This window comes from Furipterus horrens, unplaced genomic scaffold, assembly GCF_987537825.1.
Source record: "Furipterus horrens unplaced genomic scaffold, mFurHor1.1.pri manual_scaffold_2, whole genome shotgun sequence".
NCBI classification, from domain to species: Eukaryota; Metazoa; Chordata; class Mammalia; order Chiroptera; family Furipteridae; genus Furipterus; species Furipterus horrens.
In genome coordinates, this window is record NW_028327172.1 from 35,571,246 (window position 1) to 36,130,700 (window position 559,455).

Below are 559,455 nucleotides of genomic sequence, written 5' to 3' on the forward strand. Positions count from 1 at the left end.
AATCCCTTATCTTCTTAGATTCCCTATAGGACTTCATACTCTTTTGAAATTCTCTTCTTTTGGCTTCTGTAACACTACCTACTCCTGGTTCTCTTCCTACCTCTCTAGTTTCTCTGAATCCATCTCTTTCACTGAGTTCTCATTCGTGGCCCATTCCTTAAATGCTCTCACCCAGGGTTCTCTCGTTGGTACACTTGCTTTTTGCTGAGGGTGATCTCATCCATTCCTTTGGTTTTCACCAATCTCACCCATGCTCCTGACTACCAGCTACTATCTGTTTCTGAGCTTGTAGCCTCTATTCTGTATTGTCCTCCTTCCCAGATTACCATGGCCCCCAACTCAATATTTACATAATTGAGCTAATCATCACTTCCTTCAAATTTGCTCCTATGATGTTCTTCCACTCATATGATAGCAAGACTTTTCAACTCACATACAAAAATAAGAAATCTAAGTAGCATTCTAACCAATCAATCTCTGTGTTTAATGTCACTGACAACTTAATGTCTCCAATTCCCTCTACCTCCTTAACTCCCACCCCAACTCCTGTGGTCACTAACTTAGTTCAGATCTCATCATCTCTTCTATTAATTTTGCAAGTTTGCTAACTGGTCTCTCTGCTTCTCATTTTTCTCTTCCTCTATTTATTAAATGAAGGCTTCTATGATCCCATTAGGAAATATTAGATCTTTATTACGTTCATATAGCAATAGACCTTCCTCTGTTGTGGCATTTTTGTTTTTGTTTTAGATTTCTCTTAACTTACGACAGCCAAAGCAGTTACTGTTGCAGTGGATAACCAAACGCGTTCTTAAATTCAGTGTCTCACTTATGCAAACACAAACTTTCCCACCCCTAAGAATCATGTCTTAGGTCAGTGCAAGGAATATGATAATAGCTAGTCTGCTGTATTGTGTGGAGAGCTGGGTGTCACAGCTCAACCCTGCTGAAACATCTAGTTATGCTGGACTGGTAGTCATGGAAACACAGCTGATGATGTGAGCATATGGCCTAGAGCCTCTGTCTCTTACATTGTCAGTGAGGGAGGGGAGTTGGTACTTGACAACAACGTGACAATGTCCTATATTATTTGTCATGCTTGTTGAATGAAGGGAGGAATCGATAGCTGTAGAAAGGACTGAACTGGGGGTGCTGTGTGGAATTAGAACGTAGAGAGCTCAGCTTCCACTGTGAACAGATACTGACTGAGGCCCGATCATCTAAAATGTGTGCAGATGGACCTGAGGAGGGCGGAGGAGTAGTGAGGAGGATGTAGGGAAACAAATATAATGAATACTCACTGTGCACCAGACACTGTGTGACGGACAACAACAATAACTAGCAGTTTTTGAGCACATGATAAGTACAAGTTACTTTATATTATTATTTCATTTAATCCTTATAACAATCACATGAGGAAAATTTTATTATTCTTCCAATTTTTCAGAAAAGGGAACTCTAAATAATTGCCCAAAGTCGTAGCTAGGAAGTGGTAAGCCCAGGCTTGAACCCAGGGTTGTCTATCTCTAAAATATTTGTATAAACCTATTCTATACTATCTCTCTGCGATGACAAGCATGTTGGATATATTCTTTTAAAATAAATTGTATTGGTTTTAGACTTGACACCAAGCTTATAAGATACAGTGCAAGGTGCTTGTATGAAATATCCTCATATAATGACCCGTGAACATGGACAACAGTGTGGAGATGAACTGTGGGAGTGGGGGTTGGGTCGGATGGAGGAGGGCAAAGGGGGAAATTTGGGACAACTGTAATAGAATAAACAAGAATTAAAAAAAAGAAAAGTAAACAATATATACCCCTGTGTTCATTGCAGGATTATTTAAGATAGCCAATATTTGGAAGCAGTCCCAGTGCCTATCGGTACACAAGTGGATAAAAAAGCAGTGGTACATATACACAGTGAAATACTACTTGACTGTGAAAAAAAATGAAATCTTACCTTTTGCAACAGCATGGATGAACCTGAAGAGTATTATGTGAAGTGAAATAAGCCAGTCAGAAAGACAAGTACCATATGATTGCACTTATATGTGGAATCTAATGAACAAAGTAACTAACAAAATAGAAACAGACTCATGGATACAGAGAACAAACTGACAGCTGTCAGATAGGAAGGGAATTGGTGACTAGGTGAAAAAGTTAAAGGGATTAAGCAAGCAAAAAAAAAAAAAAAAAAATAGCCCTGATAGACAGAGACAACTGTATGGTGATTACCAGAGGGAAGGGGGGTTGGAGAGGTGGAAGAGGATAAAGGGGGGAATAAATGGTGATGAAAGGAGACTTCACTTGGGGTGCTGAACACACAATACAACATACAGATGATATATTATATAACTTTATGAACTAATGTCATGCCAATAAATACAATTTAAAAATTTCCTCCTTAGGAAAAAAAAAAGAGATATCGTCATATATGAGGCCTGTCCAGAAGATATCTGGCCACATAATATGAAATATAGAGACATTTATTGAAGAAGATCCAAGCTGCAAGATGTTTCTCCAAAAAACTCTGCATAAGACATAATGCATGAGAGGGTGTGTTGTCATAATAAAGCTGCCAATCACCAGTTGCCTATAGCTGCAAACTTCTGAATCATCCAAATAGTTTCCACAGAAGAATGTTCAAGCTTAAAGCAAAATCTGGTGCAGATTCGCTGCTCTATGTGCTCAGTCATTATGAATGCAATAGCCACACAGTACACATGCTCACTCAGTGACGTCTACCACCCCCACTGACTAGTACAGTGAAGTCATCATTGTTCACACATGCTCATTCTGTCCACTCTCCTTGGCTGCCAGGTTACATTGATGTTGCACAAACCATTCTGTTATATTAACAATGACTGGACTTTTTCCGAATAGACCTTGTATAGCAAACGAGAGTCTTTTGAACTTTAACTTGTATAATAGCATTATTCTCATGATAATTTGGTGAGGTAGCTAAAATTATTTCCATTTTACAAATAAGGAGCCTTATGCTCAGAGAAATGAAGACATTTGCCCAAGGTTATATGGCTGGTGGTAAAGAGGGAACAGAAACCGATCAACAGGTGTCATTCAAAGCCTGTGCTAAGTCTACTGCTTACTCTGCTTTAGGGTCAGGCAAGCTACCTCTCCCTGTCCACTGTGGTTTCCGTTGCCATACTGGGCTGACTCCAAAGCCCTCTCCTCAACTTGACTGGGAGGCTCTCGTAGCCAACCAACTGCTTTCTCAAAGTCACAGGTAAACTTGGTCTGCCCAGACCAAAATAACCAAAATAACCCCCTCCACAACTGCAAAACCCAAAATGGCCAAAGTCAAACTAAATACCTTCTCCTCCAAAAGTTACTCCTCCCATACTCAATCTCAATAAATGACACTATCATTCACCCTATTGCTCATTTCAGTAACACAGAGGTCACCGTGAACATTACCCTCTCCCTTCCCCCTTTCACATCAAATTCTTCATTGAGTCCTGGTGGTTCTGCTCCTACTGGTCTAGTCTTCCCAATACCCTGATCCACACACCATTGCCATCTCTTGTCTCTGTTACTGCAAGAGCCTCCTAACAGGCCTCCATGCCTCTGCTCTTGTGTCCTTCCAATCCAGTCTTCACTACAACAAATTCTTACTATCACACTTTGCTTAAATGATTTCCTGTAACTCTTTGGAGAATGTTCAAAATCTTTAACATGGCTTTTATGTCATGTTATAATCTGTTTTGTGTCCTCATTACATCCTCTACTTTTCATTCACAGTATCTGTCACTTTTATGATTCATCATTGTATTAATTATTTGTATAATTATTGATCTGATGTGTCTCCATGTTAGTGCCCAGTCTCTGCATTCTAGTCTTTACTCTGCCACTCACTCTGGCTTGAGCAAGAAGCAAGATTACTGCTTTTGTGCCAGTGTCTATTGTATATCTTTGTGTGTCTGAGTCCTCCACTGAACTCTGCATTCCTTTGGGAAGAACTTGACTAGAAACCAAGCCTGTCTGACCTCAGAACCTAAATTTCCCAATTCTTGCAGCAGGACAAAAATTAGGAAAATAATTGTGTAGATGAAGAAACTGAAACCCAGAGTAGCAAAGCAATTTCCCCAACATCACACAGACCCAGAGAAGAGCCTTAGGCTTTTAATCAAGGGCTGGGTTGTTCAGCCCACAGCCTCTCAAGCAGCTGCACCTGGCAGAGGCTATGGGTGCTGAAAAGCTGTTTCCCATTTCTACCGTGAGTTTTGGCAGCATGACTACTAGATTTTGTGGGGTCTTTGCACCCCTGTTTCCAATTCAAATCTGTGTTACAGTTTTGCTCCAAATGAATTCTGCAGGTTGTCCTCACTAGTCCAAGGCAGAACTGTTCATGGCTCTGCATAGGCCCTGCATCAGGGGGCTCTGGGTGAAGGAAATACGTCACTGTCTGGCCCCAGGGGACCATCTGAGTTTCAGATTATCACCTTGCAATCCTTGATATAACTTTCCTTGGTACCCACATAGTGCCCTACTACCATATTTAGTACCTTAGGGTATATTGCAAGCAGGCAGCCCTTCAAGTGGACAAATTCTGAACAGGAGCTGTTCAAGGAACCCACATAAACATCTTTCCTTCCTCCACTAGCTCAGCCTCAGTTGGGAGCCCGGGGCTGCCTGCTCTGCAGAGTGCCTGCCTTGACGACACATACTGCTCCATTAGAAGCTGCAGCCTGCCAGTAGTTCTTTCCCTCCTCTGGCCACTTCTCTTTATCCTGTGCAACTTGTCCAAAGCTTATTTACTACCTACTTGTTAAGGTGAGGTCTAGAAGACTCCACCCCCTCACCTATAGTTCCATACCAACCTCCTAAATCACAGCTCTTTCCATCCTGGAGTTCATAATTTAGGGAAAGAGACAGGGAGAAAAATCTCAGGTGGTTCTGAGAGTCACCCAAATTGCATCAATCTACCTCCTGTCAGAATCTGTCATGGGCACATTAATATATTAGTACAAGAGTCTCCTAACAGGCCTTCATGCCTCTGTTCTGCAGCCTTCCAATTCAGTCATCATTGTAGCAAACTTATTATCACTCTTTTGCTTTAATGATTTCCTATGACTCTTCAGAGATTCTCCAAAATCTTTAACAGGGATCATCCAGGATGATGCAGGGAGGGACCCAAGGAGAGGCAGTGGGGAAAGGGGAGCCAGAGGCACTGGACTGAAGGTCAGGAGGTCTCAGCCCCTTTCTTCGTTCCTTCCCTGATGTGTGATCTTGGGCAGGACTTGTCCCATTGTGGGGCCTCACTCTCCTTGAAGGTGACCCTGGAAGTTGGCCCCAGTGATAACTAGGATTTCAGTCAGTGCGGACCTGCCATGAGAGGCTCTGTAAGGGGTGCATTAAACAATGAGAGTGGTTTCCCCGGTGTGATATACAGGTATCGTGCACACAGACACTTTACGTGGCCTTTTAGGTGATCTCAGGTGGTTACAGGGTAAATACTTTCAACTCTAGTGGTTATATATTTTTAAATAAAATACAGTATATTAGGGAAAAAATATATATATTTTTTGTAGGGAGTCATTTTTATTAGATTCTTAGAAAAAGTACTCAATTAACTAAAAGTACATGTGGCCTATAGATACAGGCAGACGCATGAGGTCATTCTATAAATGACCAATACTTGTACTTGGGCAATGTGGATTTAGAACTCATTCTATTTCCCCTGAAGATATTTAATCTGCTTAATTTCCTCTGTACTAATCTTCTTTTCCAATAGTGAGAACAACATACTTCATCATGGCTCCTTTTACATCTTTTCTGTTGTGAAACTCAGAATATTGTATTCATCTTTATATTGGCAGGTATGTATTCTCCTTTCCTTTGGATCTGATTTCTTTCCTACATCTAAATTATCATTTCTCTGTGGAGTCTTCCATTGTGAGCTGCGGGTAGTGGAAAGCGGTGAGGTACCATTAAATACAAATAACACTCAGAATTAGAGAACTAAAAAGCCCACACCCGATGAATAGGGACTGACGTTAGCTTAGTCCTTCAAAACTGATGAAGTGGTTTTGACGTATACTTTCTTATATCATTTTTGTTTTCATTAATGCAAGTCATAGCTATCTACTGGGGTAAATATACTTATCCGCGTGTCACAGATGGGGAAACTGAAGCAGCAAGAGGACCTGTTCATGGTCACATGAGTTGAGCGTCAACTCTAAGTCCTCTGGCTCCTCTTTCTACAATATATTCCTTTTTTGTCACCATAATTTCTTTGTCTTTTTAAAATGAGACCCACAGGCCTCTGGGACAGAAGCGGAGCGGAGAACTGAAGCCGGTGAGGTAGGTCCAGGACACCTGGGCTTGAAGCATGTGACCCCCGCCTGCCCTGATTACCCTGGCGTTTCTCTCCGCCTGCGGGCTGGCTGCGGGCGGCCTGGCCAAAGACCCACGTCATTTACGGCTCCTCTGCAGCCGCATGCGGGCGGGATCCAAGGGCTCAGGCAGCTTTTATCAGGCTCGGTCAGGCCGGCTCGCTTGCAGAACCTCTTCCGCCTAGCTGGCTTGGCTTTTCACGGGCCTAAAGCTTCATACCTCTCTGAGCACAGCCTGTTAGCACCCTTGTCAGCAGGGCCCACGGCACCGGGTTGACAGCTCCCTGCCCCCACTGGCGCCCCAGCTCAGGGTCTTTCCAGAGTCATGCATCCAAGGGAGTCACCCGGCCAGCCTGGGACAGGGTGGGGGCTGTTGCTCCACGACCTAGAGGCTGGCTGCTGGCCCCGTGACAGTCTGGGCTTCTTCAGATCTCCCCACCCCCTGTTTCTGTGTTCTGGTCTCTTTACTGTTATCTCTGAGAGCAAATCTTTGACTCTCTTAGCTCAGGGGCTGTGGGAGATGTTGGGAATTGTGGCAGTCAGCGGGTTTCTCTTAAAAAAAAGTAAGTGGTAAAAAAAGCTTCCCCTTGCTTTCTTAATTGCATAAATGAGATAGATACCCAAGACAGAAACACATGACAAAAGAATAGCATAAAGGAAAGATACAAAAATTTATTCTAGCCATCCCTACTTCCCAAAGACCACCATTGTTAACATGTTAGTGTCTGTCCTTTCCTGTTAGTGTGTGGGGGTGTATGTATGTATTTGGCCTATAACAGCATATATTGTGTTCTCTACCCAAAAAGAGGCACCAAAGTAGTTACTATCTTGTAGGGGTTTGTTTGGTTGGGTTTTATTTTTCTTCTTAGCAGTAAATCATGAATGTTTTCTGTTCCTAATAATATTCTTCTACAATGTGATTTTTTAAAAATGTTTTTTATTTATTGATTGATTTGAGAGAGAGAGAGACAGACAGAAAGAGAGATTTATTGTTTCTATTCATTGGTTCTTATATATACCCTGACCAGAGATCAGACCTGCAGACCTGTAACCTTGTCGTATAGGGATGAGGCTCTAACAAAGTAAGCTACCTGGTAGCATTACAATGTAATTTTTAATGTTTATACAACATCTCATTATGAATATATCATAATTTATTTGACCGATACTCTTGTTTGGCATTTTAGTGATTTGCATTTTTTTCCCTACTATAACAATGCTGTGATGAGCATTCAAGAACTTACATTTTCCTACATTATCTCTAATATAGAATATCTTAAATTCTTGGAAGTATTGTTACAACGTAAAAGAAACCTAGCCCCACAGCCTGTGGTTTGGGGAATGGGGGTAGGCGACAGCTTTCAAGATGCCTTTGAATGTCTATGGTTGGTAGTTAGTGTCTTTGTCAAGCAAATGGTTTTGTTCTTCCAAGGCACCAAGGAAGTGGAAGGGGCTTTGGCCACACAATGGTGAGGAAAAAGCATACAGGCCCAGCGCAAGATTCTGTGAATGGTCAGAACTGGTTACCCTGCCCACTGCATCACAGGCCACAGTCAGGGATTTAAAAATAAGGTGGCAGCCATCTGCAGAGGGAGCACCATGTAGCTTGGAAAGGGTGCAGAGCCATGCATTCTGAAAGAAGGAAAGGGAGTCCATACAGCCTGGGCTAGTAAGAAAGCTGATCTGCTGCTGCTGCTTTAACTGTGCCGACTTCAGTGGACTCTAAAGTTTGGAATTGTCAACTTTTGAAACTTGAGACATACAGAGAGGACTCTCTTGGGACTTATGCCTTTATTGCACTTCACCATGATCCAGTGCAACACGGCACATGTTTTTCTGGACTGTTAGATGGAGGCTGATGACATCACACCCAGGTCCTGAGGAGAGAGCTGACAGATAAGGAATGGGGAACTACTGGGCTTGGTTTTGGCTTCTAGCCTTTTGGGGAGCAAGAGAAGTGCTGGGTCCCGTGGGAGAACAGGGCCCAGTTTGGAATATTGTGAATAAGGACCTGTTTTCCTCAACACTAATTGTTGGGTTTTACACCAAGGCGCCACGTGAAAGAACCCCCTTTCGCTGGGTAACAGTATAGTAATGCAGTCAAACAGTATGCACACATTTAAAGCTTTCCTCCAGCAGTTCTACAGTGGCTTTAAAACATAATTTTATTTAATATAAGAACAACATTAGAGCAATAATAATGAATTCCTGAAAAGATTCATCATCCACAAACTGACTTCCCTGACAAAACAGTTATTTTTATTTGCTTGTGTTCCTGTCCATATGAAAGAGAAATTTTCATGATTGTGTTAGACCTGTGTTAGGCTATTATAATTCCCAGGAATGCATACTCATATAGGCCACAGGGTCTAGCTAAAAGGAAAGAGAAAAGAGTTGCACCAAAACTCAGCAAAAGGGACTGCAGTGCAGCTAGGCCTGTTGAACTGGAGCTGGAAAGTTGCTCTGTATCTAAGGCAGTTTATGAGAACTCAGCAGACTTCTTGATCATCACTCTAATGCTCTGCTATTTACCTAGGTCAGCTACTCTTTGTGGTTTTGCTTCTTTTCAATGTCTACCTCTTTTCTCTCCACTCACCTCGCTGGCTTCCTCAAACTCTACTCTGGACCTTTTCTCAGCCTAATATTTTCTGGTTCCTGAACATACACATGTTCACAGACTCTCATTCCTGTATTTGACCTCATGACCTCATGTAGCTTTTAAGCTTTAGCCCCTGGTGTGATTTGCTTGAGTCTCTTGGTGTTCCCCAATTCTGATTCCAAAGAATGAAAAATCTATATTTGCCCAGTTCACCCTCTTTGAGCAGAGTCTTACAGCAAAGTAGCTCAGAAGATGTTGGCTGCTCTGGATTGGTTACCCACCCCAGAGCCAATCAGCTATGTGGAGAGGAGGGATCATAGAGCTACATGACACAGAACATGGTTGTTTAGGGCTACTCTGCTCAGCAGGTGCTTGGGTAATTCAGTTCCTTAAAAAAGGGATAGTGGGTATTGTAGGTACCTGGGCTTTCATATATAGTGATAATAACATTGATAAAGTTATTCTAGTGTTTGAATTATTATGTCATAGCATATAAAGACTTCATAGTTACCCAGCTTAATATAGGCATAATAGTTCATCCAAGGGCTAGAATGTAATTTATTTAAGCAATTGCCTATGGTTGGACATTTAAATTAATTTATTTGGTTTTTATTTTTTACCAATTTGGAAAATTCTGTAATAAACAATGTATCAATACACACTCTTACTTTTTTTATTTTCCTGTTAGGGGTTTATCAATTAGGAATGTGTTTAGCTGCAATGAACAGAAAGCTTCTCCAAGTGGCCTTTAAAATAAAAGGTTATTTTCCTCACATAACAAGTTGCTCAGAAGTGGATGACCGCTGGCTTTAGTTCCCTTGGCCTTTTCCTTCTGTTCATGTTCTCCACATGGCCGCTGAAGTGCTAGTCATAACGCCAGCTTTCAAGGCAGAAAAGATGAAGAGATAACGCCAGTCAAGTCTGCCTTTTTGTTTTTATCATCCCAGAATCATCCCTAGCAGACTGAACTTAACACCTCTTTGGCTAGAATTGTGTTATGTGATCACCCCTGCCAGTAACGGAGGCTACAAAATCAAATATCCTTCCAACTGCTTTATTTGGAGGCAGCAAAGAAGAAAAGAGTTGGCAATGTGCATTAAACCAGCCTCCCTGGTGCTGTCACAAAGGCTTCTTGGATGCGTTGGCGCTGCAGAAACCTACCTTCAAATAAAATGTTGCGTTGGGAACCTATTTGGAAAAGCTGATGAAAGCAGAGTGCTTTGGTTGAGGTAAGGATAGGAGCTTAGAGCTTTATGCGATCAGCACCCTATCATCCAGTAGAAGATATTTCCTGCTTTCCAGCAGTCCAGTTCCCATGTCATCTTGCAATTAGTCCCCCAAGGCTTCCATTGGGGGGACTTTCCATCTGTGTGCAGACTTGAGAGATAGTTCCTGTCTCCCATTAGGAAGCCAAAAATCCATATTCTTCACCCCCGTCTCCAGCTTCCTTGCGAAACCTGAGACATGTGATTTAGGTTCAGTCAATCAGGCATTCTCTTCTATGTTTTTGAATCATGAGTACGTGACCGTGTGGGGGTGACTGGAGGTCATTTTTCTCTCAGCAACAGTGCCACGTGCACCTGATTGTTCTGGCTCTGTGAACTATGGTGTGGTTCCAGCTGCTTAGCCCTCTGGAATTCTCTTGTTTTCTGCCTGTTTTCAGAGTCGGGTTGTACAGCTATGATCCCCTGAGCCTCTGATGTTTTATTTTCTTCAGTGCACTGACTTTTTGTTTATGATAGGGTTCATTTCTCTTGTGTATAGCCCCAAACCCTGACTAATAGTACTCTCCCTAGCAGTCCCACAGACAACTCTACAGAACTTCTAAGATTGCAAGTAGCATAGTTTAAAATCTGCTGCCTCAGGACAAAACCCTTGGAGTGAAATTAAGGGACAAAGGTACAAATAGTTTAAAGTTTCTTGATAATTATTGCCAAAGAGCATTCCAAAAGTATTGTGTAAATTTACTTAACCACAAGCACTGGGTATTATCATTGTTTTAATTTTTGCTAGATAATGGCAAGGAAATGTTTCCTGTTAGTGTTTTAATTTGCACATACTTGAGAATATTAAACTAAACATTTTTCCTTATGTTGATTTATGGTAATATTTCTATTTATGGAGGATGGCTGATTATTCAAGCTTTAATTTTTTTCCTTATGATATGAACTTCATATAATTTCGATATTCATTCTTTGAATGTTACTGCAAACGTTTTTCTTTATCTTTTTCTTTTCATCCTTTTATACTCTTTTTGTACAAAAGCTTCACATTTTTATGTAGTAAAATCTGTTCTTTTCCTTTGTAATTTCTTCTTTTGCTTAATGCTTTAAAAGTTACGATTCCGCCAAAGATCTGATAGTCAATTCAATTTCCTGCCAGTTTTTCTGTGATTTGGCTTTTATATGTTTAACTCTTTAATCTGTCTGAGAACTGTTTTTGAGTAGTGTATAAATGTATGGATCTAAATGAATACACTGGCTTTTAGACTGACATGCTTTTGTGAATAAGCCAAGCCTCTGGGTTTCTGTTTTCCTTTGTTCTGGGTTCCAGTAATGCAAGGAGTATTGTCAGAGAGCTGGGGCTTGTTATTAGAGAGATGCGAGCAAAATGGTGAAAGAACATGAGATAATTGACAGAGAAACACAGAGAGAGAAAGAATGACTGGAACAGAGACAAAAAAAAAAAAAAAAAAGGTGAAATAGAGACTGAAATAGAAACAAAGAGAGGACTCAAAGATCAAGAAGCCAAGGGAGGGAAACCAAGATCCAGTGGAGGAGGGGGCTTTGGAAGTCTCAGCCCTACAGCCTGCATTGCTGACCACTGAGGCTGTGGGAGTCACTGAGAGGCCAAGGTGATATCACGGGTTGCAATGGAAGATGTCCCTCTGCCATGGTTGCCCCATCCAGCTTTTGCCTATCTCATGGATCTGGGGAGGTCTTGCACTCCATTTAGGGACCCCAATTTTCTGATCATTCTCCAGTTGGCTCCAGGTATGGAGAATCTCAGGGACATAGAGGAAAACCTTATCTCCCTCCTATCTATAGTTTTCTTCTCTCTGGTCTGGCTTCAGATAAGCATTCAAGGAAGGATGAGATCCTAAAGACCAAGCATCCAGAATGGCAACCAGTGGAGGCTGTACAGTGCAAACATTTCAGTCTGGTTCTGAAGCCCCATTATTTTCCTTATCAGAGGGGTTAAGAAACTGTCCATCAATAAGTGGGAGATATGGGATTCAATTCCTGGTTCTGTCCAATTCCAAATCTTATAGTTCTTTCATGAGCATCAAGATATTGGGCTTATTCTATATCTCCCCTAGAAATTGTGCTCCAGAATGCCTTTTATTTCTGCTTCTCCATATGTAATCTTCCCATCACTTCAGCCTACATGGCTGTTTCTCCCCTCTGATTTTCTGTAGAGCAGGATTCATTTAGCACTGAGACCTTACTTATAGTCCTGGCTTCTACTCTTACCTAAATATTGTGGTATTTTTGTCTTGTCTTTTCAACTGAGTTATAACTTGGGACTGCATTTTACCCCTTTGGACTCCCTGCATTATGCCACACTATGCTGCCCAATCACTGGTTCATTCATTCACTCAACAAATATTTCCTGAGAACTTCAGGGTCAAGATGGTGGTGCTGGTAAACACTTCTCATCTCCTTGGATACCACATAAAAATTACAACTAAAACTACAAAACAACCATTTTTCAGAACCTCCAGAAATCAAGCTGAATCAAAGTCCTACAACTATGGAATTAAAGAAGAAACCACATTGGGACTGGTAGGAGGGACAGAGACACAGAGTGGGCCAGTTCCACACACATGTGTGGCAAATAAAAATCAGGAGGGATATCTTGGGAGTGATGGATCCCAAACTATACCAGGCCTCCCAGCTCAGGGTTCCAGTGCTAGGAACATAAGTCCCCATAACTTCGGGCTGTAATAACCAGTGGGAACTGAGGCTGTGGAAGACAGAAATTTCTAGAAGCCCAGGAATTTTCCCATAAAGGGCCCACACACAGACATACTCAGACTCATTTCCGCTCAGCTCCAGCATCAAGGCAGCAGCTTGAAAGGCACCAGAGACCTATGGGAAGGAACTGGATTGTCTGACATCAGAGCAAGAGCTGGGAGGAAGCTTTATCCAGACAGAAGTGCTGGAAGAGGCCATTGTTCCTCCTCTGAGCCCTCCCCAAACAGAGCAGGCAGGCAGGCATCATACCTAAAATTCCATCAACCTGGCTTACACTGTTTGCTGCAGTCCAATGATTCCTTCAGGAATCGCCCATGAATCTTTTGAGCCTACCCAACTTTCGGGTCCACCCAAGCTATTTCCAGTGACTTTTCCATATGAATGGCTTGTCTCATGGTATAGATTTTCCTAAGTTCTCTCAAACAAGCAGCATCTGGCCTCAGTGTGCTCTGTACCTCTTGCTAAGTGGCCCCAGGCTTGGAATTAGCAGCAGTTGGCCTTCGTTCACAGCTTGGTCTCAGCTGGGCAACTCCAAGCCCAGCATAAATATCAGCCTTCTGCAGATTGCTTTGTAGCTTATGCCGTGTGGATGTGGACTGAACAGAGGCAGCAGCTGACATTTTCCTGCACCTCCCAGGAGGCCACAGAGCCTGTGCACCCAATGGACAGCTATAGACCATGTCAGAGCACCACCACCTAGCCACCTCCACAAACAACACACTCAAGGGGCAAACTCAGCGGGCACCAGAACCCTGCTGAAGAAAGTCCTGCTCTGTAGAGTGGACTTGTGCACAGCTGATTCTCTACAGTCATTGGAGGTTTGTGGTCAGTGGTCACAGCCAGTCCTTACAACTGATTAGCCTAGCTAAATTCCTCCCATTGATCTCCCAAAAGCAATCAAGGCATCTTGAGTACCCACTTTGGGTTATAGGGGAGGCTGTGCCACTGGACCCTACAGGGCACCTACTACATTAGGCCAAGACAGGGAGTCATAGAAGCTCTATCTAATACATGGAAACAAAAAAAGGGAGGCTGCCAAAATGAGGAGAAAAAGAAAATGAAAGAACAGAACAGAACTCCAGAAAAAGAGCTAAATAAAATGGAGACAAGCAATCTACTAGATGCAGAATTCAAAACAGTGGTTCTAAGGATGCTCAAGGAACTTAGGGGAAGAATAGATGAACTCAGAGAGAACTTCAACAGAAAAATTTAAAAAAAAAGGACATGGAAACCATAAAAAAAGAATCAATCAGAAATGAAGGAAACACTAACTGATATGAAGAACAATTTATAAGAAATCAACAGTAGAGTGGATAAATCCAAGAATCAAATCAGTAATTTGGAATATAAGGAAGCAAAAAAAATCCCACCCAATCAGAACAGCAAGAAGAAAAAAGAACCCAAAAAACTGAGGCTAGTTTAAGGATCCTCTGGGACAATTGCATGCATAAACATTTGCATCATGGGGGTGCCAGAAGGAGAACAGAGAGAGCAATATATTGGAAACCTTTGTGAAAAAATAATGACAGAAAACTTCCCTAACTTGGTGAAGGAAATAGACATACAACTGCAGAGACTACAGAACAAGATGAACCCAAAGAGGCCCACACCAAGACACATCATGATTAATATGCCAAAGGTTAAAGGCAAAGAGAAAATCTTAAAAGCAGCAAGAGAAGAGCAGTTAGTTACCTACAAGAGAGCTCCCATGAGACTATCAGCTGATATCTCAAAAGAAACTTTGCAGGCTAGAAAGGATTGGCAAGAAATATTCAAAGTGATGAAAAGCAAGGACCTATAACCAAGATTACTCTACCCAGAAAGGTATCACTTAGAATCAAAGGACAGATAAAGAACTTCCAAGACATGAAAAAGTTAAAGGAGTTCACCACCACTACACCAGTATTATATGAAATGTTAAAGGGTCTTCATTAAGATCAGAAATATGAACAATAAAATAGTAATGAATACATATCTATCAATAATTGAATCTTAAAAAACAAAATGAACAAGCAGAACAGAAATAGAATCATAGATATAGAGAACTTTTTAATGGTTGCTAGATGGGGGGGTCAGGAGAATGGGCAAAAAAAGTGAAGGGATTAAGGAGTATAAATTGGTAGTTACAGAATAGTCATGGGGATGTAAAGTACAGTATAAGGAATATGGTAGCCAAAGAACATATATGCATGACCGATGAACATGGACAACCAGTGTGGGGATTGCCTGAATGACTGGAGGGGTCTAGGTAAAAGGAGTAAAAGGGGGGGAAATTGGGACAACTCTAATATCATAAATAATAAAATATAATTTAAATTTAAAAAATGTTTTCTGATAACTTCAGTGTACCAGGCACTGAGTGGGAACTGCAAAGGCAAAACTGTCAAAAAAATATTTTTTCCAAATCAGTTTTAATAGATTCCTGTCCTGTAGCATGCCCCCAGGTGTTGGCATGCTCCAGTCACAGAAAGGTAAGAATCAAGAACTCCATTGCTGGTCCCTGGGCTTTGGCCCTGGCATGAAAATCTGTGCAGAAGGACCAAAGAGGAAACGGCTTTCCCTCCTGCTCACTAGTGTACTTTCAGGCATAGACCTTGACGATTGTGACTCTAAAATGTGATCCCGTTTTTCAAAGCTCTTATCAAGATCTGCATCTTTGATAGGTAGTGTGGAGTGTGAGATGGGAGTAGAGGCAGTAGGTATTAACTCTGGCCTGGCCTACCCCCGGAATGGACTTACACAATTCAAAAACTCTCAGGCAAAGAGATGGAAATTTTTGGGGTACTGGGTCCCTGAGTACATTGCAAGGTCCCTAGGATATAGGCTGGACCCCACCAGCAATGAATCTATTTCCCCAGATTTTGCCACATAGTGTTCTCAAATATTTGATCTTGACAATTGTCTAGGTGAAAAATAGTACTCATAAAACAAAAAATAGTAACTGTATAGTTTTAATTTTTATGTATTATAATTCACATAGACTTTTAGAATAATTTTAAGATCCCATCTATCTAATACTCCTCTAGCTAAAAAGGTCTCTTACATGTTTCAGTAAATCATCATACCCTCATCCCACACTATGAGTATGTGTTACAGTTATTTTCATTTTAAAGCACTAAAGAGAGAAGCAAAGAGGTTTAGCGATCTACCCTAAACCAGTTTGTCAATGGTGGGGATGGGATTTGATATCAGATTTCTTCAAAACCAATGCTTTTTCTATTGTGCCAATATACCCTTTGGAAAATCTTTCATCTTCTAAGTGGGATAAAACAGACCAGCCGCTCAACCTTTCAGTTTCTTGATCTGTAAAAGACAGAGTAGTGAACATCTATTGCTTGTGTTTCCTCAGCATCCATTCTCCATTCTTCTGATTGCATCGATATTACCACCTGGGAATTTGTTAGAATTCTCAACTCTTGGGTTTTACCCCAAATCTACAGAATCAGAAACTCCTGGGTTGGGGCCCAGCAGTCTGTTTTTTAACCAACCCTCTAGGTGATTCTGATTCATGCTGAAGTTTGAGAAACGCTAGCTTAGGGGAAGGAATGTAAGTATCTTGCCAACAAACGCCAGGGGAAACCCTGGTTAAGAACAGAGTCATATAGAACAAACACATGTGAAAGATACAGATTGTGAAAGAGTCCTGAGGATACTGTCTGAATCTAGTTTTTCTTGAAGTTAGACCAACAGTTGTATCATTTAGTTACATGAAGAAATAAATTCTTTTTATTTCAGTTCAAGCTGAGTTTCTGTCACTAGCAACCAAGCAAGTTCTAACTGTCCAGGGGAACATTTATTTCTCCTTTTGTCTCCCAGTGAAGAAATTATTTTTGACCACTGGTTCTCAGAGCGTGGTCCCAGGATAAGCAGCATCAGCATCGCTACAGAATTTAGTAAAAAACACAACTTATCAGACCCTACTCCAGACCTACTGAATCAGGATTCTGGGGGTGGAACACAAAAATCTGTGTTGTAATAAGCCCTCCAGGTGATTCTGATGCCCACTAAAACTTGAAAATCACTAGAGTAAGACTCCTAGCCTCTCTCCCCACCCCTTTTTCATCTCTCTCTAGGAAGAAGGTGTGAGTTATCTAACTAATGAGTGTGGGAGGATGATCTGGGCATGCTCAGTTTAACTCCTCCCTTTTTGGGGGGAGGGAGGCAGGGTGAGCCAGCCTGACCCAAAGGGGCTGTTGTTTGTGTTCCCCTATGTGCTACCAGTTTTGTGGAGACAGTTCCCTGCGGTTCTTCCAGCCCTGCCTGTAGCTCAGTGGTAAGTGTATCCTGGAAACAGCGTAAGCAAGTCCATTGGATCTCGTATTTAAGCCATATACTTTGGTCTAGCTCTCATCAGTAATATAGCTGACATTTTGACCTCCATCTCTTGGTTTTCTTTGTCTGTTTTCTCAATTGTTCAGAACTTGGCTGAGGAAGAGGGTTATTATTGAACCCCCTAATGCCCCAACAATTGACTAATTTGGGGAGAGAGGTAGAAGATTTCTCAGGACCCGTCCCCTTCTAACATTTAGGACACCGTGCCCCACACGTTGTCTCCAGGACTCCCTGTGCCCTGTGAAGAAAACCTCGTTTGTTCTCGGCAGATCACTGGTGTTGTACCTGCGGGAAACACAAGTATTTCATGCCCCCTGGGGCGGAGGAGGGAAGATTACAATCACAAGGCATTTCCTTACAGTTCTCTCCTGAAACAGCGTAGTTCTGTGGGGCAGGAAAAGGGCCTAGAAACCTTCGTGTTCTAAAAGCTTCCTGGGAGCTGTCTGCCGTGCCTTATTATCAGGTGCTACCAGCCGTCTAACCTAAATCCGTATGGCTACATTTGAAGCACCCTTCTGTTTTGGAGGCTTATCATTTGATAGAAAAGAAAAAAAAAGGACTTCCCTCTTCTCTCTTCCACCTTTTTGGTCTTCTCTGTTATTCACAAACCTTTAAACAGCCCTGGATCTGTTTGGAGCTCTGTAAATCAGACTTGAGTGCCATAGGAAGCTCGATTTTAGGGCTCAGTCCCTTGAGAGCAGCAGACATGCCTCCCTTTGGAAAGCTGCTGCAGGAAAGAGACAAAGCAGCTATTATAGCTCAACCTGAGTGACAGAGGACAATGTAAGTACTTTCTAAACATTGACCTCTTTCTCAGTCTTTCTGGCATTGTCAGTTCTCCCAGATTATCACACTACCACTTATTTTTACACAGATCGTGTATGTACAACTGCTTTACATAGTTAGAACATATATGTGTAATTTGGCTTCTTTGTTCATATCATTAAAAATTCCTAAATATAATTTTACATTTTTATGCCTTAAATAAAAATTGGACTTCATTAAAATTAAAATTTGTGTATCAAAAAACAATATCAAGAGAGTGAAGAGCCACAGAATGGGGAAATATATTTGCAAATCACATATTTGATGAGGGCTTAATATCCAGAATACATAAAGAAGTCCTACAGCTCAACAACAAAAGGACAAGCAACCCAACTAAAAAACAGGCAAAAGACTTGACAAGACCATTCGCCAAAGAAGACATATGAATTGCAAATATGTATATGAAAATATGCTCTACATAATTAGTCTTAGGGAAATGCAAATCAAAACTATAATGATATACCATTGCACACCTAGGATGGCTATATATAAAAAATAAAGGGAAATTAGAAGTGCTAATGAAGATGTGGAGAAATTAGAACCTTTATACATTGCTGATGGAAATGTAAAATGGTGTAGCTGCTGTGGAAAACAATTTCGTAGTTCCTAAAAAGTGAAACAGAGTTACCATTTGACCCAGGAATCTTACTCCTAGGCACAGACCCAAAAGATTTGAAAACAGGTACTTGTACACAAATATTCATAGCAGCATTATTCACAATGGCCAAAAGGTGGAGGTATCTCAAATGTTCATCAATAGATGAATGAATAAATAAATCAAACTATATCCTTAACATGGAATACTATTTGCATAAAAAGGAATGAAGCATGAATAGATGCTACAACATGGAGGAACCTTGAAACATTTTACCAAGTGAAATAAACCAGACATCAAAGGACAAATATTATATAATTCCACTGACATGAAATGTCTAGAATAAGAAAATTCATAGAGATAGAAAGTAGATTAGAGATTATCAAGGATTAGAGATGAGAGAGAATGGAGAATTACAAAAAGAACAAAAAAGAAAGATAAAAATATATATACAGAAAAACTGAAAGTAGCAAATAAAACTGAATATCCTGCCAGTCGTTTCAAAAAAATGTATACATAATGGTCAAGTACAAAAGCTCTATAGCTCAGACCTTCTGGATTCAAATATGCACTCTGCCATTTATTAGCTATGGCATCTCTATGCTGCAGCTTTTTGTAAAATACAAATAATAACAGAACCCACTTCAGATGGTTGAATTGTGGATTAAACTGGATAATATGTTTAAAAGTGATCATTATAGTGCCAGGCTCATGGTAAATGCTCAGTAAATGGTAGCTATTACATATTTATTTATATTTAATAACACTGGAATTATGCACACAAACTGTTTTGTATCCCACTTTTCTCATTTTCTGGTATAAGTAAAAATTATTTTTAATGGCCACATAGTATTTCATACCATGGCTGTTGCATCATTTATTTAACCAAGTCCCTGTTTTTGAATATTTAGGTAGTTTTAAATTTTTCATCATATTACAAAATGTTATGGTGGACATTCTTGCTTGATTCTTTTCTGGAAGACATGCCTAAGAAGGGCGGTAGACTTTGGCCGTGCTCTGCCTTCTGGGTTCTTGGGCTTCCAAGGCAGCACACCATCCATGTTGAGGTCCTAGTGGGAGATAGAATCTGAGTTCCAGTCATTCTTCTGCATTCTATCCCTAGGCAATTCCGGGACTGCGCTTTTCTCTCTAGGCCTTTGCTTCCTCCCTTGTAAAATGAGAGCTTTAGTGGGAACGATCTTAGGGAGGCTTTTCTGCTCTGTGGTTCTCAGATAATTCTCTGCTAAGCTGTGGATTTCTCCAGCCCTGTTGTGCTTTCCTCAGGGGTGTGTGTGCACACGCTTGAGTGTGTGTTTCAGTTTCTATTCTTAGCAGCATGATCTTTAAACAAGAAATAGATTTGTATGTCTGTCTCATCTCAGATACATGCAGCTCCTGTTGGGCTGTTTCATTCTCCATCAGCCATTCATTTACATTAGAAACGTGGCCCAGGAGTTGGGGATGGCCTGGGTGGAGCGAGGTGGGCAAAGGGGGAAAAAGTGGGACAACTTTAATAGCATAAATGATAAAATATTTTAAAAAGAAAAAAACAGTGGCCCATTAAGGAAATAAGTGAATGGTACTCTTCCATCAACGATGATAAGGATCAAATAATCTCTGATTTGGTGGGGTGACCCTCTTTTGTCACCAGGCCTGGGCTCTATCTGACTCAGCTGTAGATGAGGTCAGGGGAATCTTGGTTTCAGCACCTCCCTCCCCGCTCCACTCCCAGATCCCTTCTCTGGGATGGGCTAAGGATGGTATTTGGGCAATGGTGATTTTTAGAGATGATGAGTAACCAACATTCCAGAAGAGAAGGTCATTGTTTGTCCTGAAATAAAGAGTGGACACAAATGAGTCTGCTCTCCTCCAAGAGTTCTCAATTATGGAAGTGTCTGAGTTCCTTTGGATTTTTAAATATACAAATTCAGATTCTTTGTCTGCGACCTCAGAGATTCTTATTTATTAATTGTGAGGTGGAGCCCAGGTTTTTTATTTTAAGACACTACAGGGGATTCAGATGTAAATCCTAGGTGGAAAACGTTGGCATATAGTAGAAGGATTTGCAAATTCTTAAAGCTTACAAAGGCCAGGCAGGCAACATCAAACAGATAGGGTGTGATATAAGAGTGCTGTTGACTCTGAGGAACAGGAGCATCCACACCTTTTTTCAGGGGTACCTTGTACTTACCTTTAGCCAGTTGTCCTGTGGTAATGCTGCCCTGGTGTTGCTAGATCTTTCATTTCTTTTTTTTTCCCAGGAAAAGTAAGATTTGTTTGTAAACTATCCTACTTTTGAATATTGGTAACCAATTCAAAAATTTTTTAAAAATTGAATGGTGGGCCAAAACCTATCGTTGGTCAAATGTGGCCCTAAATCTGCCTGTTGAAATCTCTTGACAACTCCTTACCCAGATACTTGCTCAACGTAAGTCAGAATGATGCATTTAATAGCCTTCTTGATTGGCAGCATCTTACTATCTCTGTGCTGTGAAGCTCTGAGGGGTTCTGGACAACACCTGGATTGGAATGAGGAAAAGTGCTCTGAGCAGGAGGGTCGGGAGATCGGTATCTCGCTAACAGCCTGTTATGCAACCTTGGGAAAGAAATTCTTCCCCTATCCACTGCATTTCTTCTGGTAAGGTGAGGGGGTTGATCTCTGTTGTTCGTCAGGATTCTAAGTTATTCTTTTCATGAAGATTTATGCACTGACCCTATTATCCCTCTACTTGAGAGTGAAATTTTTCAGATTAAGATAAAAATTCATCTTTAATTGGCGTGAATGGCAACTAGTTTTTTCTTTCCCATATTCTCCTATGCCTTCAGCAATTTGTTTCTGCAGGGGAGAATCTTTTTATTGTAGGCTTTTGAGCTATTTTCTGAAGGCAATAAAGCATTTTGTAAGAAAATGACTAGGTGGCTTTTTACTTGCTCAACACTTGATTTTGAGGGTTCAATAAAGGAATAGAATTGATATGAAGGACATCTTGAAGTAAAAAGAAATATAAAAAAAATTCTCATCTGAGGACATGCTTATTGACTTTAAAGAGAGGGTAAGGGAGAGAGATAGAGAGGAAGAGAAACACTGATCAGCTGCCTCCCTCATATGCCCTGACTGGGAACCAATCCCGCAGCCTAGGAATATGCCCTGATCAGGAACTGAACCCGTGATCTTTTGGTTTATGGGATCACACTCCAACCAACTGAGCTACACTGGCCAGGGCAAAAGACTTTTTTTTTTCCTTTTAATTTTTAAAAAGATTTATTTATTTATTTTTTAGAGAATGGGAAAGGGAGTGAGAAAGAGAGGGAGGGAAACATTGATAATTCCCTTCCAAACATGCCCCATCCAGGCATGTTACCTGATTGAGAATTGAACTGGCAATCTTTCGGTTTTGAGGACTATGCCCAACCAACTGAGCCACACCAGCCATGGCAAAATACATTTTCTCGATAGGTCATATAAACCCCTGCAATTGAATGTTTTCTCCTCATACCTCTATTGAGATTTAATTAATATACCATAAAATTCACTTTAAATGTGTATAAATCAATGGGTTTTTGTATATTGACAGAGTTGTGCAACTATCACAACTATCTAATTTCAGAACATTTCCATATCTCCAAAAAGAAACCCCATACCCATTATTGGTTACTTAGCATTTCCTTCTTAGACCTGGCAATCACTAATCTGTATTTTCTGTCTCTAAAGATTTTCTTATCCTGGACTGTCAATACAATATTTGGTCATCTGTGACTGGATTTTTCATTAGCATATTTTCAAGGTCCATCCATATTGTAGCATGTATCAGTACTTCATCCCTTTTTATTGCCAAATAATATTCCACTACATGAAAATACCTCATTTTGTTCATACATTCATCAGTTGATAAACAATTGAGTTTTTCCACTGTTTGGTTATTATGAATAATGTTGCTATAAATTTGCATGTACAGTTTTTATATGGACATATGTTTTAATTTATCTTGGGTATATACTTAGGGTTGTATGGTAACTCTGTTTAAATTTTTTTTTAAAAGATTTTATTTATTTATTTTTAGAGAGGGGAAGGGAGGGAGAAAGAGAGGGAGAGAAACATTAATGTGTGGTTACCTCTTGCATGACCTGCAACCCATACATATGCCCTGACTGGGAATCAAACCCGTGACTCTTTGGTTTGCAGGCTGAGCCACACCAGCCAGGGCTGTTTAACTTTTAAGGAAATGCCAGACTGTTTTCCAAACCAAAAACATCATTTACACTCCTATCAGTAGTGCATGAAGATTCCAGTTTTTCCATATTTCTGTCAAAATTTATTATTTGTCTTTTTTTATTATAGTCATCCTAATGAGTGTGAAGTGGTATATCGTAGTTTTGATTCTGCAGTTGCATCTGTTCCTTATTGGCCTGACTTAGGTCACGTGCCCATCCTTTAGTGGAGACTGATAATCTTAAGTGAATCAAGAGTAAACTCCTGGAGCTGGGGGTGGGTGTTAGTCACTCCCAAGCTACAAAGGAGAAATTTGGAGATACTATTTGAAAGCAAGGAGAAATGGTCTCATTGAAGTCAACTGAAGCATGTTTTCTACAGGATGGCTTGCTTGCTTGGTTTCAGTGTTGGAATTGCCCTATATACAAGGATCATAGTGGTGCAGAGTAGGAAGGAAAGAATATCTTGGTCAGGACTCAGGCACAGCAGATCAGCAAATAGGTTATTGAAATAGGTTCTACTGAAAACAGATATCACTCTGAAAATTTTAGTCACTGATACATAGGTGCTTACCAGCTTGTATCAATTACTGTAGAAAATGAGGAGGCTCATTTTCTTTTACTGGTCAAACTATCATCACGCTCAGAAGCCTTTGTCAGATCACAGAATAGTAAGGGATGAGTTACAATTGTTTTAGGACCTATGCCTAATACCACAAGTCTAAATAGCTGTGGCTAGTATAGTTTTGTTCTTCGCTCAGGGAATAACTTTCTTTTGGATATTTTTGAGATTTGGTAACCTTTTCTGACTACCAACAGTTTTTGAAAGGAGACAAAGATTTTGGATTGCACTTTATTTATCTATTTATTATTGTTATTTTTCCTTGACTTTAAAATATATTTTATTGATTATGCTATTACAGTAGTTCCAATATTTCCCTTTTCCCTGCTCCACCCAGTTCCCACATTCCCTCCAGTAATCCTCCTACCCCTTAGTTCATGTCCATGGGTTGTGCATATAAGTTCTTTGGCTTCTCCATTTCCTATGCTAGTCTTGACATCTCCCTTATCTATTTTGTACCTACCAATTATGCATCTTGATCCCTGCACCTTTTCCCTTACTCCCCTTTCCTCCTCCCTGCTGATAACCCTCCAAATGAGCTTCATATCTATGATTCTGTTCCTGTTCTGGCTGTTTGCTTAGTTTGTTTTCTTAGATTCAGTTGTTGATAATTGTGAATTTGTTGCCCTTTTAATGTTCATAATTTTTATCTTCTTCTTTTTCTTAAATAAGTCCCTTTAACATTTCATGTAATAATGGCTTGGTGATGATGAGCTCCTTTAGCTTTACCTTGTGTGGGAAGCACTTTATCTGCTCTTCCAATCTAAATGATACCTTTGCTGGATAGAATAATCTTGGTTGTATGTCCTTGCTTTTCATCACTTTGAATACTTCTTGCTTGTCTGTTCTTGCCTGCAAAGTTTCTTTTGATAAATCAGATGATAGTTTTATGGGAATTCCTTTGTAGGTAACTCTGATTTTCTCTTGATGCTTTTAAGAGTCTCTCTTTACCTTTAACCTTTGGCATTTTAATTATGATGTGTCTTGGTGTGGTCCTCTTTGGGCCTAACTTGTTGTGCACTCTCTGTACTTCCTGGACTTGTGTGTTTAATTCCTTTGCCAAATTAGGGAAGTTTTCTTTCATTATTTTTTCAAATAAGTTTTCAATTTCTTGCTCTTCTTCTTCTTCTGGCACCCCTATGATTTAGATGTTGGTACCTTTAAAATTCTCCCAAAGATTCCTAATTCTCTCCTCATTTTTTTCAATTCTTGTTTCTTCTTTCTGTTCTGGGTGAATGTTTATCTTTTCTTTTTGTTCCAGATCATTGATTTGAATCCCTCTCCTGGTAGTTCCCTGGAGATTTTTATTTATTTTAGTGTAACCTTCATTTCTTCCTTTATGTTGTTGTCATACTCAGTGAGTTCTTTGAGCATCCTGATCACCAGTGTTTTGAACTCTGCATCTGATAGGTTGATTATCTCCATTTTGTTTAGTTCTTTCCTGGGATTTTATTTTGTTCTTTCATTTAGGCCATATTTCTTTGTCTCCTCAATTTGGCAGCCTCCCTGTGTTTGTTTCTGTTTGTTAGGTAGAGCTGCTTTGACACTTGTCTTAGTAGTGTGGCCTGTAAATTGTGTGGGGCGGAGCCTTAGGTAATTGCCAGGGTGGAGCAACCTGCTTCACTGCTTTGTAGCTCTGCATGTGAGGAGGGCTCCAAGAGGGGACAATGCCACTGCCTGGCTTCTGGAGGTTTGCCTGGCACTTGTCCCATTTCCAGTTACATCACCCACTTCCCATATGTGACTGGTGCCCTTCCAGCTGTTGCCCTGGTGCTGAGTCCCAGCGGTTTGTATATGTTCTAAGTCTATGCAGGCCCTTTAAACAGAGTCTCCTGAAAATCCCAGTTTCCTCTGCTGCTCCAACCCCTACTGGTTTTTATAGCCAGAAGTTATGGGGATTCATCTTCCTGGGGCTGGAACCCTAGGCTGTGCCATTTGGCCTGGGGCTGAGATTGCTTATTTCCAATATCCCTCCTTTCCTCTTTCTTCTCTCTCTCCCTTTTCTCCTTCTTTTCAGATTGATAATAATATCTTCACTGAGGCTTTTCTGCCCACTACAGCTGTGTAACAAATATCCTCCAACCTCCTCAAAATAAAAATAAAAATAGGTGCTTAAAACAACCATTTTATACCACACTTAAAAAAGCTAAAGAGATTTGACAACCAATGCAAAGCCTGATTCTAGACTAGATCCTGTACTAGCAGGGAAAAATGCTCTGAAGTGCATTATTGAGTCAGCTGACAAAATTGGAATATAAATGGTAGATTACACAAACATTTTCATATCAGTGTTAAATTTACTAGTTGATAAGCGTACTGTGGTTATGTGAGATAATATCCTCTTCTTAGGGGATACACACTGAAGCACTTGGGGGATAAAGGGCCATAATGTTTGTAACTTACCCTTAAATAGCTAAAAATTCATTTTATAAATTACATATAAATATATATTACATATGAAAGAGAGGGAGAGAAAGAGAAAAATAGGTAAAAAGGGGAGGATAATAAAGGAAGTGGGGTAAAATGCTCACAACAGTTGAATTTGAGTAAAGGTAATGAGTGTTCTTTATAGTATGTATAGAAATTATTCCCAAATAAAAATTCTTAAAAAGTGGAAGAACCAGTTTACTATTTTATTTCGCTCATACTTTTGTGGGTCAGGAATGGCTGGTCTGGGTTGCTTTTGCTTGGAATCTGTCATACAGTTGCAGTCGGTCAAATGCCAGTAGGGGCTGCAGGCATCTGAAGGTCAGCAGACTGGGTGTCCAAGATGTCTCACATGACTGGCAGTTGATGCTTGCCATTAGCTAGGAGCTCAACTGGACTTTTTTTCTGAGGGGAAGAAAGGCAGAAAGAGAGGGAGTGAAACATTGATGTGAGAGAGAAACATTTGTCAGTTGCCTCTCATACCCACCCCGACTGGGGACCAAACCCACAACTGAGGAATGTATCCTAACTGGGAATTGAACTGGTGACCTTTTGATTTGCAGGGTGACAGCCAACCCATTGAGCCACACTGGTCAGGTCAGCTGGACCTTTTACTGGCATGTTTACATGTGACCTCTCTAGCATGGCAGTCTCATGGTAGCTAAACTTCTTACTTTGTTTCTCCTAGAGTGAGAACAGGTGGAAGCTGCATGGCCTCTTCTGACCTAGCCTTGGTAGCATCTCTTCTGCTGAATTCTACTGGTTTCAAGAGAGTCACTAGGTTGTGTCCAAGAACTTGTAGTCATGTTCCAAATCTGCCATAAATGCTTATTACATGCCAGGTGCTATTACATGTTTTCACTCATTTGATTCTTCCTCGAGGTAGATAGTCTTAGTCTCCTTATTTTAGAGAAGAGATGCACAGAGTTTAAGTAAGTTCCCAACATCACATCATTATTGGAAGAGCTAGGATTTGAATGCAGACGGTCTGGCCCCAGAACCCATGGCCTTATCTGCTACTCTATACTGCCTCTACGTAGAACTTTGATTCCTGCTACATTTGGCTAAACTGCCATACGCATAGAGATGATCACTTTTCATTCACAATCAGTGGTATGCAAACTCCCAAAACATTCAAAATCATGTGACACAATTCTTACCTCTCAGCTCTTTTGCATATGTGGTTTCCTTTCCTTTCAATTATTTGTCTGCTTATATTATTTATTATTCTGGTCTTTTAGGGAGCTTTCCATGACTGCCCAACTCTGGGGTGAGTGCTTCTCCCATGGGTGCACATGCTACCAGTGCTTAGTAGTTACTGCCCTTATCATTATGCCTTATACTTTGTCTGTTCTCCTGGCTGTCTCTCCCATCCAACTCTAAGTTCCCTGAGGGCAGGGATATTGTTTTTTTCATGAAAGGATCTCCATCCAGCACAGTACCTGGTATGTAGTGTGCAAATAAATACATACTAATCTCTCATACCCCTTATATACACTCCTTATATACAATTACCATATATTTCTCAAACATAAACACAGCCACTAAGACTCTCCTGGCACATACAAAATCTGTCACATTCCCTCTTGCCCACGCATGCTTCGTTCATCCTCAGTCTCTGTCACATTCCCCACACACTGTCACAAGTTCATCACGCACACAATACTGTGACAAAGCTCTAATCCTCAATCACTGCCACGTAGTTTTCAACACAATCACGGTCACCATCTGTATTCTTAAAACAGGATATTTACTCTCCCACAAATGGAGTTAAGATGACAACAGCTCTATTTTTCACACATGCCTTCACACACACAGTTATAGTCACACTGTCTAATGTCTTCTTCCCACTCCCATTTGACACCCTCTCACACTCTTACATACACACACACGCACACTCACGTGCACACACACAAATGGGGAGTTAGGGGGCACATCCGCGGACGTCTGAGCCCTGGGTCAGCTCGGGAATCTCAGCCCAGCCCACGCGGCCCCGCCCCTCCCCGCCCCCTCATGCATATGCAGCACTTAGCCTAGCAGCCCGGCCCCCAGACGGCCATTTGTAGCGGCGCTGGAGGCTGCCTTCGCCAGGCGCTAAGGAGACGTGTGGAGTAGTGCGCCCCTCGACCGCTGCTGCCCCTGGTCTCTGCGGTCACGCCGCTTCTCCGCGTCTCGGGCGGGACTTGGCCATCCAGGCCCTTGTGCTGCCGCACGCACCAGCCTTCCCGGCAGCTCCGGGCGCCTGAGACCCCCGCCCGGCCGCTCCCCTGCAGCCCGCCTGCCGCACACGAACCCGGAGCCGGGCCTAGAGCGGGCGGCGGCTCGGCGTGGCCGGGCTGGGCTCCGCGGCGTACCCATGGCCGCGGCCGGCTGGCGGGACGGCTCCGGCCAGGAGAAGTACCGGCTCGTGGTAGTCGGCGGGGGCGGCGTGGGCAAGTCGGCGCTCACCATCCAGTTCATCCAGGTGCCTAGAGAGGGCCTGCTGGGGGCGTCGGGGTGGGGGGAGGACGGCGGGCGGGGGCTCGCGCTACCTGTGGCGGGGCAGCCCCCGCGACCCCGCCCCGGAGGTGCTGCGCGGGGCAGATCTGTCCTCCAACCCTACGGCTCCTGTCTGCCTGGCGCCCTGTTCCGCGTCCCGGGAGTCGTGCTTCTAAGGAATGTGGCCGGGAGGGCGGAACTGGGAGGTAGGAAGCGCAGATCCACCTTATCGCTCTGGCCGGGGCCCATGCCCCCTGGAGAGGCAGCGCTGCTGCGCCAGGCTTCCCAGGCTTCCTGCCTGGAGGGCCCGGGCCCAGGCGGGGTGCGTCGGGCATGGGGCAGGAGCCCCCCGCGCTGGGTTTCCAGCTGCCCTGGGCGCCTCCTGGACCGTCGGTGCAATCGCGGTGGTAACTTGGCTGCGGCTCCGCGTGGTCTCCGGGATTCTCCGCGCACGCTGAGCCGGAGCTGCCCGCTTCAAGCAGTGTGGTGTTTCTCTTTGTGTGCGTGCTTTTCTTTTAAGTAATCTCTTAGGTAATATACCCGGGTGGGAGTGTGTGATAATACCCCAGGGAAATGGTGGCTTCTAGGAGGTGAAGAATGTTCTCCGATAGGGGTGAGACCATTTCCTAGGAATTCCTGGTGCCTTCCTCCTCCTAGTCCTGCCAAGGTGAAGTTTGGGATGGGCCGGACTACGAGGTGACCAACCTAGTCGAGCATTCTGTGTCTGTTAAACCACCGTCTCCCCCACCCCCACCCCTCTCTGGTAGCTGGAGGCGGAAAGTCAAGGGTTGTAAAGAAAAGGGAGGTGGAATTCTTTATTCTTGGGATTTGCTCTCGGTAAGAGGTTTGAGTGATCATTTTTGGGATTTTTAAAAAGAGAAATCCAGTTATCTCTGCTTTTATCAACCTAAGAGGTGTGGTGTATGCAGGGGGAGAACGAAGGTACCCCATTATAAAAGGAAACAAAGATATTCTTAGTGTATCATGAGTACAGTTAAGATGCTTTGGTGAAATGTTTATTTCTGGTTTACATTTCATCCATTTGTTATCAGTTGGGATACTTGAATAGCTTATTTCGTTTCACTAAATGTTTATGGTGACATTAAAATACAGAGTACTGAAACGGAAATGTGATCATTACCTTTCACATTGACTAAATGAACAGTAATTGATGTTATGCTATTTCAAGGTATTAAAAAACTGCAGGAAGAGAAGATGTTTGTATAATGAGCCTTTACAGGATGCTCATTAGTGGGTTAAAAAAATTACACGAAGAGGTGAGATTGGTTTAAGTTTAGAAGGCTGAGGAATCAGGGATGCTGTCATGTTGCTATTTCCCTAGGGCTAAAGAGAGACTTTTAAGTTACTGATGGCAAAGCTAAACAATTTATAGCTAACCCTTTCTTTGGGTATTTCAGTTAATGGAGGTGGTGGGGGTGGTTAGCCAGGAGTGAGAGAGTAATCCTGAGTTCCAGAATTAATTGTGCTACCTAAAAGACTTAAACCACAAATATGTCTTTAGTTTTTTGGTTAGAGGAACCATCTATATGTATTTGAATTTGACTGTTAAGTGAATTATTTAATTAAAGAATTGGAACCTTTTGCTGGTTTTCTAATGATTTTCTAGAATTCATTTGTTAAGTGCCTCCTTTATTTTTTTAAAAGGTTTGCACATTTTTATTTCTAAAGATTGTATTTATTTATTTTTAGAGAGCTGGGAAGCAGGGGAGAAGGAGAGGGAGAGAATCATCGATGTGTGAGAAGACACATCAACTGGTTGCCTCTTTCACATCCCCAACCAGAAACCTAGGCATGTACTGTGACCAGGAATCAAACCGGTGATCTTTTGGTTCCCAGTCTGGTGCTGAGCCACACCAGCCAGGGCTAAATAACACCTTTATGAATAGAAATGTACCTAGGTGGTTTAGATGCTATAAAAGAAATAGAGGAGGCACGTATGCATGGGAAAGCCATGTATTTATACATTGAGACGTAGTATGAACCTTGAGTCATACAGGTTTGAGTGCCTGATCTTGCTTTGTTATTTATTCGCTGTGAGAACATTGCCAATATACTTTGCTCCTCAGTTTTCTCTCCAGTAAAATGGGTTTGATCTCACATTCTTTATAATCCTTTAAGTTATGGGAACATTCCTGTAGTATGTACTTGGTTAATGATGGCTATAAAATAAGTTTTTATGTGTACAGTTCTGTAGCACATTTAAATGCTAAGGGAAAGTCAGTTTGGAAAGGGTTGGTAAAAGTACTATGTGGCCCTGGGCAGTGTGGCTCAGGTGGTTGGAGAGTTGTCTGTGAACCTAAAGGTTGAGGGTTCAATCCCAGGTCAGGGCACATAACTAGTTTGTGGGTTTGAACTCCGGTCGGGGTGCCTGCGGGAGGTAACCAATGTTTCTCTCTCTACCCCCCTCTCTCTAAAATCAATGAAAAAATGTCCTCAGGTGAGGATAAAAAAAGAAAGTCTGATATCGGGTTGATGATGAGGAGAGAGGACATGTCTTAAGTGAATATGGGGAGTCATGCTAGCTTTGTGAGAGGAGGCAGTCAGGGAGGTGTGTGGGAAAGGCAGTTGACTTGGGGCCAGTGCAAGGGAGAAACAGAGGCTCTAACTTTGAGGAGACTTTCTGGGGAGTCAGGAGCCAGACCGCCTGGATAGAGTTTTAAGCTCTGCATAGTGGTAGGCAAATTTTACTCAACCTATCTGTACCTCAGTTTTCCCCATCTGTAAACTGGGGAAGTACAAAGTACCACATACCACTGTTGTGTAAATTAAATGAGTTAACATGTCAAGAGCCTAGAACAGTGTCTAGTGCATAGTAAGGCTACAGACATTACTATTATTGTTGTTATATTAATCTTAGATCATGGAGCTAATATGAGTATCTTCTACACTTAATAGAGCTGCTGTTTATTGTCTGACTCCTGGAACATTTTTATTCATTATGCATTCGTTGTCTAGCACTAGTAATTGGAGGGAGACGAAACGGCAGAACGGTAATAACCTTAATAAGCCGAAGTCAGTTCTTTTTGGAGGAGATCAAGATGGCATAATTGGTTTTATTTATTTTTTAAGACTTCAGATTTTAAAAAGTGTTCTATAGTGTTCAGTATATGTTTTTCTATTTTGTAATCTTAAGCAGAAAAAATATTGTAAATTTGGGAGTGAACTTAAAAATAACTTTGCCTTAAGCCTTGACTTTCTTTAATCTTAGCTCTACTTGTTTTCTGTGCTAATGAAGAGCAGCAAAATTAGGAAATTAAGTTAATAATTACTTAATTGAGGTACCTTTTCCTCTTTAAAATGAATATAACATCATAGAATTGATAAAAATGTAAAATATTGTTATTAAGCGTATATGTGTGTACATGACCTTTTTAAAATTTTTTATTTTTTAAATATATTTATTTTATTTTATTTATTTGTTTTTAGAGAGAGGGGAAAGGAGAAAGAGAGGGAGAGAAACATCACTGTGTGCTTGCCTCTTACACACCCCCGCGGGGGACCTGGCAGGCAACCTAGTTATGTGCCCTGACTGGGAATTGAACCAGCGACACTTGGTTCCCAGGCCGATGCTCAATCCACTGAGCCACAGCAGCCAGGGCTGTACATGACATCCTTTATGTTGTTCATAGCTTTTTGAAAGATGTTTTAAGTTCTTCTGGTAAATAGAATACCTAAATGGCGAGTAAGCTCTAGGTAGGAAATTATCCTAACATTGTAGAAAGTGAAGTGGAGAGAACATGTAATATCAGGCTTCTAGGCCTCCCTATGCAGGTGAAATTGGGTAATATTTTAATCTCCCTAATCTCTTCAAGGCTTCAGTTTCTTCATGAAATACTGAGTTTAGTTGAACAAATCTCTGCAGCTTTCAAATTCATGGTTCTTTCTTTCGTAGTTAACTAGCTATATGTCTTTGGTCAAGTTTCTTATGTTCTCCAAGTGTGCTTCCCTATATGAAAAGGGAACAAATAGTGGTACCTTTAGGATTTTTGGGGAAAATAGTATAACACATGCATATCCATTTAACACAGTGCCATCTACAGAGTACGTAAGTAATAATTGTTACCTGGTTTTATTTGCTGTTAATTCTGTATCTTGTTCCTCCAAAAAAAAATTGTAATTTGTCCATTTTTCCTTGACACAGAATCTGGTCTCTTATTTTAAGTATTCAACACCCTCCTCCCCCTTATCACCCCAACCTCATAATCCCCTCCTCACTTTCCTGTGGTATTTAGGTGATCAGTCTTGATCCATTTCCAGTTGGGGAGACTCTTTTTATCAGTTGGGGGTTAATTTGTGGGAATAATGGAGTTATCTTTGGGGTTTTGAGTTAATGATAATCTAGCAGCTCTGAGAACAAACCGAATGTGTCTTACAGAAACAGAGAAATTTCCCAGCATCTGTTATTTGTTTAAGCATCCTGATTTTAATTCAGCAGTTTGTCAGATTTTGAGCAATATAGGGGGTAGCTGATTTCTCACATACTGCATTTTAGTTAGTCTTAAAACCTGATAGTCTGGACCTAATACAGACATTGCTTTTTACGTAGTTTGTCTTTCTTTTTTGAAAAAAAAATAATTTCACATATGGTTTTAGGAACTATTTGAAGGTTTTATTTATTTTTAGAGAGAGGAGAAGGGAGGGAGGAAGAGAGGGAGAGAAACATTGATCAATCTGTTGCCTTTCGAATGTGCCCTGACCGGAGACCAAACCTAGAACCCAGGCATGTACCCTGATCAGGAATCCAACCGGTGACCTTTCGCTTGGTGGGGTGATCGACAACCAACTGAGCCACACCAGTCAGGGCTAGGGTTTGTCTTTTGTTGAAATCATTTTTGTTGCCGTTTCCTGGGGCAGAGACCCTAAAAGAGGTTTTAAGACTTCATGTGTTTGTGTTCGTAGTTGATCCGTATGTGAAGATTTGATTCCTGAATTGCTGTTCTGTTGTTACATCTTGAAGACACATCCTGCCGTAATAAATCACTTAAACTTATTTTTATCTGTGAATTTGAAACTATACTGTAGACTTATTTTTAGTGTGCAGATTACTGGTTTATTTACATTTTCATAGTAATTTACAAGTAAGACATCTCAATGGTGGTACTTACTAGAGATTTCCTCGTTTTGGTAACAGTTGAAATGGTTCTGCTGGCTATTACTAGACACAAATGCTAGGTACTCAAGGAAGAGCACTGTCTTGTAGAGTACAACTGCTTTTGGTAGAGGAAAAACAAAAGGAAATTCTAATGTAGGATTTCTGAAAACTCATTCTTACTTGTTCGTGTGTGTGTGTGTGTGCGCGCGCGCGGGCGCGCGCCACTCGCCTGCATCTGTCTGCCCATCCGCCCTGGGATGGGGAAATTGGGGGAGTGTAGTAAGGACACTTGTGTTGAGTACTTCAAGAACCCTGCTTTTGACAGGCAGACAGCTAACTCCTGGGATGGGATTTTTAATTCATGTGTTCCTAAAGTGTCATGGGTCTTTCCTAAGCTTTGAAATGAAAGTAGTCTGTTTAATTCACCTAGGAAAGTAAATTGGTAGCCTTAAAAGTAGGGGAGGGGAGGGAAAGAGACTTTCTTAAAGCAGAATTGCTTTTTTTTTTTATTTTTTTAATTTTTAGGGTTCCTTTTTCAAATTAAAATTGATGTCTTAAAATTCAAATAGATTTTGTGATGCTACATGAACATTTATGTCCCCCACCCTGCCTTTTTTTTTTTTTTTTGTATGGAAAAATAGAAGTACTTGTAGGATATTAGTTCTACTGTGCCCTCCTTAACTGAAAAGTGATAATGAGTAAAAGACTTTCTCTCCACCTGTAGACAATGAGGAGTTAATAGTCATTGAATCTTCTTGAAAGGCCTTGATCTTGAATAACTTTGTAGAGCCACTGAGTCTGTGTTTGGGATTGAAATTTAGTTTAAAGTAATGTCCTGGGTAGGCCTCTGATTTCTATTTTGCAAAGAAAAATGTCTCCCAGGCTTTTTATGAATAAGATAAAGATTCATATGTTTATTTAACTATTTTCTGTGTGGTTCTGAAAGAAGCAAGGAAATATAAGTTGTCAAATTGTGCTGCTGGAGATATAATTAGACTTAGTTCCTTGTAACCTTGTAAATTATGTGTTATTTTTAGTGTTTTATAAAAGCAATGTGATTGTTTATTGGTTACCTAGCAGTAAATAGCATTGTCTTAGTTTAATTAAAACTTTTATAGTCGCAGAATTTGTTGTTTGTACATATTAGTTTATTATTCCCAACTGACTTACCTTGTCATGTCATATGGTAATGTTTTTTCTCTAGGAGGAGCTTTCTTTACAAGTAGGAAATGTTCATTACTAGAAATATGAATGTAAATGTTAAAATGACACCTAGTGTTGCTTTTAAAAAAAACTTTACCCAGATTTCCCCAATGCCAACATTTTATCATATCAGTTTCATCTCTCCCCTTATATATACACACTGTATATATACACACTACTTTTTTATGAATTTAAGTATAAGTTGAAAACATTGCCCCTTATTTTTAATTAAAAAAACGTATTTTATTTTGGGGATAGAAAAATTATTAAAATTTTTATCCATTTTTCTCTTACTCCCAAATTCCTCTGTCCCATATTTATTCAGTCTCATTAATAGTTCTGGGAATAATGGATAGTGTCCATCACAGTTTCCTTTTATTTTGGCCTGATATTCCTCATGGAAATAAAGGTTTTACTTATTTATTTTTAGAGAGAGAAGGGAGAGAGAAAAAGAGGGAGAAGAAACATCAGTGTGTGTTTGCCTTTAACACACCCCCAGCTGGAGACCTAGCCTGCAACCCTGGCATGTGCCCTGACTGGGAATTGAACCAGTGACACTTTGGTTTGCAGGCCAGTGCTCAATCCACTGAGCCACACTAGCAAGGGCTGCCCCTTATTTTTAAATACCTCCATATAGATTTCCTAAAAATAGGGGCATTTGCTTACATAGTATATAACCAAAATCAGAAATTAGAATTGATATATTACTAATCTAATATGCATAACTTTTTCAGATCTTGTGAAATGTCCCCAAAATGCCCTTAATAGCAGAAGAGCATCTCAGATTGTGTAGCGCATTCTGTTTCCTTGTCTTTATAATTTGACAGGCAGCTAATTACTGAGATGGCATTTTTAATTAATCTGTGTTGCTAAAGCTTTGAAATGAAAGTAGTCTGTTTTAATTCATTTAAGAAAATATATTGATAACTTTAGGAGTGGAGGAGGGTGGGGAAGTCTTTGTGTTTTATGACATTGACATTTTTGAAGAGTGCAAGTTAGTTTATAATTTCCTCAATTTGAGTTTGCTTCTTCATCGTTAGATTCAGGTTATGCATTGGGGGGCGGGGGCGGGAATAACAAATGATGGTTTCTTCTCAGTGCATTATATCAGGATACTTCACATACTTTTTGATTTGGCTACACATGTGCTTACATTTTTACTCAATTCCAAATTTAGGAATTTATCATAAAGATATACTTCCAACAGTATGTAAATACACATGCATGAGGTCACGGCATTGTTTGTGATACAAATAATTATAAGCAACATACAGGATAGGGGATGGGTGGAATAAGATATGATACCTTCACCCAAAGAAACATTATATGCAGCTATAAAAAGAATGGGAAGGGTCACTGTGAACTGGTGTGGAGTACTTTCTGGAATATGTTGTTAGTGAAAAAAAGAAAAGTACGAAAGTATCTATTGTATGTATAATATATTACCTTTTGTGTAAGAAAGAAGGGGAAGTAAGAAAAATACACATATATTTGTTTTTGGGACAAAAACAGCACAGGAAGGAGAAGTCAGAAATTAATGAGATTGGTTATCTGTAAGAGGTGGGTGGGAATGGAGGTGGTGACCCTTCTGAGGATACCTTTCTGACTTTTGGAACCATGTTCATTTTTCATATACTCAGTATATAAACAGTGAATACCAGTGAAATCAAGTGATGAAGTAAAACACCCACCCTAAGGTAGAGTATTCACAGAAACAAGCGAACCAAACCTTTTTTTGAAATGAGTAATATAATCACACTGAAGGGGGGAAGAAGAAAAACTAAGTAACTTTTGAACCTCTGGTATTTGGACTCTGTTCTTAGGATAAGGACCTAAAACAAAACAAAACAAAACAAAAACCCCTCCAAACAAACATTAAAACCTAGTTAATAGTTGTTTTTATTATTTTTTTTTGGAGGGGGGTTGTCACAGAGGCATGGGTTTGCAATTTTGAAACAATTTTCTGTACTAGAATTAAGCAAAAAAGTAAGTGTAATTTGTGGAAAATGGAAGCCACATTTTCTCACTGATGGAGAAGGGAATTATAAATGTGGAAAAGGGGAAGCCTAGAATGAAAAGTGATGTTTTATTTATTAAAAATTGAAAAAAGAAATCATCACCCAAGGATTTTTTATTGATTTGAGAGAGAAAAACATTGATCTGAGAGGGAAACATCGATCTGTTGCCTCCCATAGGGGCCCTGACCTCAGGATCAAACCCGCAACCTAGTTATGTGACCTGATTGGGAATTGAACTCCTGACCTTTTGGTTTACAGGACTACGATCCATCCAACTGAGCCACATTGGCCAGGGCAAACTCTGTGATGTTTGATTTGAATTGAAGATTTTGGCATGAACTCATGGTTTAGAAAGTATATGGACAGATATAGAAATGATATCTGTGGATACACATACACACGGCTGTGTATCTTTGCTCGCTCTGTCTGCTGAGAGGGCCTAGAAATGAGCACTCCATTAGCAGGGAAAACACATAGGGCCAGATCTTGGTTTCTGAGTACCACTCTTTATGAAACAGCCTTGGTGAGATGACTGGCCCCAGGGCTGGAGCAGGGAAAGATAGAAGACCAGCTCTTGTGCCATAAAGTAAAAGAAGTGCTCAGAAAACAAATTGGTGGTGACATGTCAAAGATGGAACAGTCAGTCTGTAAGAACTCCCACTGGTTAACTCTGGGACTGTATATGATCATAGAAATAAACGATGGTAATTGATTATTGCGCATAAAGAATCTGTGACTCCGTAGTGTTAAATAAATGAAGGAGGAAAGGAATTTTTTTAAAGGTAGAATTCTAAGCATAGAGAAAATGGTGGAATTAGAAAATCATTTGGCCACTGTAACAGTTGATTCAAGTATGCATCATGAATGGATATTAAAACTAGTGGCTCAAAGTTTGAGTAGCTGGAGTATCTGCCCATAAGATATTATTAATTATCAAGGAGAAAATAATAAACATATTAGAGAAACCTGGCTGATATCACCTTGAACGAGTAAGCAAGGGTAACATCTCTGGTGCTGCTTTGGGTAATGATAATAATCAGAGTTTGTTTTACTTGGTTATGCTAACAAGATCTGTTATTCATAGTCATTCTAGCTAGGCACTGAATGAAAGTAAGCCTAAAAAAACAAAGTTGAGGCAAAAAGGGAACCAGTTTTCTCTCTGTTTAAGGAGAAATTTTCTGCTTAATTTTGTAGGCAGGTGTCTTTCAAGGGAAAGTTGGTAAATTTAGTTAGACCCATACAGATTGTTAGTCATTGCACTAATCTTGTTTTTCTGCTATGTAGATCCACCCCCCCCACCCCGTGTTCTGTGATGATTTGTTTTTAAAATATTTTATTTATTTATTTTTAGAGAGAGGGGAAGGGAGGGAGAAAGAGAGGGAGAGAAACATGATGTCAGAAACTTATATTGGTTGTGTCTGTCGTACGCACCCTGTAAGCCACCAGCGTAGGGCTCTCTGGTGATTTTGCAAGGTAGAGTCTTGTTTTTTACTACTCAGATTTACCTTAAAATTATTTATATTCTTAAACATTTAATTGTAAAACCAGAATAAGTGTTGTTTCCAGTTATGGAAAACAACAAGTTTAGCAGTTTTGTTTGCTCTGTCCACACACCTTTTTCATAAATTTAGTGTCCTTGTTTAAAGCAACCAAAAGTGTCTGATTGAATCATTTTTGAAAGGTTGTTATTTTTGTTTTTTGTTTTTGCAGTTTATTTTGTTATTTTAATAAAAAATACCAGTGGTATGAATCCCTTTCTCATTAAGGGTTACTGCTCTTGCCATGCCTGTCATTCTAACTGGTTTCAGTGCTTACAAGCAGTCCTCATCAACAGCTGCGTAGTTTTGGAATGAATTGTGATTCAGAGAACATTTTCAGGTACTTTTTACTGAGAAGATATCTAAGATTATAGTTACTTCTGCATGCTAAATAATGATTTGGATGGGTACAAAATTATTGGGTCCCAACATTTTTGTATTAAAACAGTAGAGGTACTGCTTTATTTCTCTTCCATGGCTTTACCTTTATCAGGCTGGTATCAGGTTTCCATACTGCAGCAATAACGGGTTTTCTGCTTGTGTACTTGCAGCCTTTTCGTATCATTGGAAATGGAAACATTAATCAGGAACTATAAGTTTTTCTCTGGGAAACTATGGAACACTCGGGTCAGGGGATGTTTTCTTTTCCATTTTTGTATTCATTTTCTCAATTATCTTGTGAAATACTGTTGGGGACCCCAACCCGCAGAGATCCCTGGTGTCGGGGATGAAATGAAGATTTCCCAGGCAGCTTGCGCTAGGGGAGAGAAGACCAGCAAATGTCTTCCTCCAACGTCTTTTATTGAGTGCAGTAAGCTTAAGGCCATATAGCATGCATGTAAAGCTCATCAATCAATGTTTACAGAAAACAGATATTGTTTAGGGATAACAATTGAAGGAACATTGAGATCTCCCTTGGGTCAGGGTGTGTTGGACACAAAGACTTCAGATGGCCATAAAATAGGGAGGGTAAGTTCATTTTGAGTTAAAGTTAAAACCTCTGCTGCTGGTACGTTAAAGTGGTCAAGCGAGGTAAAAGAACAGGGCAAGCTTCAAAGGACATAAAGCATTTTTTCATGGCCAGATTCCCACTGGGGCCCACTGGCTATAGCATCAAGGCATATATGCACCCAGCTTTCCTGGTTTTCCGGTTAGGTCTTACAGGCTTCATTTCCTTCTCCTGGCCTGAGTGGGGCTTCAAGTCTTGATACTTTCCCAGGGGGACCCCGACAAAATACCTATTATTTGTACATCGATTTTCTGAAATCTTTATACCATATTGTCTTAAGTTAACCAGTGAAAAGGATAAGATAGTATCCATTCTAGGAGAATTGGTCAAATTTGCTTTTTGTATCATTGATTTCTTGTATGGAAAAATACGTTTTTTAAAAATTTATTCTCCCGTATGAAGAGTTGATCTTACTTTTCTTGGTGTTGGACGTTGAAGAACTGGACGTCCTTGAGAATTACTGCAGACTACTGAGATTCCCATTCTTTTTTGATGCCAAAGGGCAAGTTGATACCAGGGAGCTTCAATTTTTGGAGTATCAGTAGCAGGATTTCAACAAATGTGAAATTCTGTTAAATCTGCCAAGACATTTAGCCACATTTTGGGGTTTTGGCTGAGTGGTATAAGTTTGGAGAAATAGAGATGTTATGTTAAAAGCAATAGTTTTCAAGTTTATTAAGCCTTCAAGTCTAAGCTTTTTGCACTGAGGCAAGTGGAAGAGTCTGGGGGGAGCATGTGTGTGTGTGTGTGTGTGTGTGTTGAGCTGTAAAATGCAGATCAAGACAAAGGTTTTTCTTGCTGTAGGTATAGAAATTGGAATGATCTAGAAGCAGAAGGAGTCCTTTCTTCAGAGTGTGTGTGTTTGTGTAATCTGAAGTATGGTTATTTTATATTCCATAGTGTATAAGTCTTTCATGATTTCATATATAAACTTTTGTTGTTGCTTTCTCCTTTAAAAAAAAAATGAGATTTCCATCTATTTCTCACTGTAGTCCTCTATATTATATGCTATAATTTATATTTTAAAAGGTATTTTAAAGGAATTCTAATGAGGATAGATGTTTCCTTATGCTACCATCATCACAAAGTCTAGTATCCTTAATGACTTTTGGAAAGGCATTGTTAAGACTGATTTTGTATTTCCTTTGATAAGAAGTCTCATGCTTTTTATTTTTTATAATTCTAAAATATACTGGAGCCTTGGTTCTTGAACTTAGTTTGTTCTGGGAGGCTGTTTGAGAAGCTATTTGTTTGAAAACCGAATCATTTTTTCCCATTAGAAATACAGTATCAGTTAGAAAAGGGTTGTCAGGTCGACATTCTTTTTTTTTTTTTGTGAATGACTTGGTTGAGAACTGAATTTTTCAGAATGGGAGATGTGTGAGAACTGAGGTTTGACTGTAATTTTAACTTGAGTTTGAATATCCTCTTAATTTTTGAATAATTTAAATTTGGTGAAGCATTGAGTTGCTCCTTTTATTTATTTTTAAAATCTTTATTTATTTCTTTTTAGAGAGAGGGGAAGGGAGAGAGAAAGAGAGAGAAACACAAATGTGTGGTTGCCTCTCACACGCCCCTAACTGGGGACCTGGCCTGCAACCCAGGCATGTGCCCTGACTGGGAATTGAACCAACGACCCTTTGATTTGCAGGCTGAGGCTCAATCCACTGAGCCACACCAGCCAGGGCTGAGTTGAGCCTTTTAAAGATTGCCAGCTTTACTGAGCTGTTGTAAAAAACGTGACCGGTAAATTCTCGATGTTTTGGAACATCAGTAATTTTTAATGTAATGGTCCAACACAACATTGACTTTTAAAAATATTCCAAGAGCATGAGAGAAGAATGAGCATTTATTTGTATCATATAAGGTGCAAAGTTTTATGCACATTATTAAAGTGGAAGTTGTTGATTGTATTATTCAGATCTTCTATATCCTTCCTTTTTTTCTTGCCTATTTAACCTGTGAAACTGAAATACATTTATTAAATCTTTTATGAAGACTTAATTTTTTCTAGCTTTTCTAGTATTACTTTATTTTGTTCTATTTTTGGTATGTAAAATGTTATGATCACATGTTTGTGTTTTTTATAATTCGTATCAGTCTTGTGTTGAGTTTTACCTTCAATTTTATCCTGTGATATTAATGTTGCCATTCCTGATTTTTGTTTGTATGCATTTACTTCATTTGCATTTTGCTTATTTTTTTTTAATGTTCTTTATTGATTATGCTGGTTACATGCTTATTTCTTTTTGATGGGAGAGAGAGAGGGAAGGAGAGAAAGAGAGAGGGAAAGAGGAATATTGATGTGAGAGGAACATTGATTGGTTGTCTCTCCCATGTGCCCTGACTGGGGACCAAACCCCAACCTCCAAACCTGCAGCCTAGACATGTGCCCTGACTGGGACTGAACCTGTGACCTTTTGGTTTACAGGAAGATGCTCCAACCAACTGAGCCACAATGACTAGGGCTGTTTTTTTTTTTTTGGTCATTTTGTGGTAAGCTGTTGTAAATAGTATGTAATATGATCTTTAAAAATCAAACCTGAGAGTCTCTTACTAGGGGAATTCAGCCCATTTACATTTACTATCTATGTTAAATTATGTATTTATAAAATAACTTGATAACTTTGTTTTTGTTTATTTTATATTTTATACCTATTTTAACCTTATTTATGCAGGTTTAATTAAATTTTTATTGCTTTATTTTCCCTTTATTGAGAGTAGTATAAGACATTATTTTAAAAGTAGAGGTTATTTCTGAGAAACTTATTCCTTGTGATTGCCTTATAAAATTGAACACCATAGTTGCCATGTTTTTGTTTTCTAAAAAGATGTCCTGGACCTGGAAAAATTCATGGACTGCTTGTCTGAGAAAAAGCAGCTGAAGTGTAGTGTAAAGTCACTTGCAAGTGAAGTATAAAATCCTTGAAAGTCAAGACATTTAGATGTTGATTAAGCCACTGTGTGACTGACTTTAGAAAGACAACCATTCTATGCGTGGTTCACTTTGGCATTATTATTTTAAATCCTATAAACACTAGAATGTTTACAAGTAAAACAAATATTTTAGTAGAAAATTTTATAGATTTGGAATATTTTGCCTAAATGACTACCCCTGTGTTGTATTATACATTTTATTCCTATTTAGATTTTAAGAATAATAGACCAGGAATACCTTTGTTACATAGCAATAAGCATGAATCAAGTGTTTGTTAATATTTATTCATTGCTAGTGTTAGGTACTGAGCAAGAATTCATAGTAAATAGTTGGAAATAAAAAGAAGTCTCAGGAAAGATAAGTTGTATCTTTTAAGGTTCCATCCATAGTAGCTAGTTACTGAAGAGGACAAATAACTGGATTTTATAGTTTCTCTGTATTAAAAGGTTATGTTTATGTGGCATGTACACATTTGACTCTTGAGTTTATGAAGTTTTAGCAGTTGAGCCATAGCATTCAGTTTTATTCAAAATAATCTTTAGAGAAGATAGTCCCGTTTTAATCTCTCTCTGAAAATTCTGACTCAGGAAATGTAAAACAGCTGGAGAGCAAGGTCTAAAGTTTTATTACTTTTGTTTTATTTCCTAGTGAGTTTTCCCTTAATGTCTTGTTTTTGGTTAAATGATGACATGTGGCTGAGATCAAAACAGACAGCAATTTGTTAGCTGAAAGGAAAAGAATAGTAAGCAAGTAATTGAGTCAAACTGCAAAGGAAGATTTATTATAGATATAACATTATGATTCAGAAATCTTGTGGGAAGGGTGAGTTTTAAATTTTTAATTTGATCCTAAATAAGGTAGGGAAATTCACTTTATGTAGGTATATATGCCTGCATGTGTCAAACTGAGGAAAAAGCGAACTTAAGGTTCAAAGAGGATTTGTGGGTTTTGGAAATTAAAAAAAAAAAAGGAAATAAAATGTAAAACAAATGTGTAGGTCTGCTACTTTAATAACTGCAGACGTTTAAATGGGTGGTTGTAGTAGCTTAATAGGATACTATATGAATTTATTATTTTCAGATATTAGCATAAAATTTCTATGCCAACAACTTGGTTTGAATTAGCTACTTTTAAATTATCAGGTTAGTTAATGTTAAATTTTCTTATAACTGCTTCTGTGTTTTATGATAAAAGTGCTTTTCATTCAGTTGAAAGTTAAGAATGGAGTAGGAATTGGTGAGGTTGCAATTCAATTGGTGAGGTTACTAATTCAAACTTCATCACATGTTTGGTTTCTGGGATTATTTCCTTACTGTTATGAAGTTTGGTTCAATGGTCATAATTTTAGCAGGTGTTAAAATAGTGTGGTAAGCTTTGACTTCTGTTATATACTGTTAGATTGTGATCCTCAGTTTTTAATTTTACATTTAAAGACACAGACTGATGTTTTGTTTTTTCTCCTTCCTCAAATCATTGCAAATTATGTAGTTGGTTAGATCTCTTTGTAGTAGTTCAGGAAGGAGCCATTGACTGAGCTGGTTAATCAAATGAGGTTGTCTGACATGGGTTACTTTAGTTTGTGGTTTTAGATGAACAGTACATAGTACACAGCTGTTGCTCCAACAGCTTTGTTCCAGCTGTCTTACTGGTCTGTCACAAAATACCCCACATTCCTTTTTTTTTTTTTTTTTTAATGGAACCCCTTGTAATATTCTATTAAAGTGGATGCTAGTAATTACTTTAATGACTTTAACTTTTATATTCAGAATGGTGCTAAAAATGGAATATGACTAATAGATTTAAACCTTTATTTATACTTTTTTGCCTTGAGTTAAAGTTACAGTTGTGAAATATTTACACAGAACAAGTTAAGTGGTTAACATTGAAAAAGGCACCAAACTTAATATCCCCAGATAAGTAGTTGGTATCTGGGTAATGAAACTGGCATCTTCTAGTTTCTGATTTTAACCTTGAGTTTGCATTAATTCATTTTTTTTAAGAGAGAGGGGAAGGAAGGGAGAAGGAAGAGTTTGTATTAATTAATTCCAATAGAATTGTAAGGTGCAAAATCATAGTAGTGTGATTATAAAACTTGTGTAAAATTTGTATAGGGTAAATTTTAGTTCATGTGTTTGATAATGTGGTTAGACTTCAGTTGATTTACCTATCCTGTATAGTAACTGAATTATAATTCTAAAGGTTTCAAGTTTTATTTACTTTTTTCACTAAGGAACAGGAAGAGTATTTTGAGTCAATAATGACGAATGTACAAGGGTAGTCTGGAAAAAGTCCAGCCACTATTAACATAACGAGAATGGTTTGCACGATGTATGTAACCTGGCAGCCAAAGAGAGTGGACTGGAATGCGCATGTGTGAACAACGACAACTTCATTGTACTAGTCAGTGGGGGGGTTGTGGACAGACGTCACTGAGTGAACATGTGAGCTGTGTGGCTGTTGCATTCAAAATGAGCAAGCAGAGCACAATATGACTGAGATGAGACTTGAGTCCATATTTTCTGATTACAAAATGCCAGAGAAATATACTACCTTGCCCCTAAAACATTTTTAAACATTTAAAACACTTACTTTAAACATTTACTTATTTATCTCTCTACCTGCCTATATTCCTTAATAATGAAGTCTTTGCTTAAGTGTTTCTTTTTAAAAAATGCTTAGGTTCATGGAACATTTTCCATTTAGTTGAAAAAATTGGGAGAGCTGGGATTAAAGAAGGAGTGAAATTTTGTTGAAAGTATCTTTTTACTTCCTTTTTCCCTCCCTCTGCCTCCCTGTGATCCATTTCTCATTACTCCTACACAAATGCTACTCTGGTGGCTGCTGCTCTTCCCCCACATGAGAACCCCCAAAAACCTGCCCCCTACTATTTGTAATTCCTGCTCTCACACAGTGTGCTGGAGAAACAGTAATCACACTTAGTCACAATCTGTGTGAAATACACATCCATAACTTCTGAAGCTGTGTCATCCATTACGAAATATGTCCTTTATTGGAGTAATTCATCTTTCTAGATGTAAATAAGGCTTTTCATCTCCAACAAGCCTTTCCTGAAGGGTATCCATATTGGACTAGGTGCCCCGCCTATGTGCTTCCATAGTATCCGCGGCATTTTTTTCCATTTGAAATAAGTTGTGGAAGTGATGTTGCTTTGATGTTTAATTCCCAAAGCTCAAAAAAAGAGTCTCCTGTATAACCTTAATACAGTTATCAAAACCAGGAAATTATAGCACTATTATATAACTTAATCCACACTTCAACAATTGTTACAATAATGTCCTTCATAGCAAAATTAAAAAAAAATTTTTTTCTTGGTCCAGGATCCCATACAGAATTGCTGTTGCACTTATTTTTCATGTCTTTTTTTTAGTCTTAAAGCTATTTGTAAAATATGCCACAATTTGGATGATCTGATGTTTTCTTATCATTAGAATCAAATTGTGCAGTTTTGGCAGAAAGAGCACAAAAGAAAAGTCTCCAGTACATCATATTACAGAGGCTCATGTGTATTTTCCCCATTGGTGATCATGTAAAATCAGATACCTTTGTTAACTGCTGGAAAATTAGTAGTTTTCCCTTTGTAATTAATAAATATCTTGTGGGTGGAGATACTAAGGCCAGGTCAATAATAATTATTTTTGAGCCTTTGCGGTTGGATCTCTTTCTCTTTCTTCAACTCCTTTCCATTCTCCCTTCTTTGTTTCCTAGTTTCCTTCTTTCTTGTTACATTTACTGTCCAATTTGCATTTTGTGAAAAGAATGTTTTTGATGCCCTCAAAGAACACTGGCATCATATTGTCTTTACTACATTTTCAGTTACTACAGTTACTACATTTTCTTCATCAGTAAAAGGATCTACGTTTTGTTGGCCTTGGTTTTTCTCTCTCTGTAAAACAAAGGGGATGAAATGGAATTTATCTAAGGTCCTTTCAGATTCTAAAGCCCAGTGGCACAGGAGTTTGAGTTAAAAAAAGATTAGATTGTTAAGGTTTTTGAAAGGCTGTGTTTACACTCATTTTTGTACAATATATAAATGTGTCATTATCTTAACTGCCCTGGCTGGTTTGGCTCAGTGGATTGAGCGTCGGCCTGCGAGCTAAGTGTCGCTGGTTCGATCTTCCAGTCAGGGCACATCAGAGAAGGAAAACTCTGACTCCAAAAAACCTCCGCTGCCTTGCGGCATACCTCTTCAGGGGAAAGGCTAAGGGAGTAAACCCCGACAGAAAATCCGGAGCCGGAGTCCCTAAGGCGGTTTGACGTTGTAGTCAACACCGGCAACTCCTGCGGCGCACCTGAAGCCAAGCTGTATTGACTCCGTCTTTCCCTTGGACCCTTCAGCTGCGAAGAGAGGGGGGGTCTGCTGCATGGGCAACAGCAGACCCTCCATATCACCCTGCCCAGGCTCTGTAGCTTCAGCTTCACTGGAGAGGACACTCCAGCGTCATCGCAAGATGTCGATTCAACACGGGAGGAGACAGATACCGTGTCACTCCCGAGTCGGACTGCACAGCCATTCTCGGCGGTGCAGATAGACTCTTAAGAAGCTACACCATCGTCTCTCGAGACGGACGGCTGCCGACGACGACGACGACGACGACGACATTAAATAAATTCTGTAATTCCTTAGTTTTCTGAATTGTTTAAAAAAAAAAAGAAAAAGGGAAGAAAAAAACCCCCAATTCAGTCCAGTAGTGTTTATTACCTTGAAAAATATGGTTTATATATAATTTCTTCTGGCGGGTTTTGCAGTTTCTAAAGAAGTGAGAATATTGATTGTAGAATTTCAAGCAAATTATTTAGTTGTACAATTTTTTCATTATAAACAGACTGAGTCAAGTGTTATTTCAACATTGCTAATTTTAAGTTCTGTAGTAAAAGCATTAGGTTATTTAACGAATTATAAAAAATTTGGGCACATTTTTTACTTTTAAAGTAATTCTTCCTTAAGAATTTTTTATGACTGGCATTTACTTTTTATGATTTGTGTGTGTCTGATACTTCAGTTTTCAGACAACTTTTGTGTACATGATTTCCTTCTGTACCAGCAATGACCATTTATGGATTGGAAGGTGGTGTGACATTGTCATGGTCATTGCTACTTCCATTCTCTACATGAAGAAATGGAAACTTGAGAAGGTCCTATGGCAAGTAAACAGTAAAACTGGGATTTATGTTCGTTTTCTGACTCTTAAAAAATATACATTTTTTAATTTTAAATTAAAAAAAAAAAGATTTTATTTATTTTTAGTGAGGGGAAAGGAGGGAAAAAGAGGGAGAGAAACATTGATGTGAGAGAGAAACATCTATTGGTTGCCTCTTGCATGCGCCCTACCTGTCTGAACTTGCAACTCAGGCATGTGCCCTCACCTGGGATCAAATCAATGACCTTTTGCATGGCAGGACGATGCCCAACCAGCTGAGCCACACTGGTCAGGTGGTTTCCTGACTCTTAAAATAGAATATCTTCTTACTACAGAATTATGAATGTTAAATTGGAACAAAAATGTCAACACTTACTAGAGGGGAACAGAAAAGAGTGATATATATTCATTTAATGAATGAAATTCTGTTATGTGACTAAAGCACTGAATAGGGGATGGGGAAGAGAAGGAAGAGTAAGTGAGGTTTCATCAGAAACACACTTGATGACATGATATGTTTCTGTGGATATTGTTAATGATGGTGACTGATGAAAAAGTTAGTATGGTACCAGAGATTTGTAATGGCATTCTTTCTAAAATGTAGCTGAAACCCTGACCAGTGTGGCTCAGTTGAGCATTGTCCTGCAAGACAAGGGGTTGTCTAGGAGTTGGTTGCCAGTTGGATTCCCGGTCAGGGCACATGCCTGGGTTGTGGGTTCCGTTCCCAGTCAGTGTACCTGCCAGACGCAACCTAATGATGTTGCTCTCTCACAAGAATGTTTCTCTTGCACTGCTCTCCTCTCTCCGGCTCTCTCTAAAAGTAATTAAATAGTCTTTAGAAAAATTAAAAAATAAAATGTAGCTTAAGAAGACTGATATTCTACAAATAACACTGTTCTATAAATGCCCGAAAATGACAAACACCAAATTTAGGTATTGATTACCTCTTGGGGTGAGGAGGAGAAGGAGAGGGGACTATATTGTTGAGGAAAATATAAGTACCTAGAAGCATATTGTTAATGTTTTATTTCCTAATAAAACATTAGGTATACGTATTCTTCATTTTCTTTCATAATGTTTTCTTTCTTTCTTTTTAAAAAAAGATTTTATTAATTTTAGAGAGAAGGGAAGGGACAGAGAAAGAGAGGGAGAAAAACATCAATGTGTGTGGTTGCCTCTCATATGCCCTGAATCAGGGACCTGGCCTGCAACCCAGGCATGTACCCTGACTGGGAATCGAACCAGTGACCCTTTGGTTCCCAGGTTGGCACTCGGTCTGCTGAGCACACCAGCCAGGGCTATTTTCTAAGATATAGCTAATTAACAGTAATGTACTCGGAATTGACTGGAAACTTTTAGCCTTTCATCTGGTGTTCAAGGTGTGTTGACTTGGTTGACCAGACACAAGAGTGTTCTTTAGGGGTTTTCCCCTGGGGTGGGAAACTATTTTTTTCCTTCTGTCTATTCAAACAACAAATAAAACTTGAGTACAATACTTATTACAGTAAAAAGTTTATATTTGAGTTTGTGAGTAAAACTGTTTTGTATGACTGTGTGTGTATAGGTCTATGCATTGTGATTTGCTTTTAAAATTACCTATACACAATTTCTAAAGCTTTCCTTCAAAGTACAGTTATCTGATTTCATCTTGGTGGTTACAAGAATGGATGATTAATTTTGCCTTAAATTTCCTGTATGAAGAAGTGATACCTTTTAACTTTTCCCAGCACAACATTCTTAATACTGTTTGTAGATATGCAAAATGAATGCTCATGTAATGTGGTTTTAGGTAGGTGTAAGGATTGAAAGAAATTCTAGAATATAATATACTAAACCTGTGCTCTTTTTGGTCATACCATTTACTTATTTATAATATAAATGGGTAACTTTTGGACTGATAACATTTTCATCAAGAGTTGATCTTGTGTGTGGAGGGTGATTAGAATTATTTATTTAAAAATTGTGCTACCCTTTTGGTGGCCTTGTGAATGAAAGAAATTTTATATTCAAGTTTGGGTGGTTATGGGATTAGGAAAAATTTTGTTGGTAGTTGTTCATCTCAGAGCTTTGTCTTTATTTGGGTAATTCTGATTTTTGGAGAGGTAAAATGTGAGAAGGAAAAGGAATTCTGTGTTCTTTAATGTGAAAGTTTGTACAGTTAGATGTTGCTGATTTCCTCAGTAAAGAAATTGAAAACGTGATTTAAGGGCATATTTAGATATATAGATCATAATGTGTGCTTAAGAGGAATTGAGTGGGGTCAGCTGGAGTGGGTAAGAGGTAGCAGGTTGGGGAAGGTGGAATAAATGCTTTTTTTTTTTAAATGGCCTTGTTTTAGATCTTATAATGCAATTGACAACAAACTTTGCTTTCTATAACAGCATTTTAAGATAACAAGAATTATAGGTGAGCATTGTATCAGGAATTAGCAGAGCCATGGAGATTTTTATATAATCTCCAGACCATCCATTTAGTAATAATATATACACGCAAACACAATATTATTATTTCCTTAGTTGAGAAAGCTTTCTGTGTATTTTAAGTAGGCCTAGTTAGTTTAAAATTTATTTTTTGTAAGGAGATGAAAAACTTCTGAGGTGTTCCAGAGGCCTACTGTGTTACCTATGATGTTGATAGTGAAACAGCGCTAGTTACCGGCAAAGTTGGATCTTAGTTCTTGAGTTTGGCAAAGAAAGAATTCAGAGACAGGAACTCAAATTATCAAAGAAAGTTTATTTAGAAAGTTCCAGAAGTAGTAAAAGTGAGCCCTAGAAGAAATGGGCCAAGGAAACAAGTTTCAGAGGCAAGAGAAGGGCCCTTGGAGCCAAGATTTGAGCGGTCATGCTCTGGGGAGAGAGGGAGAGCCACTCGATCTAGTTACTGATTGTAGAGGTTTGCATATCTTGGGGGGATTACCTATGAATTAACTTGTGGTACAAATTAAGGGGGCCCTTGATGTTTTTGGATGGATTCTGAATGTCATCTAAGGACTGGACTCCTGTGGTATTGATTACAGTGTTTTGCTTCTGGCATGGTTTAATTTTATAGGTATTCTTTCTCTGGTGTCTTCTCAAAGGCAGAGCCATTCTGCCAATTCCCAGTGGCAAGTGGTAACTACGGTCCATTAAAATGTTTCCTATAAAGGAGAATTTGGAAAATTTTCTACATGCAGGGGTTTTTAACCTTTTTGTACATAGGACTCATTTGGCAACTTGGTGAAGACTAGGGACTCCTCAGAATACTGTTTTTTAAATGTGTAAAATAAAATACATAGGATTATAAAGATGATCAATTACATTTAAATACAGTTATCAAAATATTAAAAACAAAAGTCTTTCTGTTTAACTTGTGTTGAGTGGAAATCCTATTCTTGAACGATCTGCAACCACTGTTATGAAAAGTATCTGTGATTTCTGTTGGTCACAGTCACAGATCCTGCTATAGTGGTTTATGGGAGAAAATGCTAAATTTCAGTTAAAGGTTAATGAGAAAATATTTTTTCCCATCCACATTGACATTTTAATCCCAAGAACTGTTTTTTTTTTAATCCAATGGTAAGAAAAATTATGGATTTGGAGCCAGATGATTATGGGATTAGTCTCATATTCACTGCTTACTATTATCTACATACTTTTGCAGCTCTGAGCTTTGATTTCCTCACTGATATGGTTAGAGTACTTGTGGAATTTTCGCATATTATATCTAGAACACCTACAAAAAGCTAGAAGCCCACAAGGACCAGGTTGAGTGAAGTATGAAAACCTTACCTCCCTCTACATCCATATACCCTCCCCTGTTTATAATATAATTATTCTAAGTGTTTCCTCTACAGACATATAGAACCACATCAGACATTATTATGAGTTTTGCTTCAACTGTTAAGCATCCTTTAGACAACTGAAGAGAAGGAAAGCCTTCATATTTATCCATATTTTTGCTGTTCTTCCTTCCTGAGGTTCCTTCTTTTATTAGTTCCTTTCTGTTTAGAGAACTTATTTAGCCATTCTTTTAGAGTAAATCCACTGTTAACAAATTTTCTTATATTTGCTTTATCTTCATTCTTGAAGGCTATTTTTTGGAGGGTGTGGCATAGGATTCTGGGTTGATAATTCTTTTTGATCAGCACCTGAAAAATTGTGCCACTTCTGGTCTTCATGGCCTCTGATGAGAAATCTGCTGTTCTTCTAATTGTTTTTCCCCATAGTGAGGTGTTTTTCTCTGTCTTCAAAAATTTTTTCTTTCTCTTTAATTTTTAGAAGTTTGATTATGATGTGTCTTGGTGTGGATTTCTTTGGGTTTTTTCCTTGTTAGTTTTGCTCAGCTTCTTGAATGTGTAGTTTTCTGTCTTGCCAAACCTGGGAAATTTTCAGCTATTATTTCTTCAAGTACCCTTTCAGCCCCCCTCTCTTTGTCCTCTCCTCTTGTGCTATGATAATGTGAATGTTAGATCTTTGTTAGAGTCCCACAGGGCCTTGAGGCTCTGTTCTTTTTTTTTTTTTTAAAGTTTTTCTCTCTGTTTAGCAGATTGGGTAGTTTTTGTTCTTTATTCCAGTCCGTTGATTTATTTCTTCTTCCCTTGCATCCTGCTGTTGAGACCATCCTTTGAGCTTGTTATTTTGGCTATTGTATTTTTCAGTTTCAATTTCCCACTTGGTTCTTTATAATATAAGCATACTTGTTTGCTGAGACTTTAGTTTTTGTTTCTTTTTCTATTTATTTCAAGTGTGCTTGGGATTATGGAAACACTTTTATAAGGTTGCTCTGATGACTTCGTCAGATGATTCTGACACCTCTGCCATCCCTATGTTGGCGTCCGTCCATTTTTCTTTTTTTATTCATTCAGTTTGAGATATTCCTGATTCTTGGATTTTCTGTGGAAAGCTGCACATTTTCATATTTTATTTTGAGGCTCTGGATCTTACTCAAAGCACCTGTTTCAGCTGACTCTTTGGTACTGCTCTGGCAAGATAAGGGTGGTGGAGGTGCTGCCTCATTATTGCCGGGGTAGGTAGTGGTCCAGATTCCCCACTCAGCCTCCATTGAAATCTAGGTGGGAGGACATTCTTATTACTGTTGGGTGGGCATGGAAGTCCAGGCTTCCCACGTGATCTCCATTGATCCTATTCGGGGAGTGAGATTCATTACTGGCTGTGGGGATAAAAGTCCTGGCTCCCTACTTGGACTTCTCTGACCATATCCCAGTGGGATTCTGGGGTACCTCTTTATAGCCTTGAGCGGGGAATTCTAGGCTCTCTGGCCCTTTGCTGGTGGAGGTATGGATGGGGCTATAGTTTTTTCCTGGGGTGTGTAATGAGTACAGTGGTTATTGTCTTGAGTTTCCCATCTTTCTGGGCTGCCCTTTTCCTGGTCTTTTGGCTAGAGAGAGCACGTTTTGGCTAGAAGAGTTCTTTTTGTTTATGCTTGTTCGTTTTTCCAGGTCACAGGCATTTTCAGCCCAATTCTGGGGTTTTTAAGGTAAAAAGAAAACACAGGGAACTCACCATGGTGTTGTTCCTTGGGTTCCAAAGCATTAGCCTGTCTTCATTCTCTCCAACACTCAATCTTCTTGTGTTGGTTTTATATACAGTTGACCCTTGAACAACACAGAAGGTGAGGCACCAACTCCTGTGCAGTCGAAATTCTGCTTTTAACTTGTGATTCTCCCAAAAGTTAACTACTAATAGCCTACTGTTGACTGGAAGCCTCACGATAACATAAACAGTCAATTAACACATAATTTTGTATGTTTATTACATACTGTATTCTTACAATAAAATAAGCTTGAGAAAAAATTAGCTATCATAAGGAAAAGAAAATACATTTACAGTACTGTATGTATTTTTGGGGGAAAAAAAAGTCTGTATAAGTGAACCCATGCAGTTTAAACCCATGCTGTTCAAAGGTTAACTGTATAATGAATATCAAGGAATTTTTGACTTAGCAGGAGGAATGGGGACAGTATGCCCACCCCATCATTCCAGAAGGAAAAGTCCTTTTAAGGTTTTTTTTTTGGTTATATTAAGTAATATTGTAGTTAATATTTTTCTCCAAAGTCTTTTTGGTTCAAAAATGAATGATTATTTTTATACCTCTTGATTCAACTCTTTATGTCATTAAACTTAATTTTATGAGATTAGTTCTGTACCTATTGAGTTTGAGATGCTTCAGGGGCAGCTATGTGCAGGCATGTATTATCCCTATTTGTAACTAGAAGAGTAGAGTAGGGAAGAGATCTGGGTAGAGAGATAGACTTGGGGATCTAAAGTAATAGATGGTTCTTGCAGACAGCTTGTATAGGTGAGGCTTACCCAAGTTTCTTGTTTATATGCTGAGGATGATGAACTAGCAAAGCAGGAAAGATATGAGAGAAGGGATCTTTGAGAAGGTGGGAGGGAGACCAAATCTAGAGCACAACTGAGATTAAAAGCTGAGTAGGAATAATACTTTTTCCCCTCTCTAAGAAGGGTGGAAAGGATATTTATGCGCATATGATTATGAATGCAGGAGGCTTTTTAGAGACAAAGGAGAACTTGATGGGAGCCTCAGCTAGAAACAGGCAAAATAATCTAGATGTGAACTTTAAAAAGTTTTACCCCATAGTAATTTCATAGGTTACATTACAGGTGTATCAGAATTGCATATATTTTTAAAAAATTTGCTGATTAACACAAGCAATTCTTATACCTTAAAAGAAAAATGGTAACAGGGTGAGCAGACAATTAAAAAACAAAACACGATAAATATTTAAAATTTTTACCCTTCACTGAGGAGCAAAAAAGAAAGAAGCAAAATAAAAGAAGAAGCCATTTAAAAATGATCAATTAACAAAAATCAATAAAAAGTTACCTACTGTAGGTAAAGGTATGAGGCTATGGGTACTGTCACACTGCTATTTTTCAAGGAATTTTTCCTGATAAACTAATGTACTATATGTGCAAAGATTTACATACAAAATTTTGTAGCAGTGTTACTTATAATACAATTTTGGAAATAGCCTGTATGGTCAATAATAAAAAATAAATAATAGTCCCATTTCATTAAAATTAATCTTAAGAGACTACTTGGCAAGGAGGAAATGCTCATTAAGTGTGGGGGTGTGGTGTGGTGAGGAAAGCAGATTATAAAACAATATACAATACAATACAGATTTACTTACATATGCATGGGGGAAATGGACTTATTAAGTGAAGAGTAAACATCACGGGATGATTTTAATTATTTTTTTTCTTTTCTGTGTCTGGATTTTCATCACTAAACATTTAATATATTCTAAAATGAATTTTAGCATGTCAGTGCTGCTGAGAGCATTCTAACGAAATACAGCTGGTACAGCTTTCTACAGTATAGTTTTGTATTTATCAATAGCGTAACTTTATCCTTTGACTTGATAAGTGTACCTCCAGGGATTTTACTAAGGAAATGAGTAAGAACCATAAAGCTCTTTACATGAAGATATTTATCATGACATGATTTATAATAGTGACATGCTATAATTGTCCTAAAGAGGCCAGTGGTTAAAATATAGGTCAGTGCTCTGGTGGATTTAATGCAGATCAATGGAGCCTATAAATATGATTTTGGAAATATATATAATGGCACAGGTAGTTGCTTATTATAATTTACGTGAAGAAAGACTATAAAATAGTATATTAAATCTTGTCCTGATTTTCATTCTTAATATAATAGAAAAAACAATGAAGAAAGAGACCCAAATATTGACTTATTTTCCTTATATTTTTATAAATTTTCTGTAATAAGCATTGTTTCATCATTAGAAAAAAGTTGAAAATAAATTGGCTAGTTAATATAAAATGATACATGAAGTTGTTTGGTTTGCAGGGAAGTTTGAGTTCTTATTTTTACTATTGCAATTTTTCTTGTGTAATTTGTGTCTTTGTCCATTTTCCTATTAGCCTCTTATTTTTAAAAAAGCCTTGATATGTCTTATATTTACTTTGATTTCTCTATTTTGTGGTAAAACAGATTATAGACTACAAATGAAGATTTCTTCCATCACTTAAAGCTAAGAAAAAGATAATTTTTCTGATATGTTCTTTTATTTTCTATGATCAGATTTTTTACAGTTATATTTTGTTTTATAAGGAATCTATTTCTTTATTGTGTGTGTTATTTTTAAAATTGGTTGAAATACTGAGTGAAGTTTGTGAAAATTCATTACAATACAAAATGTTTACCTTATGCAAAGACGTAAGCAATACAACGATGTAAAATAATAAGTATTGCAAAAGCTTCTTGCTCTGCCCCTCCATTTTATTCTTGTTTAGGTTCCCATTCTCTAGTAGTAACCATGTACAGTAACATGCATCCATTTTCAGTGTCTCGTTAGATGAGTTTAGACAAATATATATGTGAAAACTGTGACCATTGCCAAAAGCAAGAACATTTCCATCACCCGAAGAAGGTTCCTTGTGCCCTTGCCTATTCAGAAACCTCCAGAGGTAACCACTGTATTGATTTTGATCACCATAGTTTAGTTTTTCCTGTTTCAGACTTTGTATCTTGGAATTACACAGTATATACTCTTGTCTGGCATATTGTTCTTGGTTGTAATTCATCCATGACATTGTTTATTTTGATAATTTGTTCCTTTTTATTGCTTAGTAGCGTTCCATAGAATAGGTATACCAAATTTATTTGTCTTTGCACTTGTTGATGGAGTATTTGGGTTGATTTAGAGTTTAGGAATTTCTGTATAAATACAGCTACTGTGAACATTCCTGTACAAGTTACTATGTAGATTTATATTTCTTTACCTGTTGTATTAAAACCAAGACGTGGGTTATTAGGTTATATGGTAAGTGTATGTTTAACTTTAAAAAGAGTTTGGCTGTTTCTTGTGAAATCATTGTATGTTTTTATATTCACACCCAAAGATGTATGGGAATTCCAGTTACTGTGGGTTCTTGACAACACTTAGTATTCTAGCCAGTCTAATGGGTATATAATGGCTGGTATATCATTGTGGTTTCAGTTTGTTTTTCTCAGACTGATGATGTTGAACATCCTTCTGTGTGTAGATTGGGCATTTGTATACCTTTGCTAGTATCTGTTCAAATCTTCTGTCTGTTTTAGAAATTAGGGTGCTTGTGTTACTAAACTGTAAGGGTTTTTACATTTGGAACACAAGTCCTCTGTCACCTCTGTGCATTGTTAATATTTTCCCTTTGTCTTTTTGTTTGTTTCTTATTTATTTGTTTATATTGAGGTATAATTGACATAAAACATTATATTAGTTTCAGGTGTACAAAATAACGATTTGATATTTGTATATATTGCAAAATGATCACAGTTCAGTTAACATCCATCACCATACATGTTTCTTCCCTTTTAATATTTACATCCTATTTATATAGTTGTATTGCTTTGCTAGAACTTTTGACTTTTAAAATAACAAAGGAGTTAAATCAAATTGAACACAGTAGATGTTTTGCCACTGTTTTTATTTTCAATTATCTGTAAAATGTGTCAAATTTTTTTGCATGAGTAGGTAAAATAAGTATCCTATAGTATTTTATTGAATGCTAGTATTAGCAATGTAATTTTATCAGATGCTATTAACATCTATAGAAATGGCTTTTATTTGTTTTATTAAACTGTTATTGTGGTATTCCTTAATGTTGAATTGTTCTTACACACCTAGGACATGCATCAATTCATTTATTTAACACACTAAGTAATTTTATATACTGTCATTTTACCTGAAATGTTGCTTTTTTATTTCATTAAGTTATATAGCGTGGGTGTTGTGTTGGTTGTTTCCATTTTCTGTGCATGTAAAACCTGTGATCAAGACTATTTTTCTTGTATGGTGAATTAGATAGTATGTTCATCTTTATATTCTGGAAGAATTTAAAATTTTGTGTTCTTTAAAAATCAGAATTTACCACTCTTGTCATTAATTCCAGATATGAATATGGTAGTTTTTAGACAACTTTGTCCATTTTATCTTATGTTGGTTTAGTTTTCTAGTTCTTGGGATTTCAGCTTTGTGTATAATTATGTGTTTTCTTCTTTCACAATTTTGGTGTAAAAATGTTACCTTAATTAAACTTCTCAACTTTCATTATATAACTGTGTATAAGAGTATCTTTTTCCTTCCCTTCCCCTCTCTCTGAAATAAATATACAATTATATATATAAAATGCAGGGGCTGGAGAGCCTCCACTCATTTTTGTGAAAAGCTTGTGATCCTTTGTGCATTGTACCAATATCAGTTTCCTGAATTTGATATTGTGCAATCGATATGTAAGATATTACCATTGGGGGAAACTGGGAGAAAGTGCATAGGTCTCCATGTACTATTTTTGTGACTTCTAGTGAGTCTGTAATTAGTTCAAAAAAAAAAAAAAGAAAAAGAGTATCTTATTTTTGTTACAGACTCTTTCCTTTGAATCAATAAATATCATCTGAACATTTTTTTAAGTGTTACTACATGTTAGCAACATATTTTTTCAAGGAATCTGAGTTGACCAAGGCATCCCTACCCAGTGACTGTTACTCACTGAGATTTTCTAGAATGGGTCCCCCCACTTGCTCCTGGCCCAGGTACCAGCTCTTAAATTGTGAGTGCTACCTATTATTATGTTCTGTTTTCCTTTGGGTTTAATAGTTTTCTAAAATCTTATAATTTATTGCTTTGTTTTTCTCTTTTTTTTGAGAATCTTCAAAATGATTTCACCTGTGAATAATGCATTGACTACTGCATTTAGTAATTTTGATATTTGTTAAATTCCTGTTTTAATTTTCTAAATTAAACCTGTTTTTTTCCCCTTATTTGAATGGTTTAGTATATGTGTGAAATTTACCTCTTTGTTGATTTCTGCCTTTTATTTATTTATTTATTTGGCATTGTGGCTAGGGATCTGGACTTTTTAGACGTTAGGGAAGATATATTTGGTATCTTCAGTGCAAGGGACATATCCAAATGTTAAAAGGTTTAGAGTTTATGTAGTATTGCGGACTATCTTTGAGAAATAGAATACAGAATTATGTACACAGATGAATATTTGTTTAGAATGAGAAAATAATACATTTGTGTAAATGAAGGGCCTCAAAGCCCAATCTTCATTTTGTGGTGAATCTGCCTCTACTTTGAACTGTAGAATTTGGTTTGTGTACATTGAATCTTCATTTTATTTATGGCCTTTGTATCCTATATTTCTGACTACAAGATATAGATAATGTTTTGTGTTGATGTACACTTTTTGTTGCCTAAATAATGGCATTTTAAATTATCACTATAGCTCTTGCCAGATATATTTTACCGTGCTTGATAATGATGTTTTTATACTTGCTTTCCTTTGTTGACAAAATTTGATGCATTTTTTTGTTTACTCTTATATTTGTTACCTTTGTGTTTTTTAGGTATCCTATTGCTGTATTTTATTTAAAAATAAATCTTGTTGAGCCTCTTTTCTAGTGAAGCCACTAAACTTTTATCATAATCATTTTGTTATTTTTGTATTTTTCCCTCCATACTTCTCTGTGTTTGACCTGTGTTTTAGTTTCCTTATTTTACAGTGACTTTTAAGGAGCAACATTTGTTTTCATTACCTGCAGTATGTGGGAGGGAGAGTTTAATAAAGTTTTCATATATGAAAATTTTTCTCTGATGAGTTGTGGTGGTGGATAAGAAGTATATTTAAATGTATGAACATTGGTTGGAAGAGATTAAAATTATTTTCTGCACGTTTTCTTTTTCTCTAAAGTGTTTATAAATTCATTAGGGAGGGGATTTTTGTTTGGGTTATGTTGTATGAATTTGTATTATCACACTTCTAGTAGCAATTTTACTGACAACTTGACTTTTGAGCGAAATCAAGTGAGAATTAATAAGGTAACCAGTTATTCTCCTGGAGTAAAATTTTAATTCTCACATATTTCGCGGGTCTTTGAGATTTTGTGTGTGTGTGTGTGTGTGTGTGTGTGTGTGTGTGTACACTCAAGCAATTCAACCTTAGTATGCTTAGTTGATTAGTGCAAGTTAAAAGGCAGTTTTGCTAGTACAGATAAGCATGCTTCTGAAGCTAACATAACACTGTCTTTTTTACTTGTAGTAATGATAAATAGTATTTGTTCTTTAAACACTTAGGAAGGTCATGGCAGTGATTTTCAACCAGTGTGCCTCAGATCTTTAAAACTTGCAATATCTGTCTATTTATTCAGGGGCACCGATCTCTTTTCCCTTGGATGGTCAAAAAAGAAAGAAAAGTGAAGGAAAATGACAACAGCCAACACAATAGCTGTGTGAATGTCCTGTCTTGAACCATAAATACATGGATCGTATAATAGAGTTGCATCCTTATTGGTCACGTCACATAATAAGGATGCATCTGATTGGTTAATTACATATAAATAGCGTCACCTGATTTTTTAAAAAAGTCACTTTGGGCCCTGGCTGCGTGTGGCTCAGTTGGTTGGAGATCATTCTGTAACCAAAAGGTTGTAGGTTCTATTCCCAGTCAGGGCACATACCTAGGTTGTGGGTTGATCCCCCGTTTGAGTGTAGGCACTTGCGACCCTGGGTCTGGAAACCAACCCCCAGCCTGGGTGGGTACGCGAGGCAACCAGTCTATCTCTCTCACTCTCCCTTCCTTTCTCTCTGAAAGGCAATGAAAAAGAAATGTCCTCTGGTGCAGATTTAAAAAAAATCACTTTGTAGCAAAAAGAATAGGTAATTACTATTATTTATTTTGTAAACCAATCAAAGTTACACCTATTTGTTTTTTTGTCAGTTGGGCAAAACACTCTTTGACATGCCTCAGAATTTTAGTAATTCGCTTATGTGTACCATGAGATGAAAAAGGTTGAAAATCTCTGGGCCATGGAACCTCTTTCCCTCTCAAGGACTCCCTCATGTAGTAGATAGAATGAGATTTTTTTCCCCCTTCACCCTAAAGAGGACAACTTCCTTTATTTTGCATTTTTGGGTGGTGGTTATAGCACTCGTTTTGAGGTTTGACCACCCTCTGTTCAGCTATTTTTATTTTTAGATGTCACTTTGAGTATACTCAGTGGTATTTTAACTATAATATCTTCTGTAATGAAATTTGTGCAAAAAAAAGTTAGCATAAAAAAGTTTGTGCATGCATATTATATACCTTAAAACACTGCTGTTGTTTTGACTTAATTTGGCTTAATTGATTTATGCTGTTTCTGTTTTCATCCTGAGTTGTTTTTTTAACAAGTGAATGCCTAGTTTCCACTGCTGAACTGAACAGCAAAATTTTACCCTTAATGGATTTGCAGTGTTTGTTTTTCTCTAACATGTAAATTATTGAAGATGTGGCATGAATTTCAACTACTTGGCTGCTTGAAGTGTTCCCACCTTCCCACCTCTAACCACCCCAGTAGAGGACATTTTGCTGTTACTGAAAATTGTCCTAAATTGAATTGGATTCCTGATACTGCCATGTGTGTTAGAATAAAGGTATAGGAAAACTTTAACCCCTTATAATAATAATAATAATTTTTTACCATTGTTTAGCTTTCAGAGCTCTTATTAAACAAATTGCAAAACGAGTGAAACTTGATAATTTTATGTTGCATATTTAAAAGCTTTTCCGAAATTTTATTAGCATTGGAAAGCATATGTTCCCCGAAATAGTTTTATTATCACAACGATTTTTGTGGTTGAGTTTAATATAATATGGGCTGTAACTTTATTCAAAAGAATACTTAAGCATCATGTAAAATACTTAACAATTCCAAACTTCCTGGCACAGTCAACATACAGAGTGCTAAAAATTATACAGTAGCAGCAGCATTTTAGAAGCTGTATCACATTCTAGTGACTTGTAGTTTTAAGCTGTCACTATTTCTGGTTGTTTGAAAAATACAGCATTTGGTAAATGCCTTGAGATTTTCATATTTGTATATATTCTGTTGAAGCCTTCTCTACTGTTTTTGAATTCATACCATGGGATAATGAGGTCATTTTTAGTGCTATTCAAGGAAGGAAAATAAATTCTCTTGAGGAAATTCTACTATGTCAGTGTTTTGTTTAATGCTTTTCTATAATATTCCCAGACAGAAAGTCTTAATTTTGAGGGAGGAGATGAGAGAAGCCTAGTGAGGTTTTAAACTCCATTTTCCCTAAAAATGGGATCAATTGCTGCTCCTTCCCCAACTCCCACTCCATTCTGAAACTGGACAGTAGTATTTTATGCAAAAATTATCATTTCACTAACAGATGATACAGTGGGAGATGAGACCCCTTTGTACAAACAGCACAGGAAACCTAAAAATACTACCACAGTTCACATATAAGAAATAAATAGAAAAGCTCACTACATATATTCAAGTTCTTAACTGAGCCAGCTCTAAAACTTAATCTACAAACTTAATGACATTCTAAAATAGAACTAAAAGGATTAAAAAATCCTATCAGAAGTTACCCTGATGAGGTAGTAAGTCTTAGTGTAAGCTCATTTTGTAGACAATAAAATGAAGCTCAGAGGAATCAAATAACCTCTCTAAGGTTGCAAAGCAAGGAAGTGGTTGAAGCAAAGCTTCACAACAAAGAGAGTGCGAGAGCTTCAGATGTAATAATAGCAATAGTATTTAGTAAGTACTTAATGTTATTAAGCATTACTGTTCCATGAAAGTACTACATATTTTCTCAATTAGAATAGCATCTAAATATTTAGAAAATCAAAATTTGTGAGACTTTTCTAGGAGAGTTTAGAGATAATGCATGTTGTATTTAAAGATTTATATAGGTCCTTTATGATTCCTTCCTCCCAATTTCACATTTTCCCACATGCATAAGCAGTTGTTCCAGAATCATTTATTAATTAGTCTATCCTTCCCATTTGAGCTCTGCTATTCTGCTTCTTTATAATCACGTCTTATATATAGATTTTTTTTAAGCCTTATATTCTGTTCTATTACTCCTTTTGCCTATTTCTCTGTCAGTTCCACGTTATTAATTTCATAGATGTTTAGGATAAGCTTAATTGATGCATTCACTGAACAAAACTGTTATTAAATAACTGCTACTACCATGTGCAGGAACTGTATTGGTGCTAGAAAAATAGCACTGAACAAAATAAAAAATTCTCATGGAACTTACTCTTTTAAGGATTTTCTTTGGTGTATTTATCTTGCTTGTATATTTTAGAATTAGCTTGTCAAGTTGAATGAAAAACCCAATAGTTTTTAAATTTATCAGATGAGGGAAAATGACATTTTGATAGTTTTATTCATGAACATTGAATGTTTTTTTATTCATACACACACCCCCTTTAGCCTTTGTTTAATGTTTTATAGTTTCTTTCCATAAAGGTCTGTAGTATATTTTATTAGATTTACTCCTAGTTACCATATATTTGCCTGTTGCTTGTTGTATATGGTATCTGTTTGACTTAATGTTTCTAATGGCTTGCATACAGATACTTTTTTGAAGGGGTGTAGGGGTTATATAAATTTTTGTATCCAGACATCTTGCAGAATTCTATTCTGAGTAATTATTCTGTATATTCAGTCGGGTTTTCTGTGTAGAGAACCATATAATCACATAATTTGTTTCAGTTCTTACACAATTTTGTTTTCTTATTTCGTTGGTTAGGACCTCCATTATAATGTTGACCGAACATAGTAATAGAGGCTTTTCTTTCTTGCTCTTGATTTTAAAAGTTTCACTGTTAAAAAATGTATTTGCTATAGATTTTTGGTTCTCTTTTGGTCCTATTTGCTATATTAATTTTTAATGCAAATGTAACATTCTCTCATGCTTTTCCCATATCTTGTGATCATATTATTTTTACTTTAAAATCTGTTAATACGGTGAATTATGCTGTAATTTTTCAGAAAGGTTTATGTATTCTTATATTCCTGAATTCCTGGAATACACTGGTCATAATATATACTCTTATTTATGTACTGTTGGATTTTGTTTGCTAATATTTATTTGAGTTTTTTATTTACTTTTTGAATCTGTGTTACTGGCTTATAATTTTTATTTTTCATAATGTCCTTGTCTGGTTTTGGTATCTAGGTTATACTGGTTCTGAGTTGGGGAATATTTCTTCCTTTTCTGTTCTTTGCAAGAGTTTGTATAGTACCGGAACTACCTGCCCCCGAAAGTGCAGTAGAACTTGTTTTTACAACTCTGGATCTGGTTTTTTATGTAAGCGTGGCAAGATTCTTTTGTTTCTTAATTTTTCCTCCTTTATTGGTCCTAGGACTATTCAGGCTTTCTAATTATTCTATCTCCAAATAAGGGTCAGCTGAAATGACTAGGGAGCACTTATTGATAAGAAAAACACAGGGAAGGCGGGAGTTCAGGAATGAGTCAGAATTTCAATTAGAGACTGAACTTTGGGCCAGCAGCAAGCGAGGGGTGGGGGGTGGAAAGGGAGCTAAATCCGAGCCTTTTCCTCACAAGTAGGATCCTTCCAACCAGGCTGAAGTGGTCACAAGTGCGCTAATGCAGTCTTAGCAGGGAGAGAGCCCCCTGCTCACCCTGTTCCCACTCGCTCCCGAATGACCAAACAAATGTGCACTAACAGAGAACAGGACAGGGCAGAAATAGCAAACAGCAGTCTTAGGCTCCACCCCGACCCTGTGCAGGTCTTCAGATATTTTGACATGTTTTGTCATTTTAAATATTAAATATAAATAATGAGGGTTTTCGGTGCTGTCCTTGTAGAATTCCCTGCCCCATCCTACCACATGAAGGGAAATTTATTGAGAAAACCTAAAATTTGCTGCCAAGAATCAGGCTAGTAGAAAGAGAAATGGCATGGACATTCCGAAAGGTATTTTTTGTTTTGTTTTTTGTTTTTAATATGCTTTATTGATTATGCTGTTACAGTTGTCCCAATTTCTTTTCCCTTTGTTCTCCGCCACCCAGTGACTCCCTCCTTCCAATTGTCATCCCCCGCTTAGTCCATGCCCATTGATTGTGCATATAGTTCTTCTCAATGTCTTCCTGTCTACTCCACTCCCTTCTACTGTGCTTCTTAATTCCTGTACCATCTCCCTCCCTTTCCCAGCTTCTTCCTCCCTGCTGACCTCCCCCCATAATGTTCCCCATACCTATAATTCTTTTCCCACTTTCGTTGCCTACTTAGTTTGCCTTTGTTTCAGTTCCCTAGCTTCTCTTGTTGGTTGTTGTGATACAGTTTTCATTTTAATGCTCATGGTTTTGATCCTCTTTTTTTCTAAACAAGTCCCTTTAACATTTCATGTAACAGTGATTTGGATCTGATGAACTCCTTCAGTTTTACTTTGTCCTGGAAGCACTTTCTCTGCCCTTCTATTCTGAATGACAGTTTAGCTGGATAAAGTAATTGTGGTAGGTTTTTGCTTTTCATTACTTTGAATTTCAATTTCTTGCCAGTCCCTTCTTGCCTGCAGAGATTCTTTTGAGAAATTAGGTGATAGTCTTATTGGGACCCCTTTATATGTAATTCTCTTCTTCTCTCTTGCTGCTTTTAAGATTCTCTCCTTATCCTTAATTTTTGACATTTTGATTATAATGTGTCTTGGTGTGGTTCTTCTTGGGTCGTTTTTCTGGAACTCTCTGTGCTTGCTGGACCTGTATGTCTGTTTCCTTCTGCTTCATTATTTTTTCACATAAGTTTTCAATTTCTAGTTCTTCTTCACCTTCTGGCAACCCTATGATTCAGATGTTGGCCTGCTTATAGCTGTTTCAGAGGTTTCTGAGTGTCTCCTCATTGTCCTCACTTTTCGTTTCCTTTTTCTGCACTGGTTGATCGTTTGTTCCTTCCTTAGGTTCCGATTTGTTGATTTGATCCCTGGTTTTCTTTCCCTCACCACTAGTTTCGTATGTCTTTTTGTTCATTTCAGCTGGACTAGCCTGCATTCCTTCCCTGGCTTGTTTAAGATCTGCTGTTAGGTCTGTAAGCATTCTTATAACCAAAGCTCTGAACTGTGCCTCAGAAAGATTTTCTATCTGCTGATTTGTTAGATCAGATATTTGCTGTCTGGTCAGCTGTGCCACTGGGATCTCTATCATGATCTGTGCCATACTGACAGTTTTGTATTTACCTTTGCTTTCTGGGCAGGACTGTCAAACCTCCTATGCTATAGGGGGTGGAGTCCCGTACACGTCACAACTGGGTGACCCTTCTCACCATGCTGTGGCATTTTCTGTGCGGGTGGGGGTCCAAGATGGATTCCTGCCTTTAACTCTCCACTGAGAGACAGTAAGCCTCCTCCTCCATCCCCACCCCCTCTGGACCTCACAGTCCAAGGCAATGGGGGTCTGCCTTCCCAGGAGTTGGAATTGCAAGCTGACGGGTCTGGTCTGCAGCCAGGGGTGCTCCCCAGGCACTTCTCGCCTCCCCTTAAATATGGGTGTTTGTGCTTAATGCCGTTGCCGCAGGTGCTACTGCCAGCACAGCTTGACCTCTCCACCCCGGCTTTGTCCCTCCTACTCATCCGGATGAACACCACTTCTTTATCACTTCCTACGTTGTACTTCCATTTATTTTCTGGAACTTCTGGTTATTTCTGATTTTGCGGTAGTTGTGTTCCTTCTTAGTTGTGGAGGGGGAGACAGAGCGTGTCAGTTTAGGTCTCTGTCTTGGCCAGAAGTCTCCCCCAAAGGTTTTAAAGTATTGAGGTGCATTTATTCATTTACAGTCAGTTTTATCTTTTATCATTGCATTGCTTAGGTTACTGCTAAGATTAACTCACATTTTCACAGGTTTTCCCATTTTTTGCATCATACTTCCTTTCACGACTGGCTGTCAGGGTCTTGAAAAATGAATTTTGAAATACATTTAAATTATTCGGTATTTTTATTTTTGCCAATCTATGGTATTTATATAAACTGGCAGTATTTTAAGTGCCTTTCAGGAAAGTTCCTTCCCTGTCTCAGCTAATGTTTTTGTACAACTTTCTGAAAGCAGCAAAAAATTGATTAAGGGAAATCACTGGGCCAGCCTGAAGTTTAACTTTGAAGGCTCGGTATTCATGAGTCGCTATAGGAAAAACTTTCAACTTCTTTTATTTCATTTATAGGTTGAAATTAGCTAAATGAGCAAGTAAGTAAATGCGAATTACTTAAAGAAGTCTATTTAACATTGTTGATTTGATTCATTTCCAGTGTTAGTGTCAATTGACCTTTACTTTTGGTAGAGAGCAGTGTGACTAGACAAGCATACAGTCACTCTAGGTGTATTGCTGGTTAAGAAAACCGCTTTAGAATAATGTTAGGACGTGGGAAAAAAGGTCTTGCTGTCTTGTGGTTTTCAGGGTACCAGAGTTTGGTTCCTGGTGTGTTTCACTCAGTTGCTTTCTGTTCAGTGAATAGGATCACACCATGCATCACAACTTTGCAGACTCACTACAAAGGAAATAGCAAGAGGTAAAACGACCTCAAATAAAATGTGACTTTTGTGGGTGGGCAGTGTTACAACTAAATAAACACATTGAATTGTGCAGGAAGTCCTTTATTTATCTCATTTTTATATTCTTCTTACACTGTGGCTTTTTTTTTTTTTGGTATGACTCCTTATCCTTTAAACATGTTTACAATGATAAAATTCATTGTAAATATGTTATATAATTACAATTGGTTGTAGTGTTTTTATAACCTTATTTTGTTATCATTTCTCTGGTAACCTTTGTTTTTCCTCTTTGGGCTGACATTTTACTTAATGTGAGTACCTTAATAAGAAATCTATGGGTTGCCCTGGCTAGTGTGGCTCAATTAGTTGGAGCATTGTCCTGTGAACCAAAAGGTCGTGAATTCGATTCTTGGTCAGGGCATATACCTAGGTTGAGGGTTCAGTCTCTGGTCAGGGCACATACAAAAGGCAACTGGTCAATGTTTCTCTCACGTTGATGTTTCTCTCCCTCTCTCTTTCTCCCCACCTTCCCCTCTAAAATCAATAAGCATGTTCTTGGGCGAGGATTAAAAAAAAAAGATGTGTGGGTTGAATGGCACTAACCCCTTTTTATCTTATGTTGAATCCTTTTTCATCTATTTTTGCTAGTTTATCACACAAATTTTTATTGTTTTATACTCAGAAAAATAAAACTGACATTTGTATCTCTCTACCATAAGTCTTTTGGGTAGAATTTCAGCCTTTTATCAGTTGAGTATTGGGTATGAGATATTATGATAATGCTTAAAAAAATTCTTCATTATGTATGGTAATCTTATAGTTACTCTGTGCTCTTAGAAGGCAGAGGGAGCCTGGATAGTTTATGTCTATATTCATTGTAATGCAGATCATGTTCACATGGCTAGGAAAACTCCTGCTTGCCATCTTGCTATCAGTGTCAGGATTGACTGAGGTGTGTGGGGAGAAGGATTTCAGGTCTGGACATTTTACTCCATAAATAAGGAGAAAATAGAAGCAATTCATTTATTCTGTTTTCTGAAGGTATCTCGCAGTGTAATGATGTAGTAGGCTGGCATACAGAATCGAGCCAGACTGCTTGGAATCAATCTCCACTTCACCACTGACTGCTGTGTGGCATTGGGCAAGTCACTTAACCCGCAATGTCTGTTTCCTCAGATGTAAGATGGAGACAATAACAAGAGTTTTCTACCTACTACTTCATGGACTAATTGAGAAGTTTACAGTGAGTTAATGTATATAAAGCACTTAGTGCCTGGCACATAGTAAAACTCTATAGAGATATTGTTGCCAAGTCAATACATGTGACCCAAGGTGGGCGAATACACGTTTCCTTGAGGAGTTGTGAAAGAGTCGATAAAATGTGTGTTTGGGTTATCTGTACTGTACACTCCGTCTTCCTCAGGAAACATTTCTTCTGTCTTAGCTGCTCCATGGTCCAGCTGTGCTGTCTGCTGGAGTGACCACAGCAGGGAAGCTTGTCCTGGGAGACGAGCTGACTGGGTGCAAGAGTTCTGCTATAAAAGAAGGGTTTTGCTTCCTTTACTGATCAGATGCCACCTCATCCTTGGGTACTATAGTGTTAAAAGAAGTCAGTGTCTAGGTTCATCTGTTATTCCATTGTATAAAGGTACATCTTTTTTATCCACTCATTTACTGATGGGCATTTCGGCAGTTTCCAGATTTAGGCTATTGTAATAATGCTGAACGTAGAGGTGCATGTGTTCTTTCTGATTGGTGTTTTGGGATCTTAGGATATATTCTCTTAAGGGGGATTGCTGGGTCATACAGCAGTTCCATCTTTAGTTTTTTGAGGAAACTCCATACTGTTTTCCACAGTGGCTGCACCAGTCTGCATTCCCACCAACAGTGCATAAGGGTTCCCTTTCCTCCACATCCTTGCCAGCACTTGTTTGTTGATTTATTGATAGTAGCCATTCTGGCAGGTGTGAAGTGATACAATACCTCAATATAGTTTTGATTTGCGTCTTTCTTATGATTAGTGACGTTGAGCATTTTTTCATTTCCATTAGCCATTTATTTATATGTCCTGTTTGGGGAAGTGTCTATTCAGGACCGCATGGATGGACCTAGAGATTATTATGCTAAATGAAATAAGCCAGTTAGAGAAAGACAAATATTATATGATCTCACTCATATGTAGAACTAATGATAAAAATAAACTGACAAAGAACAAAGTAAAACCAGCGGCATGGATACATGGAGCAGACTGACAAATTTCAGAGTGGAGGGACTGCAACAGATTAGCCAAAGGGCACATATGCATGTATGCATAGCTCATGGACACAGACAACAGTGTGGTGAAGAAGGCTGAGGGCAGAGTGGAAGGGGGCAAAGTGGGGGAAAAGGAGGGTCATTTGTAATAGTGTTAACAATTAAAAAAAAAGTAAATATCCAAATAGGATTTATTGGGGTAGGGATTCATTCATTCAACAAATTGTGCTCTAAGGCTGATGTGCGTGGCCTTAAGGAGTTTGCAAAGACAAGGTTTTCCTGTCTAAAAGTAGAGCTTTAGTACTAACCGAAGGAAAAACATGAAAATGATTGTTTTGTTCTTCCTGCTATTTAAAAAAGACGTGCTTCTCCCTTAGAAATGTAGTTTATTTTATGATTGTCCCCTTTGTACACTTAAAAGCTTTGCTGTGACTTACTTTGTAGAGGAAGAACTAGAGAAAAACTGCTAAGTTCTGTCGTCTTCTGAGTTTCTTGTTGATAAAAAGGCTACATTTCTTAGAATTAAAGAAATAAACTGTGTGTTTTGTTTCCTAAAGGAGTTAGTGAAATGTCAATATGAACTTATGTTGGCTTAAAATTTTTTATTAATAAAGGTATTCCTGTCTGCCCTGCATTTTGTAAATAAATCTGTTCTGTCAAGATGTATAAATTGTGAATTCTATTTTCCTATTGACTTAAAGGATTAAGAACCTGTGGAATTGCTCAAACCTCCCTCCCTGGCTTAAACGCCTATAGAGAGAGCAATGTCAAACGGTCGGACCTTTACATTTGTGCTCCAGTAGTCCCGCATGCTAAACCTACTCTAGCACTTACCACTTGGAAACTAGTATCTTATCCATTCTAAGACAACTCGAAAATGTTTATTTTAATGTCTTTGTAATTAGGATGTGTCTTCCAATTGATGGCATCCTAGAGTCAATAAAAGATGGTATTCCTTTTCTTCTCTGGCCTCCTACTTGACAGTGAGTCCATGGGGGCAAGAAGTAATACTCATTTATTGTAATCTCCAGGGTCTGATTTGCATTTAAAGCTCTGCTTTTGCTGAATTACAGTGTAACAATTTTTAGGATCAACTCAGTTTTTTAATTAATTAATTAATTAATTAATTATTTTTAAGTATATTTTATTGATTATGTTGTTATAGTAGTCCCAATTTTTTCCCCCCTTTGCTCCCTTCTGCCCAGTATCCCCGTTCCCTCCAGCAATCCCACCCTACTTAGTTCATGTCCATGGGTCATGCATGTAAGTTATTTTGCTTCACCCTTTTCCTATATTATTCTTAACATCCCCCTGTCTATTTTGTACCAACCGATTATGCTGCTTAATCCCTGCACCATATCCCCATTTCTCCCCCTCCCCACTCCCAGCTGACAACCCTTTAAATGATCCTCATACCTGTGATTCTATTCCTATTCTGGTTTGCTTAGTTGGATTTCATTTTTATTTTTTAGATTCAGTTGTTGATTGTTGTGAGTTTGTTGTCATTTTAATGTTCATAATTTTGACCTTTTTCTTAAGTAAGTCTCTGACATTTCATATAATAATAGCTTGGTGATGATGAGCTCCTTTAGCTTTACCTTGTCTGGGAAGCACTTCATCTGTCCTTCCATTCTAAATGATAGCTTTGCTGGATAGAATAATCTTGGTTATAAGTCCTTGCTTTTCATCACCTTGAATACTTCTTGCCAGTTTCTTCTTGCCTGCAAAGTTTCTTTTGAGAAATCAGCTGAGAGTCTTATAGGCACCCATTTGTAGGTAACTCTGCTTTTCTCTTGCTGCTTTTAAGATTCTCTCTTTATCTTGAACCTTAAGCTTTTTAATGAGGATGTATCTTGGTGTGGTCCTTTTTGAGTCTAGCTTGTTTGGGACTCTCTGTGCTTCCTGGACTTGTATGTCTATTTCCTTCGCCAAATTTGGGGAGTTTTCCTTCATTACTTTTTCACATAAGCTTTCAATTTCTTGTTCTTCCTCTTCTTCTGGCATCCCTATGGTTAGGATATTGGCACATTTAAAGTTGTCCCAGAGGTTCCCCAGCCTCTCCTCACTTTTTTCAATTCTTGTTTCCTCATTCTGTACTGGTTGATTGTTGTTTTCTTCCTTATGTTCCAAATCATTGATATGAACCCCAGTTTCCTTCCCTTCACCATTAGTTTTGTGTGGGTTTTCCTTTGTTTCATTTAGCATAACCTTCACTTCTTCCCTTATGCGTTTGCCATACTTAAGCATATCTGTCAAGCCTATGAACATCTTTATCACCAGTGTTTTGAATTCTACATCTGTTAGGTTGTCTGTCTCCTTGTTTGTTAGGTTGGCTGTCTCCTCATCACTTAGTTCTCCCACTGGAACCTTGATCCATTCCCCCTTTTGGGCCATACTTCTCTGTCTCCATGTCTTGACAGGCTACTGTTACGTTGTAAGGGGCGGAGTCTTAGGTATTTGTCAGTACAGGGGAACCCGTTGTGGTGCTGTATGTGGGGGAGGGGTCTGAGAAGGAACAATGCCATTTGCTCAGCACGTCCCTTTTCTAGGCACTTTTCCCACTTCTGTATGGGACTGGCACCTCTCTAGCTATTGGCCTGGCCACCATTCCCAGAATGGGTGGGTCTGCGGACATTCTAGGACTGAGGGGGCCCTTTAAACAAGCAGACTCTGCTGAGAGACCAGCAGTTTCTTCCTCTGCCCCAACCCCCACTGGTCTGCACAGTCAGAAGCAATGAGGCTTTATTTTCTCCATCACTGGGACCATGAGCTGTGTGGTCTGATCTGCTGCTGGGAGTGCTCCCCGTGTGTTCCTCCTGACTTTTTAAAAACGTGTGACTGTGCTTTCTGCCAGCCTGCCACCGCTGCTGCTGCTGCTGCTGCTGCCACCACACCGTGTCCTCTCATCTCTGCCCTGGCTCCACCCCTCCTACTTGTCTGGATGAGTATTTCTTCTTTATTTCTTTGTTGTACTTCCATGCGGCTTGATTTTCTGGAACTTCTGGTTGTCTCTAGTTTTGAAGTAGTTGTATTTCTTCTTAGTTGTGGAGGGAGACCCAGTGTGTCTGTCTAGGCCTCCATCTTGGCTGGAAGTCCCAGGATCATGTCAGTTCTTGATGAGAATTTCATCAAGACACTTTTACAGAGTGAGGCCTAGAAAAGGAAGGCCTGGTAAATGCTGATAGGTAGTTAAACGCTACTTCTGTTTCCCCCTTCTTTGTACCCCTTCTCTTTCTCTTTTGGTTGATTCTGCTTCCCTCACTGACAAAGCATTACATATACTTTACCTGAATTTGTTGCTTTTAGCAGATGCCAGTAAAGTGAAAGAGTAAGAATGCTATATGTTCATTTATGATATGCTATTATGTTTTGAGCATCCTTTGGATATTGCACTGTGCTGTAGTCACTTTCATTATGTAAATGAGGACATGGGGTCTAAGTGTGTTCAGGGACATAATGTTTGTCTGTGGTGATCTAAGAAAGGCCAGACTTCCTGCTCAAGACCTCTGCTTTATAAGCATCCTCTTCTGAATTACTACTTTTTATTATTTTATTACTTTAAATTATCAGTTTTATTTATAAATAATGCTGTGATGATGAGACTTGGGGTTTTCACAGCCTATTACAATAGGTCAGATGTTTGCATGAATATGTGGAATATATCTAGTCTCCCTTTATTTTGCCTTAAGTACCTTGATTATCTTTCCTGTAAAATCTAGATGTAATCCTAGTGCTAGAAGAAACTGCTGAGTGGATCTAGTTATTTTTCTTAAGTGCTTATAGGTATGTGGTTAGAAAAGTCTTATCTCGGACCTTAATTAGGATTTTTCTGGAAATTACTGCCATATACACTTTATTTTGTGAGTTTTAGATATATAGGAAAATTGAGACGGTAAAGCAGTTTCTGTATACCCAGTACCCCTTATTATTAACATCTGACATCGTATGGTACATTTGCTGTAATTAACCAATATTGATGCATTATTACTTACGAAAGTCCATACTTATTTAGATTTGCATAGTTTTTACCTAACATCCTTTTTCTTTTCTGCTATCTTATCACAATAGCACATTACGTTTAGCTGTCATGTCTCCTTAGGCGCTCCTTGGCTGACTTTCCTTGTTTTTTGTGACCCTGACTGTTTTGAGTAGTATTTGTCAGGTATTTTGAATAATGCTCCACTGTTGGAATTTGTTTTCTCAGGACTGCACTGGGATTATGGGTTTTAGGAGGAGGACCACAGAGGTCAAGTGCCATTTTCATCACATCACATCAAGGGTACATAACTGTCAACATGATTTATGACTGTCCATGTTGACCATGATCATCTGAGTTGAGGTAGTGTTTGGTTTCTCCACTGTAAAGTTACTACTCTCCTTTCCCCCTCCTTACCATATGGTCTTCTTTGGAAGGAAGTTATAATGTGCAGTAGGGATGCTGTATAATTTTGAATAAACATACTTAAATGGCAGAACAGTTTAAATATTTACCTGCAGTTTGTGAAATACTTGTTTTTAACAAAACATCACTATTTAATATGTTAAGAAGTGTGCCTACATTTAGAGACCTGGTTTGGCAAAATTTTCAAGTTTTTAAAATCTATTGCATGGCAGTTGTTAGAAGTTCCTCTTTACCTAATTGTTTTATCTATTTGATACTTATTTTTGAGAAAATGAAAGGGAAATATAGGAGATCATTAGTCAAAAACACTTGAATATGATTTGTTAATATTTTGATCTTCATCTGTTGCTTTTCTGCACTAAAAATGTTTCTAAAATTGAGGTCTTAGTTGATATGTAAATTATGATTAGAGACCAGAACAGTTCAGGACCCAAAATGACCAAGGGAAAGCACCTAGTCGGAAACCCCCATGACAATGAACCTCTCCTTGTAGTTCCCATTTGTGTGTTTCAATTATAAGGCATATGTTAAAATTAGATCAGAATTTCCAGTGTAGACTCTCAATTTCATAGGTGTGTAACTGTCGTACAAACTTGATTGTAAACAAAGGCCTTTAATGATGGGCCTTGTCTGAGCAATTGAAGAAGCGGTTATTCAGCTTGAAGGGTAGAAAACAGCTGCCTAATTTTACATTTAAGTTCAATGTGAAGACAGGCTTCGATTCCAAAGGTGAGCTTGAAAATTTTTTTCTCATGATTTTTATTTTCTACAATGAGAATGTATATTTTATAGTAAGAAAAAAAGCTAAAAAATAAAATTAAGTTGTTAAAGTCTTGAGACTTATTATATTTTAAAGCCAATAATTATTTTTGACTGCTTTTCTGAAACTACTAGAACCTTAGAACCAAGTTAAATCCATGTACCCTATTTTACTTTTTGTGTTTTCTTGACTAACTGAATCTCTAGTTCAGAGAATGAAAACTCACTTCATATGTCTGTGACTATATCTTTGCAATAAGTTGTAGTGCTGGTATTGTAAAGACAGTTTAATATTTGAGTTTCAATAGCTTATGAGCGGGAAAAAATTTTGTTATCCGCTCCTTTTGGGCTCATAAACCACAGAAAATAATTAGGAAGAAGGGGGCATTCAAATGTTATAGGTGAGTGTGTTTATTTCCTAGGTCTGCTGTAATAAATTATGATCAACTTCATAGCTTTAAACAACAGCAACTTTTTATCCCATAGTACTGGAGGCCAGAACCCTTAAATCAAGTAATTGACAAGGTTGGTTTTCTCTTGAGGCTCTGGAGAATCCGCTCCCTGACTCTCATCTTCTGGTGACTGTTGGCGGCCTGTGGTGTTCCTTGGCTTATGGATGCATCACTCCAATCTCTGCTTCTGCCTTCATATAGCCTCCCTCCCCCGACGCCCCCAGTCTTCTCTGTCTGTGTCTCAAATCTCCCACTCTTTTATAATAATACAGTCCAGGATTTAAAGTCCAGGATGATCTCATCTGGAGATCCGTAACTTAATTGCATTTGCAAGGACCCTATTTTTAAATAAGGTCACATTCATAGGAATTAGGAGTTAGACATAACCTTTTGGGTGCCACAGTTCAACCCACTAAAGTGAGTAAACAGCTTCCTGAATTTGCTAATAAGCACTGTAACTCTACCTTTACTAAATGAAATAATAGTTATAGATTGACTTATATGCACATAAATGTGATTCAGAATTTAGTTGCATATTTACTTTCTCTTCATGTGGTTTGCAATTGATGTGGCATTCTTTCACTGAAATTAGGCTGTACATATATAGACAAACTATAATTTGTGACTTTAAATGGTGTGAGCAAAGTCTTAAATTCTGTGAACATGTGCCATTTAGTTCTTGACTTTTTAAACCTACATACCTGGGTATTTTTGTAAGGTGAATGTTTATATGGTTTCTTTTGATATGAATGTTTTTCTTTACTTGAAAGACTTTAAATTTATCCAGTAATCTAGTCTGATTTTCATTTATATGCCACAAGGAGGGGGATTTTATAGAAACTACTGAGAATTGCTGGATAGATAAATGAGGCTGAATAATTAGAAGTAAGAAGATTGGTCGGTTCATGGTGTGAATGGACAGGGACACTTTCTGAGAAGTGCTGGCCTAGCCTCCTGGCATGTCGTTGGGAGAGAAGTTCTGGTCAGAGCAATCTCTTGTTTTCTCCCATTTTGAGATGAAGGTCAGGAAGAATTTAGTTCTTACTTAGTTGCTAGGTTAAAACAACAGCTCAATAAGGTTTTTTAAAAATTTATTTTAAACTTAGTTGTGCTGTAGACCTATAGCTATAATATTTAACAATGTAATTTTCTCATTCTCTTATTCACATTAGTCTTTTTTTTTTCTAGCACTTACTTCAAACATCATCTTTACTCTGCTTGTGTATGTATTGATTCTTCTGCTGAAATATAAGATCCAGAAGTGCTAGAACCATGTCAGTTTTATTCTCATTCAGGACTGTATTCCAGCTTGTAAATAATAATCACCTAAGAAATATTGTTGAATCAATGAACTTAATACAGGGTGGGACAAAAGCATGTTTACAGTTGTGAGTAAGCAAAACACAGTTTATTATGATTTATTATGTATTGTATTATGATTTATTAATTATTGTGTTGTTTTCCATCTAAACCTACTTTTGCCCCACCCTGTATACATGGATACTCTTGAAATCTATTCTTAGAGACTTATCTCATTCCTTTAATGGTTGTTTACTATTCTATAATGGATATTCCATATCCTTTAATCATTATTTGTTATGCATATTTAGGTTATTACTAGTTTTTCACAATAACGAACAAAGCTGCCTGAACAGCTTGTGTGTATGCGTATTTGTATATGTAGCTTTGGTAGTTTAAACAGAGTGTTAACTTCCTTCATTTATAGTTACTTTCCTGTAAAACAATTAAGCATGCTTAAAAATGTATTACTGTAAGTATAATTGACCTACATTTTCTTAAGTAGAGTTTAAAATATTTTGTTTCTTTTCCTTCTTGATTGAATGGAAATTGCTTGCTACAACATCTTAAAGGGGATCATAAGCAATGGTGAGCAATTGCTTATACTCTTTGATTGCCTTTGTGGGATGATCTTAGCTAATCCCTGTGAAAGAAAGTATCAGAACCCTCTGTCCATTGCATGGTAAGCCTGGGAAAGGAAAGCAACAGCCAATGTGGAAGATGAGAGCATCAGACTCTACTGGTTTTTATTTCATTCAGAATAAAATCCAAAGTCCTTCCTGTGGCCTGCAAGGCTCTGTCTACCTCCCTGATAACGTTCTGAACTTACTTAGCATCTCCTTACTACTGTTGGTTCTGTTGTGGCTGTACTGACCCCCTTGCTGTTCCCCAGATGTGTTACCCGTACTCTCACTTCAAAATAGGCACCTTGGGACCTCACACAGTTCTCCATATCACCATCAGCTGCCCCATCGTATTTCCCTGAATCTCAACGATGGTCTGAAATCTCTTCTTTTTCAAAGATGATTTTAGTTTTGGGAAAAGCCAGAAGTCGCAGTGTGCCAAATTGGGCTGTTTGGGGGGGGGGGGGGTTTGAGTCACCTGTGTGACTTGATATTTCTCCAAAAAACTCTGCATGAGACATGATGCATGAGAGGGCATGTTGTCATGATGAAGCTTCCAATCACCAGTTGTCCGTAGCAGCAGCCTTCTGCATCACCCAAATAATTTCCGCGGAGGAATGTTCAAGCTTAATGCAAAATTTGATGCAGATTTGTTGCTCTACTTGCTCAGTCACTTTGAATGTGACGTCCACACAATACACATGCTCACTCAGTGGCATCTACCGCCCCCACTGACTAGTATAGTGAAGTCATCCTTGTTTATGCATGCACATTCCAGTCCACTCTCCTTGGCTGCCAGGTTATATTGATGTCATGCAAGCTGTTCTCATTATGAGGCAGACCTCATACTATGTTTATTTGTTGATGGTCAGTCTTCCAAAAAACTGCAAGCCTGGTGAGAGCTGGGATTCCTTCCTTAGCTCCCAACACAATGCAGGTGTTCAATTAGCATTTGTAGTTTAAGGGGTTTAGTAAATGAATCTAAGGAAGAAGATTCATATAGAAGTTTTCAGAGTCTAATCAAATGTGGGCTACTTCCTTTACTTCTAGTTTTGCTTCTGCAGACCATTCTCTGCTCTAGAAGATATGAGAAATGAAAATGGGGTTTAGGATATTCGTAGGCAACAGTGGATAGAGGGGAAAGGAAATGAAAAAGGAAGTAACCAGGCTCTGGGGAGCAAAAGTTAACAGCTAGAAGTGAGTTGATCAGCTACCTGCTGATGGGGCAGCCTTTCATTTCTAAGTTTGGAAAGGAAGAGAACCAGTTTTTGAATGCCCACTTTGAGCTAAATAGTGTTAGTGGGTATCTTGTAACATTACTTAGTCTTTAAAATAGTCCTTTCAAATAAGACTCATAATCACCATCTTATAGGTTAGGAAATTGAACTTTTAAGAGGTTAAATATTATTCCTAAGATCACATAGCAATGAAATGGGATATCCAGGTCTGCCTGACTCCAAAATCCCTGCTCTTTCTCACACTTCATAATACCTCAAGGGGGATTCTATGTGTATTAATTTACATTTTACATGATGGTATAAAAATTTCAGAAAAATTTTATGTATCTTATGTGCTCCTGTGACAAACTCATGAATGTAGCTAGAACCTCAACTTTACAGGTAATACAAGTTATTGTCAGTGATGTGATCTGTTGGAAATCGTACAGCTAGGAAGTAGCAGAAGCTTAGGGCTTTAAGCAACCCTTCCTGTCTTAAAATCTGGTATTCTTTCTATTCCACCACAGACTTAAATTCTTGAGAGCACCTACACATTATGTTTGACACACTGTAGGAACTAAATATGTCATAAAATTAGAGAGCTGGAGTCTTTTAAGAGATCATAAAGAGTATCAACTGATGGTCATTGGTGCTAATTCAAATGCCAACAAGAATCCTCAATTTAGGGTGCAGTGAAGAAGGAAAACTATTTAGTGCAAACAGTTTGACAGTAATATAGCATAGCTATGGAAATAGTACTCGGCACTGTGAGACATCTTCAGTGTTTCAGCTCCAGCCTGGCAATGGCAGTATTTAGTCTTCCCACAGAGCTCTTCTAGATCTAGAGGGGAGCCTGGTTTATATAGACAGAAGACAGAAGTCCCCACCCTTGGTTCTTGATTGGTCAGAATAGAGCTGCTCTGATTGGTCAGAGCTGCACAGCTCCAGTTGGATGGGAAAAGCCTTAGCCCTATTGGTTGTAGTAGAACTCCAGGAATCTTTTAAAAGGACTTGCTTAGAAGGCAGGAACAGTGCTGGCAGGCAGTCTAGCGGTGCAGAGGCAGGCAGTTTTGTGCATAAGCTTCTCTCTGAAGTTCAGTTTGCATGAGAGGTCCCTGCGCAGCAGTGGCTGCTAGGCTCTGTGCTTTTTTTCTTTTTTTTAATGATTTGAACCCAGGTAGCCATCAGGAGCCCTTCTTAGTCCTCAGGTGTCCTATTTTTCCTTTCAGGGTTCAGTAGAGCAAATTCCTCATGTGTAGCTAAAAGCCAGCATTGAGTCACCCAGGAACACTTGTCTAGTTGTTGTAGAGCTGGGACTAGAACCTAGGTTTCCTCATGCTCCTGTGCTCTGCTTTTATTATTTAAGAGTTTACATTTAATCCGTGTAAGTCTTTCTCCTTGGTTCCCTCTTTCATTCACATGTTTCAACTTTCAGAACCTACAAAAATATTTTCTTCAACTCCTGTCTCCTAGCAACCCAGTTCTTTTCACAGGTAATCGAGGTTAATCAGTTTCTTGTATATCTTTGCAGAAATACTTTATGCACATAAAGCAAATCGTAAACTGTGTGTGTTTATTTAACAGTGTATCTTGCAGATCACTCTGTATTAGTACAGAAAGTCATTAAAAAAAATTGCTTCATTCATATTGAATGCATGTTTCTTAATTTAACCACTCATTTATAGTTGTTTCCAGTCTTTTAAATTAAAAACAATTCAATAATAAATGACCTTGCATACGATATTTCTTATAGGCACAGACGTATTGGTAGGATAAATTTCTAGAAATAAATTGTTAGGTCAAAGAGAATGTTTTTGTACATTTTTTTTCTCTCATTTTGCTGTACATAGACTTCTATTTTTAATCTAGAAATGGAGTGTTTTCACTTTGAAACTGCTTTTGTCTTTCCTATTTGACAGCAGTTTATAATTAAAAAAGAAACATGATTTATGAATAATAGGATTTCTTTTTTAAACTAGTGTGTGCTGTGTGCTTTTATATTAATATTGCAGGTTAAAGGAAGTGTAATGGGAGCAGCATTCCTTTGGAATTAGATCTGATTTTGGATCCCAGTTCCACCAAGCTAGTGATTTTGTGACCTTTGGTAGGTTACAAATGCTGAGCTTTAATAATCTCATCCGTAAAATGGGAATAGTAATGCCAGCCTTACAGTGTGTGTTGTCTAGAACTACTGTATGTCATTGATTCTAAGATACATTTCCCCCCCTACATTTTAGGGTCTCTGGCATTGAAATGCTTCATAATTAAAGACAAGCCCTAGTTTTGGCATTTTTTTCTTTCTTTCTTGGTACATTAAATAATGATGGCCTTACAATTGATGGCATCTCAAGTGTGATGAAGAAAGGTGATTCCACATACAGGCACAAATGAGCTGTACTGGGCATGGAATGCAGTTTGGTGAGGAAAGTTCAGGGTTGGGTTGGGGGGTGGATGGATCCTAGAGGAGTGGGTATAGCATTTGAGTTTTGTTCTAGGCCAGCAGTCAGCACAGCAGATCCACCACATAGTGGGAGGATAGGACAACTAACTGCTTGGTGGAGCATAGGGACAGATGACCCACAAATTTGAGTATCTGGAAGTTAGAGTTATGGCTAATTCTTTGTGGGTAACAGGAGTTTGGCCCAGGGTTGAGATTTAGGAACCGTGTACTGATTTTTGGCAGGAAGACTTTAAAATAATGAGTATGGAGATGATATTTGCCAGTCATATACCTGGTAAGAGATTTGTATGCAGGATATATAAGGAACTCTTACACTCAACAATAAAAATTATGACCCAATTTAAAAGTTGGCAAAGATTTGAACAGACATTTCTCCAAAGAATAATGACCAATAAGCACATGCAAAGATGATCAACACTCCATTAGGGAAATGCCAATCAAAACTGCAAGGAGATACTACTTTACACACACTAGGATGGCTAGAATCAAAAAGACAAGTGTTCAGTAACAAGTGTTGGTGAGATATTGAGAAATCCCAACCCTCAAACACTGCTAATCGGGATGTAAAATGGCACAGCCACTTTGGAAAACCATGGTAGTTGCTCAAAAAGTTAAACATAGGCATGTGGTGCAGCAATTTCACTACTTAGGTATGTACCCAAGAAAAATGAAAACATGTTTACATAAAGGGTTGTACATGAATCTCCATGGCAGCATTGTTCATAGCAGCCAAAGTGTGAAAGCAACCCAGATGTCCATCACCGAGTGAATGGATAAATACAGGATGGTATATCCATACAAAGGAATGAGAAATAAAGTATTGATACATGCTACAACATGGATGAACGTACAGATAAGAAAAATGAGGCCCTGGTTCTAGGAATGACCTGTGTTATTTAGTAGATTATCAGCATTAAAAAAAGGTTCAGAATGGAAGAAGCCAAACTAAGAGCTGGAATACCAAATACCTATTGATTGGGAAAATCTTTGAGAAAAGGGAGGAGAAATGGTGATAGTGGGGTTTGGGAATAAAACAAAACAGTTACCAGCATTGCCAAGGACAGACAAATAAAAAAGCTAACAGTGCTGAGAATCTGAAGGTTGATCTTGTAATGGTTGAAATTGCTTCCTATCTAAAGTAGATATTGACCCTGAGGTTTGAGCATGCAGAGAGGACCTAGGGGACCCCAGTGTGGGGAGGATCCTGATACGGAGAGGAAGGATACACAGACAGGGCCTGGGTTAAGCCTGGATGTTGCATGCCCCTACAGGTCAGGGACTGCCTTGTTCATCTAAAGCAGCTGTTCTCAACCTGTGGGTCGCGACCCCTTTGGGGGTCGAACGACCCTTTCACAGGGGTCGCCTAAGACCATCGGAAAACACATATATAATTACATATTGTTTTGTGATTAATCACTATGCTTTAATTATGTTCAATTTGTAACAATGAAAATACATCCTGCATATCAGATATTTACATTACGCTTCATAACAGTAGCAAAATTACAGTTATGAAGTAGCAACAAAAATAATTTTATGGTTGGGGTTCACCACAACGTAAGGAACTGTATTAAAGGGTTGTGGCATTAGGAAGGCTGAGAACCACTAATCTAAAGGATCCACAAAGGCCAGCATTATATTATTTAGGCATTTGTGGTCACATGAGGTGGAGGTAAGGAAGGCTAACTTAACTAAGGTAATAGCTATTGGGATGGAAAGTTTGGGGTGGGTATGGAAATTCCCTAGAAGTGCAAGGCTCAGTCAAAGCAAGAGCTGAAAGACACAATAAAGACTTGTGTCTCAGTGTGAAAGAAGGAATGTCATGGGATTTATTCAAATTTCCCATGAGGATGGTGTGAGATATTTATTTAATATCTACATGTCATATACAGGCTCTCTCTGTTTATCTGTTACTCTGTGCCATTCATTCATCATTGTGCTTTGAAAAAACTGTTAATTCTTATCTTTAATATTTTATATAAGCTTTATGTGTTACATGTTGTAGTAAGACTAATAATTGGAAATTGAGAGCAAACAAGTAACTATTAAGGTCAAGCAAAAGAAATAAGCTTTTCATGTTACATGATTGAGGCCATTGGCTTATTGTTGCTTAATGCTTGCTAAATACACCCGCTGTAAAGGATAAATGTGTACTTATTGTAGGCAGGCCTTCAGTCAAGCTTTTCTTACCTACAAACAGTTCATTATAAGAACTGGCTGTAGCCCTACAGGTTCCCTTTCCTCATGTGGTCAGCGTTCAGAATCACTCTGCTGGTATTATGAACTAAAAAATTTTGTGCGATCTTGTCCAGCCAGTTGAGGTTAGTTTTACAAGATGTACTGTTGTTTTAGAGGAATGGGAAAGAAGAAAAGAGGAAAACTTTTCTTTCCTTTTAAAGCCTGTGGGTTTGGAAGGATAAGAGCTTTGAAGAATAAGCTAAGGCTCCTTTTGGGCAGCTGACATGAAATGGTGGTTGACCCCTCTGAATAATTCTCCCTTCACAGCCTGAAGCTTTTCCCTTCTCACCTGTGCTGAAAACGTTACATTTTGGTTTAGATGTTGCTTTTTAAGAAGAGCAAGTGTCCCTTGAAGGGCAGGATGAGCTTTCTGACACTGTAAAGTGCTCTAATTCGGACTGATAATTTTTCACCTGTGCCTCTGGGTGAGATTAGTTTTCTTGAGGGAACTGTTAGTTTTAATTTGAAAGTGGAAGGAACAGTAGAACGAGAGATAAGTGATTTTTTACCTAGAATGTTTCCAGAATGAGGCTGAAGTTTGGATAAGAGTGTAGTAGTGGGGGATTGGGGCAGGAGGAAGAGGCTGGGATGTACAAGGGGTGCCCCCAAAATAATCGTTTCTTCCTTATAAGTGTAGCTTAGGGCTGGCTCTGTATGTACTCTGGGAAAGGAATTGAAATCCTTTCCCCATGTCTTCTTAGGGCCAACTGACTCTGTTTCAGATGTTAGAACTTGGTTAATACTGGCCAAGACCATATTTCAATGGTAGTTTTTGTAGTCTGGCCTGTGGACCTAAACACAGCTTTTTCTCTGGGGAAAGAAGTACCAAATAACTGACTTAGAAACAAACTTTTGTAATAGAACCAGTTTGTAAGTTGACTTTGTACTGTACCTTTGCTTGTTGCATTCCAGGCCCATTGATTTGCAACCAGATAACTTTCTACATGAGGTGTGCATATTGCTGAGATTGCACAGAAGTCACATGGAGGCCTAAGTTTTGTTAAAAAGAAGCTGAAAGGATTACTGGGTTTAGTGCAGATTTTATTATTCTGCATTCAAGTTCTAGAGGGTAAATTATGGAGATCTCTGTAATTATACATGTTAGATAAAATGAAATACTAATTTCAGTCAGGAAAAAACAAGTACTCGAGTGAAGGAATATCAAACATATTGGAAACATTTGACATAAAAATAAGAGGTTGTTGCAGGGAACAAAGGTTCTCTGTGACGTGACAGCTGCTGTTAAAAAGTGACACCAGGAAGAGTCGGGCTCTGGCTCACAGCTGCCTGAAGTTGCTCCACTCTTCTCTTGTGTTACCAGAGGAATTTGTACTGCTCTTGTTTTAGCAAGTAGCGCTACTGATAGCTAACCAGGTCCTTACTGTGCTCTGGGAAGTTAATTCCCAACTCTCCATTGCGATCTTTATAATAATAGGTTTTCCAACAGCCAGTGTTTTGAGGTTCTAACTATGTACAGAGTACATTGCTTAACTTCCTTGCAAGGAAGTTCTAAAAACCATGAAAGAGACTTTGGATACATCAGATCTATTTGGATGTATAGAACTGGATTTTAACTGGAACTTGAACCTTTTTTAGTTTCTCTTGAAGCCCCAAAGGCTGAGAATAAAGTAATAGTTGCCAAGTCACCCTCATATTCCAAGGACATGAATAGAATGTAGCTTTAGTTTATTTGCACATTTAGGCCATACCCTACCTCCAGGAAATGAAAGTGTGGAGAGTTAAGGCTTCTGAGACAAAGATTTTTGGGGGAGAGCTGTTAGTATGTAGAGTGTTCTTTGTCCTTTCCCACCTTTGCACACAGCAGAGAGGAGATGATGCTTTTCTTATATCCCCTTCATTGAAGCCAGATGGTGGGGAAAGTGCTAACAAAATTATTTTGAGAACTTGACATGTATCTCTTTTGATTGGGGAGCATAAGGATTCATATGTAAATCTGTGAATCGATAGCAGAACAGAGAAAACAAGAGGGCTGTGTACAGGGTGGGGCAAAAGTAGGTTTATAGTTTTCTGTATGGAAAATAATACAATAATTGATAAATAATAATATAAAAATAAACTGTTTCATGTACTCACAACTGTAAGCTTACTTTTGCCCCACCCTGTGATTAGGGATCTGAACTTCAAAAGACAGTAATGTTTCCCAGAGCTTCTGGATGAAACCAGCTTAAAGCCTTCTAAAAATGGATAACGTTACCCTGGCTGATATGGCTCAGTTTGTTGGAACATCATCCCATACACCAAAAGGTTGCGGGTTCGATTTCCAGTCAGGGCACATACATCAGTTGTGGGTTTGAGCCCCAGTTGGGGCGAGTATGGGAGGCAGCCAGTCAATGTTTTTCTCTCACATGGATGTTTCTCTCTCTCTTTCTCTCTCTCTCAAATCAATAAACAATTTTAAAAAGGCAGGCGGTGGGGTGACACTGTGCATGGTCACCTAGAAGATAATGTAGACTAGGAGGAGGTGCCATTGAAACCCCAAGGACTGGGAGTTAGAGGTGTAAACGGCCAGGTCTCATCTGAGTCTTGGGAGGGCACACGGAGGGCCCCACTTAGGGACCCTTCCAGGAAACCCCCGAGACCCGTGTGAGAAAGCACGGGCACCAGGTTCCATTGCTGCAGCCTTTACAGCCCCTCTCACCTCTCCCACTCCTGCAGCTCCAGCCCTGAAGGGGACAGAGACAGACAACCTTGTAAAAATTAATTGGGAAAATATATGTATCACACAGTAAAACTTAATGTTATAAACTGCTTGCTGCATGCTAAATGCTAAATAAAGGATGACTGCTGTTATTGAGGTTGAGGGTACTACGTTTTTTTTTTTTTTTAATGGAATCAGTAGAAGCAGGAATGAAGGATGAGTATGAGTGTCATTTTAAGTGTAGAAAGGCAGAATAAATAAAGCAGAAGAAGCCTGGAAACTTAGATTTTAGTGCTGGATCTGCCAGTGATTTGGTGTTTAGGTACTAGGCAAGTCACTGGACCGCTGACAAAATCTGTGTCCCCCCGTGGAGTTTTTAGTCGGGTAGGGGACAGGATGGACAGTAAAAGTAAAATATAAAATATAAAGAAAACTGGAAATTTTCTGACCAAGAAAAAAAGTTATGCTTCTAGGTGAGTTGTTGGTCTTAAGTAGAGTGAGGTAAAGCTCAGAGTTTAAAAGCCTCCCTTCTTCCCTTGATTTGACCCTTTCTGTAGTACTTATGTGCTCCCTCCAGATTAAAAAAAATTTTTTTTTCCCCACAAAAATTGACAAATACATGCAAAAGTAGGGAGAATAGTATAATATACACGTTATCCAGATTCAGTAGGTATCAGGGTTTTTCTGTATGGTTCTATCTATTTCCTTATGCTGCGCTCTCCTCTCCCCCTCCCCTTTCTGCACCCCATATTTTCAGAGGACTTCCAAGACTCCTGAGAATGCTGCTGTGCTCAGAAGTGCTCTGCCGTTTGTTCACAGTGCCTCAGTGGCCCCGTAGATCTAGCCTCCTCTCTGTTTTACATTCCGGGGTAGTGGACCAGTGTGCTGGCTCTACTGTGTTTCCCAGAATGTCTCACTTCCCGTCGGGGTGCACAGACCAGGCACCGCTCTGTGGCAGTGCCTGGGAACTACACTTTCACCAGCAGCTTGGCAGCAGGAGAAAGCGGGTTGTCGCTCTTGCCCACTGAATGCAGAAGTTGCATCACCTCATTCTCATTCTTTCCCTTCCCCCTTCTTTTCTTCCCTACGGTTTGAATGGGAAGATAGTGAGTTGGGCAAACAGAGCTCCCGTTGTGCAATCTAGTGGCATGTAATCTGGAATAATATTCCTGTTATCCCAGCATAACACTCTTGCATTATTAAGGGCTTCTGACAGCCTTACCCAGATCAGATTTTGTCAGGGGAAGTAAATAGATCTCCCTGCCTGAATGGGATAGCTTCCCTCATACTAAACTTTTCTCCACAATTCCTAACAACCTTAAAGAGACTTAGGTCCATTTGCCCATCTTAGTACCTGGAAAGGCATCCTGCCCTTTGAAAGGAGGCATTCCCTTTCTTTCTGGCGAGGGTCCTTTTCCCTGCATCCCTTCTTGTGATTCCAGGAAAGCACATCACAATTCCCCCTTCCCTTCTGCCTCTTCCCTGCTTCAATGTGTTATTCTCAGCTCTTCAGTCCATTCTCCTTCCCTGCCTTTGGCTAAACCTTTACTGTCTTCCACAGTGCAGAACCCTACTTGTATTTTTTTTCTTGCTTTCTGCTACAGAATATCCTTTCTGCACTGTGGTTGGTAACATTTTTCAACTGCAGGATAGACACTTTTTTTTTTTTCATGGCAAATTGTTGGGACTCTTATGTTTACAGGTGAAAGTACACAGTTCCTGTGCATTACTGCAGTAGTAGCCCTTTAACTTCATGGCCTTTTGAATAAGCATGGTATTAGCATTTCATGCTGTTTCTGTTCTTTGTCCAATACATTTAACACTCCACATTCTCCTTGTCTCCAAACACAGCACAATTACTGGATGTTATATAAAAAGCAGTGGGCTCTGTGAAAGTAGGCACTTTGTCCCTGTGATGCTGCGTAAGTAATTGTCAAGCAAATGAATGAACCAAGAGAGCAAGAGCAATTGGCTAATGGGTTTCAAGTAGTGAAAAATAAGTCTTTGGTGAATGGTACCGATCAAACATGAAGGCTTTGCTTACTGTGTAAACAAAGTATTGAATCCTATAAGCAACAAAGGAACCATTTAACCCCACCATTAATTTATGTAATTTAAAGAGGTATAATTTGTATCATGCAAAAAAAGTATGCAGCAGGGTGAATTTTTACATATGTATGTATCTTTGCAATCACAGCTCAGATCCAGAAAGTATTTCCAGAATGCCCGATGGAGGGTGGGGGGCTTGATCCTGATTTGCAGCATTTTGGATACCAAGTCCCATGGTTGGTCTGTGTTATAACTAGGGTTGGAATTATAGCTGTTCCTGGGATTAGCAAACACTAGTTCATACCATGTAACCATGTGATAAAAGTAATACAATGATTATTAGGGTTAACGCTTATGAATTATTGCCATGTCTTGGCCCTTTATATACATTACTTCATTTTATCTGTTCCATCAGGTTTTGTTACTGCCCTATTTTACAGATGCTAAAGGTTAGAAAGGCAAAGTCATTTGCCTCAGGTTCCACAGCTTGCAAGTAGAGTTAGAATTCATCACCAGAACCTGATTTCTCTAACATTTTTTATCCTCTCCTGAGGACATTTTTTTTTTTTTTTCATTGCTTTTAGAGAGAGAGGAAGGGAGAGAGTGAAAGGAGGTAGAGAGGGAGAAAGGGAGAGAGTGAGACAGAGACAGACATCATTGTGAGTGAGAAACATCGATTTGTTGTCATCTCATACACACCCCAAACAGGGATCAGACCCTCAGCCTGGGTATGTGCCTTGATTGCGAGTTGAACCCACGACCTTTTGGTCCATGGGATGATGCTCCAACCAACTGAGTCACACCAGCCAGGGTGAGGTGGATTTCTTGTTGGTGGTCAAATGTCTGGTACCCAAGTGTAAGCAACAACACTGTTTCGTCTCTGTGGTGGGAGGTAGTGGTTATATTTGTTACCTACACATGATGAGTGCTCTTTTTAGGCATATTCTGACCTATGCCTTATTAGAATTATGAGAGGGAAAGGTAAGTCTTTGATTTTCTGACAGTCAGGCCCAGAGTGATGTTTCTGAACTCAAGGGGTTCTCCACTTGGGGTGTTCAGTTCAAGAATGAGATGTAGTTGTTTGTCATAAGGTAGTTTTATTGACTTGCAGTAAAGGAAACAGGATTTATATCTGAAGCTCTGTCTTGCCCTGTCCTATCTAACAATGTTCCTTAGGATAGATCTATGAGGGAGGAAGATGCTTTCAATAGGATGACTTTTTAAACTCTACATGTGAGGGGGGACCCCCCCAAAACCTGGAATTTATAAAAAGTTGTGTAATTATTCTTACATGTTTAAACTTAAGTGACCTTCAAAGTACTCTCCATTTGATGCAATAAACCTATTGAGACTTTTTCCACTGCTCAGAACAGTTTTTGAACTTGTGGATTTTGATGCCTTTTAGTGTTTCTGCTGTTTTTTGTTTCACTTCTTCCACATCAGCAAAATGTTTCCGTTTGAGGACCTTTTTTCATCTGGGGAAACAAAAAACGTTGGTTGGGGTGAGATTGGGTGAATAGGAAGGGTGGTGCTGGAATCATGCTCTTTTTTTTTTTGGTTAAAAACTGCTGAACACTCAGGACAGTGTGGGCAGGTGTGCTCATTAATCATTCATCATGAAATGGGCAAGTGTTGAGTTGTCAAAAAAATTCACAGAAGCCGAATGCAGCCTCTCACAACAACACCAGCTGGTACACTGATACAGATGGGTTCCTAGAACTCACCTAACGGGGGAAGCTTATACTATAAGGGGCCTGCCCACCAGAAGATAATTCTGTTTTTTTGGGGCTTGCCCCCTTTTATAGTAAGAAGATGATGGGATCTATAGACAAATTATGAAAACAGGACACAATGAAGATGAAATGTGGACCTAAATATCCAGAAACTCCCAACAATTAATTTTTCTTAAAAATTAACATAAGTGTAATAAATGCTTGCTGGTGTTAGCAAAGTGGCAACATTCTTACAACATTAAAATTGTGTTCAAGAACTAAGACACTCAAAGAAAACATGAAATTTCCACAGCTATTACATTTATTTTAATGGCCCTCAAGGTTGCTTAAACCATCAGTCTTCTAGAAGTGTTCATGTTTTAATTTGGTCTCACAATGCAAAAAGAAACAGTCACATTAAAAGAATTCTAGGTATTACACATGACCTGGACACTTGAAAAATATATTTACTATTTGTCCATTATGTTTCAGGCAAAGTGGGAGGGGCAGTGGGGCACATTTTACCCATTTATGCATAACCCGGGGCTGCTCAATGGAATTCAGCTTTTATGAGATGAAAGCGCTGTGAGAGGGATCAGGTTGCTGTGGAGAAACATGTTTCAGGAAACTAATCTTAAGAAAGAGATAAGCGGTGTGCTTTATCCAACTTGCTTGGTGAAAGATTGCAGTTTTAAGTTGTTTAGAGCAGTCGGTACAAAGAAGATTGTTGCCAGTTGTGTTTACTTTTTGAAGAGGTGTGGGTACCAAGAACTGAGTTTGTTTTGGTACCTGTTTCTTTTTAAATGGGGAACGGGATGGTGATAGAAGTGACTTTCTACTCAAAGCTGCTCCTGTTGTTAAGTGTTTCTTTTCCAGACTTTGTTTAATAAGTCTTCTATTTAAGTGAAACCATCAAAAGGGAAATAGGATTATGGAAATTGAATTCTGTGATTAAAGTTAATCCTAAAAGATAAATGTGGAACGTGTCCTTCGAAAATAAAATAAATATGTAAAATCATAGCAGCAAGCAGATCAGTCTTCTCTCCCTACCCACCCCTCCACCCTTCCCAAACCAGAAGTTTCTTCAACTGTCTTGTGCAGAGTGCCTGTTTCTGAGTAGCTTTTTGGAGTTTGCATATGTCACTATGCCCAGGGCTGTCACTTAAGAAGGTCATGTCCCTGGAGCCAAACAGGTCATCTTCCAGGAACCCTTGCCTGAAGGATGGCTGAAACCTGTGGTGCTTTCCTCCAAGGCATTCCGTCAGATTTTGTAACGAGCCAACGGGAAAACAGGCTTTGAGGAGGTTAGTCAAGAGGGAGAGTGAAGGAGATACTCGGGACAAAGAGCAGGATGATGTCTGTGAACTTGTTGGTCAGTGCCCTTCTGTACGAATTGGGAACTAAATTCTCTCTCAGACTCTTCTTGTTGCTGTTGTTTCCTTTTTGAAACATTTAAAAAAATTATGAAGTAAAATACACAGACATTTAAGTGGTTAAGTAAGATTCTTCCCTTTTGACTCTGTTTACCTGAACAACCCTTTCTGCTTTTGATGATTTGAGAGGATAACAGTAGGGAGGCTTTGCTAACAGAGGAGGGAAATCGAGGTTAATATAAAAATAGCAACAACAACACCAAAAATGTCAATGAAAGAATAAGTGTGAGATCCCTGTAAATGAAAGAAGTCATGTTTCTTATAATGTACCAGGCAGGTGAAAGGACTAAAACAGGGTGTGAGAAAGGAAGATGGGACAGGCAGACGGGACATGGAATCTTCCGGGCCTTTCTTTGTTGTCTCTATTTGTTGTTAGTACTGATGCTTACTGTCGGTTTGCGGATAGACCTGAATTATAATTTACTGTGTTTTTCTAGTTTTTCTTGAGATCTAGATTCTTAGAGGGGTGTGTGTGTGTTTACATATACCTATGTTAATTATGAAAAACATTGCGGATCTTCTACAGTTCTCTTGCACTTTTTGGATAAGAAAATTCAGAGATACTTACAGTAATTTATTTTCTCCAGTTGGAAACTGCTCTGAATGAACTTCATTTAATGGGGGAATTGAAATAGTAAAGATAAACCTTAGCACACAATGAAAATATTTTGATTAATTCTGGATATGTGGTATTCGGTAAAGTTACATTGGTACTTGTATAGACAGACATAAATTTTAAAATAAGGTAATTTTTCTTGCAGTCCTATTTTGTAACGGATTATGATCCAACCATCGAGGATTCCTACACAAAGCAGTGTGTGATAGATGACAGAGCAGCCCGGCTAGATAGTAAGTACTCTCTCTTCATTTGGTAGTTCACATACCATATTTTTAAAAACTAAGCTTTGATGTTTTTCTAGGTTAAATATAATTGAAGATGATCTTGCATATAAGCCCATCTCTTTCATTAGTTTTGATTGATGAATCTGCATATCAGGGAATTTAAATATTCCCCAGTAAATGTACTATAAAACTACCAGGATTCACCTTGTTTTGGTGAAACTAGTCATGAAACAGTGTAACTTGAAGTTATATTTTTGGGGGCATTTGGAAAAAATAGGTGAGGTTTCAGTTTTTCTTACAAGAATATTTAACTTCCATAGCTGAAAGTCTTTTCATTGATAGCAAAAAAAGACCATTTGGAGAGCATGGAGTCTAAACCACCCGCAACATGGTTAGGTGGGAGAAAGACAGTATGCCTCTGGAGTTTTGCAAGCGGTTTTACTACAGTATGTGTGGGGGGTGGGGAGGAGAAAGGTGCAAACCCTTCTGAAAAGGATTTACATTATTTATAGACGAAGGGGCTGGTTCTGGGGTAAGTCCAGAGTCCAAGGAAGAAGTGTCAGCTTCTGTAGATGAGCGGTGAACAGCAGGTTCGAAAGTTCATGTGTAAATAAGAAGCGGAGGCTCCTGGGGTTCTGTAGTGCCCCGCTATTCTCTCTCTGGTATAATTGCGGAAATAGCCACCTAGAAATTAATCCTAAATTCCAGCAGATACGGAGGAATGTAAGCAGTCTTGTCAGTCCTGGTCTGCAGCTACTAACAGACGAACTGTTCTGTCTCACTCTCTGGCCGCTGTAATTTTAAGTTAGAACATCTAAGGACTTATTTTCTTGTCACTACCTTTTGGTGAAGCTTAAAATGGGTGAAGTGCATAAAGAAGAGCTTCAATATTTGTTAACTTGCTTAGAATTTATAGCACAGAGGCTTTAGCAAATAGTATTTTTCACTTAGCAAACATTTCACCTCTTCACAAAAGAAAGCCCTGTTCTTTTAACTTAATTCACAGAGATGAAGAAATACATTAGCACCTGCACTTTAAGTATGGTATTTGGAGGGTAGAACACAGTTTCTTTTTGAGTTTATAGGTATCTTTTTCAGTTCTTTACATGGAGGAGATAAACATTGAAATGATCTCCAGAGGTTCTCTCACTCCATCTGCCTAGGTGTATTTGATATTTTTAACCTTGTAATTGGTATGCAAATATATTCTACAAAATCAACCTGTACTGATGAAGATAATTCTGAAATGACTGTCACTAGAATATATTTGTCTTTAGTGTTGAGAATAAAGTACTAACAGGATCACCCTAAATGTGACGTGCTCTAAAGGACCCACATTAATCAGCCTGCCTTTGCTGAGGACGCCATTTGTATAATGAAAACAGGAACACAGTTACATTTGTTGTTTTTTCTTTAGTTCTAGATACGGCAGGACAAGAAGAGTTTGGAGCTATGAGAGAACAGTATATGAGGACTGGCGAGGGTTTCCTGTTGGTCTTTTCTGTCACAGATAGAGGCAGGTTTGTACCAATATTAAAATGTAGATTGCTTTTCTGTCTAGACCACTGTTGCATTGATTTTGGATTTTCTTGTTTTTATAAAGAAAGGAAAAGGAAATAGGGGGCACGGGACATGCTGCTTCTTGGCCAAATTGACTAATTTGTTTTTATGTTTCTAGTTTTGAAGAAATCTATAAGTTTCAAAGACAGATTCTCAGAGTAAAGGATCGTGATGAGTTTCCAATGATTTTAATTGGTAACAAAGCAGATCTGGATCATCAAAGACAGGTGAGAAGGAATTTCGCATTTGGGAAACCAGCTGTTTATATGTAAGTGAATAGATGTATTTAATGAGACAATCGAAAGTGCTATGGTAAAAAAAATGTGCTGAGTTTGACACACTTAGCACAGTTTTTACAGAAGTCACAATAGGTGATTTTGGGAAATTAAATATTCACATTTTTTCCATGGAAGTTCAGTGGACTCTCTAAGTCTGCAAATATTTGTACCAGCTCAGTTCACATGTAATAATTTCTTGGGTAACATCCCAAACTCTAGTTAGATAGTCTTTAAAGTTACCCCTAAAGGCCTAATTTACTCAGTATTAATGCTAAATTATCTTCATTTAGAGAATGGATGTGATTTAAATTACAGTATTAGATTTCTTTTTTTTTTTTTCCCTAAGTCCCATTAATGACTGAATTTTCTGTTAATTTTTCACACTGGCTAGATCTAACACCAGTAAGAAAAGAATATTTTTAGTATTTAGTATCAGGCTGGTTTATACTCACTTGTTTCTTTACCCTTCTATTTCACATTTAATTAAATAAATTTATTTTTGGTATATATTGTTTACTCATCTCTTTGTAGGTGAGAAACAAAGTCAGATGTAAATTAATGTAGGCTCTACATTAATTGGGAGTTTCTTTTTGTGTCTTTATTTCTTTTAGGTCTTTATTATCCTCTACCCGACATCTGGAATAGACTTGTTTAAATTGTTTCCTAATTTTGCTAGTATTTAAGTTCTCTTTTGTTTTTGTATAACCTCATGTTAACAGATTCTTAAGATTTTATTTAAAATGCCCAAACATCAGGAAAAGTTGTTTGATAAACAGCACTGAGGACAGCCTTCCTTTTGTAATTATTTAAAACATAACCTTTGATTTGTGTCCTCTCTTTGTAAAATTTTTGTTGAAGGTATACCAAATTTAAATCATGAACTTAAGAGAAAATTGTTGTTCTAATGCTAAGGTTTAGAAATGTTTACTGATGACACGTGAGGTAAGAATAAATTTTACTGCTAAGTATCTTTCAAATCTGAATTATTATAAAGTTAAGGTAAAAAATTTGATATTCATTTCAAACCAGTATAAACTATTTGAAAATAATTTAGAATATGGCATTGCTCACATCTTAAACCTAGTTTTTGTTAATTTATTTTTTATTTCTTTGTGCCATTTTCTTCAGAGTTTCTAAACCTAATTACGGTTATTGAGTGTTGCCCAGCAGAACCAGCCTACTGCTCTGCACAGTCTTTTCGACTTCTAGAAAGACCTTTATATGTCGTTGGGTCTGGGAAATAATGGCAGAGTAGGTCTGCAGTGAGCAAGAGATTGTCTTCCTTGTCTCTCTGTAATGTCTTTCTGCCCTGATATTAGAAGTAGGTTTTCCACAGAACTTTTCCTGTTGGTACCTCCAGAGAAGGAATAGGCCTGGGGTGAGGTGAAGGTCTCTAGGATAGGCGGTGACAGATTAGTGAAAGCAGGGGAGCATCTGCTGCGGGAACTGAACAGGCCCTGCCATGGTTAGCTGGGGCAAGGGGTCTGTATGAGTTATTTTTAAGCCATCTATATATTGAAGATTGCCAGTAGTAGCTGGTGTGTGGTTTCCATCTGTCTGCAGATATTCAACACACTGTGTGGTACTTTGGCCTTTTTTAACCATAGGGTTACAAAATTTTTCATCTTGGCTTTTTTCTTTTTATAAAAGTAAAACAAGGTGGTGAGAAACAATATAGGGAATGGTAAATTTCATATTGCCATCACCTTAAAGGTATGCAGTTAGCTTGGAGTAGTTTTTTTCTCTATTTCTCTGCTTTAAACCGTATACCTTAAGTTATGTATATACTGAAAGCTCAGATGTGTATATTCAAGGGAGAAAAGCAAGTAGCTGAAACCTGACTGCTTAACTCCCTGTTCATTCCTCTAGATTCTATTCTCTGAAGGTTAGGTGCAAAGAAAAATGTTATTTCTTCAAAGGCTTCGTCTTCTCTTTTCTAGGTTCCTTCACACCTGCACTCAGGCGTGTCAGCTGTCTCGCTTTAAAGCCGTGGCCACTGCCTTTAGTGCTGACTGGAAATCTTGCATTTCCCCAGTCCATTTGTTTCCCCTTGCTGGGACCATTATGACATACTTTCTCATTTTTAAACTTAACAACAATTTATTCCCATCCTTTTCTCTCCGTTTGTGATGAGTGATACTTTTCTATGTCACTGAAAAATTTCTGCATGTTCCCACCTCCGCACGAACTAACTTCAGTGCACATGCACCCCGTCAGTTCTTCCTTCCCCCGCTTACATGGAGAAACTCTTCCCCTCTGTGTGACCAGCCCCTCCTCACCAGCTCATGGGCGTCTCGCCAGCAACTGTTCCGTCCCAGTCGGTCCATTTCTCTCCTACGTGATCATTCCCATCAGCATACGCCATGCTGTAATGGCTCTCATCTTTAAAACAAAAAGGAATTTTAGCAAAAACTTGTTCTTAATTTCAGACTCCTCTCTTGCGTACTTTTTGGCTGCTCCTCCTCAGTAGCAAAACTCCTTGAAAGAATTATCTACACTTGTTCTCTCTACTTTCTTTCCTGCTGTTCTTGCTTGCTCTGACTTCAGGCATGCAGTGCCCCAGTCAAGGTCACCACTTGCGTAGATGTGGTGACATTTGACACAGCTGCTCACATTCTCCTTTTTGAAACACTGTTTACTCAGCTCTGGAACACCATTCCCTCCCCTTCTTCCTCTTCCACAGTGGCCTTTCTTGGCTCCTCATCTTATCTTTCTGTGGTGCCTTAGGGCCCAGGGATGTACAAAGATAAACGTGCCTTACCTCCCAGCCTCCAGGGCCATACTCAGTACATTTGAAGTTGAGCTGTTATACTAAAGATTTTTACCATTTTAGAGTCCCTTCAGAAGTAAAGGTGGTGTTCTGTAATGTCTTGACACCCCTAATTACGCTACCATCTGAGCCTGGACAGGCCACAGGGACCCCATAAAAACTTCTTCCCCTGGTTTAGAAATGCTTACATTTTGGTCATTTCTAGGATCTTAGTCAGAAACTGGTCAGGCTTGTTCATAGTTGTTGATCTAGCTTCATTCTTTTCTACCTTTGTCTTAGATATGATCCTTTGGACTTGTAGCTTCTGGCCTATTTTCTCTTTCATAGCAAATGCCAATTTCTGTAGACTTGCTTCTTCCATCCCACCCATCCATCTAGTTTATTGAACACTTTTTCCAGACACTGATGACAGGGCAGTAGAAAAAAACAGTCACTGAAGTTTACATTAAGTATAAAGGGATTCGTAGAATTTGAGTGGTTGTTTAGCATTACCACATACCTGGCCTCTTAGAGATGCATTGATCATTTCGTTGATCCTGTCAAAGGTGTAGGGAGAAAACATAGGTAGATGATTTGCTCCCCCATGCTAAAATGAGAAAGCAGGTAAATATGACAGCACACTGATGCCGAAACTTAAATACAGCAGCGTGTGGTCTTGGACTGTAGATCTTATGATATCTCTTTTGTCAGGTTCCTTCTCCTTCACGCATCCCTGTCTAGAAATCACTGGTTTTACCCGCCTCCTGCTTTTTCCTCCCTGGCTTTCCTTAGCTTACCCCTTTCCTTTTGCCTTTGTTTGGTGGTTAATTGCTAGTGGCTGTCATCAATTAAAGGAAGGAACCCATTACACTTATAATAATAGATAGCTAAGTGTACTAGCCTCCAGTCGTCCTCCTTTCTGTCAGTACCTGGACTTTAGTGCTACCCTGCAGCCTCCCAGCAAAAAAAAATAAAATAAAATAAAATAAATCACCCTCAGACAGTAGAGTAAGGGTCTTCTTACCTGTTTGTGCCTTGTCGCTACTTAAAAGGTTTGTAAACCATTGACTTAAAGTAAATGCATTGAGGGCTTCTCAGTTTCCACCTGTTCGTTTTGTTCATGTTTATTCTGAGCATGTAGAACAAAGATATGCACTCCATAAATATTTGCCGAATGAATGAATCAGGGCATCAACGAATCAAGATGTGGCGTTACTGTGATGACTCTTTCTACATAATAGTGTGAGAAACGCTCACAATAAAAACTGGGACACAGGACTTGAGCAGTAAAACGAGGCCTTTATTCACGAGTCTGCAGAGCCGGGCGCACCCTCACAGCCAGGAGAATGTGCGCGCCAAATAGACAAAGGAACCTGGTTTTATAGTCTTAGCTTCCCCACCCTAAAATTGCCATTCTAAGGTGAGAGCGATTAGCTTCCCCGCCCTAACGCAACTAGTTTCCCCTCCCCTCTCCTTCTTCCCCGTTTCTCCATGACCGGATACTCAGGAGGTACAATCTAACGCGTTCATCTAAATACCCCTATTGTGATTTGTGAATATGCTAATACTGTCCACTCCCTTCCCAGAGATCCTTTAATTACATTTGCCCTTAAGACCCTTTAATTACATTTGCCCTTTGTTACCAATGACTTTGCTACTGGTTTGGGAGTCACTATGACCTTGTTTCTAACAATTTCCCCCTGTCTCTTTTGGAAAATTGACTACTCAAACCATTCTATTTATTCCTCCAAATTTAAGGAGGATTTCTTGACTTTCTTCCTCATGGTTAGGATTCCCTTTGGTCTCTCGGAGGAGGAGATTATGAAAAGTTGCTGCATCTGTTTAGTTAGTGCAGTCTCAATTAGTCTTTGAACTAAACCTCTGATGCATGGAATACAGCAGCCTAAAGCTGTGAGGACACCTGTTACCACTATGAGGGATACCAGAGCTGATGAGATTATTCCTTTCCAGTTGCCAAACCAGTTTTCTAACCATCCTGTTATGGGATTGTCAATACCCGAGTTTTCCGCCAGCTCATTTGCTAAGGTAGTTAGTCCCTGCAGAGCCTTAGTGATAGATCCATCAGGGGCAGTATTATTAGGGATAAAGGTGCAACACTGCCCCCTGAGCATTACACATACACCTCCCTTTTCTGCCAACATCATATCCAGTGCCATCCTGTTTTCCCAAGCCACTCGACTGGTGGCATCTAATTGTTGAGCGATTCCTTCTATGGTATTCCTACTATAATTGATAAACCTCTGCTGGTTATAATAAATATAGTTTATCCAATCAACATTTTTATTAACGGTTGACCACCAGAAAAGCACTGACTCAAACCCTGCTGCTATCTGGTTTCTAGCTTTAAACTCATTTGGAACTCCTCTGGGGACCCCAATTGCGTCAATATAGATATGAGGATCAAAGGATCCACCAGGCACCACTGACCTCTTTTCCCTAACAGGGGCAGTCTAGTCTGGACCAGTTTTGGAAATGCTAGGGTAAATGGGATAGCCAATTGAACCAGGGCACAGGTTCCACTCCACCTGTCAGGTATGATTTTCCAGAGACTCCTTTGCCCACAATACCACCAGACATCTGCTCTGGGGACTTGGAGGGGAATATAGTCGCCGGCCCCACTGTGAAGGTGGCTCGCATTTCTGGTATGAGTGCATGTTCGGAGTTCTTCTGCAGGGGTACCTGAATTCGCTTCCCACCTAGAGAGGCAAGAAGAGTAATTCATGGGCCCCACTGAGTATGAAGGGAGGGATTGAGTCCCATTACTCCTTATAGAGGGAAGAGGAGAGACAAGCTTCTGCAAGTCCCATTTCCCCATGCATTCTCATCCTGGTAGAGAGCGAGCATACAGGCGATTCCCGAGGGGTCAGAGTCCCCAGCCTAGTGGAAATGGTACAACCTGTGCCTGGGGTCTCCCTGTGGTACAAGCATAACAGTTGCTTTTATTCAGGGAATTAACAGCAAATTTGACCCATTCTACCCAAGCATTTGCGTCTCCGTACCCAGTCTCTATCTCTAAGGTTTGTCTGAGATCTAATACCTTAAAAACTTTTACCTTGGCTGGATTATTCTGGAGTCTTTTCTGAGGTGTAGCTGAGAGAAGTTAGATTTTCTAGGGAAGGAGTAGTTGTCACTAAGTGAAGACCTAGCCACCCTACTGGATTTATGTCAGATACATTAGCTTTTAGGCCATAAACTGGCAGCCACATGGGGTTCCTGACTTAAGGTCTGTGGCTGGTTCAGTGTCAGAAGAAGAGGGTTGCACTGGAGAGGCTGGCAGTTTGGGGAAGGAGCTCCTTGGTGAAAGTTATTTTAAGCAAAAGAGAGACCAGTTTAAAGTGAAGCCCACTGACCAACCCATACTTCGCCAACCCAACCACTTAGTTCAGCCAAACTGTTGAGTCTCAGGGGGCGGCAGTGCAGATGGGCTTCTTAAGTGAGGCTTCTATGTACAGACAATCACTCAGGTAATGAGATTATAGGCTTATATCCTATGAAAACAGAAAGAACACACACATGTTAATTCACACAACACAATTCACAAACCAATTTCTAAATTTGCAAGACTGTCTTATTGGGAAGACATCCAGTTGCAAGGCATTTGACATTCTTCTTGCCTGTAAATTAAGCATTATTGATAATGTCACAGACCTGGTTTAACTTTTGAATGAAAACAAACTTTTAATTAAAATAAACTTTATAGACACAGCTGCACTAGTTTATAGTTTACCACTGATCATTGTGATTTTCCTCAAATCACGATTTTTCTTCTTAAGATTACCCTCCTTGTTATTAAAGGGACTGCATTAAGTCCAATGTTAATTTAGCCTATTCATTTGCATAAATACAACAAGAGCAGCGATTGATATTATAAATTTTTTAAGTCTGCTTTGCTGGAACTCACACAAAGACTCTTCAGGTTGACCTTCAGTCTGCCCCCTGGGCAAGAAGCTGAGCCACACACCTGCCATCTGGCCTTGCCTGTAAAACCCATGCTTTCCCAAATCCTTTGGGTTTTCCATTGTGCCTTAAGTTTCTTCCTAGCCATTTATTAGGGAAGCAATCTTCGTTTTTTCCCTAGAAAGATTGCCATGGACCGCACAACCAGCCAAGGTGCCAGGCCTTTCCCTCATGGGCTTTCATTAGCCTAAGCATGCCTCCTTCAGGCATGACATTCCAGTCAAAGCCTCGGCTGACATAACCACCATTAGCAACTGTCTTTTTAGTTTTATGCAAAGAAACCTAATGTAATTACTTACTTCTTTAAATTGCCAAGTTCTGGAGGGATCAGGTAGGGAGAAAAATATACAGTGTGAAGGAAAATTCTTGTCCTTCTAATATTCCCTAAAATTGCATTTCCATGCCTTATACTTTCTTTTGTTCACTTTCCTACATGTGAAGTTTTTTAAATTTTCTCTGGGAAACCTCAATTTTCCTTTCAGATTATATGGCCAGTACCAATACAGAGAATTCCAGACCCTTCCTAGGCCTCAGAGAATTCTAGGTTTCCAACAGCTAAATGCCAAACCAATACAGGGAATTCCAAATGACCTTTCATAGGTCCCCAATGGCTTAATGCCAATACAGAGGTACAGTAACCATACAATTAGACCACAAGTAGTTGAGGTTTCCCTTTTCCCAGGTTTAAAAACTTTCACAACCTTTCTATACATTTTTATGACTTTCCACAGACTTTCTGCAACATTCACAAACTTTCCATATATTTACCCATTCAGATTTAACCATAAGCCATTTCCAATTCTTTTCCACACTGTAAAGGACTCTACCCAAACTCAGTATTTAGCAGCTAAAATTTCCCTAGATTTGTAGATATTCTGCAGTTTTCTGAAGCTTAGACCTTGCAAACACCTGTCATGCAGCAATGACTTGAATGTTTAGACATATACCATTTTGCAAACAAAGCACATCACCTTAAGAGCATATCTAACCCACCATTTTGCCCACTTCAAAGATGGCTGCAGCATTACATGCAGCATCTTTGAAGACAGTGGCACCCATAAGTACCACCCACAAGATGGTGGCAAACCCACGTGACTTATCCACCATGGTGGAGCATTCACGTGGCTTACCCTAAATGGCAGTATACCTATGAGGCTCAGTGTCCAAATCACAACCTTCATGCGGGCTCTGGAGGGAGAGACCCATTTCTCCTCCTGCAGAGGTGGAGTCATTGGCTTTGCAGTCACTTCAGAGGCCATAACCAAAAGGCGTGCTGAGAGGGAAGTCCCTTGAATCTGCAGACGGGTGGGCACTGCAGAAGCCACGCTCACCTGCAGAGGGGGCTGCGCCCCAGGAGCCTCCGATGCTGCCGCGGGAACCGCCCCTACCTGTGGAAGGGGTGGTGCCATGGGAGGCGCCTTTACCTGGGCGCAGTTTGGCGCCAAAACAGTTCCTTTGTCTCCCGGATTTAGAGAGTTAAAGAGGGCTACTTCCTCATTCTCCTCCTCTCTTCTAACATACACTTTCTGAGCTTCCCTGAAGAGTTTTTCAGTTGCTTTAATTGGCCTATTCACTTACTTTTTGCAATTTCTTACAAATATTTGGCCAGTTTCTGTTACAATGGTGACTTTTAAGAGTCCCTGTCCCACAGCATTCTCTGGATTTAGACCAGAATACTTCATTTTGTCCCTGAGCTTCTGCAGGGATCTGATGGAGCTGTATTTCGAATGCCTTGGAGACATTCTGTGCATGGGGAACGGACTCCTTGATTTCCCTGATGACGAAGCTCCTAAGGTCTTTCATTTGAGCCCTAGCCTCCGGCCTGTTATCCCAATCAGGGTCTATACTGGGAAACTTCTGTTAGGCCGGGACAGTTTCCTGACCGGGGGGATGTTCCCTTTCCCATATCCTCATAGCAGCCCGTCTGATCACTCCCTTCTCTTCCCCACTGAAGATGTCTAGTATAGACATTAATTCTGTCCACATGTATATGCTGGGTCCGGGGAACTGGTCTAGTTGTTCCACCAGTCCAAGGGGGTCCTTTACCAAGCGCTTCATATTGCGTTTGAAGTTTCTAACTTCAGTGCTTGTTGAAGGAGCATTTGACATATCTAATATGTCCTGGACCCCTGGAGACTTCCCTAAAGGGAAACCGGCTGCTCTGAGGGAATGGGGAAGTTCTTTAGGTCTTGCTTACATTGTTTCAATTCCTTTCTTAATTTAGATAAGTTGCCATCAGCGCCTTAGGTGTCATGGGGGCGGATACTGGTGGGGTATCTGCTAGGTGTTCCTGGCCTCTTCCGTCTGTACTGTCCGTCCACGGTGCCTCTGCCCAGTTGGCCGCCGGCTGGCCAGGGCTATAAGGCAGTGGGAGACAGGACAGAGGGTCCCAGGCCTTCTCTTTTTCTTTTTTACAGGGAAGAGACCTGCGGATCTGCTGGTAGGTGGTGATCAGCAGAGAGCATATTCCCTCTCTTCCTTAAAGGCTGATGCCTGGCCCTGGCTGTTGTGGCCCAGTGGACCAAGCACCAGCCTGCGAACCAAGCGTCGCCGGTTCAACTCCCAGTCAGGGCACACGACCAGGCCACACGCCAGGTCCCCAACTGGGGGCACGAGCGAGAGGCAACCACACAGCGATGCCCCTCTCTTCTTTCTCCAAAAACAAATAAACAAACAAACAATCCAAAAAAGCTGAACACACATATAAGACCAGGGCTTTACAAACCCAACATTCATCAGACCCAAATCGGGGCTAGGAGACAGATTTCCCCTAACTGGGTTCCTTTGGCCAAAGGAAACAACAATAATTTACCATTGTCTGTTCTTCCTTACTTTTGGTCCCCACCCCTAGGCCTAAAATTTCCATTTCCCATCCTCAGCTGATTCCCGTGGCTGAATCCGGCTGTGTTCTCAACCTAACGGACCCAGCAGAGGGGCACTCCACACTCGCTTACTTGCACACAGACCGAGATGCTTCGTTCATCTCCGGCCGCTTCCCTCACAGGACAATGGACCCAGCGGAGGTGCACTCCGGCCGTTCCCTCACGGGAGAACGGACCCAGCGGAGGTGCACTCCGGCCATTTCCTCACAGGACAACGGACCCAGCGGAGGAGCACTCCGGCCGTTCCCTCACAGGAGAACGGACCCAGCGGAGGTGCACTCCGGCCGTTTCCTTCACGGGACAACGGACCCAGCGGAGGTGCATTCCGGCCGTTCCCTAACGGGAGAACGGACCCAGTGGAAGAGCACTCCGGCCGTTTCCCTCACGGGAGGACGGACCCAGCGGAGATGCACTCCGGCCGTTTCCCTCATGGGACAACGGACCCAGCGGAGGTGCACTCCGGCCGTCTCCCTCACGGGACAGCGGACCCAGCGGAGAGGCACTCCACACTCGTACCAGCCACACGCACAACTCATACCAGCCACACGCACAACTCGTATCAGCCACACGCACAATCAGCTTCCCGAGGATGCCCAACCACCAAGGCAGTACTTAAGTCCAATTTTCCTACCTTGGCCCGTGCACGAGGTTGCCTGGTTGCCGCGGTGTTTGCTTTTGTTTCCCCCTGCGTCGATCCACTGCTGTCCCAACAAGAAGTCTCGGTGTTACAGAACCCCTGGGCTGCTCCAGTTGAAAACAAACCCACGGGCTCTTTAGTTAGGGGCCCGATTGCCCGCCGCCAAAATTATAACTCTCAATACCAGAGTTTGGTGAAAAGAAAAAGAATTCTTTATTTAACAGTTATATAGATTTAGTTATTTGCGGATTTCTGTTGTTAAGTCTTATGCTCTTTAAAATACCCACAAACACATATCCTTGCCTCCCCCCCTTCCAAACCAGGCTAGTTTTAGGGAAGTCAGAGAAACTGTTTCCCTACTTTCCAAACACAGTTCAGCTTTACCAGCAGCTGCCAATCATTCAATCCTGATTGGGGAGGTCCTTTCTGTGCTGTGGTGCCCTCCAGCTCTCAATGCAGGACCGCCTGGATTCTCAGCCTCCTTGCAAACTGCCTTCTTCCTGCAAACCGCGCAGATCTCCTCTCCTCCTCAAAACCGCATGGCGAGAGCCTCTTAAAGCAGCCCGGAGACCCCTTCTCCAAGCCACATGGAGAAGGCCCCTTCACCAAGCCACGTGGAGGGAGCACACGGGAGAGCGAGAGAGCGAGAGCCCGAGAGCGCGAGCGCGAGTGAGAGCCCGAGTCAGAGCGCCAGAGTGAGAGCCAGAGTGCCAGTGAGAGCCAGAGCCCGAACGAGAGCTTGAGAGAGTCCCAGAGTGAGAGCACAAGCGAGAGTCAGAGCGCCAGAGCCAGAGCCAGAGTGCCAGAGAGAATCTGAGAGAGTCTGAGCTAAAATGTCTGCAGCTGCTTATATATCCCTGACTGCGTCATCTGACGCAGTGGGCGTTGCAAACAGTTCTGACCGTTCACAGACCCTTACGTAGGCTCTGTGTGCTTTCCATACTGTCCCCTGGTTCAAGACTCCTCCCATCTGCCTCAGGCTTTGGATGCATTAAATCCATTTGCATAAGAAAGACAGTAGCCACCAGCCTCAGGCATGTGGAAGCATTTGAAAAGCTGCTTACTTCTCCCCATCCCCCAGCAGCAAACTCTGGGGATTTTTGGACTCCCCTGTTTCTGTAACATCGGGTCGTTTCCGGACACTGAGGCGGGTGGGCCCTGGGTCAAGCGGGCCACCCAAAAGCGGGTAGGACGCGTCTCCCCACCTTGGCTCAGAGCCCTTCCCGCACACAGGCGGAGGATCCCGGACGAGCCCCCAAATTGTGAGAAACGCTCACAATAAAAACTGGGACACAGGACTTGAGCAGTAAAACGAGGCCTTTATTCACGAGTCTGCAGAGCCGGGCGCACCCTCACAGCCAGGAGAATGTGCGCGCCAAATAGACAAAGGAACCTGGTTTTATAGTCTTAGCTTCCCCACCCTAAAATTGCCATTCTAAGGTGAGAGCGATTAGCTTCCCCGCCCTAACGCAACTAGTTTCCCCTCCCCTCTCCTTCTTCCCCGTTTCTCCATGACCGGATACTCAGGAGGTACAATCTAACGCGTTCATCTAAATACCCCTATTGTGATTTGTGAATATGCTAATACTGTCCACTCCCTTCCCAGAGATCCTTTAATTACATTTGCCCTTAAGACCCTTTAATTACATTTGCCCTTTGTTACCAATGACTTTGCTACTGGTTTGGGAGTCACTATGACCTTGTTTCTAACAATAGGTCTTTTTGAAAAACAAGTTTTGCTTCTCTAAACTTAGGTTATTCATTAACTGGACACATCCCTGAGTAAGTATTACAAATAGTGTTGTTTGTTTTAATAAAATTGCTCTCACCTTTCCTATTTTGCTCTTCTCTATTTGGAAATATATAGTACTAGGTAAGTTCATAGCATTGTGGATTTCTGCTAATACTAATTTGTGCCTTTGAATTGAGTCTCACTGGAGGTTCCTAGTAGATCAGTGAGTTTGTTTATCAGATTCACCTCGGTTGTTAGAGGCAAAACATTTCTAGATATGGCTCAGACCTACCAAATCAGAATATCCACAGGATAAGGCTGCGTAGTTGGCATCTCTTAAAAATTCTCTGAGTTGGGGGATCTCTAGGAGATCATTGTTTGCGAGCTTTCAATCTTCTGTGGATCTCTGACTTCACAGTGCTGTGGCTTTGCTTTGTTCCATGTGGGGGTTATTTTTTTTTTGTTCATTTTTGTTTGCTTCAGTGGTAGCAATGCTATTTGTATTTCTTAGTTAAAATAAGGCTGCACCAGTGAGCTCGGCAGCACTTTTATATGTGGTTAGAGAGTTCTTGACCAGAAATGTGGTTGTATGAACTTAGCTGACCTTGATTCCTGGAAGACAATGGTGTGAGACCATGCTTTAAAAATAAATAAATGAAGCACATAAAAATCTTAGCTGTGGGATTGTTTTATCATCTAGACCATTAATTTTATTTTCCTTACTGTGTATAAAAATAGTCATTTGCTGTTTCCCTCTGACTGAATTACATTATGCAGGAGGGATAGGGCAAGCCACCTTCTGAAGAGTAATTGAGCAGAAAGGCAAATAGGAAACTTCTTAAGGACATATATTTTCCTCCCCTAGTCAAATTTATATTAATAAAGCAAGTTGTTGAGATTGACTTGTCTCAAATATTTATTTCTGTTTTTCTTCCTATATCATCTTTTATTTTGCTTCAAGGTGTATGATTGATGATATTCATTAACAAATGTTTATTTAGTTAACTACTTTGCACTCTTCTAGGCCCTAGATTTACCAAGACAAATATGCCTTATTTCCTAGCTATAAGGGACCCAATGGCAGGAGAACGAGAAACAAAACCAGAGTGTAGTGTAGCATAGTGTGTGTTCCGACTTCTGTCGCTGGCATGCTGTGCTACAACAACATTAACACTAAGGAGAAATCTCTGATTGCTTGAGTCTTGAAGTAGTAGTCAGAAACAAATTAAGAGTGTAGAGTTGGGAGGTCTCTCCCAGGAAGAAGGCACAGAATTTGTGACAGCCTGGGCATATTTTTATAGGAAGGAAGTTACCATGTCAATTTTTAGAAAAATAGGAATTGTTTTTTCTAAATTCTTGGTTTTGAAAAACTTTCTTTTCTTACTTGTCTTCCTTACTTATTGTTAATTGGTTGCTTGTTTGGTTGATTTATAATTCAAAACCATAGGTCTTATGGGTAAATATGCTGTTTTGAAGAGAGGAAGAGTAAATTTAAAATTACATAAACTTGAAACCTGCCTGCCACCCTATTGGAACACAACAGGGTGTAAAGTGTTATGAAATGTTACACTTGTTAGATGTATATGCATTATTGTAATACCCTAGTGACGTTTCACTGAGGTTGCTGGATTTTGGGAATGGAATATTAAGTTGGGAAAACAAACTACCTGAAAAGATTAGAGAAAACAGTACCTTGAGCTAAAATAAGGTCAGAAATAATTCATAGTCTGGTCAACGAGAGTGGAAAACCTCATAATTCTTCGAGTATTGAGTGGTGTACTCAGAGGGTTTTGTTTGCTTCAGTAGTGGGGCAAAATTAGCCCCAGACTAAATGCTGTTTTGATACTGTGTAACCAAAAATATCAAACTCTCCAAATAACCGAATAAAAAAAACAGGTCAAAGTATTTGTAGGAATACAGACTATCCAAAACCCATAGGTAAAAATCCAGTACCCAAGCAAGCATTCACTCAAAAATTACCAGGTGTGTAAAGAAGCAGGAAAATATGACTCATAACAAGAAAAAAACAATGGCTAGGAACAGACCCAGAAGCAACACAGAAAATAGACTTAGTGAACACAGATATTAAGACGGTTGTAGCTTATTTCATATATCCAGGAAGCTAGAGAAAAGACTTGAGTATGTTAAGTAGAGATATGGAAGATGTAAAAAGATCAAAATAGAATTTTCAGAAATTAAATCTACAATGTCCGAGATTAATAGCAGAAGTAAAGGATGGAAGATTTCTAAGTTTGGTGAAAACCATAAATGTGTACATTTAAGAAGCTCAACAAACCCTGAGCACAAGAAGTCTGAAGAAAATGACAAGGCATATTACAGTGAAATGTTTACAGCCAGTAACAATGAGAGAATCTGGAAAATGACCAGAGGGGCAACGATAGAGATGCCCACAAGTTGTCATTGTTTCCCAAGGAAACAGTGCAGGCCAGGCCACTACTGAAAGAAAAAACTTGTCCCTTGGAACTCAGTGGCCACTGTACACGTACTTCAAAAATGAAGGTGAAATAAAGACTTTCCCCAGATATACAAAGGGTGAAAGAATTCATTACCGATAGGCCTGTATTACAAGAAATATAAAAAAAAGAAAAATTATACCAAATGGAGATCTGGATCTGTACAAATAAATGAAGAGCACAAGAATGGTAATTATGTGGGCAAATGTAAATTACGTTTATTGTTATTTAAATGTCTTTAAAACATAACTAGGTGTTTAAAGCAAAATAATAGCAGTGTATTGTGAGGTAAAGTTAATAAAGATAAAAAGGCGAGAGGGAAAACATACTCTCGTAATAAGGTTCTTAAACTACATGAAGTGGGATATCATTTGAATTAGACTATGATGAGGGGAAAATGTATATTATAAACTCTAAAGCAATCATTAAAATAACATAAAATATATACATTTCATTAGTCAACAAAGGAGATAAAATGAAATAATTAAAAAAAACAAACAACAACTACAGTTAACCCAAAAGAAGGCAGGAAAAGGACAAGTAGGACGAAGAACAAATAGGATGGACAGAAAACAAATTTCAAGGTGACTCAACTATATCAGCAATCCCATTAAATGTAAATAATGTGAACACCTTGGTTAAAAGGCCGATATTGAAACATAAACAAATTGGATAAAAAATTAGGAACCTACCTGAAATCTACTTTAAATGTAAAGACACAAATAGGTTAAAAGGATGGGCCAAATGTACCGTGCTAACACTAATGTAAAAAAGTTGAAGCAGCTATATAAACATACCAGACAAAATAGATTTCATAGCAAAGAATATTACCAGGAATAAGGAGGGTTATTTCATAATGATAAAAAGATGACTCCATGAAGAGAATGTAACAGTCCTGAATATTCATGTACCTAATAGTAGCTTTAAAATTCTTGAAGCAAAATTAAAAGAACTACAAAGAGATATGGACATACTCATACTAATAGTCAGACATTTCAGCACCCCTCTCTCAATAATTGAGCAAGTAGAAAGAAATCAGTAGTGATGCATGTAGATGGCTTGAATAGCACTGTTGAACAACTTATCCTAATTGACATTTAGTGAGTACTTCACCCAACAACAGCAGAATATACATTCTTTTGAAATGACAATGGGTGATGAAACAAGTCTTAATAAATTTAAAGGGATTCTAATGAGACAACATATGTTTTATGACCACAGTGGAATTAAATTGGATATCAAACAGATATTTAGGAAATCTTCAAATGTGGGGAAACTGCATGCTTAAATCCTTGGTACAAATAAAAATCAAAGAGGAAATTAAAAAGTATTATAAACTGAATGACAATTAAAACAATATATCTAGATTTGTGGAATGCTACTAAAAAGTATATAAAGAAATTCATTAGACTAAATGCTTTTATTAGGAAAGAAAGGTCTCAATGTAGTGAGTTTAGCTTCTACTTAGAATCTAAAAGAAAAAGAGCATATTAAAACCATACTACTCAGGAGATGGGAAATAATAAATCTAAGAGAGGAAAACAAGAAATAAAAAATAGAAAACCATAGGAAAAAAAAAAATTCCAAACTGGTTTTCAGAAGGTCAAAGTGATCAATCTGGCTAGAATGGTAAAAAAGAGAAGACACAAAATACCAACATCAGTAGTGGGAAGAGACCATTGCTTCAGATCTTACAGATATATAGATATTTAAAAGATAATGAAGAAATATAAATACTATAAACAGCTTTATACTGGTAAACTCAGCAAGTTAGATGAAATAGACATATTCCTTGAAAGACACAAACTACCAAAGCTGACTCAAGGAAAAATAGATACCATTGAATTGTACTCCATCTATAAAGTAAATTTGATTTGTTTTAAGAACCTTCCCTCAAACAAAACCACAAGCCTAGATGGATTCATCAGTGAGTTATATCAAACCAATCTTGCTGAAACTGTTCCAGAAAACTGAAGAGAGAATTCTTTCCTACTCATTATACAAAATAACACTACTTTGATACCAAAACCTGATAAAGATGTAAGAAAAGAAAACTACAGTTCAGTATCTCACATGATCATAGATGGAAAAATATTTAATAAATTTTTAATAAATAAAACTCAGCAATATAAGACAGGACAGTGCATTATCCCTCAAGTGGGGTTTATTTCAGGAATGCAGTGTTGGTTTAACACATGGAAGTGAATCAATGTATTAATTCACCATATTAACAGACTAAAAAGGAAAAAAAATTGTATCATCTCAATAGATGAAGAAAAAAAAAATTGACAAAAATTCAACATCCATTCCTGATTAAAAACTTGTAAAAATAGAATAGTGGGGAACTTTAATAGCCTAATAACAAAGGGCATATAATGTCAATTAGAATAAGGTGTTCGATAATGTTGTTCAGGCCATCTATACCAGTACTGATTTTCTTTCTACTTGCTCGGTCAGTTATTGAGAGGAGGGTGCTGAAATTTCTGACTATAATAAGTATGAAAGTCCATTTCTCTTTGTAGTTCTTTCCATTTTTGCCTCAAGAATTTTGAAACTGTTATTAGGTACATAAAACCCTTCAACAAACAGCAGACTTAATGGTGAAAGACTAAATGCTTTGTCCATAAGATCAGAAACAAGTCAAAAGTACCCCTCACACCACTGATGTCATTGTGCTGGTGCTTCTGGGCGGGGAGTAAGGCCAGAAAAGAGAGAAAAGGCCTCAGAAAGGAAGCAATAAAACTGTCTTTATTAGCAAATGACATGACTGTTTATGTAGAAAAGCCTATGGCATTTACAAAAGTACACTTAGATAAATGAATTTAGCCTATTGCCAGGGTGTAACACAAATATACAAAAGTTATGATCGTGTTTTTGTAGAGAAAAATGTACATCATTGAAAAACCAGACGGATGTGGTTCTGTATGGGTGATAGGCTCCTAAACTTTCTATTTTTCCCTCCCAGATCTATTTTCAAACTTTTCTGCGGTGTTTACTTTTGTGGTAATGACAGCAGTAAAAGTCATTATTTCAGAAACATAACTTTTCAGCCCCTTTATATAATGTAAATGTAATACAGTTTAATAATTTTAGGCAAATATCACTATTCTGACCTTTTATATTTAAAATATATGAGACATTTACTTAGATTTAGTTCATGTTCTTTTATTCCGGCCTACCATTTTCTGTGTTATCAGCTATGGCCCCCTTGTAATCCTACTCATTGTTCATTTTTCCCACACATTTGTCAAGCCTCTCCTTTGTACCAGGGACCGGGAAAATCAGAGTTGGAAAAGGCCCCTCTTGGGGCATGTCCTCCTCTCCATTTTCACCTCTTGTCAGTTTCTTCCTTGGCTTGCTGTGTTCCAGCCATTCTAGGCCTCTCTCAGTTACGGGGACCAGGAAAGCGCAGGCCCAGCCGTGGCCGGTACTCATTCGTGCTATTTCCTTTGTCAGGGATACTTCCTCCCCCCGCCTCCACCTAGCTCCGTATTCTTTATTTAGTTCTTATCTTAAATATCACTTCTTAGGGAAGCCTTCCCCGACCTGCCCCACAGGGTTATAGACTGTCGCAACGCCTTGTACTTTAACCTCCCAGAACTTACCGCTGTTGTGTGCAGTACTTCTTGAGTAATCACCAGACTGAAATCTCGTTCTTGTCGCCAGTAGGTTCTTCTGTGAGTTGTTCTGCAGAGCTGAGCTTCAGTATGTGCTGAGCTATGAAGTCTCTTGGTTCATCTGTGACAAACCAGTTTGGCCTCTGGGTGGATCAACAGTACAATCTGTGGCCAGGAGTTAGATGGCACAGTTCGAATTTGTTAACACAACTCTTGGAATTTCAGGTAACACAAGAAGAAGGACAGCAGTTAGCACGACAGCTGAAGGTGACTTACATGGAGGCATCAGCAAAAATTAGGATGAATGTCGATCAGGCTTTCCATGAACTTGTCCGGGTTATAAGGTAGGCAAAACAAACTCTAGAAATTTATCGAATTTGACACCAATGCTTTTTAAAATCCATAAACCGAAAAAAAAAAAAAAGCAACTATTTAATGTTTTCAATAAGAAAGAAAATTTTATGTAGGCGTGATTCTGTTCTGTTCTAGGGGTTAATGCTCATGGTGTGTTAAATTTTAATTGAGTACATATTATATTCTAGGTACTTCCTCCATATAAAACCTAATTATATTGAGGTAGACAGTACACATAGTGATTTTGGAAAGAATCTATACAGCTTCCAGAGGTGTAGTGGTATGAGGACAGCAGCTAGCAATTTGCGTGGTAGTTTCTGCCAGAAACTGGGCTAAATGCTTTGCATTTAATCCTCACCACAACCCAATAAGCTAAATACTGTCATTTATCCCCACTTTCAGATGAAGAAACAGGTACAGAGATGTTAAAGAACATGTTCAAAACTTAGACATATTGAATGGCTGACCTGGGACTTGAATCTGTGTCTCTTAATTCTAGAGCCTGTGCGCTTAGCTTTGCTTCTCACCCAGCTCCTCCCAGCAAAGAGTAAGCTGAGTAAATAGTAGAGATTCAGCATCCCCACAGGCCATGAAGTATACTATTCAGCCCACAAAGAGTCTTTCTCTTAGCAGGCCTAGAAGGCCCCTGTGGTTCAGAAAATGTTAATGGGTTCTAGAAAGCTTGAGGTGATGGGTGAGGTCGCTGGAGTTGCTGAACACGCTTGCATGTGAGGAAGATTGAGTTGCTTTCATTTGGGCAGGGTTTGGTCTGATTATTTTGAATCTATTTCTGGCCCCTGCTTCACCCTCTGCTCTCTAGAGCTACTGGTTTCTCTGCTAGTTAGTTCGACAGGTATGTGGAATGGGCTCATGTTAACTGTAAGCTGAATCGACATGTGAACTATGAGCTTCTTGTAACTTTTAGCCCCTTGCTAGAGCATTTTCTTTATGGGGGGAGGGTAAAATGATATTTTGGGCTTTTTTTAGTACTAGTTAAAAATCTGAGGTCTTATTTTTGATGAGTACAGATTCTGAATTTCATGAGATTACAGAGTTCTGCAGTAGGATGGTGGTGATAGTTGTATAATGTTATGAATATATTTAAAATGCCACTGAACTGTACACTTAAAAACAGTTAAGATGGTAAATTTTATGAATTAGTCACTGCCAATTTGAAATACTTTGTTTTTGGCTTTGATCCTCAGAATCTTTATATCCATCAGTCAGTCAGTAGTGAGGAGGGGTAAAGGGTGCTTTTAATGCCAGGTACCATTAGGCATTTAAACAGATCAGGATCTTCTTTAATCCTCATAGCAACTGTAAAAGGTGGTTTTTTGTTATTCATGTCTAAACATTAGGGTTCAGAGAGGTCAGCTAACTTGTCTAATACTAATTTATAGCTAATAAATGGTAGAATATGGGTAGGAACTGTGATACTTCATAAGGGTAATTTTATATTGTAATCTAGTTAAGGATATTTGTTCTTCAGTATATCTTAGAGCAGGAATTTTCTGCTGGTGTGCTACAAGGATTTTAAAACAGGCAGTACCTGACTATTTAGTCAGGGGGACTGACCTTTTTTCCCTTAGATTGTCAAATTGAAAAATGACAACAGCCAACACAACAATCGTCGTCCAGCGTGAATGAATCAAAATTATACCTATTTTTTTGTCATATTGGCAACACTTTTTGGTGTGCTGCAGAATGTCAGTAATTAGTTTATGTGTCATGAGATGAAAAGGTTGAAAATCACTGCCTTAGACTCATGGAATTTTAGATTATGGGAGGAACTCAGAGGTACTGAGTTCAGCATCTCATCTGATTTAAGACTCATCGTTAATGAAACTTGGACAGCCTGCTTATGCTGGTGTTGAAGCATTTGTGGGAGCCCCTCTGCCCCCAGATTTGCTTTGATTCCCTAGCTGAAATTTAACATTGAAAAGCATATGCACATATACTACGCTTATCCAAAAACAACCTGCACTTGTACTAATATATTACCAAGAAGGCAACTCTATGTGGATGTTTCTGTCTTACAGGAAATTTCAGGAGCAGGAATGTCCTCCTTCACCGGAACCAGCGAGGAAAGAAAAAGACAAGAAAGGCTGCCATTGTGTCATTTTCTAAGAATCCCTTGAGTTTTAGCTACCAACTGCCAGGAAGATCCCTCATCTTCTTTCCTTATGGTTCACATCACGTTGGTACCTTTCTAGCCTTAGACAAATGATCACTGTGGTAGCCTTAGACCAAGAAACTGGCTAATCCTTTCCGTGAAGCTAATCCTGGGGTCATTTCAAGACAGTTAAAGGAAACACTAAGGCTGCTTCAAAGATTATCTGATTATTTTAAAATATATATCTGTACACACAGACACATTCTTTTTTAAGGGAATACATTTTAATAAGGATGAATCAGATTTGGAACGTAAGCTGTTTGCCAAGCTGAAGTCATAAGTTTGAAATAACTTTTAAGTTCTGGAATCATATTGCCTACTGTTACTCTAGATAGAAACATACAGAGTTTTTCTTTTTTTTTTTAATGTGAATTTTTGCCTCTAAAACTTGTGATGTCACCTTCAGTTACCTTAAATACACTGAACTGACTCCTCAAAAGTGAGACATCTCAGACCTTTACAGCCTTTGTTTTCCAGTGGCCAAAATACCAAAATGCCTATGTATTTATAAATTAAAAACTACTTTAAAAGCCTTTATAATTACTCCTGCTCTTAAAGATGGTAGTATTCTATGTGGCCAAATATGTGGATTCATTCTGGACTTAGGCATTTCAGTGTTCTTGGTTTTCTAATTTAAGTCTTTTCACACAACCTTCTTGAGAGTAAAAATAAAGAATTTATGTCTGTCTTCCTTTGTAAGTATTTCTGGATAAGGGATTCATAAGAACTAAATCTTTTTGTTTGTAATATAAAATATGGAATTGATCTTTCCAGAGTCAGAGACAATTAATGTTTTTGCTATATACTTTTATACATTATTTTCTTATTAAACTAGTTAACAAGTATTTTTATATGTTTGTAAGCAACTATGCTTTCACAGCATACCTTGTGTATATGTAAAGATAAGTATTTAATTCACTTTTAACTGACAAAGAAGAAACGTGAAAACTACAGAAACTGTGGTAGTACTTTACTTGCTCTTCTGGTCCGGGTTGTGCCCACCTCCGGCCAGTCACGTAGCTATTCAAGAAACCTTCCCAACAGAGTCCAACAGGACGAGGATCTGAAATCACTTTTCAACATCCCTACCAGATATTGACCGTTATATCAAGTAGTACGTGTAGAACTTTAAACTGACAATTAGTATAACTGTGGATGGCTTCTGATTTTGTTTTTAATTCTGTGGATTGTGTTTAAACAATTCAAAAGTATGTTCCCGATTTTGAGATAATAAGTGGTATTGCACAGTTGTCACTTTATTGAACGTGTGCAACAGTCCCATGAGGTCTATAAAGCATACCCTGTATAGCTTCAGGTGCTAGAATTAAAATTGATGTGTTATCACACAATGCTGCCTGATGACTTGTTATTTTGGTGGTTTCTTGAAGGAATGACTGTTGAAGGAAACTTACTTCAGTAGATCTAGGCCTTGTCCCAACAATGCCTTTAGGGTTTGAATCTAAAAGGCAGTATCGGTCATTTAGTAGCTGAACTTGAAGTGGAATGGCTTGTTTCTAGTGATTTCTTGAATATTTCCTTAAGCCAGTGTTTTGTTAAACTTTTTCTATGAAGTGCTCCTGATGAGAACCCCAACTGCAGAGGAGAGAGGAACTCATTTGAGGATGAAGCCTTATACAGCTAAAGCAAAACACACAAATTTATTTGGATGTTAATTAAAATTGTGGCCCAGTGAGATGCCACATTTTTCCTGTGGCTTTTGACACTGTTAGTATCTCATATTGTTCGTGCTTTCAGCTGGGAAACTTTTGTTTATCATGGGTAACTTAAGATAGCAAGAGACTGTCTACATGATATCCAGATTTAATGGGCAGCCTTTCATTTTATTCTGAATAGATGATTTGTAGCAAAGCAGCCTGAAAGTTAAATTTTGTTATCTTACTTTGCTATTTTTTCCCTTTGTGCTTCATTTTGGGATAAATTTTATTGCTATATCTTGAAGTTCCCTAACCTTTACTTCTGCAACTGTTTAATCTGCCAGTAATCTCATCCAATGAGTTTTTCATTTCATACGTTTTTTTTTCTTCTCTAGAAGTTCTGTTTGATTTTTTTTTATGGATTCTATATCTCTCCTCATTATGTTCATATATTTCTCTTATCCAGCCTCTCTCAATTGAGTTCCCAGAGAATTGAGTCTAATACTTTTATCTGTTGCGTGCAGTAACTTAACTTCTCTTCTGTGCACCTAGAATGGTACTAGCTATGTACCGTCCTTGGGAGATTTGAAAACAGTCTCTCTAAATAACTTTCTATAGGGCTTAATTTTCTCACTGCTTTGAGTATTTAAACATAGTTAAAAATAGCTGTTGTTATGTTCTTTTTTGTTGATCCCATCATCTGTAATTTTTGGATCTGTTCTATGGACTAATTCTTCTTTAGTTATGGGTCACATTTTCTTTCATTTTTGCATGTCTACTAAGTTTTGATTGGATGCAGGGCATCGTGTGTTTTATGTTGGGTGCCTAGATTTTGTTGTATTAATCTAAAGATTCCTGGGGTTTGTTCTGGTGGTTAGTTAATCTACTTGCAGTTCAGTTTGATCCTTTAAAAGCTTGCTTTTAAGCTTTATGCAGTATCAAGTAGTTTTTTCCTAGGATAGTTTAGCTCCACTGATAGGTGTGGCCCATTTGGGGTGTCTACCAAATGCCTTGAGTAATCAATGAGGACTTTCCAATTTAGCTAGTGGGAACTGAAGCAATTCTCAGCCCCATGGGAGCTCTGGGGACCATTCTGTTCACAGCTCCTGGGTCATTTCTTGCTCAGCTAACTGGAGTTTCACTCTGTTACATGCATATCTTAATATTCAATAAAGACTCATGACCCCATGCGTATTTTAGGAGGTCTTTTTTCTGTGTAGTTCTCTCCTTTCTAGAACTTTGTCCTGCAACTTTCCCCTTCCTCAAACTCCCTGATGTCCACTGTCTGTCTTTTAAGCTCAGGGACACATTTTTGCCCCGCTTAGAATCCCTCATCCCCTCTGCAGTCTGAAGTGTGCCTCTAGGCAGAAAGCTGGGGCATTTTAAGGCTTACCAGATTTGTTTCTCTTCCATCAGGGCTTGTAGTCCTATGCTGCTTGGTGTATGTCTGAAAACAGTTGTTTCACAGATTTACTCCAGTTTTCTGATTGCCTAAGGTAGGAGGGGAAATCTGGTTCTTACTCTCAGTGGTGGAAAGCTGAAGCCTCTCCTATTTGATTTCCATCATACAGTCAGAGGTGCCTTGTAGCCTTCTTAATCTAAACTTGAAATCTTTTCTCTCTAGCTGGGAGGCTGGCAGACTTTTTGTAAAGGGCTAGATAGTAAATATCATCTGGGCATCATGGGCCGAATAGTCTCTCTACTGTTGTGGCACTGATGCAGCCGTCAACAATGTATTACTGAATGAATGAATGTGGCTGTGTTCCAATAAAACTTTATTTGTGGACACTGAAATTTGTAATTCAGTCATTTCCATGTGTCATGAAATATTAATCTTTTGAATTTTTAAAAATTCATTTAAGATTATAAAAACCATTCTGTACAAAAACAGATGGCAGACTGGATTTGATCTGTGGGCCATGGTTTGCCAATCTTGCTGTTTAGCACTTTTAGCATTTGAGGTTACATTTCTAACTTTAGAGTCTCTTATGTTTCTGTTGCTGTGTGTATTTGGAAATTCTTTCAAACAGGATTTCCTGAATTGACAGTCATGAATTTCTGTCTTAGGAGTTTTCTCCCTATATTGTTTGTTTAAGGATTCATAATATTTTAGAGTTGGACATTATGTTTTATTGGCGTATGTCTTACATTGATGATTCTTTAAATTTGAGGCTTTTGAGTTTTATAATATAAATTGGTTCCTTTATCATTGGACTTTTAAAATTTGACATCACGGGTTGTATATACTTAAGGTCTGTCCAGTAACTTTTCATCACCACTTACTCTTAATTTATTTCTTTTTCCATCCCAATACACAATGATCCTATAGAATAGGAGGTGATGATAAAGTAGTCACTTTCGCTATCACTTGACCACTTAGGAATATTTAACCAGTGACAGCTTATAAAACTTCAAAGTACTTTTTAGAAAAAAGATATTTTAATTTCTTTATACAAGACTTTACTAGGAGTTCTGGGGAAATGGATACATTGGAGCTTTTTCTTTCTACAGATTATTCAGTATCTAGTGGAGGAAGATGAAGAGTGGCAGAAACAAATGCGGGGCTGTAGAGTTAAGGCTGAGTATTGAGAAGCATGCAAAAAGTCGTCAGGTTCAGCAGAAGCGATGTGTTCCTCTCGGGAAGTCTGAGGAAGCTTCTTAATTTAGAAGTGGTGTTTTAGTGGGGGCTTCGTGGATTGGTTGGGTTTGAGGAGGGGAAGAGAGGACGCGGAAAGGCTGGGGAAAAGCCTGGGCAAAGGCACCGAGTTGACAGAAGGCAAGGAGTATTCTGGGATTGTAACCTTAATCTGAAAGGGTTTTAAGTATAAATGGGAAAAAAATTAATGGTAAAGTAGACTCAGCTTGGGTCGTGGAAGGCTGTAAATAGATTGTTCCTTCTGTCTATAATGGAAAACTGCCAAGGGTTCTGAACAAGGGGTGCCTAGATCTAATCTAGTGGGGGTATGAACAGCAGGGAATGGACTTACAGAAGGGTAATCAGGTAAGAGGTTATTGGAATCATGGAATCTGTCCTCTGGCCATTTCTTCTGCCACTTTTGTTTAAGCCCCTTGTCTCACACCCAGGGCACTACAGTGACCTCTGAAGTGGTCTGTGTCCATTTTGGCCCCACAAAACTGTTATTTCAGTGTGACCAAAGGGATATTTTTTAGACTATAAATTAAATGTTACACTGCTGCTTAAAATCTGTTTTCATCTCAACGCACTTGGGCTAATATCTAAATTTCTTACCATAGTGTACAAGGACCTGTCATATTCCTGCTTCTTATATTCAAGTTGATATTAGTTTGGTACATTCTAGAACACACTGTATTTTCCAAATCAGTTCCTTCACTCAGCTATTCCAATTAGCTGTTTTATCCTTTTGCTCTTGGCTTAGATGCCACTTCCTCAGAGAGGCCTCTTGATTACTTTCTGTAGTATCACACTGCCCTGGATTTACTTAATGACACTTACCATCTGTGATAATTTGTGTGTCATGCCTGACCTGCCACCTGAGTATCATAAGCTCTGTGAGGACAGAACCGCATCTGCTATGTCTACTGCTACATGAATGATTCCTGGCATGTGCAGAAAAACCATCTGATGAGTAAATAAGGAGTTCAGGCAGCCCTCTAGTGACTGAAATAAGTGGTGATTGTGCCAGCTACATCCGGGGCGCTTGGGAATGGGGTGTGGAACTCAGAAGGGGCTAGGATTAAGGTGCAGATTTGGAATTTATCTATTTTGAGCTGATTATTTAAGAGGTGGGAGTAGATTGAAGTAGAGAGAGTGTGTTTGAGGGAAGGTCCAAGGATAGAAACTTTGGGAAAATGAACATTGGCGCAGAAGGTTAAGGGGCTGCAAAAAGCCAAGAGAAGCAGCCAGAACCTGGAGAAATAACCAGGACACTACGTCAAGGACGTCGAGGCAGTGGTGAAAAGCTGTGCAAGGACCAGGGAGTGTGAGGCAGCAGTGATCATTCAGAGGCTGCTGAGACTTGGAGACGTTTGTGTCCGTCATCTGGTTGTGGGAACCAGATTGTAGTAGGTTGGGGTGTGATTAGAGAGCAATGAAGCCAGTGTGAGCTACTCTTATGAGAAATTCTGTGGGAAAATCAGAGGGCAGTGGGGCAGTTGTCTTTCTCAATGGGGTAAGATGTTAGGGGAGTAAGAAAAAAAGCCAGTGCAGAGTACTTAAGTGTAGATATGTAGGCACACAAGCCTGGAGGTAGATATATACTATGTGTAGACACTTGATGCTCTTAGAGCTTCGAAAGCCTGGGGGGTGCAAGCTTGCGTCCTTTCCTGGCTGGCGAGTGAGAATGGCATCGTGCAGCGCTCCCCTCGCTGTCTGCGGTGAAAAGCCAGTTTCCTCTTCACTCCTGTAGACTGATACTTCTGCTAAATATAGTACAAAATGAATTACTAGAAAATAATCATACTCTTCGATGTTGTGCGGTGTCAAATTGTTATAAAACTGTCTAAGCACTTGCTTTCAGTTTCTGCATCTCCTTGTAGGATGGTAATGAACGTGGATGTTCTCAGGCTGCAGGTCCCATTTGAGGAACAATAATGCAGTCGGTGAGGGGGCGGGAGATAACAGGTGTTTTTCACAAGTGGCCCCCTGACTTTCCAGATAGGCTGCTAAATTCCAGGTTAAGATCATGCAGTAGGCGTTGCATGCCAATACTAGAAAAAAATAGAAACTCTACTTTTATACACTGCTAACTATTGTCAAGGAGTCAGTGGTCTTGAATATGATGTTTGCCCTTTTCCCTTCTAATACTTATTTGAAATAAAGGAAAACTCTTCAAACATATAATTGCTTACAATATGAGCACTATTACCAATCAGTTCTAAAGCCAGGAAGTAGTTAAGAACATAATCTGAGTTTTAGGAAGAATTTACAGCAATATGAGAAAATGTTAATGAATACTAGTTTACATTATGACATGAATTTTAAGTGGGAAGTCTGAGATTGCATTTTCCTCTGATGATACCTGGGTAAAAGTATTGTATGTGTATTTTATTTATCAGGACATTTTCAGTTATAAGTGATAGGCATGCAACTCAAGCCGGCTTCAAGAGGAAGTGGGCATTTACTGGTTTATAAAGAAGTGAGGGACTGGTGGGGTAAAACTGGCTTTCAGTGACTCCTGTGTCAGGATAACATCAGGATGTGCTCTCAAGATGAGAATTGGCTAAATTGTGGAGGTGGGATAGAGGTACCTGTGAGTGTAAGAAAGCTTGTGTGAAAGCCTGAGGGCTGAGCAGGTAGCTCAGTTGGTCTGAGCATCATCCCAGTACCCCACGGTTGCAGGTTCGATCCCTGGTCAGGGCATATGCAAGAATCAGTCACTGAATGCATAAATAAGTGGAACAAAGAAGTTGATGTTTCTCTTTCTCTAATACAAAAACCGAAACAAAAAACCTGAGGCCAGAAGAGGTAAAATAACTGGTCCCTGCCCTCACAGCTTTTCAGGGGCCCAACAGTTTGAGCTCAGGTTCTCCTTGCTTAACTGTTACACCACTCCAGCCTCTCTGCCCTGCAGAGTATGTTACAACCTTCTGAACTGACAGGGTGTTAAAGCAGGGATGTCATTATTTATATTTGACATTCTAGTACAGATCTTTTGCACCTAGATTTTATACTCATTAGCATTCAGGTTTGTTAGAGCATCTCATTCATTTTCAAAAGAAACTTATTTTCATTCATTCTCAACTCTGGGCAATATGAAGAACAAAATGAATCATTCTCATTAAAATTTAGTGGTACCAAATAACTAAATAGTAGAATGTCTGTGTCTTCCTTGATTCTGTGTTGTAATTAGGGATTAAACATTTATGTTAAGTCTTATTTGGATAATAGTATCCATTCTTTTAAGATATAAGTATTTAACTCTGGGAAAAAAGGGACTGATCGTACAGTCCTGGTACAATTTAATACTGAGCCCCTTTAAACTTGCCTGAAAAATGTGGGCTATGTGTTAGGTCACAGGAGTAATTTGACATGGAGAATTTTTGTGTGTTGACATTTTAGCCACAGACTTGACCTGGACTAAGCTTCATGTGAGAAGGTGTAATGTACCCTTACTTTTTGGAAGAAATATGCAGACTTTGAGTATGCCTAGAGCATGTTTCATACACAAAGTTCAAATTAAAAACAGCACAAAATCTAATTTTTTTCAATTTTGGGCCCGAAGAAGCCCAGGCTTTATTCTCATTTGCTACAACAGTTTTCCTTCAAATAATGCATTGGCAAGGTGACAGGTGAGCAACCCAGTGTCTGGCTAGGGACTGTATCTCTGAACTTACTGTAATCTTAAAATGTGGATGTCACGTGGATTACAGCTGGTTTGGAAGTGATAAAAATATGTATACAACAATTATAACTGCTCTTTACGTGGTAATTTTTACTGAGTGTCTTATGGTCTGTTTACTATCCCAAGTGCAAGTCCAAACAAATTTCATTTTTGTAGTAAAAAGTCTTTATTTCTAAAATGATTGGTTAGCCAGAAAAACTATAAATCACCTAACACAAGACTTTGGTAAAAAAGAGATTTGACGTTTCTTATAAAGTTCCCCTCGTAAGCAAAAGAAAGAACACTTATGTAACGAGTAAGATGTTCACCATTTTCAGCCGTTAACCAGCTACCTGGTTTTAACTCTCCAAAATTAGGATTAAAAAATGCACCCATTAAGGACCAAATAAAAACATGAGACTCTACGATGGCTTGTCCTTAGAGTTACTTAGGAATCACCATCTTAAGGAACTTGGATTTTCATGGGTTGTGATAGTAAGTATGCTTCTTGATAGCTAAGAATAATGTTGCTAAAGTGGGCAGATGGTGTATCAACCGTTTTTTTTTTTGTTTTTTTTTTTGTCCAAGTAGAAAATTAAGCCTCATTTCTTTATGTTATGTTCTTTTGTGGGAGGAGAAAGCAGTTCATTTAAGGGCTATAACAATAATGTTGGAAACAAAGCTCCAGAAACTCAGAGACAGTGTTAACAATGGCCCCTCCAGAACGAAGGAGCAAAAACCGTATCTTTAGCTGAATGTGATTGAAGTGGATAGCAATTGTAAACAGACCCAACCTTCTGAACACTTAATTAGTGTAAAAACACAAAAAGCAGACCCAAATGAGGTTTTTATTGAACAGTCTCTCGGGTTAAAATAATACAGATTCAGGGCTATAGCGTATGTATATATATTGTGTTTGGAAACATCCTGATGTGTTTAATGCAAATTCTTAAAGTAGTGTATTCAAAGCATCATATGCATCTCATCCATGATACACATTTGCATTAAGCATAATGAGAAAGACCAACATAAATGAAACAAATTTTAACAAGAAATGAACGAGTAAAAATTGATGGACTCAACTCAGTAAAATGTCCTTTTACAGTAATCCTTGGTGGTCAGTCTCCCTGCATTTGGTGTGCTTGTGAGTGCTGGGGAGGGGACAGGGAACCTGGCCTTCCTCATGGACGTGGTGAGGACCAGAGCCCTCGGGTGGAGAGCTGACCTAGGTTTGACTTCACACCAGATTTGCTTGTCCAGCTTGATTCTGTCAAACTCTTTTTCTCTCTAGATTTCTTCTAAAGGGCTTTGCAACACTTTTCTACAGAAGAAAGCAAAGCTCTTTCTACATATAAAATTGTATGACTAAAAAAAAAAAACAAAAAACCCTTTATAGAGATAGTACTTTTGTTAAAGGGATGTCTTGGTGGGCTGTGGGGAGACTTAGCAAAATGTTCGCATAAGTAAAAAAAAAAGTTAGAACTGGTTTGAAAACTTAAAAGTCTAGATATGTGTTGGAAGATTTTAAAAACTCAGGTTTGGGACTGCTAGCGAGACCACTTTTGCTGCCTTGGCCTTGGTTCTCGTAAAGATGTAGTATTGGAAACTATTAGGCTGGCTTCCTAGGAATATTGTGGCAAAAAGCAAAATAAAATAAAACCCTCAAAACAAAGGAAAGATTCTGGACTTAGTCACCCTTTGCATCTGGTGTAAGAACTGGCAGCCTTAACGTTCAAATAAAGCAGCCATCGTTTCCTTTGGGATATCAGGAGCCAGTATTAGGAGGTGAGAGAAATAAATGTATTCAGACTTCCTCAGCAAAAGAAGAAAGCCACGCAACGTCAGTGCTCCTCTTCACGTCTGTCAGCTCTGTTTTCCCCAAGAACTATTGATGACCAAGGAGACTCAACGAGGGGCCTAAAGCTCCACTAAGTGAAAAAAGATGAGAAAATAAGTTTCCTGCGAGGGAGAGCTGGCCAAAGATGAGAATGAGGGAATCTGCTCTCTCAGGGGGCACGTTTCCTGCTGTGCCCTGGAACCCAGGCATAGAGTCTCTTCCAGACAGTTGCCTCTTCATGGAGGCCAGGGTCTCTGTCCTGCACCCAGGTGGATGCTCCAGAGGGACACGTTTCTGTTCGGTACAGGTGGCTGACACTACCCACGTCTGTGCTTGAGCAGGGCTGGCTAAAGATGAGGGAGCCCTACTCAGCCTGTGCCTACCAAGAAATACACAGAAAGAATGTCCCTGGCATCCACAAGACTACTGGGCAAGTGACACTGCAGAAATGAAAACTAGGGTACACAATTTATGTTGCCTTAAGCAAACAAGCAAACAAACGATCCAGCCGCTGGTGACTGGAATCTGGACTGCAGCCCTGGGACACCTGGGACCCTTGCTAACAAGGGTGAACGTTGCAGGCTCTGATCTCCTTCTTGTCTTTGCAGCTGGTAAACTGGGAGCTTTTGAATCTCTTCTTTACAGTCATGTAGCGTTCCTGAATCCCGCCTCCGCACAGTTTGGTGCATTCTGACCAGGCTGTCCACGGGCGCATCCTACAGCCTGAAAGTGTGAGAAGGTTAGGCCAGCAGAAATTGGGAACAGAACACGGGTGCTGAACTCACTCAAGTACTTAACGACTATCAAAATCTATTTGGGCTTCTCCACTGCTCTTGTGTGTAATGAGTTGTTGAATTAAATAATGCGTAGAGTCCTTATTAGGGACTGTTAGTTCATAGGCAATAGACTGCAAATACTTGGAGCTCCTCCTGCCAAGGGGCAGTCTATTTCTCTACGTCTTGAATCTGGGCTTGATTATATGACTTGCTCTGGCCAATGGGACATGAGCAAACATGGCTTGCAAAAGCCACTGGGGAAAGCCCGACTAGACTGTTGGAAAGATCACATGGAGGAGAGGGCCCAGCCACCCTAGCCGAGGCCCCAGAAATGCAGGTGAGACCAGAGTAGACTTTCCAGCCCCAGTTGAGCCAGCTACTGACAGTTACCACATGAATGAGTCTAAGCTGGGCCACAGAAGACACATCCAATTGAACCAGCCCAAGTCAACTGAACCACAGAATCATGTTAATAAATGACTTTTAAATGGCTACTATTTTGGGGTGGCTTGTTAGTGCAGCAACCACTCAAGTTGTAAATAACCACTTCTTTCTCTTAATGCTTTACTCCCCAATTACTTAACCACCCAAATACTAAGTAAACTCAAATCTAATTTATTTTTTCTACATAAATGTGACCTTCCCAAAGAAAACTACCCTGACCCCCAGATATTAGGTTAGAGCTTTAAAAAAGGTTCCTTGGCACTCTATATATGCCTTCTTTGTAGAACCAGTTTATGATCCTTCAATACTATGCTAAGTTTCATGGAGAAGACCATGGTATAGTAATTGCCTGGAATACGGTTGGGCTTAACTGAATGTTGACTGGCCGATTGACTACTATGTACAACAGACAACATTTTGATATGTGAACAACTTCCTAGCAGAAAGATCATGAACTGTCAACATCTCATCTGTGAATTTCTTGTTGCCCTAGATGGAATGCCTTAAGGAGGAGAGAAGAAAAAGGGGTCATTTGAGCTGTGTTTTTAAAAACAAACAACATACCCTTAACCTTCACATTTACGCGGGCACCTTCCTCACCCACTCTAGGGAATCTAAAGACTATAGTCACTTGCCTGTACCCGAGATTGAACCATGGATCTTCCCAACTTGTTTTATGGGTTTGCCGGTGATTTGGCAGTCTTGGGTTGGACCAGCTTATTCAGCAGTGAAGCTGCAGATGGGGCATTTAAATCCTGAAACTCCATCAAGTTATGCTGGAGGAGAGGGGCATGTGATCACTTTCCTGGACTACAAACTAAATTTAATAACTTGCCTGTGTGCCTCTGTTTTGCCACCTCCAAACCACTCAACATGTTTGTGAAAGTTGCTCTCTTGCTTAAAACCTTCACCTACAGAACCAAGTCTCAAATTCTCAGCATGCCATTAGACTTTTTCTAGTCCGGTTCATCCTGGCTGGTTTCCTGCCTAGTGCTTGTACTCTGCTCCATCTGCACCCATTTTTTTGCTTGAACATGCCATGCACGCCCTTTGGTGTGTCTGCGCCTTTGCAATTACTCTTCCTGCTTCTTGGGACGCCCTTCTCTAACTGGCAAACTCCTACCAGTTCTTCAAGATCCACTCTAATTCCCTGCTTTGATGTTTCCCTGAACACCAGCCTCACACTTGGGAGCAGTACCTGGGAAATGCTCCCCATCGGACTCTTCCCTCAGATGCTCACTCCTTCGACTCTCTCGGGCTTCTCTCCAGCGCAGCTTCTGGATGGATGGATTTCGGCATTTCCGGATGCGGCACTTTTTTCGCTGCACAGTCTCTGGGCACGGGGCACCTCCAAACTGAGGCTCCATTTGGATCATCCGGGTTCGAATCACATGGCCTTTCCCGCATGACTTGTTACATTCTGACCATTGGGACCACTCGGTGAGCTCACAATCAATGGCTGGCAAGACACAGATGGGCATGAGTGTATCTCATGTCTGAAATGAGATATGGTCACTTATGCTTTCCTTTGAACATCTCAACACAAGCCTGTGAGAAATGCATAGCAGGCACTGTTAATCTCATTTCACAGAAGACGTCAAGGCTCCAAAGAGGCAGACTGACTTCATCCAGCCCACATGGTTGGTAGTCAGTAGTGGCAGAATTGGTGCCTAGGTTATAACCCACATTCTGTGGCCTCTCTGTGGCTCAAGAAGGCTTTGAGGGGACTTTGCAGATGTGTTTAGAGCCTCTTGCCTAGCTTTGTGAGCTTCTGGACTAGATCTGAATCTGGGCAAGCAGCCTGAGTAATAAGGGAGAGGAAGCCTGAAAGACTGCTGGTGCATTTCAGAGGAAGCCAAAAAACAGATCATAGCTGAGTGTCTGATGTTCTGTCACCTAAAAGAGAAGCTGTCTTAGACTAGCCAGAAAAACAGGCTCTCGCCCCGTGGAGTTTAGCCCCCATGTAATACATACAGCTGATCACAGAGATTTGGGAGGAGATACGGTTGAGCAGTGGCTTTTGAGAGCTTGGCTTGTTTTCCTGCTGGCTGGTCTTATCACGGCTGCAAGGGTACAAGAGTCACTGATGCAATGTCCACCCTCTGGTCACGGATAAATAAAATGGTCAGAGGAAGGAGGAATAAAATGAAAAGGCTTGGAACATCCATTGGTCAGACAGCCCCTAACTGGGGGTGGAGAGGGGTGTAGGGGATGGAAAGAACTAAGGTTTACTGAGCCTTGTGCTAAGTGTTTTTCATCTAAATCTCTCATTTAGACTCCACAGCAGCTTGGAGTTTGTGTGCTCTGTAGATGGTAGTGGGATCCTCCTTGCTAATGAAGAGATTGAGAGTTTAAATAACTTTGCTAACACAGAGGTCCACATCCATGCTCTTTCTCCTTCCCCAGCAAATGGGGGGATTTTATGACCTAGCAGTGTGATCCCGCACAGGGCTGGTGGTGAGTAGAGGACAGAGTGGTGGGCTTGTGAGAGCTCCAGGACTTACGGCATTCAGGCAGCATGCACTTTTCCACCTGCTCCAGCTCTTCATTACAGTCCCCGAGCTCGGCCAGAGACTTGAGCATCCGTTGGCGGGTCCGCATGCCCTTCCCACAGGTCACGCTGCAGTCGCTCCACTCGGACCACGGGGACAGCAAGCATGGGATGGTGTCTAGGATGAGAGTCAGGTTTGCCACTGAGATTAGGCCCCCAGCTTTGCTTTGTTTGATCTCTGTGCCCTACACCCCCTTCCCCCTACTCTGACCCCTGGTGTGAAGTGAAATTGATCGAAGTGTTCAGATAAATGAACCCCATGGGGCAAGAAATGGCTCACCAGACTACTGCTCTTCTTGTCACACTTCTGCAACTCCCCCAGCCCTGCTGGAGGCTGACATGACTCCGATGACACTGAATACATGAGTAATAGTAATACACAAGTCTCCACCTGAAACACCACTGAGGGTCTGAGCAGGGTCTTATTGGAGACAGAAACATCCCACACATGCCAGGAACCATACAGTAAAAGACTGGCACTTTTGGAAACCGGTCACAGTGTGCATGTGTACATATGTGTACTGATGTGTGGGCCTATGCGCATCTGCACATAGAGTAGGAGTTGGAGTGCTTTATGGGGCCAGGCAAATCCAAGGTAAAAGTGGGGTGGCCTAAGATGACCTGGGGAATGTACATCCCACCTAAATGTATTATTACCCTCACAGAGAGACTGGGGTTCTATAGTCACGGCTGCAGGTGAATTCTATCCAATTTGCTGTCCCAACATTGCTCAGAATGTCCCTCAAAGGAGGCCACTCTCTGGGCCTGGTTGATGTCTACACAATTATGACTCTCATGTTGATCCTAGCAGTGCCCGGCAAGGACCGTGGGCCACATTTCCCCCTGCACCTGCCCAACTTCCGACCTTGGTGGAGGTGGTAATAGAGGGTGCTGTGCTCCTCCATACTGCCCGTGTCCCTTCCCCACCTCCCACACCTACTCACGGCACTCAGGCATCATGCACTTCTCTGCCTGGGACGTCTCGGCCTTGCACATGGAGCCGTCCGCTGGGCTCATCTTGACCATACGGTGCCGCTTCTTCATGCCCATCCCGCAGGTGGCGCTGCATTCGTCCCACTCGCCCCACTCGGTCATCAGGCAGCTGCTGGAAGCTGAGGAGTCCCGGGGCCTTGGAGTCGCGTCCGCTGCCTCCGGAGACAGGCGTCCGCCCCTTCCCGCCCTCCTGGCGCCCCCACTCACAGCACTCCTCGTTGACTGTGCACTTCTCTGTCTCTTCAGTGGGCAGCGTGCACACGGAGCCGTCCTCCGGGAACTGCTTCACGTACCTCTCCCGGGACCTCATGCCCATACCACAGGAGATGCTGCACGGCGACCAGGTGATCCACTCGGACATAGTGCAGGTGGAACCATCTGCAACAGACAGAGTGGACTCTGCAGCCCCAGCGCCGTGCGCCAGGGGGCGCGCCACACATGGCCCGCAGGACCCAACTCCTTAAGGGCAGGAATCAAAAAGGAACCAGCTGGCTTTCAAGGGGAGTTGGGTAGTTGGGGATCTAAGGGAACAGAAAACGAACACATTTTTTTAAAACAGAAATTTCTCTAAGAGGAAGTGAAATGCCTTTTTCTAGGCACATGGGACAGTAAGTAAGGATTACTCCTTATCCCACGACAATGTATATGAAAGACACTTGGATGGATAGAAGGATGTTTTATATATAATACACGTGTGATAAGATATAAATTTAATCTACATGTAATTTAAGATAAGTCATAGTCCACTTGTATGGCCTAGGATGTATTATACATTTAAAACCATTAAATAAAATTTAAACTTCACTTCCTCAGTCACTAACCACATTTTAAGTGCTTACTAGGTAGGCCGGCCTAATGGTTACCATATTGGACAGTGCAGATATTGAACATTTCCATTGTGAGAGAAAGTTCCAATGGACAGCACTGGAAAGCAATTAATATATATAATGTTCTGAGATGCTGTGTAAGCTCTTTTGCTCAGAGGAACCTGGGACTTTGGTTGTTGTCTAAAGCTGCCAGTTCCCAGTCTAGAAAAATAGATGAGAGAATTCTGTTTTTATGGGTGAGAGTGTGACTGGCCTTGGGACACAGGGACCTAAGGGCTGATTTGTACTCAAAGAGCAGATTACACTAAGTGGCCACAGGCATCTCAATGCCTCAGTTGAGGTTGGTGACAAAGAAGAGAAGGCCCCAGCTGCAATGGGGAGCAAATGGGGGGGTGGCAAGTGAGGGAGAGAATGTCCGTGTGTGTCAGGAGAGGGCGACATAGAGGAAGAATGAGGAAGGCAATGGAGCCAAACTTCTGTGTTGATATCTTGGATGACATATGGCTTTGCTCCCATGAGTGGGTATAAGCAAAGGCCATGATCATGTAGGAGACACTCAGGATGTTGATGAAAAAGATGGTTGAACCTCTCAGCATGGCTTGGTGGTCCTGTTTCCAGGGGGGTGGTAGTGTGCTGCTCCTGTTGGAAACACAGCCAGGTGTGTGTGCATGAGCTTGCTTTTAGTTCTTAAAAAAGAAGAGGAAAATGAAGTAATTCATCTGCCATTTATGTATTTATTCATTTCAGTAAAAACACTGAATGCTTAGTGGTATGCTCTGAGGTTAAAAAGATGTGTACGATATGGATCTTGTTTTACTCCCAAGAGACAGAGAGATAGAAAGAGAGACTGACAATAATTCCAGGTATTGAAAATATGACAACAGAGGTGAGCCAAGGGCATAGAAGACAGAAAAAGTCACTCCTTCTGGGAGTTCTGGGGAAGATTTCACACAAGAGGGCACAGCTGAGTGAACTTTGCTGGGTAATGGATATTTGCATTTAAGGTAAAGGGGACAGATTATACAAACACTCCTTTATAGAGTGTGTATGTGTGTGGTATTGGGAGATGAAGCTAGAACAAAATGACTAAAGTTGGAGTGTGAGGCATGCCTGCACATGTCCACAGGCTGTCACACATATGTGTGGTCCATACACATTGTTATTTAACCTTTGGGCAGTGTAGGTATACAATGCTGGTGGTGCAACGAGAAATCATAGCTGAAACCCACATGTTAAAGCCAGAGACAAAGCTAACTCACACGTACAACCAAATAATATAATTATGTTCCAGTGTCATATGGTTGGAGATACAGGGCTTGATAAACCCCAATTCAGGCTTGTCAAGACATTATCTCGAACAGGAAGAATATTCTCACCATCAACCTGAGGGTCTTCTGAGAGGCTCCATTCTTGAAGTATCCCGCAAACAAATATGCTCAGGTACCTTTACTAACAATGTGTGTTTCAGTATTGCAGTAGAACGTGAGTAGCATCGCAGAGTGCCCAGGTTCACCAGGCCCCACCTAGGTTTTCTGCAGAACTATTTTTGCCAGTAAATTAAGTGGAGGAGTTTGCACATGGGCAATAAGGAGCCACAGATTTTTCAGTGAGGGAGTGACATGATCAGATCTTTGTTTGCAAAGGATCCGTCTACTGGTGCCCTGGAAGTGGAGAGATGACAAGGCCTGGGATAAAGGGCTGGCTCAGATAATGAGAAAAAAATTTTAAGATGTGGTTACCACAATAATGGACACTCGTGCTGTCATATAATTACTTCTGAATGTCCAAAGGGGTCTTTGCTTCTTTCCTATTCTAAATGCTCCCCAAATAACCAACTGCAGAATGGAAACTGATATGGATGCAAGAGAACTTTATTGGACTTTGAGTGGGGTAGCTTCTGGGGAATATATACCCCAGGTACAAAAAAACAGGTATATTTGCAGAAATAAAAGATTCTATCCTAAAATTCAGCTCTGGATGGTGTGGCTAAGAGGATTGTGTGCTGGCCTGTTAACCCAAAGGTCACTGGTTTGATTCCCAGCCAGGGCACATGCCTGGGTCACGGGGCAGGTCCCTGTTTGGGGGTGCGTGAGAGGCAACCACACAGTAATGTTTCTCTCCCTCTCTTTCTCCCTTCTCTTCTCTCTAAAAATAAATTAAAATCTTAAAAAAATAAAATAAAATTCATCTGAAATCTCAAGGGCCCCCGAATAACCAAACCAATCTTAAAAAAGAACAAAGTTGGAAGACTCGCACTTTCTTATTTCGAAGCTTACTACAAAACTATAGTAATCAAAACAGTGTGGTACTGGTTAATAGACCAATGGAATAGACTAGAGAGCTTAGAAATAAACCCTTGCCTATGTAGTCAGATGATTTTTACAAGGGTGCCAGCAACATCAATAGAGAAAGGGCAGTCTTTTCAATACACAGTGCTGAGAAATTTGCATGGCCATATACAAAAGAATTAAGTTGAGTACTTACCTATACCGATACAAAAATTAACTAAAAATGGATCAAAGACCTATACATAAGAGCTAAAATCATAAAGCTCTTAGAAGAAAACATAGGGCAAAAACTTCATGACATTGAATTTGGCTATGACCACAAAGGCCCAGGCAATCACAGAAAAAGTAGACAGATCTGACTTCATGAGAAGTAAACTTTTGTGCATCAAAGGACAACGTCAACAGTAAAAAGGCAATTTATGGAATGAGGAAAAAATATTTGCAAATCATATATCAGATAAGAGATTTATATCTAGAATACAGAGAGAACTCTTAGAAGTCAACAACAAAAGACTAAACAACCTGATTCAAAGTGGGCAAAGGACTTAAATATACATTTCTCCAAATAAGATATATAAATGGCTATTATCACATGAGAAAATGCTGAACATCACTAGTCATTAAAAAATGCTACCCAAACCACAATGAGTTACCACCTCATACCCATTAGGGTGACTACTATCAACTAAAAACAGAAAATACTAGTGGTGAGGATGTGGAGAAATTGAAACCCTGTGCGCTGTGGGTGGTACAGCCTCGTAGAAAACAGTATGCACTTCCTCAGAAAAATTAAAATTAGAATTATCATATGACCCAGCAATTCCACTTCTGGATCTATACCCAAATGTATTGAAATCAGTCTCAAAGATATCTGTACACCAATATTCATAGTATCATTATTCTTAGTAGTTAAAATGTGGAAGGAACCTGTGTCTATTGACAGATGAATGAATAAACAAAGGGTAATATATACATGTAATGGGATATCATTCAGCCTTCAAAAGGAGGTAAATTCTGACATATGCTACAACACGGATGAACCTTGAATGTATTAGGCTAAGTGAAATAAGCTAGGCACAAAAAGACAAACACTGTATGATTACACTTATAGGAGGTCCCTAAAGTAGTCAAATTTATAGACAGAAAGTAGGATGGAGATTGCTAGGGGCTGAGGGAAGGGGGAATGGGAGTCATTAATTAATGGGTACCGAGTTTCAGTTTTGCAAGATTAACAATAAAAGAGTTATGGAGATGGGCAATAGTGATGGTTGCACAGCCATTGAATGTACTTAATACCACTGAACTGTACACTTAAAAATGGTTAAGATGGTAAATTTGATGTTATACACCACAATAAAACACTGGGGGAAAAAAGCAGGCACAGCCCTGAGTGTCATGGCTCAGTTGGCTGAGCTTCATTTCGCAAAGCCAAAGGTCGCCAGTTCGATTCCTGGTCAGAGCACATGCCTAGGTTGCAGGTTCGGTCTTCTGTCAGGTGCATACAATCGGATGTTTCTCTTTCACATCAATGTCTCTCTCCCTTTCTTTCTCTTTCCCCTCCCCTTGCCGCTCTCTAAAAATAAATAAATAAAATCTTACAACAAAAAAGCAGGCACAGCCCAGTATGTTTGAGAGCTGTCATTACCACGTGGGAGCCACCTGATCTGGTACGAGGACTGTTCCTCTGGAGGGGTAAAGACTTCCACTGCAGGCCTCAAGCAGACAGCTCCCAGCCCCAGGGAAGGGAGAGGACCTCCAACATTGCCAGGCCTGTCACAGCCTGTCTGTAGGAATGGCCTATGTCAGGGTTCACTCCCTCTGAAGTGTCTTATCACGGGCACAGTTAGCAATGAATCACTGTGGACGTGCAACCAGGAGAGGTTTAAGACCACCTCCCAGGAAGAACCAGAGAGAGAATGGCCAGCAGTGGGGTAGGCTTCCTTCAACTACCTTAGCTTGAAAGTGTTTTGCTTCCTGCCACAGACTCCCCTCCCCGCCTCCCCCCCAGTTTATACATCCCCTCCCAGCTCCGCACCGCACCTCTGAGATAGTTAAGGTCATGGAGCATGGAGCATATATAGATCTGTCCAGACAGAGAGGGAGTGGTACCCTGGGAAGTAGGCAGCTGACCTTTGCACAGCAATCAGTGCGGTGCCTCTGGAAGCCTGAGCCATCATGACTTAGGTGGTGCAAGCTCAGAGTTCAAGCCTGACCTTTGAGCAGCTGCAGAGGGATAGAGACAGTCTGAGAATTCCTGCAATCAGCCCCGGGTCCCATCTCAGGCTGAGGCAGGACGTCAAGAGGTCCTTCAGTGACACAGAATCAGGACAGTGGATCTAGATTCAATCTTGTCCAACCTGTTCATTGGCTTTTTTTTTAAAAGATTTTTAAAAATTTTATTTTTAAAGAGAGGGCAAGGAAGGCAGAAAGAAAGGGAGAGAAACATCAATGTGATTCGTTGCCCCTCATACGAGCCCTAACTGGGGACCAAACCCACAAGCCAGGCATGCACCCTGACAGGGAACTGAACTGGTGACATTTTGCTTTGCGGAACAATGCCCAACCAACTGAACTACACTGGTCAGGGCTCATCTGCTTCTAAAAAGCGGCTGGAGTTAAGGCCCAGAAGCAGGCTACTTGTTATTTGTAAACTGACATACGTTTGCTAGCTCTTCAGTAACCCGTGCATGTTTTCTTCCATGGCTGCGGAAGGAGGCAGGTGGCCAATTAGTCTCAAAAATTCTCTTGATGTCATACGACATGTTCTGTATTCAGAGTCCTGGAGACACTGGAGATGAAGGACTGCCCTTGGTGGACCCCACTGACAACTACCATCAGGGTCCAGGTGCCCCACTAGGGACTCAGCCTGACCAGGTATGAGGGTCAGCATCACCAGGTAGATGTGTCCCCCCCTCACTTTGCCCCCCCCCCCCCCCCCGAGCTTCTGCCTGCCACTTGCTGGCCTGGGTGGCCTCCTCACCTTCATCGCTGCAGCCCGGGCCCATGCAGGGCTGGAAGTCCTGGGTGTCGGGGCAGGGGACACTGAGGTCCAGCTGAGCCTTCAGCATGCGCTGCCGCATCCTCTTGCCTTTGTCACAGGTGGAGGAGCTGCAGGCGGACCACGGGGACCAGTTGGAGTAGATGCAGGTTTCAGGGGTGTCATCTGGGAAGAGTATGTGACAGGTTTTCCCTGGGAGCCTATGTCCACGGACACTGACCCACTCCCCAGACAAGCTCATTTGGGGACAAGAAAATCCCTGTTGCCTGACCACCTTCTGTGAGCCTGGTACTCATGGGATGGAAGCAAGCAGTCACTTCTCTCTAAAAATTACATTTTAGCTTCCGCCAATAAATATCTAAATAATCTAATGCTAAGGAAAGATTCTCTTCCTAACCCTACCCCTCAACACATGAACACCTTTTCCTTTTCAGCCCCTCACCGTGGCAGACATGGTTTCCACACAAGTGTGGGAACATCAGAGACAATTTGGGGGAGCACAGACATTTTTGGATTGCTGCTTTATCTTCCCAGGGATCAGGATACATACACAGGTGTCATGATAAGAATAAGAGCAGCCAATGTGAGCACTTACTATGTGCCAAGATCATTCGAAGAACTATACATGCTTTATCCTATTTGAGACTTACAACAACTCTCAAGGAGGCAGGCTTTGTTACTATCCTCATTTTACAGGTGAGGATCCCGTGATGGCAAGGTGAGCTCCTCACCCCAGGCCACAGAATGAAAGCCCAGGTTGCGTGGCTCCAGAGCCTACGAGAAAACTTACACTAAAGCCATGGCTCTGCCACGCCCTCCTGACCGTACTGTCTGGGCCTCACTCACCCACGTCCGCCTCACAGGCCAGCAGGAGAATCAAAGCAGAGAGGGGTCTGAGTATGGTGAAGCCTATGCAAACGCCATTTACATGTCATTTTCAAGGCCTGTTGCTGTTGAGTGTGTATTCACACCAGTGTCTTAACTTTACTAATTCTCTGATACTTTGTGCCTAGTCTTGGCCTTGCTTTGGATTATGTATCTCAAGCAGAAATCCTCAAAAATGGGATTACCAAATCAAATGATATATCTGTGGCTTTTAAAATAGCAAATTGCTTTCCCAACAGATGGTGCCAATTTATGTTGCCACAGGCAACAAAGGGAAACAATGTACCTTCATCTTTCTCTTCTGGAGCCAGGTCTGCTACAATGTCATCCACGTTGTCAGGTACAATATTGCATTGTTCCCCCTGCAAAAGGAATTTTACTCCACCAGCTCACATTAAAGAATGGAATGTGTGGAGGGAAAATGAGGAGGATGTGAAATCTAATGCCCACCCTGTATACAAAGCGGAGTTCTGGGACAACATTTACAATCTGACTGAAAAAGAAATGGCAATAAAGCCCCTTCCAAACCTGACCTGTGGCAGACATTCGTAATGGACTGTGGAACTCATGAAACTATTTGCCTGGATCAAATCATTCAGTTGAGCATCAAACCCTATTAACAGGTTCATTTTGCTCATTTATATCATATGAATAAGTTGTATACTAGAAACCTTGGGAGGCCCAGGAATTCTACATCTCAGAATATGCCAGGGACCCCATGATTCGAGAGCAGAAAGGGGTCCAGTCTCCTCTTACTCCTGGTGGGAAAGGTCTATGCCAGGACGAGCTCTAACCCAGTACCTTACGGGCAATTCTCTCGATGACAACTCTGGCTACTTGAGTGATGGACCCGCCTTCTGGATCGTAAAAAGGACTCTGAGGATGGTCCAGACTGGTCAGGGGCCGGATTTTCTCCTGGGGGATTGTGGGCTTGTTGGAAGACTGCAGTGGGAGGTAAAAACAGACACAGAGAGTGGGAAATAGAATTGGTTAAAAACCACAAAAGCAGTTTGATTGTAGTATGATCAGAACAAAAACCTCGATAGGAATTGAATACGTATAACTACTATTTATATTACGGAATTCTATTTGTGCCATGTGTTGTGCATGGAAATCTGTAGATCTATACTTTCAGATTCTCCACCTACGCAGTAAGTTTATGCCCAGGCAAAGAAGCCACGTTTCAGAGAGGTCACCCCAGCTAGGAGCCAGGTGGGCCTGAATCCAGAGCTCTTCCTACCAGACCAGACATTGGCGAACTTCTGTCTGCACAGGGTCAGGTGGTAAATATTTTAGGCTTTGTGGGCCAAACGGTGTCTGTTGCGAGGACTCAACTCAGCTGTTACAGTGAGAAAGCAGCGCCAGACAACACGTCATCGAGTATGTGAGTCTGGGTACAAAAGTTTTATTTACAAATTAGGTGGTAGGCCAGATTTGTCCCACAGACCATAGTGACCGTCGTCTGTTCTAGGTTGTTCTACCACTGGTTTTCTAATGCCTCTAGATTTAGATGTTGGTGGGGTATTGACCATAATTGAGAACTACTGGCATTCAGGAGAGATTCCAAACTCCTCAGCCCAGCTATCCAGGAACCTTTGGAATGTGGCCCAGCCCCCCTTCTCCCTCTGCCCCTCCCCCTTTCCTCCATGCATTTGTCTTTTGCCTGTGGTTCCTTTGCAGACCCATGAACTGCTCACTAGCAGCTCCCATCTCCCACCCTCCTGGCCACCTGTGCTCCACTGTGTGATGAGGAGTGCTTGCTCGCCTCTCCTACGGCACTGTGAGCTCATCTAACACACAGCCTGGGCCACATTCGCCTCTGTGTCTGGGACCCCCAGGACAGGGCTGGCCAAGGTTTGTCACTCACCACTGCAGGGACACACCTACCTCATAGGTCACCCCGCTGTCAGTGCCGGCGTCCCAAGGAATCAGGTCTTGCACCACCTTCTGTACCCAGCCACATTCCTTGGTGCACAGGTCCTCCGCAGACAGGCCCACGTTCCAGTCGGGGCTTGGGCCCATCATGGTCAGGAAGGACATTAAGTGGCGTGTCCTGTCCACGGAAAATTCAGCCGAGGGTGCTGCTCTCCTGGAAACCAAACACAGAGATCATTACATTAGGGACCTCAGGGTGCCCACTCGGAGGGACATCTGGCCAGATCATGGGTGAAGGATGAAAGGCACAGAAGGAAGGTGGGTTCTTTCTTGGCTTCCCGTGGCCTGTGGCCATGAGTGGTTTACATCCTTCTCTCCCCTGAGTTTGTCCACTGGCCACACATAGAGAGAACCATATGCTACCGTTCTATCCACTTGTAACGTGTACACAGCCCTTACTGTTGTTTTGTATTTTCCTATTTATTTGTTTAGCTGTTTATTGACTGTCACCTGTCACAAGAGAAGAAGCTCTGAAAAAGCAGGCTTTTGTCTGCCTTAGTGTGGCTTTATTTCCAGTTCCTATAACGGTGCCTGGCACAGAGTAGATGCTCCGTAAATGTTTCTGAATGAATGAATGAATGAATGAATACTTTGTTCTATATGTGAGCCTGGCTGTGTTGGATGTGAGATGAACTTGACAAGTAAAAACTGGCTAACAATGCCCCAAAGCCCTTACACGTTCTCATCGAACCCTCAGAACAGGGTAACTGACGCTGATTTACGGATGTGGAAACTAAGGCTCAGAAGGGTGATGTAACTTGTCCAAAGTCACAAAGGGAAGTAAGTGGTAGAATGGAGACTACAACCCAAAAGTCCATATTCGTTCAAGGTCAGTATTCTTTTCATCATCAATTTCTAAATCCCCCACCCTGCCCCTCGATCACTGTACTGAGATCCACGTTGTGCCCTCAGAGGGTGTGTCTTCCCCACCTGCTGCCTCTGTAACAGGCTGCTTCATAGCAAGGCCCTGCCCTGGCACCCGGCTCACAGCCACTGCCTCCAGTCAGCGAGCGGGTCCCGGCTACAGAGGGACCTTTGACTGACAACCCCTGAGCTATAAGAGGTCATTCTTCAACCTGCTTCCTCATGTCGCTAAGAAGAGGTCTTAGGAGTGGCCAGGGCTGCCTGAGATCAACGGTGGCCCACTGAGGGGCTTGGGTGGAGGCTTAGCATCAGTCAGCACTCTCTTGGTAGCAGGCCTGTTATTTTATTTCCCTTTCCCTGTGGGGTTAGAATTATTATATAGTTTTGTAGAGAAGAAAGGAAAATGTATAGAGGTTCCCAAACTTAGAGGTAACTGGGGCCAAGGTTTGAAGGCAGAGCTGCCTGACTCTACATCCCCAGGCTGCTCATCGTGGGGAATCTTTGGCTGGGGACCAACTCGTCTGTTCATTCCAGCTGGCAGCTAGTCCATCTCAGCTGTTGAGGAGTCCCTGTGTCCCTCTGCTGGGATCAGCTGTGTCTGGCTGCCTTCACCTGTCCCCAGAAAACATTGACTCTAGACCTGGTGGAACTGGCTCGCTCTGGCTCTGGAGGCCAGATGGGACCAAACAATGAGCACAGAGAGGGAAGCCTGTAAGTCCTTGGAGAAATTACCAAACCTTTCTGTGCCTCAGTGTCCAAATCTGTAAAATGGGGATCCTCATATGGGATATTATGAGTGTTCAGGGAGACAATGTGCACACAGTACTTAGTCCATGCCTGACACCTGAGCTTTTATCACCATGCCCGTTATCCTTTCCTCATGAGTGCATTTTCCGGCACGAGGTTAGTGGTGTTAGCAGCTTCTTTAAAACACTTGGTTTCTAGAATACTTGCAGTCTGCTGTGCTGTGGCATTGCTCACCTAGGGACTAGGTGACAGTCCGGGGCCTGTCTTCCATTAAGTGCCAGGCAGAACACTGGCATCTGGGTAGGGCTGCTTTACACCCTGCCCTCCTTGGCTCCTGGCCCCTGAAAGTCCAGCAGTGCCTTAGAGTGGGCTTCCTCTTCCATTGCCATTGAGACCAGCCTTCCCACCTATTACCTTCCAATCTCCTCGGGCATGTGGCTTTGGGTCAGGTTAGTGGTTCATATCCTGTACCCACTACCAAGACTATTCACCATGACAACCCAAGGGGAAGAAAACAGCTCTACTGAGGAATCCAGAGCTGGAGAAACCAAACCAACCTCCGTACAACACCCCCTGGATTCACTGCTCAGCTGATGGATGTAAACATCTGAGAACATTGTGTTTTATAAGGACTTATGCAAATCATTCTCTGCAAGTGCATTTTGGCCAAATCTGTAATCAGAGGGAGGTATCCTACAGTCCTTGGTACATATTTCAAGAGGTAGAAAACTTGTTGGGATCAATCCCTGCACAAAATGCTACAATTGCTTAGGACCCCTGGTGGACCTTCCCAGACACGTTGAATCCAGTCTTTCCATGGGGTGTCTTGTTTAATTTCCACCTTCCCTGCTGGGTTCCTATAGAGCAGGGACCATTTGTGTCTTGTTCACAGCTATATCCCAGTGTCTGGCGTAGAACTTGGCGTGCAGTGGATTCTCGTCAAATATTTGTTGAAATAAATGAATTAATCTAAGAAACAAATATGGAGCTGTTGTACTTCCTTTGACCTTCAAATTTAATTTAAAATCACCTCAAGGTAGTTATTACTTCTATAATAAAAATGCTATTTAAAATAATGAAATGGTTAAGACTATATATGACTTTTCTTTAGGAAGTGTTAAATGTGATTGGAGTTCTTTAATTTGCGCAGACCATAATAGAAACTCTCATTCATGCTTTCTTATATGCCACATTTCTCCATATATGGTATTCTGTTAATTTGGTTTTATTTTTCTATGTGGGAGTTAAATTTTAATCAGTTTTCTGGCAAAGACAGTTGATCTGGCCATACCATATAACTGAATATATTATAAAGCATAATAATTAAAATGATGTAATATTCAGGATAAGAAATAAGTATAAATTAGTGGCACAGACTAGAGATCCCACCAGCTTTAGAGAAAGATTTACTCAATTTAGGAGGGAAGAAAAGATTGTGCAGTAAGTGGGGTTGGGCTAACTTAATTGCAATAAAAAATCCCCCAAAACAACAAACACGAGATTCACATCTAATATCATACACACACACACACACACACACAAATCCAGTGTTAAATAGAAAACAACCAGATAATTGAAAAAGTTAAGTTTTTCGATCTGTTAGAGAAATGCTAATTTTCTCAACTTTTCAACAATAAAAACAATCACAAGGTAGCTAATTGAATTAGAGATTAACTAAAAACATCTGTATAATGAAAACAGCTGTATTGAATTAGAAAGAAAAAAATAACATGTTGGCAAAAGGTCTTCTAATGTGACTGACAAGTGTTAATATCTATTGCATGTACAGTTAATCCAAATCTGTAAGAAAAATATCACAATCTCAATAGATTAACATTTCTAAACAAAAACTCCAAAAACACAGCAAAATAAAAGAGGCAATAAAGAATTTTTATGATCCTTTTAGAGGCTTATTACCCCTTCTAAATTACAGACCCACACCAGTGAGACTCAAGTCACTGGTGACTCAGACCACTCATTTGCTGAGTTCCGTCCCTCATCGTGTGTTTCAAATAATCCCCAATAGTTTTTGATGTTGCAGAAATTCAATAAGACCACTAGAGGGCGATAGAACCATGCACTAGGCATGGGCAGAGGAAGGTTTGAGTGAGGTTTCCTGACTTAGAAAGCTATAACCTGGAGGCATCTAGAGCTCTGGGTCCAACTGGCTGATTAGATCAAGTAGTCCAGTCTTCCTTTACAATCTAGAGAACATCAGTGGACCTGGGCAAGTGCTGCTGGAGGCAGGGAGGGCCCTGTGCCTTCAGCCCTGATTTGAGAGAAAGGTGCCATGGCTTGGGTGATTATGGGGCACAGACCCTCCGGAGGTGGGGTTTCTGGGGAGGGTTTCCATGTGTCCAGTTCACCGGCCCCTCATTTGTCTTGAAAACTCATACCGTTGTCTAATCAAATGTTAATTAAACAGAGTGGTTGGGAATAATTAAGGAGACTACAGTCCTTTACAGGACTCATTATAAGAAAGGGGATATAAATTCTTTAAAAAAACACACTCTATTATTTTATGTTTTTAAAGAACTAAAAATTGTTTTTAAAAGTTCCAGTAATTCCTAGCATCCAGACTAAACCAGAGGAACTAGGTGGTGGAAATTCTGAATTGATTTGCAGGAAACCTGGGCATTTTTTGCTCAGGCGCCAAAGGAACTAGTGACGGATGTAGGTTTTGTTGAGAATTTGTCTTTCCTGTCTCTACCTGTGCTCTGGGCTGTTGGAGGCACAGCTTGATTTATTGAGCTAAACAAGTCAGCAGCTAATTTGTTCATTCAAGGCTGTCCTTTGAGAAGTGGTCTAGTGGATAAAAATGAAGATCATTGGAAAACAAGTCAGTTTCCACGGGCAGGACCTCGCAAAGTAGGTCACCCTGGCTTTCCACTGGCCCGAGAGAGGCTGGAATCCCATTAACCTCAATCGAGCAGGCTCAGTGATCAGGGGCAGGGCTGTGTCTGCAAAACAAAACTTGGCTGCTTGGAGGCTTCCTAATTTGAATTCCTAATGAGATTTGGAAGGGGAAAGGGGAAAACAGGGTATGGGAATACCAAAAGAAAATAACATTCCCTTAATAAGCTGGTAGCACTGTGTGGAGTGGGTTTAGGTGTGTGGGAGGTCTGAGTGTTTGCCATCAATTAATTTTGTTCCACTGGGGTCTTAGGATGTCTAAGGGATGAGTGAAGGGGGGGAAGATATCCCTCAATATCTTATTTTCAGTTTTTCAGAAAGCCAATCCCATCTTAAAAACCAAGAAAAAAAGTTCATTGATTCTTTCATCCTCTTGGAGCTACTGCTCAGTCTCTTCTTTCACAGCAAACTTCACAGAAGAGTTGTCTGGACTCACTGACTCCATAACCTAATTTTCTGTTCACATTTCACCCTGCTCCAGGCTGTTTACCTCTCCCTGCATCACTCAGAAGAAAGGAGTGTCAATAAGGTCACTGATGGGTCTTCATGCTGGTAAATCCAGTGGGTATTTTGCAGCTCTAATTGTATTTGATTTCTCAGCTGCACCGGACACAGACTGACCACTGTCTCCTTGAATGAATTCTTTACTGGCTTTTCTGATAGCAAGCTTCCTTCCCAATTTTCTTGCTGTTCCTTTTCTGTTTCCTTTGCAGGCAAGTCCTCCTCAGTATTAAATGCTGGTGCCCTTCTGGATTCAGTCTGAAGCCCTTGACTTATTCTCAAGCTCTCTCTCATCCATAACCTTGTCCTTATCTCCATTCCTTGTTGACTCTTAGTGCAGAATTCTCCCCCATGAGCTTCAGAGCTTTTAGGTAACTGTTTACATCACACCTTCAACTGGAGATCTTGAAGGCAATTCCAATGTATCCCATCAAAGAAATGAACCCATGATCTTTCCCATTGAACTTCACCTGATCTTCCATATCTTCTGAGAGGACCCACTGATTCGTTAATTATGCACCTTGACCTCTCTGCCTTTCTCCTCCTCCTTATCCAACGCACCCCCACAGGCTGTCAGTTTTTACTCCTCTGTACCTCTCAGGTCCCTGCACCTCTCCATCTCCACTACCCCCTTCCTAGCCAAAGTCACTATTAATTCCCCCTGGACCTCTGCCATCATCTCCTCACTGGTCTCGCCGCATCTACTCTTATCCTTCTCAAATTGGAGCCAGGGTGTTGCTGTTGTTTTCATCTAACTCTGATCATGTTGTCATCCTGCTTAAAACCCTTCAATGATTTCCCATTACTCTTAATGTAAAAATCAAAATCCCGAATGTCGCGTGGGTTGGCCCCACACCAGGCTCAGCTCTGACTTCTGGATGCAGTTATACCATAACCTGTTAGTACTTTATGCTCTGCGCCCTCTCAGGACTGTGGCACTTAATGGTCTCTCTAGACTTTCTAGAATGTTCTCCCCTTGCTTTGCTTCTTTACCTAGTTAACACCTATTGATTCTTTAACTTTTAGCTCAATTCCCATTTCCTCAAGGAAGATTTCTCTGACTCCCAGGCTGGGTTGGGGTCCCAACCACACACTCCCATGGCGGCTTATGTCTTTATTGCATAGACACATCACATTTGTCTTCATTTGGTTCCTGTCTCTCCCCCATTAAACTGCAAGCTCCATGAGATCCACTCTGCTCACCACCGTGTTCCCAGGGGCCTTTCCCAGCACTTTCCTGGGGAGACCCCCCCGACACATGTTTGTGGAGGAAATGAAATGTTTCGGTCATACCTGATAGAACCCAGGGTAAGTGAAAGTTAAGAATCTGTTTTTGCAACAAGTGCTGGTGAGGATGTGGAGAAACGGGAACCCCACTGCACTGCTGGTGGGAATGCAGACTGGTGCAGCCACTATGGAAAACAGTATGGAATTACCTCAAAAAACTAAAAATGAAACTGCCTTTTGAACTAGCGATTCCACTGCTAGGATTATACCCGGAAAATCCTAAAGCCCTAATTCAAAAGAATTTATGCACCCCTATGTTCATAGCAGCACTGTTTACAATAGCCAAGTGCTGGAAACAGCCTAAGTGCCCACCTGTAGATGAGTGGGTCAAAAGATTGTAGTACATTTACACAATGGAATACTATGCAGCAGAGAGAAAGAAGGAACTCCTGCCATTTGTGACAACATGGATGGAACTAGAGAGAATTATGCTTAGTGAAATAAGCCAGGCAAAGAAAGAAAAATACCATATGATATCACCTAATACAGGAAACTAAAGAACAACATAAACAAACTAAATAGGACAAGGAGCAGAATAGCAGTCAATAGGGGGGAGGGGGAGGGAAAGAAGGGGGATAAGTAAGGGAAAAGTTTAGTCAAGGAATGTGTATAAATGACTCATGGACATGGACAACGGGGAGGGATATGATTACGGGAGAAGGGATGGGCTGGGTAGGGGAAAGCAATGGGGGAAAAATGGGACAACTGTAATTGAAAAACAACAACAAAAAAAATCTGTTTTTGTTTGTTTGTTTGTTTTCCCTGTGGAAGCCAGATTATTTGATGTGGTCACACTGCTAATTTCATGCTGAGCAGAAGTCCGACTGGCAGCTATGTGTTTTGATTGATTAAAAAGTGGATAATGAATGGTTACTTAATTGGAAGGACCGTGTTGTAGTGAGGAGCGAGCATAAGCACTGAAGTCAGCTGGGTGCTGTTTGAATTCTAGTCACTGCCCCAATAGAGCTGGGTGCTGAGGCTGCACCTGTCAGGCAACCTCTGAGCCTCGGTCCCATCATCTCCAACGTGAGGATTATAGTCCCTGTGGCATGTGTCGTGGGGTTAGTGTGAGCATTAAGTGGGATAAGGAACATAAGTGCCTAGTAGGGTATCTGACAACTAGTAGGTGCTCCAGGTAAAAGGATTTCTCTCTGCTTTCTTCCTTTCCTCCTTCCCTTCCTCCCTCCCTCCTTCCTGAAGCACCTTGCTTTATAGTTTACATCTTTCTAAACCCAGACTCCTTAAGGGAAAATGGTATAGGTTTCCTTGGTGGTGTAGAAACTGACACCCACAAACTCTGTGGCCCAGATGTCTCCCACCCCCACCTGGTCTGGAGCCCCTGCCTGTTTAGGGAACCGAAAGGGAGGAACTCTTCACATACAGGTTCTGGAAACCTGGGAGCTGGGAGAAGCTGGGGAAAGAGCCTGAGCAAACAGCAGTAGGCTATTAGTATTAAGCTTTTGGGGAGTCAAAAGTTATACATGGATTTTTAGCAAGGGGTTGGCACCCCAAGTACCTGTGCTATTTAAGGGCTCACTTACTCTGTTCTCAGCTTCCTGAGAGGAGATCCAGAGCAGGGCTCAGAGATCGCAGCAAGCTAGAAAAAGCCTCCGTACCGCCAGCCGGGCTGCCCTTGGTCAGCTGTCCCCATCCTCTCCTGCTCTTTTTGGGCCCCCACTCAGGGCCTCAGTCCCAGCACACCTGGGCCACTCCAGGGCAGGAGCATCCTTCCAGACTCAGCCCCATAGTGCCTCCTGCACAAGACGTCCTGACATTGTCCCACCCCTAGGCTGGGTTGTGCTCCTTCCCTGGCCTCCCACATCCACTCATATCCTCATCATAACACTTCTCCTTCTGGAGCAAACAGGGCTACCACGGTGACATTATAGTGTATATATTTGATATATGTGGTGCCACTTGGACTTGCGCAGAGCAGACCTGGAGTGGTAGAAGTCTGTCTGTTGCCTGTCCCCTTGTTGGCTGGGCATTCCAAAGGGTGGGGACTGGGTATAGAACTGGCACAGAGTAGGGGATGAGCCATTAATTTTCTGAATGGTTAAACAGGTATTCACAGGGACCTGGCAACAGCTTCCCTGCCACCAGCGGGTCGTGTGCGAGTGCTTCTCCCTCGGCTCCTCCTGCCCCATCCTGTGGAGTCCTTTTCGTACTTCCCTTCCTGCCATTTTGAGTTTGCCTTCTCTCCCACTGAGGAGGATCTCATACATTCCCCACGTGGTTGCCACCTTCATCAATGCTATCGTTAGTGGGTGCAGATGGCTCCACAGAGGGGCTGGCCAGGCCATTCTTCATAAGCCATTTTTTGGGTGGTTGACTGTGATCTTTGCTCCAGGCTTTGCATCCATAAAGGAGAAATAAAATCAAGGTTTGCTCAAGGAACCGCATGGGATTGAGGGTGGCCACAGTGAGGCAGGTGCAGAGCAGGGAGCGGCACGACGTGAGCCTGAGAAATAGGAGGACGTGAGCCTGAGAAGTAGGAGGCAGGGGCTGAAGCATGTTATCCTCACTGTGCACTCACTGTGCCCTCACAGGGGAACTGAGGAGCGCAGACGGGATCCTGGAGATGAAGGGAGGTCACGGAGGGATTCTAGGGCAGGGAATCAGATTCAGATTCTTAGAAGATCACTCTGATAATGGATGAAGGGTCAGATGGGGGAGACCCTAGGAGAGGGAAGAACTGAAGTCATCTAGGTGAGAAAAGATGATGGCTTGAACTAATGACAGGAGAATGGCCAGGTGAGGAGTAATTTGTGAGATACTAAGAAGGCAGAACCAACAGGACTTAGTGATGGGTTCCATTTTGGATATGATGAGTTCAAGGTCCATGTGGGCCAGCCACAGAGGTGCCCAAGAAATTGATGGCTGGATTTATCTATCACCTACCTACATATCTACCTGGGGAAGTGGTCGTTTTGGGAGCCATCAGCATACCCCTATTTACCAAAATGTATGGTAGGATGAAATCTCCAAGAGATAGAGGAGACAGAAAAGACAGAGACTGAGAATGGAACCTGAGGGAAACCTGGCTTTCCATGAGGCACATTTGCTTAGAGTGAGTGCACCTGTGTGCCTGGAGAGCAAATGTATTTCAGCTTGTTGTAGCCGAGAGCATGAGTGAATACACACTGGTTAATCCTTGTTCTGATTTGGATTCTCTGCAGAGTTAGAGCCATCGGGGTAAAGACATCAAGATTGCATTGCTGAGAAGATAGGGGCACCTGTGATACTCCCCACGTGGGCAGTGCACCTGACCTGTTTGTCCATCTAAGGTATTGCTGACTTTAGTGAGCTAACTGGCATGCAGTAGCCATAACGTGAGTGGCTCCAAGTTCAAGGCTAGGACAGGGTCAGGGAAGAGCCAGGGTCTGTTTGTTACTTACACGTTGAGAGGCTGCCAGGCTGGCCATTGAGCTTTGGCTTTGATTACGGTGAGGACCTCATCGCTCTGTAAAAAAGGACCACAGATATTTAGTGAGGAGACCTGGGCTCAGGGGAACAAGAGGGTTTTAACATGGTCACACTGTTTACCCCCACTCACTTACCTGCTCTTGAGGCTTTAACTGCTCAGGTGTGGGAGCCATCTGGCCCCAGGGTTGGGAAGCCCTGGAGCCTCGGCAATCCCAGGAGGTGGGGCCCAGTGTGCCTCGTGCATGCTGGATTCCAGTGAGTCCCCTGAGCCCCACCTTTGATTTCAGCTCAGCCCATCCTTTCCTCACTGGAGCCAGGCTCTGACCTGGACTCTGCCTTGGATGGCCATGCTTCCGTATGTGTCTAACCTGGAGGGAAGATTGTGTGCTCTGGGTCCAGACCCTGCCTGGGGCCTGCTCTAGGCCACACTGCAGCAGGAGCCAACAATTGGCCCCAATGATTGTCACTCCTAAGGCCTCTTCTGCTGTTGAGACTCACGGACCAGATCAGACTCCTTCAGACGAGAAGGCCAGGACAAAGCTGGGGGCCCACACCCCATGCCACTCATGTCATTATGCTCTGTTTTGCTTTGCACAGTGTGTAGACCACCCTGATGGTGTGGGGATCTAAAATAATTTTTTGAGGAAGAAGCCGACAGTTAACTATTTGAGGGAAAGCATTAAGCTATCATTATGGGGGAAAAATCAGAACTTTACTGCTCTTGCTCAATATGAAGTTTGTTCGGGTTCTTATTTTCCATTGCACACTGGAGTGAGGGGGTATCCTACTCTGTCTCACCTTCTGCTGGCCTGGGCTCTACAGTGCTCAGACATCACTGTCCATTATGCACAGAAAAGCCCAGAGTGTCTCCAGCTGGGGAAGGAAGAGCTCTGCTGCTGACTAAACAGGTCCCTGAGTTCCAGGAGGCCAGAGACGTGCTTGGATGGCTCACAGCCCTGCCCCAGTTCTTAGAGCTGTGTGCCTGGCTGTGGGTGCCTAGAACATAGTATTTGGAATGAATTGGTGGATTTCTCCTTAGTTGGGTACCTTGTCTGGAAAATCCCACAGCCCCGAGGAAACTGAAAGGAAGGAGGTTAGAAGTGTCTCCAGGATCAGGCCCAAACATTATGAAAGACCTGCCGGTTTGGAGCACCTCACTGGTGGGAGGCAGGCCTTTGAGAGGAAGGTGATCAGCTGGATCCAGCTTGGCCTGGGTGTTACAGACGGTCCTGGTGGGGTGAAGGGCAGAAGTGCAGCCCACAGGGACAAGCGCCAGAATTCCCCCCTCTCCCCACTGGAAACTTGCAGCTTCTTTCTGAGCTCAGGCTTCCCTCTCTTAAAAATTAAAAAAAAAATTATTATTTTTTTGTTTGAGAAGGGGAGAGAGGAAGCGGGGGAGAGATTTGTTTTTCTATCCACGCATGTATTCATTGGTTGATTCCGTCATGTGCCCTGACTGGGGGTTGAACCCACAACCCTGTTGCATCGGAACAATGATCTAACCAACTGAATCACCTGGCCAGGGCTCAGGCTTCCCTCTTTTAATCAAAGGAAAGAATCTCTGGATGCATAAGCATCTCACATTCACGTATCTTCAGGGAGAGCATTTCTAAGTCCTAACTGAGAGGTTTACACTTCTCATGAGAGACATTTTTGTTTGCTGAGAGTGTCTCCCTGATTCATTCCTAATAAATACCTGGCGAATAACTGAAAGAAGCTGTTTATTATGGAGTCACATGTGAAACCTGACCTATTTCCCAAAAGCCAGCGCTGGGTCTCCCATGGCCAGGGTTGCCTATAGTCATCTCATACATTCCATGTGCCATGATGAACCCTTCATCTGACCCCAGAACCTGCTCCTTCTCCCATGGCCCCAGGTAGGTAAAGGCACATCCACCTGCTGCCTGAACTAGATGCCAGATGTCACCAGCTTTCCTCCATCTCCCACCCCTTCACAGCTATCAGGCCCCGACACCCACTGTGTTCACAGCCTTAACCCCTCTTGAATCATCCCATAGTCTCCTCACGGTCTCTTAGTCTTCTGCACCCTCTTGCTTCAACCTCCCCGACCCTCCACGTTGTTGCAAATCTGACTTATCCATTCCTTGCCTAAACGCTTCAGCAGCTCCCCACAGCTTCCATGACCATTTAAAAATTCCTAGTAGACTTTTTTTGATTCTTAATTCCAGGATAATCCATGTTTATGGTAGACAAATTTAGCATCACAGAAGCACACAGTGTAAATGTTGAGCACTTCACACTTCAGCACGCACCCTGCCTTCTGCCTCCATCTCCAAAATGTCGCCGTTTGGTGTGTATCGTTCCAGGCCTTGGACTCTGCGTATGCAACTCTGTGTGCGCGCCTATGTTAGACACAGCTCCTCACACTGTGTATCTTATTCTGCATCCTGATTTTTACATTTTTTCTTATTATTACATTATGGGAAACTTTCCATGCCCATAGGTCCAGCATCATAGCTCTCTTTTTGTTGATTTTTAAAGTACCCAAGGTCTGAAAGTTGTGGTAAGCCTGGTCAAGACTAACGAAAAAGAAATCCAAGAAATGAGATCCTGCCTGATGATGATCATTCTGCCCTAGAAGACGTGCTGTACTGAAAGGAAAAAAAATCAACATGGGTGGAGCTATGGAGGCCACTGTGTTAGCAGGCCCTACAGATTCACCTTGCACTGCCATTAAATCTTGTTTTTTTTTTTAAAAAAATAATTTATTTGTTTATTTATTTTTAGAGAGAGGAGAAAGAGAGGAAGGGAAACATCACTATGTGGTTGCCTCTCATTTGCGCCCCCAACTGGGGACCCGATGTGCAACCTAGTCATGTGCCCTGACTGGGAATTGAACCAGCGACACTTGGCTCGCAGGCCAACGCTCAATCCACCAAGCCACAGCAGCTGGGTGAATCTTGGTTTCTGAGTCCCAACTAACAACATATTGATTTTGTTTTTGCAGAATAACTCAATAAAAATGTTTGGACCCTTCATTAATGTTTATTTATGGTGATGAAATTCTGTCTGTAGCTTTCAGAGCTACAGAGGCTCCCAGGATGGTGGGTCCACACGTGTGGGCATTAGAACAGCTTGCTGCTATAATTTGTTTCATCTAGTGGTTCCACACCATCTGCAGGATCAACTGCTTATTGCTCCTCGTTCCTGATCATTCATGTTATCCAATGAAATGAGAAAGCGGGAGCCTTCTGCAAAGTTTATTTTTAAAGCTGGATATTTTTGTTACCGCATCAAACTTTTCTGGTAGAACCTGAGTCCTAGAGGATTGGAGACTGTCTGGATTGTTCATGGCCATATCCAAATGCTATGGATGGACAATCAGTAAATTTCTGAAAAAATGAAGCCATATCATTCTTTTTGATATATGAGTATGTGTAGGATTCCATAGTATGGATGTTCTCTAATTTTTTTTAACCAGTGTTATCGGTGGATATTTAATTGTTGTCATAAATGATGCTATGATGAGCATGTGTGTATATACTGCTTTGTTTATAAACCCAAGGGTTCTGGTGTCATAGGTTCCCAGGAATGATTAAAAGATATAGCAGATTTAAATTTTCAGCAGGGCCTGCCAAGTGTTCCTTCAAATGTCTGCACCAATTTATACTCCAGCAAGAATGTATATGTGCCTGCCCATGTCTTTACAACTTTGGCCACACTGGGTACTATCATTCTCTTTAGTGTTTACTGATCCGGCAGGCAGGAATGTAGTTTGGTTGAGAGTCCAAGCTCCGGAGTCATACCTGAGTTTAAGTCCTGGTTTCACCATTTACTAGTTCTACATCCTTTGGCAAGTGTCTTGGCTTCTCTTAGCTTTCTCATGTGTGAAATGGGGTTAAAAAGTATCTACTGCATTGAATTGTTAAGGGGAGTAAATGATATAAATCATGTAATGTGCTGATACACTGCTTATATCAGCATAAATATTAGCCACTATAGCCCTGACCAGGTGGCTTGGTTGGTTGGAGCATTGTCCCATAAACCAAAAGGTTGCTGGTTTGATTCCCAGTCAGGGCACATACCTAGGTTGTGGGTTTGATTCCTGGTTGGGGTGCATACAGGAGGCAACAAATTGGTGTTTCTCTCTCACATCAATGTTTCTCTCCCTCTCCCTCTCTCTAAAAAACAAAATGAAACAAACAAACAAACAAAAACCCTCAGGCAAGGATTTAAAAGAATATATATTAGCTACTATTCTTATTCTTACTTTCTTATTCTTACTATTCTTATTACTTACATTCAGGCCAAGCTGACATTAGAGTCAATTTGCACTGCTTGGGTACAGAAAGTGGAGCACACAGTTGCATCTACGAACTAACAAAGCCTCAGGAGAACCGAGAAACCCAGGGAGCAAGTGATGGGAGGTTTACGGAACTTGGTAAACCCTGGATGGGGCCACTGGAACATGAGGCATTTTACATTTTGAAGAATGGCGGCCTTCCATTCAGACTTAATGAAAAGCCATTTTAATAAGTCTCTGAGGCACAGAAAGGATCTTTCAACAATCCTTAGAGCCCTTATACATCTCCCATAGGACCCTTTTCAAACAAAGCATTTCAGAACATTCATAGTTCGTGCCTCATTTGGGTGACATTAGCAATTTCCAGAGATATGCCAATTAAAATTAAAAAGCGCCAAAGAAACTACAGGTCACTCGTGTCCATCTTCACGGAGATGAGTTTTTTCATTTTGCTTTTGATAAACATACTGAGAAGATGTGACAGCTCTACTCAGACTTCATAGTTACATGTATTAAGTGGGAATCACACAGCCCCAAACTGGTCATGGGCTGAGATCAGACCCAGAGGAATGAGAGTTTGTGTGGAGTGATAACAGGCTGGGACTGGTTGGAGGCAGAAATTCCACCGATACCAGGAGATGCCGAGTCTGAGCAGAGTGGAAACCAAGAATGTGAGTCTGGGGGGTGGGGCGGGTAAGAACAGGGCCTCGTGTTTGAACCAATTTACCCTTCAATGATGCTCCCTTGCCCTCCGGAGCCACACCCAATGTGAGAGAGCTCTGGGCATTTCAGCCAGGCCTGGAGCAGAAGGCCCAAGTCTGTCTCCTCCTCCCTGCCTTACTCCTCACCTCCTCCTCTGTTCCTGCATTTTCCTGAATCTTGACCTTTTGCCTTCATCTTCTAGTCCTGAACCACACGTGCTGCTCATCCTAAGGCCCCTTTGCTCAGGGAGGCAGTGAGGCTAAGCACCGCCACCGTAGCATGTCCTGCCCCAGACAGCCCACCCAACCTGCCTCCTCACCCCAGGAAGAGAAATTGATGTAATCCATAATTAGACGGGGAAAGGAACTGCAACAGAGAGAAATGACAATAACAACAGTGATCTATTGGTTTTAATGTGTTAGGCAGCTTGCTAATTATTATACCTTCATCTAGTATCTTATTTAACCTTTACAACACATTTCATGGTAGGCATATACTTTTTAATTTTCAGAAACACATTTATTTGGCCAAATTAGTGACACAGTTAGTCAATAGCAGAGCGAGAGTTTAAACCTCAGTCTGACTCTGGAGACCATGCTCTTTTCCCTGTGAACCCAGGCAGAGGGGAGGGTAAACTGTGGTGCAGGGGTCCAGGCACTCATGAAAGGTCAGGCCCCAGCCCTGGACCATGTCTCTGCCACCCTTGAGGGCACGTTTGAGCCTACTCTGAGAGCCAAATATTGCAGCCACACTTGGAGGATTCTCAGTGTTCACAATATCCTTAACGTTAATGCTGTCCTGGTTTTGAAGAAGACAGGAGAGCACAAGGGTCCTTGAGTTGGGGAAAAATTGTCAGTTACTAAAGAGGAGGAAACCTAATGACACTAAATGCACACGCAGTGATAACAACACATGCACATGCAGCAATATCCACACATGTACACACAATGATACCCACACATACGCAGCAACACCCACACATGTACACACAATGATACCCACACATACACATGCAGCAATACCCACACATGCACATGCAGTGATACCCACGCATTCACATGCAGTGATACCCACGCATGCACACGCAGTGGCACCCACACATGTACTTGCAGTGATACCCACGCATGTACATGCAGTGATACCCATGCACACACACGAGGTGATACTCATCATGTACACACAGTGATATCCATGCATGCACATGCAGTGATACCCACACTTGCACATGCAGTGATACCCACACATGAACATGCAGTGATACCCAGGCACGCACACGAGGTGATACCCATGCATGCACACAGCTCTGCCCCATTGTGCATCGTTGTGCACTCATCAGCTTATTTCTTATCAAAGCCTTTGGGAAATGCTATGATGTCATTTTGCAGGTGACAGAGAAGTCAATGACTTGTTGGAGACCACCAGGGACCTGATTCCAATACAGATGTGTCTAACTTCAAAACCCATGCTCTTCTCGCCTTCCCTGGTGTTCTTCCTTTTCATCTCCCTCTCCTTCCTCCCCCACTTTGCTTGTTCTTGAGCAAGAGCACGGCTGCTCCTGGCTGACAGTTTTCTCTGAGGAGCCCTTGCTTTGAGGCTCAGGGTCACAGGTTTCCTCTGGGGGGGCAGCGCCCATCATTCTGCGATATGATCCTAATGAGCAGTGTTAGGCCCCACGCTTTGCTTCTGTCCTTTCCCAGAATCCCCACTTAGCACCCCTAAAATGTATCATTCTGATGGCTTCCACTTCCAAAGGGAAGTGAAAAGTCATTCCTCAGCGGGTGTCCTGGGGATGAGCAGCATGAAATGAGCCATTTTATGAGGTGATAATGGAGCTATAAGCATCTGTAAAATCAATTGTGCCCAGTGGTCCCTCCCACCATTTCAACAGGCTGTGGGTTTATGGGGTCATAAATCAAGATAGAGACCTCATAGTTCTTGGTGCTTTACAGTTTGCCCATGGTCTCATGGGGTCTCCACTGTCACCCTCTGAGGTAAGCAGGCAAGTGGTCCCATTTCTCAGATGAAGTAACTGAGACTCACCTCTCTCCCCTGAAGCTGCTCTGGTCAAGGTCACCAATGAGATCTCCACTGCCAAAGGTCAATGCCCAGCTCTCAGCTTCTGTGACCCTTCAGCAGCACTTGACACAGCCAGCCGGTCACTCTCTCTGCCTGGCTCTGGCACTTGCTGCCTCTGTGTTCACCTCATTGGCCATCCCTTCGCAGTCTCCTTTGCTGCCCCTTCTTCACCTTTTCCAAACATTGAAGTGCCCTGGGTTCAAACCTTTGGTCCTCTTCTCTGTTCTACCCACACTTCCTTGGAGACTTCATCTTGTCCCATGTACACTGGCGCCCACTAAAGTCAGTCTCCTGCCTCAGCCTTGCCTCTGAACTCCAGACTTGTGCATCAGTGGTCACACGTTTTCATGTGATGTCTGATTGGCATCTCAAACTCAACGTGTCTGAAATCAAACTCCTGATCTTCCCTCCCCAAACCTGGCCTCCCTCCTTCCCCTCCACGAAATGGCAACACCATTCTTCTCATCCTTGACACTTCTTTCTCTCGTAATCTACATCTGATCCACCAGCACATGCCGTTCAACTCCGCTTTCAAAATGTATTTATGAGCCAGCTCCTTTTTGTCACCTGCCTGTCCCCATATGGTCCAAGCCACCCTCATCACTCACCTGGATTATTGCATTTGCTACCCAGCTGATCTCTGACTCCATCCTCACCTTTCTGCAGGCTCCACAGTAGCCATTTCCTCTGGTCAAAATCTTCCAATGGCTTCACATCTCACAGCACGTGGGGACCTTGCCGTGGCCCTTCACGATCTTCCCTGTCCCCCTGTCACCTCACTAACCTTCTCTTATGACTCTTCCCTTTGCTCTCTTGCTTTCAGCCATGCTGGTCGTGTCACTTTTCCTTCAACGTGCCAGCACACTAAGCACTTGCTGTGCCCTGTGCCAGGAATGTGTCCCCAGATGTCAGAACACCCATTCCTTTGCCTCCTCCAGGGTTTGCTAGATGTCCCCTTCTCAGTGAAGCCTTTGCTGACCATGCTATTCAAAATAGCACTTCCCTGTCCTTCCCTCCACCCAGCACAGCCCCATCACTTCACATGCTGCTCTTTTCTTCTATAACATCTGTCACTGTCCTGTATACTGTGCATTTTGCTTATTTACTTTTTGTCATCTATCTCCCCTGCTGAACAAAGGCTCCATGAAGACAGGGGTCTGTCTTGTTCACCACAGTACTATCAGCATTGAGAACTGCGTTTGGAACATGCTCAGTCAATGTGTGTTGAATGAATGAGAGGCTGCGGTGAGGAAGGGGCCGGTGTTCTCTGAGCCCCAATCCAACCAGCATCCATAGGCCTAGCGTGGAGCCGGAGCTGTGTGAAGTGACAGGAGGAGGCCGGGGTGTTGAGCTGGCAGACACTGGAAGAGCAGGAGGAGAGCGCCAGCCAGAAAACTCTGCTGGGACTGTCTGGGAGTAGAGGAGGGGAAAGGGACAGGACCCAGGGGTCACTTTAGGAACCATGGTCAGCACTCACAAGTTCTGAGTCTGCCTCCGGAAACCTGGGTCTGCGGTTGGGAAGTGCACCCCACAGGCTTTGTCCCCTGGGAAGCAGCTGCCATCGCAAGCTGCTGTCTGATCAGCTATTTCAAAGCCAGAGAAGGTATCTGAAGCCCACTCACGAGTCCACAAGAAGATAATGTGGTTGCACAGAAGCATTTCACATTCAATTTCTTTCTACTTCTTTTCAATCACAGCCTGTAATTCTGATGGGAAAATTGCATAATGCTTGTAGATAACAATTTTCCCATGAGACAGTATTATGAAAGCGTCTTGGCATTTCTGAAGCGGGAGAGAAGGGGCTCAATCCAAGCCGCCTGGGCCTGCCCCGCTGCCCTCCACCCACATCTGCCTGTCTCCCGCAGGTGGAGCGCTCTGAGGACAGGCATCACTCTGTGACCGGAGGGGGAGGGCCATCCTCCCTGTGATCAGCCTCAGGCATTGATTTAGCTCATCCTATGGTGACCAAACTGCCAATCCTGGGTTTAACCTCATTTGCTGGATTTTTAACGTGTCCTTCATGTTTACAAAAGCCTACCTCTCCACTAAAAGTTTAAGCAGGGAGCTGAACAGGTCATTGGGGCATGTCAGTCTCTCCCATCCAGCCAGCCCCTGACCTGATCTTCTCAGGACCTTCTCTGCACTCCCCCTGACCCCCTGCCCCCCCATCTGCAGCAATTAGAAAAACATTAGTGGCAGGGCCAGAGCAGAGAAGTAAGAATGGGGCCAGGCCAGGCAAGATTCTGACATCACACAGGAGAGCATGCCAAGCAGGGGCTGTCTGCTTTCAAACAGGCCGGAGCTGCCAAGAAGCCCAGCTGGAGCCTGCAGAGAGAGGATGAGCCAGACCACGTCTGGCTGAAGGGGCCTATAAGGCAACTGCAAGGGCAGCACCCCAACCCTGCTCATTTCCAGTGGTCTTAAAGACACAGCATTTGACAACCCTCAGTCCCTCTCCCTGTCTCCCCCTCCCCACCTTCCTCTGAGGACAGATCCCTCCCAGCCTGGAAGCCAGTGTTAGAGCAGGGGCTGGACTATGTCCTCCGTGTCCCCAGCACCGACCTGGCTTAGGGGAGGTATGCAGGGAATGGTTAAGGGATGAATAATGGATTAGTTAATTAAACAATCAATTAATGACAAGGCAGAGGAAGCCTCTGGCCTTGGCTGCCCTCCCAGGGGGTCTCAGGGGCACGCTTGTGAGCACTGTGGGGCTGGGATGCTGCCGAAAGGGTGGTGGGCAGCAGTGGGATGGCCTGAGTCACGTGTTGAGAGGATTCTGCTGACTGCTGTGGGAGAGCAAGTGTCCTGGGGCCGGGGGATGCAGGGAGGCCAGTCAGGCAAGACTGGACCAGGAGAGAGCAATAAAGAGGGTGAGATGATGTCAGATTCATGACATTATTTTAAAGGGAGAAGCAACAAGATCTGCTGGCAATTAGATGTGGGGTGTCAAACAAGTGGGGTCCAGGATGGCTCCAAGGGGAGGTATCGTGAAGGAAGTTGGAGCTATGAGGCTGGTGTTCAAGAGCGAAGTCAGGCTGAGACATAAATTTGAAAGTCAGCATGTACATGGCAGTTAAAGCCATAGGACATAGTGCCTGGGGAGTGAGTGGAGACAGAGAAGATGAGGAAGGGCAACGAGTCTAGGAAGGAACATCTGGAGAGGCAGGAGGACTCTCAGACCAGCCTACAGGGCCTCTTCAGAGTCCTTGAGCTGGTCCCACTGTCCCCTGTTGTCCTCACTGCCCTCTGCAATCCTTGCTGTCCTCCTACTGCCCCCACTGTCCCCTGCTATCTCCACAGTCCACCCTACTCACTGCTGCTTCCACTGCCCCACTGGCCACTAGCTCTTTTTGAGGAGGTTGCTATGTGGGGAGTTGAGAAAACTGGCAGTAGCAGGAAGGACCTGTGACTATTTTTTAGAAAATGAGCACCATTGGGGTAAGTTTTTACGTGGAAGGGTAAAATCCAATAAAGAGAAACTGCTATTGCAGGAGAGAGGGTGCACTTGCAAGAATGGGGTCCTTGAAAAGATGAGAAGAGGTGAGATCCAGACCCGAGATGGAGGGTGGCCTTCCAGCCAGTGCAAAACGCCAGAGAGGAAGGCAGAGGATGGTAGTTACATGTGCCTGTGGTTACTGGCACTGCTGGGGGCTGACAGCAAGGAGCCGTTCATCCAACAAACATTGAATGAGCACCTACTCTGTGCCTGGCTCCGCTCTGAGTGCTGGAGGCAGAGCCCTAAACAAAAGGGACAGGCTACCAGTCCCTGCCCTCAGGCAGCTTTTCTTCCAAATGAATAGTTACAATGTGTCAGACTTCACTCCCTGTAGAAAATAATGCAGGGGAGGGCAGGAGGGAGGCCAGAACTGGAGAGGAAGGAGTGTTGCAATTATAAATAGGGCCTTTGATACAGGCTTCACTTGATAAGGGACTTAGTACTGTAAGATTGAGGTGCTGATGCATATGAAAAGGGCCAGGAAAGAACTCTATCAAAATACACCTTACATACTAAAATAAGGTATTTAAACTAAAAAAAATAAATAAATAAAAAAAATTACAGAGCCATATTATAGGAAGTTACAGAGAGAGAAGCCACAACACTCACAATCCTACCATCCTTACCCAACAGCTATCATCAATTTGTGTATTCATTTGTATAGATGTATGTCTTTGTCATATAGTTGAGATCGTAATTATAAACACACACACACACACGCACACACACATTCTTTATTCCTACCATTTTCTTGCACAATGCTAGCTAGATTATTGTACAAATAGATTATATAAACTGCTCCATATCTTGCTTTATCACTTAATATATCTTAGATATAATTTAATTTATGATATACTTCCTTTAATGATTAACCCAAAGATGACATAACAATGGAAAAAAAGATACAAAAGCATATATGTGCTCTTTTTAAAACATTGCTGTATGGTCTTTGGGTTCATCATTAATAGAGCTACACAGGTTTCTCCCGCCATCTGGAAGCGGAGCTTTCCTGTAAAAACCTTTCATAAGGCGAGATGGCGTAAAGCGAAGAAGCAATTGCCTTAGGACACATCTTGCTAACGGATGCGCAGAATACATTCAGAAAGAGCACAGATGCTCCCAGACACAGTTCAAAGCTCTGGCAGCTTGATGCCGAGATATTGAGTGTAGTTCCCAGAAAAGGTGCTAGGTGGCGCCAGTCTCACTTCTCGGAGCCGGCGCTGCCTCCACAGGGTCCTCTGCAAAACCAAGGCTGACCCTTATTTTCGCTTTTCTTCGTAAACGTGAAAATCTTTTTTGGATTTCTTTCGGTTAGTGAACACAGGTACTAATGTGGGTCTTTTGTAAGAGTTAAGTGGTGTATGTAACTCGAACTTTCGAAAAGCGGGGAATACCTGCATCACTCGTGCGATTATCTCTAAAATAAATGAAACAATAAAGCAAGGTACAGTTTGTATACTAATCTATGTGTATAATAACCTGGTTACCGTGGTGCAAAGAAATGGTAGGGACAAAATGTGTGAGCGCGCGCTTGTGTGGGCCTGTACTTCTATCTGCATAAAGTATCTCTGCGGTACCGTAGGGGGGGGGGGACTGGGTAACCAGGGAGCAAAGAAAACAAGACTTTTCACTGTATAACTTTAAATATCTTTTAAATTTGGAACCATGTGAATATATTGCGATTAATGAAAAGTGGAAGAAAAGGCCACTTCAAGTCTGTTTTCCGTGATTTTCTCACCTGGACAGTGATGGAGGCTTCCAAGGGGGGCCTGTGTGTATGTGCGCGCAGAGATGAGGGAAATGTTTAGACCTGATGGGCTCAGAGCCAGGGCAGGGGGTGGGGAGAAGGAGCAAAAGAATTATAACAAGGGCAGAGGTCATAAGACATCTGATGGCTTCTTCACTTGACTATTTTAAAGCCTGTTAAGCTTTATTTCCTTTAAAATAAAAGCAGTTTCAAAAGCAAATGAGAATTCATTTGTACACTAAGATCTCCCTCGCCTCTCTTTCCCCATAAGAAGCTTTCAGCCCAGGTGTCCGCCTGTTTTGCTGAGTCCTTAAATATAATAACATTTCACTTCATCATCTCCCTTCATCCACTGATTTCTAGAGAAAGCTTTCAAATTATTAAGTAATGAAGCTCTAAATGACCTGGATGTGGGAGAAATAAGCATGCCTTAAGGTGCTCAGCACGTTAGCTTCAAATAAGGTTCCAGAAATGCTGCTTTCTTAAATGGTGCTATTTAAATGCAAAGGAACAACTTGATAAGCTGTAAAAGCTTAACCCTTCTCATTCCTGAGACCCTGTCTACTCCTAGAGATTGCATAGAGGTAATAGGAGAAATTGTGTATTGCTGACACTAAAGGGACATCCCTACCTGGAATTTAAGATCACACACACACACGCTGGCCTCTAGTAGGCTCCTCATGGTAACAGAAGTTTCTCTAACCCTGAAAGCCTCCTACTAGTTATTATTGTGGCACTGTGGAACAGGAGTTAAAGAGCAGTGTGGTGGAGTAAGGCGGACTGAAGTTCAAATCTTGGCTCAGTCACTTATGTGCTGTGTAAATTTGGGGAAGACACTCATCCTCTCTGAAAGGATGCCTCATGTGTAAAACACATGCTCATTGAGCTCCTTTTCTGAGGGGTCATAGACTGTGCTGGGCATGGGGCACAGGGCAGCGGACAAGGTGACAGTCCCTGCTTTTGTGGGGTGTGTCCTTTAGTGGGTTAATAATAACATGTGAAGATTGAATAAGTCAAGGGCCAGCTGAATGGTAATGAAAAGGGTAACTATGATCCCTTAGATGTGTTTGCATCCCTCCACCCTCCCTTCTCTCATCACGATCTCCCACTCCTGCCCACCTACCTTCCAGCCTAAATCTCCTACATTACCTGTCATGTCCAAGTTGGCTCAAGGCTGGGAGTCCTTTTGTCTGAAATGCCCTTATGCCTTTCCTCTTAAGCAACCCTTCGTCTGAAAAGCTGGCATCTTCTTTTTTTGAATAGAAATTTATATACAGTTGTCCACGGTTATCCTCTGGGGATACGTTCTAAGACTCCCAGTGGATGACCGATCGAAAGCACAGATACTGTCGAACCCTACATACAATGTTTTTTCCTATGTATACTTATGATAAAATTTAGTTTATAAATTAGGCACAGTGAAAGATCAACCAATATCTAACAAGATAGAGCAATTATAACAATATACGGTAATAAAAATTATGTGCCTATGGTCTCTCTCATATTTCATTGTACCGTACTCAACTTTCCACTTAAAGGAAGCACTTTACAGCTTCTCTGTGTCATATCAGAATTGCTAGCATCACTCCTCTTGCAGTTTGGGGCCATTATTAAGTAAAATAAGGGTTTTCTGAATATAATACTGTGACAGTAGATCTGATAACCAAATGGCTACTAAGTGACTAGCTGGTAGGGAACATATACAGTGGGTACGCTGGGCAGTGGGATGTTTCATATCCCAGACAGGATGGAGAGGGATGGCATGAGACTTCATCGTGTTACTCAGATTGGCATGCAATATTAAACTGATGAATTATTTATTTCTGGAATTTTCTATGTAATATTTCAGGACCGTGGTTGAGCATGGGTACCTGAAACTGCAGAAAGTGAAGAAACCAAGGATAAGGGGGAGGGGTTACTGTATTTAAGGGGTACAGCATGATTTTTTGATATACATAAACATATACATAGTAAAACGATTACTACAGTAACCTCTGCCCAACAGCTTCCCGTTTTCCCCATCTCCCTGCATCTAGTAATCCCTTCTTGATGGCCACATACTCTCAAACCATCCTTTCTCATGACCTTAGTCATGTTGCATTATCATTTGCCTGATTATCTGTTCACTTCATGTTTCTTTCCTACCAAAAGGTGCCTAGCAAAGCACCTGTTCCATAGTTTTGGTGCTTTATCAAGTATATTGAATGGATGTTCAATAAATGGAAGTTTCTATTCCCAAATGTTACTTAGGAGAAGACCTGGAAATTATTATTACTGCCACCCAAAGAAGCATTTGTAAAACTTTGTGGTTTTCATGCCACAAAAATATCACAGGATTGTATAGTAATTCACAGCAGCGCTAACTAGATGGGTCCTAATGTTCTTCTTTCTCAGAGTAAGGTCTGATGAACCCTAGGAGTCTGTGAAGTCATTGTTAGTGTCTCTCAGTTCTCTGTGGGAATTTAAACATTTTATATTTTTATGATAATTAAAAAAATCAATTAAAGTATATTATGAATTATCTCCAAGTCATATACTCAGGCACCACCAGGCAATTTCAGTGACCAGGACACATTTGTGTTTCCATCCCATTTCTGCTCTGCACAGCTTTATTGTGGGGCCAGTGTGGTGGACCCTGCGATTCTGCACAGATTGCTCTCCATCTTCTAAGAAGGAGTCTAAAAGACAGCCCTTAGCTGTCAGTTCTTTTGGGGTATTGCATTGACTGGATGAAACTGCCTCCTTCCAAGGGCACAAAGGTCAGGCCCCTCACCCCCAAGTCAGAGCAACTCTGAAGAGCCACCCCTGCCCAGTGGATTGGCCCCTTGCTGGGGCCTTCAGCCCAGCTCAACTTCTCCCTCTGCCTGTTTCTCCTCCAGCTCCCCCCCCCCCCTTTCATAGGTGTGGATCCCAGGAGCATTCCCTGATAACTTCCTGCACACTAGTCTTGGCTCAATCTGCTTCCCAGAGAACCCAGCTGCTGCAGTTAGTGGAAAAAAAAGAGGCAGAGTTAACAAATCAGTGACATTCTTACCAAGGAAAGCCCGAATGATATGTGTGATGTTGGTGGCTGTCAGAGTAGTGGAAGAGGTGACTTGGACCCAGGGACCCTGGTATACAGGTATGCCAAACACCAAAAGACCTCGGTCCGGACAGTCAGCATCGCGTGTAGATTGTGAGCATTCATTTAATTTCAGCAACACAGTGTCAGCCGCCACATTAAAACAATACTACTAATTAGCATTTAAAAGGTTTTTAGTTTTGTTTGTGTTATTATTATTGCTATTTTGCTTTTATAGCCATATGAGAGCTATAAGAATAAGGAGTTAATATCTCATTATCTTTGGACATATTTAAATAATAATATAGTAAAAATATTTAAAACTCAACCTGAAGGGGTTTGTGAGCTTATACCTGACCATTAAAAGAAGTCCGTATGTTACTCAGGTTTGGGAATTATCCAATTGTAACTGCATGGTACATATTAAGAGCTTGGGTTTTGGAGGTTCTGTGGCTTAATTGTGTAACCTTGGATGTGTTACTTAACTCTGAACCTTGATTTTTCCTATCAGTAAAATGGGGGTAATGATATCTACCTTACAGTCTTGTTGCAAGATTTAAATAGAGAGTAGGCTGGAGGAGTTGAGCCAAAAGGAAAAAGAACTCATGGCCATGGACAACATTGTGATGATTGCGGGGGGAGGGCTGTGTGTGGATGTGGAAGAGGGTGTAAGGGGGATAAATGGTAATGGAAAAAAATACAATAAGGAAAGAAAAAAAAATAAATGAGCTATGAGTGAATGAATGTAGAATGCTTGCATAGTTCCCAACACACAGTAGGTGATCAGTAAAGGCAGCAGGCAGGAGAGACCTAGCAGTAGAAAATGCACCTTTCTGTAAGCTCCTTCCCAACCTGGAAAAACTCCTCTGTTTGCCTCCATCCCTGAAGACAGCAGAAGGATTGGGTTTTAGGTAAGTTACTTCCAACAAGAGTTAAGAGTTAAATTTGCTTAAAAGCTAGCAAGCAAGCACACCCTAAAGCCCCAAGGCCCTCAAAAGTGAAAGGTTAAAAATAGAAAACTAAGAAGAGCTATGGCCTAAATTTAAATTTAAATTCAGAGCATTTTACATTTAAGGACCACTCAATACGTGAAATAAATATTCCCATGGCAGGTTGAATAATGGCTCCCAAAGATATCCATGTTCTAATTCCTGGAACCTGTGGATGTGACCTTGTGTGTCACAAAGGACTTTGCAGATGTGATTAAGCTAAGGATCTTGAGAGAGGGAGATTACCCTGGATTATCTGGGTGGGTCCTAAATACAAGTGTCCTTACTGTAGGGAAAGCAATTGAAGATGGTGGCGGAGATTGGAGTGATGTGGGCACAAGCCAAGGAATGCTGCCAGCCACATTCTGAAAGAGGCAAAAAGCATCCTGGAGCTCCCTGAAGAAATCAGCCCAGACAACACCTTGATTTTAGCCCTGTAAAACTCATTTGGACCTCTGACCTCCAGAACTGTAGGAAAATTAATTTGTGTTTCTTAAGCCACTAAATTTGTGGTAATTTGTTATAACAGTAGTAGGAACTTAAACAGTTCCTGTGATCCGTATTTGCCCTTTCAATTAGTGAAATTAATGAGAAGAGTAAAATAACGAAGGCCAGTTGCAAGAAGGAAGAATGAAAGGGTATTACTTGTTAGCGTCTGGAGAGCTGACCTGAATCCTGGTCTCTCCACTTTCTAGATGTGTGACCTCAAGCCTGTTAGTCAGCTTTTCTGAGCATCTCTTTCTGCCTGTTTAAAATGGGACTAAAGATAACTCATGGGGTTGTGGTGAGGATTAAATGTTGAACACTTTATTAACCATAAAACTATGTGAACTATTCTCATTATTATTATTATTGTTTTAAAAAAATTAAAAATTTTAATCAAGATTCCAACTCTTAAGAAGATGGCCTAATAAAGCATAAAATGTATATCTAAGGAGATTTCATGAATGGTGGATTTGGGTATGCTGACTCAATATTTTGGGGCATGTTGCTGAAAAATCTCAGTTCTTAGATGTCTATCTAGCTCCCATTGAACTTCACTAAACTGACCCCAAGACCCACCTTCAGTTCCTTCCATTTACAACCCAGGCTGCATGTGGAAATGTTGTTGTCACTGGGCTTCTCTCTAATGAGATACTTTATTTTCCTGAAGAAGACAATATCAGCAATCCAATCATCTCTAACTACTGGGCAATTTTCCTGCATGTGATTCCTGAAGTATAAATTGTGGAAATAATCTATGCCTGAAGCTATAACAATAAAGACAGCTATGACTTTTCAAAAGTAAAACTGTTCACATGTCCCCAGTCTATCTTCATTGGCATAGCACCATATCCCAAAACAAAAGGGAGAAAATAAATAGCTTAGAAGTTTGAAGCTGGAGCCTATCAACATTTTTTCCTTTTTATAATTCAATTGAACATTTCTTTACACAGGTCCTAAGGAAAGAATTGCAGTTTTGATCGAAAATATGTGTAAGTTTTTTTTCCCATTTTTAAATCATTTTTGTTTTTCAATTCAGTTGACATACATTATTATATTAGTTTCAGGTGTACACCCTAGTGATTAGACATTACACAACTTATTAAGTGATCATCCTAATAAATCTCGTATCCATCTGACACCATACATCGTCGGCAGCCGTCCGTCTCGAGAGACGATGGTGTAGCTTCTTAAGAGTCTATCTGCACCGCCGAGAATGGTTGTGCAGTCCGACTCGGGAGTGACACGGTATCTGTCTCCTCCCGTGTTGAATCGACATCTTGCGATGACGCTGGAGTGTCCTTTCCAGTGAAGCTGAAGCTACAGAGCCTGGGCAGGGTGATATGGAGGGTCTGCTGTTGCCCATGCAGCAGACCCCCCCTCTCTTCGCAGCTGAAGGATCCAAGGGAAAGACGGAGTCAATACAGCTTGGTTTCCGGTGCGCCGCAGGAGTTGCCGGTGTTGATTACAACGTCAAACCGCCTTAGGGACTCCGGCTCCGGATTTTCTGTCGGGGTTTACTCCCTTAGCCTTTCCCCTGAAGAGGTATGCCACAAGGCAGCGGAGGTTTTTTGGAGTCAGAGTTTTCCTTCTCTGATGTGCCCTGACTGGAAGATCGAACCAGCGACACTTAGCTCGCAGGCCGACGCTCAATCCACTGAGCAAACCAGCCAGGGTATTGACACCATACATAGTTATTAGAATATTAGTGACTATATTCCCTATGCTGTACCTTACATCCCCATGACTATTCTGTAACAACCAATTTGTACTTCCCATTCCCTTCACCTTTTTCAACCATCCACCCAACCTCCTTCCCACAGGGCAGCCATCGAAATGATCTCTGCATCTATGAGTCTGTTTCTGTTCTGCTTATTTATTTTAATTTTTTTTAGATTCAATTGTTGATAGATATGTATTTATTGCCATTTTATTGTTTATATTTTTTATTTCTTCTTCTCCTTTTTCTTCAAGAAGACTCTTTAACATTTCATATAATATTAGCTTTTTTTTTGTCTGGGAAGTTCTTTTTCTATCCTTTCACTATAAAATGATAGCTTTGCTGGGTGGAGTAACTGTGGTGGTGGGTCCTTTTTTTTCATTACTTTGAATATTTCTTGCCACTCCCTTCTGGCCTGTGAAGTTTCTGTTGAGAAATCAGTTGACAGTCTTATGGGAGCTCCCTTGTAGGTAACTAACTGCTTTTCTCTTCTTGCTTTCAAGATTCTCTCTTTGCCTTTAACCTTTTCCATTTTAATTATGATATTTGGCATGGGCCTCTTTGTATTCATCTTGTTGGGACTCTCTGTGCTTCCTGAACTTGTATATCTGTTTCCTTCACCAAGTTAGGGAAGTTTTCCATTATTATTTTTTAAGATAGGTTTTCAATTTCTTGTCTTCTTCTCCTTCTGGTACCCCTATGATGCAAATGTTGGTATGCTTGAAGTTGTCTCAGAGGTTTCTTACACTATCCTCATTTTTTTTTTTTCTTTTTGCTGTTCCAATTGGGTGCTTTTTGCTTCCTTATATTCCAAATCACTGATTTGATTCCTAGCCTCATCTACTCTACTCTTTATTCCCTGTAAATTATTCTTTATTGCTTAGTGTATCCTTCATTTCTAAGTGGCCCTTTTTTATGCTTTTGAGGTTCTCACTAAGTTCATAAAGCATCCTTATAACTAGTGTTTTAAACTCTGCATCTAGTAGATTACTTGTCTCTATTTTGTTTAGTTCTCTTTCTGGAGTTTTGTTTTGTTCCTTCATTTAGGACAGATTTCATTGTCTCCTCATTTTGGTAGCCTCCATGTATTTGTTTATACATTGTAGGTAGAGCTGCTATGTTTCCCAGGCTTAGTAGAGTGGCTTAATGTAAGGTTCTGTAGGGTCCAGTGGCACAGTCTCCCTAATGACTCAAGGTGGGCACTCAAGGTGCTCCCTGCCATGTGGGCTGTGTACATCCTGCTCTTGTGGTTGAGCCTTGATTGCTGCTGACATGTAATAGAAGGGATTTACCTCTAGGCAGATCAGCTGTATGTACTGGCTATGTCCACTGACCTCTGACCACTGTGGAGGATCAGCTGTGCAGGGGCCCACCCTACTGAGCAGGACTTAATTCAGTGGGGTTCCAGTGACCACTGAGTCTGTTCCTTAAGTGCGTTGCTTCTAGAAGTCATTTGGTGGTGATGCTTCAACATGTTCTGAAGCTGTCTACTGGGTGCACTAGCTTTGGAGCTTCCTGGGAGGTACAGGCCAAGGTCAGTTGCCACCTGCGTGCTGCCTGGGGCCACCTGACATGAACTACAAAGTGATCTGCAAATGGCTGTTACCTGTACTGAGTGAGGAGGTGCCCAGGCCAGGCCAAGCTGTGAACTAAGGTCAGCTGCCATTAATGCCATGCCTAGAGCCACTTAGTGAGAGGTATAGGGCATGCTGAGGCCATATATTGCTTGTTTGAGAGATTTTAGGATAGTCTGAAGCATGAGCCAGGACAAACCATTTGTACAGAAAAGTCACTGAAAATAGCTTGGGTGAGCCCAAAAGTTAGGTGGGACAGAGCCTCAGGGGATCACCAGAGTGGTGAAAACAGTGATAGCCAAGTTGATGGAATCTCAGATATGGTACCTGCCTACTGTGTGTGTGTGTGTGTGTGTGTGTGAGGGGTTCAGAAAAGAAACAATGGCCTCTGCCAGCATTCTTTCTGGGAGAAAGCTACTCCCTAGATTTTGTCTTGATGTCAGACAATTCAGTTCCTCTCCATATGTCTTTGGTGTCTTTCAAGCTGCTGCCCCAGTGCCAGTGCTCAGAGAGCATGAGCCTGAGTAAGTCCATATATGGGCCCTTTAAGAAAAACTTCCTGGGACTCCAAAAGCCCTGTTTCCATCAGTCTCAGCCTCATTGGTTTTACAGCCAGAGATTATGGGGACTTCTTTTCCTGGCTCTGAAACCTTGGGCTGGAGGGGCCTGGTGTGGGGCTAGGACCCCTCACTTCTCAGGGGGAAACTCAGCAGCCAAGATCCGCACCCCCCTCCCCCAATTTTTATTCCACATCTCTGTCCCTCCTACCAGTGTCATTGTGGCTTCTTCTTTAATTCCCTAGTTGTAGGACTTCCATTCAGCCAGATTTTAGGCAGTTCTGAATGATGGTTGTTCTCTAGTTTAGTTGTAATATTTTTAGTTTTGATTTTTTAAAAATCATTTTTACAATGGAAAAATATGTTCACTGTAGAACATTTAGAAAATAGAGATAGGACAAAAAGAATAATATAAAAACAACCTGTACACTACCCACAGATAACCACTGTAACTTTTTGCATTTTTAAACTGTAAAACAGTGTGCCTGAGTGTGACATTTATGGAGTCACCAATGCAACTTAATTCCAATGACAATAGGAACCTGGAATCCCTAGTCCTCACTGTAGCTGGGCCCTGGTGCAAGTGCATAGACCTGGCCTAGGAAAAGTCACGCCCCGAAGTTGGAGAAATCATAGGAACGACTTCCGGCTTCTGTCTTCTATCAGCGGCACTCTGGAGAGGCTGCCCCCAACCTGCCTTTATATTCGTGCGAGAGACCTCCTAACTCAGTTCCTGCCCCAAGTTTTACTCTCCCACTATTTCCTCCAAATCTTCACAGGAATCTTTTTACAGCATACATTTGACCAGGTCACACCATTTCTTGAAATTCTTCCTTTGGCTTTAGGGATAAAGTCCACATTTGTTAGCATGGAACACAAAGGTTTTACCCTTTGACCACCCACCCAACCTCCAGCCTCCTATCTGTCTCGGCTTACACGTACTCTTTATCTAGGCACCAGCATCCTTCACTTCCTCTTCATCACCAAACCAGCTATGAAGTACTGGGTGTTGTCTATGTGGTAGGTATCTATAGTCTTATAAGGGGGAATTTGTGGGTGAGGAAACTGAGGCCCAGAGAAACCAAACAATTCATTTCCCTCATGCAGCTAACAAGCAGAGGAGCCTGAATCTGAGCCCAGGGTCCTATGATGTTGAAGCACAGTCATTAGGGTGCTTCCTACTGAACTGCTTGCAGTTTTTTTTTGAGCCAGATATGCTTTCTTTATGCTTCTGTACCTTTACATAAACGATCTCCCTGAGGTGCCTTTTAACCCTTTCTCACCTAGATAATGCCTCCTGGTCCTTCAGAATGCAGCTCAAGCATTCAGTTTAGTGTAGTGTCCCTCCCCTGTGCTTCCAAGGTGCCCTATGTTGACCCAAGTCACGACCAGCAGTTACCCTCTTACATATCAAATATCCCTTCCCTCCCCTTCCCCACTGTGAGCACCTCAAGGTGGGCAACTATGTCATATTCATTTCTAGTCCCTCCTCCCCACTGTCTAGCACAGGATTTGGCACAAGGGAGATAATAAATGTTTGTTTAATAAATGAATGAATGAGCAGCACTTCCTAGAGCCTCCAAATAAGCTTCAACCAATCAAAATTTGATTTGCTTATAATGTTCCTGCCAGAAGTGGCTCAGAGAAACAGGAGCATGAAACTCAGGAAGAATTCTTTTCCACCAGATCTCTTGCCAGGCTGGAGCCAGATGAAAGAGTCCATCATTTGCAAGTAACTGCTGATCCTCAGTGCTGCAGGAGGGAGCTGGACTCCCTGATCTTTTTTTCCAATCTTTAACTCTTGTTATTGGCTAATTTGTGATCCAGATAAGGCCAAGTGGCAGTGAAGGGTAACGAAATATGCCACCTTGAAATAAGCAAGTGAGGACTGTGAATGGCCAGAAGGCTGGGAGGTGGCAGAGACCAGGACAGAGGCTAGTTTGTCTGGGTGTGGAGTCTCCAAGGAGTATCTTTCTTTCATAAAATGAAGTGTGAGGAGGTGATGGAAATCAAATGGAGCCTCATCCCTTCTCTTGCCTTGAGTTACATCAAATCTGAGGGAACAAATGACTTTCACTTGAGAGACTGGGGAGCATACAGGCTGGATTTTTGAAAAGAAGGAGGAGACAAAGCTGTGTGATGGGGTTAGGGATGTAGAGAAGCTTTGGAGGAGACATGAGGACCATCCAGACATTTCCCACTGCCCCCAAATGTTAATGAGTTCATCTAGAGTGGGGATGTAGATTCTCACAGTGTGATTGTCCCGCTCCGTTTATTGTGCATTATTCATCACACTGTACTGTAATTTAAAAAATGTATCTATGCCTAAATCCACATTCTAGATGTCGTGGAAAGAACCTAGGCCTTAAAATAAGATAAACTAAGTCTGAATTCTCTCTCTCTCTCTCTCTTTTTTTTTTTATCAGCTAAGAGGTCATAGGCAAGTCATTTCACCTGTCTGAACTTCAGTTTCTTCATGTACAAACTGGATACAGTAACTCTACCTACTATATGGGTTGCAGTGAAGAATAAAGCAGATATTTTTGGAAGCTCCCACTATATTGTCTGAGATATGGTGGATTCTCAGTAAGCCTTGCCCTTCCCTCCTTGACTAAATTATCTGTTTCTCCGTGGTCTGACATCATCTATGGTTTCATGAAGGTATGTAAAATATGTTGGCTGAATGGATGAATGGGTTGGTTGAAGGAATGAATGAGTAAGTGGATAAATGAATTAATGAATTAAAGCTAATTTTAGAAAGATAGATTGTTGAGGAAACCTAAGGCAATCTGTTGTGACTGACATCACTTCCTTTGCAATTCTTTTAAGCATTTAGCCTAGGCCAGGTCCTCTGTCCTATTTCAAGGTCAAGGCCATTCTTCTGTCCTGACCTTGGCATAATGAACCATGCAAAGCTTGCAGCTCTTTTTCTGTTTTAATTCTACCATCCATTTAATGGGACATATTTCCTCTGGAAACAAGGGGGTAAAACCACCAACATAATGGGTAATAACATTAACTACTGGCATTATCCAGATATTATTCAATTAAGATAATAACTCCTAATGCAGGATGAATTGCTTTTATCTTAAGAATCCAATTCAGCCATCAGCTCACCATCATATTCAAATGACAGAAATTACCTTTAAGTCATAGATCTATAATGTGATGCTGGAATGGATTTCTAATTACATTTTATGATGATGTATTATAGATGTTTTTAAGGTTAGAGTATAAGTTTGTATGTTTTCACTTTCTATCACCAGGTAATTTGAAATCCCTTTCAAATATATAATGAACAAAAATTAGAAAATTTTGGAATAAAATCACTTCATAGGAGTGCTCAAAACAACCTAACAATTCTGCTTAGTAAAAAAAAGAGAGAGAGAGAGAGAGAGAGAGAGAGAGAGAGAGACTGAGATTGTCATTTAACTTTAACACTGACCCTCTGAAGACAGAGATAGGGAAGATAAATCACCATCCCAGTTGAATTCAAGAGCTTTGTCATCTAGGATGTTGGCTGGACCAGTATATTCCTCTCCTTTTCTGACTCAAGACCTTGATTTTGGTGGTGGGTGCAGGGGGTCAACTTGAGGAAGTGAGACATGCTCAACAGTGAGAAATAGGAAAGTCAAATGGATTTTATATAAACTCCTGAGTGCTGTGCAGCACAACTAACATGAGTAGGAAAGTCTTTTTGAGAAGCCATAATCTGAACCAAACATTGCCTGGGAAGCTCAGAATTGAAGTACAAGGGTATAGCTGAATGGTTTTTTAAAATATATTTTATGCTATTACCATTGTCCCAATTTTTCCCTCTTTGCCTCCCTCCACCTGGTACCCCCTTCCCTCCAGCAATCCCCACTTTAGTTCATGTCCATGGATCATGCATATAAGTTCTTTGGCTTCTCCATTTCCTATACTATTCCTGACATCCCCTGTCTATTTTGTTTCTACCAATTATGCATCTTAATTCCTGCATCTTTACCCCCATTCTCCCCCTTCTCCCTGCCAGCTGATAACCCTCTAACTGATCTCCATATCTATGATTCTGTTCCTGTTCTGCTTCTTTGCTTGGTTTATTGTTTTTAGATCCAGTTATTGATAGTTGTGAATTTGTTGCCATTTTAATGTTCATAGTTTGGATCTTCTTCTTTCTCTTAAATAAGTCCCTTTAACATTTCATGTAATAATGGCTTGGTGACAATGAACTTCTTTAGTTTTACCTTGTCTGGGAAGCACTTTTTCTGCCCTTCCATTCTAAATGATAGCTTTGCTGGATAGAGTAATCTAGGTTTTAAGTCCTTGCTTTTCATCACTTTGAATACTTCTTCCCAGTCCCTTTATGCCTGCAAAGTTTCTTTTGAGAAATTAGCTGACAGTCTTATGGGAACTTCTTTGTAGGTAACTCTCTGCTATTCTCTTGCTGCTTTTAAGACTCTCTCTTTATCTTTAACCTTTGGCATTTCAATTATGATGCATCTTGGTGTGGTCCTCTTTGGGTCCAACTTGTGCTTCCTGGACTTGTATTCTTATTTCCTTTGCCAAATTAGGGAAATTTTCTTTCATTATTTTTTTAAATAAGTTTTCAATTTCTTGCTTTTTCTCTTCTTCTGGCATCCCTATGATTCAGATGTTGGTATGTTTGGAGATGTCCCAGTCTTTATGCTATCCTTATTTAAAAAAATATTATTTAATCTTCTTGCTTTTCTGGCTGGCTGTTTATTTATTCCTTATGTTCCAATCCAAGCATCCTTCCCTCTACTGATGATTCCTTTTAGATTTTTCTTTATCTCACTTACTGTAACTTTCATTTCTTCCTTTATGCTGTTGTCATACTCAATGAGTTCTTTGAGCATCCTGATCACCAGTGTTTTGAACTCTGCATCTGATAAATTGGTTATCTTCATTTTGTTTAGTTCTTTTCCTGGGATTTTGTTCTGTTCTCTCATTTGGGCCATATTTCTTTGTCTCCTCAGTGTGGCAGCCTCCCTGTGTTTGTGTCTGTGCATTAGGTAGAGCTGCTTTGATTCCCTGTCTTAGTAGCATGGCCTATTGTAGAAAAGGCACCGTTAAGTTGTGTGGGGTGGAGCCTTAGGTACTTGCCAGAATGGAGCAACCCACTTCACTGCTTTGTGGCTCTGTATTGGGGATGGGAGGTTTGGAGAGGGGACAATACTGCTGCCTGGCTTCTGGAGGTTTTCCTGGCACATGCCCTGTTTCTAGTCACTTCCCATATGCAACTGGCACACTTTCTGCTCTTGCTCTGGTGCTGAATCCCAGAGTAGGTGGGTCTGCATAGGTTCTAAGTCTGTATGGGCCCTTTAAGCCCAGTCTCCTGAAAATTGGGCAGTTTCTTCTGCTGCCCCAAACTTCACTGGTGTTTACAGCCAGAAGTTATGTGGATTTATCTTCCTGGTACTGGAACCCTGGGCTGTGTGGTCTGGCCTAGGGCTGGGATCACTCACTACCAAGGTATCTTCCCCAATTTTTATACACCATATGTGAATGTGGGATAGTCTTTTCTGCCACTCTCTCTGTGTCTCTGCACCATACTGCCTCTCCATGCCTCTCTACCCATCTCCATGATTCTCCTCCTCCTGCCCCTCCTACCCGTCTGGATGAATGTGGCTTCTTTAAATCCGTAGTTGTAGGAATTCCACACAGCTTGATTTTCTGATGGTTCTGGGTGTTATTTGTTTTAAGATCTAGTTGTAATTCTTTGGTTAGGCAAGGAGGTGAAACCTGTGTACCTATGGCTCCATCTTGACCGGAGTCCTGAATGGTTTCAATGGACACATTCATGGAGCTATCTCAGTCAAATGAATTTACTTTGATTATGGGAATAAACATGCTTTGTAGATCAAAATGTCATGTCTGCTGGCTGTGGTATCCTCTTTCTTAGACTGCACAGAAAACCTTCTTCACTAACTCCTCTCTTTGACCACCCTCTTTCTAGAGGCCAAGCAGACCACTCCATTCTATCTGCTTCTTCTTCCTTCATCTAGGCTACAATTCAATACAAATAGGTGGCAGTTCTATAATAAATTTTTGACTGTAGAGTATATACCAAATTTGGATGACTGGAATTTGGCCATTACCCACTTATAACCAGATTTCAGGGTCACTTCCATGCATGGTTTAACACAGACCATTTGCACTGTTTCTTCCTCCTTTGACTCTTCGAGGGTGCCTGCTCTCCTCACTTGGGGGCCTGTCACCATAGCCCAGTATTGACTACATTTGCATTTAGAGAGAGGCTAAAACTAGAATAGATTTTCCCTCACAGTCTGAATTTAATCGTCAAAGTTTTCTAGTGAAGGATGATTCCCCTGCTGCTTTTTCAATAAAGTTGAATGTGACCGCTGTAGGTAGAAACATTGCAATGAGAAAGACATAGGAAAGTTCCATAAATTAATGTGTGGAAGAATAAATCTATATTTATTCTGGTTCTCTTATGTGAGCTAGATGAATGGCTTCCAGCATAGGTGGCAGTGCAGAGGGTGGGAGGGTGGGGAGGGATAGGCTGGGGAACAGGATGGCTTTCTGCACCCATTCAGCATGAGAAGACCCGACAGGCAGAAACAATTCAGGAAAAGCCCAAAGTAGGGCCAAATTCTCCCTCAGCTAAGCTGTGCTCAGCTCCCACCTATCCCCCTGGGTACTTTGTTCATTATCCATGGCCCAGAGCAAAATTCAGTTTTCCACTGTTCAGAATTCATGAGACAGAAAAGTTATTCTATCCAAATTGTCAACAGACAAAGCTTATTTCAACCTCGCCTGTAACTGGGAAAACAATTTATGACAGAGAAAAAAAATGGATATTTTCAGTTTGCTTTTCTAGGCTGTTCCTAACGTGGTTCCAATCTGCCCTGAGACTGTCACACAGCTTTCCTTGTGGCACTGAACCCAGCTGATGGATGGAGGAGGCATGACTCAGGTGACATTTCACAGGTCCCTGGGCAATCCTGTTGCTTACTTGTCACCAGGGCCAGAGATATATTGGCTGTGAGGGCATGCCTTCCACCTGAATGTTACTGGAACAAATGCCCCTCTGATTTGGGGTTGACACTTCATTCATTCACCACCCATTTATTAGGTGTCTACTATGTGTACCAGGCGCTGGGAACACAGAGATGATTAAGACATAGTTCCTGCCCTCAAGGAGCTCATATTTTATCAGGGGAGTGGGTGGAACACATCATGACAAAGTTGGGGAGATAGTGTCCCCAGGTGCTGAGGCTGCCCTGAGGTGGAGCTATTCATGCTTTCTGGAGTGGCTCAGTTCTCAGCAGGTGTTTCACAGTGTTCGACATAGACAGAGTGCAGACCCTATGCCGGAGGAGAAGAGGTCCTGGGAGGGAGGAAGAGGTAAAATACATGGTTTTCCTAAGTCTCCTACCTTTCATCTCCTTGTAAGGAGTGGTTCTGGGGAACAACAAATATCATAGGTGTGACTAAGTCAGTAAGACTCTGGGGCTATCATCCAAGAAAATAGAAGAGGGCGTGTCTACATTCTTTTTATTTTTTTTCTCCATCACAAATTATTAGCTGTAGTGTAATGTGGATGTGAAGCTCATATTTTCCATTTCTTAAACACCTAGGCTGATGGTTTGCAAATTTTAGTGTGTATAAGAATCATAAGGAAGGCTTACTAAAAGATTGCTGGGCCCCTGCCCCCAGAGTTTCTGACTTAGTGAGTCTGAGTTGGGGCCCGAGGAGAATTTTTTTATTTTTGACAAGTTCTCAGAGGACAACCACTGACCTAGACAGTATCTGTCACCTAGTAAGGGGCCAATAAATGATAGTTATTAATAGTATTAGGCACTATGCTTTGTGTTTTACATAAACTAACTGAACCTTCACCATAGCATGATATTGCAGGAATTATCATTATGATCCTTATTTTATACATGAAAAAGTGGAGACTCAATGATCTCACTGTTTCCCCAGGGTCACAGAACTAATAAGTAGCAGAAGTAGGATATTGAAACCTAAGTCCTTTAAGTAGAAAATTCATGTTTTTTCTGTCACCCTTTTCTGCCTATTCAGTAAAAGTGTTTTTTTCTTTTCTCTTCTTTTTTAAAATATAGACGCTAAGGAGATTTAATGATAAGTAAATGGAGTCTAGAGTCATAATACCCTTATTCCATTTCAAATATGTCTGCAAATATATTAAAATTATCTCTCAAGAGCCAGTGGAAAGACCATTTACTTCTCAAAAATAGTTGTGAAAATATATAAGAGCAAGAGCTGGCTGTGCCCTGAGCCTAAGGAGACTCCTAAGCCAATAGCCATCAATCCCCCTGCCCCCTGTTTTTCATAATTAATGAAATACATGTTGTTAAGCAGAAGAATAGTCAGAACCCCAATATATAAAGCAGAGAGGAATAGAACTGCTTCTATATTTATGAAACAGATGTTGGTGTTAGCTAAAATGACTGAACTGACCCTGACCGGTGTGGCTCAGGTGGTTGGGTGTGGTCCCACAAAGCGAGAGGTCACCAGTTCGATTCCTGATCAGGGCACATGCCTGGGTGGGTTCAGTTCCTAGTTGGGGGTGTGCAAGAGAAAACTGATTGATGTTTCTCTCTCACACCAATGTTTCTCTCCTTATCTTCCTCCCTCCCTTCCCCTGTTTCTAAAAATAAAAAAATAAAATCTTAAAAAAAATGAAATAAAATGACTGGACTGTTAGCACTTTTGGGCAGAAACTGAGACCTCTCCCCATGGGAGTATCAACTCTCCCCATGGGAGCATCAGCTCTGATACCAGCAAGAGAACCTGATCTGCCTTGGAGTCAGTTGCAAAAGTGGATCAATGAGTTTCTCAGAGTCAGGAAAAAGGCAGAAGAAATCCCAACAAACACTCATGACACATGCCACCTTCTCCCAGGCAGGGCTTCATCAACACCCTAGTGAGGTAGGTTTGCTTGGTTAGATCCAGCTAATGCTGTTGTTAGGCCTTCATCACACAAATGGTATTTAACACAAATTAGATCTACATTATATTTACAGGTGATAAACCATTTGCTGAACTATTTAACTTACTTTTTATCAACTAATGCTTAGGTGGTCTTTGTGAAGGTCAGAATAAGATACCACATCAAATACTTCTAAGGAGAAGGACCCCACCAAGTGAACCCAACTTCTAATTATCATTACTACTTAATGGAAGATTCAAGAAAGCAACCACTCCTATCAGGGTGTTATTTGCACATTATTTGCTTTGGTTTGGGTGAGTAGACCAGTACTTACAGGTGTGTTCAGAATGTCCTACGATTCACTATCCAGCCCTGGGTGTGAAGACTATCTGCATTTAAGGGGTTGATTCATAAACTACCGCCAGATATCAATTCATTATTTAGAGTTGAAGCTCATCCACCACCACCTATTTCTTTTTGGGCTGTCAAGAGAGACCAAGAAGTAATTATCTCCCCGTATCCATTCTCCCCATCTTCCAGTTGGTAATAACTTGCAGTCAGGTGTAGCCGTGTGATCAATATCTAGCCAATGTGATGCAAACAGAAAGGATGTACATAACTTTTTGGTCACCTTGTACAAGGAAGCTATTTGCCCTCTATATCCATTTCCTTCTTCCCACTGTTTGGGAAGGAGAAGCAACCAGAGCACCTGTCTTGAATACAGATATGGAAGCCATTTGCAGAGTCTGGCAGAAACAGACCACCAGCCTTATGATGCTCACCTTTGCAGTTCTTTGTGTGAGAGAAATAAACTTCTGACTGACTTAAATCACCAATTTTTTGGTTTCTTTATTGCATCAGCTTAGTTTATAAGTTATTCATATATCAAAGATGACCATAAATCCTGACACTCCTCCCATTAAGAGACGGGAGTCTATGTCTCTTCCCCTTGAATGTGACTTCTTTGTGACTGCTTTGGCCAATTTCTGGGCCTAGGTCTTAAGAAACTGTCAGTGTATACTTTCTGTCTTTAGGAATACTTTCTTTGGGAACCCTGAGCTGTCATGTAAGAAGTCTGACTGTCCTGAGACCACTATCCTGAAGAGGCTATGTGTGGACACTCCACTTGACAGTCCCAGCCTTCCAGATACCATCCAGGGTTCCTGATATACAAGTGATGCCATTTCAGACCCATTAGGCCATCCCATTTGTCAGCTGAATACCATGTGTAATCTGATCAATAGTACTCTGAGCAGAAGAAATCACCCAGGTTGTCACATGGGGAGGCAAAGTATGGAGCTGCTGTACTAATCTTGTGGCCATAAACCGAGCCATTGATGACATGTTAAAAATAGCAGAGTGGAAAGATGGAAGTGTCTAGTCCCTGATGACATCAATGAGCCACTGTCCTAACCTTGGAACCAGCCATCTCCCAACTTCTCATTTAGTGAGATAGAAAAGTCCATATTGTTTAAGCCATTCTTGATTAAGTTTTCTGTTACTTGTGGCTGACTGCATTCTAACAAACATTTCCTGCCTATATACTGTCTCTCAAGAGGAGTTTGTTACAGGGGCCAGAGGATTAGGTTGGGCTTGAAATCAGATTCTGGCTTCTTTAATAAGTTTACCATTTGGGAATGGCTGATTTGACCCAAGGTAGCCCTCTGAGGTTCTCCTGGAACTTGATGCATAACCTCCAGTTATTCCAGCCGGGTGGTGGACAACACAGGTAGAATTCCATTGCACATCCTCTCATCTGCCTTCTCTTCACCTCCCTTCACCTTACCTAGGGCCAGGGGCTGGAGGAGAACCTGGGTTACCTCCATGACTACTGGATGAATAATAAAGGTAATTTTTTCAACAACTCCCTCAATACAAGGTATATCTGGCTGGGGATGAGGGCTCTATGAGCAGAGGACAGGATCTGAGAGTTTTTCTCCCAAAACAATGTGGAGGAAAGGGCTTAAACTCAAGGAAGGGAGCAGAACCAAAAAACCATGCAGAAAAGACTGGATCTAAGAAGCCAAACTTTGAAGGTCACCAAATTGAGGAGGGCCAGAGGCCATCTGGGAATGAGTTTTGGAGCTGGACAAATGTAGTGAGGGATAGGAAAGCAAATGCATGTGATTTGGGAACACCTTTGTGTGCTTGTGTGCCCCACGGGGCTGGTGGACTGGCCCAAAATAGCTGCTCATGCTTGTTGGCATCTGGGGCATAGTGCATGGATGCTTTGGCTGACTCACCTAAAAGAATCTGAGGGAACACATGCTCAGGAAATCTTTTTTATGTTCCAAGATGCAAGCTAAATGCAAGTTGCTCATAAAGTCCTTGCTCATCCATCCAATTGATCTGTAGATAAATCAATTGACCCGTAGACCCAATCGGTCTGCAGGTTGTGGCTTATGACCTAATTATAGCATTTATTTCAATTTCTGATATTTTATAGCCAGCAATTGTTTAGCCATTTTCCAAACTGGATTAAAGGACTTTTGAGGGTAGGGACTATTTCTTAACTCTTCCCTTATAGCATATACCACAGAGCTTTGTAGATAGAAGGAGCTCAATAAAGATTTTTTGATTAATTACTATTGCCAATCTTTTGGATTACTTTCCTGTTGACATTTAGAAACAAATGTTTTTAATAGTGCTTTTTTTTCTAAATGACAGAATAAACACAGAAATCCATCATCAAGTAGGCAAAATACATCTTACACAGAAGAGTTTAACATATTTAAGAGAAAAGGGGGAATAGGGAAACAAGAGAAAGATTTGGAGGCTGAAAATTTCTCTGTTTTAGACCAGCTCCAGGCAAATGAATACCCTCTGAAAACTTCATCAGCTTTTTCTATACCAAGTGCTTTCTAACCGTTACTCTACAGTGTCTCTCCTATTTGAATATAGAGTTTCATTTATTAAGGAAACATAATTGGGCTCCATTTCAAAAGAATGAACAAAGCCCATTTTGTTGTCGGGTTCAAAAGTTGGATTTAGTCTTGGTCATGCTGTTTGTCAGCATCTGTTTCCAGGCCCTGAAGGGTTAGATACTGGAAAAGGACAATCAGGGGTAGTTGGTCAATTTCCCACTCCCTGGAGCCCTTTCAAGGGCCTCTCCCAAGGCCTGGTGCTTGTGTTCTCTGACTATGAACCTGAAGCCTACACTTCCACATCTCACTCAGCAAAAACAGTCTAGCTGGCCCCCTGTCAACTGGGTCATTTCTCACAGCATAAGTCCATCTTCGGATAGTCTGCCCACAACCCCAGCTCACACTTGATTACCAGAGCTGCTGTTCTTTCTTCAAAAACTTTGAATGGCTCCTCATTCTTATATGTTCCTTCTGAAACTACTAAAAATTATGAAAAATAGAGAACCCACACAAATAACAATTAAGAACAAAAGAGGAAGGAGACAAACATCATTAAAAAAAGAGACCATTGTAATATCTTCTATTTATTGTGGCTAGGCACTGTGCTAAGAACTTCACATATATTTTCTGTAATCCTCACAGTAACCCTGGGACTTAAGTAACATGACCTTTATTTACAGGGAAAGTAGTGTCTGGAGTCAAGTTACTTGACCGAAATCACACAGATAATTAATGGTGGAATCTGGATGAGAATTCAGGTCTGGTTCCGTAAATGAAATATAAAAAGGGAACCAGCTACTTATAGAGGAAAACTGTACCTAATTACATGCTCCTGGACTAACAGCCTCAATGAATAAATGATATTTTGTAATAAAAATATAAAATACTCCAAATGAAACAATGAAACCCTGTTAAACTAGAAAAAGAGAAAGAAATTAAAAAAATTTTCAGAATACTCAAAAAAGCAAGGCTCACACAATTAATTCCTTCCAACTCCCAAGGAACAGCTAATTTCCAGGCTATGCAAACTATATCAAAACACAGACAAGGTTGAACTTAATCTAATTTATTCTATATGACAAATTTGAACTTAATGAAAGTTACTCCAGGAACGCAGAAAAAAATCGATAAAAGAAAATTTATGAATATTAGATGATGTGATCCATTTCAACATATATCAAAAGAGGAACTGATAAAAATTTATTTTATTTTGAGCATGATAACTACTACCTTAACTTGATAAATATATCTATTTTAAACATGAGCCAGTAATAGAATAATACTAAAAGCTCTTTTTTCAAAAATAGGCCCCAAACAAGAATGTCACTACCATTATAACTTAATATTGCTTTAGGCAAATGCAAAGATATAAAGAACAGTAACTGCTGGAAAAGAGATAAAAATATTTACAAAGACTTTACACTTGGACTTAAGTCAACAAGTTTAGAAAGAAGGAAGAATTGGTATTCAAGTTCAAAAATTTGTAGCATTTCTATATATAATATATTACTATGTACTATATATATCATATTACTATACACAAGCAGTAAAGAGCTAGAACTCATATATATATACAACAATATAAAACTATAAGATGCATGCAATGACTTGAGAAGTTAAGTATAAAGATAATTTTAAATAAAACTCTTTTTTTCTTAGAATTTGACAACATGATTCTAACATTTATTATGCAAACAAACTATTAAGAGCATAAAACGATAGTATGAAAAGACATCTGGTTAGATAAGACTAGAAATGTAAATTGTATACATATTACAAAGCAGGAGTAATTAAAATGGCATACTACTGGTGCAAACCAGACAGTAGAGGAGAATTAGAAGCAGTGAAACAAACTAAAATGATGAAGTATGATAAAAAATGGGCAAAGAAGTTATTAAATAAACAATCATATCAATTTAAATATCATTTATATCTCAAATGGATTAAACAGTTAAATATATATATTTTTAAATTCATAGAACAACCAAAAAAATAGAAAACCAAAATTGCATCAGATCTTGGGACCTGTAAACAATAAACTTGAGAACTTTTAAAGAGTTGAAGTGATAGAAGAAGTAATAACAGAAGAGATAAAAAGATTCAACTGGAAGAGGTGGGTTGGGTGGGGGGGAGCAATGGGGGAAAAATGGGACAACAGTAATTGAAATACCAAAAAATAAAAGGAAAAAAAAAAGATTCAACTGGATAATATGATATATTTTAAAAAGATTTTATTTATTTAATTTTAGGGAGGAGGTTAAGGAGGGAGAAAGAGAGGGAGAGAAACATTGATGTGTGAGAGAATCACCAATCAGTTGCCTCTTGGACATGCCCTGACAGGGAAGGAATCTGCAACCCAGGCATGTGTCCTGACCAGAAACTGAACCAGCGACCCTTCGCTTTGTAGTATGATGATGTTGGGAAAATTGGACAGATATGCACACAAGAAAATGAAACTATACCACTTTCTTATATCATACACAAGAATAAACGCAAAACGGATTAAAGATTTAAATGTTAGACTCAAACCATAAAAATCCTAGATGAAAACAGGCAGTAAAATCTTGGACATTTCCCAAGCAATATTTTTTCTGTTATATCTCCATGGGCAAGGGAAACAAAAGAAAAAATAGACAAATGGGACTATATCAAACTAAAAAGGTTTTGCACAGCAAAGGAAACCATCAACAAAATAAAGAGAGAACCCTCTGAAGAACATATTCACCAAAATTCCATCTGATAAGGAATTAATATCCAAAATTTATTAAGAACTTATAAAACTCAACATCAAAAACAAACAAACAAATAATCCAATTAAAAAAATGGGCAAAGGGCTCTAGCTGGTAGCTCAGTTGGTTATAGTGTTGTCCTGACATGCCAAGGTTGTGGGTTTGATTTCTGGTTAGAGCACATACAAGAATCAACCAGTGAATGCATAAATAAGTGAAACAACAAAATGATGTTTCCAATTAACAAGTGAGCAAAGGGCAAAAAACCTGAATAGACACTTCTCCAAAGAGGGTACACAGTATGGCAAATAAACATGTGAAAAGATGCTCAATGTCACTATATATCAGAGAAATGCAAATTAAAACCACAGTGAGATTTCACCTCACACCTGTAAGAATGGCTGTCATCAATAAATCAACAAACAGCAAGTGTTGACAAGGATGTGCACTGTTTGTGGGAATGCAGATTGGTGCAGTCACTGTGGAAAGCAGTATGGAGTTCCCTCAAAAAATTAAAAATGGAACTGCCTTATGACCCAGTGGTTCTACTTCTGGGACTATATCCAAAGAAACCCAGAACACTAATTTGAAAGAATATAAGCACTCCTATGTTCATTGCAGCATTATTTACAATAGCCAAGTGACCTGGAGAGTAAAAAGTTGTTTTAATGGTAATGGAAGACCTAATAAATTAGAGCCAACCAACTTAAAAATTCGTCATTTAAAACGTAACCATAAAGGGTGTGTCTCACGTAATGGAAAAATGTTTATGATGCAGTGTTAAGTGAAGAAAGAAAACATAAAATGGTATGTGCAACGTGACTACGACTGTGTGCTCTGGACCTGGACAGCAGTTCATAAAAATGAAAACAGCTGTTAGAGAGTTGGGTTTGGAGTGAGTTTTGAGTTGTAAACTCATATGCTATCAGGGATCAGGCAGGTGAGGATGGCTAGAAAAAAAAAATGGTGAGGCCTGTGGTGAACTGGAGAGTCAGGCTGAGCCAAAGTCATTCCAGTAAAAACATTAAAACACAAACACTTAAACACTTAGATTTTGTGGAACCTTCTTTGATTAGAACAAAGGTGTGAGGCCAGAGTCACATCCCTCGAGTCAGATCTCCATGGAGACCTTCCTCTCAGGGGTGACCATGGAACACCTGAAACCCCATGGAGGAGTTTGAAAGCCATGGGCAGCAAGGGGCAGGATTTTAAGAGGAGAAGTGATTCAATCACATTAGCAGGGCCAAACTATGCCAATTTAAGGGACTCCTATTGTCCATGGTTTGCAGTGTGTGACCTCTGTACAATATGTCTTCTAATGGTTTTTTTTTTTTTTTTAATATTGTTGTAATAATTAGTTTTACAAAAATGAAATTCAGGTCCAAACAGAACTTGTTAAAAGAATTTATGCTCTTTGTGAACACAGAGCTGCTTGAGTTGATTATGAGACTGTGGCTCTGTATCTTTGATTTCCTTCTGAATCAAACTGGTTGGGAAAATGCCAACTTACTATCTGGTGGTGAATTAAACAGCTATGCATTCATCCATCAAATATTTATGGAGTGCCCATCTCAAGCCCAGGCCCTGGAGGAAGATGGAGGAGGGAAGAAATAAGACACAGACTATCTTCTATGAGTGTTCAGATTGGCCCAAGATTCAGATACATATGACAATTCCATGTACATCAACACATGTTACAAATGCTATCGGAGTATGGCTAATTGCTGTGGATGCAGGAAGGGTAGCACTCAAAAGGCAAAATTTGAACCATCTCAAAAAAGAATACAGAACTACCTGGTAGGGAAGAAGGGAGAATATGCAGGCAGAGGCAACAGAAAGACGACTTGCCACGTAAGAGGAGCTAAAGTCTTTGGGCAGGACTGGATTATACGGGTGTGCGGGGGGGCTGTCTGAGAGGCAGATAGGATAAAGAACAGGCAGGACTTGTCTGGAGTTTATCCTTTAGGCATGTCATTTCAAACTTTGTTTCTAAGTCACAAAACTCTTTGTTGATGATCCTACTTGGCAACCCAACTTGCAGAACAAGATGAAAGAAGAACATCTCTGAATCGGAGCAGGGAGCTTGGGGCTGAGAGCCACTTCTCTCCCTGTCAGACTCCACAGAACATGTGTTTTGTTATTCGTTGTTATTATGTACTTTATTCAAAGCAAACTATGATAATACAAAGAGAAAATGGAGGTGGCAGCTTCCTAGAATCTTTGTGGGTTACAGATGCAAACTGGCTGGAGACCATGCCTTGGATACACACACTTCAATAAAGGAGAGACATGTCAGATGCATAAATACAGAGAACGTAAGACACAAGACATTTCGCAGCTTTTTGGTTTGGGTTCTTATTTTAAACTTGTGTATGTTACAATTTTACATTTTAAATTAAATACTCCACGTATTTTGTGAGACCTCAAGAAATTCTACATTTAAAGCACCCCTAATGTCTTGGTTTTCCATTTCCCCTTCTTCCTGCTCATATAACATAAAGAGCAGTATATTAATCTGATTTTTAAAGAATCTTTTTGTATGTTGTATGTTATGGGTTTGTTTGCTTTTTCACTGAAATGTTTCATGCTGCAGACCAAAGTCTGCTTATTTCAGGATGAAACCATTGTATTCTTAGCCCTTGTCCCAAAATATGTGGAGCAGTAATTTAAAATGTAAACTTGTACCACCCCTCCCCCAACAATTGAAAACTACAGTTGTGCACAATAGAAGCCACACCAGGATTTTCAACAGGGAATGACTCAATCAGATTTATAGAAGTCACACCATGTGAAATTTGAAAGATTGCTTTTATACTGAAGATAGGCTCCTGGCAGTAATAGCAAAACACCCTGGATTTTTGATTTCATTTTCTTTGTACCTGAGCTGCTAAGCATTATGGATTTTGGACTTCCCTACTCCCACTGCTGGAGTGATTGTTTCAATTTTTGAAAAGTGGAGAGAAAAAGTCTTTTACATTAATGTCTCCTTTGATACCAGGGAACTAACACTAACGTGTTGATGCACAGTGTTCACTCAATACTTTCTTTTAACTCAGTGTATAAAACTGACCAGGCTGAGGTCATGTATCCTGTGCGTATCTATTCATAGACTCCAGCCAACAAGGGACCTGAATGTCATCTTCTTCCTCAGTCCTCTCTAAGGTGTGAATCTCTTCCTCCAGCCAGTGGGTGCTACTCAAAGTACCTGGGTGTGTGGCCCTGGCCAAGTGGCTCAGTTTGTTGGAGCATTGTCCCATACACCAAAAGGTTGCAGGTTTGACTCTTGGTCATGGCACATACCTAGGTAGCGGGTTTGATCTCTGCTAGGGCTATATGGAGACAACCAATCAATATTTCTCTCACAACAATGTTTCTCTCTCTCTCTCACTCTTTCTCTCTCTCTCTCTCTCTCTCTCTCTCTCTCTCTCTCTCTCTCTCTCTCTCTCTCTCTCTCTCTCTCTCTCCCCCCCTGACCTTCCTCTCTAAAATCAATAAACATGTCCTCGGGTGAGAATTAGAAAAATGTACCTGGCAATGTGTCAGCCAGGAGCAAGTGGACACTTAGGAGTTTACAAATTTGTTTTCTCTAAGAGCTCAAATTCTCCATCTGCCACCTCCATTCTGGGTGACTCTGTGTGATTGGGCATCTGGTAGAGTGCTTGTTGGAACAGACGTCTTGATGTATGAATATCATCTCTTAAGGACATTTATATGGCACATTTCTCTTTCAGAGGATAAAGTATGAAGCTGTATTTCAATAAAGCAGGTGCTGCTTCCTCTTGCCAAATCCTGTCTTGGATATTTAAAGCAGCCCACCTAACAATGAGACCCAGTAAGTGGCAGCAGCAATGTCTGCATGTGGGACTGATAGAGCCAAAGCAAATATCTTGTTGGAGAGGTGATTAGGTGATATTAAATGTCAAGATCTCAATGAATTACTCTCAGAGGTTTCATAAAAGAGAAACATGATCTTGTTTCTATTGCTGCTGCGTCAAACCAAAACATTTTTTGTCTGCTCCTTTGCCGAGAAGTGTAACTATTGGCTTTTGAGTTTGCAATACATTCTAAGGATGAATTAGAGGCGAGACCAACCTCTTAAATCAGGAGTTCTTGGGCCCTGGCAGAATGGACGAGATTTTTCTGGACCTCGAGGGCGGCCTTGAGTTTGTTTCTTGTCGTTCCGCATTTATCTTTCTGGCACGGTGAAGGGTAGATCGGGGTTGATTAGAGACAGGCACTATTAGCACAGACACCACAGAGATTAACAGCACCAGAGCTTCCAGAGGAATCTGTAAAGAGCAGTGCCAACACCTCTGCTTGACTCTGCCTGCCCGGTGTAATCAGTGATATACAGGAGCCCACAGTGAGATGGCCTTAAAACTTGGATTAAAGAGAAGATTACCCTCTGAGAGTTGAATGAGTCAAATAATGGATAGTATTAGCCTCCTGCAGAAATCGTGGTAAAAGATGGGATGTGTCTCTAAGTGTTGAGCAGGGAGAACAGGATCAGGCATAATTGAATGAAAGAAATTGAAGGCTAGTCAGTGAATTTGGCTCAAAGGAAGCATAGGTTAGCCGAGGAAGTCGGGAAAACAGAATCTGGGAGAGAGACTTTGACCAAGTGTGACCCAATCTGGACAAGCAAGCCCAAGATCTTGGAGGCTTGAGAATCCCCACCATTGGAGGGTGTTGTCCCCCTGCCCACCTTCCTTCCTATGTGCATTCAACACACATTCATTGAGCATTACTCTGGGCCATACACTGTCCTAGGCATGGTGGGGGTTGCAGTGAATAAGACAGAAAGGTCCTTATGTTCACGGAAGCTTCATGATATAAAAAATAAAAGTGTAAGATCACTACAGAAAGCAATAAGCACTATGAAGAAAATATTAGAGGATGACTGGGGGAAGGGAAAGACAGTCTTTCTGCAGAAAGGAAGTGAGACAAATAGCTTTCCAAATCTCACCCTGGTCTGGATGACAGCCTTTGGGAGTTCTTCCTTCCCTTGGCTGGGATCCATGCTGATCACAGAGGCTGCTGAGCAGGTCTCCAGATCATGAGTAAAGGATACTCTGGAGAGCAGATGAAAGTGTTCTCTTTGCTCACTAGCCAGAGGCTTCCCTCTCTGTAAATGGATAGTCAGTCCTGGTGTAGGCATGAGGTTTTGCTCAGGTTGGGTAGCCTGACTTGGGCTGCCTAACATAGAGCAGGCATTCAGTAGATATCACTTATGATTATTCTTGTTGAGGTTGTGAGATCCCTCCAGCACATGGATGAATGTCTCCTCAGTGATTGACAGTTGTAAAGGGATGATGTCTTGGACTCGTGCTCGGTTCTTGCAGTGTTCAATTAGAACACTCAATTTAGGACATTAACCCATATTATAATCTAATCGTGCTAGAAAAATCATATTAAGGGGAAATTCATTTCATTTAAACTAGATATCTTTTCAAACAAGTCAATGCAATGAAGAGTTCATCAATTTTTTAGGTGAAGGAAAAATCTTGTAGTTTAATTATAAGAAAATGAGCTAAACATATTAGAAAAAGATGGTTTCTCCATCATCTCATTACCTCTCTAAGTTCTCAGTGAATTTTTTGTTTCTCCTTTATTAGAATCCACTACTTAATAGTCACCTGTTAATGGAGCCATGACTTAAAATTGGATATGTTAATTTTGTCCTTATAATAATAAGGATAATAATCACTTATTGGCACATGTGTACTTACTCAATTGTATATATTTTCCCATTTAAATTTCAAATGAATGTTATGGAGTTGGTAGTTTTATTACCCCCATTTTATGGATAAGGAAATTGAGGCTCAGAGATAGGAGGTAACTTGCCAAAGCCACACAGATGTAAGTCTCCAAGAGGGATTCAAACACAGGTCTGTTTCACTTCGAGCCTAACCTCTCAGCTGTCATCCTGTAGACTCTACAGCGTAGAGGATCCTCTTGGAATCTGCAAGAATGGCAGGGTTCTAGGAATCCTTTGTGTAACTTTAGAGCAATCACCAAAAGTGAGACTACAGAAATTAGCCAAAAGATCTTTTACATAAAGACTTAAAATGTCTAAAGTTAATTATTTTTTTTTATTATTATTTTTATTATTTTTTTTTTAAATTTTATTTTTTGGTTTTTCAATTACAGTTGTCCCATTTTTCCCCCATTGCTCCCCCCTCCCAGCCCATTCCTTCTCCCACAATCATATCCCTCCCCGTTGTCCATGTCCATGAGTCATTCATATACGTTCCTTGACTAGACCCTTCCCTTACTTATCCCCCTTCTCTCCCTCCCCCCTCCCCCCTACTGACTACTATTCTAGTCTTTGCCTATTTAGTTCGTTTGTTTGTATTGCTCTTTGGATGTTAAAAATGTTTTCTTTTCTATTACTTTGATAGAAAGAAAATAATCATAGCTCCAACTTTCCACCTTTTTTTCTTCTTCCCTTCCTTCCACAAATATAAAATATTAGGAAATAGCAAGGATGCAAAGCACTATGCAAGGCATTGAAGTCTTAAAAATTAATAATTCAAAGACCCTGGTCTCAAGGAACCTATACTCTAGTGTACAAGACAAGCCATAAACTTGAATGCTCTCTTAATTAGAGATATGTGTGGAGCCATACATGAGCTTAGGGGAGGAAAATATAATTAAGCAATTAGGAGTGTGGATGGAACATGGAAGGCTTCCCCAACTAGGGAAAAAGCAAAGGAGAAAAAAAAATAGATTCAAGAAATAGTTTATGGTTTAAAGCTATTGTCCCTTGGTGCTCAGCACTGTTCCTTTATTTCTGGATGCCCTCCCCACAACCCCCCCCTCCTGCCCCATGCCCACCACTGGATTGCTTCTTAAGTTTTAAGTAGACTACTGGTCAAGATGGAGGCATAGGTAACATGGCTCACCTCCTAACACAACCACATCAAAATTACAACTACATTATAGAGCAACCATCACCCAGAACCTGCAGAAATCAAGTTGAATGGAAGTCTGACAACTACAAAATTAAAAAAACCACATTCATGCAGACTAGTAGGAGGGGCAGAGATGAAGAATGGGCTGGTCCCACATACATATGTGGTGGATAAAAAGTCATGAAGGATATCTCAGGAGTGAGGAGTCCCACCCCTACACCAGGCCTCCTCTCACCCCCCATCCTATGTACCAGTGCCAGGAAGATAAGTCCCCATAACTTCTGGTGCAAAAACCAGCAGGGACTGAGTAGGTGGAAGAAACTTCTGGAGTCTCAAGTACTTCCTCTTAAAGAACTCACATGGGAAGTTACTCAGATTTACCTCATCTGAGCTCCAGCACTGGGGTAGTGGCTTGAAAGGCACCAGTGGCATACAGGGAGGAACTGAGGTCGCATCAAGGTGAGAGGTGGGAAATAACCTTCCCTCAGACAGAAAGGTGAGCAGAGTCATAGAGCTGGCAGGCAGGTGCCATATCTGAGACTCCATCAACATGGCTAACATTATTTGCCCTGCCCTGGAGATCCCAAGGCTCCATCCCACCCAACTTATAGATGTTAACAGTAACTTTTCTATATGAATGGCTGGTATTGGCTCAATCTTCACAATTTCCTAAATCCTTTCAAACAAGCAACATCTGGCATTAGTGAGCCCACAGCCCCTGTACCTCTTGCTACGTGGCCTCAGGCATGGCACTAGCCAGCCTAGATTCACAGCTTGGCTTCACCTGATAATCTCCAAGCCCAGTACAAGGAGCAGCCATCTCAGGTTGCTCTATAGCTCAGGCAGGGTGGCCCCACACAAAATGCAGGTGGGAGCTGACCTTGGCCTGCACCACCTGGGAAACACCAGGGTCTGTGCACCCAGTAGACAGCTACAGACCACATCGGAGCATGACCACCCTGCCCCTGCACAGCTGATCCTCCACGGAGGGTGGAACTTCGTAGTCAGTGGTCATAGCCAATCCTTGCAGCTGACTGGCTTGGGTAAATCCCTCCCATTGATGCCAACAGCAACCAAGGCTAAACTACAAGAAGAGGTTTGTACTCAGCCCACTCAAAGGCTACACCTCGAGCACCCAGCTTGGGTGATAGGGGAGGCTGTGCCACTGTACCCTGCAGGGCCCCTACTATATTAGGCCAAGACAGGCAGTCATAGCAGCTCTACCTAATATATAGAAACAAACACAGGGAGGCTGCCAAAATGAGGAGACAAAGAAACATGGCCCAAATGAAAGAACAGATCAAAACTTTGGAAAAAGAACTAAACAAAATGGAGATAAACAATCTATCAAATGCAGAGTTCAAAACACTATTTATAAGGATGCTCAAGGAACTTAGTGAGTACCTCAACAGCATAAAAAAGATCTAGCCAGAAATGAAGGATATACTAATTGAAATAAAGAACAATTTACAGGGAAACAATAGTAGAGTAAATAAAGCTGAGGATAAAAATCAATGATTTGGAACATAAGGAAGCAAAAAAAAGAAAAACAACAAAAACAAAAACCCATCCAATCAGAACACCAAGAAGAAAAAAGAATCCAAAGAACAAGGATAGTGTAAGAAGCCTCTGGGACAACTTCAAGAGGTCTAACATTCACATCAGAAGGAGAAGAGAAAAAGTAAGAAATTGGAAATCTGTTTGAAAAAAATAGTGAAAGAAAACTTCCCTAATTTCGTGAAGGAAATAGACATGCTAGTCCAGGAAGCACAGAGAATCCCAAACAAGATGGATGCAAAGAGGCCCACTCCAAAACTCATCATAGTTAAAATACCAAAGTTAAAAATAAAAAGAGAATCTTAAAAGCAGCAAGAGAGCCCTGGCTACTGTTGCTCAGTGAATTGAGTGTCGGCCTGCGAGCCAAGTGTCGCTGGTTTGATTCCCAGTCAGGGCATATGACTGGGTTGAACGTTAGGTCCCCAGTTGGGGGTGCGAGTGAGAGGCAACCACACAGTGATGCTTCTCTCCCTCTCTTTCTCCTTTCCCCTTTCTCTAAAAATAAACAAACAAACAAATAAATTATTTTTTTTTTAAAAAAAGCAGCAAGAGAAAAGCAATTAGTTGCCTACAGGTGAGTTCCCATAAGACTGTCAACTGATTTCTCAAAAGAAACTTTGCAGGCTAGAAGGAATTGGCAAGAAATATTCAAAGTCATGAAAAGCAGGGACCTACAGCCAAGACTGTTCTACCCAGCAAAGATATCATTTGGAATCCAGGGGCAGATAAAGAGCTTCCCAGGCAAGAAAAAAACCAACAACAATTAAAGGAGTTCATCGCCACCAAACCACTATTATATGAAATGTTAAAGGGACTTACTTAAGAAAATAAAAAACAATGAAAAATAAAATGGCAATAAATACATAACTGTCAACAATTGAATCTAAAAACAGACTAAGCAAACAAGAACAGAAGCAGAATCAGAGAGGTTTTTGATGGTTGCCAGATGGGAGGGGCTATGGGGGAATGGGTGAAGAGGTGAGGGGACTAAGAAGCACAAATAGGTAGTCACAGAATAGCCACGGGGATGTAAAGTACAGTATAGGAAATGGAGTAGCCAAAGAACTTATACATATGGCCCATGGACATGAAAAATGGTGGAGGTATTGACTGAGGGAGTGGGGGATCCTGGGTGGAGAGGGGCAAAGGGGGAAAAATCAGGACAACTGTAAAAACATAATCAATAAAATATAATAAAAAAATTCGAAGTAAATTTGTACCAAAAGGACTCTCTACTTTTCACCCCAAAGTAGATTGTGCTGTGAGATTTTATTCTAGAAAAGTTATTGCTGATATCAGTGAGATAGTTGATTAAATATGAAGGCAGAAACAAAGTTCACGGAAGTCCTGAGACCAATTTAGCTAGAATCCTGGTTGCTTCTTGGAAATCTCTTTATTGTCTTGCTTGAGTCAGTCTTAAATATACAAAAAACAAAACAAAAAAACAGAAGCATGTTTTTTGCTCTAAGTAACAGCTTTCAAAAGAAGTAAGAATATTTATATCATAGCAAACAAATTACTAAATAAATAATTTCATTCCAAAATAGCTGTTGTATAGACAAAGTTAGATAAAGTAGTTGTACTGTTGAAATATTTTTAGGTAAGGACTTGAGACCATGCCATCGGTCCAAGGACTCCCACACCCATGCTGAGATGCTGAACCACGGCCCACAGGCCTGACAGTGAGGCTGTGTAATGGGGCCGCAGCAGAAACACCAGCTCAGAAGACATTGTCTTTATACACAGCAGTGTGTATGGGGACCCAATCAAAGGAGACTGAAATTTAAATCCAGCCAACATTTATGGAGCACCTGTTATGCCAGGTTCTGGTCTATTTACTTTTATACATATCACCTATTAAAATTCCATAACAACAAACAAATCTTTCAACATGTATTAAGCTTATAAAGGCTTGGTATCAAAACAGGATGGAGTAAATACCCCAGGTGAGCACGCACTTTCCATTCCAGCTAGAGAATTGAGTGTTGTCATTGGGGAAAGAGGTTTGTAAGTCCTGCTGCCTGCATTTGCATCACCCTACCTTTGACCTGGTTAAGCGGGTTTTTAACTTGAGTGTGCATAAGAACTCAAGGTCATACCCATAAAAACCCCATGATTTGAAACTAACAAGCAACTTCAGGGACTTGAAGGACAATGATGACAATTTGTAATTTTCACACTGTGGAACAATTTTAAAGCCCAGCTCCACCCAAGATGGGATGCTCCTGCCATTTTTCTAGTTATCTGCATGTTGGCAGTGGGTGCTAATGCAACAATTGCTTGAATTCTATTTTTAAGAAGAATTAAAAGTCTAGGAGACTTATAATGCTAAACTGCTGGTAACAATGGACATTTAAATGCCAAAACAACATAAAATGCCACTAGAATGAGCAGAGAAATGATCATGGCCAGAGGGCAAGGAAGGTATACCTTCAGAGCCCTCCAAGGTCCAATACTTAATTTATATTCATAATTTTGTATTCTTTTTTCTTAAAACTAAATAAACTTTAAGCCTCATGGATTCTGGATTTGCCCCTGCATGTAGCAGTCACTACTACTGAGCCCTAAATTTAGTCCTGTGTTTCCTGGCACTGAGGGAAAAAATGGCACCCGTGAGTCCTTCCTCACTATGTGCAGCAAAAAGTCAGGAGGAAAACAGAGTGTCCAAGATACCAAACTGCAACTGTCAACCTAATTTATAGAGCTTGAGCTGACAGCTGCAGAAAATGAAGCATCAATGTTAGAAAATAGTCCTATATCACTGCCTTATTTGTTAATATTTAATTTACTTACAGTTCACCAGGAATTCCGTAAACAGACATTTATCAAGTTCCTACTTTGTAACCAGCCCCTGAGCTAGAGTCTTAGGGAAACATGAAAAGATGAAGATCAGACCCCTTTTTTATTTTTTATTCCTAAGTTCTGAGAAGAGGCAGATCAGTGTGTACTGAAAACTGGGAAACACCTAAACAGAGGAAACCCCAAACTGATGCAGGGATCAATTACAGACCTGCTCTACTCTAAAATGGAGACAGAGGACCAACCACTGTTTGGAAATCAAGAAACAGGGATGTTTGGCCTCCTTTCCTTTCTTTCTTTTTTCTTTCCACAGATGTTTACTAAACACTTTTTCTTATTTTAAACAGCAGCTTTATTGAGACATACTTCATGCACTATACAACTTATCTATTTAAAGCATGCAATTCAGCGGTTTTCAGTGTAGTCACAGTGTTGTGCAACTATTACCACATCATTTTAGGATATTTTCATTGCACCCTCACCCAAAACCCCACACCCATTAGCAGTCGCTCTCCCTAGACAACCAATCATCTACCTTGCTCCTATAGATCTGTCTGTGCTGGACATTTCTGAGGACTTGTTATATATCACATCTAAGGCCAGGAACAGGGGCTAGATACACCCGTTTCTCCTCTGACTCCACCATCTCTGCTGTTGGCTTGGAGGACCCATCCCTTCACTCCCCCAAGGCTTCAGGTTTTTCTCTCCTAAAAATGAAAGGGATGGATTTTAGGTTCTATCCTACTTTAAAAACTCTACTTTAAAATTAAGCATGGAGGAAATATGACCTTCAAATGCTCATGTTAGGAGAAGGGATTGCACAGCCTACCTAGGGACGCATTGATAAGATGCACTAAGAATACCAAAAATGTATGCATCCTTAGACCCGGCAATCCCACTCTTGGGATTATCCTTAGGCCTTCATCGGAATGGTTGCAAAGACATATGGGAAAGGATGATCATGACTGTGGTGACAGTACTATTGAAAACTAAAATGTCTCTGATTAGAGAGGGTGTGACCTCTACATTCCACACAGGAAGCCCCAGTTAAGAACCCTTGTTCCAGATGACATTCTAACATTATCCACACTCACGCAGGCCTTTCTGCAGCCTCTGCATGCTGTTGACTTTGACTGATTTCCTAGCCACTAAAACCTGCGAGTTATATTTATGCGCAATACAGTTCTCTGATCTTGTTAACTGTGCTGTTGTTCTGGGGCCTCAGTGTGGGGCCTGACCTTTACCCTCCCCTATAAAGCATTATGATCAGAGGACCTGATTTGACCTGCACTATAAAGAAGTCCATGATATCACAGGGTTTCTGATTGTGGGATTTTGCTCTATTATCTTTAGTGATTCCAGCTTTTGTCCTTTGACTCCAGGCTTTTACCAGTCATTTTTGTCTTCACCATTAATATCTCACGCTCTTTCAACTCATAAATAACTTTCATCTTGTTAAGCTTGAAAGTCTGACACTTTTATTACATGGTATTTTCAGACTTATTTGTGATCAAATAGAAATGACTTCATTAAGGGCTCTGCAAAATCAATTGATCAGAGACAGCCGTTTTTTGAACTTTGGCATCTAACAGAAGTGTAATTTAGAACTTGAAAATAACTTTTTATATTTTCATAATTTTAAGAGGGCAGGGTAGTCACTTTTGAAAAAAGGCATTACTTCTAGCTACTTAGTAGTGACATGTGGAGAGGCAGCTAAATCAAATGATAATATGTACAGCAAGCACCATTAATTTCCACCCCACTTATTCACTACTGAAGACATTTCAATATCGCAGCGACCTCAGCTGACAAGGATCATCATGTAAACATTTCACGGAGGCTGTCCCCTCGCTTGTTTTCAAAGATTCAACCATGCTACCCTGTACTTGTCATTTATTAGAGGTAGAATAAGTATTTAGGTATACCTTTAAATTTAGGATTTCCTTCTAAAATAATAAATATGTTAGTAAAAGAAGACAATAAAATATTTCTAAATCTGGAATTATTATTCAAGCCAGCATTTACCTTAAATAATTTTTAGAAGAATGCCTTTCCTTTCAGTTTAATAACAACTAATTTATTCTGTAGCTAATTTAATTACTTTGTAATTAGCTTACCAGAGCAGGGAAGAAGACAAATGTCTTCACGATTGGTGCTTTGCAATGAACTAGATGAGTGAATAAACACACACATTTATTGTGTCTGCCAAGGCAGACCCTATTTCTACGGAGTAGGTCTGGATTCTCCTCAGTCCTCTCTTACGGCTTTCTAGCGTTTTTACTTGAGGTTTTGCTGTGGGTATTTCACTGTTACACTCCACACCTAAGCTTGAAGCTGATCCAATGGCTGACATTTGCCATTCCAGTTAGAATCACTAATGAAGTTTAATCTGCATTTATTGCTTAAGAAGCTGAAGTATACTTAGGACTGTCATTACTCAATTACATGCTCAGGGGTGTATATGCTTCACTAGAGTTTTGCCAGATGCCCTGGAGATTAAATCTCAGTTACCAATGGGACAGTTTAATAGGCATATTCTGCCTCACCAGTGGGAGTGGGTGGGAAGACAAAACTTGGGGATGTGAAGTTCATCCTTAACCACAAGGGCTGGAACTGCTGACCTGTGCTGGGCTCTGGAAGAAGGGCCTCTAGGGGTAATGACTAGTGCAGACTCATTTTCTATAAGCAGTCTCCATGGGCCAAGGAAGTTTATAACGAAAGAGGTTCCTTGGGCAAGCTGTGCAACAACTCAGCTTCAATAGGGCCACAACGTGGTCCATGTCTAAACTGCTGCCTTTTAGAAGCACGGATAAGAGTCTTACAACCACCAAAGAGCTACATTGGTGAGAAGGAAACCCTGAAAGCCACTAATGGCTGTTGCTGTCAAAAGACTTGGTGGCAATCCTCTGCAAGGGTCCTCTGATGGGCCAGGCTTCACAGTCTGGGTCACCCTGCTGTGGGTCTCCCTGGGTAGCAGAGAGGTGCATATAGACCGATGGTATATTTTAGTATCTCCTCACCAGGAAGACAGAATAACAATTTTCCATCAAGACATGGATGTGGTTGGAAATTCAGGTGGGGCTTAAGTTCAAGAAATAATTATAACTCAGCTTGTAGATTGCCACTTGAAGTCATTGCCTGAAAAGCAATGATGAGATTCTATTTACCTCCTTCCATACAGACACTGACCAGTCTTCTGCTCCCTACTACTTACCCTTTTTAGGATATGAGGAAACACATGACTTATTCATATGAAAAAAATCTCTACTCTGAGTAGGGGTCTTAGCTGATCAGATCCCCTAGCCAGCATTCCCTTGGGGCTTCTAGACAATACCTGTGCTTTGGGGACAGTGTACCAGCTCCGTTTGTCTGACGAAGGCCAGCTGGGGGAAGGCAGAACTGTAGCCGGCTTAACAATCAAAAAGACCCTCCTCCCCAAGCATCCCATAGAGCAACTTTTGAAGGCAAGACACATTGAATGCAAATTCACTTAAAGTAAACTTTAAGGTCACTTAAAGTAAAATGAATTACCACTCCCTTTATGTTTTGGGACAAGCAAGGCTTACTATCCTCAAAAACCCTCAAGCAGAATGATAAATATGTATGTATGTATGTGTGCATGCAAGCAAGCATGTATGTATTTTTACTACAGTGCTTCCTGGGCCTTCCACATGTTCACAAGCCAACATGGATGAAGTTTAGTGTGTGATGTCTTTAAGATTAGGGTGATGTGGCAATTGGGATGAGGTTAGGGGCTAGGCCTTTGAAGGTTTTGTCTTTGCAGAACTATCTCCTTGGCCTTCCTGCCAATCCTGCTGGTTGGTTCCAGTGTTGGAATCTCAGGTTCACCCTGCTCTTACTTTGCTCTTGACCTCACCTGTTGCTGACACCTCTTTTCCTCTATGCTTGTGGCATTGGCACCACTGAAATACTTCTCCAGAGTCTGACCTCAACTGTGTCCAGTTTTTGGCTTTACTACTTTTTGGAGCTAACACTCCAGAGAGTTACGCTGGTGGGGTGCACAGGTTTTGATGTTGTCATTTACCTATCTTCTGTAAAGTAGTTACATGGGTTCTGCTCCAGTTCCTTCAAACACACACAGAGAGTTGGCAGGACACACCAATTTGGATGCCCTCACTCTACTTTGAGCATGCCTCTAAACTCATTCCTCTGAGATATCTCCACGCATTAGTATCTCTGTTTTGATTCTTTACCTCAACTATAAATTTTTGTTTTGTTTCAAAGCTTGGAATATTGGCTTTGATCCTGATATTGGGTCACCCGGGCACAGCTTCCAGTTCTACCTGTTCTCCAAATATGGCATTCTCCGATGAGAGACACCTCACTGCAAAGCCCTGTCTTTGCCCTTGGGACACATGAACTGGCTGAATCTGAGTTTTGCCTGACTTTGGTCAGATGTGTGTGAGTGTGTGTGTGTGTGTGTGTGTGTGTGTGTGTGTGTGTGTGTGTTTGTGAATTGGAGGCAGGGGTGCAGTGCAGGAGGACATCTGGACAACAGTCTTACAAAAGGCCTCCATCGTCACCCTTTCTGCTCAGGTCTACTCTGTGCCCCCATAAGAGGCTGGTCCAGTGTAAGGCACAGGAACAGAACAGCCTTAGGGATCCTTTCTTTTCTGCTTCTTTTCCTATATTTAGGGGCAGAAAAACACACTTTTGTGCACTTTGAAGTCCTCAAAATGTTGCAACTGACATATTTATGGACCATCTATTATGTGTAAGGAAGGCAGTGGGACATAATAGTGAATAAAAGAGACCCTGCCCTAGCTGGGACCCAGGTAAAAGAAGGTTTCATTTTCAGTAAATTCTACCCTCTAAAATGTTTGACTTCCTAATGACACTGTCTTTTACCCACAATTCACTACCAACATTTTCAACACATGTTCTTTAATTCTGTTGTCTTAATCCAGAACTGAACACCTGGTTGAGTGGCTTAAGTCGAATGACTATCTGAGGCTAATGTTATTCTGCTTCAGTACGCCTCGTAATTTCTTCAATTTCCTCAAATACATGATGAGCTTATAAGGCCTATGCTTCTTATTACTTTTGTTCTTTTGGTTTATCACTCTTTTTATTAAGCCAATAAGGGCAAAATAAAATAAAATCCTCAAGTAGTTACACAAACACTGCTGTACAGACTGCAGCTGGCTGGCATTTGGTGTTCACAAGGCAGTTGAGAGAGGTCAGTATTTTTTAAAGGTTTTATTTATTTATTTTTGGAGAGAGAGGAAGGGAGGGAGAAAGAGAGCGAGAAAAACATTGATGCGAGAGAGAAACATCAGCTGCCTCTCATTATGCACCCCAACTGGGGACTGAACCTCTAACCTGGGCATGTGCCCTGACCAGGAATAGAACCGGTGACTTTTTGCTTTGCAAGAAGACCCCCAGCCAACTGAGCCACACCTGTCAGGGCAATAAGTAGTTCTTTAGTGTCACTGAAGAACATGAGGAAATAAGTTTCTTTTTAAAGATTTTTTAAAAATTTTATTTATTTTTAGAGAGAGAAAAAGGAGGGAGAAGGAGAGAGAGAGAAACATCAATATGTAAGAGAAACATTGACTAGCTGCCTCTTGCACACCCCCACCTGGGGACCTGGCCCACAAACCAGGTATGTGCCCTGACAAGGAATCAAACCAGTGACCTTTCAGTTCATAGGATGATGCTAAATCCATTGAACCACGCCAGCAAGCATGAGAGGTCAGTTTTTAATGTATGAAAGAGGAGGTTATTCAGAAGTTGAATATAAAAAAATACAGGACTGCTTGTATCTTGAATGCCTCTTCTCTATTATGGCTTTTGTAATTGGCATAATTTTGGCAAAAAGTAGATTTCCAGCTGTTTCAAGTCACAGATGTATTCTTTTCTCGGTTGTTCTAAAAATATGTACATGCTGTTTTCTTAAGTTTTAAATCAGAATTCTCTTGATAGATTTTTGCTTTGATTTGGAATCTTTTGGCTCAGGACTGTTTGTGAGAACGAACTGGATGTTAACTTACCCTGGAAGAAAATTTCTGGAGCCAGAAATCACACAGCCCTTGCTGTTTTCCTCCCATTCCTTTATTATTTCACAATGTGTGCCCAGTCCTGCAAGTTCATGGAGAACAAGATGTGCTCTACTGTTTTAAGTGTGTGGGGAGGGAAGAAAGAAATGATTTGATATTAAATTAAAGGAGCTCTATATTAGGGGAGGTGGGAGTGGAAAGGTCTGTGGGAGAACCAGAAAGCTCAGGCACAAGGTTATAAATTAAAGTGGAAATTTAAACTGTCAGTGCACTGTTTATAACCTTAATCTATGCACTCTTCCCAGGCAGGGACTGGTCCTTATTCATGTAAGTCCTTTTGCTTCAGGGGCCCGTTGGTGCAGGAGTTGGGTTCTCAACCCAAGGCTACTGTGGGCCAACGATGCAGATGGGGGATGAACAAAATCATCTGTCGAAGAAAGCTAAGACTCAGAAGCATGTAGGAGGACAGATCTGTGAGAAGTGGCCTGGAATAGTGGAACAAACGAAAGCTATTGAAGCCAGTGGACCTGCATTCAAATCCCAGCTTTGCCACTTAGACAAGTAAGTTGCTTATCTGCCCTGAGTCTCAGGTGCTTCTCACCTGTGAAATGGAGGTGATATTAGCACCTGCTTCATACCAGGGTTATAGAATTTAACACAACAATGCATGTCAAGTGCCCAGTGAAGCTGGCTGTCTAGCCAGCATTCATACATCAGAGTTAACAGTGACAACAGTAATAAAGCACATGAAGGTGTGATTTAAAAATACACGCTAATGGCCAATAATCATACAAAAGCATGAGCTATACAACCTTTTGACAAGTCATGGGAATATGAATTAAAACACTAATACCTTTGTCTACAAGAACAGTGAAAAAGAGGGGACTCTCCAGTGTTGATGAGAGGTAGGAAAACGGGCACTGTCACATAAGCTGGTTACAGTGTGAATGGGTGGATGGTACTTGGAAAGCAATTTGGTAATATCTATTTTCGTTGAAAAAGACACATACTCTCTGAGTCACTAATACCACCTATGGGCATCTATTATAAATAAATAATAACACAAATTTGTAAGCATATGTAAGTATATATATTCACAGGATGTTCACTACACAATTGTTCGTAATAGTAATAGCACAAAAATGAAAAACTACCTAAATGTCCATCAAGAGGGCAATGTTTAAATAAATTATGGACATTTCATATAATGAAATACTAATTAACCATTAAAAATAATTAGGTAAAATCCATCTTGTATTAAGTAAAATAATCAAGTTGTGGGGACTACTAAGTAGAGCACCATTCTATTTCTCCAAGTAATGTCTGGGTAAACAGATACATAGATTGATGGCTTCATTTGTATAACTTTAAGAAGAAGTTGGGCGGGACACATACCACCTCTGAGGTTTAGAAGGTGGAATGGGAAAGGAGAGACATTCATTTTTCTTTTCTTTATATACGAAGTGGTGGGAGTGTAAGTACTTTTTTTCCTTTTTTTTTAGCATTATCTAAATAATAGCTAAGAGAAAAGGAAGGAAGGAAGGAAGGAAGGGAGGAAGGAAGAAAGGAAAGAAGGAAAGGCCAGAATGAACAAACATGAGCTGTCCTCATATCTCCAGTGCTCAGTACAGGACTTCTGGCATGCAGTAGGGCTGAGTGAATATTGAGTTGAAATATTGATTATTGTTCAGCCAGCAAACATCATTAATAATGATTATTACCCTATAAGCTTTTTAGAAATGCCCATAACTTATGCAGCAATTGCGGGAGGCCTGCACTGAGGCTCCTGGGAGTGAGGGAAGGACAGGGCTCTGTACAGTTTGTTCTGTGCCCTGCTGAGGAGGTTCACAGGGGGTCTCACGACATGGTGAGCCCAGGCCACTCAGAGTCCAGATGTTCGAGTTTTCCGGAGAAGCCCAGTTGTGAAATTGTCCTTAAAGTTGAAAGCACTGAAGCCAAATACTATCCAGTATCTGCCAAAGCCACAAACTTGCAAAATGCACATAATTATACAAACTTAAGAGGAAGCAAATGCTCTTCCTCTTAGGTGTTATCAAAAGAAGTTCCAGCTTACAAGATAAAGGCAGGCCAAGTGATTTTACTGGATTTTTTTTTTTTTTTTAACCAGCTAAATGTCTGTGTTTTTAAGTTCATGGATGCAAGCTTTGAAATGATAGGGTTTAATAAAATTTCGGTCTTCTCTTGAAGTATTTTGCAAAGCATCCATGGCTCCAAGACTCAGAGTCTAAGTGTAAATGTGCTTCTAAGTAACATTTGACACCCAAGTCCATCTTTTCTCCATTTTACATTTAGTAATTGGATGAACAAATTTTGGACACTTGAGAAAATGCTTTCTCTTGCTTGGAAGAACATAACAAATGGTGTTGAAAATAATGGAAAATAAGTTGGAAGTGGGAAGACAGCAGGGATGTGAGGAGGGGGCAAGGCGAGGAAGATGCATTGGCAAAGCAGCCTTGGAAACATAAAGAGAGCTCGCTGTCTTGGAGAGAACCTCTGTGTCTGTGGGGGGTGGGGTGGGGTGGGGAGGGGGAGGGGTGTGGGGAGGGGGAAGAGCTGAGGTTTGCCTCAGAGGGGTGAGCAGTGGGCTCTGGCAGGAAAGCCCCATGGACTATACCCAGATGGCAGACAATGGGAGAAAAGGGGATCAAATTGCTGTTCTGTGGGCCATACAGGGAACCCCTGGGGAGGACGGGGGTTAGTTAATGAATTGAAGAAAATAATATATTTGATCCTCGACTGACTACCCATTTTAAGACTTTCTTCTGAACTGTTTCTAATACTGACTTAGAGCATTTTTAGAGCATCAGCAGACTGCATAAGACCTCCTCAATCATCTGCTCCTGGATGTTCAGTTTGCTTCTAATTTTTCACTCTTAGCCATCTGTGCGGTGAACCTATTTGTGCATTATGCTCTTCCTGTATCAAGGACAATTTCCTAAGAATAGATTCTGAGAAGTGGAACAACTGGGTCAAAGGATATGAAATGAACGGTTTTATGTGTCTTAATACACAATGGAAAGCATTTGGAAAGCCAAATTGCTTTCCAAAGGGTTGGTTGAACCCAATCACTTTTATTTCAAACAGGATTTTATGGGTGATTATGCAGGGTTTTTAATGAGATGTTTGGCTAAGAAATGATAGTACAAAATCTGACATTTATTTTGTGTTAATCTTAGCCTTTCCATTCACTGTCTTATTTCATCCTCATAACAACCCTGTGAGACAGACATTATTATCATCCCCATCTGACAGATTAAATACTCTCCCAAGGTCACGTGGTTATTTGAGTGGCCAAGACACTACTTGAACCATGCCTATCTGACTTCTGGGTACGACTCCCCCCACCAGGTCATGTTGCCTCCAGCATTTTCAAGAACACAATCCAAGGAACAATGATATACCTGTGACGCATCTGAACCCCAAGGAGCTATGAAGCTGTAAGTTAATTATTTACAGATAACATGGCACTATTTGTGAAGAAGTTTATTTAAGAAGAAATACACATATATTCTATTTCACAGTGAAATGAGTTGATTCTTTATCATATTCTGTCTATTTCCATATCCACAACCTTAATTCAAGTCCTATAATCTTGGCTTGAACCACAAAACAGGCTGCAAATTGTTGACTTTTCCTGCAACCTCTCCACAGTACAGGGTGGAACAGGCAGAACAGTGCTGAACTGTGTCCCCTGGTTCATCTTATGAAAACATGGGTTTTGACCATATTATTCCTCATGATTATAATCCTCATGAAATTTTCATTGGCTCTTGTTTCAAAAAGGATAAAATATAAATGTGGGTGTTGAAAGTCTTCTAGAACTTTAAACAATTGCCCCACCAATAATTCCTATCTGTATCATGTCCTTGGTACCCAGGGGTTTGCAGTATGATGGCAGCATGAGACAGGTTTCCAAGGGTTTACTGGAGCAAGCCATCTTATCCAAGATTGGATTTAAACAATTGAGAGACTGAACTGTCCGCCTAGTGGTGGGGAATCATTCTATGGGGTCAGACAGCTTGGGGTTCAAATCCTGACTCTACTGTTTGTAGGTGATGTGATGTTGGACCTTAACATCTCAAGCATCAATATCCTCATCAGCAAAATGGGGATAAAAGCAGTACCATCTCACAGGGTTATTTTGAGAATTAAAGGAGATAGGATATTTAAAGCATTTAGCACACAAAAGGCCAGGTAAGTGTTTGCTTCAATTCTATAGGTTTGAACTGGAATTGAGTAGTAAACTTCTGAGGTCAAACATTGGAATCAAGTTCTCAGGGCCTGAGCAAGGGTGTAAATGGAAATGTAGGCAAGTTAGGAATCTGGTTGAGCTAGGATGACAAAGGATGGGCAGGGATCAAGGAAGACGGCGTTAGGCAAAAGACATGGCCAGGCTGGGAGCTTATTTTTCATTTGGTAAGCGCATATGGCACAGGTGTGTTTAAGTTGTTGAAAGGTAGAGAATCAGAGCAAACATCATTAACAATTTCACACCACATCCATGCTCCACTCTGCACACTGTCCTCTGACTCTCCCTTTCCCTTGGACACCCCGTTGCCTATCTGGCCACCCATCTCTATATAACCTTCCTTGCAATGGCTTTCCTCACCAACCAAAATTCCCATTGGTTCTGCAAGACCCAGAACAAATTTCTATTATTCTATATAACCTCTCTGGAGCCTCATTCTCTCCCTCCCCCACCAGCTACAGTGAGCCCCCCTTGTTCATATTCTTCTGGCAATTATTCTTTTCACAATTCACTTGGTAATTAATCACACACTGTCTTGTGATGCATTTATTGTTGTTGGCTTAAACAGATAAAAATATCTTCTATGCCTGTTTAACTTGTCACATGTATCTGGCTTGTCTTTCTGAAGAGGAGTCCAAAGGGCAAGCCAGGAATCATTAATAGGGAACAGCTCCTTTCTAAAAGAAATAATAACAACCAGGCTTATGTGCTTTTCAAGCTCATTTTGCATGTCTTATTTCATTTGTTCCTCATACAACCCAGGGAGGTGCATATTATTATTAGGATTTACTCCTTAGCTTAATAACCTTAGTAAATGCAAAATCTGGCATGGAAAGGCCCCCTAGTCATTTCAGATCAGTTGGACTGAGATAAAAAATAAGAACTCTTTGTAACATCAACATCAGCTCTGATATATAGACATGGCCAGTTTGATCAGAAAGTGTGTTGATCAGCCTTGATCAAGAAGTAGTTCAGGAGAAATCACAGAACCACCACAAAGACAGAAGTGGATCAGGAAGGTAGAGGACAGATCTACTCAGGAGACCCAGGCCAAGGGCTTGCCCAATGTTGTGTTTTGGAGGAATCGATATTTAATCCAACTTTACTCTGTAGTGATGTCTGTATGCTATTTCTGGTGGCTGTGTGTATATTTTAATCTCTTTGGCAAACTGTATATAATTCATTTTGCCATGTAGGTTCAGGTCTCACTGACAGTCTTGCTGATGTTACTCTCTCTGTTGTGAGGAATCACGCCAGGTGTTGATAAGGAGCGTCAAACCCCTCACTGATTGGTCAGCATCCTGATGTCTGTGAAGGGCAGGCTGGAAAACACATCTCCTTACAGATGAATCTGTACTGAGCATTGCTTCTGTTTATAGGGCTCACCACTGAAACACACGTAGACTCCAACAGACATTGTTCTAGGAAGGCAGTTCCTACCAGCCCGGCTGCCATGACACCATCTCCAGGGAGAATACCACTCAAGGAAGAATAAATAGAATTCACAAAAACCAAAGCTCTAAGTGCTATGAAGAGCTAAATTAAAAGTAGTGGATTGCTAGATTCAAACCCAGAGCTGAATTCAGAACCCAGCCTGTGGTATGTTCCCATCATTTCTTTTCAGGAACATAGTTACAAGAGTCCAAAGATGAGTTATGAGATCAGCCAAGCCTGGCTGAGACAGGCTCTGCAGGAGAAATGGGGGGAGGCACAGGATTTGAACAACTATAGGGCTCAGAGTAAAGGGAAGGAAAACAGTTCATACAGATCTTCATGGTAAAGGATGGGGTATATTCCATGGGCAAAATTGTAGAGCAAGGACCAATGACTAGTATTTAAGAGAATATGATTGGCCCTGCTGGTGATAGACCCTGTGATGAGGAGAATGTGTGATACTGTATTTGTTTGACTGGAATAACTCACCAAAAGCCAATGTGCTTTGCATTGGCATTACTCTGCTGTCTAAGCAGAAATGCAATTACAAGAGAGGTTTGTGTGATTCTTCAAGGGTGACCTTCCTCACATATGAGAGCTAGGTGTGAATTGGGATGGAGCAGAGTGGGCTGATGCAGGGTTTGGGCTCTCTCTGGTGTCATGTTGACTTGAGCATCAGGAGCTCTTGCCTTCCATGGACTCTGAGTGCTGGGGGATGACTGTCCTCTCAAAGCTGAGGTGATGAGATTGCAGCTACGTGAAGCATTGACCAGAGCTTACAGGGTCCCCAGAAAATGGTAGACTGACAGTCTATTGTGTTCTTGTCTTGCCTGAATGGCTGTCAGGAACTCCTGGGTGGAGAATGGTCTTGGGGTAAGAGAAGTGCCAGCAGCCCAGGGCTGGGTGTGTAATGTTGAGAGAATCACAGTGGTTATGGGAAAAGCCAGGGAGCACAAAGGGATGGGTCAGTGCAGCTGTGGTTTGTGCCATGACAGCCTTAACACACTTGTACTTTCAAGGTGATGTTCACTTTCTCTACCTGGCTGGTGACATCTCTCATCTTTTCCAAGACAGGAAGAAATATTCTTTCAGCCTAGCTCTCAACCCCCTCAACCATTTGATGCTTCAAAGGTAACAGTAATTAATGATGATTGTAAGAGTTATGAGTCATTAATCCATCAATTAATAAATTAATCTCTTTCCTCATTCCACAAAGAATCTGAGGTAGGAGTTATTAGTACCATTTATCATGGTAACTGAGAGAAAGTGATGATGGCATTGTAAGAAGCCTGGACAAACGGTAATTGCAATCATGATTGTAATAGCTGTAAGTTAGTAGATCGATGTCAAGTACAATGACTACTTTGAGAAAGAATTTATGTTAATAGATCAATGAGGAAAGAGCCATGAAAGAGCCAATCTATACATAAGCAGGGATGGCATAGGTGGAGGTTTTCCAGGGACTAAGGCTGGTTGAGATGATTGTGAAATGAAATTATTATTTTGCTGAGTGTTTCAGATCTGGGCAATGTGCTGTTTGCTCTACATAACACCATCTCATCAAATCCACAGATCAACCTGCACACTCCACCTATTTACAGATGGGGAAACCGAAGCACCTTAAGAGTGGCAAATCTATCCAATCACCTTTGGAACCATGAATAACTCCTCCTCATGCTGTTGTCTTCTCTTTCCGTTGGTCTAATTTACTGAGGTCCCAAGTACGTGGTTTAACTGGTGCTCTTTCCGACTTCCTACTTGTAGCATCGAATATGTGGTTTCGGCTCCACAGAAAGAAGGCAGGTTCCACCCAATACCTTATGGGTAAAACTGAGGGATATACCTGTCATATTTGTATAATACTTCATCTTCTGTAAGGACCATTTATTTACATTTATTGCTGCATTTGATCCACACAATGAACTGTGAGAGGGGTGAGTATTATTATCATCTGTTTTTTTTTTTTAGGGACTCGAGTGTTTATTGTCCCCGCCCATCCTCCTCCCCTCTCCCTTTTGTCAGTCGGGCCTCGCCATTCACAGCGCGCTTTACGCTCGCTGGAGGGCGCCGCTGCCACTCCAACGCCTCATCCCTGTTTTATAGATCATAAATGAACACTTATTAGGCACTTACCATCTCCCAAGTTCTGGATAAGATGCTTACTGTGTGAAGAGCCCTGTGAGCTGTGGCTTATTATCTCCACTTACAGATGGAGAAACTTTGGCTCAGAGAGGATAAGCAAAGCCCCAAAGTCACACAGTTGGTAAGTTGTGGAGTTGGTATGTAAACTGTCAGCCTCTCTTCTTCAGAACTTAAGAGATAGCGAGTACCTAATAAATGTTCATTCCTTTCCCCTGCCTTTTTTTTCAACTCTAATGTTAGAGGGCTGATCCAGAACAAATACTAGCCATGATACTAAGAATAATAGAGAAAACTTACTGGTTCTAATTAGGTCTTAAAAATAGCTTAACAATGGTTCATATTAACCAGATGTTGTGTCTGCTAGCAGTACTGTACTTAATGGTTCAAGTGAGATTTTGTGCAGTAAAGGGCCCCTACCTCTAATTGCTTGGAAAGTTGTGTTCCACCAACATTACTAAGCAGAAGAGGGAGAAAATAGCTCTTCTTTGGCTTTTTCTGCAAGGAACACTGAAACGATCTAATTAGCATGCCTGGTGTCTCTGAAATTGAATTCAACCTAAAAGTGTGCTATTAAAGGCTCCCACGTTAGACAGGAAAGTAATTTGAAATGACTTAGCTATCTGCACAAACACCTTAATGTTACTCTAATGGGCTCAGAAAAAGGATGACATCAAATACAGTTAAAAGGAATTTAAGTTTAATTGCTGCCTAATAAAATTATTAGTACATTTTCCTAACCATAAAGCCATTTCACAGTCATGGATAAGATTTTACAATTTGAGAAATGATCAAGCAGAACTTGCTGCCACAGGTCCTTGTTTATTTTGTTATATTCTTTCCTTGCAGAAACATTCACTTGGATGCCAACTAATCGCAGGTCTCTCCACATCTGGACTCATTTAGGGGCTTGGTCCTTACCAACAGGAGCCAAAAGATACAAAGTTGGCTGCTTACTTGGTATGTCCAATGACACCTTCGTGATGGAGACTGAAGTCCCTTCCACTTTTCAGGAAGCAGTATCCCTTCTAGGAGCGCTGGAGTACGCTGACCTGATAAGGTCACTGCTAGTCCATAGGATGCATTTGGGAAAACTAGAAAAAGAAACTAGGAAAACTATGGATAATCAAATTAGAAAAAGGCATCCCTTTAGGGACACCCAGCTTGACAAGCAGAAAAGAAACTGGCTTTCAGCTGATGCTTTTGTGCAGTGCACAAGCTGCACAATTGCATGTGTAGTTGAGAGAGATGAGGAGCCTGTTACTGAAGATACTCAAGCAGAGGTAGGGTGGTTACCTGCTAGGACTGTGATGGAGTGGTTTCTAGCACTGGATGAAAACTTGGACTAAGTGACGGGTGTTTGGAGATTTTAACTAATGGCTGACAGACAAAAGTGTTGGTCTTGTGTAAAGATGAAGAGGCCAGGATTAGAATTTAGCCTTTGATTCTGAAACTCTTGCCCATTGAGTCTTGGTGGACTGTCTTCTACAGCTCCTTGTGGGAAGATTTTGGCTTGACAGTGAGTAAGCTTCCATCATGAGTGCCTATTCAACTGCAATTTGAAACGATTAGTGATCTTGGAAGGTGAATGAATAACTGTCAGAAACAATCCTCTGTGGAAATAAAGAGTCTAAGGGACAGATACCAACAGGTATATAAGAGAGTTTAAGGCTGTTAGAGATTCCTCTACATTTGGAAGACTTAGGAGCAGAAGTATGAAAGTTAAAGCAGAGCACAGGTGTTTCTAAACCTTTCCAGAGACTCACAGCAAATTACAAGTCACCATTTTTTAGCTTTCATGGCTGGCACATGGATAGAATCACTGCATTTCCTGGACACCCCTTGACTGTTCTATTTTTTTTCCTATTCAACAGACTATTGTCCTACTATTCAAAAGTAAGTTAAAAACTGCATACATCTAAATCCAATTTCATTGAAAACAATCTTTATGAGAGTTATCATTATAAATAAATCTACAAATGAGGGGAAAAAAAATCCTTTGCCAGACCTCAAGTGTCATTTCAGCAAATATAATGAGAGTCAAGAGCAGGGAAGAGAGGTAACATGTAGTGAATATGCCCTGTGCCAGGTAGGGTTTGTTATTCTTCTCATTGCAGAAATTAGAAAACAGAGGTCATGCAGCAGGTTTTGATTCCACGTCCATGAGACCTCAAGGCCCTTGGACCTTTTGCAGTCCGCATTTACTCCAAGAACAGTCACTCGTGTTCCAATCTGCTCTCATTTTCTTCATGCTGCCAAACACCTTGAGGTCTTATTCCTTGCTAGGCTCTCTACTCAACTTGCCATTAAACTTTTACAGGGGAGATAGTTATCGCTCACTGGCTGGACAGGTGGTTGGAGGAAATGGATGGAACTGGCCTGCTGCTCAACTTCCTGCCATGAGGCAGTGGAATCTGCATTGTCAGAAAGGCCTCCCAGCTGTTTAACGCTGAGTTCCCAAAAGACTAAACCACTACAGAAGTGGAAATGACACATATTTCATCTCTTTGTAGTGGGAAATCCATCTGGTGTAGCTTTCTTCCCTATGTGCTAGTGGCCTTTATACTCAATTGTGTAGGGAGTCTAGTTGAAAATTTTCTCAGATATGAAATCTGCCTTTGGAAAGAAACCTTTTTCTTCTGGAGTTTGTATCTACAGGAGAGGTCATGACTCCAGTGATTTCCAGCTGTGAGCTACCTGGGAGACAGCATGAGGCCGTGTTTAGTCTGACATCTGGTACCTTGTCCAGGGCATATGGCTAGTGGGGAGGACAAACTGAAGGGAAGTTTATTTCACCATGAGAGCTCATTGTCTGGCTCATAACTAAAGAAATATTTATTTATTTATTTATTTATTCATTGATTCAAAATATTAACTGAACCCTGCTGCATGTCAGGTGCTGGAGGAGACAATCAAGAAATCAAAGAAAATCAAGACTTGTCCTTTGCCTTTGAAGAGTTCACACAGTCACAGGGGTGGGGAGGCCAGTGTGTACATCTCATTTGTTCATTCAACAGCGAGCACTTACAGTGTATCAGCGCCTGGAGTTACAAAGAGAAGACGGGGTTCCCATCCTCAGGACCTCTCAGTCTATTAGGGCACACAGACTACAAATGTCAGATTGAAGCCAAACCAGGGTGCTGTGGGAACGCAGAGCAGGAGCCTATGTATGAAGCAGGTGCAATGGGGGTGATGAGTTAGGATCTGAAGGAGACACCAGATGAAATGAGTAGGGACACGGACATTGCAGGTAGAAAGGACTGCTGGGGTAAGGAGAGAAAGGGGGCTGGGAAAGGGCACGAAACATCTGTGGAAGAAGCTATAGGAGCCCAGTGTTGCTGAAGCAAAGGGTGTGTGTGTTTGCATATGGAGTAGGAAAGGTGTGGTGAAGATAAAGGTAGAGGGGGAGGCAGGGTTGGATTCTGCTGAAAATATAAATATATCTTGGAATCTTTGTGGAATCACTGAGAGATTTTAAGCAGGGTAAGCAGGGTAAGCAACTCATCCTGGTTTGCCCAGGACAGTCCTGATTTTAAAACTCCAAGTCCCAAGTCTGGGGAACCCCTTCAGTCCTGGGTAAACTGGGATGGTTGATTACCTTGCAGAGGATGGACAGGAAAGGTCACTGTGGAAGCCTCAGGGTGATGCAATGGAGTGGGTAGGATGGGAGGCAGGCAAATCTGTAAGGAGATTATTGCATTGATTCAGGTGAGGGATGACATAAAAAACAATGTATTAATCAAGGCACTTAGCAGTGAGGACCAAGAGGAGTGGCTATATCTAAAACAGGAAGTAGAGACAATTAAACTTGATCATGTTTTTTACTAGGGTAGGGGGAGGAGAAAAGAATAAAGAATAATCTGAATCCTTGTTTTCTGACTTGTTAATTAGCATCATAAATAAGACTAAAAAAAGTGCTACTGTTGGAAGTGCTAAAAAGAAAGTAAATTATACCTATGATGCTCCTTCTATATAAGCAAACATCATCCTGAGTGCTTTATATAAAGTATCTCATTTAATGTGCATAACAACTATGGCCTAGGAGAATGTTAATTCTCCTCCAGTGTACAGGTGAGGACAGCCAAAGTAACTTACCCAAGGTCGACACAGTACTGGCATTCCCAGTCAGATATGTCTCACCCAAGGTCTTTTGCTCTTTCAATGTCAACCCCTTACACTACCCCTACTGCAGAGCAGAGCAGGGCAGAGGCAGCAGCAATTGAGCTGGGCTTTGCTGAAAGATGCTGTTTATCCATATGGAAAAGGAGGGGGAACAGAATGGCATGTGCCAGCATCCAAGGGCACAAATGAGTAAGAAGTGTTCTGGAAACCCCCAAGAATGTCTCTGTCTCTGTCTCTGTGGGACAATAAATAAATATATCTGCATATCAGAGTTAATTACTCTGGACCTTTTTATGCAGAACATCTGCAATGATGGCGAGATGCTGTCTCCTATCTTGAACTGCTCAATGCATTTTAATTGCCCAAGTAAAATAAACAAAAATAAGCTGAATAGTGTTTTCTTCATGGGTTCTAATCTTCTTGCAAATCCCAATGGCTTGCCAGTATTTCCCAATATGGAGCTGAGTTGTGGTGCAACAAATAGGGAAAAGGAGATCTGTCCAAGTAGAGACCACCACACTCTGGATTTTATTTTCCTTTCAGGAAGACTTTTGTTTCAGGACAATAAACGGGGGTCAGAGTATTGCATTCTTATAGATGTAATTAAAATGAAAGTGGCTCCCCTCCTCCTCAGTGACTGAAGTCACTTAAATTAATCATCATTGGGCCAGTCAAGCAGGCTACAAGGGTCTCTATATGAAATGTATTTCAAGGTGTCTGCTGCAGCAGCTACAATTCAAATCTATTATGTGGTGGGGCAACAGGAACCAGACACTGGCCACACTGGCAGAGGTGCTGGATAAAAGAGGGATGTGTAACTAACAGACAGCCTGAAACAGGGCTGGGGGCATCAAGTGGACTGACACTTCAGTGCTTTTTAATTGGAACCATATACCAAGTCCAGCTTTGATTTATTTAGACATTTATTGTATTTATTACTGATGGTATAGTCTTGGAAATACCTACTCACATTTCCTTGAAGGGTATGTAACCATTCAATTCAATTAATAATAATTAATAATAATAACAAAGCAGGCTGATTTCATTTCTCTTCCCACCAGTGGGGTGGAGGTAGGGATTGGTTGTAAGATGAGACCAAGTTTGTGTAGGATTCTGAGTTCTTTCTGAGTTCTAAACCCATATTTAATTGAAGAATTATGCGTAGCATGTAACCTATTAGAATAAATGACTCTTCCTCAGTCAATTTAGACCAAAGTATGTGTGTTTTAAGGCAGTATAGTAAAGAAAAAGAAAGCCAGAGAATCCTTGGTGTAAATATACTTCACCTGACAATGACCTTGAAAAGGAACAAGAAACAAGTCTTTTTTTTTAAAAAAAGATTTTATTTATTTGTTTTTAGAGAGAGGGGAAAGGAGAAAGGGAGGGAAAGAAACATCAATGTGTGGTTGCCTCTCATGCACTCTCAACTGGGGACCTGGCGTGCAATCCAGGCATGTGCCCTGACTGGGAATCGAACCAGTGACACTTGGTTTGCAGACCAATGCTCAATCCATTGAGCCACAGCAGTCAGGGTTTAAGAAACAAGTCTTTCAGTCTATGAAATACTTTTGAAATTTTTTACCAGTTAAGAATAGGTTTAACTTCATATAACTTAGGAACTTAGGATGCTGGAACCCTGCACTTAGCCAGGTTTGGGAGGTCAGGGAGAATTTGGGGGACTACAGAGAGAAAAGACATCAACTCCTAAAGAAAAGAAAAGTGGGCTGAGTCTATAGATGCTGACCAGAGCCAAAAAAGGAAAATGCAATGTGGGGAGTTAACCCCAGACTGGAAGCAGTAAGGACTCACCACCAACTTCCAAGTTCCATGACAAGGAATGCAGTTAAGTGTGTTGGTAAAAATGTGAATTCTGGATTTTGGTGACCTTGGCTTGAATTCTGCAAGTCTTTGGGCAAATCATTTCACTCCTGTGAGTCTCGATTTCAAGTATAAAACAAAGGTAAGAATAGTACTACTTAATAGAGCTCTAAAGATTCAATGAGATGATTCATGTAAAGTGTTTAGCAGAGTCTGGCACTTAGTAACACACTAAAAGTTCACTGTTATTATTAGTAAACTTAGGCAATAAGGGAAGGAGCTGTTTTTGATCATTCTGAAATCATGCCAGTGGATGAATATGAAGGATAAGAGGAATGGTGGCAAGGAAGGTGATTTCAAATAGACAACATTCAACTTCAAAGTGAGAAAAATGTACTGTGCTCATTAGTACTACTGTAGAAGCTTTCTTGGCTGTCTGCCACTTAACCTCCCTGGAGGACTAACCAATGCCTGTCATCCCTCTCTAGTAAATGCTGCCAGAGCCCACCCCATGCTGAATGCTCCATTGTGGGCCGTTCTTCACTATAGCAGCACATTAATGGTCTTATAGTACAGTTGTAATTTTATTAAGAGTTAGTTGTATATGTTCCCAATTTCCTTCTGTTAGCTATTCTTATACTGTGTTTACATAATTTAATTTTTTAAAATTAATGAGCAATGAGTGAGAAAAAGAAGGTGGCTGCTTTAAAAAGACTCAATAAAGATAAGTTGCTAAACATATTGTAAATAGGTGAGAACAGATAACTGTCAAGATTGGACAAAGTTATAAAAAAGTTAATGTTTCTACACTCAGACTCCTTTGCTACTATCTTTAAGTACTAGATCCACTTTCAAGAAACCTAAACTGGAAATCAGGGATGATGAGTCTTTGGAGTGTTTTATATTTGACATATTCATGTATTACTTTTCATAAGTCCCTGCTTTAGCACATTCCACTTTAGATTACAGTGCTCACTACTGCTCCCAGTTGAGTTGAATTGGAGCTCATTTACCACATTAGACATTTCTGTCTGCATTGGTTCATGCTCAATATATAACCAATATAGTTCATTTTATATATTCACAAATTCTTTATTATTTTAATTCCTTTTCAAAGGCATCAAGAAATTTCTTAATAATTTCTGATTCACAACTAATACCTCAAACACTAAAAAAGTGGTGCAGTTTAACAATATCTTAGAATCAGAGTCCTACTAGTTGACCACTGTTAATTATTTATTTTTAACTAATTAATTTTAATAATTTTAAAACTCCAGAGAGGTTTAAAAAATTTGAAAGGTTTGAATGTTTGAAAAAACCAAAACCCAATTTTATTAGCACTTCTCATAACCTACTTAGCAAATCTGTCACTTACAAGCACTGGTATCAATAAGTCAGACAGCCAAGTTCCAAGACAGGTTGAGTTCAGACTCAGGGGCAGGTGGTCCCTCTGCAGTGGGGTTATGTGAGTGAGAAGCTAGATACAGAAAAAGAATGCTTTGATTAGCAGGAGAGAGACTTCAATGCAGAGGTAAGCCTGCCAATGAAAGTACCAAATGATAAGCCCCTTCCCCTTCACAGAGTTTTGCCAAGGCACACTCACATTGAAGAACGTCACACCTGGTGCAGTTATGTATTTTCCAATATAAATTAGAAATGGAAACAAACAGCAAATATAAGGACAACGTACTTAATGGGGCAGCTTTGAACAATTGCAGTTAGAAAGACAGAGTTCTTCACATGATTAGTACTGATACCAGTAAATGGGATTGGATTTAAGACAAAAGATAAGAATGATGTCAGAGACACAGTTGAATGTTGGAGAGACAAAACCCAAATATTTAAAGAAGAGATTCTAGTTTCACCCCCCAAAATGATAAACTAGCTGTATCAGACCAACAACCTACCAAGAACAACTAAAAAAAGATAGATAAAAGAAAACAAAACAACTTGGTTCAAAGCATTGGGGAGCTCTCAATGCAGCCAGGGCTGTAAGGCGAAGATTCTGGAGAGAAGGGAAATGTATAGACGTGAGTCTGATATTCTGAGTTGCTTTCCCACTCTAGGCATTGGCTTTTCTGTTAGCCATAGAAGGCTAGAAGCTGAGCATAGCTTTTGGTGGTTTCATAGGCCTGGGGAGAAAAAAATGACTGGAGCCAAGATCCTGAAAAGAAAGGAAGGACAAGAAGCAAGTCCAACACTTGGCATTGCTTTTCCTTCTGAGGTAGTTGCTGATTTTTAAGAGTTACAGGATAGAGAGTTCACAAACCTGAGTAGAAATGAGTGACTAAGAGTCCAAACAGAGCTTTCAGCAGCCTCATAGTTTGAGAAGGTTAAAATCAGAAGGCAGAAACCATAAGGAGGAAAGGCCCTGGTAAGCTCCCCAGCCTTCCAGTTAGAACCCTGGAATAACTACACCTTTGGAATAAGGGTGAACCATAAATCAAACAGCTCCCACAAAGAATGACATTCAGCTTCAAAATAGCCCAACCCAAGATTTAATTAAAGTGATCTTCCTTACTCTAACTGTCCACTAGAAGTAGATGTTCTGTGAATGAAGATAATGTCAGCCAGAGCCTTCATAATTTTTCATATGTAATGTCTGGCATTCAATAAAAAAATTATGAGACATACCAGGAAACTGGATCAAGGAAAAAAGATACTAGAAGCAAACTTACAGATGGTCCAGGTATTATAGTTATCAAACCTGGATTTAAACAAAACTGATTAATATGTTCAAGGAAATATAATCAAAATGGAGAATTTTAGCAACAAACCAGAATTTGTAGAAAAGAACCAAATGGAAATTCTAGAACTAATAAATATGAGAACTGGAATTAAGAACTAACAGGTTTAAACCCCAGCAGAAGACAGAATTAGGGAATATCCAGACTAAAGTACGGAGGGAAAAATGACAGAGAATATAGAAAAAAGAAGCATAAGAAACAGGAGAAATGATAGCAGAATTTAACATATGTGCAAATGGAGTCATAGAAGAGGAGAGAAAATTGACGCAGAACTAATCTTTGAAGAAATAGTGGCCAGAATTTTCCAAAATGACAAAAGGTATTAAGCCATGAGTTCAAGAAGTGCTACAATCCCCTCCAAAGAATAAAAAAAAGACAAAAAAACCAACCACATCTAAGCATGTAGTAAAACAGCTGAAAACCAAAGATGAAGCAGCTCTAGAAAAAGACATGCTATCTTCAAAAGAGCAGCAGTGTGACTGGCATGTGACACTATGGAAGTGATGAAAGCCAGAGGCAGAGTAATGATGATGTGTTTCAAATACTGAGAGAAAATCACTGCCAGTTTATTTTTTTAAGTCCTTCAGAACTGAAGGCAAAATAAAGACAGTTTTCAGAAAAAGACTGAGAATTTTGGCCTGCAAATTTTCACCAGGAGCAGTGCTAAAGGAGTCCTTCAGGTAGAAGGAAATGACCCCTGAAGGGAAGTGGAAGTGCAGAAAGAAAGGAAGAGCAACAGAAAGGGTAAGTATATGGATAATGGTAAAGGAATATTGACTGTACAAAACAATACTAATAATGCCTTGTAGGCTAATATTTGTAAAAGTTAATTATTTGGCAACAATAATACTTAAGGTGTCAGTGGGGTGAGGAAAATTAAAGTGTTCTAAGATCCCTGCACTGTCCTGGATGTAGTAAAAGTCTCTTAGATGTTAATTTATCAGACTTCAGTAAGTTAGGATGCATGTTGTAAAAGAATGTATGTAGTAGAAGAATGTAAAACTAATAAGCTCATGGAGGTTGAAGTAACTAAATAAAGCCCTAACCCAGGCCACATACCTCCCCTGCAACAAACACTGCTGTTGTCTTAGGCCTTAATTTGGAGGGCTTTGGAGTTAACCTCTGACCCACTTCTTTGTGGTAGGCTTGGATATTACATGTACTTGATATATATATATATTTGCTCAAATTTGGGGATCACTTATCTTAATGTAGGGGTGAGTTTTAAATGACCATCAAATCCATTTCAGAAAGAAAAACCTTTGGATATTGGTATAGAGAAAAACCTAATTTTGAAAGACCCAACCATGTTTGCAGTCATGATCCCAGATCATCAGCTAGATGAGCACACCTTCCGTATTTGCATTGATTCTTGAATACATTCTACAGGGAGTTCATTAAATTTTAAAGAATAAATTAATTTTGCTTTAGATAACACATACATATCTGCCAGTGCTTATTGGTTAAATGCATGCATCTATAAATCTTATGACATACTTATTACTGACAAGCAAATAGTCTACCCTTATTCCCCATATCTTTCTAAAATAATCTGAATAAGAATCTGATGTGTTTCTATTCGTTTAAAGGCTATTTCAAAAGAGGTTCCAGTTCCCCCAATACTGCCCTAGAGAGCTGATCTCAGGAACAGTAGCTACCAATGAACAGGCTGCTCATAACGTAGATGGATCAATGCCCTTTGGAATAATATTGGCTTGCCAGTTAATAGACTTTTGATTTTCTTTACCCATTGATTAATGAAGCAGTTGTTTTGCCTTTCAATGAGAAGATAAATTAAGAAGTACTATAACTGGAGCCCACTGGGAAATAGATTGTAGTTTGGAGAACCAGTGGTAGGTATGGACACAGAGGTGGAATGGCTGACTATGCAAAGACAGTCCTGTCACCAAACTGAGGGCTAATGTGTTCAACTGAATTCAACAGACACCTATCAATGTATGATAAGTCATGTGCAAAGCCCCACTGGGGAATGGAGGGATAGATCCAAGGCACAGCCCAACTCAGACTGACTCTTCCAGAAGCAGATGTGGACATCCATAATACAGGACAGAAAATGAGCCAAACTGGGATACAAGATACTCTGGAAAAGCCAAGAAGACAGAGACAACATGCATTTGGAAGGACCAGGAAGGGCATCATGACAAGGTGGGATATGGGAGGCTGGGTGGAATTCTGATAGATACAGATGGGCAAGAAAAGCTCTTCTAGGGATGAAGAGGCAACACAAGGAGAAGTAAAGGGCCAGCTAAAAGGAAGAACTCAAGTTCCAGTGCTACTGAAATTATTAGCTGTGTGACCGTGGGCTGGTTACCTAAGTTGTCTGGACTTTGGTTTTCTCATCGAGTAAATGAAATCAGTAATAACCACCTTTACCAAATTGTTGATAAGATTCATTGAAATCTGTAAGTCTGTAAGGAATCTATCATAGTGCCTGGTACAGGGCAGACAATAGTGGAAGCTATGAAAATGATAGCAAGACTTGGAAAAAATCATTTGCCTTTCTTTTCCCTTCCTTTCCTGAAGCAAAGGCAGGGTACTGCTTTTCTGGGTTTTCTGGCTTTATGAACTCTGAGTACTTGAGCTCTTTCAAGGTAAGGTTTGTGTCTTATGCACCTTCCTATGTCTCCTGGCTTATCTCAGGCCATGGCCCATAATAGGTGCACAGCAAGTGTTCATGGGAAAAATGAGTGAATGAGTATGTCCCACCCTACTCCATCTCCTAGTGCTTTCCCACCCTTAGTTTCGTGAAGGTATTTCTCACATCCATGCCGCCTGGCATGCCCTTCCCTTTTGTCTACCTACAAACTCTCTTCATCCTTTAAAATTCAGCTCATGATTTTGTGGGCTTCTTCATTCAAGACAGAATTAGACAGAACTGATTCTTTCTCCTTAGTACTCCCATAAACCTTATACAAAACTCTACCATGACACACAGCTCATCGGCTTGAAATTGCTTCTCCATCTCCTTTAGTCCTCAAAGCCAGGCCTTATAAGCTTTATGGCTACATGGTGTCAACGGGACAAGTTATAACGTGGGGGCAGAACTTGAGAAGGCAGCAGAATCTCTCTCCATGAAGCAGGGCTCCTGTTTCCTCTGTTTATATATTTCTATCCTAAAGAAAAACTGCTATGTTTACACAATTACAGAGCAATTGGAAGTGTGACTTATGGCTTTATAATTTCTGTAGCTAATTTTATATACTCTGAAGTTTCAAAGACAATTTAATTTCTTTTCTTCTCTGAGACAAGAACTTTAAGTTGTTGCATGGGAGTAAAGAGTGCATTATGACCCAGGGGGATGACATCATGTGTCTCCCATACTGGATCTCATTCAATACATGTCAATCATTATCTGCTGACTGAACAAGTGCTCTGGTCTCTGGGTACTTCCCTGCTCATAAATTCTCAGGGGCTGCCCCACTCTTACTGGGGGGATGGTTCTTGGCTCCATGGAGGGTGTCTTCTATGGGCGGGAAGAACTTGTTTGCCTGGGGAATGCCATTTTTACCGTTGGGAGAATTCCAGGATGAGATAGATAAAGAACTGCATGGATAGAAGGGACATTCCACAGATGCTCTGACAAGAGGTGGGAAATTAACAACTCATTCTCAAAACTGATCTGAAGCCCAGATGTAGTAGTGGTGAGGGATACAGCTTTTGGGCCAGCTACCCAATTCAGCCAAAGGGCATGTACTGGCTGTAATCCTAACATGCTCAGTTTGGGAGCCCATCTTCACATAAGGAAGGTGACAACAAAAAGTGCTATCCTGGTCCTCATGGTCCAGAAAGAACAAGATGAGAAAGGAGCTAATATTTTTTGAGCATCAAAATATTGAGTTTATTATAATGCTCATGAAACCTCAATGTCCTGAGGCAGGAGAAAGTTCTGTCTGTGTTCGTAGTCAGCCCTGTATTTGACTTTCTTAGTCCAAGTTGCATTGTGTTATAATCACCTATTTCTATGTCAATTTTCCCCAAGAGATCAAGAGCCCCTTAGGGACAAGTGATTTCCCAAATACGGTATTTGACACATGAATGAATGAATGAATGAATGAATGTCTATACTAGGTACGTACACTTATTTTACCACTAGATGGCAAATATTCATCAGAAGGTCCAACTCTAAACTGTCTCAGAAACAGTCTGGTGAAAACTACATAAGTTTTTCAGTAAACTGGATGAGTCTATATAGGGAGCAATTTTTCAGGGCTGCCTATCCCTTTTCTCTATTAGCAGAGAGAAAAGCAAGTACCAGAATAGATGTGAGGGATCCAGGCTGCAGATCTCTGCTGCCATTAGCATTTGGGCAAGTCATATAAATTTTCTGAGCCTCAGTTTTCTCATCTAAAACAAAAACAAACACAAACAAACAAAATACAGTGGATTGTGGTAACCTCAGATAAACATTCATTAATATCTATGGTATCCCAGACCCTGATGCAGGTACTGGAGGTAAAGACATGACCAAGAAATACTCCTTGCCTCCAAAACAATGTTTCCCAACTCTGTAGTGAAAAACTAGTTCATTGTTGTCATTTAAAAAAATATCTAATCTGTTGCAGACTGTATTTTGGTAAAATATAATTAAAATGTAATAGTAAAAAAAGCAAAAGCAAAAGCAGACAAAACTCAGGTTCTGATATTTTTATCATTAGATTCATGGACATTGCCATAAATTGCCATTTCTGAGTGCTTATTCTTAATTAACTTTGGGGCTTAGTGCATTGTGCACCGGTTGCAGATGGCCCGTGGACAGGCACCACCCACAGGCCGCACTTTGGGCAATGCTAACTTAGGAGCTCACTCTCAGAAGAGCAGCTCACACCAGAATCCCATGAATGTTGGACAATCCACAGACAAGGTTCTGTCTTCTGCTGGGTAGTAAACACTTAAAGCATGTCGAAATACTGTTTGGTAGTTTCAAAGGTGAAGAGGGAGTGGCTGTGATCACTGCTGGAGCTTTTCTGGAGAAAGTTCTGGCCAGTCCTTTCTGATCCTTAAAGACATCAGGCCGTCCTTAGGCCCAGTGGCAGCCAACATACCAGCAGGGCCTTTGGGCACCTCCCAGACCTTCCCATGCTGTCTGGGCTTCTTGGGTCTTCCTGTTTGTGGCGTAACCCAGGTACCAAATTATCTTTGCTTTCCTCCTTGGCCATAATTCATACTCTTCTCTGAGTAAATTCTTTGGGCCACATAGGTTATAAATCTCTGACTCTGAGTAGCCTAATCCCTGAGACCAGGTCCTAATTGGGGTTTGGGGGAGCATACTGGCACCACATTGGCCTGACTCCATGAGCAGAGTCTAGACAAGCTCTTTGGTTACCAGAATGACAATAACCCACCAAGAACACAAAATGTGTCTCTTCATGTGGTATCTTTCAAAGATTCCCAAGCTTGGGTGTTTGGTTTATTTATATTCATTTCAACATAGGAATAATCAGTTTTCAAATAGATACTGCAAAAACATGGAACCATAGGACTTCCAGTCAAGATGGAGGCATAGCTAGACACACTTTGCCTCCTCGAGCAACCACAGGGAGAATTACAACTATATCTCAAAACAAATAGCAACCAGAACCATAGGGAATTGAGCTGTATGGAAGTCCAACAACCAAGGATTTAAAGAAGACACATTCACCCAGACAGGTAGGAGGGGCAGTGTCATGGAGATGGGTGCAAGGATGTGGAGACATGGTGTGGTGTGGAAAGGCAGCGGTGCTGGCAGAACAGGCAGTCCCACATTCATGTGTGGTGGATAAAAATCAGGAGGGATACCCTGGGGGTGAGTGATCCCAGTCCCAAGCCAGACCACACAGCCCAGGGTTCCAGCACTAGGAAGGTAAAGGACTATAGTTTCTGGCTGTAAATACCAGTGGGAGTTGGGGTGGTGGAACAAACTGCTAGATTTTCTGGAGGGTCTGTTTAAAGGGCCCCCAGGGATATAGAACAATCACAAGACCATTCACTCTGGGATTCACCATCAGGGCAACAGATGGAAGGGTACCAGTTGTATACAAGAAGTGGGTGAAATGACTAGAAATGAGAAGAGTGCGGGGCAAACCTTTAGAAGCCAGGCAGAGGTATTGTCCCTTCTCTGAGTCCTCCCCCCACACAGAGTCACAAAGTGATGAAGTAGGTTGCCCTGCCCTGGTGATTACCTAAGGCTCTGCCCCACACAATTTACAGGTGCCTTTTCTAAGACAGAGAGTCAAAGAAGCTCTACCTAATACACAGAAACGAACACAGGGAGGCTGCCACATTGAGGAGACCAAGAAATATGGCCCAAATGAAAGAACAGAACAGAACTCCAGAAAAGAACAGAATGAAATGGAGGTAACTAACCTATAAAATGCAGAGTTCAAAAAACTGGTGATCAGGATGCTCAGAGAACTCATTGAGTACAGCAACAACATAAAGGAATAAATGAAGTTTACACTAAGAAAAATAAAGAAAAATCTACAGGGCATCAACAGAGGAGAGGATGAAGATGAGAATCAAATCAATGATTTGGAACACAAAAAAGGAAAAAACATTCTATCGGAACAAGAGGAGGAAAAAAGAATTTAAAAAAATGGGGATAGTATAAGGGTCCTTTGGGACATCTCCAAATGTACCAACATCCAAATCATAGGGATGCCAGGAGAAGAAGAGAAAGAGCAAGAAATTGAAAATGTATTTGAAAAAAACAATGAAAGAAAACTTCCCTAATTTGATGAAAGAAATATACATACAAGCCCAGGAAGCACAGAGAGTCCCAAACAAGCTAGACCCAAAGAAGAACACACCAAGACACATCATAATTAAAATGCCAAAGGTGAAAGATAAAGAGAGAATCTTAAAAGCAGCAAGAGAAAAGCAGAGAGTTACCTACAAAGGAATCCCTGTAAGACTCTCAGTGATTTCTCAAAAGAAACTTTGCAGGTAAAAAGGGACTGGTAAGAAGTATTCAAAGTGATAAAAAGCACGGACCTACAACCCAGATTACTCTATCCAGCAAAGCTATCCTTTAGAATGGAAAGGCAGATAAAGACCTTTCCTGACAAGGTAAAGCTAAAGGAGTTCATTGTCACCGAGTCATTATTACATGGAATGTTAAAGGGACTTATTTAAGAGAAAGAAGATAAAAACTATGTACATTAAAATGGCAAGAAATTCACAACTATCAACAACTGAATCTAAAAAAAAAAACAAACTAAGCAAACAACCAGAACAGGAACAGAATCATAGGTATAGAGATCATTTTGAGGGTTATCATCAGGGAGAGGGAAGGGGGAGAATGGGGGAAAAAATACAGGGATTAAGAAGCATAATTGGTAGGTATAAAATAGACGGGGTATATCAAGAATAGTATAGAAAATATAGAAGCCACAGAACCTATATGCAAGACCCATGGACATGAACTAAGGGTCGGGGATTGCTGGAGGGAAAAGGGGTACCTGGTGGAGGGGGGATGAAGGGGAAAAAGTTGGGACAACCATAATAGCATAATCAATACATTTAAGAAATGAAACAACATTCAAAAGGCATCGAAGGCAGTACAATAAAAGGTTCACCTTCTATTCCTATTTCACAATCTGTCCCCACTTCAGAGAAAACCACCATTCATATTCTTATAAATCCTTCAAGAGAAGACAAATAAATAAATAAATCCTTCAAGAGATGTACGCATACATCTTCAAAGACATAACACAAACGGAACACTCTATAAATACTCTGCCACACTTTCTGTTTTAATTACCATATTTTTTGCACTATAAGACTCACCTGACCATAAGACGCACCTAGGTTTAGAGGAAGAAAACATGAAAAGAAGAACGGAACTAAATGGTGTACTAAAATATTTAATAAAATATAACAGAATAATATTTCAACCAGGTAAAGTGAACAGCAGTCAACAGCGGTATTACGAACCATCATCACTGTCATTAACAAATAAGGAAAGATTTTAAGGTTCAAGTACTCTTCTAGTTTTCTGGGAACCCCAAGAACTCATCATCGCTAGTGTCAGAATTTATGGGGGCCTTTAATAACAGGCATTGAGGGAGTTAAGAGGTATCACTGGTTGTAACAGTCACTGAGAGTATCACTATCCCAGTTACAGGTTCTGGCGGACTGCCTCCAGTGCCTGTTATGGCTAGTGATACCCCTTAATCCCCTCAGTGCCTGTGTTACTCCTAGAATAGTGATCCCACCATAACTCCCTTCATATACTACAAACTTCAGCATTTATGGCTGCTCACCCAGTTACTGCTGGCGTCCTCACACAGAAATCTGGTGTGCACTGGAAACAGTATGGAGGTAGACGAGACAGCTGTAGCATCTAATGGAGCCAGTAGCCAGCTGAGAACATGTTACTTCAGTTCCACCCATCTGCTTCTTGTGATTCGCAGAGCTTAAGACACAGTGATTGGTGATTGAAGGCGGTTCTACTGACACAGACCCCACCCAGTGACAAAGACAATCGGCAATTGGCACTGTGCCTCATACTCTTTATTAGCCTCAGCTGATTCGACAAATCAGGGGTTGTAGCTGGAAGTGTCAGGCAGCTCTCTGCATTCTCCTAGGTCTCAGGTGAGGGGCAGAGGCAGATGGCAACTGATCAGATGCCCCGAGATTAAGCAGTAAAGTGGGACATTTAAGCATCCCCACGGGTTTTGTGTGAGCCCACTGCTTTCTCTTCTAACAGCTGTCGCCACCGTTGACAGGTCAGGTAATACACATCATGGTCTGTGATGCAATATTTGCTCCATAAGATGTACAGACACTTCCCCCCACTTTTGGGGGAAAAAAAGTATGTCTTATGGAGCGAAAAATATGGTAAGTGATTCCTCCTATCAATGGATATTTAAGTTTTACCACGCTTTCTATTACAAACAATGTTCAATAAACAGCATGTGCTTAGGCGTATCATATCTGCACATATAAATTCCTGGATAGGAACTACTGAGTCAGAGAAATGTGCCCTCCACAAAGTTGTACCAATCTGCACTGCCACAACTGGCACATTAAAGTGTCTGTTTTTCTGTATCTCTGTCAATGTAGCTCTGTAAATTAATTTGCATTTTTGTAATTGTAAGTACAGTTGAGCATCTTAAAAAATATCTGAAAGTCATCTAATTTCCTTTTTTGAGAATGTCCATGTATTTTAATCATCCTTTCTATTGGTTTATTGGTCTTTCAAAATTGTCCCATAAGAAATCTTTATATACTAAAGAAATTAGTCCTTTGGTTATTGTATGAACTACAGATATTTTCTCCCACTTTGTCCTTCATCTTCTTTAAAGAATCTTTTTCACAGTTAAATAATGTTTTTAGTTTACTCTATCAGTATTTTATGACCTCTGGGTTTTGTAACATGCTTAGAAGGGACTTTGCTCTAGATTAGAAAAATGATTCTCTCATGTTTTCATTATTTGAAAATATTTAAATCTTTTATATATTTGGAGCTTATTTTGGTTTAAGATTGAGGTATGGAACAAAGTGTTTTTCCCACAGTTTCCAGTTGTGTCATTGTTATTTATTAAATAATCTATCTTTCCCCAACTGACTGAAATTATATTTTTTTCATATATTTAATTTAAAATGAATTTGAGTCTATTTCTGGAATTTCTAGTATTACTCTGTCTATTCATGCTATAGTTTCACACAGTTTTATTTAATGTAGTTTGATAATGTAGTTTTAATATCCGGTTTAGCTAGTCTTCTCTCCCCTCCTCCCCCCAAATTATTATTCTTATTAAGTCATTTTCTGACTATTCTTGACTATTTAGTTCTTCCATAGAATTAGTCTGTATGATTTAAAAAAATATTTGATATTTTTGGGGGCAGCACATTAAATTTACAGATTAAGTTTGGAGTACTGGTCTTTTTGTGCTATTCAGTTCCTTATCAAAATTTTGTTTATTTAAATAACATTCCTGTACATGTACAAATAGTACAAAAGGGCATATGGTGAAATATGAACACGTCTTTCATTTCTAACCTCTTGTCTCCCAGTTTTCTCTAGAGAGAACGAGTTTCTAGTGTGTGATGATAGAAATATTCTATGCATATAAAATTCTATATGCGCATATAACTATTTTACTCTGACCCACCCCCTTTATTTTTTCTCAGACAGCAGAAAGCTAGAGACACTGTTCTGCTTTTCCTGCCTAATAGCACTCACTGTGGGGCTTTCTGTATCAGTACATACAGATCTGCTTTATTCCTTTTAATCATTCCATGGCAGCCAGTCCCCTGTTGATAAAAACTTCTTCTTTCTATCATTTATTTTTATAAACAATGTTGTAATAAATATCCTTCCTCATATACCTTTGCATGAGAATATTTTCAAAAGACAAATTCCTAAATAGAGAATTACTATGTTGTGATGTAAATAAAATATACAAATAGTAATGTAAATATATTCAATGCTACTTAAATGTACACTTTAAAATTAAGATAAAAATTGTTATGTGTTTTGCCACAATAAAAATATGTACAGTTTTGATAGATAATGCCAAACTGCCCTCTAAATCTTAAGGCAATTTATTAATTATTTCTCATTTACATTTGCTATTGGTTTGCAATATTTTGACTCATTTGCTATAAGAATACATTTTTTTGTGACTTAAATAATCTGTAAATTTTGAATGAAATTGTCCCATATTTCTCTCATAGAGGCTCTCTGAAAAATTTCCAGGATTTGGTAATGCTTAGTGTAAAAACAGGGGGTGTTAGAAATTGCTGTTAAGAGTTAAAGTCTGTCTCCTTCCACCCAAGGCAGCCTGCACCGGTTTTATTAAAGGACAGGCATCACTGAGTCACTTTGGCTGCTTGTCCTACTGTGATTTTGATTAGTTTGAAGACTCAACTGAAAGCAAACAAGAGATTCATGTGACTCAAATCACACCTTTCAAATGATGTTCTAATTTCTCTATCAAGTGTCTGTGACTGAGAATCGTTAACTCCTTTCCTACATCACTTTATTGTAATCAAACACGAGTGCCCACTTCCATGCAGTCCATGGAGTTCAACCTTGAATGAGGTGGGGAGGGACAAAGGACGTATGGGTAATGACGTTAACGTAAAACAGATAAAACTGGGCACTCCCAGGGGCCTGGGAAAGTCCTGTAGGTCTTTACTGAGTGTTTCTCGAGGGCAAGTTACATCACACACTGTTCTGCCCACTGTACTGCTAAAAATTCTCTTTTTTTCTTCAAATTTTTATTAAATGTATTGAGGTGACATTGGTTCATAGGGTCATATAGGTTTTGAGTGTACATTACTATGATAACGCCCTGGCTGGTTTAGCTCAGTGGATTGAGCGTCGGCCTGTGAGCTAAGTGTCGCTGGTTCGATCTTCCAGTCAGGGTACATCAGAGAAGGAAAACTCTGATTCCAAAAAACCTCCGCTGCCTTGCGGCATACCTCTTCAGGGGAAAGGCTAAGGGAGTAAACCCCGACAGAAAATCCGGAGCCGGAGTCCCTAAGGCGGTTTGACGTTGTAGTCAACACCGGCAACTCCTGCGGCGCACCTGAACCCAAGCTGTATCGACTCCATCTTTCCCTTGGACCCTTCAGCTGCGAAGAGAGGGGGGGGTCTGCTGCATGGGCAACAGCAGACCCTCCATATCACCCTGCCCAGGCTCTGTAGCTTCAGCGTCATCACAAGATGTCGATTCAACACGGGAGGAGACAGATACCATGTCACTCCCGAGTCGGACTGCACAGCCATTCTCGGCGGTGCAGATAGACTCTTAAGAAGCTACACCATCGTCTCTCGAGACGGACGGCTGCCGCCGCCGCCGACTATGATAAATGATCTGTATATTACACTGTGTGCCCATCACCCAAAGTCAAACCATCTTCTGTCACCGTGTATTAGACCCTTTCTGCCCCCCACCCCTCTCTCCCCTGGCAATCACCACACTGCTGTCTGTGCCCATGAGTTTCAGTTTTATGTCTCACATTATGAGTGAAATCATATGGTTCTTAGCTTTTTCTGACTGACATTTTGCTTAGCATGATATTCTCAAGGTCCATTCTGATGGTTCTTCTTTTAGAAATCAAACTTACTAAATCCTTCTTTGGGCCTCTTCTCTCCATGATTTCCACTCCACATGGCAGCTGCTCAGATATGTCTCTTCTCACTCCTTACAATTCTAATACTGTCTCAGCTTTCTGGCCTTACTGCTTCCCTCACTTCTTTTGGTCTTCATTCTGAAGCAGATTTTATGTAGCACAGTTTACCTCTTCTTTAAGTTGCATTCCCACCCACTGAAACAAAGGCATTATAAATACTTTGAATTTTACTTTTTCTCTACATAAAAAGAGAAATAATGAGTTCATACTTTAAGCCAAGCACTGTGTGTGTATTATTTCATAATAAACATATGCTGCTCATATTCTCATTATCACCATTTGCAAGTGAAGAATCTAGGGCTCAGGTGACCTTCTCAAGGTCAAAGACGTAGGAAACCACATTAAGCTTACCTACTTGTCCTGTACTAATTTCATGATTCTTAAGGAATAAGGCAGCAGGTGACAAAGGCTAATAAGTGGTTTTGACAGTGCTCTCAGCCCTCATACCCTTTCTCTGATCTCTGTCTTTCCAAATTTTTATGCTTAGGTCTAGTGATGTCCTGTGGTCCCACCTTATTTGCTGAACCAGTCTCTAGAGCCAGTATTTCTCACCTAATTGACTTAGATCTGCATTTCGGGGTGCTGTTCTCATTTGTGCTGAATCTCTGTTCTGTTTAGTGCTCCTCCCTCCTTGAAGCTTGACATCCTGCCCTGAATTCTGGTCCTTTGGCTGGGGTTCCATGACTTGGTCTAATTCTTGCCAATCCACTCCTGCTCTGAAATGTCAGTCAACTTACCTCAATTTTCTTTTTTAGTATCAACTCTCCTACCCACAACTCCTGTATGGAATAATTGGCCAGGTGCTTCTTACATGGGAGTAGCCACTGGCTGGACTAGGGGTAGCTACCTAATGCAGGGGGGACCAATGCACAGATTGTCCAGTGATCAATCTGTCTTTCCAGTATTTCAACTAAGAGTCATCCAAACTGCTTAGTTTGCTATGGGAAGCCAAGAAAGAAAGTTGTATAGTCACTCTTTGGGGCCATGTGCAACATAAATAAGCAGAGACAGCAGGTCTCTCGAGAAAGGATAGGGAAAGAGACTCACAGAGAAGAGCCTAGGAAAAAACATGTGGCTCTGGGGATGTTGGAGGAGGGGTAGGGAGGGAAGAGTGACAATTTGTGATGCCTTCTAGTTATAGCTGTCTTGAGGCTTTTTTGCACTCAATATTAGCTTGTGTTCTCCTGAGTTCTACTTTCTCCCTATAATAGTTTCCTTTGTCTTTGAGTTAGTTTCACTGGATTGCTGTTACTTGCAGAGACTTCACAGGACCACTTCTTTCCTTAGGTTGGGAGGCTTGTCTACATTTCTACCCTCTGGCTGATATCCCAGGGCCTATGGGAACATCTGTTCTTGGCCATCTTTAGGCCTTCATCTGGAGGTGGCACTGAACTAGCTCCTGTGGGCATCCAGACAAGGTTGTTTGTTCCAAGGAATGGGAAGAGTGGGAGCACAGGAATAGAGTTAGAATGGGCATGGAGTTTTGTTGTGGCTCCTTTTTTTATTTGAGGTTATGGTTATTGTCCTCAAATGGTTTAAGGTCAGCTTTGGGACACAGGGTTAGGGTGTATGGGGGATGACCTTGTTGGGCAGGGGAAGAAGGGCAGGCAGAGGCAGAGCCTGGGGGATGGCAAAGAAATTGTGTCCTCAACCTATGGGCATCCCACCTCAGGCTGAGGAGTCATGTGAGGAACTTGAATCTTTAGAAACATTAACTTTTCTAGGTTCTGCAGGGGCTCTTTAGTATTAGGACAAACCCCTTATGTCACTGATGAGGAAATGGAAAACCAAGAATGAAAACATGGTAGTTATCGGTAACATCTAGTGGGCACTTTCTATGGAGTGGGCTCTGCTGCAAGCACTTTATACATATCAGCTCACTCGGTCCTCACAGTAACTATGAAGTTGTCATTATTACCATCCTCATCTCATAGGAGAGGAAAATGAGACACGGAAGGGTTAAGTAACTTGCCCAGTCACACAATTATGGAGCCTAGGAAATTTTGATTCAGACCCAATGCCTTTAGCTATTAGACAGTACTACTTCTCACAAGCACTGAAAATCACTGGAGCTTTATTTTTATAGTGTGTGTGTGTGTGTGTACTTTCTCAACCAGTTGGGACAGCTTGCCATAATCCATGGAAAGCATCAGAAATAGGCAGTGGTTTTCATTAGAGGAAAGTGATCAAATTTTAGGAGATCAATCAAGAAAAATAGAAGTTTAGTAGACATATATCATCTCTAAAGATTTAAAGAAGATGAGAAAAAAAATCTCAAACCTTTTCTGCCAGTTCCCAGGACCTTATAAACTGCTTCAATTTAAAAGAAAAAGAACACCTGCTTATTTATTGATTCATGTGCCATAGGTGGTACGATCATCCTACTGGCTGGCTTAAGTGATCTGCCAAAGCAAGGCCTCCTGAAGATGAAACAATCGATGATTATTTTAGGGCCTACCATTATCTGACCTCTCACCAGCAGGGAAGCCTTGAGTCCAGAGAAATCTAAAAGCTGGAGTTCTTTTCTCTAGTGCATTTTTTCATGAGTGAGTGGCCATTCACAGCTCATGGTTTTATGCAAGAGACATCTGTGGCTTGCTTGTCAATTAACCAATTCAGATATTTGTGGAGTGCCTACTATGTAGGAAACACTGTATTAGGTGCTGGAGATATTGAGTGGACATCTGGAAATACAAAAGACTGAGCTGATGCAGAAGGTTCTCCTCTTGCTACAAACATAGAAATTCTAGACAAAATATAACATGACAAACTTTTAATGATACTTGAGTTTAGAAAATTCCTAGATGCCCAAAATGGGAAGAAAAAGCTTAACCAGACCAATGAGCAGGACCCAGTACATGGTGACCGGTCTGGGCCCCAGAGGCTAGAGGTGGAGGTTTTTAAGTCATGTGGGCAGAGAGGGGGAGGTCTTGAGCTGGTGGGAGGTGAGATGACAGAAGACAGCACTGCATCAAGCTGGACACTTGAGGGCTGCCCTGTTTATGAACAGGGCATGAGAAAACTCTCCATCCATCACCTGAAAGGTGGCAAGGAAGTGTGACCTCCGTCCAGGCCTTTGAGTAAAATTCACCTTCAAGAAATGGAAGCTCTGGCCCATGGATGAATGCAGTCCATATCAGGCAGTGGGGAATTCCAAACTGATAAATGACATAAAAACTCAGGTGGACAAAATGAAGATACAATGTTACCCCAAGGAGACACCACAACTTGAGCACAGACTCTTTCTGGGCGGGGTGGGGGTGGGGTGGAGAAAAACGCCGTTAGAAATAAGCAAACAGTCTAAAACCAATGAGAAAACTAGTGATGGGGAGAGAGATAGCAAGTTCAATTCAAAGGAACATTAGTCCTTAAGACCCTGAGATGATAGATTAATCTGAAGGGGCAATTAAACATGTTTAAAATTGAAGAAGTAAAAGTAACTATCATGAAACAGTAGAGTGACTATGAACAGAGGCAGTGAGGAAGGCTGACAAGGGCATGCCTGCCTTCGAGGGACACCTAGCCTGTTTGGGAGAGGGAGGGGAACAGTAGTGAAGCCCAGGGTAATTCAGAAAATGGCACTTTCAAGAACTGTCACAGTCTAATGCCTGCATTTCCCTAGCTGATGCAGACATGCCTGCGAAGAAACTAATTTCCAAATAGTCACCTAAGTAACTACCTGCTTCTCCACCTGATCTGTGAATACCTGCAGCGTAGAGATAAAGTGGTCCTACATTCAACTCTCTGGTCTCATGTGCCTCACTGCCCCTCCCTCTCTCCTCTTGCCACACCAGTCTTCTCTTAGTTCTGTAAGGACAATAAACTCATTTCTACTTCAGGGTCTTTGCACATGCTGTTGCCACCATCTAGAATAATTTTTTCCTTATGCTTTTCTTTAGAGTCTCAGCTTAATGGTGACTCCGCAGGAAAATCTCTCCTGACCACCTTATCTAAAAAGATCCCTCTCTACCACTGTTCTCTATGTTACCCCCTGTTTCTTTTCACTTATAGTTTATAATTATTTGATTTTTTTCTTTCTCTCGCCTGTTAGGATGTAGACTTCATGAAGGCAGGAAATGAACTGACCGCATCATCTCTAATGACTGGCAGTTAGTAGGTGTTCAATATATTTATTGAATAAATAGATTAGTACAACTAATTGGGGGTGTAGTGTGACCTGATTCATGTCCATAGAGTGGCCCTGGGCCAGTGTGAATGATAAGAAGAGAACTGGAGGCAGGGGGATCAGAGGGCTAGTGCAACAATTTAGGCAAGAGATGAGGATGGCTGGGACTGGGCAGTGCTGATGAGGGAGTTCCTTGGGTGACTTTAAGAGAGAAAGCAGAAGTTACGGTGGGGGTAGAATTGAAAACGATGCCTAGGTTTCTAGTAAGAATAATATGGTGAATGGGGCACCATCTTTGGGCCAGAAGAGAGCAGAAAACCGGACACCTAGTACACATGCCATAAATGTGTACTTGATGAAGTAGAAATGATCTTAGTGCAACATTTTTATAACAATAAATATATAACAGCTCACTTTCTGTTCCCAGGTGTACCTACAAATGTGATCTACCATTGCCTACTGCCTCTGCATGCCTTGCGTTACACCTTTGTGACCTGCCAGGCTAACCCACGGTCCCCACCAGAGCACATTTGCCTCTGTCTCTCTGCTAAGAAGTGTGCACTGTGCCCTTTCCCCACTCTCTCCAGTCACCAGTGTCATTACTGGCAATAATACTGCTGTAATTTTTCATTAATTTTCTTGGTGTTTTGTAATTATATTAACATTGAAATTTATACTCAATGATATTATTACAATTTTCTATCACTAATTGGATTATTAGTTTGTTTATCTGTTAGAAAACCGTCAGCATAAGATTTACCTCCAACAATATCTACTGTGATTTTTAATGCCCTTGAAACTTGCAGTGAGTGATAAGTCTACAATAAGAAAATGCTGGTAAGCATATTAATGTCTTTCTTGGGAATAGAGGGCTTTTTATTTTCATCCTGGTTGGACTCAGATTCTTTGTTAAGAGTGATTGGTAGGATATAAAGTATTAAAGGCTGAGAACACTGTGTTAGTTTGTAGATGTGTTCAAACAAGTTCCCATTTATTCAGAGGACACTTTTATATTCTAGGAGGATTCACATTCCTGTTCCTTTTTATGTTTTCTTACCTGACTTACATAAAAATATAATAAATTCAATGTTATAACCATGAATTGTTTGGAAGTGAAGGGGCTCTGAAATCACTTTACCCAACTGACTTCCCAAGGAGCTGGAGAGTTCGATGTGTTGTTAGTGGAGCTCTGGAAACGGGGCTTATTTCAGAGGCTGGTGAGAGGAGTTTCTCTGTTGGGCAGTTGTGTGGGGCAGGGAAGGTGGATGGGCAGGGCCAGCTTCGTGGGTGTGAGACTGCAGACTCTCAGGGCTCCATGCTGTGAAATTCACAGCATCACCATCTTGAAATTCTTAACAAGTTTTGAACAAGGCAACTGACATTTACACAAGACCTTGGAAATTTTATACCTTGTACTGTGTACAGGTTAGGAGCCACACAGACTTGGGTATTCCCTAGCAGTTTCTTTATCTGTAAAACTGATAATATATTGTCTTCTCAAACTAGATGTGAGAGCTAAAAGTACATGTCCAGTACCCAGTGGGCCTGAAAAGGTGGTGACAGATCCTGAGATATGCTCAGTGGGATTTTTAACTACATGTACAGTATCCATAATTAACTTATTACTATAATCTAATGTTAGGAACACTGGCCACCCCGGACATGCAGACATTGCCTGTGTGGTACAGAAGCTAATCCCAAGTGTGCTGGTAATGAACACACCAAGCAAAGAATGTTTTCCTGAGGGGAACTTCCACAGGCTGAGGGTGCCATCCGTCAGTTATCAACATTTTACTGCTATGACACATGACAGAGAAGGTTCACCAGCACAACAGGTCTCAGTTTCTCACAGTTCATACATGTTTCCTGCTTTTCCAGAAGCCTCTCAAGATAGCCAATAAGTGAGACTGGAATGATCATGAAGATGCCCTTGCCCTTGACCTAAATTATTTGCAAACTTTAGTATTTCAATCATTATTTATAACAAAGGGTTTTTACCACCACACAACAGAACTTGACAAGAAAGCCTATCACAATTTCGTGCTTGAGAACTAGAAATAAGGACCCCCAGGATCCCGAACAAGGGGATTCCCTTCCACCCCCCATGACAAGTCGAAGAGACCAGGGCCAATATGGAGCCCCCCATGACTTTGCAGGTATACGTGGCTGTGCTGTAGTCTGAATGAGTGATGCCAGTTCTGAGGCATAACAGCCAGAATCAGAGAAACACTAAGTAGTTGGTCACATAGCCTTGTGATGAACAACATGCAATCTGAAAACATCTGGTTAAACATTTTTTTCTTCCAAGAATGGAGAAAAGACTTTAAATAAAATTAATAAGAAACATAAGCTAATTCCTGGGCATTTTTGGACTTTGGCACAAAAGAATTCCTCAGGGGATTATCATAGGAGGCAGGGTGACCTTTGTTGCATTCAATTTAGGGCTTGTGGGGGGCTGGGAGGCCACGTGTTTGACTTCAAGGGGAAGCACCCCAGTCAGCTATGCTCACCCTCCTGTGCTGCTCAGGACTCTGGGCGCATGTACATCATGCGTCATGGGCTCAGTGTCTCAGGAGACATGGGGCAGCCTCACAGTGGCCTGTGTTGTGAAATGACCACATTCCAAGCACAGTCCGCTCTTTATTTTTTCTTAGGTGCCTGTGGGCAGTGAGACGTGGCTGCCCGTTGAGCTCTCTCTGGCTCAAAGGGTTCTTGTGGGTACTGATGACCAAAGCTGGACTATCTCCTCTCCATGTGGCGGCCTGTGAATGGCCAGAGAAACATCGCAGCTCTTCTTCCAAGACCCCTCATCAGAAGGACAGGGTATTTCTCCTTTGTCTCTCAGTGGTATGAGTGGGTACCTAGATAATGGTACAGCTCCTGGGCCCACATAACATGGCACATGTTACCTAAAAGATGCTTCAGTCTCTAATGATTATGACTGGCTAATTTATCAAATACCTCAAGACATAGTTACAAGAGCATGTGCTGATATAAAATGTTTATTTTTGGAAATAGCAATTTTGGCTTAGACAACTTGGATGCCACTCCCTGACCCTCTCAAAGATCATAGTAAGCAAACCACAATCTACCACATTGATTCTCAGAAAACTAGAGACGTGGAGTCCCAACAATGTGGCCACAGCAGCTGCTTCTAGTACATACTGAAGAAAACACAAATGCAATCAAGGAATGACAACAAGACGGACATTGGTGCCTCTGTCCTCAACCTAATCTAAACCTTCCAGACTCAGCAAATAGATTTTGCTTCCTATGGTACCAATTTTCCAGCATATTGTACTATAAATTTCAAGCTCCTGGGAAAGAAATCTAAAGAATGCTTTGATTGCATTTCTGGTTTGGGATTGTTCTGTGATTGTTTTCCTTACCTGTTGTCGAATTTCTTCCTCCATTTTTACTGGTGAGCCCAATTCTGCAACCTGTTTGACGCCTTCACTTGCATATCCTCCATACTCCCACAGCACGTAATTCTTGGAGTGGGATCCACCAATGATTGCAGACCAGTGATTGGCTCGACCTAGGAAAGTCAATGAGGATGCAGGTGTCAGTATGGCTGTGGCTAAAGCTCAAATCCCTTAAACAATGGGCAGAAGGTGTAATTGGACAATGATTCAACCAGATCTGGCTATGCACCTGCTCAGTGTTAGGCCCTGTGCTATTCAGTGATGAACAAGACAGCCTTTATAAACAAGTAAGTCTTAGGAGTATGCAAACAGGGCAACAGTAAAGCCCCGAACAAGTCACAGAGGTGGCCCAGAATGATGACCTCCTCTTGGGAGGGTTTTCAGAGAAGGGGACAGCTGAGAGGATTTTAAAGACTGTTCAGTATTGTAAGACAGAATAGAGAGAACAAGCTATTTCTGGCAGATGAAGAAACATTAAATAACATTGTGTGTTTGGGGAACCACAAGTAATTTCATATTGCTGTGTCACAGACTGTCAAGGGAAGAGATAGGAAATGATGTTAGGGAGGTAGGTAAAAGCCTGCTCATGGATGGCCTTGTTCGAAATACTTCAGGAGTTTGGATGTCATTTGAAAGAGTCTGAAACCACTGAAGGGTTCTGAGTAAGGGAATGACATGATCGTGTTTGAATTTCAGATAAATCATCCAGGCAGCAGTGTAAAGAATGCATTAGAGGGAGCAAAATTGGAGCACAGAGCTGGAGAAGTCAGCAAGGAGCAAAAGGTCAAGGGATTGAGTGTGAAATAGGGCTAGCAATTCTGGGAAATGAGCATTGTTTTCTATAGCAGGCTTTTATGTACCTTCCAGGATTGGGGGAATGGTGGGGCGGAGTGGGGGTAGAGCAGGCAGGCTAGCCATGTTAAAGGATGGGAAGGCATCTGGGATATGAGAAAGTGATCAGTCCACTGTGATTTGGTGAGGATCATGCAGGATGATGACTGTCATGGGATACAGGTAGGAATTTATGGTTGACACAAGAGGAGAACAGAATAAGGTCTAAGTGAGACCAAGATAGATCTTAACCTGAAGATTTTTTTAAGTCCTAGGAAGAGGAAGGAGAGGAACAGAGTCAACACCAGTGTGACACTGAGTTTGTTTTGCAGGTGATGAATATAAACACACATATATTTCTTACTTACTAAGTTACATACAATTCATCGTGAGGTTGGCTTAGTTCTCCACCAGTCTTTGGTTGGGTTTATAATGTCATAACTTAAAGAACATTTTCGGGTATAACAAAGAGGAAAACTTGAACTGGGCAGACTCAACTGACATTTACAGTTCATCACCCTGTGGCCCAGAGTGGGCAGAACTCTGCACTCCATCCCACCACTTAAGAAAATGATTTTCCTGGCCGCTGTGTCTCAGTGGATTGAGCGTCGGTCTGTGAGCCAAGTGTTGCTGGTTCGATTCCCAGTCAGGGCACATGGCTAGGTTGCACATCAGGTCCCCGGTTAGGGGCGCGAGTGAGAGGCAACCACACAGTGATGTTTCTCTCCCTCTCTTTCTCCTTTTCCTTTTCTCTAAACAAGAAAATAAAACAAACAAATAAATAAAATTATTAAAAAAAAAAAAGAAACTGATTTTCAACAGGGGCTGATTCTGTTTATATTTGTCACCTGCTACCCCATGGTCCCTGCTCACAGGGGCACATTAAGAGCATGAGCAGCAAGCCAGCCTCCTGGCCTGCGGAGGGCAGCCCTTACCCACCCTAGGCAGATGATATCACCACGTGGGTCTGCCCAACTGCTTGTTCATTATTTCCCACACATCAGGGAAATGCAAACTTGTGTTTATCTGTCATGTCCCTAGAGAAGACAGATGGAGATGCTGCCAGCCATTTCTCTAACTCACTTCCTACCTGTCATCTCAGCCAAGAGCACTGCTGTGTAAGCAAGAGCTAGGAACTCGCGCTGCCCTTCGGTTCATGATGTGAAATCAGGGAGACCAGTTTCAGCATCTCTTGGTGCCCCTGCTCTGTTCCACCAAAATGCCCCCTTGTTGCAGACCCATCCTACCTGCAATTTTGTATCTTAGTGGCTTAGCACATGCTGTTCCTTCTGTGCTTCCTTACTCTTGGCCTGGCCCACCCTACATGGACTTAAGGCTTTGTCTTCAGTCTCCCCGCAGCACAGATCGCTTTTATCATTTCTGTTACATGTCTGTTCTCCCACTAGACTGTAAGCTCCCTAAGGGAGCCTGTCCGCAGCACCGTATCCCCGGTACATAGCACCGTGACTGGTGCATTGAGAATGCTTAGTGCGTTTCCTAAAGCATTTCATCTAAACAATCCATTGGGACAGCGGCAGTATATGTGCTCAGAGCATTTGGGAGCAGGCTTGTGCAGATTGGATTCGATGTGATTAAATTCAAGTCTCAGTTCAGCAGAGTTCCTGACACCTACTGGGCTAACACAGTCAGCTATCTCGCATGCTGTTAAGAAACAAACACCGATTGACAACAAAAAAGAAAGGCATTGGCCTTAGAGCCAGCAGAGAGTGATTCAAATCCTGCCATTGCCTCTTCCTAGCTGTGTAAACTTGGTTAAATTCCAATTACTTTATCTCCCTGAGTCTCAGCTTCCTTCTTTGTAACTCAAAGATGATAATGCTTACCTTATCAGCCTATTATAAGAATTAAATTAAATTTTTGAAAAAATGAGATAATATATGTGCAATCACTACTGGCAACACAATAGACACTCAATAATCATACTTTACTCCTTCCCTAGTTGTTAGGGAGACTATAAAAATGAGTAAAATGTGAAACCTGCCTTTAATTCAGTATAGGAGATAAGAAATAGACAATGGGGAACAGGATAACAGAATAAGAACAAGCACAATCATAGGGGATTAGGAGATGGGCCCAGATGGGTCTTTCTGGTTTATTCATTCAACTTCCATTAAGTACGTGCCAAGTGCAGTGTCTGGCCCTGGACACCGGCAGGAATTAGATATGGTGCTTGCTCTGGAGGGGTTCACAGTCTAGGGGGTGGGGAAGCAGATGGATAAGCAGATTACTTACAATTAAGCATGGTCAGGGTTATTACAGAAACAAGAACACAGAGCACAGGGGATGGAGCGGCTAACTCCAAATACCCCGAACATCCAAGCATTCAGTCTAAAGGCGCATATGCAGAGAAGCAAGTGCCTCAAGAGTGGAATGCCTCTGTGGTTTCTTATCCTTGAATAAATATCTTTGTACCAGTTCAATCTTCTAGTCAGTACAGTTGTAAGTTTTCAACAATGGCCTTGCAACATACCACATCATCTCACATTTCAACACATTAAATAGCATGTACCGCATAACAGATATCTTCAGGGCTCTAGGCTGGTGTGGGGACCAAACCGCACCCTTCCTGGTGGGACAGGACAGGCACCCATGGAAAAACAATTTGCAACATTAGAAAGGGCAATGATTTCAGGTGAGGAGCAGTCATTCAGGTGCAGAATGATACAGGGGAGAAAAGCATGATGACCAAGAGCCAGAAGATCTGGGTTCTAGGCCTCCATTTGTGACCATGAAATAGTCATTCAATCACTCAGAGCCTCAGCTTACCTTTTATTTAAAATTTATTTTTCAACCACAGTTTACATTCAGTACCATTCCACACCAATTTCAGATATATAATAGCAAAGTGGCCAAAAAACGATACCCTCTACAGTGTGGTCCCCTGCTGCTCCAAGCACCCACCTGGCCCATACCTAGGTAGCCTGACATTATTGGCTATATACTTCATCCTGCAATCCACATCTCTGTGGCTATTCTGCAACCACCAACTTGTACTGGAAAAATAGAGAATAATTACTGGGCTTAACTATCTCTCAGAGTTGTGCAAAGTAATTGGACAGGTTTTGGAAAAAACTATAAAAACTTTACAGAACTGTACAAAACAGAGGTCTCTGAATGATTATAGACAGAAATCACTCTGGGAATCCACAAAAGGAATCTGGAAGAAGGTGGGGTAGCTAGGAAAATTGAGCAGTAGGAAATTTAATCTATTAAAAAATAGATAAGAGGATTAAACACTTATTTGGTGGTAGGTGTAATGCTTTCCTAGGTGTAAACCTCGCTACAACCTCATTCTCATCTTCTGGATGAGGACACTGAGACCCAGAGATATTAAGGAACCTCAGAGCTAGTGATGGGCAGAGCTTGGGTTCAAACCCAGGTCCGTCTCATCCCAGAAGACACACTTTTCCCTACATCCTACTGAGAGGTCAGGAACCAGAGAAGATCATTTGGTGAGTGGAGAGTTAGAAGGCAAATAAATAAGATAAAAAAGAAAGTCAGAGCCAGGTTGTGGAGGGTGCTGAGTGTCTGTTGTGGTAAATGGCATTGGCAAAGGGGAAAACATTTTGGGAGTTTTCTTCTGAGAAGAATGACAAGACAATAGCTACACACTGAGCTGATCCTATGTGCCAGGTGCTGTGCCAAGGACTTGACCAACATTATTGCATTAAACACTAAAAAACAACAACAACAACAACAAAAATTTTGATACAGATGCTATCATAACTTATTTTTCAAATGAGGAAACCTAGACTCAGAGACGCTGAGTTAATCCACGATCACAGAAGCAGGTGAGTAAAGACACTGGCATTGAGTTGGGTCTGTCTGGTGCCAGAGCCCACTCTCCACCACCTGCACCACATCTCTGCCAGGACACACTGTTGAGGGCCCAAGGGGGAGGGGACCAAATACAAAACCATCAACATTTCTGCATGAGTTGTGTAACGGCTGACTTAGAACAATGGGTCAGACGTATGAGCCAATAGAGGGAAGATGGGACAGTCTTTGGGGGGCAGTTTGGTGAAATAGTTAAAAGTCTGATTTTGGGATCAGACTAAGATGTATTCTAGTCTCAGTTCTCAGACTTTCTAGACTGAGTAAGTCAATTAATTACTTTCAACCTCAGTTTCTTCTTCTGTAAAGTAGAAATGTTGCCATGACCACCCTCCTGGTGCTGTTCCGAGGCTGATGTAATGACTAGTGGCTGGCACATAAAACAGGCTTGATGCTAATAAATGTTAGCCATAAAATTAAATTGGAACAAGGCAAGGCAACCCCAGACAAGTTTCTGGATGGCATGGGAACCCAGAGGAATCTGATTGGGTGATTGGGTGGCTGTTTGAATTAGAGCTGGTATATGGAGATGAAATGTCAGATGCAAGAACCTGATGAAAAAATGCTAAAGAGTTGTCTAAATGTGACTCAGTAATCTGGGCCCTGCAGAATGAAGTGGTTAAATAGAATCCAGTAAACTGAGACACAGGGTTTAGACCTGGGTTCCACGATCCTCCAGGAAATAAGGGAGGGGAGAGAGAGAGAGAGAAGCCCCAGGTGTTAGAAGGCCTGGGGATAGGGATCCAGCTAAATGTGTGTGGCCTTCTTAAAGGAATAGTCAGGGAGGCTACTGCTGTGGATTTTGGTGAAACACTAGGGGCAGGGGCAGAGGTACCCAAACTATTGCCAGTCCCTTCTGCTCTCAGGTATGGTCACAGTTATTTGCTTTAGCATGCCTCTCTCTGGTTCTGGCAGTGTTCAATTGGCCTACACATATCTGGGTCCAGACATTTACCTCCAGTAGCTTGGATGGGGCATAGATGGGACAGAGGCAGGTGGGAACCTGGGAAGAAGAAATGATTAGACATGTGAGTTTGAGGTACTGAGAGCCAACCAGGCGCATTGTCTAAAAAGCCACTCCAGGGACATATATTCCTAGTCTATGTGTAGTAACCTTATTTATGACACTTTTTCTGTTGTCATTGCTGTTGTTAAATTACCAGTGTTCACAATGATGCCTAAAAGAACATAACTGATAAAAGAAGAACCATGCCTGGCGTTTGGTCTGGTTTGGGAGGAGGCATGCTGCATAGTAGATGGGTTATCTGAGGTGTTCTTTGTATGGCAGGTGTTCAGTGGCAGCCCAGATTTCCTGCTTTGACAGTGGCCGTATTCCCCTGCCAGTCCCAGTCCTGAAGAAAGCCACCCATTCATTTCCTTGACATCCATTTATAGCACTTCCCTGGAGAATATTCCACAACATGGTAACTGGTTTGCTACAGCCTTCTCTTATCCAACCACAGCCTCAGCAAATCTGTTTTTTGGGGGTGGGGGGAGGGCTGGACTTTGCTATAGGCAACACCAGAACTCCTCTAATCTCTAAGTGCTGTCCTCCTCCCTCCCTCTAATCTCTTATGAGATGACCTTGTTACTTAACTCTTTTGAAGACCAAGGTCACCTCCTGCCTCCAAACTCATCCATGCACCACGCGGCCAGTGACCAACAGAAAAATGCTGTGGATCTACCAGTTCTATTCATAAAAGTCATCTTGGAGCTCACTTCCCTCTTGCCTTTGTTATTCTCATCCTAGGCTCAGTTCCAGAATCTGCATGGTTTTTGACACTTTGGATTTGGCTACAGGATTTGGCTCCTCTGGGTCTGCCCCTGGGTGTTCCCCAGGACACAGATTGTACTTGCTGTGTGGCTCTTCCTGCTCTTGGCTGCTTCAGAAACTCACTCTAACCTAGCCATTCTCGTTTTCAAGATCTCATCCCTGTATGGTCTCCTGAAAAAAGCCCAGTGTAGGGAAATATGTCAATTAGGCGAGAAATTCCTCAACTTTCTATCACTCCACTACCATTTTTTCCTTCCTTAAGGTCTCAAGAGAAGTCTCACTTTTCCATTCCAGGACAAACCCTGGCACTTACCCAATTGGTTATATTCTTTTGTATTTCCTCTGAGGCCTCCAATAATAATATTCTATTCTATTAATTAGTTCATTGAATGAACATTTACTAGGCATATACTGTGTGATAACACAGAGGTCAACAAGGCACAGCTCACTGCCTGTTCTTGTTCCAGTGAAGTTTTTTATTTTACATATTATTTATTACTGTTTATGGCTGCTTTCATGCTGCAATGGCAGAGTTGAGTAGCTACAACAGAGAGATTCTCTGGCTGCAAACCCTAAAATATTTACTATCTGGTCCTCTATAGAAAAAGTTTACTAGAACCTGTGCTACTCCAGGGAGACTGAGAAGAATCAGAGTTAGTCCCTGTCCTTGAGATGTTCGGTCTGGCGGTTGGGGTGGAGGGCATGAATAACAGGTCATAATAGGCTATTAAAAAAGACTGTGTAATGCAGCTTTGATAAAGGCACAGAGAGTGATATAAGAGCATGAATAAGGGGACACTTAACCCTGACTGAACCAGAAAAGCCTCCCTGGAGGTAATGGTAGTTGAGCTACCTTCTGAAAGATAAGTAGCAGTTAGCGAGGCAATTAGGGGATAAGAAGAAGGGTATCTTTGCAGAATGACCAGTAAGTGCTAACGCAGAGCATAACAAAAAGCAGAGGTACATGGAAAACAACAAGTAGGTCAAGTAGTGTGCTGAGATATAAATGTCTTAACAGTAAGTTTTTATTTTATCTTGAAGGCAGTGTAAAGCAGAGAAGAGAGTAAGTTAGTCCTGTCTACAGATGACTCCCAAATCTATAGGTGCTCATACAACTTCTGCTTCTCACTCTCCTGTAGTAAATGGCGCTGGACTACCCTCTGCACGTAATTATAAAAGTGGACAAAATATATGAAACACTGGTTTTCAGATGTTAGAAACCAGACAGCAAAGGACTATGATCCCTGAAAGAGGGAAACATGGGGTGAGCCTTAGATTTGTCCTGAACATGTTTTGGTTTGTGGTGTGAGAAGGTGTAGCCCAGCAGAAGGAGGCAATCTGAGTGTGCTGAGGAGGGACAGGTAGAAACTTGAGGCTGCTGAGGTAGATAGGATTTACTGGTAAGAATGCCAGAGAGGAGGGAGCTGCGCAGAGAAGGAAGTTCATAAATATGCACAGGCGTCCCCTTAAGTCTTTGACCAAACACTAAGTTACACATGTGCAGGGTGAGAAGCCACAAGGCCTGGGAGAGAACAGCTACTGGGGAGCTAAGAGATTCTGAAATTCACACGATGATAGAGATGTAGAACTTCTAACCATCCATATTAAAGAGATCTTGCTGAACCTTGGGCATTGACTCAAATCCCTAGAAAAGGCACAATGTAGTAAAACTACTTTATCCCTAGGGTAATGGGACTCTAGATTTACCCTCACAAAGTCTAGAAAATAAGCCTTGCAAGCGAATCAACCATCTGCCAGGTCAAAAACCAAAAAAAATCCAGTTACTTAACAAGGTAGCATCTCCAAGCTCCCTCATACAATTAAAACTTGCTAATGTGGATAAGCACAAAAATATTGTCTATGGCCATAAAAAGTCAATAAAGAGAGTTTCTGGGGTAACAGAAACTTTGGAATTAGCACACCAGGACTTTAAAATACCTATTATCAATGCGTTCAAGGATTTTTAAAAAATGAACTTAATGAGTGAACAGACGGGGACTCTCAGCTGAAAAACAGAAATTATTTTTAAAAACCCAATTGAAATTCTAGAACTGACAAATATAATATCTATATTAGGACATAGCAAAGGAAAAGATCGGTAAACTGAAATATAGGGTGACAGAAACAATTCAAAATGAAACAGAGAGAAAAAAGAAAATATTAATTGGAGTTTCAGTGGTCTTTAGAACAACAATAAGTAGTTTAACATAGGGGTAATTGAAGTTCCGGAAGGAGAGGATAGCGAAACTGAATTAAAAAACTATTTAAAGAAATAATGCCTGAAATTTCCCCAAATTTGATGAAAAATATCAATCTACATATCCAAAAAGCTCAATAAACTCTAAACGGGATTTAAAAAATTACACCTAGTCCTGGCCAGGTGGCTCAGTTGGTTGGAGCATTGTTCCATGCACCAAAAGTTCGCAACTTCAATTCCCGGTCAGGGCACATACTTAGGTTGTGGTTTCGATCCCTGGTCAGGGTATGTACAGGAGGCAACTGACCAATGTTTCTCTCTCTCTCTCTCTCTCTCTCTCTCTCTCTCTCTGCCTCTCTCTAAAATCAGTAAAAGATATATCCTTGGGCGAAGATTAAGAAAATATATATATACCTAGACACATTGTAACCAATTAATAACCAGAGATAAAGAGAAAATCTTAAAACTAGTCAGAGGCAACAAAAGACAGATTACAATCAGGAAAACAAAGGTAAAAATGACTGCTGGCTTCAGAAACAAGACAAACCAGGAGACAATGAAATGACACCTCTAGAGTTCTAAGATAAATAAAACACTGTTACCCTCAAGTTCTCTATCTTGCAAAAATACCTTTCAGAAATGAGGGTGAAATAAAACACTTTTTTTGATAAATGAACGCTGAGTGAATTTATTTCAAGTTCCTCAGGCTGAAGGGATGTGAAAACAGATGGGACCTCGGATCTACATGAAAGAATGAAGAATACTAGAGATGGTAAATACATGGGTGAAGTCCACCATTAATCTCTTTTTCAATGAAGAGCTTTTCCCTTGAAGTGAAGAGGTTCAAGTTTTCTCATTCTGAGTGAAAAAATATCTTCTATCAGTGCTCTCTTCTCAGAAAGCCTACCTTTTCTCTTTCCTACACCTCCAGGCTTTTCAGGAAAGCTAAGCTCACTTTTTTTCACTTCCTCTCCTTGATTCTTTCTTCAAATCCATGCCATCTGATCCTGATCTGTGGAGCTGGCAGCTCTATTCATAAAAGTCATCTTGGATCTCACTTATTTATTCCTGAACTCATTTATACTACCAAGTTTTTGAAATTTTGATTTTTCTCCACTTTATTCCTGTAGTTGGACAAATGCTGGGGCAACCAAAGGAAAATTACTGTGTGCTTTATTTCCACTTTAAAATAAAAGTGTATTTTAAACTCAATAAAATTCATCCCTTTTAATGTCCAGTGTAGTGAGTTTTGACAAATGCATGCAGTCATGTAACCACTATCACAATCAAGATATAGAATAGTTCTGTTACCTAAAATATTGCCCTGTGCCCCTTCGGAGTCACCCTCATTCTCCTACCCCAAGCCCTTGGCGACCTCTGACCTGTTTATTGTCCCCATAGTTTTGCATTTTCTGGAATATAGTATAAATGGACTCACACAGGGTGTAGCCTTTTGAATCTGGCTTCTTTAACTTAACACAATACATTTGAGATTCACCCATGCTCTTTTATGTATCAGTTTATCCTTTTTTCAAATGTCTTGAAAGAGGAAAAAGGAGACCTCCTGAGTTAAGGCCATCACCATGTTCCTGTTTCTACCATTTACTAGCTGTGTGACCTTGAACAAGCCATGTAGGTTTTCTTATCTGTGAAAAGAAAACAAAAATAGTACCTACCTTCTAGGGTCATTATGGATATTACAGAAAGAAATCCAAAAGAAAACAGAACAGTTTCTGTTATATAATAAGTATTTAATAAACGTTACTTTTAATATTCATATTCCATTTATCCAAGGAAGGCAAGGATTGGGAGCAAACTAGAGCATGCACAGGACCTGTCCACTAGGGTAAGGTGGAATCTTGGAGGACAGCTGGATTTTCCAAGTGGTGTGGTCAGCTTATTTGTAGTTCAGGTGGCAGTCAGCTCTGGGTGTGTGTGTGGTGGGGGTGGGTAGTAGAAGCCCATCAGGTAGATGGAGCAAGGGATGAGAGAATGGCAGCAGGATAAGTCATGTGTACAGATGGAAGCAGTCAGTAGGGCACCTGTCACAAGCTTGCTGTTAGCGTTCAGACTCTACCTTTTGGAGTCAGGGTGAGAGACTGAAAAGAGGCGGAAAGGGAAGCAGTGGCCAAACCAACCTCTCTGTCTGGGACTTGGAGCACACGGCAGAGATATCTCGAGCCTGGAGATACTTTAGGAGCCCAGAGATGAACCCTAAAGGACCCAGGGCCTGGGTCAGGGCTGAAGGGTCTTTAATAACAGTCTGTCTCACATAGGAATTGCCCTAGAAACTGGGAAATGATAATAATTAATCACAGCTAGTGGGATTCTAATATGTGTGTTTTTTTTATATTGTTATTTATTTAATTCTCAAAATAAGGCCACTTAGCAAATTAGAAAATTAAAGCACAGAGTTTAAATGACTTGCCCAGTTACCCAGCTGGTAAGTGGCAGAGCCAGGAATCAAACCCGGGCGGGCTCATTTGTGAGAAGCTCTTTCTAAATGAATTTTCCTGTGGAAATGGAGGTGTTCTATATTCCACTGTCCAATATGGGAGCCACTTGCTTTATGTGGCTCTTGAGTACTTGAAGTGACTGGGGAACTTAACTTTAAATTTTATTTAATTTTAATCAACTTCAATTTAAATGGCCATACGTGTCTAGTGGCTACCATACTGGACGGCATAACTCTGGCATCTGGGATAGTTCTGAGTACTGCTCAGTGTAAAGACCAATTGTGCAGGTTACCCCTCCTGTGAAGTGGAGATTGGAGAAGACGGACCCTACTGGGAACTGGGGTGTCTCCCAGTGATGAATCACATGTGGCAGGTAGACAGCATGTAGGAAGAGCCTACACTTGAACTAAGATGTGGCCCGCGGCAACTGCATTTGGTGTTTTGTATCACACACCCTCCATCAACCTCTCACTTCAGCCACAACAATGCCAGGCAGGTGTGAGCACACTTTCCTGCTGTCAGTCAGTGTCCACTTCAAGTGTACTATGCTTCATTTATTGCCTCATGACCTTCTCTGAAGCTTGGAAGCCCAGTTGGCCTACAAGCAAGTGCCCAGGAGTACAGGGAAGTTAGTACTCCTAGAAACAATCTGCAGCCTACAGAGGGGTGGGTGCTGGTGGACAAGTCTGAAAGGCAGATACTTCTCGAAGGTATTCTGTATGCTTTCCAGAAGTGCACTGATGCCAATGCACTCTTAGGTTGATTCCTCCTCCTCCCCTTCTACTCTCCCCCAATTCCTTTCCTTCTGATTCCTGGATTATCTTCTACATAAAGTGCACCAAATTCCTTGCCTCAGACTCTGCTTTTGGGGAAATTGAAACAGGCTCATTCAAGTAACATCCTGTGTTTGGGCCCAGGGACCCATAAAATAACAGTCTGGAGATTAGATGAGCGGCAGCTGGGTCTGCTCCTCCTGTTTCTGTAAGCAGAGTAGTCTTACAGAATACATATGACCTTTTAGCACCCCTTTACCCAAAGCTATGGATGTTGTCGTCATTTTCATTGTCATCATCATTGTTGCCATTGTTATCATTATCATCACAACCACTACAATTTATTGAACACATTCCCTGCATCATGCACTTCACAGGGATTAGCTAGCATCCTTCCATTCTGACAATGGTTATTCTAGGTAGTCAGTTACCATCCCATGTTATGGATGAGGAAACTGAGCTGCTAGTAAGTAGCAGGGTTGAGATTATAATCAGATCTGCCAAGGCCATGCCCTTTCTACTCCGCTGGGGATCCAGAGCTTGAACTAAGTCCAGGTAGTTAGAAGATCATTCTGATATCACCCATGGCTGTCACCAGAATCAGCTCTTGGGGGTGGGTATACCAGAGGAATAAACAGTAGCATGCCTATCTAGAGCCCTGACAACATTGCAGATATTGGCTCTTGACATCAAATTTTAGCCTTCTTCAAACTTCACCTTTCCAACCCAATTTCTTCTGAACTTCTGACTGTGATTTGTTGTCATCACTAAAGCCTAGTCAACCAAGTGATTCTCATTTTAGAGGCAAAGAACATAATCTCAGGGCAGCTCCAGACTCCCATGTCTATTGCTATTGTGGAGGCTGGGTAAAAGTTTACTATGCACTGACAAATAACACTGTGGTTATATTTCTAGAAAGAGGAACTTTATTTAAGTGTCCTTCCAAGCTGACTTTTCCACATAAACATTGTTAAATATGGGAGAGAGGCTATACTCTTGGACACCTTCCAAATGTTTAATACATCATTAATATCTGAGTTTGAAACCCCAGGGAGGAAACTGTAGCACTATGGATGATAAATTTTAGTAATGTTTATCTAATTTTAAATATCTAGGAGCTTGTATTTAAAAACTTAGCAGGAGCAGTAAATAACTTTGCTTTGTTTTTTCAGAGTATAACAAAAAATAAAATAAAATAAAATAAATAAAAAAGAAAAAGAAAAAAGAACTTCTCCCATCCCCATTAGTTCATTTTTTCAGGTTTTAATCTTAACTGTCAGCTATATCCTGTAAATATCCAAAATAGTCTTCTGTATTTAAAAACGTTTTTAGGCAGCAGAGAGAAGAGGTAGTGAGAAATAGGAATTACTGAATGCATATTTGTTTCAGGTGCTTCACATGCATCCCCTAATTTACTTTCAATCCAATTTCATTGATGAGGAAACAGAGGCTGGAAGAAAATCTGTAACTTGCCAATGAGCACATTGTCCATGAATGGTTGAACCAGGATTTGGATCATGATTACTTTGTCTTGGGAAAACTTTTTGTTCTGCCAGTGAGAGAGAAGCTAGAGGCTCTGGGGAAAGTTTGTTAAGCTAATAATAGATGTCAAGTCTATTGAACCAAGTCTATATAGAGGATGAAAAAGGAGTCAGGCTGAGGTAAAAAAAATTCCACCTCAAAACTGAAGGTAAAAGTGAAGATAGGAGCCCAGTTTCTTTCATAACCATAGATGCAGAAACCTCAATCAAAATATTGGCAAACCTTATATCCAGTTATTTAGAAAAAGTATACCATATCACAACCATGTAGCATTTATTCCAGAAATATAAGGGTGGTGTTACATTCAATCAGTGTAGTCCATTCCATTAACAGAAAAAATTATATGAATATCTTCACACATACAGAAGAAGCATTTGATTATATTCAATATCCATTCATGACTTAAAAACATCTCACCAAGCCCTGGCTGGTGTGGCTCAGTGGATTGAGTGTTGGCCTACAAACCAAAAGGTTGCTGGTTCGATTCCCAGTCAGGGCACATGCCTGGGTTGCAGGCCAGGTCCCCAGTCGGGGCGTGCAGGAGGCAACGGATCTATGTATTTCTTGCACATTGATGTTTCTCTCCTTCTTTCTCCTTCCCTTACCCTCTGGCTAAAAATAAATAAACAAGATCTTTAAAAAAAAAAGTCTAAACAAACTCAGAATAGAAGGGGATTTTCTTTACCTGATAAAAATTCTACAAAAATGTTATAGCAAGATCATGCTTAATAATAAAATATTAAACATTTTCCCACAATTACTGCTATAATAAAATGCTTTCCCCACAAGCCTGGGAACAAGGCAAGAACGTCCACTATCATCATTTCTATTCAACATTGTCCTGCAGGTTCTAGCCAGCGCAACAAGGCAAGAAAGAGAAATAGAAAGCATAAGGATTGGAAAGGAATTGCTGGTGAGATATAATTGTGTCTGTGAGAAATTCCAAAATAATCTATATATAAAAAAATAGAATTAATAAGTGCATTTAAAAGCAAGGTCTCTGGATACTAAGTGAATATACAAGAATTAACTTAATTTCTATATACCAGTAACAAAAATATCAAATTAATATGTAAAAAAGCTATTATTTGCAATAGCATAAAATACATATTTTAAATAATAAATTTTGTGAAAAATGAACAAGACTTCATAAAAAGCTATAAAAGATGACTAAGTGAACTTAGAGTAAATCTAAATAAATGGGACAATATAATATATTTGTTGATTAAAAATATCAATGATGTAAGGTTATGAAATCTCCCCTAATTTTTCCATAAATTCAACAAAAATCCAGTAAAATACTAGCAAGTTTTTAAAAAAAGAAAAACTGAAATCATAATTCTAAAATGTATGCAGAAATGCAAAGAACCAAGAACAGCCAAAATAATCTTGAAGAAGAACAGAGTTGGAGAACTAACATTACCAGATATGAAGAATAGACAAATAAACCAATGAAACGGAAAGACAGAATATGGAGTCCAGAAATAGACCTATAGATACACAGTCACTTGATCTATGACAAAGGTGATGCTAAGGTAGAAAAGAAAGGATGGGCATTCCAATCAATAAGTGTGGGAGGAAAAAGAGAATCCTGAACCCTACCTCAAACCATACAAAAATACAATTACGGATCAACTCAAAACCTAGATATGAAAAATAAAGACAATAAAGCTTAGAAGAGAATATAGAGCAAAGTCTTCATGAGTTGGAGGTAGGCAAAAAAATTTTAAATGAGATACAAAAAGTGCTAACCATAAGAAAAAGATCATATGGGTTACATTAAAATTAAAACCTTTTGTTTATCAAAGATTAGGAGTAAGCCACAGAATGGGAGAAGATATTTTAAATATATATACTTGACAAAGGACTCATATCTATAGTGTAATATATATAAAGAACCCTATATATCAGTAAGAAAAAGAAAAACAACTCAAGAGAGAAAATGTTTAAAAAACCTGAACAGTCACTTCAGATTATTCAAATGACCAATGTCAATATAGTAGTCAAAATCAAAGAAATTCAAAATAAAATCACAGTATGATATCACTACATATACAGCAGGTAGCTAAAAAAAAAGACCACAGTATCAAGTGCTGGCAAGGATGTAGAGCCACCAGATCTCTCTTGTGCAAAATTACCTAACAGCATCTAAAAGCTAGGTCACATATATTATGACCCAGCAATTCCATTTCTAGTATATAACCAACAGAAACACATACATATATTTACCAGAAGATGTGCACATGAATGCTTGTTATATAGCAATATTCATGATAGCACCAAACTGGAAACTATGCAGATGTTCATCAATAATAGGGCGGATAAATGAAATATGGTATATTCACATAGTGGAGTATTATACAGCTATAAAAAGGACAAACCAAAATTATATGCAACCATGTGGATAAATCTGACAAACTATGAAGTTGAGAAAATGAGCCAGACACTAAAGAGTACATGCTATAAAATTCCATCTATAAAAGGTTGAAAAACAAGCAAAATTACTCAATGGTAGAGGTCAAGGTTGTGAGTGGTTGCCCTTTGCAAAACTGGAAGGAAACAAAAGGAGGCTTCTGGAGTAATTTTGTAATTTTCTGATTTTTGTGCTGGTAACTTGAATGTGTTCAAATGAATGGCAAACTGTGAGCTGTACACTTACAATTTACCTACTGTTTGTATGTGTGTTATGCTTTAATAAAAAGTTCACTTCAAGAAAAAAGACAACGTGAAGGTGAAAGCAGCCTTACCTCTCTTTCCTTGTGTCTCCAGTCTCACTCTAGACTACCCAAGGCTTGAGCTGCATTGCATGGAAATCAAAAGTTTAATTTTCATGTAATGGGGATGTGACAGGGAAATGACATAGATGAACCGTGAGCTTGTCAGAGATAGAGGTAGGAGGTCAAAGGTTACTTTAGCACATTCTAAAGATCAGAGGTCAGGTACTCTGGGCCAGGAGCTCAGCCTGCATGGAGCCATTTAGCTGGGAATTACAAAGCTGGTGTCTTTATTCTGGGATTTGACCTCTCAGGAAGGCAGTTTATCTTAATTCGTTTAACTTAATGCAACTCACTGGTCACGTGTTATACTCTAAGTCCTACAGAAGGTCCTGAGACAAAACAGGCAAGGGCTCCTCAGCATATGAGGGGGATCAAACACACCAATGGGCAGTTACAATGCAGCATGGAAATTGTCATGATAGGATAACCACAAGGCTTGAGCAGAAAAGAGAAGGGCTTCTAATCTAGATTGCAGAATTGGAAAAGGCTTTCTGGGGCAGTGGGGTTTATGCAAAGAATGACAGGGTGGCCAGCAATTGGCCAGGGGAAGGGGGTGTGGCTGGAAAGAATGTTGCAAGCACAAGAAAGGACAGGTGCAAAGATCCGGAGAACAATGAGCGGGGTGCTGTCAGGGAACCTAAGATGGCAATGGAGCCAAGAGTCGTCGGCAGCCGTCCGTCTCGAGAGACGATGGTGTAGCTTCTTAAGTGTCTATCTGCACCGCCGAGAATGGCTGTGCAGTCCGACTCGGGAGTGACACGGCATCTGTCTCCTCCCGTGTTGAATTGACATCTTGCGATGACGCTGGAGTGTCCTCTCCAGTGGAGCTGAAGCTACAGAGCCTGGGCAGGGTGATATGGAGGGTCTGCTGTTGCCCATGCAGCAGACCCCCCCTCTCTTCGCAGCTGAAGGGTCCAAGGGAAAGACGGAGTCGATACAGCTTGGCTTCAGGTGCGCCGCAGGAGTTGCCGGTGTTGACTACAACGTCAAACCGCCTTAGGGACTCCGGCTCCGGATTTTCTGTCGGGGTTTACTCCCTTAGCCTTTCCCCAGAAGAGGTATGCCGCAAGGCAGCGGAGGTTTTTTGGAGTCAGAGTTTTCCTTCTCTGATGTACCCTGACTGGAAGATCGAACCAGCGACACTTAGCTCGCAGGCCGACGCTCAATCCACTGAGCTAAACCAGCCAGGGCCAAGAGTACAAGCTGATTATAGTGGTACAAGAGATTATAGTGGTACTGGTCAGGTCCTAGTGAATTTAGCCCAGTTGAAGAATTTGTATTTTAACCCAGGGAGAAGTAATGAAATCCTGAATTTACCCTTCTGGGGTCTGTGACCTTGATTAAGTTCCTTCTGCTTTGGTAGTATCAGAACTTTATTAGTTTTGCCTTGAGTACTCATTTACTTTGACTTTCCTGCCAATAGTTTTAAAAATATATGAGGAGGTGACACGTTTTCTAAAGGCCTGCACATAATAAGTACATGCAGGAAACCGGGTGATTGACGGGTGCCCAAAACTTTATAGCAAAGGAGGACGGCATCTCCGTTGTATTACTTAGGAGCACAGAAGTTGGCCCGGACTCACGCCCACCGCCATATGCTGGTGGCTGAGAACACTGCAAAGGCAGCAGTCAGGATGGAAAATCCCCGTTCCTGAAACCTGCAGCCCGAGGTGGCAGCTGGTGGCCTATTATTCCCCCGAGCTCTGGTGAAATGGAAGAGTTGTGTTTGTGCAATTCTAGACAGGAGAAGTCTGTTTTCTCTGGATGAAGAATTTATGATTAGAGGGATATTTCCTTTTTAAAAAACTTTTTTTTCAAAAAAGTTATTTTTTATTGTATTTTTTCCATTACCATTTATCCCTGTTATAACCACTTTGTTGAGCATGATCCCTCTACCTCCTTACCTCCTCCCCCCATATCTGTGCACCTGATTAAAATTATCACAGTCAGTGGGGGGCAGCAGGAATTCCTTCGATGAGGTCTGGCTTCCTAGTTCTTTCTTGGAGGGAAATAAGTGGTTGAATAATTTACTCATCGGATGAACAAATTTCAAGGCTTCTTTCAGAATCAAGACCAGACCAGACTTAAAGACAGGACAGAGAAGCTAGTAGTGGAGGTGAGTGGGCAGGCCAAGGACCTCCCAGTATTAGGAAATGAATACCAGGGACACTCCACATCAGGCAGGTCTGACAGCTCCAAGAGGCAGAACTCCAGGGCTTGGAAGGATTGGTAGGAGCCAGGGAGGGACCTCACCACCTTGGAGGGACAAACATGAGGCTCCTCCATGGTCTCACTAGCATTTCTGCGCATCTGGTACTGAGCTAGAAGGTGACATCAAGGGCAAGGTCAGCTGAAGAGTAGGCAGTCCTGAGATGCCTATGAAATTGAGAAGCACCTGAAGATTGAGAACTAATTATGAGAACTTGGGTCGAAGGCAAGAACTGGTTCACAAAAAATGAGGTATAATAATAGCTAACGATTCTATATCAGGCACTCTTCTAAGCGCTCTTTAATACCTTAATTTATTTCAGTCTCACAATAGTCCTGTGAAGTCAGTATTGTTATTTATTACTCCCACTTCATAGATGAGAAGCTGAAACACAGAGAAGTTAAGTGACTTGCCTCTCATCTCAAAGGCACTAGGTGGTAGAGGCAGGATTCAGTCTGGCTCCAGTGTCCACACACTTAACCAGTAGATATGACGGCCTTGTTAGGATTGGGACAATGATGGATTACTAAGCACTTGCAAAATTCTTCCAAATGAAAAAAATTGCTGGTTCCAAAACCTGGGGGCTGGATTGAATCTGAGGCAGGGGTTCAAGGTCCTCAGCTGGTTCACTTTTCAGGAGCATGTTTGCCTGTAAGTGCTATTTGCTGTGAGTTATTCTCCAAGCATATCTCTAGTAGCTGTGATTAGCACATCTAAGCCACCTCAGCCTGCCAACTCTGCTTTTTCCTCTGTTCTGCAAGTTTTGGCCCATCAGCCACCAGGATGGGGAGCTGATGTTTTGCTTTGGCTGATAGAAATATCTGAGTGACAGCCTCTCGGTGCCTCTGGCACGGAAGTAGTGTGAGCCATTTTCCAAGTGTTGTGTGTACAGGACCCAAACTGACATGACAATTCTATTAACTTGTTTCCATGCTTTTTGACGGAAAATCCATGCCACTTTGTCAACAAAAATAAGAATTTCAAAACAGAGTTAGAACATTGCTCTAATCAGTATAGCCTAAATAAGTGCTAATGAAGAATAAGATCCATAAAGTTGGGTTGAAGAGGCATTTTCCTGTTTTATTTCCAAAGTGAAACCCAAGAATCCTTGCAAATTGGCAGGAATGCAGTGGCTGGCACAAAACATGCAGAAATTCTAGTCATGACCATGAATAGTCAGCCTTATTTGGCATAAACAGTTCTTCAGGGTATATTTTCAATTCATTGTTTGGAAAGCTTAAGCACATACATGCTGTTAGCTTCAGCAGAATTCTGTGTGTACAATTCTGAGTAACCTTATTAGGATTTCCAGAATGTGCATATTCTCCCTTCCTGTGAGGACACAGGGAATAGAGGGTAAGGAAAAGGGTCATAACGAAGTTTGTCGCATATTATTACTCAAATACATAGTACCTTGAAGATGCTAATTACCAGTATAATTGCATGGCCAAGGCTGAAGATAATATGAAATATTTTTCCAGATCTTGTAGATTAAAGGAAGCAGAATGTATTTAAGGTAGATTTTAGAGATGGTTTAGATTCTACTCTGTGTGACATTTTCTTGGTATCATTACAGAGGATGGAGTGGGCCCAGGAGCCCAGTTTATTCATCCATCCGATGCTCATAAGTGTCTGCTCTGTTTTTGCACAGGCTGTGAGATAGTGATACAGCCATGAAGAAGACGTGGCCTCTGCCCTCAGGGAACTAGTAGTCTAGTGCAGGGAACAGAATGATAAAGCATTTGTGCCAATCAAGATTTGTGCCACACTGAAGGAGTGGACGAAATGCTGATAAAGCCCAGAGGAAGAGATAAATCTTTCCTCTGTTTTTGAGCTGGAAGACATGACCATCCTTCCTGCCCATGGGGAAAAGAAAATTGTGTCTCCTTTTAGATTCTCAGAAGATGTCAGTTTCTACCTTTCTCAGCCCCTTCCAGGTTTCTTGAGTGTCTACCATATGCCATTATTTTGCTGCACACTCTTGTAGTATGGTGAACAATGGTTAGCGTGACAGTTTCTGGAAGTTATCCTTTAGGGGAGACAGTTAATTTGGGGAGGAGGAGGGTGGTTTAAACAAAGAAATCTATTTTCTTTCAGTTCTGGGACCAGAAGTCTGAGATCAAGGTGTGCGCAGGGCTGAGCTCCCTCTGAATTCTCCAGAGCGGGGCCTATTCCAGGCTTCTCTCCTGGCCCTGGTGGCCTCAAGTGCCTCTTGGCTTGTTGACATCTTCCTCCTTGGTGTCCCTCTGTTTTAATCTCCTCTTCTCATAAGGATGCCAGTCATATGGATAAGGATTTTAACTAGATCATCAGCAAAGACCCTATTTCCAAGTAAGATCACACTCGCAGGTCCTGAGGGTTAGAACTGCAACATCTTTTGGGGACTCAGTTCAGCCCCTAACAGTGGGTTTGGTTTATGTGCTGGATAGACCCATTATCTTCATTCTCTTTTGACCCATAATTCAGCCATGTTTTGGCTCTGCGTTCTTTGTCCAGTGGTCACGCTGAGCTTGTATCTGCTTTATGGTGCAGCAAGGAGTTTGGGCTCACCTGCACCCCCTGCCCACACCCGCCCTGGCCACCCCGTACCCCTGGGTAGCTCAGTGCCCTACCTCTGCTGCCCCTCCCATTTGTCCCAAGTGGTGGATGCAGGACAGCTTCCCTGGTCTTCCAGGGCTGGGCTGCCTTTGGAACACATCTGCCAATCCACTTTCCACCACTAGGCAACCCCCATCCCCCAAACAGTGACATCCTGGAGGGGAGAAAGGAGGTGACTGTGCAGTGGGCGCCCTGCTGTGGGCCCTGCTCTCTGCCTCCTTTTGCTGCAAAGAGAAGGAGAGGCTGACAGCCTGAGGAGGGCCTGTCCTGGGCTGGGAAATTACACAAATAATTACAGAGTAGCTTCATTTCACATGGATGTGAATCATAGGGCATAGCAATATAAAAAGAGATTAATAAAGACATATAAAAAGAGATAATAAAATATTAAAGCTCCTCTATGCACAAACTGTAAAACAATGCAAGTTACCCTTGCCCCAAATTAAAAAGGATTGTCAAGAATCGTAATTTCAAAGCCGGAGTGAATTTTAAGCTGTTATTGGCTCAGAGAGGTACCACTTCATAGCTGGTTTGAAAAAAAGCAGTCTTAATCCTCTTCAGGATTAATCTTGAATTCTCTAAGCTTTAAATTATATAGCTATCTTGAGGAACATAACCGAAGGGAAACCTGTGGCAGTCACAGTGAAGAATAAAAGGTTTAGAAAGGGGACACGAGGTTATAAAGGGGCTTTGAGAACTGGAGTCGGCCCAGCGTGGGGTGTCAGGGAAGACCTCCTTGAAGAAGTGATGGTTTCATCTGCCTTAGGAAGGCTGAGCCAGGCCTGGCTTGGCGAAGAGCAAAAGGGGTTGCACACAGGACTCTGGGTAATGCTTTAGGTCCGTTTCACTTTCTCATCCTAACTTTGTGTCTTCTCTAGTTGGTTGTGGCTCAGGCACTAGTGTGCCTTGAGGCAAATCCCACCTAAGAATTGCTTTTATGTGTGTTTGAGTGGGAGGGGAACAGTGGGGAAGAGAGGAGGGAAGTCAAGTAAAAGTGATCCTGGCCAACAGAAATCACAGAACACATAAATCCCTAACTCTGTTTACTTGTCTTAGCTTATTTACAAAAATACAAGTCAGTAAATACTAACTTGTAATTAAAATTAGCTGACTAGTTCCATGTGTTTGGCTGGCTGATTGTGAAACATATGTTGTATTTGTTATTAAATTCCTTTCGGGGGGGGGGTTGGCGAGTCACAAGCACAAGCTCTATTTCCTCATTGCTGGTTAGCCTGTCTGCAGTATGTGATTTTTAGTCAAGTTTATTTTAATTTTAAATTGGGGCCATTTCAGTTTCAGTGGTATTTGTAGAGTTAAGGATGATAAAATACACCTGGAACTCAGGCTCTTTCCACTTGGGATATGGAGGAAATTCAGGAACCAGATCAAAACATCAGCAAATTCTCACTGGATGATAGAGGCCAATCAGATGAGAGAATTTGTTGAGGATATCATCATGAGATCAGAGCTAAATCCTTATTTAAAGATGGAGCATTTGGGTGGATCTACTGATAAGGCTAGAAATAAGTGCATTACAGTCAGTGATAACACAGCACTTTCTGTGCATCTGGCATTGAGTTCAAAAAACCATTTGTGCATTATTTCATTTTAAAGTAACAATGACTAACACCGTGAGTTCTCACTATATGCCAAGCCTGTTTTAAGGACTCTAAGAATATTAACTCATCTAACCCTGCCACAACCCAATAATGTAGCTTTTGTTTTCTTGTGAAAAATCAGAGCTCAGAGAGGTCAGCTGGTGTTATTTTCTGAGGTCCTACAGGTTAGTCCATGGCGGAGCTTAGCTTTGAACCCAGGCCAATTTCCAAAGAGCTGTAGGAGGTAGATGCTTTGATTATCCCTGCTTTACAAATGCGCAATTGTCCTGAAGCCCTATAATAAGTCTCAGATACAAGATTCCAAGTTGGATCTGACTTCCAGGTCCTTGATGCTTCTGACTGTATACAGTACATGGTGCCTTTCAGAGGAGTGCTGACCACCGGCCACTCTTTCTTGGGGCAGGAGAAACTTGGATTACAGTTTCTCTCACTTCACAAATGCTCTTTCAGCTCCCACATTGTCCTGATATTTGATGTTCAGAGTCATTACTCCAGCAAGAACCTGCTCTCTCCCACTTTCCTGCTTTAGTTGGTCTTTCTGGCTTTAAGCCTCCTCACTAAAAGCTCTCTTTCTTCCTTTTTTTCTGATGAGTTTGCCTTCAGAATACAGATCAAAGTTTAAGAGGGAAGCAGAATTAGCCCAGGAGCTGGGTAGCCACTGAGGTCTGCAGGCAAGAAATGTTCACCTAAACATGTAGTCAATGGACCAAAGATGGAACCAGAAAGTTGAAAAGCAAAGCCAAAAGAATCCATGTATGTTGCAGTAGGGACAGCTGGACAGATGTACAGCTCTCTTCAAAGGTTGCTTAGGGACCCAACCTGAAAAGACTGTGCCCTGAATCTCAATGTGGGTGGGCAGATAAAGGAACATTATTCCTCTTCTTCCTCTTGGTTTTCCCAGAGTGCGCCCAACAAAGCAAATGCAATTTGCATTCAATGACTGAAAGCCACTCACATCTGTAAACACTAACTGTCCCAGCCAGAAAAACCCTACAGAAAGCCTCTTAGCTCATTTTGAGAAGCCAGATGTGAAGAGAAAGCCTTCTGCTTTCCACTTGAGCTGCAAGACCCTGTGAAGCTCCATGTGTGGGGGGAAAGGGCCCATTTTCCTTTGAAATTGAACTAAGCTTATTACGTAGAGAGAGTTTAATTAAACTCTTGCTGGCAGTTGTGGAAAAGTTTAGATTCTGCCCAAGCCTTTCTTCAGGGGGTCCCTGCAGGTAGAGCACACTGTCCCTTCCAAGGGAAGGTCATCAGGATCACATGAATATGCACAGACTCTGAAAGATTCCAAGATATTCTGGAGCATTTGATGTGTAACTTTCAATTTAATCAATCAACTTAGTGGTAGAGTAAAGGGATTACAACGAACCTACTCCTTAATCACAGGCCATGAGCTTTACTGCAGGGTCCCCTGAACTAATCCTTCTTACTCAATACAAGGCAGGGCTGCCTGTGCTGTGATTTTCTATACCCTTTGTCTTTTTCTATGTTTGTTCTTTCACTGTGACTTTCACCGAGGCTAGGGCAAAGTGGAGAATATTTCTTTGTACTCATGCTACTCTTCCAGCCCAGAACAGTAGAGTTCTTGCAAGCTGGGAGAAATGTTTGCTAGGACTGTAGTGCCTGGCACAGACCTTTGCAGAAACTCTACTTGTTATTATAAATAGTTGGCCCCTCTTGGCATAAACAATTCTTGAGGGTATGTTTTTCAACTCATTGTTTGGAAAACTTAAGTACATAAATGCCATTAGCTTTAGTAGAGTTTTGTGTGCAAATTTGTTGGGTGACCATACATAATGCTGTTGTTTAATGGACTTTGTATATTCCCTCTCCTATGATTTCATAAAGCTTTTTGGAGTTTCGAATATTTTCATGAAAAGGGAAAATTAAGTCTTTATTATTAAAGCATGCATTTCTTGGAATCACAACATAAGAAATGCCAAACAGGTTTGATGGAAACATTAAAGGAAAAATGCATGGGTTGGTCTCACACTTAAATGTTAATCACATCCATTTTGCCAAGAAAACTGGTAGCGTTAGAACGTACATAATAACTGATCCATAACATGCCAATGACTCCAATTTTTTTTCCTTCTCAAATCAGTTCAAAACAAGTGATTATTTAGTTACATGGATGAGATGCAGAAACCATGTCCTATTTAAACTGCCAACCAACAAGAGTCAATGGGCCTGGGTACTGCGACTCAGTGGATTTAGCGTCGGCCTGTGAACCAAGTGTCGCTGGTTCGATTCCCAGTCAGGGCACATGACTAGGTTGCACATCAGGTCCCCAGTTTGGGGGCATGAGTGAGAGGCAACCACATAGTGATGTTTCTCTCCCTCGCTTTCTCCTTTCCCTTATCTCTAAAAATAAAATAAACAAACAAACAGATAAATAAATTATTTTTAAAAAAGTCAATGGCAAGTTATTGATAAATTAATTTATGTCTATCAGGGATAATGGAACTTCACCATGATAGGTACAAGGAAAGTATTACTTTATATAATGCTGAATGGTCAATCTATTTATTTATTTAAGAAAAGATATATTCAAGAAATATAGTTTGTGGACTTCCAAGAGAAAGAAAGACAGAGTGAGAGGTGGTGAACCTTCCAATTTCAAGTCTCATTTAAATGCCAATAAATATAGTCTGAAGCAAAGGTTTCAGGAGTAGCAGTCAAAATCATCACAAGAAACTCCAGGAAAAATGAATGTGGACCAAAAAAGGGATTATATGGAAAGTAATCTCACCGGGTAATCTGATCATAAATTCCTAAGTGGGTGGGTCATGGTGGGTAGTCACCCCCCAGGCATGTAACTTCGTTAGTAAGAGGTTTATCTTTAAGAAAATCCTGCCCATTGTTTCAGTGCATCTAGATTAACACACTTTGAAATAAACTGTAGCCGCCCTCAAGAAAGCACATAATCTTAATTGTCCTGTGATCCAGTACTTGCCTTGCTTCCTCCCACCTCGTGTAATCTTCCTTACTTTTCCTCCTTAATCCCAAATGCATAAAAGAAGCCGCAGAACTGTTAGTCTATGGGAGCATTTGAGATTTTACTTTCTAGCCTATGTTATCAGTTTGACTCAAATAAACTTATAAAGATTCTCTACAGGTTTGGATGTTTCTTAGGTCCACATGAGTAAAAGAGGTCAGATAACCTGCCGAAGGTCACACAGCTAGCAAGAGATAGGACCCAGGTCTGATGGAAATCCCATTGGTTTTCCTTATAAGTCTAACATATTAACTAACATTTCCAGACAGGCTGAGACAAGGATGATCATAAGACTGTACATGATTAGGTGCCAAAACATAATACCAGTTAGGAGTTCAAAAAATAAATAAGCATGTTAGCTGGAGTAGTCAGAAATGTTTTATGGAAAATAAAATTTAAAAATTAAAACATTATAAAGTAAAGAAAAAGCAGGTGCAATATTGGATGTGATTGAATTTAAGGTAAATGTTATTAAAGGGAACTAATTGTGTTAATTATGTAATGATAAAAGTCAGAGTTAATGAGAGCATAATGTTATTATATATATAGGGCTCAAAGAAGTTAGTGATAAATAGAAATCAATCACTGTTAAAAATCAATGAGAAATAATAAGTACATAATTTTAGATCAAGGCATTAATAGCCCATCACAGAAAAACCAATGAGAAAATGGTAAAGGAATAGAGAGACTGAAAACATGATTAAACTTACTGTATGTAATATAGCAGTAAGAATGGATATTGCCAAGAATTAAATGGATTGCATAGAAACAGCAAAAAACCCTGAAAATTTATTGTTGGTACCTGAAGAGATGGTGAATTAGCATATCCTCCTTACTCTAAATTTACCCACAGAAACCTTCAGAAACAGAGGGAATCACAGACCCATGAAGCTAACAGACATTGAAGGGAGATCAAAGGCTCTCCTGCCCTGGCTGGGATGGTTCAGTTGGTTGGAGTGTTGTCCCTTGCACCAAAAGGTTGTGGGTTCAATTCTCAGTCAGGGCACATTTCTAGGCTGCAGGTTTGATCCCTGGCCAGGGCATGTAAGGGAGGCAACCGATCCATGTTTGCGTTTCACATCAATGTTTCTCTCTCTCTCCCTTCCTCTCCCTCTAAAATCAATAAACGTTTCCTTGGGTGAGGATTTTTAAAAATTAAGAAAAAAAAAAGGCTGTTTGACTGGAGGGTCAGGATGGGATGTAAGGCGCCTGACCCTGGAATAATAGAGTGGATGGAGGGGGACTGATGAGTCCTCCTCTTTCCTCTGACCCAGTGGTGGGAGGATGGGTTTGGGAGGACTATTCCTCATCCCTGAGATCGCCAAGGGAGAGACATTGCCTGTCCTGCAACCCAGATGTCTGCAGCAGCAGGCCAGCCCTATTCCTGTCTCTATGCAGAGTAATCTGAGGGCAGCAAAAAGCTCTCCTCAAGGGAAGAGGAGAAGAACAGGGTCCAGGCACCTTTGGGTGTATCCTTCTCAGTCCCACCCCTCTCCTAACTCACAGGGCTGGGAAATAGAACCTAAAGAGATCACCTTTTTGTATTTCTGTTTTGTTCTAAGAGTGTTGAGATGAATCCCTGACTGGAGAAGATACCCAGTAGAATGGGAGCAAATAGGGGAGTTGATAGAATGATGTGTGCTTGGCTTCTCTCCCTCGGCCTCCTTCCCTTCCTGTCTCTTACATACATTAGCAGAAATACCACTTAGGCCTTGGTTCTTTCCCATCATGCACTGAAGGCCTAAAGTTATGTCACCAGAGAAACACAAGACTGCCTGCCATGATAACTAGATACCAAGGGGTAAAACCAATAAAGTGGAAAGCAAGCCAAACATGAAGTACCTTTTTTTTTCAACAGATGGATCGAAGATTTAGTGTGAGCAAATATATATCCTTGAAGACATAGGAAGAAAGTTAGTAATACAAAGGAAGAAGAGGGAGTAAAGAAGAAGAACCAAATGTAAATTGAGTGTTAACAAATATTTGTGATGGCTGTGGGTTTTCTGCCAAAGATGCATAACCTGAACCTACTCAAGAGGGAACATCAGATCATTCCAAATTGAGAGACAGACTACAAAATAACTGCCTGGTGCTCTTCAAAATGTCACTCTCATGAAAGTCAAGAAAGATAAAGGAACCACTCCAGATTAAAGGAGGCTAAAGAGACATGTCAAGAAATGCAGCATGATTCTAGATTGGATCTTGGGCTAAAATTTTTATTTTTAACTTGCTACAGAGCTGTGCTGTGTACTATAGTGGCCACGTGCTTTGTGCGGCTACTGAGTAAATGAAATGTGGCTAGCCTGAATTGAGATGTGCTTTAATTGTTAAATCTACCCCGGGTATTAGCATAAATAAACAATGTAAAATATCTCAGTAATAAATTGTCATATTAATTACATGTGGAAATGATATCATTTTGGATATACTAGCTTACATGAAATAAATTATTAAAATTAGTTTCACTTCTTTTTTTAAAAAGTTCTCACCTGAGGATATAGTTATTGATTTTAGAGAGAGAGGAAGGGGGTTAGAGAGTGAGAGAGAGAGAGAGAAACATTGATGTGAGAGAGAAACATCGATGTGAGAGAGAAACATTGGTCACCTCCTTGTACATGCCCCGATTGGGTATCAAACCTGTGACCCTTTGGTGCATGGGGCAATGCTCCAACAAACTAAGCCACCCCGCCAGGGCTTACTTGCTTTTTTTCCCTTTTTTTAAAATGTGGCTACTAGAATATTTAAAATTATATACAAGATCTGTCCAGAAGGTATCCAGTCATGTAATATGAAAAATAGAGACATTTATTGAAGGAGATACAAGATACGAGAAACAATGATGCCTCAGTTCCCTTCAAAGTAGGCACCGTGGGACCTCACACAGATCTCTCAATCACTACCAACTGCCCTGCTGTATTTTCCTGAATCTCATCGATGATCTGAAATCTCTTCCCTTCCAAAGGGGATTTTAGTATTGGGAAAGGCCAGGAGTCACAGGGTGCCAAATCTGAGCTCTAAGGGGGCTGAGTCCCCTTGGTGATTTGATGTTTTGCCAAAAAAAGTCTGCATGAGATGATACATGATGCATAAACGGGTGTGATGCGTGAGTGGGCACATTGTCGTGATGAAGCTGCCAGTCACCAGTTGCCCATAGCCGTGGCCTTCTGAATCATCCAAATAGTTTCTGCAAAGAATGTTCAAGCTTAACACAAAATTGGATGCAGATTTGCTGCTCTGCTCACTCATTTTGAGTGCGATGGCCACAGAGTACACATGCTCACTCAACGGCATCTACCACCCTTACTGACTAGTACAGTGAAGTCATCATTGTTAATGCATACGCATTCTAGTCCACTCTCCTTGGCTGCCAGGTTATATTGATGTCACGTAAACTGTTCTTGTTATATTAACAATGCCTGGACTTTTTCTGGACAGACCTCGTATGTGGCTCATATTTATGTGTTGAATTATACCAATAGCATATAGTATTGCTATGGAGAACATTGGAGGTACAATATATGTCATTTGAACAAAGTATGTAGATTAGATAATAGTATTTTATCAGTGTTGATAATGTGCACTGTGATTTGTAAGAGAATGTCCTTGTTCTTAGAAAATACATGACTGAAGTATTTAAGGGTAAAAGAGCAAGCATGATGTCTGCTACTTGTTCTCTGAAGTTTAGAGAAAAATTAGCATTGACTAAAGAAGAGAAAAAGAAAATATCCATAATAATCCAGAAATAAAATTCTAGAAAATAATCAATATTAATTATGTATGTGAGTAGAGTGATGGTAGAGACCAAGGAATCCGAGAGCGTGCTAACATTCTTGTTTTGTTCAGTGAAGACATAAATCTTAAAATGTCTATGAAATCAATAGAGAGAAATAAACATAAGCATGTGTCTTAAAGGCAACTCCCCCCAAAAAACATTTTAAGAAAGTAAAGAAGAAAGAGAAAATAAAACACAAACTTTTTTAAAGAAATAAAGACCACCACCAACAAAAAATAAAGGCAACTACCCTAAGAACAACAGCAGCAACAAAAATGAATCAAGTAACTTTTAAACCAGTAGAAAAAAACTTAATTTAGGCAATGGAAAGAGAAGAAATTGTGATAAAAAACTTATAATAAGAAAATATAAAAAAATATGGCAGAAAAAATTGTAATAAGACAGTAATCACAAAACATGTGGGGTAAATGAGAGGAAACAAAAAACAAATAAAGCCATAAGGGCCTTCCATGGACCAATGATGCTCATGTATCATGAAATAAATAACATATTCCTCAGCACCTGAAGTGGAATAAGAAAAAAAGGCTTTCTAAATTAAACATAAATGAGGTTATTAAAAAAACTGTTAAAACAAAAAATCAGAAGTTAAACACTACTCTCTTACCAAAACAAAATAAAGACACAAAATTAACAACAAAAATATAAACCCAAATCCTTGACTACTTAAAAATTTAAAAATACTCTGCTAGTTAACAAGTGTGTCAAGAAGATAAAGTACAAAAGCACTATGTTAAAAAAACATGAAAATGAGAACTACATATTAAAATCTCTAGGAGGGGCTCAGAGCTCTACTAAAGAAGAAAATTCACAGGCTTAAAGTTCATTATTAATATTTTAAAAAACCAAAAATGAAAAAATCAGCATATTAAGTAAGCAATATTAACTAAACAATATAAAAATTTAGCAAAGGAACAAAAGGGCAATCCGAAAGAAATGAGAGAATAGTTTATGCAACACTAGATATATGTAAAGTGCAAAAGAGATGACAATAGCATTATTTACTAAGCTAACAAAACTTATAAAGTCAATACAGGTAGATTTAGTCAGGAAATAAAGGAGAATTACCCTTTTGTACTCTGTAGTGATTTGCTATGGACTATGAAAATTTGAATTAAGTAGATAATTTTTTAAGGAAAGGAATAAATTTCTAAAACTAACACAAGAAAGAGCCTGAGTAACTGATGAAGAAATTGAAAGAGAACTTGGAGTCGAGGATAGAGAAAAAATTCTCAGTGTTTGTGGTTAACTCTTTTAAAGTATCAATGACTAATAGAGATGAGTAGTTAGCAATTAACCCATTTCCTCCTGAAAGTTAATATGATCTTGACACTAAAGTCAAATGAACAGCAGATTTAAAAATCAGAAAGTATAGACTTATTTCACTCTTGCATGTAGTTGTGAATGATTTAAAGACAATACTGATTGATTATTATTTTAAAGGCAAGTCATGGCCAAAGGACTCTAAGGTCAAATGAACCTGAATTCAAAGCCTAACTACCCACACTGACTCTATGAATTGCATCTAATTGCTAACTTTCCTAGGGTTCAGTTTCTTCTTCTGTAGATATGAAACACAATGCTCATCCTATGGGGCTAAGGCAAATGTTATTGAGAAAATATGTGGGAAAATTAATATAATGCTTTGCAAACAGTATATAATAGCAGCAGAAGAAGAATTATGCATGTGCACTAAAGGGAAAAATACACCATCATCAAGTTAGGTTCATCACGGAATGGAAGAATAAACAGTCTAGCAAACTGAAAACTGTTAATTATAATATTCTAAAAAAAGAGATTAAATCATAACTATTATATATTCATATCCATAGGTACTAAAATAGCACTTGAAAAATCCAATAACTATTTAAAAATTAAAAGTAGACATTTATATAAATATATACTTAAAGCCAAAAATCAACATTGTACTTGAGACATTATAGGCCTTTTAAATGCATATAGGAGCCAAACAGAGCTACCTATTTTTACCATTATTATTTTATTGTAGTGGTGGTTCTTGTTAGTGAACAACGAGACCATAAAAATCATAGGATAGTAATCAGAAAAAAAAAAAAGACAAAAAACATGTTGCAGGCAAATTATGAGTGATTACTTATGTAATCCAAGGAATTGTGACTAAAACTATTAGCAATAAAAGCATATAGATGCAATAAAAGTGACCAAGAGATCAATAGCTTTCTAGTATACCAAGTATAACCTGGCAGAAAACATGACGAAAACTGGAAATCACATTCAAAATAATAAGAAAAATAAAAATAATCCTAGGAATTTATGAAGGCTATGTAAGAAAGAAATGTGAAAGCTTTCACAGGGGAAAGGAAATCATTTAGGAAAAATTAAAATTTGCTCTTCTGAGTGTTTACAGAAATCATGTGTATGTTTACACCAGGAAACATGAGTTGTGCAAATGTACTCCTCATTATTAAAGGGTGTTTTCTGGGCTGAAATGGCAGAAATCACCTAGCACGCAAGCACTGACATGTCTACTTGTAACATTGCAGCTTTGAATATGCTTTGGGTGAAATGAGAGCCTAGTGATGGTAAAGGGAGAAGGGAGTTAGAAGCCTTAGAAATGGGAATTGAATCGGCATCTGAGTTTACCCACAAATACAGAAAGGCAGTTCCATTTGGATGTCTGCAGGTCCTAGGAGCAATGGGAAGGAAGCGACATTTGAGAGGTGGGGGATTCTAAGTCAAAGGTGGTCGTGGTGTAGTGGGAATATAGGCAAAATCCTATAGTGGTAACTGATTTTATTGTATTGTTAATTTAGTTTTTTTTTTTTTTTTAAATGAAGGCAATACATGTACAGAGTCTAAGAATCAATTTCTGAAAATGTGGCCATAGCAGTCAGAATCCTGCAGAAAACTGATGGCGTGATCAATGAGGCAAGAGAGAGTTTGATGAAGGAACAATTTATGAGGGCTCAGCAGGGTTAAATGGAAGCAGGAAGGCAGGGCCCTGGGAGTGAAAAACTTCCAGTGAAAAAGTGGTCAAGAAAGAAATGTTCTCTGTTTCTGTCTGAACTCTGGGCGGAACAAAAATGGTCTCCCTTGAGGATTTATAACCGTGGATTTGGAGTTTGACATTGGCGCTATTGTTTTGTAGTTTTGTGTTGCTTGAAAGAGGTCTGATGCCACCTGGTTCCTGATCCTTTGTTTGTTACCTGTTTTTCTGGATGCTTTTTGGGTTGTCCCTATATTCATTCTAAAATTTCAAGGTAATATGCCCTTTTTGTTCATTGTGCTAATCACTTGGCCTTCTTTCAGTTCCTGCAGCTAGTCCCATGTTTGTACAATGAATTGGTTTGGTTCTTACACACTGTATTCTCTGCAGGTTTTAGGATCCACCTTTCCATGCTCTACTTATACACTTGTGTCTTGTCTCTTTGTTTTTCATCTCCCCAGATTTTGGTGATATCTCTTGTTCGGTGTAGCCTTCTTTCCCTTTGTCTTTGGGGTTTCGTCGTCGTTGGCAGCCGTCCGTCTCGAGAGACGATGGTGTAGCTTCTTAAGAGTCTATCTGCACCGCCGAGAATGGCTGTGCAGTCCGACTTGGGAGTGACACGGTATCTGTCTCCTCCCGTGTTGAATCGACATCTTGCGATGACGCTGGAGTGTCCTCTCCAGTGAAGCTGAAGCTACAGAGCCTGGGCAGGGTGATATGGAGGGTCTGCTGTTGCCCATGCAGGTCTTTGGGGTTTATATCTTTTTATTCATCTAGTGTTATCTTTATGAGCATTGAGGAAAGATCAGATATTTATGTGTGTTCAACCTGCCATGTTTAAGTGGAAGATCAGGTTACTGACTTTCCTCCTCTACTCCATAAGTAGTGAGTTGTTGCCATAAGCCTCCCCAGAAAAGTGGAGGGGAGGAGAAAGAGGGGGAAGAAGCTATTTAATTCTTTCTCTTTTGCTCTTTCTATCACTGAACTGGTACATCATGACAGGTGCTTGCTACCAAATTCTATTTCCTGGTGACATGCTCTGTTTGTGATTCAGTCTGGTGGTGGCACAACTGGGAAGCTCTGATGGACACAATTACTCAACTTGGAAAAGAATTTCCCAGTGATTACAGAAAGGAGTGGGATTATTGTTTGTTGAATGTTTAATTTTGTTTCTGAGGTCAGATAAGGAGAAGAGTCCTATGGTCCATATGTAGCTCATCACTGTCCTAGGCAACCCACTGTCCTAAGGAAATTCACAAAGAGTCTTATTCATGAATGGGGAGAAACTGAACAAGCTAAATATTATAAAGCTAATAATTCTTCCCAGTAATTTGGGGATTTAGTGTGCAATCCCACTTAAAATTCTGACAGGATCTTCATGGAACTCGATAAAATGATTTCACAATCATTTATAAAAATCGACAGACAATAATATTGAGAAATATTTTAAGAAGGAAGAGTACCTTCATTTCTGAGCCAGAAACCTGGCTTATAAGCTTTGATGCTTCTCCCTCTCACTCTTCCACATCCAATCCATGGTAGAATATACCTCTAAAAGATCTCAAGTCCATCCCTTGTCTCCATCACCACATCACTTGCCTTAGTCCTAGCTACCACCATCAATGCGACATCGTCCTAACCCATCTTCCCATGTACCACCAGCTCCAGCCAATGTGCTCTCCACTCAGCAGACACGTAAGGTCCCATTTCTCTCCTGCCCTCACCCCTTCGTGGCTTTTCATTGCTCACCTCCCTCTACTTTCTCCCTTGCTCATTTGGTAACTGCTATTCATTCATTCATTTATTCATTCATTCATTCAACACTACTTATTGAGAGGCTTTCAATGTGCCAGAAAATAAGTTAGGCCCTAGGGAAATAATGAGCAAAGTCAGACTTGATTCCTGCCAACACCCTAGTGCGTTTAATGGCAAAGGATGAAACTGAAAAAAAGGAATCAAGTGTGTTAGTGATTGATCCAATCCCAATTTAAAATAATAAGACTCACTTTTTATTACCATTACTTGGCAAAACCCAAACAAACAAGGTTAAATTGAACACTGAGGAGGCTGGGAGAAACAGATATATTTATTCATTCTTGGTAACATGGTTAATTGATAGAAATGTTTTGTAGAGAATGTGGCAAAAAAATCTCAAGAGCCGGAAAAATCCATATCCTTTGATCCAGTAGTCTTGGGAAATCATTTCAAAGCAATAATTCAAAGGAAGTAGAAAGGGCGGAGGAAGACTTTACGTACAAAATTTTGGTATTGCAGTGCTTTTTATGTTGACAAAAGGCCTGACATCACCTAAATGTTCAATAAAAGAACAGTTAGGTAAGCAGTAAAGAGCAGGCTGATGTAATAAATTGTGACCATGGAAACAAAACCCAATGCAAACAAATACGACAGAGTGTGTTCAAATGTGATACAGAAATTCTATATACAGATGAATATATAAAGAAATGAAAGTAGTTGCCAAGTGTCAGAATGCTGATCTTTCATGTGATTGGACTTAAGAATTAATAATTTTTAAAATTAAATAACCCAATTAAAAACATGGCTGAATTTTATTGTAAAATTAACTTTGATTCTGTAGCCATCCCCTCTCAGTAGCCATGTTTATATTTGAGTCAAAGTGTTCTCAAATGCAAAAAACAATTGGCTCCTGGAAAAAACGTTTTTTTGTCAATGTGTTTGTTGAATGGTGTTAAACCTATATGAAAAATGAAGGGCATTATGCATTTTACATCATCAAGGGAGATTCCAGGGTCTCTCCGGGGTGGAAGCATTTGTTAAAAACCCAGGAGCTGTGTTCAGAACAAAAGAGTAAAGAGACTCAGCATGTGTTAGGCATCTCCCAGTCCCCTGGCAAAGACGGGGTGTGCGCCAACCCCCAGGACATCCCTATGTAGTCACCGTGTTCCTGTGAAGACCGTGTGTTCCTGGACTCCTGCTGAGCACTACAGACTCAGAATGCTGAGGATGGACCCTGTGGGGGTTAGGGGGGAAGGGCTTGTACCTCTAATTCCCCAGGGTTCTGGAACTCTGTTTAGGCTCAGAGAACCTAGACCTTCTCTTTCTCCCTTCTAAGTTAGGATTTCTGCAGAGTAGTTCTTTGTACAGTGGGGCAAAGCTGTCCAGAATTTGGTATCTGTTGAATTCATAATGGTACAGCAGGGCCTTATTAAAGGGTGCTTAGCCATGACCGGGTAGTTCAGTCAGTTGGAGCATCATTTCGATACACGAAGGTTGCAGGTTCAATCTCCAATCAGGGCACATACAAGAAGCAACCAATGAATGCATAAATAAGTGGAACAACAAAACAGTGTTTTTCTCTCTCTCTTCCTCTCTCTCTAAAATCAATAAATTAAAAAAAAAATTAAAGATGCTTTGTATTTAAGACATTTAATTTTACTACAGAGGAGAGAAGACTGCCTCATGACAGCCCCAGAGAAAGACAAAAATGAATCAGATCTGAGCTTTGATTTTGGTTCTGACATTCTCTGGCTATGAGATCTTAGCCCTTAACTACTTTGTGCTTCAGGTTTTTTCCACTTAGAAAATTTGGAGGTGAAGCTTGCATGATCCAGCCTTAAAATGGATTTCTAAAAAATTACTCAATTGGGAGTGTTTTGAAAGGATTTCACTATTTCCAGATGGTCAGCAGGGATTCATGGCATTACAATAGAGAGGGAATGTCAGGAGTCTGTTATGCCATCTTCCTTAGCTTACCACACCTAGCCCCTCAAAGAGGAAGGAGTATGTTGGATGCAGAGAGTGCTCTGTTCTCCAAGAGCGGGAACTCCAAAATCAGCATTTGGAATAAACCATTTTGTATTATGGTTGAGAAGAGCCATGGGCAGATGCGGCTCATCCTAAGAGATGGCCGAAAGCATAAGACTGGGTGCTGCCCAATTCTCCATGTAGAGTCCAATGTGAATTCTCACGGTATCCAAAAGAGAACAGAAGGACTGACACCCTATGTTGCTATCTTATTGCAGAGGTTCTCAAACTGTGGCTTACTTTGAGAGAGTATTACAGAGACCCTGTCGGGACCCTGGGGCCTTTTTAGGGGGACTGTGAGGTGAAAACTATTCTCATCATAATACAAGACATTATTTGCCTTTTGCAATGTGTTCACTTAACACTGATGGTGTGAAAACAAGGTGAGTATAACTACTGGAACTTAGCGCAGATGAAGGCAGTGGCCTTAAGTATATCAGTAGTCAATGTATTCTTTACTGCCAGGAACTTGCAGTAAACAACCAAAAGAGTCAGTTTCACTTAAGAATGTCATTGATAAAACCATAAAAATGATTAATTTTATTAAATCTCTGTACCTTTGAGTACACATCTTTTTATTATCGTCGGCAGCCGTCCGTCTCGAGAGACGATGGTGTAGCTTCTTAAGAGTCTATCTGCACCACCGAGAATGGCTGTGCAGTCCGACTCGGGAGTGACATGGTATCTGTCTCCTCCCGTGTTGAATCGACATCTTGTGATGACGCTGAAGCTACAGAGCCTGGGCAGGGTAATATGGAGGGTCTGCTGTTGCCCATGCAGCAGACCCCCCCTCTCTTCGCAGCTGAAGGGTCCAAGGGAAAGACGGAGTCGATACAGCTTGGGTTCAGGTGCGCCGCAGGAGTTGCCGGTGTTGACTACAACGTCAAACCGCCTTAGGGACTCCGGCTCCGGATTTTCTGTCGGGGTTTACTCCCTTAGCCTTTCCCCTGAAGAGGTATGCCGCAAGGCAGCGGAGGTTTTTTGGAGTCAGAGTTTTCCTTCTCTGATGTACCCTGACTGGAAGATCGAACCAGCGACACTTAGCTCGCAGGCCGACGCTCAATCCACTGAGCTAAACCAGCCAGGGCAGATCTTTTTATTATACTGTGTCACTAATTGGGAAGTATGTATAAAGCAATCTACTGAAGTACCATGATTACCTTGAATAAAAAAGCACTTGTGCGATTTTTTAAGGTGCAAGCTGGACTGACAAACTGTGGTTACTCAGTCTCGAGAATCTGGCAGACATTTTCTCAAAAATGAAGTGAGCCGGTCACCTCAAGGAACACAACTGACAGCATTAGCTGCCAATGATAAAATTCAAGCTTTCCAGCAAAACTTAGCATTTTAGAAAACCTGTATCTGTCACTATGAATCCTATAGCTTTCCAATACTTAATCCCTTTCCTAATGGGCCTGGAAATGATACTCATGAATGTGATTTTTGATATTACAGAATGTGCTATCTCAAGATTTGGATCATCTGCATAACTTAGTAAACCAATATTTTCCAAATGACCAATAAATAATATTACAAAATCATTCATTTGTAAAAGATCCAGTCACAATGCCAAGGAAAGCAATGCATTTTAATGTAACAGAATACAAGTTCATTAACATGGTTTAATATTCTGTGTTGTAATTATCCTTTAAGAAAGTAGAGTAGTCCCCCCTTGTCTGAGCTTTCGCTTTCCATGGTTTCAGTGTCCTGAGGTCAATCACGATATGAAAATATTAAATGAAAAATTCCAGAAAAAAACAATTCTTGAATTTTAGAACTGCACACCATCCTGAGCAGTGTGATGACATTCCCCACTGGCTTGCCCTGGAAGTGAATCATCCCTTTGTCCAGTGTTTTCACGTGTATACATCACCTGCCTGTCAGTCACTTAGTAGCTGTCTCAGTCATCAGGTGGACTGACGCAGTAGCACAGTGCTTGTGTTCAGGTAACTATTATTTGACTGAATAATGGCCTCAAAGCACAAGAGTAGTGATGCTGGTGATTTGGATATACCAAACAGAAGATGTAAAGTGCTTCCTTTAAGAGAAAAGGTGAAAGTTTTCAACTTAATAAGGAAAATAAAACACAATTAGGTTGCTAAGATCTACTCTAAGAATGACTCTTCTGTCAATGAAATCGTGAAGAAGAAAAAAGAAATTCATGCTCGTTTTGCTGTCCCACTTTAAACTACAAAGCTATGTCCACAGTGTGCGATTAATGCTTAGTTAAGCTGGAAAAGGCATTAAACTTTAGCATAGGTATGTATGGAGAGGAAAAAACCTAAGTGTATATGGATGGGTTTAGTACTCCCTGCAGTTTCAGGCATCCACGGGGGATCTTAGAATGGATTCCCAGCACATAAGGGAGGACTACTGTACCGTTTGTAGAGATTTGGTATCAAGAAGATTATCTGAAAAAGTTATTAAAATATGCTTCCCTTTTCCAATTACTTACCTGTGTGAGATAGAATTTTCTTCATATATACTTTAACCAAAATTTTTTAAAAAGTCATGACAGGTTGAATGCAGAGGCATATATGAGAATCCACGTGTCTTCTATTAAGCCAGATATTAAAGAGATTTGAAAAAATGTAAAACAATGATGCTCTTTTCACTAAAATTCCTTTGTGTTTGACAACACAGTTATTTTCATAAGACATGTTTACATTAATGAGTTTATTATTGCTAATTTGTTGCATGTTGCTTTTTAAAATTAAGTAATATTTTTAGATTTCTGTTTTAATTTTTGATATGGTGAATACTGAGAGATACAACCCACATAAACAAAAGTATGCCAGAGTTCTTAGTAATTTTTAAGTGTGTAAAAGGGGTCTTGCAATTAAAAAGCTTGAGAACCGCTGCTCCAAGATCCTTGCAGAGAAAGTAGTGTTTTGGTTGAGTAATTAATAAGGGGAGGCCGACTCCACACTTACTAGTTTGCATTGTTGTCGGGAGGCATCAAGGCTTAATTGGGCTTAATGGCAAGCTTTGGTTATCAAGACAAAATCATCCCTGGAGAAGCAAAAGGAAAGTCATCTATGATCTAAGATTGGAGAACATCACATTTTTAAAGTACTGATTAACCTTCTCTGTGCCCTTCCAACTCTCTCCAGTCCTCTGAGTGTACAAATCCACCCCTTTCCCTCCAAGGAGGGTCTGGCCCCCAGTCCCTGTTCAGTATTGGCCATGGTGACCAGATGTACACTAGAAATCTGTCTCCCAGGTCATAGCTAATGCCACTTTGAGTTCTACGATCAGGAAACAGTACTTGGGAAGGCACCAGGCACTTTCAGGCACTGAAAATAAAAAATGAATATGTCATCTCTTTTGTCCTGAGGACTTTCTTTCTTTGATGGAGAAGAAGGACTCTTGAAGAAATAATCACAGTATGATGTGATAAATGTTCTTCTGTACATAGTGACCAAATTTTTCCAACCAAAAATTAAGACACACTCTGACAGCTGACAATGGAACCACCCTGAGGGATTTGAAACACATGTCTGCTATATTTATTAAGAAACTCCCAACAAATCCACAGAAATTCTGTACAGATTTGTCCTTGATTTGTCCCAAAGACCCAGAAATAATGGTCTGTATCTTTTTAAATTTATTTTTTAATTCTGGCAAATAATAGTGTCAGAACAGAAAAGAGCAAGAAGCTCATTAGGATTACAAAAGATGAGTAATAGACCCCTAACATTTTATTTCCTCTGGGTTGTTGGATGGGAGGCACTGAAGGGAATTTTTTCCTTCATACTTGTTCCAAGCGGTTTCCAACCCCAGGCAAAGAGCCCAAGTTTGTTCACACAGGTCTCCTACACCAGCTGAAGCAGATCAAGCTGAATCCCAGAGTCAGAAGAATGAACCAGTAAGGGGCTTCTAAGATCCCAGGCCTTAATTACATGTGGGTAAAATGAAACAATAGGGCTCTTGATCTGCCAAGAAATGTTGGAGTGCCCTCTGGGTGGGCTGTTTGGGGACCACAGAAGTTCTGGTCTGAGCTGGGTATTCTTAAGTCCCAACCATGTATCCTTTGCTCCCCTTTCCTTTGGGGCTGACTCAAATCCCTCTTTTAAATCTCTTTCTCCCAGTCCCACTGTTCTTTCCCAGCTGTGGCAACTCCAAAGTGAAATGAACAAGAATAAAACAATGAACAGAAAAAGCGTGCTCAATGCCACACACGGACATCCTGCCACCCACAGATAGAGAGAATGGGCGACACTGAGTCTTAAAGCAGTCCAAATGAAAGGCAGTGCAAGGGGGCTGAACACCCCTTTTGGAATCTTGGATCCACTACTTCCATTTGACTGTGGGCAAATCATGACATTGTTCTGATCTTTTTTTTTTTTTTTTAGAATTAGAAGATATAACATATAAATACATACAAATGGCACACAGTAAGTCCACTATTCATCATCATAATTTTCACATCCTTTTGTGTGATCATTTGATTAGTGTCTGTCTCCCCACTAATCTCTGAGTTTTATGTGAACACAAACTGTGCCCTTTTTTGTTCTTTATATCTCTAGAATTTTGCACAGTGCCTGGCACATGCTAGGCATTTGTTGCGACAATTGTATGATAAAAGTGAGTTGGCAGAGTTCCAATTAAGGATCTACTCCAAAATAGCAATTTTGGGGTCTTCTGACAGCTCTCATGGATTGGCATTGGCTATCTGGAGCGTGGTGTCATGAAGGATTCTAAAGGGACATCTGGAGTCAGTAAGGAAAGGGTGTGCTGGTAGACTACCAATGCCTGTTGTGGTTAAGGACGTGGAATAGTTGTTGACCTTGGTCTATGGCATCAAGAACAGGTCCCTTTTGCCAGCTATTTCTAGCACAAAGATGTCTATTGTATAATTTGTGGATAGAGCCATTTGAGGAGGACTGAGGTTACCACATGTCTGACCTGAAGATAAGCAGCACAACCTCGGGAATATTTTTTTAAATCACAAATAAGAAAACACTTAGAACAATGCTACATAAAGAAGCTAGAAGCATTCCACTATCTTGATGAATTCACTTGAGGGGAATGTGCATTTCATGAATCATTTGGCAAGAGTAAGCAGACCTAACATAATTTAGCTAGTATCTCCCACAACTAGACAGACAGAACTTTGTAATAAATACACTTTCCCAACCATAAAGTAGCTACTCTACTCACGAGGATAATCCTTTGGGTGTGTCTTCTCAGACCAATTCCCATAAAATGTGAGTCTGTACTTGGCAGTTCCACAGGCACAGCAGTCTAGGATTGGTTTGTCAGTCACCCCATCAAATGTGGAATCTGAAACAGGAAGGAAGGGCACCAAATTAGGAAGCAAATGTGGGTCTTGAGCTCATCCTTAATGCTTGGGAAAAAAATACGAGGTACAGTTTTCATTGATTGATAACACACAGAGCCAGGTCAGCACTCGAGCTATAAAGGATTTGTATACCTCTAAGTATGGTAATAATATCCTGCGCGCGCGCACACACACACACACAATTAGAACTTTTTCTTTAATTAAGTGAGGAGACCTGTGGGTCCAATAAGGCGGAATATTTGGGATGGAGTTTATCTTGAGAAATCAGAAATAAAATTGACTCAGTTATTCATTCTGGGCCCCAGTTTCTTTCCCTACCCCTCCTACAACACAATTTTCCCACCAATTAAAAAAAAAATCCTCACCCAAGGGTATGTTCTATTGATTTTAGAGAGACAAGTTGGGATGGGGGGAGACATTGATGTGAGAGAGAAACATTAATTAGTTGCCTCCTGCAAGCACCCCTACTGAAGATTGAACTTGCAACCCAGGTATGTGTCCTGACTAGGGATTGAACCTGTAACCTTTCAGGGTATGGGACAATGCTCCAACCAATTGAATCACAGAGCCGGGGCTTTCCGCCAGATTTTAAGAGGAATATGCATGCATGCTTGCATCCCCTGGGGCCAAGTTGCCAGGACCAGAAGGAGCTGCTTTGAAGGAGAGCAGTGAGAACAGAAAGACAGAGACAGAGAGATAAAGGACTGCTGAAAATTATTTTTTTTAAAGATATGTATATGTAGTCACATTACTTCTTATCAAGCTTTCAGAAATTTTAATGGGATGGGTAGAGGTTTGAAACTATGTTCCTAAATTCAGATTTACTTCTGAGCACAGTGGTAGCCAGGAAAAGCTTAAGATCCCCTCTCTGTCCCCATTTTTAGCTGTGAATAGCTGATAAGTGGGGAAAGAGAGATTACATGAATAAATTCAGAATTTCTGATTGTCAAGCCCACGTCCCTAACTGTGCATTGTTGCTTGTAGTCTGCTTCCTGCAAGATGAAAACAATGACTAGAGCTGCAAATGCTTCAATTGCTTCATCTTCTGTTCCTCTAGCTGTATTAACATAAATGTTCTTTTTTTTTCAAGTTGGACATTTATTCTTAAATATTATATAGAGAACAGTAACAAAGATTACAAAAATCTTTTGAGTGTAAGGAAGAGCATTTTACAAGTGTTCCATATGGAATTTACTGGGTTCATTTGCTTTGAATATGCAAAATCAGTAACAGGGAGAAGAAGTGCATTCTGGGTTATAGCATGGAGAAAAAAGGATGGGTTATTATAATAATAACTACACTGTATAGAGTCCTTGTATGTGATGATTCTTTTCCATATATTGCTAGGTTTGTCCTAGCAATTTTAGGAGGTAAGTACTTTAGTTAACCTCATTTTACAGATCAGAAAACTGAGGCAGATTAGGTAACCAGCCCAAGGTTACAGGGTTAGTGAGTGGTGCAGGCAGAACTGGAGCTCAAGTCTTTTTGAGTCTGGAGCCCACGCTCTTTTTTTTTTTTAAGTATATTTTATTGATTATGCTATTACAGTTGTCCCAATTTTTCCCTCTTTGCCTCCCACAGCTTGGTTCTGCCCTTTCCTCCAGCTTTTCTGGGTAGAGTAATCTAGGTTGTAGGTCCTTGCTTTTCATCACTTTGACTACTTCTTGCCAGTCCCTTCTTGCCTGCAAAGTTTCTTTTGAGAAATCAGCTGATAGTCTTATGGGAATTCCTTTGTAGGTAACTCTGCTTTTCTCTCGCTGCTTTTAAGATTCTCTCTTTATCTTTCACCTTTGGCATTTTAATTATGATGTGTCTTGGTGTGATCCTCTTTGGGTCTAACTTGTTTGGGATTTTCTATGCTTTCTGGACTTCTATGTTACTTCCTTTGCCAAATTAGAGAAGTTTTCTTTCATTATTTTTTCAAATAAGTTTACAATTTCTTGCTTTTCCTCTTCTCCTTCTGGCAACCCTATGATTTGGATGTTGGTACTTTTAGAGATGTCCCAGAGTCTTCTTATACTATCCTTGTTTTTTTGAATTCTTGTTCCTTCTTTCTGTTCTGGTTGAATGTTTATTTCTTCCTTATATTCCAAATTGTTGATTTGATTCTTGGCTTCCTTCCCTTTGCTGTTAGTGCCCTGTGAATTTTTCTTTATTTTGTTTAGTGTAACCTTCATGTCTTCCTTTAATTTGTTGCCATACTCAGTGAGTTCTCTGAGCATCCTGATCACCAGTGTTTTGAACTCTTCATCTGATAGGTTGGCTATCTTCGTTTCATTTAGTTCTTTTTCTGGGTTTTGTTCTGTTCTTTCATTTGGGACATATTTCTTTGTCTCCTAAGTTTGGCAGCCTCCCTGTGTTTGTTTCTGTGTATGAGGTAGAGCTGCTTTGACACCCTGTCTTAATGCATCTGTTAAGTTGTATGGGGCAGAGCCTTAGGTACTTGCCAGGGCAGGGCAACCTGCTTCATGGCTTTGTGGCTCTGTGTGGGGGGAGGGTTTGGAGAGGGGACAATACCACTGCCTGGCATTTGGAGGTTTGTCTGGCACTCTCCCAGTTTTCAGTCACTTCACCCACTTCCCATATGTAACTGGAACCCTTCTAGCTGTTGCTCTGGTAGTAAATCCCATAGTGGGTGAGTTTGCATATGTTCTAAGTCTGTGTGGGCCCTTTAAATGAACTCTCCTGAGAAACTGGCAGTTTCTTCCACCACCCCAACCCCCACTGGTTTTTACAACCAGAAGTTATGAGGGTTTATCTTCCCAGTGCTGGAACCCTGGGCTGTGTGATCCAACCTGGGGTTGGGATCGCTTGCTCCCGAGGTGTCCCTCCCAATTTTTATCCACCACAAATGAATGTGAGACCACCTGTTCTGCTGCCGCCTCTTCACACCACACTGCTCTCCTTGCCTCTCCTCCCTGACTCTGAGTCTCTGCCCCTTCTACCCACCTAGATGAATGTGGCTACTTTAAGTCGTTGGTTGCTGGACTTCCATATAGTTTTATTTTCTGGAAGTTCTGGGTGTTATTTGTTTTGAGGTTAGTTGTAATTCTTCTTGTGGTTGTGTGAGAATGCCAAGTGCATCTACGTTACCTCCGTCTTGACCAGAAGTCCCGCTGTTACATTCGGGGCCCATGCTCTCAGTCTCTGCATTATACCTATCTAGGAAAGACCTTTTGCTGGATAGGTCTGCAGAAATGCCAATGAGTGAAATTTTTTGTATGTTTCTCTTTTTGCTTTTTCAAATAAAGAATGATCCATTTAGAAAATTATCTCCCTGCACAGCTCCAGGATTTCTAACCAGCCCTAAAGAAGAGGTATGAAACCACCCAAAATAGAAATCATTGTGTGGCTCCTCTTTGTACACTAGGAAGAGGCCAGAGCATTGTCTGTGCTTAGGAACAGGCCCCCCACTGCCTTATGCACAAGAAACCTATATCTGATTCCTTGTGAGCCACTTTTATAGTTAAGAGACAAGCCCTGTTGAATATATTTGAGGAAAGGTAGGGTAAATCAATAACTCCTGAAGATTTTTTGTTTTCCACATTTCCATTATGATCAACTATGTTGTGAACAAGCTAAATCAGTTTTGAAAAAGGGATTCAGAGCTCAGAGATACATACTGGGGTTTTGATTGTTAACTACCAGGCAGCATCAATGAGGCAGCTGTAATCTCCAAGGAACCAAACTAAGGCAAATGGGTGCATTTACATTATCAAAAGGGCTCTCAGGTAGAGGTAGTAAACTTAAGCTATATCCAGGACTTCAAAGGAATATACTTATAATAAATCCCTCGGACTGCCAACAGAAAATAAGCTTCCACTTACAAAAAAATAAATGTTTAAGTTTGAAATTAGAGGCTGACATGCTGTTTCCTAGTGAGGAAAAGCCTATTGAAAGTGAACCAGGTCTTCAAAGTTCAGTGATACCAAGTGATCACTTTCCCCCTTTCCCTAATCACAGCAGGGCCTGCCAACTACAGGCAATCTCAGACGGTGCAGCATCTCTTCAGATGCCCTCTCCCCAATTTCTACTCCCAATCCATCAGCTTCCTTTCCAGCTCTCATCCTCATGCTTCATTCTTTTCACCTTTTCTCATTATCCCTTCTCTCCCACACCCTCCTCTCTTCTCTGCTTTCCCTTCACCTTTCCCCCTCCTTGTCTCTTACCCTTAACTGTTTGTGACATGGTTTTAAAGTGAGTGTATGGATGTGTATGTTTATTATAGGTCATCTTTCTGAATATTTTATGTTTCTCATTTAACTGTAAGTAGCCTAATGTTTTATGTTTCTTTCTATTTTTTTTTTGAAGTAACGACCGTCATTGCTTTTTATCTGCGTAGTTCTTAATTTTTCCCTATGTATTAAAAGCTTCAACTGGGGAAAAAAATAGATACTCATTTCTCTCTCCTCTTCTTTGATAGATTTGATTGGACTCACCATGGAAGCAAAGAACGTAAAGACCTTAATGAAAGAGCTAGAGATAATTAAGTAGTCATACACATTTAAGAAAAATCTCTTTGCTCTATGCTCATAAATTAAAGACTTTCTTAACATGATCTGCTTGCTAATTGATGAATTTCCTCATGGGTCTGCTGCATCTGGGGCTCATCTACAGCTGTATCTAATGATCCTATAGTCCAGGTCCTGCTGGGCTTTTTTTCCTCCAGAACCTTGCCATTAGAAAGTGGTGTTTTTATGCAGGTGTGTGCTTAGTCATTTTGATAGGATCTCTGCTTTGGAAGTGATAACCAATAGAGTTTGCAATGCCATTTTATTGACACTGTATCTGCAGAATTTTAGCATATTTATCACTTAGACAAGGATCGAGGCTTTGGAAAGTGCACGTAGTTAAGGACAGCTATCAGTACATGGGAGTGTCAGCAAAGTGTCTCCTAAGAAGCCTCAAATCTGGGAAATGATGCTGTTTTCTGATAGCCAGGCTAACAAAATCATAACCCAGTAGGCGTAAACCAAGAAGTGGCCTGTAAACGTGTGATCCAGAAAACTCACAACTCTAACCCACGGGCCCTCAATGCCATCTCAGAGTCAGGGCAGGAATGGAATTGCCCTTTAAAAACCAAAAGCCTCAACAGTTGAGATGTTCTCTGTTTGGAGGAAAGCTAGGTGAACTGGTGGACAATGAAATACAGGAAAGCAAAGCCCTAAGAGCCATGTGTGGAGATGCCTGCCTAGAAGCTGACCAGGGTCCTGACCAACAGGTTCCAGCTCTCTGACCCCTATGGCAGGTATGGCCCTAATGTAGGGTATCTGACCTCTTCCCTTTTGCTCTTTCTCTGCTCACCATGCAACCCCCCCCCCCCACCCATATAGGACCTAATTTCTGTTCTGGTTCACCTATAGGGAAACCTATGCTTTGATCTACAAAAGGAATGGCAACAGTACATGCTACTGACTTGGAAGGTAGTCCCTTTGATAGAAAGGAAGTGGTTAAGGCATTGGCTCTTAGATTCAAGCCCTGCCATCTACCACTAGTATGATGCTGAGCAAGCCATTTAAACTTTTCGAGCCTTGGGCCATCTATAAAATAGACGATGTAATTAATCGTTTTTACCACATAGGGTTGTGCAGATTACATGATTAAGGATGTGGAGTGCTTAGAGTAGTGCCTGATACGTACGTAGCAAGCACTCAAAAAATATTACCTCTTATAATTTTCCCAGAAGACCTTTGTCAACCTTTTTCTTAGTAGTGTATGATTTACTAGAATTGGAAAGGATTAGTTCTTCTCAAAATGCTAATTACTTTAAATGCAAATAAAATCCTACAAAAATGAATAGAGATAAAATAAAGATGTATAATTATAGAACATTTTCTGTTTTTATTTAGTTCTTTAATGACTTCTAAACACATTCAGATGTTTAAGGTCTTAATTTTTTTTTACAGTAGATAAAAAAACAAGCTTTCAGATACAGAGAACAATAACTAAGACTTATATACAGCATTTACTACATGCCAAGAAAGTGTGGTACTATTTTACATATATTAAGTCAGATGGCTGGGAAGGGCAAAGGCAGGCTTTACACCCAGCTTAGATCTGAATCCAGGCCTCTGCTCTGACCTCCCCAGTGCACTTGGTCTGCAAGGGCTTTGTTAGAATGCCTTCAACCCATGGAGAGGGTGATGATGAACTTGCGAATCTAAGGACCGGATCCTTGAATGTGCTGAAATCCCAAGGTCAGTGCCCTCTTGGCAACCCCATCTCCCTGGAGAAGATTCCTCCATATTGTCTGGGTGCCACATAAGTTTCTTTTGGTGGTTATTCTAGAAAACCATTACTAACTTCTTAAAGGTACACATTTATGCATTCCTTAATTAAGTCCTGTGAATTATTCCACGGAACCTCTTCAGAATAATCACTGTTTCACAAAAATAAAAAGACGACACCAATATAAGGCACATTATCTCCTACCCAGGGAATCAAGCTGGGTAATTAGAGCTTAAGGCGGATCCAATTATCCACAGCATACAGCCAAATTAAAAATTGGAGCTATGTGAGAAAGCAGGGACGGAGGAACTCAGAAAGCGCAATCATCTTTATTCCCGAGGCCAGATGTTTGCACTGAATGAGCTGCCTTCCACTTATTTGGCCCTCTCCCACCTGCATGTTCTTACCTTGTTCACAAAGTTTCTTGGTTAGAGAGCCCTCATCCTGAAAATAAATGATGCGTTTCTGTACGATGCTGGCCCTGTGGGGAAAGAAGACACAAATGCAGTGATAAGGAAGGCAGATTTGGGGGATGTCAGTTTCTTGCCTGGCCACCCATGGTTGTGTGGCTTTGGGCGAGTCACGTCAACTCTCTGTGCCTCAGTTTTTCATTGGAAGAGAGACATTAATAATAATACCTACCTCATGGGATTGCTATGAGAACTAAATAAGAAAATATGTGAAGAGCTGAGCAATAACCTAGAAACCACTCAATAAATAATAATTGTGTTGGTGGTGATGGTGCTAATATTAAGGTAAGAAAGTGAACTAATAGCATTTTCAATAACTTTTCTCAATGGTTCATTTTACTCTAGTTTCATATAAACTATTGAGGCCATTTGTAGATTAACCAAATTCAAATCAGAGAAGCATGTCAAATCCTCTCCCTGAAAGGGAAAAAAAGGAATTTAAAAATATATTTTGATTTGTTCTGAAAATGTCATTCTATGTCTTTCCTGAAAGTCTAGACAAAACTGTCTCCTGTACGCCGAACAAAGACAACTTCAGCTGTTATATCTCTCTCTTAAACATGTCAAACACAGGTTCTTAGAATCTGAAAAGACTATTTTGAGGTTGAAAAATGACTTACTTCTAGCCAGCACATATTTTCTCATTAATTAGGATCACACAGACATTCTACTCCTCCTTTAACCCACCCTGCTACTTATTTTTAGCTGGCTGTGCAGAAGTTGAATCCCAAAACCCAGTGTTCCAGTAATTTAAAAGTCTACTACACTTAACGTTGAGATGGTGCCAATGAAGCTCCAGCCGTTTCTGTTGATTTTCTTCAGCAACGGTACTCAATCAAAAGGTAATTTTTACTTTGATTTACCCTATTAAATAGATAAAGGGAGCCCTTGACTCCATCCCAGCTGACTACACTGAACAAGTGAGTGATAGAGTCACACAATTTGCCCTGTGTCACACGATCTCACATGCAGGAATGGGGCCAAGTGTGCACACATTTGCCGAGTCCAGAGACAGTTTTCTCAATGGTCTGGGTCTAGGCCAAGATGACTTTCCAAAGAAATGTCTACTCTGCACCCTGTCTTGCACAAAAGGATAAAATTCAGACCAGTCTACACATGTCTTTTATAGCTTTTCCCCACCCAAGGGAGAAGACATGTTGAAATAAATGAATGAAATATGCTTCCTGGCAACACAAAGCCACTCTGATCATTTATGATGAACATTCTGTTGACCATAAAGCAGAAAGTTTCCTTAGGCCAAGAGAATACTCTTGAGAACACTTACTCTCACCCCAAAGCCAGATAACAAAGCCTTTTATTAGTCAGATGATCCCATAGTGCTTTTCAGAGTGTTTCCCACCGAGAAGGGCCTCAGGGACCCCTGTGGAAGGCAAGGAAAAGGCCTAGTGGGAAGCATTCCAGGCCCTGCATTCTTGCTTCATCCAAAGGCTCTATCCTCATTTCAGCCAAAGCAGCCTCCTCCATCTGCCTTCTTGTTGTATTTAGTGGTGCATTTTCAACAAATAGCTGTTGGAGGTCTACTTAGTGGCCAGACCCTGGCCAGGGACACTGTCATGAACAAGATAGGTGGGGCCACTTTCCATTCTCAAAGTTTACAGTATAGTGGAAGAGGAAGCATCAAACAACTAAATCCTCACCTACTCAGTTAACACAATTATGTGTACGTGCTGAATGGAGAAGCCCGCAGGGTGTGAGAGAGTATAACCCAGGGGGTCCTGACCAAGCTGGGAAAGGTTTCCCACAGAAAAGATGGCTAAGCATAGATTTGAAAGAGAAGCAGCTAACTAGGCAAGTGGGAGGGAGAAGCAAGGGAGAGGGCCTTTTTTTGTAAAGGGTCAGGGCTCATTGGAGAACCTACAAATGGTAAGCCAGGGAGGTGGTGTGAGATAGCTGGAAAGTAGGCAGAACCACATCACCCAGAGCCTGCAAGGCGATGATGGCCTTGTGCTCCAAGCTTGATGAGATATAGCTTTGAAGAGTGTGCCCTGAGGCGTGAGATGATCAGATTTGCTCTTCTGAAAAACTACTTGGGCCATAGAGTAAAAACGGGTTGGTGTGGGGTTGCAGGATACAGAGGTCTCACGCCAATCAACTTTTGTCGCAACAAAATTGTCTTGCCAAAATAGTCTGAAAACCCCTGATGTACAGAATGAAGTACAAACTTACTATGGTTTCATTTATTGCCGTTTGGTGCCCTGCTCCCTGGATTGCAGACTTTGAGAAGATTATGCCCCTTGCCTGAACTCCTCTTCCTTGTCTGCGCTGTTTCCTCTCCCACAAGCTCCCAAACCCTAGCTTTGCTAGCATCTATAACAAGTATTTTGAGTTTTGAATTTTCTCCCTCTTGCTGCAAATATGAGAACAATGGCAAAGCCAATGATTTAAAACTATGATCATACTTTGGAAAATTGAATCATCTCTACATTTTCCAAAATTATAACTGTAAAAATTTGGGAGGCCAGAGATGGAAAACATGTATTTCCTATGAGATGTTGCAGTTTCCCTCATCCCTTCTTTTCTAAAGTCTAAGGCGGCTCACTTTCTCGTTCTGATAATAGTTGTAATTTCTGAGCCCTTACACTGTGCCTGCTAGTCCCTGTGCTATGGAGGCCCTTTATGCACATTATCTCATATAGCGTATGCATTACATATGTTACAGGTGCTCAAATTCCTCATCCAAGACCCTTGGGCTAGATGTGTTTTTGAATTAATTTTTCAGATACCATTAACATCCCACAAATTAAACACATCGATATTCTGCAGCAAAATGTGAGAATATTTATACTAAGAGGGTAAATAAAACTATGAATAGCCTCATGTCACTTCAGATCAAGCTTGGCAAACTTATAAAAATGTTATTGTTTTCAGAGGGATTAAGATGAGGGCTTATCTTCCAGACGAGCATGACTGAGATGCAGGAAGTTTCAAGTAACATGCCTAAGGTTTTGAAGTTCCTTTGTCTAGCTCCAAAATCTATGGTTTGTCTTATGTTCAGAGTGGTGGTAAGGATTAAAGATTAAATATAAAAAATACAATTGCCCTGTGAGGTAAGCATTATTATGGAGTATAACCCCAGTGAATTTTCCTTGGATCTATTTTTCTGGATCATCTCATGGGACACACTGTGGGGAACGGAGATTTGGGTGGGTCTGCCTGGAGCCTGGGCCATGATCACCAGGAAAAGCCTGAGCAGATACCTCCATGTGCTTGGTCAGCCCTCTGTGCCATGCCCTTTGGATTTCAAACTCTGTGCAGATCAAATGTGGGATACAAGGCTTTTTCCGATCTGGCCTCACCCCTAACCAATCCTTCTTGAGCACTCTATCCAAGCCATGTCTTATATCTGTGCTCATGGTCTAATACCTCTGGGCCTCTGCCCATGGGACTTCTGTCCTTCCTCATGACTCCTCAACACCACACACACACGCACACACACCCCAACATCACACACACACACACACACACACACACACACACACACATGCACACATGCGTACTCCAGTTGCCTAACCCATACTGAACTAAGACGGTATTTCCTTCAGGCGATTCCTTGACCAGGTGCTCTTCCTATGGAACCACAGCCACCGCCTCTAGGGTTTCTCCTACCACTGATTAACCTATATTGTAATTGCCTATTTACTTTTCTATCTTCTGTGCTAGATTAATAGATTTTTGAGAGCAGGAACTGTATCTTATTTATTTCTATAGACATTACTAATGTCACTGTTGTACTGGGAGAAGAAACAGGGTTTGGGGAAAAGGAGAGAATTTGAAATTGTTCTGTCTATAGGATACGAAGGTGGTCTGTCTAGTGGGCAGTTTGACATAGGGAACGACAACTCAGGAGAGATGTGAGGGGTGGGGAGTGTGGAAATGGAGGTCACTGAGGCAGAAATAAAAGTTGAAGCTTTCAGAGTGGTTGAGGTCATGCGGGGAAAGTGCACAGAGGAAGAAGTCAAGCTAAGCCCAGAACTCTGAAGAAGACCCACGTTTACCTGTCAATACGCCGGCAGAGACCAAGACTTTGATACGCTTGGTTGCAGAAGATGTTTCTTTTTACTCCTCATTTGGTCAACTCCGGAGAGATTTTTATATTCTGAGAAAATGCATTTCACTTTAAGTCTGTTTGCATCAAAGTATAAAACTCAGCTGAGATTTATAAATCATATTATCGTTCAGGAGAATAATAGCTTTACAAGATGAGAAAGCTGTTAGTAAGAATTCCCTTAGCATTTCAAAATGACAAATTTCTTCCATTCTGTGTTGCAATTTGGCAGTCCTGTTGCAGAGCATTTATATCCTGATCTACTGAATGCTCTCTTATCATGAGAGAGTGTGTTGAGGAAATCTAAATTAAATTTCTCAGTGTGTTAGCTTCTTAAACTTTGGAATATTAAGATTCTAAAGTACTTAATCATTTCAAAAGTTTTCTTTTAAACCTAAAGTGGAATGTTTCCAGAAATGCCATCCTGAATCTCTTGGACACTTGGCCCTTTTCTTTCTGAAGGGTTTATTTATCAGCTATTCTTTTCCCTTGGGGAGTTTGCCTGTTGGAGTGACGTTAGAGTTTGCTGGGGTGTGGGTTTGCTGTCTAGTGCTGAAAGGGCCTGGGATCCCTGTTGTCTCTGAAAATGGACAGGGAGACCTCAGAAACTAAAGGACGTGGCTGTGAAATGACTTAAAAACGCACTTGAATCTTCAATGGTTGGGTCACTGCTGTGTACAGATAATTAATGCAAGGTCCTTACTATGTGCACGTCGCAAAAAGGAAATGTTCTGTACATGATAGCCATTATTGCTGCTCTTAGGTTACCAGCCCTTAACAAAATACCCGGCACATAAGTGTACTTAATAAGTAGTAGCTATTGTTATGCTCAATGCCAGGTCTATCTCCTTCCCTATGGAGAGAGGAATGAGGGTGCTACTGTGACCACCTGCTTTAGGCGGAGATAATGAGTGGCCAAAATGAAGTGTGAGTTTGTGGGCTCCTGACTATTTTTGCCAATCTTCTTCCCAATTCCAGTAAAATCCCTATTACTGAACATTACAAAATTTGTCTATGATCTCAGGGATGTTTCCCATAGAAGTGATCCAATTTATAATCAGTATCATCTTCCTTCTACCATGAAAGAACAACTCTGTGGGAAGCCCCAGGAATAAAATGTTAAAGTCACAGCAATTGTAATATCATCAGGAACTGAGGCTATCTGCCTTATTTCATTTAATAAGGACCCCAACTGTTACCCTAACCATGGCCTCATGTTCATTAACATATGTATAGAGGCTGGGTGCATTCCATGATCCAGACCCTTATCAATCTTTTATATGGCTTTAGGGGGATCTCAGGACATGGATCTGTGTCCAGGAGTTAACAGACATCCTGGTAGCCCATGATAATGTGCCCATGGGAGGAAAAAAGTGAAAGCTTACCTACAGGGCTCTGCCTACAACAGACACATGAGAACGCCATGTGTGCTCAATAGTGGGGTCACAATCCTTACTTGAGGTCACAAAACTATTGATTCAAAGATTAGTAGAGTCATCTATTACTACTGCAAAGAAGCAATTCTAGTAGCTGCCATAGATTATTCCTCTTAATTATCACTCATTTATAAACCCCGGTTCTAATTTTAACAAAAATGAGAGGAAAATTAGTTTTAGCACACAGTTTATTTCTTCTTAGAATAACCCTGAGGACCACAAGTCTATTGTGGTCCTGTTTTCTCTTGTTATTGTCCAATTTCAGACCTCATCTTTATCATATCTTGTCAATACTGTTACTCTAGCATTTAAAATTTTACTGCCTCCCTTGCAAAATCCAATAAAATGTTAACAACGAGGAATTGATTTTCATATCACGAGAGAGACATAAAAACAGAATAAAACTGGATTATGTTTTAAAAGAATGAATTTAGATGTGAGAAGCGTTAAAACCAGGAAGACATTCATTTACTCATGTTTCAGTCTCACAGCTGAGTGAGGCATTGGGAGCACACCGATGAATAAGACAGCGTGTGTGTGACAGCAAGTAGTTGACAGTCTGATGAAAAAGAGAGATGTGTGATCTGATGAATCAAAATACTGCATAACGAGTACGAGAGTCTACCCAAGACCCATGTCTTCCATCTGCCATGCCTGCCGAACCCTCTTCTCAGGGGGTAGTACAAGGTAAGCCAATCACGATGTCCCGTTATCAGTTTCCCAGCTTTCTTTGCAGCTGGGGAATGGGGGCGTAGATGACCCACATGTGGCCTCAGTAACACAAGGGTAGGTTTGGAGGATAAAGGGGAGGCCTTCTGAGGAAGTTTTGCTTTCCACATAAGAGAAATTAGTGAGTCACCCTGGCCTGTCCTTCTTTTTCTGGCTTTGATTACAAACATAACGTGTGAAGTGAGGCAGCCTTTTTGTGACCATGAGGAAAAGGGGCCAAGAAAAATCACAGAGGCCCTGGCCCTGACATCTGTTAGGTACTGAAACAATACCAGCAGTCACCTACCATTGGCTTTCTTGTTATATGAGAAGAATAAACCTCTATGCATCAGGCCAAAAGATTGCAGTGGGGAGCCGCTATAGGACTTAGGTGGGAGTGGGGGCGGGATCGTTTGGTCAGAGGAGTCTTGGAGCAGGACATTATGAATGAGGCCTTAAAAAGGGGCTTGGCTTGATGGTTGGGAGGGCATGCTGCCATTTGCTGAGACTTTTCAACAACTGCAGAAGACAGGCACCTGTCTTCTTGTTTACAGTGACTAGGAAGAGAGCAGGCCTGGCTGCAAGTACACGCCAGTGTGAGGAGAGACTTGGCTGTAAGGGGAATGGGGGTATGTGGGATTTTGACAGGAAAACACAGATGAGGGAAATAATTTTCTCTGAAGGAGGCGATCACATGCCTGTGTGCTGTGGCTGAGGAAACAGTGGAAACCCTTAGGGGTACCTGCTAGATCACTGGCTGGAAATTTGTCATCTGTTGGAAAAATAATATTAAATAAACTCACATGGACAAAATAAATAGACTGCGGGATGCAGTCCCAGTTGTGGAAGCTCTGGCAGGTAGGCAATTCTGGGTAGTGAACAGGACCACTTCTCATTTCCTATAATTGTTTTAAACCACTCAATTTTTTCCCCCAGCTTCTTTTGACCCTTACTGGGTACTTCTCTCTGGCTTCAATTATCCATGGCATTTCCTAACTTCACAAAGAGAGATGAGCCTGGAAGGAAAGCAATACCTCACAATGCATCTTGAGGCCAGGATAGCTTTTTCTCTTAGGAATCAAAACCATGATGTTTTAAATTCCTGAAGAGTTACTTTAAAAAAAAATCAACCTTAGCACATTATTCAGCATTTCGCAACAGATTGATTGTACCTGGAGCATGACTAATCCAAGAATAGTTGACGGTTAGTTTCTTTCTGTAATGTTGTTGAACCCATGATTGTTCTGTATAACGTCTCACACAGTTAAGCTGCTGGGCAGCCCCTGCCTGCTTTCTCCTCCAACTTCTCCACGTCTATAAACCCTCAGCAGATTGGGAGCTTCTTGAGCTCCAGGACTGTCTTATTCCTCTTTGGCACCTGGAACCTAGCAGAAGATCTGGCTAAAGCTTATTGAACCCAGGGTTCATAATCTGGGGTCTGACGATGAGTTTCAGGATGATGGAATTTTGTGTGATGTGCACACATGCATATTCCTGGGTAAGAGTTCACAGCTCTCTTCTGCTTCTCAAAGCGGTTCCCGACCTTGAAAAGCTTTAGAACCACTGTTCGGTCTGAAATGCATGCTAGGAGAGATATGAAATGGTATGACTGTCATTCCATTTAATAAAAATCTTCAACTAAGATATAGGTTTTTCTTTTCTAAAGATGAAGGTTAAATTTTTATCCCAAGCACCTAAGACTTCAACTGATTTCTCTCCAGACTGTGCTCTGTTCGGAAATAGAACCTGTCTCAGCTGGAAAACAAGAAATAGAAAGCGGGGCATTGCTCCTGGGTTTCTCAGCGTTCCTTGCTGAGTCCTTGCTGCTCTGTGCAGGGCGTGGGTGTACTCTCACGATCATCGCAAGCTCCTTCCCGGCTGGTTTACACAAGTCATCGTTCTCTGCAGTTCTCCCCACTCCTCCGTGACCTCAGCCACCTCCCCTTCCTGTGGGTTCTCTTAAGCCAGGGCTGGCTACATTGCCCTCCCAGGAGTAAGGAAACAATCCAGGTGACAGAGCAATGTCCTTAAGCACAGGCCACCTGCCATTCTTCCAATTCCTCAGAGAGCTTCCCTGTCACCCGGCGTTTCTGCTGTGGAAATAGGAGTTTCTTGTACAGTAGCAGACCTGTGTGTTGGGAAATGCTCCCTCCTCCAAGCTGGGTTAGGGACTGAGGGGAGGGTGGTTATGGTTCGTAGCTAGGGATTCACATTGCTGAATGAATTTCAGAGGATTCTTGAACCCCTGAAAAAACCATACGCAAAATGGTAAGCATGTGCATTGCTTTGGGGAGAGATTCTACAAGAACCAGTGCTCGAAACTAGGAGTCATGATTTTTATACCTGTTCATATCCACCTGAGTCCTATCCACCCCACCCTGAAAAAGAACCTGCACAGAAAAATTAAGGTAACCTCCTAATGAATCTCCTCTCCTTGCAAACCCATCCAATTTACCTGCACTCTGCCACACACTGATTAATTGTCACTGCCAGCACATTAGCACTTCTTTTCATAGACCATTAGGCAGCAATGGCACCATAGTCCTAACTACTATACCGTCACCCACTTCTGCCCTGTCCCAGCCCACCTCAGCACAGGGTCTTCCCTGTAGTAGGTCCTCTCCAAAGGTTCCTCTCTCACTTACTGATTGCAGTCCAAACCCTTGGCTAAATGACCACAATCCTAAATGCCCAGATACATACCACCTTTCAGGTCTGACACCCCACTGGCACCACCTGACTTCCCAAATACCGGAACTCAGTCCTGCCTTTTCACTATGTGTAGAACATGGATCACATGACCCCTCCTTGCTTCTGCCCACGCTGTTCACTAAACCAGGAATGCACTTCCACCTCTTGTGTGCCTAACCAGGCCCTGCTGATCTGTTACCCCTCACCATCGCCTCAGAGTCTCGTTGGGTTTCTAGAACACTGCTAGCCATTACTTTCCATTTGACATTTGGGCATTGGCTACCCTTGATGTTTCCTTGAACTTTAATATCGTGTATTACCATTTAATGTGTGTTTACACTGTGTACTTCTTACTGAATTCTGAGCTCTTTCAGGGAAGGGGCCTCATCTGTACCTCTGGGGCCTCTCTAGCTCAGCACAGTGCCTTTCATGTAGGAGGCACTGAAGATGTGTTGATCTGATATATTCTTGTACACTGATTCTGCTCATCATTCAACTCTTTCATAGTCAACACATAGTGTTAAGTGTCTACCATATGTCTGTGATCTGGCAGGAAGCATAAGCTTCTCAGTGTTAGCAGTGGCATTCGGAGTGCTGGGGAGCAGAAGCAGTGGCTGGTGTGAGTCACGCGACATTCCCCACTGCATAAAGGCCACTTAAGTCTGCTTTGCTTTGTTCAAGCTAGGCTGTTTGACTGATGGCAACCATTATTCTCAGAATGAACCATTCGGGTTGAATTCAGAATCTCTTCACAATCTTGGGAATCAGCAGGATGTTGCTGTGTCTGCTAGGAAGAGGGTAAGCCAAGGATGGAAATTTCTTTATGGAAAAGAGACTGGTTGATTTCACAATGTATTCCACTTTGTTTATCTCTTGAGTTGACCCTTAAAAAAAAAAAAGATACCCACAGGCCTTACATTTTTTACTCATTCAAGATTTGTCCCACATTTCTTCTTTTCAACATCTGCACCCCTCTGGTAGCATCTGACCTCATTCTAATGTCACATAAGCTTATCAGAGGTGAGCCATGATCACATCTGACCACCAAAGAGTTCTGGAACAACAACATGAGTCGCATGTAAGCCACAAAATTTGAGTATGTTCTGCTCTGTTTTCTAGTCTTTCTCATAGAAAACACTTCAAGAGAGAAGAAAAAGAAAAGGAAAGAAAGGAAGAAAGGGAGAAAGGGAGGGAGAGAAGGAGGCAGGGAGGAAAAGAAAGAAAGAAGGTCAAGAGGTCTAATTTTCTGAATAAAATACGTGGAAAATAAATTAATGGAACCTTGTTATGATACAGAGTAGAATACAAGTGACTCATTCTTTTTTTAAAATATGGTAAATTACAAAATTTCACTACTGCTTGAGATTGGGGACTTGGGAATGAATCTAGAGCCTCTTATCCATATTAAACAAGGTACTGCAAATCTTTCTTTTCAAGTAGGCAAGGAATAAATTAAAACCTAACAGATCAATAAAGATTTCTATCCTAAAGGTGACAGTGTCACCCCATTTACATGTCACATATCTCTGCGAGATGAAGTTGAACTTCAGTGCACGTGTTCCTAAGGAAATGTCACAGTCGGGCTAGAAGTAGAAATGGAGATGAAAGAGAGGGAAGGGGGAGGCTTCCACTACCTCATCTCCATACGGGAACAGGAGTAAAGCCACATGGGAACCAGCTCCAGAGGGCAGCACAACAGATGTCCTCAAAGCTGGACCCTCACAGTGTGGCGGACCTAAAGATTGAACACTGTCAGTGTCTATTGCCCTGGTCACAGACACTGCTTCGTTCTGTGTTTGCAGTGATCGAGTTTGTGCCATCACATCGGGGTGTGCGTTTCCCTAGGTTTTGGACGGCTCTATGTCAATGGTATTTGATACCAAGTAAGATACATTTCAAGAAAGTAAACTGGCAGAATCCTTGTCCTAGCAGGATATTTGGTAATGACCTCTGTTTATGACACTTTGTACTGTATTTAACCCCTCTTTGTCCAAATGCTTAGTGTTTCTTTGGGTAGACATAGCTGGTCTTGGAAATCTATAATCCAGCCTCCTGCCAACTTGGAGTCTTCTCTGTTCAAGCTGCCCTAGAGATGTCCAGGAGCCCCTCATGGCCAGGGGTCTAATGTCACTGACTGGCCTAGTTTGTGTTGCTGTTATACTACATTGCTGGTAGAAAAGGCTAATAAATGCTAGCCTTCTGTATGTCTGGTACATTCCTTAGGAAAACCAAACCAGTTCCTTCATCTATAAATTGTTATGATTTGTGCAATGTATTTTGGTGAAACCCACTAGTTACAACTGATTGGACTGGGAATCAAAACATGAGGCAAAGGCAATCATAGATGGGTTGGATATGAGACATGCTGGCTACTTCTGGATTCCTCTCCTGAACTCTCTTCCCAGTAGGGTTCTGCATATCATACAGTGCAGACTGGCTTCTTGAATTCTGTTTTTTGGGGCAAAAATGTCAGACAAATTAAGAAAAGATGGGTCAATTACACATGCCAAGGTCTAGAGCAATGGGCAATTGTCCGAAGTACTTTTCTGCTCCTCTCTGGAGCCTGCAGCATAATCCCATTGTGACCCAGTATGACCGTGGCTAACGTAATGATGTTACTTGCCATACTATCTTAGATATCCCATGTATTTGTGTGATAAACTTCTGGCACTGGAAATCAGCGGTGCGTGAGAAATACCACATATAGCTCTCGCCCGGCAGCTCATTGGATAGAGTGTCGTCTCAATGCGCCAAATGGAACAACAAATTCTCTAAAATCAATAAATAAAATACTTAAAAAAAAAGAAAGGAAGAAAGAAACACCACGTGTAAGTCTGCAGTTCGCAACATTTCCGTTTGGATCTTACTGGGTTCTTTTGGTTGTTGTCAGGGCTCATCAACATTGAAATGAAGTTGTTTTGATTTGCTACCTCTCTCTATTCTCAGGCAACTGTTATTAGGAAAATCACATTAATTAGCAACAGCTGAGGGGAGGACCAGCTAATTCAGAGCTGCAGCTGCAAGCCTCCTTGCAATCTGACTGTTGCCTAAATTTTAACAATTAACAGACTAAATAGTCTCTGAGTGTATTTAATCATGTTAATTTTGTTTTCCTCTATTTCTATTACTGTTTAGGACTGGTAATTAATCTACATTAAAAACTCTGATACATTAGTATACCTTAAAGCACAACCGGAGCATTCCCAGTCCTCTGTGATTTGTTGGAAGTGATATATTGTTTAGCTTAATGCTCATTTTTTAACTTTATGCAGAAAAATAAAAAAATAATTAAAACTTATCCAACAGATTGGCTTATTAACCAAAATATCTGATTAAACTGAAAGTCTTATTTTAGAGCCTGTTGGGTAACAAAATTAAATGACTGGATAGACAAAAGGAAGGAAGGAAAGAAGAATAAATGGATAGAATGATAGTTACATGGAATAAAGGATACATACATATACATATTTAAATAAGGACTGATACTTAAACCTTTTAAATTCTAATCCCAACTACTTCATTACTTTTGTTTATAATCACCATGAAACCAGCATGGTAAAGATGGTATAATAGTCAGGCAGATCTTGACCTAGGCCTTCAGTGTGTAGTAGATGAATTGCATTCCACAGCCTCAGTTTTCTGCCCTACAACTTGAGATTAATACCAACTTTTTGGGATCCTTGTGAGCATTAATGAACTAAGCTGGTCTGTAAAGATCCTAGCACAAAGTAGGCACCTGAAAAAATGTTATCTTCCTTTCTTCCTTCTACTTTAAACCTCACGTTGCTATTTCATGTCTCGTGTATTTATGCGTTTCCTACCCAGCTAGGGAGTTAATTAAACTCTTACGAAGCAGGAACTCCTTGCTCATCTCTGCATCTACCCACAGTGCACTGCACAGCAGGTGGAGCCCACTGGGTGTTTGTACCAATTCACTAGTGTTAGCCCACGTGCCTTACTTTATCACCAGCTAGTACAACAATAATAATTAACATTATTGAGTGCTTACTATATTCCAGGCACTCTGTACTGAGCGTTTTACATACCTCAGGGGTTCTCAGCCCTGGCTGCTTATTAGAATTATTTGGGGGAGCTTTTAAAAAGCACTGACACCCTGATTCCATCCCAGACCAAGGAGATCAGAATTTCCAGAGATGGGGCCAGACACTGGTAATTTTTAAAAGCTGGTCAGGTGATTCTAATGTGCAGCCAAGAGCCACTGAGTTAGATTATTTTGTTTAATTCTCCCACCTGTGAGATAGTTACTATTATTATCTCCTTTTACAGATGAATAAAGCTGAGGCACAGAGGGACCAAGTATCTTGCCCAGGTTTATATAACTCTTAAGAGGTAGAGCCAGGTTTAGGTAATGAGTTTGATGCCACAACCCATCACTTTCTCCACTGCTCTCCTGACTCCCAGGTGATGAGGAAATCCCAAGCTAAAAACTGGGCAAAAATAGAATATCTAGGAGCCCCCAGTGTTACCCAGTGACTTTGATCATCATAAAAAAAAAATTAAAAAAAGTGCCAAAGTACAGAAAATTCTTTTTGTTTTAAAAGTGGAGACCAGGTTTCTATCTTGACTTTTATATGCATGGTCTATGTGATCCAGTTCAAGTCACATTGTTTCTCTGAGCCTCAATTTCACCCAATGACGTCCACTTGGAGGAGAATTGGGAAGGGTCTCTGTAAACCCTAAATTAGCTAAAAATGTCAAGGTACACTTCTCAAATCTTAGCACCTCATCCCCATTTTATAGGGGAAAAATTAAGGCTCAGAATAGGTAGAGCCAGGACTCCTATCGTGACCTGTCTGACACCAAAGCTTGTCTGCAAGGAGCAAACTCTGGAACGGCAATGTTTGCAAGCAGTCAAGAACAATCCTGAAAAGTGTGATTAGCCATAGAATCTGTAGTGAAGGCCAGGTAAGTGTGAGAAGGGAGGCTTTTCCTGTTATGGAGGAATAAGGGAATGACTGGGCTTTCTGTGAAGAGCTGTTTTAGAGATGGTCCTGCTGCTGGAGGGAACTTGCTCTTCTTCCCTCCCACAGTCCCCACTCCACCCCCAGCTGGTAACTGTCGCTTCCTGGCTTTGTTCCAGGGGCTACAGTGAAAATGAAAATACAGCCTTATTCCAAAGACAGCTTGGCGTTTCAGGTTCTCGGATGAATATTCATGTGCTAGTTCCTCAAGCTTGTTCTCTCATCTTTTCCCCCATAACTAGGACAAACCTGGCATACAATAGGTGCTCACGAAATGTTTGTCAAATAAACAATAGAGTCCTGTCGAGGAGTGGGGTGTGGAGGGAGGTGAAACATGTATTGATGTTCCTTCCCACTGAGGCCAAGTGCCTCACATACAAATGGGACTGATACCTTTGCCTTATTCACAGTGTCCATCCTAAACCGCTCATCTTAACCCAGCTTTGTGCCCCATGTCTTCCCTCGTGATGGTCTCCCCACCACTGAGGATGCTTTGGACCTGATTCTTAGACTTTCTTCTTTAACCTGACCCTCTGTTGCCCTCGTCCACTGAGCTGCTCTGGGTCTGCAGCCACCCGGGGTACAACCAGCCCAGGCTGCAAGCTCCCCTGGCCCCATGGCAGGGCTCCCGCGACTGCTGACGGTGCAGGCCTGAGAAGTGGGGTGAGAGGGGAGGCGACCTGAGTGGGTAAGAGGCACCAACAGAGGCTGTTCACAAGCATCTCCCCCACTCACCCCTCTCGTTAGAGAACTATTGAGGGCCCATGAAAGGTAGTCCTCGCAAGAATTCAGCCTCATTAAAGATCTGCACTGTGGCCAATCAACAACTTGGGCTCTGGAGTTAGTCTGTCTGGGGTTTAAATCCCAGCTCTACTACTTACGATGTTACATTGGTTGTGCCTCAGTTTCCCTTCTGTAAAATGGGATAGTATCCTCATTATAGGGCTGTTGGCTGATTATTTTAGCTATTATTTTACTGTTATTAAAAAGAAAAAAACAGAGGAATACTCAGCTGAATGCTCACAGAAGAAATGTTTTGGCAAAGGAAAGGCTAAAGAATAGAAGGGAAAAAAAAGTCACATTTATTGAGTGTCACCTCTGCCCCAACCACACTCCTTCTTGCTCCACCATCAGAATCCACATGCAGGCCCTCAAACATTCCTTGCTCTCTCTGGGCTAGGGACTCTCACACACACTGCCTCTTCTGCTTTCTCTCCCCAGCTGCCTGCTGTCTGCTAACGTCTGTGTGCTCCGTGGCCCTTCTGTATCAGCCTGGTATGGAACTGCGGTGCTGGGTGAGGGAATCAAAGGACAAATGAACTCAGCCCAGCCTCTCCGGCCTGCTGAGTCCTTGCCTGTCTCCTCCATTGAACCCAATGTCTTCTCTCCCACATCAAAGCCCAAGCTGCTGAGAGGAAGAAGCCAGGAAGAAACGGAAACAAGAAAGGAGAGACAAAGATGCAAATGCAGGTCTTCTCTTTTCCCTTCCACCCTGTGTCTTTGAGCTGAGTCTTTTAAATTTGGAAACATTTCCACCTTAAAGAAAACTTAGAAGACAGTACAAAGAATTTTCCCCCCTGAAGCATTTGGGAGCAAGTGGTTGACACATATGATCGCCTTGAGTACTTTATTGTACATTTACCACAAACAAGGGCATTATCCTATAGAACCATGATACAACTGTCAGATTTAGGAAATCAACATTAACACATCTAATTCACAAACCCTATTGATCCTTTATAGCTAAAAGGTCTAGTTTAGAATCACAGTGTTGCACTAGATTTTATGTTTCTTTAGTCTCCTTTAATCTAAAATAGCTCCTCAGTCTTCCCTTGACTTTTATGACTTTGACACTTTTGGAGATTACATGTCAGAAACTCTGTAAAATATTTGAGCTTGTCTGATGTTTCTTCAGGATTAGATTTAAGTTCTGTGTCTTTAGTAGGAATATCATAGAAGTGATGCTGTGTTTTCTCATTGCATCCCATCAGGTGGCACAGGATATAAATTTAGATTTGTCCCATTCCTGGGGTCTGCCAGACTTCTCCATTTTAAAGCTCCTGTTTTTCTCTTTATAGTTTATAAGTATTTTGAGTGCAGGTATTTTGAGATTAAACATTTTGTTCTTTATCAAACTTTCCTGCATTCATTCTCTCATGTCTTTAATTGGCATAAGTATTTATTTATATCAGATATCCTCATTTTATTTAATGGGTCAGAATCTGTTACTCTTACAACTCTGTGGGAATTTAGAGCCCATGTATATTTGTGCTGGGTCTTCCTCTTGTCTTGATGTTATATTTAAATTTTTATTTTACCTGGTTTTGATTTTTTAAATTTAACATGACTATTTTGTTTTATATTTTTCTTATGCTAATTGGCCATGAGCAAGCAAGCAAAAGTTGACTGAGTGAGACTGCAATTTAATAGTTTCTGAAGTTCAAAAAATTAACTTTAAAATTATACAGTTTTTGTCCTAAGTACCAGTAACTGGAATTCACACCTGGGGGTGAATCATGTCTTTTGTCTTAGGAAGCATCTATACAATGATCTTCATTTTATTGCAAATGTAAAGCAGTCACAACAACAACAAATCAGTAATAATAAGCAGCCTTGTATAGAGCTTATTCTGCACCAGACACTTTGTAAACACATTGCACGCATATATTAACTCCCCTCATCCTCACAGCAACCTCACAGTGAGGCCCACACTATCATTATCCTCATCTTCCGGGGTAGCATCTGAGTGGCTGGGAGTTTGAAATGACTTGCCTAGTGTCACCAGCAGGTGGTGGAGCCAGAAGTCAATCACAGGCCACCTGATCCTTTGTAACTATAATGCTAAAAACTAATCTAGAGGGGAGCTGGGTCTGAAATTTGGGGCAACTGGGACTTGTATAGGGGCATTCTTTTCGGGGGACATAAATCAGCTCCTGAAGTTAGGCTGGAAGCCTAATACCCACCAAGTGGGAGAGGAGGGAACTCCCAAGGATGAGCTTAGGTTTCTGGGCCCCAAGAGGGGCCATACCTATAAGCCAGTTACATCGGTTCTCCATGTTAGAATTCCCACCTGGCACTCCCCAAGCTTTCAACATCTTATTAACCCTCATTGCTTGATCCTAGCTGTGATGTGAGATATTAAAGGACGGGTTCTGAGCATGGGGCAGAGGTAGGAGAGCTGCTGCTAGAGGAACAGGCACATAGTCTAGACCCAGGCAGATGGCCGAGGTGGAAAGCAACAGCCAGGAGTTTTTGATACATGCAATAATTCCCTAAAGATTCCCCAAAATTCTTGAGTGGTCAACCTGGCAGAAGCCTGGTCTTTCTGTCATTAAGGAAGAATTAGTTCTGGGTTAATAATCTGAAAATAATACTTCCCATGTAAAGAGATTGAGGGGCACTGTTTGAGGACTCAGACTTGGCCCTCAGAGTGCACATCCTTCCTTCTGTTTAGAGCCCTGTTATTTCTAGCACTAGCTGGATCGGGCTGTGGGTTGTTCCTCTATTAAACCATGACTTAAGACTGGAATCCAAGATATCTGCCCAGTTTTTCCTTGGTGTAGATTTTCCTTCAGCATAGCACATGTCATAGTTGCTGACTGAGGGAGAAGGCGAGGTGAGTCTTTCATCTCAATGTACAAAGAAACAAGTACGAAGATATACAATAAGTGTGTTACAGCATCTAGTGTTCCCACTACAGAGTCATTGTCAAAGAGGTACTGAGGGCCACAAACACATGGTAGATCGTAAAAAATAAAAGCCAAGGGAAACCACTGAAATACAAACACAAAAAGGCAAGGGTAGAGAAATCAGATCCGGGAAGTGGATTTACCTAGCAACACAGCTGGTGTGAAGGAAGATCCCCTCCAAGCAACGTGGACTGGAACAGCAGGGCCTGTTCAAGTACATTCTGACTCATCAGATTTCTACGTGGAGCTACAGATGTGCTTAATTTTATACATTGAGACCGATTTGCACACTATGAGCATGCACAAACCCAGCTGACTAAGCCACATAAGCATGGTTGATACGTAAAAGAGAGTGGGAGGCCCTGGCTGCCATTCCCAGAGCTCTGTTTGCTCTCACTGGTTTCCTGATTCCACAGCCACGAGACAAGACTTAGCTCTTCAACTTTTATCTGGGGCTGGGACCCAGTCACCCATCATTGACCACTCCCTGATTTTTCCTGTACTCTGGTCAGCTGAGACTGTTGTTCAGAGTCTGGGTGTGATTATCACAAAACAGCCTCTGACTCTAGGGAAAAAAAAAAAGTTTGGATCAAGTAAGGAGATGATAGCTAACTAGTCCTGCACCCAAAACGGCAATTAGAGCAATTCTGATGTCATCGTTAATCATGCCGATTTATGTTTTGAAAGGAAACCAAATGATGAATATAATGATTATTTCTGTTTCTGCTTCCCCTTTTCTCCTCAAAAATTGGCAATAACACTAAAGTCAAATTAAACATCTGTTTGAAAAATAAGCTAGAGTGTTGATGACAGCTGCCCTGAACTTACAAATACTCCACAGCTGTCAAATTCTAAATTAACAATGATTTTCATTTATGAATAGAATAGAACTAAGATATAGAGAAGCTTTTTCTCCTGGTTTCTCAGCATTCAGGGGCTATTATATGTGAAATCTTAGGGAAATGCCCAAGGAAAAATGTAGCTGAAATCAACCTGTAATAATTAATCATGGAAAGCATGGGGGACATTTTTCTCATGCAATCTCATTTATTCATTGGCTTTAGGTTGGGTATTCTCTGCAGAAAGCAGGCTTGAAGGGAGGCAAATAATTCAGAGATAATTCTTTGATTACCGGTTGAAACTGAATGGCAATGGAGCCGTGAGCACCTGTGTAGGAACACCTTCTTCTACAGCACTGAGCACCCTCGGCTCATCTTCCCAGCATCGTTTGCATTTTTGCCTGGCTTTGGCCCCTGCTTCTTCTAGGTGAAGTAACACATGCTGAGGTATATGACTTTGTGACACTGTGGCCACATACCTGGTGTAAAAATCTAATCAAGCCATTTTGGTGCCTGGATAGAATATGCTAACATGTTTCACACTTACTTTATGACCCTGAAAGACAAAGTAGGTGTGCAACCATTTCTTTGTCCTTTTCTACCCTTGTCCCAGAGTCATCACTGTCCTTCCTGGGGATGGAGGAAGGCTCAGGAGTGGAGCAACATGTCTGTGGTATGATATGTTCTCTGATTAAAAAAATACATGGACTGGAAGGTTAATGTAGATAATGACACCACCTGGTACTTTTCCACTGTTGCCCAAATGTTTCCATTTTTATCCTTTGACAATTTCATGTCAGAAATGTCCACAGGGATAAATAAATTGTGGTATATACATGTAGTGGAGTATTATTCAGATCTATAAAGAAATGAGGTACCATACAGGCGACAACATGGCTGAACCTCAAAAAAATTACCTAAATGAAAGAAGCTGGATGCAAAAGATCACATACTGTGTGAAGTTTTACGTCGAGGCGATGGAAATGTTTTGGAACTAGATAGAGGCGGTGGTTGCACAACACTGTGAATGTACTAAATGCCCCTGGATTGATGACTTTAAATGGTTAATTATGTGTCATGTGAATTTAATGTCAATTTTTAAAAAATGTCTGCAGAATCTAAACATTTTGTTTGGATCCCACTGTGTCTGGGGCAGGGAATATATTGGCAACTCCTGCTCCATCAGCAGGAGAGGACCAAGACTGGCTTTGGTGCTAGGGCCCTGGGCCCCGACACACAGTGGGGTGGGTTATATACTCACGCATGCCCGCCAAGTTGTAATTAGCCCCTGGCCCCTTCCAATGTTGGCACCATCCACAGAGCAGGGCTTCAGTGTTCCTACTTGGGCTTCTGTTTACAGCTGTTTACTGCTGTGCCTCTGCAGCCCATACTTCCTGTTGAATTCTGGACAGCTTCCTCCCCTGGGGGCTGGATCCTGCACCTGAGGCTCCTGCTGCTAAGTGAAACCCTGCTGCCACTGGACAGCTTCCCTGAAACCGTGCCACAACCAGCCTTTCAGGAACCGCTGGCATCTGGATTCCACCTGTTGGATGGTAGGTCTTAGGGCATTGAAGTCTTTCTGAATCAAGCACATGTTGCCCGTTTAGCCATGGCCTCAGTCTTTCCAAATGCTCTCCCAAGAGCCAGCCACTTCGGCTGGCTGGGTTTTTTTCACTCCCTTTTCTGCAGACTCCTTGCTTCCTCCCCTGGTTAGCATTGCTGAGGTTCCAGACGACCTCAAGGGAAAGCAACCCTGACTGACAACAAAGGAGTCTGTGGTTCTTCTCATTACCTAATGCCAGGAAACTTGTGGGGTAAGCTGCACCCCGGCCACATCAGATCTCCTAAGCCTGCTAGCTTGCTCTAAATCACACACAGTCATCTCATGTGGGTTGTCTGTTATTTCCTTCTAAGATAAAAAGAGTTGGTGAGGTCTATGAAGCTACCAAGTACTGAGTGCTAGCTAATTCCTCAGTACTCATCTTCTCTTCCCACTAATAAGCCTTTCTCTTGCCAGACCTGTGGGTTTGTTTTCCATTTTCTAAATGATAAATGATATTTAGTTTCCTCACTCAGGGAACAAGATCTCTCCCCACAGGCAGTCTTCTACCCCTTGGTTTATAGGAAGGGCTATGCCCTCACGGGCCAACTGAGGCAGAAGGTGAGGGTGAGGGGGATGGTCAAGCTTAGTCAGTATAGTTTAGTGGTGACTAGTTAACAGCAAGGGGTTTTAAGTCAAGCAGAAGTGGGTTTAAGACTCAGCTCTACCACGTAACTGCTTTATTACCCTGAACCTCAGTGTTATCATCAACAAAATGGGAATAATGTAGAGAAGACCTATCCACTTTTATGAGGACTGAGATAAGGCATGCAATGCAGAGTGCTTGGCAGTAAATGTTATTCATACTCATCGATGCACTGGGCACCTCCACAGGCCTCTTCACATCCCGTCATCCGCCTCTGACCCCAGCCACTGTTGTGCTGTGACCAGCTCTGCTCCACTGTAATTGGATGATGCACACCTTGCCTGCATGGTGCACCCCTTGCTTTCTGTACCAGAGCTTCTTTGATACTGTAGTATGTGTTCAGAGCCTGATGAGTGCTCACAGATGTGCACCCCAGAAGCTCACGGGAGGTAATGCTTGTGCCCTGCCCCTTTCGATAATGGAAGATGGAAGCCAATGGATAATGTCTTCCTCCCGCATTTCTGGAAACACTATTCTGAGACACACATCATAAGCTTTCTCAAATAGTCCCAGCAGGATCAAGCACCACTTGCCTACGGTGACAGCCAATAGTGACAAAATCATATTTGCCACCCTGCCCCTCAACACAAAGGCCCTTATCCCCCAACTCCTGCTCTCTGGGATCACTTCCCAAACAAGCTACCTGAATACAAACCTTTGTCTCAGCTGGGCTTTTGGAAGAACCTGGGCCAGAAATCAGCAGTTACTGAGTTCCTAGCACTGGGGGGATGCATAAGAGCGGGGGTCAGTATGCTTTTTCTATAGAGCCAGAGAAGAAATATTTTATGCTTTGTAGGCCATAAGGTCTCTGTTGCAACTTCTTGATTGTGATGTTTCAGCGTGAAAGGAGTCCTAAACAATACATACATAAATGGATACGGCTCTGTTCCAACAAAACTTTATTTACAAAAACAATTGGTGAGCTGGATTTAGCCTATTGGTTGTGGTTTGCAATCCCCTGCATTAGTGCCACAAAGAGGAATAAAATTGATCCCTTCCTCCATGAAGCTTATAGTCTCATGAATTGCCTGGAAATGAGACTCTAATGTGGCTGGAATAAGTCATAACGACCTTGGACACCATGCTAAGGAATTTTGACGTTTTCTTTGGCGATGAGAAACATTAAATCAATTCTCGTATCTTGTAGTGACTGCATCTGGGAATAGGTTATTACGCTGGCAAGAAGTGAATTGCTTCATTTTAACATTTATGGAAAACTCAGTCCTGCCCAAGGGTTGCCTCCTCTGCACCCCTCCAGTGCTCTGAGTGATATCTATCCCCCCATCCCCACCCTATTGTATCAATGGAGCAAAGGTCCCTAATCTGATATCCTTGAGGCCAGATGTTTCAGAATTCAGAATATTTTTGGGTTTCAGAAAGATAATAATTTGAAAATTCTACATATTTTGTAATATCTCCATTAGGGCCGGAGGCAGCATCAAATATATTAATATTTACACTGAAAGACTATAAATGATTTCAAGTCAGTTCAGGGCATGTTTGGGCCCTAAATGAGTTAAAGAAAGTATTTTGGATTTTAAGCTTTTGGATTTCAGAACTGCAGACTCTGGACTTGATTTATTTTGTTGTATTTCACCCCTAGACTGTGATGTCCTCAAAGACAGCACCTGGGTACCTGCACACAGTAGGCACACAATGAATGTTTCCAAGAGAGTGAGCAGACAAGAATGGCTGGAGAACAGTGTTCCAGGAGGGATTCAGTGGAAAAGAGGCTGATCAGGGACTCTGGTAAAGGACATGGGGAGACTCAAATGCTCTGATTGGTATTCTGGTCTTAATCTTGAAGCTGATGGAAGCCCTCATTTAAGTTGTTAGGTAAGTGGAATAACTCAACAGCATAGGAGAGCAGCAAGTCTTATACCAGCGTGAGCAAGGTGCTAGGGTAGGGTCTGAGGATGTTCCTGCCATAGTGAGGCAAGAGGTGTCTGTGAATAAGGCAGTGAATGCTAAGCAGGTGATAGAAGAGACCGATCTGGCAGCTAATGATTTGGGGGCGAGGGAGTAGTCGGAGTTGAACCTGACCCAGTGGCACCAGTCGAAGACAGCAGAGTACAGTATTATGATCACAGACTCCAGAGCCCAGATGTTTCTGTTTAAATCCCAGCTCTGTCACTTACCCTGGGACCTGGGGCAAACCACCTAACCACTCTGCCTTAGCTTCCCCTTAAGTATTGACTTCCTAGAGTTGCTTTGAAAATTAAATAAGTATTTTTAATGCACCTAGAACAGGGCTTGGCTCTTGGCTATTACTACTACCTGAAGCTGACCATTGTTTCATAAGGTTGAATTCCCCAAATGATTTGCCAAGTGAATGATCTCCTAAGAGCAGGATGATGTCTCAGACACTCCTGGGAAGTGACAAATGAGTATCAGAAATCTAGTAATAAGAGTATGTAATAAAGACAATAAATGTAGGAAAGAATGGATTACTTCAGGGGGCAGGACTTCCATCTGGTGGGGGTCTTATAAATATCTATGCTATTCATGACAGCTTTTCTTTCAATCAGTTGTGACTTTGCTATAGTGGTTTTCAGTGTTCTTGTGGCATTGTAGCATGCCAAGGAAACTTTAAGTGCTGGGTCATTCATTTGGAGGGAGAAGGCTATAAGAAAGGATGCCTGGAAAGCTTGTAATTTAGAAATGTTCAAGTCTTTGCATCCAAATGGAAATGGTGTCAAGTTTGAGCCAAAAGGAAAGTTGTAATTGCTATGTGCTTCCCTTACCAGGCCTCCTGGGCAAAGGAACACAACTAACTGGCTTCAGAGCTGTCATCTACAGACATTTAGCAGACTCTGCAGCTTATTCTACCAGGCTGTCATCTCCCAGAAACATCACCCAAACGCTGCAACAACAAATACTCCTTTTTGCAAATGAGGACTGCAGCAAAGTTGGCATCTCCCCTTTCATCTGTCCTGAGCTTTGCTGCCAAATTTCAGTGTCCTTACTAACTTTTTAATGAAACTTCCTCCCAGCATGTCAGTTCACTGTTTAATAACCACTAATGGCTCCCTGGGTCCTCTTGAATCAACTTCAATCTCTTCATCTTGACATTGGAGGGCCTCCCTGGGTGAGCAATGGATTTTGGCCCCCAAAGACCTTTTAATCTCACTAAGCCTGTATTTTTGTGTCTTCCAAGGCTGCCATATTTATTCTCACCTCTAAGCTCTCACTTTAGTTTTCCCTCTGTCCACCTGCTTCACCTGGACAAACCTCTACTCTTCTCTCCATTTATCCAAACCCTACTTCAGCTTTTAAGATATAAACTAATCTTTCCAAGAATCTCTGGTGCTCCCATTATTCCATTCCTCACTTGTCTCCTTTCTGACTAACCATGATTAATTTGTCCCCTGTTCATGTCTGTGTTGGGTTTGCTAACTTTTGCATACATATTTTTATTTATCACAATAGACTGAAAGTGTCTTGAAAGTCAGGATCAGTGTTGGTGTACTCTGGGCACATGGTAGGTGCACATGGAATACTGGTTGGTTTCCCAACCATCTTCCACATGAAATAAGACGGGAACTTCCTCAGCTGGATAAAAGGTCTTTCTCAACTTGATTGCAGACATCAATTTGAAATCTGTACTTCATGTTATATTTAAAAGTGAAATATAATGGTATTTCTATTACAATCAGATAATAAGCATGACTACCACTTTTTAGTATTCTTCTAAAGGTGGCAAATAAGCAACTAATTCATGAAAAAGAAGTAAAAGGTATACGTATTCATTATATCTCCAAAGAATGAAAGAACAACTCATTAGAACTATCAAGAGAGTTCGGCAATGTCCAGGCTCAAATTAAAGGTACATACATGAATCAACAGGTTTCCTAAACACAAGAAATCAATGATTAGAAAGTATAATAGGAAAAAAGAGCCCATTCAAAATAGCAATAAAACTGTAAAATACCTATGGGAGAAAAAAACCTCATAAAAATGTGTGATTTATATGAAGAAAAATTACATTACTTTGCTGAAGGACATAAAACACCAAATAAATAGGGAATATTCCATGTTTCTGACTTGGAAAACATATTATAGGGATGCTGACTCTTCTCATATTAAACTACTAATTCAATGCAATACCATTCAAAATCCCAGTGTAAGTTTTTATTGGACACAACAAACTTGTTCTATGATTTGTCTGGAATTATGAATCTGCTTGAATGGCCATGAACATTTTGAACCATAAGATTAATAGTGATGACTTTCTATCAAAACATAAAATAAAATTGTACGACTAAATCGTGTGAGTCTCATTCAGGAATGAAAAGATCAACAGAACAGAACAGATTTGTATCAAAATTTTATATCAGATAACGTAGCATGTCAAGCAATCAGGGAAAGGACAAACTAGTCAATAAATGGATGTGAGACACCTAACTAGTCACGTTGGAAAAAAGAGGTAGATTTTGATTTCCCATCTGTGCTGATGTCTTTGGCTTGCTTCTTCAGATACCTTCACCATCCTTTGACACCCTAGTCTTTTCCTGAGAGGGGAATCTATATGAACTATATTAATATCACTGGGCTTCATCATCCTGGAAGTTGGGGCCAAGCCAAAGGGGAGAAGTGGCAGGAAATCAGAGGAAAGGAGGAGGGTAGGAGTCTCTATACCCCAGGGTAGTAGTTTCCCTTAACCAAAAATCTCAGCTCCTGAGCTGTGATGGTCTTCTCTGCTCTGTCCTCTCTTTTCCCACCTCTTGCTCTTCAGTTCTGGGCAGTGAAAGCTCCTCTCACTGTTGTTGTGATCATGCCATTGTAAGTAGACCCTTTGTTAAACTGACCCTTTGGTACCCTCATTTTGAGCTTGCCCTCTATTTTCTATTGAGACTTATTTGAAGCATATCATTCACAAAATTAAAAGCTAAATTTATTTTTAAACTTATAAAAATATTAAAACTATGGGACTATATTTATAATCTTGGACATAGGAAGATTCTCTTTAAAGTAGATATAAATAAAACTTCATAAAGGAAAGTATGAATACATGTGCTTGAAATCAATCATAATTTTAATTTTCTGATTAGATACCTATAGGCAAAGTTAAGAGAAAGGTAAAAAGAAACACTTAAAATGTATAACAAAGTATTATTTTCTGAAATATATAAATATCAATTTTAAATGCTATATATAAATTTTTTTGCATATAAAATATTTTTATATAATTTCATATTTAAGTATTTTAAAATCAATTTAGAAAAGCTACATCATTTGGAAAACGGACAAGAATATGAACAGGCCCTTCACAGAAGAGGAAACAAATTGAATATATATGAAAAGATTCTTAATAATACTAGTAATCAGGAAAATGCAAATTGATACAGTTTTTAACTATCAGATGGGCAGAACTGTGGTTGATAATACCGAGTTCTTGGATGAGTAAGGAAATAAGCTTTCTTGTTCATATTCAGGGAAAATGTTTAAGGTGGCAAACTTTTTGGAGGAAAATCTGGCAATGTCTACTAAAATTATAAATGTGTGTCCCTTACGATTCCATTTCTTGGCATCTACCGGAGATAAAAACTTGCATATTTGCTCAAAGAGGCATGTACAAGGGATATTCATCATAATATTATTTGTAACAGTAAAAAACTGAAAACAATATAAATGTCCTCCATCAACTATGGAATAATGAACACATTCCCTTATAGATTGTATGCAACAGTTTTAAAAAGAGGTTAATCTGTATATCCTGACCTGGAAATCCCTCAAACACATTTTATTTAGTGAAAACCCATTCAAGTTCAGTACATCACAAAGACCACGATACCATTTGTGTACATTTAAATTCCCACAAGAATGAAACTATGTTCTTTTATGTTTACTTAAATGCATATAAACATACAGACAAATCTAAAGAATAAACACCAAGTTGATATCTTTGCTACCATTGGGTAGGAAACTCTGAGATTTATTGGGGGCAATGTCAGAGTTTTTTTTTTTCACTTTTTCTGTATTTTGTATTTCACTATTTTCTATATTGTTTGAAATTTTACAATGTTAATGTATTTCCATCTTACCTATAAAATTATTATTTCTTGAGTGAATAGTCGAAGCTTGTGTTTAATTCCTTCAAAAGGAACAAAAGAAAGGAAAACTATGGGGTTTTAGAGTTACATGGATGTGTGACTTCAAGAAACTTGTCTAATTCTCTGGGGCTTGACTCTTCCTCTGTAAAATGGGGTAGTTGTTGTAAAGACTAATTTAGATAAACCCTGTGAGAGGTGTAGCTGAGTTCCTGGTACATAGAAAGTATTGGTTGACCTTTTCTCTGTCCTCCATTTGGCCCATGAGAACCTCAGTTGCCTTTATACCCTGGATGCCTGTGCAGATAGAAGCTCAGTTACATTTGCTGAAAGAATAAGTGAATGCACAAGCCGCATTGGTTAACTGTTAATAAATAAACATATGCTCACATGTGTTCATGTTAATGTGTAAATAAGAGATGCCATTCTGGCTTCTGCCAGGGAGATCAAATGCTTCTAGTTTGTGAGAACAAGAAATCAAAGAAAATCAGAGAACTAGGCCAGAGAGTTAGACGTTTTTGAAGTGGAAGACTCATCACATAGGTCTGGTGTTTTCCCACTTTCTTCTTTAGACCCCCAGGTTCTGCGGAGTGACGGGGCCACCATGGGTATGAGAAAGCTAATCGAGATGCCATGTTCAGGCCGAGAGATTGGATGCACAATCGAACAATGGCCAGGCCATATATGACAATAGACATCTGACCTCAACCTTTGCAGCAACTGGCCTGGGAAGCCAAACCACAACCTCTGAAGCTATCAGCCCCAAACATTTAGGACTTGGTCAATGACAGCCAACTTCTCTAATTTTTGCTCACACTGCCTCCTTTATTTTTAACTCAGGACCAACCAAAGAAAGCCAAACACACTCTCCAAGGCAGTTGCATAAATAAGGTGCTTCACTTCTACTTGGCCACCTTCCAGTTTCCCCACACCAACAAGCTTCAATCAGAATGTACCTGCAATCTTCCCTTTTCTCCTTTATAAAGGTTTCCCACCCCTCTGCTGGCCTTTGAGTCTCTGCCAGGTGCTAGTGATGGCAGATGACTCCCTTGATATATAGCAAGCATGAATAAATAGTCCCTGTTTGTTCTAATGCTTCAGCGTTTTTGTCTTCTCCCACATTTCAACTAGGTCCAAGATGCATGTTATATATTGGGTTTATATACAAAATTTCATCTAAAAAGTTCTACTGCTAATTTTTTAAAACAAATCTCCAATGTAAATTACTGCCAAGAGCTAAAGTTCTCAAGTAATCTGATCTAAAAAAGAAACAAATGATGCCTAGACAGATAGCAGCAAAAGACAGGGCTGAATCTGGTCAGGGAACAGGTTTCCAGAGATTTCTGTGAGCTTTATTCCATAAGTCAGGCACAGCTGAGTCCAGAAATTCCAGGTAAAATGCTTCCTTATCAGCCTCTCCCTCAGGGCTGGGCTGGAAACTGTTGAAATGTCCACCTGCCAGAGGTGCAGACAAGTGAACCAAATATGTGAATAAGGCCTTGGGTGATTTAAAGAAGAAGAAGGTGGTTGAGAAGCTCCCAGCTCCTACCTCCATGGGAAAATGACTTCTTGAATATTGGGATTGCAGCTCAGCTCACCTACTCATGACTCTTTGCCTGTCTGAAATCCTAAAATTCTCACCATCACTCTATATAGTCTGTAATCTATTTAAAATTTATTCCTATATTACCCAAACTTTTGAATGTCAATAGATATCTCAGTAGAAAAAAAACTTTGTAGTCAAAGAAGTTTGGGAAATGCTGGGTGAAACCAAGTTAAACATTTCATATTAGTAGGACTTTGTAAAACCGTTAATATGCTAACATACGTTGTGAATCTGCAAGAAGAGGATACAGTATATGGCATTTTCCAAACTTGTTTAACCACAGAGTTGATTTCCTGCCCACCCATTTACATCTAACTCCCTGAACATAATTCTATGGCTTACAATTTTGGAGACACAGTTTTGAGATAATGCTACCTTTCAGAGGAAAGCTATTAGCTGGTTAACACCTCTTATCTTCTACTGGAATTCACCAAAAGCAAAATCAGGAGGCCCCCTAGGAAGTGGCACAAGAGGTCAATTTTGATGGGAGAAGGTAAACGACAGGATCATAAAGCAGAGCAGGAGGCAAAAGGAGGTTACAGCTGGGTCTCAGGTCACCCTGGCACAGATTAAGGATACTAGGTATCGAATTACAGATGGAGAAAGTCAAAGATTATCCTCGCCTGGTTCATAGTTTTTCTTAACTAGCTGTAGGATCATTATCTCTAGGAAGATAGAGAGTGTCCAGGAGAATCACTGTATTAGATGAAAGTCGAGATTCAGGCAAATGATTCTTTTGTAGCACTTTACCAATAATGGCCTACAGTCCCATTTTTGAGTTGAGATAACTGAGGGCAGAGAAATTATGCAACTTGCCTGATGCCCAGCAAAGCCACTTTTCTTTCTGCAACGACAGAGAGAAAGTCTTTGATGGACCGCAGGGAAGGGGAGTGAAGTGTTAAAAGAATTCCATGTTCACTTACTTTAGAATGACACAGCCCGTTCCTGCTGGGGGCGCTATCCAGAACACCTGGATGCGTGTCCTCCTCCGTGGGGTGCTTTCCGTGACAGCGACAGGGCAGTTACTCATAAACTGTGTTTCTTCTTCATCTATGATCTACGGAAAACCAGTGAAACATAAACACATTAAATGTGCTTCGCTTTGGGAAGGCTCTTAAGTTTCCTAGTTGACACTTCCTTAATTTTATTTTTAAACCTGTCATTTTGTGTTAGCAGTTCTACCTCCCCAGACACCAGAATAGTGCCTGGGAGAGAGTCCCAGTCAACGCTTGTTGAATTAACATGACGGCCAGGGTTTGGCATAAATTCAGCACTGTGAGGAACAGACCACTAGGTGATGATCTTGCTCATTTCACTAGGATAAGATGTGTCCCACTTCAGGGGAGGAAGAGGAGAAAGGGGAACAGAAAACCCAAAGCAAACACTCTCTATATAGCTAGACCTTTAATTCAGCTACAATTTTGCAACTTGAAATTAAAATGTTAGAAGAAAACACCTATTTGGAGGAGTATCTCAGAGTGCGTAAAGTTCCCCAGTTTTGTAGCACAGTTTACTTGTGCAATCTCTACTTTCTTAATTTGTGCATTCTGTTAGTGTTCTCCCAAGTTAACCATCAAGGTTTCCTATGACACGCATTAAAAGCTGGTAACCATTCCCATTCCCCAAGGCTGCTTTCAGCATTTCTGCTGCTTGCTTCCGGGTCTGCTGCCAGTACTTGTCTATCCATCTATTAGAACCATAGACTATGGGTCTTTGGGGGAATCCTCTAAATCCAATTGGTCTTAAGTGCCAACTCCAGTTGATTGGGAGTAGCTATGTCATGAGTACTATTAATAACATTAATGGATAATATTTACTGAGTGTTTAATATATGCCAAGCACCAAACAAAGTGCTTATCTGAATTACTCACTTAATCTTCAAATATACCCTGAGATCATTATACCCTTATTGTATGTATTTTATTTTTTAAAACTTCTTATTTTTTAGCACAGCAGGTATAAAAAATTAAGTCACTCAAACTCGTTAGTTCATCATATATTTTCACCACTGGATAAAGCAAAGGCAATTGTTTATTACATTTTGTTTATCTCTGTATTCTTTATCCTATTCCCATTACCCTCTTCTATTGAACACTTACTCCTAAATATTTGGTATATGTTCTTCTGAGTGTGTGTGTGTATGTGTGTGTCTATTACTTCCTTGAAGTTATATAGAATTATTTTGTATTTCAATGTTTCTTTCACCTAACCTTATGCTTTTAGGATCTGTCTGTGTTACTATGTGTGAATGTAATTCATTGATTCTATTGCCGAGTATGCATTGCATGAATAGGTCACATGCTATCTATCAACTCTCCCAGTGAGGAGCATTTAGCTGACTTCCAGCTCTTTGCCTCCAGAAACATTGCTGCAATGAAGATTCTCATGCAGCTCTTCTTGTGAACACACATGAGAGTTTCTCAGCAATATAAACCATGTAGTGGGATTACTGGGTTGTTAAGTTGTTGGTATAATCATATTAATTTTACTAATTACTGTCAGATTGTTCTGCAGAATGGCTATGCCTACTTTTTTTATATTAGCTTTGCATGAGTATTCTCATTTTCCCACATCCTCACTAGTACTGTGATTGTTGGACTTTCTAATAGTTTCCAATTTGATACACGTAAATTAGTATCTTGTTTTAATACTAGCAAATTTGAGCATCTTCTCACACATTTATCAGGTTTGTCGTTCTGTGAACTGCCAACTTAGAAACTTTGTCAGTGGATTTTCCTGCCTTTTTCTTGCTGATTTATAGGACTTTCTAGATATGAATGCTTCATCATTTAAAAAATCTTTCTGTTCCTTGGAGGTTCATCTTATCTTTAGAATTCTTTATTTAATAGAACTCAATTAATTTTTATGTAGCCAAATTCATCAATTTTTCTCCTATGGTTTGCACTTTTTGGTTTTGTCTAAAAACTGAGACCACCAAGGTGTTCTCCAATATTTTTTCCATTAGATTTATAATGTTACGTTTCACATTTAAGTCTTCAGTCCTTTTGAAATTTATTTTTTGATGTGATGGAGAAGAGATCCAACTCCATTTTCTCCATACAGTGAGCTACTTTAAAAAAATTGATAAACTTTTTTAGAGAACAGTTTTAAGTTTACAGGAAATTTGAGAAGAAATTACACGGAGTTCCCACATACTTCCTGCCCCCATACATGTACAACTTACTACATATTCAACAGCTAGCACCAGAAACCTCTATTGACATGTCATTGCCACTCAAAGCCCACAGTTTATTTTAGGCTTCACTCTTGGCATTGTACATTTTAATGGTTTTGCCAAATGTATAATGGCATGTATCTATCATATTGTACTGAATACCACTGCCTTGAAAATCCTCTGTGCTCTGCCTATTCCCCTAACCCACCAAACTTGGCAACCATTAATCTTTTCACAATATCACTTATTAAATGTTCCAGGAGACATTTATGAACAAAGACAGTTTTATTTCTTTCTTCCCAACCCATATACCTTTTATTTACCTTTGTCTTATTGAATTAGCTAGGACTTCCAGTATGTTGTTGATCTTAATAGGAAAGCTTCAAGTTTCTTACCAGTAAGTATGAAATTAGCTGTAGGTTATTTTTGTTGTAAATGTTCTTTATCAAGTTGAGGACATTCCTTTCTATTCCTGAGAGTTTTTAACATGAATGTATATTGGATTTTGTCAAATGCTCTTTCTGCATCTATTGATATGACCATGTAATTTTCTGTGATAGATTACATTTGTTGATTTTTAAATGTTGAAACAGCTTTGCATTCTGGGATAAATCCCACTTGGCGTACAATTCTTCTTATATATTGTTGGATTCAATTAGCTAATATTTTCTTGAGAATATTTTTGCATCTATGTTCTGAGAGAATGGGTCTCTAGTTTTCTTGCAATGTCTTTGTTTGGTTTTAGTATTAGGGTAATGCAGGCTTCAAAAAATGAGCTAGGAAGTAGAGGATTGGTATAATTTCTTCCTTAAATGTTTGATGTAATTCATTAGTAAACTCTGGTGCTTTCCATTTTGTAAGGTTATTAATAATTGATTAAATTTCTTTATTAAATATAGTCTTATTCAAATTGTTTATTTCCTCTTGTGTGAGTTTTGGCAAATTGTGTCTTTCAAGGAATTGAATAATTTTATCTAGGTTATGAAATATGTGGGCATAGAATTGTTCATAATACTCCTTTATTATTTTTTTAATGTCCATGGATTTTGGAGTGATGTCTCTTCTTTCACTTCTGATATTAGTAGTATGTGTCTTCTCTCACTTTCTCTTAGTTATTCTTACTAGAGACTTATGGGTTTTACTTATCTTTTTAAAGAGCCAGCTTTTGGTTTTGTTGATTTTCTCCCATTGATATGTTGTTGCTATCTTATTTTCAGTTCCATTGAGTTCTGCTCTAATTTTTATTATTTCTTTTCATTTGCTTACTTTGAATGTAATTTCATTTTCTTTCTCTAGTTTCCTAAAGTGGAAGGAAGCTTAGATGATTAATTTTAGGTCTGTCTTCTATTCTGATATGTACATTCAATGCTATAAATTTTCCTCTCAAAATTGTTTTTGCTACATCCCACAAATTTTGATAAGCTGTATTTTCATTTTCATTTAGTTCAATATATTTTAAAATTTAGCTTGAAGTTTCTTCATTGACATGTGTTACAGAAGTATATTGCTTAATCTTCAAATACATATTTGAAGATTTTCCAGCTATCTTTCTGTTATTGATTTCTAGTTTAATTTCATAGTGATCTGAGAGCAGTTATTGAATGCTTTCTATTCTTTTAAACTTAAGATTTGTTTTATGAAACAGAACATCATCTATGTTGGTGGATATTCTATGTGAACTTAAGAAGAATGTGTAATCTACTGCTGTTGGATGGAGTATTCTATAGATGTCAATTATATCCAGATGATTGATGATGCTGTTGAGTTCAAGTATGTCCTTACTGATATTCTGCCAGCTGGATCTGTCCATTTCTAATAGGAGGTGTTGAAGTCTGCAACTATAAAAGTGGATTCATCTATTTGTCATTGTATTTATATTAATTTTCACCTCTCGTATTTTGACACCCTGTTGTTTGGCACATACACATTAAGTATTGTTGTCTTCTTCAAGTATTAAGCCCTTTATCATTATGTAATGCTCCTCTTTATCCCTGCTAAATTTCCTTGCTCTAAAGTCTGCTCTGTCTGAAATTAATATAGCTATTCCTATTTTCTTTTGATTAGTGTTAGCATTGTATATTTTTCTCTATCATTCTACTTTTAATCTATATGTGTCTTTATATGTAGAGTGAGTTTCTTGTAAACAACATGTAATCGAGTCTTGTTTTTTATTCACTCTGAAAATCTGACTTTTATTTGGTGTATTGGGACCATTGACATTTAAGGTGATTACAGATTATAGTTGGAATAATATTTGTCATATTTATTACTATTCTCTGTTAGTTGCCCTTGTTCTTTGTTCCAATATTTGTCTTTCACACATTTTCTGCCTTCTGAGGTTTAAAAAATATATATATTTTATTGATTATGCTATTATAGTTGTTCCAATTTTCCCCCTTTCCCCCCTCTGCCTGGTACTCCCATTTCCTGCAGCAATCCCCTCCTTAGTTCATGTCCATGGGTCATGCATATATGTTCTTTGGCTACTCCATTTCCTATATTGCTCTTAACACCCCCTCTGTCTATTTTGTACCTTCCAATTTGTGCTTCTTAATCCCTGCACTTTTCCCTCATTTCCCCCTTCCCCCTCACAACTGATAACCCTCCAAATGATTTATGATTCTGTTCCTGTTCTGCTTATTTGCCTAGTTTGTTATTTGGATTCAATTATTGATAGTTGTGAACTTATTGCCTTTTTAATGTTCATAGCTTTGATCTTCTTTTTCTTATATAAGTCCCTTTAGCACTTCATATAACAATGGCTTGGTGAAGACGAACTCCTTTAGTTTTACCTTGTCTGGGAAGCACTTTATCTGCCCTCCCGTTCTAAATGATAGCTTTGCAGGATAAAGAAATCTAAGTTTCGGGTCCTTGCTTTTCATCACTTTGAATACTTCCTGCCAGTCCCTTTATGCCTGCAAAGTTTCTTTTGAGAAGTCAGCTGACAATCTAATGGGAACTCCTTTGTAGGTAATTGTCTGCTTTTCTCTTGCTGCTTTTAAGATTCTCTCTTTATCTTTAACTTTTTGTATTTTAATTATGATGTGTCTTGGTGTGGTCCACTTTGGGTCCATCTTGTTTGGGACTCTCTGTGGTTCCTGGACTTGTATGTCTATCTCCTTCACCAAATTAGGGGAAGCTTTCTTTCATTATTTTTTCAAATAAGTTTTCAATTTCTTGCTCCTCCTCTTCTCCTTATGGCACTCCTATGATTCGTATGTTGGTATGTTTAAAGATATTCCAGAGGTTCCTAAGCCTATCCTTGATTTTTTAAAAAAATTCTTATTTTTTTCTGCTGTTCTGATTGAACAGTTTTTCCTTTCTTGTGTTCCATATCATTGATTTGATTCTCAGCCTCATCTTCTCCACTCATTGTTAGTGGTGGGTTTTTCTTTATTTCACTTAATTCAACTTTCATTTCTGCCTGGGTCTTTTTAATGGCATTTAAGCACCCAATGAGTTCCTGGAGCATCCTGATAACCAGTGTTTTGAACTATGCTTCTGATAGGTTACTTATCTCCATTTCATTTAGCTCTTTTTTCTGGAGTTTTGTTCTGTTCTTTCATTTGGGCCATATTTCTTTGTCTCCTCATTTTGGAAGCCTCCCTGTGTTTGTTTCTGTGCATTAGGTGGAACTACTTTGGCTCCCCATCTTAGCAGAGACTTAGGTGATCACCAGGGTGGGGCAACCTGAGTTACTGCTCTGTTGGTGTGTGAGAGAGGGCTTGCCGAGGGGACAATGCTGCTGCCTGGCCTCTGGAGTTTTGCCCAGAAGGAAGCTCTCTCCCAACTTGTACTTCATTTTCTCCCCATGTATCACTGGTGCCCTTCCAGCTGTTTCCCTGGTGCTCGATTTTGGAGGGAATGGGTCTGACTAAGTCCTAAGTCCATTGAGGGCCCTTTAAGGAATGCAGTTTCTTCTGCTGTTCCAACCCTCATTGGTTTTTACAGCCAGATTTATTGGGACTTATCTTCCTGGCACTGGGATGCTGGGCTGGGTGGTCTGGATTGAGGCTGGGATCCCTTGCCCAAGGTATTCCTCATGTTTTTTATTAACCACACATGGATGTGGGACTGCCCATTCCCATCTCCTCACCTCTCGGCACCACTCCACGCCTCCACCCCCCTACCCATCTGGGTGAATGTGGCCTCTTTAAATGCTTGGTTGTCGGGTTTCCATATAGCACGATTTTCTCTCAATTCTGGGTGATATCTATTTTGTAGTGTAGCTGTATATTTTGCTATAGTTTTGCATGGAGACAAGGTGTGTTTACCTATGCCAATATCTTGACTGGAAGTTTTCCTTCTGTGGTTTTAACTGAGCATTTCATATGATTCTATTTCTTTCCTTTCTTAGCATATTAATCATACCTTTTCTTTTGCTTTTTTAGTGGTTGTCCTAGAATTTGCCTTTCAATGTACATTTGATGGAGGACTCAAATGTTGGGAAATTTTAGTTTCAGGTAACAGCTAATAAGCTTAGTAATCAATGTATGTAAAAAGCTGTTGTTTTGGAAACTGGGGGGTATGACCCACCTTGACTCCAGGAAACGAGAAGCAATTTCACCTTTGTGCCTCAGGAGGGCTGCAAGCAATTAAGATGGTATCTGAGCCATTGTACTTCAGTGTGAAAAGACCACCGCCCAGGACACAAAGGCCAATGCCCAGGACACAAGGACCACTACCCAGGACACAGATGAAAGAACGTTGCAGCTTTTATCCAATTAACTTTTTCCCTGAATTCCAAACCCTTTACCTACACTTTTCTTCTCCTTATAAAAAGGGTCCATTTATAATGGAATTGAAGATGGTCTATTAGGGTACAAACCTGCTGTCTTCTCAGATCGCTGACCATCTGAATAAAGCACCCATTAAAATTCAATCCCTGTCTTTGCTTGTAGGGTCTGGTAGACGTCAGGCAGCAGGATCACCAACTTTTTCAATGTCACATTTACAACTAACCAAAGCCTACTTTCTTTTTTTTTTTTCTTTTAAAATTTTTGTTCTTCTACAGTTGTCCCAATTTTTCCTCTGTTGCTCTCCCTTGCCCCACCCCCCAGCCCACTTTGTTGCCCATGTCCATGGGTCATTTATAGATGTTCCTTAACTAGACCCTTCCCCTTTTCTCCCCCTTTCTTCCTCTCCCCCTTCCCTCTTGTCACTGTCGGTCTGTTCCTTGTTCCCATGATTCTGGTTCTATTTTGCTCATGACACTTTATTGCTTCACAGATAGTGCAAATACTTTATAATATGAAAATACTCTTAATTCTTCCAGCCCATCCATTGTATCATCATTTATTTCATTTACACATGAGCATACATGTGTATATTTATAGCTATAAGTATACAAAACTGAATATATTGTTATTTTGAACAAACCGTTATCTGTTCAATCAATTAAAAATAAGAAAAAATAAAAAATTTTATTTTACCTTCACTTATTCCTTCTTTGATGCTCTTCCTTTCTTTGTGAAGATCTGAGTTTCTGACCTATATTATTTTCTTTCTAACTAAAGAACTTTTAAACATTTCTTGCAAGGCAGGTCCACTGGCAACAAATTCCCTCAATTCTTCTTTGTTTGGATAAGTCTTTATTTCTCCTTCACTTTGAATGATAATTATTCAAGGTACAGAATTCTAAATTGGTGGTTCTGTTTTCTCAGTACTATAAATTGTTCACTCAACTCTTTTTTGTTTGAATTACTTCTGAATAAAGTTGGATATAATTCTTATCTTTGTTCCTCTAAGATAAGGTGTTTTTTCCCTCTGGCTTCTTTCAGGGTTTTTCTTATCTCTGATTTTCTATAGTTTAAAAATGACATGCCTAGATGTAGTGTTTTTGACACTTTCCTTTCTTGGTGTTCTCTGAGCTTCCTGGATCCACGGTTTGGTGTCTGATATTAAGTTGAGAAAATTGTCATTATTTCAAATATTTCTTCTGTTCTATTCTCTTTTTCTTTCTTGTTACTCACATTATGTGTATGTTATGCCTTTTGTAGCTGTCCCACAGTCCTTAGATATCCTGCTCTAGTTTTCTTTTTTTTTTTTCAGTCTTTGTTCTCTTTGCTTTACAGTCTTAGAGGTTTCTGTAGATATATCCTCAAGCTCAGAGATTCCTCAGCTGTGTCCAGTCTACTCATAAGCCCATCAAAGGCATTCTTCATTTCTGTTACATGGTTTTTTATCTGTAGCATTTCTTTCTTTTTTTTTTTCCCTTAGGATTTTCATCCCTCTGCTTACATCACCCATCTGTTCTTGCAATGATGTCTGCTTTATCCACTAGAGCCCTTAGCATATTAATCACAGCTGTTTTAAATTCCTGGTCTGATAACTCCAACATCCCTGCCATGTCTGGCACTGATGCTTTCTCTGTCTCTTCTAATTGTGTTTTTTGCCTTGTAGCAGGCCTTTCAATTTTTTGTTGAAATGTGGACTTGATGTACTGGGTAAAAGCAACTGAGGTAAACAGGCATTTAGTAATGTGGTGCTAAGGTGTACGTGTGGGGGGCGGGGACCCTTCTATTGTCCTGCTGTTAGGTCTTTGTCTCTTGGTGACTTGTGCTCCTGGACTGCGAACTTCACGTGGGCTCCTTAGTTTTTCCCCCTCCTCAGATTAGACAGGAGGAGGCTGGAGCTGTGTGCCCCACTCCTTCCCATACGTTAGGCCCTGGTAAAACAGTTTGTCCTGAGGGCAGGCCTTGTTAAGAACAGAACGCTCTGGCATATTTTAAAATGGTTGATTTTCTCCTCCCCCTGCCAGAAGTATATACAAGGGAATTTTTCTCCGATAGTCACTCTGAGGATGGAACTGGTAAAGCTCACCAAAGTTTTGTTCCCCTCCCCAGTTCACCAGATGGGTGCCCCTGCAGTTTTTAGCTCTCCAATTGTCAACACAGAGTCTTTAGCGATCTTATCAGCTACAGTTTAGGTTTTCCCACCCTGGCATGTGGTGGTTGCTGTTCTGGTAAGCTGTGATTCTCTGTTTCCTCCTGTCTGTCTCTCTGATTTTGAGGGCTGTGGTTTGCCCTTTGATGGATAGGAGAAGAGTTGTTGATTTTTTTCCCCCCAATCTGTTTGGCTTTATGCTTGTTGTTAGGGCGGAGGCGCAATTTCCAAACTCCTTACATGCGAGATGGGACACCAGAAGTCCATACTGTGAGGCACTTTTAATACTATTTAATCCGTCTTTCCCTTGCTTTTTTGTGCTGCTCGCTGTCTCATATATGGAGTGATGATATGATTTACTGTCCAACAAGGATGGAAAAGGCTGTTATTAATAACTGTTCTGGGACAACAGGCGAAACTGAGACTTTCCCAGGCAAATGAGACATACGTTCAACATAACGACAGACCAGGTTCCTAAAAACTCATGTTGTTTCTGGCAGTTAATATCTGGAAGGGCAAGTCCCTCTTCCTTGCTCTCCTTTATCAGTCATGTTATCTCTTTGTGGATCTTTATTTTTCATCTATGGTATAAATACTGTAAAAGCTCCCTTAGCTCCCTTACCTCTCTGTCATTTTATCTTCCTGATGTGACAAAATCCCAAACCTAGATGAACTTCTCACACCTGTACAGCACACTTGTATTGCTGGACAAACCCTGTGATAAGGCTGATTGTTGATATTAATAGACTCCTAGCTTCAAGTGTGCCCTGTGATAGTGCTGTATGCATCTGGCTAACTGTTACTTTCCCACTCATGACAATGATGATTTCAAATCTTCCCAAATCTCCCCAACCCTCTTATTGTATTACTTTGCCTCTTACTTTACAGAAAAAAAAACAAAAACAAAAACAAAAACAGAGGTTATCAGATGCAGAGTCCCTCATTTTCCTATCTGCAGCCACCCTGACCTCCTTCATTCCTGTTATAACAGAGGAACCTTACTTTTCTTACATCTCTGCTTTGGTCCCATCCCTTCTTCCTGACTAACCATTTCCCCTTTTCTCTCCTCCAGATTCAACTTCTGCCCCATCTGAATCATTCCCATTAGCCTTTTAAGTACATTTGAATCTCTCCATTAAAAAATTAAAAGATACAGTTAACCCTCACCCCCTCTGGTTATGGTGGTAGCTCTGTTCTCTCCATCACAATGAAATTATTTGAAGGAGTTGGTTATACTTACTGTCTTCACTTCACCTCCCTCTCATTGTCAACCCAGTCCCAGGTGTTTGGAGACACATTGCACTACCAGAAACGCTCTAGCTCAGGCAGTCGTTGGCTTCTGCAATGCTTAACCCAATAGATACTATGTAATCCTTATTGAAAGGCTCTCCTCCCTTGGTTTCTGTACCACAGCTCCTAGCTGCCCTCCTCTCCCACTTCAACTTTCCTGTCCACTGTTTCCAGACTTTCTTTGGTTGCTCAATCTATTCTAGTGACTTAAAAAAAAAAATTCTCACCCGAGGACCTGCTTACTGATTTTAGAGAGAGAGGAAGTGGGGCAGGGGAGAGAAACTTGATGTGATAGAGAAACATTGATCAATTAGTTGCCCAATTGCCTTCCGCATGCACTCCAGCAGGGATTGAACCTACAATCTTCTTTTCTTGCGTGGAAAGGATGCTCCAACCAACTGAGCACCTGGCCAGGGCTCTACTGGCTTTTAAATTTGAAATTTCTCAAGTCTCAGTCCTAAGTCCTCTCTTGCTCTGACTTTATTATCTCTCCGTAGGTGACCTCATTCAGCTCATGCTTTAATTACTACCTCTGTGTAGATAATTCACAAATTTATATTATACTTCCAGTCTTGACAGCTTCTCTGAGCTCCAGGCATGTAGCACCAACCTTCTATATTCTACTTGCATTTCCTCATGGATCAAAAACACCTCAAACCCACCTTGTCAACAGCTTAACTATCCTCCCTCTAACCTGGTCCTATTCCAATTGTACAAATCAGAAATGTTGGATGTCATCCTTGGCTCATCCCTCTCTCCCACATTTTGTAGCCAAATGCTATCCATTCTACTTTCCAAATAGCTCTTGAATTCCTACTACCATCCCTACTGTTACCCTAGACTAAGCTACATCATCTTTAATCTAAAACCATATGAAATTACCCTAACTAGTCTTTGTATATCCTCTCTTGCCTTTCCTCAGTTTGTTCTCTATACTGCAAACTGGAGCAATCTTTTAAAAGCACAAATGTAATGATAATACCTCCATTTTTAGAACAATTCCACAGCTTTGTACTGTTTCCAGAATCAAGGCTGAATCCTTGCCAGAGCTGAGTCCCGGCCTTCCCACCTCTTAGTCTCATTGTGCCACTGCCCTCGTTTTCTGCACTTGGCTATGCTGGTCTTGTTTTCTTCTACTAAAGCTCAGTCAATTCCTATTCCCCTCTTTGCTCCCTTCCTTCCCCTCCCACCTTTCCTTCTTCCCTTCCTTCACTGCTTTCCTCCATGTAGCTCACTTTTCACTGAAAAGCCTTCCCTGTCTTCTTTCCCTGTGGCAATTCCCCTTCCTTATATGTCCTCATAGACCCATTGCTCTCCTGTCAGACTTTTTAAAATCCCTCTTAATTTTATATGCATTTGTTTGATTCCTTGATTGATACCTACTTCTCTAATAATCTATAAGCTACACGAGGACAGCACTGTCTCTTGGTGTTTTCCCCCATTGTTTCTTCAGCACTCAGCACAGTGCCTGGTACATATGTGTGCCCTGAAGAAGTAGGTGTGCTTGCTTCCTCACTTTGGTTGTGAGATTCCTGGCTCGTTCTTGACTGCACTATCTGCCCCTGCTCCCTTAATTAGACAACTTCCTGGACTTCCTTCTGACTTTGGACTTTGTTTTCCTAGATGGTTGTTAATAACTTTGATAATAATAATAGCTAGTATTTTTGAGCAGTTATCTATTGGTCAAGTACTTTACGTATATGATTTCCACTCCCCTCAAACATTATTAAGCCTATTCTTAAAGAAACGACCGTGATGCAGACGGGTTAGATAACCTGCCGAAGCCCCACAGTGGCAGAGCCACGAGTTAACCTCAGTCATAGGTGACTCTAATGCCTGTGTTCATTTCCTTGTACCACAGTCCCTCCTAAAAGTGTCATCCCCCTTATGTTAGGTAAGAAGTTTCCATCTAGCCAGGTTCAGTCCCATAGAGCCACGTACACTGGACCCACCAGTCCCCAACAACTAAACACCCCACGTCCAAGAGACACACACACATATTTGGTAAATTAAATAGTACTTTTGCTTCATATTTTTGTGAAGAGTATCTAGATTTCCTTCTGCAGCTTTGTTGGAGTGAGGGCAGGTTTCCAAACAATGTGATTTTCCTGGACTTAAACAGCTGGCCTCCAGCGAGGACTCTCTTCACAGATGTCAGAGAGAACTTTCACAGGTACTTTGATCCTAAATCTTTAAAATCCTTGGGAGGGTTATGGGTAACTACACTGGGAAAACTAAAGGTTACTAATATTTAATTAACACTTATTATGTGCCAGGTACTTAACATGAACACATCATTGAATTCTTCAAAGGAATAATTATTACCATTTTACAGGTAAGAAAATGAAGCTCAAAGTCATCTGGTCTGGATTCTGACCCAGGGCTGTCGGAAGCCAAAGCCTGTGCTCTTTCTAGTTGCCTCTGGCAAAGATCCCAGTGGGCGAGACCCTTGGCCCAGAAGTGAAACCAAGAAGAATGTTTTCTAAACCATAAAAGCCTCCTCAGGTAAATACAGTTGTTTATCCACAACCTCAGATGCCAGATGGTAATTAAGTATTGAACAGAAGGGGTTGTTTCCTCTGATTTAGGGAATGCTTCCAAAGTGGTTTGCTTTTCAGAAAATACCAGCTTCTTTCCACAACCTTTGGTCCTATCAGAACCTGTTCTGTGCCTTTCCCCAAGCTCCAAACATCTCCACATTTGTCAGAGTCGAAAGTAGACTCATCATGTTAGCCACCAACTAACTGAAGTTCCCTTCAAAAACTTTCACCAATCATTTCAATCTGTGGTTTCTTTTTTGAGTGCCTGAGGCCAAAAAACTAAAACATATTACAGTAGGGGGTTTGTGTCTAGTAGTAGTATTATGGGTGATTGTTATGTTCTCTCTACACTTATTTTATTTTCTGAATGTTCTGCAATAATAATGTAGTACTTTAAATAAAAAAAGTTTCTTTCTTTTTAAAGAACCTCATTACAACAGTCCATGGGTAACATTTCCATTTTAAAAATATAGGCTAAAATAAACTTTCTCAAGTTAAATTTAAGTTTAAAGTCAGTTGGGAGAGATTTGCTGGTCAAGCAGGCTGCTTGACTCCCTGCAAGAGAGATCATTTAAGGACCTGTAACTGTAACTGGTCCCCATCCAGCCAGGTAAGCCAGGGAAGACCCAGGTTTAGATAGATGGACAAGGCTTGATTTCCAGAATTCCTGGCAACCTATAGTTAAGGCAACTGGTTGGGCATCTGGTCACAAACAAGCCTTTTCAAGTATTGGGAACTTTCTAAGCTACCTCAGAAGCATGACTATAAAGGCTTCCAAAACTTTTCATTGGTCACAATCTTTGTCCTGCATCACACACCAAACCTATTATGAAAGCTGCATCATGACCTACCTTGACCCTGGTGTGCTATTCTCCCTTCATCCTAGCTATGGCCTCACTTTCTTTAGATTTGAATACACAATACTTCTTTCCTAAATCTAATCTTGGCTCCCCTCCTCAACTCTGATCCTGATTTTCTCTCCTGATAAACTGTCTCACCCATTCTGGTCCCACAGACTTAAGCCTCAGGAGATGAACCTAAACAGCATTCCCAGACGAAGCTGCAAGTGTCCTAAAAAGTGAGTGGATGGTTAGAGTCAGACATGTAGGAGAATACCAGCCACCAATCCATGTAGGTGGCCTCTTGGACATTTTCTCAGTACACAGAACCCCAGACATAGAGATCAGAACTAGTGATCGGGGTCAGGGCTCCAGTTCCCACATGAAAATTGAGGATCAGTCATATAATTGTAACAGGAAGTTGAAATGGCATCCACAACAGGAAACTGGTCCCATGAGCATGGGTTTGCAGCAGAGTTGGCAGGAGAGGGTAGGTGTGGAAACTTGGGTCTTGAGATAAGAAGGGACTTCTACTGAGGGGATGTGCAAAGTGAGGAAGAGAGCAACTCGGGAGCTCAGGGGTCAGTGCAGGGCACCATGACCGAGGATACCTAGGAGGGAGACCAAAGTTTTGCCATGCTAATGTGTGCTATTTGCGACACTGATTTTAAGATGGTTATTTATTAGTTTTTTAAAATCCTCAACTGAAGACATTTTTTCATTGTTTTTCAGAGAGAGAAGAAGGGAGAGATGGAAACATTGATGTGAGAAACATTGATTGGTTGCTTTCCAAACACACCCTGAATGGGGATTGATCCTGCTACTGAGGCATGTGCCCTGACTGGGAATCAAACCTGCAATCTTTCAGTTGCAGGATGAAGCTCCAACCAACTGAGCCTCACTTGCCAGGGCTAAGGGGAGTATTTTTAAGAAACAAAAGTTTCAGGAAAAACCTTTGATGTTACCCCTAACTGCTTAAAAGGAATTTAGATAGAGGACCTGTTCCAAGAAAGGAGAGATCACCAGAGATAACTATAGTTTAATATAAACTAGTGTGCGAATGACAGATAGGAGCCTAGCAAGATTCATTTGTCCAAAGTCCTCTCTGTGTCCCATTGTTAAAGATGGCCCAGCAAACATTTATTTACCAAACATTTGCTCTTCCATCTCCATGTGGATTGCCTTCCTGCCCTTTGAAACCCCGAACCACAACTGCACCCCCTCACCAACACACACACACACACACACCTTTCTCCTTAACTCCAGATAGTATATAAACCTCCACTGCCCAATGCCTCCTTGGGTCCTGTATTCTTATGGCACCTCTGAATGTACATTCATAATGAACTTGGAACATTTTCTCCTGTTCATCTGTCTTAATGTTAATTTGATGATTAGCCCAGTCCGAAGAACTTAGAAAGGTGGAAAGAAAATTATTTTTCATGTCCCCACACTTATCAGAAACAGTGATGTGATAACCCTCAAGTTGGGACAGCGGCTGCTGAAGTCCTTATTGGTCTGGGTAGTGGGTGGGCTGAGTCTGAAGGAGAGGTCATCAGTGTCACGATTCGGATTGTTAAGTAGGAGAGTGTAGGGGACTTATAGGAACTGGGGTGGAGAATGGGGGAAGATATGTTCTATGGCATCATCTCACATATGTTTCTTCTCTAGAGGTTTATGAATAGTAATAGAATAGAAAGTGCATGAATGTTTGAGTCAGGTAGGTTTGAGTTAAACCTTGGCTCTGTCATTTTCTGAGTTTGTTTTCCCATCTGCAAAATAAAGATAATAGTACCCACCTTGCTCAATCAACAAAAGAAATACATGAGATTGTATTTACAAAGCATCAGTATCCATGATGGGTCCTCAGTATATTGTAGTTAGAGGAAAGTGGTTCCCCAACACCTTAGTCTAATTGTGTTAACACAGAGAACTACACTCTAAAGAGAAAAAGCAGGAATACTTTTTTCATTGGAGGAAAATCAGAAAACAGAAAAGCAAAAATTATAAAACAAACATTACTCATAACTCTACTACCCTCAAGATAGTTATTAATATTCTGATGTATATATCTTTTCAGATTATACATATACATGCACATATATGCAATTCTAAAATATAAGATTATACTATATTGTCTTGGAACCTGCTTCTCACTCAACAATACATCATGAACATCTTTCTTTTCTACTCAATATATATCTCAATAAAATTTTCTATTGGCTCCATAATAGCCACAGTATGAATTATCCACATTTTATCTAACAAACCTCAGTGTGTTGAACATCTTGTTGATTATAATTTGGGGCTATTAAGATCACCCCTCGTGGCTAAATTTCACATCTTTCATTTTTATGGAAGTAAAATTAATGCAGATTATTATTGCTGGATCTGTCCAGGAAAGGTTTTTGAACCACTTCAGTAATATCTGAGAGAGATGCCAAAGAAAATAATCTCAGCCATCAAACCATCTCTTTCTGGTTTCCTATGTGTATTTTCTCAGTCTGAAAAATCTTGGAAAAAAAGACAGATGGTTTTGTCTTTTATGAAAGAACTTTCAATACAGATTTTTAAAAATTAAATAAAGATTTTTTTCTTTATTGCACTAAAGAGTGAGTTCATTATAGAAAACTTTACAAAGACAGAAGTAAAGGGGGAAAAATCCTCCACTGTTTCAATAATTTTGGTTTGTGTGTTTCCTTCTAGACCTTTCCCTAATTATACTTTGAAATTTGTAAACAGTTGTGTCCACATTGTGTGTATCAGGTTATGCCTGGTGTCTGTGCTAGGAGCCTTTGCATTTTCCCAGGTTTTTTGAAATGTATCAGAAATATCATTTGAATGTCTGGGTTGGCTGCATTATCCAGTGTAGCTTTTGACAGCAGTCCTTCTTCTAGGCTGTAAAGATTTAGCCCAAAGGTTGTCTTCTTTCCCAGAAAGTCCTACAAAGACTCTCATCTCCCAACTCATATCCCCTCACTGAAGGTGCTTACCAGCACCCCTTTCTGCTCTAGCATCTCTTCCAACAGATTTTTATTTTCACTGTATTCATCTTTGTTACCCGTTCTGCTTTATATCCTCTTTCTCAGGAGTGTGCCCTCCATCTCCCTGAGGAGCTCCTGAGAACTTTTAGAGGTGGCCCCTCTGACACCTGGCCCTGGGCACATGGCCTCCAATCCAGGTCGAGTCCCAAGAGCTAATGGATTGTGTTCTCCCTTCAAAGCAGGTTAATTCTCCAAGTTAAATGGTTTGTTTCCCATACTGAGAGCAAACACAGCAGGCCAGGCTTGGAAACAGAGCTGGACAAGAACACATGGGCACTCTGAGGAGGCTAATAATGCATCTCCTTTCAAAATGATATTCTCTAAATAGATGTCTAGCATCCATTGGGAGGAAAGGCTGAGTGCTCTGAGTGAGAAGGAGGCAGGGAAGACTGCTGGCTCAGCACTCACTTGCTCTTTACTGCCCTGAGCAGTTCAGTTCCAGCCATGAACTTGCACAGGTAACCTAGCAACTCCTGGGCCTGGAAGGCAGGCTAGACACCATCTCTTGTCACTTAACTGCTTCCAGAGGTTTTTCGCCCCACCAAGAGGTGATAGTGAACATCTTGGGAGAGCCAACAGTCTATTTACTAGTGGTGTGACTGGCAAATTCCTTAACCTTTCTGGAAGGAGTCTTCTTATCTTTAAAATAGGGCTACCTCAATAGGCTGGAAAGTTTAAATGAGTTAATATATGGGAAGCAGTTAGAAAAGTTCCTGGCACAAAACTATCACTGTGTATATTATAATCACTGTATATTACTTGTAATAATAAATATTATCATCATTCTCATGTCATGCTTACTTCCAGTGATTTGGTAAAGATGATTTTCCCCAAATCATTACATTTTCATCAGTGTTTTAGTACTCTTTATAAACAGGTGTCCTGGCATAGCCCAGCTGCCTGGCACCTAAATCCAGCTTGGCTTGGGAGCCTCAAACACAATGGACAGGCTCCAGTGGAACGTGTGTGTGTGTGTGTGTGTGTGTGTGTGCGCACGGGTCATTACCTGATTGCTCTATCCCTTGGTTAAAAAGAAAGCATTGCCCTGGCTGGGTGGCTCAGATTGGTTGGAGTGTCGTCCCATACAACAAAAGATTGATGCTTTGATCCCCAGTTAGGGTTCTTATGGGAGGTGACGGATTAATGTTTTTCTCTCACATTCATGTTCTTCTCTCTCTCTCTCTCCTTCTTCTTCTCTCTCTAAAGTAAATAACTATATCCCTGGGTGAGGATTAAAATGAGAAAGAGAGAGAGAATAAAAGAGACGGGGGTGGGGGTGGGAGAGACAGAGTGTGTCTCATTTTCCATGTGATGATTGAGGGATCCTAAAAGGTAGAGGTGGACTTCAGGGGAACTGGTCATTTTTCAGGGTAGGTAATTCTCAGTAAGAAACGAGTTATCATCTTTAAAAGAATCAGGAAGAGAAGGAAGAATTCTCCTTCAAACCAGGTGAAATACGCCTCCTGGGATCCTGAGAGCCAGCATGGGTACTGACGAGAGTTGGATGTACGGGCTTTGGGGCCGAGCAGGCCTGAGTCCGATTTCTGCCTTAGTCACTGAATGAGCTTGAATGAAGTATAACCTCTCTGTGCCTCAGTGTCCCTATCTGTGAATTGGCTGGGTCATGCTGATGAAAGATGCTCTGTGTACAGTGCCTAGCAGGGTGGTTGGAATAGTTGGGTGGCCCATAAGTGTGACTTCCTTTGAGTTGTTAAAGTGACAAGCAGAAAATGTACCCTGACAGCACCTTCAGTGCCCAGAACCTAGAAGGTGACATGCATGTGTAAAGAACTGGGAATTCTAGGAGATCCCAGAATGCAGTCACAACAATAATATCTAGCATTATGGAGTCTACTGTGTTCTGGCTAACACTTCATATCCATTATTGCACATAACGATTTTAATAATCCTGTGAAGCAGGAATTATCCCCATTTTACAGAGTTAGAAACTGGGACTAGGAAGTGGGGAGCCTGGGCTTATGTCCCCCATAACTCCAAAGCTTGTCATCACTGGACCTAACTCATTGTCACCTTATCTTCCTCTTGGGGAGATGACGTCAGTTTTGACTCAGTGCTAGAATATCATTCTGATAAACAGGTTTAAACAAATAAAACCATATAATTGGCAAGTGCTATACTAGGTAGTCTAATGCCGAGGAACTAAATCAGCCTTTTAAATTTTATATTGCAATACAGTCAAAGTGTTTAATAATTATTGCCAGAGAATGGTATGATGCAGTACTAAAAATGAGTAATTGAAAAGCCCATCAAGGTAGATGAGGCATCTTCTCACTGAATTGCTCTTGACTACTTTACATAATTATTTCATTCAGATTTATGATCAGCACAGCAAAATGCATGTCTCTCTATCCTGCTCTGCCTGAAGTCGTTCAGGAAGCCTTTTTACATTGTGCTGACACCTTCTGGGATGGACAGATGAATGTCACTTGTATAGTAATGGGGCTTTCCGTTTGACTTCATTTAGCAAAGGATAAAATTAGGAGCGAAAACTCAGTTTGCTGAGAACCCTTCATGTCCCAGTCACTGTGCTAGGGTTTATATACATTAACTATGTTAGCACATTTAAAGTCCCTACCAGTCCTGAGGGATGACTATGCTTTCCATGCCACTGAAGAAACTGAGGCTCAAAGAAATGGTGTCACTTAATCAGACTCACCAGGCTCATAGTGAACTCATACCAGGCAGTCTGGTTCCCAACCAGTGGCCTTTCCACGATGTCACCAGCCTCTGGAAAGAGAAGGCTTCGATTTTTGGAAAGAGGATTGTAGTAAGGTCAGATGCAGAAGAAAACTGAGCTCAGCCAGATTTTATTTGCAGCCCTGGCTCCTCAAACATCTGAGTGGATCCTCCAGCCTCACCCCCCCCCCCCATTCCTTCATTCTTACAATGTCAGCACCTCCAGGAGGAGAGGGAACCAGACCCATCTCTGTAAGAGACACAGTTTCCCATGGATTCAGCCTCCCCACCCTGCTCAGATCATCTGAGGCTGTGAGCTTTATCAAAGGCACAAGCGTATCAGCTTGCCTCTCCTGTGAGCCCTCCAAGTGGGAGTTCTTGGCAAATTCAGTTCACTGGCCAGTGTGGACAGATGGCTGCCTGGATGAAACAACCACCTTTGTTTTTGGTCGTCCCCATATGTCAAAGTGGCCCCAAATGAGGAAAAGTGGGAGGGAGGAGGGAAAAATGGGGCTATCTTATAGGCCAGAAAAAATATATATAATCCTTTTTTACACTGCATTTAGAAGATTATACATAGAAGAAGTGGGCTCTCCAGCTCTCCCTCACCCTGGCATAGGACAATGATATTTCCAGCAGAAGATGGGTTTTTCTCCTCAACGTCCCAGTCTCCTTCTTACCCTGACGCTTGGGTATACTCTGCTTAAGTCAGCACAGGGTCAAAAGTAGGCTCCCCTCTCCCCCACCCCTTGCCTTGAGAATGAGGTAAGGTTCTGCTGAGGGTTATTTCAGAAGAGGTTTAAACACGTTCTTCACTGTCTTCACTCTCCAGGCTATAGAAGTGTGTCAAATTTCCCTCCCGTTTCAGCATGAAAGCAGCAGACACTGTGCATGGACTTATATTATCTAACCGAATATGGTACATGCTTGTGAACTTCTCCACACCCAAGGGAGAAGCCAAATTTTAACCTAACTATATTTTAAGACTAAAGTCTCTCCTAACGAAGTGGATTTATGGTAACTCTCAGTGGCTATTTGTGAAACACATCCAATGTGGTTGGTCACCAGCCGGGGTTACTGAGTGCAAAACAAATTAAATATCTGAGAAGATTGCATTTTGTCTTTGTGTGCCTGAAGGTGGAGGGTTTGGGGTGGGGGGGATACACTCATCAAATAACGCAGGGAAGGGTGTGGGCCTTCCCCTCTGCTGTAGGGGACCTGTGAGCTGCCTGCTGCCGGGAGGGAGCCGAGAGCCTGGCTCGTGCCTGGCTGAGGAGCAGGAGACATGAGCGGTTCACCAGCTGATGGATGACAGAAGAATCTCTTCCTGATAATTACTAGAAGCTGGAGAATCAGTTGTTGTCCTGTCAACACAGTGTATTGCAGGAGAAAGGTCATTAATGGAAAGGGAGTGGGGCCTGGAAGAACAAAGGGAGAGAGAGAGAGAGAGAGAGAGAGAGACAGACAGACAGACAGACAGACAAAGGAACCCTGACTGAGTGCTCATCACAGGCCCTGGCTGGTGGTAAGGGCGTCTACTGGCTACTCATCAATTCTCTGAGGTCCTCCCACCTTCCCAGACACTGTTCCCTCTTCTTGTTGCTAGACTTGCTTCCATGAGTGGCCTTGCTTCCTCTGGGAACCCTTCCCAAACCCAGGGCCTGAGCCATATGTGCTGTTCTCTGCACCCACCCTGTCACCTCCCTCATCAGCCTGTGTCTGTCTGTGTCCTTTATTCTCACCTCCCCAGGGCTTCTTCACCACCCCATCCGCCAACCTGAATATTAGAACCACCTGGGAACTTTGTGAAAATAGTGATGCCTGGGCCGCACCCCGGACCGGTTGAATCGGAAGTTCTGGGAGTGGGGCCAGGGTAGTAATGAATTTTTAAAAGACCCTCGGGGATTTAGATGGACGTTTAGGATGACATCATCTTGAATCATATCTGAAAGCAGGGCCTTATCAGCACCTAGCACTGTGCCTGGCACATTAGATACACTTAATTAATTTTTGCAGAATCAATCAATAAATTAATTACTACTACTACCCTTTCAGAGAACAGGAAACTGATTCATGGAGGCAAAATAGCTCGCCTATGGTGGCAAAGCTGCCATAAGCCCCATGGGACAGAGACCTTGTCTATATTATTGTGCTCTGAGTTTCTAGTGCCTAGAGTTGGGTCTTAGAACAGGACTCAGGACATGTTTATTGAATAAAGTCTGCACCTTGTCCTTACTTTGAAAGTCAGTTTCTTCCCACTCTATCTTGCTACCAGCTCTGCCTCTGCCATTATCTCTGTGGCTGTGCACAAGTCACTGCTCTCTGGATCTGAGTTTCCTAAAATGAGGATATCAGATGAAATGGCCTCTAGAAGATTCCTTGCAGTTCTAATTGCAGCAGACTGCCCTGTCATCCCTATATTGTCACTTTAAGGATGCACATCCAGCTATTATGCCAGCACCTCCTGCACACAGCAACATCCTCAGATTTGTTAGGTCCCTGAATTGCACCGTCCAGCCTTTTCCCCGTGCGTCTTTCCCCTTTTTCCTTGCTTCCTGTCTCTTCCCTTTCTCCCTCCTTTGGCAAGTATTCCTAGTCGCCAGGCTGTGGACACAAGAGCTGGTCTTCATCTCCTGGTCAGCCCTTGCTCCAAAGAGTAAATCCATACCTGAGAAAATGTGGTTATTAATTTCTCACCCCTCTAAATCAAGTTCCAGAGAATACCATCACTTTGTTGATGGAGGAAGAACACTTGTGTTTGTTAACTGCCTACTACACACTGGGCACTTCTTTCTGTTATCTTATTTAAGCCTCACCCCGACTGCCTGTCCGTTGTGCCTCTATAGTATTTCTCTCCAGTGCCCTAGAGCACCCGAACTCCATAAACCACCGCAGCAACATCCTGACTTCCCTGTCTGTTTCCACACTGAACTCCTGCCATCCAATCTTCCTGCAACACTCAGAGCGCACATTTAAAATAATACATCAAGTCATGCCACTTCCTGTTTAAAGACTTCCAATGCCTTTCCATAGTATAATACTTAAAATCTAAACTTTATACAGTAGTGCCCTCTTATGCGTGGTTTCTCTTTCTGTAGTTTTAGTTACTTGTAGTCAACCACAGTTCTGAAAATATTAAGTGGAAAATTCCAGAAATAAGCAATTCATAAGTTTTAAATTGCCCGCTGTTCTAAGTAGCATGATGAAGTCTTCTGCCATCCCAATCCATCCCACCCGGTTTGTGAATCATCCCTTTGTCCAGCATATCAACAGAGTATATGCTACCCACCCACTAGTCAGTAGCCATCTCAGTTATCAGATCAATTGTCATGGTATTGGTGTTGTGTGCAAGTAACCCTTATTCTACTTAATAATGTCCTCAAAGCCATTCACATAACTTTTGTTATGGAATAGTTACAACTGTTCTATTTTGTTATTAGTTACTGTTAATCTCTTACTGTGCCTAGTTTATAAATTAAACTTTATAATAGGGATGTATGTCTAGGAAAAAAAACAGTATATATAGGAATCTGGTATTATCCTTGGTTTTGGGCATCCACCGGGGGTCTTGGAATAGATCCCTATAGCTAAGTTCCCCACCTGATCTGGTCCCTGACAACTTCTTGGACAGCATCTCTTGCCTCTCTTAGTCTTGTCCATCACTCTCCAGTCTCTTAAACATGCTCCACTCCAGAGCCTTTGATGGTTGCTTTTGGTTGTCGCCATCCTACATGATCCCACCCATAGATCTTAAAGAGTTAAGAAGGAAAAGAGTAGGGAACAAATTTAGATATGTGTGAGACTTCATGGTAACTGGTTTTCAGGTGAACCAATATGAATTTGCTTTTAGCTTTGTTCCTCAGCTTTGCTTTCTCAGTGTGCTGCTACAGGAAAGGTAGACGAGGCCGCTCAAGACAATCTATGCATAAAGTCAAAAGTGTATGCAGACTGTGGTAAGGAACCAATACAATGCCTCCTCTTAACCTATTGAAAGATTGCAGTAATTCATGACTTGATTTTTTTTAGATGGTCAGGGAACAGAAGGTCAGCTTTGGGAGAAGGAAGCAAGAATTTATTGAACTATATGCCAGGACTTTTAAACATGATTTTATTGAATCAGCAGAGCAACTTGCTGAAATAGATATTATGATCCTGTGTTGTAGAGGAGGAAACTGAAATTTAGTAGAGTTAAGATATTTCCTGAGGGACACACAGCTTTCCTAATGGACAGAGCCAATATTCTACCCAGCTGTCTCCTCTGCTACACCATCTTCCATCACTAAGTATATCCTTCCTTCCCAATAAAAGCAGCCTCAGAGTAAACAATAATATATGAGTAATCAATGATTAAGATGTAAAACTGAGAAAGGGCTGCTTTCCAAGAGCACAGTCAAAGCCTGCATTTACCTGTGCTAATTGTAATATTGTAACAACAAGCTGTTCTTAAATATTCATTAAATTGGATCCTCTAAGGGTGTGTAACTGAGAGCTCAGTTGGCCAGTATTCTGAATTCCCTAAATGTACTTGAAAATAACCAAATGTCTTCTCTCCCAAAGCATTCTATAGTTTAGATTGGTAACCAATTCAAAATGACTCTCTGTTCAATTAGTGCTTCTTTTTTTTTTTTTTCTTTATTCTTTTATTCATCTGAACCATAAGATCAAACAACAGTGTCACAGGCTGAGTGCCCTGTTGGGTCTTCTTTCTGGTTGTGCATTGCCAAGAGACCAACCCTGCTTTAACAATAGGAATAACAATGTTTTCACAAAAGACTTATGGCTTCTGGTCAAGATGGCAGTGAGGTAAATGCAGTACTTGCATCCTCTCAAATTTAAATTACATCAGAATTACAACTAAACTACAGAACCACCATCATTCAAAACCACCTGAAATCTAGTTGAATGGAAGCCCTACAACTAAGGATATAAAGAAGAAATTACATCAAGATTGGTAGAATGGGAGGAGACATGGAACCTCCTGGTCCCACACCTATGTGTGGTGAATAAAAATTGGGGGTTCTGGGAAGAGAAATCCCCATAATTTCGGGCTGTCAAAACAGTGGGTGTTGTGGCTGAGATGAAGGGCTTCTGGGGTCTCAGACAGTTCCTCTTAAAGGGCTTATGCATGGACTTACTTGAACTCATTTCCTCAGGGTTCCAGCACTGTGGCAGCAGCTTGAAAGGGAACAGGAACAGATAGAGAAAGAAGTGAATTGTCCAGCATCAGAACAAGAGCTTGAAGGGCAGCTTTCTCCCAGACAAAAGTGCTGGCAGAAGCCATAGTTCCTTTTCTGAGCCCTTCCCATACAGAGAGAGCAGAAAGGTACCATATCTGAGTCTCCATCCACCTGGGTATCACTGTTCCCCTGCCCTGGTGATTCCCTGAGGGCCTGTCCCACCAACTTGAGGGCCCCCCCAAGCTGTTTCCAGTGGCTATTCCATACAATGTCTTGTCGTAGCTCACGTTTCAGATTTTCCTAAGATATCTCAAACAAGTAGCATCTGACCTTAGTGTGTCCCTTACTTCTAAGTGGCCCCAGGTCTGGCACTAGCAACAGCTTGGCCTCACCTGGACACCTTTAAGCCCAGCACAAGTAGCAGCCACCTACAGATCACACTGAAGCTCATGCTGGGTGGCCCCAGGCAGAACACAGTGACAGCTGACCTTGGCATGCACCCCCTGGGAGGCCCCAGAGCTGGTACAACCAGTAGACAGCTCCTTATCACGTCTAAGCACAACCCAACCACCTCCACAAAGCAACACACTCAAGAGGTGAACTCAGCAGTCACCAGAGCCCTGCTGAAGTAAGTCTGCTCTGTGGGGTGGGCCCCTGCACAGCTGATCCTTCATGCTGGTTGATTATCACAGCCAGTCCTTATAACTGATTGGCCTGAAGGTAAATCCCTTCCACCGACTTGCAACAGCAGTTAAGGCTCAACTACAGTAGCAGAGTATACACAGCTCACATGGTAGGTGTACCTGGAGTGCCCAGCTCAGGTGAACGGGGAGGCTGTGCCACTGGACCCTACAGGACACCTACCATATTAAGCCACTCTGCCAACCCTGGGAGATATAGCAGCTCTACCTAATAAATACAAACAAACACAGGAAGGCAGCCAAATGAGGAGACAAAGAAATATGTCCCAAATTAAAGAACAGAACAAACTTCTAGAAAAAGAGCTAAACAAAATGGAGACAAGCAATCTATTAGATGCAGAGTTCAAAATACTAGCTATAAGAATGCTCAATGAACTTAAGGGAAGAGTAGATGAATTTAGAGAGAACTTCAAGAGCATGAAAAAGAGATAAGAACCATAAAAAGGAACCAGTCAGAAATGAAGGACACAATACTGAAATGAAGAATAATTTACAGGGAATCAACAGTAGAGTAGAAGAAGCCAAGAATCAGATAAGCAATTTGGAATATAAGAAAACAAAAAACACCCAATCGGGACAGCAAAAATAAAAAAGAATCCAAAAAACTGAGCATAGTTCAAGGAGCCTCTGGCTGTCAGAGTCCAGAACTTTAGCTCTTAGCCACCGTGCCAAGTATTCCATTGCCAAGATGTACCCTCATTTGTTTTTAATAAATCCTGCATGATAGGCATTTAGATCAATTATCCCTCTTTATTTATTTATTTATTTTTGCTATCATAAACAAGGCTGCAGTCAACACCTATGTACCTACTATGTCAGCACACATTTGTCTAATTCTTCCTATTGGATTAATTCCTAGAAGTGAAATCTCAGAGTTAAGTGGTATGAGCATTTTAAATTTCGATACACATTACCAAACCGATAGAAATGTTGAATTAAGTTACATTCCCACCAACTGCATGTGGGAGAGATGCCATTCTCTTCTGAACCCTTGGCACTGCTGAATCTGCTCCAGCAATGGCCACTGTGGCCCCCTCACTTCCAAATCTGACAGGTCTTTACAGCCTCATCTTGCTCAAAGCTCCACCACATGAACTGCTATAGACCTGCCCTCCTGGAAAGTTTTCCTGGGCTTTTCTTGGCTCTCCCCTCTGGCTATCCTCTCCTATTTCTTTGGCATTTGAAATCTCTTCACCACCCTCTTCCCTATATAAATGCCATGCATCCATGGAATCCTGGGTTCTCCCCTTTTCATCTTGCTTAAATGCCTGCATTCCTTAGTGTGGTAGACTTTCTTAATTGCAGACCATCAGCCATTCCCTCCTACTTTCTTGTTAAAAGGTCCCCAATTTTGTTCAAGGCTTAAAGTGTCCAGTCCCAAAGGATGAATCATATGAATCATGAATGATCTAAGCCAATCGTGGCTGTCCTGTTCCCCTTCCATGAGCTACAGGTGTGATCTGGTTGTGGCCAGTGAGACACAAGGGGAACTCTGCCCTGGAGCTTCTGGGATTTTCTTGCACAAGAGAAGAATAGAGATCTGTGAGAGGAGCACCCCCCTCTCCCAAGCCTCATTCTCTCTTATTTGGAATGCTGCTGGGGAGGATAAGATGCTTTGAGTGAGAAAAACTATTTTATGGGCCAGGAGAAGGCCAAGTGCATCACAGTGCCACCTGTCCAGGTGAACTGCTAAAAGAATGCTGAAATCACTCATCTCCAAACTTCTTGTTAAATAATGAAATACTCTCTAAGAAGAGCCTCAGATGGGTTTTCTGTTCCTTATAGCCAAATATTTCCTAACAAATAGATACATAGTGGTCAGCTTAGCCTACTACTCTACCTTGATGGTACCAATCCAATTGTCTCTTGAGCCTCAGAATTATTTATAATGATAATAATATTGTTAATAACAATAAATATTTATTAAGTGAAACTGAAGCTTCAGTCTGGCCACAGTTATGGCCAGACTGAACCGGTGAGCGTGGAACAATTCCAGCCTCACTGAGAAAACCAGACTGCGCATCTACCAAGCCTGCGTACTCAGCACTCTCCTCCATGGCAGCGAGACGTGGACCACCTACGCAAGGCACGAAAGGAAACTCAACAGCTTCCACATGAGGTGCCTGCGATGCGTCCTGCATGTCGCCTGGCAGGATAAGGTCCCCAACACCGAGGTGCTGAAGCGAGCCAATATGAGCAGTTTGCATGCAGTTCTTAGCGAGAGACGCCTCAGGTGGCTCGGCCATGTCAAAAGAATGGATGCAGGCCGTATCCCCAAAGACCTCCTCTACGGCGAGCTAGCAGAAGGCAAGAGGATGACAGGGCGCCCAAAACTGCGGTTCAAAGACATCTGCAAAAAGGACATGACACAATGCTCCATCAATCTCAACACATGGGAAGTTCAAGCAGACGACCGCCTAGCCTGGAGGCTCGCGGTCAGGCAAGGTACGTCACGCGCAGAGGCTGCGCGCAACGAGGAGGCGGTCCAGAAAAGATCGAGGCGGAAGCAGCGTCAACAGCAGCAACAACAGCCATCTGCCTTCACCTGTACCAAGTGCGGCAGGGATTGTCACTCCCGAGTCGGACTGCACAGCCATTCTCGGCGGTGCAGATAGACTCTCAGGAAGCTACGCCATCGTCTCTCGAGACGGACGGCTGCCGACGACGACGACGACGACGATTTATTAAGTACTTGTTATGAGCTAAAAACTGTTCTAAATTTTATATATATATAATTTAAACATCGCTACAATTCTATAAGATTAATGCTAAAGAGCTATTAGTATCCCCATTTTATTAATAAGGAAACTGAGGCACAGAGGAATTAAGTAACTTGCTTAAGGTCATGAATCTAAGTGGCCAAGCTAGGTTTCATGGTTCCTGTGATCAAAACGATGCCATACTGCCTCTCAGCTCCCTGGATAACTAAAGAGACCTTGAATTTAACATGTCCCAAATGGGGCCCATCCTCTTTCTCTCTAATAAATGGGCTCCTCCTTCAGACTCTCTTGATCATGGCTCCTTGGACCTTCACTTCTCTCTGCTCCCCCACAACCAATCAGCTACCACCTGCTGGCAATTCTACCTTCTGAACATATTCCGAACTATTACGCTGTCCTTGCTTCCAGTGAATGCCTAAGGAATGCTGGCTGCTATGACCAGGTTCTTCCTGACTGAGCTGCTCCTGCTGTCTGGCCTTTCACCATCTGAAACCTTCCAGCCCACTGGACTCGCCTGACCTACTGCAAGCAGAGTTTTGGTGAAGGTCTTCTAAAAGAAAGAAGAGTTTGTTACCCCCAAATTGGGATATTGATTTTAAGATGGTTATTTCTAAGAAACAAAAGACTCAGGAAAACCTTTGACCTTCCCCCTAACTGCCTGGCCTTCCAGAGGACCTGTTCCAGGAAGGGAGAGGTCATCACAGATTACTATAGTTTAATATAAACTTGTGTGTGATAGACAGGGCTCATTTGTCCAAAGTTCTCCCTTTGTCCCATTGTTAAAGATGGCCCAGCAAACATTTATTTACCAAACATTTGCTTTTCTATCTCTGTAGATTGTCCTCCTGCCCTTTGAAGTTCCAAACTGCAGCCTCCCACCCCACCCCCCTTTCTCGTTAGCTCCAGATGGGCAGGTAACCTCCACTGCCCAATGTCACCTTTGCTCTCATATTCTCATGGCACCTCTGAACGTACACCTGTAATAAATTTTGAAGATTTTCTCCTGTCTTATGTTAATTTGATTATTAGGCTAGCCAGAAGGACTTAGAAAATTATTTTTTACTCGCCCACACTTCCATTTAAGTGTCTAATTTTGTAAATATGTGGAAAGGCAGCTTGGCCCCGTGAGATATGCTTGGCCCTGCCACTGTTTAGCTTGGGACCAGTTACTCAACCTCTGATTCTTTATCTGTAAGATCTGGATAAGAACCAAATTCTGTCTCCATCACCCGGCTATCATAGAGCTCAAAGGAGAGTGATTATAAACACTAGTTACAGCCTGCTAATTTCTCTAGAAATATAAGATGTATACAGTATTGGAAAAGGACCAGTCTGTATTCAACCCAGGGTGATAAAAAAAGAGAGGCTTTATTTACAGATGAGTAACCAAAACTAATGCAAATTAAGCAAAAATTAAGTTCCCTCAATTAATGCTTAGTCTAGAAACAATAATATTAAAAAAACACATTGACACTGATTTTTTAAATCAATTTATTTCATTATGTGGCTCTCCCTATTCACTAAAGTGTGAGATTATCTTGTTAAGTTTTACTATTTTTATTTGTGACCTCATTGGTTTTCAACTCAATGAAAATATTTTAAAGAAATAATATTATTTCAGGGCCTTGGATCCAATTATACTTGGCCATTTGTTCAGTCTCAACTTTAAAAATGGTTTGTAATATTTTCATTAACAACAAATAACTTCTGGAGAATAAAATTAAATCTCTCATCTGAGCATAGGGAAATGCAATACGTGTGAGAAGGGCCACTGCCAGTGAAAATGGGCCTGACACCAGCACCGAAACCTACAAGTTTCCCTCAACACCAGCAATCCATGGGCCCCTGGGAAAGGGGTCTAAAGCTTGCTTTGCAAGGTTACAATGCCATGTGTCCATTCTGGAAGCAAAAGTCTGCTGATCTGCTTGCTGTCAGTTGATACAATGCACATAGGTCTTACTGGCTAAATGCTGTGCTTAGTACTTAGTGAGTGATCAAAAAGTGTTGCCTGAATTGAAATGAAAAAAAAAAAGGCACATTACCTTGTGGAGATTAGAGCAATTGTATCAATCAACCCAGGCTTCCTTTCTTTCCCAATTTAAGTCACTACTAAAATGATCATTTAAAAATTCTATTTAAAAAGGATTAATTTTAGATTAAACCAGATATGAGCTATCTTAAATTCTTTTTAAACAAGATTGGGTATATATTTCTCTTTTAATGTGAATATAAAAATATAATAGAAAAATAATCCCACTACTCTGAGGACTTACTTTAAAGCACCCATTAGCAATAAGTGAAGAGTATGTTCATTTGACTACTAATCAAATTTAGAGAAAGCATAACCAATGCCATAATTACATGGGCCCTTTTCCAAATGAATGAATGACTGAATTGACTGTTATTTTTATCTAAGTGTCTACCTTGATGCATATACTTTTGCCTTCATGCTGAACACTGCACAACAGACAGGAACAGTACTGTCTGAAGCTGCTATTAAATAAAGCCCACGACCTTCTTTTCTTACCCCTCCCCTTCAAGGAAATTTAACAAAAATCAATTCCAAGATTTTTTGACCTCAGGGTCTAACTCATCAACTGCTCAGCCCTCTGACACTTTGGAGATCCCTCCTGGAGTCCTGGCAGTGTGGACACTTCCCCAGTCTGCTATGAACAATTCACTTAAGGCAAGTAAAGTCAATGGTGACCCAGAGTTTGCATATTTCCTGAGAGGTGTCTCTAAGACCCTGTATCCCTGGTTCACTGCACTTGCTCCACTCCTAGCAAGAGCTGTTGCTAACCAGCCACCATGGATACACAGTGAGATACTTCCGATATTCTTTTGTTCTTTGGCAGTAGAAACACAAAGGCTTTATTATTGAGCTTAAATTTATCCATTGTTGTAAGTGTCCATCAAGCAAGTCTATGAAACAATTCACAAATTATAAAAAGTGTTAAGCATATTCATACCCCTTAATATACTAATTCCATTTCTGGGAAACCATTTTAATAAATTAATCTAAAACTTTAGAAAAATATAAAAGCTTTTCTGGTCAAAGATTCTTTTTTCTAGTATTTATAATAGTGAAAAATAGGAATTAATCTTCGAGCTACACCTCAATAGGGAAAGGTTAAGTGGACTATTTCTTTTTCTTATTAAAAATGAGCCCTGGCTGGTGTGGCTCAGTGGACTGAGCACTGGCCTATGAACCAAAAGGTCACAGGTTCGATTCCCTGTCAGGGTATATGCCTGGGTTGTGGGCCAGGCCCCCAGGTGAGGGCATGCAGTCGGCAACTGACTGATGTTTCTTTCACACATTGATGTTTCTCTCCTTCTCTTTCTCCCTCCCTCCCCCTCTTTCTGAAAATAAACAAATAAAATATTTAAATATATATTTTTTAAAAAGTAAAAATGATGTTTACCTAGAATTCTGCCTCTTTAAAAAATTTACTCTATTATACAAGTGAGTCTATGTGCATGCACACACATACATACATGTAAATACGCATTTTGATTTGTAATAGAAAAAAAGGTAAAAAAACAATGTACAGATATGGCTATTAACAGTAACATTCATAAAATAAAAATTTTTAAATTTCAAATATTTACATATCTTTGTTTTACAACAGACATGTGTTATTTTTATAATTAAATTAATACTTTAAAAAGCTATTTAAAAAGACCAAAGTCACAAACCTATGTGAGTCGAGGCAAGCCTCTAACCTGGTCCCTAGGAAATGTTCCCTGTGTTTGTGTCCTTCAGTTTACAATTAAAGACATGGCAGGTGTTCCTCTTTTAATCCCAAAGACATGGCATGAAGTTGCAAATATCGGGTGTTGGGAATTCCTGCCATCTCTCATGCACACCATCGACCCAGCTCATCCTTCATCTTCACTGTGACAGGACTCAGCATCTGACCCCTCTCCTCCCAAACTCCAAATAATCTCCAACAATTGACTAGAGCTGACATGCAAGACAAAACCTGCCGTAGTTTCTTGAATATGAGATGCTACTGAGGGCTAAAGGCATCGATGATACAGTAACAGTTTATCTGGGGCGAAGGAATCCCACATTTCACGTGCATATCTGTTGTAGGGTGCATTCTGACTTCTGACTCCAAGGTTTAAAATGGGCATTTTAGAATCTGTGGGATGCTGCTGTTGCCCTCCTCGGTCTGTGGCAGCCTGTCCTTTCTTTTCCTACTCATGGCATTCTGTGCTCGCTGACCTGTCACTTACTATTAAGAAGACATGACATGGACATAAGTCACTGGGCTGGGGCCACTCAATCCACTTGGCATGGGCCTTTCGGGACTGCCTGGATCTGTCTTCCCAGCCTGCAACTTATCCTGAAGGAGAAGCAGGAACCTGGGTTCAGGATGGAGCAAACTGATTTATTAACATGTGTGAAATTTCATTTGGATGATGAGGTTGCTATTAGAGACAGACACACAGGGAAAAGATGTAAGAAATAGCAGACTTCAGTCATCAGGGACCCTTTTGTGCAGGGCAAGCCTCACCTCTCCAATAAGGCAGGATACAGAAATAGGCATATTTAACATTTAATAACTAAGGAAAGGGACATCAAATATAGCCATCCTTTTGTTCAATAAACATGTTAATTAACAATCAAGAACTAAAATTGGTGCTGGGCCCTGGGGATTCCAAGATGATTCAAACAGGCTTTGTCCTGAAGGGGCTTGCAGTCTGGAAGACTGAGGCAAACAGGTGGCAAGAAAAGGGAAGTTCACCTGAACCAAGGACAGTGGAAGCCTCAGGGGGCATGGCCAGGATGGGGAACAGGAGAGGCTTCACAGAGGAAGCAAGCTGAGTCTCAAAGAGGAGTGAGCGTTTGCCAGGCCAACCACTGAATGCGTTCTTTGTATCTACTTAGAAGACTGCAGCATGTGGGGGTGCACTTAAGGAAAAGCCCCTTTCCCTTGCACACAGGATAAATGAGGCCTGGGAGTCTCCACAGTGAGAACATGCTTGGCACCATTAAGTTGTTCTATGAGGGAGCAGGTGTTAGTCTGGTTCCCAGGTGTATCTCAGTAGGGTCAGGAGCTGACCCATATATGGGATCTCCGGACACACCGCTGTGGCATGGTGTCAATCCCCCATTTGGGTGCTGTGGCACTGGGTGACATGCCAGGGAGGGTGTTGGGATTGAAGGTGCCAGTCAGCAGGCTGGATCTTCTTGGGCTACAATCACTGTTGGCATGAGGAGGATTTGCAGCAATGTGTTATCAGGCACAGGAGTTGGGAGCACTGAATATTGAGCATCTGGAAGGCTGTCCAGCAACTCTTGAGCCTAATTCAATAAATCAGAGAATTTGACTCAAGGTCAAATCTGGCTCAAGGCAAGGAAGGGAAGAAGCATTGACAAACTCCTACCTGTGGCCTATTAGGTCCCCATGACCTGACCCTCAACCATCTGAGTCAGTTGGAGGTACCTCGCCACCCTACGTTCACCCACTGTACACTGGCCAGACTGCTGAGCACTTTCCAGGCATTACACACCTCATACTCTCAGTAGAGTCAAATACTTTTTCTTTGGGGCTTCTTGAGCGGAATTCAAACCCATGCAAAGGAGCCCAGAGGATTGGTATCTGCCCTGGGGCTGCACAAGCTCCTTGCATTCTGTGCAAAACATTTTGGCCCTGGTCTATCCTAATCACCCACACAATTAGGAGAATGTAATTCATTCTTAAGGGCTCCCCATTAAAGAAAGAGAATGGTTTGTTACAAGAAACATCAGGATTTCTTAAAGCTAAGATCCTATTATAATGCCATTTATCAGGAATGTTCTATTCCCGTGGCTGGAGGCCAGTTGCAGCTACAGTAGACTGAAATTCTGAAAAATGAGAGAAACATATGCTCAAGCCCAGACAGGTGGGCTAGAGCAGCGGAGGCAGTGACAGTGTGGCTTCGCGGAAAGAGCACAAGCACCGCACAAGAATACAACTTAATACCGCACACCTGACTTACCTGCCTCAGTGAGTTTGCATACCTGTGAACAGATGCACAGTCATCTACTGAGAAACAGGTTCATATTGAGACTAGCGTGATCATGTTCCCCCCCCACACACACACTTTGCTCATGTAGGTTACTTGCTTCATCTATGTAAATAGAAGCTTTTTTTCCCCCCAGTAAATCTAAGCCTTCCCTCTTCTCCCCCAGTTCCTCCTTCCTCTACACCTGGTCTCAACTTCTGCTCACATCCCCCTCAAACTCTTCCCTCCCCTCTGTTTCTACACTCATCTCTATCCACATCCATCTTTCACATATGAGCTCCTTTTAAAATGAGCTCCCAGTTTGCTCTTAACTCACTCCCCTCTCGTCTCCAGCTGCTAATCCTCTTGTATCTCCAATCTTTCTTGTCTACCATGGTTTCACCAACTTTCTAAGTCTAAATAACCAGCCTGTCTTGAGCTCCTAATCTAAATTTCCAGCTCTCTCCTCTTCCTGTCTCTGATCTGAGCCCCAGTGTTATTCTATTATCTATTCATTTATTCCTACAACTGAGCATTTCTGTCAGCCAATATGCTAAGCACTAGAAATATAATGGTCCACATTCCCATCTGCTGGGAAAAATGGGCATTATCAGACAGTCATCAAATAAGAACACAATTATAATAGGGGCATTTTCTACAAAGGAAATCTATGTGTGCAATGAAAGCATATAAGAGCAAATAAGGGTTCTAAGGAAAGCTTTTGCAAGGCAGCAACTTGCAACATAGGATGCTAAAATCCAAAGATTAGGTCAGGATTAGGTAGGAAAGATGAGTTGAGTGTTCCAAATAATGAAAACACACTGATTTACAAAGGCCCTGGGGCAGTAGGGAACTTGCAGTAGTCACAGAAGACCAGTGTGTATAGAACCCAGGGAGTAAGGGGGAGATGCTATGAGATAAGTGGGGGCCAGATCTTTAAGCCGGTAAGGGATTTTGTCTTCTTCCTGAAATTAGTAATAAATTGATTATATTCAACAACCATTTAATAAGCACCAAACACTTATCTAGATGCTAGGGACATGGGGAATTCAGCAGAGAATGAAACAAAGTCCTGATTCCATGGAGTTGACATACTGACCATACAGGGCACAAAAGGTGCTCAGCAAAAGTGGGTGCACTGTGATGGTCCAGGGGTACATGACAAGAGACTGGACTAAGACCAGGTTGAGATGGAAAGAAGCTGGTGAACTAGAAAGATCCTTAGAAGATACAATCAACAGGACTTAGTGACGGATTGGTCAGGGGATGGAGTTTCTGTTTATTGTGGGATTTTGTTGTTGTTGTTGTTTTAAGAGAAATTCATGAAGGAAGAGTTATACACCTTGAACTGAAGGGAAGGATCTAATTGAAAGGAAAAGTCTGGCTCTATGAAAAGGAGAAGGGGTTAGTGGCCATTTAAAGTTCCTGAGAAGGTTGTGTCCAGAGCCTAAGTAGAGGATGTCACCTTAGGAGGAAGGATTATTCATATTCCATTATTTTAGTAGGAGGGGTGGTAGAAGTTTATTGACTTGATACCAACACATTTAGTAGTTCAGGAATTCCTCCCCCCCTTTTTTTTTTCTTATAGAGAAAGAGACAAGATCATTTGATGAGAGAGATGTGGAAAAAGATAAAGAAAAGTAAGAAATTACAGAAAATCAGCAATAGGGAAGGGGGAAAGAGAACCTTCTAGAATAATTTAGTCAGATTGACGGGCAAGGTGAGGGCTCTCCAAAGTTAATGTTCCTAAATAGATATGTGTGTGAGGCAGAAAATGTTCCCCCCAAATATATTCACTTTCTAATCCCTAGAACTTGTGAATATAACCTTATATAGTAAAGTATGATTAATTTAAGGATCTTGAGAAGAGGCATTTATCCTGGATTATCTGTGGTGCAGGGAGGAGGGGTGCTAAATGCAATCACATATATCCTTAAAAGAGAGATGCAGAGGAAGTTTTGAGAGACAGAGACAGAGGAGAAGTTATGTGAAGACAGAGAGACTGGAGCAATGTGACTACAAGCCCAAGACATCTGGCAGCCAACAGAAACCAGAAGAGGCAAGGAACAGATTTCCCCTTAGCATCCCTTGGAGGGAGTGTGGTCCTGTTGACACCTTGATTTTGGCCAAGTGAAACTGACTTTAGACTTCTGGACTCCAGAACTATAAGAGAATACATTTCTGTTGTATTAAGCCACCAAGTTTGTGGTCATTTGTTATAGCAGCCGGAGAGAACTAAGACAATGTCTATATACCAATCTGCACTGCAGCACAATTTTCTCCAAGTTCAGGGTTCAGGTACAAGCACAAAGTGGTTATATTGACATTAACATGAAAACATTAAATGGGTATTTGGGCAAAGTCCTATACTACAATCCAGAATGATAGCTGTACAAGTACAGGCTGCTTTGGAGAGAGGCCCAGAGGTGTGTGTGAGCATGTGTCCCCTCATACGGGTACATGTGAAGAAGCCCTGGATGTTGGCTGACTTTGGGAGGTCAAGGGGCTGAGTGTGGGGGCCAGAATCCTTGTCATTTTATTGTCAAAAAGAACAACCAGTTTTAGGCTGAGTTTAAAAAGACAGCAACTTATTAAATGCCTACCATGTACCAAGCACTGTGATAGTGCTGACCAAAGTGACGTCCATATTCTTATGCAGTTGACATTGCAATGAGGGCAAATGGCTGATAGACCAGTAAGCATATGCCAGGTCAGGTGATGATAAGTCAGATGAAGAAAACAAAAGCAAGATAAATGGGATTAAGAGTGATGGGGGTATTGTTTTCTAAAATATGGTCAGAAATGGGTTATTTTATAAAAAATGATGCTTGAGCAGCAACTTGAAAGAAATGAGGGAGTGAGACTTATGGGTACTTGGGGGAAAGCATCTGGGTAAAGGAAAGAGGAAATACAAAGTCCCTGAAGCATGAATCAGTGACTCAACTGAGGCTAGAGGCTCATTCAATCTGCAGATGACATAAAGCTCTGAGGACAATGATTAACTATGTTGGATAAAAGATGTCAAATCTCGAAGAAGCATGAAATGCTGGTGAGATGGACTATGTTGAATAATCAATTTAGCAGGGCAAAAATCTAAGGTCTTGAGCTTTATTACCAGAAGGTAATTGCACAAGAATGGAATTTGCAAGCTATGGTTTAGTAACCACATAGTAGATAGATGGGAATTCCTTCCAACCAACACTCTGGCCTCCCCCAAAGCAAAGGACTATGGGACATCAGGTATCAGGCGGGGGTCAACTGAAGTGAGAGTTTTGTGTCCAGGGGAGAAACCAAGACAAAGCATCTTGTCAAAGGCTATACATTCCCTCTAAAGGTAAGCTCTGAGTCAGGCTCCTACTCAAACTCCTACTGGGTCAGGTGCAATGGAAAGTGATATAATAATATATATCAAGAGCCTAAATACTATTTGATCCAGAAATTTGAGACTCTATCCCATGAAAATGTTCTAAAATGTAGAAACACAATGTCCATAAGGGAAGGGATTTTTGTTTGTCATAGTTATATTCTCACAGCCTAGAACATGTCTTGCACATAGTAGGCTTAATAAACATTTGTTTAATCAATAAATAAATGGATAAGTTCTTTTTATAAAAATGTACATTGCTAAATTATTTAGAATATTTAAAAATTTACCCAAATATCCTACAATAGGCTTCTGTTTAAGTAAACTCTGATCCACTCACTCTTTGGATTTAACTATCTTAAAAAGCAAACATGATGGCTTAAGTAAAACCAGAATTGAGATTCATCCCACAAAATAGTTAGATATGGACTGGAGACTCATTGTTTTCATTTTAAAGATGAAGGATTGCAAGGCCACACAGTGACTTCTTGGCATTTTTAAGCTACTTAATATGTATGTGATAAAAGTGCTTTGGGGCAGTGAAAGTTATATATTGTCTGCTAAACAATTCAATAATATATTTGAAAGTAACTTCCAGACCTTTAGAAAAATAGATGTGGAAACAATGCTAGTTCCCATGCATGAGGTGAACTAATGCCAGTGAACAAGTGGGTAGGGCCAGAAATTCCAGCAGCAGTCATCCATCAATTCAGAAAATATTTATCAACTGGCCAGTGTGCCAAGCCTTGGTGGGACTGTGGGAATACAGAAATGTCTGAGGCCCAGATTTCTGCCTCTTTGCAGAACCTTGCACAACAATAGGGATTTAACACCTCAGGGTCACGCAGTAAGTGAAGAACTAGGATAAAGGGATGTGTCTAGTGTTTGAGAGCTCAGAGATGGGGCAAGGGGTTCAGATTCTAAATCAAATGAGTTAAGACATGAGTCTCTTCAGAAGCATGGAGGAGATGGCATGTGAAGAGCTGAGACCTGGAAAATGAATGATTTGGGAGATGACAAATCTGGTGTGATCCCAGGAGTGACCCAGAATGGATTTCAGGAGACCAAATAGTTGATGTCTGTCTGTGTCTCCCACACACCTGCTCCTGCAGCTCCAAAAGATGCTCAGTAAGATGCTCAGTAAGGATAATGGCACTGACCTTGGGTGTTTTATGCCTTGATTACTGCCATTGACTGGTTCTGTGTCCTTTGTCACATCTTTAATTCTCTCTGTGTTACCTGGCCTATAAGATGGGGAAATAATAGTGCCTACCCCAAGGGATGGGTCTGAAAAATGACAGGAAATTGATTGATTGGTTTGGCAAATATTTACTGATCATGTGTTGTGTGTCAGGCACTGCACCCAGCACTAGGTGTGTTGTCGTGAAAGAAACAGTCTCTGTCCTTCTGGAACTTACAACTGAGAGAAAGAGAACTAAAATAAATGAAGAATATTGGACTGGTTAGTGCCTGGAGGTGACTCTTGTGGTTTCCTGCACCTGCTCATTCCCAGGTGTGAGACTTCTGTCAAGATATAGTTTGAACACCTTTTTCAGTGAAACCGCTATGTGGGAATAGGTCACAAAGGCAGCAAGTGAGCCCAGCCAAACAGCTAGGACCCACATTAAATGGCTTTGTTTTTATTTACTGGGTATCATTTGCCCAGCAGCAATGAAATTTTTTATTTTACTTTATAGCCCTCCCAGTCATATTACAGTGAAGAGAGAAGCCTGTCTTTCCCTTCACGTGGGAGAGCTCTACAGGCAGCTGGTCAGTTATACCCAAGCTGAGATGTCTGCCCATGTCCACAGAAAGAGACAGTTTGTGAGTCAGAGGACACAACGATGTGGGGAGGGTATCCTAGGCTGCTGGCTCAGGAGGAAGAGGCTCTGATTGACAGTCCATCATGTCCAGGCACTCTGCTGAGCATTTTACATAAACTATCTCATCTGATACGCAAAATGAAGCAACTTCCTCACCTAGCTGCATAGGCAGGATTCGAGCCCAGTTCTGCTGTTTCCAAAATCTACATTCTTTCCACACACCCTTTTATGAATGGAAAAGATAGCTAGAATTGGAAGAATAATAAGATACATGGTTCTTTCTGAGGAGGTCGTCGTCGTCGGCAGCCGTCCGTCTCGAGAGACGATGGTGTAGCTTCTTCAGAGTCTATCTGCACCGCCAAGAATGGCTGTGCAGTCCGACTCGGGAGTGACATGGTATCTGTCTCCTCCCGTGTTGAATCGACATCTTGCGATGACGCTGAAGCTACAGAGCCTGGGCAGGGTAATATGGAGGGTCTGCTGTTGCCCATGCAGCAGACCCCCCCTCTCTTCGCAGCTGAAGGGTCCAAGGGAAAGACGGAGTCGATACAGCTTGGGTTCAGGTGCACCGCAGGAGTTGCCGGTGTTGACTACAACGTCAAACCGCCTTAGGGACTCCGGCTCCGGATTTTCTGTCGGGGTTTACTCCCTTAGCCTTTCCCCTGAAGAGGTATGCCGCAAGGCAGCGGAGGTTTTTTGGAGTCAGAGTTTTCCTTCTCTGATGTACCCTGACTGGAAGATCGAACCAGCGACACTTAGCTCGCAGGCCGACGCTCAATCCACTGAGCTAAACCAGCCAGGGCAATTCTGAGGAGGAAGATCAGCCTTAAAATAGGGATGTTTTCTACTTTCACAATAACCTGTGTGCCCACTGCTGACACTGTCAAATCCAAACGGCCACCTCTAGAAACAGGGGAGCATATACATACAGGGATGGGCAAAAGTATGTTCACAGTTGCATTGTGACACTCTTTTGAGTTAATATGACTATTGTAATGATTATAATCTTTATGTCTTTTTCCATACAAACAACTATAAACCTGCTTTTGCCCATCCCTGTATACATGTGTGTGCACGCACAGGGAAAGGGGGGGGGAAAGAGAGACTGACCGACTTTAGTTTAACCCCATAATTTAATTATTGAAATTAATAATAAGAAAATATATGAGGGGGGACCCAAAAGAACTGGAATTATCTTCTGGAGGGTAGGCCCCTTGTAGTACAGGCTTCCCCACTAGGTGTTTTAGGAACCCTTCTGTATCAGTGTACCAGCTGGCGTTGTTGTGAGAGGCTGAGTTCAGCTTCAGTGAATTTTTTTGAAGACTCTTTCAGCGCATTTGCCCATTTCATGATGGATTGTTTATGAGCACACATACCCATACCACACTGAGTGTTCAGCAGTTTTGACCAAAAACAGCATGATTCCATGTCCCACCCTCCTTATTTACCTGATCACACCCTGATTGACTTTTTGTGTCCCCAGATGAAAAAAGTCCTCAAAGGGAAATGTTTCACAGATGTGGAAGAGGTGAAACAAAAAATAGCAGAAGCACCAAAAGGCCTCAAAATCGACTAGTTCAAATTTTTTTTGAACGGCAGAAAAACCATCTTGATAGGTGTATTGCATCAAATGGAGAGTACTTTGAAGGTGACTGAAGTTTAAACATGTAACAATTTTTTATAAATAAATTCTTATTTTTGGGGGGTCCTTTCTCGTACATGCTGACAAAGGTTATGAGCTAACGTATTCATTGCAGTGTTTTTAGAAATAAGAATAAAGAGAAAAAGAGAAAAGGAAAACTGGAACCCTATCTTGCCCAACATAGAGAAATGTCTGAAAAAATTATAATTCAATAATATAGTGGAGTGTTATAAGGCCATTAAAATTCATGCTGTGAAATAATATTTAATTGCATTGAAATATGCTAATAAGATAATGTTCACAAAAAATAAAACAGGATATAAGATCCTATATATAGTATGGTTACAAAATTTTGTTGAGAAATTATATATATATATATGAATATATATTTAAAATCTGGAAGAAAATGTACCCAATTGTTAATAGTGATTATCTCTAGGTTAAAAGATGATTAATTTTTATTTCTTTTTTAACATTCTCTATCTTTTTCTGTATTTTTCAATATAAAACAAGTGTGTGCTCTGCTGAGGAATGATGCTCAAGCCTTTATAAGGAGTCTCATTCCCAGACTCAGAGCTTGTCTTCTTGGAAGGAAACTGTTTTTCATCTTTCCTGCTAGCAAACACTGGAGACCAGGGCTGTGGAAGCCAGAGGACCCAATGTCCCCCCTAGGCACTCACATGGCATGCTGCTTTTCATTCTTCTTACAAGTTTTAGATAGCAATTTAAAAAAGAAAATTAAGTGTTGAACAAGAAAGAGGTATTGACATTGCTTTTTAAATATATTCTTTTGATGGTTCTTTTAGGATCGCAACTCCACAGAGGCATGTTACACTGAGTGAGTTTCTGAAGGGCAGGGGCAGTCATGGTCTGTCATTCATCCTGTTTCATTTATTCACTCATTCATTTAAGGAAATTTTTACTGGGCCCTGGATGGGTTATCTTCCCTTGTCAATGAAGATACAGAGAAACACTGAAGTAGGGCACATTTTAAAATAGAGGTATGATGAAAGAGTGGAGCGGCCTTCACACACACCCTTCATCTTCATCTCTGGTCCACTTGCAAACTTCAATCACCCAAAGAGACAACATGAAAGTTATCTCAGTAAGTGTCCTTTGTATTCCCCCAAATCAGCACTCACTCCTCACTTCCTACAAATGTTCTCATGTGCACATGTGCAACAATTATAGCACCAGCATGCTGCAATATAGTTCTTTGTATACAGGTCTCTTTACTCTATGTCACATGTAAGAAGTGATAAAATTTCCTTAAAAAGATGAGACCACCCCAATATCTAAGGAAATAAATACCTAGGCTCCCTTATAAAGTATTCCCTCACTTATCGTGGGTATTATGTTCTAGACCCCCCTGCGATAGGTGAAAATCCGCGAAGTAGGAACCTTACATTTATTTTAGTATTTATATATATTTTAAGGCTTTATAAACTATTCCCACACACTTATAAACCATTCCCAGTCCAATACTAACCTTTCCCACTCCCTTATTAACCTTTTCCACACTTTTATAAACACAACTTATGTTCTTAAACATATTCTACACTCTTAAACCTACCTAACTTTAACAACATATGTATACAGTACCACAAAATCCCACGATGTAGCGAAAAACCTGCGATAAATAATTAAATATTATATTTTAAAAAATCCTGCAATACAGTGAGGCCGCGATAAGTGAACCGTGATATAGAGAGGGACCACTGTAATTTATTTGTAATCCACCAGTATATGTAGCATACCAGGGTTGGGAAGTTCTAATACCTGGGACCATGCCTAATTATTCATATCCATATGTTTAGAGCCTAGTACATTGCCTTTCACACAGCTGGTAACTAGTGCTTTCATTAATTCATTTCAGCAAATATTTATTGAGTGTTCACCATGTGCTTCGTATAGTGTTAAGTTGTGAGAAATACACTAGTTAACAAAATAGATTTGGTTTTGCCCTACCGTTTGGTGGGGCCAAGCAATATTACACAAATAAACCTATAGACAAATACACAATTGTAAGTTGCAATATTCACTCTGAAGGAAAAGTACAGAGTTCTATGAATGCTGTGAAAATATACAAATGAACAAATGAATGAATAAAAGAAAACACCGTATATTTTAGACAGTGGTATTTGTTCACTAAAAAGGTGTACTTTATAGGGAAAAAAAGAGAATGTTATGGGCTCTCTCAGGATGGATTAAGAATCTTATAATCTGACTGCTGTGTTAATGCTCCTATGATGTATCCTAAGACCTTAACAGTTTTTGTGTTCCTATGTCATGGATGACACATTCTGAACTTACTTACAGGCAACTAAAAATTCTGGGGCATTTTTGTTGTTGTTTGTTTAATGTGCTGCCACAAATCCATGTCCACAAATCCATGTCTCTCTTCTTGTACTCTTTATCACCTCCCAAAGAGGCCATCCTGATCACCCTATTTAAAGTTTGGATCTAGGTAGGTGACTGTCTTGTTTTCTCCATTAGCTTCTTGCTGGATTTGGTCCATCAAGTTGACCTGCCCAAATCCTGTGATGCCCAGTCCTGATATGGAAATACATGTCCCTCTTCACATCGGTGTATGTGGCCACCATAAAGGGAGGTCCATGTTCCAGTTGTTAAAAAGAGTGTTGAGTAAAATATTTTTTGGATGGGGGTGTATGTGAAAATCACCTTTGCAGTACACATAAACAACATAAAAATGTTCATATCCTTTGCATTTTTCAATATACTTCTGGGCATCTATTCCAGCAAATACTGACTAAGAAAAAAACTTTTATGCAAGAAACTGCTTTTATTATACTTCATTATTTATAACATTGAAAGGCAAATGAAAAAAATCCTAATATCTGATAAGGTGCATGATTAAGTATAGGTGACTGTAACAAAAAAAGTTTTCTTATAAACTAAGAATTTTTAAGAACAGGCTTGCAAGAGCATTTTGTTTTTTGAAAAATGTGTCAAAAACTTTTACCTTCTCACATGGTTCAGAACACATTAAATGCTGATAAGTATTTATTGTTAATGAAGAGGTAATAAAAATAGTTTAGAAACAGGTGATTAAGAATATGAAATACATAATTAGCTATTTTAAAAAATATTTGTTTGTATGGTATTAATAAGGGATCTCTTCCAGCAAACAGCCCTTTATGATGAGTCTTTCTTCCTTTGATTAGCAGACTGTTACCTAAACTAGTTGATGCTACAGGCTTTCAACTAAAATTAAATAAAGCAATAGTATTATAAATTAGCAGCTTAAAGTTCTGTCCATAGTGTCTACTGTGTAAAAGGTACAGTCTGAGGTGCTTGGAATACAGCAGCAAACAGGAAAGATAAAAGTCCATGCTTCATGGAGCTTATAATTTAGTGGAAGAGGGCAAATAATACTCAAGTCAACAAGTAGAATAGATAGCGTGTCAGATGACCTAAAAGGCAATGGAAAAAAATTAAGAGGGGAAGGAGGATAGGGAGTCTAGCTCAGGGATGGAAGCGGGGAGGGATGAATTTTCAAATTGGGTCATCAGGATGGTCTCCCTGGAAAAGGGCCTTCAGAGCAGAGATCTGAAGGGGGCAGGAGAGTGAGTCAGGCTATTGGCTGGGCCACCAGCATTCCAGGCAGCTATTCATCTTTAGCAATAGAATTTTAAAGGACGGGTGGGTTACTTTGTACAGGCATCCCGGCCCTGCATTCCTTGTCACTTTCAATTAACCATGAGTATACCCAATCAGCTCATCAAAGAGAGATTCCTGTGTCTCTCCCATCTGGCAGCCAGAGACAGATCCCCTAGTCAGTGCCAACGCTGCCACGCTGAGCCCTCCCCTGGAAGTAGAGAAGGCAGCCTTACCTCTTCTTTTGGGCTCTCTGCCGGAGTGGTGAGAGTTGTAACCCTTAATTCCCTGTACCAAGTAGCCCCAGTCCCTCCCTACCAAGTCTAAAGGGGCATTCAAGTTCTCTTTCATTGTCTCTGTACCTGGTAAGTCTAGATTCTCCATGTGAGGGATCACTCATTTAGAAGCAAAGTCACCCACCATTAAGAGTCACTTTCAGAACTAGGACTGTAAACTTGAACCAGATTTAAAGAGTATTAGAATTTTGTTGTTGATGTTAAGTCCTCAAAGATGTCAGATTTAGAGTGAGGGTGTTAACAAAGAAGTATATCTAAATATGTGTTAATTGCTATGTATATATTTTTAAAATTACAATGGCATTTGTCATTTCTGATCATCTACTCATGTCCCAACTGATGACTTGCTGACTGTTGACCACACCTGTTGGCACTGAGAAGGTCCAGTGACAAGGTCCAGTGACAAGGAGGACACTGTATGCCCCATGAGGGCAAGACTATGTCTGTTTTTCTCACCCTCATATCCCCAGTGCCAACCTCAGTGCTTGGCACATAGGAGACGATCAATGCTGGAGGATAAATGAGTGACTCCAAAGGTGATTGCTTTGGTACAGAGAGCGAAGACTTTTAAGCTGGAGTGGGAGGGGGCAAGCATACAAACCACCAGGTCTGAAGCAGGCGAGGTAAGACAGAGACATGAGCTATGATGTCTTACCCTCTAACGTCTGAGATGATGGGAACCCAAGTGGAGTGTTCAAGGTACAAGGTACAAGGTAGGATGGGTGGGGAGAAGTGAAATGAGAGAAAAATCATTTGGCACAGTGTTTGCTCCCTTCTCCTCCCATAGATGTTGGATTACTTTGGTCGATTTACTTAACTTCTTAGAGACTCAGTTTCATCACCTGGAAATGGGGAAAACAATACTGGCCTCACAAGATTGCTACAAGAATCAAGTAGAAAAATGTACATAAAGCCCTTGGCATAGGAATTTCTACCATAAAAAAGTCATAGTACACCCTCATTTTCTTACTTAACATATGCACATTGAGAGGCAGTGTACACCAAGGTTGGAAGTAGGGACCTGGACTGCCTAGGTTTGAATCCCAGCTTTATTCCTTAGAGCTGAGTGGTTTTAGGGAAGTTTCTTAATTCCTCTGTGCCACAGCTTCCTCATTTGTGAAAAGTAGGACAGTAATGCTTAAATCAGTTACTCAATGTAAACCACTTAGAACCATGTCTGGCATGCAGCATTAGTATTGTATGTTAGCATTTTTCATACTGGTTTCCCACTTTGAAACTTCTAGGGCTGGTGGAAGCAATGAAAGGATAGACAGGAGCAGACAGGTACGCTGACGTGATGGTGGAGAAGTTCATGTTGGATGGGGATCTATGTCTCCTTTCAATGCTGCCTCTCAAACTCTAGCATTGGTTTCACCTTGAGGGAGCTTGTTAAAACACAGGTTGTGGGTGCCCTACCCTCAGAGCTTCTGGTTCAGTAGGTCTGGGTGGAGCCTGAGATTTTGTATTCCTAACAAGTTCTCAGATGATGCTGACGTTGGTGGTTCAGAGACCACACTCTGAGAACCACTGACATGAAATAAGAAAGGATAACAGGAGCTCCAGGAGAAGGAAAAAAGAGGTATGTATAAAAAAGATAGAAGTTCTAAAACAATTCTAAATAGGACTGAATTATGGACACTGGTAGAAAGAGTGATTTGGCCATTTATTCAACCAACAAACATTTACTCACTGCCCACTGTGAGCAGGGCCCTGTAGTCACCAATCAGTTTTAAGGACCAAGATTTAACTGAGCAGACACAGCAGTGAGTTGGAGAGGACTACCAGCAAATACAATTAAACCAGAACACCATTAAAGAAAGAGAAGCCATGTCCCCACAGGCCTAACTCTACATCATATCCTCATCTGGGCTAACTCAGGCATCACTTTTTAAAATTGTGGTAGAATATACATACCACAAAATTTACCATTTAAACTATTTTTAAGTGTACAGTTTGGTGGCATTAAGTACATTCATATTGTTGTGCAACTAAAACCACCATCCAGAACTTTATCTTCTCAAACTGAAACTCCATACCTATTCATCAATAATTCCCTATTTCCCCTGATCCTGCATACCCTGGCAACCACAATTCTATTCTCTGCCTATGAATTTGATTCTTCTAGGTACCTTATATAAGTGAATCATAATATTTTCCTTTTGTGACTGATTTCTTTCACTTATCATAATGTCTTCAAGGTTCATCCATGTTATAGCATGTGTCAGAACGTCCTTCCTTTTTAGGAACGAATAGTATTCTACTGTATGAATATACCGCATTTTACTTACACATTCATCCAACCATGGACTATTTTGGCTATTGTGTTTGGGATAAAGAAGCAAGCCAAGCCCTGGCTGCTGTGGCTCAGTGGATTAAGCGTCGGCCTGAGAGCCAAGTGTCGCTGGTTCGATTCGCAGTCAGGGCACATGACTAGGTTGCACGTCAGGTCCCCAGTTGGGGGCACGAGTGAGAGGCAACCACACACAGTGATGTTTCTCTCCCTCTCTTTCTCCTTTCCCCTCTCTCTAAAAATAAATAAATAAACAAAACAAATAAATAAATAAATTATTTTTTAAAAAAAGAAGCAAGCCAGTGACTCTCAAACCAGTAGGAGATAATTAACAGATGAATCATGGAAAAGGGGCAAGGAAATGACATTCCGCAACTCCTCACATATATCTCTGGGATCAAAAGGAGGAAGATTGTTGTCACCAAACACCGAGAAATGGGAATATGTAGCTAGATAACTTTGCAAATAAGTTGGAGATAGACCTATAACTAGATTACCCTTACTTAACCTGGATTAACCAGTAATGGAGAATTGGGGGAGAAGGAAAGGGGAGGGGGAGCTAATCGCATTACTGTAAAACCAGTTTTCTTTGTCTACTTTGTACACATTCTCCTGGCTGGTGGTGAACCTGACTCTGCAGACTCATGAATAAATGGCTCACTTTGCTGCTCAAGTCCTGTGTCCCAGTTTTTATTGTGAGCATTTCTTACAATTGTGAATAATGCTGCAATGAATGTGGGTGTACAAACACCTTTTCAAGTCCCTGCTTCTAACTCTTTTGGGTATATACCACAAAGCATCATTTTAAAGCAAATAAATTTTGTTGGGGTGAAGATTAAGATCACACTCCCCCATCCCACCCCCAACCTTTTCTTTTCTTAGAACTTTACCCCTTCTGACACTCAGGTACCCAGATCTCTCAGCTGCCCGAATCTGATAAATCATCCACACCTCCAGATAAATTAGCACAACAAGTACAGGGGGTGTATTTTAATGCTTTTTGGGCTAAATCCATGCATGAATCTTCCTTTCCCTATAATGAAAAGCTTACAAAGGCACTGTCCAAACACACCTGTGCCTGGAGCTTATTCAGTTCTCTAAGGAAATGAGTTAGTTTCTGGAATCAGTCACGTGATAGAGGAAGCTGGCCTTACTGTTTACTAACCATTTAGGCAAATGATTCAATCTCTCTAGTTTCAATTTCCTGTTCAATAAAATAGAAATAAAAGTTCCTATCTACTTCATTGTTTTGAGGATTCAACTAAGATAAGGCAAGCTAATTAAATGAAGATAAACCAAGATAGGGGAAAACACTAAACCTAGGGCTTGGCTTACAGTAAGTACCAAAAAATAAAAAACAAAAACAAAAAATACCTGACTGTCATTAGTATTACTATGGGGTAACTCCTTCAGATACATGCCAGGAAAGTTCCTGCCACTTAGGTCCACAGAAGGACATTACAATGAGCATAAAATTAGCAGACCTGCTAGGCCAAAGCCCAGAATCCTAAAAAACGAACATTTTTTAAAATCACGGGATTCAACCTGGCCACAAAGGATTAGAAAATGTCTTTGGCTGGGCAAGATATTGTGGAGCAGGGTCCTCTGTGAAGCCCACAAATTGTATCAGGCTCCCCAGTGGTCAGCCATGGGTATAAGTCATCTTCCTCTGAGTTTTTCTTTTTCTTCTGAGTTTGCAAATGCCAGATAGAAATGGATTCCAGAACAATGGAAATTTGAGATGAGTAATGGTTACAGCAAATTTGGCCAGGCTCCCTCCTAGGATCACTCCAGTCCTTCTGGGACATGTTCTGACAACTTGCTGGCCTCTTTTTAAAACCTCTGAAAGGGGATGATGTTCCCGCCACTTCCCTTGGAAGAATATTCGATGGTGGAATATGACTCACTGTCAGGGCCCTTGCCTTTGAGTTTCCCTTTCTTCTCCTGACCCATTTTTGTCATGCTGTGCTCTTTTGTACAAAGTCAGAGGAAGCCTCTCCCTGGAGGAGACTGCTCTGTGAGGACTGACATTTAAAGACCATTACCACCTCTTAAACTCGGTCCTGTTCATTTAGCCAAGCAAAGCATATTTAATTCTTTTAATCTTCCCCCATAAATCAATCCCTTCATTCCCTTAATAGTCCTTCTCTTGTGCTTTGAACTCCCTCTAGTCTGGCCATCCGAAGCTCCTGCTCATTTTATACTTGAGAATTGTGAGTCAATCACGAAATGGCTGTACAGGAAAAACAGCCTCACCTGGGTTCCTAGCACTCTCTCACCGTGCTGGACTGTGCTGCCCAAAGGCACTGTGAGCCCAGAGAAAGGCCCTGCCTGGTGGCCAACCTGTTAAGGTACATTTGAAGCATTTGCTGCCTTCTCCATTATGGGTCTTTCATGTAGACATGGCCCACCTGGTCAATGGTCAAGGGAACTGCACAAGAGCCCACCTCAGACACCTGTACCTCTCATTTTACTCAGGCTTCTCAGTTTGTCCATCTTTCACTTGGCTTCTACCTACCTGAGCAATAAGGGCCACTGGATAAGCCCAGAAAGGATCTTACCTGAAAGGTCCCAGCATGGTCTTCTTCCTTATCACCCTCTCTATTCTCTTTGAGGGCAATTAATGTGAATCCTCTGAAGTAGGAGGGAGGAGCAGCTGAAAGTGTCACTGTGGAGAGAGAAGACAGCAGATTATAAGCACGGGAATCAACTGCTTTCTATTTGCCAAGTGGATAGATGTAAATTCTCCATCAGCATCCCAGACCTGTGGGTTCGAGGGGCAGCAGGCAGTGGAAAAGGCCCGTCCAGTTAAGTGGTGAACTCTCATCTCACTCTCTCTGGCCAGTTCTCTCTTACATTTCAGAACCTGCTAAATACCTGAACTGCTGTCTCACTTGGGAATTCTTGAACTAATGAAGGCTGTGGTGAGTTCTTTCCCATCAACCACAACTTGATAAAGATAGTCCCTGGTGAGTAACTCTAATCTTGACATTTATCTAATGATACACTTCCATTAGATCTGCCCAAGGGAAATCTAGCAAAACATATTTCCTTTCTCTTGTGGGCACTCAGCTGGACCACACTGCCGACCTCCCGTGCAGTTAGGTGGAAATGGGCAGACACGATGCAGGTCACCTGCAACCTGGCCCATAAACTTTCCACACGATCCTCCACTCTTCTCTCCCTCCTCTGCCTGCCAAATGCAGGGTATCCAGCAGAGGACTCTGCTGTCCCAGGAGAAGGAGCCACAAGATGGAAGGAACCTGGGCTTCTGAGTAACCACAAAGAATCACAGAGACAACCCTATTGTACTTTGAAAACTGGAAATAAACTTATATTGTGGGGTTTGTTATAGCAACTGAGGTTGCAAATTTACATTATGCTCTTTCTTACATTTACCCAGAGAACTATGTTTTCAATGAAATTTAGTTCAAATGCCTTCTCGGCAACGATGATCACTCGTCCCTGTGTATCCCCAATCTCCTGAGGTGAAAATCTTTTATTGTAAATTTGTACTGAACTGTAATTCTCTTTTTACCTGTCTTTTCCACTGGACTGTCAGTTAATGCTGAAGAGGGACTGGGTTTTAATTATCTTTGTATCCCCAGCACTTAGCACAGAGCCTGGCATCTAATAGACTCTCCATTCAAGTTCCTTGAAGTTGATATACATTGAGGTTTAAATTACTTTACTGCATGATCAAAGTGCTAAAATTCTGGTCCTTACACAGAATTATAGGCTACTAGAACCTCAAGCTATCCCAGGTATCCTCCATTCCAGCCTTCCAATTCCACAGATAGGAATCAAAGGTACAAAAAGTCAACAGACACCATCAAGGTAGTAAGACTACCCAGAGGCAGACTTAGGGCCAGACCCTCTCCCAAGTTTAATACTCCACCCATGGTTGTACATACTGAGTATATTTGTCACAGTATGGGTATCCGACAAGTGTTGATTATATTTAAAATTTTTTGAAATAGTGTGATTCCATAGTGTAGCAGTTGGCATGTCTGCATTACACACAGATGGTCCTGGGTTTGTGCCCCACTGGAGCCACAGTGTGATAATGTTTATAAGGGACTTTTGGGCAAGATGGCAGCATAGGTAAATGTGGTACTTGAATCCTCCCACAACCACATCAAAATTACAACTAAACTATAGAACATCCATTATTCTGAACCACCTGAAATCTAGCTGAATGGAAGTCTTACAACTAGGGATTTAAAGAAAAAGCCACCTGGAGACTGGTAGGAGAGGCAGAGGGATATCTCAGCTGTGGAGGTCCCCCCTGAGGATGAGGGGTCCCAGCCCCACATCAGGCCCCCCAGCCTTGGGTTCCAGTGCTAGGAAGAGAAGTCCCCATAACTTCTGGCCATAAAACCCAGTGGGGATTGAGGCTGAGGGAGACAGAGGGCTTCTGGAGTCCGAGGCAGTTCTGCTTAAAGGGCTCATGCAGAAACTTACTCAGACTCACTCCCTCTGAGCTCCAGTGCTGGGTCAGCAGCTTGAAAAACCAGAGACATATGAGTAGGAACTGAATTGTCCAGCATCAGAGAGAGAGCTGAGGGGCATCTTTCTGCCAGACAAAAGTGCTGGCAGAAGCCATTGTTCCTTTTCTGAGACCCACCACCTTCACACAGAGCTGGCAGGTGGGCCCCATATCTGTCTCTATCAACCAGGCTAACACTGTTTGCCCAGTCCTGATGATCCCCTGAGACCCCACCCCACCCAACTTGTGGGCCCACCCAAGCTGTTTCCAGTGGCTTATTGCTACAAATGGCCTGTCTTGGCTCATGCTTCAGACATTTCTATGTCTTTCAAACAAGCAGCATCTGGCCTCAGCTTGCCCTGTACCTCTTGCTAAGTGGCCCCATGCTCAGCACTAGCAGCAGCCAGATTTCACTTGCAGCTTGGCCTCACCTGGGCACCTCCAAGCCCAGCACAAGTAGCAGACATCTGCAGATCGCTTTGTAGCTCATGCTGGGTGGCCCTGGGCAGAACACAGGTTAAATTTTCACCTTTTGTGTGATGTGTTCTCTGATTTCCCCATGAAGACCTGGGTGCTCTTTTTGTCTTGGATCCTGTTAAGATTAAAATCAAATACCTATACAATGGGCATAACAACAACACTTACCTCATAGTATCAGGGTGATGCATAAATGAATTAATATATGTAAAGTCCTTAAAATCATCTTGGCAAATAACAGGCACTTAATAAATATTAGCTCTTAATATTATTAATGATGAGATTATTATATTACTTATATTTTGGGTATAAGTGTTTGTTTACCCATTTGCAAAAACTACTTCTGAGCTCAGCATAGTGATTAGCAGAGAGTTGATGTGCAATTAAGTTTACTTCATGGATTGGTAGACTCAGTATTATGAAGATGTCAGATCTTCTCAAATTGATGTACAGATTTAGTGCAATCTAAATTAAAATCCTAGGATGTTTTTATGATATCGATAAGCCAATTCTAAAAGTTATATGAAAATGCAAAGGGCTAAGAATATCTAAGGTGATCCAGAAAGAAGGACAAAGTTGGAGGGCTTATACTATCAGATATCAAGATGTATACATCTGTAGAGATTAAGTCAGGGTACTAAAGCAAGGAAAAAAGAACAGGCCAGTTGAACAGTGTGGGGTCCAGGAAAGGTTTCACAAAGATATGGAAACTTGATTTATGATAAGGATGTACTTCAGAGCAGTGGAAGAAAGACAGTATTTTCAATAAATGGTGCTAGGACAACTGGATAACCATATAGAAAAAGGTGAATCTTGGCCTTTGTGTCATATCATACACAAAATCAATTTCACATAGATTGTAGAAATAAATGTGAAAAGTAAAACAATAAAGTTTGTAGAAGATAGCATAGGATAAAATGTGAATGACCTAAAAAATTTTAAAACTGGACATAAAAAAGAATGGATAATAAAGGAGAAGATATATAAAGGAGATAACATCAAAATTTTGCTTATCAAATGATACTATCAGAAAAAAGTAAGTCACCATGTGGAAGAAGATATTTTCAATCCATATAACCAACAATTGACTTTTATCTAAAATATATCAAGAACTCTTTCAGATCAATTTAAAAAAAGATGAACAACCTAATAGAGAAAAACAGGCAAAACACATGAGCTACTACTTCACAAAAGAAGGTATCCAAAGCCAATAAATAAATAAAAAGGCACTCAACCTCATTAGTCCACAGAGAAATAAAGATTAAATTCACAATAAAATACTACTGCACGACCACTAGATTGACTAAATTTAAAAGGCTCAACAATTTCAAATGTTGTTAACTGGAATTCTCACACAGTGCTGATAAACTGACAATGAGCAATTTTCACTGGAAAACTCTTTAGCAGTATTTACTGAAGCTAAACATATATATACCCTATGACCCAGCATTGTTACTCCTAAATCAACAGAAATGCATACATAGGTAGGAACCACACCACATGTATAAAAATGTTCATAGTAATGTTATATGTAACAGCACTCATTGGAAACACTCAAATGCCCACCAGCAGTAGAATAGACATATATACTGTGACATATTCACAGAACTTAAATGCTTTATAATAATGAAACTGAACAGATTGCTGCTTCATACGACATGGCTAAGTCTCACAAACATAATCTTGAGTGAAAGAAGATAGACACAAAAGAATATAAAAGCTATGGTTACATTTATATATGTTTATATAGAGATCAAAAACAGGCAAAGGAACCTATGATGCTAGAGGTCTGGACAGTGGTTATATATGTGGGAAGGGAGAGTGAGTACTGATTTGAAGGGGGCACAGGGATGCTTCTGGAGTGCTAGTCATGTTTTATTGTTGTTGCTGTTTATGAGAGTGGGGAAAAAAGGGAGAAAGAGAGGGAGAGAAACATCAATGTCTTGACTGCCATCTGTTCATGGTTCATGCCCTGACCAGAGATTGAACCTGCATCCCAGGCATGTGCCCTGACCGGGAATCAAACCTGCAAACTTTCGCTTTGTGCGATGACACCCAACTGAGTCACACTGGTCAGGGTTCATGTTCTATTTCTTGATCTGGATGCCAACTGTGTGAGTGTATTTATTCAACATGCTATAATTCACCAAGCTGCATAATTAGTGAACATTTCTGTATATAAGTTACATTTTGATTAAATGTTTTTGAATGATAAATGTTTATCTTTTTGTACATCTGTGTAGTAGTGCCCTTAAAGGACACTCAGCTTCCCAGAATGCTGCATTCCTGTAGGTTCTAGAAAACTATGGTTTGATTCTACCTTATTAAATACAACCCACAAGGTGGAGACTCTGGATGCTGAACTCAGTGTGGTGTTTCAGTCTTTAATTATCACCGGTGATGATGGTATCACACAGAATAATTTGAAGGAAGAGAGGAGACCCTCTCTTTCCCAAGGACCCCATTATATGACTCTCTCCTGAAAGAAACAAATATGCAAGCATGTTCTAAGTCCCAGTAATGACTAAAGATGACTGCTTGGCAATAAATAATGGAATTTCCTCTCTAATGACTTCTTCCAAGTGCCTCCCAAGAGAGGCCATTAAAAGACCTAAGAAATTCAAGAAAAATGCTTATGAAGGATTTTTAAAAAAAGAAAGAAAGGAAGGAAGAAAGCTCTATTTGGAGCCATCCTTTGAGTACATATAGGAACCTGGTTAAAGCAAAGATTTTGGATTAGAATCTTAGAGCTAATATTTATTATGTGAAACCTGGCAAGTTCCTTAACCTCCCTACTTCTTCATTTTTAAAAAGAAATTAATGATATTGCATTTCTCATAAGAATGTGGTAAGGATTAAATAAGCATTTATCATAGTTCCTGGCACATATAAAGGATTCAAGAATTGTAAAGGATGATGGTGGTGGTGATGGTGATTTTGGGGATGATGAAGAGGATCATGAAAAATGATGACTATGATGATGAAGATCATGATGCCCAATAGGCAGATCAACTGACAATGAGTTTCAAAGAGCTAGTTCCCAGGGAAAATGACTGAATCTCCAAAGAAACACTCTAATGGTGCTAATGAAGGACCACTAAGAAGACTGCAGTGGAGATAATTGTTTTGGGGGATGACTTTTGCAGGGCCAGGTTATGGCAGGATTTGAGGAAGTCCTTATACTGAATCGAGTCTTCTTGTAGTTCATCAAACCCAGGACAGAGTGCTATGTGAGGTCCTTAGCCCCTCCACATCTACACAATATACCTGGTCAATATACCCTTTCCTTTTCTTGAATACCTCTTACCCAATTTTAATAAAATAGTTATTTGTGAATTATTAAATGCCAGTCCCCCTTAGTAACTTGCAAACTCCATGAGAGCTGAGACCAAGTCTCTCTTGAACTGAACTATATCTTTAGCTTTTAGCATACATCTTAACACAAAGAAAATCCTCAATAAATACTTGTTGAATGAATGACCGAAAAGGAGTTCTTTAGTGCATAGTTTGCTATTCCTGCTCTGGTTTCTCCTCTAAAATTCTCATGGGTTTTATGGGTTATCAGTATACTGTCTCAGCCTCCTTTATTCTTTTGTTTACCGAGCACTTCCCATACCATCTGAGTGTTATGCCCCTGGAGACACAGAGAGAAAAGGCATGGCCTTTGTCCTCTAGAGACACAGTCTAACAGATGGGAGGAAAAGACACATTAGCAGATATTTTTTATAACATGTGATGGGTATTATGAAGATAGGAACAAAAATGGTTTGGGATTCCAGAGGAGGGAACATGTGAGTCCACTGGGGGATTTAGAGGAGGTTTTGAGGAAGAGGCGGCACTTGAATAGCAAGGTAAATGTCCTCCCAGTGGACAAGATGAGCAACAGCATCCCAGGTAGAGAGAAAGGTACGGTAGGCCAGTCTAGGCCTTGGAAACCAAAACTAGTTCTGTTTTTCATAAGAGACAAGTTGGGATGGAGGCTGTGATAAGAGGCTAGGTGAGGAAGGAACACAGAAGGTAAAGAATTAAAGGCTTCAGAGCTTTGCTAAGAACTGTGGATACTACTCTGGAGGCAATGAGGAAGCAATGATGAATTTGAGTTAGGGAATGTCATATTCAGATTTATGTTTTAGGAATATCAGGCTGAAAGTTACAGGAGTATTGGATTACAGCCCTACCCTAAAAAGCAGCTCAGTGGCAAGGGCCTTTCTTGCCCTGTTTATATGAGGACTGACAATTCACATTAGAACCTAACCTCTAATCTCCAACCAAGGTTGAGTTCTCCCCACTTTTGGGTACATTTGCCATGCAAAAACTTCAGTTCCATCTAATTCTCAAGTAGCTTTCTGGGTCCTTCAAATGTTTGTATGTCAACCATCCAACATAAACTCTGATGGACTGTTATCCAGTCCATTGGCTATGCCCATTGCCTTTATTGGATCTTGTCCAGTGCCATCACCTGCCCCAGGCTGCCTCTGGGTTTTAGACCCCCAACCCCAATCCCAACGAGGAGGTCCTGAACCAGATCCCAACTCCGTCACATAGCCTGCTCCTGCCAGCCACCTGCTATATTCCAACACATCAACTACAAGGAACTCAGCTTCTGCCTTAACATGTAACATGACATTATATAGACAGCTGGAGCATTACATAAGCCACTGTGGTCTACTCCCTACTCTGCATAACTTCCAGAGCTCTGGGGAGCTGCAACTGACACGCTTCACTTAGAAAGTAGCACAATAACTCATCCCACTCCACCAGATGAGGCAGAAAAAGATGCTGGTGATGGGTTGGCAGATGGAAAGCAGAGCTAAAAGTCCAAGGGTGAGCAAATGTATATAGTGGGGTTGAATTATGCTGTTTTTCTGAATGATCTTCATCCAGTGAATGCTCCTAGAATTCCCAGGCAGACATGAAACATATCCTATTCCAAATTAAAGATCAGGCATACTTAACATTGGAAGGACTGTCTTTCTACAATGGATGTAGCTAACAGACCTGCATTCAAATTCTCCTGTTTACTATGTGTAACTTTAGGCAAGTTGCATAACCTCTCATTGTCTCAGTTTTCAATCACCTATAAAATGGCCATAGTAGTACTTGCATCATGTTGTCATTATGACAGTTAATGAATTAATATTTTAATAGTAAGTATATGTTTGCTGAATTAATAAAGTGTATTATTAATTAATTAAATATATTAAAAATAAGTCAGGATGCTTGCATTCTTGCCATCCATTCCTCTTTCTATCCACATATTGTTCATCTGGCTCCAAGCTATCCCATGTTGAGGTAGCACATGGAAGAAAAAATGAACTTATATTGAGCTGTTGTAATGCATTTCATATTCATTATCTACTTTAATCCTTATGACAAATATATGAGATGACAGTGATGATCCCTATTTTATACAGGAGACTGACTTATGTTTTAAAACATTTTATTAATTTAGCAAAGATTTATCAATACTTGTAGCTGAAAATATGGATGAAGGCAGGAGGTTCTAAAGGACATATGCTGTCTAGTACTTCACTGCTTCCCCTGCTGTGACCATGTGATCTTCAGGGATGTCATGACAGTCCCTCTCTCCTCCTTGACATATAAAGTCACAAAAATGAGTGACCCAGAACCATCCTATCTCTATACCCCATTCTCCTGGGTGTGTGACCCAAGCTGGACCAATCAAAATCCTTCCCTGGGATTCTTTTCAGTTTGGAGTTAAAGGGAAAGGAATTTTTTTTTTTTTTTTTTTTTTTACAAAGTTAACTGAAAAGCTTTTTAGTTAAGGTCATTGGCAGCTATCTTTCCTGTCATTTGAAGAAAGTCCATCTATAATAAGTAAAGTGAGAGTAACATACAGAAATCCAGACAGAGATAAAGGATGAAAGGACCAAGACAGAGTAGATAGAAAGGAAAAGTAGAGGGGGAAGAGGAGAGGGGAGGGGGGAGAGGAAAAGAGATGGAGAGAGAGGGAGACAGAATGAGAGAGACAGAGAGAGAGAGAGACAGAGAGAGAGAGAGACAGAGAGAGACAGAGAGAGAGACAGAGAGAGAGAAAGAGAGAGAGAGAGAGAGAGAGAGAGAGCATTTGAGTCCCTAGATCCATGTACACATGAAGCGAAATCCACCCCTAGACTTCCTAAATATGGGACTCAAATTCTCTTTTTTTGCTCTAGTTTGGCTTTATCTCTTTCACTTGCAGTGGAGTTGTGACTAATTTTGAAGTAAAGAAAGAAAATAATTCTGCCTAGACTATAAGATTTATTAGTAGGCTAAAGAAATAGTTTTCATGACTAAGCTGAAGTAGCTGACCAGGAGGGTGGCACTTGGTATTTAAACATCATTGAGATAACAGCAGATCAGCTGACTTCAAAACTACTAAATAGAGGTCACCTTTAGGGAAAGACTCTAACATATGTCAGAGAGCTCCTGTCCACATTCTTATCAACTTCTTTGATAACAACTTCATTAAAATTGTGGATAATCCAACATTAGATAATGTAGATTAGTCACTCAGTGACAGAATCCAGATTCATGGATGGTGGATATCTATAGGGGTGGACCCAGACATACTGGAATAAATATAATGGGGAGCTATGTCAAGTGTTATGTGTGAGGAGGGCAGCAGGCCTCCCACCAAATCATAGGAATTTTGGCTGGCTACAAGCTTGGTGTGATCCCAGAGTCGTCGTCGGCAGCCGTCCGTCTCGAGAGACGATGGTGTAGCTTCTCAAGAGTCCATCTGCACCGCCGAGAATGGTTGTGCAGTCCGACTCGGGAGTGACATGGTATCTGTCTCCTCCCGTGTTGAATCGACATCTTGTGATGACGCTGAAGCTACAGAGCCTGGGCAGGGTAATATGGAGGGTCTGCTGTTGCCCATGCAGCAGATCCCCCCTCTCTTCGCAGCTGAAGGGTCCAAGGGAAAGACGAAGTCGATACAGCTTGGCTTCAGGTGCGCCGCAGGAGTTGCCGGTGTTGACTACAACGTCAAACCGCCTTAGGGACTCCGGCTCCGGATTTTCTGTCGGGGTTTACTCCCTTAGCCTTTCCCCTGAAGAGGTATGCCGCAAGGCAGCGGAGGTTTTTTGGAGTCAGAGTTTTCCTTCTCTGATGTACCCTGACTGGAAGATCGAACCAGCGACACTTGGCTCGCAGGCCGACGCTCAATCCACTGAGCTAAACCAGCCAGGGCAGATCAACTGCCAAAATGGCAAACACAAGACCTGGCAAGCTGAATACAAACACAGTATCCAGGACAAGCGAGATAATAATTCGGCCTTGTTCCATCCTAATCAGAGCACATCTGGAGTACAAAGTGCAAGGAAACAAGAAACAGCATCCTATAAAGAACGGTTAAAGAAATTGGACAATTGGACATTTGAGTCAGAAGGCGTAGTAACTATTTCTCCACCAACACCTCAAGGGCTGGCATGTGGCCAAGGGGAAACCTTATATGCTTCACTCCTGAGGATAGAACCTGAACAATGAGTGAAAATTACATGGGAGGCAGATGCTGGCAGCAAAGAAGTACAACTAAGGCAGCCCTAGCTCAGACTCTACCAGTCTGAACGGTCACCTAAAGGAAGTTCAGACTCTTCTCTTCTCATCCCTCCACCACCAAGGCAAGGGATGCTGCTATTGTGCTGGCTCTGAGGACATTCCACTGGCCTCTGTACTGTGTCCACAGCAACAAGATAGGGCAGTGAGATGACCAGGTGCTAAAGTACATGGGGCATGGGAGTCTGGAGGTGGGGGCTGGGAGAGGTGGTGATGGGAAAGCATGCTCATAGAAAAGTGACCACCTTTGGTCACCTTCTCTGTGTGTCTCAACATCTCATTTCAAAAGAAAAAATATAAAGTATATAGAATCCTGGAATTCAGCCCTTTGTTGGGGTGGGGCCAGTAGAGCTATGTACTTTTTCAGGAACTTCCAAGTGATTCTGATGCATAGCTAGGTTTGGGAACAGCACGAAAGATCCCACAAAGTGCCAATTTCAGGGAAATTCACTTTATTAACTGGTTTCTAGGTTTGATGCATCAACAGTCCCCTCTGCCCCATTCTCCATTTAATCAGAGTCATTGTCTGAAGCTGGCAGTCCTTTTCCTTTGCTCTTTTGCCTTCTGGCCTCTGCTCTTCACCTCTGAACCATCAATGATCCAGCTTTCATCAATGACAATAAGAAAGACACAGTCCTTGATCTCATGAAGCTTGTACTCTAGCTTGAGGAGGCAGATGATAAGATCATTTCAGAGAATAGTTAAGGGCTATCAAGAAAGTAAAATCAGGCAAAATAATGGGAAACATAAATTGGTGGTCAGAGGAGCCTCTTTAAAAAGATAACCTCAGAGCTGAAACTTAAAAGACAAGGAGTGAGCCATACAAAGAGCAACCTAGACATGGATAAGAGCATATACAAAGGCCCTGGGGTGGGAATAAGCCTGGTATATTTAGAAAATTCAAAGAGCAGTATTGCTGTTTTGAGGAGAAGGAGAAGTAAAGGGAAGAGGAGAAAATAAAGAAGAAGGAACAGGAGGAGAAAAGGAAGAAAGAGGGAAAAGATCAGAAGAGCTTCCTTTGGCACCTAAAGTCAACATTTAGTTTTTATGGCCTGCTTCTGGAGTCTGCCCACCTTCCCACACTCCTATCCTCCCCACCACCACCACCACCACACACACACAGTGGTTTTACCTTGGAACCCTTCCCTACCCTGCCCTTCTTTAGTACAGTCTATGATACATACTTGTGAATATCTGAACCACAACTGCAAATTGGATTTAAATTATTTCCCTTGGCTCTCCAGTGCCTCAGCAAATCAGCAGATGTGAGTATAAGTAGGCTCCTGTTTAAGTTTTCCTGAACTTTTCAAAGAACTTACGATTATTCTGTGAAAGTTAGAAGCTTTGTCTATGCAGAGCTTGCAAAGAACTTCTGGTGGTGTCACTTAGCCTCAACTCCAGCCCAGCCAAAATACCCGGTACAATTTTTATACTAGCAAGATCTGCTCAGCCTCATAGAATGCCTTATGTGACAGTGGGTTCCCTGATATATGTATGTTCAGGTACAAGTACACACTGTTAGGGAAAAAAGAGAGGAAATAAAAGCTCAGATAATTTGGGTCACTTACTACTTCATTATGTGCTTGAATGAGCATGAGTTCCCTTACTCCATCATATAGTTTTTCAGATTTGTCATGTCAGTGTTTAAGAACAAGCGAACCAATTATTTTATTTGGTACTCAACTTAGGAAACACAATCTCTTCCAGTGCTGAGGGGAAAACCAGAAGTGCTGGACTTACTGAGAAATGTCAGTTTGTTTCTATTCCCTTCTAATGAAACTATCTGGAGGGGTATGTAAGTAGGGCTAGATTGAATCTAGTATCCATGTTATATTTAATGTACAATTTCAAAGGATTTTTAAGGAATAAAATTTTGACTTATGTGATTTTGGTTTTCCATATTGTCTTTTGAATATAGCCCTCAAGTAAGATGAGACTCAACTGTACTCAAATTATTTCTTTTGTCTTCATTCTGAATGTATATCCAGTGTTTTCCTTTTTCCTTTCTTTTAATTTAGTTTCTTTTCCCTTCTTCTTTTTCTCTCTCTCTCTGTATCTCTCTTGTCCCCCCACCCCAAACACATGTGCATTTACTTGCTTTATCCAGTTGTATTTTCACCCCTTTCTTTCCCTACAGCTTCCTCCGTTATTGAAAGAGAAGGTGAGACAGAACAGTCAACTCTGACATATTGACCTCTTTCTGTCTTCTCAGTATGAAACCTATCAACTCCCCCACTTTCACACACACACACACACACACACAGAGTCCTTCCCCTACTGATTCAGCCAGCAGTTATATCAACTTCACATGCTGTTGAGAAGACCCATCTAGATGACTTGTCACTGCAAGAACATCAAATATGGTGTTTTCACATGGCTGTGCATTAAAACATGTGACAGAGACATTTAATTGACCCCCCCAATTCCATTTTCGTCTTTGTCCTTTTGAAAAAATAAATTCTTCCTCTAAGTTTTAGCTGAGAATGTGACTGTCCAGCTAAAAGCTAGATTTCTCAGGCTCCCTTGCAGCTAGAGGTAGCCACATCACTAAATTTTTATCAATGAAATGTGCTTGAAAGTGTTGGGTGCAATTTCTGGGTCACATCATGAAAAGAAAGCTGCTTGTCCTCTACTTCCTTTCCAACCTGCAGGTTGAATGGAACTCAGAAGTGGTGGTAAACAAGCTGGCTTGTAACTATGCTGATAAGAACACCCTAAAACAGTGCTGTCTAACAGAAATAAGCCCAAGTCAGTTGAAATTAATTTTCTTTGTTAACAGGAATCCAGCTAGAGAAAAAATGTAAAATAAAATTAATTTTAACAACATATTTTATTTAACCTAATATATATATATATATAATTATCACTTCAACATATAATCAATATAAAATTATTAATGAGAAGTTTAATCTTTCTTCACACTAATTATTCAACAAGTGTGCATTTTACACTTACAGCATATCTAAATTTGGATTAGCCATGTTTCAGGTACTGTGACTTGTGGCTACCTATTGGACAGAAGAGTGCTAGACAATGGTGAAGAAAGAACAACATAAATATGTAAGAATTACTCAAGCTTTAAATCTTGAAAAATTACAATTTGATATGCTTTCTTTTTTGGTATGTTTTGATATTTTGCACTTCATGAAACTGAAAGCAATAAACAGTCTCCACAACCATTAAACATTTCAATACATGGTCTGTCCAGAAAGTATCCAGCCACATGCTATGAAAAAGACATTTATTGAAAAAGATACAAGATACAAAAAACATTATGCATATGACAATAACACCTCAGTCTCCTTCAAAGTAGGCACCTTGGGACCTTACACAGTTTTCCCAATCACCATCAGCTGCCTGTCTTTTTTTCCTGAATCTCATTGATGGTCTGAAATCTCTTCTTTTTCAGAAGTGATTTTAGTTTTGGGGAAAGCCAGAAGTCACAGGGCACCAAATCTGGCCTGTACCGGGGTTGAGTCACCCAGTGATTTGATATTTAGCCAAAAAACTGCAGAAGATGTAATGCACGAGCGGTCTCTTTGTCATGATGAAGCTGCCAATCACTCGTTGCCCATAGCTGTGGCCTTCTGAATAGATTCCATGGAAGAATGTTCAAACTTAATACAAAAATTGATGCAGATTCCTTGCTCTTATCGCTCAGTCGTTTTGAATGCGATGATGACACAATATACCTGTTCACTCAATGGCATCTACCACCCCTACTACTAGTACAGTGAAGTCTTCATTGTTCACGCATGCAGGTTCCAGTCCACTCTCCTCGGCAGCCAGGTTACATTGACATTGTGCGAACTATTCTCTTTATATTAATAATGGTTGGACTTTTTCCAGACAGACCTCACATAATGCATCTTTTAATTTTTATTATCAATTTGAACTAAATATTTATTAAAGGGGGCAAAGATTTTAAAATAAATTTAAATAATAAAAAAGAGGAAAATGAAAATAATTTGAAAAGATATCTGGATATCCATGTTTATTGTAGCATTATTTACCACTGTCAAGCTGTGGAAACGACCTACATGTTCATTGATGGATAATGGATAAAGAAGATGTGGTACATATGTACAATAGAATATTACTCAGCCATAAAAAAGAATGGAATCTTGCCATTTATGACAACATGACTGGACATTGAGGGCATTATGCTAAGTAAAATAAGTCAGACAGAGAAAGACAAATATTGTATAATCTCACATATGTGGACTCTTCAAACAACAATAACAAAATCAAGATACAAAGAACAGATTATAGATGCTAGAGGAGGGTGGAGGGTGGCGTTGATGAAATGGGCAAAGGTACAAACTTATAAAATAAATAAATCCTGAGGATGTAATGTACAGCATGGTGACTATAGTTAATTATACTGTATTATATATTTGAAAGTTGCTAAGAGATTAAATCTTAAAAGTTCTCATCAAGAGAAAAAGATTGTAACTATGTATGGTGACTTACTGTGGTGATCATTTTACAGTGTATACAAATATAAAATCTTATGTTGTATAACAAAATGTTATATGTCAGTTATACCTCAAAAATTATTTTTAAAGAAGAAGGTAATTGTTCAAGATAAGAAGAGAGGTGGGAGGAGTGACTTACAATTAATTGCAATATCATCAGCAATACCTAAAATAAAAATAATAGATAAGAGTTTATTTAAAAGACCCCATCCAGCTTAAATTTTTCAGATTACACCTACATACTTTTAAAACATGATTTTACAGTCATGATCATATAACATCTGCGTGTTTAAAAATAAAATGATAGTCAAATTAGTTTTTTTCCTATCCAATTTGTTTCTGTTTCCCCACAAACAAAAGGAATTCACTAAAGACTGACAAGTTCTTCATGTTTCTAAATTAATCCTCTGGTTTATGGGAAAATGCAATACTGCAGTCTATTAAAAGAAAGAAAAAAGCAAATGTAAATAAGGACTTATCACTTCATCCTTTGTGTCCCAAGATATGTCAATTATTATCTTGATTTGTTGCTGCTGTTTTCCTTCAATGAAGACACCATCCAGAAAGCTAAGGGTAGCTGAGTAAATTTATTCTATTCCCAATTCATTTTATTGAGTCTCTATGGAAGACTGGTTAAGAACACAGATTTAGGAGTAAGACATCCCTGAGTTTTTATCTTGACTCCACTGATTATTAGCTGTTCAACTTTGGCAAGTTACTAAACCCTCTAAGACTTAGTGTTCTCATCTTGAAAATAAGAATAATAAACCACCTCAAAGTACCATGAAGAATAAGATGTGAGATGAGTAGGAAGCACTTAACACAATGTCTCATCCAGTGCTTGCTGCCAAGTATTTTTCTATTTCTAAAATAATCATCTCATAACATATATTTATTTTAGCACCTACTGTGTGACAATTTCTTTTGACATGGATTATTTCTAATTCTCACACCAATGCTGGGGTGGGGGTAGGGGAAAGCACTCTCATTTTACAGTTGGAGAAACTGTGGGTCAAAGAGGTGAAGTGGCCTATTTGAGGTTGCAAAGTAATCATGTGACTGAGCAGGAGTTGAAACAGAGTCAGCCAATATCAGAGCCCACGCTTTTTCTACCAGGCTGAGGTGGGATACTCTGGGACACCCACTCCTCTGGCAGTGTGTGCCCCCAGAGTGGGACAAAGAAAGAGAAGGCAGAGAGGCTTTGAAGGTCTCCAAACCTTCCAGTTTAGAATAAACCCCCCAATTATGCTTGAAGTTGGAGAAGCTTTTCAAATCTCATCTGGACATTCTTTTCCCATCAAGTTCCTTGAAATTTTCCTTTAAAGAGCATCTAGGAAAAGCCACTCTCATTAGCCAGGGTCTGGCTTTATTTTCCTAATAAACAGACCTTTAGTCAGACAAAAGAGCCTCTTTTATTTTCAATCAATTCTTGAACATTTCAGCTGATTTTCTTCTGTTTGGCTTGAAATTGTGATCTGGGAATGGCTGGTCCTGCAAATTGTTCTCCCATAAGGAATGCCCCTTGAGGATCCTCAACTTGTTATTTTTAATCACTGTAATCTCCTTTTCAAAGGAGGCCATGGTCAGAAACAGAGCAGGCCTTTCAGAGCTCTCTAAAGCACAATTATTGCAGAGGGACAAGGATAGGGGGAGGAAGGAGGGAGAATAGAGAGAAGTGGTGGGAGAGAGAAGGAAGTCAATATAGTACTAACAACTTGGAAACGGCTGAATAATAATCTCAATTGGATCCTGGCTGTGTGTGTGTGTGTGTGTGTGTGTGTGTGCATGTATATATATATAATTTTATTCTAGTTCAGTATGCCTAAAGGATATACTGGGGTGGGGAGTATGGAGAGCAGAAGCTATTTGAAGATGAACTGGAATACTAGGGACAAAGATTTGAGGTAGGAAAACAAGCCAAGGATTGATTCCAAGGATTGTAAGGGGCTCTAATTCAGGAAAGAGTAAAAAAAAAAAAAAAAGGCAAATAGAACACCAGAGGAATGTTAATTTCCACAGCCCTAAGTCAATACTCCAAGCAGAATACTTTTCATACAAGTATTCTAAGAAAGTATAAGCCAACAGAAAAATGTCAAACTAGGTCAGCACCCCCTCTTCCTAACTTTGAGTGGCAGAATCAGGTTTGCTAACCACAGAAGGCCTCAGTATGGGTCTTGCAAGATCGTTCTTTCAACATCTCTTAGCCACCAGAAAGGAGAAAGACTGATTGCCCACCTAGTAGTTTGAGTGGGGGCTTCACAGTCCAAAAGGCTAACATTTTAGGTTGGAATTACTGTAGGGTGAAGGTCTAGCGCTCCCCTAGCTCCAGTTCCCACTTCCAGGCCACCACACCTGGGCAGCCATGGAACCACTCTGTCACAGGAATACCTGATGGACCTCCCTCCCAGTGCTGGGGCCACCGCTGCTGCCAGTGCCCTGCCATGCTGGAGGATTCAAGCGAGCCAGTGAGAGCCCGCAGGGGAAGAGATGCAAGGTAGGACCCTTGGCTGGGGCCCCGTACTGATCTACACTACCTAAAAAATTCTCCTGGGTTTAAATTAGGAACAGTCTTAGGCAAGCCTCCTACCATGGAGAAATCAATCATTCATTTACGCAGTTAATTCTTGAGGACCTGAAAACCACCATTCACTGGTCGATTGAACAAGTGGAGTACCGAGAAAGTCTTTTAAATACACACACACTTCAAAAACAAAACAAATCTGATCATGTACATCCCTCTATTATTAAACTAATAAAGGCTGCATATCTGACTCAAATTAACATGTATTAAAGACCTTGGACATTTACTCTACTTTGTAAACTCACACTCCTGACAACCACACAGAGGTCGGATAAACAGCTAGTATTTTCACACTGGAAAATGGACTCAGAGAAATTAAGGATTTGCACATGGTCATACAGCTACGAAACGCAAGTCCATCTAACTCCAGAGCCACATCTTTCCCTGCCCTGTGGAGCTGGGGCGGTTTCCCAAGAGAACACAGATCTTCCGTTTTGGGGAGAGCTAAAGAGGCCAATGCGGTTATGCCCACTTTCCTCCGGTCTGCCGAAAGCAGAGGCTGTTTCCAGAGGTTGTGGCCACCCGTTGTTGGTTCGGCTCCTTCAGTCCCTCGCAAACCTCGCCAGCTCCCTCCCGCGCTGGGTCGCTTGTTCTCCGCCCAAAGTCTTCCTTCTGTCGGCGAAGTCCCTGACGATCCCGCGGACTCGCGCGCCCAAGCGCTGAGCGCCTCCCCGTGCCCAGGGCACCTTGCAAGCTGGCTCTTAGTAGCCCCAGGTGGAGAAAGTCGGGGACACGAACCAGGGAAACTGGAGAAGCGTTCTGAGAATGGTGACCCGTGGGTTCTGGTCGCCTGTGTTCCCCGGTGCCCGCTGACACCGCCCCAAACTTTCTCCACTGTTGCTCCCACTGCTTCCTCCCGTGATGCCCTAGGAACCGAAGGCGAGGGTGGAGGGGTGGCGGCTGGGAACCCATTTACCCCACCAGATGCCCCAACATTCCACTTTTCCCTGCTTGGTACTGGAGTTGACTCTGAAGGAGCTGGCGGGAGTGACGGGATATGCACCCTGTCATTCCCTGCCTGCGGGGCCCCAGAGGAAGCCAGGCAGGCTTCCTTCCTTGCCTCAGGTCCTATCTCCCAATTGGAGAAGGCAGCTGCTGCATGGGGTAAAAAAAGATGTCTGGGATGATGGCCGAGCTGAGGAGGAAGGAGGTGGGCCGTGGGGATGGAGTCAGGGGTCGTCAGGTCCGTGCCCATCGCGCTGCCGGTCCTGCCGGGAAGGCGCTCACCTGCTTGGACATCCCCTCCCAGCGCTCCCTAAAACCCGCTGGCAGCTGAGGAGCTTACGCGCCACGTCGCTGGGGCACGGAGCCTTGGGGCTTCTGGAGCCAAGGTCCCCTGGCCTCCAAGGAGCAGGCCTCAGGAATTCAGGCTTCCCTTTCCGTCTCGGGTTCCCCTCTCCTCTCTGAAACTACCCAGAGATCTTTGAAGGCCAATTCCAGTTCCCCTGGGAGCCTGTCCTAAAACCCCCAGGGTCTTCTCCTTCTCCCTTGCCTGGAACCAGAAGAATATGACTGGGAGTTCTTTCCAGAGACCCTTCTGAAAAGCTTCAGGCTCTTCCCTCCCTTCTCCCTATGCTCGTGCCTAGTTACAGGGAAGCTTAAAGTCCCTTTTCCTGAAGGGATCTGTCGGGGAAGCTGGAATGACCGTCCCGCCAGGGGTCAGCCAGAGAGAAGCTGATATCTTCTCCTTCAGGAATGGGAGCGGGGAAAGCCGGAGTTCACCACGTTGCCTGGGACCCAACTGGGAGAAGCCAGGGTCCCCTCCCCTCCGGAGACGGATCTGGAGAGAAGCGGGTCTCCCCTGTTCTCTGGGATCCGGCCGGTTCCCTCCCAGGAAGGCCAGTCGCCTTGCTATAGCACATGCCCCGGAACCACGAGTGGGAGATGGGGGCTGCTAGCCTGTCTGCTGGCCCCGCGACGGCCCGGAACTGACTTGGGAACTGGCTCGCAGCTAGAAGGACTGAGGGCAGCAAGGGTAGAAGGGCCCTTGCCCAGCTGCACCGGCACTGTGCGCCCTCCTCCGGCACCCCACGGTCAGCACCCTCCGGGGGGCCGGGTCCCGAGACCCCAATGCCACCCGGGCCACTTACCGCGGTAGCTGGTTCCCGGCTTGTAGAAGTCGGGGTCGCCCTCCACTCGGAGGCTGAACTCGGTGTAGCCCTCGCGCCGCGTGCCTTGAGCCCGCAGGATGCGGCTACAGTAGCCCTCCGACTTCGGCACTTTGTCCAGGGTCTCGTCGGAGAAGGCCAGCGCCGCGGCCAGGGGCAGCGCCAGGGCCAGCAGCACTGGACTCCTGCTCAGCCTCAGGGTCGCTGGGGACAGCCTCATCCTCGCGGGCCCCCAACTTTGTGCAGCTGCCTCCAGCCCTCAGCACGCGACTCCTGCCCGAAGGGGTCCTCGCGGAAGCGAGACCTGGTGGAGCCCAGGCGGGAAGCAGCGGGAGCTCGGAACCGAGAGACCGTGCCTGCCTCGGCGTGGCGGCTGCGCTGCGCTGCGCTGAGCAGAGCTGAGCGAGCAGAGCAGTGCGAGGAAGGGAGGGCGGTGGCGAAGGAGGAGGGAGGGCTGATTTTGCCCAGATCCCCGAGCGTGCAGCGCTGTTTTGTTTCTGAGCTGCCGATTAGCGGCACAGCCGTGTTTATTTTGCGATGCTGATTCCCAGGGTCTGGCGAGAAAATCATAGGATACAAGGACACTGTGGCTTCTGTCCCACCACCAAGGAGGCTGCTGCCCCAAACCCCGCTATACTCTGGACTGTGTGGAGGAGGGTACTGGGAAGAGGGAAAGGCAGAACTAAGTTTTTGCACACCTACTCTGTGCCTAGCTATATGCTGGGAGGTTTACTTATGGTATCTGCACACCTTCACCCTCACTGCACACAATGAACATGACATTACTTTCACTCATGGTACAGTTGAGTAAACTGAGGCCTTAGCCAAACAGTTAAAGCAGGGTCAGATACCATGAGTATCTGACTGTTGTTCTTCCCATGGCAGCTGTTGCAACAAATCGGACTGCAGGATGAGAAATGGACAGAATAACTCATCCATAGGGCTCAGTAGGCACAGTGCCTATGACTTGTCATACTTTTGGAGATTCCTGAAGTATTTTCCTTAGAATCAGAGGAAAGAAAATTAGGTCCGATAAAATGTTTCACTATATAATATCAATATACTTGTATTTTTACCCATACAGTCATAAAATATGTTTACTGTTTTATGAAGAAAGGAGTTCCCAAAGACAGAAGGGCCTAATGTCCACAAAAGTCCTCATATAGCCTTGGAAAGGAGTTTCGAAAGGTTCAGAGAAAAGCCTGAGTTTTCTTGGCTTAGATTTTAGTTCAGGTTCTCAGGCCCCAGTGAGAGATGTTTGGAGAGGAGCTGAGCCTGAGGCATCACTGGGCAGAGCCTCAGGCATCAACCTCAAAGCCCCACAGGAGAAAGCCCAGGTACAGAAATTGCTCCCAATGTTTCCCTGGGGACAGACCTGAATCAAACCTTAATCCTGCCACTCACCTCACCCACTGTGAGGCGTGGAAGAGTTCTTTCACCTCACCAAGCTGCAGTTTCATGCTCTGGAGAAGGTGGTGTGTGCCTGTGGGCCAACACACTCCTCCTCTAGGAAGTGCTAGAACCAAATGAAATGATCCATATAAAACATTTAGGCAGGTCTCCAGTGTCCCCCACCCCTCCATCCCTTTAATGACCCTGAGTACCACAGCAGTGCAGACCAAGCCTACCTTGGAGAAGCCTTAGGCCTCTGCCTCCCCTCATTGAGCACATGCCTCCCAAGGTGCTCTCAGAAGATTTGATTACCCAGCTCCCCCTTCCCCTGAGCAGTCAACACACCTCAAGGGCCTGCATTTAAAAAGCAATCTCCTTTGCTTTCCAGGTCAGGTTTTCTCTTTGACATCACTAACAAAACAGCCTGGAAGAGCCATCTGCATTGCAGGTCTCCATTCTTCTTCACCAGTCCACTAATCCCTCAGTTCTTGTGCTCTGACTCCCGCTGCCACTATTAACTGGACATCTTTCCGCAGAGGTCATCCTAGAGTAGCCACTTGCTGAAGCCAATTACTGTATGCTCTTTTCTCAGCCCTGACCCTTCTTGACCCTCAATAGCACCTGATCCAGCTGGACAGCCTTCCTTTATAAAAGTGACACTCAGGTTCACATCTGTGTCCTGAGTGAATTGTCTGCAGCATCGCTGTACTGGATCAGAGTTCATACTAGATTCCATGGTACACAATCCCAGTCATCCAGCAAGCTTGCACTGAGTATAAATTTGGGGCCAAGTCTGGGCTGAGCAGCAGGCATCACAGAAAACAAAAATTCATTTATTTATTCATTCATGTTGAAGGCCCTCCATGTGCTCAGCTCTGACTTACAGTCCTGTGGGAAGGGCAAATATTAAATACAGTTACAGGAATCTTTTCAAATTATAATTGTGATATACACTACAAACTAAGTGGTTCATTAGAGTATACCCAATTTTTATCTTAGAGGACAGGAAACTGCAGAGATGCATAAAATGTGGCTCCTGTTTCACAAAGCTCAAAGCTTCTTGTACGTCCAGTAGCCCAAATGTGTGCTCTTGAATGTCTTTTTATCTAAATCAACACATTCAAATCTGACATGGAGGTGGGTGGCATGGAGCAGGCTGGGATGTAATAGTTAATTTTTTATGGAACACGGACAGAAACACCATGTGAGGGAGCAGGTCCATTTCCCCTCCCCCTTGCTATTTTCTAGACTAGGAACCTATAAAATTCCCTGTCGAGGTGCCATGGCTAACAAGGGGAAAAGAACCAGCATTCAAATCGGGCATCACCAATAACAAAATAAGGTTCTTCCCATTATACGTAGCGACCCCATGATTGGCGCAATGACAGCAGGCTCTAAGTAGCCCATCACCCTTCAACCCCACAACCCAGGCTAGATTTCCCGTACCCAGCTCTGTCATCACATCAGACCCCTGTGCTCTTTCCACACATCTAACGAAGCCATCACCAAGTCATTAGTTTCACCTTCCAACTACCTCTTGAATCCCCTCCTCTCTGTCTCCTCTACCACCACCCAGTCTGAGCTGTCCTCATCTCTCAGCCTCCTGGTTGGACTGCTGGCTTCTACTCTTGCTCCCCTCCAATCTGTCTTTTGCATTGAAGTCTAAATGATCCTTTTTAACATGCAGGCTTGAATAGCAATCCCAAGGTTACAATCCTTTTTCAGTGGCTTTTCTGGGTGCTCAGAACAAAGACAGATCTTTACCGTGGCCTCCAAGGCCCTGCTTGATGGCCTCTCAGGCCATGTACCCTTTCTTTCATGGATTCCAGCCACCATGGCTGTGGTTCTCTCTGAATGGAATCCAACACTTCAGTCTCTCCCACCACCATCCTCTCCCAGCCAACTCCTATGCAGCCTTTAGATCTCAATGCAAAACTGCTTCCTCAGAGAAGTCCTCCCTGATTTCCTAGAACAGATCTTGCCTCTTTATATGCACTCCTGGAACCTGATAGCTTCTCTCTTAATGTTCTCAAGATTTATAATTATTTATTCATTTACATGTTTGATAGTTACATTTTGTATTTGTCTGGTATCTGTCCCCATCACTAGATTCTAAGCTCTGTAAGGGCAGGATGGTCTCTGGAGCTCACCACTGTATTCTCCGTGCACATCATAGTGCCTGGCTCCACAAATATTTGTTCTATGATAAAAAGTCTTTAACAGTCTCCCAGGGCTTTGTTACTCAACCCAATATCTTCAAGTGACCCCAAACCCTCTACAGTCTGATCATAGATCCCAGACTGAGCTCACGGTGCCACCCAGCTGGGTTCCATTTTTCCCTACTTTCAGACTTGACTTTGCACATTTGCTTATAGCTTTCCCATCACCTAGGGTGCCCTTCCTTCTCCTGCCTGGTTAAATTCTCTTCTCCATGGAATGAGATCCCTCATTCTCTCCTCTGGGCTTTAGTAGAATCTCTGAGGAGAACGTTTCTTATTTTGACTATTGTGTTCTGATGGATTGTCATGAATTATTGTGTCTTATTGTGTTTGAGTCTATCTCCTAGCAATGAATCCAGTTTATTTTCTGTTTAATTTCCTGTTTAGATGTTTTGTTCTGTCGTAAAATACACTGGACTTCAAGAAATCTCTTTCCAGTTTTCTAGCCCAAGGCAGAGCTAGTGTTAGTTGCTAGGATGTTGCTAGGGAAAGTCATTTAGCCAGGGCAAATAATTAACTTTATCAGTGTGTATGGGAAAATCACAGAAGAGAAGAGCTGGGGGCTTCACTTCTCCAAGAAAGAAGTCCTTTTGATTGGAAAAAGTTAAGATCAGCCTCCCCCTTGTACCTTCTCTTTAACAAAGAAGGAAAGAAGAAGGAGTTTCTCGATTAGTGTCTTTATGGGTATGGTCATTGAAACACAAGCATCAGGTGTTTGCCCCAAATGCAGATTCCAAATTCCATCCCAGACCTATGGAATTTGTACTTTGAACAAATTCAAACTGAAGTTTTGAAAATCATGATCCCAAAGTTTGTAACTCAGACTTGGGGTGCAGCCATCGCTCTAACTTCTGCTGCTCCGATGGGCTCAGCTCGCTCCACACTTGCTGCCTCCCACACAGACACATTCTCAGCTTTGGAAATCATGATTCCCAACAGCCCTCTCTCCTTCTCCCATCAGGTCTCCCATTTCCTCACCCCCTTGCCTCTACTCCTCTGTGCTGCTGAGACCTACAACTGCTTACTCGCTTCTGATTTTCCCACCTTTCTTGTTGTCAGTTCCTTCCCCACCCTGTCTGGACACCGTGCTTAACCATTTTAACCGCATCCTCACCAACACTCTTCATGAAGTCACCGCTTTAATTTCTCTAACTGACCCCATCCCTAGACCAACTAAGCAGAACAATGGGACTATTGCAGACTTCTGAGTTCTGCTGCACAAAACCTGGCAACCCCACCAAGAGCTTTGCTATAAACCCATGAATTCTATTCTTAACCGTAGCTCTTAAATGTATTTCTAATCAATTTCCTTTCCCATTCTTCAGAGTATCTTCTCTCTTGCTTCTAGTCCTCATCATTTTTTTTTCAAGCTTGCTATACCACTTATTTCACCCTCAAATAAAGGACATTAGACACGAACTTTCTCAAATCTCTGTCTCCTCTGTCCTCCTACCAAACTCTGGCAAAACCCGAGTTCATTTCTTGCCTCAAAGGAGGAAGAGTTTTGATTCTTCAATTCTTCCTCGTCCCCTCCCGCCTTCTGCTAAACACTGAGCAGGCTGTGATCCCCTCTCCCTCTTATGTTTGTTTGTCTTCTCTCCTGTCCGTGTCCTTAGCCTGCAGACACTGGTAAGTCTCCCCCATCCTTGGAGGGTAGCAAGAGTGGGTGGAGGCGGGAGTGGGGAGGTGAGGTAGCACTAGGCACGACACTGGACTTTTCACCAATTTTCTCTCCCTCTCCAGCTGTTCTCTTAACCATGTTACAGAGTCAAAGTTGCTGAAAGAGGTACCCTCCTTTGTAACCTCTGCTCCCTCCACTTTCATGCAGTGCAGTTTGGCATTAGCTCGTATCTCTTTATTGAAACTGTTCCAACAGAGGTCACCTAAGACCTCCTAATTGCCATAGTTATGGTCTGAATTAAAATAGGCAAAAGCTCTTAGTAAGGCCCTGTCATTACACGGCCAGCAGAATGGAAGCTCGCCACTGGAAGAAATTAAATGGAAATGCACAGCGGGAGGACTCCTAAGGTGTAGACCTGGTCCCAACCTGGGGACCTCTCAGTCTCCCCGCTTTGGGTTTATGGATAAGGGAGAACACTGTGTCTGAATGCAAAACAGCATGTCAGGTGCAGCTGTGGGTAGCTCCCAAGAGTAAGCCCCTGAAAGTCCAGCCATGTACAGGACCTAGTGCCAGCCCACATTCCCCCTGCGGTTTTCTCGCTGTTAATCTAGCAACCCCCAACCATCTTTTGAAGTTCTGGAACTTCCTGGCTTGGGCCTCTTGACCATGGCACACTACTGCCATCTGGTGACAGCAAACTGAACATGCGGCAATATTAAGTAAGAAATTCTGAAGGCACTCCCAAGATCATCTCCTTGAGCCAATTTTAGACTGGATTGTTTGCTCTGTGAGTGCAGAGTCACTGAGTTTTCCACTGTGTTTAGAATGTTATGTCTGCATGAATTAGCTACTTGATGAATTTTTGTGAAATTTAAGCCTTTCATTCAACAAATATTTATTGATTAACTAGGAGGAGGGTGATACAAAAGGAAGACATAATTCTTACCTCCAAGAAGCTGCAGAGACAGATAAAACAGAAATTTGTAAAATGAAGAGTCATATCTACTAACTATCAATGAGAGAAGAGAGAAAGGAGAGACTCATTCTGTCTGAAGTGAGGGCCCAGGGAAAGGTAACATTTGAAAAGGCACTGAACACCTTCTTGTAAGATAGGTAACAACCTGCTAATTAGAAAAGGGCACAGGTATTCTGGGAAGAGGAAGCAGATAGTACAAAGACAGAGAGGTGTGAAAAGGCAGGATGTGTCCTTGGGGTGATGGAATGACCTTTGCAGTGGCACTGTATGAAGATGGATTGTCAGGGGAGTCTGGGGCAGGGACGTAGGCTGAAAACCTTTCCCAACAGTCTGGAGGAGGGCTGTGGGCTAAGGCTAGAGAGGAAGGGATGGCATCGAGGGTTGCTTAGGAAGTGGGGTGAAGAGGATGCTGTGCATGGTGATGTGTAGGAGGAGAGAAAGGAGCCAGGGATGGCTCTGAGGGTTCTCTTGGGGGCCGTGGGGCAGGGAGTGTCAGTGGTTATGTAATTACCTGAGATAATGAATTTAAGAAGAGCAGCTATGAGGCATGTGGGAATGGGGGTAGTGGGTAGGGCGAGATTACATACATTCTATTGTGGGTGCATCCCATTTAAGGGGAAGGTATGGTGGACTGTGTCAAAGACAATAGCTCTCCAGCTCAGAACACAGGTGGGTGCTGGGGACAGGCACCTGGAAGCTGGTAACACACGGGGCCCCAGCACCACCGTTTAAGGCACTCTCAAAGTCCTATGTTGCTTCCTCTCAGTTTGGTGATAAATGTACTCTTGCTAGCAGGTTAATAGAAAGAATTAATCTCTGTGTTCCTTACCTAGCTCACCAGGTGACATGTGATTGTTTACAGTGGTATCCTAAGGTAGGCCAGAGAGGTAGGGCGCAGGTACCGGTGGTCTTGGGCCACTTTCAGGGTTTGTTGGCTGACAGCGGCTCTGCTCATATGTACGACTAGAACTGGAGGAGAAAATGGACCCACAGCCTTTCAGCCTGATGGCAATTGGAAGAGACAGAAAGGAAGGACAGAGACCCAGAAACTGAAGATAAGGGAAGAAGACAGAAATGGCTTAAAAGAGTAACAAAGAAAGGACAGAGGAAAAGATGCTCCCTTCCTCCTACTACCATGATTAAGTGTCCATGTGCTGAAAATAAAAAAGGTCTCCTTTGCCTTCCAATTATCTGTGGCTCCAGTTTTGCACCTCTCCCAATCTGAAAAAATATAATTGCTCAAGTGTCAGGTTTACGGATTGGATTGTGGCTTTAAATAAGCTGCATCCAACTGTTACTTCAAATACACAGCCCAAAGAGCCAGGACCTTTTTTAAAAAGTCCCCAGAACATAATCAGGCCTAGATTCATTTTTCTCAGAAAATTGCAACCAAGTGTGTTGGTCTGGGCATTAAGAGAAAGCAAGAATAAAACACATTTTATTTATTCATTAGATAGCAGTCACATTGACAGTGCTGAGCTCTTTACTGAGCTGCTGAGGACAGAAGGGCATGCCTCCTGTCTACAAAGGGCTTGCAATAATTAAGGCAGCCAGTTATCATGCCTACTATCAGCCAGGCAGTGGTGGTTTAAATGCTTCATATTTATAAACTCATCTAATCCTCATTTTGCAAATGAGTGAACTGAGGCATGGAGAAGTTAAGTGACTTGGTTGCCCAGAGTCACAACTTTTTTGAGAACCCACACAGATCTACAAGAGACATTTCAGCGTCAATGCGGAACCGAGACAAATGGCCTCAGTGTTCCTTGAAGAGTTCCCAAAGGGAGGAGTACTGCAGGCTGGAGGGGCCCAACCTTCTCAGGGAAGCAGCAGGACTTGATGGAAGGGTAGAATTTGGAGGAAAGGCCTCTCGAGTGGCACAGACTGGGAGCATGAAACAGTGGCGGAGTAGTGATTGGGCCACCGGGCCTGGAACAGGGAAGCACAGGGGGCGCTGCTGTGACAGAAGCCAAATTGTGATGAGATTGTGTGGTCTTGGAGTTTCTTCTGAGAAGTTTAAAATGTGAAACGAGCTGTTAGTTCTCGGCCCAGTGCCTCTTAATGGAGAGTACCAGAGCCAGTATTCTGAGTGCGTGCCCTCATCAGGCTCCATTAACTCCCTAAACTTAACATTTCACTTCTGTCTCTGTTCAGTCGTTCTCCTTAACCAGTCGTGGCATCTCAGATGCTGACCTTTTAGAGAGATTCTTATGCTGATCGTCAGTTCCCTTCCTTATCCTTGAAGATACAGCTCAAATGGCACCTCCAGGAAGCCTTCACTAATGCCCCAGGCAGGGTGGTCACTCTTGTGTGCATCAGGCTCCTTATGCATAAGCCTGAAGCCCTTATCATAAGACCCCAGGGTCTTTAAAAGGCAGAACTGTTTACTTTGTATCCCTAGTAATTTGCCCAGTGCCTGGCACATGATAGAGGCTAGTGTCTGCCGAATGAATGAATGAGGCATGAATGAGTGACCACTACTATATTGAAAGGAATCTAAAGGATTATCTGGTCCAAACATTTATTTCTTTTTTGAACTCTCTCTATAGAACCAAAGCAGCTCCTTAGCCCTTAGTTGCTATTCCACTAGCCTATTTATTTATTGCCTTCATGACACTCATCACAACCTATAATTATCTGATGTGCTGGTTCACTCTCTTAGGCCAGTAAACTCCATGAGAGCGGGTGCCCCATCTGTCTTGCTCATGGTTGCATCTACAGCTCCTCACACAGTGCATGGCTAGTAGTAAATGCTCTGCAGATATTTGTTGAGTAAAAGAATGAATATCACATCTCCAGTTAACTGTTCATATTCTTTTTGGATCCTTCAAGTGAAGGGAAACTCATTCTTGTTCTTTTAGATGACTAATTATTAGGATTATTTTTTCTCTTGAAATAAAAACTACTTTCTTAAGATCCCTACAGAACAAGCCTAATTCTCTTACTAAGAAGCAGACTCTAGTAGCTTTTAAATGTTTACAAATTCTTTGAGACTCCTCTTCTCAAGAGGTAGCGCTTACTACCCCTCCGCTTGAGGGTGAGCTGGACTCAGTGGTGAGCTTCTAATACTAGAATAATATAGAAGTTACGGGGTGTGGCTTTGGAGATGAAGTCATGGAAGGCACTGTGATTCCTTCCTCTCTTAGGTAGTTCGCTCTGGAGGATGTTAGCTGCCATGTCCTGAGGACATTCACGCAACCCTATTGCGAGACCACGTAAAAGCACAGCAGCCCTGCCAACGTTCTGCCTGAAACCTCATGAGAGACCCCAAAAAAGAGCCACCCAGATAAGCCACTTCTGAATTTCCAACCTACAGAAACCATATAGAATCAATGATGTTTTAAGCCAGCAAGTTTTGGTTTTGATCTATTACACAGCAACAGATAACTGATGCATAGCTCTTTAAGTATTTGCTGAGAATTACCATGTTGCCCTATTTTCTTCTCTTTTCCAGCTTAGACATGGTTTCTGAATCCCTCATCCTCCTTCTCTCTCTCCCAATGGCATTTTGCAACTCATCATCAACCCTGAAAAAGGCTGGCACGCAGAACTGAAAACAGAATTTAAGGTATGATTATATTATCCCCAAAGAGAGAGGCCCCCATCCTAACATGGCCACATTATGCTGTCAATTGACATTGACTTTGTTCCTCCTTTTATTATGAACATTTTCAAATACACAGAAAGTTGAAAAAATTTTACAGTTAACACCTGAGTATCCACTACCTAGATTCCACAATGAACATTTTACTAGATTTGCTTTATCGCAAATCGATCTACTACTCCATCATTCCATTAGTCCTTCTTTTTTGTTTAATGCATCTCAAAGTAAGTTGGAGTCATTCCCCTTGACCTTTCCACCAAAATCACTGAGTCCTTTCCTTAGTTGCTCCCTCCCCCAACCTATTTTTTTCCACATTCTATGCTTGGCTCTGAAATATAGGACTTGTTTACATTTATTAGAATAGAAAATCAGAATGGCATGAGTGGGAGGAGGGTGGGGAGGGTAGAAAAGGTTTTAAAGCTGAGACCTGGGTAGGCAACTAGTTTTTTCACTTCCAGCTATATTAGGCAAGTGACTCAACCTCATGGAGTCTTGGCTTTTTTATCTGTGAAATGAGGATGATAAGAAGAGCTACAATGCAGGGCTATTTAGAGGATAAGAGATTATACATGCAAAACATTTAGCATACTATCTGGCATGTAGTAGATGCTCAATAAATGATAGTTAATCTTATTTGTTCCACCTTTCCAGCCCATCTAGATAATTTTGGTTTCTGAATCTGTTATTCCAAATTTACATCATCTTCAAGCCTATAAATTCTGCCAAATCCTCATCCCAGAAGCTGAAGTGAAGCTTGAATGGAATAAGGACTGAATCTCCTGTCAGTTATAAATATTGTTATTGTTCACAAGTCTGACATTAATTAAAATAATACAAGTCAATACTAATAGCTTTGCTTATAGAGCTGACATTGACTATTCATCAACAGTCTTTTGAGTCTTTTAACCAGTGATAAATCTACCTTACTCTGCTGTCATATTTTCCACATTTCTCCATCTTGTCTATAAGGACATTATAAGTGGCTTTAAATGCCTTACTGATGATAAATGCATTTACTGCATCTCCCATATTTTCTTTTTCTGACAGCCTAGTAACATTTTCATTAAAGAAAAGTAGGCTAATCTGATTGACAGTTTCTTTGCAAACTCATGGAAAGTCCTAGTGATCAACACTTTAAAAAAATGCTTAAAACCTGTTTCTTGGAAAATTTGTTGTTAGAGAAACTGCTAGGTATGTCACTAGCACCATTCTTTCCTTCCTTACTAATAAACTCCAGCTAACAAACTGTATTCCCCACTTGTTTCAGGTACTAGTGGACCATCTGACATATTCTGACAAATGAGATATATGAAGAAGTCACTGGGTAGAGCTTTGGGAAAAGCTCCTTAAAAGAAGGTAGGGAGGAATGGACAGAATCAACTTACTGTTATCCTGCCCCTTCTTTCTGCCTGGCACACAGAAATTTATGCTGGCAATGGAGGAGCCATCTTGGCACCATAAGGTGACAATGAGGGAAAGGGCAAGAAAAACTCATAGAACTGAGTCCTGATATCCTTGAGCAGCTAACCAATGCCTGCCTTAGGACTACTCACATAATAAGAAAAATAAGTCTCCAAACTGGTGAAGCTACTCCTTGATGTTCCAATTACTAACAGACAAATATGACCCTGAAGTGATACATCTGTCCTGGAATTCTGACCAGGATCGATACCACTGCTCTGTAGTTTGAAGACTTCATCTTCTTCTGTAATATAGAATCAAGATGCTATTTGACTATTTTCTGATTTCCAATATCACTGAGTTCCCTACAACTTCACTGTCTACATGCCAGTGAGCTTGTTGGCTACTTATCTTCATGCCCAGGTAGGTAATTCCTTTAGTTTGAGAAACTTGGCATTACTTGGAGCGGGTTGGTTTTCCAATAACTTTTAGTGGGCTTCAGGTCTCTCTTGCCAATATAGATTTTCATCCTCACCAGTCCAATGAACATTCAAATTAACAAGGATGGAAGCTGAGTAGGGAAACAGCTCTGTTTTTTCTCTGTCATCTACTATCCTCACAGTCCTTCCTTAAAGCCACAAACACTGGGTCTTGCACTTATCCTTCCAAACAGGAAAAAAAAAAAAGAGTCTGTTTTATTGATCTTGACATTTGTTACATGTCTCTGCTCAGTTTGGTCTCCAACTTTCCTTACACAATTTGCAATATATGCTTGCAGACTGAATAAATGTATCTAAGATATGAACAGACTAATGAATTCAATCAACCATAGAAATACAACAGGGAATGCTCAGTCATTCAGAGGGCAGGTATGGCTTAGTGTTTTGTTTCTGCTACATGTAACGTAGGCTGTGGCATTTCTTGATGATATTTGTGTGACGACATTCGTTATTCAAAACCGCCAGGGAACATTAGCAGAACATACTTGGGAAACAAAAGAAGTAGGGGCCTGCTTCTCCAAAGAGCACATACAGAAGATCAACAGACAAATGAAAATGCTTAATGTCACTAATCATCAGAGAATTGCAAATTAAAGCCACAATGAGATACCACCTCACACTTGCCAGAACGGCCATCATCAATAAATCAACAAACAACAAATGCTGGCGAGGATGTGGAGAAAAGGGAACCCTTCTGCACTGTTGGTGGGAATGTAGACTGGTGCAGCCACTGTGGAAAACAGTATGGATGTTCCTCAAAAAATTAAAAATGGAACTGCCTTATGACCTAGTGATTCCACTTCTGGGTCTACATCTAAAGAGACCCAAAACACTAATTCGAAAGGATATATTCACCCATATGATCATCGTAGCATTATTTACAATGGTGAAGATATGGAAGCAACCTAAGTGTCCATCAACAGGTGAGTGGATGAAAAAATAGTGATACATATATACAATGAAATATTACCTAGTGGCCATAAAGAAATGAAATCTTGCTATTTGCGACAGCATGGATGGACCTAGAGGGTATTATGTTTAGTGAAATAAGTCAGTCAGAGAAAGACAAATATCATATGACCTTGCTTATACTATGTAGAAGTTGAAAAACAAAATAAACTAACAAAATTAAAACAGACTCATAGATACTGAGAACAGACTGATGGTTGCCACAGGGGAAGGGGATTTGGGGAATGGGTGAAAAGGTAAAGGAATTAAGAAATACTAATTAGTAGTTACAAAATAGCTCTGGGATGTAAAATACAACATGAAGAATATAGTCAATAATATTGTAATAACTATGTACGGTGCCAGGTGGGTGCTTGAGTTATAAGGAGGATCACTTAATAAATTATATAATTATCTAACCACTATGTTGTATACTTGAAACTAATATAAAATAATGTTGAATGCCAACTGTAATTGAAAAATAAAATTTTTCTGAAACGGAAGTGCCTGGAATTGTTATTTTTTGGACCAGCCATCTTTCTGCCAGCTAAGCCCAAGTTTCTTCTCTGTTTTTCTAGGAGCAGAAAATGAGCCCATCAAACACAATCAGAAATAAACTAAATGATCTATTTTAAAGGTTCTGATAATCTATAACTTCAGAAAGTACTTGTATTAGGCAGGGCTCTTTTTGTTATGTGAACCAGAGCCAGAATCAGCAAACATTCAGGTAAATATTTTAGGATTTATGGGTCATATGGTCTTTGTAGCAACTATACACCTCTGCCATTGTTGCATGAAAGCAGCCATAGACAATACAGAAGCATGTGAGCGTGGCTGTGTTCCAGTAAAATCTTACTGATGGATGCTAAAATTTTTTTTGAAGATCATTAAAGTGAACCTACTTTAATTTTATTTTTTACTTTAGAGAGAGGGGAAGTGGGGGAGAAGGAGAGGGAGAAAAACATCAATGTGAGAGAGAAACATTGATTGGCTGCCTTCTGTATGCACCCTAACTGGGGACCGAAACTGCAACCCAGGCATGTGCCCTGACTGGGAATCAAACTAATGACCTTTTGGTTTGCAGGATGCCCAACCAGCTGAGCCGCATCAGCTGGGATGAAATTTTAATTTTATCTAATTTTTATGGTTCATGAAATGTTATTCTTTTTTGTTTTTTTTTTTTTCAACTATTTAGAGATGCGAAACCATTCTTAGATTCTGAGGTTGAGTTAGACCCATAAGTCATAGTTTGCTAATCCTTGAAACAAAGATGTCCTTAGGGCTGGTGTAAGGAAAGGGTTTCATTCTGTAAAGCTATAGCAAGAACTTGTGGAAACTGGACAAGGAAAACAGAAATCTGTTATTAGGACCTCTTCTATACCACATGCGGTCTCCCTCATGATTTCTCTTTATCGTTAAGTACTTCAACTCCTTCTCTAGGTCCAGTCAGTGACCCCTCTGCACTCAGAGCCTCCACAGATAAGTCAATAGATAAGTGCAATGAAACTGGTATGCACAAAGTGTCAGCAGCAACAACAGGAAGTCTGCAACTCAAGAGTAAGGGCCAAGTTGGGGAAGGTAGTTGGTGGTCAGAGGTGTGGAGAAAGTGTAGAAGGTTTGGAATGGTATGTAGAGACTGGGATAGAAATCAGACAGAAGAAAGAACAAATCTCCTAGATATCAGTTAAGGCCCAATTGATGCGGAGAGCTTTTTAGCATTTGGTAGTTGCATTGTTTAGTTGCTTTTGACAACAAGTAACAGAAAATCTTCTCAAAGTGGTTTAAGCACTAAGTTTACTGAAATGCAAGTATCATAATTACAGGAAATATGGCTATTTTGCTCCCAATCTGGCCCCAGTTTCTAGGACAGTAGCTGGTGCATAGTAAGCATCCAGTAACTAATGTTTGAATGTATAAATGAATGATCTCTCACAGCAGAAAGTGAGCTCCAGGCTTGGCTAACCCAGGGGCACAATGACAACATCAAAGGTTGAGGTTCAGTCTATCTTTTGATGAATTGACTTTGTCTTCAGGCTAGTTTTCCATGGTTGCAAGACAGTGCTTACAATTCTGGTCATTATAATCAGATCCTAAAATGTCCAATGGAAGGAAAGGGATCTGTCTACTCCTGGAGTCTCTTCTTAAGAGTGAGGAAACCTTTTACAGAAGCCTCAGCAAGCTTTTCCTCAGCTCTATTGGCCAGAAATGCATCACACGCCAACATCTAAATTAATCACCAGCAGGGTTGTAATAGGGTCACTATGATTTGCTTAGATTGATGGTTCTCCATAGGGCGTGATTTTTGTACCCTCCCACCAGGGGATATTGGCAATGTCTAGAGATACATTTGATTGTCATGACTGAAAAGGGCATCTAGTAGGTAGAGGCCAGGGATGCTGCTAAACTGTCCTACAATAAATAGGACAGCTCCTACCACAGGAAAGAAGTATCTGATTCAGAACATCAGTAGCTCTGAGGTTGAGAAACCCTGGCTTGGACAAATTAGAATCTTTCCTTGGAGCTGGGGCAGGGGATACTTTCCTTGAAGCCCATGGCCAGGGAGGAGCATGAGTATCTGTATGCAGTCAGTCAGGAGTCTATAAAGCAGAAGGAAATAAAAAGGAGTGGGGGAGGTGGGGGGGAGAAAGGATGCTGGGTAGGCAATCAACTGATCCACCCTAGAGGGGTTGATCAGATTTTCCAATTTAGCAAAGGAGCCTTAGGAAAGATGTTTTGTTTTGTTTTTTAATTCTCACCTGAGGACATTATTTTTCATTGCTTTTTAGAGAGAGAGAGAGAGGAAGGGAGAAAGAAAGAGAAAGATAGGAACATTGATTGGTTGCCTCTCCTAGGTGCCCGATGAGGGGTGGAGAAGGGGGAAATGAACCTACAACTTAGGTATGAGCCCTGACCAAGGATCGCTTCAAAATCTTTTCGTGTATGGGATGATGCTCCAACCAACTGAGCCACACTGGCCAGGATTTCTTTTTTAAAAATGAAGAACGAAGAGGTTTTGCCTCTGTTAGCAAAATAAAGAGCTCCTGCCTTTTTGGACAAAATAAAAATGATAACTTATTGTCCATTCAGCCCTCCAATAAATACACACGTGGAAAGATTAAGAATTGGTGCTCACCGAACACCTACTATGAGGGCCAGTGCCAGGAGCACCTAAGATGTGCAGAAACCATGCCAGAAACTTATATACAGGGTGGGCAAAAGTAGGTTTACAGTTGTTGGTATGGAAAAGCAAATAAGAATAAACTCTGTTTTGCCTACTCACAAGTGTAAACCTACTTTTTCTCACCCCTGTATAGAATTGCATTTCAACCTTACAACTACACAGCAAGGTATGTGATATTATCTGTGTTTTACGGAGGCGGGAGCACAGGCCCATGGCTATCCTCTGTGAGTCAGAGAGCTAGAATTCTCCATCAAATCTGCACATGCAATCATTTCTCTGAGTTTAGGATAGGGCAGAAGATCCAGCATTTCTGGGGGAAGCATAGCGACAGAGGTTGCCATGTGCTGTCTCATGGTCTCCGATGCCTTAAATGCTGCAGCATCTTCTAAGGGCAAAAGGCTGGGTCAGAACTGCTCCGGAGAAAGGACTTCTTAACAGAGATCTACCTTTTGTGTGGCTTAAAGACCCAAGAGAATGTTCCCAACTAAAACTTGGTGAATTAAATAATTTCTTTAAAGTCTTTTTCTTCCCTTCCTTGTTTACACGTACTCAGCTTTTATATCTCTCTGCTTTCTCAATATGATGGGATAAAAAATTAGGAGTGACAGAAAATAGAGCCAAAAATTTTCTGAAGTATTCCTTCAAGACAATATGGGATGATTAGAGAATGTTCACCTATTTGCTGTTGAAAACCTTTCCTGAGAAGCTCCTTTTTACTGCCTGGAATTAGAATTCAGCCTGGGTCTCCTGGCATGCATGCTGGGGAGAGAAGGGGCCAGTCTCAGCTGTCCAAACAGAGGGGAATTGAATGCTTTTGTCTCATATGGGACCACTGAGCTCCATGGTGATTTTCAGCTCTCACTCAGGGGTGTTACAAAGGCTTGCTCCCCTCCCTCTCTCTTCCCTCCAACTCTCCTGTTTGTTTTGGGAGAAGAAGGGGACTTGTGGTAGGTAGGCTGCAGGTTTGGGACTGGATATGAAAGAGAACAGGAAGGGAAAGGGGCCTTAACTATTGAACATGCTGTGTTCCACCCTCAAAGTAAGTGCTACTGTGGAGTATCAGAGTTCGGGCACATTATTAAAACGCAAGTTGGACTCAGTGAAAAATCTAGGAGCTTTAACACAATCTTTTGGCCTGAGTTACCGCTAATAAATCTCACTTTACAGGGTCACTGTGGGAAATCAAATGAAGTATAAGTTTCTGGTTCAAAATGCACAGTTATGACAGGTCATTGGCTAATTCATGTGTGCTGAGCTCTCCTGCCGGGGAGCTCAATTTCCCAGATCTCAGAGATATTTTCCCTGTGTGCCCCTCGTGTTGGTGATTTTTTGCTGTGTAACAAACCACTGCATAATATGGCAGTCTACGACAACAACCACTTTAACTACTCATGATTCCATGGGAAAGAAAATTGGTAAAGATGACTTGTGCAGCTAAAGTCATCTGGCAGCAACATTCTGTGACTGAATGGTCCGAAATGGATTCACTCACATGGTGCTGGCTGTTGGCTGGGCGACGCACATATCTCCAGAAGGCTAGCCCGGGCTTCTTCACTTGGTTCCAAAAGCAGCAAGAGAGAGGACAAGTGCCAATGTGCAAGCTCATGCCTCAGCTGGTCTCATGTTTGTTAACACCCCTTGGTGTAAGCAAGTCATGCAGCGGCAATGGAGAGGGTGTAAAAGAAGGGGAGGTGTCAGAGGAGCACAATTTTCTGGGACCCTTCCTATAACGCAGTAATGAGCTACCAGTTCCCTTCCTCCTGCACACCTATCTTTCACTTCTTGCTGGGTCTCCCAGAAGGAGGCTAGCTGTTCAATGGATATAAACCTCAGTGACAAAACTCAGTTTGGCTGAACTCAGCGCAATTTTTTTTGAAAACCCTCCACCCCTTCTTGTTGAATGGTAGAAATTCAAATTTAAATTTTAGTTGCCTCCCTTTCCCTGCTTCCTGAAAGTTCCATCAAGATTCTGGGGTTGGGGAAGCATTATCTTCTCTGGATTTTCTATCCATGAGAGTATTTGTGGAATGTGCTGGCTCTTCTATGGAGGGTCCATGCAGTCCCCTTGGGGTCTGACCACCTCTCAGCTACATTTTTTGTCCCTCTGTAGTGCACTCAATTATTCTACTGCTGTAAGTCTCCACTGGGCTGAAGGAATCTCTGTGGGGCTGTTAAGATTCTCTCCATTCCCAATGAAGCCATTTCATTTCTGAGGTCTTGCTGCTTTTTGGGTTCCACACAGGAAACAATACAAGGATCTTCATCTCTCAATTTTCCCCAACATTTCTCAAGTATCTGCCCTGCCCCAAGCTTGCCTGATTGAAGGATAAACAAGCTCCTTCTTCTGAGATCCACAATGTTGATGAATTTATTCTTTATCTTCTGGCTCCCTTTCCCCCACCCCAGAGACTCTCTCTAGTCAGAGGTGAGGGTAGCCTGGCTTTTACTTATCTGGTTGTCTCCTAGACCAAGAGCAGAAAACTTCTGTTTTCTCCCCTTCTGGGGTTCATTCCATCCCTGAGACAAGGAATCAGAAAGGTTTAGTTTGAGCAGGAGAAGGTCCACTCTTAGAAATGGAGGGAAGGGAAATGTTTATATTTCAGATTAATATCTCAGTACATTTTCTTTCTGTTTCCAATCAAAAGGTCCAGCAACAAGCCTGCACTTTTTCTACCCAGCAGTGTTCTTTAAAATGCCAGTAGGATTCCTGGCCAGTGTGGCTCAATTGGTTGGAGCGTCCTCCCATGTTCAAAGGGTAGGGGGTTTGATTCCCAGTCAGGGCGCATACATAGGCTGTATGTCTGATCTCCGGTCCAGGCACAAGAAAGGAAAGGGGACTTAAACAGATCGATAAGCCCTGGTCTGGGCGTGAATGAGAAGCAAGCAATCGATGTTGCTCTTTCACATCAATGTTTCTCTCTCTCACTTTCTCTCTCTCTCTAAAAGCAAAGGGGGAAAAAAAAACATCCTTGAGAGAAGATAAAACATAAATAGATAAAATGCCAGTAGAAGGATCTCTTCATTTAGTAAGGACCCAGTCTCTCTTGTAAAGGTTTTTACTTAATTGAGGCAGACCCATCCAGAATAATGTCCCTTATGAATAACTCAAAATCAACTCATTTGGGACCTTAATTTCATCTGCAAAATCCCTTTAGCTTTGCCATGTAACTTACTAGTGTGAAATCCACCCTATTCACAAGCCCCAACCACATTCTGGGGGAGGAAATTATACAGGACCAGCAAATCAGGGGATTGAAATCTTGGGGACCATCTTAAGAATTCTGCCTACCACACACTCATACATGCTTGCTCTAGGCCAGGCACTATGCTCAGCACTGTTATAAATCCTACATTGTTATGAAGATGAACAACTAAATTATATCACTTATCTGAGGTCATCGTTACTAATGGCCATCGGCCTCCTGATTTAATCACTATGGTGTTCTGACTTACACTCAGGTATAAGAATGGTTTTTTAGCCATAAGAGGGGCTTTGTTAAACCAGGAGGATCCTAGAACAGATCCATAAGCCCTTGTTTGAATATGAAAGCCATGCACAGGTTGGGTTAAGGGCTCTGGCCAATGATTGAAGAATAGGCAAAGGAAACATTATTGAACACATATGTACAAGACATTAGACTACATTCTTTTATAGGATTCAACTTTTATATTTACGGTTGCCCTGCAAGTAGACACTGGTGTCTCTATTTTGAAGAATAAAGAAACTGAGGCTCAGAATGCTTGTGTAATTTTTCTGAAGCCACAGAGCCAGCATGTGACTGAGCTGGATCTTGATCAGAGCAAACATCTTTGCAACATCCTGCAACTACTGCCAGTGGACAGTAGTGTTTTTCATGACGCACAGAATCTATCTGTGAGTTAGGCAAACCTTCACTTCTTGGAGCTTCTCTCTTTTCTGGCCTGGGGATGTAAATAAATTGGTGTTCTGAGACTCAATTTTCAACATAGTGGCGGTAGGAGGTGGAGGGTGTTGTACCCCACAGCAACAAACACCTTGCTGGTGTAAAATAATTCAACTCAATTTGGACACTGTCTACCTGGAGGTAGTATCAGATTCTACAGGTCAAGGGCTCAGTCCTACCAGACTGGCCCCTTGCCCCCTGCAGATGCGTGTTGCAAGTCCAGGTTGTTACCTGTGCTTCTAACCACTGGCTATAAATCAGAGGTTTCCTCAACCCCCTCCTTGGGTTTGATTAATTTGCTAGAACAGCTCACAGAACTCAGAGAAACATTTTACTTACTAGATTACCAGTTTATTAGAAAAGGAGGTAACTTGAAGAGCCAGATGGAAGAGATGGAAGAGCAATGTGTGGGAAAGGGTGTGGAGCTTCCGTGTTCTCCAGGGGCCCCCTTCCCAGCACCTCCAAGTGTTCACCAACCCAGAAGCTCTCTGAACTCAGTCCTTCTGAGTTTTTCATGAAGGCTTTATTACATAAGCACGATTGATTAAATTATTGACCATCGGCGATTGAACTCAATCTTCAGCACCCCTCCCCTTCCTGGAGGTAGGAGTGGAAGTTCAAAGCCTCTAATCACACGGGGTTGATCCCACCGGCAACCAGCCCTTACCCTCAGATGCTTTCCACAGTCTCTCCCTTAATGCTAACAATACACCTTAGCTCTCCTAATACTTAGGAAATTCCAAAAGTGTGGGGGAGCTATGAGCCAGGACATGGGGACAAAGATCCAAATGTATGTATGTAAAAACGTATTTTGGTCATCTCAGTGGCCAATTATATATTTCTTATAAATATTGCAGGGTGAAATGCAAGGAGGGGCAGAAACTTTGAGATACGTTGACCTGTGGGACTCCCTGCCAGGTAAGTGCTTAGCCTCCCCTTGGGACACTGAAGCAGCCCAGCGGCTCCCACGTGAGTTGTGCTCCTAGCTGGGGGAAAGAATTAGCCCACGGCGCTTGCCTCATCTCTGGGAACATCAGCAGCCACACCCTGGATGGATCTCACTACAAATCCATCCTCCACTCAGAGCCACCCTGTCCCTCTTTGTTTAAGAGGCACTAATAGCATTTCCCTTCCGCACATCTTTCTTTTCGAAGACGTCCTGACAGCTTTACTACTGTGGCTGCTTTATGGGGCAGTGGAAGAGCGAGGGCAGGAGACAATCAATAGCAGGCAATGGAGGGTGCAGAAGAATACTCCGTGCTGTGCTTCCTGACCGCCTTCACACCCCCGCCCCCACACCAGCCAGAGCTAACAGTCCTCAGATTTAAACGTGCGCTGCCCAAGACCTGGAGGGCACCAGGAGTGGAGCTGACCAGAGTCAGGGAGGCTACCCGGAAAGATCATGACCACAGATTCATTGCTCGGGACCCCCAGCTGCCGGAAGGGGATGGGATCCTGGCTGGGGTGATGAGAGTCTTTGGAATTAAATGGTTGGCAGAGTGCTGGCGCAGGATGTTAAGGAGAAACCAGTGTCCTGGAGGCAGGAGCGTTGGGGATAGGCAGGGGAATGAAGAGATATGAACTGTCGATGTAATAAACGTGCAAACCTGTAAGAATTTTCATGAGTTTATTTGAGCCAAACTGACAACAATTGCCAGGAAGCAAAATTTCAACAGATTGAGAAAATGCTCTGGTGAATGGCAGTTTTACACCTTATTTTATATGTTAAAATAAAAGGAAGAGGCATAAGGAAGGTTACATAAAATTCATTGGTGGTAGATCAGGGAGGCAGGAGAAAGCAAAGCAGAGAAATCTCTGAGACTGGATAAAGTAAATGAAGAGACAAATACTTCCTTTACATTGGTGAGTATAGGGTAGTTAACAATTAACGTTTACAGCACATAGAGATAGTGTGGGGGGACAGGATAACAAAGAGGGGTTCTGTGGTCTTATGCTCTGATGGGGATTGTGCCCTGAGGGGCCTGGGAAAGAGGGGTTACTCTGACATTTCCTACGTACATTATCAATGATGCAAAAAGACAACACACAGACTCAGTTAAGGTAAAGATTGACCCTTTTCAAAGAAGGTACCAGCCTAGGACATGGCTACCTGCTATGACTTGCTTTTAGTTAGGAATTTTTATGTTCAGACCATCCTATGTGGGTACTTTCAGTCTTTGAGTTTGTGAGGCCTCCACGAAGGCCTCCCCTGAGCTTGTCAGTTTCAGTATGTGGCCCCTTTTTTGTCCACAGAATCATTATGACAAAGTCAAGATGTTCAACTGCAGAGAGGTAGGAGGCCTGTTAATAAGGTAGTGAGTGGCAACCACTTTGCAATATATAAGTATGTCAAATCAACACACTGACACCTTAAACATACACAATGTTATGTCAATTATACCTCAGTAAAGCTGACAATTAGAATCTTAAAAAATTATAGCTCAATTTAAAAAAAATGAGAAGCTGGAGTTTCCTTATGTTGTTTGCCACATCAGGAAGGGCCTACGTTTCACCTAAGTAGCATCCTGGTAGACAAATGAGCCCATGGTTCCTCTGAGCCCCAGACACAGTGTCCTGTGGGCTGGGGTAATGCGTACAGCCTGAAGCAGAGCTGGCCTCTGCCAGCTAGCCCTAGGGGAGTCATGTGAACCGACAGCTGGTTCAGGGAAGAATAAATAGCAACACGCAACCCCTTCTTAAGTGGAATTCCCATGAGAAGAAACTAATTTCCATCGTGGCATTATGATAAATTCCCAAGCCGCTCTATACATCGCTGTGTGTTAAATGAGTAAATGACTGTTAATAGAATTGCCCCTGTGGCTGTTACTACATAGAGCAAATTCCAGTCAAAAAGGATGGTGCCAGCTGACATTGTCAATGGAAATGGGACCTGCTTCCCTGGGGACTTGGATTTTCTCATTTAAAAAATTTTGCCTCACTTAATGCCATTTTCATTTGCATTTGCATTTCTTTGATTACTAGTGAGATTAAATGCTATTTTCCCAAATTTGTGTTCCCTTTGGGTGACTATAACTTGATTATGAAAATGGGGAATAAGTGACCTTGAGACACCAATGAGAAGAAAGGAGAAAAAAAAGGGTGAGGAAGAGGGAAAAAATGAGAGAATAAGATGAAAAAACTCCTCCACTAACTTTGAGTAGTACAAAATGCACAGCATCTGAAGTCAAGCCCCACCACCTCACCCCCCTCTCTCCAGTTTAAAGCATAAATCTACCACTTAGTAGGCATATAATCCTGGGCAGTCGCTTAATGTCATCTGTAAAATGGAGACATCAATAGTTTCTGATTCATAGGATTCGTCGGCAGCCGTCCGTCTCGAGAGACGATGGTGTAGCTTCTTAAGAGTCTATCTGCACCGCCGAGAATGGCTGTGCAGTCCGACTCGGGAGTGACACGGTATCTGTCTCCTCCCATGTTGAATCGACATCTTGCGATGACGCTGGAGTGTCCTCTCCAGTGAAGCTGAAGCTACAGAGCCTGGGCAGGGTGATATGGAGGGTCTGCTGTTGCCCATGCAGCAGACCCCCCCTCTCTTCGCAGCTGAAGGGTCCAAGGGAAAGACGGAGTCAATACAGCTTGGCTTCAGGTGCGCCGCAGGAGTTGCCGGTGTTGACTATAACGTCAAACCGCCTTAGGGACCCCGGCTCCGGATTTTCTGTCGGGGTTTACTCCCTTAGCCTTTCCCCTGAAGAGGTATGCCGCAAGGCAGCGGAGGTTTTTTGGAGTCAGAGTTTTCCTTCTCTGGATTCATAGGATTATTATACAGATTAAGTGAGCTAGTGTATAAAAAGCACCTAGTTTAGTGCCTGACATACAAATACTATGATAATAAAGATTATTAATAATAATTGCTATAAATATAATAATAATTATAAATGTATGTATTATTATATACAATAATATATTTATAATTGCTCTTGTTATAATTATTATTACCGAAGCACTAACCCAGGCAGTTGCCATATGTACCAATTATATATATTTAGAATAATGAAGCAGCAGGATAATGAGTAGAATGTCTAAAACTGGTCATGCCTGGAGATGAGTCCTAGAGCTGCTATATGCTAACTGCATTATTTAAACATTCAGAGATTCCATTTGTTCATTTATTAAATTTTCAAGATAAAAACAACTGGCTAGCAAAATGTATGTAATAATTAAATAGCATAGACCAAAGCTCTTAGCACAGTGCCTGGCAAATAGGAGCTGAAATAGTAGGAGCTGTAATAGCAACTAATATTCAGTGAGTGTTACTGTGCTAGGCCATGTGCTAAACACTTTGAGTACATCTCATTTCAATCAGTATAAAATTTTGGAAAGTAGGTGTTACACCCATTTTATAGATGAGGCAACTGAAGCTTAGATAGGACTCCATGACTTATGCTATGTTATATGCCTTATAAAGGGCAATTAGAATTTGAACCCACAACTTCTCAACAGTTGGCACATACTAACTTTCAGTAAACCTTTTTATCTGCCCTTTTAAAAATCACTGTAAATCTTTATTCCATTTTTATTTTTCCCACTTGTCACAGAGAATGACTGTTGGCTATATCTGTCTGTGTTCCCCTTTAGACTGAATCCTGGAGCTCATTCTTGTCTCTGTTCCCATCATACTCTCTCATACTCCCTAGCATGCCACCCACACAGCCTACCCTCAAGCCATGGTGCCTTGCTGAATGTACATGCATGCCTTTCCCAGCCCACTGCCCCATCTCTGTACCAGTCCTCCTCTGCACAGCTAGGCCTCAGGCTCCCCTCCAGCATGTCTGCTCCCATCTTGTACCCACAACCAATCCCATCTGCAGTAGCACTTAGTCTGGTTGTAGCCCCAAGTTCTGGGTCTCAGCATCAACCTCCCATGGCTGCTCCATGGACTCTGAGGCACCCCCTGGGCTCTGCTAATAGTGTCTGCCTCCATCCCTGTCTTCTACTCATCTCTCTGGTGCTCTCTCCGCACCCCCAGACTGCTTCCAGGATAGAAGGGAAGAGATGGTTTTAATGCTATGATAAATTACTTTGACCCTTCTGGCCCTTGACATGCCCATCCTGTGCCTGCAGCCAGAGCTGCAACTCTAACCCCAAGGATACACCAGTTGAGATGACTTATCCATGACTTGTATCTCAATCCCCATGAAGTGAACACCCTGCAAGTCCTGCAGAGGAATCCTGATGCAGAAGTGGGAAGCCAGCTAGGAAGGATGCATGCATTTTGACTCTAATCCTATTGATGGATATTTTGTATTTAAGATTTGATGGTTACATAGTCTTTATACTTAAAATGGAATTCATCTCAGCAGCACTTATTGGGTACCAGCTTTGTGCCCAGCCTGTGCAGGATTCTGGGATGATAATGATTAAAAAGACTCAGTCCTTGTTCTTAGGAAGCTCATCCATTTGGTCCATATCCAGGTTGGTTCAAGTTCACTCTGGCGCTAATCTTCCTCTTATACTTAATTATATTTTACATATAAGTTTTTATTTTTAATAATCAACTTGAGAGCTGTACCATCTGTGTGGATTACCTTTCACAGCACTAAGCTCAGTGCCATGGGCCTGAAGGCAATTAACATAAGCTCCTTGGTGATATTGAACTTCTTGGAAGCTTCAGGCATCTTTTTTTTTCAGTCATTCTAGTTAGTGTCCTAATGTGATAATAGGGAGATTGATTTTTATGTAAGTCTTAGTCACCCATCAGATGTTTAACATGAATTTCAATTCTAGCTCCACCAACCATATGACCTTGGACAGTTTGCTTAACCTTCCTGAACCTCAGTTTCCTCATCTGTTAAAATAGAAATAATAAAACCCACCACACAGGTTTGATGTGATAATTAAATTAAATAGAATTCCAGACTAAAGGTTATATACACCCTTAACATTCTATTCAGTTTTTTTTTTGCAGCCTGTACCATTGCCCAGATTCTGTGCTACATCACTTTGGGAATACTAAGAGAATAACACATGGTACCTGTTATCCTGCAAATCAACAAACTGGTGGGTAGAGACAGATGTGAGCAAGTAGTTATGATACATACAGATCTTTAAGAGAAGTTCTTTAGGGACAGTACGGAGAGAGGGAATAAATATGTATTAAGTATTAACTATGAGGAACTCACAGCAGAGTCACTATGGTGTGTATTTGAATATGTGTATCCATAAACTCATACTCATTTTGGACTTTGCCTTCTCCATGGTTGGGTCCCCTGGATGTCTGACTTTTCTGTAACAAGTAGCAAGAAGCTAATCTTGATTCTTCTTCACTCGGGAGCAACCTCATCTCCAAGAGCAGCCAGGAATGCTGATGACCACTCAAGACATTCTCAAACCATCAGTCAAATCTCGGCCGGATAAATATGCAAAGAAGTGCTCCCTGTTGACCGTTCCCCTGAATGCTTTCCCAGCTCTGCCGTCTCCCGCTGCCCAGTAACCCGTTGCTGTGGGAGACAAGTGTACTTAGTGTGACAAGTCACATTGAACCCTCAGCCTCCCCAATCCCATGTCAAGCTGACCCAAAGGCAACAGCAACTCCCCCAAGTTATTGAGGACAGAAAACATCTATGTTTAACTGTCTCACTCATTTCTATGAGATTGTCCCTTGCATAACCATTTTGCCTTTTCCCCTCCCTGCCAGAGCCTGCAGAGGAGCAGATCTTGCCTGGCTGACACCTCTGTGGATGCCTGGGTTGAACCCTTTGCTGCTTCCCCCATCTCCTGGGTGTCTGCTTCCAAACCCCCTCAAAACAACGCTGGACCAGTCCCTTTCGTGATGAGACATGAGACACTTAGAGAATACAGATCGAGTTCCTGCATTAGGCTCCCCAGCAGTGCTGGAGATGGAGAGGAGATAAACAGAAATCACCTGTTAAGATGTCAGTTGTTAATATCAACAAATAGAATTCAGGTAAAAGGAGAAACAAGGCTTAGCTTCTCTGCAGTTTAGCCTGACTCTTTCCCTTTCCAGCAGAGCTAAATCGCACTTGACAGCCTTTACATATCACATGTCCTTGTAATGTTTTGCTTGTAGAGTTTACAGTGGATAATAACAATAGCTAATATTTACTGAGCACTAACTACATGTCAAGCACCTGATATATGTTTGCTTCATTTAATGCTTGCAACAACTCTATGATATAGGTCCCTGGATTTAACCCCTCTTTACAGATTAGACATTGGAGTCATGGAAAATGTGGTTCATGTAGAGTATGGGAGGCAGCAGTCAAACCCAGGACGTCTAACTTCAAATGACACACTCTTAACTCTTGTGCTATGCTGTTGCTAGAGAAGCAGCCTGGGAGAGTGGTAAAGTGATAATGATCCCTCCCCCCACCGCCCAAAATAAAGGACAACTGTTATAGAACAACAATTAAAAGAAAAAAAAGATCGCCCAACTTTGCCACTTACCAGCTGCAAGACTTTGGGCAGGTAATGAAAGTTCTCTACAAAATGAGGACAATAATAGCACCTATCTCATAGGGTGATAGTAGTAGACAAGGATTTAGCCTACACAAGACATTTAGTATCATCATTGGCACAGGATAAGGATGCAAAACATGTTAGTTATTTTTATAAAGAGTAAGTCCCTCTACATTAGGGGCCTTGTCTTAGTTCTCTTTGAATTTTTATCCCCAGTACATAGCACAGTGCAAAGTGCATAATGAAACTGATTCAACATTACTGGAATAAATTAGGAGATTAAATATTCTAGAAGACAGTTATAATTAAGCCTTATTTTTATAAGTGCTTTATTATTTACTAAATGCTGTCATTTAGCTTAATTTGGTATAAGGTATTTAAGTTAAAACATCAAGAAAATTTGACCCAGCAATTCAACTCCTAATTATGTGGCCAAGAGAAATGAAAACACACAAAAACTGGTACATGATCATTCATAGCAGCATTATTCATAATAGCCAAACAGTGGAAACAATCCAACTGTCCACCAATGAAAAGATGAATAAACAAATATGGTATGTCCATACAATAGAATATCATTCAGCGATAAAAAGGAATGAAGTACTGATACATGATACAACATGGATGAACCCCGAAAACATTATGCTAAGTGAAAGAAGCCAGTCACAAAAATCCACATATTGTATGACTTAATTTATATGAAATGGGTAGACTAGGCAAATCTGTAGAGACTGAAAGTATATTCATCATTACCTAGGCTAGGAGGATGAGGGTGTTGGAGTGGTGCTGATAACAACAGGGTACAGGATTTCTTTGGGGAATAATAAAAATGTTGTAAAATTGATTATGGTGATGGCTGCATAACTCTAAATGTAAAAATTATTAGTAATTGGGTGAATTGTATAGTATGTGAATTCTATCTCAATAAACAAAGCTGTTACCAAAAAAACCCATAAAGTCAATAAAATAATAACTCTCCAAATCAGAAGCTCAACACCAGTAGGTTTGGTGATTTAACCACATTTTCCTTCCTGCCTACCTCCCTGATTCAGGCAGCCTCAGCCACCTGCTCCACACACATCCTTACCATGGCTGACCTGGGGGATGGATAGCCCAAGTGCCTGTCTTTGTTCGAGGTGAAATGGGAAAAAATGAATTAATGATTACTCTTGTATTCTAACCAGGATCACCCTCAAGTATTTCTATGTAAGTTTGCCTCCTGCCTAGATCTGTGGATGAGATGAAAGGCTGGTGGGCTAGTCAATCCAGTGCAGAAATGTGAGGTGGAAAAAAGAAAACTTGCAGCAATAGTCTAATCTTTCTCCAAACTAGATGCAAGTTCCAAAGCTAGGAAAGTCTAAATATCAAGTCTATTAATCATTTGCAAGTCACTTCCCTCCTCATGGTCTTGTCTGAGAAACAAAAGCCTGATGTTCTCGCAGACTCACTGCATCCTTTGTTTTAATGATGTTTTTCAAAACTTAAGCAAATTGCTGATAGAAAGAAGTCAGATTCTAATTAAGCTTCCCAGTTTGAAAAGTTGTAGAAGATTGCCAAAAGGATTCCAAAACCGATAGGTATTTAAAAGTGAAAACAGAGGAGCAATGATGCTTGAAATTCATGAGAGTAGCTACGAAGGTATGTAATTACAAGTGAAACTGAAATATGATTTTACCACTTGGAAATCTTCATTCCTCTACTTTTCATCAACGATGCTGTATATAGACATACTCATGAGGAAAATTCCTTAGGCAGAAGGCAGAAAAGAAAAACTATACTTTCCCTGTTCCTGATAGCTGTTAGTACTGTTAATTCACACTCAAATACATATTTATTTATGTCGTGATAGTGACGAGATGTACAGATGAGATGCTGGTTTCACTAAATGATGAGCGCTGACCTTCCTTGACTGCCCTCAGACGTCTTCTGTTTTCGTTTTTCTTCTCACATTTTATTTCATTTAATTCCTGCAACTACCCCATGAGGTGAGTACTATTTATTATTATTATTATTATTCAGTTTTGCAGATGAAGAAAGTAAGATGCAGAGAGGTCAAGTACCTTGCCCAGGGTCACAAACCTAGTGTAAATGTTAAGCTGAGATTTAAACCCTGTCGGATTCCATGTTGTTAATCATTATCATATTCTGCTTCCCTAGTAAATTGACAGTTAATTTTACTCTTGATGCTTCCACTTTCAAGAGCTGAACATGTTAGAATGTTGGAGAGAAATATTATTATATACAATATTTTCTTTATCTAATGCATAGTATTTTCTTTACTTACTCAAGGTGATGTTCTTAGCCAGCCATATGGTGATATGCCTCAGGGACTTTGCATATGCTACTCCTTGGCCTGGCATGCCCTGCTCTCCCCCTCCTCCACGTTACCTAGCTAACACCTCCTCAATCTTCAGGTATCAACTTAAAATATCATTTTCCAGACAAGCTTTACTTGACCTCCCCTTAATTCACTCTGCTATTATATATCCTTTTATCCTCCTAGATTTTTCCTCTGTAGCACTCTCCACGATGGTAATCAAATATGTGATTTGTTATTAAATGTCTGTCTCCTCTACTAGAGTACAAGTTCCAAGAGGGCAGAGCAGGGGCCTACGGTGCTCACTACTGTTTCTCCTGTGCCTGGCAGAGAATCTGCTGTGCTTCACATTTGAATAACAAAGGAATACCCTGTGCTGCTTACATTCAAGTAATGTCATAGACAAGCACAGACCTACGAGGAGAAGAGGGATTTAGTAGGAGAAGGAACTCGTCAGAAAAGGGCTTATCAAGGCCATACTAGTTGAGCTGGCCCTTGGAGTATGAGCCAACATTTCAGACTGAGAAAAGTCAAAAGCAAAACAGAGCCAGGCCAGCACAGCCCATGGAGTATTATACTTGTTTAGAAAATAAAGTAAGAAAAGAGTAAAACAACAAATGTTGTTCTTCTTTCATTTGAAAACATTTCAGTATACACTGTTTTTTCTTTGGGAGTGGGGTGATTAAAGACAAATGGAATAGCTTAACTTGAAGGCAGCTGTCTTCATATATTGAGGAAAATGATAAAAGCCAAGATACAAAATATAACTTGTGCCTTTGACCCATCTACCATCCCTCCCTGAGAAGGAAAGGAAAAGAGCCATAAATTTCTGAGACTAGATGGGTACGATATCTCCTCTGTTTCTCTGCCTTACCTGAGTTTCCTATTCCCAGAGAGGAGAACGAGGTTGCAGAATTTCTCAGCCAAGTCATGAAGGGTCTCTTAAAAACCAGTCAGTCACTTTTTCAGTTCAAAATCAATAAAAGAAACCACACAAAGATCAATAAATTTGACTCCATAAAAAATAACAACTACTCAATGTCAAAAACCCACACAACCTAAATAAAAGCCAAACAATACACTGAGAAAAATATTCACCATTACTGTGATGGCAAAATCCAGTGCAGTTCAACACACATCAACTGAACATTCCCATGTAACTAAACTGTGAGGTACGAGCACTCCAGAGCTCTGCTGAGAAGGCAGGACGCATAAGCTGACTGTACCAATGTAAGCATGAGCAGCTCTGAGAAAAGCGGAAGGGTGGGCATCTAATGCAACCTGAGGTCCAGAGGGGCCTCGGACTAATAACAGTTGAGGAGAACTTAACTGAGACAACAAGAGGGAGAGAAGGAGGATGTGCAAAACATGGGACAAATGAATGAAGACATGGGGATGTGAATCATCTTGGTATGGTTGTGTATATTGGGGTTGGTTACAGAGTCTTCAGGGTTCTGGAATAAAGCGCAATGTTGAAAGTGATGGAATCGAGGCTGGACAGATAAACCAGGATTACTTTATAAAAGCTTTTACTTTATCCTGTAGCTGACAGGGAGCCACTGAAGCATGTAACAAGGCCTGAATAGGGTGATTTTACAAGGCAAGGAACTAGTGAGGACTGAGTATTGTTTTTGGCACAATAGCTTTAGACTGGTGAGTGCAATGAGGTTAGGATTTTCAAGTAAGTTATAATAAACATGCTCTTAGTTTTGATAATTTAACTGTTTAGCTGATTCTCACCCTTGCCTTGCAGGAGTTATTTCCCGAAAGAAGCAACTAAGTTATGTTTGCTTGATCTCAGTATTGATTATTGTAGACACAGGAATGTGTGCCTGGTCCTGGCATTGTTTCATGCCGGGGCAAGAAATGATGTTAGTTTCAGTACAGAAACCATTGCTTCAGCACCCTGCTCTCAACCCACCCTGCCTGCTGTCTTTATGATGTTTCTGGATGAATAAATCAGATTTTATTTAAAAAATGCATTTTGGAAATGTCCCAGGAACTACCTCATTGGGTGGAATAAATGGGTTCTAGAGATAGATCAACAGCTACGGATAGAGGGTAAAGCTCTCCACCTTGTAGGGAACGGGTACAGTTTTACAGGTAGGGAGTTGCATAAAAAGAGGGGTCATCTGGGTGGTCAGAGAGGAGTGCTGACCTCAAGATAAAAGGAGTAACCTGGTACCTCTGGGAAGGGATAACAATCTGAGTCACTTTGGGCACACGATTAAACATTTCCTTCTCCTTTACTGAGGTAATTTTTGTCCATCCCAGTGTGGAGCTCTGAAAGTGAGGTGCTGGAAATGAGAGGTTTGAGTAGAAAGGGGGAACACAGTCTTTGCAATGTGATCCATCCACTGAGGCCAGGGTGGGGTAGTGGCATCGCAAGAGAGGAAGGAAAGGACCTGAAGCAGCAACAGATGGGAGAGGCAGGAGAGGGGCAGCTGGTCCAAAGAGCTGCTACATGGAGGCCAAGAACAAATGCCCTCCTTTCCTCAGTTATGTTAGAGGAGGGCTGCCCTGGAAAAAGGTGAGCTGACCTTTGGGTTGTCTTTGTATCACTGGGAAAAATGGACACTTGAAAACCAAAAAGAGACCTTAAAAAAAAGAGTTATTCTGATTCTCTATATATTTTATGCAGGGAGACAGAAAAAAAACTAGATTAAAATGAGCAAGAATAGCCTACAAGATCCTTAATTGATAAGGGAAGAGGAAGTCGTTTAATTGGTGGCCATCTTGAATAATATGCACTGGAAATTGTATAATTGAAAGTAGCACACAGAGTAAGAAAAATAACCAAGGAACTAAGAAAATAGTCAAGAAAAGTTCCATAAATTAAATGATAGTTGGAAAGGATAAAGTCATGTTAATACTCATTACCATATTTTAATTTCATAGTAATTAAAATTATAATGTAGCCTATATTACCACTTAATTGATCTGCCAACATCAAGTATTTGCAAGTTCCTTCTTGTTCTCCGAAGTCATAAACTATTCTTCACTGTATAATTTCGGAGGTAATTTTAAACCATAAATATTTCACTTTATTAAAATTCTCAGGAAATTAGAGCCTCAATAGCTACTTATTTATATCTGCTTTGGCAAGCAGCCAGAAAATTCATTTTCTTATATTTTGAATTCTACAAAATTAAAGTGCTAAAGGGCATTCTCTGTTAATCTTCCCACTTCCCTTTATGACAGCTTTTCAGTTTAATCACAATGTTCACATATCTGAGGGCAACTAGCCAAGGTATGTCCCTTAAAAATTGGGTACTTATCCTTGACAGAAAGCCTCCCCTTGTTGAGGATGAACACCCATCCCCCTGCCAATCTTGTACCTTTATGTGACCTGGCCAGGCTGCGCAGGACAGAGTTGTCCCTTGTTGATGCCAATTTCCAGAGACCTCGCAATACTCAGGGACTTCACCCTGTTCAGGCACCCCTACCTCATCTGCACCCCTTGGATGAGATGATGTCCTTGTGCTGACCCTTTGTTACAGTCTGTCCTGACCCCTCAGAATGCAGTCACCTCTAGCCTGATTTAGCTCATCCCTTCTCGGTGCATCTGTGCCAGGCCACCCTGGTTCTGATGGAGTAAATAGGACACATATGTCATTGTGAAGCCCCATGAGTCTCTGTAGATAAAAATAAATTTGGAAAATTGCAAAACCTCCCAGAGACAGTACCTTTCTAATGATTCCTGCCTTCTTTGACACCCCATTGCACTGATAAATGCTCATTCAAATTGACCACCTGGCATAGCTCACTGTCAAAATCAAAAAGGACATATTTTCAAGTTAAGTGGTATATTTTGTGTTGTGGAATCCTGATTTGTATGTGTGTGTGTGAGTGTGTGTGCACGCACGCACTCATGCAGACTTATGACAATTACAAACAGATGTACTATCTAAATCTTAAAATTTATTGGTGGCTCCTACTCTACATTTATGTTCTCCAGTGCCATTGTTCTTAGGACTTATAAAATTAGTTATTACCATTAGTTCTCATAGTCAGCAAAATGGTTAGACTAAGGCTGGCCAAATACTATAAGCCAACTAGAAATGGACACGTGCTCAGTAGAGACCTTTGACATGAACTTCCTGGGGGGTTAAGAAAAAAAAAAAAGGAGGCAACAGAAACAGCTTCTTTTACAGCATTATTATAAGCTATGAGCAAACAAATCCACTTTCAATACTGAATCTCAGTAGGGATTTGATCTCTCTCCTTAACATTTTTTAAAACCTAGCTCTGATGGGATTTACAACCAAGTACACATAAAACTCATACACGAGAATACCATCCATGGTTGCAGAGCAGAGTCATCAACTGATTGTAAGAAACAGAAATTCATTGAAAATGACATAAATTCAAAAGGAGAGCTTATTAGAAGCAGACAGGGGATAGCTCTCAGATCCCAAGGCAGAAAGTGTAGCCTGAGGGCCAATCTGAATAAAAGTCAGGACCCAAGTTTAAGGGCAGCACAGTCAATCTCTCAACTCTTCCCCTGTGTACTTCAGCTTTAGTGGGCCCAAGAGCAGAGCCAGAGCTCCTGCTCCAGCTGACTGCCAAATTCTAGCAGCTCAGACAGACTAACTCAGTCTCTAGGAGTCTCTTAGTTTAAATTTGAGCCAGTAAGTAAAGGAGAATTGAAGCAGTCACTGAACAGCCAGTAGACTAGAGGTTAAGTGTTTCAGAATTTTGGATGGGACAACTTAAGTAGAATGGCATCTCAGCAACATTGATTAGTGCCTCTGTAACATGCAAGATCTCTGCTCAACAGGAGCCAGGTGGCATCCCACTTTTGGTACTTACTTAATGGGGAAAGGGTACTAGGGGCTGTATGAAGAGGTTCAGCTATGGCATGCGAGAGTGTGTGTTGGACCTGGGATTAGAAAACCTGAAGACTGTAGGAAGTAATTTTAGCTTTGGGATGAAGGTACATTGCGAAGTACAAGGATCCATGTGAGACTCAAAAAATGGCAAGTGACCAGGTTAAGGTCATGACAGGAGGACAGACATTGGGGGATGAATAAGGAATCACTTAATGTTTTAACTGTATCATCATTTCAGCAAGAGACACACATCCTCTCATTTAATCCTTACAACAAAACTCCCATGCAGCTCAAGGTGGCACAGTGTGATGATTACACACCCGACCTCTGGAGTGGGAATACCTAGGTTCAAATTCTAGCCCTGCCACTGGAGCCTTGGACTAGTTATTTTTCTTGTAATGCCTGAATTCCTCATCTACAAAATCCCAGTAAAGGATTATCTCCAGCTCAACTACCCACTGTGGGGTTAAACAAGATTGGGAATAGAAGGAAGAGGAGGTGAAAGAAAGGGAACCAACTTTTGCTGAGTAATCTGTCAGAAACCGAAGTTTATATACATCAGTGTCTCTACCTCCATCCCCAACCCCAACATTGGTAATTCCAATTATCTCCATTGTTTACTCTGTAGCTCATGTGAATATTCTAATAGCATAGATCTGATCATGTCTCTGCGTTGGTGGGTTTTATGGATCCTCATCATCTACAAGATCAAATCCTCACATTTTGGTCAGGTACATATGGTCCTTCCCAGCAGCCCCAGCCTGCATTTCTAACCTCCACCCTGTATCTCTTCCAGCCATCACAAAGTGTTTTTCTCAATGACATTGCTCTCATACCTCTATTTGTATGTTTTTGCACATACAGTTCTCATTGCCTTAATTGTCTCCTGTCTCTCTTTGTCTTTCTCTCTGTCTTTTGGCAAAAGCTCACCAGTTATGCAAAATCTATGTCAAAAACCATGAATTCTTTGGGCTGTTAATTGCTCCCTCCTAAAACATCAAGTACAGCTCTATTATAGCACATATAATACTATTACAATGCATTATATTCATCTTTTAACCTGGCTATCTCTTACCAGTGTACAGTAATCTAGAGGGCAGACCTGAGTTTTCTTTATTCCTGTATCTTCAGGGTCTAGCACAGTTCCTGGTCTAGGGTAGGCTTCTAATAAACACTTGTTGACTATGATCATGGGAGCTTTCACACTTATAGCTGGTCCTAACTGGCATTTTGCAAAAATTTTATTCCATCCCCCCTCTAGTAGAATCTTGTTCATGTTTAGACACAGAAAAACAACAACAACAACAACAACAAAATAACATGGAATATTGTTGCTGTGGAAACAAACTTGGAAAATGACATTCTTTTCTCCCTTATATAAATGTAGGGGTGATATCTCATGGCTAAGCTGAATATGAATATTTTCACAATGACTTGGAAAGTGTCAAGCTTGTTCCTGAAGGCACTCTGTGGCAGCCAGCCATGCAGATCATGGAAGGCACGCCATGTGCCATTCTAGCATATAATCTTCCTCTCTTTGATGTGCAGTCACTGGGTTAAATATTATATTCAGTATATCCTACAATAAAATTATTGTATTTCAGTGAATTTCTGTTTAGGGATTTAAAATGTTTTTAAATCACACTGTATAACAATTTTTCAAAAGGAAAAAAATACCCATTATTTTAAAATGTTCCTTTCAAAAGCCTCTATTCTTTTATGTATTTGAGATCAGCCCACATGGAAAGATTCTCTTAAGACTCTATAGAAATATTTTCCCTTTCTTCTTATGAACTCCTACAATAAAATGGTACTAAAAAGTAATAACAGAATAGTTTGTATTTGATGATATTTCTTGTAGAATTATTGTCTGACCACCTTTTCTCCTGACCAATTACTTTACTGGGAGAAACATGTGGAAATTTTATTACTTTTTTCACCCTAATAAACCAAAAGACTGTTTTTTGTGTATTAAAACCTCCACATTTTGACTGATCTCTGAGGTTCTATAGCTTGACTTCTACCACGTTCATAACTTTTCTGGTTCTCAGTCTAAACTGCAGTGACAGTCCAAATATCCTTGCCTCAAAAATTGTTAAAATCGGGGACTTTCTTATTTTAATCTGTGTAGAGATTGCATAATTCTGGCATTAAGGAAAGGCATCGTGACAGGACTCAAACTTACTCCACGTGCCTTCAAGCAGCGGGTGTTCCTTGTGTGATAAATCTATAACTCCATGTCAGTGGTCTTGACAAAGGGTCCCAAATGCTACACAAATGATGCTCCCAAGGCTGGGAGCTGGAAAATGCCAATGCCTGTTTAATCCATTGACTCTGGAGAAAACAGAAACGCTAATACAGCTCAGGAGTTGTTAAAATAATCAATTAGGTATTGCAAGTGAATCATGCAAGGCTCCTTAAGGTTCTGGGCTCTTAACTTTGTATGTTCTACACTAGCCCTGCATGACACCATCCATTTTCTGGGGGGTGTATTCCAAATATGTGCAGTTCAGATTTTGCCTTTAAATTTCAGATCCACACACTCAACTGCTTATCTGGATTTTTTTTTTGGAGCAGCCACCTGGAACACATACATTTGACCTTTGAAAAACACGGTTTGAACTGAGGAAGTCCACTTATACCAGAATTTTAAAATAAATACAGGCAGCCCTTCCTATCATGGGTGCCCATCTGCGGAGTCAACAGATCAGGATGGAAGACAGTATTTTTGCCTTCCCAACAGCAGTTTCCCAACCACTGATGGCCAAGCACAGATTCTCAACCAAAGATTGAAAATACTGTTTTTCATATATGGTTGGCTGAATCTGCGGATGTGAAGAAACAACTATAGTTAAGTTTTGGGGAAGTTAAATGTTATAGACACAAATTTTTGACTGCTGGGGGTGGGGGTCAGTGCTTCTAATCCCTATGTTGTTTAAGGGTCAACTGTGTGGATGAAAAAGGGGTTCTATGGAAAGTAATCTCACAGGGTGATCTGATCATATGGACTGGGCAGGTCATGGTGGGTAGTCACACCTCAGGCATATAACTTTTTAGTAAGAGGTTTATCTTTGTCTTAAGCAAGCCCTGTTCATTACTTCTGTGCATTTAGGTTAATGTCTCTTTAAAATAGCTCTTTTCAAACCCCTCCTTCTAAAAGGTAATGACCCTCAGGAGAGCTCAAAAACTCATTAACTGTCCCGTTATCCAATCTCTCCCTTGCTTTCTCCCACCTTTGTGTGATCTTTATGTCCTCTCCTTAATTTCAAATGCATAGAATAAGCTGCAAAACTATTATTGTCCAGAGCATTTGAGATCTTACTCCTTAGCATATGACGGGAGATGCCCCCCAAAACAGGAATTATCTTCTGGAGGGTGGGCCCCTTGTAGTACAGGCTTTCCCCACTAGGTGAGTGTTCTAGAAACTCATCTGTATCAGTGTGCCAGCTGGCGTTACTGTGAGAGGCTGCATTCGGCTTCAGTGAATTTTTTTGGAGACGCTTTCAATGTGTTTGTCTGTTTCATGATGAGGGATTTACAAGTGCACCTGACCACACCTCGCTGAGTATTCAGCAAATTTTGACCCAAAACAGCATGACCCCTGTCTCCCACCCTCCTTATTCAGTGATCTCCCCCCAAATGACTTTTTGTTTGTTTCCCTGGATGAAAAAGGCCTCAAAGGAAATGTTTTGCCAATGTGGAAGAGGTTAAACAAACAAACAAGCGACAGAAGCACTAAAAGGCATCAAAATCAATGAGTTCAAAAATGTTTTAAGCAAAAAAAAAAGTTTTAAGCAGTGAAAAAAAGTCTCGATAGGTGTATTGCATCAAATGAAGAGTACTTTGAAAGTGACTGAGGTTTAAACATATAAGAGTAAATACACAATTTTTCATAAGTAAGTTCCATTTTGGGGGAGACCTCCCCTTGTATGTTATCAGTTTGGCTCAAATAAATTCTTTAAAAAAGTTCTTTTAGGACACTTTTTATGTTGACAACTCTATGCAAAACGAAACTCACCTTCAGCTTTTCCAAATCGGCTTCTCTTCCTGACTCTCCATATTGGTAAGTGGCACTGCCATGCACTCCAAAGTCCAGGCCCCAAACCTGGGCCTCCTCAATTCCCTTCCTACTCTTGTCCACCAGTCCTTCCTAATCAACCACCAAACCCTGCTGATTCTACAGCCAAACCTGACTGGACCCCACTCACTTTCCTCCGTCTTTTGCCATTGCCTGGTTAAGGCCATGGATCTCACTTGGACTCCTGCAGCAGATTCTGGGTGGGCCTCCCACCTTCAGTCTCACCCTCAATTCAGTCTTCACTGCAGCCAGAATCCTGCCTCTAAAGTGTATGCCATCTCTCCTTTAAACTCTTCCCTGGACATCCCATTCTTCTCTGAATAAAGTCTAAGCTCCTTATGATCCTTTCCATCCTGTCTCTGTTTACTTCTCCAGTCTCTTCTTTTTCTATTTCCCCCTCATATCCCACACTCCAGCTATATTTAGCATATTTTAGTTCCTCAAACACATAGTTTCTCTTGCCCTCGAGTCTTTGCACTTGCTCAGACTTTGTTGGCAGGGTCAGCACTGGAGGCTATTGAAATACAAATAAAAAAATCCTAGAATTTCTCCTCTGACTTTCTTTTTGATAATGAAACATTTTCATTCACCTCTCCCTTGAACTCCGGAACCTTATAGCCAGCTGTCCTCCAGTTCATCCTTCATTTGGTTGTTAAAAAGACATTTTAAAATTAACCATGTCTCAAACCGAGCTCCTTTGTCAATTTATCCCACAGTTCTTAACTTGTATCACCACTCCCACACTAGATATTTTACTTATTTTGTTATTATCTGTCTCACCCACTGGAAGTGAAGCTCCAACAGATGGAGTAACTTTTTCTTTTTCACTCAATGATGAATTTTCAAAACATAGTATTGTTCTTGACTGTTATGAACTGAATGTTAGTGTCCATCTGCCAGTGTTAAAACCCAACGTCCACAATGTGATGTTACTAGGAGGTGAGGACTTTGAGATATAATTAAGATTAAATGAGGTCCTAAGGGTGAAGTTCCCATGAATGGAATCAGTGCCCCTGCAGGAGTCTCAAAAGAGCTTTCTTCTTCTGCTCTGTTCTCTGCTATGTGAGCATACAAAGATTTGGTTCTGGCACCAGGGTGCCAGACTTCTAGCCTCCAGACTGTGAGAAGTAAATTTCCTTTGTTTATAAACCACCAAGTTATAGCAGTGTCTTGTTATAGCAGCCAGAACAGACTAATACATTGACATATAATGGACATTCAATAAATGTTTGTTGAATGAATATATGACTCTATAGCAACAGAATGAAGGTAGACTGAAACTTACCCAGAATTCCCCAGATCTGGACAGCCATGGTACAGTAGAAAGAGCATAGATTTTTGTCAGGCAGATCTGTCTAGTTGTGTGACCTAGGGTAACTCATTTAATCTCTTCAAGACACTCTTCTCATTTGGTACAATAAAGATGAGAGAGCTTATAAGGTTGCTGTAGGCTACTTGATATAATTGGCTTTAATCACACCATGGCTGTTCCTCAATAAATATTATTCTTTTCCTAACTCCTGGTTTGACAAAGACTACTGGAAGCCCTAAAAACTTGGCAAGGTTAGCAAGCCTGATCCAAAGCAGACCTCAGATGAAGCAACCCAGGAATTAACCAAACTGTGTTCTATGAAGAACTCATTTTATTAAAAGCACTATAGCTCTTACTAAGAAGAACAGGGTTTAGTGTGAGGGTCAAATGAAAAACATATTTTTTTAAATAATTGTTCAAGGAATGGTCTCCTTGAAGGGAATTGGGGACTTCAACTCCTCTTGCCCCCTATTTCTCCACACTCACTGGGAAGTGTTTATTTGAGACACTGTTTATTGAACTTGGAGTTCTGCAGGTTGCCCTCTTGCAGAATGCTTAATAGCTGTGCATTTATTTATAAAGTTCTTTTGCTGCAATGTGGCCAACAGTCTGTCAAGGGGTTAGAGTAGGAAGAGAGTCGACACTGAAGAACTGGGAAAGGTTTAAAGTTTCTGGAAAAATGAATGAAACTGCCCAGTGCTTATGATTGTCAGGACAAAATAAAATACAGTCCTGTTCTGCTGTGAACTTGCTAAGATGCATTTGAGGGATGATGTTTGCAGACACACTGCAAGGGCACTGATGTTTGTTGACATTGCAGTGACTCACAGGAACTGAGCATATTTAACATAGAAGGAACTGACACATTGCATGAGAATCACAGGCTAACACAGCTAAATGAAACCTTAGGAAACCTTTGTTTTGAAGGCCAGGAAAATGAAGCACAGAGATGAAGTGACTGAAAAAGGGTAATACTGATGATAAGGAGCAGAAACAGCACTGAAATTCTGGCCTTGGGAGTTTCAGGACACAGCCCTTTCTACCTCAGTGTGCTTTGAGTAAGGAAAGAGAGGTCTAAAGAGGTGAAGTGATGTTCGTTAAAAATTTTAATGAAATTTTTAAGGTTTTCTGCACAGTAAAACTAAAATGACATAAACAGGTCAGCCTTTAACAAATGACGGAATGTATAAGAAAGTACATTGTAAATTATAAAGTATAGCCTAACTATTAGGTGAATTGCTAATTAAATTTGTGAGGTTAATAAATGAAATGGTCTGACCAGATGGATATAATCATATAGTATTATTACCTGTCACATTTTAATGGTGACCAAGCACATCAAAGTGATTTCACCTGCTTTGTCAGCTGTTCCATTGACTGTTACTGACTCCAGAATAGGTAACACATTGATTACAGATTTGTACAAGAAAAATAAGAAGAAAAATTAATTTGTACATGATATTTTTTATTATAACTTTTTTCAGAGGAATGCATAAGTATATTATTGTAAAACTCTGGGAAAATACAGCAAAATATAAATGAAACAATGAAAATTACCTGCAAATCTACTCCTGGAAACAAATACTATTAAGAAAACAGCAATTAATTACCCACAGGGGAGTTCCCATAAGACTGTCAGTTGATTTCTCAAAAGAAACTTTACAGGCTAAAAGGGATTGACAAGAAATATTCAAAATCATGAAAAACAGCCAAGATTTCTCTACCCAGAGAAGATATCATTTAAAACCAAAGGGGAGTTAAAGTGCTTCCCAGACAAGAAAAAATTAAAGGAGTTCATCATCACCAAACCATTATTACATAAAATGTTAAAGGGACTTATTTAAGAAAAAGAAAATCAAAACTATGAACAGTAAAATGGCAATAAATACATATCTATCAACATTTGAATCTAAAAAACAAACTGAGCAAACAAAAACAGAGACAGAATCATGGATATGAAGAGGGTTTTGATGATTGCCAGATGGGAGGGAGGTGTGGGGGAATGGGTGAAGAGGTGAGGGGATTAAGAAGCACAAATAGGTAGATACAGAATAACCATGGGGATATAAAGTACAGTATAGGGAATGGAGTGGCCAAAGAACTTATATGTATGACCCATGGACATGAACAATGGTGTGGGGATTGCTTGAAGGAGTGGGGGTGCTGGGTGGAGAGGGGCAAAGGGGAAAAATTGGTACAACTATAATAGCATAATCAATAAAATATAATTAAAAAAATAAAGGCTATGGAGCTAGGGGGATGATTAAAGTGTTCTAAAATTGATTGTAGTAATAGTTGCATAACTGAATATACTAAAAATCATTGAATTATATACTGTGAGTGAGTTGTATGATATGTGAATTATATCTCATAAAACTGTGAAAAATAAAAATTTTTTAAATGTTGGTGTAGTTTTTCTAAAAGACTATAATATCTGGTAAGCACATACTATATATGCAGTTTAAAATTTATATCTTCAGGGTCAAGATGGAGGTGTAACTAAACATGGCTTGCCTCCTTGCACAACCACAGCAAAAATTACAACTAAACTACAAAACAACTAATACTCAGAATGGTCAGAAAATTGAACTGTATGGAAGTCCAACAACCAAGAATTAAAGAAGCCACATTCATCCAGATGGGTAGGCAGGGTGGAGATGCAGAGATGTGTGGAGACAAGGAGATGCAGAACAAGCATCCCCACACCTACATGTGGTGAATAAAAATCAGAAGCGATACCTTGAGAGCGAGGGAGACCATCCTCACACCAGACCACCCAGCCCAGAGTTTCAGTGCCTGGAAGGTAAGTCCCCATAACTCTGCCTGTAAAAACCAGTGGGGGTTGGGGCAGTAGAAGAAACTGCAAGATACTCAGGTATATCCTCTTAAAGGGCCCACAACAGACTTAGGTTTTATGTAGACTCGTTCCCTCTGGGCTCTAGCCGCTGGAAAAGCACCAATGGCATACAGGGAGAAGCTGAAGTGTCTGGCATCAGGGCACATGCCAGGCAACAACTTCTTTCTGAACAAAACTCCAGAGGCTAGGTAGCACCATTGTCCCCTCTCTGAGCCTTCCTCCACACAGAGCCACAAAGCAGTGACACCATATTGAGAGACATCATCAACCTGGTTCACAAGGGTTGCCCCACTCTGGAGATTATGTAAGGTTCTACCCCATCCAACTTACCTGTGCACTTTTCTACAATAGGCCATGCTACTAAGACAGGGAGTCAAAGCAGCTCTACCTAATGCATAGAAACAAACACAGGGAGGTTGCCAAATGAGGAGATGAAGAAATAAGGCCCAAATAAAAGAACAGAACAAAACCCCAGAGAAAGACCTAAACAAAATGGAGATAAGTGATCTATCAGATGCAGAGTTCAAAGCACTGATTATTAGGGTGCTCAAGAAATTCATTGGGTACTTCAACAGCATAAAAAGACCCAGGCAGAAATGAAGGTTACACTAAGTGAAACAAAGAAAAATTTACAGAGAACCAATAGTGAAGACGAGAATCAAATCAACAATGTGGAACATAAGGAAGCAAAAAGCAGCCAATCAGAACAACAAGAAGAATAAAGAATAAAAAAAATGAGGATAGTGTAAGTAGCCTATGGGACAACTTCAATGGGTCCAGCATTCACATCATAGAGATGGCAGAAGAAGAGAAAGAGTGAGAAATTGGAAATGTATTTGGGCGAAGGAAATAGGCATATAAGTCTAGGAAGTACAGAGGTCTCAAACAATATGGACACAAAGAGGAACACACCAAGACACATCATAATTAAAATGCCAAAGGCTAAAGATAAAGAGAGAATCTTAAAACTAGCAAGAGAAAGGCAAAGAGTTACCTACAAAGGTGTTCCCTTAAGACTGTCAGCTGATTTCTCAAAAGAAACTTTGCAGGCAAAAGGCATGGGCAAGAAGTATTCAAAGGGATGAAAAGCAAGGACCTGCAACCTAGATTCCTCTATCCAGCAAAGCTGTCACTTAGAATTGAAGGGCAGATAAATTGCTTCCCAGACAAAATAAAGCTAAAGGAATTCATCATCACCAAGCCATTATTATATAAAATGTTAAAGGGACTTATTTAAGAAAAAGAAGATAAGAACTATGAACATTAAAATGGAAATACATTTACAACTATCAACAACTGAATCTAAAAAACAAACTAAGCAAACAAGTAGAACAAGAACAGAATCATAGATATGGAAATAATTTGGAGGGTTATCAACTGGGAGGGGGAAGGGAGAGAATGAGAGAAAAGGTACAGGTATTAAGAAGCATAATTGGTAGGTGTCGAATAGACAGGAGGATGTTAAGAACAGTATAGAAAATGGAGAAGCCAAAGAACTTATATACATGATCCATGGATATGAACTAAGTGGGGCAGATTGCTGGAGAGAATGGGGAGTACTGGGTGGATGGGGACTAAGGAGGAAAAATTGGGATAACTGTAATAGTATAATCAATAAAATATATTAAAAATTTCATACCTTCAAACAACATTATTTAGTGATATTTTTCCATATAGTACTCTTTGAGAATGGTATAGAATTCTTTAAGAATAATATAATAGATTATAGATTATTTTTTCATATAGAACTATTATAATTTATCAACCCATATATTGTTGGACTTTTATCTTTACTAAATTATAAGCATTATAAATACTTCTAAAATAAAAATAATAACTCTTTGGCTACATTTTTATCCTTCCTAGAATAGATTCCTAGAAGGGAAATTATCAGATCACAGACTATTGCAATTTTTAGTGTTCCTCATAAGGGTCACTGAATTGCCTTTCAGAGAATGTGACCTAGCACTTTGTGTGAATATATGTCTCACTACATCCTTGCCAGTGTTATCATATAAAATAGTTGACAATAGGTGAAAGTTTGATGAGAAACAGGATATTTACATGGTCTCAAAATAAATTCCCACAAGGTGCTTAATAACTGCAAAGAGAAAAATAATAACTTCATAGAAGAGAAAGTGAAGACACCACGTTAACAGAGATCGAAGTTAGAATCATTAATAGTGGGACAAATTGACATCATGTTCCTCATAATAGGATACATCAAGGATACAATATCACCTCTGAGATATTCCTACCAAAAACGTATAACTTGAATCTAATCATGGGGAAACATCAGACAAACCCAAATTGAGAGAGTCAACAAATGAATGATTTGTATTCTTCAAAAATGTCAATGTCATGGGGCTTTTAATATTCCCTGGTTTCCGTTGTGGTTGGCCTCCACTCACCATTATACCATTATACTATTATCTGTGTGGCATTGGTGGCTTAAAGGAAAGCTACTGGATTTTGTACATTTTTCTTGTATGCCACCATTTTACTTATTATGAATTAATACTGAGCTTTCAGTTGATTCTCTTGAAATTTTTTGAAGATATATAATTATATCGTCTGCACTTAACAGTGATTTTGACTCTTCCTTTTCAATAATTTTACCTTTTATTTCTGCCTGATGTCTTACTGCATCAGATAGAATTTCCAGAAGAGTACTACATAATAATGTAGACATCTAACATCTCTGCCTCTTCCTAATTAAATGGGGATATTTCTGATATTTCAACATTAAGGATGATATAGGCTGTCAATATAAGACATTATATGTTACAGGGTGTATCTTCCTATTCCTATATTTCTATAAAAATTACTTTTTAATCAGACAAAAATGTTGAATTTTATCTGAATATCTTTTTGTCTCATATTGAGATTATCATATAATTTTTCTTATTGAGATTGTTGAACTGATGTCATTGCATTAATAGACTTTTCTAACATGAAACTATCCTTGCTTCCCTGGAGTAAACCTGATTCAGCTGTGGTAGATAATCCTCTTAATACTTCGTTTTGCTCTTATTATTGTATACAGTGTCCTTTTGCAACCCTGTGATGTATGTGTATTGCATCAACTTAGTTTAGCTGGAACTGTGTCCAGAATTCCCTTCCCCGCACAGTTTTGGGTTATCCAGGTCATAGGAGACAATTGTGTGAGACTGGGAAGGCAGAGGTGAAGCAGAAGCCACGCTCTTGTTGCACCCACAGGTTGGTACAGGGCACAAGGAGTTGATGTTGTCACTGCTCTGCTGCCTTGCCTGGTTGAGGTGTGACAGCAGCTGGGCCAACACCTTCACCTTCACTGACTCCTGGGCTTGATACATTTCAGCTCCATGAGAAGAGTACCAATTTCTCCTGCAGATCCTGCCCCATCATCAAAATTGGAGACTTTGAGAAGAAGAGGCCCATGTAGGTTCCAATCTGTCTTTGGAAACTAGTTCTTGCTGCTCCCCCTTATATCTCTTTCCTCACTGCCTGCTTTGCTGACTTCAGCCTCCAGCCCCAGATGTAGAAGCAAGAGCTATATAGAAACTTTATGCAGCTGCCACAATTGCATAAGGTCCAATCCATATGAGATATTCCTTGTTATATATCTCCCGGTGGTTCTCCTTCTCTAACCAACTCCTGATAAAACACTGTTCATCAGTGAGATTGGTCTAACTGTGTTCCGATTATTCTTTGTTGACTCCTCTGACCTGCTCAGTTTGGCTGTGTGCCCCAGGTCTAATCTTTACAGACAGGCTCTCTTGCCCTCTGGCTTTTGCTGGGTTTGGTCAGTCTATGCACTGGTTGAAGGTTGAGGGTGGAAGGAGAGAGGATTTTCTCCCCCCCACCTGGGCCCAGTGGTTCTGGCAAAGGCCAGAAACTCCTCCTCTGTAATTCAAATGTCCACCATCTTTAGGGACATTATTTTCTCCCAGTATTAGCTCTCAGTTGCAGTATAATAAGTTACCCCTCAAATTAACAACATTATAGGTATTATCTCACACAGTTTCTGAGAGTCGGACATCCAGGAGTGGCTTAGCTGGTGGCTCTGGCTCAGGGTCTTTCCTGAGGTTGCAGTTAAGGTGTCAGTTGGGGCTGTGGTCACGGGGAGGCTTGCCTGGGGCTGGAAGATCTGATTCCAAGCTCTCACTCGCTTGTGGCAGAAGGCTTCAGGTTCTTACATCGTGGGCCTCTCCAAGATGTTTCTTGAGTGTCCTACAAAATGGCAGCTGGCTTCTCCCAAAACAGAAAACAAGGAAGACATCACATTCCTCCTTTTAGCCTCAGGATCACACACCATCACTTCTGCCACATTCTGTCCATTAGAAGGGAGTCGCTAAGTCCAGCCCTCACTCAAGAGTAGGAGAATTAAGCTCCACCTCTTCAAGGGCAGAGTAGCAAAAATTTAAGAACATATTTTAAAACTTCTACACTCCTTTTGCTCCTTTCAGGACTGGAATGGTAATGGCTTCCCATTGATGCTGGTCTTGAATATCTCAATATACATGAATATCTCATACCCTCACCCACATCTCTATACATAATCCCTTCATTACATTCTCTGTAGTTAAACCCACTTGAATGTAATTCTGCTTCAAGGATTTTAATACAATATATTTTGGGGGAATATAGCATAAGATTTGTCATTATATAGCATAAGATTTTCATGGGGTATATTAATGTATTTACTTATATATAATTATTATATATGTATATACAACACAAATATTAAATATAAGAATATAATTTATATGTTATACATAATCATTTATATATGTTATAGGGAGACAGAGACAGCGAATATGGGCTTTTTGTTCTTTTCTAAACAAAATATTCAAAAATAAATAAATAAATAAATATGCCAGAGCGGCTGCTGATATTTAGTGCCATTTGTCTCTCACCACCCCTTCTGTGCTGTCTCTACATTGCAGGGGCTGGAAATCTAAGAACTATATTTCCCCAAATTCTTTGCAAGCAAGTTTACAGTCCATTAAGAGAGTCACTCAAGGTGAGTTTAAAAGGCACAAGGGAAACATAGCTATTATTCCTCTTCCTGTAGTACAGTAGCCTCAAGACCTTCTTTCCCAAAGACACCCACCTTGATCCATTGGCAGTGGTTGGTTGCTTTCAGTTGCAGATTGGGAAGAGCAGTAACTTCCTGATTTCCTGAGAACTAGCAGGAAGCTGAGCACCGTCAGCCCTCTTCTCTGACCTCTGCTTCTCTGCCTCTTCCCATGGTGTGTGTGTGTGTGTGTGTTTCTGTTTGTTTTTCCCAATGTTTTTTTAAGCATAAGGTTCCCAGTCCTACATCATGTTCTACCTGAAATACCCAGAGTACTTTAAATTTCTGACCAACTCTTGACTAATACCATAATTAGAAGAAAATAAAAAGCCTAATACAATGATTATTTGAATTTTTTCAATAGCAAAAGATCTATTTTGAGACCACCAATTTTATTAATATAACATTCTCTAAAATTTTTAAAATTCTCTCTGTATTTATGATATATATATATATCTTAATTTTATTTATTTGCTTTTTCACTCTTTTTAAAAATTAGTTTTGCCAGGAGTTTCGTTTTTATTTTTAGGATTAGTTCTTTGATTTGTATACCATGTAAGTCAGAAGCTACATGCATCAGAAAATGAAACTGACACTGGCTTCAACAAATAGACATTGGTTTTTCTAACATAGCACAGTTACTCAACAGTGCCATCAGATTCAGTCATTCTGTTTCTCAACTTCACTATCCCGAGCCCATTGGCTCCCCTCCTCATGTTTGTGGCTTTCTGGTCACAAGATGGTTATTATGATGTCAGACATCAGAGATACATTCAAGGCAGAAAATGTGGCCAGAGAAGGGGGAGAAGAAAAGCACTGAGTCAGCTCTGTACCCTCTTATACCATTAAAGCAAGAGTGGTCCAAGGAATGCCCCTTAGTCATCTTCTATGGATATCTCAGTGATAAGATTTATTTCACATGGGCACTTCTAATTTCAAAGGGTCCTGGGAAGTTAATTATTTCACTTTCCACCATCCACAGAAGCAGATAAGAGAAAATGAAGTTAGTCTTGGAAATATTAAGAAAATCATCCTACAGTCTTCACTATATCTATCAGTTCCACGGTGTTTGTTTCTGCCTCTTTTTTGTTTATATTGCTGTTCATCTTCTAAGTTATTGAGTCAAATAAGGAAGTTTATTTTATTTTGTTGTTAAATAACGAGATCACTTTATGCTATAAATTTGCCTTTGGATAGATTTACAACATTCTGTGAATTTTGATGCACTGTAATTTTCTAAATAATCTATACTTACAGCATTGATTTCCTCTCTTAATGACAGTTTTTTATGAGGGTGTTTTTCATCTCCATGAGGTTGAGGGCTTTATTTTTTTTTAAAAAGCCCTTTTTCTTAATTTCTAGATTTACTGCATTTTAAGCAGAGAATGTAGTCATCACATTCTCTACTTTCTGAGATTTATTGAAGCTTTCTTTGTGGCCTAGTATAAGATCTGTTTTGTAAATGTTTCTCAAACCCTTTAATAAAACGTATATTTTATTTATAATATTATTTATTATAATATGTATGTATTGTTCAAATTCTCCATAACCCTGGTTTTGTGGGGTTGGGATGAGTTTCAATCCTAATTTTTTTGCAGAAATAATGGTACAAGTATTAGTTTCTTCTTACATTTGTAATCATTTTTTTATCTGGTCTGATGCTTTGTAATTTAGCACTTAGATTTTAGGACAATACACTTTGTTATTGCTGGACATTGTAGAGTTATGGCTGCCTGGATTTCTGACAAGAAGATCTTATATTTCTGAACTGGGCACACAATGATAGAGGGACTAGATAAAGTGTGTGCATTTTAAACTCGGCTTTGTTACTAACTAGCTTTGCAGCATTGAAAAAGATTCTTAGCCTCTCTGTGCCTCGATTTCCTCACCTGTAAAATGGGAGAAATAATAGTTCCTACTTCGTAGAGTGGTTGGGAAGGTGAAATGATTTATTTCATGCAAAATGCCTTATACATAGTCAGTATTCAGCAAAGGTTGTTAAAGTAATCAAAGAAGAAGGCCGTTAGACTGAGGACCCTAATGCCTTAGTAGCCAAGGTAAGAAAACTAAAACTTAAGCCAGAGTCAATTCCTATAAACGCCTTAAGGGTAAGTACAACCAGTCACATACAACTGAGTCTTTCCCAAATAATGCAACTGCTTAAGCTCTAGTCAATCAAATGATTTCCTTGTTTGGCGTCTGCATCTTCTCCATAAAACCCTTGCCACTAGCTTCTGTCAGTTAATCACTCCTAACAGCTTCTGGTTTGGCACTGCCCAATTCCAGCCAAGTTTTGCTTAAATAAAGTCTTACATGTTTAATATGCTTCAGTTTATCTTTTAACAGTGTTAACTACTTTTATAAATATTATTATCTTCAGTCCAGCAGACTTACTCTGTTTCTAATGTCAGAGCAAGGGTGGGAAAGAATCTGCATTCTCAGGCCAATTCTATTGGCATTAAAGTTGGTGTTAATTAGTCCCAGATTCTAGCAGTCATAGTCTGCAGTTTTTTTAAATGTAGTTTTGACATCTTCTCTGTCTTCATAGATTTTTATTGGAAGGTTGGAAGAGGTTATGTCAAGGGTTACTAGCCAACCACCTTTGAAACCAGAACACTTGTATCTAATTTTTAAAATAACCTGCTTCAATGTGATTCAAGTTAGGTGAAGATTGAGGCTATAATTCAATTGCCATAAAGAAATAACCATTAATGCACTTTTTAGTTATGGCTGGGTACTTTTTTTTAATGGCCTCAAAAGACTGGTGAAATATTTCAGAGAATCTTTTTGTTCTTATCAAGAGTTCATTTGAGAACGTGGGCTCCTTTTTTTCACACATCATGAATTTCAGCACTATCCTTCTGAATCATATCTGATCTGCTCTGTAAAATCAATCACAGAATTGTCCCTAAAATAGCCTCCCTGCTCCAATGAGAGCTCCTTTTTAAAAACAATAGTCTGACAGGCATCATGCCTCTAAACTGGATATAGACTGCAAAGCAGCCCTCATCCATTAACCCAACTGACCTTTGAATTACCCTGACCAGAGAAGAATAGGTCATAAATGGAAGAAGACTCTAATCCTGGCTGGGGTTTGGTGATTCTGTCAGCCCAGGAGTGAAGACAGCAATCATGCATGATATGGGAATTGTTCTCACATAAAAGTCAGCTTCCTATAATGGAAAGAGTACTTGAGTGGGAGTCAGAAGACAGGAGTGTAGTCCTGATTTCAAAATGTATAGATTATGTCATGTAACTGTCCAGACTCTCAGTTCTCTTCTTTATAAAAATGAGAATAATACCCCAGGAAGCTCATGGTTAGTGCAGGAGAGACAGTAAGGCAAAGTGCTAGAGTGAGTGAATTTTGGAGATTTGAGATTTGAATGTCAACTCCACCTACTTATTAACTGTGTAAGTTGGAGCAAATTATTTGTGTTCTTGGTACCTCAGTTTTCTCCTGTAAAATGGGAGATGATAATAGTACCTATGTCATAGGGTGCTTTGAGGAATAAATAAAATAATATATATCAAGCTCTTAGCCTGATTGCTAAGCACCCAATAAAATGTCTGTACCTCAGTAGGGCCGATTCTCTTTAAACAGCCTTAGTATTATAGTTTGCCCCATCCTTCTGATAGCCTCCATTCTCCCCATTAAGATCCAGCTCCAAAAGATTAACAAGTAATGTTGATATTAATGAAGGTTTCATGGATCTTCAGAGGAAGGGGTAAAATAATAATAACAACTAACTTTTGATTCTGAATATATTTTAGACACGGTGAAGAATACTTCCTATGGATGATCGTATTTAATTCCATACAATACAACAACACTATACCAACTTTCTCTGGGTATTTTATTTTTTTCTGTAGACCCTCTTCCCTTTAGAGAAAGAACTACTTTCGGGGGAGTCTCTTTCTTCTGTCATCTTTTTGTCAAGGCCCCCCAAATTCCCTAGAAATCCAGTTTTCCCATCAAGTCACACATCCCTTTAGTAAAACCCAGGAGAGACAACCAGACTGACTGTTATTCTTCTTTAATTTACACTTCCCAGGAACATCAGTTTCATCCCACCATGCACACTTGTAGGGGTCTAGGAGCAGTGCTCCTTGTCACCCCATGTGGTCAGAAAGAACGTCTAGATGTCAGTCTTGCTCCCCATTTTATCTCCTGTACTTGATGTAGTGCCAGGCACATGGCAGGTCATTTGTAAATATTTATGGAATGAACAAATGATTAAACTAACATAACAGAGCTCAGAAGGAACTACTGTTTAACAAAGCAGTGGCAATGTGCTGTGGGGTATTGACAAAAGGGAAATTTTCGTGGAGAAGATAGGATTTGCTCTTGGAAGCTGAGTAGGATTTTAATAGGTAGAGACTAGAAACAAAACCATTTCACATAAGAGCATATGGTTTGTTTGGTGTAGAGAAGTCATTTAAACCATCAGCATCATAGAGGTTCAGCGCCTGACCCCCAGAGGTGGTGGCTGAACCTTCAGGGAGGCCAGAGAGGGCATAGTCAGAAATGGGGCTGGGAAGCTTGTGGAAGCCAGCTTAAAGGAAGAGAACTAAACATCTTGTTCAGGAGTTTGATTTTATTTGTAGGTAGCAGGGGAAATCTACCACTGAGAGTTTCTGAGGCTTGCTCAGATGTGTCCTTTAAAAAGATGTCCCTGATGAGGGTGGATTAGGCAGGGTAGGCAGAGACTGGAGACAAGGACAGCAGGCAGGAGACAAGGATGGCAGAACACACAGGCGAACATCCCCCTTCCATAAGTCTTTGAGGCCACCTTCTCAAGGAAATGTTGCCACAAGTGGCACTTCTGCTCCCAATGAACCTGGGAATATTTGTCATATGAAATAGGGTTGTATCTCCCCTGCTCTGGTAACTACTTCTTATACAGGTCATAGAGAGGATGTTAATAAACATAGAAAACATATCATAGGTGTTAAATCTTCTAATCAAGGCTTACAAGTCTCTTCTAATTAAGGTGGGTAGGGTGAGTATATTCATAAATCCAAAGTCCGAGAAAAGAAAAGGGAGGAGAAAAGTACTTTTCAGATCCTGGGAGCCTCTCCATTGCTCTCTGCAGAGTTGTCATTTTCCTACCAGGGGCTCATATTATTAATTCTTCAACATTCTCTAATACATTCCTAGGACATGCAGAATTCCAAACAATAAAGCATCTCTGTTATTTTCTGTTGCCAACCTCTCTTGAAGCACCTGGCCCTCATCCTCTATCTGCTCATTGCTGCCATCTTGTTTCCTCCACAATTATTTTTTATTTACCATTGCTCTACACAAATTTAAATCTCTGGTTAATTCTAGTATCATGTCATTACCATGCAATTTCCCCCAACTCCCACTGCAATTTTAAAAATTATTTTATGCCCATTCGAATGTATGTGACTAAAGCATCAGGACTGGAGGATAGGAGGGGGTTGACATTAAGACACAAAATAGCAATAGTGCCTATAGCAATTTGAGACTGCTTGGTTATGGAGATAACAGATCAGGAAACAGTCAAAAATAACTTATATTCCTTAGCTTGAGTCTTGCAAGGATGGTGATATTATTGGTTAGAAATTGTACAGATATACCTTGTTATGGTGTGCTTTGCTTTATTGTGCTTTGCAGATACTGCATTTTTATCAACATCAAAACAAGACCCTCAACAGCAAAAAGATAACTTGCTGAAGACTCAGATGATGCTTAGCAATTTTAGCAATAAAGTATTTTTAACTAAGGTATGCACATTTATTTTTTTAGACATAGTGCTATTTTATTCCACACTTATAAGACTAGAGCATATTGTAAACATAAGTTCTATATGCATTGAGAAACCAAAAAATTTGCATGATTCACTTTATTGAAATATTTGCTTTATTGCGGTGACCTAGAACTAAATCCACAGTATCTTCAAAGTATCCCTGTACTGTGGTTTGAGGTGCTATTATTTAGTATTTGGCCAGAAAACCAGGGTCTGTCATAATCCTTTCCCAAACGATAGCCACCCACTGTGAAGTTACCAAGAGCAAAGACACATACATGCATGTGCACATGCACACAAGGCAAATACTGTGAAAGAATAGGCTGAAGCAGATAAAGAAGTTGTCCAATTTTGCTGCTCCTTCTTTGCTCAAAGCCCAAACTCAAATTTCAGTTCTTGCCACATTGATCATATGGATGGAAGAAGCCAAAAAGAGACAGAATACAAGACAGCTGGTCCTGATTTAGACAGATGTTCAGACCTACCTAATTAGAGAAGACCCTGGGTCAGCAAATTACTCTTGCCATATGGAGGGAGAAAAACAATAGAGAAAGTCCAACCAATATAGTGAGTTAAAATAAAGGCTGGCAAACTACAGCACATGGGCCAAATATGGCTCATTGCTTATTTTCATATGACCCACAAGTTAAGAATAATTTTTACATTTTAAATAATTGGGAGAAATTAAAAGTTATATTTCATGAGAAGTGAAAATTATATACAATTTGAATTTCAAAGTTCATACTTAAAATTTTATTGGAACACAGCTGGGTCCATCATTTACCTATTGTTCATGCCTGCTTTTAGTTTTAACAGAGAAGGTATAGCCTACAAAACATAAAATAGTTTCTATCCCGCCCTTTACTGAAAATATTTGCCAGTTCCTGCTCTCAAGCATAACAATATCACCTGAGTAAACAGGAAGTAAGTAGGGCCTGATTATATATTTTAAATATGACCCACTCATACCAGTTTTTTCTTTCTGAAAGAGGCAAGGATGAGCTTGGAAAGAGGAGTGAGGCTACTGTGTATTGTGATAGGGACTCAGGAGGAGCAGCAGGTTTTGAGGAGATGGCACATTTCATTTGAGGTGCTTGGGGGACATCCAAGAGGTGACTAGACTTCTCAGCATGAGTCTCAGGAAACAAGAGTTGGAGACATGGATTCTGAGACATGTCTGCTGAGGAAATGGTGAAGCCATGGCCAGCTTTCCCAGGGAGAATAGATGGATGAGAGGAGAGCTGGCCAGATAAAAATATTTATTTATTTGCTAAATATGGCAACTCAGTTGGGGACAGAACTTTGGAATTTGAAGTTGAAATAGAAAAGGAAGAGCCAACAAAAGTTGCAGAAAAAGGAAAGTCAGAGGAGTAAGAAAAGAATCCTAAAAGAAGGTGCCTTGGGGAGGGCAGTTTGATTGGAATGGTGGGAGCAGGAGACAGTAGATTAAAAAGGGAAAGAAATGATGAGTATAAGTTTGCCTTCCAGAAATATACTTGTGCTGCAAAGGACCATAGGGTGACAAGTTGGAGGAAATACTGGGTTATGGCTGAATTTGGGGTAATAGAGGCCACATGAGCCTGTCTTTCAGTGAAGGTGGAGAAGACAGTGGAAAGGGGTTGAAGATGTGATGAAATAATATTTTTGCAGTTGTTACGTTAGGCTGGGTTACAACTCACACAAGTATGTTCTCTCTGCATCATGACCCCTACCATGCCCACTACCAGAGAGGACAACAGTAGTTATATTGCCCTGGCCAGGTAGCTCAGTTGATTGGAACATCATTCCATGCACCAAAAGGATGCAGGTTCAATTCCCTGTCAGGGCGCATTCCTATGTTGTGGGTTTGGTCCCTGGTCAGGGTGCGTGTGGTAGGCAATCGATCAATGTTTCTCACATCGATGTCTCTCTCTCTCAAATCAATGAACATTATTATCAGGTGAGGATTAAAAATAATAAAAATAAAATAAAGCTCTGAAGCTGAACTGTCTTAGAAACTGCATCTCATCAGAGTTTATAATGTCCTGTGAAATGATTTTGTTAATGTTTTTTAATTCCTCACAATTAAAACTAACAGGCTCATTGTTCATATGTCACTCTATTAGTCTCCTTAGACAATCCTTGGTAGAAATTTTATCCAGGTGGATAAAAATAATAATAATGATAATAGTAAGAAGAAGAAGATGAAGAAGAAGGAGGAGGAGGAGGAGGGGAAGAAGGAGAAGAAGGCTGATATAAGCAAACGTAATAGCACTTAGTGGCCACACTTGTCTAAATTGTGGGAGGTATGGACTAACTCATGTGTGAAAATAGCTTACTGGTATCCTCTTGGTGATAATAATAATAGTAGTAGACGCCAACATGAGTTGAATTTTTTTTAAGTATGTTTTATTGATTATGTTGTTACAATAGTTCCAATTTTTTTTCCCTTTGCTGCCCTCAGCCCAGTACCCCCCTTCCCTCCAGCAATCCCACCCTCCTTAGTTCATGTCCATGGGTCGTGCATATAAGTTCTTTGGCTTCACTCTTTCCTATATTATCCTTAACTTCCCCCTGTCTATTTTGTACCAACTGATTATGCTTCTTAGTCCCTGCACCATATTCCCATCTCTCTCCCTTCCCCCTCCTAGCTGATAACCCTCCAAATGATCCCCATACCTATGATTCTGTTCCTATTCTGGTTTCCTTAGTTGGATTTTGTTCTTATTTTTTAGATTCAGTTGTTGATAGTTGTGATAATTTTTTGTCATTTTAGTATTCATAGTTTTGATCTTCTTTTTCTTAAGTAAGTCCCTTTGACATTTCATATAATAATGGCTTGGTGATGATGAACTCTTTTAGCTTTACCTTGTCTGGGAAACACTTCATCTGCCCTTCCATTCTAAATGATAGCTTTGCTGGATAGAGTAATCTTGGTTGTAGGTCCTTGCTTTTCATCACCTTGAATACTTCTTGCCAGTCCCTTCTTACCTGCACAGTTTCTTTTGAGAAATCAGCTGATAGTCTTATAGGCAACCCTTTGTAGGCCTATAAGCTTCCCTCTTGCTGCTTTTAGGATTCTCTCTTTATCTTTCACCTTTGGCATTTTATTTATTTATTTATTTATTTTCACCTTTGGCATTTTAATCATGATGTGTCTTGGTGTGGTCCCCTCTGGGTCCAGCTCGCCCAGGACTTTCCGTGCTTCCTGGACTTGTATGTCTATTTCCTTCGCAGAATTTGGGAAGTTTTCCTCCATTATTTTTTCACATAAGTCTTCAATTTCTTTCTCTTCCTCTTCTCCTTCTGACATGCTTATGATTTGGATGTTGGCACCTTTAAAGTTGTCCCAGAGGTTCCCAAGCCTCTCCTCATTTTTTTCAATTCTTGTTTCCTCATTCTGCACTGGTTGACGTTTTTTCCTTCCTTATGTTCCAAATCATTGATTTGAACTCCAGTTTCCTTCCCTTCACCATTGGTTTTGTGTGGATTTTCCTTTGTTTCATTTAGCATAGCCTTCACTTCTTGCCTTATGCGTTTGCCATACTCAAGCATATCTGCCAAGCCTGTGAGCATCTTTATCACCAGTGTTTTGAACTCTACATCTGTTAGGCTGGCTATCTCCTCATCTGTAAGGTTGGCTATCTCCTCATCACTTAGTTCTCCCACTGGAACCATGATCCATTTCCTCTTTTGGGCCATACTTCTCTGTCTCCTCATCGTGACAGGCTCCTGTGTTTGTTTGCCTCTGTTTCTTAGGTAGAGCTGTCGTACCTGTTACATTGTAAGGAGAGGAGCCTTAGGTATTCGTCAGTATAGGGTGACCTGTTTCACCACGTTGTGGTGCTGTATGTGGGGGAGGGGTCTGAGAGGGAACAATGCCACTTTCCCAGCACTCGTCTTTTTTTCCAGGCACTTCTCTCACCTCTTATGGGACTGGCACCCCTCTAGCTGTTGCCCTGGCCATTATTCCCAGAGTGGGTGGGTCTGTGGATGTTCTAGGACTGTGGGCGCCCTTTAAACAAGTGCACTCTGCTGAGAGACTGGCAGTTTCTGCCTCAGCCCCAACCCCCACTGGTTTGCACAGTCAGAAGCAATGAGGCTTGATTTTTCCTGGGGCTGGTACCATGAGCTGCGCAGCCTGGTGAGGAGCTGGGGACGCTCCCCAGGTGTCCCTCCTGACTTTTTAAGATGTGTAACTCTGCCTTCTACCAGCCTGCCACTGCCGCCACTGCTGCCACCACCACACCACGTCCTCTCTGCCCTGGCTCCGCCCCTTCTACCTGTCTGGATGAGTATTTCTTCTTTATATCTTTGTTTGTTGGACTTCCATGCAGCTGGATTTTCTGGAACTTCTGGTTGTTTCTAGTTTTGAGGTAGTTGTACTATTCCTTCTTAGTTGTGGAGGGCGTGCCTGTCTGGCTGGAAGTGAGTTGAATTCTTATGTCAAGCACTATGCAAAACATTGTATTTGCATAATTATAGGATAGATGATGAAGCAAAAGTGCTATGGAGATAGGAGGGAATTAAAAACATGGGGAAAGAAAACCAGGTGAAGAGGATGCATTCTAAACAAGAGTAGGGACACCTGTTCCTGTGTGACAAGAGGGTAAGAAGAAGGGATGAGCAGACACACCATGGTGTCAGTGGAGAGGAGAGGCTCAGAGAGTGTCAAGCTTAGTTGCTTCATTTCTCAGGGAATAAGAAGGTTTCCCACTGACTGTGTGTGAAAGAGGATTAGATTTAAAAAATGGTCATCAGCACAGGTACTCCCATTATGTAAAACTCTAGAACACTAATAAAGTCTAAGGCGGAAGTACTAAATATAGCCAATATGTTTTGCTCCTGTTGACTTTAGTCATGAATGATTATATAGACTGAAGGAAGGAATCTCTGGTTTTCAGTAACATATTACAAGGCCAGGCTACCACTTCTCCTGCACTCAAAGTTAGCACCCAGCTTCTCACTGCTGCATTGTCTCCTCTCCATGGACAATGTCCACATCCTTAGTCATTTCTGGCCTTTTATTTGGCCTCGTATCCCTTTGATCCATTCCAACCTCCTGAAAGTTGGGGCCTTAAGGTGGGACCTACTAAGCCTTGGAGTGGAAAAACATGAGAAGGTGACCACAGACCCAGGTGGATAAAAATAATAACAATAATAATAAAAAATGAATAAGAAGGAGGAGGAGGAAGAGAATATAAGCAAACTTCATAGCATTTAGTGGCTCTGATCTCTGTCATGAACATCATGAAATCAGTTAGTTTGAGACATGAGTATCAAGTGGCAAAATAGCCCAGGGAGAAGCAGGCCCAGCCTTTCCTTAGGAACAAACTGATGCCACTGAAACCCATCTTTACATCATGCTGTTTTTGTAGGGAATCATGCCAGTGAGAGAAAACGTGATGAATAACTGTTTGTTTACAAAGGAGACATATTTCATGCACTGGCTACATAATGAGGTCAGGAACACAGCGAGCTGTCACCATGTTTTCTATATCATTTAACCTCCTGGCAGGGTTCTACATGGGAAAAATAAAATCTTATGATAGATAACATAATATTCTTGGCCTTGCTCAGAAGCCATATTTTGGAAGCAAGGTTTGTAAGTATCTTAATATCATTTGTTAAACAGTACCTATCAGTCTTGTCTTGTTTCTGTGCCACCCTTAGGCTTTGCCCTACTCTAGTCCCAGCACAGACAGGTTGTCAATAACCAACCTTAGCTCTCTGCTGGATGGGTCTCAAAGGAGGTAGGTAGTAGGGCTGTAACTGCTGACTGCTTGTGCTGATCCCCATGCTGTTTTCACTGCAGATCACATCCAGGATCTAGAATCAATCCCCTCAATGTTCAGAAATATTGAAAAACCTGAGCCCATTATATACAACAAAGGCACATAAATAATGAATTTAAAGTTTGGGCCAGAAAATGTAGGAGCTACCATAATGTTAATAGTTAACATTTATTGAGTGCTTACTACGTGCCTGCTGCTGATCTAAATGCTTTACATGGATTACTCAATGGGCCCTTACAGATGCTTATGAGGTAGATATTATCAGGATTTATTTTGTAGATGAGGAAGTTACAGAAATTGCCCCAAAATCATTCAGCCAATAGGTGGTTGAGCCAACATTCAAACTCAGGGAGTGTGAGTCCAGGATATAAGTGCTTTACCAGGAGGCAAGTTCCTCCTTGTAGTGGAAGCTGTGGTATGCTGCTGCCCAGAATCTGCACATGCAGGGCTGAAACACTCATTTCCCCAGCTGAGGGGCACATAACCGAAGTTATACCACCCATCCAATGGCCAGTCAATGTAGGAGTGTAAGGGAGTATAAAGGCCTGGCCCCTTGCCTCAATTCAAGACAACTTTAAAGGGTCATCCAAGCTACAGAGCTCTCCAAGAATTGGCTGAGACCTTTTGTTGTGATTATATTGCAGTTCACTTTCTAGATCTGCCCAGTCCTGCTTCTTTCCCTCCCCAACGGGTCTCACTACCGAGAGTATGCCCCAATACATTTCCTGCACCGATCTTCACCTCAGAGAACTTGGTCTACAACAGTCTCTTAGACATGATTCAGTGGAAAAATTAAGACACAGATGTAGAAGCCGCAGGACTGCTACAGGATTATTAAAGGGGAACTGCCAACTTGCCTCTGAGCTTTCAACAGCCAAAGAGAAGATGGACACATGATGGAAATAGGACCAAGGACCCAGCGACAGTCTTATGTGCACACATGTGGTACCTGGGCAATGCAGAGGAAGTGGGAAGACAAGGAGGCTGATTACCTGCTTTCTAGATGGACCAGGGAGGCCATCACCTTCAGATTTCTTGCACTTGTAGAGATTGCCCAGACAAGAGACATATGTGGCTACATTCAAGAAGGGCAGCCTGAGGTTCTAATATCTGATGGGGAGGTGGGGGAGTTTACCACCTATTAAAAAAAATGCAGATCCTTGGGTGAAGAGAAGTTCAGGTTAGAGGAAACTCCAGGGAGTCTGAGAGAGAAGCCCAGGGAAGAAAGATTCAGCTCGAGAACCTACCAAACTAAGAGAACATGGTGTCAGACTCCTCACATTACCACACATGTTGCAAGTAAGGCCTTTTCTACCCCCACCAACTCCACCTGCCCACCCCCCTGGGGGAACTGGATGGCAGGGGGTTGCTGAGGGAGAGAAATGGGGATACTAGCCACAGCACTGCTCTATTTCTCATTGCTGTCTCCCACCCTAAAGTCAGCCCAAGCTAAATCAAGTTTAAACTTTGGGACTGAACATTCTAAATACTAAATTAGACTGCGTTTGCAATTTAAAGTGACCTGGGAATATCTTCTGCCTGAGAGTGAGCAGCATAATTGCAAGCTTGCTAGCGGTTTCATCCAGGGCAGGGGGAGATTTTTACCTACTGAATAACTTGCAAAAGGGTTTTGGGAGACAAAAATAACATTGTATTTTGATTATACCATGTATGGTGCTTGTTCAACATCCAGTTACATTTGTATATGTGACCTCACCTGAGCTGGCTTTACACACCTGCTTATGGAGGTACATTTGCATAATTGCTAGGAAACTAGGAAAGTGTGGGAGGCCAAGTGAGCAAAACTGGGAAATAGTGTCCCTGAGGAGATGGGTAAGAAAGGACAGGAATCCAGTTTCTTTGCAGGGAAGGGGTTCCGAGATTGAGGGATGGCACTGCTTTCTCCCCGCTCTTGCAGTGAGAGCCGGCCTGGGTCACGGAAGCATCTGAAGACAGCAAGGGCTAGCTCATGTCAGCCAGGTCCCGCATAGAGAGCTTGGGGTGCACTTACTTTTGGTAGGGGACAGGAGGAAAGGCATGGTGGTAGCTGGGATACCACACCCCCTCCCATGTGCTCGCTCTTTTGCTCTCTCTCTCTCTCTTTGGCTCAAGAGCCACATAACCCATAGCCCTTCTGCCTCTTTTATCATTTCTCTACCTTGCTTCCTACAATAAATGGCTTGCAGAAGAATTGAAAGGTACAAGTTAAGTGTGTGTGTGTGTGTGTGTGTGTGTGTGTGTGTGTGTGTGATATGCTGTTCCCATGCTGTTCCCTTTGCCTGAAACACCTGCTGTACCAGTCAGGGTCCCAACAGGAAACAGATGGTCCACTCACAATAGTAGTGTTCAAGGAGAATCGATTAGCAGAGGGCCTTTACACAAGTGTGGGTATGGGGGAAGCACACGGACTGATTGTGCTGTAGCCTGAGGCATCCCACCCCCAGGCCCAGTGGGACAAGGGACGAGGGAGGGGTGACTGCTGGAAGGAAGGCTCATTTCACACATTTGTGGGCCAGGACAGAGGAAAAATTGGAGACCTCCCAAGCCACTCATCTAAATGCTTGTAAGTTGTAACTCAAACAAGCAAACTGCTACATGAAATATATTTTATCTGCTGATCTTGGCAAATATACCTTTATAACAGCCCAGGAGACTAAGTTTGCGTATAGAAGTTTCAGACTGCTCAGAGTTCTGTGCAGAAACAGGGCTGAAGAGAAACGCCTGGGCCTGAGCGCCTGGCTCACAGCCCATCTCTTCTCTTCCCACCTCTACCTTTGCTTGCAGTTGCAAGGGACCTCACTCATACAGGTGGACACCCCAGCACTCATGCCCATGCTATGCCCAGGACCCACCACACATACACCACTAACCTCTGGCCAACTCTCAGGCCTAGGGATAAAAACACAGGCACACAAAATGGAGCAGCAGGTACAGGCATTTGGGGCAGGGCCTCTTACACCATGAGCAGTGATGTTGCTGGAGGAGGACCAGAGTCCTAAAACATGGGGTGCATGGCAACGGCCCTCTCTCATGGGTCAAAGGGCAGCACTGCAGGAGAGAGGGTGCAGGAAGAGCAACCTGATGTTAAAGGACCCAGCTAACCACAGGCAACTCCACAGGAAGACAGGGGACACATACCTTGACCTCACAGTCCTCCCTCCCTTTGATTCCTATGCAGCTAGGTTTCCCCAACAGAAAGGTGGAGTGGTTAGGGGAGCTGGTGATATACTACCCGGTGGTCAGCCTCCAGGGGCAGGGGGCCTGGAAGATGTCCAGCTCTCTGTCCTCCCCATTTTCTCTAATTAACTTTCATTCAAGCTTTCAATACCACCTCAAGTGTGACTCTTTCAAGAAAACCCTACCCAGTCTCAGGAACTAGAACAGGTATTCACTAGGCAACCCATCCTCGCCTTCAGAGCGTTCTTGAAATTTCTAACTGTGATCTGTGTGCTTATTTTATTAATAACAGTATCCCCACCAGATCACAAGCTCCATGAGGACAGGGACTGAGTTTGTTTGGGTCACTGTGCTATGTACTTCCTGCCTTGCTGTTCTGTTTGAGGTCCTCCCCACTTTGCTGGGATCAGGGAGCTAAAGTCAAGGGAACATAGACAGCATACACATGACAGTAAGTACACATACACACACAGGACTTGGAAATAAGTGAGTCTTAGGAAATTAAAATAAAGACCCACTATAGTTGATCATATTCATCAGCTTAAAGAGCCAAAATGATTCCCAGACTTGAACAAGAATCTGAAAAACATATGGTCACATCGAAAGAATGTGTGTGTGAGCCAAAGGACTGGTCAGCTGTGGAAGCCCAGAGAAAAGACGTAATGTTCAAATAGTGCCCAGAAGAGAAAGTGCCCATCCAGCCTGGGGAAGTGCCCAAATACCAGAGCAGGCCTGTCGTTACAAAGGAAATCAGTTTTTCATGGGCCAATGATATTAAATTTTTGAGTCCCCTAACTCCCTTGTTCTGCTTTAATAGTCCCCAAGCTCCCATCTCATAATTTGGCTCTGTAGAGCTGGCTGGTCAAGTTCACACAATGACAGATTTGCCTGTCAGGTGTATTGCCCATTACAAATGAATGAGAGAGTGTTCTGATTTTATTCCCACCTATTAGAGGTTTTGTTAGCCTGGCTGGGTATGCCTCCATGTGGTCTTCCAGGAGGCCGATGAGCGAGTGTAGGTTCCTAAGCCTGCAAGGTTGAGGGTCCAAGCCTAGACTGCAGTGATCTCACAGGGTAATAATACCCAACAGAGAACACCTCCCCCAAACCAAGCCCAGCCATGAAAGTTTCTTCTTTTGTGAAACTGAAATCACCGCATTCTCAAAAGGTCTCACGTTTATCGAGGGAGAGAGGGAGGCATACTGAGTTGTGTACAAAAAGAAATGGCTTTGACTTTTTCATTTTTTCCTTTGACTTCTCTAAACCTAAATTGTCTTTTCAGCTAGAATACACGGTAGCAGAGAAATTCATCATGACTGGATTCTGATCACATGTCACAGGGGCAGAGGTGATGGGGCCCCAAGGAGGCAGCACAGGCTGAGAGAGTGCTTGGAACAGAGCAGGGGAACCAAGAGGGTCTTTACCCTTAAGGCAGTACAGTGCGTGTGGAGAATAAAGTTATTATAATAGAAGTTCTAGGGTCCTAGTGTGCACAATCTAAGGGGCAAGGAGAGAACTCAGAAGGAACTGAAAAATTAAAAACCAGAGGAGTTGGAAATGAGACAGGGTGAGGCTTAAGGAGTAAGTTCTGAGCAGTTCAAGGGGATAACTCAGTGTTACGGTCTACCACTGCAATTCCATTTTTATTTTAAAAAATGTAAAGGATAAATGTAATGTGATATCCTGGATAGGATCCTGAAATAGTAAAAGAACATCAGTGAAAAGACTGGTGAATTGTTTTTTTAGTTTATTATCATGTACAAGTGCTTATTTTTTAGTTTTGACAAATTTTATGGAAGATGTAAACATTTAGGGGGTATGGTGTAAAGGGTACACAGGAGGAACTACATGCTTGCAACTTTTCTATAAATCTAAAATTATTCAAAAAAAAAGTTCATTTAAGAAATGCAAAGGTCTATTTGTTGTTAAGCCCAGAAAAGTTTTCTTCAATGTGTCTTTGATTATTATTTCCATTCTAATTGTCTTTTAATTAAAAATAATCTATAGTTGTTCTATTGGATCTCTTTTCCCTACTTTTCATGGCTATCATATTATCTCTTATTGTTTTCATCTCTTTGTTTCATTTTCTCCCCATTCTGGAAGACTTTCTGCAATTCATTCTCCACAGCACTAATCTGATTTTCAGCAATACTGCTTCTGCTTGTAAGTCCTTGAGTGTAAATATTAATTCTGCTACTGCATTTTTAGTTTCTTTGTACTTTATTGTTATCTCAGTCATTTTTGTTTACCTCTGCTCCAGCTGTATTTTAATCACAGACTACCTTCAACTGTCACTTTATACTGTTGTTTCACAGAAGCCATGGCTAATTATATTTTAGTGTGACTTTGTAAGACATAAGTGAGTACTGTCTCTAATTACCCTTCAAGACGGGTCCTTTGATTTCTGAACTTATGGGGCACATGAAAATACACTCATAGCATGAACAAATATAGAACTCATCATGTCTCCAGAGCTATCTGTGATATTTGCTTGTGGAGATTGCATTTACTGCGAGTTTGGAATTCCTGATCAAAATCCCTGAAAACTTGTATCTTCTAATTAATGTGTAAATCACAAAGAAAGGACCCACTCTGCCTAGCTACGGGATGACACTATGATGTTGTAACAAGGCCCATTGGCGATGAGACCTTATTATTTGAAGGTACTTTCTAGGAAATGAGAGTGTGATTGTACATCACCAGGAATAGAATCAGGAAAAAAATATTTGCTATGTTCATGATGCCGTTATTAAAAAATGATATTTCTGTGACTCTGTGTCTAATAGAGGGGGTATTGTTTAGCATTTGAGATATTATTCCATTGGAAACTACATGGACAAAGCTTAGCTTTGTGAGAAAAAACAGGATTCTCATCTGAGGAGTGAGTTTCTTTTGTTTGTGTATCGACCACCATAGGTCTGCTCATCAGCTTGGTGAGAGCAAGGCCATCCGTTACACCACAGACTAGACTGAAGGGAGTAGGGGAGAGGAAGCAGGTCATTTTCTCTGAAGCTTCAAGAATGCCTAGAAGACAATTTTGGGTATGTTGGGGATGGCCTGGCACAGGCAAAGGAGGGAAGACATACAGAACATGTAACACAAAATGACCCTTTGGAGTCAGAAACCAGTTTGGATAGAATAAAAGAAACATAACATATCATTTTCATACTTTATGCTACTTGTACTTTCTCTCACTGGCTGGTTTGGCTCAGTGGATTGAGCGTCGGCCTGCGAGCTAAGTGTCGCTGGTTCAATCTTCCAGTCAGGGCACATCAGAGAAGGAAAACTCTGACTCCAAAAAACCTCCGCTGCCTTGCGGCATACCTCTTCAGGGGAAAGGCTAAGGGAGTAAACCCCGACAGAAAATCCGGAGCCGGAGTCCCTAAGGCGGTTTGACGTTGTAGTCAACACCGGCAACTCCTGCGGTGCACCTGAAACCAAGCTGTATTGACTCCGTCTTTCCCTTGGACCCTTCAGCTGCGAAGAGAGGGGGGGTCTGCTGCATGGGCAACAGCAGACCCTCCATATCACCCTGCCCAGGCTCTGTAGCTTCAGCTCCACTGGAGAGGACACTCCAGCGTCATCGCAAGATGTCGATTCAACACGGGAGGAGACAGATACCGTGTCACTCCCGAGTCGGACTGCACAACCATTCTCGGCGGTGCAGATAGACTCTTAAGAAGCTACACCATCGTCTCTCGAGACGGACGGCTGCCGACTTTCTCTCATTTTCCCCTTGTTGTTCTAAAATTTCTTTGGGAAGTCAGACTGTCTTAAAAGGTATTTCCATTTCTGCAAAGCCAGTTTTCAAAGACAGTGAGTGACATTCCCAGGAGATGAGATAGTGGGAGCACCTTTAAAGAAAACCATATTTAGGAGTGATGAGAGGGATGCTCACTCACTAGAGACCGTTGCTGCCCTACCCTAGGAGGAGCTGTGCTTTGACAAGAGGCCACTCCTGAGGTGACTGTCATGTAGACTTGTCATTCCCTGCCGTATTTTACACTTGCGCTTACCTGCTGTTTCTGCCCTTTCCAGAACATCAGAGGAACCCACATGCCTCCAGAAAGTGGTCCTTTTGCTTCCTTACCCAGCCACCATGGAAATCACTGACTCATGAACCTTTAACTATCCTTTGCTGGATAAAAGATTTGCTTAATTAAGAAAAGAGTTCAATAAGTTCTAGAACCTGCTTTTCATTTTAAAAGCACTTCACCTATCATATACATTCTGTTTTAGAAAGGTTGAATCTTCATCTTGTATTTTGTGTAAATGGATTGATGAGGTGCTACACCCTCAGAATAAAGAGTTCAGCCATAGGCTGGGAAATTTTCTTCACCCAGTTAAAATTTCTAGGCTTTGATATTTTTCTCCAACACAGCTGAATTTCTACAATTTGGGTTTAGGATTTGGTGCCTAGCCCATCCTCTCCGTAAAATTCCAGGAGAAATTGGTGGTATTTACAGAGCACTTGCTATTTGCCAGACATTATTTTAAGTGCTTCACGTGCAACAGTGACCAAGTGGGGGGGGGGGCAGGCATTAAAATGAAGAAAAAGCAAGAGATAAACTTTGGAGTTCAACAAACCTTGTTCAAATCCCCACTATGCTACTTACACTATATGTAATTTGGGTCAAGTTTCTTAACCATTTTATGTGTTAGTTTCTTTCTCTGTAAAAAGGAGTGGATAGTAATACCTGCTTTCCAGGATTTTTCATGAAGATTAAGAGAAATAATGTATGGAAAGACGGCATGGTATGTAACCAGGGTCCTTCCCCTTTACTCCTTCTGATGGAAGCATAAGCATAGCAGAATGTGTACAGTTTGACCTACAACACTATGAAATGCAGTGTTTAGTTTTCTACCTTTCAATAAATGATCTCATTAATTTTCTGGCAAAAAGGGAAGAGAAGGGCGGGCAGCTTGCCAGGGCTAATGGAGTTGCATCGTAGGACTCTGTGGCTTGTTGTTGATGAATGAAACTATTACCCATCATTACTCTTCAGGGCAGCACGATCCAAATGAAGTGCAATGATGAGAGTCCAACACCCAAGGGTGTGGGGATATGTTATTCTAAAGCAGTGGTCCTCAAGCCAGACTGTGTATTTGAAACCCCTGGGGAGCTTTGAAATGAACAGATGCCCGGGCTACACCTCTAGACCTTCTGACTGAGCTGACTTGGCGTGAGGCCTGGGCGTCAGTATTTTTGATAGTGGTGCTGGCAATCAGACACGGGCCCTCTAAAGTGAGAGGTCTTGTTCTGTAAACATTGCCTCCAGATGTGGATGTCTGCTGCTGTAGGAGCAGCCTTTCTGTTCTTTTGTTGCTGCTGCTGCCGTTAACTATATCACATTGTGTCTCCATCCTACCTGCCTTCTCATGGCCAGAGTTGGGTCACATCCACCACCAAACTTCCTCTGGACCTCCCTCCCAGTGTCTGGGATCAGTTGCTCCCTGGCTAGTCCAAAGCCCCACCTCATGGGCATTTTCCAAGGTGATTAGCTACTGAGATATTTCCCTCTTCAGAGAAAAATCCCACCCCCCCACCAGATTGTGGTCTGCTCTTATGGTCTTCACAAGATATTCACAGGAGAGTCCCATGTAATGGATTCTTCAACGTGACATTCAATCTCTCCCGGGATCACCTTGAGCCCACACTCTGAAATGAGAAGCACATGCAGTTGGCTCTGATTGTCTTGACCAGTCTCTTAAGGACCCACAGACTCCAGGTCCTGTTCACTGAGGAGCTGGTAATGAGGGTGTCCAGTGTGGCTAAGGAAATAATTCTGGTCTGACTGGGTCTTCCTCTGTGGGCTCCATGCTCTTGTGCTATATTCATTTGCCAAGCTGGGGTGTTTTAGACTTCCCTTTAAATCTGAAGCTTTTTATGCTTGAAACAAAGTCTTTAGTATTGATTTTTACAGAAGGCTTGTCTTTTCCTTAGGGCATTGCCTTTTTATCATTTCATGCATCATGCAATCTATTTCAAAAATGATTTGCAAATGTTTTTACTGTGACATAAGTTCTATAAAATATTCAAGCAAGACAAAAGTGAATACAGTACTTTCTCTTGCCCTCACCTCACAAATGCCATTCCCTGGTATTAACTAACTCTGATTTGGTGTGTGGGCACACCTCAGAGGTATCGCAGATTTGGTTCCAGACCACAGCAATAACATGAGTATCACAAGTGAGTCATAATTATTTTGCTGGTGGAGAGTCTTGCCTTTAATTTGTAAAGAATGAAGTATCTGTGCAGCACAGTTAAGGGAAACACAATAAAATGAGAGGTATACCTGTATATTCTTACAGACCTTTTCCTAGGTGCTATATTTTAATACTCATAATTAAAGAGTACACCCACTTTATTGCATAAATAGTCCATGATAATTTTCCAGTCTCCTTTAGCATTGTTTTAAAGAGTTGCATAATATTCTGATAAGTGGAAGCACCATGATTAGTCATTTCCCAAGTGTCAGTGAATTGGTCATTTCTAATTTTTCATAATTATAAGTAGTTGTGATGAACACCTTCATGCATTTTTTTATTGAAGATAACTTATTTTTGTTCAATTCCCATAAATGAAATTAATTAATAAAAGAGTATAAAAAAAGTAAAGAATCACTTTATAATTTAATGATAGGTAAATAAGACATATAGCCAAGCAATGCATTTGGTTACATAAATGATAGTTTATCTGTATAATTGAATGCCAGGAAGTCATTAAAATTAATGTTGCAGAAGAACATTTAATATCATGGAAAGATTTACACTACGTATTAAGTCATTTATAAGACAAGCTACAAAACTTTCTATGTAATTTGTATAAGAACATTATTATAATCAAAATATATCTTAATAGAATTTATATGAGAATACCAAGGCCTAGGAATAGCCGAGACAATCTTGAAGAAGAACAGCATTGGAAGGCTCACTCTACAAAAAAAATCAAGATGGTAAAGCTACCATAATTAAGACAGTATAATATTAATGCAAGAATTTAAAAAAAAAAAAAAAAGGAACAGAATGTAGGAGTCAGCTTTGTTTTGTTTTTTTCTGAAAAGAGCCAGACAGTAAGAACTGTTTAGGCTTCGCATGATCTGTCACAATGTCAACCCTGCTGTTGTAGCGTAAATGCAACCAAGACCATACACAGACTAATCGGCACGGTTGTGCTACAATACAAATTCATTCACAGAAAGGGTCAGCTGGTCTTAGTTTATTACCTATCTCTGGGACAGAGAATTCAGAAACATCCATGTGTGTGTGCGCCAGTGTGCGTGTGGCTTGTAATAAAGGTGGTACTGAAACAAAATAGGAAAAGATGTTTTTTAAAATAAGTGGTACAGATTCAATTAGCTCCCATATTGACTCCCACCTCACATCATTCACAAAAACAAATTGTATTTCAATTATAGACATAAATGTGAAAAATAAAATGACAAAGCTTCTAGAAAATAAGATAGGGGAATATATTCATAACCTTATGGTAGAGACAGATTTCTTAGATAAGACAGAAAAGCATTAACCATAGAGGAAAAGACTAGTACAAGAGACTGTGTTTAAATTATAAACTTTTTCTTCATCAAAAGGTATTTGAAAGGTACAGTCTGAGAGAAGATATTTGCAACACATACAAGTGAAAGGGTACTTATATCTGTAAAACATTTAAAATAACTACAAATCAATATTTTTAAAAAGAGAAAAATCCAGTAATAAAATAGACAAGAGACTCAGACACTGAACAAAAAGAGAACATCTAAATAGTCAATAGATATCTGAAAAGATGTTAAACTTCATCAGTTTTCAGGGAAGTGCAAATTTAAAACATAATGATATAATTTTAGAATATCAAGAGTGAGTGAGGATGTGGAGCAGCCGCTGATACTCTCAAACACTGCCAGGTGTAACTGGTACAGTTTCTTTTGGAAGATCTAATAAAGCTGAGTGATGATAACAACTCCCTATGATCGAGAAAGTCCACTCCTAAGTTTATACCCAAGAGAAATATATATGCCTGCATACCAAAAGACATGTACAAGAATGTTCAGAGCTACATTATTCATAATAGCATCAAATTAGAAACAACTGAAATGTCTCTAAATAGTAGAATGAATAAACAGTAGTATATTCATATATGCAAACTATGCAGCAGTACTACTCCAATGAATGAATTCTCCTTCATACAATAGGGATGAATCCCACATTCATAATTTGTATGAAAAAAGCCAGATACTAAAGACTGGCAAAAAGAGGCAAAAACAACTCATGGTGCTAGAAGTGGGGATATTGAGAGAGTAGTTAGTAACTGGGGATAAGCATGAGATGACATTTAGGTTCCTTGTAATGTTCTATTTATTGCTCTAGGGGGCAGTTACATAGGTTATTCACTTTGTGATAAGTCACTAACATTTACATTTATGACAGATATGCTTTTCTGTATGCACACTGTATTTTAATTGTTCTAAAAGTCTATAAAACACATCTGAATAGGGACAGCATGAAGGCCATTGATACTGTCTAAAGTTGATAAATCAAGAGATAAAGGTAAAAGTCTATTTTTGTCTTGAGTAGCGCTGTCCAATAAAAGATTCTGTGATGGTGGAAATTTTTTACATTTGCTTTGTCCAATATGGTAGCATCTAGCCACATATGGCTATTGAGCATTTGAATGTAGCTGGTGAGACTGAGAAACTGAATTTTTATTCTTACTGAGTTTTAATTAATTTTAATTTAAAGAGCCCCATGTGACTAGTGGCCAGCAAGTTGGATAGCACAGATATGAGCTCTGGAGGCAACCACCATGGGAAGCAGAGTCCGCTAAACTATGTTCTCTCGGGGAAGTGGGACAGTGTGAAGAGGTTGAGATGGAGCCAAGTTGCTTTTTATCGTAAACTTTTCTGTACCAATTGATGTGTAACTTTCTGTGTATAGTACTTAGATAGAAATTAAAATTTAATTTTAAGGAAAAAAGAAAGCTTGAAGCAGATGCTTAACATAGGTTTATCTTGAGTGGTGGAATTGATGGTGATTTTTCTTTTCTAAACTTTTAAAAGAATTATCCATTTTTAAAAAATGTTTACATAAGCCTATGTGAAAAAAGAACAAATTAATAAATCAAAAGCTAAAACTAGATACTGATGACAAATCAGAAAATTCTCTAGGGGCCTATCTGTGCTTGTACTATTAAGGCAATAATGTGTGTAATGAGAATTTATGGCAGGTCATATTTTTCTCTTCAACATTTAATATCTAAATGTGCTGGCAAAGCATAGATTTCACATAAAGCATGCCAGATTTCTGCTGCCCTCTACTTCCTCGCAAGTTACACAGGTGGCTGGATTTGGGCTGAGTCAACAATGTGGAACTTGGTGTGGCCCACCTTCAGGACACTTTGAGCAGGTATCTTTGGGGAGGTGGCTTTCCTTTCCTGCTGTGCAGTCCTATAGCTCAGCATCAAGGTCTTCCAAGGGCTACATTTTAAAAAGTTTATGGTGAAGTTTATTATGGGTCCCTAATTGTATGTCTTACTACCTACTGGACCGTCCCCATTCAGGTGTTCTATAGGCCCCTCAAACTCAGCATGCCCAAACCAGCACATCTGTCTTCCCTCCTAAAGTTAGACCTCTCATAGAGGCACAATCTCATTGTATTTCTGATGCGCATCCACCCAAGTAGCCAATCTAGAAACCTAGAAGCCTACTTTCACCTTATACCATCCCACCTTCCTGTCTAGGACCCCCGTGTCCCAGGCTCTCCAAACTGCACTCTGTTCTCTGCTCATTCCTGCTTTGTGCACCTTTGCATTTGCCCGTGATGTTCCTTGGCTGGACTGTCTTTTTTCTCTTTTGTTCTTCCTGGTGAATACTAAGCTGTCCTACAAGATCCATATCAAATATCATCGCCTCTCAAAACCTTCTTATAGTAGACACGTCAATCACAGTGCTGAAGGTCCACAATCCTAAGTGAAACTGCTCAACCTTCTGCACCTGCTCAAAGGACAGTTGTGTGACCTGTCTTCTGGTCACACTATTGAATCCTGGGTGGGTACGTGATATGAGGATGAGCACTGGCCAAGGGCAACTCATTCATAAACTTGCTCATAATCTGTGGCAAATTTTAAATTGAGAGATAGGTAAATTTTGTGGCATGTCAATTCGTCGGCAGCCGTCCGTCTCGAGAGACGATGGTGTAGCTTCTTAAGAGTCTATCTGCACCGCCGAGAATGGCTGTGCAGTCCGACTCGGGAGTGACACGGTATCTGTCTCCTCCCGTGTTGAATCGACATCTTGCGATGACGCTGGAGTGTCAGTGAAGCTGAAGCTACAGAGCCTGGGCAGGGTGATATGGAGGGTCTGCTGTTGCCCATGCAGCAGACCTCCCCTCTCTTCGCAGCTGAAGGATCCAAGGGAAAGACGGAGTCAATACAGCTTGGCTTCAGGTGCGCCGCAGGAGTTGCTGGTGTTGACTACAACGTCAAACCGCCTTAGGGACTCCGGCTCCGGATTTTCTGTCGGGGTTTACTCCCTTAGCCTTTCCCCTGAAGAGGTATGCCGCAAGGCAGCGGAGATTTTTTGGAGTCAGAGTTTTCCTTCTCTGATGAATTGAGGCATGTCAATTATACCTCAATAAAACTATTATTTAAAATTAAACTGGGAATTTTGAAATACTAATGGGGCATCTACTGGTGAAAATTGAAGCTAAAAGCCTCAAAGTGGTTTGGGGCCTGAGAAATCATGCTGACCTTCCACAGGTCAAAGTTCTGATGGGGCAGAATCTGAGACTGTGCAGAAGAAGACAGCTGGTAGTGAAAAGAGAATGAATCAGACTAGGAGACAAGGGGAGACGCCAAGACAGAGACCACACGACTCAGGGAGAGACGGAGAGAGGAGCATAGAGGCTCCTCAATTCCCAATAGTTTTCCAATCATAAATCTCAGTTCATGGGTTTTCCTTATAGTAACCCCTGCTTATTGTATAATGAACTCATTTGACTTGAAACTGAAAAAAGATGGTAATAACAACTTCCCTTATTACCCAAAGCAGAATTCACCTCTCTCTCCTATGTGTTTTCACAGCTTATAGATGTTGCAATTTGTGTAGTAGTATGTGTTTACATAAAATGTGTTTTCACTGGAAAGAGCATAGCTCCAGAGTCAGATATGGGTTTTAGCTTTGACTTAAGAACTCTAAAACCTTAGGCAAATGATTTCTCTTTGGGCCTTAATTCTCTCACTTGTAAAATGGACATTACCCTGAGTGTGAAGATTTACCAAAACAACATATGAAACATCAGTGACTGGGCCCAGATCCTAACAGGGGCTCCATAAATGTCAACCTGATTCCTTTCCACTCCCTCCTTCACTGGCCTGTGAATTGGTGACAGAAATGGTGTCTTGTTCTCTCGGGATGCCATCTTGGCATCCAGCACTTTGCCTAGCACATAGAAAGTATACACTGAATAGTTCTTAATTTAATTTAATAACTGAATTCATAGAATCATGTGTTCCATCTTATTGGATTGTCAGATTCAGCGAATAAAAATACAGGATGTCTAGTTATGTTTGAATGTCAACAAATAGTGGTCAGTTTTTACAGTAAGTATGTTTACTGCATAGTTAACATGAAAATTATTTGTTGCTTATCTGAAATTCAAACTTAACTAAACTTCCTGTATTTTCTCTGGCAATGCTACATCCTGACCATTACCTTCTAATTTATTGACATATTCTGTTTACAGGCATCGGCTATTTGTTTTCCCAAAACCCACCTTTTTTTCAGAAAGAAGAACTAGGGGAGTGCCTTTTCTGTGTGATTCCCATTAATGAATCCTAAGGAAAGCCAATGTTTATCTGAGAAATTACAGTGTGTGGGACCTGGAGAGTCCCAATTTACCCTACTGTCCTGGTGCAATTATATAATACATAATAATTCTTCCTTCCCCTCTCAGAAATGACCTGGTTTGGATGATAAGTGATATGGCCTTCTGTGTGCCAGGTGTGGTACCTGGACATCAGTCCATGTTGTCTGAAACCAGAAAGCGGATGCCTCTGTCTCATAAGGCATTGACTGCACCAAGGCCTCTCCCAGCCACTCTTCCCCACCATTTTACCCATAAAGAAACTGAGGCTCAGTGAGCTGACACACCTTGCTTGCAGTGATTATCCCTGTCCAGTTTTCCAGTGCCACCACCCCTGTGTTACAGGCCTGCCACCCACCCTCCCTTTAATTCCTGTTTGCCTTTCTTTTCCCTCACTTTCTCCTTGCCTGCCATTGTCTCTGCATTTCTAGTCTACAGTGAGTCTCTCATTTTCTCTCATTCTGGCTCCCCTGACATTAACCCTGTGCTTTTGTCTTCATTTTTTTCTGAAGTCCAACCGTTCCACATCTGTATCAGCCCCACCAACACCACCATCACTGTGCTCCTCTCTTAAACATCCTCATTGCTGAGCCAGGACCTGCCATTTATTGGGTGTTCACTATACGGAGATCCAAGACAAACACTTCATGTGCACCATCTCCTTTAATCGCCATACGAACCTGCTCCCCACCACCCAGGGTCAGGTTCAGACCCAAACCTGAGCTCTTACCTTCAATGGGCAGCATGATCCCACATTTCTAATGAATCAAGTGCCCCTGGTGCTGTACTGCTGTTTTGCGCCAATATGAATTCTGTGAGGGTGACTTGGTGAATGTACTTGGAAGGGGCGAAAGTTGCAGGATAGAGGGATCAGAATGAATGACAATAATAATTGTCCACCCTCTGTTGGGCCAGCAGTTCTCAATGGTGACCTCACTTCCTTCTCTCAGCCACCCTATGAGATAAGCAGTGTCTGGAAGCCCCTTTTAGGAATGAGAAGACAAAGGCTTAGAGTTGGGACCAGCCCAGGTCTTTTGCCACTAAAGCCTAATGCGCTGCACGTGACTCTCCAAGTTACATTGTTCTTGGAGCACGCTTCCTGGGCAAGGAGGCAAGATCACTGCCAGGTGAAAATGAAAAGGAGCCTGATAAGGACACTTAAAAGTTCCTTCAAGGCACCTCTAAGCCTAGAAAGGCATCTGGAAAGGGTACATATGTAGACCTGTGCTTACATTTACCAGGAGGATTGTTCCCCAACCTAAGACCACCTCAGATTGTCCACTTGGTCACTTGTTTCTTTTTTCCAGCTTTGTAAGTATTCAGAACAGGTGGACCTAAATAAGGACAAATGCCATTTAATTTGAACCCCAGCTCCTGCCTCACAGACCAATGCTTCAGTCAGTCCGTGAGGAAAAGCAATTATCACACTCCAGCTAGCACAGGCACTGGCCTATGAAGCAGCATCAATGACATAATAGTTTATTGGCAAAGAGATGGGAGGTTTGAAAAAAATCAATTTTGTTAAAAATAAACAAACTATAATTCTACCTTCCTGACGAGAGAACATTTCCAAGGCAAATGAATAATGGCATGGCATTTTGGTTTCATCTTTACAACACATTACCTAATACCGGATGTCCTGGCATGGCATTCAAGGCCCCCCGCGATCTGCCCCCGACAATCTTCCCTCCCGCACTACCTGCCCCTTCCCTGCGTGAGCCTTGGCTCCAGCAGTGACGAGCCACTTCCTGTGGCACACTTTTGCAATCATTCCTCAAGACTTGGTGCAGCCACTACCATACCCAAGAGCTCTTCCAGACACTTCTGCCTCAGTGCCCTCATGGAACCGGGTACATCATTCCATCGATACATACGTGAACTGCATTAATCAAATGGTTTTGTGTCTCTGTACTCTCTTAGTCTGTTCAGGTTGCTATAACAAAAATACCATAGACGGGGTGGCTTATAATAACATTTAGTTCTCACATTCCTGGACGCTGGGAAGTCTGAGATCATGTACCAGCAGATTGGATGTCTGGTGAGGGCCCACTTCCTTCTAGACAGCTATCTTTTTGTTACAACTGAACAAGACAGAAGGACCAAGAGAGCTTTCTTGGGTCTCTTTTATACGGGCCCTAATTCCACTCATGATGGCTCTCCCCTCAAGACCCAATCCCCTCCCAAAAGTCCCACCTCCTAATACTATTAGGGTGGGCATCAGGTTTTCAACAGATGAATTTTGAAGGGGCACACACATTCAGGGTATAGCGTATACTAATATTTACGGATCCTGGCAATGTGCCAGGATATATCTAAAAGTATTTGCATGTATCATAATAGGCCTTAAAATAGTTTCATGAAGTAGACATCATCTTTATATTCCCATTTTACAAATAAGGAAATCAAGGCATAAAGAAGAAAGGCAAGCTTTTCAAGGTTAACAGCTTGTAAGTAAGTGGTGGAGCCAAGACTTACACCCAGGCAATCTGAGTCTACACATCCAATACTGTCCTTTATTTTTCTGTCTCTCTTACAAAACAATGGAACTCAGGGCCTCGGTCATAGAAAGTGCTTAATAAATACAAACTGAATGTGTAACATCTGCTTTTCTAACAGGCCACCACCATCCCAAGCCCTCCGACTGGAGCCTGGAGGCGGAAAAGAGAGGCAGCCTGCTTCCTGGCTGTGTTCCGGGGACCCCGCCTGGACACACGGGCAGTTCCTGGTTTGGCAGATGCCCCCGATCTTTAAAAGAACGTCTGCTTCCCCTGAAAGAGGTAAATTGGTTCAGGGAATGGCAGGTTACTCCTCTCTCTCTGAGGGAAGAAACTATTCCTTTAGCCCAGAATGACTTAGTTGAAAAAAACTGATTTCACGCTTTGCTGAGTGTGATTGTCCTTGAACACCGAGCGCATTATCTGCCCGCCCTGAGTGCGAGCTGCAGTGACTGCAGCTCCGGGGCTCAGCAGGGCCGTCTGTGGGGGAGATCTTAGATTCTGAGCAGCCGCTGGTCTCCCAGGAGCTTGGGAAGAGCAAAGCCATCAGGTAATCAGCTTTTCTGGCGATAACACTACTTTCTTGTCCTTTAGTCGCCCCTCTCAGCCCCTCCTCCCTGCAACACACCATTTTTCCCTGCCCCCCCCCCCCCCCACACACACACACAGACCTGCATTTCTAGCAGTTTACCTGAAGGCCTCTCACCCTTGGTTGCTCCATCGGCTCCTCAACCTTCACATGCCTCACAGGGAATTTTCCTCCCCAAATCTGCTTTATTTTGTTCCCATTAATGTCCCCTTCAGCAAGCCAGCCCCTAAGCCAAGCAGCCCCTAGATTCTGCCTTTGTGTTATGAGTTTCCAGGTCCTCCCTGTGTCCCCTCTGATGCTGACATCCTAATATGAGACAGTGGGTGCAGGTCCCCTGCCCCCCGCCCTACTGCATAGGATCACATAGGACTCCTCACTGAACAAATGGCCTCCCTGCCTGGAACCTTCCAGAAAACTGTCATGGATCCCTTCCAGAGAACAAGTGTGTGACACAAGGCCACACTGGACTGTGGTGCCGGCCTGGGCTGTGACCTGTGTGGTCAAGGGCAGTGAGGCAAGGAAATGAAACCAGATCTAGGCAGCCTCTTGGTCAAGCCAGGGGTTAAGTGGAATAGAGAAATCCAACTAAGGTAAGGAGAAGGAAGCTGGGAAGCAGACAGAGCAAGAAAAACAAGAGTCCATCACCCCTACGGTGGGGGGTGGGGAGGGAAGTTACTCTGACAAAGGAGGAAGGTCTTTCTAGTGAAAGTGGCATGCTAAAGGGAAAACTCATTTCAGTGCTTCTTGGGGTACCTTTGGATAGAGTTTGTGAAAAGATGGCCAAGTTCAGCAGAGCCCCTTAATGACTTTGGGGAATGCCAAGGGGGTCCAAGGTTTGTGGGTTGAGGGTGGTTAGCTGCAGTGCTCTGAAAATGAAATTAATAGGAATTTGATGGCTCCCGTAGGGAGCTGGTGGGGGTGGGGGGCGGGGAGAAAATTTTCAAGGCTGAGCACAGAGAAGATGACAGCAGGCCTAATGAGAAAGGGGCCAGCAAGAGATTTTTCAACACAGGAAACCTGTTAGTTAGTTAAACACCAACTAGGAAGACATGACTGTAGGCTGTGATCTCTCATGTGATGTGTCCAAATCTACCTGTTATCCTCAAGTCTCCAGGAAAGTCTACTCTATAAGAGGCTGATACAGGGATATGATCAGATCACTAGAGAGAAGTAGGGAGTGGTGGTAGGATGGGATTGGGTGAGAAACTGAATGCCTCTAGAGTGCATGGAATCATGGGTGAGAAGATTTGAAGTAAAAGAAGCACTCTCGGGCTCTTGGAGGTGTGCTGGCTCTCTGGCTCCCGGGCTTTCTTTCTCAAAGATGCCTGGATGATCATACTGCAGCTGCCTGCATTTCCCAGCAGACTGTATTTTAGATGGGAAGAAACCCCAAGCACAGCCTAGGATTGGGCTAGCCTACCAGAGGGTGGCAGGGTTATTCTTTGGGTGTTCTAGAGGGGATGACCTCTGAGGCAGAAACCTGCCATTCTTCCAAAATTGTGTAGCTTTTATACCTTATGTTGTTTTAGCCTGTAAACTAACCCTATAGAAATAAGGTAATTAAAACCGACAGGGGGAAATGATAGGAGAACTCAGGTGTTAAAGAGCTTAGCCTTAATTGACAGGCTTAAGTGACTAGTGCATGTGGAAAGCTGTCATTCCAAAATTGTGAAGCTTTTGAATAAAGACTCCTTTCCTTTATCACCAAACCTTTGCCTCTGGAATTTTGCCTAGAGGGTGGTGGCAGGCAACAGGCCCCCAATTGCTGTTCAGTAACAAGACCTCATGTTAAAAGTGACCTAGGGAGAGATGAAGAAAATTGGAGTGATGCATGAAATGGAGCAAGGAAGTGTCAGAGGAAGTAAGTTACAGAGTGGGGACCAAGGAACCAGGACAGGTAAGAGAATAGAGGGGTGCTGTGCTTCCCCATATATGAGATGCAATTGGAGTCCATTAAAGGATGGAAATGGCCTAGCAGACTGCAGGACGGGAGTCAGCCCAGTGGCTAACATCTGCATCAGGTTACTGGCCGGGACAGGAAGGTCTGAAGCAGAGAGTACTAGAAGGAAGTTAGGCCTGGAGGAGATTTTTCAAAATTAGGCATCAGTGGCTACAGGAGGGCATGGGGCAGTAGCTGTTACTGACATTGGCTTGAACAAGCCTTGGGAAAAATAGAGAAGAGAGGAGGTTCCCAGAGACCCAGCCAGAGAAAGCAGCCAACACTGCAAGGCTATAGATGGATAGGAGACAAGTGAAGGAAGACAGCTCTGTGTCTGGGTTAAGAAAGTGGGACACAAAGTATTTAGCTGGGATGAATGTGCCAGAGGTGCCAAAGGAGGGCGGGGCGGAGAAAGACATGCTGGACATGCGTACCAGCTTCTGCATCTGTTTTGGGGGCTGAACCAGCTTGCATTTCACTTTGCTCCAATCCAGCTGATGGAAAAAAAACCCAATGAACTCTACTTGATTGTTCTATATCGCTGGAACCCCCAGATTCTGGCAAAGTTCAGTTCCTCGCAGAACTGGTACTAGTGGAAGCCCAGGTAACAATGCACCTCACTCCCTGCCCTCAGTTAGGAGTTGAGATCTTCAAATTCTACTTCCAAACAGCACATTTTCTCCTTTTCCTTTAATGCTTCTTTCTTTGCTTATTCCTCACAGGCCTGTTGTCACAAAGCCTGATCTGCTATCATTTCATCAGGTTTGTCCTCAGACTTCCCTTCAGGGGTTGGGCACATGCCAGCAGATGCTCTATCAGTGCTTATTAAGCAAATGGTTTCCCATCAAGAGCCAACCTTTGGACTCACCCCCCACACTACTCACTTGCGTGCACACACTCACTCTTTGATTCCTATGGTCATTCTTTTTCTTTATTAAAGCATGTCCCCTCCAGTTTCACACTCATTTAAGTGTACAAGTAAAATTTTGCCAACGTGGGAGAACTGTGGGGTCTTTCAATGTGTTGTGGAAACCTCACAAGTGCTATTAGCTTACTCTATATCTTTGCATGGACTGAGGGACCAGAAAGCCATGCACCTCAGTGGATGACATAGCTGTCTTTTAAGTCATAAGCTGTTCCTTCTGAGAGATGCTTAGAAGCATTCCTCCCTTTTGCCTTCTCTTCTCCATCATCTTCCTCTCTTCCTACCCTGCTTCCACTCCCCCATCAATTCACCATTTATTTGTATTTGCTACAATGTCAGGCACTGTAGTAGGCTCTGTAAATAACTTATCTTGATTAATCTTCACCATCGCCATCTGAGATGGGTGAAGTATTTTCTTTTTATATAAGTTAAGAGACTTGTTCAAGGCCCCAGGGATAAAAAGCAGCAGTTGTCTTTGTTTCCAAAGTCCCTAATCTTTCTACTCTCCTGGGCTACCTCTCACTTGGCCAAGTTCATTTGGCCAGTTGTCTGTCTTTATTCCCTTTAGTGTTTCCATAAAGCCCTGCTTGCTGGCTGTCTCTGTTGGTCCTATTCCTTAATTCAGAATCTGTTAGGTCAAGTTGCTTTCATATTCCTGATGTTGCTGTGGACAACCTTGATCACTTTCTACAAGAAGACATAGTATGGTCCTTAAAAATTTATTACTTAGATTTAAAATAATTTAAATGTATCATGCTGCTTAACAAATTTCACTTTGATTCTATAGCTGCCTCTACTGTTGCACTGTTTGCTAGGAGAACAGGGGCCAAGTCCAGCTCATCTGTGTAACCTTCAGGAGGCTTTATCCAGAGGCTATGGCACTAGGGATATTTCGCTCATGTTTCTGAGTAAAGGGTAACAGCAGAGTATAGAGTATGAGCTCCATAGTCTAATTTAGTCCCAAGTCTGATTCTACTCCATCATATCCAGCTCTATGACCTTGAGTAAGAAGCTCAACTTTCTGAACCTTAGCATTCAAAATGGGGAGGATAATAGTACCCACTCAATATTACATGAGAAATGCACATAAAGGGATTAGCATATTGCCATAACAGAGGAAGTACTAAGTAGATGTTAGCCATTATTATTATTATTGGTGATGAGTGATTGTATCTTTTCTATCCCTGACCCTTTAGGACCATCCAACATAGCTACCCAACCTCCCAGGCCTATTTGTGGCAATTCTTCTGTTTATTTGTTTTTTAGAGAGAGGGGAAGGGAGGGAGAAAGAGAAGGAGAGAAACATCAATGTGAGAGCAAAACATCAATTGGTTGCCTCTCACATGCCCCCAACTGGAGGCCTGGCCCGCGACTCAGGCATGTGCCCTAAGTGGGAATCAAACTGGTGACCCTTTGGTTCTCAGTCTGGTGCTCAGTCCACTGAGCCACACCAAGCAGGGCTCCTGGCAGTTCTTCTGGACCTTTCTGTTACCACCCTGCTTTCGCTCTCACCCCATTCCCCAGCTGTAATCTCTGGTCTCTGCATCCAGCCTTCTGATTCCAATCTTGCCTTACCCTTGGAACATGAATTATGCATTTGGTTTCCCATGTTTGACTTGTGGATGCTCCCTCTTGGGCTTGGATGGCTCCTTATTTCTTCCCAGGACTTGGGCTCTGATCCTGCCCTAGCTCCAACCAAAGGCCACCCAATCTGCCTTAACTCTTCCCATTTCCTATTCACACTCATCCTACCGAAAAAGAGAAAGAGGAAAGAATAAGGGCAGGTGGGAGGAAAGCAAGGAAGAATAAACAGCTTCAGTGAGGCTCTCCTGACTCTACTCTGGACTCTTTCACTAATACCTGAACTGGTATTGCTACTTTTAACCTTATTTCTGTCCAATTCACCATCCATGTGGTCACTGGAATAACAGCAACAACTACTACTAGCATGCATTAATCATGTATTACATATGTGACAGGTACAATTCAAAGTGCTTCACGAATATTAATTCATTTATCCCTCACTACCTCATATATAAAGTAAATGATAACAGTAACTTCATTTTCAAGATCAGGAAGCTCACATGCACTTGCTCACTTCCTTGAGCACCTTATCCGGTTGCACAGCTATTAAAGTAGCAGAGCTGAGATTCCCATCAGAATAGTCACTCAGGATTAATCTGGTTGCTGTCTGTGCTTTAGACTATAAGCACACCCTTCAAGAGAGGTATAGGTAGCTTTTGAATCAAATCTCTTCAGGTCTGGCTGCTACTTGGGACTGGACTTGGGCGAGGATCAATATTTGTGCAAAGATTTTTTCCCTACTCCCCTGCACAACTTTCCCCTTAAAGGGCAGCCAAATTTTGAGAACCCCTTTGGACTGGAGACAAAGTCAAAATACCCTGCTGTCTTCCCCCTCCTGATATACACACACAACAGTGGGTTCCCACAGGGCAGAGACCGTCATCCCTCTTCCTACCTCCCTGACACTCCTACCCAGCACAGTGCCCAACCCAGCACTTGCTTTGAACACATTTGTACTCACCTCTCCAGATTGTACTGAGCATTTCATGAACATTCCTTGTTAGGTGTTAGGTGTTTTTCCAATAAAATTCATCATTATTGTTATTGTTATTGCTAAAGAATTCTCATGTCATTGGTAAAGGTAAGGAGGGAGGAGAGCTGTCTACATCTTCTATCTTTCTAGATAGAAGCACAGCCATGTAGAGTTTTTCTTGAAGGGGCCGAGTTGTGGCTTGAAAACATCTTTATTGTCTAAATTCTGCTTTTCTTGCCCAGACTGTATGGAGAAAGAGTAGCCTGGAGGTCCCACCATTGCCCTCCCCCACCTATTTGTGGCAGAGTCATCTGGAGCCTACCACCCTCTGGAGTAGGTACTCAGTCCTTGAATTTGTTCGATAAATAAACCCGGGAGACTGAGTAGCCAGTATGGGTGTTTGTATAGAGCATTTGAGGAAACATTCCCAGCACAGAGGACACAGCTGGGGAGACTGTCAGAACAATCCAAGCCTCTGGAAAAAGGCAAGGTTTAGTCCTGCAAACATGGCTCCGGCCTGGGCTCGACCTCTGGATGCCACGTGTCACCTTCTGTGGGAAAATCAATAGTCCCTTGTCTGGAATGTGCACCCCTTCTCTTGTGGGACATGGGAAACAGCCAGCAATTGTGTGGAAGGAAAAGCCTGTCTGTGAGCTGTCCATGGAGCATGCGGACAAGGCCTGCCTCCCACCAGCAGGTCAATGCTGCTATTGTCTCCCTTCCCCGGGAGGTGATTGTCACTCAGCCTCCCAAGATTCACACTCTAGGTTTCCGGATGAGCAAGGGCTGCTGTCCACACAGCTTTTGAAAGGGGGAGGCCAAAGAGACACTTCACTTTGGTTGGTGGAAGCTTGGTGCTGCATGGCTTGTATGAAGACTGTGGACGCGGACAGAGCCCAGCTCAGGGTGGTGAAATGCCCCCCTGTTAGATCTTGGCTGCTGAGACCTGTTGCCCAGAGCCCTAGGGGTTGCAGAGAAAAGGCAGTCTCAATGTGGGAGTGAGGGAGCTGGCCGGGGTGGTAGTGAGTTTGCTAAGCAGACACTAAGTCAGGGCCACAGCTTTCTTATCCATAAACTATACTCCTAAACCTCTGGGATTAGAAGAGGAGGCAAACAACTTTAATCATCAGAACTAAATTTAATTAACTGATAATGACTTCTAGGAACCACAATATCTATCGCAAAGCACTCTGACGCCAGGTTCCAGCTCAGTGGGAACAAGTAGCACAACTGATTATGCCCAGTTGTGAAGAGTCAGGACTGTCAGATGTGTGCCCCCCTCTGCCTTCTAACGGCCATCAGACTTACTCCTTTCACAGACGCTTCCCAGGGCTTGCTACAGTCCCCCTTCATCCACCTCTATCCACCTCTATCTCCTTCATCCACCAGTGAAAATGTACATGGTGACTCAAGCCAGAAACCTAGATCTTGTCACAAGTCATTCCATTTCCTTTTCTTCCAGCTATGGGTAATCTACAAACCTTTCCAGTTCTACTTTCTCAAGATCTTTTTAATCCATCCTCCCCTCTTCCCCATTCACATAGCCTTTGTCTCAGCTCATCTCTCACCTTGATGAGCTCACCCTTCCAACAGGTGTATCTGACTTTGACCTCTTCCCATCTAGTTCAGCACCTGCCCATCATACCCATCACAAGAGTGATCCTAGGAAAATTTTTTTTAATTTATTCATTTGAGAGAGACAGAGACAGAAAGTGAAAAACACTGTTTTGCTGTTCTGCTGATTTATGTATTCTTTGGTTGATTGTTATGTGTGTTCTGACTGGGGATTGAACCTACAACTGTGGTATATCGGGACAATGATCTAACCAATGGAGATACTTGGCCAGGGCCACTAGGAAAGTTTATGTCAAGAGTTAGAGGCTATAAGACTTCAACATGGAGAGGAGGAACTCTTCAAAAGGTGAAAGACTCATTTGAGATGGCTCCAGGCAAGTCATAACTTCTTGGGTTCCCAGTGGCTAACATTCAGCGTGGTTCTCTTTCCCTTGCTCCTTGCACTGGCTGCGCTCTCTCTCTCTCTCTCTCTCTCTCTCTCTCTCTCTCTCTCTCTCTCTCTCTCTCTCTCTCTCTCTCTTTCTATCTCATTTCTGTCTCCATTTGCCTTGTTAACTGATTTCCTAAACGCCTTCCAAAGCATCCTTACTTGAGTATATGCAATAACCAATTCAAAAATATTTATTCTTCAAGCTTTGAAGTCTAAAAAAGCTAATAATTCTCTTGTTCTCCCAATAGCCTCATTATCTGTTCTGCTCATTTTACTCCTGCCTCCAGAGGAATCAGGCGCCCAGAGGAAAGCTTGAGGCAAATTATGGGTTACTGCTGCCCAATGAATGGAAAGCAAGACATGGTAACTCCTGGGGCTCAGGGAATTCTTTTCTTGGAGAGCCAGCCCTCGGCAGAGGGTCTGCCCTGGCTGGCAGAGAGCAGTTGTAAGTTGTTTCAACCAGCTACAAGGGGATGATTTATTCCCTGGAGCAGTTGAACGGGCTTTATAGGCATGTAAGAGAAACACAGCATTTTGTAATCAACCCAGCAGACGGTGGCAGGAAAGTTCAGTGACTCAGACATTAAGCTGTCAGAGTATGGCTGGACAGGTCAAATGAAGATGACCCTTGCATAGAGCCAGGCTCCCAGATTCTGGGGAAGACTTGAGCCACCTACTGGTGAAGGATAAGTAAAACAGTTTCCAGAAAGCCTTGTGGGGAGAGAGCCAAGGAGCCAGTAAGCCTCTTTTAATTACAAAATCCAAGGTGTTGATTTTTATTTAAATTGACAAATACGAAACACTGTGCCCATGTATTGCACATGACAGGAAAGGTAAGAATTATTTTCAGGGTTTCCGATGGACTTATCTGCTTTTACAGCACCCCAAAGCAGCGGGAGAGAGAGAGAGACAGAAAATATAGACAACAGGAGATACATAGGAAAGGTGATATGCCCAGGAGTGTGTTGAGACCAGAAGCATTGAGATCCATTACAAGGCAATCATCAGTGCTTTTTGTTGGTAAAAGTTGAATAGATTTTTAAGACAATTAAAGATTAACCTGTAAACTGCAGAAATACTTTCCCCGTTTAAAAAGAAAGAAAGAAAGAAAATTCTTTCTTCAGGGAAGCCTTCCTTTTCCCCAGAGACTAGATTAGATCACCTTATTATGCAAACCCCTCACCTCCCGTACTTTCCCTTTTAAGCACTTCTTGTAATTTTTAACCACACATCTGTATGTTTCCCCGCGTATTTAATATCTGTTCTCCCACTAGACTGTAAATTCTGGGAGTGCAGAAACAGGCTGTCTTTTCTTTCCTGTTCTATCCCTTAGCACTTGCCTGGGACATATTCTAATTGAAAGGGACTGATGAGAATGATGGACTGTAAGAGACAGGGAGGAAGATGAGGACATGAGGGAGTGATAAAGAGTAAAAAATGGTGGCAAGTATAAATGGAAGGTTCAAATGAGGATAAAGAATTATTCCAATGTGGGTTCTAAAAGGTTGGCAGGAGGTTATAAGAGGCAAAGAATTGAGACTTTAAGAGGAGGTGTAGGTGTTGGTGATGACAAGACCTGGACATAGGCATTGGTAGCTGGAGTGGGATGGGGAAATTCATCATGAGAGGTGAGGAGTGGAACAAACGTCTGAGGCCAGTAATTGGCTGCATCTTCTCCACAGATGTTGGCATTAACAAACTGATTGCTAATGTCAGGAGTTACAGTATGAAGAGCTGAAGACTTCGGTGAATGATGGGGAGACAGGGAAATCAGTGGCTGACAACGACCAGGTGGCATAGTCTGATGGCATATGTTTTCTCCATCCATTTTTAAACAAACATTTACAAAGTGTATACTATATATGAAGCCAAATTCATGCTATGAGTGATACAAAGAAGAGTAAAATATTGTCCCTCTTTTAAGGAATTTATAATTTACTGCCTATAAATGTGAGTAACATTGAAAGACATTTATTGATTCAAGTGTTATGGATGATCTTAGTCTCTGCCAAGCATAATGGTAGGCCTTTAAGGATAGACTCATAGATCTTGCCTTCAGGGTGTTTTTCATAATAGGAGGAGAGACAAACAACATAGAAAATTATAACTCAACTGAACAAATGCTTATATTGAAGTTTACATATGTTGTCAAAGGGGCACAAGGAAGTTTCCTAATATAAACTTAGAAAAGAATCACTGAAGGTTTCCTGGAAGAGAATATGCCTGATTTCAATTTTTTTTAAAAAAATAAGAGACCTACAAAAAGCTCTGAGTGATAGGAGCCCAAGGGGAGGTGTGTGTGTTGCGGGGGGGGGGGGGGACGGGGGGGTAGATGAAGCTGGAAAGGTAAGTAGTACTAAATCATAAAAAATTTTATGACAGGCTAGGGACTTTAAACTTCATCCTGAAGAATACTGGGAAACCATGAAGTAGAATAATGGCATGAGTCTGGATTATTAGTAGCAAATGACGAAAATAAACAAAAAACTCAAATGAGCTTATGCAAAAATATGAATTTACCAGTAACATTACTAAAAAGTGTGAGGGTTAAAGGTGGCTTCAATCAAATCTTGATATAGGGCTTAAACCATCAGGATGGTTCTTTTTCATCTTTTGGTTCTGCTCTCTTAAACTGTTTTTTTTTTTTTTCATTCTCCCATTTCTTTGAGGTGATGGTTCTGGGTCTATGTCTACCCAGAGTTAAAGCCAGTAGAAAGACAGCTTTTCTTCCTAGTACTTCTTTCTGATTAGACTAGTTTGGTCACATGTCCTCTCTGAACCAGTCACTGTGGCAGGGGTGGTGTGTTGATTGGCTAGGCTGCTTTCACACTCTACCCCATTCAAACTCCCTAGAGGCAAATGAGAAGGTGGTTCCTCCGCAAAAGGATACTATCAGCCGAATAAAGGTGAACGGATATTGAGCAGGTAAGAACAACAAGTATGTGCTCCAGTTTTAATAAAGATCACTTTTGATAACCATATAGAAAATGGATTTGACAGGGAAGCCAAGAAGCAAGGATATTTGCTAGTCACTTAGTATTAGATAAGAGGTGATGAAAGCCTGAACAAAAGCAATGGAATATGAGAAACTTTTAGGTAAAAGCAACAGAAAATGAAGGGTGGCTGGGAGTTGGGGAAATAAGGAGTCCAGGTGACTTCCAGGTTTCTATCTTAGACAATAGAGTGATTCAACAGAGAGAGAAACTATTGGAAGAGAAGTGGTTTGGGTAGCGGTTGAGATGAATAAGTGTAACATTAATAAATTTATTGTAGCTTTGACATATTAAGTTTGAGGCACCCATGGCATATTCAAGTGGAGGTTTCCAGGACAGAGTTAGATTTAAGAGTCTGGAATTCAAGAAAGAAATCTGAACTGGAAACATGGATTTGAGAGTCTTCAGGTTATAAAGATTGAATCTATGGGGGAGGGGGAAATGAGATAACCCAAGAACAGTATGTAAAGTAAGGAGGCAAAGGAGTCTAACAAAGAGTCCCAAGAACCCCAAAACTTAAGGGGCAGACAGAGGAAAAGGAACCAACAAAAACGACTTTGAAGAGACTACCAGAAAGCTATGTTGTAACCCAGAATAGAGCATTCTCAAGCAGTGCAAGCAAGCAGCTGTGTGGAGAACAGAGAATGCCCACCTTCCACCTCGTGCCCTTAGGAGAACACACTGGAAATGCTCAGGAGAAATGCAGCTCAGTAGCACCTACCTCAAGGATGGTCTTGTCTTTCAGTTAAGACAAGAAGGTGAAGGGGATAAATATGAAGATATCGAGAAGAGGGGTTTATTTACTTTGGAGTGGGAGTTCTTAGAGACAAAATAGAACCATTTTGAGGGAAAGGAGTGGGGTATAGGGAGATAAAGCCCCAGAAGAAAAATGGTGACTGGAGGGGCTTGAACTTGGAGGCTCACCCAAGATTGATAGGGATGTGGGTGTGGTGGAGATAAGTGATCTCGAGGTTCTAAATAAAAAGCTGCCTAAAGTTGTTCCAGTGCTGGTATAGGGTGGTGATATATAAATCAGATAATATCACTCCCCTGATGGGACTCTTTGAGGATTCCCCATTGTTCCTGGAATAAATTGCAGTTCCTTACCCTAGCTTTCAAGACCGCACCTGACCTGGCCCCTGACTGCCTCTCTAGTTTCATACCCAGGCACTCCTCCTGTGTTCCCCATACAAGCACATAAACATTCTTTCTGTATCTGGGAAATCCAAAGCTTGCTCTCATCTTAGGGCTTTTGCACCTGGTGTTTCTTTGGCTGGCTCCTTCAGTTTACTTGGATTTCAGTTCAAGCAGTACCTCCTCAGAGACACCTTTCTTCTCCTACCCCCAGGAGCCACGTTCTTTCTCTTTACCTGCTCTATTTCCTTCAGAGCATTTATTGCCCTCTGAAATGCTTTCATTTATTTATTTTCTATTCTTTTCCACCAGAGTGTAAGGTCCAAGAGGTCATAGACCTTTTCTGTCTTTGGTCACCCATTATCTCCAAGCATCAGGAACAGAATCTGGCACAAAGTAGGTGCTCCATGAATATTTACAGACCTCCTCTGTAGGCTCTGGATACAGCTGTGGCCAGATTCCTTTGAGTTTTTAGGAATAGACAGGCTGACATATTTTGAAGGGAGAAGTCATTCAGAGATGGCCCTCAAACAAGGTATTTTTCTGTGATGTAAATTGTTTTACATATCATATAACATCTCCAAAACACCAAAGTTGACTGATGAAAGAAAGTATATTGAAAGATAAATTTCCAAACAAAAACTCTATTTAAAGAAAATATGGCAAACAATGGTTAACCTACAAATAGATTTCTGAAATAAACTATTGCACAGAACAAAAACCACCTACTTTTACCTAAAATACTTCTGGAGTTTTAATTTTAAATGGAAATTTTACAGTGCCACCTCAGATACTAACAAGGCTTAATGAGATGATGAACTTGGCAGAGACTGTCAAAGTCCATATCCTGACTATATTTTTGTTATAAAACAGTATTGCCTAAAATAGAACTTCATAGAGGGGAACAGTTGTGTGAGATCTGAGTAAGTCTTCCCAGAAAGTTGAGACCTTGAGAAAGGCTAGAGCCATAGGGTTGTGTTTTGTCAAAATAAATCTGCTCAGAATAATTCTGTCAGAATAAATCTGTAGGTGTTAAAACTAATTTAAACAAGCTTCTTTACTTCAGGACTTGTTTGCATTTAGAGATGTTCCTAAACTTTGAGGTGACACATCATATTGATTTAATTGGCCTCAACACTTACCAAGAAACAGCCACTAACATAGCTCACAGTATCGATGGTAGTTGTAAAATTATTTGATGATAAATTTGGTTTTGACATGTTGGAGCATCAGGACTGAGTGATGGGTTGTGAAAGTGTTAAAAGATGGGTCGATATATGTAGAAGAGGGAGGGTGAACAGCAAAGACATAGCTTTGATGATCTACTACCCTGAAGGGCACAGGCTGCAATGCTGGAGGTGGAAGTGTAGAAAGTGTTGGGATTTTAAGCAGATTTCATGCTAGCTAAGCCAACCAACCTCTACTCCCTTAAACTCATTTGGCTAGAAGCCATTTCTGACACAGCATTTCCTTATCTAAGGTCTGGAGTCATTTTTTGCATTCTATTTTGGTTTGAAGCTTATTACTACTTCTCTTTTGATTAGTATAAATTTAGGTAGAAAAAAATCCTTTCTCTTTCCTTTCAAGTAATTCTAAAACAAAGATGTTCAGAGAGGCAGGGTTAAGCACCAACTTGGCGCTACAAAATTATGTTACACATATACATATATCATATTTATGTTACACACACACACAGTTGTTTTGTTACACTGACAGATGCACTAAAATTGTTTTGAATGGCCCATAGTTCTTCTGGAGTTGAGTGGGGTAGTGATGGGCTGGAAGTATAGCAAGTAACAAACCATAGCAGCTTGAAAGAATGTGTGGCTTGACTAGGCAGCCAATCGCTCACATGACCTGGATTTTTCTGTGTCTGGGAAGAAAGACCAGTCCTGTTGCTGGTACTTTCTGACAAGTGCTGTTTGAAGTGTCTATAAAACCATGGGCACTGATGTCATCAAATGCTGATCTCATGGCTCCCAATAAACCATGGGGAAAAAAATAAGACAATTACACAATACAATAGAGAATATAAGTACCATGAGAGAGGATCAAAGTATATGTGGTTATAAAAAAAAAGAAATAATAAATTATTGGGCAAAGGGTACAATCAGGAAAGACTTCAAGGGCTCTAAAGGATGGAATATTCACCCCTGAAGTCAAAGAGAAATATAGAAAGAGGCATTGGGTCAGAAGGTTCCTGTATCAGGACACAAGGTGGTGTGAACTGATCAAGGCAGATTAGGATAAATGGGGCAGTAGAGTATAGAATGGTTCTTAGTGGTGTGGTTCTAATCTGGAGAGTTCCAAGGACCCATTCTACATTTGATTGCAGAGAAAAATAACCACAGCTGAGACTTACTCTTTGACCTCTTGGACTTCGGAATCAGCCAAATTATGTTTGAACTCTTGCTGTCTATGTGACTTCAAACAAATTATATAACTTCTTGACCTTTCATTTCTTCAACTATAGAGAGAGTATAATAGTACCCTTCAGGGCCATTTTAAAAAATAGGTGAAGCTGGTGGTTAAAAGGTGTCAGCCCAATGCCTGGTGCACAGTAAGTGCATAATAGTTGCTTTTTACTCTAGAAAGGAGGGCACAGTAAAGGGGCTTATAGAAATCAGATGCCAAGATCCTGCTTTGTTTTGAATAAAGAACAGTGTATATTTGAGCATCGTTAGTGGTATCCCATATAGACACCAGAAAAGGGTTTTTCAGTTCCTGCTCGGCCATGAGGGTGTTTATTTGAGCTATGTATCTTGGATACAGGAAAGATCTTTTTGGTGAACCTAGTTTAAGTCTCTCTACCAGTTTAATTTCTAGTAATTTTGTGGCAGTGGTGGGGAGACTACAGTAGCCATGTAGCAAATGCATACAAGGGTTTTTATATGACTCAAAACTATATTTCCAATATTAAAGGTACTAAAGAGGTCAAAGAAGTGAAAAGCATGATTTGTGAAAAGTCAATATATCATGTGATGGTAAGCATAGCTGCTATTGGCCAAAAATAATTCAGAAAAACTTTTCAATTCAATGTTCTAAAAAATCTTAGACTTGAGACTTGATTGTATTACTAAAAAAAGAAAGCACTGTATAATTATACAAATATGAGTAAAAATTTAAAATTTGTAGTGTTCACAGAAAATTAAAAATATAGTGTTTGTTTTCCCTGAGTTGTTTGTAAATTAATGGCATTTTATAATTGAAGGTGTCTTAGGATCTTGGAAATCTGATATTTGGGGGGTGGGGGGGTCCAGATCCCTTTTCTTTGTCATCCCTGCCTCTGTCATGTTCACTGACCCCCATACTGATCTATACCTGTTTATATGACACAAGTCACATCCTGTATCAGACTCAATGTCTTCTTTCTCTCTTTCTCTCTCTCTCTCTCTTCCATTGCTCAAAGTTTAGTCTTCAAAGAATAAAGTTGCCACTGACTACCATTGATTTCTAGTTTTTGAGGTATCCCTTGGCTATTTTAGCCATCTGTGTATACTATGTGACTAGCTTATATAAAAGCATCTACCATAAAATATTTTTCCTTCCCATAGTACTATCACTGTTGGCTTTAGCATTGATTGAACTGAGGAGGAAAAATAATTTCTGTGTTAATTATAACTAGGGTGAGTTTCTTGCCATTGCTTACAAGCCCTTTTCCATTTATATTCACTCTCTATGTCCTCCGTTCAAATATCTCTCAGTAGGATATGGGCTTAAAAAATTCTTTATATTTACCCCACAAAGGAACAAAAGTATGATTCTCTCAGAAGTTTCTGTATATATGATGAATTTCCTGTTTTAATCAGAAAAAAAATAGTCTGTTTTTAAGGCTTATACATTCATCTATGGCCACGTGATTTTCTTTACATTTGCAATGTAACTGTTTTGATTTGGTATATATTATATATATAGAAACATACATTATATGTGAATCTGTAGCTACCTGAATAATGAACTGAACGCATTTTTTAAAAAGAACTACATCTTATTCATTCTGTATCTTCAGCACCTAGTAGAATGTCTATATAATGAGACACTCAGTAAATATTTGCTCATTATAGCTGAAAAAAATTTATTTCCAGTTCTGTATTTAAGGTTTTTTTTGTTTGTTTGTTTGTTTGTTTTTGTTAAAAGTCTATACTCAGCATAAGTCTGAGTTTGTACAGGTGGGCTTTTAGAAGATGCCAATTTAGGAACTCAAGTTATTCTCGGGGAGTACTGTTCTCATACTGGTTCAAGTCACATTTAGAACATTTAAAATACCTCTTGCAAGCATGCTTCACTCTCCGGCAGGAGTCAAGGGGATAATCAGCCCCTTTGGACAGGGAGTTGGAGATATTGGAATGTCAGAGGGTTCCTCCTACTTCCAGAGGCATCCTAATTCAACACAGTTAAATTTTTCATTCCTGCTGTGTAGGAAAAACAACCCAGGAAACTATAGGAAGGCAAACTCATACATTCCAGTGTATAGGTCTAAGTACACCTGTCGAATAGTTAAACCAATTTCAGAGAAAAGAAAGACCTTCAGGGCTTTGATGCAGTGAAGTTAGAATGCCTGATAATTGCAGCAAAAAGAAAAGGTGCTTGGAGTATGAGGAGTTTTTTTTTAACTGACACAAGCAGTAACCCATAGAGATAGTGCTTTGTTCACATCAGCTGTTTCCTTGTTTCTATAAAATAAATCAAAATATGAGATAAAGTACATGTCTTGCAGTTTCAGTCCAAGAACCTATTACAAACCAGGAGTCAGAGGTCTAAATTGCAGGAAAAGTTTTCAAGGCAGAAGATAAGGAGGAAGAACAAAGAACAGCCTATTAAATATTTAATTAGCAAACTAACTATAACATCATGGAAAGCATCAAAATATCGATGGACATATATCCACAGGGACATAAGCCAATGTCACATAAGTAACTTAATTTAAATACCCCACAAAATTAAGTTCATTGCATCATTCTGTTGACTTACTCCTACCCACTCCCTACTCCTACCCTCTGGATGCCCATGAGGTCTCTTTCTTCTGGTAAACTGCACATCTTTGAAGCCCTAGCACAAGTGGTCCCTCCTCTGTTTTTGGTAGCATAGATCTGTAATAACACTTATCATGTGCTTCATGGTTATGAATGAATGTGTCTACAACACCTCTTAGATTAGAAGCTCAGCGAGGCTAGTCACTGTTTCTCTTTTGTCCCTGCATCTCAGAACTCAGTCTGAGGATTGGTACAGCTTAGATGTTCAATAAATATTTGCTGACTTGGACTGAATTCTGGGAAAGACAAAGAAGAAAGGAAATACAGAAGGGAAGAAGCTCCTCAAAATCTTGTCTCTAGAGCTACACGACAGTAAGAAGAAATATGAATTCATACTTTCTTTCAGTATTTATTGAATACTTTTTATGTGGAAAAAACTTTGTTCCAGCAATAAGTTGGTGAACAAAATGGAAATCTTCACCTTAGAGGACCTTACATTCTAGCTGCATAAGAAAAACAATAAACAATAAGTAGATTGCATAGTATTTTGAAGGTGATAAGTGATTTGGGAAAAGAAAATAGGGTGCCAACGAGTTCCTTTGTCCCTCAGAAGCAGAGGTGGGGCTGGTGGTGTAGAGACCCCATGGCAGTGCAGAAGGGTTATGTGGAAAGACTTGGTGTAGCCGTGTTCTGTCTGCGCCTCATAAAGTTGGCCTTTTCCCCTCCAACCTCACTGCTTCCTATCTAGGTCCATCTGTGTTGCCTTCAGCTTTGGGCCTGCTTCTCTCATTTTTTTATTTAAGTTTTGCCTAGACATTTAAATTTTGTACAAGCCATAGTTTGTGTCATGTGACAAAACCCACCTATATTTTGTTGACTTGCCCATTGTTTTAAAACTGGGATGTTTCAAATAAAAAGATTTCATGCTTTTCGTTAAAAATGGGAAGATTTTGTAATACTGGGCCTGCATTCTTTCATCACTACAACCCACTTGATCTGAGGAGAGTCAGCATCCTTCAGCCAGAGGCACTTGGCTTTCAGTTTGACACAGTCCCCACTGCTCCCTATTGTTACACCCTGCCCTCTGCCCTTATTTCAATTGTAGCTGGACTTTTATAGGCATTGAACTGTATAACCTTGCTCTATGACTTACCAATGCCCCCACCCCTCTTCTGAGAGCTCCCTGACTTCCTTTCTCTCCTTCGATAGTTTATTTCTGCCATTGGCCCTGGAATGCCTTAACCTGCCTGCCTCAACTTGAGCCAGCTCCTGGCTTCCAGCCATTCTCAGCTTTGCCCTCCAACTCATTTTTACTGGCTCAGTCCTGTTGAGACTCTCTGTGTACAAGTATAGTCATGTGCCACTTAATGACAGGGATACATTCTATGAAGTGCGTCATTGAAAATTTTCTCATTGTCCAAATATTATAGACTTACGCAAACCTAGATGGTATAGACTACCACATATCTAAGCTATATAGCATAGCCTATTGATCCTAGGCTACAAATCTGTACAGCAAGTTACTATACAAAACCACACAAGATTAAATCAAATACAAGAGAAAATGATGTAATCAAAAAAACATGGTGAGTATGAGATATATGAGGCATACTGTTGATAGCAAACCTCTTTATAAGTAGAAAGAGTACACACTAAAATAATAATAAACTTCCAGTCAAGATGAAGGCCTCTTTCTGCAAGCACAGAAAGAATTACAACTAGATCTCAAAACAAATAACACCCAGAACTATCAGAAAATTGAGCTGTCTGGCTATCTGATAACCAAGGATTTATAGAAGCCACATTAATCCAGATGGGTAGGATGGGTAGAGTTGTGGAGACAGACAGAGAGGTGTGGAGATGCAGTGTGGCACAGAGAAGTGGTGACAGCATTGGAATGGAAGGTCCCACATTCATGTATGATGGATAGAAATTGGTAGGGGTACCCTGGGAGTGAGCAACCTCAGCCCTGGGTTCCAATACCAAGAAGATGAATACCCGTAACTTCTAGCTATAAAAACCAATGTGGATTGGGGCAGTAGGAGAAACTGCCAGATTTTCAGGAGACTCACTTTAAAGGGCCTGCATGGACTTAGAATGTACATAAACCCACCCACTCTGGGATTCAGCAGCAGGCAAAAGCTGGAAGAGTGCCAGTCACATATGGGAAGTAGATAAAATGATTAGAAATGGGGTGAATGCTGGGCAACTCTCCAGAAGCCAGGCAATGGCAATGTCTCCTCTCCAAGCCCTTCCCACCACAGAGCCACAAAATGGTGAAGCAGGATGACCCACCCTGGCAATCACCTAAGGCTCTGCCCTACACAATTTACAGGTGCTTTTTCTACAGTAGGCCATGCTATTAAGACAGGCAGCTCTACCTAATACACAGAAACAAACACAGGGAGGCTACCACATTGAGGAGACAAAGAAATATGACCCAAACAAAAGAACAGAACAGAACCCCAGAAAAAGAGCTAAACAAAATAGAGAAAGCCAACCTATCAAATGAAGAGTTCAAAACACTGGTGATCAGGATGCTCAAAGAACTCAGTCAGTATGGCAACAACATAAAGGAAGAAATGAAGGTTACACTAAGTGAGATAAAGAAAAATCTGCATGGAACCATCAATGGAGGGGGAAAAGCCAAGATTCAAAACAATAATTTCGAATATAAGGAAGAAATAAGCATTTAACCAGAACAGCAAGAAGAAGAAAAAATTCAAAAAAATGATGATAGTATAATGACCCTCTGGGGCATCTCTGAACATACCAACATCTAAATCATAGGGATGTCAGAAGGAGAAGAAGAAGAGCAAGAAATGGAAAGCTTTTTTGAAAAAATAATGAAGGAAAGCTTTCCTAATTTGATGAAGGAAATAGACATACAAGTCCGGGAAGCACAGAGAGTCCCAAACAAGTTGGACCCAATGATGAACAGGCTAAGACACATAATAAATAAAATGCCAAAGGTTAAAGATAAAGAGAGAATCTTAAAAGCAGCAAGAGGAAAGAAGAAAGTTACCTACAAAGGAGTTCCCATGAGACAATCAGTTGATTTCTCAAAACAATCTTAGCAGGAAAGAAGGGGCTGGCAAGAAATATTCAAAGTGATGAAAAGCAAGGACCTACAACCTAGATTACTCTATCAAGAAAAGCTATCATTAGCATTGAAAGTCAGATAAAGTGCTTCCCAGACAATGAAAGCTGAAGAAGTTCATCATCACCAAGCCATTATTACATGAAACATTAAAGGAACTTATTTAAGATGAAGAAGATCAAAACTATGAACATTAAAAGGGCAACAAATTTACAACTATCAACTGAATCTAAAAAACAAACTAAGCAAACAACCAGAACAAGAACAGAATCATAGATATGAGGATCATTTGGAGGGATATCAGCTGGGAGGGAGAATGGGGGAAAATATACAGGGATTAAGAAGCATAATGGGTAGGTACAAAATAAACAGGGGGATGTTAAGAATAGTATAGGAAATGAAGAAGTCAAAGAACTTATATTCATGACCAATAGACATGAACTAAGGAGGGGGTTGCTGGAGGAAAGGGGGGGTACTGGGCAGAGGAGGGCAAAGGGGAAAAAATGGGACAACTGTAATAGCATAATCAATAAAATATATTTAAAAATAAAATAAAATGATAAAAACTATAATATAGTAAATATATTAAACAGTAATATTTATTATTATTATCAAGTAGCATGTACTGTACAAAATCATATGTGCTATTTTGTATTTGGCTGGCAGTGCAGTAGGTTTATTTACACCAGCATCACCACAGCCATGTGAGTAATGCATTGTGCTACATTGTCACAAAGTGATAAGAATTTTTCAGCTCCATTATGATCTTATGGGACCACCGCTGAATGTGAGGTCCATTGCTGACCAAACGTTGTGATGCGGCACATGGCTGTTCCTGGGCTGGAAGGTCTCTGGGAAGTCTGCCAGCTGAGAGACCCCCAGATCTCTCGTTTGAGCACAAAAACAAAATGGAGAAGGCAGCTTTCCTCTAGATGCACTTTTCATTCCTTTGTCTTTTAAATCAGCATAAGGATTAAATGGCGCTACACTCTGTTCTCATTCAACTCTCCCAGAATTCTACGCAGGGCTTCTTTGTTGTTTCAAACAGAAAGCATTGCAGAAAAGCCAGTTTTTCTATTTCCTTTCTTCATAATTGAAGTGTCCTTTTGCCAATTGTAAATCTATGGGAACTGAAAGACTAATCAAAGAAAGGTTGTTCCTAAAATGGTGGGAAGCCCTGGGCTCTTCCATGTATTTTACTCTCAGCTAATTAGACTTTATGAAGTGGCAGGCAGGCAGGAAGGAAAGAAAGAAGGGAGGAAGGAAGGAAAAAAGGAGACAACCAACCTTCTTCTTCCTTCTGCCCCCACCATGAGCTGTACTCATCCTCTGTGACCCTCCAGGTCTGTCATAGACAAAGCTCAGGTGCAGGAGTGAGAACATGGTAATAGTCTCCCCACACGTTTTCCACTCTTCCTCTCCCTCCCCCTTTATGGTGCTTCTGTTGGACTTGAGTCTGGGGATGCCTCATGCATAAGAGGTCCCATGGAGCTAACAGAGGTCCTGCAGTGCCCACGGAGGAGGGGTAGGAGCTGGCTTCCCCAGGGGTGGGAAGGGAGGCTTGTGATGCAGCCACACTACAGGAAAAGGGCAGGAAAGCAGGGGTGGCAGCAGAGGGTGCAGTTGAGGCTGACTCCACATCAGGAATAGAGTGAGAATTTGGTTCTGTGCCCGGTATACTGGGCTTCCTGGACCACTATGAGGATACAAAGGTGAATGGAGAGGAGGACATCCTAACATTAGGCTATCGTAATGATTTCCATTTCCTGGGAGGGTGATGAGTGAATAATGGACTGATCCTCTAGTGCTGGCCCATTCAATAGCTGAAAGACCACACAGAAGGCTTTATCTGTGAAGCTCTTTTAAAAATTACTTTAATTACCAGCCATTATAAAGCCCATAATGCTGACTAGGTATCCCTGACGGGAGAGAATTGGCCTTCTTTAAAGAAGCCAAGACAAAGAAAAAAATCTCTTCTCTTTTGATTTGTGAGCCCCAGGTTGCTCCAAAGCTTGTCTTCAAGGATTGTTTTTCCCATTTCATGCCCGTCGTTTTTATTTTCTAATGCCTGCTTAGAAATAACCTTGTCTTTCTGGTACTCAGTGATACCACATAAATCCTTTTGCCATTTCTAAGAACCCCCAGCGCTGCTCTGGCCGCCTTTCCTGAGAGCCTCCGCTGCGCCAGTACGGCCCGGCAGTGCCACCTAGCCTGGCTTAGTGTGAAACGATTTAATGAGATTTCTCCTGTCGGGGAGTCAGGTGGAATTTGTAAAATGGGATTTAATTGGGGCTGAATAAACTTCACTTTAAAATTCCTCACACAGCGGCCTCTGCTCACGGGTGACAACAGTCTGCATTTGCTCTGATCTGTAACAGAATCCTAGTCCCGCAGCCCCGTGCCCAAAATAGAAAGCAGCAGTGGGAACCCCGCGTGCCTTTCCGAGCTGTCAGTCATCGGAGGCTCAGCTCCACGCCCCTGGGAGAAGCTCGGGGCGGTGAGCTCTCTCTCTCAACAAAGGAAGCTGGAAACTACCAGAAAGCTCAGACAGAACTTTTGGGCAGAATTGTAAGCTTTCATTTAATGAAGCGTTGTTCTGGTTAATGGCTGCATACTGCCCATGGACTTCATGCTGCCTTTTTACAACCTTAGAAAATGGGGCACTACTACCATACATAGGTGGAGAATGAAAAATGAGACCCCGATTGGTGGCAATCTGAGAGAGCTTAACAGGAAAGCCCGCCTTCAACTCAGAGGTGTGCCCTTACCTAGGGCCTCTGAGAAAGCCACAGATGCTTGTTGTTTTTAGAGTGAATGAGAGTTCATCCTTTAGGGTAAGACTGGGGGGGTGGAAGGGGATGGGATACACGACTAATTCAGAGGGTTATTTGTATATAGATCTCTGGAGCAAGGAAGGGAGGGGAGGGGGAAGGAGGGTTAGGGGGTGGGGGAGTGCCTGGATGACAGGATCTTTCTCCACTTATGGAAAGAGGGAGCATGCCTAGAATGAAGTTGGCAAACAGATTTTGTCTCAGGTGACAATTTAGTGCCTGGAAGACTACTGAAAAGATTTCAGTTCTCTAAACTCCATGGAGGAAAAGGTACCATGACTGATTATCAATCATAATAGCGTGATTCAGTTTGGAGAAGAAGCTTTGCCCCCATCCATGGCTGTTGAGTTAGAAAATTTGGGGATAATACCCAATGAGTTAGTTGCCTTCAGAGACAGGAAAATAACTTAACATGACACATGAAATCCTTTATGATATGGTCCTAGTAGCTTCTTTGGCATTGTGTCTCACGTTACCCCCATCTCTTTATAAACCCAACATGGTTCTCCGAACAGTCTTGGGCAGACAGAAAATCTGTGTCAGGAACCCTTGGAGCTCCACCCCTTCTGAGACCAGGGCAAAGGCCTGGGTGGCACACTGAAGATGCTGGAGGTCCAGGAGTTTAGAGTCGCAGATCCTAGGGGCAATCAGCCATAGGGTTCCTGTTCACTTTTTTAGTCATGCATTGTTCATTTCTTATGTGCCAGCCAAATGTCAAGTCCTAAGATAATTTCTGACCAACAAGACACAGTCTCTATCCTTTAGTCAGGTTTAGGCACAAAAACAGAAAGTCATAAAGCAGAGGAAATACTTGGCTTTTTTTCCACTTGAAGTGTATGTTTTCTAATATCCAATTACTAAAAGGAGACTAACGCCGAACCTGGAACACAGTAGGCATTTGAGAAATAGTGGATGACTCTGAATCTGACAAGGGCAGCCCAAAGGAGGCGTGGAGTTGGGTGGGGGGGCTACTTTGCCAATGCTGCCTTTGGGGAAAGTCTTTGGGACCTCATGTTTGTCTATGAGTCTCACCCATACTAACGTTAACTTATAAGCAGTCCTCCCCATCCCTAGCAGTCTCCTCAAGACCTCAGCAGTTCAGGTGTTTACAGACACCCCACCCCAATCACCCACAAAAGGAACAGTTCAGGTCTTGCCCACAACCCTGAATTTGCCAGTCTGTATCCATTTTGCTCTTCCTTCTCTTTTATCCCTGGGGGATACATTCCAAGACCCCCAGCAGATACCTGAAATGGTGGATAATACGAAACCCTATATATACTCTATTTTCTCTATACATGTTACTTATGACACAGATTAATTTATAAATTAGGCACAAAAAGAGATTAACAACAATAACCAATAATAAAACAGAAAAAATATAAGAATTTACTAGAATACAAGTTCTGTGAATGTAGCATTATTAAGTAAAATAAAGGTTACTTGAACACAACACTGCGATACCGAGACAGCCCATCTTATAACTGAGACAGCTTCTAGTGACTAAGGGTCAAGTGTCGTGTAGATACACTGCACAATGGGATGATTCACATTCTGGGTAGAATGGAGCAGGATGGCGAGAGATTTCATCACACTACTGAGAATGGTGTACAATTTAAAACTTATGAATTATTTATTTCTGAAATTATCCACTCAATATTTTGGATCATGGTTGACTGAGCCATGGATAAGGGGGAACCTTGGTATTCTCCAGGTAGATTTCTCCTAGGTGTATGAGGTCTGTCCAGAAAGTATCCATCCATGTAACATGAAAAATAAAGACATTTCTTACAGAAGATACAAGATATAGGAAACATTGTAGATAGGACAATGATGCCTCAGTTCCCTTCAAAGTAGGCATCTTGGGACCTCACACCGATCTTTGTTGATTGCAGCCCATACACGTTCGACATTCTCAGGTGTTCTGCTTGTTGCAGGCCTTCTAGAACATGGGCCACTTTCAACAGATTCTCAACCATCTTTGAAGCATTCGTGCCACACTTTTATTTGTGCCGCACTCATTGCGTCACCCTGGAAAGCCTTCTGAATCATCCAAATAGTCTCCATGGAAGAATGTTCAAGCTTAACAAAAAATTTGATGCGGATTCTACTCACTCTACTCACTCAGTCATTTTGAATGTGATGGCCAGATAGTACACATGCTCACCTAAGGGCGTCTACCAACCCCTCTAGTACAGTGAAGTCATCTTGTTCACGTATGTGCATTCTAGTCCACTCCCCTTGGCTGCCAGGTTACACTGGTGCTGTGCAAGCCATTCTCTTTATATTAATAATGGCTGGACTTTTTCTGGACAGATATTGTCTGCTCAGGTGTGATGTCTCTGAGGCTGAGCTGAACCTACCTATGATATATCCCTCTTCCAATCAGTGCTCTGCTACTATTGTTATTAACCCAAGATGCAAAATAACCCAACGACATGGAAATAACAGGGAAAGTGTTCAAATTAACCATCTAGACAGGACTGATAATTCAATTTTTTTCGCTAGCAGAAAGAACAATACTTAGTGTCTCTAACGCCTACTAAACGTGCATGAAACAACTTTGCCAATAGGTAGATAATCAAATTGTTCTGAATAATCTAATCTAGTGTTTTCCTGCTTCTTCTTCATGCTAATTTATTCTGGCATGGCTTCTCAATAATGAAAATCTGTTCTTACAGAATCCATTTCATCAAGATTTTTCCATATTAAAATGGAGATGGAAGTGTCATGGAGAATTAGATTACTTGTCCTCATTCTGGTGCCTGCTGTTGCTTGGGAGGGGCCCCTTCGCACAGTGGATAAGCAGATGGCATTAATTGAACACTACCTTTTGTAGCAGGCTGGGTGATTGTTTTCAAGTGTAGTTTCCGTGTAATCACAGCCTCTTGCCTGCACAGACTTAATTTTTTCCTTTCCTCATAAAATTTGTTCATTTTCAAAGCATTTTCAGCCCTAATCATTACCACCAAGGCGAAAAACTAGTTTAAGGAAACGCCTCAGTGACTAGAACATGTGTTGGCATCTCGGTCCAGAGAAATACTTCCTGGGCAAACCAAATCCTTAGCATCAGAAACAAAAGAACAGACTGATAAATAAACACTCATTTGGGGAGTACCTACAGGGCACGGGTCCCGTGCTGGGACTGGGAGGGGGTACAGTAGTGAAAAAGGTACAACTTCCCTCTGCCAGGAGCCAAGGTCTTGTGGTGGTGGGGGGGGTCTCAAACTTCAGTGTGTGAAGAATTGCCTGGGGAATGTGTCAAAAGTGTGGGTTTCTGGGACCTGTTCACAGGGATTCGGAATCAGCTGGTGCTCCATAGATGTTAGTTGCCAAAGACAAAACATATGTATCACATTCTTCATAAATTTCCTCAGGTAGTTTGCTTCATTCACCTAATAGTGTATGGTTGGCACCAGCCCCCTCTCTTGAGCCACCCTGGGAAGATCTTAAATAGAAGTCAAGCACCCTTTCCAAAAGTTATGTGAACAATGTATAATTCACATCAAATACTATTAGTTGATTATTGCTGTAGTCAATAGGCATCTCCATGGCCCTAAAGTTCTGATCTTACTCATTTTATCTAGTATTATATTGGTTTTCATTGATTCTTCAGCATGTCCTAAACTCTCTTCTAGGGTTACACTAATTTAGCTCTTTTAGAATATATTCCTAAGTAATAATATTAACAATGACAATAATGACAACAATAACAATAATAAATATTTACTGGCAACTTACAACACAACAGTAAGCACTTTTCATGTTCTGTCTCGCTGAATTCTCACAACCACCCTAAGTTATATATACTATAGTTATCTCACTTTATAGATGAGATGCCTCATCAATGTGGGATTCCCTAGATGCATGTAGGTGTTGGGGGATTAGCCAGTCCACCTGGGATTTCTGGGGATCTCCTCTTTAGGGTGACCAATCATCCTTGTTTGTCCAGGAGTGAAGGGTTTCCTGGGAATCAGGGCTTTCCACTCTAAAATTGGCAAATTGAGATGAGTTGGTCACCTTCCTCCTATGTAGGGTTTTGAAGGGGACACCTAAATCCAAAGAAAGATGTGTTCAAATTATGAGTGGAAAGCTGAGTCCTGTGAGCCAAAGAGGGAGTCTAAATGGTTTGTCTAAACCTAAGAGATAAGAAGCAGCCAAAGCCGTGGCACGGAAGTCAGGAAAATAAACATAAGATCACTGTGTTTGAATACTTGACTGTGGTCTGAGGCAGTTGCTTAGAACAAGTGGACTTGACTTGCCAGATCTAGTGTGGTACATGGTGGGCCAGCCAAGTTAAGGGGACATCTCTGCACTCCTTCTGTCCTCTTTACTTATGTGGGTGGTCCTGAAGCTTCTCCAGATATGCATTCTGGTGCCATTTCCAATCTCACCTCTTGGAATGTCTTATGAAAAACAGCGGCAGGAGCAGCAGCTTAATTCATGTTGCCTGGGAGCATGTGGAAAACATCTTCATTCTCACCTTCCCAGTGGGATGGATAAAATTGTCATATAGCCCGTTGGTTTGTACTTCTGCAGTGCACACACCATGTGTCAGGTGTACAGAGAAACACACACCCCAGACCCCAGGTGAAAGGAGGCCTCAGGAATTATAGTTCCCTTCCAAAATGTCTGAATTCTTTTTTTAAAAAAATAATTTATTTATTTATTTGTTTGTTTATTTATTTGTAGACAGAGGGGAAAGAGGGAAGACAGGGAGAGAAACGTCACTGTGTGGTTGCCTCTCACTCGCACCCCCAACTGGGGACCTGATGTGCAACCTAGTCATGTGTCCTGACTGGGAATCGAACCAGCGACACTTGGCTCACAGGCCAACACTCAATCCACTGAGCTACAGCAGCCAGGGCCAAAATGTCTGAATTCTTTAATGCTGGCTAGAGAATTTCCCTCAGAAGCAGCCTAAAGCCTCTGGGAATGCAGAAACCAAGGAGCAAACAGAGCTTAGAACAGACTATTGAGTCCAAAACTATAAGAAGAGTCTCGTAGAAGTGTTTCCAGAACCAACTGAACCAGAAGTGGCAAAGAACAGAGTATAACTATGCAATTGCTAGAAGATCTAAAGCAACCAGGAGGGGTCTAAGACAACCAGCCGGATCAGGTATCATTATCTGCAGCTGGCTTTTGTGGCCAAGGACTGCCTGGCATGTATGTGTGGGCAGATGTGTTTAAAGAGTCAGAAAAATGGTGTAGAAGACACACAATTTCATAAGCAGAAAGAGATGAGTTTCCTTTCATTGGGGGCTGGTATCGTGTCTCTCCTACTGGGTTTCCATGGTTCCATCACCCGACTCATTGCTAACTTCTGGCTTCCAGTGCTGGCTTTTCTCCTCGGCCAACATGCAGACACCTTTGCCTCCCTTCATTCTGTATTTAGTATCTGCTTACTCTTTCGGTTATTTATTTTTGTGTAACCAACCATCCCCAAACTTAGCAGTTTAAGACAACAACCATTTTTTTGTTCACGATTCAGGGGGTCAGCTGGGCAATTCTTCTGGTCTGTTTCTTTGGGAAGCTACAGAGGGGGCACTGTGAGTCCAACAGTGGGCTGTGGACAGAGATAAGAATGTCGTTCACCGAATTACACTTTCTACAGAAGCTGTGGCAGGGTATTACATGATGGGGACCTGCTGTTCTGTGGAGGGAACGGGTGACCGGGCATCCTACTCTCTCTGTGATGAGCCAGGAAAACAGATATAATTTGGGTTGTTTACAAAGAGAGCATCTTAATTGTGTAAAAGGCTTGGGATTTTTCTCTGCAGTGAAACAGTTACCAACTGAAGCTGCTGCTTAAACAGCCTTGAATTCAGGACACCTGCAGGGAGGAGTTGCTCTTTGGTGTCTTCCCATAGCACCAGCTAGCAGCAAGGGTCTGCGCAGAGAGCAGAAAAGAGCTAGCAAGACCACAGTGCCCTGTGAGCAGCTGCCAACCAGGAAGACTGAAACTTGACTTTCTGAAAAGGGTAGAAAGAGTGGGTTTCTCCTTGAAAGGCAATTGTTCTGACTTTGATAACTATTAACTATTTGAAGGTGGGGCGGGGGGTTGGGGGGACTGACTGCCAGACACCTAGGGAACAACCATGTCACCCAGGCAGGAATGAATTACTTCAGCACGTGTGGAGGTGGGAACCTCCCACACCTTCCTGAGGGCTGCGTGGGAGCCCCTGGCATGACTCACTCCTGGCACCTTCCCACTCACAACTCAGATGATCACAGAGAATGAACAGCTGCCATGACTTCTGGGCAAACTGAGTGCAGTAGGGGTGCCATCTTTAGAAGCCAGTGACAGGCAGAATTCTCCATTCTCTATTGTGCAGACGCTTGAAGGACTCTAGTTGCTTGGGGCATCATTTCCTTACTTCCTTTGACTGCTTTTTGAGGAGCATCTTGGAGGAATCAAGAAGTGTCTGGAGCGAAACAGCTGGATTCAGACATAGGCTCCCTGGGCTTTATATTCCTCCACTGGAGAGTGGAGATAACAAAACCCTCTCAGAATTATTGAGGGGTTTGCACGCCCATGGCAGGCTCAAAGTAAGTTCTGACTCCCTCCTTGGGGGGTTTTCTGAGTGCCTACCCCTTTAAGGGAGAAGCAACACTATTTCCCACACCCCAGGCTCAGACAAGAGCAGGGTTAACGTGGTAAACAGAAGGAGGGGATTGATTTGTTCCCCTTCTCACACAAAGCTGAGCACAGGACAGGTTATGGGTTTGCATATTAATGCATTTAAAGTGAGAAGAACCACTGTCTTGCTTGCAAAGATTTATTTCCCATGTAGTTTTTCATGGCTCATAAAAGGTGATGGATGAACGTAATTTTTACTCTAATTTCTTGCCATGCAGTTCAGTAATTTTTGAGACAAATTCAAATTACTAAGGATCTGGAACTGCTCAAAGCAATGAGGAGCCACGCACATCAGGTCGTACTCAGGACACGGTGTGTTTAATTTCTCAAGCCAGGCAAAGAAGAGGCAATTAGGGATCCCAGCACACATGTAAACCATGTTATCTTTAAAGTCCACTTCTGCAGTCTCCAAGTTCAGACCAAACCTCTTTTTAAGAAAATTTGTGTTGGCTCTTCATGGGGAGGAGGCATACATTTTTTTGTGGACATTTTGTATGTTTTTATCAAAATATCTATTTGAATATAAATAAAAAGGGATGGACAAGAGAGGCATACAGCTATACTTTCTTTAGATATTTTGTATTTTTTTATCAAAATATATATGGAAGATATATAAAAGGGGGAAATAGTACTTAAGATTATGAAAAGAATCTGTTTGGGTTTTAAATTTTATTTTGCTTTGATTTTTCCTACAGGTTTTAAAGGGTCATAAGGCAATTCAGAGCATGGGTCCTTTAAGAAATTAGTAATGTGGTATAGTGGGGAAAATCTGAGTTTTAGCATTAATCAGAGCTAAAAATGCACAAGGCCAAGTGATCGATGGATGCAAACTGACATCTGAAGCTAGAAGCCGATTGTTAGAGGCTTTAATGGGCCAAAGGCAAATCTTAATAGACCAGTTTTACCTGAAAATAGTAAATAAATAGATTAATTTAAAAATGAAATAAATAAGTGTAAGTAGTGACCGAAGGCAATTAACATTATGACAAAAGTTCATTTTTTAGTAAAGATTTATGTTCATTTTTTAACAAACAAATCTTGTTGTCTGTTGTGTTCTTATTTATTAAACACTGTTAGGGTAAACAAAATAATGCTACTATCCTAATGAAGGTTTTTTCATTCTTATAACCTTCCTGAAAACAAAGAGAGAAAGATGAATGTTCTAACAAGCACATGTTTCACCCTCTGTCACTGACAATCACCTAAACAGAATTCTTCTGTATCAGCAATTTAACTGTGGTGACACTGTACACACCCAGAATTACAATTCTACTCTGGATGCTAGAAGGAAAAAAGAATATCTCAGTACTGTGATCATTCTGGTTCTGTGGCTGGAACAGTTTTCAGAGGTCAGAAAATTATGCCTGCAAGTTAAATTAGAAAGATAGAAGGTAACAATTTAGTTACTATCGCAATTGTTTAAAGTATCTGTGGATCCCAAGTATAGTCATCATTTTGGATATGTCGGATGCTCTCTAAATCTTTTATTGTTAGGGAAAAAGGCACAGCAGACACACTTGCCAAGGCTAGTATAAACAAGAGGATAAGACAAAATACCCTGAGCTAAGTCTGACCAATTTCTATTTATTTCTTTATCACTCACATACTACTGACTTAGGAAAAGAATTTAAAGTAAGTTTTAATGAAAGATTCAAAGGCATTATCATCCTAAAATAAAATAAGAAAGCCAAAAAGCCAGGCAACAAAGGGAAAGATGTTTGGTCCTTTATGGGTACATTAATCTCTCCTGTTTGCCCTTCCACTGAACAGCAGAACCACCTAAAAACAATCTGCAACACCTTCAAGGTCTTTGCCTGAAGTCCCAACCCCTGACCTGCTTCTGACTCCCCTGGCTTCTGACCTCACCATCCTCCTCCTTCGCTTCACACTCACCGCGCCTCAGCCCCTTCTATGCAGCACTACTCCTTTGGTTTGACCTTCAGTTTCCCTCTCAGATTATCCCTCTGGCTTATTATGCAGGAGGAAATTGATCCAAGATCAAGGAGAGAGATTTAATACAAATTGCTACTGACATGGTATACCAATTGAAACATTTATTGACTCTAACAAACTACGTGGAGCCATGTCAGTGCCGCAGCGCTGCACGCATGCTTGTCTGCATGCTTGTCTCCAGCTCACTCCAAAGTCAGGTGCTACCGCTGGCGTTAGCTTCCTGAGGCATCCTTTCCTCAGCCTTGTCCAGTGTTTGCCCATCTTTTGGTATCACCCACTTTGGGTCTCTCAGTGTTGCTGGTCTGTCCTGTCCTCAGAATGAATTCCAGCTCCCATTGGCTCTAGACCCTCAGCAGCTTTCAAATAGTTTTGATTCAGAATCTTCAGTAAGAAATACATTATTCATCACAACCTAGGTCACACACACCCCCCAGAAACAAAAAGTCTCATTAACTAAACAAAACAAAACCTCAAAACCTTACCTTTACTACATGGGATGCATGTTGATGTTTTCTATTCCATTTTATTTTAAATATAAGTCAACTTCACAATCCACTAAAAAACATGTGGCCCACAGTTCCAAAAGCTCTGATCTTGCGTGATGGTAAACAGTTTAGGTCTTATCTGCTAGGAACAAGGCCCTTACTGACATTGTTTTCTCCCTTTAGACTGTCCAACTGTAGCTGAATGATTCTCAAGATGTTGATGCATTTTGCTAGTTACATGACTACTGGGTTTAGGGTCATCCATTTTCAAATACACACACACACACACACACACACACACAGTCCCTTCCTCTATTCTTTTGCTCCTATAACTTTTCTGATGGGTCCTTTCCAGTTATAAAATATCCCAAGTTGTCTTGGATGTAATCCGAACAAAGCTTTGCTGCCTCAGCCACCCTGAGTTGTCTGAGTTCTCCAGGTCTGAGCATCACCCCAGGCCTAATCCCCTGTCCTTGAGCCAGATCCTAAGAGAAGAAAGCTGTACCAGACCATCTATGTAACGAAAAAACCTTTTAACCCCTGGCATTCAAGAAAAGATGAGGACAGGGAACAAGGGTTTTGTAGGAATGCTGATATAATTCTCATTAACTAATAAAAGGAAATGTATTTCATGTGGAGAAACAATTTTTTTTCCTAGAAGTAGACACAGAGGAATTTATTATGAGATATTCTTATATCTTCAGTACATATTGAGATACATACAAGCTGCTGGAATCTTTATCTATAAAGAATTCTACAGTATATGCCTTGGTTTTATCATTATTTATGCAGTTAATGTTTCTAGGGTTATTTAAAAAGTGTTGTAGAATTATTCCTAGATTTTCCCAAAGAGCATTTATTTAACTAATTGGCAGAACTGGGTTCTGACAGCCCTTAAGCAACCTTGAAAGAAATTCAACACTTGCTACTTAGACTTTCTCACTACGCACCCACTCCTTAACCCCCTGAGCTATAGACAATCTGGTTACTCCTTACCCCCTTGAGATCAGACTTCAGTATCTCTCAAGTGAACCTTTTTTCTAGGTGACTGTATCAGTCAGAATGGGCTAAATCATGCTATAGTAACAAATAACTCAGAAAACTAGGGCAAATGTAAATATGCATGAATTTGCAAAACAAAAAAACCTCTCTTATTTCTCCAAGTTCTTTTTTTATAATAGACAATACAACCATCTAGAAATCCCACTTTGCAAAATCTATCTAACAAAAATAAAAACTCCAATTTATACAATTATACCAGAATATTTGTCATATCATTGTTTATAGAAGCAAAAATTGGGGAAGGACTGAAATGTTTCAGAATAAGAAATGTTCTTGAGTCAATTACAGTATGCCATGAACTATTAGGCAGCTATTAAAAAGACCAAACTAGATCTATTATTGTCCATGGTGTTTTGTTAAATCAGAAAAGCAATTTACAGAGTTACATTTATAGCGTGATTCTATTTCTATGAAAACAAACACCGCCAACAACCCAATAAGTCCTAAATATATGTGTTTGTGTTTGTGGAAAGATATACAACAGGTCGTTAATGTTGATAATCTCAGAGGGATTAGGATAAGAGGCAGGGGGAAGAGATTTTTAACCTAAAAATATATCTTAGGATGGTCATAGATTATAATAATTAATACTACAATTTAATAAAGGAAAATCTAATACAAAAACAAAACTAAAAGAAAATTTAAATAATCAAAACAATAACAAAAATAAACCCTGTCATTGCAACACTTCACCTGCCTCATGGCCCTCCACCTGTCCAGGTTTATTTCACAGCTGCCATCCCAATGCACATAGCCTTTCTCTTCACATCCTAAATGCTTTTTCTCATCCTCCCTCATTCCTTACAAAGATTTTTTCCCTTATCTTCACCACCTTCCAAAGGGTCAATAAACTACAATTTATTGAACCACTATTTCAAATTGGATAGCATAGTGATCATTGCAATACTAGGTCTGTCATCCTAGTTTATGTTTTAAACATTATTTTTCCTTGAGGTCCCTTTTTATTATATATTTTTGATGTAAGAGCTGCATTAGTTTCTCTTATTCTAGTATGATTTAGGAGGTAAATACTCTTAACAATACTCATCAACTTCAGACCTTTCATAAATATTTTGTGTATTATGACCATCAATTTATATCTATCTATTCCAGCATAAGTTTAGGCTTTCTTTCATCGCAGATAAGGAGCTTTGTCCTTTTGAAGTATTCTTACTTTCTTTATGCTTTCTCATTAGTCAGTAGCTTAATCTAAGAGCTAATATACCTCTTTTTGTGTCTTCTGTACCCTGCTTTTATTCCAAACAAATTAAAATAATTATCTTTACTCCCTCCCCTCCTACTTGTTTTGTAAAGGGAGGAAATAGAATATATTTGTGTTTCCTTATTGATGCATAAGAAACTTCTTTCAGTGGTTATATCTATTAGCCAGATATAGTAATAGTCATAATCTGTGAAAAGGTTAGGGTGAAAACCACGTGGACGGGAAAAGAATAAGGAGACACAGATATTCCACAATATTTATCTACCATCTCTCAGCTATGCATTTATCTCTTCAAAATGCATTACCTATAAAAAATTCCAATGGGTCCAAATTAAGATAATTTCACATTTTTCTACTAGAACTTACAGTGCCAGAGGACGATGTATTCTATTTTAAGAATTTTTCAAGAAAAGAAGAGGGATACAAGATAGCAATGGCCATTTGACCTATTATTTTTTCATGAAAGATATTCTAAGACCTGAAATTTTTCAGAAACCTATACAGCTCAACTAGTTATTTGTTGAAATCATTGGAGGGTCTTATCTAGAATAATAAATACTAAAAGGGGAAATTTGGGCTATAAAAATACATAAATCATGAGCAATAAAACCAATTATTCCACACATAAATATAACTGTTATTTTAACCACTTATTTTGAAGATGAGTAAAAATAACATAGGAAAAAAGGGTGGTTTCTAACAGAACCAAGAGTACATGATAAAGGAGTGAATGAGGAAGGTGTGGCTTAACACCAAGCCCATCGGGGAGGGGTGGAAAGTCAAAAGCATCCTCGACATCTCTCTGTGCACCTTGTTTTTGGGTACTATGTATATTTGTATTGTGTGTACCTTGTACCCATTATAATATTCTCTAGTACCCATTTTTTCTTTTCTTTTTTTTACAGTTTTCTATGATCCTAATCATTGTAGAGAGAATTTTAAGCTGCTCTATTTGTATTCATAACTGCCAATTCCTTGATAATGACTTGGGGGATTTTGTTTTGTTTTAATTCTCATGCAGGTCATGGGATACAAAGAGAAGCAGGAAAATAGCTCAAAAAAAAAAAATCTCTGTCACTAAGGATTCACAATCTAGAAAAAGAGACAGGCATATAAACAAATAATTATAGCAACATAAAAGCCACACTAGAAAGGTGTATAATATCATGGGGGAACAAAAAAGGGAGCAATTCACTGTGCCTGGGGTTGAGGAAGATGACATTTGATCTTAGCTGAAGATGACCTTTACCCCCATTAGTACATGGATGGGAAGCTTTCTAAGCAAAGGGAACAGCATCTGCAAAGATATCTTGGCTGGACTAGGGAGGGCCTGCTAGGAATTTGGCAAGAATAATATGTGTGAGGAAAGAGACTGGGTTTTCCTACAATTCAACTTGAAATGATCTCTACTTGATTGTTTAGTCCATTCAGAAATGTGTTATTTTTTAAGTAAGACAATCCAAAATAAGTATATTTTAAGTTCTAAAAAGGACTCTGAAAGTCCTTAGTTCTCAAAGTGTAGCTTCAGGATGCACCCAGAACACACCAACACATCAACATCCTAGTGGGATAAGAGGTGGAAGATGGATTTTTAACTGTCAAAATTGTCATCCAGTTGACAAATTACACGAAATTAGCTACATAAATATCACTGGCATACCTCCTCTATGACAGCATGAACCGCCAACCTTTTACCAAGTGATGAAATAAAAGCAAAGGAAGATTCTACATGTGTCTTCTCCTGGAGGGTCCAGCTGCTTCCACATCCTGGTTGTCTACACCTCCTTCCCCCAACCATTTTTTTAATGCCAAATGTATATCTCCTTTTACTAAACAATTTCTATCCTCTGGGTCCACACTTAGTGCTAGAGTTTTGATTTTTTGAAATACTAAAGATGTGAAAAGAATAAATAATATATTTGAAGTAGAGGTGCATTGAAAGGCCAATATCCCTGTCAGAACTACTGTAAGAAAAAATGACATGAGCTTTGGTTTATTGCTTGGCAATGTTAAACCACCCTCTGTGGGGTTGGTGCGGAGAGAGATCAGATCTTCTGAAATTAAACGTGTCCAGCCCATGACCCTGCCTTGCCTCTTCTTGTGCAAGTGGACCAAGACAGCAGAGCATTGGCGGTGAGTCCTGCTTGGATATTGCATGGTAGCCTGGGACTGTTGTGGCTCTTAGAACTGATATTTCTCAGAATGACAATGGGATAAGGTTGTTTTGGTCATTTCGGTTAAATTCAACAAATGATTATTAAATACTTTGAGCATGGTTACAAGTCACAGCCTCAGTTCTCTATCACCTCCTGCAGAGGTCGCTAACATAAAGACTATTCAGGCATTGTCTTCAAGAGCTTAAGACCTAAAGAGGGAGATGGAACAAGAGCACTGACACTCTTAATGAAATGCAGAAAATGCCAAGTGTCTGTGTGGGCTGAGGGGAAACTAGATCACATGGTTGAGGGGTCTCATGGTTCTCTTGTCTTTAAATCCTGCTTTTACTACCTATCATCTCTGGTGTGGAACTCGGCATCTTTTCTCATTTCCTCCAAACTCATTCCCCACAGGGCATTGGTGAGCAATCTTGAATGAAGATCCCCAAAAAAGAAGGAGGGAGTTCTCACAGCCTTTATTTTCACTGTCCATTCTGGCTGGAAGTTTTGTCTTTGGTCTGTTTCTTCTATTTGATTTAATTTGATCATTTTCTTTCTCTCTTCCTCTCTCTTCCCCACTCAGTTCCTGGATTCTATCAGAATCTCAGTTTTCTATCTCTTTTATTAAGTAGCTTTGCTCCATTTTTATTACAAGGTTTACATACTGACTTCATTACCCTGTCCTCAAAAAAACTGGTGCTCCAATTAATAGGCTTCATCCCTCTATAACACACTACAGTGACCATCTTTTGTTACATTAAAATGTTCTAAGGGTCTCTCTTCTCCATCCAACCCCCTCCCACATCCCATATCCCCCAATTCCCTTATTCCCCCACATCCTTATTGCCGTATTTCGTCCAAACAAATATAACTCTTCCCATGAAGAATACCAGCAACAAAATATCCCTATTTTATTATGAATTATTTATATGTATACTCAGAACAAAACACTATTTTAAAGTCTTCAAAAGGTGTTTCCCGATTCTTAATTAGTGAAGGACAACTCATCTCTAATAGGCAGAATAATGCTCCCCCATCTTCCACCCCCACAAAGATGTCCACGTCCCAATCCCCAGAAGCTGTGGATGTTACCTTACATGGCAAAAGCAACTTTGTCAATGTGCTTAAGGATGTTGAGATGGGAGATCATCCTGGTTTGCCTGGGTGGACGCACTGTAGTCATGAGTCCTTAACAATGAAAAGGAGACAGGAGAGTAAGTGACAGAAGTGGGAGAGACTCAACTGGACATTGCTGGCTTTGAAGATGGAAAGAGACATCAAGCCAAGGAATGAAAGCTGGAGGCCTCTAGAAACTGGAAAAGGCAAAATTAGATGTCATCCTAAAGCCTCCAGAAAAGAATACAGCTCTGCTAACACCTTAATGTTAGCCCTGTGAGACCCATTTCAGACTTCTGACCTCTAGAACTGGAAGATAATCAATGTATGTTGTTTTAAGCCACCAAGTTTGTGGCAATTTATTATAGCAGCCATAGGAAACTAATACATCATCTTTAGGGCAAGACAAAATTTTTGCTTGGTAGGGAAAAACACTTCACAACAGCAATTTTATTAGGCAAAGATAAAGCCACTTCTACCGTTTTTGAATATTGACACATGGAGACATTAAACCACTGTTTATTTAGGAAGAGCTGCCTTTATCGGGAGAGGGGACACTGATGGGGACAGGGAGGAAACAAAAGTAAAGCAGGTGCAGGCTTTCCCACACACCCTCCTAGTGGGCTCAAGGGATGTCAGAGGCTTGAATTTGAACAGAAGGGATGGCCATAGGCATGTCTGTGTAGGTAGGATGACAGCCCCTAGGCCTGGAACAGGTGGCTGCAGGAAGCCAAGAGGAGGGTTGGCCTCTGTGGAAGAACTACATTTTCTGGTGCTTAGGGGCTAAATGTCTGTGATTCCGTTATGCTTTATTTTCTATATGTTGAAGCTGTCACCAGTAAACATTAAATTAAGTTTTGTTGAAATTTATGAGTTGAGTTTAGCTGTGTCCTAGACAAAGAGGAAAGGGCCTGTGTGGAGGCAGAAGAACAAGAATCTGAAAAACCTGTAGAAAGGTTATGAGGTAGCAAAAGCTGACCCAGAAGTCAGGGGTAGCCTTTTGGAGCAAGATGGCTGGGTGAGGTGACAAGCAATAGTCAGGACCCATTTCTGACTAACACAAACATTCTTGTGAAATTTCAAAAATACTTCTTGAGAAAAACCCCGTGAAAGACAAGAATTCCTATAACCACCAAGGAAGGAATATTGAACCATTTTGGCTCAATATTTAAAGAAAGGCAACTCTGTAGGATAGAGTTTGGGGAACCTGGGACACACACACAGATACATATATGTGTGTGTGTGTTATTTAATAACTTAATGTATATTATTTAAAAATACAGGGTGGGGAATTATAGGTTTACAGTTGTGAATATACAAAACACGGAGTTTCTTCTTGTATTATTATTTATCAGTTATTGAATTATTTTCTATAGGAACAACTATAAACCTACTTTTGCCTCACCCTGTATATATTTAAAGTCTTGTTTTTAAAAACAAGCATGAGCAAAAAAGAAAAAGGAATCATGGACACAGACAACAGAGTGATGATTGCGGGGGGCAGGGGGGAGAGGGTGGAGGTGGAAGAAGATATAAGGGGGATAAAATAGAAAAAATACGGTAAAAATGCCTGTTTAATTAAAAAATAAATAAAAACAAGCATGAATGAGAAGGATTTTAATGTGGATAACTCTGTATCTCAGTTGAGCTCCTAGACAAGACATGACTGTATTTACTTACTCATTCAGCATATGTATTTAATATTACAAAAAATCAAAACAGACATGATAGAGGCCCACAGATTTCCTTGCTTCAACCCTTGTCCCCTTTCACCTTTTCTTGCCTTTCCTCTTTTTCCCTCTTTCTTCTTTTTCTAAATTTAAATTTAAATTTTTGTTACCTTCTCCTCCCAGAACCTTGACTAGCAGACAAGCTGAAAATTTAAAAAAACAAAACAAAACAAAAAACAGCTCTTGAGAGAACCGTTCTAGGGTTTCACCAGTGATCCTGAACAAGAGGCACAGTTCCAAGTCCAAGTTTCATGGCGATTAGTGATGAAAATTACTCTCTAAGCCAAACCAAAAGGACACATACCCCTTTCTTCTTTTCACCCCATAAACTACAATCCTGCTTTGACTCAGAGAGTCACCTGGCCTTCGGGTGCTCCCTGATGCACATCAGCTGAATAAAGCCTTTAACCTCTACTGAGTCACTTAAACTATCTTTTTCCTTGACCATATCTTATGTAAGTTAGGTGCTTCATTGGGTGCTTTATATATACAATTCTGTTTAACCTTCACAAGCAACCCTTAAAGTAGAAATATTATTCCCAGTTTATAGATGTCAATACAGAGGCTTAGGTAGATTGGATAACCTGCCTAAAGTCAGTGCATGGTCTAGCCATGGTTTAAATCCTGACCTGCCTGGCCCCCCTCACAGGTACAGACAGAGACATGGAAACAGCAGACAGTGGACAGTGATGTCAGGAGGCTGAGTGAGAAGGAGGGAAGGAAGGAGTGACTGCCCGCTGTGCATCAGGTCCATCTCATTTAACCCTTACAATCTAGTGGAGTGGGCTCTGTAATGTCCAGCTTACAAATAAAGGCAGGGCAGTTTTCAAGAGGGGGAATAATGTCTGAGTTCACGCAACCCAGCCATGCTCTTGACTCTTTCCCTAACCCTCCCCTGGGGACCAACTGCCCTACCTGCACCCACTTTCAGTCACTCTTTCTCAACTTGCGGGCCACTTCCTCTCTGCTCTCGAATCACAAAGTCTCAAAGAAAATGCTCTCTAAAACTTATTCCCCTCCTCCCCTTCAGGAGGGAAGGAAGGAGAGACTGCACCTGTGTACCAGGCCGGATGTGATTGAGTTATTTCCTTATATTAATTCTAGACAAAATACCGCCTTCCCTTGCTCACCTCTCATCAATTCATTTTGGCCTGGCTTCTGACCCCACCACCCCTCTGAAATGAAACTGAGGCCATGTATCAGTCAAGATTCTCCAGGGCAATAGAAATAATAGGACTGACGGCCCAGCTTAGCAGTCAGGCAAAAACCAAATTCTTCTTTCCTCTCCTTTTTAGTCTGTTCAGGCCTGCAACAAATTGGGTGATGTTCGCCCACATCAGAAGGGCAAGATGCTTTACTCAGTCTACCAATTCAAGTGCTAATCTCATTCAGAAACAATCTCACAGATACATCCAAAATAATGTTTAACCAGATATCTGGCACTCTGTGGCCTGGTCAAGTTGACCCATAAACCAAACCACCCAGGCCACTCAGCTCCCATCTTTGCCGAGTCTTATATGGATTTTATAGTGTTTATGTAGAGTTTATGTGTAAAATAGATGGAAGTGAAACTACCCTGATTGTAGCAGGGGGGTGGGGCTGACCGCTTCTCAGCTTCCCTTTATTCTTCCCCCTCCTGCAGGGAAGCCCCAGAGTTCTGAGGGTCAGAGACTGAGTGCCACCCTAGAAAGAAAAAAACTCCGGATTTGACAACGGTCTGACAGGGATAGACACTTGACAGCCCCACATCCACCCCTGTAATCCTGAAGAGTAAAAGGAAGCCAGTGGTTGGATTGATCTAGAGTTGGGCTCTGGTTGGAAGGGAAGGTGGGTAGTTCAAGGGAGTTGATTGATGGACAAAGGAAAAAGAGACTTCAGGGACTGATACCACCACACACTTGGTACCAGGAGCATGGGTTAAAAATGCCTTCACCCTGGCTGCTGTGGCTCAGTGGATTGAGCATCGGCCTGGGAACCAAGTGTCACTGGTGTTGATTCCCAGTCAGGGCACATGACTAGATTGCATGCCAGGTCCCCAGTTGGGAGCGCATGAGAGGCAACTGCACATTGATGTTTCTCTCCCTCTCTCTAAAAACAGAAAATAAAATAAAATAAAAAAGTAACCTTGTTAAAAAATAAATCAATTAATTAAAAAAAAAAAAAAAAACTTCAGGTAGAATGAACAAAAAGCATTAGGATTTACCCTCCACCCCAAACCATTAAAGGAAAGAATACATATCAGAGTAACTTGTACTGCTACAGGCTGTGAACTCTTTGAGGGCAAGGACCTGGTGATAGACTTTTCTGTGTCCGCACCGACACAGCTCTGAGGCAAACTCTTGGAGGAAGCTCCATAAACACTTGATGGGTGGCATAAAATTGAAATCCGTCCACATGTCATGTGCATTTTCCTTCCTGGATGTAAACATACTTAGCTTTGAGCCCACATCTCCCCTTGGGTCCAAGGAGCAGCTAGTGGTGGTACTTCTATACTTGTATTAGTCATGTCCAGCCAGTTGCCATGGATATCTAGAAGGTAAGCAAGGTACCAACACAGAGTGATATGCAAGCGAGACATTTCCTCTCCATTTTACAAATTCATCACAATGCCATCTATTTCCTGTCAAATTAGCACAATACCTTTTTTTACTAGCCTTCTGTTATGTAGATCTATAGAAAATTTTAGTTCTATCGTCCTTCTTTTTATTAAACCGATACCCTCTACTGGATTAAATTGGGTCATAAAAATTATATCACGTTATTTTATGTAGCATAAATACAATGTCGAGTGTTCAGTGTACTGTCAAGTCTTGGTGGTAATGAATAACTGACTTTCATTGCCCCCTGAGAATGTTCACTTTCCCTCCCATTTCACAGCTGTGGCTGATACTAAACTATTTCCAAGCTAGACCATTTCTCTGCTATCCCCTAAGAATGACCTGGTAAAACAATCACCTATTCTAGTCCAACCTACTGTATCAACTCTCCACTGAAAAAAAGAAAATAAATCCACAGCAGTTTCTCTCTTCATTCATGACTCAGATTCCCTTATGAGATCTTTCCTAGGCAATAAGAAATTAAACGCTTTAAATTTCGAGAAAATATGTGATCCCCTGGTGAGTGACCTGGCTGGTGGAACTTCTTTAATCTTCGGTGTCCTTTGAGGCCTTTCGAGATCAGTATCCTAATAATCAGCGAGGGGCAGCTGCCCAATCACTTCAGTCTGTCAGTCTCTCTGACCTGGAAGGATTGGGGCCAAGTCATAGTGAGACAGCGCCCCCAGAGGACAAGTTTGAAATGGCAGAAGTCGGGAAAGGAATTCCAGGTGAGTCAAGAAATCTTCAATACCCAGCTGGGCTAGAGTCTTTTGGCTGGAGAGAAGCTTCCGAAAGGAGAGAAGCACCTCCATTTTCATCCCTAAGCTGGGGAACTGTGGGAAGAGAAGGGAGCTAGTGAGCTCTACTTTCTGAGATTAAAAAAATGGATGTTTGATAGCCACCAGGGTTTTCCTTATCCATCTCACCAGGGGTCAAAAACCATAGACCTGAGGCAAGGACTGTACAGACTGCAGAGCTCTTATTTCTGTCACTCCCTATCTGCATCCCTGTAGAGACCTGCAGTGAAATCCTTAAAACACAAAGTCTAAGTGCTTCTCTTGAGCAGGGAGGAAGCAGGGAACTGAATAAACTGCAGCTCATTGGGCATCCAGGACTGGGGGCAGAAGACTGGGGGAGGGAGTGATGGAACCTCCAGAGGTTAAAAAATAAAATAAAAAGAAGCCAAGCCAAGTCGCTAGGGTTTGCATCAGGAGAGAGTGGGCAGCTGACCAGACCTGGGGAAGCACCCTGGGCGGAGCGGTTGATATGCCCAGCCTAGAGCTCCTGATAGCTCTTTCATGGCTGGCAGACTCCTCATTAGAGAGGGGAGGCCATCTCATGCCAAAGAGTCCAGGATTCACGTCTCTGCCGCTGTTGGCTGTGTGCATATGGACCAGTGTCTTTATTTCCCCATGCCTTTGTAAAGTGGGCATGATAGTAACTTCGACCTCTTAATGTTATGGTGATTCTTTATCTCCATTTTCCCCTAAGTTTTGATACCAAAACTTCTCAGAATGTTTTAGTTCTCAAAACTCATTTGGGGAAAGTATAAAAACAAAAAGCATTTGGAGCACCTAGAGATGGAGAGTCAGCTTGGTCCTGTCCCCTCTCTGAACAGCCTGTTCCAAGAGCAACAGTGACATCCTGCCAAGCTTGGACCCCTGACAGGGAGGGGTCTTTGGGGGCTCATAGTTCATGCTATTAATTTCCAATTTAACCTGTTTCATTAAAAGCAACAAACTGTGTCTTTTGTCTTTAGACTGGATACAGTGGCATCTGGATTCTGAAGAAGCCATGTGTTCCCAGACACGCCCCCATCTGACTTAGGAGGGAAGGACTGTTTTCTATGGTGATAATGAAAGAAGGCAGCTCCCAGGCAGAGGTGACAGTGCCTTGAAAAAGTGCAGGGACCTGGCAGGATGGGAAAACAACCTGTTGTGCTCACAAAGCAGAAACTGAGCTTCGTTGCCCAGGAAGGGGGTACAAGAGTGTGTGCATGAGGTGAAGGTGAGCATGCACAGACACCGGGCCATTCCTTCCCAACACATGAGCTTCGTTCAGACCCTCCACCTCCCACCAGGACTTTGGCCATGGTCTCCTGTAATAAAATGAAAGTAAAATGCAGAACCTCCCAAGTGTGAAAAGAGGGGAGGAGGAGACTCTGGCAAGTAAAGCAGGCTGGCCGAGGAGCCCCTTTCAAAGTCTCTAATTTCCCACTTGGAACATTTTTCCTGCCACCAACTACCTCTATACAGTGGTTCTGTTAGTCCCATAAGAACAGAGACAGCCAGGTTTCTGGAGTTCATGTCTCCATAAAGGAAGCAGGAAACTCTGGAGAGCTGGCAGACCTTGCCAGCCACGGCCACATCACTTCTTGCCCCACTCCCAGCCTGGCTCCTTCAACACGCACCATTTCGTTTTCTCTCATGTAACATGGGTTCCTGATATATTCTGCATTCTCTCCAGTTTCCTATCTAGGTGGGACTAAAAGAGGCCAAGTCTTCATCGTTCTTCATGAGCTCATAGGAATCCTTCCCTCAATATGTTCCTGAGGGATGTACTTCTTTTTTAGGTATTGACAAGTTTGGTATTGACTGGGATATGTCACAATGGGAAAAAAAGAAAATGCTGAACACATAGAGAGACAAATTGTGGATCAGGCTAATTAGAAGATTAGTATTGATAATACCCTGGTGTGGCTCAGTTGGTTGGAGCATCATCCCACCATGAAAGGTTGGAAGTTCAATTCCCATTCAGGGAACATACTCAGGTTATGGGTTGGATCCTCGATCCCTAAGCCCTGGTCTGGGAGTGTACGATGCCCCATCTGGACACATATGGGAGGCAACCAATCAATACTTCTCTCTCACATTGATGTTTCTCTCTCTCCCTTCATCTCTCTCTAAAAGTAATGAAAATATGTCCTTAGGTAAAGATACAAATTTTTTTTTCTAAAAAAAAGGGTTAGTATTGACAATTGACTATCACATCAGAAATAGCTACTCTGCATGTCTTATCTTTATGCCAGAAGTGAACTATGCTTGGTTCTCTGGGTGATGGTAAGAATTGGTGGGAATGTGGAATCTTTATTCATAGAAGCCAGAAGAATAAGTGATTTATGCTTGAACAATTTTTTTCTTGGCCAATTTAATCACTTCCTTACAATGCTTTACCTGATCTATTCTCCTTTGAAATCTCCAAAATTGGCTACCATAAATGTTTCCCATCCATGTACCTTCATGGCACTCCAGTTATCAAGAAGTGAGTTCTCTGTCTCTTCCTCATGGGTTGGTTCTAGTCTTGTGATGTGTTTTGACAAAAGAATGTGGTGAACATGACATTCTTGGATTTTTAAGCCCAGGCCTAAGGAGAACTAGCAGCTTCTATGTCCCTCTTCTTAGAAGCTACCTGCCTATAGAAGGCCAGCTAACTTGAGGCAGCCATACTACGAGGAAGTCCAAGCAAGCCAGGTGGAAATGGCACGTGGAGGGTGAGAGATGTCTGCCAGCACCCGGTTCTTTCAGTCATCCCAGATGAATAAACAGATATACAAGTGAAGAAGCCATCGTAGACCTTCTGTCCCAGCAGACAACACATAATGCAGGACAGTTTCCCAGCTAAGCCAAGATCAGATTATAGAATCATGAGGTATTATAAATTATTTTTGTTTCAAGCCACTAAGTTTTGGGATGGCTTGTTACATAGCAATAGAAAACTGGAACCCCATCTTAGTCCACAGTAAGTCATCATCACCTCTGTGCTATCTAGGTATTTTTGTGTACACTTTTCAAGTGTTGATTTGCTGACCGTTCAATCTTCTTTTCAAGTCCTCAAAGACAAGGACCCTGTCTTAAGCATCTCCGGTTTCCCATAATAGGTCCTCAATAATTAGTTGTTAGATGGTTGACTGGCTCGATGGATGAATGCATTAGAAGCAATGAATATAGGAATTTGTCTTCCTTAAGGGGCCAGAAGGAATGATTTAGCTCAAGAGAAGAGTATCTCCCCCAAACCCTCCAATCCAGTCTTCCTTACTTCCTAAAGTCTATTTTCAACACAGTAGACAGAAAATCCTCCTATGCTTTTAGGAGGATTTTCTGTCTACTGTGTAGTTCCCCTGAGTAAAAACCTACAAGGTCTTACACCATCTTCTGACACCCAGACTCCCACCACCCCCAGATCTTCTTTACTTTGTTCTAGACTCCTTGGCCTCCTTTGCCCTCTAACATGACAGAAAACTTCCCACAGTGGGGCCTTTGCACTGTGTTTCTTCTGCCTGTGAAGGCCTTCTAGACACCCACTTAGGTAATGCCTTTAAGTCTTGGCTTAAATTTCACCTTCTCAATAAGGCCTACTTACACAACTCTGTTTAAAGTGAGGACTGTAGAGCCCCTTCCTGCCCTCCCAAGTCCCCCATGCCCTATGATATTTTCATTTTTTTCCTAGCACTTGTCATCTTCTATATAATTTACTTAATAATTATGCTTATTGTTTACCATAATCCTCTCCTCCATGTATGCCCTACAAAAGCAGGGATCTTTGTATGTCTTTCTCACTGCTGTATCCCAAGCACTAGAATAGTCCTACAGATCTGGGACACAGAGTAGGTGTTCAGTAAGTATTTGCTGAGTAAATGAGGGGCTGGCTGATGCTCACACATGTGAGCCTCTTTTTACACCCATTTGTGGGATGGTTCAAGAACTTACTGGAGAGCACACAGCAAGAGAGTTAGGAGCTGGGATTAAAGCCAAACCTACAGTCTTCCCCACAGGAAAAGGCTATAATTAGAGCCATCCTCTTCCCTCAGCCATAACTTGGAGCCTAATTACGAAGATCTTGTTCTTTTAATCAGGGCAGATTTCATTAAGTTAAAGAAAATGTAAAAATTATGAAGATGGCCTGAGGCTAGGAATGCTATCACTAAAATGAGCCTCTTAACTTATGTGATTTTACATTTGGGAAATGTATTTAGTAATCACTTTGTCTTGAAATATGCAACAGTGTCCTAAGAAAATATCTTCCTACTGATTGCCTTCCTCTTCACCCAGGCTTACTAGATCTGTGCACACACACAAAGGAAAGAAGAGAGGAAGGAAGGAAGGAAGGAAGGAAGGAAGGAAGGAAGGAAGGAAGGAAGGAAGGAAGGAAGGAAGGAAGGGAGGGAGGGAGGGAGGGAGGGAGGGAGGGAGGGAGGAGAGAAGGGAGGAAAGGAGGGAGGAAAAAATTGATAAATCCCTGTATATATATTTGAAATATTTGTTCTTAATGTTTCTGACCTTGCTCCTTCATTGAATAATTAATAGACAATAAGTGTTTCTATTTTATCAGCAGAGGCCCAGGAACTGTGTCATGCTGAGAAGTAAACTTACCCACTAGAGAAAGACCAGTGAGTTTGGAACTTGACAACAGTGAAATGTACCCAGGGTCAAGACCCACCTTCCTTCTCCACCCCCATCCCCACCCCACCATCCACTTATTCCCTCCAGGGCTGCTCAAGACTGGGTTTGCCCCACCCACATGCTTCACCACTAGGGATGATCTGTAAATGAAAAACTGATTAAAAAAAAAAAAAATAGAACCTATTCAAATTTATCCAAGGTGAGTGGAGCTTACATTTAGGTCTAGTATATAGCTGAAAAAAAAAAAAGAACCCAGCAACTTGATCTCTGGTATTATAATTCAAATAATATTAGGTGACACAGCTATGAACTCCCATAATGCAGCATTTGACTCACTTTGGAATTACAGCTTGTTTCCTTGGCTCTATCTTCCTCTACAATAGTCTTAGAGAGTGGGACTTCATCTGATTCATTTACCAACGTGACAATAACCCTCATTCCTGATGCATTGTAGGCATTCCATAATTACTTTAATGCTTGTTGGACTGAATAAAAAATTAATTAATTAATAATGACATAGAAGAACATTTATAAATAATGCATACAGAAGAAGAAATTGATTAGTAAGACTGCACCAGGGTTGAATCAGCTGTTTCTGTAAGAGGCTCTGAATTCTGGTCACCAGAGAGACACCATGTGGCATATAACTGGCAGCCACTGATCTTATTGAACTGATTACAAATTCCGACAAGAATGCTACTGAAGAAGCTATGGGGATTTCAGTGCAATGAGCCTTAAGATTCTATTCATTGAAAAAGACCAAAACGGAATGTCCTGACTCTGGGCTGGTAAATGCTGTGTCACTTTGAAGTGGAATGCCATTTTCTGAAGGGCCTCTGCATCAGATAGGGAATTAGATTAAAAATGCTATGAAGTCCCTTTAATCTGTCATTTATCAGTATGGTCTTGAGAGGACTACACTTTAACTGGGAAGCATAATATGATTCTTCTAGAAACTGCTGCAGGGCTGTACACTTAGAGCAAGCCTAGAATCAGAAACCAAGAGGCACTTGATGGCTTTCCCAGGGCAGTTACTCATGTCCCAGAGAGCTGCTCCCAGCTGCCACTGCAAAGTGAGACCCTGACAACATTGGGCAATCCCTCATTTTATTTTCTTTTTGGTATTTTGGTGCCAACACCCCAACTTTACCGCAGGTTGGTACGACTTAGAGGAAATACCCGTTACACTTGCTCCCCTTCCTCAGTGCTTGCTCTTACTTCAAATTGATGTTAAAAACTTAGCATATCCTTTCTTCACCCTCCCCTAACACCAGTAAAGTTTATTTACCTCCCTCTTTCCTACTTTTCCCATTTCTATTAGTGCCTGTCCTCCTGGCTGGTTTGGCTCAGTGGATTGAGCGTCGGCCTGCGAGCTAAGTGTCGCTGGTTCGATCTTCCAGTCAGGGCACATCAGAGAAGGAAAACTCTAACTCCAAAAAACCTCCACTGCCTTGCGGCATACCTCTTCAGGGGAAAGGCTAAGGGAGTAAACCCCGACAGAAAATCCGGAGCCGGAGTCCCTAAGGCGGTTTGACGTTGTAGTCAACACCGGCAACTCCTGCGGCGCACCTGAAGCCAAGCTGTATTGACTCTGTCTTTCCCTTGGACCCTTCAGCTGCGAAGAGAGGGGGGGTCTGCTGCATGGGCAACAGCAGACCCTCCATATCACCCTGCCCAGGCTCTGTAGCTTCAGCTTCACTGGAGAGGACACTCCAGCGTCATCACAAGATGTTGATTCAACACGGGAGGAGACAGATACCGTGTCACTCCCGAGTCGGACTGCACAACCATTCTCGGCGGTGCAGATAGACTCTTAAGAAGCTACACCATCGTCTCTCGAGACGGATGGCTGCCGACGACGACGACGATTAGTGCCTGTCCTATGTCCTATGCAGTCTGGATCTTTAAATTATTACACCTAGAAAATAGTGATTTTAGGATTTGTAAGAATTTTCTTTATTCTGGAATTAGCTCTTTGGGCACACTTTCCCTCTTGTTTTGTTATCTTTTAATTGTGCAGAAGTCTGGCTGGTATCTACCCAAGAAGTCACTCTAATGCAGATGATTTAGGCTTCGGAAGCTAAGTGTGCGGTTTAGTAAAGGAAATTCAGTCACTTATTATTCATTCAACAAATACATAAGTGCCTGCATATCAGGCTCGTGTTGAGGGCTTGGTAGAACTTTTGAGGCAGCTAACGCAGTCTTTATGCCAACTTTGGAAACCTTCGCATTTGTGAGACTGCCCTCTTGAACCCTCTACACCTCCATCTTTGGAGTCAAAACTGAGCACCACAGGCTCAGTAGACAACTGATCCTCTGCAGGCCTCCACACCACCAAGGGGAGTTTCTGGAAGAAGCACCAGAGCTCAGAATCATCCTTGTCTAGATACCCACCTCTCTGTCCCCCTCAACACCTACAACTTCACCACAACCATTTGTCATATGTCCTTTGTCTCCATTTTTAAGTTATTGCAAGAAGCCCAGGTCCCCCCATTAAACCCTCATCTGCAATAAGTAATCTCCCAAATATGCTGTATGTTCTGACCCCTTGACTCTGGAATTTGTGACCATAATAAGCAATGTCTCATTGGCCCTCAAGCCTTCTCTATAGGCTGCCTTCACCTCTGGTTTTCCCCTGGGGACACTGCTCTTCTTGCAGTATCTCTTAGATCTCCCCACATCTCTCTTGTCACTGGAACTGATGGAGACGAGGTCCTCCATGTTTTTTGCTTCCTAGACATTCTCCTCTCATCTCCCTAAAAAGCCATAGCTTTGACTTTCATGTTCTCGGACTTTATCACCCACTGTCCCTCACTCTTGCCACCATCTATGAACCCTTGGTCATTCTTACTTGCTTCTTCAATAGTTGGGGTTCCCTTTAAAATAACCAATGTCCATCAATGTCCCTTCCTACCGCCCTCCTCCTGATGTGGAAAAGTAAGCACAGGGAACAGAGGCCCCAGATTCTACCCCTTCCTTCCCTTTCTAAGTTAGAATACTGCAAAAGGGACTTGTGGCTAGATACCTGTCCCTGTTATCCCCCTCCCAATTTCCTGGGGTAAGAAACAGTAAAGACAAACAAAATCCACCCTCAGCAGAGCTGGCAGCCATGTTTACCTACGTTACAGTTTTGAAGCCTCTCCACCTTCCAGATCACCATGACAGTTCTCAGAACACCAAAAAAAGAGCCACCGCCCAGAGAGGAGGGACTGAGGTGGGCTACACTGACAACACCATATCCCTCATTATTAGAGACCATGATCCCCCCTATACTCTCCCCTTACTCATAACTACTAGAAACTTCCACCCAGGCTCCCTCAGCATAATTCACTCTTTGAGCTGTACTCCCTTCCTTCTTGAGTGCGAACTATCACTTCAAAAGATCTGCTGTGCTTTACTGAATCTCTCCATCTCTCTCTTCAATTCTTTCCTTCATGGTGACAAGAACCTGGACACTATCACGGAGCTGAGTCCTCCTTTGACTTCCCCATGAGTCCTCCAGCATTACTCCTGCCATAACGCTAGGTGACTTTAACATCCACGTATTTGATCCTTCCACTATCCTGATCTCTAGTTTCTTGACCTCCTCCCCTCAAATGGTTTTGTCCCTGTAGAAATGAATGAAGAGCTTGAGCTTGTTATTCCCATAGAGCAAGGGCATTAGCCAGTATGTCAAAGGCAGGCAGAGGAGTGAGAAAGCTTTATAGAGAAAAGAATGGGAGGCTTCAGGTACGTCCTGACTGAGGTTGCTGGCACGGGAAGCTGGAGGCGGGCTAACTAGAAGCAGGCCATCATGTGCAATTGATTTGGAAAGGATACACGAAATTGGATATGTTAAAAGAAAAATTCTCATAGGCAATTTACTGACTTAGTAAGCTTTTATTCCTCGATTTGAGCAGCAGCAAATTCAGCAGATAGAAAGGATCCCTGAAGAGCTGCACAAGACAAGAGGTTTTCACAGACCGAAGTAAATAGGAACAAGAAAGTTACACTGGCATTTGCTGATTGGTTAAAGCAGTGTTACTTTCCTTATATGGAGCAAAGAGATGTCTTGAAGCCTGGTAAGGTAACTGTCAGGTAGCCTTGCTCTGAGAAATCACCCAGAGACCATTCTAGGATTAAACAATGGGTTTATTGAGGAGAAAAGCGAGGAGGGAGTGGAGGAAAGAGGAAACTCCTGGACTGACTTCAGGGCCATAGGAGCAAGGGAAGCGGGGGTGGGGTGCGGGGGGGGGTGACTTCTGGTCCACCTTGCCCATAGGAGTAAGGAGTAAGGACTAAAGAGTAAGGGGAAAAGGGAATGGGGAAAGAGGGTAGAGGATGGGGGCAGGGGGAAGGGAGGGGGAGTGGAGACTAGGCATTGCCTGCATGAGCATTGGCAGGCGCCATCTCCACACTTTGCCAAACACACATTGCAGTGAGGGTGAGCCTACACAACACACCCAGTAGGTCATTTACATCTCTCTGTTTTTCCCCCACCGGGCCAGTCAATATATCATGCTAGGTCTATTAAAATTTCTTCTGGGAACCAGCAAAGTCTATTTTCATTTCCTATGGGAGGGGCTAGGTTCAGGTTAATTTGCATATGGCTCATTTGCATACATCAAAAGTCTAGGTGGGAAGTCCAGCTTCCTCCATGTTCTGACAATAACTTGTATTGAGCAAGCCAGTGCTGATTGGTTGGCCTAAGCCTTCCTTTTCTAGGAGAACCAAGCACAGAAACTTAGTAAAGTTTTGGTTTGCTGACATGGGGCTTAGCATAAGTGACTCCATCTTGGGCCTAATCTGGTTACTTTAATCAGCAGGGCAGCCTTTTCAAGGGCACCTGTGTCCTCTGTGCCCTTTCTTCTCTGGGCTTGTACATTTACGCTCTAATAAATCTTGCCACTATCACTCAAATCCTCCTTCACAAGTATCCCACAAATGCTTTTCCCACAGCACCACAATAACCTGTTTTCTCTGGTAAAAGATTGATTAGTGAATCCAAATTTGGGGGGCCTGAAATTTAATTGCATTAAAATTAGGTATAAAGTAAATCTTTCTTTAGAATGTTAAAAGATAAACTGAGGCAAATTAAAATTTTTGACTTTATTTGAGCAAAAAATCCATTGGAATTGGTCATTATCAATCTGGAAATGATTAGAAACACTCCACTGACAGGAGCTAGAGGAAAATCTTATACAGAGTAGAGGTGCAAGCAAAGAAAGGAGAGTACTTGATTGACTAGAGCTGAAAGTCAAGTTGACTGTGATAGGTTCTTCTGGAGTTTCCATCTTGAGGCATTTACAGGTTTGGATCTTGGCTTGCTTACTTAGGACATCATGACATTAGAGTCATCTCAGTCTAATGACCTTTTTGTTTAATTAACAAAAATAAGAAAAAGTTACAACTAGATCCAGTTTTCTTAAAGCTCCTCCCTCCCAAAAAGCACCATGAACATTACAAAATCCAGTAATAAATGTAATATTTGAATTAACTACATGACACACCCTTTTCCTACCATTTTGCAGAGTGCGTATATTCTTTTATCAACTCTTTGCTTTCGAGACCAAGAATAAAAAAAGACAATTAGGTCTTTCCTCTAGCCTTGTTGGTGAAAAGTAGATTTTTTAATAGTGATATTTTAGAAAAGTTGCTGTCAGTTTCAAAACCTGTTATTGGTAATGTCATGTAAGTTTTCAGGATTGTTTTCAAATTTGTGAACCCCTCTTTTGTTTCATACATAAGCTGTGAAATTTCAGAAGATTTTAAGCTTTTCTGTTCAGTGACTGAACACAAATACTTTCAGAATTCAGAACACTCTTTAACCAGGTTTTGTTGATATCTTATTGTGTTGGCATATTTTGAGTTTCATATTACGTACCTTCATTAATGTCCATCTTTTTTCAACTTGGGAAAATGTTTATTAAATAACTTCTGTTTATCAAACTTACTGAACTATCAGGTTTATAGCTTCTATTTTACACTCATCTCTCTCAATGAATTACTACATTTAGTGTAATCTGGAAAATGTGCTACAATTCACTTCTCAATATCAAAATCATTTCTATTGATTTTATTGTCCATGTTTATTGTTCATGTTCCATTGAATTTTATCTAACTCTTCCCTCAGTTCTTTAAGAATACATTTAAATATGACACATGGTACCCTTCAAAAACATTTGAAACCAGTCTGTAATTTCTCACCCACTTTATTTAAACTCCAAAGCATCTTTCAAAATTATTGTTACAGTAGCATATTCATATATCACCAAATATATTTTTTCATCGAAAAAGAAGAAAATATCTATTGTGTAATTATAGTTCTATCTTGACTTGGCATCAGTGAACACTGAATCCTCTGCTTACAATTGTATGTATTTGATGACTACAACATTCCATAGACTAGCTCTCACTCCATATGTTTCTGCTCTTGATCCTTATGTCTATTTCCAAAAAAGCAACAGCTTTTAAGGCCCTATACAGTCTGGACCAGTTACCTCTCTGACCTCATCTCTCTTGTTCTCCCCTTTTCTCTTTGCTCCAGCTACCCAGACTCTGCTTTTCCTTGAATTCTCCCAGGATTCTCTGCCTCAGGATCATTGTACATGTTATCCTCTTTTCCTAAAATGCTCTTCTGTCAGCTATACCCACACCTCACTCCGTCATCTCCATTAGATCTTTATTCAAACATCACCTCAGTGAGACCTTCCTTAATCAGTCTATGTATAATTGTCCCTAATACTTACTACCACTTGTCTTTGTTTTTCCCTAGCTCTTATCATTAAAGGTACTATACAGATGTTCTTTCACTTGAAATTAGGTTACATCTATAAAAACCCATCATAAGTTGAAAATATTGCAAGTCAAAAATACATTTAATAGACCTAACCAGCTGAACCTGGCTTACCTTAAACATGTTCAGAACACATATTATTAGCCTATAGCTGGGCAAGATCATCTAACACAATAAATACACTTCAGAGTGTTGGTTGTTTTCCCTTATAATTGTGTGGCTGCCCAGCATTACAAAAGAGTATTCTACTGCATATAGCTAACCTGGGAAAAGATTAAAATTCAAAGTACAGTTTCCACAGAATATGTATCACTTTCCCACCATCATAAAGTAAAAGAATCATAAATTGGGAACCATCTGTCTTATTCCTAAGCTCTACAGAAGAAGGTCACTGAAAATTAGTTGACTGAATGAAAGTCCTAAATTAAGGAGCTTTTTTTTTTTTCCTTTGGTTTAAGTACAACCTTGGATGAAACCATTCCCGAATATTGTTTATTCTAGAGAAGTGTGTGTTTTGCCAGGTGTTTGCTCATTCCTTTTTCTGATCAGCCAATCAATTGTATTTGGTGCTTAATGCATACCTAACACTGTGTTAGGTACTGCATACACATTGGTAAGGAAACAAGATGGTCCCTGCCCTCCTGAAGTTCATGGCTTCCCAAAAGAGAGAAAGGCTATGAAGACAGGTTGATTGGAGTCTTAGCACATGACTACCTGAACATGGATTTACTTTTATCTGGCCAAGCCAGACCGCTGGAAATTTACTTTTGGCATATTCTACAGAGGCATTAGTCCCAGACACACAATTAAGTAAAATAGCAACATCATATGCAATGACTTTCAAGTCAGGAAGATCATAAAAGAAAAATTTAAGAAACAATAAATGTATGCTTAAGTTTCTCTTTAGTCTCATGTGCTATGCTAATAACTGTCATTATTGAGATCTGATGACAGCTATGTTCCTAAAGAAAGGCGGGAGAGTGGAACTACCACATTGGGGTTTTGGATAGCTTTCAAGCAATAAGATTTAGAATCTATCAAAACAAATATTCGGAGAACATGTACAGCAACTCCCCAACTCAAGCTGCCACACATTTTCAACAGTCTTTCTCACCCTGATCTCAGATGGCCATGATATTTTTTTTTGAATATTTGCATCCTGTCTACTTTAATACAGAATATTGTGCAAGTTTTAATCATTCCAGCTAGAGCGTGGGCAAAGGTGGGGGTGGTGTGAGGAGAGATTCTCACCATGCAGATATTTGAGATTAGTAGCTATTCAAACCAAAATTGTCTGTATTTCCTCAGAACTCTGTAAAAGCACACCTCAGAGGAAAAGCACATCGCAGAGTCCGGCACATTGTGGGTTCCTCCAAACATACTATTGAATAAATTAACATTTTCAAAAATGTTTTAGGAGATTTGCAAGCAGGGCCACACCCTTTCAGGTTAGTAAACACGACTGAGAACAGTATGTTATTCCTAATCAACCTAATTATTCTTGCTTTGGTTTGGCTCATTTGCTTGGAAACGTAACCCAGATGGCCGCAAATCCACTAGCCTTCTGGATTTGCTCTATTCTTTTACCTAAAAAAAAAAAAATTATGTGTGCACACACAAGAAATAAACACACATTCAGAAAAGTAAACAAAATAGGGGTATAGGACTGAATAATTTATCGCAAAGTAAACACTTCGTAAGCAGCATCCAGGTCAAGAAATAGAAAACTGTCATGAAAAATATAGTTAAAATACACATAATGGGTAAAGGGCTTCTATTCAGAATACACACCGGCTTTCTTAAGTATTCAATATTTGCATGATATATATTTTTTCAATCCTTTCTTTTTTTCTGTATCCTTATATTTTATGTACATCTCATCTAAAGCATGAATTAAGTTTTTAAGCAAGTCTAGTGAACTTTGTGTTTAGTCTATTTGTTTTTATTACAATTACCTTTGTTTGGGGATTTTAATTTACTGTTTTAATATTTGTTTTCTCTTTGTCCTTCATATTCCACATCTTTTTCCTCTTTTCCTACTTTCTCTTGAAATTTTTTTAATTGCTCAATTTTTCTTTTCTATTATCTGGGAACCTAAATGCTGCTTTGTAATTCCTTTAATGGTTACCCTAGAGATTATAATACAGTTTATCAATTTATCAAATCCAATATTAATTGGTATTTTTACCTTATTCTCAGATAATATAAAGGATCTTACAACATTTTGACTCTACCTTCTGATTTATGTGTGCTTTGTCAGGTATTTTATTTATAAATTTAATTTAAACATTGCTATACAATAAATATTTTAAATGGTTTTACACAGTAAATATTTTAAACAGTTTTGTAAAGATTATTTATAGTTACTGGCCTTTATTGTTTTTTATTCCTTCCAACTGTATTTGTATAATTCAGTATCTCCTCCATATCATGTTTACTAGTTATGAATTTCCTCCATTAGGATTAGTCTGTAAATGTCTTTATTTCATATTTACTTTTGAAGGATGTTTTTGATAGGTATAGAATTCTAAGGTTTGGTTATTTTCTTTTATCACTTTGAAGTTCTTGTTCCATGTCTAATTGTTGTGCCTTTGAAGGTAATATATCTTTCTTCTCTTGCTGATTTTAAGATTAGTTCCTTGTCCTTTGCTTTTAGCATCTCCACGATGGGGTGCTTAGATGTGGAACTGATCCTGCAAGAAGTGTGTAGGGAATCTTAAAACACTAGATTCATATTTCTCATCAGTTTTGAAAGTTCTCAGCCTCTATCTCTTAAAATATTGTCTCTGTCTCTGTTTTTGTCTCTGTCTCTCCTTCCCTTCCTCCCGCCCTCCTCTGCCTACTGAAATATCAATAAAACAGGTATTAGAACTCTGTAGAGTATTCTTGTACCCTTTTGTCTCTTTTCTTGTGTCCTGTGTTTCTCCTACTTCTGCCTGCCTGTGCTTCAGTCTCGATGCTTTCTTTCAATGAGTCTTCTAATGTAGTCATTTTCTCATTTGTTGTTAAACCCATTCGCTGAATCTTTAATTTACTTTTTATATCTAGGTATCCAATTGCTTTTAATAATAACTTTCAGTTCTCTGCTAAAATTCTAGACACTGTATTTCATCCCCTTGGATACTATCATGATCCTTATTTTAAAGTCTATATCTGAGCAATAATGAAACCATATTGGTTCTGCCTCTGATGGCTTTCATTCTTATTATTTTTATAACTTGTGTTCCTGGTTATTTGATCCAGTCCAGGATGTCATCTTTACTAAATTGCATGAGGAAATAATTTATGATATACATGATCATATCTTATTCTGAGAGGATTGACATTTGTTACTGCCAGGTGCTTGGCACTGAGGGTTCTTTCATTTTGAAGGCTTGTAATAAAGCAAAGCTGAGTTACAGTCCCTGTGATATGTTTTCAAACTGCATTTCACACTTATTCCTAAAGTACAAAGTTTGGAAACCTAAGCCTAGAGCAAGCAGGGCTCACTAAGTTTCTCTCATGCTCATGCCCAGCAAGTGAGCTGGTTATTAAGTTATTGTTACTCAGCTTCAAACCCACCCTTTTGAACTCTGCTTTCTGATGCTAGGGCTGGAATTCTGCAGACAACATGGCAAACTGAATAAAACTGTTATCCTGTGATTTTGACCTTATTTTTTTGTTTGCTTATTAAAATAGCCTAAATCTGGTGTGATCACTGTGTTAATAAGTGAGTGGATGTGTATATTTAATATCCTTACTTGACAAAGTAAAAATTGGCAACCCTATGTTTCTATTGGTTTTTTTTTTTTTTTTGATTGGATCAAAAATGTAGTAGACATTGTGAGTCTGGCTTTCTGTTGGGTGTTTGGCAGGCTTTTCATGATGCACTCATGGCCAAATGGATATGGGAATTGGATGCAGAGCCCGCAGGGGCAGGGTGTCCTGATGGCAATGTTTTATAACAGGTCACCCTGACAACAATGCCTCACACATGCTGTGCTGCTTGGACTAACACTCCAAGTCCCTCCTCACGTGGTTCCCAATCTCCCAAACTCCACCTTACATCCCATTCTCCTTCTGAGCCATGGCTTCATTTCCTATTTAGAATCCTGTACCTGTTTTTTCCTTGGTATCTGCCTTTGAAAATTTGAACATGAATGAGCTATGTATTCAATTTAAGAGATTAAAACAAAACAAAATACACTAAAAGAAATATGGGGGAATTAATAAAGATAAAATGCTGAAAATAATGAATCACAAAACAAAATGCCAGCAAAAATGATAGACAAGCCCAATACTCTATTAAGTTTGATTACAAAAAAATGCAAGGAAAATATATATAGTAGGAATCAGAAAGAAGATAAAACCATAGTTGTAAAAAATAGTCAATATAATCATGAAATATTATGTAAAATGTTATCAATAAATTTTTAAGTCTAGATGAAATAGATGATTTTTCTAGCACAACATAAATTACCAAAATTGGTTTAAGAAAAAGTAGACTGTCTGAATACATTAACCACCGCATAATACACTACCAAGATTTTTTATAGATCTACCACTTTAAAAAGTAAAAATACAAAAGAGCATTAGACCTTGGTTATTTTAAAGGGAAGATCTAACCAAACTACTCATCAAGGAACATATTATTCTACCTAAATTATTCAACTTGTTCCAGAATATATAAGTGGAAAATTTTCCAAGTCATATTATAAATCTAGCATAAGCTTAATAACAAAACCTAATAAACAACATCCAAGAGAAAATAAGCCATTCTTATGAATGTCTATACAAAAATTCTAAAGTAAATAATTGCAACTGGCATATTAAAAGAATGATATGCATGATAAATGAGAATTTATACTTCAATGAAGCACTGCTAGCATTATAGTATTGTTAGTAATGTTACGTATACATATATGTTAGTAATACCACATATAGAGAGAGACACATACACATTTCTCTGATGGCTATGCTTTTTCCCACCAAGTTGAAATGTTTGTAGAACCAAGGAGATGTGCATATTTGGAGTTTCTGCCAAATGTCCTCAAAATATCCTACCTGGCCTGCACAAGCCTATTCCTCTGTCCAATCTCCCAAGGGTAGACTGTGTTTTCAAAATGTCATGCCTAGGCCCAGAGTGTGGCCAAGGATGGCTTTTTGCCAAGGGTATAAATGATGCCTGAGTGCATGAGCTATAATGTGCACCAGTCAGGCGGAAGATAAGGGGAGCACGCCGTGGGCCAGGGACTAGCTCTTCCCATACCACCATTTGTAGTACAGGACTCTGAGGGATATAAAAGTTCTAAATTTGAACCTATCCTCCCAGGTTATTATGGAGATATAATCATCAAGGTTAGAGGATAGGACAGAGTTTTTAAAACAGATGATTAGTTTGACTTACAGCTTTTAAAGATTTAGTCATATGGTAAGTAAGCCTTTATTTTTACTCTTGCTTCAGGCCCCACAAAGCTAAGTATTAGCCAGACTACCTCTTTCATATTTGGCACAGGTGAAAAAGCAATATCAGACTAATAAATACAGCACGAATAAATGTTAGTGGATTATAGTATGTATGTGTCTATATACCTGTGTGCATACATACATGTGTATACATGTGTATATATAATACATCTGTTTATTGAGAGGCAGAGAGAATGTGTATGTATGTCTGTGTGTGCACAGACACACAAATGTTTACACACTGCACACACACACACACCCGAACATAAACATGGGAAAAGTTGAAACATCCAGTTCCAGGCAAGATAGAAAACTAAGAAGTGCTGCTGTCCCCTTCCTCCCTACCAGACTGGAAATGCCAGAAAATATATAAGGAGACTGACCAAATACAGAGCCAGTCCCCTAAATCTCATTCATGCAAGATTGGAGGAAGTCAAATTTTAACACAGGAAGGGAATGATATCTTGAAGTTAGTTTGGTTCAAAAGCATTGATGAACGTTGGGGGCCAATATAAAGGTGGTGCACACTAGCAGAGGTTTTTGATTGCACATTCTAGTCCACATTCCCCTGGGCAATCCTCTCAGAAAACTGAGACTGCTCAGGTTCTGACCCACCACCCCAGTTTTGCTGCCTCTCCTCAAACATCTATGCAGTCTCTGGGCAGATGTGGCACCCAGGATGTCTAAACTTTTTGTGTACGGATTGTGTCAGGACAACTCCATGAGCACACTTACCAGTCTGATGCCCTAGCTGATGTCCACTATCATTGTGCCAAGGGAGGAAAAGTAATGGCAGCAGCTGGAAGTGAGGGGACATAGGCCAGGTGCCACTTCAGCCCAAAACATCAAGGAAGCCTATTGGAATACATACAGACCAGCTGGCTAGGCCTTGAGCATCCATTCAATCACCTGTCACAGAAAGTGGCTGTATCACTTAGTCCACGTTATATAACAAATTGTTCAACACTATCAGAGACTTAAAACAATTATTTATTTTTGATCATAGATCTGGAGGTTGACTAGACTTTTGCTAATTAAGGCTAAGCTCTACTCCTTGTGTTTCTCATCTGCCCCCTGAGTCATGAGTCTATCACTGGCATGTTCTTTTCACAGGAATGATAAAATCCCCAGAAAGCAATTAGGAATATATAAGGCTTCTTGCCCTACTGCCTTGAAACTAACATACCATCATTTCCACCTCATTTTATTGGACACAGCAAGTCATGTAGTCAACTCACGAGTCAAGTGGAAGTCTCCTTTGCGGGAGAAATGGCAGAGTCACATGGAAAGACCAAAAAATAATTAGTAATAAATATCAAAAGACTGGAATCTTACAGAGTATGGTCTCTGGCCACAACAAACAACAAAACTGAATAGAAATCAATAAAAATAATATATCCAGAAAATTTCCCCAAATATTTGGAAATTAAATAACACACTTCTGAATAATACATGGGTCACAGAAATCACAAGAGAAATTGGAAAATATTTCAAATGAATGATAATGAAAACACAACACAGTAAAATGTGTGGAATGCTACAAAAATGATGCCCAGAGTAAAATTTATAACTTTGATAACTAAAGTAAAAGAGTAAGGGGGGGCTTAAAATAAAATATCAGAATTTTCACTTAAGAAACTAGGGGAAAAAACAAAATAAACCCAAAAAAGAAGGAGGAAAGAAATAATAAAGATAAAAGCATAAATAAGTGAAATAGAAAATAGACAAACATTTGGAAATATTTAAAAAGCCAAGAGTTGATTCTTCACAATATTATAAAAATTGATGGTAAGAGTAAAATGGAAAGAGAAATAATTCAAATTGCCAATATGAAAAATGAAATGGGATATCAGTAGAAATCCTACAAACATTTAAAATATAATAAGGAAATATTATGAACACATTTATGACAATAAATTTAGTAGCCTAGATGACATGGACAAATTACTTACAAAACACAACATACTAAAAATGACTCAAGTAGAAATAAAAAATTGAATGGCCATATACCTTATAAGGAAATAGAATTTATAATTTAAAATCTTTTAACAAAGAAAATTCCAAGCCCAGAGATTTCATTAGGGGATTCTATCAAACACTTAAGGAAGATGTATGTAATATCAATCTTACACAAATTCTTCCAGAAAATAGAAGAGAACACTTCAACTCATTTTATGAGGCAGCATTATTCTGATAACAAAACCAACAAAGATATTGTAAGAAGAGAAAATAACAATATAACCCGTAAACACAGACATACAAATTCTTCAACTATATATTAGCAAATTATATTCAGGAATATATAAAAGGGTAATACATTATGACTAAGTAGAGTTTACCCCAGGAATTCAAAGTGATTCAACATTTGAAAATCAATTAATATAACCCACCACATTAACCAAGTATATGGGAGAAACTATGATGATCTCAGAAGGTGCAGAAAAAATATTGAAAAAATCCAACACTTTGGCAGAATGTACATTTGATATAGTGTAATGAGAATAGCATTTATCTGTATGATCTTCCTCTCCAAAACCATAACCCTAACATTAGTCACATCCAATAAAGGTACATTCCACAAAATATCTGACCACTTCTCCTCAAAACTGTCAAAGTCACGAAAAACAAGGTAAGTTGCAGAAACTATTGCAGCCACGCAGAGCTGAGAGACATGATGATTTAATGTATGGAGTATCCTGGACGGAATGCTGGAACAGTAAAAGCACACCAGGCAACAATGAAGGAAATCTGAATAAAGCAGGGACCCCAGTTGATAATAATGTGTCAGTATTGGTCCATTAATTGTGACAAATACTAATGATAATACTAATATAAGATGTTAATAACAGAGGAAATCAGAGGAAACTGAATGTGTGAATATAGGAACTCTCTGTATTATCTGTGCAATTTTTCTGTATATCTAAAACTCTTCTCAAATAAAAAGTTTATTTTAAAAAGAAGCTGTACCTGAATGTGCATCTCAGCTTTACTCATAATAGCAAAAACTGGAAACAACCCAAAGGTCCATCAACAAATGAATTAGATAAACAAATTATGGCATATTCATATGATAGCATGATATTCCACAATAAAAATGACCAAACTACTGACACATAAAACATGGAGAATAGAAAGTGACATTTGAAAAGATATATCAGAAATCTCCAGAAACTTCTCCCAGGGTAGAAAACACTGAATGTCCAGGAGGGCCATTATCTCAGTTACTATTTCCCTCTCCTATCCTCAGGTGTCAATCCATGGACTGGGAAGGTACAAAACAAGGTCCCTTTTCAGATTCCCCCACCCACCCACCACCACCAGCAATGAACTTTGTTTCCTCCCTGAGTTGCTTCCTCAACACTTCAGCCCAGTCACTTCTAGCTCCGCTGTGTGGAACTGAAGCAAACTTACTGTATAAGTATTCTTCCAAACTTATTATTGAAGTGCAAACTCAGCTTTAAAGCTCTAAAGCCAAAAACAAGTCTGGTTTATTTGTATTCTTTTTTGTATTTCTGCTGCAACAACCCAACATTGAGAGCTGGGAATGTTAAGCTCTAATTTGAGATAAGTTAGGAAATAAAAGGGGATGGGATTTCGGGGGGTGGGGGTGTTACTTATTTTAAAATATTAACGCGCCCCATTTACTTCTTGGAATAAAATGTTTCTTTTAACAGGAGTTTACGAAGTAAATATTCTATGTTAGAAAGGAAATATCTTTCTAAATGCTTTCCATTTTACGGCCAGACGTCAGTGGGGAAGCCCTGACTAGCACTCTTTCGGCCCCTACACAACATTGTCAGCACTTTCCATTAGCTACATTTGCTTCTCTTTCCCCCAAGAAATGCTATGGCTCTGGAAATATTCTCAGTGGGCAGCTTCAAGGTAATAGAAAGAGACAACAATGAGGTGTTGTTAATTGCTTCCTGTAAACATCCCGCTGACCCTGAATATGTCAGACTTCTTAGGCATCCTAAGCTGTAAGGCCCTGATGAGAAAGAAGGTTGATATTTCAAATAGTTCTCATTAAAAATATGGAAATTATTCTAGAACCAAAACAGTCTAACACCCGAAACTAATTTTTCTTGACATCCATGGGCTTTAATGACAGCTTCATTAATTGAATGGAGTCACATGGGGGCAAAATCATGTTCTTCTTAATGACCTGCCAGAGGATGGATTTTGGGGTGTTATGTACTTTAGTCTGACAAATTTCAGAGGAAGGAGTGTCATTTCACAACTGAGCTTGACCAAGAGGCTTTCTGGGGTCTTGATGGTGAGCCAATGTGAAAATGATGAGGTGAGCTTGGCAGGATAGGGAAGCAGTATGGTGCCATTGTTAGGAGCCTTGCTTCTCAAAGTGAGGTCCTTGGACCAATAGCATCAGCATCACTGGGAAACTTATTAGAAATGCAGCATCTCAGGCCCCACTCAGTTTTACTGAATAGGAATCAGCATTTTACAGGATCCCTGGGTGATCCTCAGGCACATTGGAGCTTGAGAAGCACTTGTTGGGAGCACAAGATTTGGAGTCCACTGAACTTACGTGAGGATTCCAACTGCACTTACTGCTGTCTGTGAATAGGACATATTATTTAGCCTGTCTCAGCTTCAATTTTTCATTTGTAAAATAGATGTAATGGTATCTACCTCATAAAATTGTGGAGATTAAACAAAATAAGCAATTAGCATGTGAGGTCTGTCCAGGAAAAATCCAGCCATTGTTAATATAATGAGAATGGTTTGCAGAGTAATCTGGCAGCTAAGGCGAGTGAACGAGAATGCGCATGCGTGAACAATGACGACTTCACTGTCCTAGTCAGTGGGGGCGGTAGACACTGTTGAGTGAGCATGCGTACTGTGTGGCTGTTGCGTTCAAAGTGACTGAGCAAGTAGAGCAACAAATCTGTGTCAAATTTTGCGTTAAGCTTGAACATTCCTCCACGGAAGCTATTCAGATGATTCAGAAGGCCACAGCTATGGGCAACTGGTAACTGGCAGCTTCATCATGACAACACACCACTCATGCACCATGTCTCATGCAGAGTTTTTTGGTGAAGCCAAAATACTCAGTTGACTCAGCTGCCCTACAGCCCAGACTTCTGGCTTTTCCAAAAACTAAAACCACCTTTGAAAGGGAAGAGATTTCAGAGTATGTACACATATTTCTATGTATGTAATATATGTTGAAAAATGATAGGTAACAGTACTATCATGGCTGCCTCCTGTCCATTTCATTTTGGAGAGGAAGTATTTTGGAATCAAAACTGAGTACAAATCCAAGTTTTACAACTGAATAGCTATGTGATCTGGGTCATGTTACCTAACTTTCTCAGCCTCAAATTCTCTGTAAGATGGGTATAATATAAGTGTCAACTAGAGCCTCCCAAGTCTTAAGATATGGACCAAACTGCACAGCCTAGAGAAGTCATAAAACTTCCCGAGATTTCTGCTACCAAAGGGCTTCCCTTCTCTTAACACTTGTGCTGACAAGTGTTTACAGAGGCTGTCCTTGTTCCTCTCCAAGTCTCTCCTGGAGCAAAGTTTGAACCCTTTAGCAGTCTCCCCAAGAAATCAATTTATTCCATATGTCCTGTGAGTTGGATGGAATTTTCTAAAGACTGGGGGTGTGGGTCACAGGCAAGAGACATATTACATACAGCATAGCCTTATGCCCCCTCCTGGTTTTTCCCTTTCTTCCTTCTTCTCTCCCCTCATCACTGCCCCCCTCAGGAATAAGAAAAGGCCCCGTCTTGTCACCCAGAAGAAAGCTTAGCTTCAGCAGCTGTAGTGGAACAGCAGTGAACATGAAGTGAGGAGATGTATTCTCATCCCAGTACCATAGGTTCTGTTTACTCTCTGGGCCTCTATTCCTTATCCGTAAAATATTTCAAGAATTCTTTAATCACAGGGGTGGCACAAGAACTGTAGGAGATATCATATTTGAAAATAGAGTGCTGATTATTATTAAGCCATTGTTTCTTGGCTCCAATTTTCCCCTCTTCCCCACTCTTACTTTCTGATGCTGGGGCTGAGCCTCTGCAAACAGCAATTTTCTTTTGCCAGATGGCGCCTTGTTAGGCTCTGCCTATCAGGGATGCCACAGGGAGCTTAAGGGTTGGAGGAGGGGAGAGAGACTTTCTCCTTTGTTTGCTTTCTGTTTTATCAGCATTGTGCCAGCAATACTCTTCACCTTGGCAGCTGCTGCTGGTTCCAGCAGTGCAGGTGGTTCTTGTTTGCTGTCCTTCCACAATCTTAGCACCAATCTCATTGAGCCCTCCAGACACACAGTACCAGCCTCTGGTACTCCTCCTGAGAGCTCAGAGTCTGCTCCCAGGAGCCTCATCTCCAGGCTCCAAGCCCCCAGCACAGGTTCCATCTGAGCAATTCCTCCTCCTGAGAGGGCTGAGTCCCAGCTCTGCAGGCCCCTTCTCCCTGCTTCTAAATTTTAATAACCCTGACATCTTCCCTCTGTTCCCCCATCCCTAGGGGAGGCAGCTGCTCCCTGCAGCTAATACTTTTGTGATACTTTGTCACCCCCTTTTGCCTGTTCAGTTCTATTTGAGAAACAGTTCTCTTTACATTAAATTCTCTCTGCTAAAGTAATAGCATGGTTTCTGGTTCTTGACAGGATCCTGTCTGATATGAAAAGTATGTAAAAGATACTGGTTTCCTTCCAAAACAAAATAAAAATCTACCTACTAAATAATAAGTTTTGCCACCAATAAGGAGATTCAAAAGAATATGTCAATGACTTAGAAAACAATTTCCAAAGAAAAATTTCCAAACTATTTTGGACCCTGAGAGCCTTATTGGAATAAAACAATAATCTTGAGCATTTGAAACAAAGAATTAAAAGATGTTTCTAGGGAAAGAAATGCAGTCAGACATGACTCGTGGCAGAGCTGATGCTCAGTATAGAGAGTTGCCACCTGTGTAGACACAGCAGTGTAGTGAAGGAGAGGAGGGAGACAAGGAAGTGCCCCCATGAAGCAGGCGGGAAGTCACATGTCCAGAGGTCAAAGAGTTCTCAAACCACAGTTGAAATTAATGGGATTTTAAAGGACTTGGAAAAAGCAGTTTAGTTCTTGGTGCTTAAAAATATCTGAGTAGACCATGCTTTAATAAGAAGTTGTACTTTGATGGTGTTGGCCATGACTTAACTACAAATTGAAATGGAATTGAAAATAGTATTTTATTTAATTAGTAAAGATAAATTAGAAATCATAGCCCTCAGTGTGGGTGATGTTGCTCCCAAATAGGCACCTACATATAGTTGCTGCAAAGTATAGAAAGCAAGATAATAATAGCTTGAAAGAGTCATAGTGATATTCCTCTCCTTTGACCCAGTCGTTCCATTATTGAATATTAATCCTAAGGAAGTAAGTCAAAAGAATTTTTTAAAAATCTATCTCTGTGAAAATATTCATTGAGGTGTTATATACAAGAGTGAAAATAGCATCATATAAAAAGAGAATAATTAAAATGTATTTATATTCACTTGTCGAAATATTGTTATAACAGTTGTGAAGATCATGTAAAAGAAACCATGAAAGATTTTTGTAGTGTGACAGTAACTGAAATAAAATCAGAATATATAATGTAGAGGAGACTATAGAAGAGAGTAGAAGAAAGAAGTTCAGTAATGTTACTTTTGTTACCAAAGGGATGAGCATATGGAGCACTGTGAGAGTCTCACACCAGCACAGTGTCAGTGAGAGATGGTTGGGCAAAAAAGACAGGGTAAAGAAGCCATGCATGAGCCTTCACCACCCTGAGGATTCTGGACTAGAATAGATATCTTGATCCTAAAATGAAGAACCATTTTAATAATCCTCAGGATTGCATGTATGTTTAACTAAAGATTAGACAATTTTGTTACAGTCTGCAATTCCTCCATTCTATAGTAAAACAACAGAGTTTTAAGATCGGCACTGAGGGTGATTTTGCTCCAGGAGAAGGAGGAAGGAAAAAAAATCAAGGGCAGAAGGTGAACCAGACAGAAAAGGCATCTGTAGAAGATTCGGTAGATCTCAACTAGGGAAGGAAGAGATAGACCACTGAGTTAAACAAACAGCTGGTCAGTGAGAAGAAGCTGTACCAGTGGCCAACCAATTAGTTCAAAAGATAATTGGCTGCAGGTGGTAAGTTAAGAGCCAAGACTGGCCTCTGCCCAAAGGAATTTTGCCAGGGCTTGGTGCTTGACCTTCCAGGAGCCTTGGCTTGTTGTAGAAAGGTTTAGAGGACTGACTTCCTGTGAGCCTTAGATACTCCCAGAGTTGTAAAAGCTATGTGGAGCTGAGCAGCTATATAAGGTATAAAAAAGAGTTATTGCAGATAGAGGAAGGGTTGAAGAGCTGGTTTCCAAGTATGGAGAGAAATGCAGTTTTCCTGGTGATGTTTGCTATTACCGCAGAAAATCTATGAAAGTCAGTTTGTTCATTGAGATTATCCATCAGCCTTTACAGAAGGAGAATAATCTGTGCTGGAAGTCCCCATAGGAATAGGCTGGCTTTCTTGATTGCTGAAGGATTTAGAAGATGGAGAGACTCAACTGAGTGAGAGAACTGCCACAAAAAACACTCATTTGTTCAGCAAGTATTTGCTAAACCCCTGTTCTCTCTGAGGCCCGCATTCCATTAGAGGAGTAAAAATGGAGACAATTCCAATGGAGGGTGACTTCTTTTTATAATCAACTTATCATGGCTTCAGAAAGAAAAGAAAGGCTAATTTTTTTAGCAGGGATTTTTGGGGAACATTCCTAGAAGAGGTACCATCTGAGCTGAATTTTAAAATAAGAATAGATATTTTCTTAATCAGTGTATTGAAGGTTTGTGTAGCTGAAATGTTAAATATGAGGATAGTAAAAAGGGAGATGATGTCAGAGATGTGGTCCTGGCCAAGGTCATGAAGGCTCTTAAATGCAGAGTTAAGATTTTAGACTTTATCTAGATGTTGAGAAACACTGACTAGTTTCAAGAGAGTAAAGAGGTCATTAGACTTGCATTTTAGGAAAACGACTGTGCTGTCTGTTTGTAGGATGGAATAGAGTGGGACAAAGCTAGAGGCAGAAAAAGTAACTAGGGGGTTCTTTCAACAGTCAAGACAAGAGATAAGGAGCACCCGGATTAGACAAAGGTCAAGGCAAGGGAAAATTTGCCTTCCCCCCTGACCTTCTTCCCCTGATGCAGATGATTCATACCTTCCTCCCAACTCTAGCAGTCACCCAGGATCAGATGCCTGCCTGCCTGCTCTGGGCTTGCTGCCAGTGCTCTGGCCCTGGTTCAGGAGATGGATGCCGACACATGGAGCGGCCATGTGATGAGACCAAGAGAGACAGGCTTGGGAATAAGAGGAAAGGAATTCAAATCCCAGGGCTACAATGTTATGGACTGCATTGTGTCACCCTCAAATTCATATGTTGAAACCCTAATCACCAATGTGACTCTATTTGTAAGGAAATAATTAAAGTTAAATGAAGTGCTTTGAAAAGGAAGGGGACATTGAAGGACAGTTGTGTTTATTCAATAAAGAATTGCATAGAAAGAGAAAAGAAAAGGGAATATTAAAAAAAAATTAAATGAAGTCATAAGGGTGGGGCCCTAGTCTGATAGGATTAGTGACCCTATAAGAAGAGGAAGAGTTACCAAAGATCTTTTTCTTTCCTCATAAATGCATAAAAGAAAGGCCATATAAGGACACAGTGAGAAGGCAGCCATCTGCCAGCGAGGAAGAGTGGCCTTACCAGATACCAACCTGATGGCACTTTGCTCTTGGATTTCAAGCCTTCAGAACTGTGAGAAAATAAATTTATGTTGTTTAAGCCACTGTAAGGTGGCAGGATATGTCACCCCAAAATATGCCACTTTGTCATAAGGATGATTTTGAGCTGAAGGCAATTGAGAAGAAGCAGATACAAGAAAAGATCTATATGCTACCCTTATTTGCCTAAAAATAGGACATAAATTTTCTCCCCTCTCTACAAGGAAGAACAAAAATTAATCACTGGAGACAACTTTAGACCCCATCAGCCTGGAAATGACACCAAAACAAACTTGGCTAGCTAGCCTTCATCTACTATTAGTTTCCCATATACTTGCCTTCCTAATTAATGCTGCCCCTAGAGACTCAAGTTTTTTTCCTTTGTCTTGCCATTTCTCTAAAAATGTGTTGTTTTTCTTTTGCTAAAATGCATATAAGCCCAAGTTCTAATCAACACTTTGAGTTATTTGTTTCTGAGTGCTTCCATGTGTAAGTGCAATGCACATGATGATAAGCTTCTGTTTTTCTCCTGTTTACCTGTCTTTATCAACCTAATTAGTCCCCAGGGTGGAGAACCTAGGAAAGTAAGGAGAAAAATAATTCTTCCTTCCCAACACCACCCAGTCTATAATAATTTGTTCTGGCCACCTGAGCTATTACACACCTTTTGCAACTAAGTCTTGAACAAATCATTTAAGATGAGTGAGCCTCAGATTCCTTATCTCTGAAAGGAAAGCAGTAAAATAATAATAATCCCACCTTCAAATAAGCTACATAATTAGCAAATGGAGCTGATTTGAATGCTCTTTTTAAATTGTGCTTATAAAACAAAATAATCAATATTTCCTCAATGATGCCTTGGACTGATAAAAAGATTAAAATATTTTCAATCATAATATTAGTTTAATTATTATACTTAACTATAATACCTATCTCTTGGATATATTTTGAATGCATATAATTAGGCAATAATCAAAAGCTAATTGATCACAGATGTCTAAAGGGCTCTCAGTTCAAATTCAACGTTGGCAACCAGTGCCAATAAAACCATTTGGAGAGTTTCAATGTTTATATTTTTTAAAAACCCATAGAGTTCCAAATATATTAAATACCCCAAATATAGCTTCTTTTAGAGACTTCCTTGAAATGTTTAATAACTGTAGACATATTCAAAAGGAGGAATCTTGAACATTACCGGTAATTTAATTTTACTAATATTTCTGTTTCATGTAAATCTATTAATAAACATAGACAGAAAGATAATCACATAGAAAGTATATTTATAATTGATATATTTGTTTTATCTTAAGGTTGTAAGAGTATTTTTCAACCTTGTTTTATTATTGAAAAAAGTAGCCTAAAAAGTATCCTTTTAGTCAATTTTTAATACCCCCATGCAATTTTAATACCACAGGTGTACTGGAAAGCACATAACCAAGAACTAAGTTTCATCCCCTTGGGGTGACATTGCCCCTGTTGAAAATGACCTTACGGCGATTCATATAATAAAACATCTAGTTGGTCTTCACAATAAAGCAGATGGAAAATGCATTCAACATGAGAAATGAACCTACTTCTCAGAGGGCATACCTGGACATGAAGAAACACATGGCTGAAGGAGTCCAGCTTCAGGCCAAGCTCTGGTTACCCTAAGAAGACATGGCTAGACTTAGAGGGACAGATGGTCTACTGAGAACTTATTTGCATGAGGAGCCCAGAAGTCTTCTGGGAAGAAATCCACCCTGAAGGTAAAGAGCACAGGTCTGGTTCAGAGCCAGTGAACCAGTGGAGGGGTGAGCAGAGGTCTGTCCATAGCAGGGGGTCTGTTGTGTAACTTGTCCCTGCAGAATCCTCAGGTAGAGTGCTGCAGTACAAGAGAAATAAAAGCTGAACTCCCCCCTCCATGCTGCCCACCTGTTGTTCCCACAGCGTACTGAGAAGCAAGACACCAGCAGCAGCGCCACTGCCAGAACCACACATGTGCACTCGGCGGGAGGGCTCTCAGGGCTCCTGCAGATGGCAAGTGTGACTCACAACTGTCGTCCATGTGCTCATGCCCATCTTAAGTTCCTTAGCTGTGTGGCCTGGGAGCTAGGGATCATAACCATATTACAACTGATGTTGATATACCTTTCCAACAGCATCCAAACATCTTAGCACATCAGTCAGGGCTCTTCGTGGGAGGCTGAGCCTATCTTTTGAGCTCTGGTTTTAGACTCCATTAGACCCAGATGTGACTCCTGTCTCTCCCATCACCATATTGGATGATTCCAGACACATTACTTAAACTAAGTTCAGTTTTCACCTCTGTAAAATGGGGATAATAGTATGAAGGGGATTAAATTAGAGCATGTGCAATGTGCCGTTTGCACAATGCTTAGTATGTGGTAAGTGCTCAATAAATGTTAGCTGTTTTCAGTGCTTGACAACTTATTCTAGCTGCAGGAAAATGATGAAAAATTCTCAAATCTGCTTCTGTGCCTTTATACATGTTTCTTCTGCCTGGAATGATTTTTAATGACATTTATCTATCTGGAGCATGCCTACCCTTCTTTGAAGCCCCAACTCAAATGTCATCTCCTCTGAGAAGGAGATTTCAAAAAAAATCAATGAAGCTCTCTGCAGCTCTTTACTAATCCCTGTTAGAGCCCTAATCACACTGTAGGTTAATTCCCTTCCTCCCCTCCCCTCTACTGGAATGTGAGGCCCTTGGGGAGCGAGTCTGCCTCGTTCATTTTCACATCTCCAGGGTCCAGTGCAAAGTCCGGACCAAGAAAAAGTGCACAGAATGCATGCCAACAATTCTATCTCTAGGCCTGACTCTACTGTCCTCTCTTTGCATAGCCTAATTCTGGCTTCTCTCTGAAGCCTCATAGAGCTAAGTCACTGGATTTTCTACTGACTTGAAGTCTTCTAGGCCATTTAAATGTTTCTCTTCTTCCAAACCAGGATGATACACATCTGAATGCTGCAAAAAGAAATCTGTGAATGTTTAGACTGTGCCTTAAGATAAACAGGTTGCAAATACTGTATTTGATTTCTCAAACACTTATTAACTATTTACTGTAGGCCAGACCAGACACTATGCCCTTTCACGGTCCAGTTCAGAGCACCGAGGCTCAGAGAGATGAAGCAACTTCCCCAAGATCACTCAGCAGCAGAGTGGGGATTCACATCCTAGGTCTTTGCTCTTCCACTGTATCATATTGTCTAGCTCTGATACTGAAGCAGATGTGACGGCTGAGGAATGGTTGTGCCTACCTGTTTTAGGAAGGACTCTGAGGGGAGAGCAGAGATGTTTTCTGCTCACAGGATTGGTGTTAGGGAGTGAAGAGCTGGTAGTGGGGGGTTCCCTTCAGCATACCGGGATGACTGTCATCCTTTCCATAGGCGGGGGGCCCCAGGTCTCCTCAGATCTCTCCTCACCTGTATCCCCATCCTTCCCAGTCCCTGTGCAACACACACATACACATGCACAATTCAGGTAAAATCAAAGAAAGAATATGCATTTGAGCAAACATCAGCTGTCAACTAGAATAAAGCTGAACCCATTCCCTAGCACAGGGTGTTAAGGGTCCTCCTTCAGTGAAAAGACCAGATTTGTGATGAACCAGAAATGCGTATGTGTCAGGGGTCCCTGAGAGGGAAGCTGTTTGGAAACAGGGGCCTCTCCGCAGCAGATCAGAGATCTTCCAACTGATCTCTCTTAGCGAATTTAATCAGCCCAGCAGTATCTTTAGTTAAAAGACACACCCAGTGTAAAGCTACTCCCTCCCTGGCAGTGAAGGCCTAGTGATGCCTCAGGCCAGGGTGCAAAGGTGTCTCTCACAGTGATTCTGAAAGGGCAACTGCACTTATGAAATATGAACCAGAGAGGACTTCTCACAAAGCAGGCAGAGTGAGGCTAGCTGTCTCTACCTGGGGCCCTTTCAGGCAGCTTAGCTCAGCCATTGCCTCTGGGAACTTCAGCTTTCTCTGTGGGCCTCGGGTGGGCTGCTGGTAAGACATGGAATGGAATAAATGGGGAAATAGTGCAGGGGTTAAGAAGCATAATTGGTTGGTACAAAATAGACAGTGGGAAGTTAAGAATAATATAGGAAAGGGTGAGGCCAAAGAACTTATATGCACGACCCATGGACATGAACTAAGGGAGGTAGAATTGCTGGAGAGAAGGGGAGTACTGGGCGGAGGGGAGAAAAGGGGAAAAAAATCGGGACTACTGTAACAGCATAATCAATAAAATATACTAAAAAAATTTTTAAAAAAGACATGGAATGGAGAACGGGCAGACCTAGACCCAAATCTTGACAATGCTACTTACTAGCTGTGTGATCTTGGGCAAGTTACTTTACACTCCGAGTTAGTTTTCTCATCTCTAGAATAGGGGTATTAATACTATCAACTACTTGTAGTTATTATGACAATGGCATGCTATTTTATATGTGAAATTGCGTAACATGCACATGGCACATGGCAGCTGAAATTAAATAACATTAAAACCAGTACACCACACTGCGAACATCCCCCAGCCTTCCATGACTCATTTGCTCGGCCCTCAGTCTCCTCTGCCCAGGTGTGACTTTCCTCATACTAACACTGGATGTCATTGCTTCAGAGGATCTGGATGAATTTCCACCTGCAGCTGATTTGTCCTGTGCTGTGGTTCAGGAGGGCTGGACGTCCCCTCAGTCCTCCACTCCTGCCCGAGGAGTTAACTCCATTGCAGCAGAGAACACTGATGAGGAAGGAAGTACAGTTGAGCCGCACAGCAGCTCCTCCACCCCTCGACCCCCTGAGAAGCCAGCCTCCCCTTGAGTCAGAGATGGTGAGCAGCACTATCCACCTAGCACTCCCATCCTAGGAGCTCGCCCACCTGCTGCCCCCACCTTCTGAGAAGAGCTGCTGCTCAGGCCACCTCATTGTGTGTAGAAAACCTGTGAGGCATTTCTGAATGGGCTTCCCGATGTAATGTACATCTTTAGCAAGGCATCTGCCCTGAGGTGGGTTGGCGCTCATTTTGTGTTTGTTTTAACTGCGGTAAAATATATCCAACACAAAATTTACCATTTAAGCCAATGATGCAGTGGCATTAAGTGTATTCACACTGTTGTGCCACCAGCACCGCCCTCGGCCTCCACAGCTCTCTTCTTCTTCCCGTCCTGAAATTGTACCCATTAAACGGCAACTCCCCATTCCCTCCTGCTCCCTGGGCCCTGGCGACCACATTCTACTTTCTGTCGCTGGGTACCTCACATAAATGGAATCACATGTGGGATTTGTCCTTTTGGGACTGGCTTATTTCTCTCAGCACAGTGTCCTCAAGGTTCATCCGGGCTGTAGCTCGCGTCAGAACGCCCTTCTTTTCTAAGGCGGGAGAGCGCTCTGTTGTATGCATGCGCCACCTTTTGTTTATCCCATCACCCATCCCTGGACACCTGGGGTGCTTTCTCCTCTTGGCTGTTGTGAATAGTGCTGCTGTGGACAAATATCTGTTCAGATTCCTGCTTTCAATTCAATTCCAGAAGTGGAATTGCTTGATCACATGATAAGTCTATGTTTAATTTTTTGAGAAACCACCATCCTGTTTTCTGACATTACTTTTTTTTTTTCTTAACTTAGAAATTGTACCCTTTTATGCCTCTGTTCTCTATGCCTCCTCCCCACCACAACTGGGCTCCTGACAGTATCTGTCAATATGCACAGGCTCATCCTCGCTGCTTTGACCCCAGACCCTTTCATTTCAAGGATCCTAATCTCTAAGCCACCATTTCTCTTCTGCCCTTGGGCCACACCACCTAGTCATGCAAGTGAGCCCCAGGACCTCAACCCTGGATTTTCTGTGGATGCTAACTCCCTAGTACCTTCAGATTGGTGAAGAGACAGATTTGGGAGGTATGGCTCACATTCATGGTACAAACAACAGCCCAATAAGAGCTGCTCCAAAAAACCAGCCATCCTGTTTGTCTCATTCGGGGAGTGGTAGGCAATGACCTTTGAACTTCCCAAAGAATTAGGCAAACTGAAGGCAAAATAATCTTACTCTATATATTTTTTTGTAAAATAACTAAGTTCATTTATATTTGTTCTTTATTGTGATTACCCTTTAACTTATCTTAGATTTTCAAATGCCTTGCCTTTTTCACACTGGCAGCTTCCCCACAACCAGAACTGCTCTACTCTGGAGCAGCGATTAATTAAGAATTGACGTGAATTCAATGCCCAGTGAACCCAGCCTCCATTCCAGCAAGTCAGACCAAAGCAAACCAAAAAGAGAAACACACGGGGAAAGAAGCTTCTGGCTGTGAAAAAGAAAGCATATTTCTTAGCAGCTGTCACAAAATAATGACCCTAGGCATGGAGCGCTTGTGCAGAGTGTGTTTGGAGACTTTGTGGGAGGTGCTGACACTGCCTTAATGCCAGCTGTAGGAATTGAAGCCCAGCAGTATTTCCTCCTAGAAAAATTATCTACTTTCTTTGGATTTTTAGGAGACAATTAAGCAAGAGCAGCAGAGGATCCTGTCCTCAGAGGCCTCAAGATGGAAGAAATGGGGTCAAGAGAAGTCCCATAGGGAGTTTCTTTCAAAGGGGACCCCACCCCCACTAGGCAGAGACTGTTTAGAACCCCCTCTCTTAGAGAGTAGATGTTTCTGTTTGCCCCTCCTGGGCACCCAGATTGTGATTCTATAGAGAGATCGGGTTGCTCTTCTTAATGATACTTCTGTCAGTCATTGATTCAACAAGCACTCACTGAACAGCTGCTCTGTGCCAGGTGCTGAGATAATTATGGCCCAGCTAACATGCTCATTAAGTGCAAGGCCCTGTGCCCACACCTTACATTATCCAGTTAATCCTCAGGACTATGCTGATTGGTTACCATTGTCCCCATTTTACAGATGAGGTCCCTGAAACCTGATCAGTCTATGTAATTTGCTCAAGGTCACAGTGACAGTGGCAGAGAGAATTTTACCCAGGTACCCACCTGGAGAGCCCATGTTTTTAACAACTTTGCTGGCATGAGGTCAACCATTTCCTCCGACTCCTGCCAGGGAGCTCAGGGTACCATCAGCAAGAATCAAGGCGGTAATATTTCAATACTGTCTGGTTGTTCAAGATACATGAGTGACACCAAAAGCCCAACAAGAGAAAAAAATCCACCAATTGGACTACATCAAAGGACACCATCAGGAAAGTCAAAAAGACTATCCATGGAATGGGAGAAAATATTGCAAATCATATATTTGGAACTGATATCTAGATTATAGGAAGGACTCTTTATACATACAGTTCATAGAGCCTAATGATTAAAATCATATATCAAATGATAACAAGACAACCTGAGCAAAGTAGCTGATTAGGCATTTCTCCCAAGAAGGCACACAAATGGCAAAATAAGCACATGAAAAGAAGCTAACCATCATTAGCCATGAAGGAACTATAAACAAAACCCCAATGAGATACCACTTCACACCCACTAGGATGGCTATAATAAAAAAGACAGATAGCCCTAACAAGTCTGTTTCAGCCAGTTGGGCATCAGCCTGAAAATTGAAAGGTTGTTGGTTCAATTCCTGGTCAGGGCACAGGCCTGGGATGCAGCTTTGGTTCCTGTCTGGGCACATGCAAGAAGCAGCTGATTGATGTTTCTCTCTCACATCAGTGCTATTCTGCCTCTCTTCCCCTCTCTCTCTCTCTCTCAAAATAAATAAATAAAATCTTTAAGAAAAACAGATAACAGGTGATTGTGAGGATGTTAGGAAATTGGAACCCTCATACACTGCTGGCAGGAAAGCAAAATGGTGCCACTGCTTTGGAAAACAATTTGGCAGTTTCTCAGAAGATTAAACTCGGAGTTGCCATATGATCTGGTTTTCAGGTACAGAAAAACTTAAACATAAATGTGAGTAGCATATGAACATTCATATTTATATGTTAATCTTCATAGAGCCAAAAAGTAGAAACAATGTAAATTTCCATCAACTCTTGAATAAATAAAACGTGTTTCGTCCATAAAATGGAATATTATTTGGCAATAAAAAGAAATGAAGTACTGATACACACTACAGCATGGATGGAATTTGAAAACCTTATGCTAAGTAAAAGAAACCGGTCATGCATATTGTATAATTCCATTTTCTATGAGATGAACAAGAGAGGCGAATCCATAGAGATGGAAAGCAAATTAACGGTTGCAAGAGTTGGAGACTGTCAGAAGGATTGGAGAGAAACTAAGTACAGTGACTCTTGCTGCCGTAATGAAAATGTTCTAAAATTAATTGTGGTGATGATTGTCCAACTCTGTGTATATACCAAAGACCATTAAATTATACATAGTAAGGTGCATAGTAAGGTTTGTGAATTATTTCTCAACCAAGGTGTCATTTTAAAAAAGAAATGCTGGTGACAAGTAGAAGAGAGCAACTGGGAGATGACACAACCACTGGGAATGCCTTCACTCAGTAAATGCACTAAGGGGCTCCAGGGGCTCTGCTGGGTGACACAGAAATGAATCGGATGCCACTTCTGCCCTCTGGTTGGTCACAGTCTCGCCAGAGTGCAAGGGGAGTTGAGGGGACTGTGAGAAGATTTGTACTTGGTGGGGCAGAGGGTGCATGAGGCCATAGGAGCTCCTGGGAAAGGCATACCTGACCCTGAGAGTTTGGAGTGAGGAATGTAAGGTCGCCTCAGGGGCTGAAACCGGAAATAGACTACCACGTCAGCACAACCCCAGGCCTTAGCTGGAGCTCATTTCAATGTATCGCCATATCCACAGCAGAGACTTCAAGAGAGTGAAATTTGCTCCCCAGGGCTCATTTGGCCATGTCTGAGGATATTTTTGATGGTCACAACTCCAGGGGGAGGGAGGGGCAGAGTGCTACTGCCAGGTAGTGACAAGGCACAGGACAACCTCCCAACAAAAACAAATTATCTGGTCCGAAATGTCCATAGTGTTAAGAGCTCTAGAAACCCTGATCTAATAAAGTGAGCACTGGTCAGCCATAGAAAAGCCATAGAAAAGAGATAATCACAGAAGCCAACTTCAGAGAGTCCATTCATTATGGGTTGGATAGTGCCCCCCCCCCAACAAGATATATTGAAATCCTAATCCCTAATCCCTCAGAATATAATCTAATTCATAAATAGCATCATTGCAAATGTATTTAATTATGATCAGGTCACACTCAAGTAAGGTGGGCCCCTGATCCAACAAGACCTGTGTCCTCATTAAAAAAAAAAAAAAAAAATCCTGTGAAGAGACATCCACAAAGGAGGATGCCATGTAAAGATGACAGTAAATATCAGGGCAATGCATTGAAGAGCCAAGGAATGCTGAAGATTGGCAGCAAGCCACCACCAGCTAGACAAGAGCCCATGGAACAGGATTTTCTCATATCTTCAGAAGGAACTGACACCTTGACATCAGACTTCTAGCCTCCAGAACTGCGAGATAACAAATCTCTGTTGTCTACGCTGCCAAGCATGCAGTTCTTTATTGTGGCAGCCCTAGCAAACTGATACAGCCTCTCAGCACTGTTTATGGGACTTTGCACGCCCTGGGCCCCCATGAGCATCATTCAGTCCCTATATTTCCGTAATTCTGTTGCCAGGCTTACCAAATTATAATAATTATGGTGGTTACTCCCTCCCCAACCCCAGGAAAAAATGGACTGATGTTCAGCACAACTGTGCCAGCCCCCATGTCTCCTGAGCATTGACTGACAAGTGGGGATCTCCATCTCAGAGCAGAGAGGCAAACTCAGCTGGCCTCACCCTAGGATGGTGGTTTCCAGTGTACGCAGATTGTGCACAGCAAGGAGTGAACAAGACATCCATTGCAATGAAGGAAGGAAATGTTAGACATTATTTAGAACTTTTTAAAATTACAAGTAAATTAAGGTCTAAGAATACTTCATGAATGAATTGATGAGGAAACCTGTCAGTCATTTTCATGTATCATGGGTTCATGTTTTAAAAACTATCAGTGGAGGCAGTGGGTGGTCACTGCCTTAGACGTGGCCTTAGATAACATCGCTGCTGTTCCTCTCATCTGCTCTTGCTTGAAACTGGTTCATAAAAGACCTTATGAGAATTTGGCTTCTCTCCTGTGGGTTGTGAAGGCTCTCAGAAGGTTTTAAGTAGAAAAGGGATTGTAGCAATTCCGGGGGGAGATTAACAGAACAGTAATTTGTGTGGATTCTGGAGCAACCAGCTGAATCACTTTCTAGCTGTAATATGTGTTTAACCTTTATTTGGCCTCGTTAAGCCTCTGTTTACCAGAAGGGAGGGGGGGGGGATACTGGTGGAAAGAAGGGGAAGGGACCCGTCAAAGAACATGTATGGATGACCCACGGACATGAACAATGGTTGTGAGGATTGACTGTAGGAGCTGGTGCAGAGGAGTGTGCTGGATGGAGGAGGGCATAGGGGGACAAATTGGGACAACTGTGATAGAATGACAGTAGAAAAAAATTTAAAGTCTCTGTTTCCTCATCTGTAGACCAAGGCTAAGAAGAGTAACCACTTCTTGAAGTTGTAGTGAGGATTTAAATAGATACTGCATTCAGAACACTGCACACAGGGTCCCTGGGACAAGGCAAGCCATCAGCAAGTGTTTGTTATGATTCTATTCTAGAATATCCGTCTCTTGGACCCACATCTCAATGTCAGATTCAGACCTCAAGCAGCCACAATCTAGAACCAGCTCTTCAAATACCGGTGAAAGCTTACTAAAAAGAAGTATTTGAAGATACAGAAATTCTTTGCCTCCAAAACCTCCTGATTTACTCAGTCCTGTGTGTAATGACTTTGAAGGCCTCTGATAACCTGAAAAGGCACAAAGGCATGCTTGAAGGTATAAGCCATTTTATGTGGCCTTTGTGTACAAGGTTTAAGTCCAGGTCTACCACACTCCAGTGCTCCAAGCTGTCTTTTTTCTGATATGGTAGGCTTCCAAACTAGTTCCTCCTTAACCTCCCTTCATTTTTTTTTTTAACTTCAAAATATTATTACTACCTGTCCCCACCGCTAATCAGCATTAATTGGATTTTGAAATCCAAATTAAAAAAACAAAACAACAACAACAACAAAAACAGTTGGTGTTATGTTCTTAACCACGCGACTTCTAGCTGGTTTTAAAATTGCATTCCTCTCCCCCTCAGAAAATCCAAGTCCTTTTCCCAGTTTAAGAAGGAAGTATTTGCAAGTGCTAAATTTGTTCTGGTAGCTCCGCCAAATTACATTCAAGGACGCCATCTCCTGGCCAACGTTGAAAATGAAAAGAAAAGGAAAGAATCAGCAGGTGCCTAAATGGTCTTGTGCCTTTAATCAGGGGCTTAACTACTTAACCATGAAAACGAGCTTCCCAAGGCTAATGAGAGTCGCCCAATTTGCAGAAACAGGGTGTTTATTTTTGTAGCACAATTTTCCAGATGCCTGCATCCTGCGTCCTTTACAGTGTGTAGCATCTGCTTTTACTGTGTTGCTGGGGCTTATGGTTTTGCTTCCAGACCCCTCCTGGATACCGAGGGGTATGGCAGGAGCTAAGTCTCCTGGGTTTGAAAATTGGATTCAGGGATCTCGGAAATCTTCTGGGTCCAGCCTATTAGGACCCAGGAATCAGGTACAAGTATGTTCTTATTTCAATACTAACCACCACCACCCCCAAATCATAAGAAGACAGGTTTAACTTTGATGATACTATGTAAAAGCAAGAAAACGAATGAAAACGGAAGCAATGCGGTCAGCACATCTGTGGCTATCTATCACTCTGCTCTTTTTTTTTAATGCCAGTGTTTCTGCAATAATGAGATGTATATGTTCCTGGCGGATTGGGGAAAAACACTTTCTGCAAAATGAGAAACTAAAAATAATAAGACTTATGGAGAAAAAAAGATTTAGACAGACAATTCAAAGCATTGCAACTTTGTGACCAGAGCACTAACAAAAGGAATGACCATCTTAATTTAAGAATACCAGCGCAGTTTCCTAATAAATAAAAATTCTGCAGAAAACAAAAGCTTTGCTTTAAGAAGAAAAGAGAAGGAAAAGGTCATGTGATGAGAGGCAATGTAAGAGAAGCTGTTGTCTTGACTCATGGAGATAAGGAACCTGTGAGCAGGTTTGAGAGCCTGAGCAGGAAGCACTCCTAAGGCAGAGTTTATGGCTCAGCTAAGGTGACAGGGAGCCGAGGCAGGTGAGCATGGAGACACTCCCTCCTCAGCGTGCTGGGTCCCTGCACTTCACCTTCACCTTCTGACAGGCTGGGAGCAACACATATGAACCAATACAATGTCCACATTTCACTGACATCATTCCACCATTTATCAACCGCATCTGAGCTAATTTATGTTAAAAATCACTCACAAACACACAAGTGTTAGAGCAAGACAGCCTGAATGTGGGATGCTTCCCTGGCACACATTTAACACTAACCACTGCTGAAGGATGGATCTGTCAGTCCTGCTGCTCCCTCTGGCCTGCCCCCCTATGGCCTTGATGTTGGATTCACAGATGCCCCCACCTCCCAGTCAAGGCTCTGGGCTCCCAGGCTTCAATTACATCCAAGGTGCGGTCAGGTAGTTAGTAAGACAGTATATTTGACAAGCTTATTTTGGTTACTAGTGAGTGAATCCAAATTAAAACTGTCTTAAGAAAAAAAAGTCTTTTGCTAACGTAATAAAAAGTCCAGATGTAGATGTGACTTCAGACTTTGCTGGAGTGAGGGTCTCAAATTGGGTCCCTCTCTGTCTTTCCCACCTTCACTCTCCCCATTCTCTGCTTTCCTTGGCAGTAATGTAGTTCTGTAGTAGGCCCTCTCCCATTGATGGCACCTGAATTCCTCTCAGTTCATAATCTGTGTAGCTAGCTAGAAATCCCAGACAAAAGAGATTTTCTTCCCCAATACTTTTTGCAAAAAACAATGGAACAAAATAAAAAAACAATAACCCAGGAATTGTCTCATTGGCATGGCTTGATGCACCTGCTCCCCAACCTCGCCCTCTTCCACTGTGGTTGGAGGATGAAGTCTCGGACTGGCTAGGCCAGGGTTGTGGACTGACCTTTGGATTCAGGGGTTGAGGCTGCCCAAGCCTAATGCATGTAAATGGAGAGAGAAAAGTCCCCAAAGGAGATACCGGTCTGGTACCTGACACCCATCTCCCATGGTGGTCCAAGCCAGGCACTCATCTAGTAGCTTGTGAGGTTTAGAGAATCTGGTTTCTGATGAACATCTGAACAACACTATTTATCCTGGACTTAAAGGAACAGAAAAGGATTGATCTGGCCTGGTTATATATTTTGTTTGGCTTGACAGTGCTGTTTTGTTTTGTTTTTTAATTGGCTGCCAACAGCTTAGAACTTGCAAAATTTAGGGCTTCTCTTAAATTGGAGCCACACTGTGTCCATTTTCCCATGTGGTGACAATAGGCTGAGCTGAATAGGGGCTTCCCCTTTATTGAATGGTCCTCTGCTGTTCACAATAGTCCCCACTATTGCCTGTGCTCTTCCATCCACCCCCAGTTTAATCTTTTGTCACCCACCTGACCCCTGTAGCCATCTGAATTTGCAATCTGCCATATAAGTTTAGCTCTGGCCACCAAGCTTCTGCGATAGCACTTGGCAAGAGTTCCCTAGTCAGGAAGAGCCGGGTGAGGTGCCTTGTGTCTTGCTATGCTGTCCTACCATTATGGTGCGTCTAAAATGCTTGAGAGTGAGTCAATGATCAGGTGATCTGTTACGTTAACTAGCAGATAATTTATTGAGATATTTATTCTAGATATTCCCCCAGCTGTAGACAAATGGAAAAGTAAATTTTTCTCTCTCCTATTCCTGGAAGAACAGCCAAGCATTTGTTTCCAAGAGGTCTAAGTGACCTTTGCTTGTGGCAGAACTAACAGGCTTTTGTTTTCAAGGGCCTCTCACATAGAACCTAGAGCTGGATTGTTCCAGAAATTATTCCAAGGGCTGCAAAAAGGGTAAATGGTCAAATCAGAAAATAATTACATTCTTTGAGACTTGAGGATAAAGTAGAGAAGCCAGGTTCATAAATGACTTTGACCTTCACCTCACTTAAATTCCCCCAAGAGGAGCAGAGTTCAGTATCTGTTAGGATTCCTTCTACTGCAAAGGACAGAGGACACAGCCAAACAGGCTTAAGGTGGTGAAAAAAGGTGAAGGAAGTTGAGTAATTTATTGGTTAGTTATTAACTTCGGGCATGGTTTGGTTCAGGGATCTAAAATATATCACGGGGGCCATGTCTACCCACTTTTCACATTGCATTTCCCTCTCTCTGTTATTTTCATTGTCAGCTCTGTGTGCTCTTCCCTTAGCAGCTGCCTCAGACAACAACCAAAACCTCATGGCTTCTCAATAGGGTACACAGGGTGGGGCAAAAATAGGTTTACAGTTTTTCGTATGGAAAAATAATACAATAATTAATTAATAAATAATACAAAAATAAACTCTGTTTCACACTCACAACTGTAAACCTACATTTGCTCCACCCTTGTATGTCAGTTCCCGAGCCAGTCACTGAAGCCACAAGACACAGAACTCTAATTAGCCAGTTGCATGCTTCCCTGAAATGGGGAGAATCAGGCGCTATAGCTAAAAGAAGGGGGCATACATGCTGAGTGACAAAAACCTACCAGACACTCCAAGGACACTGGGCACCAGGAGCCAGGGCTTAGGAATCTTGGCAGAGGTCTCTGTGTCTGAGCTTGTTATAACATGCCTGGGGTCCGCTGCTTCAGAATGGGTTCAACAGAACATGGACAAGGCATGCCAAGAGCTTCATCCACCTGCAAAGAGCCTTCATGGGGCCTGTCTTGCACAGTCACTAAGCAGGAAAGGGGTGCATGTAGGCATCTACACATGCACACATGTGTGTAGCACGTAGGTACACACATTGATAGTCTTTGCTTTTCTTAGTATTTTTTGCAGATAAAGAACTAAGCTAAATCTCTTTGTTTGGGAAAACGATGTTTGTAACACCCAAATAACCATAGTTGATTCATTTTTGTCATACGAACTTTTTGCCTTTGACCTACTGTCTCCTTCCTGTAGTTTCTTAATGGCAACTGTATTCCATTACAGTCTCCTCTGACTTCTTTCATCTGCTCCAAGTCAGCTCTCTCCAGGGCTCCTTCATCACCAGGCACTACATTTCACTGGCTATACCTCTCTTTGTTCTGCCAGCATTAAAGCTCGTACCCCATGCAGTCCTGGCTGATCTACAATCTAATCCTAACCTACAAAGTTGAAGGAGATCTATTCAAAAAGCTTGTTTATTTAGGTTAGAAAGAATTATGTTCATTCATGTTGGCCCCCTAACCAACACTATCTCCAATCAGATAAGTTTAATATGATAATAAAAAAAATATGACAAACTCTGCGTGTGGCACTTGAGAAGAGTATTTTTAAACCATTTTTAACCTCTGTCCTTTTTTTCTAAATCCCCAAATCCCATGCCCTCTTACTCTAAGTTAGTTTGAAATTTTAAACCAAATGTTTTGACAAAAATTAAAGAATGGATACTTTTATATCACACTCTCCCCAGAAAGATTCTGAGCCAGTGGGTTGGGGGTACATGCCAGCCCCCTGTGCTGCTTTGAAGCATCTCCTAGCTAGGCGGAAAAAGCACAGACTTCACATCAGTGCACACAGAGGTTTTATGGGTTTAACACCTTTTAAAGTCCTTTATATACTTCAGTAAAATTCTACCGGCTAATATTACACTGGAAAAGCAAGTGTGGACACTGGTCAACTAAAGCCTCAACCTTGTGCATATCAACACATGCGCACATGCATGTGCACATACACGTGTATGTTACATGTGTGTATGTAAATATGCACCCACATGCATGTGTATAGATGCATATAATTTGTTCATTCATTCATTCAACAGGTATGTATCCAGCACCTATGTGTGTCCAACACTGCTGAGTCAAACAGCAAAACCTCTTTTGAATTAATCTCTTGAAAAGGAAGAAAACACTCGCTCTGCAAGTTTGCACTGAGATATTCAGTCTGTGCTTAGACCAGCACCATTTTCTTCTTTACTTACAGTTGAATATCTGCAGGCTTTATCCCCAGTTCCACAGCGAGGGACTTCTATCTAGCGCGTCAGACCCCGCAGGGAAGAGGCCCCCAGGGTCCAGTGGAGGAAGTCAGTGAGCGCCGAATGGGGTTGGGGGGAACACGCTCAGGAGCATTTTGAAATGTGATCAACGAACACGAGGGAGGCAGCATGGTGTAGGAGACCCAGTTATGGGAGACTTATTCATGGAGAGTGAAGAGGGGCTAAGTGGGCCAAGCCTGAAAGCGAGAGGACCAGTTAGGTCATAACTGGGAGAACAGAAGAGGGGTCACACTGCTGGTTGGATGGATCTGGGCTATATTTTGCAAGTAACACTGACGAGACTCGTGGAGTAGGGTGGAGATGGATCCCCTGATTTCCACGGTGAGCACGCGGAGCGGGGAGTGGGGCCGTTTGCTTGGATAAGGAATGCAGAGAACAAATCTGGGTGAGAAGGAGGACAAGAGTATTGACTGGAAACAGCTGATTTCTGTATTGGATTTTTCTCTGCCCATGGTCACAGTGTGCGCTGTTAGAGGAAAGTACAAAGGCAGGCAGGAATTTAAATTCAGGCTCTAACACCCACTACTTGTTGACCTTGGGCAAAGTTAGCAGCCCCTTGGTGTAACAGCTGCTTCATTTGCAGGGTTAAGTGAAATAAGGAAAGTGAACAGGATTTCTTGGCTGGGGCCACAGCCAGCACTTAATGAGTGAAATAAGCTAACACTCTATCCCAGGATCTGTTTGCTGGAATCAATAATCCTGAGAGGATGAGAGCGTGTAGGTAGGGGTCGGGGGAGAGGGAAGGGAAAATGAGGACCAAGGTGAGAGAAGAAAATGCTGGCAGGTCCCCGGTCAGTTTGAGGGATGATTTTTGAGTCATCCCCAACCAGGGGTCAGGGGTGGTGGGTAGGATGTGGTAGGGTGGGGAAGGGGCAATAGAGTTGCCTTGGGTGAGTCGTGGGGTGAGGGTGGGGAGAGAGAGAGGATGGGAGAAGAACTTGAGGGCACTCTGTTCTTAAAGACCTGTTTGCTACTTCAGGAGCCAGGTGACCCCACATGACTCGGTGTTGGGGAGGGGGACATTCACACCACACCTGAACCTCCACTGAGGGCTTAGGGCACCACCAACAGAGGACAGACAGCTGCACTTGACAGAGCTGTGTCTTAAACCAAGGGCACCATCAGCAGGGACAGGATGGTTAGCAGGCACCAAACTGTATCAGGGATTAGAAAATCATGAATGGACTCGTCCTGAGCACAGGTGAGCAGAAATACCTAGGGTGACTTTGAGACCATCTGGAACTCCTTGGTGAACAGATGGGACTCACAGCAATCAAGTGTGAAGTTCAATGCTAATTCACTTGTATTTTACACTCTCAGACTGGCACAACCAGAACATTTGAGTGGCCAGCAAATGGTAAGTATGGCCTATGTGGTTCCCCACCCATTCCTTTGTCCTTTTTACAATAAAAGCCCCTCTAGCCCAGATTCTACAGTTTTTGTGCTTCAGTAAGAACCTTCATTATTTTGCCAATTGACATTATCTTGCCTGTAGCTCCTCAATGTTACATGATGCATAATGTGCGCATATGTTCTCTGTTGCCTGGCAACATGCAAAAAAGATGATATGTGAGGCTGAGTGAAGAAGCAGAGATGATGATGTGTGTTCATCCATTGAGCAAATACTTGTCAAACATGTGCCAGGCATTGTGTTGGTCCCAAATTAAATGGTATATTTATTTCAAAATAAACCTAATAGTAGAACTGGCACACATATGAGATTTTACTATTGGAATAACTAATTTTTACCATTGACATCAAAGCATGCACACACACACACCCCAAAGCCTCAGCCACTGCTGGCTGAACATCTTAATAGCATGCTTTCTTACTTTCAAATGTCACTCTTAAAATTGTGGTTGGACAAGCTGTCCCTCATGTGGGTAACTGAGGAGCATGATCTGGGTTCAGACATAATGGTAGAATGAAGTGGTACAAAAATAACTCTGTCCCAAAAGAGCTTTACCCCAGCTGGAAAGGTAAGAGGCATACCTAAAATAATTACATTTCCCCTGAAGAGACAGGCCCCTCCCAGGCACTCAGCAGGACTACCTTTCTGGCCCCCTTGTGGAGAGATGGGACCTTGTGATAAGTTTCGTGTCACTTCAGGCCAACCACCTAATTGTCCATGCAAGACCTTCCAGAGCTCTCTTGCTCTTTGGCACAATGACCAGCACTATTTGAGTTGTGGCAGCTCCATCATTTTGGGTCCCTGAGTGGTCACCATGAGCAGAGCCCCCTGCCAACCCATCATGGACACGTAGTAGGAATGAGAAATAAACTGTGTTTATTTTAAGCCATTGAGTGTTGGAGGTGTTTCTTACCGCAGCCTAACCTGGGCTATTCTCACTGAAACATTAAAAGGATGGAATGGTCCAACCTCTGGAGCACTTTAGAGCATCGGGGAGTGTATTAAAGAACTGAGACTAATAAATGCAGTGTTTGTTCTTTTTTTAACAGTATTTCCAAAACTATGCTCTTCCAAGCCTGACGTTGGCTCTCTATAAGAGTCTAAATATGGAGAACAGTATGGAATTACCTCAAAAGATTAAAAATGGAACTGCCTTTTGAACCAGCAACTCCACTACTAGGATTATACCCGAAGAATCTTGAAACACCAATTCAAAAGAACTTATGCACTCCTATGTTCATAGCAGCACTGTTTACAATAGCTAAGTGCTGGAAACAACCTAAGTGCCCATCTGTAGATGAGTGGATCAAAAAACTGTGGTACATTTACACAATGGAATACTATGTAGCAGAAAGAAAGAAGGAACTCCTACCATTTGCAACAACATGGATGGAACTAGAGAGAATTATGCTTAGTGAAATAAGCCAGGCAAAGAAAGAAAAATACCATATGATATCACCTAATACAGGAAACTAAAGAACAACACAAACAAAGGAACTAAATAGAACAAAGAGCAGAATAGAAGTCAATAGGGGGGAGGGGAGAGGGAGAGAAGGGGGATAAGTAAGGGAAGGGTTTAATTAAAGAGCCTGTATAAAAGACTCATGGACATAGACAACGGGGAGGGATATGATTGCGGGAGAGGGGGTGGGCTGGGTGGGGGAGAGAAATTGGGGGAAAAGGGGATAACTGTAATTGAAAAACCAAAATAAAAAAAAAAAAAAAAAAAAAAAAAGAGTCTAAAAAGAATAGCGAAAGGGAATGGTCTGTGAACACTTAAAAAAGAAAGATGAGACCATAAGGAGTCAATGTGGTTCACTGACAATTGCAACCAACTAATTTTCATTTGCTCTGCAGGCAGGTTTTATATCAGTCAGGGTGTTGGCAGGTAACAGTGTACTCAAATCACAGTGTCCTTCCAAGAGAGCTTTATGAAGGGACTATGCACAAAGCCTGTGCACAGGATATAGGAAAACCACAAGGAATTGGAGAGTAGCCTGGGTCAGAGGAGTGGGGATGCTACCATCCCTAAGCTTGAAGTGGTGAGAATGCAAATCTGGAGACAGAGTGGCTATGGGCAAACCACACCATCTTTGGTGGGGCAACTGGGCCAGCTGGAAGGAATCTTGTATTAAAGGAGGTTGGGAAATAAATATCCAGTTGAGGATTATTAAGGAAATTAAATATACATGATGTACCTGGACTTGGGTGAGGTATTTGACAAAGATTGTTAGGACTTTCTTAAGGGAGCAATATAGGTCATGCCCTCTTCTGTGCTCCCACAGCCCCTTGCACAGATGCCCTGCAGTGGATCGTGGTCAATGTAGTTTTCTCAGCGCCTTCTCCATCTTGCTTCTGGAAATAGCACCCTTATATTCTGCAAGAAACTTGCCCCCATCCTGGTGTTTGGGATGTGGTCAATTGCCATACTTTGTCTTCCTCTAATTGCCAACTCCGAAGGGTGGGCACCTGAGTTAGTCAGACCAGAGCCCTGGGAACATTCTTACTGAAACTAGTGAAAAGATGTTATTTTGCCTTTGGTTTAAAGTGCTGAAAGATGCAAGTTTGGAGTAATGGACAGCCATCTCCCCCAGCTCAGCGGAAGAAGCTTTTTACAGTAAGAGAGGTTGTGTTGCTCATGCAGAGGGGAGCAGAACAAAGGGAAATCTAAAAGATGAAGAAAGACTGGATAATATTGTCTGAGCTTCCAGATTAAACTGTTCCTGAGGTCAATCACCTCTAAATGTCTCACTTACATGATCCACTCCATTACCTTTTTCACATTTGCTAGTTAGAACTAGATTTGTTTTGCTTACAACAGAGATCTCTGATTAATCTACCTGTACTATAGCACTTCCAACATTAATCCATAGTGTTATCAAGAGTTATTTATTACAATACATTTCAGTCTGATTAATAAAGGCTAGTAGAGTGATAATACCAACGACTATTGTTGAGTGCTCAGTAAATGTTCCTGAGATGGATGAATGTTGCCAAAGTGAATGAAAGCCTTGTCAAAGGCAGCGCAGGGCCCAGCTGGGGCTACTTGGTCCTGTGTCCTGCTCTAGCAATTTCAGTTCCTGCCTGCCCCAGCCCCCATTATGACATCTTCCACCAGAGGAGAAAGGACAGAAGGAAAAAAAAGGTCTCTCCTGCCTCTGACACCAGGCTCACTCCTGAGCTTCTCCAAGCACTAGTCAGGCATCAGAAACTTCCCTTACTTTGGTTCAAATTGGAGGAAGGAGACTACCCTCCTCTCCTCCATAGATAGAGAAAGAATCACACAGCACTTGAATAACTCTTTTCTAAGAAATTCCCATCCCCAGTTCTCTTCCTCCAAACCCTACCTCCTCCTAAAAATGCTCTAGACACTGAGAGTGGGCTAAGATTCTCAAGCCAGTTGGAGATTTGCAGTTAGCAAGACCTACCTGCATGGTCAAATTACTTTCTTTAGAACCTCACCATCCAATATGGCAGCCACTGGCCACGTGTGGCTGTTGAGCACATGAAGTGTGGCTGGTCTAAGCTGAGGTGCGCTGTAAGTGTAACCTACACACCAGCTTTCAGCGTCTTAGCATGAGTAAAAGAATGTAAAGTATCTCATTAATAGTGATTTTACCTCTTTTTCCTTGCTTTAAAATGTGACTACTGGAACATTTAAATTACACGTGTAACTCATATTACAGTTCTATTGGACAGCGCTGCGTGATAATGTACGGGCACGTGGCTTCAGGGCTTGGATCAAACTCTGAGACAGGGGAAGTCCATTTAAGAGTGTTATGTGATATTTGTAAATCCCTGTACTGCAGGGCCTGCAGTGTTCCTCAAGTATTTCTTGAAGTTCCCAAGGAGTGTTTGACATATAATCATGAACCAATTCATCAGTTTAACCATCCTTGACCTCTACCCTACAGCTTGCCTTGGTTGTCCCTTGTCACGTGTTCTGTCCTCATAACTGAATGAGGGAGCCTCCACATACCCAGAAAGGACAGTGGCCTTTCTGAAAAAGCCATGGCTACTCAAATAGGGCTGCCACAAGACCATAAGCCTTCTGTGAAAAACAGAGAAAAACTCTGCCTTGCTTTGGGTGGATTTGAGTCCCCCTCGCAGCCCTCTGTCCTGGTCTCCATGTGTAGGTCACAATCTGTGCAACCAGACATGGTTGCCTCCTATGAACAGCCAAAGTGTCCTCCCATCTCATATATTTTTTTTTCAGATTTAATGTGTTTTATTGATTAAAATATTACATTTGTGCCAATTTCCCTTCCCTCTGCTCCCCTCCACCCGGTGGCCCCCCTCCCTCCAGTTGTCCCCCCCTTTTAGATTATGTCCATTAGTTGTGCATACAGTTCCTCCCAACCTCTCTCCGTCTATTCCATTCCCTCCTACCTTGATCCCCAATTCCTATATCATCTCCCTCCCTTTCCCCATTCCCCCTCCCTGTTGACCTCCCCCCAATATGCTTCCCGTACCCACAGTTCCTTTTCCACTCTCGTTGCCTATTTAGTTTGCCTTTGTTTCATCTCCCTAGCTTCTGTTTTTTTAAACCAGTCCCTTTAACATCTCATATAACAGTGGTTTGGATCTAATGAACTCTTTCAGTTTTATTTTGTCCTGGAAACACTTTCTCTGTCCTTCTATTCTGAATGACAATTTCGCTGGATAGAGTATTCGTGGTTGTAGGTTTTGGATTTTCATTACTTTGAATATTTCTTGCCAGTCTCTTCTTGCCTGTAGGGTTTCCCTTGAGAAGTCAGCTGATAGTCTAATTGGAACCCCTTTGTACATAATTCTTTTCTTCTCTCTTGCTGCTTTTAAGATTCTCTCTTTATCTTTAATTTTTGACATTTTGATTATAATGTGTCTTGGGGTGGTTCTCCCTGGGTCCAGTCTCTTGGGAACTCTCCTTGCTTCCTGGACCTGCAAGTCTATTCCCTTCCCCAAGTCTGGGAAGTTCTCCTTTATTATATTTTCACTCAATTTTTCAAGTTCTAGTTCATCTTCCTCATTCTCTGGCAAACCAATGATTCTTATGTTGGGCCTTTTATAGCTGTCCCAGAGGTTTCTGATCCTCTCATTGTTGCTTCCCATTTCCTCTCGCTGCATTGGTTGACTGCTTGTTCCTTCTCCATATTCCAGTTTGTTGAAATGAACTCTGGATTTTTTTTTCTCACCATCTATCTCGTTTGCGGTTTTGTTCCTTTCGTTATGAAAGTTTTTCGCTTCTTTCTTATCTTTTTCCTGCTCTTTTGTGAATTCTGTAAGCCACCTGATAACAATGGCCCAGAACTGAGCCTCTGACAGGTTTCTTATCTGTTCATCTGTCAGGTTCTCTATCTGCTGCCTGGTGAGTTGTGTCACCGGGATTTCTATAGTTGTCTGCCTCATTTTGACAGATGCGTTTTGTTTTCTTGGGCCGACTGTAGGGGGCAGTGCCTGTGTATGCGTCACAAATCAGCGACCGGCGCCTGCCTGTCCGCGACCTATTTCGCAGCCCTGTGGTGCTTTCTTTGGGGGCGGGGGTCCAAGATGGATTCACACAGTTATTCAGCTAGGAGACCGGGATCCGTCCTCCCGCCCCCCTGGGCCTCACTGTTCAAGGCGATGCGGCGGCCGCTCTCCCCAGCGCCGGAGTCGCGCACCGCCAGGGGCTTGCCCGCAGCCGGGATTCCTCGCCAGGGTCGCGCACCGCCAGGGGCTTGACTGCAGGCGGGATTCCTCGCCGCCCGCCGCTGTCCAGGTGCGACCGCAAACAGCACTGCCCTCTTTAACTCTTACCTGCCCAAATGGCACCGCTGGTTTATAACTTCATATGTTGGGCTTCCGTGCAGTTTTATTTTCTGGAATTTCTAGTTATCCTTTGTTTTGAAGTAGTTGTATTCCTCTCTAGTTGTAGAGGGAGACCTAGCGTGTCTGTCTAAGCCTCCATCTTGGCCGGAAGTCCCCATCTCATATTTTTCTATCTTCTAATGTCACACTCAATAGTTCTCCCCCAACTACCAGCTCATGCAAATAGAATCCAAGAGGGTGCCCAGCCCACCAATTCTGACTCGCATTCTAGGCTCAGCTAGAACTCTCTCTTGCATAAGTAACTACTGTGCAATGGTGAAAAAGCCCCCATCGTTGCAAGCACAGAGGAGGGGCATGTAAACCAGTCAAGTGTGTCTTGGAGAAGGAGCATCAGAATTGAGCCTTAAACAGTGAGCAGGGAAAATTAAAGAATGGGATGACATTCTAGACAGAAGAAACAGCATGACCAACGTTTCAGAGGTATCAGCTTGATGCTGCTGGAGTAGAAAATGCAAGGCAAGGATGGAGAGGGGGAACCAGAGGAGTCAAGAGGAACCAGATCAAGGGTGGTTTTATAGACTATGCCGAGACTTACTTTATTTTAAGGCAATGAGGAGCCGGTAAGTGTATCTAGCTGAGGAGTGAGACGGTCATCTGGGTCACATAGGATGAATTTGAAGAATCCAGAAAGAAAGGAGTAAATCTACTTGAGCAAATGTTGGGGTGATTGGGGTAAAGGATAAGTACCAGAGATGGGCAGTGGAAAAGGAAAAGGAGGAGGAGAGGGCAGAGGTGAGAGGGAACTGAGGAGGAAGAGGCCCGAAACAATTTCACAAGTAGAGAAGCAGGATGACTCCCAGACTTCTGACTTGGGCAACCTCATGTACCAAGACCATTAGCTAAGACAGATAATTCTCCTCCCAGAAGGGAAAACTGGAAATTGGGAAGATGACCAGCTCCTGTTTTTGAACCTGTCTATGTACATCTTTGAGGGTTGAGAGGCAGGCCTGAAGATAGGGACCTGAAGCTCAGGAGAGGTGTCTGAGCTGAGGATGTAGATTTGGAATCAGCAGAGGGGAACCTACACTTGTGGATGGGTCACTGCCGGAGAGCATCTGAAGGCGAGAAGTGTGCTGAAACAGCTTATATAAAGAGAAGGAAAAACAGCACAGTCACCCTGGCTGGTGTGGCACAATAGATTGAGTGCCAGCCTGCAAACCAGAGGGTTGCTGGTTCGATTCCTAGTCAGGGCATGTGCCTGGGTTGCAGGCCAGGTCCCAGTTGGGGATATAAGAGAGGCACCAATTGATGTTTTTCTCCCTCTCTTTCTCCCGCCCTTCCCCTCTCTCTAAATAAATAAAACCTTTAAAACAAACCAAAAACAGCACCATCAGTAAAGGAGATTAGGAAAACCCAGGATGTGATTGTGTTAGGGAAAGCCGAGGGAGGGAGAGTTAGGGAGAATGGAGCAGTCAACAGTGCCAACTGGTGCAGAGGTTAAATGCCATAAGGACTTGCTGACAAGAATCCATTGGTGGTGACTAGCTAGAGGACAACATGCTGAAGCGTGGGTAACAAGGGAAGTCATTCAGAGAGACGAGAAGACTACTCTTTCCAGACTGGAGGCAACGGGAGAGAAACAAGAAGGCATTCATGTGAGGAGGTGTCGATGAAGGGAGTGCCCATCTCTGGGTGGGGTACATTTGAGCAGGTGGCTAGGGGGAAAGGGAAGGAGGCAGACAGAGCAAGAAGTTAGAGAATTGTTGGTAAATAGGCGATCTGGAACAGACAAGGGGAGAAGGCAGGTGAGGAGGAGAGGTTCTTGCACAGGTGGAGATATGTAGCTCCTGGGACTCAGGGAACGGGGGCAGCACTGAGGAGGAATCTGTAAGTGGAGGGCTTCCTGCCTGGGGCTCCCCATTATTCGGGGGGAAGGAATCTGACTGACTTAGGAACATGCGGAGGGAGGAGAAGGCACTAAGCAACCACAGCAGGAGTGGGCAAAGCAGTTCACCCGGGATGCTCCGAAGAGTTGTGCTTTGTTCTTTATTTTTCCCTGTAGCGTAAGGGCAAGAAAACTTGCTCCGGCAGAAAAACAACAGCCCGAGCAATCCTACTACACCTTTCTTTTTCCTTTCGCTTTTCGCCAAAAGGCAAGTAAGTAGCTGCCTTTCTCATGCCAGTATTTAGCAAGTGCCAGGGCTTTAATGGAAAACCTGCAATTAGCCTGAAGCAATACTGCTGCTGAGGCTTCCAAAAGGCCTCTTTAGGCTTTTCTCTGCTCCACCTTCTTAAGCCCCAGTCAGGCAATACCTCCTGGAATATTGGCTGGGGACACCAGGCTTTCCAAAGACTGTCTTTCCTCACAGCATGACTACATCTGCTTGCCTGAGGAGGTGACATCAGCAGATACGTTTCAGAGATGGGAAATGTCTCTGCAACAAGCAGGGAAAGTATTCTCAGGTTGAAGAGTTCTGTAGAAAGTTTGGGGCTGGCCTCATGCTCCCAAACCAGCAGAGGCCTGGAAAACCATGGCTGCGGCCGCAGGGAAGGTCTGGGGCACCTCCCTCCATTGGGAGCCGGTGGCTGGCTCTGTCAGCCTCCCCCCTGTTGGCCAGACCCCTCAGCTGAAGGTCAGAGTTGACCAAGTGAGAGCCTCCAGGGCAGATGCCCATTTATGGTTGATCTCCCTCTTTCTCATTCACTGTGACTTTTTCTCTTTGAAGATCCTGATGGGCAAGGCCCCCAGTTAGCCCTTGCGGAGTTGTGGGCCTGGGGTTGAGGTGGAGACCATAGGAGCGCAAGGGAGTAAGGGACCATGAAGTAAGCTCACCTGAGAAAGAACATTTAGAAACTGTACCCTCACACCCCAGGAGGAAGTTGACCTTCCCTCTCCACTGTCTGAGCAGGGGCCGCTCCTGACCTGTCAAGACACCCTCACCCCACTCCACTCCTACCTCTGTCCAGCCTGTTTACTCACCCCTGCCCCCATTTCTAGACTCAATGCATTTTCTCCAGTCAGTCTCTCAAAGCTCTGCTGTAGCCTATGCCCTGACACCTCAGGGCTTTGGACCAACAGGACTACCTTTGCCCCCAGCCTCATTCTCCTGTGCCCATGCCAGGCACCCAGACCTAGGCCTGGACTCTTCCTTTGGCAGCTATTACCAGCCCAGCTTTGCTCATGGCCTCAAGGCTGGCACATCCCCCGTGGGGTGACTTCTCAATGCCTCCCACTTCCCTGACACTGGCTCTGGGCCCAGAAGCAGTGGGAGTGACTGCGCTCTTGCTGTGGGTCCAATCACCTGCCTGAGTCACATGGAGGGCTTCTGTGCTCCCCATGATGTCACCTCCACTGACTCAGAGGTCCTGGAGGACAAGAGAGGGTGCTGGAGCCACAGTTACCTTCCCAGAACCTGACCAAGAGCCTGGCACAAGGAACATTTGTGGGTAGACGCAAGGAGAAAGGGTCAACTGGATGGCTATATGGATCAATGCCCTTCCTGACTCCTGGAGTCTTCCAGTTGACCCCTGCCTGACCGTATTCCAGTGAGGCTCCATGACAGTCTGGTCCTCGTAACTCCTGGTCATTTCAAAAGATGAGTCAAGTTTGGCTCCATAATTTCTAACTAGAAGGAGTTTAGGAAGGTCTTTATGCAAATCCTTGAGGAGTAACAGGTGTCCTCTTGAAATACGGATCTGAAGCTCAGGAGAGGTGTCTGAACTGGGGATATAGGTTTGGGATCATTACAGGTGGACTTATGCTTGTGGATGGGTCACTGCCAGCGAGTGTTTCCAGACTTCTTATGTAAGAAAAATTAGCTGCAACCTGGGTTTTGGATATCTGCAAGTTTAAAACATTCCAGACACAGACCTGACACCTAAATTGAAATGTGCAAGATGGGTGACAGCAGACAGAATTTTGCAGGTAGAGGGACAGCATGATAAAGACAAGAGAGATTAGAATGTTGGTAGAACAGCAAGTGGTTGGGGCACGGGGAGTAGGAAAAATGTGACGGATGAGAAGCTGTTGTCCACACCTCAGTGAGCCTTAGAAATTGCGTTATTAAGTATGGACTTGATCCTGGAGGCAGTGTACAAGTGGGAAGTCACTAAAGGGTTGTCAGATGTGTGATTTAGAAAAGTCACTCTGGCTGCTGCAAAAAGCAAGATTAACCAACTAGAAGCATGGAAATAAATTAGAAAGATCTCATCATAATCCAGGGAAGTGTTGGTCTTTGGACTACAGTGGTAGCAACGAAGACAGAATTTAGTACATCCCCATTACTGATGGGACAAAGGAAGAAAATCGGGGGGGGGTGTTGAGAAAAGGGGGGATGGGTATAAGACAATTTCAATTTTGGACAGTGTTGAACATTCTCCTCCAGAGCTGAGCTTGTCTCAGGGAATGGATGCATTATATTAAAGTACCATAACTGTATTCTATTGTTGGACATACAACAGAACTATTATGAGTTTGGGGGGTGGAATGTACAAATAGAGGAAGACAGAATGGGTAAAAATGAGTGGAAACAAGTTTTGGGAGACAAAGACTTTGCCTTCTAGATGTTGGTGAGCTGACCAAACCCATGAATTGAGCCATCTGCTCCATAGTGATACATGTGAAAAGGTGGGAATGATTCCGACGGAGTAATGGTGTGTCCACATCAGGTACCAATGCAAGTAGCAGCTAACTTAAAACAGAAATGCACGCACATTTTTTCCAGGACACATCAGTAGGCATTATTACACCGCACTTGGGGTCCTAAACTCTACCCTTGGACGGTACCAGCCTGCCAAGCTGTAGACAAGGAGCTGTATCCAAGTCTAGACAGTGTCAGGAAGGGACTACAAAAGCATTAGCAGGGCTGAAGCAGCCAACAAGGGACAGTGAAGCCCACACATAAGCAACAGTAGAGAGCTGCAGGTTGGGGAGGAGGCAGACACGAGGACTGAGAAACATGGAGCTGTCACAGGGAAGCCACCTACAGAAGCAGTGGCATGTGGTAGAGGGACACAACCACTGCCAAACCAGAGCCTGGGATTGATTGAGAGGTGAGTGCTCCAGTCTTCATGCTCTCTTCTCCTGTCCTTGGCACCTGCCAGTGCCTCTCATGGGCTGAACCCACCTGGAAGCCAGAGCACAACGGTACCAAATGTGTCATTCACAAAGGTCAGCTTGCTGCGGCAAAGGGCAGTGTGGAGAAGAGGGAAACAGGTCTGCAGGGGCAAAGGAAGCACATTCAGCACGGGGGAAAGGGGAGACATTCTAGGGGAGTGGGGGCACCTCCAAAATTAAGGGCTGTGAATCAGAATTAGAAACTCAATTCAAATGACACTAGAAAAGTTCTAGCCAAGGGAAAAAGGTTAAAAAAAAAAGATTTATTTTGTGAATGTATTGGCTTAAACTGTAATGGGAAATATAATTTAAGCCTAGAGAAAAAACTGGCAACTGAATGTGGAAACATTGTACATTCTCCTTTGAAAAGAAGGGGGAGGAAGCTGGATGGAATGCCTGGAGCTGCAAAGACCCAAATCTAGAGCTAAGAACCTGTGATTTAACAATTTCCAAACACATGTATTAGTACTCTGCGGTGAGACTCTTCTGATTTTTTATTGCAGGAGCCATGTTTAAATAGGAAGATCTTAAATGTATTACATATGAGGGTGGAATGGTTTCCCTTCCATTTCAGTTAAATGGGAGTTTGTTTCCTGACAGTTTAAAGCTCTAATTATAGGCCACTGATCGTCCTTGTGCCTTCAATTTGTCAGGGCTGAGAACTACAGTATAGGGCTAATGGAATGTGAAATGTTCTAGGAGTCAAGTTATATATAAAACCAACAGTTTAATGCTTATCTCTTTTAAATAAAAGAGGAGGGAGACTCCCAAAATGTTCTTGGAAACACAAATGGGACCCTGGTCAAATGCTATGATCTCTCAGCCCCAGAAAGACAAAGTCGAGTTTGCTTAACTGACTGAATAGAGAGAGATCATTAGGGTACAGAGGATGAGTTGTCTCAAGGTGTGGCTGGATGGATGATTTGGGAACTGACCATCTCTAAAGAATTCTTTTGCCCATGGATGAAGTGAGAAAGTGGGAATTTTGTCCTTGGGTGGGGAAGTTTTGAAGAGTCCTCATTCTATTCCAGTGAGCAAGAGCTGTTGATTGCAGAAGCGCCACAGTGGAGATGGGTGCCCAATTAAAGTGATCAAGATTAGCATTGCAAGGGCAAAAGAGAACTGATTCTTCAGTAGTTTTATTCAAAATACTCAGAATTCATATCTCTTAGTGATAGAAATACTAGAAATGGGAAAATCAGTGTAAAAGCAGAATATAAATTGAGTCACATTAACTAATTCTAGTATAATTCATTGCAGTTTGGGACATGTTGGTGATTTTGAGGGCATAGTTACTGAACATTTACTATGTGCCACACACTTTATATTCATTTTATTATTTGATCCTTACAACCACCCTCATAGGTAGGCATTTTACAGATATGGAATCTGAAGCTGAGGGGTTAACTGACTCACTCGTGGTCACATAGCTGGTTAAGTGGCGGTCGATTCATATCTAGTCTCATAAAAAAAAAAAAAAAACTAATGTTCTTTCCACTATCCAATCCTGCTTCTCTGTTCTTGTGGAAGTTTTGTTAAATTAGTATTTTTTAAATTTTAGAAGTGATCAGGTCATTGTGGGCCACAGTTTCCATGGAATAGTATGTCAGAGACACATTGACAAAAACAATCAGAATATGCTTGTACTGAAGTGGCAGTGGAATTTGCTGAAAATTGCTAAAGAATTGCAATTTTGCACATTTTTGTCATCTACTTTAGTCTTATTGGGTAAAAACTCTGGGATATTTTCTTCCAAGAGTTGCCCTGAGTATGTCAAATCACTCATAAGGCTTGTTATAAATACATGTGCCTGGTTCTCACCCCAGATCTCTGCTATAATTTAAAGGCCACTGGGTGGGGCCCAGGCCTGTCTGTGTGTATAGAGCTCAGATGATCCTGCTGCATACTGCTAACTTAGGGGAGGGAAAGGCAAACCTCGCTTATCATTAGAACAACTGGGGAGAAATCAGGAAGAAATTGTCAAACATTACTTTTTTAACATTATTCACATTTCAGGGACGGCTCCCCTTCCCCCAATATTCTTTCTCTCGTAGCCACTTTTATTTGTTGAATTATCTGGCATACAAAAGGAAAACCAAGCAAGACATATTAGACAATATTTCCTATACATATCGCTGCATCGTGACTTTTTTCTCTTAAATTCATTTCATTTAGGAAAAAATGTAAGAGGTCAAGTCATTTCAAGTTCAAAATCTACTCAAATTTAATAAGAATTAGGGGCATTTTTAGTTTTTGACAAGTCATTCCACAGCCTATGGTGCATTCTGAGCATGCAGAGGCCCAACTGCCCCCAGGCCTCAGCCTCACCTTTCCTTAGTCATTGTAGCTTTTAGCATCAAACACTTGCCTTCCTCGGTGTTCCTCACACTTCTCAGCCTTCACACATCCTCTCTGCCTGGAGCACTTCCCTGTCCCATCACTTCTCCCAGTCAGACTTAAAACCACAACTCCAATGTCCTGTTTGCATGAGCCCTTCCCTGAAACGCTAACCAGTAAATCATTCCTCTGCCTTCAGTATTTCGTTCTTTGTTAAAAAATGTTTTATTAAAATTATGTTTTCCTACCTATGTTAAATCATAAAATCCTAGCAGGTAGGCAGTTTCATATTCAGTTCTGGACCACTGAGAAGCTTAGTGTGTTCAGTGATATAACAAACCGATCATTGCACTATAAAACATAGTGCCTAACCCATAATAAGGTACTCAGTATTTGTTGAATGGATGAATGCTGGGTTTTAGAAATGAGGGAACCAAATAAAGACATTTTAGCATAACAACATGTCAGAGAATGTCTCTGAATAGTCCAGAAAGAAACCCTTGTGTTTCCAAGTGAGAAGCAGTATAGTGTGGCGGACAAGTGTAGTAAGCTTTGGAGCTAGACCGAGTTCAAATCTTGACTCTGCCACTAGCAGTGTAACATGAGGTAAGTTATTTATGTCATCTGCCAGTTACCAACCTATTAAACATGGGTAACAGAAGTGTCCTCTTCAAAGGATTGCGGTAATGCATGAGTCAATACATATAAAAAGCTTAGATGGTGCCTGGCACATAGTAAGTGCTAAACAAATATTCACCAGTGTTATT

At 41.2% G+C, this 559,455-nt stretch overlaps 2 protein-coding genes and 1 long non-coding RNA gene across 5 annotated transcripts; 1 reads left to right on the forward strand and 2 right to left on the reverse strand.

Annotated features, from left to right (window-relative positions):
* Window positions 1-26,128: 26,128 nt before the first annotated feature.
* Window positions 26,129-29,055, reverse strand: LOC150018148 (uncharacterized). Of its 3 annotated transcripts, none has more exons than XR_016508499.1 (3): window positions 28,648-29,055; window positions 26,619-26,844; window positions 26,129-26,349 (listed from the first exon to the last, which is right to left on the reverse strand). It is a non-coding gene; the product is annotated as an uncharacterized LOC150018148 (long non-coding RNA). The 3 variants fall into 3 exon arrangements; XR_016508500.1 differs by lacking the exon at window positions 28,648-29,055 and adding an exon at window positions 28,476-28,632; XR_016508502.1 differs by lacking the exon at window positions 28,648-29,055 and adding an exon at window positions 28,393-28,441.
* On the forward strand, window positions 28,004-114,926 carry RRAS2 (RAS related 2). The gene is made up of 6 exons (XM_090263763.1): window positions 28,004-28,408; window positions 91,062-91,149; window positions 92,561-92,663; window positions 92,822-92,930; window positions 111,276-111,394; window positions 113,444-114,926. Exons 1-6 carry the CDS (start codon window positions 28,301-28,303, stop codon window positions 113,529-113,531), a joined length of 615 nt encoding a protein of 204 aa, XP_090119889.1. The 5' UTR covers window positions 28,004-28,300; the 3' UTR covers window positions 113,532-114,926.
* An 8,259-nt stretch (window positions 114,927-123,185) lies between these two features.
* SPON1 (spondin 1) lies at window positions 123,186-382,168 on the reverse strand. Its single transcript, XM_090263785.1, has 16 exons — window positions 381,763-382,168; window positions 362,649-362,755; window positions 312,916-313,049; window positions 283,617-283,690; window positions 276,840-276,962; window positions 235,471-235,619; window positions 146,779-146,843; window positions 137,021-137,222; window positions 135,935-136,075; window positions 135,420-135,495; window positions 134,231-134,413; window positions 128,343-128,513; window positions 128,087-128,254; window positions 127,096-127,260; window positions 125,790-126,050; window positions 123,186-124,094 (listed from the first exon to the last, which is right to left on the reverse strand). Exons 1-16 carry the CDS (start codon window positions 381,998-382,000, stop codon window positions 123,931-123,933), a joined length of 2,421 nt encoding a protein of 806 aa, XP_090119911.1. The 5' UTR covers window positions 382,001-382,168; the 3' UTR covers window positions 123,186-123,930.
* Between the last annotated feature and the right edge of the window lie 177,287 nt (window positions 382,169-559,455).

Coding starts and splice junctions, on each gene's coding strand:
- RRAS2 (XM_090263763.1), top strand. CDS start 28,301: ATGGCCGCGGCCGGCTGGCGGGACGGCTCCGGCCAGGAGAAGTACCGG. Junction 91,150..92,560: donor CAGAGCAGCCCGGCTAGATA/GTAAGTACTCTC, acceptor TTTTTTCTTTAG/TTCTAGATACGGCAGGACAA. Junction 111,395..113,443: donor GAACTTGTCCGGGTTATAAG/GTAGGCAAAACA, acceptor TCTGTCTTACAG/GAAATTTCAGGAGCAGGAAT.
- SPON1 (XM_090263785.1), bottom strand. CDS start 382,000: ATGAGGCTGTCCCCAGCGACCCTGAGGCTGAGCAGGAGTCCAGTGCTG. Junction 235,620..276,839: donor ACACCCAAAGGATTATCCTC/GTGAGTAGAGTA, acceptor TGACTTTCCTAG/GTCGAGCCAATCACTGGTCT. Junction 146,844..235,470: donor AGGAAGAAATTCGACAACAG/GTAAGGAAAACA, acceptor CCTTTTTTACAG/AGCGATGAGGTCCTCACCGT.